Source organism: Diceros bicornis, chromosome 12, assembly GCF_020826845.1.
Source record: "Diceros bicornis minor isolate mBicDic1 chromosome 12, mDicBic1.mat.cur, whole genome shotgun sequence".
Taxonomy (NCBI): Eukaryota; Metazoa; Chordata; class Mammalia; order Perissodactyla; family Rhinocerotidae; genus Diceros; species Diceros bicornis.
This window is the reverse complement of record NC_080751.1, coordinates 5,010,604-5,587,319: the sequence shown is the minus strand read 5'-3', so window position 1 is coordinate 5,587,319 and position 576,716 is coordinate 5,010,604. Positions and strand designations below refer to the sequence as shown.

The window sequence follows — 576,716 nt, the reverse complement described above, 5'->3', positions numbered from 1 at the left end:
CAGCAGTCTTTGCCCTTCAGCACCCCCAAATGTGGTCAGGGTACACTTGTCACACCCCCCAAAGCCCATCAAATTGTAATTGCTTATCTGGGGTTCATTTGCCCTCTATGCTCTAAGGATGCTTCTAGTCTCCATTCCTAAAGGTGTGGATTGCTGAATATCCATACCTGGCCTGGTCCTTCCTCGGACATTAGTGTCTACACTGAATGTAAGAGAGATTCCCAAAGAAACCTAGATATAATGGATGCTTTCCCTTCTAGCCCCAGAAACTCTGAATCCCTGGTTATGTGGCCAAATGAACACATTCATCACAGTCTTCTACTGGAGGTTGACACTGGATCTTTTAGATATCACATCACATACTATATGAATAACCAAAGTCCATTGCCAGAGAAGTACGGAGAAGGGATTTCATTGGTGACCTCTAACAAGCTTCTGGCAGTTGAGGGAAGAACTACTCAAGGCTGGCTGTGCCCCTGGATTACCTAAGCTGTCCCTTTTTCCCCTGAGGTCTCCAGGTAACTCCTGAACTTCTGATGTTTTGCCATCCCAGCATGCATTTCCCTTCTGGTAATAGCACCTGGATTCTACTGAGAAAGCCCTTCCGCATTCACAGTTCATCCTGTTTGGATAGAACTTCTTCCCCCCACCCCCCACCAGAGCTCCAGGGATAGGTGCGTGACCAATCAGAATTTTCCATCCTCTGGGCCAGTGACTGCATCAGGGATGGGCATGTGATCCAAGTTGGTCAAGTCAGGCTTAATCTCTGGACACTTGCTGGAATTATTGAGAAAGAGTAAGTCACTTTCCTTTTGGTAGAGAATAAACCTAGAACTCCTAGTGGTCATATCACCTTTGGGATGGAAAAGCCTGATTGAAAATTAAATCAAAGTAGAATAAAGCAGAGCCACAGATGAAGAAACAGCGTCCTAATGGTAGGGCTTCTTTAACCTGGCTTTATAATGACGGGAGATGACTCAAGAACGGCTGACGGGATAGGAGCTACACATATTTCACCACACAGTTAACTTAAAACAATATACTCAACAAACTGTACATTCCATAGTTGTGCTGTCCAATGCAGTAGTTATTAGCCGTATGTGGCTACTGAGCACTTGAAATGTGGCTAGTCCAAACTGAGATGTGCTGCAAGTGGAAAAGACAAACTGAATTTCAAAGTCTTAGTGTGAAAAAATGAGTGTAAAATGACTCATTAATAATTTTATGTTGACTATATGTTAGAATGATAGTATTTTGGATATATTGAGTTAAATACATTATATTATTAAAATTAATGTCACCTGTTTCTTTTTTCTTTATTTTAATGTGGCTACTAGAACAATTACAATTATTTACATGACTTGAGTTGTATTTCTATTGAATGGTGTTATTCTAAGGAGTGGGGATTTTGATATTTATTTACAGTTAGTTCCCTAAGAACTCTATGATAGTTCTTAGGCATTTGCTAACAGTAGAGTGACTATATAATTTATCATTGAAACCAGGACACTTTGAGAGTGAAAGAGGACCCTGTAAAGGATTGTGCCAGAACACCAGGTATATACCAGGATAGCCCTGGGCAAACCAAGATGTATAGTTACCAAGTCAAGATTCCTCCTTTCCTAAAATCCAGGTTCTCCTGATCCTCCCTTGCAAGCTTCACACAATTGCTATCTCATGTTAGCCTAAGGTGGCATATTGCTTTTGGAAATTCTTTCTTCTCATGCAATTGCTTAACTTTTCTTTCCAGATCTTTTATCGGATACATTGTTAAGGATAGTTTGTTTTTGGTATCTTCATTAATTATTATTCATTAATTTGACAAATATGGATTAAGTTCCTGTGATGTTCCTGACATTTTATATTCTAAAGATGTCCATCCTTTCTGGGGGCATGGTGCTGGTTTTGTCTGTCTTTCTGCATATTAATTTTATGTGTCCTACCTCCTTCTGTGCACTGTAGGCACTGTGTCAATCTTAGGTGATGGAAACTTCCCCAAAGATTTCTAAACTGAAAGCAGATTGTCCCTTTGAATAGAAATATGGACGCCATGATATTTCCTGGGTAACACCATCAAACATCTCTCTAAAAGCAATGTGTTAGTAGTGTCGTCATTCTTTATTATGTCGTGGAAGTTCTGCATGCATCCTTGTGCACGTTGTTCTTGCTACACCTGAAACATACACAGGGAAAGAAATATAAAGATCAATTTTCCAGCCCCTGATGCTGGATTAGAAAACACTACAACACTCCAGTAATATTGGAGTCCCTGGTGAGTCCCCACTTACTTGGAGAAATAATAGAAGTCCAGAAAAGCATAACTACACCTCACAGAGGAGCACAGGAAGCCTAACTGTGATAAAAAAAAAAGTGTTCAATACAATTACCAATATTGCTCACCCAACGATCAACAACTTTTCACAGACTTTATCCTAATACAGTGTGAGGAACTGTTCAGGCCAAGAATTTAACTAACTGCCTATTTTATTTAAAAAAAGCAAACAGCAAATTGGGAATAAACAAATTCCACCACTGTTACACTGAAGTATTCACACCCTCTCTAGTGAAATAACATGAGATAGTGGTAATCTCTACTACCTGCTCTAGTCCTAGTCTAGTCCACCATTACGTAAGCGTAGTTTCAGCATCCCAAAGTTCAAATATACATAGTTTCAGGACTCCAAAGTTTCTGTATTTGCAAAGAGTAGCCCTAATCAAATTGGCTTTAAGTGTTCACCAAATATGATTGCCAAAAGTAAGATTATATTTATTGTGTTGGTAGACACTTCTGGTAGAATTTAGATATGCTCAAGTGTAAAAAATACATAAATAAATAACACACAAATTTTCCCACATCTGCCCATTATGTTAACACTGAATTCTCTTATCAGTTATATAGGCAGCACTGCACTATATAGGTATCAACTGAAAGACATTTCCATAAAATAAGACTTTAATTTCTTACATTATTTACTAAACTAACTGTATTCATTGTCTAATAATGCTGCATAACAAATTACTCCAAAACTTAGCAGCTTCAAACAACACATATTTCTTATGTCACAGTTTCTGTGGGTCAGGAATCTGAGCACAGCTCAGTCGGATCCTCTGCTACAGCGACTCTCTCAGGCAGCAGTCAAGGTGTCAGCTAACATTGCCTGAGGTCTTATCAAGGCTCAACTGGGGAAGGATCCACTTCCAAGAACACAGAGTTGTTGGCAAGATTCAGTTATTCATGGGCTGTGGGACTGAGGACCTCAGTTCCTAACTGGCAGCTGGCTGGAGGCCATCCCTTATTTTCTTGTCTTGTGGACCTCTCAAATATGGCAGCTTGCTTCATCAAAGTGAGCAAACCAGAAAGGGAATAGAGAGAGTTTGCCAGCAACATGAAGTCACAAACAGGAGTGACAGCCCATGATCTTGGCTGTATTCTATCGATTAGAAGCAGGTCACCAGCTCTAACGCATAATCAAGGGGAGGTGATAACATAAAGATGTGAGCACCAGGGGGAGAGGGATCTTGAGGGCCATCTTAGAAGTCTGCCTATCACATTGATACTTTTGTATGAACACTATGAAAATAAAAATGTGCCTGAATGTAATTTTTAATTGCTGTGGCTAATGAAAACTGAATAGAACAGTTTGGATGTACAAAAGAGTCACCAGGCCAAATGGAAGCCCGATATACTTTATAAACCGAGGTTTTACAGTAGCTCATACACAGATAATGGGAGAATTAAATTTTCACACAGCACAGTAGAAAACTCATCCCAAGGGCAAAATACCAAACAACTCAAACTACAACCACCAATGCTATATTCACCTTATAAGCGGTATATTAGTTTCAGGAAACATTATCAGCTATATTAAATTAATAGTATTCTTCTGAATGTTATTAAAATAACAACTGAATTGTTCATATGAAATTGATGCATTCTTTCCATTTAATAGTTCTTTTAGTCTCAAGAGCTATTAAGTACAAGAAGTTTAGTACTAAGTACAAGCACTTAGATTATATGTGTATATATGTTTAAATAATTATAATGGAAACATATTGCACATACTCTAGCTTGAGAAACACTGCATTCAGTTTTCTTGGAGGGCAAGATGCCTCCATGTTCAGAAGAGCCTACAGCTTCTCTCAGAAATCTGAGAGGTAACCAGTTAGCATGTGAGTATTTCACAAACTCCATTCTAGTAATAATACATTGAGATATTAAACTGAAATGTCCTCCATTCCCTATGAATGTCATTGGCTTGTTATTCCCCACCACACTGAATCAGTAGAGGGAGGATCCAGCCTAAAATAAAGGGGTCATTGATCAGTGCTGAGTTTCAAACTGGGTTTTTCAAATCGGGGTGGAACAATAATGCTAAAAGCCTGGCTGTGTTGAGGGAGAAAATGGCTTTCCAAATTCCAAAAGCTGCTCTTTACACTTTGAGAGCAAAACTTGAGTTAGAGATAGATTCGTGGGTGGAGAGGGTTGAGGACAGGAAGCCCAGCTACTCAGCAAGGGGGAGAGCCATTTCACTCCTGGGAGAAGGTGCTGGAGAGATCCAGAAGAACCAGCAAAAGCTAAAGGTCAGCAGTGTCCTCACTTTCTCTTTGCAATCAAAACCCCAGGGAGTGAAAACCTGCAGATCAGGAGGGAATCTTTGAACACTGAGGACGGTTCCCTCACCCCCTTGGACTTGACAAGGGGGAATCCCTACTTCTCAGAGAAGCGCTGCCTTTGGCAGCTGTTGTGTCCAACATGGGGTGGGAGGGCAGAGCAGCAATGGCAGAGGGAGGCATTCAGTGGGCTGAGAGAGGGTCTCAGTTGTTCAAGGATAATGCCCCAAAAGAGGCCCGAGATTGTGACAAGAAACCAGCAGACTGCAGGGTCCTAGAAATTCTAGGTGTTTGTGCAACCTGTGTTTTGGGCCACTGTTGGTAAATTCAGTAATTAGAACCATTATTGGAACTTAAAAGGAGAGTTTTGAATGTCTCTCATGAGGGAGCCCCATCTAGTGTTTTGGAGGTTCTTAGCATCTTGTAATATCTACCTTCTATGGAGAAAGAAACAGGAAAGGCCCACTGACTCTAGTCACATGAAACAGAAACATTTTAGCCCCACCTCAAGTGACTGCCAGGGGCTGCCCCAAGCCCCACCCACCTCCACTGTGTCCTGTCAGCCAGCTGTCTCTAATGAAAAACTCTCCAGACCCCAAGCTGATGCAATATGACAAGGCTGCCACCAGATGTGCCAGCCAGTCACAGGGCTTTGCTTGAGAACCTAGAGACTCCTGCTCCTCTAGTGCTTGGGGACCCTTCAGAATTACTAATAGGAACTTCACTAAGTGCCTCACACACTTCCTCTCCCTCTCTTTCTCTGTTCCTCTCTTTCTCCTTTTCCTCTAAGATTGGCTAAACTCCAGAATGAGCCTCATCTTCTTTCTTTGATCTTGGCAAATGAGACTGTGACCTATGCATCTCAGCTCTTCTAGAAGCCCCTCTTCTCCCTTGGGAGCCCACAGCACTTAAAGCCCAGTAAGATGAGGCAGGGAGAAACCAGGCAAGAACGCTCACACTCCTGCATTTCCACAATTCGTGGTCTATGGTATGGGAGACATGACAGTGCCATGAATCTTTTCATCCATGGCCCCCAAAAGATCTAATCCCAGGTTTACTATTTCCAGATTTTTTCACTCATCTAGAAACTACTCAAGTTCCTAAAGCACATATGCGTTGATGCTTGGACATGTAATAAAGACCTCCAGATCTCTTCTTCCTGGTATTCCTGGTACAAAATAGGCACTCACAAATGTTTGCTGAATGAATAGATGACTCGTGTGCAGGGAGACCCCTTCACACTGGGGATCTGATGGCCTTGGGGTTCACCCGAGGCCCCTTTCTGTACAGTAATACTTGGTGTTACTGCCCCAGGACCCCTCTCCTGATAAAGAACTATGGCCCTCAGGAGCAGTCTGGCCTAGAAATCTTAGGATATTTAATTGACCTCATGATGCTCTTGCCACACCCTGGCAGCAGGGAATTTGATGACATTGATGTTGCTCAAATATTTCCTGGGCTACACTTCCTTCAATATGACTACCTTTTCTCAGTCCCCTCACAGTTCGGCTACCTGTTGTAAATAAACAGTACAACAGAAGAAATCGTTAGCACTTTTATCAAAAGGGGCAAAAGAATGGGGAAAGGGCTTTTGATGTCTCTTTTTGAGGAGACTCCATTTGTATCTTGTAAATTCTTATCAGTTTACAATAAATAGCACTTGCCAGTGTTTAAAGTCCCTAGATGTGTTCTGTCACCCCCAACATCTTGGCATCTGACGTATCACCTATATCTGTGTGTGTACTCCCATGGCCCAGTGGCCCCACATCCAATTTAGATAAGCCATAAGAAAACAAATTCCTTACCAAATGGGGGGAGATGAAGAATACTATCTCCAAACAACTAACCCAAAATGAAGCTGTAAAAATATGGTGAGATAAAAGAGAGGTTACCCTTACCAGGTAGACAGCATGGACAATGTTTTATGGGCCTGATTCCCAGAAGTTCTAGTCCGTGAAAAATCTCATACAAAAGGCTTCCTCCACTCCCTGGCCGGGAGGCAGGGCTCTGTGATAAAAGGAATCTTGGTGCTATGGTTAGAAAGAGGAAAACTACACTCTCCGTTTTAGTCCCATTATCTTGTTGTAATTTCCTAAACATCTCAGACTCCCAAACAAAACCTGTTGGAAGTCCCAAGCTTCCACAAACATCTCATAGGAGTGTTCCTGGTCTAAGATGGACAAAGAAATGGGGACAGTGCACATATGATACCAGCACCTTCCTTCTGTGAATGGGTTCAGGGTGCCCCTTTCTAGGGTGGGCTATCTCTATATAAACATGCAACTATAAATTTTAGTCACTTGTCCATTTTCTTCTTGGCCATTTTATAAAAATTATACTAAAACAACAATAATAAACACAGCAAAATCTTCTACCTATACATGCAAAGAGACTTTTTTTGTTTATGACCCTGAAGTTGAAGCTTTTGTGATATAGGCCCCAGGTTGATGCTGTAGGAACAGCAGGAAAGACTTAGAAAGCAGGAGCGACAGAAAGAAAATGGTAATAACTGCCAAGACCATGAAGCTGAATCCAGCTTCTCTTCTTGAGGCTTAATACCTGCTTCCTCCGTCCCTCCGGGGATTTGTTCTCAGGAATGAAGGGCCAGGGAGAGCCTCAAGCGCTCTGGTTGGAAACGAATGAGCCAAGGCAGACCCACAGTTAAAATGTGAGTCAAGTATTGCACGGGGAAAGAGACCAACAACATGTACACTGATGATTCATAGAGATGTCCTCATATCTGGGAGGATGAAAACATGAGGCACTAATACTGCAATGGGACAAAGTGACTCGGCTGGGAAAGCCAAATGAACTTTCAAACAGAGACCCCTCCTCCCCAAATAGACCTTAATACTGAGTGGGTCTCAGTCTCTGCCTCACGTCAGCTTGCTGGCAGCAGACACAGTGACATGCCTTGTCTCTCGTTCTGAAGCTTCTCCCAACTCAACATGGTGTGAAGGGTGGAAGAAATTGTTTTTTTCCATAAAAGGCCTGGACTCCATGAAAGCTTTGTAACTGCCAAATCCTGTGACCTAGGATGTGGGACTTAACCTCTGAGCCTCAGTTTTCTTAACTACAACATGCGGATGATAACAGCTGCTTTCCCTTGTGACTGAAACAATAAAACGGAAGTATCCACAGCCTAGTGAGTTGCCTATTATGAGCAATCAATAAATGTTAGTTCTTTTGCTCCTTCTCCCACTCATCAAGACCAAGCCCTACTCTGAGTCACTGGATGCTAAGTAGCTCAGTCTTTTAAGTTAAAAAGAATTTCTTTCGCAAGGGACAGTCGACGGAGAAAGCACTGAGCCGGGAGCCTCACACCCATGAGGCGAAGCCTCCGGTCTGCACACATTTTTTTTGAAGCAGAGTTCAAAGAACTTGGACTTGATGGTCTCCACTTGCCTTCTTTAGTGTATGAATACCATTGACTCATTTTGTGTGTGTTTGAAGTTTTTAAAAAATATAAATCTTTCTCTAATGACTACAATAATTTTAATAAACCCTTATCTTTTTGACAAAACTCAGAAACACATGCTACGATGTCTGAAATTCTACCACTAGAAATTTAATCCTTTGAATATTGAATGCTCTTTAGTTTTTTAAGAGCCATCTATAAATTGTAAACTCCCTAGAAGGATTGCTACCATTTCTGTTTTAATCACAGGATTTTTGACCAGTCTGTGGAGAGAAGGCCCGGCCTGCCCAAATGATAGATGCTCGAGATAGAAGAAAGAAGAGCCAAGAGTAGCAGAAAGATAGAGATGGAAGAAAGACTGCCCTGCCCTGACCTCTAACTCAGGCTTTTCTATTATTCTCCCAAGGGATCCAGTTTTATTTGATGTATAAAATAAAGCCTATTCTAAAACTTGCATTGTCTTATTCTTTAAGCGAAAAGATGAGTTTTAGGTATTATTTCAAACCTAAAGAAGGTGTTTATTATTTATTGTCTTCATATTGTTAGAGTACATTTGTCAACATCATTTATTGTTCTGGAATTTTGTTATATATGAAATATATGTAAAGAAACAACTCAAATTCATGTCTTAAAGACATAAACTAATCAAGTGACCAAGAACGCACCATGGGAATGACCCACAGAGGAACTTGTGGGAGGCCTGTAGAATTGAGGAGGGTCCTCTTTCTTTTCCCTGCCACATTGAATGAAGGCAAAAGGTCCAGGAAGACAAGAGTGGACATGTTAGACAGAGTAATTTCTTAGTCACTTAATGTACGAATGCATAGTTTTATTTTCCCCAAGGAGGCTTCCCTTTTCTGCCTCCTCTTGATAAAGGTCTTTACTAGTTATTATGCAATGTGGGTTCTAGGGATAATGAGTGGGGTAAAAGTTGTGCCCCACCTTCTCCTCCCTGCAAGCAATCTGGACCAAGTATCCCAAAACTTGGATGGCAAAAGTACAGTCTGTTCTGCTATAGTGTGACATGTGTGTTCCTAAAAACCACCATGCTGTGCAATATTGCACAATAAAAATTACAGGGCTTTTGGGGAAAATGAGGTTGGAGGCACAACATTCAAAAACTTTGTCAGCGACACATAAACCAAAGCTGGGAACCAAATAAAAATGGTAGCACAGTTTTACACAGGTGAAACGATTAAGAAACATATAAATCCTACAATAAACATGGCTCTTTACCTTGAGAAGGACCTGAAGTTTGCCTGTGTGCGTGTGTTGGAAGGGTTGCAGGGGTGAGTTATTGTGAAATGGTAGAAGGAAGGTTATCCAAAATCAGACGGAACGTTGAAAGGCCAGCTGTGGATGGGTGGTTCATAACACAGGTGGTGAACTGGGGGAGCTGATAGCTGTGTGTACGTGTGTGCATTCTGGGTATTCTTCCACAGCTTGGTTCAGCAGAGCGCAGTTTCTGGATTCACCCAGTGTTTGTTGTGGACGAAATCATTCATAAACAAATGAAAAATTCACATTGTGCTCAAATCATTGCCTAATATTTCAATCAAGTTGAAACAGATTTGCATTTTCAAAACAAGTGTTACAGCAGACCCGACTATATCTAGGATTTTTAGGTTCTTATCTCTTATCATGCTCCATTCCACTGGCAGAATAAATGGTCCTAAACACAAATCTCTTCTTTCATTTAGGATCTCTCAGAAAAAAATAGGCGGTCTACAGGAATGTTTCCAGTGATAAATAAGGTGGGATTTTAAAGGACAGGGAGATTGTGGTTTGTTCAGGGCCCCAACATGTACCCCTGCTAAAGCATAATTGAGCCTGACATTGAAGACTAGAATTTGAAAAGATGGCTCAGGGTAGACAAGCAGGGGGAGTACAGGAGCCAAAGAATAACCCAGACTGAGAACCAGGCTCTGTACCTTCAGAAAAGAGTCTCGTTTCTGACAGGGGTCAAGGCATCTAGGGGCATGCAGCAGGAGGCTCCATTAGCTGCCCTGGGGTGTTTAGGGACATGTCCCAAATGTCACTATCTGCTCTTTTTAACTCTTTGGAGTGCCATCCATGAATTTGCCTAAACCTATCTTGTAAGCCTCTAGCTATCTTAAGGAATGCTGTCATGCAAGGGCTAGGCAAGAGCCAGGAACATAGTAATTGAGGCATTCACTCCCCATGTATTTAATTGAAAAATCACTGTGCAACGCCACCTAAGTAGAAAAAGAAAACTAAAACCCCATTCTCGAGAATCGCAAGCTCACTGCAAGCCTCTCTGGAGCTCCCAGCCATCCTAAATCACAGAGCTTCTATGCTCTGTGTTGACAGTTGCTGCTTCTCCTACCAGTGTTTCTCAACTCTTGGTATTTGGAGTGGTGCAATTCTTTATCGTGCAGGATTTGTCCTGGGCATTGCAAGACAATTAACACTCCTGGCTAACACTTGCCAAATGCCACTAGTGCAAGTGCACCCCAGTCACTGCGAACATCCAAAATGCCCCCTCACATGTTTATACACATTTGGCAGGAGGCAGGAGGATCCCTAGATGAGAGCCACTGCCAACTGGCTCTCATTTGGCTTCATACTTCCTTCTGCTTGAAGACTCAGGCCTGCCCACTTCCTGAGACAAACGCTCAAGGTGTTTTCTTTCATGAACCGTGGAAAGAACTCAACTACTTGGGTAGGGCAGAGGAAGACACTACAGCAGGGAAGAGGAGAAAAAGAGGAAAACTCTAAGGCCTCCTCACATATTTCCTCACTTTTATTACCCATAAAACTTTAATACTGTTTAATCCCTAGAGCAATCCTATAAAATTGGTTTTGATAAGGAAACTGACTTAGAGACATGTCCTTGGTCAGGTTTGGAGTTAGAGTCCAGTTGTCCTGATTTTTATTCCTCTGTTTGCTTCACTACTGCTCGCTGCTGTTCCCTGGTGTTGGGAAAAGAGCCTGAAATCTCTTTCACTAGTGCTGACTTTCTGTTCCAGGTTCTGTGGTAGCTTGGGTTTGTCATTGATGCTGTTCACCAAATATTTCTAGCTCTCAACCTTCAGGATCACAGGGCAGTATTATACTTCCAGCCCACCTCTGGTCCTTCAGGCGGCGTGACTAGTTCTGGTCAAGTAGTTGTGAGCATTTAATGGCTAGTTCAAGAAACTCACTCTCTTTTCCCTCTGATATAACAACTCCCAGCACTCAAGATGGTGGCTTCTCTGTAAGTGTGGGTGCAAAAGTCAGGAAATGTTGGAGCAGAAGCTTCAGCTGACCTGAAGAGGACAAATAGTGTGAGCAAGAAAAGTTGCTTGTTGTAATAAACAACTAAGATTTGGGAGCTGTTTGTCACTGCAGCACGGTGTATCCTATCCTGGTTGATACCAAGTTACCTCCTTCCCCACCCGCGGCCCATGAGTCTGTTCTCAGACATTTTGACAGAAGAGAAGAATTCCTTGTCATATCCATCCCTGCATCCTGCACACTCACACACATACATGCGCACACACACACACACACCCCACAGGGCCCTAGTCCCTTGTCAACAAGTGCCTCCTCTGCACACCCTCCTTATGATTTTTAAATTTGGAGCATTTCACCCCTCACACTCTTTTCCCCCCTTTTGAAGTATCAGTCATTTTGCAGAGTAGAATTGACTCCAAGGTATTCAGTCATTTCTTTCTTTTTGTTTCTCTCTTCCTATTTGACTGCAAGCTCCAGGATGATAGGTAATGTGCCCAGTTCAACTCTGCCTACACAGAACCTGGCCTAGAGAAAACAATACATAAATGTTTGTTAAATAACTGACCTTCAAAATCTAGGGCCAAAAATAAAACTGGGAGAGAAATTATCCAGGAAAACTATTTTTTCCTCCAGAAATGCTGGAAAGAATAATAAGGGAGAATGCACAAGGGTAGAGGGGAATATTTATGGAAATATAATGCATGCAAAAAAGTTTGGAATGTTAGAGGGGATTATAAACATATGATCAATTACTACCGCAATATAGAAGGGTTTTTTTCTTTATCACCAGAAAAACGTCTCATTAATTGCATCAAGCCCCATAAGTTTTACTTTATCAGCTATCAAATAAAAGACTTTTTATCTCTTTCTGGGTCTATGGTCAACAAAAATTCGGCTCCTAGTTAATATCTGATGAATACTGGGATGACTCCAGAGGGGCCCGCTCAATAATCCAATAGTTCATTTCACTCTCATCCCACTCAGCTCTCCCAGACATCCAGTGCCGACCAAGTGAAATATGATATTGATCTAGCTCTGCATTGCTCAGTCTCCATGAATCTTTGGGGGTCATTTGCTGGCTGATAGATTAGCACAAGTGCAATAATCACTCTGGAAGTAAACTGTCAAGTGCGTGTACTACACTAGATGCTGTCCTGAGAACACAAGGAAATTGGTTTCTCCCTAGGGGGTGTGTCATATAATCATGTTTAGTAAAACTCAAACAAATGCTGGAGAAGCGGAGGCTGTTGCCAGATCATGCTACTGTTTGTGTCCTTTGGGATGGGGGTCATCCTATCCCAGCCTCTCGGCTTCAGAGATCTTATTTCTCTCAACTTTCGGGGGATACTCTGAACCATAACAAGAGTTTAACCTGAGACTAAAATAATAGTAATAGTGGTGCAAAGAGAAAATTGTGCCATGTACAGTGTTACACAATTTTATATGCATTACCTTGGGAAGGTGATACAGTGGTTGAGAGTACAGACTCCAGAGCTACTTTGCCTGGTTTCAAATCCCAGCTTTCTGCTTATTCACTGAGCAAGTTACTTAAGCTCTCTGTGCCTCTTTCTTCATGTGTGAAGTTACCTTACACATAGATTTGTTGTGAAGATTAAATGAGTTAATTTATGGAAAATATTTTGAACAGTGTCTGCCATAAAGTACTCCTCAGTCTGATTTTATCTTTCTTTAGAGAGATAGAGAAGGAGACAGACAGATAGAAATACTTATGAGTGTGTGTGTGTGTGTGTATTTATGTATATTTACATATGCCCAATGAGATAAGCATGATCAGTATATCCATTTCACAGAAAAGAATCTGAGAGTTAGTGAGGTAACAGGAACAAGTTTGTAGCGAAACCAGCAATCAAATCCAGGACTTTTTTATGCTAAGGAACATATTCTTAAATAGTAGGCATGCAGTCAACAGATATTTATTAGTAATCAAATATTTATTGAGTACTTGCTATGTGCAGGCACTCTGCTAGGCACTGAGCCATGGAGCTCTGTCACTCACAGCCGAAGCTGGGCAAAATGATAAAAGAAGTACACAAAATGTGTTTTTTGTGCTCTTTCAATGATGCTCCAACCACTAACGCTACTTCCTTGTACGCTCTGCCTTCACTCTTATGCCTTGCTCAAGTAGATGCTCCCTGGGCAGCATTCTAGAAACCTTTCCATATTCTCATACCTGTTGCTTTGATTCCTTTTCTCTGAGAGCCTTCCCTTTTGTTAAGAGACAGGAAGCTGCTCTGGTTAACTCAGATGACAATTAGTTCTCCTCATGAAGAAAAATAGATTGGGAATCAGTAAGTGTCCCATAGGCAAGTTCAAACTAAGACTTAATGGTGATGGTGGAATAGAATTCTAAACTGGATCACAGATTAGACTAAAGGGACTCTTCCAAATCTAAGATAATGCAATTCAATATGCTAAGATCACATTCTTGGAACTGTCTTTAATGGTGGGATTTCTTATACTGTGGTCACATTGGAAGGAGCATCCGTTGGATAGAGCTGAACATTAGAGGTTATATATTTTCAGTGTTCCTTCATCAACCATGACAGATGGCCAGTCAACTCAGTACCTCGCACAGTGGTCCATTTGAACTTGACAATGTCAGGTGCTTAGTGCAGCTTTTTGTTATTCTAGTAACAGAAGAAAGGAATCTCTCTGTGGTGTATGTGATCCCACTTTCAACTCCCAGATAGTAAAATCAGAAAATCAGTCTGATGAATTGAAGACAGGAATGGCGTTCACAGAGTCAAGTGTAGCCAACTTTAATTGAGTAACCTCATCCTTTTCCTCCAAATTGTCCAATTGTCCAATCCTTGTTCGGGTTAGGTAATACCCTGTAGCGTTCAAATTGATCTGGTCCCTCCAAGCATGTCTCTATCTCTTTCTTCATGGGCAAGCTATTAGAAAAAGTATGGGCTTACTGTTTCCCTTCTTTGCCTTCTGTTCACTCTTTGCTGTTTAACTGATGGCAAGAGCTGTCTCCCACTCTCACCTCAAGGCCACTGAGTGTGTCCAATTTGTATTTTTAGACTGCTGCTCTGCTATCCTATGTAAATCATATTCACATCCTCTCTTTGAGCCCTATCCAAAGTCTGGCCTTTTTGTTTATGGCCCTGGTGCTAAACCTACCCTTGTCAGTCCAAAGATATTGTTCTTTGAGTTTCTATCATAGGGTTTGGCTATAAATGAAAGCAGAAAAATAGAATATTAGCTGGAGGATAAGGTGGAAAATATAACTTTTTAAAAAAGAGATGTAAGGTATTTTAGCATCTTTGCTGTTAGAAATCATCCAACAGAAAATGAGAAAATTAATACTGTAGGGGAAGGGAGTGCTTGCAGGAGCAAATTCCTCATATAGGCAAGCATTCACTAAAACCCATCAGTTAAGAGGGGAAATTTATCTGTGCCCAGAAAAATAAAAGATATTAATCTGAAAGCTTCTGATATCCTGAGTAATCTTTTAAGAATTTTAAATTTTCAGGGGCCAGCCCCGTGGCATAGCGGTTAAGTGCACACGCTCTGCTGCTGGAGGCCCGGGTTCGGATCCCGGGCATGCACAGATGCACTGCTTGTCAGGCCATGCTGTGGCGGTGTCCCATGTAAAGTGGAGGAAGATAGGCACAGTCTTCCTCAGCAAAAAAGAGAAGGATTGGCATAGATGTTAGCTCAGGGCTGATCTTCCCCACAAAAAAAAAAAAAAGAATTTTAAATTTTCACAAAAAAATTATTTAATTTTTACCATAGTTTCTTTCAATGTGTTTGTATACAAGGCCATCCAACCAACTCACCTTTCAAGTCTTCATAAATTATTGCCTCCAAATTGAGAGGAGTAAATGTCTCTCTAGATCCCCAAACTCTGACTCATAACAAAAGAGTGAGGCAAAGCCTCTGAAGCCTCAAGTTTACTGTCTGTGAATTCAGAGACAAAATTTACCAGCATCCCTCCTGCTCCCAGGAGAAATCCGATCGATGGTTCTTATCCTTTACCTCTGTCATAACCACTAGTGTATATTTTCAAACATATACATTCCTGAGGTTTACTCCAGTCTTGATGAATCAGAATCTCCCCGGGGAGAGTGAACACAGAAGGGCAGGATGCAAGAGTATGCTTTTTTTTTTGTAAGCTCCCTCAGCTATTCCGGTGTGCACTGAAACGCAAATCCTAAATAGAGAAGCACATATAATGGTTTTTATTTTCATTTGTTTTCCTTCTTGCTTTCAGCAAGCACTTGTTATGTGCCTACTACGTGCCAGGCTCTGTGTTTAGCATCAAGTACACAAGGTTGAAGCAAGATGGTCCATGCCTTCAAGGAGTTCATAATACAAAGGGAGAGAAATGGCAGCTAATCAAGGGCAACTCAACCGTGTGAAGCCTTGTCACCAAGATGGTCCAAATATGATGAAGAGTGACATCCAATCCTGACTCAGGTGGGGCTAGGGCGTAGGATACCCACAAAGGCCAGGCTTATTCTTGAGATGAGTTCTAAAGGGTGAGCAAGAGCCAACTAAGAAATGTCATACAGAAATATAAATAGAAATATTTCCAGTTTTTAAATTAAAAGATTTTATTTGTAATTCTTCATTTAATTGAGCAAGACATATGTGAGCTCACATCTTCAAATTGTTTTTAGCCAAGAAATCACTTTATTATCCTTTCACCAGTCCAGAAGTAATAACTGAGGGCCTATTCCATTCTAAGTGATGCGAGACATCAAAAGGACTGTAAGATAATTCCTTCTCCTCAGAAATAGGAAGGAAGGCTTTGGAGAAGAGGGGAAATTTCAGCTCGACCTTAAAGAGAGGAAAGGAGCTTTTAGTTGGAACATAAAGAGCAAGACTGAGTAGGAGAGGAGAGTCAGGAAAGGCAAAATTTACATTTCAAGTGGAAACATTCTACTCACCCTATGGAAATAGGATGTAAATTAAACAATACAGACGAGAAAAAAGTTTCTATGGATTTGGAAACTCAGAGGTCACAATGAGGATAAACTCCTTTACAAACCCCCTATGAACATATCCCGAGGGACCCTGGCTGTCCTGGCAGTGGAGCCTGAGTTCCCCAGGGGCAATGACCCTGCACTGTACACATGTTACACATCTCCAAGTCCAACTTGAGTTTTCGAGGGCAGACTTGACTTTGTATAAGTCAGTGAAAACTGATTATAATAACTGTGTTACAAAGGAGATTTTTGCCAACAAAGGGATTTTCACAGGTCAGTGTTGGCTAACAGTAGAAACAAAATTTTCTTAATTTAGTTGCAAAAAATTCCTCTCTAACAAAAATTAGGTGTGCATTAATAGAAACCTGGCTTAAAGGCCAATGAGAGGGAGGCCCCACTCTCCTCTGCTTTGGTTCGACCACTTCTGAAGTTCTAAGTGCAATTCTGGTTTCTCATTTTGAGGAAAGCTGGAAAACTGGCACAGCTTGGTCACTATTAAAATGAAAAAACATGACAAACAGGTACCCCCAGGAAACAGATGGCACACTCAGAAGAGGTGACCGAGGAGAATTTAAGGAAGGACAGGGTTAAGGGAACCAACAAGGGAGGTGAACCACCCCCAAGGCTCTACCCCTAGCCCTGAAGAGACAGGGAGGGAGAGGTTCCTAGAACCCTATGAGTCCTATAACTGAAGGAACCTGACCACTGCCCCTCTGTGCCATGCCATAGCATGCAGGGAGCCAGGGGAATAAATGCCATGACCACTAGCTCTCTGACCCAGAGCTCCAGCCAGCACCTTCCACTGGCCAAGCTGGAAACTGAAGAGCAAGCAAAGCCACTAACACCAGGCCATATATGTCAGTTCCTGGGGCACAAAGCAGGCTGAAAATGGTGGAAGGTGAATTTGAGGAGCCAACAGAAAATATCCACATAAGATCAAAAGCTGACTATTGGCCAGACGTGAAAGTTGGTCTTTCATATTTGAAATCCATATAGTCATATCACAAATTTATTCACACATAAACCTCTAACTGGCCCTCTTTGACCAGCTTGTATGATCTCATCCAGACTTACAACAGTTGGCAGTGCGTTGGTTAAAAATCTTCCAATAGAGGATTCCACAGCCTACACAAAGAGATTCAAACTCCTCGTTGATCATAACCCCATGCTCACAATGACCCCATCTACATTTCCAATTTTATTTCCCAGTACTTCTCTGCACGTACTGAGATTAGGTAAACTGGATTTTTCACTCATTCCTTAAGTAATGGCTTTACTCACGGTGTTCTCCTATCATTCAAAATCTACTTCCACATTTAAGAGTCAGTCCAAATTCTACCTTGTCCATGAAGCAGGTCTTAATTGTCTAGGCTGGTTGTAACCTCTCCCTTCTCTTCACATAGCCCTGTGGTTTGATATCTCTGGCAGAATTTGCTTAAAAACGTATTTTTCTTAACTCTATATTCAATTCTAAGCTACTTGAAGGTATAATGTGTGTCCCTCGCCCTTGTACCTCTGTCCCTAACCTGATGTCTTCTACATCATAGGCAGTCATGAAAGCCTCCCTACGCTGCATTTGTGTTCACTGATTACAGATTTGAAAGAGCTTCTTTAGCTTTCTGCAAGAAGAAAAAAATAATGAAAAGATTTAAAACTACAGGGAGTAATATTTTGGCTGAACACAAGATTTTATAATAACTAACCATTGGATGGTTTTGCCCTCAGCTCCTGCTGAATGGGAATATGATTTCAGATCATGTATTTATAGAACAAAATTAGGCCATATCACAATTGAAACTTAGCTAACTGGTAGCATTAGATACCATGGGAATCGTATAACCCAGAAGGTCCCATTAACTTTACTTTAGGAATTTATATATACATACATGGTGGCGATGACTTCAAGGGGACAGGTTTACTCAGCCATTATTCCTCTGCCGGGAAATTTCTCATTCAGAAAAGGGAGCAGAGACCTTCACAGAAGAAAGACCAATCCCCAAGTGCCGGAATTTATTATTAGACTCTGTCGCACTAGATCATCTGTGATTCTTGGCAGGCAAGTGTTATATTGAAGTCTTCTCAATTACAATGACTAAAGGAAAATTTTTTTGTAAGAATTAATAAGCACACCAGCTTTTTTAATGGTTTTTTGTACGTGCTCAGGCAGCTCAGACACTGCCATCACAGCATAAAATCCAGACTCTTTTAAACATATTTCATGCTTCTTTTTAATGACCTCATTAGACAAATCAGACTTTTGGCAAAGCAAGGCTAAAAAAATTAGTCTTATAGTGATTTGCGATGTCCAGTGATCAGAAAATACAGAATACATGCTTTTGCATACTTGTAGAATTACCAGCCGATTACGATAATGAGAGAAGAGGTTCAGAAAGAGTAAAAGCAAGATATTTACCTTACCCTTGGGGAGTTTATAATCTAGATGTACAGACAATGTGAACCCAGAATGTAGCAACGAATGCCACACAACAGCTCATAACCAAGAAGCACTATGATTTGGGGGGTATGGTGATAGTTTAGAGTTTGAAGAATAAGGTTTGGGTCCCAGTTCTGCCTCTTACTTGCTGTGCATCTTCAGAACAGTTACCTAATCTCTCTGAGCTTCAGTCCTCTTCTGGAAAAATACTTGCCTTACAAAGACATTTTGAGGATTTAATAGGGAAATAATGTGTGTGAAAGAAAACATGATAAACTGTAAATCTCTGTACACACATGTCCATTCGCTTTACAGATATTTATTGGAAGCCTGCTTTACGCCGAGTACCATCCCCAGCACTACCAGAGATAAAAAGATTAAAAAGCTACAGTTCTTTCCCTCAAAGAAGTCATCTAGGCATGGCCCTACAGGCTCCCTGTGGAGGAAGGACTGGGAACCAAGAGAACTGGGGTAGCGAGAGGAACAGAGAAAGGAAGATGAGGCCTGAACCTTCTAGGTCTTGTAGGATATGTAGAGTATAGATAGTTGGGGAGAAAAAAGGAGTTTTTCAGCAAAGAGGCAGTATCTCCTAGAGTTGGGCAAGTCTGGCATTTTTGAGTGCAGGTCCAGCCTGAAAGAAAGAAAATAAACTGTGTGTCCACTTCGAGACCAGGATTATTGAACTTACCCGATGCAAGTAAAATAATTGAACAATTCTTCAGGTAAATCAATAGGAGCGCTTTAAGGTAAATGCATATGAAGCAAAAGAATCTGCTGACTGTGCGCAGATTTGCAGAGGTTCTTGCTTGCTTAGGCAAAAGGGGTTAATCTTAGAAATGTGAGTGGATATTAAGAAGTTAGTCAGAAAGGGAGACTTTGAGAACATCTGTAGCTCAGTCCATCCGAGCTGGCAAACAGACTTCATCTCAGCTGCCATTCCCCATCAGCGTGTAGTGTCTGCCTGGAGCACCCCTCAGGAGGAATGCTAAGGCTTTGTCTGAGCTCAGTGGCAGAGCCGTGTCCTGATGAGATATTGATGGTTGCCTTGGGCCTGGATGGCAGAGTAGGCACTCAAGCCTCCTCTTTGCCAGCCCTGCTTATATCTGCCCCAACTCCCTCCTGAGATCTGAAGGCAGAGGGGTGAGGTTCAGAATAATGGCTCTGAGTGCTTTTACAATCAATTTCACTAGATTAGATTCAATAAAGCAGGAAAACCCTCAGATCACCTAAAATATTCACTAAAACCAAAGGTTTTCAACTTAGCTTATAGCAAAGCAAACCACTGCTTTCATTAGAACCTCCTAGTAGTCCAGCCAAAAATAGAGGTTTTGCTTTTAGGAGGATAACTATCTGAAGACACAGATGAAGGGAAGCTCCTGGCCTTCAATGGCTCACAATCTACTGGGAGAAAACAAATAATAACAGAACAAACGACGTATTATACAACATTTTTCAAAGGGTTCCGTTCCCTTACTTTTGTTAGGTTAATCTGAAGGACAGTGTCACAGAAACAAAACACCCAACGCATTTCCTTATCTCCAGACTGAATCTACATACAAACATGCTTTCTAATGGGTCCTGGAGCAGTTGAGGGTTAATCAACAGGAGTCCCTCCATTTTCTGTTGGTCCAATTCATAATCTCTCATCAGCGAGAGGCCCTTTCTTACTCTTGCTAGCCCAACCGCAAATTCCTGGATAACCTCAGCTCCAGAGAGAGCGAGATCAGATAACTCACTGCCCATGTGTGACTCCTCAGGCATAAAATCTTTATGGAAATTAACCAATTGAGAAGCAGCAGGGTATGGATAAATAGAGAAGAGGAGAATTAAAAGAGTGATGTTTCCAAATAGGCACATTTTCCCTCTTCAAAATCATGGAGGAAAATTTCCCAGGGACCCTAAAAACCTACACTGTGGGCAGGTATGTTTTCTGATTCAGGATGATCAATGCTGCTACTGGAGCTGGGGCCATGGAAGACGACATGAGACAGGCAGGCGATGAAGGACAGGTGAAGAAACAGACAAGGAGCTCACCTGGTTGCACTAGCGACTGCTGGCCTCGCCACTCTCCCCAGTGGCCCAAGGCTGGCTGTGACTGGAGAGGGAGCAGCTGGAGACCAGCCACAGCTGCCGCCTGGTGTTCTCAGGCCAAACAGCGACTGCAGCTTCTTGGCATCTGGCTGAGACTGGCAAGGAGAGCCCCACTGCAGAAACTGCCTGTCTCTTGCAGAGGACAAAGTAGGACCCTGGTGGCACTTGCCTGGAGCATAGTCCTCAAAGGATTCCCTCACGCTCAGTTAGAAATTAATTAAACATCACATGCCCAAGGGCTGGAAAAGTTTTCTGCCCTTCAGGAAGAAGAGAAAAGGCAAAATCTCTGAGAAAAATACCCTCCTCAACTGATACCATGAGGAGTGAAAAAACAAATGCAGGATATTGCCACTTGTTATTGGACATCTACTATGAGCCAAGCATTTTGCTAGGAGCTTCACATGTGTTAGGTTCCATGTTTGCTTGTGTGATTAACCCCACTTTGTCCATGAAGAGATAGAAGGTGAGAGGGGTTAAGTCACTAGGAACGACACTAAATACTCTTTATTTCTTCATGTTGATTCAAGTTACCATCTAGTGTTTCTTCATTTTAGCCTGCAGGATCTCCCTTAGTATTTTTTGTGAGGCTGGTCTACTATGGATAAATTCTCTAATTTTTTTTTAATATTGAAATGTCTTAGTTTCTTGTTCATTTTTGAATGATAGTTTTACTAGATATAAAACTCTTGTTTGACCATCTTATTGTTTCTCCAGGATAATCATATTGTAGACCCCTTGGTCATGGTGCACGATCTTGGTTGCTAGTATTTTATTGAGGACTTTTGTGTCTATATTCATAAGGTATATTGGTTTGTAGTTTTCTTCTCGTGTTTTTCTCCGGTTTTGATATCAGGGTAATATTAGCCTCATAGAATGAGTTAGGAAATGTTCCCTCCTCTTCTATTTTTTGGAAGAGTTTGTGAAGAATTAGTATTAATTCTTCCTTAAATGTTTAGTGGCATTCTCCAGTGAAGTCATTGGGTCCCAGGTTTTTCTTTGTGGGAAGTTTCTTTTTATCACTACTGCAATTTCTTTCTACATTCAGACTTTCTGTTTTTTCCTGGCTAGTTTAGGTAGTGCCTTTCTTTCTAGGAATTTGTCTATTTTACCTAAGTTATCTAATCATTGACATTCAATTGTTCATAGTACTCCCCTTTAATGCTTTATATTTCTGTAAGCTTTGTAGTAATATTCCGTCTTTCATTTTTTATTTTAGTAATTTGATTGTTCTCACTTTTTTCTTGGTCAATCTAGCTAAAGACTTGTGCATTTTATTGTTCTTTTTGAAAAGCTAACTTTTGGTTTAGTTAATATTCTCTATCATTTTTCTAGTCTCTATTTCATTTATTTCTGTTGTAATCTTTATTATTTTCTTTCTCCTGCTTACATGGGTTTTATTTCCTCTTCTTTTTCTAATTTCTTAAGATTGAAGTTTAGGTTATTGATTTGAAATCTTTCTTCTTTTTTGATATAGGTATGTGCCACTATAAATTTCCCTCTAAGCACTGCTTTAGCTGTATCCCATAAGTTTTGGTGCATTGTGTCTTCATTTTTATTCCTCTCAAAGTGTTTTCTAATTCACCTTGCTATTTCTTCTTTGACATTGATTCTTTAGTAACTTGTTGTTTAATTTTCACATATTGTGAATTTCCCCATTTTTTTTTCTGTTATTTGTTTCCAATTTCAATCCATTGTGATCAGAGAACATATTTTGGTTGCAATCATCCTTTTAAATTTATTGAGACTTGTTTTATGGTGCAGCATACGGTTTATCCTAGAGGATGTTCCACATGTGCTTGAAAAAAAGGTGTACCCTAATGGTGGGTGGAGTGCTCTAGAGATTTCTGTTAGATCTACTTTGTGTATAGTGTCACCACGCGTTCTATTTCATTGTTGATCTTCTGCCTGGTTGTTCTATTTGTTATTGAAGTAAGGTATTGATGTCTCTGATTATTATTGTTAAATTCTCTATTTCTTCAATCAATTCAATCAGCTTTTGCTCCACATATTTTGGGGTTCTGTTGTTAGGTGCACGTATGCTTATAATCATTATAACTTCCTAACATATTGACCCTTTTATCGTTATAAAATTCCCCTCTTTATCTTTAATGACATTCTTTTTATTTTAAAGTCTGTTTTGTCTGATATTAGTATAGCCACTCCAGCTTTCTTATGGTTGCTGCTTGTGTGATAAATCTTTTTCTATCCTTTTGCTTTCAATCTATTTACATCTTTGAATCTAAAGTGTTTCTGCTGTAGACAGCATATAGTTTGATCATGTTTATTTATCAAGGCTGACAATCTCTGCATTATGGTATTTAATTCATTCACATTTAAAATTGTTATTGATATAATTGGATTTATATCTGCCATTTTAGTTTTTGTTTTCTATATGTCTCGATTCTTTTTTGTTGTTGTTGTTCCTGTGTTTCTTCTTTACTGTGTTCTTTCTCATTAAGTGAATATTTTCTAATGGAACATTTTAATTCCTTGAATGATTTTTTCAAGTCATTTTCTTAGCAGTTGCTCCAGGGCATATCACATACATTTTCACTTACTAAATCTACTTCAGATTTATTCTAATTTAACTCCAGTGAGATATTAGAAATGTTACTCTGATATAGCTCTATTCCCTCTTATCCCTTTTTGTGCTATTATTGTTATACATATTACATCTATATACATTACAAACTCATCAACATATTTTTATAATTCTTACTTTATAAAATTTTATGTCTATTAAGTTGAGAAAAGAAAGGAAAGTAATTATGTACTTATAAAGTTTGTTATATTTACCTTTTAATTAACCATTTCTCACTCTTTTTATTTGTTCCTATGGGTTTGAGTTACCATCTGGTCATTTCTTTACTCCTGAAGTAGGGCCTCTATCCTATGGTTAGGAGCTAGACAGAAGAAAGTAGCCTTTGACCTCTAGGTAACAATCACCAGGAATTTAAACTCTTCAACTTGGAGTTGGAGAGGATGAGAAATGGTGGTTGCTTGCCCTTTTCAGTGAGACAGGTAAGCTTTTATTGAAAGCTGAGGGGAAAGGATGCCCCATCTTCTTGGCTACTCCAACCCAGAACACAGCTTTAGTCAAGCTGATCTGGGGTAGAGGTAAGGAGGGAGAGGGCCATGGTTCAAATGCCACAGACACTCTCTATTCTTATAAAGTTTCAGTAGATTTTCTTGAATAAGAATAAACCGTTCATTTGTTGTATGCCTGTGGGATTATTTACAGACTTAAAATTTGTTTTTGTAAATAGTTTTCACCAGCTTTGCTTATTTGCTGAGGACTGGGTCTGTAGAGTTCCTCTGGCCATCATCCCCAAAGTGAAACCTCTCCTACATTTTTAGTCTTTTTTGTCTTCAGATAAATGCCCCTTTTTGTTCTTATCTTACTTGTTATTCATTTATTGCTCTTTGGTTTGATCATTTTGACGAAGTTTTGACAATTTTATTCATTATTTCTTAGAAAAAGCTTTTATTTTGACTAGGCGTCTTCTACTATTTATTTTCTATTTTATTAATTTCTGCATGCATCTATACTAATTTCTTTCAGCTTATGTCTATATCAATATTTTCCTTCTACATTCTTTTGATTTACTTTGTTATCTTGTTTTAGTTTCTTGAATTGAAATCTTAGCTCATTGATTTTCAATCTTTCTTGTTTTCTAATAAATGAATGAAAAATTACACATTTTTTTCTCTGAATAATACTTTGGATTGATTCCAGAGGTTTTTATATATAGGGTTCTTATCCCTCTTTCATATTAAGCAATTCATAAATTCCATCTTAATTTATCTTTAAATCATATGATGTTCGGAATGTTTTGGTTTGTTTTGTCTTAGGTGAATTGGCAGGGCTCGCTTTCATTTCAAATGTCAATGCATTTTAAGTAATGATTCTAACCTTATAATTTCTGCTTTGGGGAATTTTTTGTAATTTTATTTGTGAACATCTGCATGGCTATGTTTTATAAAGTTAAGGTACAGACTGTAGAGAAGTTAATTTCAGTAAAACTGACTTCTCCTGGGGAGGAGTCACTTTATGAGTTTCTTATAATGTACTGTAAATATAAATATTTTCAGTTCTCAGAGCATTTGTCTGTCATTATTAGGTGTATATCAAAACTGACTCTGTTTGTAGCCTCTGTGTTGCTCCTCCCCATCTCTTATACCTTTTTTATAGTATAGCATAGAATTTATTTTTTTTTTTTAATCACTGTTCTCTTTCCTTCCCTGGGATACATCCATTGTTCCTGTTTAAACTGAGGCTTATAAAAGAAAGATCAAATCCTTGATTGCCTTTCACACAGATTATAAGGATGAAATTACAAAACATTAAGCAAAATGGCTAGTTATAACCCAACCCAAGGACTTTGGATGTAGAATCTGGAGCTAAGAGTAAGTGAAAAACTCACCATACATTGTCCCACATGCCTAAGAGCAAGGCTCACATCCCTCTCTGCAAACAAGAGACTAGAGAGTGGAGAAGTACGTTAGTGCTAAAGTAATACCTCCTGGCCATGTTTAAGTGGTTGAGCAAATAAATTTTTCTTCAGAAACCAGTAAGCTGCCAGTCCTGGAAGTCAATCTCTTTGGCTAAATTACCCCTTTACTTAAAAATAATTATTATTTAAGGAACAGCACTAGAGATATCTATGCTCAATGTAAAAAAAAAAATAAAAAGTATAGATATAAATACTTTTAAATTTAAATGAAATTCATAAGGGTTGTCAAGTGGCAATTCACTGTGACATCAAACGCGTATTTAAAAATCCCTGAAAAAAGCTGCATTAGAGGAAACATGAATCCAAGCAGCAAGGGAGGAAGGGCCTGCCCAAGGGACTTTCTCCTAGAGTGCTTGAGAGGAGAGCCAGAGTTCTCAAGCGCTGAGAGAACTGCTTGTAAATGGGGATCGTCCAGCTCAGACCCTAGACCTTTCAGAACTCCATTTTAAATATCTATCCATTAGGTTGGATACAAGGCAACTACGCTCACACCGCCTACTTACTCCCTGCGTACTGCCAAATGTGCCAAAGGACCAATGGGAGTTTTCTAGAAGAGTGAGCGTCCAGCATCCTACACTTACCACTCTCAAACCTCCTAATTCTTTGTCCCAGCCCTCAGGATGATCTTAGTATCTGGTGACTATCATTCAATTGTTTGGGCTAATAATAATATCTTGACATTCTAAATAAAACACTTTACATTTTAATACAGGATTCCTGGAAGTATAGTATATTGTATCAAAGAAGTAAATTTCTAAGTTTAGGGTTTGGGGACGCCAAAGCACTTCTCTATTGGCCCTATAAATCAGACTGCAGAAGTAACTGGGCTCCTGCTCTGCTTGCTTCCCGCAGCTGAATTCCTCACTCGCTGTCCCACAGCAACCACTAATTCAACAGGCCCGTGTCCTGCAGGCGTGTCACTCGTGAGATGCAGTGTCACTGGCTCCAAGGCAGAGCAGCTCCATTTTAGAGCACTGAATCGCATCGATCGTGCAGCAGGAACAGAGAGAACCACTTAGCATGCAGATTAGGTCTATCTGCTTTTTCATCTGCAGCAAGGCAAAGCACCCAGAACTCCTCTCTTTTACTTTCTCTCAATGCCTAGCAGACATTTACCTAACCCTCAATCTATAAACTAAATATTCACAAGACTAATACTAACTGGCATATCATTGTTAATTTTAGCTCATAACTGCCAGGGAAAGCTAAACTATATACCTCTATAACTTCAAGGTCAACATCAGGAAGTTCAGTGACCAACTCTCACATCACTCATCTCTTGGTGCCCCTGTCAATGCCGTAATCCTAGATTGGCAGGACCATGGGGCTAACTAGAATGGTCACTTTGAAGGTGCATTCCTCCCATGGGGTGGAACAAAATTGCTAAAAAGTGTCAACATAGTGAAGGGCAGACTACTCAGGAAAGGTGAAGGAAGTAAATTGATCAAATGGATAACTTTGGTTGCATCCAATTCTCATTATATATTTATATTTATATATGTATATAAATCTCAAAAGTGGAGAATAATTTGTTAGGCAGACAAAAAACAAGTTATAAAAGGGCAGAGCTTCTAAAAGGCAGGAGAATTTGTTGCAAGAATTTTGGATGAATTCATGTACCATAAGGCAGTATTGCATTTTTAGTACCTTTCTCAAGAGAAAAAAGAAAAGTAACATTCTGTAGCTCTATATCAAGGGAATTTAGGAAGGATTGAATTATAATAAATGAATTTACATGAGGAATCGTTCTTATCAAACATGAATGCTTAAAATGAAAGAATAAGACATTATGCACCCAAAGAGAGCTAAGCCTCTTTAAAATAATCCTGTTAGAATGTGAATTTTAGGATCTGATAATTTATGAATGTCACCAGTCCCTGGCCTGTCACCTGTATTTTCCACTCCATGCCAATCTATTCAAAAGAACCAACTGCTCATTCCCAAATGTGTTTGAATTTACATTTTATCTACTCTGTCTTTCCAAGTCCAGAAGCATGGACAGAAAAGACTGTCACCCTGAAATACACCCTAAGGGCCTACACAAGTTCTGCAGGAGGCCATGGCCTGCAAGGTGTGATTTGAGCCATGCTTAGAGGGCTCCCTATCACTACTACCACTCCACTCGTATACCGCCCCACACGCTAACACAGAGTCTGAAATGGCATCCTTCTTTTAATTCTAGCATTGTCTCCAGAAGGGCTTTGTTAATACATACAAATACCCTCTTTTGGAGCAGTCATATATTAAGCCAATAGTCCCCACAAAAGTGAATCATCAAGTAGTTCCTAAATAGCAACTTGAAAGAATGTGACAAGGTAAAGTTAAGTTTTAATAGTGGAGGAGGTATTGAAAAAAGTCTCAAAAGATGCTTCTCAAACTTGGCTGATCATCATAGTCACCTGCAGGACTTGTTGAACATACAGAATTCTGTTCCCTACTCCATGAAGTGCCGAGACATTAGCTCTGGAGTCGGTATGAGGAACACGTACTTTTAACAGGTGTCCCAGATGATTCTGATGAGCAGCATGGTTTAGGAGCAACTGCAGATCAGACCTGGAAGGGCCTCACCAGTGGTGAGCCCTAGGCAGCCGTGGGGCAGCTCCTCGGCAGTGGGCACATAAAGAACACCAATTACTCCCCTCCTCTCCTTTAGAGTAGGGTAAGGGCATAAACACAAAGAACTATTGACAAGATGGGGATCAAAGCATCAACCTCATAAATGAAATTCTGAAGTGCAGGGTAAAGCCCATTCATAAGCCTAATCAGCAAAATGGAGACTTCAAGAGCATGAGTGATGGGCAAGCACTGTATTTTCCATGCATCAGCCTCCTCACCTAGGTAATGAGGGCCAATAGAAGTTAGCCTCTCACCAATGTCACCAGTCAAATAAGTCATTCTTCCTGGGCAAAAGACTGAGTGAAGAGGGTACAGGAAGAGGCAGAAATGTCACTCCAATACCACCCCCATTCTGCAGGGAGGGGAGTGGATGTCTCCTTCTAGGGAAGCATGAAGATAAAAAAATACGATTTCTCTCTAACAAAGACCATCAGCGATTACCTCTAGGCTAAGCCCAGGGTCATATCAGCTCAGCAATCTGATTCCAATGGGCATAACCAGAGAAAAAAGTGGTGGGCAAATTCTGCTTCATCCTTGATCATATTCACAGTACGATAGGGAGATAGACACCAAACACAAAACAAAAGTGAAAACAACAAAAACAAAACTAAATTGGAAGATTTATTAGGCATCTTTCATGCAGAAGTTTTAGAAAATGTCCATAGCCATTTTCCCAGGTGTACTTCAAGTTCCTTCCCCCACCCCTTAGGGTGAAGCCCGATCTTGCCCACATGGGCATACCCAGCTCCAACACAGGACAAACCCAATTGCTGCCTTGCTGTGTCAGCCTGCTCCTTCTTTTTTCATGTGTGCGTGTGTCTTAGCAGTATTTTATGATTCAGTTCAAGGCGTTTGAGGGGAAGATAAAACAAAAATAATGTAACACCAAATACCAAACCCTGAAGCGCACCTATGCAAGCAATGCGCAGCCTGTAAATAAATGTGATGTTGGCCTGGGGAGAATGAAGGTGCTGAGAAACGTTCACCCAGTGTAAAACCGGGGCAGGCTCGGACAAGTATGAATGCTTGGAAAGTGGTTTTGAAGACATGCAAGTGTCTCTCCTGTTATCTTTCTCCCAGTCCCAACAATTTCTCAGTCCCTGGTTTTTTAATGCAAGTCACCTCGGTGATTGATCAGAGACAGTAGATGGCTCTTCCCTCTAAATCAAATTGAACATCAGTCATGTTTTAGAAAACAAAACAAATCTAAACTTGCCAACTGCTTCGACACATGTGAACATTTATAAGGAGAGGCACGTTATCAGCTTCCAGATTTCTCTCTCCTCTGTAACTATCTTCCTCTATCCTCACTCTGCAAGAGCACCTGTCTAAATCCTCAGCATGTCAATCAACAGACACAGCATCCCAGGGCACAAGCGAACTGTGCCCTTCATGAATGGATGAATCTAGACTTAAGAGTCCAGCATATTTACTCGATGAAGCTTTCTTTCTTTCTTTTTTTTTTTTTTTTGGTAAGGAAGATTAGCCCTGAGCTAACATCCATGCCAATCCTCCTCTTTTTGCTGAGGAAGACTGGCCCTGAGCTAACATCCGTGCCCATCTTCCTCCACTTTATATGTGATGCCGCCACATCACGGCCTGACAAGAGATGCGTCGGTGGGCGCTGGTGATCCAAACCCGGGCTGCCAGCAATGGAGCACGTGCACTTAACTGCTACGCCACGGGGCCGGCCCTTGATGAAGCTTTCAATTAAAAACCAACAAAAAAGCCCAAGATGAAACCAAATATTAGAAAAATGAGAAATCTGTCATGTATTAAGCAAATATTTACAATGCAAAATGTGCCATGTGACAATTGAGTGAAAATCTAAATGCTGTAAGGAGCACCAGAGGTAAATGAATTCAAAAGAAAAGGCATCCTTTCTCTGGGGAAAAAAAAAGTTTAAAAGTAAAAAAAAAAAAAATTTGAAAGGAAGGTGAGGGAGGAAGCAATTTGCTTCTGTCCTCCTGTCTATTACTGGTATTTATTCATGAGAATACGCTGATGGTTTGACCCTCTGAAGAGGTGACCAACTGGAATTTTTATTTGATTCAGGATATATTTTTGGTGTTTTAGATCTTTGGATTTTGAATATATTTAAATCCAGGTCCTCTTCAAACTGGTTCCCTGGTTGGTTAAAAAAGAAAAACATACATAGAAATACAACAGGTTTTATTTCTATTAGGGGAAAAGTATATATTTTGAGTATATATTTTGAGTTCATTTATAAATTTAACAAATTAATCTAGTTAGTTTCAGGGTTCAGGATTTAATCCACAGTTTCATTTAAGGTCAACTTCCACATAAGATGTAAAACTTAGAAAATTGTGGCCATATTTTACGCATGTTTTATTTCTCAGCCTAACATTTGCCTCACATGATGGCATCACCCCACTTTATAATAGACAATAGGTCATTTTTATTTCTTCACATAAAAGTCGCACGACATTTTGTTACCGCAATGTTTTATTTACACCTCACAATTATGACACACAACACTGGAATTGATGTATCTTATCCAAGAACTGTTTGTGACACACATAGGTAGGAGCTGACACTTTAACTTATTTCTTTTCCAAAATCCTCACTGCACAGCTTTCTCAGTTGCAGCCCCATAAGTGGAGAGTCATGTCTCAGTAATTTAAAAAAATACACCATATTTCTCCTTACAATGGCTACCTTACTTTACTCCTTAAATCCCTATTTAGGGACAGCAAAGCTGACACAAGGAGTATCGCCATTGCATTATAACAAAGATAAGATATACAGCCACGTTTATCTGATTTTTTTTTTTTTTTGCTTTTTCTCTTAAATTTTTAGACATTACCAGACAGAAGGATTTTAAACAACAAAACATAATATGACACAAAATTCTGAGATCCAGACAAATACTCTTTTGAGCAGAATTTCTCTACATGCCTATTATGACACATGTCCGGTGCTTTCCTTTCAGAATCCTGGATAGCTTCCCCCTTCCAGGGCATTTATCTTGTCCACACGCTCCTAGTTTATCAAGGAAAGGATTTATGCGCCTCTGAAAGGTGTCATTAGAGCGCTATCGCTTCACTGGCATGCAGCACAGAGAGGGTAGCTGTAACCCAGGGAGAAGGGAGCAATCCTTCACAACAGTCCTCACGGGGGTAAAAACCACCGACGGCCACCTCCACCCGAGATCACAGCACAGGCTGTCACACAAATTCAAAAGCACAGGAACACTAGCAGTGAACGTGGTGGCCCATATCCCGGGCGTGCAGCATGCTGATTGCTCTGAGTTCCTCTGAAGGATCTCAGGTCCTTGTGCTTCCCTGATTTCCTGAAGTTCTGAAAGACTGCACATCTCCTAAATGACTGTCTTTTTCCAAGGCAGGGTGTACACTATGCTTATTCAGCACTAAGACTGCATTTTAAGCAGGACATTTTGACATGACTCATTTGATGAGGTTGTTTTGACGCTTCAAAACACCCAAGATAAAAAATAAAGACAGTACTTTTCTTTATTATAAAAAAAAAAGTGTGCAATGGTTTTCCCTGATGCTCACTCCATCCTGAGTCTGTCTCTCTCACTCTTGACACCCATGCCATGGTTCAAACACATCCTGAAGTTGGTGTTTTCAGAGGGATGGATGGTTTTGCCCAGTGACTGACAATTTTTAAAAGGTGAAAGTTTACTGGTTTGTGTGTCAGATTATATCAAAATGCTCCCATACTAAAATGACTGGATTAAACTATCACAGCAACATGTCAAAATAAATACACTCCTGGATGCAGTTGGGAGTTTTAATCCTGCCTAATGCTGCTCAGGACCTTGTATCATAGCAATTTACTGAGCTCATTTAGAAAGCTCTCCCTTTTCCCCAGAATAATTCTGACCATCCTCTATCAAAACTTGCCCATCACTGGTTATATCTGCTTGGGGCCCAGAGTTCCGGTAATATAAAAGTCTGATTGGAGCTGTTATGTGCATGGCTAGTAGAGAAGGGCAAAGAAGGTATTTTTAATCACCAACTTTGCACTTTGCAAACATTATATAATTTACTACACACATACATAAACCATGTAAGGTGTTACTGTGCTTATTTTACAGATCAGAAAACTGAGGCCAGGATATTCATATTCATTCCCATATCCACTCATTTAAGAAGTGACAGAGCCAGAATTAAATGTGGTTCTGTCTGATTCTAACATCTGTGTTCTTTGTACTACATCATGCTAATTAATCCATTAATATTCTCAGAGAACAACTGCATTTTATCCAAAGCTTTAACATCTAAAGAACATGAATGAGCATCATAATAAATGCAGGCAGAGAGAAAGAAATGTCATTCCCCAGAGGGCCCAGATGAACTGCCCAGCAGGCCAGCAGTGGGGCAGAATATGAATGACCTGCTATCGACCTCATTTTGATTGCTCTTCAAGGAAGTTCCAACCCGTGTCCCTCTGGTCCATTCAAGGATTGGAGGACAATGAGGCTGAGACTGCTGGCTGACTACCGATAAACATTCTCCCCTCTTCCATAATGATAGAATCCTGGATTTTTTTAGCTCAGTCCATGGCTACCCAAAAAAAAAAATCCTGTTTCTCAGGCTCATTGCAGTTATACGGGGCAAGATGTCTAAGCCCTAGCCGATGAGATCTAAACAAAAATGATGTGTCACACTTCCAGGGACCATCCTTAAAGGCCAGTTGGCACGTACCCCTTGCCCCAGCCCTTCCTCCTTTCTGTAGCCTGGAATGTAAACCTGATTGCAGAAGCTGGTGCAGCCATCTTGGGCCATTGGTTGACATTAGGAATAGAAGGTACAAAAAGTGGATCAATAAGCTGGAAGAAGCCTGGGTTACTCACAACTTGTAGAACAGAGCACCGTCGCAGCCTGAGACTGTCTGCATGCCTCCACGCTTCCGTGTCCGAGAGGAATAAACTCTTAACTTATTTAGCTTGGGTCTCTTTTACCAAGAGATAAAACTAATCTTAACTCATAAACACAGGGCGGGTTGATACTGTGTCCCAGTCCTCTGGGCTTTGTGAACGATGATCTAGCCTAAAAAGAGCAATTTTGTTCAATAAACACTAGCTTTGAATATGAAGATTTCAAGGAGCATTAATGAGGAGGAAATAATTACAAAAATAATGAAATGAAATTACCTCCATGCGGCCTTTTTTCCATTCTTAATGCAACCAGCGTAATCTGAATACTGTTGTGTCATTCTCTATAACCAAAGCATTAGCATAAATAGAACATTCAACTGTATATAATAATTATTCAATTATAATGATCAAAAGGAAGAGGCTGCTGAAAACCATCCCTGGTGCCGAATCCCTGCCTAAGAAAATATCATTACATTTTGAGAAAAGAGATTGGTCTTGATGCCATTAGCAGAAATGTGCTATTTTCAGAACTGTGTATCTACCTTTTTTAATGGGAGAGACTAAATCATCATTTTATCTCCTTAAGAGACAGAGAGAAATGCAACATTCCATTATCCCTGACAGTTTTGTAACTGTGACTGCAAAGCATTAACTTTAAGGGGATTTGGAAAGAGATCTGGAGGCCTGACCCTAAGGTCAGAAGGTGAGATTGCCTGGTTGGACCAGATTTAGAGCTTCCAAGGGTGATGAAGTTCGCTATGATGATGGTCTGCTGTATGTCCCTGCAATTATATTTGGAACCAAGCCAGAAGCAATGTTTCTGCATCCTCTGGTGATATTCCCTTGCCTCAGAAAGATGCTGATTACAAGAAACTAAAAACAATGTATATTTTTGAAACATCATGAAAGCCTCTCTCTCTCAGATCATGGTCCAGACAGTACAAAATCACCTAGGAAGCAATATTTGATCGCTATTCCGTGCACCTTCTGCTGCAGACATGTGTGGAAGCAAAGTTGTGAGCTGCTCCAGGATTTCCCGGAAGCCAAAAATCTGCTCCGTTTTTCTCCGGGCAGATTTTCAGCTGCTGTAGCCCAATTTACAGGAAGCGACTGTCAGGCACATTTGGCCATATACCTAAATGGGAGCCTCTGGCATTCTGAACTGAAAGCTGACATTGCTGAGACAGCGGGAGAGAGCCCACAACAATGGGGGCCTTGGTAAGGTCTTGGAAAAGCAAGCAGTTTTCCTAGATTTTTTTAAAAACTGTTGGCTGGAGCCTAAAATCAGAGACAATCTTATAGACAGAAAGTGCTTCAAAGCTTACTTCTTGGAAGGCTAAGCTTCTAAAAACATGATAAGAGGCAGAAAGAGATAATCCCCTTAGATAATCCTTAAAAAGACCTAGAAAAGATTTAAATCCATGATATCTGGGAAACTGACCACCACTGATGCAAATCCAGTGACTCATCAATAGTCCCTGTATTCCTGGTCCTCACGCACTAATGGCACTGAGTCCCGTCAACTCCTAGCTATCTCCCAGCTTGCCTACCACAGTTAGAATCGGCTATATCAAGGTGCCAGATGGCTGCTATTTTAGTCAGTGTAGGTTAGTCTATGCTATGGTAAGAAATAAACCCCATATCTCAGTGGCTTTACGTAACAGAAGTTCATTTCTCATTCATGACACAGTCTGATGTGGGCTGGGTTGCTCTCCTCTAACCATAACTTAGAGACCAAGGCAGCTTCCATCTTATGATTCTACCATAAGTGATTTCTTGGAAGATCAACTCACAGATAGTGGGGAAGAGAACATAGGGAAGGCACAGTGGATACTGAACTATTCTCAGCCTAGAATTGACACCTGCGTGGCCAGAACGTCACATGGCCATTGCAAGGGAATGTGGAAAATATAGAGGACCACACGTATTCAGTGAGCACCAGAAGTCTCCGCTAGAGCTGCTAAGTTACTGTGTGAGTGTGGGCTCACCCAACAGCTACTCTGCAAAATACTTCTTTAAAGGATCCTCTGAGAACATAAACACACAAACATCACCACAAAGAGGAGAGAGAGAGAGAGGAAGAAAGAAGAAAGAAGAGGAGGAGGAGAAGGGAAGGAAGGCAAGAAGGAAGCAAGGAAGGAATCAAGGAAGGAAGGAAGGAAAGTCCGTGAAGAGTACTCTTAGTAATTTCTATGGTAAGACATAGGAAGACTGAAGCAAGGAACAAGGACTAACAGAGGAGGTGAAAATGGCTGAAACCCAGATAATCTGTAGGAAAAGGTAGGTCCATTCTGGTAGGAAGCTTTAGAGGACTGTGTACTGAAAAGAAGTGCAAGTAAGATGACATTAAAAGAAATTAATAGCAAATTGGAAATCACTTACAGCCAGACAGAAACACCAGAAAACAAGTTTTTAGAAGCAGAGGCACAGAAAAGACAGATTAAAGAGGAAATTACTGAGTCAAGGAAATTACTTGACTCAGGCAATAAAGGTGGTTAAAAACTTTAGAGGGAACCCTGAAAATTGGTCAGGGAGAAATAATCACAAATTCATAAGCATTCCAGAAGACAGTGAAAGAAAAGATATGGAGGAAATAATAGAAAATGTCACCACAACTATTCTCTAAAATTAAATAAAAAAGAAAGCAATCATTTTTTGAAGACTCTCAGAACACATATGAAATACAGATAATGTCGGGCAAGTAGTGTTTAGATTCTTGAATTAAAAATATAAATAATACATATTTAGAAGCATAAAAAAGAGGGACATGTGGTATTAGGGACAATTATTTTTACTTTGAAAATTGTCCTACGTCTGAAAATAGCCTCTCTTGGGTAGGCAGGGGGAGGAAGCAAGGTAAACCGATCCTCACATAGAACAAATTTTAGAAATAAGTACAAAACCCTAAAAAACACTTCACCTAAAACTGTTATTAAGTAAAGAAAAAAAAAATTTTCAAATCTCAAGAATTATGAAGAAAAATAAAAGTAGGCAGGCTGGGTATTTCATGTAATAAATAAGAAAACATTTCTAAAAGAAATTAACGATATGAAATTCAGGGTCTATGAATGCAGAATCTTGTCCTTGGATCCAAAATTCAGTGGCACAGGTGCAAGGGAGATGTGATTCAGCATTTGAAAAGAGGGGTGGGGGATAAAAGGAAACTTAGAGATTTAATGAATAAGGGATGTGAATCTCCTTTGATCTGCTCTGAGCTTGATCAAACCTTACCCAGAATATTGGGTTCAAATCTGAGAATGACACTTACAGTGAATATGATGAGCAGAACGACCAAGTTGATGGGGGGCCTTGAACTTTCACTGAGTGAGGAGGTGATGAAGGGGGAAAGAATTACTGAAATGAAGAAGAAATCTAAGGGAGAGAAAATGGCTATATTCAACATCTGAAGATGGAAAGGACAGGTAATAGATTTAGGTTCCTCATAAGGATGCCTTTTCAATATCCATGAATGTACTGCCTCCTGGGCTTGTAGGTTTTCCCTCCCTGGGGCTGTTCAGACAGATGCTAAGAGGCGATTTCAGGATACTGGAGGAGGAATTAAACACAGGCAGATCACTGCACTACATGGCTTTCAAGGTTTCCTCCAACTCTGAGATTCTCTAATTCTATGATTGGAATGAAATTAATTTACTGAGTGGATGTTTCAGCAGGATCTTCGTAACAGAACTGTATTAATAAAAGAAAAGTTGGTTACACAAATAAAAAGAAAAAGAAAAAGAAGTAGCTACCATTCACCCTTCCCTGTGGATGGCTGCTCTGCTTCCATTTCATTTCCTAGGATTCTATTTTCAACAAGCATTCCTCAGTGAAATCTTTCTAATGGCCTGGGTCTAATCATCCAAAAATAACATAGCAGTTGGTACAGAGCTGCAGAGCCAGAGGGAAGCAACGGATGGATCTTACTGAGGGGATTCAGTGTCCAGCTTCTGCTGTGAAAATACATCCTGAGTTGTTTAGCATTAAATGCTGGCATAAAGCTTGCATCCAAGGAAAAGATAGCTCTAAGATTGTATAGACCCAACGAAAATATTTTCAAGGACAGAATCAAAGACTGTAACAGGTGGGTCTTGCATTTACAAGACCCAAAATTGCATAGACAAACTGATAACAATAAATTTGAAAAGAATAAGGAGTTGTAATTATTCACTTAATAAAATGGTTGACCGCAAGTTTCTATTTCATCAAGGTTACAGTTGCTTTTCATCAAATACAGGGAACCTTCAACTTGCAGGCTGGATTCCATCTTGGATTTCATGTCATCTCATATGTAGAATTCTCCATCGTGCCCATCTTTGGAAATTTTTGACATCCATTGATTGCCACATGATTCCAAAAATTCACAAGAATCTTACACCACCCACAAAAATTAACTTGAAATGGATTAAAGACTTACATATAAGACCTGAAGCCGTAAAACTCCTAGAAGAAAACATAGGGAAAAAGCTCCTTGACGTTCGTATTGGCAATGATTTCATGGATGTGACACCAAAAGCAAAAATAAACAAGTGAGACTACATCAAACTAAAAAGTTTATGCACAGCAAAAGAAATAACCAAGAAAATGAAAAAGCAACCAATGAAATGGGAAAATACATTTTCAAATCATATATCCAATAAGGAGTTAATACCCAAAATATATAAGGAACTCACACAACTCAATAGCAAAAACAAACAAATAATCCAACTAAAAAATGGGCAAAAGACCTGAATAGACATTTTTCCAAAGAAGATATTCAAATAGCCTACAGGTACATGAAAAAGTGTTCAACATCACTAATTATCAGGGAAATGCAAATCAAAACCACAGTGAGATATCACCTCACACCTGTTAGAATGGCTATTATCAAAAAGGCAAGATAACAAGTGCTGGCAAGGATGTGGAGAAAAGGGAACCCTTGGGCACTGTTGGTGGGAACGTAAATTGGTGCATCCACTATAGAAAACAGCATGGAGGTTCCTCAAAAAATTAAAAATAAAACTACCATACGATCCAGCAATTCCACTTCTGGGTATATATTCAAAGGAAATAAAATCACTATCTCAAAAAGATATCCGCACTCTCATGTTCATTGCCGCATTATTTACAATAGCCAAGATATGAAAACAATCTAGTATCCATTGATGGATGAATGGATAAAGAATATGTGGTATATATACAGTGGAATGTTATTCAGCCATGAAAGAAAATGAAACCTTGCTATTTGTGACAACATGAATGAGCCTTGAGGGCATTATGCTAAGTGAAATAAGTCAGAGAGAGAAAGACAAATACTGTAAGATCTCACTTCTATGTGGAATCTAAAAAAACCAAACTCGTAGATACAACAGATTGGTGGTTGCCAGGGGTGGGGGGTGGGGGTGGTAGAATGGGTGACGGTGGTCAAAGGGTACAAACTTTCAGTTATAAGAGGAATAAGTTCTGGGGATGAAATGTACAACATGATATGCATAGTTAATGATATTGTATTATATATCTGAAAGTTGATAAAAGTGTAGATCTTAAAAGTTCTCACACACACAAAAAAAATTGTAACTGTGTGAGGGATGGATGTGTTAACTAACCTTATTGTGATAATCATTTCACAATATGTATGTATATCAAATCGTTACATTGTACGCCTTAAACTTACACAATGTTATATGTCAATTATATATTAATAAAGCTGGAAAAAAATTTTTTTAATTTACAAAAGAAGCTATAGCATCATGAAAGTGATCTTCTCTATAAAATGAGAGGGAACATTTATCACTTTCCAAAAAAGAAATTTGAAATGAATTGCGCTCAAGAAAGGACTTCAAGATTTTCTATGCTAGGCTTTAGATAAAAATGGAAGATGATTGATTGATAGATAGATAGATAGATAGATAGATAGATAGATAGAGAGAGAGAGACAGATGATAGATCCTGCTAGATTTTAATATGTACATTAATATGTATATATTATACATTTAATATCCATAAGCATATTAAACTCCAGAGAGATTAGGTTCCCCTCCTCGATTTTCCTAGTTTTGACAACTAAGGACACAGCTAAGAAAAAAAAATAACATTCCACACTTTAGATTCAGAATACATACACTTTTAGGGCAGCGATCACCTCAAAGGTCTTGCTGATTTCAGCCATAAGGCAAACAGGTGGTCTGAGCAGAAAACTCTATTGGGAAGCCTCCAACTGAGGATCAACCAGAGGATGTGCCCCAGGAGGGACCACCAGCGCCCAAGGAGCAATTTGGGTGTGGGTCTTTCATCAGCAACCAATCACACTGACCCACCCGCAAATAACTAGATTAATGGGAAGGATCAGCCCAGAAGAGGGCAGTAACATCACTGTGAAGTGCGGACTTCAGCCTCCAATCTCCTCATGCTCCTGATCAGCTCCAAGCTCTGGGGAGAAAAGGAAGGTGGCAGGAACAGAGAATGGCTTTGATTTATGCATGAGAAGGAAGCTTTAAAATAATCAGGCCTGAGTGTCACAGAACTTACTTGAGACTGCTTTGTTAACAAAAAGTGTCTGAGAAATTAGGAAATCAGACTGAAGCCATGAGGAATCACGCTAGCAGGCGGAAAGGTGGTAGCAGTTGTTTTGAAAAACAAGACTACTCCTGTTAAATCGCCAATGAGTTGAGACTCTTCACTAAGCTTGTCACATATAGTATACATTCAGAAATTTTCCTAAATGAGATAAGCTTTGCCTCTCCTGCTGTTTCTCAACTCAACTCTATACGTATCTAACTACATCTCTGTAAAATAACTAAAAATGACTCATATTTGTATGGTGCATTTGATTCACATGGTTCTTCTACTTTCTTTTTTTTTTTTTTTTTAATCTTACAATGGTTATTTTGGCAGTTAAAAGCACACAGCTAGAAAACGGTAGATCCAGTGCTCAAAACCAGTTCTCAAATCCCACAAAACTCAAGGCGGGGTTTCCGTTCCCATCTCTAGCTGGTTTCCCCTCCCAGCTGTCTCGTTTTGTGTCTTTTTAGGAGCCAATGTGATTGAGTTTGGTCACTTGCCATGCGCCTTCCACCTCTCTGTGCCCTTTCCTCTTTCACTGCTCCTCTCTTTCCACCTCATATGTTCCTTCCTCACCATTGCTCCTTCTCCTCCCATGCCCACCCCTGCTCACATCATGTCTTGTTCACTCTCATCAGAAAGAAAACAGTCACTGAATCCAAATGCCATAATCAGTGGTGGCTCCTGCGGGAAACAAATCAAGCACAGAAGGGGTACTTAGCGCTCAACGGCGGAAAGACTTCGTGCTGAAGGGAATACTTCGCAGCTGTTGAGAGAATCACAGTTTTTGGTGGGTTGTTTCTGGCCCCTTTGGTGAGAAGGATAGGCTTGTCAAATCAAAGCCCGTATTTCTTCTTTAGTGTCTGATTTAGGAGATTATACATCAGAGGGAAGCACTTGTAAAAGGATTATAGCATTATAGAAAAATAATTGGAATGTTTCATCTCTCTGCGTATCATAGCTTGTTAAAGTTGCTGTAGGGACTAGCTTACTAGATTAATCAGAAAGAGGGAATATGCTTATTTCTCTAGCTCAGCGCTCTGATGGTGAGAGATATTCCTGTTTATCCTGGTAAATGTTAAGTCCAGAGATAAGCCAAAGGCGGGAATTGAAGGAATTAGACTTAAAATTTTGACAGCTTCCCACCACTATCCTCCAAAAAATGATCTATTCAGTCTACATAGGGAGGAAGCTGGGTTGTAATGTCACCCTCATTGTTCACAATGCCGTATCTAAAATAGTCAGACACGGGAAGTGAAGGGAAATAACATTTGTTGAGTGCTTGCTCTGAGCCAGGCACTGAACTAGGAGCTTCATAAATGTTACACCATTTAATTCTCCTCGCAAGCATGTGAGTTCATCTTCATTTTCAGGGATTGAAATGACGCTTGGAACCCAAATCAGTCTGATCTCACAGGATTGCACTTTTTTTCAGTTCTACCAGGTACCAAATCTGGGCTCAAGGTCTTTGTCAGTGATAATGGCAGGGGTTATGCCACATATTCACCACACCATTTTCTCTCCCTGGGCACTACCCCACTTCCTTTGTGGTTAAGTTAGGGCCACTTGACTAAGTTCTGGCAAAGGGGAATGTAAGGGGAAGGGATGCATTGCTTCCCATTGGAGAGAGAGTAGTTGCATCTCCTCCATCTTACACTTCGCTTTGAAAGACACATGGCAGCAACAAAAGGGAGGCAGAGCTGGGCTGACTGACTCAGCAGGTGGAGGAGAAACCCAGCTGACCCATATTGGATGTCCATGAAAAAGGAATCAAGTTTCTGTCCTAGCCACTGAAATTTTAGCATATGTTTGTGACTACAGCATAGCTTAGCCTATCACAGCTAATACACTGATAAGTATGTCATTTTTAGTTGACCAAAAAGAGGACACTGCAGGAGGAAGAACCACGACAGAGGCATAGGGACCTCCGTAACGAAACTAGTAGCAGGTTTATCCATCCTGACTGGGGAGATAGGCAGTTGAATGACTCATTGACAAAAATCAGCCTTTTAATTAAGGCTATTAAAAAGTAAAAGGATGTCATACCACTTCTTTTGAACAAGGTCTCATACCTTCTCACTATCTCCATGCAGCCAAAGAGAAGATCATGGACGTCTCCTTAATGCTCCAATTGACAAAATGTGTAAGTCGCCCCCTCCCTCTTGCACAGAAAGTGTGTGACAGGCTAAAAGCTAGGCCACAGTATAAAAGGCCATTTTCTTTTTCCTTAGGTATTATGGAGCGATTTTAAGGATGTATATCAATTATCTCATCCATCTGGGTCATATAGACAGTTAATCCATAGAGTTCACTACTCTGAATGGATGTCTGCTATAAGCCTGAGATAACCAGTTGGGTAATCTAATGGAAACTAATATGCAGTTAATAAAAGTCTCTCCTTTGTGATGAGCTATTGATCCACTTCACAAATATTTAAATACAAATAAAAATAGCAACAGAAAAAATAAAGGTTGGGAAAATTCTGAAGTTAGAAAGATTATCTTCAATGACTCATGTTCTATCTAGACATCTTCTTCCCTTATGACTTTCCTCTTTCGCCCTTCCCCAAATACCCAAAACCTCACATCCCTTCCTCATTCCCAGAATCTCCACCCATGCCCCCTCTGGCAACACACTAGCCTCCCAAAACTGACTAGACCTCTGTTCCATTCCCTGGGATCAGCCACAGGTAACATCACTTTATCAAGTAACCGAGGCCCATGTTTCCAGGTGTTCATGAGTTTACATACTACCATTCCTAGTTAGGGTGTTTACTTCCACAGTACATTACCTCCTTTTTAACCTGATTATTATTTGGCAAGGGCTTTGCAAAATATACCTAAATCCACAGGCGTGAGCATTTCCAGTACCATGGTAGGCCAACAAAGGAATGATTTTTCAACAAGACCTTTACTACACTTCAGATCATACCACATGGGTGGCTGCCCTTATGTCCACACCTGTGACCTCATAGCCCTTCACAGGGAAGGCCAACATTCTCCTCTACATGAGCCTGCCTCCATGTTAGGCACATAGCCACTTTACTGGCCCTATACAAAACCCTGGAAGCCTCTCATCACAATAAAGAGAAAGGAAACATATCTCAAGTCCCCTTTAACTGTAGGATTGTTCCCTCTCCCCTCCTCTACTCCCCACAGACCAATAACCCCAATGGGAGCCTCCTGCTCTCCTTCCCCACAATGCTCTGAAATACGTTTCCTGTGGACCTCAGGTCCATGCCTCCAAATACACTAGTGTTCAAACACAGAACTTACGTCACCTTAACAGTAGGCAAGGAATGTGTCTAGGTGATAAATACTGAACTGAAAACTAATCGAATAAAAATAACACAAGAATCTGGGCAGCCTGAAGGCAGGATTAGAAAACTAGATGACTGAGCAGGAAAGAAGGCCCCTGACAACCTGGCTAACTACCTGACAACTTCGCCTCGGGCAGCCCTCCCCAGACACGGGCAATGCGTCTTCTTCCATTACTGTCAAACCTTCAGATCACTTGTTAAGATGTCTGTCTAAAGATCGCCTTCTTTTGCTTCCTCATTTCTTCGTTCTTTGCTCACTCATTCACTTATGCACAATGTGAAAGTCCTATGGGAGATGCATTGTGTTAAGATTTCTTGGTGGAGTCTGGCCTGCAGTAGATGGTATTAAGCTAAAGACCCGGTGTAGGATTCTCTGGTAACAGCTGACTGAGAGGACACAGATTGGGCTTCAGTCTTAAGTCTCCACCCCTGTACACACACACACACACACACACACACACACACTCACACACACACACAACTGACATAAATAACTCCACCTACTCCAGCACCAAACACAGATGCTCAGGCCTCCATAGAGAGAGACCCAGAGAACACTAGCATGTGAAGTAGGAGAAAATAGCCTGCCAGGTTATGCTGACCACATAGGAACAGGAAGTACCGAAGTAAGTACCACAGCCTGTGTTGACTTTCAAAGCACAGTGACCATGCTCACTAATAATTGACTCCCAGCTGGTGAACACTCAGAGTAGCAGCTCTACCACTCTTGAGAACAGGATGTGGCATGGAGGCAATGGGAAGCAAGCTATGCAGAGGGGCAGAAGTAGGGGAGAAAGAATGGAAAACTTGTCTCCACACTACAAGGAAGAACAATATAGAACAAGCTCTCAAAATACTCAAAATCAAATTGCAGAGATCCGAAACAGGAAAGAATGAGAAATAGTCAATGGAAAATGAATAGTGTGGACAATAAGTTCCAAGAGTTCAGAAGAAGAAGAAGAAATAGACAAAATTGAGTGGAATGATGTAGGAAGATTGCTGAAGGGAATGAGACCTTTTGCAGAAGTGACTCAGAAGTAACACTTGCAAATGGTAGGCCAGACCAGGAAAAACACAAAGTGGTCTTGCCATCTCAGGCAAGGATGGCCTTTCATGATTTCCTCCACAGATCTTTCTGCTATAACATGTGCTACCAAGAACAGAAGCAGGGTGAGTCTGTTTACCCTTCACAGGGGTCCACTGCCCTTCCAGTCACACTGCATGAGCCTCACTATGACTCCAAAATGAAATGCTTTTTATGACTGCTTCTCAGACCTTGGTTAAATAATTTTCAACTCTCGGATGCAGAGTGTAAGATCTTCAGTTTTCTCCAATCCTAGAGAAGCACGTGCCTTTTGTTTATTACCTCAATAAAACACATAAAGATAACTTAATAAAAGCTCATATCTTATAATTTGTTGATAAAAGGTCCAGAGGCGAGACTCCAGACTTTCCTCACGGCAAAACCTTAGATGCGTCTGTCAAGCTAGCAGAGCTCTTCAGAGCCCACTAACCGTGTGTTTCTAAAGCTAGTGCTTTAGGATAGAGGTGTCTGGCTTTTAATCTGTTCTCTTTGTAAATTAAAACACGGGGCCACTGTGTATCACATTTTATCAGCATTCTCAGTCATCACGCTGAGCAGCAGTACCAGGAAATATAACTTGGATCAGAGAATATCTGGGGTCAGAGGTAGAAGGTCAAGGTCAGGTTTGAAGACGTAACAAACCAAGTTCCTGAACTCAGCCTGTACTGAGATCTGAGAGGCAGATGAGCTGATTCAGCCAGAATAAGAATCCACAGGCAGCACCGAAATAGAAGGGTGAACAGAACATGGCAAGTGACAGAGGTAACATCGAGACGATCCTCCAGGGCTGTCTTCTCTCTCTAACAGGGAAAGGAGATGGGTAGCTTAGATAGGTTGCCACAGCCTGCTTGAAAGGCATGTGACAGAGGGTTATTCTACACTGATTGGCCCAAATTTCCCCCTTGGAAACTAAGCCTGTTACCATGCTATCGCTGCCCTCATTACTGACCTAGGCGATCCCTTCGGAACTCTATTGAGAAAATAGCAAATCTCCCTAGGACTTTCCTTGAATCCTAGAAGATGCTGAACAAGTCCCTTGAAAAAGGCTGCTGCTTGATCCAGTTGTACAGTAGCATAGAGGGCTCAAGAGCAGGTGCTCGGTAGGGGCTGAGTCAAGAAGTGGGGCTGAACTGACCTCCTGCCTGGTTGGAGACCTAATAGTTATTCACAGAAGCTTCTGGGTGCCACGGCCTGAATCTGTCACCTATGAGAACTGAAACTGAGAGAAGCAGAGAGTCTGTCAACATGACGAGGACTCAAAGCCTAGGGCAACATTTCTCAAAGTGTGGACGACCACCTGCTTCAGAACCACCCTGGGGCATTGTTAAGAATGCAGACAGTCTGGGCCCCACCCTAGAGCTGCTCAATCAGAATATCTGGATATGGGCACAGGAATCTGCATTTTAAGAAGATTACGCTATTCCAACCCCTTAACCCCACTCCATTGATTTAGGAATTAGTCCTTTTCTGTCTTCCCAGAATTAGTCACCTTCAAGAGAATAGCGGGTTAAATCTTACTGTCTAGCTAATATAATGGGAGAGAGTGCAGATTATCACTCACTTCATCCCTCAGGGAAGAACTGGTTGGGGGGGCGGGGAAATAACAGGAGACTAGGAAATCCTGGAAGAGGACATGAGCCAATTACAGAGTCCCTAAAGTGCACACTAGCCCCGAGGGGTAGCTCCGTTAGACTCTGAGCCATTTGAGGTTTGGAACCAGGGCTCCCAGAGTATGGTGATATTCAGTAGGTGCTTAATAAATGTGGAGAAGAAGAAGAGAGAGAGAGAGAATGAGTGAGTAGAACACAGCCAGTCTTAACCCAGTGTTAATTTTAGTCCTCCTGTGTCTGTCCAGGTCTTACTCTCAAATGCAGTTAACCACTTTCATTTTCATGTGGGGTATTGGGAATTCTCATTCATCATGCTGACTCCTTTTGCTGGACTCCTGGCCTACCAAGTTAAGAGATTGTGGGGGAAGAGGGAGAATCTCCCTCTGCCCTTTTCCTTAAGGTTCTTATGGCTGGCCAAATAATTAACAAGACAGGTTAGCAGGAGAAAATAATACCAAGTTTAATAGCATGTATACATGGGAGAAAGCAGGGACACTGCGTTTCTCAACACAATAGCAGAAATTCTCGTCTTAAATACCATGTTCAGCCAATGATCAAGGAGGATGTTGGGGGTGGGAGAAGTCAGTTACAGGAGATTACCACTAAAGCACAGTAAACAAGAGTAAGGTTATTATGCAAATTTAAGGCCTCACCTTCCACACTGATAAGCCTCTAGAAATGAGGCCATCCCCCCCCTCTTCCCAAAACAGAGAGGGAGATACCTTTACAAATGGAGATTTCCCTTATAAATGTAAATGTTTGTCTGGCAACTCCTTGCAGGGTCATCCAGAGAATGTGGCCAGAGAGACAGACAGAACTTCTGATAAGATGGGCTTGTTGGTGCCTTTCCTATTGTAACATTTATCCTACATTATCTTTACAGCCATCATGATAGATCTGTTCCAGGAAGGAGCCACCATGTCAAATTCTTTAGGCAGTTAGTGGAGGAGGTCAAATGTCCTCAGAGAAAACAACCAAGGTAAAGAGATAGATTTCAGGGTGCCCAAATCTTGATCTCCCACAAGATCCTCAGTCCGTGTTAACTGCCATGCTCTCTGATTCCCCAATCTGTCAGTTGCCTAAAGAAGAAAGCATTTTTCTTCTGTTTTACACAGAAGCACTTCTGGATGTCACAGCAGCTGAGGAGCACACACAGAGAACAAGATGTGGATCAATCCATAGCACGGGAGCTCAGCCCATTCACTCTTTCACTAGCCCTTTATTTCCCCTGGGACCCAAACTCCTTCCTCTGACTCTCGGTGTGTGTACAGCAGGGTGGGGAAAGCAGAGAACAGAGAGGAGAAGGGTGTGATTTCTGAAATGTTCTACAAATTGTTCACACTCCCTGTCCAATGGTGCCTCTGGGTCTCCCAGCCTGCCATGAATCCAGGAGACCCCGGTCCCAGCACCACCCTCACTGCCATTGGCGTTCTTGTTTCCAGAATTTCCACATCAGTTACTAAATGTTTTAATGCCACTATTTCTGAAAGATTGTTCTGTGCCAGGCACTGAGATTAGGCTTTTTAAAATGGGTGTGCGTGTTTTATTTTTCAATTTCAAATTCTTTGTAACAGATTTGAAATACATAACAAAATAAAATAATCTCTAATCCTACCACCCATTAATAGTTAATGTTAATAAGTAGATCTATGTGCCCCCATTATTAAATTTGTAAATATGTACACAGCTGTAAACTTTTTTCAAAATTAGGACCATATTTGGATATGATATTATGATATGATCAATTATGAATTGATCACTTATGATCACATAATAATATCATATCCAAATATGGTCCTAATTTATTTTCTTTTTCTTCTTCAACATAGAGTAAATGGGAAATATTTTCCTATGGTCATTAAAATCTTATGCAGCATGATTTTTATAGGCTACATAATATTCTATCATATAAATTTATTTAGCCAGTTCCCTTTTTAGAGATTTGAGTCATTTCTAATTATTCACTATTATTTTTAAAATCACTAGGATAAACATATTCATGGATAAGTCTTTGCACATAATTTTGATCATTTAATCAAGATAAATTCCTACAAGAAAAATTGCTGAGTGGGCACACCATGTTAAAGCTTGTGTTGACTATTATTAAATCACTATCCATAGGTTATAAGCATTTAAATTCCCATTAACACGAAGTGAGCATTTCCATTTTCCTCACCAAATCAATACCAAATGTTATATTTTTAAAATTCTTTACAAATTTGATAAACAAAACAAAAAAGATCTCTTGGCATTCTTCTCATTTATCATCTTCTGCCAATTGTCCATCCGCATCCTTTGTTCATTTTCCTGCTGTAGTGTTTACCTTTTGTCATTAATCTGTTAACATTTTTTTATATATGTTAAGGATCTAATTCTCTGAATTATATGTGGCAAATATTTTTTCCATGTTAACTTATTTTATTCACACCATTTTTGCATAAGAAAATAAGCATGGTAGTCAAATCTTATGTGTGAAGGTTTTTGCCTTTCTTATTTGTTGAAAAAAGGGTTTTTCCCTCACACATAAATAGTTACCTACATTTTCTTAAAATATTCATGTGACTTATTACTTTACATTTAACTCTTTTGTTCAACATTAATGTATTTTAACATATGTGTGCTATAAGAATTGGACAATTTTTCTCTATAGTTAATTAATCATCCCAGCACTATAAATTAATAAATCCTTCCTTTAATCACTAATTAGAAATCTCTCCTTAATCATGTACTAAATTCTTATATATGTAAGTGTCTGTTTCAGGGTTTTGGGAGGTTTTTCTATTAATTGATTTATATGTATTTTTGCTTCAATATTACAAAAATTTTTGTATTTTAGGTTTAAAATACAGTTTACTATCTAGTAAAATGACACTTCTTTTTTTCAAACTTCCCTAATTTATTTGGTCATTTAGTCTAACAGATAAACTCTTAGAATCCCATATTTCAAAAAAAAATCTGTTGGAATTGAATTGGAATCACATTAAACCTATAAAAATTTGGGAACTGACATTATCTTTACAAATTGAAGGTTCCCAGTTATGAACATTTTATTTTTATTCATTTAGTCAAATCAGTTTAATAACCTGTTTTAATAGCTTGTATAGCATTTTGTAGTTTTTCTAGGCTTTGCACCAAATTTCTGATTAAGATAAACCACACGTGTTTTACATGTGTACTGCTCTTGTGGATGATATCTTCCCATTATATCTTTGAAGTAGTAATAGCTGTATAGACAAAAGTTATTGATTTTCCTATATTCATTTTAGATCCATTTATCTTTTTACACTCTTATTACTCTAAATTTGTTTTCATAGCTTCTCTTGGTCTCCATCTCCTTTCAACAATTCTTTCTGTTCTCCCCACACTCCACATGATAAGAAAAGGTTCCTGCACACCTTTGTAGTTTGGAGTGTCTATGGTCTGTGGTTTGGTCAAGGTAGTCTAAAGGACCTTTTGCATTTTTTAGTATTCATCAGACCAAGACACAGAATGAACATCCCTATTTTATTTCCTCCCACACTCAATCAGTCTGATATCCTTCAGATTTTTCTCTGACAATTCCCTCTGCCCGGAACTCTCTTCGTCCAATCCATTTCTGCTCTATTTATCCCTTTAGCTTCTGCTCACTTTCTCCTAAAACGCTTCCCCCATTCCACAATCAGAATCACTCCTTGTCCAGTAGTCTGAAGGAATATCTTTCTTCCTTTTTTATGAATCTATATGCATGTCTGTCTCCACACCAAAATCTAAACCAGGGAATGAAGATTCCCAAAACCTGTGTCTTGCACACAGTAAATGCTTAATAAATGTTTGTTAAATTGAATTGAATTGAGTGAAATGCTCTTTTATATATGTCTAAGCAAGTTAAGAAGAAGAGAATCCAGAGGAACAAGAAATGAACTCTCACATTCTTAGCCATATTGATAACTGCAAAAAAAAAGTTCTCCATTTCTTTATTCCATTTTTTTAAAGCTAGTGTTTGCTGAAGTCACAGCCACCTGCTGCTCTGCAGCTGTATCAGGGAATAAGTCTGTGCTCTAAATTACCAACTCAGAGCTTCCTGGTGGTTTTTCTACTAACAAGCTGCCAAGTCCAGAATGATGGAGTTTCTGTTTCAGCTAACAACCAAAACAAAATCTGGCTGCTCTAAACAGGCTGTTTTCACTCCACCTGCTGCTTCTACAGCTAAAGCGGAGAATGACATATGAACCGCCCAAGCCCGAGGCCAGGATTCCAATGGAAGTCTGTGGATCTCAACACAATGCGTTGAGAAATTGTGCGCACTTTATTCCTTTATTTCTTTAGAAATCACCCAGGTAAAATATGGGAAAATTTAAAACATTAAACGCTGTCCTTGGCCCTTCCTGTCCGGGAACGTGTCTCTGATGATAGTACCAAGAGCTAGGATGTAGAAGAGCTCATAGTCTGATTGTTTTCTCACTTCTCAAGGAAAGTGGGAAAGGGAAAAATGAACTAGTCAAACTCACCTTTGCTTCTGCAAAACCTCCCTTGCCATTAGGCAAAAGAGTGACCCATAGTAGGAATTTCAGACAAAGAGACAAAGTGGTGAAGAGGTTTTTGAGGACTAAGAGGCCTTTCAGTTCTGTTCACATCAATCATGGTGTCAACTAAGACTCAGTCAGAGGGTACTGAGAAAAGTATAGATGAAACCATCAGCATCTTCACATTGGGTCAAATTGATAAGTCTCTCACCTGCTTTGGGTGAACCCATTTGGTGCAGGAGCAGGGGAAAGGAGGCCTCAGAAGGCCACAGCATCCCCATCAAATCATCTGACCCCCACGTTTTATAGCACTGGGCAGAGAGAAGACATTTTCAACTGTCAGATAGTTTTAGTAAATCATAAATAAACAAGAACAGTATTTTAATAATAGTAATTTAAAAATTATAAAACATTAGACAATTTATTGAGTATTTACTATGAGTCAAGCACTATGCTAGCACTTTAAATGCATTAGCTCATTAAAATCTCACCCCAGGCCACACAGCTGGTAAAGGTTTGAGCAGGATTTGGACTCAGGAAACACTACGGTATCTGCTCTTATTTCATCCCAATCCAGCAAACGTAGAAGCTGTCTTCCCAGACTATCCTAAATTACAGGTGAAAATTCTCCTAATCCACAGGAAGGAATGGAAAAGAGAGGCTGTCCAGATAGACCAGATGGATTTCCAGGATGCCCGTCTTCCAGGAAGGCTTCTCACTATAACAGGGACACTCGAAATGCAACCAACACAAAAGGGCACGGGCCCTGGGCTCCATCTGCCTTTCGGGACATCTGATCCAGAAATGAATTTCTGAGAACATTTCTCTGGATACAACTCTCTGTCTTCCCAACAAAATGCCAAAACTGCCTGTCTCATTCATGGTGGCCTCCATCACAGGTGTTTTCAATGAGGCTTAGTTTTAAACAAAGGAAGTTTTATAGTATTAAAAAGGACCCTTACAATGCTAATTTTAAAACACTATTCAGTAGAAGCATATCTCAGGTATGTGATTTTTAGGCCAAGTTGTTTCAGCTAAGTAATTTATTTAGTTAAGATGACAAAGATGGATGCACATATTTTGAACAACTGTTTTCCAAAATACAGTGTTAATGTATTCTCCCTCAATTCTCTGTTTACTGCTGAGTTGTTCTTTGGTTCTTGACAAAGAAATCTAATGGTAGAATTGATTTCCTCCCTAAAAATTTTCATTTCCAGCTGATATTGTTTGCTCTTTAGGTGATACCAGTATGTATTCTATCACACAAGTTTAATAAAGGTCAGTTATTAAAAACCTCAGCTACTCAGAACAAAGTAATATTTATTTAATGTTTGTTTTTTCTTTTCTTTTCTTTTTTTTTTTTATGGTGAGGAAGATTGGCCCTGACCTAACATCCATTGCCAATCTTCCTCTCTCTTTGCTTGAGGAAGATTGTCCCTGAGATAACATCCGTGCCAATCCTTCCCTATTTTTGCATGTGGGACGCCACCACGGTATGGCCCAATGAGCGGCATGTAGGTCTACCCCCAGGATCAGAACCTGGGAACCCCAGACCACCAAAGCGGAGCACGAACCCAACCACTATGCCACCGGGCTGGCCCCTGTTTGTATATTTTTAATGAGAGAGAGAAAGGGTAGAGGTCATAAATTTTCAAAGTAGATGTTATAAAGTCCATTAACTAGTACTATTCATGAGTTACTCAGAGAAGTGTGCCGGAGGCCCTCATGCAGAGTCTTTTCCTATTTTAGAAACTATTCTAATAAGTTTAGCCATTAGGTATCTTAGCCTATATATGATTTTCTGGAAAATCAGGATAGTCGAAGGATTTTTTGATAAACAAATTCTGACAATAGTGAGCTACTGCCCCTAATAATAGACAAAGCAACTATGAAAAGCAGGCACAAGAAACCCAGGAGAGATCTGTCTGTGCCTGACGGGGGCCAGGCTGTGCATACATTGGGGGTCAGCAGGAGTTATCCCACATGGTTCCAAAAACGAAACAACGCAAAACAGATGGTGTTCACTTCCCCTTGTTCAAGATCATGTAGGGATTTATACCAACTTTTAAAAAAAATATTTTAAATACTGCTTAAAGGAGTAGGATTAATTTATAACCTCCCTGCTCCTCATAGCTCTCCATCAAGTGCACTCTGAGACTTGGACATTCAGTCTTCTAACCCCTGGTTGGCCCTACTGGGCCTCAGATGCCAATTCAACATCATCTCTGCTGCTGTCCAAGATGTGGGTGGGAGTAGCGAATTCAAGGAAGGACCTTCTGGAATTTGAACTCTGGTGATTTTTAGCTAGACAAACCTCCAAATTCCTCCTTAAAATAGCAATAATAACTACTGATATTCAGTCCCATACATTCTTTTTTTTTTTTTTTTTTTTTTTTTTGCACTCACCCAGATCATAAAGAGGGAAAATGATGCATCTCTTAGAGGGGACACTTGCCAGCTCCCCCTCGCCTGTCTTTCTATTTCTTTGGAAGAGTCCCCCACTCCTCCCCAAAGCCAGAAAGTTGGAAAGGAGAGCGCGAGTCGGGGTTCCCTCCCTCATACACCTGCCTCCCAGAGGAGGGGCTCCTGTAATTGGTAAGAGCGGTCACTGATTGGGTCGCAGTTCTAGGGGGCGGGGCCAGGGCAAGGTCCTCTGCACATGCGCAGTGTGAATCCAGAGCACCGGTTCTTGGCTGGCATCTCTCGGTACGTTATGTACTGCTGCTCTTCTAACAGGCTTCTTGGTCCTGAGTTTCAGTTAAGTGTGTAAGTGGAGCCTCTACCCGGAGGGTGGAGGAGGCGCACTGCTTTCCATATGCCCTGAAAAGGGCGTATGAGAAGTATCTACTGCTTGCTGGAGAAGTGTGCTTCAAAGTCTCCTAGCAGATCTCCCCAAGCACTGGGTCCTAAGGCTTAATAGGGGTGGGAGTAAATCCCCATCTAAGCCACATTCCCCCACACACATGACTAGACGTTAAGGTGTGATTTTGCAATTGCCTGGATATTAACCGAGGACTTTGATCACCGTGTGGCTAGCGATCTTTGGGTCTGTGCTATCAATCAGAATCCAAAGAGCTGAGAATAGGGCTCCCCTAACTCAGATATCATCCAAGTCCCTCACCGGGTAGGAGGCAGCGAAAGGGTTTGAACTCATTCCAAATCTAACCCTCTCACAAGTTGCACATGGTGCAGTCAGGGCTGAGTTTGTAAGAAAAAGGAGGGAATGGGGAGATGGAAATGAGGGGTTACAATGTCTCGTTTCTGCTGATTGTTTTTTCTATGATTAGAGTCCCTGATTAAAGCAGAGTTACCAATCTGTAAAAAGATTATTTGAGAGCAGTGGTTCTCAAGCATGGGTGATTTTGCACCACCACCACCCCAGGGATCATTTGGCAATGTCCTCAGACATTTGTGACATTTTTCGTTGTTGCTACTGATGGATAAAGGACAGAAAGGCTGCTAAACATCCCTGAAATGCAACGCGCAGAACAGCCCCCACAACGAAGAATTGTGGCCCAAAGTGTCAATAGTACCCAGGCTGAGAAACCCTGTTTAAGAGGCTCTGTGAAACATGAGTACTGAGTATAAATGCAGCATAACACACAAATGTATCGGAACTTCAGACAGTGAGAAGGGGAGCCGCCCAGGTAGTGTGGTTACTGCAGCTTTCTCATCAGTTGCTTGTGCATCTGTCAGCCTAGGCAAGGCTGTCACCAAAACTGCCAGGTAGGGGAAGCTTGTATCTGCCCCTCTCTATTCTCTTTATTTATCTTCTCCCCTTCCAATGTCCTCAACCCAATCTGCACCCCTACCCCTCCAGACTCTGGTTGGAGACACTCCAGTTCCTCCATGCCTGGGTTCAGTCCTGTCCAGTTCCTGAACCAACACTGAGCAGAACCAAAAAACAAAACCAACAAATTAATAGCTTTTCCTCCAAGAGAAACTTTCCATAACTAGGAGGGAGTGCCTTTATTATGCTAGCTAGCTGCTTTACATATGGTAGCTCATTAAACTTAACAACAATCCTATGAGATACACATGATTTCCATTTTAAAGTTAAGGAAATGAAGGCTCAGAGGGGTTAAATAATATGCTAACTTCTTAAAGATAGCAAGAGGTTGATATCTGTTCTGTATTAATTCCAAAGCATACTCTTTTGCCATATTTAGCCTGTACCTGACTTTCCTGTTCTAAAGTCATATCAAATTGGATACAAGCCATTTTTCAGATTTATATTTTAGATTATTGGAAATAAATCCACAAGCCAAATAAATCATCAGTGTCTTCTTTAGTCTGTGTTTTACTTAGGATTTTTTGATTGCAAGTTACAGAAACCAATTCAATCTAGATAAAATAAATTGGGGCAATCTATTACAGGGATGTAGGGATTCTCACAAAAGCCAAAGAGAAAAAAAAAACTGGAAAGGTGCCAGTGCTTTTTCTCACTTTTACTCCAGATCAACTTTCTCAGCCTTCTCTCCTTTGATCGTAGGGGAATATATTTGCCCGGCAGCCGCTAACATCATGTCTTTTCAGTCCATTCACATTCTCTCGCTGCCCCTCTCTTTCTCCGTCTCTCTTCCAATCCTGGAAAAGAGAATGTTCCGCGTTTGAGACAAATTTCAATTCCTGATAGAGTTAGTCCTTTCCAAAGGAGAAGCGTCACACTGCACAAACATGGACCTGGAGGCCCCCTCCATAGATGAGGAGAGAATAGTTCCCAGGAAGTAGGAGAAGTCACCGGGTCGTGGGCTCGGCCAGCCCACCGCAGTGAGACAGTCTCATGTTCCAGAGCCCTTTTGTGAGAGGACACCAGCCCGAACTGACTGGCTTGGTTTCCCCTTTACAGACAATCATGTGAGGCCGATCAAAAGACCTTACACAGGGAAAGCAGATGATAGTTACTCGGGTTATCTCTGAATTTTGATGAGTACAATAAACATAATAGTGAACTGATTAGAAGACCCTCTACTTTCTGAACTGTTAAGATTGTGAGCCTTACTGCTTCCCACTTCTTCAGAGGTTTATTTGTCATCTGAACTCACGTCAGAGCTACTGGTCCTATGAGTCCTATTAGCGCCTACGTGAGTCTCTGAATCAGAGCAGGGATGGACTCAAAGTGGACAGCTTTCTCTCTACAGGATATGTAGATGTACCTTCCATAGAAAAGAACTTTAATTAACTATTTAAATGCAACCTGAGAGTAATCCTTCTAGTGGACACAGAGTCTTATGCCTATTTCATAATACTACCTTATGTATTCTTAAAAAGGGTGCTTGGCAGAGTAGAGATTAAACAATGAGGACAGATGATTAAAAGTTTCACTTCGAGAGTTTTAGATTCACACAAATAGCCATTTTGGTCAAAAGTGTAATAACATGTCCTGCCTTCTCCCCCACCCTCACACTCAGATTGGCCTTCTAAGCCAACCTGCTTCTTGGTTATTGTAAAAATAAAAGGAAATACCTTGGACAGCAGCAAATGGAGTTGAGAGATAGAATAAGTGCAGTGGATGGAGGATAAGTCAGGGCAAATGAAGACACTTTCTCTTCCACCCTATAAAGTGCAGACAGCTGAAGAGCTGCTGCAGACGTCGTAAAGGGGCTATATTTTTAGCCCCTACTCATTATGGCTTTTAGTGAATAGTCTCTCTGTTGTCTTAAGCCATTCATCTTTGGAGAAATATGGCCCCATTTCTCTATTTATTTATCTCTTTAGAAATGGGAAAACATAAACTATTGCACTGTAATAAATTTTCTCACTTTTAATAGTTCAAATGGCTCAACAGTAAAATGAAAGTCAAGCATTATTTTTATTCCCTGGATTTTTGTCATTTTGAGTATCCTTGGCGCCACTTAATGTCATGATCCCTAAGAATGGCCTTAATTTGATTATCTATCTTCTGAAGATGGCTTTCTCAAACTTTAGATAGTTAAAAGTGAACTAGAAAAGAGCTTAATCGTCTCTTCTCTCTAAATGGTTAGAGAAAACAGGTGTTTTTAGATATCTCATTTCTAACTCACTCATGCAAATTTCAAAATGTAGAAAAGCAAAAACAGAAAGGACTAAATTTATCCCCAAATAATATTTTTTTCTAAGACATGAAAAGCTAAACAACCTCAAGTTATTCTTAACATGAAATTTAATTGGAAAATATAAAATTAACAGAATTTTGGATGTACCAAGAATATGATTTAGTGACACCTTTGCTATTCAGGCAGAGAATTAATTTTCATATGTTTCCATATGAAGAGACTGGTGTTGGGCTCATATACTCTGTCTGTCTCGCCCTGGTTCCTGAGAATTATAGCACAAGAGATGTTTCTGATAAATGATGTTCGCTATTCCTGTAGAGCTTCTACCTTGAATCCCAGGCTCCTTTATGATCCCAAATGAGCTGAGATGGACAAACTAGAAGGAGATCTGAGGGTTCCCTTCTCACTCTTGAATTCAGCACCACAGCTACATAGTCTCCTTGCTTATCTTCTCTGAGCTTTCCAGATTCAAAGGGGACTCCCAGGAGGAAGGCATTTAAAGAGGGAAAATAGTGAGAGTGAAAAAGACAACCCCACAAAAGCCCTAGGGCCAAAATACTTCTAAAACACAGGCCAATAGCCACCACCCTCCTCCCCACCAAAAGCCAAAATTTCCCACCAATCGGAATCTCTGAGACTAAATATCCTCACTCTTATCTAAGATCCCATATGAAATCTTGCAATATCCAGGATGATGAAGTGAGGAAAGGAAATGTCCATCTCACTCTCCAAATGAAAGACTTTCCTGTCTCCTAGTTTTTCCCTGTATAAACCATAAACCTTTAATGAATTGACCCACGTTCTGGGCTAACCTTTTCTCATGAGTCACATCCAATGTGCCACCATAATGTCATCTCACTTTCATTCTGCATGTCTGCCTTAGATTGTAAGCTTTCACTTCTTAACTAGGTTACAAACTACTTGAAGACAGAACCTTTGTCTTCCGCAGCTCGATGGTTAATAGCATGGACTTCGAAGTCAGAATGTCTGATTGCCAATCATGGGTCGGTCCCTGACTAGCTGTCTGCTTTTGTTACTTTACTCCCCAGTAACTTAGTTTCCTCATCTGTAAGATGAGTGGGGATATTGCTGGTAACTATCCCATGGCAAGGCAGAGAGGATCAAATGAGATAATATGTGTAAAGAACTTGGAGCACTATGACACGTGATTAGTGGTAGTTAATGTTATGCTAGGATTATTTCCTTAGTGTGTCCTATATAATGTGCACCATTAGTGTGTTGAATGAATGAACGAATCCTGAGAAGGATTTGATTTCTCTCTCAGACGAAAATCTGGCATTATTGAAGAAGACATTAGTTATTCTACAGAACCCTTTTGTGGCTTGAGAAAGGCATATCCAGAGAGAATGGCAAAATATACAAATCTTTCCAAACAGAGGTTTTTGACCCAACCTAAAGGACTCCACATTTTTCCTGTTGCTTTGTTTATCACTGTTTAGGACCCAAGAAAAATCTCCTTTGAAAAAAAAAGAAGGAATTCAGAGTTAAGGTAAAGATAATGTGAAAGGGAAAAGTCTGAGTTTTTCATAAGTCCTTTTCTTCTCCTGTCCAGCCTGAAAACTTGTCTCTCTCTAGGAAAGAAATGAGGTGCAGAGAAAATTAAGAATGCAAGTGGAAAGCTGATTTTGGTTTTTACGGATACTTGAGTAGTATCTCAAAAAATTTAGAGGCCATATAAAAGTACCTCATTTTATTTATGGTCTCACTTCCAGAATGAAATATTGTCTGCATTAATCCCGTCTGGAATTACAGGGCCTTTCTATGTTTGATGCCTCCAAAAACTTAGAACACAAACACAGACCAAAGAAAAATATATAGACAAACATAAATTAGACTTTTCCCCCCATTGGGATGCATCCATTCATCATAACTTATAAATTTAGATTATATCTCTACTGCCATCCTGTGATAGAATGGTTTTTAGTGAATATATCCTAAAAAAAGAGTCAAAAACTCGGAATACAAGGAGCTTTCAAGGAAAAAAGCTGAATCCTTCTTTTCCCTGACTATCAAGCAATGTCACACTTTCTAATGCTCATAATCAAAGCAAAGGTTTGGGAAGCACTGTCTGTTTCTTCAGACAGAAAGAGAGCAGGGAGGCAGAATGCAGAACACTGAAAAGAACATGAAGACAGTATCCAGCTATTTCAGTCATTTGTAATAAAAGAATGATTCTATTTTGTCTCATTTTAGATGTAAAAGCCCTATAAAAGTTTTATAGGGCTGGCCACGCCCCAGCCTGTCCATCCCCCAGCCTAGAACCCTCTGCCCCATAATGGGTTCAGGTCATGTGAATGTCATTCTCCCCTCCCAATTCCCAAACAGTTTATCTCCCCACTGGACTCAAGCATCACCTTTCAGGTTCATTTTTCTTTTGCAGCTTTGACCTCTGTCTTATTGGAGATTACTTTCACCACTTTGAGTCACCTGGAAATTTGAGAAGTATGTCTCCTACGTGCTTTCACAAATCATTGAGTCAATTCTTGACCTGGCTCTGAACACAGACCTCTCTCTTCCTCTGCCTGAATGTGCTGATCTCATGTTTCCCCAACTCTGACATAGTTAGGAAATGTGTGAAGCTTCTCTTTGGTGCTTCCTTTTTCCCTCTCTCCAAGTCCTAATCCTCCATCCCACCCTTCCACTACCCATAAAAGTCCCCCTGGCTGCCCCTTCCTCCCAGCCATCCTGGCCTCTCCACTGCCCTTATCCTAAGCCTGCTTCTTCACTCTCCCCTGTCAAGCCTGCTCTCAGAACTCAGCCTGTGTAAAGAAGAGAAGCTAATTCACATTAAGTTGCTAATAATGACTAAGGGTCAATCCTCTGATTTGTTTCTGCCGTGGGATATTTGTGTCCAGCAGAGGAAAGTGGACTTAAATTAAATAAATTAATATATATACCATTGTATTATGGGATTGTTGTTCTATTCCTGCATCCTCGCACCTCCACACTTTCTTATCAGATTTTCATCTACATCCCCTGAGTCAGTGGCAAGTGTTACCTCTTGGAAGAAATTACCCAGAATACAAAGAAACAGAGGCTCAATGCTTTTGAGCTTCTAAATAAATTTTGAAAAATTGTACCAAGACTTAAAAGTCATGGCTTTTTATTTGCAAACCCATTGGGTTTTTTAGTTGCAAGCCTAAGCCCTAAGAATACAGAGCATGAAATGTCAGTGTCTTCAAATAGAAAAGAGAATATATGAAGTGCCAGGGTCCCCACTAATCCAGACTAGATTGGCTGGGGGAGAATTAAAGTCAGAGAGTAAAAAAAATCAGTGTAGGGGCTGGCCCCATGGCATTGTAGTTAAGTTTGGCATGCTCTGCTTTGGCATCCCAAGATTCATATGTTCGGATCCCAGGTGCAGACCTACACCACTCGTCAGCCATGCTGTGACAGCAACCCACATACAAAATAGAGGAAGGCTGGCATGGATGTTAGCTTAGGGCTAATCTTCCTCAAGCAAAAAAAGAGGAAGATTCACAAAAGCCGTTAGTTCAGGGCGACTATTCCTCAACAACAACAAAAAACATTAGGTGTAAACCTTCCTGTGGAGCTCTAAGTCCTGTGCTGAACTGAGAGAGGGAAAATGAAAGGGAAGGAGAGGACAGAAGTACCAGACACATTTGAGGAATTTAAGAACAAAGGACCCAAGTGCATTATGTCCTATGAAAGTAAGAATAGCTCCCTGCACGAGCATGGTGGAACAGCAGCTGAGTAGAGCTTAGAGTATGATGTGTTGTGGCAGAAATGGGACTTTCTAAAGAGGCCCCAGTTCAAGATGTGAACAGCTTCTCAGAGAGTCTTGGAAATAGGCTGCAAAGACCTATGATCCTGAGAGACAAAAAAGAACGTAAATATGTGTAAACATAGCAAGATGGCAGACATTCCAGTGGATATTGGTAGGAATAAAGACCAGTGATGAAGAGCCATTAAAGACGAGGTACAGGGGCCAGCCTCGTGGCTTAGCAGTTAAGTGCGCACGCTTCCGCTACTGGTGGCCCGGGTTTGGATCCCGGGCGTGCACCAATTCACTGCTTGTCCGGCCATGCTGAGGCAGCGTCCCACATACAGCAACTAGAAGGATGTGCAACTATGACATACAACTATCTACTGGGGCTTTGGGGAAAAAAAAGGAGGAGGATTCGCACTAGATGTTAGCTCAGAGTCAGTCTTCCTCAGCAAAAAAGGAGGAGCATTGGCATGGATGTTAGCTCAGGACTGATCTTCCTCACACACACAAAAAAAAGACGAGGTACAACTCATCCAAGACCATTATAACCAAGATCCAGATGACCCTTCCAACATCTTGACACCTCATAAGCCCCTTCTCTTCCACCTACATCAATTCCAGAATCTAGAGTAAAAGGGAAGGGGAATCCTGAATTGACTGAGTTCTTACTGAGAATGACCTAGGAAACCCAGAAATGACAGAATTTACCCGGAAATAACTAGATTGATTAGGCAGAATGGGGGTTTTGGAAAGAAGATAGGTTGTTATATTAAAAAATAAAGGAAGTGGCATTTATACTATACATCTGAGCTGGTGGTCAGAACCATCTTGGGCATTATGACATCTGGGGATGCATGGAGGATGGAGACACTGGTAAAGGACCTTTCTGGTGTCCTTCAAAGCTTATTTAGGCAGCCTACAGTCCCTGCATGCTTGGTTGATCCAGTCTCCAAATCTATTCTAGATCACCTGGTTTACCACACAGAATCAGAGTTAAGGCATCTGACACACACTTTAGTTGATGTAACCAGGTCAGTATAATAAAACTTCAACTAACTGGAGCACTAGGGGAGTAAAAATTTCTTGTAAACTTAGCTTTCTGGTTAACTAAGGGTTATCCTGAATCCCAATATCGATTGTGAAAATTATCCTGACTCTTTGGATCTACTTCCCTGGTCCTCATTGTAAGCATTGCCCATGCCTTTCTTCTTTCTTCACCATATCCTTTCTCCTCCATGAAGAGCTTTCTGAGCTCCTCAGCTTGTCTACATATGACAAGATTCCAAGGCTATTCTCCTCTGAAAGTGTCTGATGTGTCTACATCTCTTGAAAGAGTCACCTGAAAACAGAGCACAAATTCCCAGTGTCGGCTGATGTGAAAAGAGTAGATCTGGACTGTCACTAAGCACTCTACTTCTATTAATTCCATCCATGCTCCCATGAGATTTTTGGTGACTGCATCATGCTGTTGACTGAATCCCCTAAGTCAGGGATTCTTTACATTGAGTTAATGAATGGGCTTCAAGGATGTATGAACTTCTTGAATATGATATGCAAAAATATTTTTATGTATACTTATCTCTGTGTGTGTGTATGTATACTTATGTGTATGTGTATGTCATGAGCTTCTCATGGGGATCCATGACCCAAAAAAGTAAAAATTTTGGCTGTGTCTTTTTCACATGCTGACGCAAAGTTCAGATCTCTACTCATATATACTTATGAATTTAGTATTTTTCAGAAGCTGAAAGAGTTGTGCTTTGGGAGTTGGGAGACACTGGGGGAAAAAATTAAGATCAAGACATTTTTCATCCTTGTTCTGTCTTGCCATCTCTCTCAGTCATCAACCATCCACACAGAGAATGTATTTTTTCTGTATCTTCATCCATGTTATAAATAAATTTTAGCATAGGATACAGCACTCTAGCATATCATGGGGCACCTGGTTCATGGTAGATATTAAATATGCAATAAATTGCCTATTTTTATGGCATCTTACCTATTACTAAGCCACTGAATTGTGGTCATCACAATCTATATTTGGGCATCTTGTTCAAAGATGCCATGCACCTTGTTTAGATTATGTCTATGACATTTCTGCAAGTCCCCTCAGCTGAAAGGGAATTTAGACATTATCGATATCACTCCCTTCAAACAGGTAGCTACTATAGATTAAATGTCAGTGTGCCCCTAGAATTCGTATATTGGAATCCTAACCCCTAAGGTAATGATACTAGGAGGTAGGGCCTTAGGGAGGTGATTAGGTCGTGAGGGCAGAGCCCTCATGAACAAGATTAATGTTCTTATAAAAGAGACTCCAGAGAGCTCCCTAGTCCCTCCCACCATATGAGGATACAACGAGAAGTCTTCTGTCTGCAACCTGGAAGACAACTTTCACCATACTGGTATCCTGATCTAGAATTCCAGCCCCCCGAACTGTGAGAAATAAATTTCTGCTGTTTATAAGCCACACAGTCTATGGTATTTTGTTATAGCAGCCTGAATGGAGTAAGACAGTAGCTAAAGCTACACAAGTAATGTCAGGGGTGGCCTTAGAGCCTTCACCTCCTGACAGGCAGCCTGGGGCTCTTTGCCTTGCTCCAAGTAGCCCATTGGGCATGATTCCCTGCCTCCTACTAGTGCATTGATCCCTGCATTATCCTTATGTCACTTCCTGCATATAGCTCAGGCTCCCAAACCAGATCCTTAGCCTTCAAGGGGGCTAGAGGAGGATCTCAGCTGGTTCATTTTCCTCTCCCAACAGGGACTGCAATGATTAGGAGAATGTGGAAATACATACTTCCTACCACAAAAGCAGGGTCCACCTTGCTACCAAGAAGAACCTGGATCTTGTGATTTCCAAAGAGGAGGAAAAAATTCCTTTCCGCTTTCCTTCCTGGAATGCCATCATAGCCTGAAGTGCGCTGCCCATAACTGACAGTAACTGACAGGCTTGCACACTATGCAGTGATCCTTGATCCAGCTCCTGTCAAACTGAGCTGGCATTACAGTGACCAGAGGTGCACCATTAGGACCAAGTGTTGAGAACTGTTCACCTCACTCCCATTGAGAGGAGCATTAACATGTAGAAATGGTATTCAAAGGCAGAAGGAAGGACAGTTAGTGCTCAGGTCACTTCATCAGGATCACAAGCCAAAACTGGGGCTGGAGAGAGGGAGGCAGGGGTAGCAGTCAGACATTATAGTAAAACAGAGGAAGGAAGCACAAACCCGGGTGGGGCCCCCTATTCTCTTGACGTTAATAGCCACAGCAGAGCCTCAGACTTGGTGGCCGCTGCATGCTGTCTTGCATTTCCATCTGTGCACCATCCAAGGTGTCAGGGTGGAGACCCATCTGCATATCTCCACTGAGCTTCCAGGAAAGGACCCTAGGAAACTATGTGCAAGAATGCTGTCAGACCAACAAAGATTGAAGGTCTAGCCCTCAGACATTGGGATTATGACTTTTGGACAAAGAAGCTGCCCAGACCACAGGGAGGATTCCACTAAAGAGGATGCCTTAGAAAGGCAGCAAGCACACTGGAAATAGGAGAGAGCTGAAATATGCAGGACCCAATACAGCCCATTGGTGTGAGGGGAGCTCTGGGTGATGTCAAGTTGTCAATCTCTCTTGAAAATTTGTTTGAAGTTTCATAAGAGAGGGGGTAATAAAATTAAAAGTGTAAGATTCGAGATCTATCATTACTTGGATATCTGATCATGTCATGTTGGTAAAAGACCTGCAGTCCCTGGGGGCCCCCTTTCCAGCTTGAGAAGTGGGGTCCTGCAGGTGTTAACAGAATCATCTGCTGAATGAAGGTGTCCACAATGATAGAAAAAAATTGGGAAAGATCACCAGCCTTTAACAGCTCCTTCCCCCCCGAAGTCACCAGCCTGCTATGAAAGGCTCCCACCTTCCACAGATCATTGCCTCCAAGATCTCTCCTGGATCTTTCCCTTGCTTGATCTCCTTAGTCAATATGCTCTAGATTTTGCTTCCTACCCAGTCCATAAAACCTGCTCCTGGGCCTGACACTATGTCTGAAGTGCTGCCTTCAGTTCCCCTTTGCTCTACGGCCCACAGCTGTCCCGCAGTTCTGCCCCATCACAAGTTCAGACTGGAACCCCAGGCCGTCGGTTAACTCAGGAGGACCATTTAGACAAGGTAAGAGGAACAGGAGCAGGACAACTACAGTAGCTACCAAGGGCCAGTAAACCACCACTGAGGAGTGAGTGAGCCACCAGACACCCAAGACAAAGAGTCCTGAGAATCAAATTGTGCAGATTATCAGTCAAAACCATTGTCATTATCAACCAAGGCCTGGGCTCTCCCAAAAGTGGGGAAGACCTGGGAAAAGAAGCATAACATATAAAAGCATAAAGCTCTCATTAGGTGGGGTGATCTGTCTGCCCGATTAGGGTTTCAGTTCCCTGAACACACAGTCCCAACCTCCAGGATGGGGGTTCTACATACTCGATAAGTCTGTTCTGATATTGTGTACTTGCTTAGTTAAACCAATTACATAATTTAAATAAATTAATGCTTGGACTTATGTATTCCAAATAGTTAGAAGCTTGACTGATTTTATTTTCAATTGTTTATTTGATGCCAGACATGAGTGTGGACAAAGGTAACACCAAAAATATTTAGCAGGGCACCTGTCAATCAAACCAGTTACAGTGGCCAATCAAAATGAAAAGATTCTTTTATCGAATGATTAGTATGCAGTTACAAGTTATTAAAAATATTTCTAACAGATACATTATATGCTAAGAATTCATAATAACAATAATTTCCCTTACCATTAATTATTGTATTTATTGTAATAGGTTTGAATTAGTTGATCAGTTCTAACTGAAATGGCCATGGATTAGTGACTTTAAAGTGTCTTCTTGGGCCGGCCCCATGGCTTAGCGGTTAAGTGCACACGCTCCGCTGCTGGCGGCCCGGGTTCGGATCCCCGGGGGGCGCACCAACGCACCACTTCTCCGGCCATGCTGAGGCCGCGTCCCACATACAGCAACTAGAAGGATATGCAGCTATGACCTACAACTATCTGCTGGGGCTTTGGGGGAAAAAATAAATAAATAAAAAATTTAAAGTGTCTTCTTTTTAGTGAACCAATAAGAAAGACTATTTGGAATATAAAACTGAGGGTGAATATCTGAAAGGGTATGATCTGTGTGCCATAAGGAGAAAAAACGTTACTAATTTTAAATATAGAAACTAAATATAATCAGTTTCATATTCTGAGAAGAGCAGCAAAACTCAAGGCCAGGAGGGGGAAGGTTATTCTTTTGTTTGGTAAGACACCCCAGTGGGCATTTCACACCTAGTGGGTGTGACAATGAGGGCCCAAGATTGAGCTGGAGACAATGATTGAGACAGAAAAGATAAACTACTCTGAGTAATAAAGGAGCAGGATTTGAACTTTCCTCTGAACGACCTGGTAGGCAGGGGTGGGGGCTCAGAGTTCAATAATGAAGAAGGTGGAGAAACTGTCTTGGAGAAGAAAACTCAACTCACCAACTCAGCAGCAGGCTGGGGCCTCATGTGAGACATGATCAGGGAGAGATTCCTTCTAATGACGGCTAGTCAATTTGGGGAAGTTTCAAGATGTCTCTGTTCTGGACTTTAACTCTTCTTGGTAGCCCCAATATTTCATTCCGAGACTGTTAACATCACCCTGGTGGTGCTAAGGGGAGTTAAACGATGTGCAGTGCGCAATGCATGGGGTGGGGGTGTGACCTTCCACACACGTCACCTCCAAAACATGATCTGTCCCTGGAAACACTATGGGGATGGCAGCGTCTTACTGAGAGTGGACTGTAGCCCCCAAAGGCCACATCACTGGTGACCAAGAGCTGAGAAGTAAGGAGAGGCTGGGCCTGACGGTGGAGAAGCAGGCTCAGTATGGGTCAGTTTCAGGAGCAGACATGGAGGAAGTCCACTTCTCCCCAAATATGCTCAAAGATGGAGAAGGGATTGAGACCCTGCTGTTATGTGGGCTGGGGACCAGGCAGTGAGGGGACATGTGTAATATACATGCATGCGAGAGAGACTGAGAGCCTGGGGTGCCTATGTGGTATAAAGCAGCCCAAACACCAACTAAAAGTGAAATGTGACAAATGGAGGATTTCAAGTACTTATCAAAAAACATTCTTTCACTGAGAGGCTTTTGCGGAATTCAATCACACCCAAAAATGGAAGCAAAGTGAGCATTGAAAAAAACTCCCTGCGTCCACATGATAAGATATCAGGGCTTTCCAGGAAGACTAGAAATCCTAGGCTTATAGAATACCAATGTGGACAGCAGGCCATCAAAACAGCTGACAAAACCGGAGTGAGTAGCCCTCACCAGCCGTGCACATAAAGGAAAGGTGTGTAACAACCTTAGACTAAAGAAAAACAGACACGGAAATGAAACGCCACTGGGGCATAACGTTAAAACTGCAGCTAAAGCGGCTTCAACTTCTCTGTCACCTGCAAGACCTCGTCCTGGGGGTTTGTTGTGTAACCAACAAACAAAATTGGGAACTGGAACTGTATGAACAAGAGAGGAAGAGGAGAGAGAGAGAGTGTGTGTGGGTGTGTGTGTGCGTGCAAGAATAAAATGTAGAATAAAATGTAGAAGCACATTAATACATTTACAAATTAGAATGTTGTTCCTATTGGTATTTATGTAAGCTTTCCTCCTTCAGATTCTATATTAGACAAGATGTCAGTTACTCTAACATGAGTGGTATTAATATATTCCTTCATTTATTCATTCACTAGATTAACATATATTGAACATCCGGTGGTGCCCAGCACTCTTCCAGGCAGCTTCTCATAGTAGTGATTAGTTCCCAGAACTCTGCAAGATGTATAAACCCTCTTTTTTTCCAACAAGAAAATCAAAGCTCAGTGAGATTAAGTGACTGCCCACTGTCACAGCTACAAAGTGGTTGAAGATTTAAAGCCAGGTCTCCTGATACGGGAGACACCAGCTTGCATGTAAAGGACTTTGGGCTGTAGCCTGTAAGGCAATAGCTCCCAGCCTTTCTCACCTGATTCCAAATTCAAGTGAACGCCAGAGCTGCCTATGCACAAAAATTATGTATTATATGTAAGAGCTTATTTAAAAAACATTTGTTGAATGCCACCTATGTGGCATGCATAAATTTTAACATCAAGCACTTATTTTCACGTTGCTCATAGTATTGATGGGAATGAAAAATACAACCAAAAAATACATAAAATTGTAGCGCAATGTGATGAGTTGAATAACCGAAGTAAGTGCCAGAGACAGCATTGACCAAAGTTGTGTGATGACCTCAATCCAGGGGTTAGGAGGGGAAATAAATCATGTAAAACATTCACAGAAAAGGTAACAATTAAGCTTAGTCTTGATGGAAAAATATGAAGTTCCAAAGAAAACAAAAGAAAAAGAATATTCCAGAAAGAGGGAACCCCGTTGCAAAGGCACAGAAGTGTGACATTCTGGGCTGTAGGAATTGCAGAGAGTATTGTTAGAGCTGGAACATGGCTTGAGGGGTGGGATGGGGAATACGGCTGGCAAAGAAGCCTGCAGTTACACAATGAGGGGTCTTGAGAGATATCAAGAGCCGTGCTGGGTCAGCTGGAGCTTGTTCTCAGCCAGATCTGAAGGCTGGAAATAGGTGACTTCTCACCCCGACAGAGGGGCTCACAAACCTCCTAGGAAAATACTTGAACTCTGTCCACTAGTTGGGTTTGAACATGTGCAAACATGTATGATCTGACCTCAAAAGACAGTAGATGGGCTGTATGGTGTATTTGAAAGTTGCTAAGAGAGTAGATCCTAAAGTTCTCATCATGAGGAAAACAAAATTTTTTTGCAACTATATAAGAAGATAGATGTTAACTAAACTTATTATGGTAATCATTTCACAATATATATGTCAAGTCCTTATGTAGCACACCTTAATACAGATACAGAGCTCTATGTCAATTATTTCTCAACAAAACCGGAGAGAGAGAAAAAAGACAGTAGATGGAATGAAGACACTAATAAGGAAGTTTCCATCAGCAAAGGAGGAGGCTGGCCAAATAAAGCAGAGCCTAGGGGCTGCCCCGTGGCCTAGTGGTTAAGTTTGGTGCACTCTGCTTTGGCGGCCCAGGTTTGGTTCCCGGGCTCAGACCTACACCACTCATCAGTGGCCATGCTGTGGCAGCGACCCACATACAAAATAGAGGAAGATTGGCATGATGTTAGTTCAGGGTGAATCTTCCTCAAGCAAAAAGAGGATGATTGGCAACAGACGTTAGCTCAGCGTGAATCTTCCTCAGCAAAAAAATAAAAAAAATTAAAGCAGAGCCTAAGGATCAGAATGGAGTGGGGGTCTGGGTGTGGTGAGTCACCTGTTCCGGAACCTCTCCTAACCTAAGCCTCCAGTTCAGCCAGAGCTGTGTTTGTGAATTAAAAGGACTGGATCATATATTCAAGAGGATGCATAAACTACTCTGGAAGTTTGTTCAAATGAAGGAGACTGAGGGATGGTGTTCAGGATTAGAGAAATTTGCTTTTCATTGTTGCCTTTTTGTACTGCTTGGATTTTTTGCTTTTAATCACATACATGATGCAGCTATTCAAAAGCCTTAAGAAATATCTGCTCTTAAAGGAAAAAATTGAATCACCAAATGAAACGTTTAGGGTCCAAGCAATAACACTATTAAACAACCTCTAAAGGAAACAAAGAATATCCTTCTCGATGAACAAGGGCCTTCTTAGGAGTTGAGTGGCCTCCAGCACTGGGGGAGGGTCCAAGCCCATCAGTCGTGGGGCGGATATTTCAGCCCCACTGCAGAAGACAGTGTCAAGAACAAAGAGAGACAATAGCCAAGACTTGGAAGCAACCTAAGTGCCCATCAAGGGACGAATGGATAAAGAAGATGTGGTGTATATACACAATGGAATACTACTCAGCCATAAGAAACGATGAAATCCAGCCATTTGTGACAACATGGATGGACATTGAGGGTATAATGCAAAGTGAAATAAGTCAGAGGGAGAAGGTCAAATACCGTATGATTTCCTTCATTAAGTAGTAGAGAATAACAACAATAAACAAACACACAGAGACAGAGATTGGGTTGGTGGTTACCAGAGGGGAAGGGGGAAGGGAGGAGGGCGAAAGGGATAATTCAGTACATGTGTGTGGTGATGGGTTGTAATTAGTATTTGGGTGGTGAACATGATGTAATCTATGCAGAAATAGAAGTATAATGATGTACACCTGAAATTTATACAATGTTATAAACCAATGTTACTGCAATAAATAAAAAATTAAAAAAAAAAAAGAACAAAGAGAGAGAGGGGATGGGGGGCGGGGCAGTCCCATCACAGTTGGCTCCAGCAGAGAGCACGAGAGTTTTCCACTGTACCACTTTTGCATTCAGGCCACCTTGCTGGGCATTCTAGTAAAGTATAACCAGAAAGGAGCATCTTCCTTCTTAGTTTGGAAGATTAAAAGGGTATTAACTTGTGCCAGTGTGGTAAGGAGGAGTAATAAATCCTGCCTGGTGGTGGGAGGAGTCAGAAGAACATCAGAGGATCTCCAGGTCTGTGGGTTCCCAGATAACATCCAGGGGAAATAGTTCCAGCTCTGAGCAGTGTCTCACAGGGTCTGTCAGGACTGTGGGACTCTAGGTCCTGCCTCAGGAAGCCACAGTAACAAAGAATGATTGGGAGAGATTTGTGTATATATGGAAGCACTCCTGGGGGCTCTCAGAAATAAATAGGGAAGAGCATGATTTGGGATTGGGAGTTAGAGTCCCACATTAAAGCCAATGGGACCTAAGGATAGAGTCCTCTGTGAATATTAAGATTAGCCACAAGCAAAAGACATGGTGTTGCTTCTATAGGACAGTGTATCCCTGGCTTTTATCCCCAAGACAGAAATGATGGACAATTTAAAAGTGAGGCCTTGAATCTATCCTAATTAATTTTTTTAAGCTCTTTGAATCTTTCACAAATTTTGGCACTTTATTACTGGTGATAAATTACCTGTGAGCTTTCAACAAATGATTGAAACCTCCAAGGTACAATAAAATCATAATTAGGAATGACTTAAACCAGTTAGAAATATGTTCAGTTCCATGTGATAAAAATAGCTGCTCCAGGGGCTAAACACATAAGATGTATATTACTTACATAACAAGAAGTCTAGAGACAGACAGTATAGTGCTGAAGTCATGGCGCACAGTAACCACAGAGATCCAGACTCCTTTCATCCTCTGGTTTTGTCATCTACGGCAGATTGCTTGCAAAGATGACCACGACAATTGCTGCCATCCCTGGACACATGCTCTTTAATCTGACCATGTGACTTGCTTTGACAAATAGAATATGGCAGAAGTTTCTCTGTATAACTTTTGAGCCTTATCCTCAAGAAGCCTTGCAGCATCTGCTCTTACTGTCTTACCCTGAAAACACCATGTTAGAATACCTTAGCTCCCTGGAGAATGAGAAACCAGATGGATAAAGAGACCAAATGAAGAAAGAAACCAGATGGAGAAAGAGGCCAGACGGAGAAAGGCCCAGCCAACCCAGCCTTTCCAGACATCGCCACTGAGGCTCCAGACATGTGATTGGAGACATCCAGGACCAGCCAAGCCCCAGCCAATTCCCTAACATAGATGACCCCAGGGAAAGACCCGCAGAAGAACCAGCCAGCTTAGCCCAGTCCTGACAGCAGAATTGTGAGCAAATAAATGGTGTTGTTTTCGCCACTAAGTTTTGGATGTTTTGTTATGCAGCAATAGACAACTGAAACACCATCCTTTGTGTTTCATTTCTGTTTCATGGTTAGCAAGATGGCTGCTGCATCAAAATCATGCCCTGGGGGGAAGAAAGAAGATGAAAAGGCAAAATTTTGATGCCAGTCAAGTCTGTCCCCTCTAAAGGATTTCCCATCAGCTCCACCCCGTGACTTGTGCATACAACCTACTGAGCAGTATTGGGCCACAGGCTGTGAGGGGGTCTGAGGAGGTGAGCTGGGCACATTGCCACCTGAGAAAGTTGGGAGGTGGCTATTCAGTAGATATTTAGCAGTGAACACCAAGTCACTGCTGTTGGCGAAAGGGAGCCGCTGAAGGCTGTGTGCAGAGAAGTAATGTGATCAGAGCTCCATTTCAGAAAACCCTCTCTGGAAGATGCATGGGGGAGAGATTGAAGGGGCCAGACCAGAGGCAGGGAGATCAGATTGCTGCATCATTCTAGGCAAAAGATGATGAGAATCTAAGGCTGTGACAGTCAAAACGGAGAGAAGAGGATGTTTAAGGAGGAGCTTCGAACTGATTTGACGTGAGGAATGAAGACGTGGGAATTCTATCTGGCTGGGGTGATTCGGTGAATGATGGAGCTAAAAATAAGCTTAGTGTGTTACATACAGTTGATTCACATTATTCATGGTAGTTATGTTCTATGGTCACTGCAAACACTGAATTAACCAATACTGAACCATTGCTCTTAGGGGAAATACAAGGCTTGGTTCCACGAGCCTCTGATCACAACATTTTCATCAACAGACCAATACATAACCTTGTTTTATATATGTTTCTGTTTAAAGATTCCTTATTTAATATATATTTTTGATTCACTGACATTGAACTCAAGGCCAACAGCACTATGACTCATGCCTGAATGAAGCTTATGTAACATATGTATTTTCTCCATAAAGCACATCACAGCCTTCTTGCACTTAGGAACACTAGACAGCACATCAGGGGTCATTTTAAACAGTGAAATCACCAAGAAAAGGCACATGCAAAAAAAATGGCACTAAATAGACCTCAAAAAGAATTCTTGTTTACAGTACGAAAGCTGAAATAAGAAGGCAGAGGGTTATCCTGTTCAACCTCAGCTGGGAATATCCTATCGAAATTTCTCAGTGCTCTGCACATGGCCACGAATGACCACGAAAGCATCACAGTATTCATTTGGGGATTGCAACTAAATTTTAGCCAGTAGGTGATTTCACAAATATGAAATATCAAATAAGGAGAACCGACTGCGTCTAACTTGAGATGCCCATGGACCATCCAAAAAGCAATTGAATGAACCAGTCTGGAGACAGGCGAGGGAGAGCTGGGTTATAAGTCAGATAGGTCACTCCTCTGCTCAAAGCCCTGCAAGGCCACCTGGTCACTCAGAGCAAAAGCCAAACTCCTTACCATGGTCCATGGGGCTCCACATGATCTGCCCACCCTCCTTTTCCATTGATCTCATCTCCTAATTCTCTTCCCTGAGATCACTCCACTCTAGCCACACAGGCCTCCTCACTGTTCTTGAACACGACAAGAATGCACCTCAGGGCATTTGCACTGGTGGTTCCCTCTGCCTGGATGGTCTCCCCACAGATACCTGCTCAGCTTTCTCCTTAGCTCCTCCCGAGCTTCGCTCAAATGTCATCTTCTCAATGAGGACTACCCTGATCACCCTATCTAAAATTGTAACCTCCTCCTGCCCACAGTGTCCTCAGCACTTCCAATACTGCTCACCCCACTTTGCTTTTCCTTTTTTCTTTTAATGTATTATATAATTTTCTTATTGCATTATGTTTATCGCACACTGTCTGTCCTCATTCCCACCCTGCTACCAGAATGAAAGCTCTCCAAAGGCAGAGAGCTTAGTATGATTTGTTCAATGTTGTATCCCAGGAACCTAGACTAGCGGTTGGCACGTACTCTCAGAAGCAACATACTCTCAGAAATATTTGTTAAATGAATGAATAAGTGAATGAAAGAAATATGAATCGGGGTGTCATTAGCATATAGATTATACTTAAAGCTATAAGTTGAGGTAAGAGCCCTCACAGAGAGTAAACCGAGAGGAGGGCTGAGGACGTCCTCCCTGGGAATACCAGTACTTAAGGCAAGCAGGGGATGACGAGCTGAGAAAGGAGACAGGGCAGAAGGAGGAGAAGCAGTATCAAGAGTGGAACCTCAAAGCCAGTGGAAGAGATATTTTCAAGGAGGAAGACCTGGATAGTGTAAAATGTCACAAACAGTCAGAGAGATGAGGAATGAAAAATGCTCATTCATTCCTTTAAAAACCAAATCACTGCACACCTTCTACATACCAGGCATTGTAGGCACTGGGACATTGCGGGCATTGGGACAATATGGGCATTGAGACAATGCCACACGAGGAATATGACATAGCAGCAATGTCATTGTTCCACCCAGACCCCCTGCAATCATGTTTTGCCATTTTTGTGTACCGCCCCCCTTCCATATGCCTTTGCTTTTAATACCCAACGGCAAGAACAGCCCTTAAGCCACCAAGAGGCTTGTCCATATCATTGAAATAATTTTCTAGGCCCAAGATGGAGCCACTCCTGCCTGAAGTGCCACATCAGCAAACCAAAACTTATATAACTTTCATGTCCCTGTAAACACTCTGCTTGACCAGAAACACAGTATATCCAGTCAGCCCAGCCCCAAACGCCAAGTCAGCTCTGGGTTCCATGCTTATTCCCTTGCTCCTTATTCATATTCTATTTTTCTCTTCCTTGTTCCTTATTCTTTATCCTATAAAACTTCCTGCCTTCTGCCCCATTTTGCGGTTCTCTGGACCCTTCGGAACGGAGACTGCCCACTTCATGAAGTGTTAAATAAAGAGTTAGTATCACCTAAATTGCCTTCTTTAATCATTTTTAACAACACACACTCACACACAGAAGGAGAGCTGGAGTCCTGGGAACTTACTTCCCCCATGGCAGTCTTGACCAGTGACCGATAGGCATGGGGATACCACAGCCCTGCTCCCTGGCCTCACATGGGAGGATGCTAGGCATCCCCACACTCCAGAGCTCCCAGCAGAACTGGGCTGGACTCACCCTCCAGGACGTTCCCTGAGGACAGGCCTTTGCTTCATTCCCTTCCCTTCGCTGGCCTGCTCCCCGCCCCTCACCAGGCTCCCAGGGGAGCACTTCCTTTAAAACATCACTTCCCCACAGATCCTCATGCTAGAGTCTACCTGTGAGTGCCCACTCTGTAGAAAGGAGGAGGAGAAAAGAAACAGGCAAATGCAGTGTGAAAGAATGGGGAAATAGTGTAGAGGAAGGAGCGTATGGAAGGGCACTGGATTAGACTCCTGAGGATAGACGGCTTCCAGGAGACAAGGAAGTCTATGCTGACATGGAGAGACAAGCAAGAATCAGCCTAGCAAAGGGGGAGAGCATTCAGACAGAGGAAGCAGCCCATGAAAAGGTCCTCAGAACAGAAACAGCAGAGCTAGTTAGAGAAATTACAAATAAATCAATACAGCTGGAGGGCTGAATGTGCGACAGGACTGGCAAGCAATGAGGCCACAGGGTGGGCAATAGCTACATCCAAGTGGCTTCATAAACCAAGTTAGGAGATTCAGAAAGTCCCAAGAGCCATGAAGTGCCTTTGGTGACAGAGAAGAGAATGGATTAGAAAGGGGCATGACAGGAGACAGAAGACTAATTAGGAAGCTGTTGAAATAATCCAGCCAAGAGATGATGCTGGCCTGAAATGGCGTAGAAGAAGTGGGGCTGAAGGGAGTAAATGGACTACAATTGAGAGGCCACTTGTGATATTTACAAGGGCAAAGCCAATGAACCAGTCAAGGCAGAAGGTAGCCTGAGTGAGTGGCAAGTTATGGGACATAAAAATAAAGACAGTGAGAAGAGATTATATTCTTTAGAAGCTTGGCCATAGGGAGAGGGAAAGAAAATTCAGGGTTAAAGGAGGGTTTGGCAGGTGAGGAGGGGGCGGTGTTTAAGATGGAAGAGAGTCAGGGCACCTTTATAAAGTTACAAGGAAAGTGACACACGCCCTTCTGAGTGTCAGCCGAGTCTCTCTCTACCTTTCTGGCTCGTATTTTTCTTTTTTACCTGCATGAAGACCTGTGGTGATGGATAGTGTCTTTATCCTGGAGCAAGAAACACTGGCAGCAAGACAATACAGGGACATAAAAAAACAAACACTTCTAAAGTTCAGACTTATTCCTGTCCAAACATTTCTTAGGAGATAACTTGCTTTTTCCAGTCTGGGCCTTGTAAAAAGGCCATAACGCCACAAGCAGTCCTGTTACGGCTGTGGAAGGCAGAAGGCTGGAGGAAAAGTTCAATTAAAACCCTGCCTTCCTCAGCCTGATAATGGGTTTGACATTTGCAGGGGGTTTGCAGGCAACAATGCCTGCCGCCATGCACCCCACAAATTTGGAAAGGGTTTTTGTGGCAGGCTGAGAACGCACCCAACAAAAGGTCTCAGGCAGCACAGCCTTTTCATGTTTGAAGGGTCGTCGACAGCCCCATCTGCCTCCTCGTGCACATCACCCTCACCTCGGAACCTCCTCAGAGATGACACTTCGAACAGCTCCTTCCAGGTGAGTCCAAGAGAAAAAAGAACTGCTGCCTGCAGGCTGGTGAAATAATTCCTCACTCGGATTTGCAAAACGCAAAGAGCCTTCTGGCTACCTCAAGAAGATGTTGTGAAATCTTTGGCTAATTTTCAAAAGGTGAGAGTGACTGACGGTGTGAAGGGAGGTGTTTTCCAAGATAATTCAACTGGACATTTGCTTAGGAGTTTTACAGTTTACAAAATACTTTAGACACATGATCTTATTGGATCCTCACGGTAATTCTGTATTCTCCCATTCTAGAGATGAGAAAGTGGAGCCTCAAGTATTGTCTTTTGATTTCTGCTCTTTTCTGGTTTTTGCTCTTTCCACCATTCCACACTGCTCTGAAAAGGAATACAATAAAAAAATTGAGGTGGCACAACTCGCAAATGGATAGAAAAAACTGCTATGAAGTTTGGAGGAGGCAGATCAAGGTGAGGGCTGATCTGAGGCAAAACTGTGAAGAATCACTTTACTGCCTTTTGTCCCCTACGCCCCAATTCCCCGGGGCCCTCATTCTTCCCCTTTGCTAAACAAGGCAACTCTTCTGTGTCGCCCTCATGAACAGCACCCTACACTCTGACATCACTGACTCCTTCCCTCCCTTCAAAACTTATCCATCCTTACCGGTGTACTACTCCCTCAGCCCCTCTCTAAGCAACTGATCTATTCTAATCTGGTCATTAGGCTTCCTAGGAAGCATCTTCCACTCTCAGAGTCGTGATTCTCTGCACGAGTGCTAAGAGATTTAAGATTGAAAGTCACTCCAGTGCTACCCCTCCTCCCTGATAGCACTGCAACCTTGACAAGGGTTCTGTTGACTCAACACGAAGCCCGCAGTGATGTGAGAGTTTTAGGCAGTGCTGCAGCTAATAGGTGTAGATATTACTGGATGGAGGCTGAGACTATTTCCAACCGGCCTCAATCAAAGCATCCATGTCTATCCATCTGACCACAATCATGGCTGATGGCCAAAAATAATCTCTTAAAATAAAAATAGCCCATGAAATTAAAAAAAGCTGGCCCAGATAGTACCTAAGCATTTGAGTTTGCAAAGGCTTAGCACAGTCTTTTGCTGCTTCTGTCCAGAGATAGAAAGGCCACCTAACTGATCAATGGTACCTTTCCAAATACTGATTGTGAGTGGTCATGACCAGTCCCAGTCAGGTGCTGGCCAAGAAATCAACACCTGACGAGGGCCTGGCAGCTAGAGCTGGCTCTGGGGAAGCAGTTACCTGAAATAGCCAGAAACAGATGGAGGTGCGGGTGACTGTAAGCCTGTCATAAAGAACGCCAAGTTAAAGTAGGATTGGCTAGATTTTGTCACCTTCCAAAAACTAAGCTGAGAGAGTTGAGATTGAGAATGAGGAATGGAGGTGATAGAGAAAGTTACTAGGGTGCAGGAGTGTGCCAAGAATAAACGAGGGAGAGAAGTCAACCAGTCCAAGAGAGTCACGGGCAAAGTTCAGAGGCCCACACTTGTTTTCCTGCCTGAAGGCTGGGTGGGATGTGGGGCCAGGTTAGAGGTGTAGGGCAAGGGTAGACATCATCCAAAGACATCCTCCCTAGGATGGGCTAATAACAAGGCTATTGTCTTATAGGGGAAAATGCCCTCCAATGGGCATCTTCACTCTTTCCTCCAGGACTTATGACCCTCCTCCCAGGATGTCATATGACAAAGGCCTTGCTGAGGGTCAGTACCAAGAACCAGTTAATTTGCTAGGAGGATTCAGCCAAGTAGAGATGTGGAGCCAGTATAGACAACCCATCCTGCAGCCTGTGGCCAAGGCAGCCATGACTGTGCTTCTGGGTTCAACCGTGACACTGGGGCTGATGGCTCAGAGCCAATTTGAGAGGACTGCCAGAAGGTGGGGTCATGAGATGTGAATGTATCCCTTAGGGCACTGTAGCCCTGGGAGCTCAGCACCCTCAGGAGACCTCTGGAGGAGATTTTGAGCCCTTCCAGGGTACCAGAGACCCTCAGGGACAACTCCTCCAGCTAAGGCTGACCGCAGCCCCAAAGAACAAAGCTCAGATGATGGAGTCTGTCTCTGACACTGAACTGTTCTTTCTTGGACTCTGAGAACTGTAAGAACAACCTTTGGAAAGTGAAGACAAAGAAACACTGGAAAGGAAATTGAATGGTCTCAGAGTTCAAAGGTCCGTGCTCTGGTCTCAGCTCAGCCACTTATCAGTGGAGGGGCCTTGGGCAACTCATGAAACCTCTCAGGGCCTCTCATTCCTCACCTACAAAGTGAGATAACAAGACCTTTCCTGCTTACACATCTGTCCTGAGCTCCAAATAAGATGGTGCATGAAAAAAATGCCTGGAAAACTCTAACACCACAACATACTTGCAAACTTTGCTATTAGCTAACAGGTGAGAAACCTGTGGTCTGAGGAAATGGAATGACCCAGTTGCCTATTGTCTTAGTTTTGGTTCCTCCAGAGATAAAGCCCGAAACAAGGGTTCAAATGCAAGCAGTCTATGTAAGAGACGCAAGAAAAACAGAGGAGTGGAAAAGTGAGTCGAGGAAGAGAAGGCAGCCAGTAAAGGATGTGTTATCAGTCCAGCTACCACTGTGAGCAACTGGAGGTTAATTCCCTGAGGAAATTCTAGAAATGGAGTAGAACACAGGCCTTGGAGTTATTCCACTCATGCAGTGAGAGAGCTGAAGTGTTATAGGCCTACTCCGCAGAGTCATTGGTTGAGGGCTGCTTGGACAGGGTGTGGGCAAAATGGCCTTCCACGGCTCTTTAGAGAAAGGCTGAAGACAAAGGGAAGCAAAGGCTGGCAGGTGGAGCTTGGCCAGAGTGCACTGAAGTGGTAAGGCGCCCTGGGTATGTGTGTGGCATCACAGTGGCTTTGACAGCTAGTAATTGGCAGAGCTAAGGTCATAACTCTGGTTGCCTGACATCCCCACTAGAGGATGAGGGATCCCATAGAGTCTATCCCACTACACCATATCACGCTCTCCTCTGACACTATGGATGAACGCTCCTGACCTCGTGAGGTTTCTGCCCAGACGGCTTCCTACCAGGGTCACTCTTCCTACACATGACAGTGCCATGTCAGAGCTGGGAGATGGCATCTCTCAGCCAAACTGTCATCTCCAGGCTTCTGACACTCAGCCCAGAATACCCAGCCTTGAAAGCCCAGTTCACAGTACCTGACGTGAGAATTCAGATTTGGGGGCCTGTTTCGAGGCCTAGGGGATCTGTTACCAGGATATCAATCCAGGGACACACTTTGGCAGGAGGGATAATAGTGGCCCAGGATAAAAGTCAAATAAGAAGAAAGACAAGTGCTTGAGTTCAAGTGACAGGACCAGCAGGGCAAGAGAGGGTACAGGGGATTCAGTACCTGGATTAGGTACTAAGTCTGCAAACAATGAGCATCCTTTTGGTTCACAGAAGCACACATCTCTGGACAGGGCTCAAAAGCCCAGAGGAGGCCAGACCTGAGCTGCGCACACACCATCAGGCACGTGGGAGTGACCTCATATCTGCGGAAGAGAGGAAGCAGGCTCTGGCCTCTCTCCAGCCAGACTCCACAAAAGTGATCAACAGATTGCTAAAGGCCCTCCTGGCCCTGACAGGCCAAAGACTGGGTGAGGAGAAGGAGGTTCTTCAGGAAACACGCAAAGATTCTTCTCTGTTTGTGCTTTGGTGACGGGAAGAGGCTGAAAGGGGGAAAAAAAACCAGAAAAACTCACACAGCACTGAGTAAGGAAAATCCTGACCCCTTAGGTACTGACTCATAGGTAAAATGCAGCCTTGCCTCACTGCTGCTGCATGTCATCAATTCTAAGACGCACCTTTCTTCACCTTTTAACATCTCTGAAATTGGGTTGTGCCTTGCCGTCACGATGGCCTCCACCTCCCCCAGCCAGCAGGCAGTTCAGATGGAATTGCTGTTGCCCACGGCCCAGTGGGGTCAGAGCTATTCCCATTGTCTTCGCTGATGTACTGAGCTTAATTACAATTTAAAACGTCTTCAGACTTGAATAGGAAAATGTTGGTTATTGTTGAAGGTAGATAATGGATTCCTGGGAGTTCATTATTCTATTCTTTCCACTTTTTTATATGTTTAAACATTTCCATAATAAAAAGGGAAAAAAATCCTCCAAAATATACAATGACTCAACATTGAAGTGAAATGCTTATTGTGTTTTCAGAAAAGGAGAAAACAGAGCAGTGAGGTGTCACTGTGATATTAGTAAAACAAATATTTGACATTGAATAACGGCAATTGTACATTTTCTTAGAAAATAACAAGTCAGCTCTTTCTGGGACTTAATAAAGATATCCATAAGTGGATGCAGACATGTAATATTTTGTTACTGAGATTGAAGGCATGAAAAAAGGCCTAGGCCTTTGGAATTTATGAAAGAAATTTTGAAGCACATGACCAAGTCTTGAGTCATGACTGCCCTACCATTGAGACCTTGAGTCACGTTTTAAATGGTGCGTAAGATAATGGTGCCTCTTCCCGTCAATGGTGTCTTAGACTCAGCAAAATACAGCATTTCCAATCTCAAGTATTCCCAATGTTGACCATGCAATGCAAAATTTAGAAATATGCGTATTTATGGAAAGAAATGAAGAGACTTTTGTTCACCAAAGTCCTTCTTCTGGAGGGTCCTGTACTCGTCTAGGAGAAATGCTTTAATGGGAGACAGTAAAGTGTGAGGGCCAAGACCATGGTCTCTAGAATCCGACTGCCTGGATTTGAATCCCAACTCTGTCGCTACCAGCTATGTAACCTCAGAAAAGTGCCCTAGATGTTCTGTGCCTTAGTTTTCTCATCTGCAAAATGAGGATAAGGAAGTGGATCCTTCAGCAGGCTGTGTGGAGACCAAATGAAATAATATATGCAAAGGATGATGACTAGTACCTGGCACAGGGGAAGTTTTCAATAAGTTGTTATGCTGTGGATGAGAGGAGAAGGGGAATTTGTTTACTCCTGGAGAGAAGGGAGATGGGAGATGGACAGAAATTCAGAAAGACAGCAGAAGGTTCTCCTGAAATGGGATGCTGCCCCCAGGATTCCCCAAGTGAACTCATGCAGGTATATTTATTAGGGAAAACATTAGAGGTGGATACCAGGTGAAATAGGGAAAACACATGAAGATGGAAGTAGAAGGCATAAGAGTCTCAGGGAAGGTAAGTCTCCAGCAATTCACAAAATCAAGTGGAAGGCTGTGGGTCATCACAGGCCACACAATTTGGGGCTATATTCCATCATACCTGGATGCTCTACCTGAGTTAAATGTATATATGTTTTTCTTTTCCAACATTGGCAAATTGGTCCCATCGTGGCTGCATTGTGCTGAGAAGCATTAGGAAGCTGCATGTGGGCTGTTCAGAAAGCAGCACTGTAAGGGATCAGCAACGTCTGTTCCAGGCCCTGGAGGATTACGTCACGGCACATGAACAATGTTTCGGCCACCTTGGCCTTAGGCCAGGCCCGTGTCCCCATGATATTAGAAATGAAGTCAAAACGAGCAAAGCCCCAGCACACAGTGCCTCTCTGTCTGTCCCACCTGGCTGTCCCAGGACCCCGGCCTCTTGCACAGCCCTCCTCAGACTGCACCCAAGGTCACAAACTAGATTGAGTCCAGGCGACTGATTCACAGTAAGGTGATTCATTCCACAAGCACTGCCACATAGGAACTCTCCATCCTGGATGAGGACCCAGTGAGGGTCCAGGGAATTCTTAGTCAATAAAAGATACAGATATTCCACCCATAGGCAATGAATTGGTAGCAGCTAAATGAATTGAAAGTTGTAAAATCCATATTGCCAGCTTGAAAAGTGTTCACTGAAATGTGTAAAAAGAAAGCAGAGAGAGTAGTTTCAGTGCTCAGATCGACCTTAACAATCATTCTATTTAAATCTCTCATTGTACAGAGGAAGAAATTGAGGCCTAAAGTTAACAGGGCGTCAGAGGCAGCTCTAGAATCCTGAGCTCCTGGGACCTGCCTAGCGCAGGGCTTCTTCTCTCGTAATGTTGGAAATGCAGGGCATGCTGAGGAATACTGTGCAATCTCGGCTCCCACATCATCCTTGCTGCCTGCTCCTGCAATGCCAGGGGAGACTGGACCAATTGGGAAATTATCTGCTCAGAGAACATTGACTCCATTAAAAACTCAGCCACCCTCTGCCATGGCAGACCCATCCATGTGTGTTTCTTCTGAATCTCAGGCCCAGAGGAATTGTCTCAAATGGCATCTATTGGAACCTTATCTCAGATTTTAGCAACAGACTATGGAAGAGGTTTTAGATCATGCAGCCTCATGACGAGCAAGCCATTATTTCTGCTTCAAATGGTAGCTAGTTCCCAAGTCTGTCCCCAAGTGGCCTACTGTGGTATCTTACACAATTTCTCCAGAAGATTCCTTTTAAATGTAAACATGCTGCTTTTGAGGGCACTTTCATTACCCATTAACACTCAAGCACGCTTTGGTTTGTGCAATTTCCAGAGAACAGCACAGCTCCATGACCTTGGATGAAAGGTCCAGGGAAATTTCTTGAGCTTCACACACTTTATGGTTGGGGAGGATGGGAGGCTGTTCTTGCCCCTCCCCAGCATTAAGAAAGTGGGGTAGGGCTTGTGGTACTGGCAATGGCAGAAGGGAAACCCGTCTTCCTGTGCTCATCGCTCATCGCTATGTTCATAATATTCACGCATGTCGTTGTGTGTAGCTGTCATTCATTCCTTTTCACTGCTGGATAATATTTCGTTGTGTGCATGTGCCACAATTTATTTATCCATTCCTCTGTTAATAGACACTTAGGTTGCTTCCTGTTTGGGAAAATTAGGAACAAATCTGTTATAAACATTGCTTATTGTTTGCACATGTTTCCTGGCGCCGTTGTGCACACATTTCTCTAGGTATATTCCCAGAAAAGGATGCCCTGGGTCATAAGGTATGAAGATCTTCAACTGTTTTCCATTTTATGTTCCCACCAGGATGAGTGAGAATTTCCTCTGCTCCACATCTCGGCAGCACTTGGTATTTCAGAGTGTTTAATTTTAGTCATTCTGGCGCGTCTGTAATGATATCCCTTGGTGGTTTTACTTTACATTTCCTTGATGACTAATGAAGTTAGGCACATTCTCACACATTTATTGGCCATTTATATTTCTTTTTCATGAAAAGTAGGTTGAAATCCTTTGCTGCTTTTTCTTTTAAATTGTCTTTTTTAATTGATTTGAAGGAGTTGTTTATGTATTCTGTATCATTTTGTAATGATAATTGTTGAAAATTATTCTTTCCCACCCCATAGCTTGTTTTTTCTCTTTCTTTTTGATGTGTTTTGTTGAACAGAAGTTCTCAGTTTTAATATAGTTGAATTTATCAGTCTTTCCTGTACAGTTGGTGGTTTTGGGGTCTTATTCAAGAAATCCTTCCCTACTCCAAGAACATAAAGATATTGTTCTGTATTCACCGTGAAAAGGTTTATTGGGGCCGGTCCCATGGCATAGTGGTTACGTTCGGCACACTCCACTTCAGTGGCCGAGGTTCATGGGTTCAGATCCTGGGTGTGGACCTACACCACTCATCAGCCATGCTGTGGCGGCACCCCATATACAAAATAGAGGAAGATTGGCACAGATGTTAGCTCAGGGCAAATCTTCCTCAGCAAAAAAAAAAAAAAAGAGAGATTTATAGTTCTGCCTTTCACATTTAGGTCTTTTGTCCCTCTGGCACTAAATTTGAAAATGTCTCAAACTTCTTTGTCAAATTACAATGGGGGCCATAGCATCGTGGTTTTGAGCACTAACTAGGAGGCAGGCTGCCTGTGTTTGAGTCTGCGCTTGCCTCAGTTACTCACTAGCACTGTGACTGAGAGAACTTGCTTAATTCTCTGTGCCTTCGTTTCCCCAGCTGTAATAATACCTACCTTACAGAGTTTTTATGAGAGTTGAATGAATTAATATATGTAAAAGTGCTTAGAAGGGAGAATGCCTGGCACCCACTAATGCTTTATAGGACTTAGCTATATCTTTGTTCTACCCTTGAAGTTCCTCCCCCAGCTCACTCAGACCCTATGATCAGTCCTTGCCCCTCCCATCAACAGCCACGAAACAAGACCCTGTGCAGCCCCATGCTGTTGTCATAAATATTCTGCCTGAAGAGTTTCTTCTTATTGTGTGAGTTTCCTGCATGTGTCAATATTTATGTGCTTCACTTGCCATCTGCAGGTGCCTCAGCCTCTACCAAGAGTATGGCCTAGTTCTGTAGTCTAAGATCAGAGAGATGTGGAATTCAGTTCTCCCCAGACATTTCTTATGCTCCCTGGGAAGTTAAATAGCTCTGAAAGTGGTGGAAAAGAGAAATATTTCTCAACTTTTATCAATCTGGGATGCACATTTAAATTTTGGGGGACACGCTGCGTGATCTGTTCATGTCTGTTTCCCGTTACTGGGTTGCACCTTTAAGACAACAAAAGTGGCTTCAAGCTAGAGAAGGAAAGGAGCTAACATTTGTTGAAAGACTTCTAAGTTATAAGTGCTTTCAATATGTTATTCATTTAATCCTCCCAATAAGTGTGAGAGGGAGGTAACAGATGTGCAGATATGCTAGAAGAGGTGGTATTGAGAACAAGGTCTTTCTGGCTTCAGTGTGAGGATTCTTTATATCCTGCAGCCTCCCACAGAGGCACTGTCTGGGAGAATTGCTAAGAAGAATCAGTCAGTCTCACCCTATTGAATGCGCGACACATTTTTTTTCATTCTGTCACCTCATCTGCATCTCTGGTCCCTTATCCTGAAGCCAGGCCTTGGCTGTACTTTTAGCACCACAAGCTGCTCTCCCAGAGAATGTCAGTGTCTAAATCTCACCACCCCCCACAAATCTCAGACTGGGTTTAGTATCTAAGGCCCCCTCTCTAAAATCTCATGCTAGTGGTCGCTGCCTCTGTGGTCACATTCCAAAGACTGACCACATATGCAGTTTCACAAAGCTCTTCTCTTGCACAGATACGTTTATGTACACGGGTCAATCCACATGTGTTTGTGTGCATGTACACATGTAAGCAAGGACAGGCATGTAACAGTAATGACTTGATTAATAAGAATACTTAACCATTGTATACAGTCGTGTGTGTGTGTGACACACACAATTAAATGTGTACAATTAAGGTGTATGCGTAACAAAATTTCACATACTCTAACTGGTATTAACTAACTAGAATATTTTCACTGAACTCTGCTTTTATAATGATGCAGGTAACTGGGACACTTGCTGTTATTTTCAAGAATTCACTCAAATGAACAACTTCTAGGTGGAGTCTTTAAACAACCCACTGGGCTCTAAGCTCTCTGACACAGTGGTCCTGGCTTAGTGGTCTGCAGATCTCAGGGTACGTAGCACAGTCTGGCACCCATAATAAGATCTTCAACAAATGCTTGTTTTATAAACAGATGAAAGAACGAATTGGATCCATTTGCATGCAGCCCAGTCGTCTTTCCCTGGCTAGCTCCAGCCCTGTGCCTATGATCACTAGAGGTAAGAATTAGCACCCTGAGGCTGTGGAGGAGCCAAGTCATCAGATTCAGTCTTCCCATCTAACTTAGAATCAATTAGGCAAAAAAGTCGACTCAGGCATTTCAGAAATTATTTAAACAGCAGGAGTTAAGATTGGATTTTTTTCTTCACAACCTATAACACAGGGCTTCACATGTAGCCAACATTCAGTACTTACTAACTGATTACCCCTCAGACATCTAGGTAACTCTATTAACCAAATTCCTCCTTTGCTGTGTGTATATTGACTAAACAAAGAAAACTTTCACAGACACAGGCGCACTGTCCATTCTGACACCACCTCTGCCCTCTGGCCTCCCTGCCTCCATTTGGGGGCTGGCTGCTAAGGAACCAGGTCTAATTCTTAGAATTTGAGCAAACTCCTTCTCTCCAAACCATATGAGTGCTTTTCTTCTTGAGAGTTTGGCAAAAGTTACATTCCCACCCTGCCCCGTACGTAAGAGGCTATCTCCTACCACAGAAACACCACAGCACCAGCAGAGACGGCCCCAGCTTGCGGTGGCATCCACAGATTGCTGGCCTCCTACCTCAGACTGCCCCCTCTTGCCTTTTGCAGTTTGCCTTCACAGGATACTCAGGCAGCCCCAGAATGCAGCCACAAAAGACATGGTACTTGGACAGGCTGATGACATATGCACCTGTACTCCCTGGATTGTTCTACGAGTTTTGTATATTTGGAAGGGTATTTCTAAACATGGTACCTGGCCACTTAATGGTCGATCAGTCCAAGCATGACACAATCACTTCTCTAACTGCTAGTAGGCAAGAAATAAAATATGGTAAAATAAGCTATGGCTTAGACTTTAGGCAATCTTATGGGCTGAATTGTGTCCCCTCAAAATTCATATGTTGAAATTCTTACCCCCAGTACCTCCGAGTGAACCTGTATTTGGAGATGGGGCCTTTAAAGAGGTAACTAAGGTAAATGAGGTCGTATGGATGAGACCTAATCCAATATGAAGGTTGTCCTTAGAAGAAGAGGATATTAAGACACAGACACACACAGAGAAAGGACAATGTGATGACACAGGGAGAAGATGGCCATCTACAAGCCAAGGAGAGAGGCATTAGAAGAAAGCAACCCTACTGACACCTTGATCTTGGACTTCCAGCCTCTAGAACTCGGAGAAAACAAATATATGCTGTTTCAGGCACTCAATCTGTGGTACTTTGTTATGGCAGCATAATCTGGGATTAACTGTGACCTTCTGCAACATTGGTCAGCAACATAAATGGACACCAGAGGCAAACAGTCACAATTGTTACAGAATAGGAAGAATTAGGAGGACAATGCACTGCTGTTCTTTATGTTTACTGAGAAATTTCCCAATATCTCTATATCAGTTCTCTACTGCTGCATAACAAGCCACCTAACGGAGCTTCATACAGCAATGATTCATTTGCTCACAACTGTGCAGGTCAGGAATTTGGGCTGGGATCAGTCGGGCAGCACTTCTGCTGGTCTCTCCTAAGGTCACTCACATGGCTGCGATCATCTGGCAGCTTGACCAGGAGGGATGCTAGAAGATGGCCTCTTTCACATGTGTGGCAATTGGTGCTGGCTGTTGGCTGCAGTGCCTGGTCTCATGCTCCAGTAGGCTGGACAGGGTGCTCGCCATGGTGGCCTTGGGTCAGCAATCCAGAAGGGCAAAAGCAGAAACTGCAAGGCTCTTTGAGGCTTAGATTCAGAAGTCTCACAATATCAGTTCAAACATATCCATTTGGTCAAAGTCAGTCACAGGGGCTGACTCAATGGGAGGAGAATTAAACTCATTCCTTGATGAGGGGAGCAGTAAAGTCAGAGTCCAAAGGTGTATGTGCACAGGACAGGAGGCATAGCTGCTGCCATCTGTACAAACATGTTCCTCCACTCCCTTTGGACTGACTATCAGGATCATTTCCCTGATTACAAGGCAGGTGCATGCTCTATGCCAGACCTGTAGAAGAACAGGCGCCGGACTCATGTATGGGAGTGTGCCTTAAGCACTGCGAGACTCGTTCATCCATCCATCCATTCTACAAATACAAAACGAAAATCAACTCTGTGCCCAGGTACCAGGAATAAAATGGTGAATATGATATAATGCCCACCTTCAAGGAAATTTCATTTACCAGGGTCACAGAGATACAAATAAGTGGACCAAAACAGAATTGCGTACGGACTAGTCAATGCTAGGGGGGAGAAGATCAAGAAAGATTGCACAGAGGAAGTGACTCTTGCCTTAAGTTCATAAAGATGAGATGCTTACCAGGTAAATTGAGGTAAGAGGGTAAAGGCCTGGGAGAGAGATGATTCCTAAATAGGAGGTTGTACTCACATCTTGGCAAGGTAAGGAGGAGGCTACTCTGCCATGATAAGGAGCATGAGCTTTCTCTGCAGGCAAGAGAGAAACATTGAAGACTTTCAGGTTTGAGCTTGTTAGGTCATACTTGCAATTTGGAAAAATGTGCAGGATTTCTGGAGGCAAAGGGCCTAGTGAAGGGGCTTTTCCAGTTAAGGTATTATGTTAACAAACAATAGAATACAGCTCTGACCAGCTGAAGCAAAAGGAGAATTTATCAAAGGCTATGGAGGTGCTCACAGGATCGAGGGGACTGAGAACCAGGCTTGTAACTCCCAGAAATGGGACAGTTCCAAAAAGGGTGAAGACAAGACTCACTCAACTCTCAGCCTCACACTGGACACTGCTACTGGATGCACGGATTCTAACAATTCCTCTCATTTTTATCATTCTGTTTCAGGTTCAGGGTTTGGGGAGAGAAAATCCAATCAACTGAGCTATGTCATATGCTGTTCTCTGGCTGTGCCAGGGCCAAGAGAGAGTCCCCAGGGATCACTCAATGGGGTCGGTGGTGGGAGGTTTAGCACCTACCGTTATTGCCCCACAAGACAGAGGGTAATTCCCTGGAAGGAAACCATGGTGCTGTTAGGAGGAGGAATGGCAGCTAGGCACCAAAAATGACAATATTTACTACAGGGCTACTCTAAGAGCCCAGGTGACACACTATGAGCCCCATCTGCCTCCCTGGGATGTGTAAGTTTAGAGTGAGGGACTGAATACAAAAGCTGCAGGGGACCAGGCCATAATTACCCTACCAAATACTTGTGGCCCCAACTCTAGCACCTTCCTGGTGGCCTTCCATCTTCTGTAACACAGAATTCAACCAGTTTGTTCAGACATTTTTTTCCTGATCAAAAATACCAAATGATTAGCTAACTCAATTGTGCCTTTGTGAATACGTCTTTTGATAAAGTTTGAAGAGGTCACCTACCTTCCTCACTAACTTTTCCAAACCTCAGAGACTAACCTTGAACATGATCTAGTAAGTACACACACACTCACACCCCAAGAACTCTACCAGAAAAGGTTTTGTGCACAATATTTAATTTTTAAGAATTCTTCTGGCCCAAAGAAAACTTCTATTTCCCTTATAATATCTTCCTTTAGTAGCCGGAAAGACAAGAGCTCAAGACCTTCCCATGAAAGTAAGGACCAGATCAGTTAATAGCCCAAAGTTATACCATGGGTCATCAGCTCTAAGCCCACCAGTAATTCCCAGACAACACTCCTAACATAATGCTTTGCAATCTCACTCTCAGGGAGAGACTCTCCAAACTATATCTGAAGAAATGGTTTATCCCCCACATGGCTGAATGCTGCTTCTGAGGATGCAGACAATTGCTCTTACTCCAACACTCTCCAGACATGACCAGCCTGCTGAAAGAGGTGAGTGTGAAGCTGGTTTCTGGGGTAGATGTTATGGGACCACGAACTTTGGATGCCAGACCAACCCATTACTAGTCACAGAGTCTATGAAAGAATAGTCATGATGGATTTATCAATCTTGTTCAAATATCTAAGCTTCAGCACACAGTCCCAGAAATGCCATTAGAAGATTTAAATTTTATTTCCAGTGACCTCTACTTAATAAAATCTTGGGATAATTGTTTTGATTTTCATGCAGTTTGATTTACTAATTTATAAAATGGAGATAATATCCATTCTGCCTACCTCAAGAAGTTTCTTAAAAGGGTCAAATAAAAACAGAGTATACAGACTTTATAAACTGAGTCTCCCACATGAGTGAATGGGAGGAAGCATCTGTGACTACGTTGACATTTTCATAGCTCTGCCAAGACACTTTTTCTAAATATGGTCTTGTTCTCACTGAGAAGAAACTACCTGTGTTGCTTTCTCAATCCATCTTGCATTGGTTACCTTGCTAAGGAGCAAACTCACTGGCCCCAAGGATCTTGAAAGACAATGTGGTATAAGGTGAATTAAGCCATTTATACATTGAAGAGCATCCTACAAGAACTGGCGGTAACAACCACCCTCCAAATGTGTCTGAATTTCATCTCCCCTTCCTGCTCTCTTTTTGTTCTTACTCCCATTTTTCCCTCATTCTTTCCTGGATTTCTGTTGTTCACTCACCAATTTATTTACCCACTCATCATCTCTTGCACCAGCTGTCGAGTCTCTACCATGCCCCAGGCACTACGCCTGGACAACTTTTCATAGAATGGGTCAACTGTTTACCAACTGAGGGACCATGGATGAGTTTTTATTGGGCAAATGCTCCAGAAATATAATGTTTTATTATTCCCCTCACCCTTCCCCTGGTTCTTGCACTTAAGGATGGCAACATGAGACCTGTTGTTAAGTCCTCCATGTATAGAAATCCTAGGCCTTATATTTTGGTTTGACAGAAGCTCAGTGAAATCCTTACTTAGAAGCACATACAAAATGTAGCAAAATGGCACGGAGCATCTGCTATAGGGGTTTCTGAGAGGTAGTTTCAATAAGTAGTACTCACCTTCCCCACCTGGGTTTTGAACAAGTTGAGAAATAAGACAAAAAGTAAAGATCGCGGCCAAAATATCAATTTAATACTGACTGAGGCTAAGTTGAGGGGCACAGCTTAGTGTGAGAGCCAACAGGGCCTCTAAGCACACGCCAGGTAATAAAAGACTTCCCCATGCTGTCACAGCTGACACTAGGCCAAGGCAGGCCCCCAGGAACAGGAGAGGTCTCTGCACATCTGACAGAATGGAGGAGCAGTGGAGAACATTCTTTAGGGGAAGACTTGCACTCAGGAGGTACAAGGAGGATGGAAAGAGCTGAGCTACTCATACCTGGTTATTTTTCTCCGATTACAAATAAACACTCTACCTCCCCAGGGTTAAAGCAACTACAGGAGTGGAGAGAGACCAGAGTTATAGCAGTCAAGCCTTCTCTATAGGAAGGAAGGATAGCAGTGGGGAGAAGAGTCCATTTAACATCCACTGCAAGAGAGATATGTGTGATTATCACCTTTCTATTTAAATGGAATAAGCCTTTTCTGTATAATATCCTTTCACTTCACTTTAAACTAACGGCAGTACTATTGCATTCACTACATAACTGGCAATTTCTGGAGACGTTTTACTCTTGTAACCAAACCCAACACACACAGATTAACCCAATATATATTGTAAATGAGAGGGAAACAATGACGAGGTCTTACACAGCCAAATAAGTGGTTAGATCCCCAGTCTCTATAATAAGCACTCTTGTAGACCATTTTCAATGATTTAGTTTAACTTAGAAAACTAATTAAGCACTAGATGCTAGGTACTATGTTAGGGACTAAGGATATAAAGATAGATGAATCAGAATCTCTCCTCCCAGCGAGCTATGGAATAGTATGGGGGACAGACAGGAGAATCAGTAACATGATGTGAAAAGAGCTTCAGCAGAGATATGCATAGAACACCGTAGAATACCTCATCAGGTGAGGGAGCAGATTATTCTGCCAGGAAGGAGTCATGCCAAGCTAGAAAGAGGCGATCAAATTGGTTAAAAAAAAATAAGCAATGAATGAAGGGGCTCCCCTTTCTGTGGTCCAGACCTGAGATCGCCAGGTTCCTTCTCCGTGTCTGCTCTTCTCCTTCTGTGAGTAGGTTTGGAGGAGTATGCCCAGATTACATGCCCCCTCCCTTCCTTGCCCTGGCCCCTCATCCAAAGTCTAGACTCCAGGGAGCCCATGAACCCCAAGGTGAAGGGAAAGGGTACAATGAGAGTGGAACGAGAGCCTATGCATTTGAGACTTAGGCAGGGGAGGGCCAGATGATAACAGCACTTAACATTTTCTGTTCACTTGCTATGTGCACAGCGCTGGGGAATCTCAAAAACCTAGACTCAGTCCATCCTTGTGGCAATTCTGAGAGGTAGATTTTATTCATTAATTCAACTAATGTTTATTGAGTATCCACTGTGTGCCAGTACTAGATACAGTGATACACAAGATAGGTGCAATCCGGCTCTGAAAGACTATCCTCTCATGGACGTTATCCACAGAGGGCTAAAGTAATTTGTCCCAAAGCACAAAAGTGGAAAGTGGTAGAGCCAGAATTTGAACGTTGCTCTTTCTGACTCCAAGTCCTACAGTCTCAACACTGTACTAAAATGAGGGCAAAACCGAACAGAAAATCCTGTGTGTGCTCTCAGGAGCAGCTGTCTGCAAGAGGTAGGTCAACAACCAATGAGTCTAGAGCATAACTTGCCCCCTTTGTCCCAGGCATTGACAGCTCCTGGAGTGTGATTTGGGTGTCTGGAGTTTTTAAAGCTGCCCAGGTGATTCTACTGTGCAGCCAAGGTAGAGAACCACTGTCCTGGATGTTGCAGGGAGCTGCTTTGGGATTCCTTGAAGGAAGGAAAGAGGGGGTGATCTGAGCAGGCCAAGCTCAGAGACCCCTTACTCTAGCTTGAACCTGAGCATCCCCATTTTTATCTTCTTTATATATTGGGCCTCTGCCTCAGATTTTCCACCAAAGAAAGACCTCCACTGCTAAGGAAATAAACAAGTTTAAACGTCTCTCTTAAGGTTCTTCAGTGTAAAGAGTCCATGAGGTTTTGTATCAAGAAAACTTTTTCTCAGCATCATGTTGGATGTTCCCTATTGGTATCTTGATTACTGGAGTTCTTATGTGCTACGACTGAAAGGAAAAAAGTTGCTTGAATTATTAGAAAAATGCCATAACTTAACAAAACTGTCAAGGAATGCCATAAACCTAGAGTTTATGATGACCTTCACATATTCATTCGGTGCGTATTTATGGAGTATCTATTATGTTCTAGATGTTGAGGATACCACCCTGAAGTTGAGAGACAGGGTCTGGCTTTCAGGAAGCTCATATTCTAATGGAGGAGAAAGCAAGAGACAAATGTATAAATGAGATAGTGCTGATCACACACATCTCTCAGTCTTGGCTCCTGTCTGCCCAGAGACCTGTAGAGGAGATTGCAGTATTCCTGCTCAGTCCTCCCAGACTCTAAGGAGCCACTTGTCCTCATAGTAGGGACTGATGTGTCCTCAGTGGCTCAGTTCATGGGGATCAGCTGGCATGTGATGCAACTGCTGCTGCCATGGCCCTCAGTCCTCAATGGCTTCCCTAAGATCTGGTAGAGTCTGGGAACCAGCTTGCCTTTGAGGAGGAGCAGGCATTGGTTTCTCGACATCCAAGGGAGGGTCCTTGGATAATGAGGAGTCTGCCCTTACGATATCTTTACCTCCCCAAGGCTGCCTGGCTTCTGAATGGTTTTGAAGTACCCAGAAGCCCATTTTCTGAGAAGTAGACACTTCAATAAATCTTGTTGCTTTGGTTCTGCAACATCAGACACCCAACCCATTGGATGTCTGGAATTCAGCCTAGAGAGAGGATTTGCATGTTTGTCTGGATAAACATTCACAAACAATTAGAGCTTAATTGGTGTACTGATATATCTTACAATCTGATTTTAAGGATAGAGATAGGTGCTAATGCAGAGAGTTACCACCTACCATCCAACTAGTGAATACATAAGAAAAATGTACAATAAGCGTATCAAATGCTGGCATGCAAATGAGAATGTTGAAGGTAGTTCAAACTCCATGGAAACAATCTGTTCTCCTAAACATTGTCATGTCCTTATAGTATCCTTTTGTAGCCTCAGCAAAAAGGGCTCCTATCTCCTATGGATATGATCATAAATTTCAAACGAATAAAGTGAAAAGTAATGAGATTTTTTTTCTTTAAATGGTTATATGAAAACTTCAAACAGCTCTTCCCTAGTCAAATCATCCCCAATAGGAATTTCAGGCTCAAAATTTTCATTCCACTAGGTTCATCTCCCAGATTAAAAGACTCATTTATAAAACAGCATTTATTATTTTCTTCTTTTACTGAAAAAGTTATACACACTTCAAAGTTAAAAAAAAAATTAAAGGCACAAAGAAATGAGTTAAAATCACCCAGAAATTTCTAGCTAGAAATACAAATATTAACAATTTGGAGTCTTTTCCTCCAGTCTTACATATTATGTAATATTTTTAGATGAATAATGATTCAGCTAAGAACTTGAGCTAGCGCGCATCAGGGCAGAGTTCCATAATTAGTGGCAGGGGCGAAGATAGAAGACACTCTCCGGCTACTGAATTGGCAAGATCAGAAATGAATGGCGCCATAAAGATCTCATGTCTTTCATTAATGCTTAAAGCTGAGACTTTATTTATAAGGAGATTCTACATTCCAGGCTGGTCTCACCTGGCTGCCCTTGATAGACGTAGCCTGTTTGTCATGTTAATGAAGAGGAAAGTTCCAAGTTCCACACAGACCTTTTTCCCCCACAGCAGAAGAGGAGAAAGAAATTTGGTAGGTCAGGGATGGAATTGGAGCAAACCCTAAAATAACTTCTTTGCCTTTGGGGCCAGCTGGCCTAAAGTCAGGAGTGAGGCTATTCCAGCTCAGGTCAGAGCAGTGGCTGCCCGGTGAGAGGTGATGCCCAGATGCAAAGCCGCAGCCCAGCATTGAATCAGGCTGGACTGTCGTCTATACCAGTGGTTCCCAAACTTGAGCCGGCATCAGAATCTCTCAGAGGGCTTTCAGAAACACAGATTATTGAGCTCTCTCCCAGAGTTTCTGATTCAATAGAACTTGGGTGGGACCTGAGAGTTTGCATTTCTAACAAGTCACCAGGTGAGGCCAGTACTGGGGGTTCCAGAACCACACTTTGAGAACCACTGGTCTATCCTAACACTTGTACTGTTTAACATAGGTTCAGAGCTCAGGCTTTCAAGTCAGACAGACCTGATTTCTACTCCTGGCTCCATCACCCAATAGCTGTGTGAACTTGGGCAAGTAATTTAATTATTTCTTCTGTTTCCTCACAAGTAGAATAGGGATAATTATGAGGTTGTTGCAAGAAATGGATCATATAATGTATGTTAAGTACTAAGCACATTGCCGGGCTTACAGTAAACATTCAATGCATGATAATTATTCTTTCTATTCAAGTCCCACCTCAACACCCTCCTGGAATCTTTCTGCATCTGTTAGGACTGATCTCCTAGCCCTCTAAAATGCTGGCTCACTCTATTTCCTTTCCAACTTGCCCTCCTGGGTAAGGCAACCCCATCTCCCTATCCCTGAGCCAACTCCGCCAGCAAGCAGACTCTGACCAGCCTAGTCCTCTGCTGCCACCTTGTGGCCTGCACTCACCTGACACCTTGCTGGCTAACCCAAGTTGGTGCTCCTGGGGCCGCAACCCAAAAGACAGAGGATAAGCAAAGCAGCTGGGGTGGTGCCCATTCAGGCTGCTCAGTGGATAGGTGGGCCATCGGGACGGGCTCCCGATCAGATCACCATGAAGGTCGATCCAAATCCCGAGGGCTACAAAACGACACAGGTGCTTGGATCAGGACTAGGACAGCAGGAGAGCTACCTGCAGCTGATCCCCAGGCCCGAGTCTGGCGGCTTCTGCTGACCCCACACCCGGCCTGGCCAGCGGCCTTCTGAGCAGGACCTCAGGACATCTGCCTGTAGACATTTCTGAGGATTTCTGGGACCTCAGGCCTCATCCCTTCAGATTCCTTTTGCTGCTGCTACCAAAGAGAGGTCACAGACGAGGCTGTCACAGGGCTCCCGACAGTCCTATGCTGGAACCCAGTGCTTTAGCAGGAAAAGAAGCAAGACACAGAGGCACGTGGGCAACAAAATGAAAACCAAGATGCTCTTTCCATCTTGTCTTTCATTCCCACTGCCCTTTTTCCCCCGTGTAAGTGGTTTAGTGAGGTGTCACAGCTCAACAGGAGGTACAAGTGCAAATTTTTAAATTTTTTTTAACTACTTTATCCCTCCCCACTGGAAAGCAGACCACTTAATGACAACAGAACCCATAACTTTGAAGACCCTTCTGTTTATTAAAATTTATTCGATCCAGTTTTAAACTTTTCTCACACTCCATCCTTCCACTACTTACAGGGACCCTCACTCCTGGAGCAGGGAAAGAAGTGGACCTGGTCCAGCTCTGGGTGCCTCCATCCCCCTCACTCTGCAGGACGAGAAGGAGGGTGAGGTCAGGGTCGCATGTCTCTCTACTCAACTGCCATTCTCAGAGCCCTCTTGCTGTTGGTTGTAGCTGCTTTCCTGGCAAACACAAACTGGCCCCCACGTGGCAGGAAACCAAGTGCTGGCTCTCCCGTAAGGACCCCACAAAGTGTTTCTCTGAAGTGGAGCTGTAAAGACTCTCTGAGCACAGTTCTCTGTGGGAGAGGGAGTTCCAGCTCCGGAGCATCCACCCCTCAGAACCACTGCCAGGAGTGGACCAACAGCGTCTTCTGCTGGGGTCCTCAGGCAGCCCTGTGGGCTGGCACAGTGGCTACCCTCTGTATGGTTTCCTTTACCCACAGGAAACCCTCACATCTTTCCCACCAAACCACATGATTGCAGACTGTTTCCATGACACCTGCTCTTGTCCACTGCATACATGGCCCAGGACAGATCAGCACTGAGCATCCCTCTAGGAAATAAAACACCATCTGTCCCTTCTTGCAGGCACCCAAAATCTTCACAGGTGATGTTCTTGGAGCCCTCCCCTGCCCCCTTGGCCTGAGCGAGGGGAAGTACACTTTCTCCTCTCCCCAACAGGAGGGCAGGGAGCACCTCTCCTAGGGGCCCTCCCGCCCTGAGGGTCCTGACCCTGATAACTCTCTCCCTCCTTCTGCTGTCTCCTCTTAGAGCCATGAACTCCCAATGCAGCCGGGAGTGAGGAATGTTGCCAGAGGAAGCTGCCACCTCTCAGGAAGGCTAGGCTGGGAGAGGGGAGCATTTCTGTCTTCTCTCTTTAGAATGTGGGTTATTTAGTGCCCCTTCATCCTCATTTTGGGGCCTCTGCATACCAATTCTAGGCAATTCAAGAGTCCCACTCAGCATCTGCTCCCTAGACAGTCCAGTCCAGTCCTAATGTAGGCCTCTGAAAGGAGTAAAAGGTAAAGTGTTCTGATTCTTCTCCAGTGGCTGCCACTAGTTCCACTCTGGATAGACTCATGTAAGACTTGCTTCAGCTCATCGTTCCTCCATCTCTATGTGAGAGTGCATGAAACGGTTAGGACACCATGAGCAACCCCTCCCTCTCCTCTAGCAGAAGAAGGTAAGACAAGGGAGGGATTAAACAAAGGAGTAAGGCAAGACTTAGGCACAGGCAGAGAAATGCAGTGTCTACATGGGCAAATCTGCGTGTTGGGGGCTCTCTACCAACAATTATCTTCTCCTTGACCTGACAAGCCCTGAAATTCTTACTTCTTTAAACTAAGGCATTTAATAATACTATCTTATATTTTATAAAGCAAGCTACTGTTTGACAAAGACCTTTTCATTCATTCATTCATTCATTCATTCACATGGGTTTTGAATCTTGCAACAATCCTCGGGTTGGTAGAACGAGCACCACTTATTCATGGTAAGAAAATGGAGGCTCTGAGAGAGTAAATGACTTGTTCAAAACCACAGAGCATTAGCCTCTCTCATGAGTAAAGCATTTATATCCAACACTACAAACTTGAGCAAGATCTAGTTACCTAATTAGCTTCAAGCGCTTGTGACCAAGGCCTTGAAGGAATGGGGTGAGGGTGGGTGGAGGTGGCATATATAAACTTGGATAAAAGGAGGAAAGTTCCAGAACAAGAGCCCATGCTCAGGAAGAGTGGGCTCAATTTGGCAGCAATAGGCAAGAGCATGAGTCCTGGGTGCCCAGACGGTGGGTGAGAGGATTAATGATCAACCAACAGAAGGCAAACTCATTTACTTCATATATTTTTCCTCCTCCTATAGATAGAAATATGCCCAGATGCACTATGGGAAAATCCCTTCTCAATGCCAAAACTTTCTGAGGGGGAAAATGAAAACCTCCTGAACTAGTTTTAACCATTTTTGTGTTGCTCTATGTCTTAGCAGCAAAGAGACTTTCCTTTGTGAACTCCGGGGCTTCAAAGCCGGCTTTGTTTTCATGTGCGGTATTGATTTGGATTCTCCGGTGGGTCTCTTGACATCTCTCCACACCTTACCTGATTAATCCAGCAAGTCCAACAGGCCCTCACTCACTGACAGGGAAAGGGAGGTACAAAGAAATTTAGATCTCCATCCGAAGTAACAGAACCTCCCCAGAGTGGAGTGTGAGCTGCATGCCAAGTCTCCACGCTGGCATGTGTGCGCGAGCTCCTGCACACATCATAGCATTCTTAGCCCGGAGAAAGGACTGAGGTCTCTCTGATGAAAGCGACCACGGTCTTTTCGTGTTCTTGGCTTCCTAACTGATGCAACCTCTCTGAAGGCAGCCCCTTGCCACTCTCTCTCTGATAGATGGCTGGACTAGCCATTAGGAATCCTAGTTTCCAGTCTGGCCTCGCCCACCACATGGTATCTTACTCTGCCACTTCCTCTCTCTTGGCCTCAGTTTCCACATCTGTGAAACAAGGGGCTGGACGGAAGATTTCTTTTTTTTTTTTTTTGAAATCTATATGAAATCTTTTATTATAATTATCATTCTATTTTTATTTTCCTATTACTAATTCTTTTTTTTTTTAGGCCAACAACAATTTTTTATTTATTTATTTTTTTAATTTTTGGTTTATTGCAGTAACATTGGTTTATAACATTGTATAAATTTCAGGTGTACATCATTATACTTCTATTTCTGCATAGATTACACCATGTTCACCACCCAAATACTAATTACAACCCATCACCACACACCTGTGCCGAATTATCCCTTTCGCCCTCCTCCCCCCTTCCCCTCTAGTAACCACCAATCCAATCTCTGTCTCTATGTGTTTGTTTATTGTTGTTGTTATCTACTACTTAATGAAGGAAATCATACGGTATTTGACCTTCTCTCTCTGACCTATTTCACTCCACATAACACCCTCAATGTCCATCCATGTTGTCACAAATGGCTGGATTTCATCTTTTCTTATGGCTGAGTAGTATTCCATTGTGTATATACACCACATCTTCTTTCTCCATTCGTCCCTTGATGGGCACTTAGGTTGCTTCCAAGTCTTGGCTATTGTGAATAACGCTGCAATGAACACAGGGGTGCATGTATCTTTACGCATTGGTGTTTTCAAGTTCTTTGGATAAATACCCAGCAGTGGAATAGCTGGATCATATGGTAGTTCTATGCTTGATTTTTTGAGGAATCTCCATACTGTTTTCCATAGTGGCTGCACCAGTTTGCACTCCCACCAGCAGTGTATGAGACTTCCCTTCTCTCCACATCCTCTCCAACACATGTTGTTTCCTGTCTTGTTAATTATAGCCATTCTGACGGGCGTGAGGTGATATCTCATTGTAGTTTTGATTTGCATTTCCCTGATAGTTAATGATTTTGAACATCTTTTCATGTGCCTGTTGGCCATCTTTATATCTTCTTTGGAGAAATGTCTGTTCAGGTCTTTTGCCCATTTTTTAAGTGGGTTGTTAGTTTTTTTGTTGTTGAGATGCATCAGTTCTTTGTATATTTTGGAGATTAAGCCCTTATCAGATGTATGGTTTGCAAATATCTTCTCCCAATTGTTAGGTTGTCTTTTCATTTTGTTGATGGTTTCCTTTGCTGTGCAGCTTTTTAGTTTGATGTAGTCCCATTTGTTTATTTTTTCTATTGTTTCTCTTGCCCGGTCAGACACGGTGCTTGAAAATATGTTGCTAAGACCGATGTCGAAGAGCGTACTGCCTATGTTTTCTTCTAGAAGTTTCACAGTTTCAGGTCTTACATTCAAGTCTTTAATCCATTTGGAGTTAATTTTTGTGTATGGTGTAAGGTAAGGGTCTACTTTCATTTTTTTGCAGGTGGCTATCCAGTTTTCCCAACACCATTTGTCGAAGAGACTTTCTTTTCTCCATTGTATGTTCTTGGCTCCTTTGTCAAAGATTAGCTGTCCATAGATGTGTGGGTTTATTTCTGGGCTTTCGATTCTATTCCATTGATCTGTGTGTCTGTTTTTGTGCCAGTACCATGCTGTTTTCGTTACTATAGCTTTGTAGTATATTTTGAAATCAGGGAGTGTGATACCTCCAGCTTTGTTCTTTATTCTCAGGATTCCTTTACTTATTCGAGGTCTTTTGTTTTTCCAAATAAATTTTAGGATTCTGTGTTCTATTTCTGTGAAAAATGTTGTTGGAACTTTGATAGGGGTTACATTGAATCTATAGATGGCTTTAGGAAGTATGGACATCTTAACTATGTTAATTCTTCCAATCCAAGAGCACGGAATATCTTTCCATAGAGCACAGAATATCTTTCCATTTCTTTGTGTGTTCTTCAATTTCTTTCAGCAATGTTTTATAGTTTTCTGTGTACAGCTCTTTCACTTCTTTGATTAAGTTTATTCCTAGGTATTTTATTCTTTTTGTTGCAATTGTAAATGGGATGGTATTCTTAATTTCTCTTTCTGCTACTTTGTTGTTAGTGTATAGAAATGCAACTGATTTTTGTATGTTGATTTTGTATCCTGCAACTTTACCATATTCCTTTATTACTTCTAAAAGTTTTTTGGTGGATTCTTTAGGGTTTTCTATATATAAAATCATGTCATCTGCAAACAGTGACAGTTTCACTTCTTCCTTTCCAATTTGGATCCCTTTTATTTCTTTTTCTTGCCTGATTGCTCTGGCTAGGACTTCCCGTACTATGTTAAATAGGAGTGGTGAGAGCGGGCATCCTTGTCTGGTTCCTGTTCTTAGAGGGATAGCTTTCAGTTTTTCACCATTGAGGATGATATTAGCTGTGGGTTTGTCATATATGGTCTTTATTATGTTGAGGTACTTTCCTTCTATACCCATTTTATTCAGAGTTTTTAGCATAAATGGATGTTGTATCTTGTCAAATGTTTTCTCTGCATCTATTGAGATGATCATGTGATTTTTATTCTTCATTTTATTAATGTGGTGTATCACGTTTATTGATTTGCGAATGTTAAACCATCCCTGCATACCTGGAATAAATCCCACTTGATCATGGTGTATAATCTTTTTAATGTATTGTTGTATGCGATTTGCTAGTATTTCATTGAGGATTTTTGCATCGATGTTCATCAGTGATATTGGCCTGTAGTTTTCTTTTTTTGTGTTGTCCTTGTCTGGTTTTGGTATCAAGGTAATGTCAGCTTCATAGAATGAGTTAGGGAGCTTCCCCCCCCTCCTCAATTTTTTGGAAGAGTTTGAGAAGGATAGGTATTAAGTCTTCTTTGAACGTTTGGTAGAACTCATCAGGGAAGCCGTCTGGTCCCGGACTTTTATTTTTGGGGAGGTTTTTGATTACTGTTTCAATCTCCTTATTGGTGATTGGTCTATTCAAATTCTCTACTTCTTCTTGATCCAGTTTTAGAAGGTTGTATGATTCTAAGAATTTATCCATTTCTTCTAGATTGTCGAATTGGTTGGCATATAGCTTTTCATAGTATTCTCTTATAATCTTTTGTATTTCTGAGGTGTCTGTTGTAATTTCTCCTCTTTCTTTTCTGGTTTTACTTATTTGTGCCTTCTCTCTTTTTTTCTTGGTGAATCTAGCTAAAGGTTTGTCAATTTTGTTTATCTTTTCAAAGCACCAGCTCTTGGTTTTATTAATTCTTTCTATTGCTTTTTTGGTCTCCATTTCATTTATTTCTGCTCTGATTTTTATGATTTCCCTTCTTGTACTGATTTTGGGCTTGGTTTGTTCTTCTTTTTCCAGTTCCTTTAGGTGCATTGTTAGATTTTTTATCTGAGATTTTTCTTGTTTGTTGAGATAGGCCTGTATTGCTATAAACTTCCCTCTTAGAACCGCTTTTGCTGTATCCCATAAATTCTGGCATGTCATATTTTCATTTTCATTTGTCTCCAGGTATTTTTTGATTTCTTCTTTGATTTCTTCGTTGACCCAGTCGTTGTTCAGTAGCATTTTGTTTAATCTCCACATATTTGTGGCTTTTCTGATTTTCTTCCTATAGTTGATTTCCAGTTTCATACCGTTGTGGTCAGAAAAGATGCTTGGTATTATTTCAATCTTCTTAAATTTATGGAGACTTGTTTTGTGGCCTAATATGTGATCAATCCTGGAGAATGTTCCGTGTACATTTGAAAAGAACGTGTATTCTTCGGTTTTTGGATGGAATGCTCTGTATATATCTACTAGGTCCATCTGTTCTAGTGTATCATTTAAGGCCAATGTTTCCTTATTGATCTTCTGTTTTGATGATCTATCCATTGGTGTAAGTGGAGTGTTTTAAAGTCCCCTACTAGTATTGTGTTACTGTCTATTTCTGTTTTTATGTCTGTTAATAATTGCTTTATATATTTAGGTGCACCTACATTGGGTGCATAGATATTTACAAGTGTTATATCCTCTTGTTGGATTGTTCCCTTGATCATTATGTAATGCCCTTCTTTGTCTCCTTTTATAGTTTTCGTTTTAAGGTCTATTTTGTCTGATAATGAGTACTGCTACCCCAGCTTTCTTTTCATTGCCATTTGCATGGAGAATCTTTTTCCATCCCTTCACTTTCAGTTTGTGAGTGACTTTAGGTCTGAAGTGTGTCTCTTGTATGCAGCGTATATATGGGTCTTGTTTTTTTATCCAATCAGCCACCCTATGCCTTTTAATTGGAGCATTTAGTCCATTGACATTTAAAGTGGCTATTGATAAGTATGTACTTACTGCCATTTTTTAACTTTTTTTTTTTCTCAGGGTTTTAGTAGTCCTTCTCTGTTCCTTTCTTCTTCTATACAGAATTGATGGTCTCTTTAGTTTGACCCCTGTCTGAAAGCTCTACTCTTTAACTCCCCTCCTCCTTCCTTTTGTTTTTGATATCATATCTAACCTCTTTTTTGTGCATTTGTATCCATTACCCTCTTATCATGGAAATAGATAATTTTTCCTATTTGTGGTCTTCTCTTTTCCCCTTAAATCAGTCCCTTTAACATTTCTTGTAGCACTGGTTTCTTGGTGACAAACTCCTTTAATTTTTGCTTGTCTGGGATATTTTTTATCTCTCCTTCCATTTTGAATGATAACTTTGCTGGGTAGAGTATTCTTGGCTGTAAGTTTTTTCCTTTTAACACTTTAAATATATCATGCCATTCTCTTCTAGCCTGTAAGTTTTCTGCTGAGAAGTCAGCTGATAGCCTTATGGGGTTTCCTTTGTATGTAACTTGACTTTCTCTTGTGGCTTTTGGGATTCTCTCTTTATCTTTAATTCTGGATATTTTGATTATGATGTGTCTTGGTTTGGGCCTCTTTGGGTTTATCTTGTTTGGGGCTCTCTGTGCTTCCTGTACCTGGATGTCTGTTTCCTTCCTTAGGTTAGGGAAGTTTTCATCTATTATTTCTTGAAATAGATTCTCTGCCCCTTTGTCTCGCTCTTCTCCTTCCGGGACACCTATAACACGGATGTTAGTGTGCTTGATGTTGTCCCAGATGTCCCTTAGACTGTCCTCACTCTTTTTAATTCTTTTCTCTTTTACCTGTTCACCTTGGGTAATTTCTTCTAGTCTTTCGTCCAGCTCACAGATCCCTTCTTCTGTATCCCCTACTGGGCTTTCAAGTCCCTCTAGTGAATTTTTCATTTCCAGTACTGTATTCTTCATTTCTGATTGGTTCTTTTTTATGTCTTCCATTTCTTTGTTGACATTCTCACTGAGTTCATCTATTCTTCTCCCCACATCAGTGAGCATCCTTAACACTTTTAGTTTGAACTCTCTGTCAGGTAGGTTGCTCATTTCTGTTTCACTTAGTTCCTTTTCTGGGGTTTTGTCCTGTTCCCTTACTTGGAATATATTCCTTTGCCTCCTCATTTTGCCTCTTTCCCTGTGCTTGTGTCTGTGTATTAGGTAGGTCAGCTACGTCTCCTGCTCTTGGATAGGTGACCTTATGTAAGTGATGGCTTCGGAGGCCTGCCGTGTGCTTCCCTCAGTTCTCAATGTTCCAGGGGTGACCCCTATGTGGGCTATGTGTGTCCTTCTGTTGTGGCCTGTTTGCTCTCCCTGTAGGCACCCAGGGAGGTCGAGTTACGCTCCTGACCAGCTGTTGTAATGCTCAGCTGCTTGTAGTTGTTGTGGGCCCTTCAGTCTCTTTATCAGGTGTGGGGAGCCCCAGCACAGTTGGCTGCAAGTTCTAATACCACATTTGTGTTGCAGTATTTCTTTTAAGTGAGTAGGCCCCCACAGTGGCAGGTTGTTAGGCTCAGGGCCTTACAATTGCTGTAAGCCTCCAGCCTTTAGGTCTCTTGTCAGTTCTCTGAGGACTGTAGCTGTGTGGGGCTGGCCTCAGGCACGGGAGCACCCGATTGTTTCAGATTTTGGAAGGTGGGGCAAACCCCCTATGTGGGTCTTTGTGAAGCAAAAGTCTTCTGCAGCTGACAAGCCCTGCCGCCCACAAGTCCACACACACAGTCAACACAGTCCTGCCCCGTGTGTGCGCCCCGACCTCCCAAAGCGGACCCAGTCTCTCCACGGCGGGAGCCCCACACACTCTGCCACCGACCCACACTCTCCACCCGCTCCTTGTGCACACCCTGCTCCACTGAAGTTGGCTCAGTTGCCAGGCTGCAGAGAATCCAGTCACCAATCTATGCAGGCCCACAAGTTGCCTGAGGGCTTGTTGTTGGGTGGGCCAGTCTCTAGGGTGGGCTGCCTGCCCTGGCTGAGCTGGATTAAATCGGTGCTCTAGCGGGTGGGGCAGACCCTGGGCTAGCAGGCCTCAGGGAGAACTCCAATGGCGTCTGTGTCAGCACGCCCACACCAGGCCACAACAATGGCCGCCACCAATGTTCCAGTCCCTGGAGAGGTCTCACCCCTCACCGAGATGCATTCAGGGCCTATTAGGTGAGTCTCTTTTCACCAAAGCACTGTGCACCTTTCTTTCTGGTGATTTTAGGTTGGTTTCTGAAGCGGGTGAGTTTGCGTGTGGGCCCTTTAAGAGCCGGTTTTAATGTCTTTGTGAACCAAGTTTTCTGGGGGTGCTCCCCAATGTTTTAGTAGCAGGCAAAGTCAGATGTTATGCCACTCGTCTCAATTGTGCTGGGTCCACACAATGCCCACAGCGGGGGCGCTCCCCGGCTCAGGGCCCCGCGCCTCCAGGGAGGGCTGCGTACCTGTGCGCTGCTCCCGGGCGGCCGTGAAGCTGGCGGCTTGTGAAGGTGGCGTTTTTCCTCTCCAGAAGGGAGTCTCTGCCTCTTCCACCTCAATTAGGATTGTCCGTTGTTGCAGGAGTTCGTCTTATCCAGTTTTCAGTTCTGTCTCAGGGGTAATTTTTCCACGAGTAGTTGTAAATTGGCTGTGTCTGCGGGAGGAGGTGAGTTCAGAGTCTGCCTAGGCCGCCATCTTGACTTCTCTCCTCTGGATGGAAGATTTCTAAAGTCCTCCTCAGCTGTCTTTTCTCTTTGATGTGATGACTGGCTGAATCCTTCCTTTCTTTCATGCCTGCCTTTGACACAGCATTAAAGTCTTACCTTAGTCAGCTCAGGCTGCTAGAACAAAATACCACAGACTGGGTGGCTTAAACAACAGACACGGATTTCTCACGGTTCTGGAGGCTGAGGAAGTCTGAGTTTAGGGTGCCAGTATGGTTGGGTTCTGGTGAGAGCCCTCTTCCAGGCTTGCAAATAGCTGCCATCTTGCCATGTCCCGACGCGGAGGAGAAAGAAGCTCTAGTGTTCCTCCAACTTCCTATAAGGACACTGATCCCATCATGAGGCTCCACCCTCATGACCTCGTGTAAATCTAATTGTCTCCCAAAGGCCCCACGTCCTAATACCACCACATGAGGGGTTAGGGCTTCTACGTATGAATTTTGGGAGGATGCAAACATTCAGTCCAGAACAGGTCTTCAGCCATTAAACCCTGGCATGTCTGAAGGAGTAGAGAGGAGAGATAGGCTTGCCAGATGGTCTCAACAAAAATGCCTCACACACTTGATAAATATTTATCAGCCAAAAAGGTATAAACTTACACTACTTATAAGTCTGATATGTTCACAGTTTTGTTCCTGAAAATTCAAAACTGACTTTTCAGGTTGGATCCAGACACCTGGCAACCAGAGCTCAGAAGAACTGTGTGTTCTCCAAGGGCTCCGGTTGGCCTGGGGGACGGGGATTATGGTGTGCTATATGATAAATTAGAGGAAGTTTTATTTTAAATCATAAAAATATTTGTAGCCAGTCTCAGAGACACCAAGTCACAGAAGAAGGGAGAATAAAAATAAAGAAAATTGTGTTGTCGGCTCTTTTCCCCTCGCTTCACCTAAAAAGCAGCTGTGTGTGCTGCGTGAGGAAGGTATCTGGCAGGATTTGCTACGCACGCTTCCTCAAGACCTCACCCCATCCCTCACCCCTCACCCCTCACAACACATACTGCGAGGGAAGGGGGTGTTCAGTGCCTGTCTCCTCTCGGGTCCCTGGCCTCTCGGGACTGCAGTGCCTCTACCCGGGGGCCTCAACAGAGTGGAGATGGAGAGAGCAAGCCAAAGGCTCAGGGAGGGTCTACGGCTTCGGAGAGGATACAGCTGTGAACCCTTGGTTTTAAGACCATCTGGAGTGAGGCACTTAACCTCAGTTTTCTCATTCATAAAATAGGGACAAAAATACCTATGTCACTGGATTATGGAGTTTTCCTTCCTTTCCTCCCACTGCAAGCTGTGCCTGGCATAGAGAAATAATGTGATAAATGTTTACTGAATAAACTTCACATTTTGTCGAGAGCCAGCTCTGAGTCTACAGGTCAAATCTCAAGTTATTCTCCCTTGAAGGATCTTCCTCTGAAGCTAAAAGACGAATCTAGAGTATACCAGTTAGCATGTTACCTAGCTCTCATCCTTTCCTCTTTCCTAGTTCTGGGACCTCTCAGTGGAACGCTGTGTTTGCCCAAGACAGGAGAAAGATGGATAGACCCACAGGCAACAGAGAGGGCAGCTGCTGTTCGACTGAGAGACGGGCCTCCTCTCCGGTCTGGGATCCCGCAGTCCTCATTGCTGTGGATTTGGGGTAGAAGCTTCCCAAGTACTGTAAATGCGTCACACCTCAGAACTCAACTACATGATAAATCTGGCATCTCAAGGGCCAGCTTTTATCTAAGGGGAAAAAATGAGAGATAGAAATCCTGGCATCCCCTCTCCCTCCTTGAAGTCTCAGGAATCAACAAATTTTGCCTCTTTCCATTTGGTTATAATTGATTTTAAGTCACCATTTACCAGAGACAACAGAACATCACGCACTAAGCTTGAGTATCCTCAGCCCTTCATCTGGAGCCAGAAATGAATTTCATTTCACTCTCTCACACTGCAGCCTGCAGGTAGAAGCAAGGGCTCCACTTCAAGGGGAGTGCAGGAAAGTCGGGGTGATTCCTCAGAAAGCCCTGCAGGGGGACAACCAGGTGGATGCAGGGCTCCATTCAATAACATAACTGCAGGAGGAGATAACTCTGGGTCTCTGGCTGCACACACCAGGAAGCTTCCTATCTTCCTTTGTGGTGATATGGTTGCTAGTAACGGAAAAGCAATAGTTCCCCTAATTTCCTTTAATTTCCACTCGCCTGCTTTCCTAGCCACTAAAGCCATAGAGAATTCTCTCCTTTACCTGGAAAACTCCTATTGTCTCTTCACCCTTGGAAGCCTTCCCTGCCTCTGTGGTTACGTACGCTACGCTCCCAAAGCGGTAATGGAGCACGGCCCAATAGAAATACAATGTTAGCCACACGTGTAATTTTAAATTGTCTAGTTGCTGCATTAAAAAAGTAAAAAGAATCGAGTGAACCTAATTTTAATAATACATTTTATTTAACCCAGTATATCTAAAAAAGTATCAATTCAACATGTAATCAATATTTTTTTAAATATTAATGAGATATATTCTTTTTTTTCATTCTAAGTCCTGGGAATACAGTGTGTCTTTTACACTTAGAGCACATCTCAGTTCAGACAAGCCACATTCCAAGTGCTCAGTAGCCACATGTGGCTATGGATGCTGAATTGGACAGTGCAGCCTAATATAACACTTAGCACACTGCAGTGTGATTGTGTGTTTCTGTGTTTATCTGCCCTGTCAGAGTGTCAGCACTTGAAGCTGGACCACTAACAGCGACCAACTCATAGCAGCTGCACAATAACTCCTTGTAGAATGATTGACTGGATTAATAAATAATGTCACTATTCAACCCTGGTTAAAAAAAAAGAACAAACAGCTATGTTGGAGGAGAGGAGGGAAAGGGAAAGTGTTTGGAGTTAGCTGTTTGGAGTTAGAGGCTGCTATGAGACTTTCAGATTATGATGCTCAGAAATAAATCAAAGATTGGAGCTCAGGGAAAGGACAGGATAAAAAAAATAAAGGTTAAAGAGGCATGGTTTGGGAAGATCTTACCACAGAAGATGGAAACACATCCACCTGTTTCACATGAAAATGCTGTGGGCCATTTCTAAGGAAAATCACAACAGGTCTTGTGTGAAAATCATCCCAGCATGCGCATGCACTGGCCACGCCCCTCCTGTGTTAGTTACTTGGAGCAGGTCCTGGACACGATGGGGCCGTGGCTGGGATCCATACAAAATCCTTCTATGCAGCAGGATTCTCCCCGCCTGCTGAGTCCTCTCTCTTTCTCTCAGCCTACTCCTCCAAATGATTAATGCTCTCAAATAGAAAAAGAAGTCTCTGGCAGACTCCTTCATAGAAAAGCAGTGCTTCTCAAACTTCAATGTGCATATACATCACCTGGGAATCTTGTTAAAATGTGGATTCTGACTCAGTATCAGAATCCACTTCTGGGGTGGGTCCTGACATTCTACTTTTCCAACACGTTCCCAGCACTGCTAATGCTGCTGGCCCATGGACCACACTGTGAGTAGCAAGGCATTAGAGATTCGAGACTTGTGTAAAGCTTTATCCACATGCGGGTTTAAATTTCTGCAAGAGAATCCCAGAAAGAAAGCACTTTAGCCCCCAGGAATACAAGAAATGGAATTTCAGGGGTTGGATGGGACAAAAAACCTCCCCTGAATCCTGCAAACAACCTCACAGAAGTGGCTCTCCTTTCAGGTGAGGCCATCTGATTGGTAGGTGGTAGCTGTGATATAGTATAAATCATGCTGGAAATGAGGTTGAATTTGAATCCCATTGTTACACTTATCAGCCATGTGATTTTGTGATTTTTCACTTCACTTCTATGGTCCTAAGTTTTCTTGTCTGTAAACCAGGTATAATATCACATAGCTCACAGAAGTTCTTTGAGTTCAAATAAAATAGCACATGTAACATTAGCTGGTGCAGTGGCTGACCTACAGTAGAGGCTCAACAATGCTTATTAAATTCAACCAAAATATTTCCCAGTTACCTCTGTGAGGCTAGCACTGGAATAAACCAGATGGGATGAGAAATGAATTTTTAAAATGAGATATGTCTGCTTTTAGGTTGATTAAGCCTCAGCGGTTAGGATATTTATCGTGAACTAAATGCATCCCCCTGTATAAAAGCAATGCAGATACATTCCCAGCAAATATCTTCAGGGAAAGGGCATAACTTTATTTTTACCTATTTTTATATTTCTTTACAGTTGCCATGAGAGCATTTTAATAACCTCCATGGAGTTGAAAGTGATGCAGGTAATTGCCATAAGTAATTTAAGGGCTATTAAAACTAACAAACCTCTCCTGTGAAATACCTCGTTAAACAGTGATGAGCAGAAAACACGTAAAAATCGTGTGCAGTGTAAATTCAAGCACTTTTTCCAGTTAAGCTGAAGTGAAAATGTAATTACATTACACATAAGAGGAGTGCAGGTATTAAAGCTCCCTCTGCTCCAGCTGTGGCTTGGTTCAAGCTGAAGATGCCTGGTATTCTAATGAGATCCGCTTCCTTCCTTCCGAAGAGGCAGCCCCGTCTCTGGTGTCATCTCCCATTATCTGACCGGCAGCTAATTTTCCATGCATGCTTCTTAAGATTATAAATCTGAGCATTTCTTAGTGCAAAGCCCCCAGGGATCTGGGTTCCAGCCTTGGATCAGCCAATTGCTAACTGTGTGACCTTCAGCAACTCTTCTCACCTCCCTAGGCATGGACTACTGCGACTATGAAATGAAAGATTTTATTGTGTGCCCTCAAAGATATCTTCCAGCTCTAAAATTCTTTGATCCTAAACAATTTATGTACTCAGAAGCCCCTTCTTCTGACTATTTTAACTATCAAAAATATAACCATGAATCAAAAGTAGGGCAAAAAAAAAAAAAGAGAGAAAGAAAGAAAGAAAAGACCCATGAAAAGCATAAGTTGCTGTTACAAAGTCTATTCGTTTTGTACCTCCCAGAACCTGGTAGGCCCATGCTCAGGATCAGTTTATTCTTCCTTCATACACTGGCCTAGTAACTTGATTGCCCTGTCTGCTGGGCTCACAACACATCAGAAGGGGCAAGTTAGAAGAAACAGGCAAGAACACTGATAATAATAAAAAGTGAAAGCCCAAAGGAGAAAACAGATAGAAAACTTCAAGACTGCAGAACTTTATCCGTTTCACTGCTATATTCCAGTGTCAGGCACATGGTATATGCATAATAAACGTTGAATGAATGAATGAAAGCAATACTTACAGAAAGCAGGTACAATTTTTTTCAGTACGGTGGTCGGGGAACACTTAGTACAGCTACATATGACCGTACACATCCGAAGAGCCTCTTAAAGGCTGTTTCACACACTGCAATTAATATCCATGTGGGTGGCCAAGCCAGCAAGGAAAATTTAAACTATGCTCAGTAAGCTCTCATTAAGATGGCAAGTGATTACCTCTGGTTAAACACAGGAGATAACACACGTGTTTATCTCTGCTCCCTCCTAATACTCTACTTAAAATGAAAGGAAAGTGATTTGTCTGTGTGTGTGTGTGTGTGTGTGTGTGTGTGTGTGTGTGTGTGTGTGTGTGAGCTCCACAAGGAAAAAGAGAGGACAGGATCCACAGAGGACAAGATATGTCAGCCAACATTTGCAGGCTAGAAAGCATCAAATGAAATGATCAGAGCTGATAAAGCGGAACAGCAAGGGCCTGCAGAAGGGAGCCAATGAGAAGGCAGCCAGGTCAGGCCTCAGATCCCTGGAAAGACGCAGAAATCAGAGGCACTCAGACAAGGGGTGTAAGGAGCTGGGCTGCAAACAGCAAGATTCATTTAAAGTCTGTTAAGAGAGTGGTTAAATTCTCAGCTTCCATCTCCCACTTTGGCAGACAACTGGAGGTTTATCCCACAGAGGAAAGGGTCCAGAGAAGGTCCAGCCCCAGGATCACAGCAGATGGTAGGGAGAGGCAGACATCTAACAACAAGGCATGAATGGAAGTGAGGATGTCATACAGGATAGTGAGGCCCTGGTGCCCTTGTCTCCCTGGACTCTAAGAACACTGGCAGCTTAGGGAGACATCCCTCCCACCATCACCCTCCCAGGCAGGACACGGGGGATTCTTATCTGGGGAAACAGAATACATCCCGAAAAAAGATCTCTAGGGCCAGCCCGGGTGGTGACTCCCAGAGGTTAAGTTTGGTTCGCTCTGCTTCAGCGACCCTGGTGTGGACCCACAGCACTCGTCTGTTGGTGGCCATGCTGTGGCAGCAGCTCACATACAAAAAGAGGGAGGTTGGCAGCAGATGTTAGCTCAGGGTGAATCTTCTTCAGCAAAAAAAAAAAACAAACTCTAAATACTGACACTCAGGATTTACAGATGCTCAGTATTTACAGACATGTTTTGGTTTTTGGTTTTTGGTTTTTTTCTTTTAACAGCCTTCTAATTCTGTTTGATTTGGGTAAAAATTTTAAGTGACTTTAAAAATGAAATCAGGTTGTCATAAAGAGCCTGACCCAAGCTAGTAGTTATGATGGAATTCTTCACATAAAAAGTGGAGCATGCTGCAATCAAGTTAGAATGACCGTAGTATGAAAACTAAGAAAAGTTGACCAGACCAGCAAACCCAAGATGACCTGAGCCACCACCGAAGTCCAAGGGGTCATGTCCAATGGGGTGAGGCAAGATGCAGTGAAAATACTCTGGGGTCTGTGCTTCTTGACCTCAGGTGAGGGCACATGTCTTTAATTAAGGGGCTCAAAAATATCAAGAATGTTGAAGCAGGGCTCTATCTTAGGAAAAATGGCCATGAAGGGCATGGGTTAAGCCTCCGGTTCTGCTCGACAATAACCAGCCCTGCACTTCAGTCTCCCCGTCTCTAATGGGTAACTGAGCAGCAGATGCTCGTGAAAAAACTCCATAACACCCGCTGTCCAGGCATGCAATGGTGTAAGACTGAGTAGCTGCAGCTTAGTGTACCACAGCAAAGGCACTCGGGGGCTTAAATCTATCCACATTCCAATAAGCAGCTGGAGCCCCAAACTCAGGTTCCAATTTCCACAGGGGCAGAGACTACCCATGCACACCAGGCCCATGGTTTCATTGGCCCCAAACCTGGGCAGGGTCAGCTCTGCAGATGGCAGACAACATGAGGGACAGAGAAAACGAGGCTGGCACAGAAAGTGACCTACAGAACAAAAATATCTAACACAAGCCAGAAAGAGTCCCTTCAAAATGGTTAACTTTTATGTCAAGCTTTAGTGCTTAAAGCTTCCATTACATGAAATATTCACTTTTGTAGAACAGTTCATTCCCCAGTAATATGAGATTAATGAGGCATCACTGTACATAAAAACTATCAAACTGGCTCAGATCAATGGTGTGTCCTGTCCACTGTTCAGCCTTTTAAAGGGCATAAAAGAATATGAAATTTGGATATGGAAGCATCTGGATTTGGGGCCTAGTTTTACCACTTTAAATTGCATGACTTTGGGCAAATTATTTATCTGCTCCCAGCATCAATTTACTCATCTGTAAAATAGTTCTAACAATACCTTCTTCTTGGTGGTGGTGTGAAAATTCAATGAGATGATATTCTTAGAGTACCTTTCAGATTGTAATTCAGTCTGAATATGTTCGTTAATTTAGCTGAATGATATGTGAAATCTTAATAGCTGTTATCTATCATGATTTTCATCTGTATCCTGAAGATTGTTGACTTCTTTTAAGAAATCTAATTATTGACTTTTCTATGAATACATTCCTAAAACTCCTTGGGTCTCTGATTTTCTGATGAAATATTAGTATATTCAACTTCAAAAAGTTGATTGGGAAGTTCACAGAATCTTTCTTTAAAACCTAAGAAATCACATAACCTAACATCTTCCTACACCTTCTCACCTCTTCACCCAGTACCTGAGTCCCTCCAGACCCACCTGTCTGCTCAGTTGTGCTTGTAGCGAAGATCTCCTGGACTGGGGTATTTTGGGTGAGTCAGAAGCTGAATAGAGACTGGAAGGAAAAACTGGACAAGTTAAATGGTTAAACTTTGACAGACACGCAATGAAACCCTTCCTGAAACACCAGATGAAGCCCAGGCCTCCTCGCATGTCGTCAGGAGGTGACCTGCCCCAGGGGACTAAGCCAGTGAGTTCGAGAGCTGGCTGAGCAGCATCTGCCTTTTGGGGCAGACACAGGAGCGGGCGTCTGGAGGTACGCCATGAAAAGGAGGGGACACAGTAAACTTTGAGTGAATGGTCCAATTTAAATTTTCATGTTTTTCTATTTCTGTTAGGAGACTATGGTAGAGTGGAAAAGGCAGTAGAAGGAAAGTTGGATGAAGAGCCAGTTCTAAATCTGGCGCTGCCACCAGCCATGAGACTTTGGACAAGCTACTCTTCCTCCACGGGTCTCAGTTTGTACAAATAAGGGGTGCAGAGTAGATTATAGGTTTTCAAATATGTTGGTAGATTCTGGATTCTCCAGTTACATGCTAAGTTACATCCGACGAGGTAGAGAGAAGGGTAAGGGCGTGGAGGCAAAGGTGAGTCTCTCTCTCCCCAAGATCCCATGTAACAAGAACAGCTTTACACCATCTCTTTTATCTATCTTATATTAAGGTTTTTGAAGGCAGTGTTCCCTGACTAAGAAAACATTTGAGAACCACTGGATCTTATGTCCCTAATGTCCCTCGCAATCCTGTAATTCTCTGATAAACTAACACACTAAGGTACTGGAGACATGAAATAGATCACAAGATGCTCTGGTCTTGGAGATATAAACTTGAGCGATGTGTCCAAATCAGCACACCCAGGCTGGCAGTGCTGGCTGGAACCATCCTGTACATCTCCAAGGAAATAAATTCAGACTCAATAAGCATTTATTGTTGCATAAACCATCATAATGTGCTCACAAAAATAGGAAAAGACAGTCTGTCCTTGTAGGACTTAACGCTATTGAGGAGGTGAGACTGGAACAAAAGAACAATTATAGCTCAACGTGCCCCCAACCCCAAAAAGTACATAATTAAGTGAATGTGTCTGCATGTAGCAGTAGGGGAAACCATAGGAGGAAATGGGTCCAGGCAGTGAGAAAAGGCGTCATAGAGGAGGAGAGAGTTTTGAGCTAGGCCTTGAAGACAGCTAAAGTCTCAGAACTAAACACTTAAAAACCTTCAAAGGTTTCAAACTACATAAACTTAAATTTACAAATAAAATCAGTGTTAACTAATCATGCTCACCTGAAAAACACTTAACTTATTTTGCGGCAAAGCAGAGTTTCCTTCCCCCCTTCACATCCTACTTTCTTTAAACTTTATTCCAGAAAGATTTGAGAAGGGATCTATGGTAAACAGACACAGGCTTTGTTAGCCCAATAACTCAATAATTCATGAAAGTTATGCTATAAAAGGTGTAAATATTAGCAAGAGGAAGGTGTGTCTCACATATTTTCATACCACAGAATCTAAAGGACCTGATTTTTGGACAAGATGGCACTATGATCTCACGCAGAACCTTCACCAACCCCCAAAACAATGTACGTGTCTTAACCTCACTCATTAACAATATAAATAGAGCAGTGTTTATGCTACTGAGGAGGTGAGATTGAAACAGAACAATTACGGGACAACACAAAAACAGCTGAAGAGCTGAAGCTCTAGATCTATTGGGCCTGGAAGAGATAATGGTCGCCAAGGATGTTGGAGACCAAAGCCGGGCTCCTGGAGTAAAATCGGGGTTGGCATCCTCACCTGTTACCTGGGGAGAAGAACAAAAGGCTGTGACCAGTGCTGGGGCCATGGCTGCAACACAACGCTGCCTGGGAAGGAAAGAGAAAGCAGAGGCAGCCACCTGCAGACTCGGAAATCAGATCTACAATGTCCCTAGAGAAGGAGAGCTCTAAGTCATCACTATAACTCTGGTTCTGACCTGTGGGATCTTTGAGACGAGCGGGATGAGCACAAGAAGAAGAAAATCGCACCCATAGACAACAACCTCCCCCTCAGCTCACAATCTAAAATTCCCAAGCAGGTGAGTAAAACGAATGTCAGAAAAGATAGCCAACAAACTGAACAAATGAGAGAATTCCCTTTTACAGGATTCTAAATAATAATACATTCTTCTGTAAAAGATGACTTTGAAACAGCATAATTTAAATCCTCAATGAGATAAAGCCCTCATATACCAAGAAAAATAAGTTGAGCAAGAAAAACAAGCAATTATGAATCAAGAGCAGATAAAGATTTTTAAAAGAATAGATTAGGAATACTGAATACTAAATTGTAATCATGGAAGTAAAACTATCTCAGTAGAAAAGGATAGTTCAGTAAATGAGAAGAAAATATTAAGAAACTGATTCAGAGCATATCAATGTGGAAAATAGATTTTTAAAATATGGATTAGAAGTTGAGGTACATAGGAGAATAGACTATGCCCCACCCACATACGCCCGGAAGGTGTGCAGAAGCAGAGAATGGAAGGAATAGGTGCAGAGGCAGGGTGTGAAGAGTTAGTGATGGCTTCTGATTAAAGAAGCCCCTTTGCCCCTCTCAAAACTCTACTACAATGACCATGAGTGGGTTTTTAAAGGCATAATCCCACAAACTAATGGGAACAGCAACGACATACGTATAATGCATATATGTGTACATGCATACATATAAAAGCTGAGAAGCAGTGAGGCATGCTGAAACTGACTTGGCTGAAACTGGTGGAAAGTAAGGCGCAAGCTCTTTTATACTGAAGAACTCCAAAAGGCTCAGGACCTGGCGGCACCAGTAGCTCTGAAAGAGGAGATAAAGGTGGTGCTGAGAGCAGAAGACTGGTTGAATGTCCATTCGATATGTAGTCAGCGGTCCCAGCAGAAGGAAGCCTGGAGGTCGGTGCTCTGAGAGGGCTGACCATCAGGACCAGGTGTCCCTCCATTTCCTTAGAGCCACCAGAGTGGGGGAGAAGGGTCAGTAAAGAGGAGGCCTTTTATATACTGGAGTACCATGTAAGATATTATTTGAAGAAAAGTATTGTCATTGGGGAAAAAATTTTCCTAAACCATCACCTTACACCGTTGCAGACTGAGGGTATTGACTAACATTTGGCTAAAATATCTTACTGAGTAATTAGGCAAATATGTGAGGGTTCTGGTCTTCATTATAAACATCAGAAAGGAGTTAGAGTCAGAGCATGAGTCTAGGAATGCCAGCCAAAAGCCTGCAGATGAAAACTCCTCATTTTGTTTCAGAGTCGAAAATGAGTTAATTTTGGAGACAAATCTATTTAGAGTTATTTTTACAGCACCCCCTGCTCTGGCTCATTCTGTCACCTAATGATCCTGTTCTGGGTGCTTTTGACACAAAAGGGGAAGTTGGAAAATGTCTAGAAGGAAGGAGAGAATTTCAAGTTTAATTGTAAGCCTAACCCAGGTTTGTTATATATTATTCACAGTGATTAAACCACTGTCTGGCCCAATTCTTCTGCAAAGATAGCTCCCTTCACATGAGCAGACAGCTGCAGGTAGGAGGTTGATGTTCTGGAGAAGGTGGAATCCTGTCTTTTTCTGCTGGGATCCGCTCTTGGCAGGGTCAGTGTGGCTCCCTCACTAATCAATAAAAGCAGTGCTGAACTGCTCCCTGGACTCAGAGTCCAGCTCAATTGAGGATTTTTTCTGCCTCGACCCTGGTATTGTCACAAAGCCCCGAGGGAATCTAAATGTCACCACTCCTGCAGCTGTAGCTTTTCTTCTCAAGTGGCCTCAATAGTTTATCCTGCCCTGGTATTAAATAAACATAATCATACATTATACAAATCTGCCCTTGAAGATTGAAGCCAAACTTACTATTAACTAGTGGGTATATAAAGTCTAGCATAAAAAAAGATGAGGGTGCTCCATTTCCTTAAGAACCAAAACTGGTAAAATAATGGTTCTCAAAGTGTGGTCCCTGGAACAGCAGCATCAGTATCATCTGGGAATTTGTTAGAAATGCAAGTTCCTGGGCCCCACCCAAGACCTGCTGAGTCAGAATCTCTAGGGATGGAGCCCAGAAACCTGTGTTTTACCAAACTCTCCAGGTGCTTTGGATGCATGCTTATGCTTGAGAGCGACTTAAGTAAAACAAAGGTTTTAATGGGAACTGGAAGGACTTGGGTGAGACAAAAGGGAAGCTTTTTGTCAGAGAACTAATAGCATTTGACAGTACTAAAGGCTGAATTGTGAGGACAAGCTTCCCCAGTCAGAAAAGTCTCATGTAATTACTTTGTAGTGTTTATCTTCTTCACTTAGCTATAAGCTCCAAGAAGTCAAGAACTACTGCCTTGCTCTTAGTGCAGGGAGGTAACAGTCAGTATAGGCTCTGTTATGCTACAGTAACAAAACAACCCTAAATCTCAGTGGCTCTAAACAACAAAGGCTTATTTCTCACTAACATTACACATCCATCAAGGATTGGTGAGATTCTGCTCCATGTCTTACTCCCAAGTGACAGAGAAGTCACCACTGGGAGCACTGCTGGTTGTTGTGGCAGAGGGAAAGGGACCACAGTTTTCGAAGATTCCTTCTAACAATGCACTTGTCACTTCAGCACACAATTCCTTGGCCAAAGAAAGTCATACAGCCACCCTGAGTTCAATGTGGCAGAGTAGTACATCCCTTCCATTTACCTAGGAGAAGAGAACTGAATATTTGTACACAGCTAACAACTACACAAGGAGTGCCAGTCCCTCTGAGGTAGGCATCTTCATTTTGCAGGTAAGAAAACAGAGCTGTAGTGAGGTTACATAATTGCCCAAAGTCCCACAGCAGTTAAGTATCAGAGCTGGATTTCTGTTTGTCTGATTCCAGAGTTCATGCTGAAAAACACTGTGCCACACTGTTAGAAATGGAGACAATGAGACGGTGAAATGGTTTTGCAAGAGATGAATTCAGTTTTGAATGGTTGTGGGACTTTGAAGTGGAAATCTCTCACAGCAACTCAGAATGTGGAACTAAAGTAGAGGAGAAACAAGAGAACCAGAGGTGTGTATTGATCAGGAACTTTCAGCAGAGAATACTCAGTGAAATATTTATGTGATTTTTCTCTAAAGACAGAAGAGGAGGTGGAAAAAATAGCCCCCAGGAGATCTGCAGGTTGGGGAAGAGAGAAGAGCTAATAAGAAAGTTATTATGAAAGAAAGAAGAAAACCCAAGAGGAAAGGCGTTCAGGAAGAGCACAAAGTCAAGACTACCTGTTACAACAGGAAGTGAAGGTGATAATAAAAGTTTTTTAAAAATCCATTAAATTTGGATAGGAAGAAATGTGGGATGTCCTCCAAGGAGCAGATTTAATAAAGTAGTGAAATGGGAGACTCCAAATTTCTAGGGCCAGAAAGAGAAAGGAAACTGCGGGTGTGAGCCACAAAATTGAAGTATTTAGTAATAGAAAGAATAATAGAAAAAACGTGTGGGTGGGTTGAATGTCAGGCCTTGGGTTTCATATTTTACAGAGGGACATGTACAGATGTCTGAATGCAAGAAGAAAGGAGAGATGGAGAATCAGAGTGACTAAGGCAGAGGCACGCAGAGAGACAAGGATGCAGTAGAAATAGAATGGATGGGGTCCAGGAAGCAAGCTACAAGAATGACTTCAATAGACAGCAAGTCTTTTCTTCCTCTGAGATAGGGAAAGTGTGAGAGGATAAAGGGAGAGAAATTGCTGATAGTAGATAAAGTCCAGGGCTCTGAGAGTGCATTGATGACTATATCTGCCACAGGCCAACGCCAAATTACAAAAGACTCGTCTTCCTGCACCCAAATGCTCTATCTGCCCGGTCCACACCTGGGAAAGTACCTGCAGGGGTTTTTCCCTCCATGTACCATTTTTCTTTTCTTTTCCTCAATTGGAAGATTACACCTCTTTTAGAAAATTGATTACTCCTATAGCAGACTCTACTATTGGTCACCCAATATCCATCTTTCTTGTCTTCCTTATTAGATGGCCCAAGTTTTTTCAGAGCAGCAAAAACCCACATAAATTCTTACTTTCCCAACCTCCCTTACATTTCTAGCCAAAGAGACATAAGTGGCCGTAGATTTGTCCCTTTGCTGGCACACTCCATTTTACTGAATAATACTATTGTGTTAGGAATTTTTGAGGTTTCCTTTTCATCATAATCTATTGATTTCCTATATTAGCTCTCTTTCACATCATTGCCTCTCTTCCTAACCACACACGCACATTTCCCCACCTGCCCAATACTGATCTTTATAATTTACATTATATTGATATTCAGTGTTAACATTATTATGACTTTGTAAACATGCTTGATGGTTATAGGCTCAGAAGGAATCACATGGACACCCCCACCTTGAAGCCATCTCTACCTCCCCTCACTGTATACTCTCCATTCCACTTGATCATCTATTCCTCAAATATTTCCCCAATCACGTCACACCCTTCCTCAAAACCATTCAATTGTGCTCAGTAATCCCTGGGATAAATATAGAAGTCTTTGAAATCTGAGCCCACCTCACATACCACACTGCTGCCGAACACTAAAAGAAAAGTTTACTGCATCCACACAAGTCTGCTCTATGATCCAGTCTCCAGAAATTTTAAGAGGATTTGTCACTAAGCTTTTTGTCTGAAATTCTCTCTACCACCTATTCCTTCCACAGCTATTTGCATCTTACCCATTTTCCAAAGCTCAAACCCACTTCTTTCAAAATGTTTTTCCTAGCACATACTTATTTTTTACTGAGATGTTACCTCCTTTAGTAGTTATACTACTTATATTGACTCTTAATTACATCCTTCTTGTTGCTTCTGTAAATTCTCAGTTAGGAAGTGCATTGTTCATCTGTTTCTGCAACTGGAGTTAATACTTGGATATGTCCAACACATGGGCTTCACTGTGCGGGGATCAAGCCAGGCCATATAAATTAAATCCACTAATTTTTTAAAATGCTGGTAAAGCTTCTATGAGAAAAATCTACGTTATTCCTGTCCATGATTGTGGTCCAGAAACAGACAACTCAGGGCAGGCTTGGCTTAACTGTAATTGTTCATCAGAGGCTTTTGCAGCCCTTTGTGCTAGAGAAGCAAGCAAGATGAAGACTTCTTATTTGCAGGCTTCTAGGCAGGGAAAAGCCAACATGAGATTGGTACGATGTTGAAAAAAAGAACCAAGTTACCAGGAAACCTAATGTAATCTAAATCACTTTCAAGATTTTGGATTTTAGTCTTGGGAAATTCTGGTCTCAGTTAAATGGAAACTTTGATGGGAAGAAGGTAAACAGAAATTGTCAAGATCTATTATTACAAAAAGAAAAATAGGACCAAGATGCATCACTAAAATATTTGGGCTGGGAGTTAAGTTACGACAGGAAAAGAAGGCAAGCCTGCATTCCTATCATTTGAAGATCCCATAGGAAATTGTGTCTTTGATAGATTTTAATTTTTTGACTGGCAGAATAGGTAGGAAAAATATGATAGACTCCAGCTGCAGGCAGTTTGAAGCGGGGCTTGGTAGGATTTCCATTGTTTCACTGGTGGGCAGAATGAATGAGTCTGACCTCATTTATGCTTTGAGACAAAAGAGTGGATGGAAAGATGCAGATGCAAATCTTCCTGAATGAGCAGAGGTTATTAGAAAGCAGGTTCTGAATAGGGAAATTAAGTAAGAACATACAAAGAATTCCTGCTCAGAAAGGAGGGGCATCTCATTTTACAGAAGACCTGACAGATTGGTGGGAGATAATGGCCTTAAAAAGGAAAATATGTTGGTCAGAAATAGGCCTGAGAGAGATGACTACAGTATGGGATGATGTGATGGGATATTTCTACTGCATTAAATACTTCAGAGTCTAATGGAATATGGGGGAAATCTTGAGCCTTTAGATCTAAGGAGATCTAAGGCTGGCCCCTAAGTCAACAAGGCACTTAATTACACTGTCATTGAGGGAAGAGAAACAGAGATGATGTCACTATTTCCTGGGCTGTTCTATTCTGAAAGAGGAAACCCAAGGAACGAAGGTTTGTGGGACAAAAGTCAGTACAGGCAGGTGATTTTCTCCAACTGACCACTGTTTTTTCAATTAACTTTCCCCCTGTTTGCCGGGTATTTGCTGGGGCCCCTCTGCCTCTAACTCATCACTATTTCCATCCTTCCTCTAAAGTGTTCCTACTCCCTTCCTGGGGCTTTAAGATTTTTGATTGGTAACATCATCAGTTTAACAATGGGGGTTTCTGTCTTCATAAAGTCAACAAGCCAAGTAATATTCAGCTAGGTGGCAAGTTCATTTGCTGATTTTTGATTGTCAAAGGATACAGATGGGTCTATGTTGTTGCTGGACCTTGGGAGCTAAGCTAATCACAGAGGCAGCTGTGGGAGCAGTACTGGGGACAGCATGAAAGTCTATCAAATGTTTGTTCCATGTTTCATGGTCAGCTGCCATTCACCTTCACTTTGCTCACAGTGGGTGGTAAGGCTTGTCAGAAAGCGGTCCAGGACAAAGATCCTGGGCAGCCCAGTCAGCCTCCAGGTTCAATATTTTCTGATGCAGCCTTGCATACATGAGTTGGTAGATCAGAACATGTTTAAGTCTCTAATTCTTGAAATTTCTGAGATTCTTTTTGGTTGTAGGTGTACAATTGACTAAATTTCTGAGTAAATCCCCTGGGGTCCAGATGTGGACAGATCCTGTTGTGACTTAGACAAGGACCCAAAGTGGAGGGAAATAGCTTGGCATAAGTTGTAGGTACAGCCTGAGATATGGATTTTTTTGAATGAGTGGTTGTCTGGTTCAAAAAAGCGAGTGACGAAGTTCGGCAGAGAAATGTAAGATATCTCTTGGGGTGGGGGTGGGAGTGTCAGTGCTTGAAGCAGAAGATAGTAACACACCAGCCCCAGAGCTAGTGTGTTTTGGCCAAGCTGGGAGCTACAGGAGGGCAGTTTTGACCATATCCACGCTCATCCTTGAGAATCTTACTATTACTTTTAGTTTTGGGGAGAACCTGGAATTTATATACTACTTTTGTTTGTTTGCTTGTTTTTTCATACCATTCCAAGTACGAGTTCCACTAAGTCTCGGGGACTAGAGAAACTGGCTTCTACGTCATTCAAAAGGTCCTCCTGGAGGTACCATTCATTGGCTCATCCCTGGAATACCATTTCCATTCTTAAGGAACCCGCAGTGCCGTAGCCATGATATGAGGACCTAAAATATGCTGATGTTCCCTTTGGCAAAGCAAGCACTTCATTCAACCCTTTCTCTACATACTTCAATATACATAAAGAATTCAAATCCCACAGAAATAGCTAGCAAACTCCTTGAACACAGGTTTCCCCAACAACCTTCAGTCCTTGGTCAAGCTCAGAGGTTATACGACCTCAGCGAGTCTAGTTTTTGGTCGGTATTTTTTTGTGTGTGTGAGGAAGATTAGCCCCAAGCTAAGATTCATTGCCAATCCTTCCCCTTTTGCTGAGGAACATTGGCCCTAGGCTAACATCCGTGCCCAACTTCCTCTACTTTATATGGGACGCCTCCATAGCATGGCCTGATGAGTGGTGAGTAGCTCCGCACCCAAGATCCGCACCTGCCAACCCCAGGCGGCTGAAGCCAAGCACGCAAACTTAACCACTATGCCACCAGGTTGGCCCCTCAGCGAGTCTAGTTTTGAAAAACTTTTGGCTGGCTATAGAGTATGTGATGTAGTGAGCTCCAGAGACAAGAGGTAACCCTGAACATGGGAAGTGGGTAAGGCTTACCGCCTGAATTCATGGTGATCCCAAGAAGTTAAGCCCCTGTATGGTGTGGAGGCACCTAAGATGCCTTCGACAGAAGTCCGATCAGATCGGTGGCAATGTCTGCCAAGTGCTCAAGACAAGACAGCAGTCAGCATCCAGAACACCTTGCTGTCTCGAGATCTAGCTAAGGAAGCAGACATTTGATGGGGTCTATAAAAAGGGGAAGAATGTATTCAAACTAGACAGCTGTAAGGTGCGCTGACACTCACAGACATAACCTCCTCCAAGTCCGTAAACCCTAGGGCAGCTGTTCCCAACACCGGCCATACAATGCAATGAGGCAATCAACTGGGAACTTTTTAAACTACTGAAGACACCCCTTCCAAAATAAATAAACAAGTAAAGCATCACACAGGTGCTAAAAAAGCCCACACCCAACATCAATTAAATGAGAATTCCTGAAGGTGAGGTAATGTTTAAAGCATCCCCTGTAATTCTAATGTGCAGTCAGTGTTCATAGTACATCTCTCTGGGCTACTTTCCAACCCTGGCATTACATTAGAACTACTTGGGCACTTGATAAAAATATGGATATAGAGCCCCATCCCAGACTAATTGAATCTGAATATTTAAGGCTGGGCCCGGCATTTTCTTACTCCTCAGATGATTATTGTATGCAGCCAGGATTGACAATCACTGACTCTAGGGAAAATCACAGTCAAGGTAAGTGGCCAGCGTTGGTGATCGGTGTGCCCAAGGAGACCTTTATGACATTGCCTAAATCTACAGTCATGGACTCTAAAACCTCAACTCAGAAAGAACATGGGCAAACCAAGTTCACCTCTCTGTGCACAAACCAACCCACACCTGAGTTTTATCATGCAGAATTGGGTGCACGTTAGGCAGAAAACTGTCTGAGGCAGAGGCAAACAGCCATTCTGCTTGGCCTAGATGTAATTAGAATTTCAGTCTTGGCCTGAAGGCTTATTTAGAATTAAAATAATAATAAGAGACTCATATACTGATGTCGCATTTAACTACTCTTCTTATCTAAAGTGTGAGTCAAGCTGCTAGACTCTAGCACAGACAGTCTGGCTACAAACTGTTTCATGCTGGGATCACAGATGAAAATTATACAGACACAGGTGGGTTCTCATCGAAAACCACCAATAGAGATTTCAGAATGTCTCTTACTTCGTTATTTGGTGCCAGGCATTCAGTGATGAGTCATCTGTCTTTCTGCCCCTGGCTGGTGCAGCCACACAGGCCTCAACCACAACTGTAAAGGAAAATGGAGCTTGGCATTACATTTGGTTTAGCTTTGCCAGAGACACATCATAGTGTTAAGTATAAGCATCTGCAACGAGAGATTCCTGCTGATATGAAAACCCCGTCGAGTTCAGAGAATTCCATGTAACAAACAAAACCTACTGGCTATAGAGTACAAGTAACAAAGGCAGAAAATGCCATTCTAGTAAGTTCAAGGGGTTCTACTTGCATCTGTGGAGCAACCTGAGGGGTTTACTGGAGGAAGAGCACCGGTTGAGGGCAGCTGAATGTATATGAGACACCCTCAAGGGAGGGATTCATTTTAGGCTTATGAGGTCCTTTATCATGCAGGTGAGGAGACAGTGAAATTTTACCATTGATATGATCTAATCTTATACTTAAAGTTAGTAAAGTCTGGGGAAGTTTGGGATTCACATACTGAGGTAGTAACAGAATTGGATCCAACGAGGGTTCCTGACTCCAACTGAGTTATTCTTATTCCAGAGCTAAGATCTCCCTGCACCTGCACAAGGCGTAGCTTAGCCCTCACCCTCAGACAAGGTTAGTGATTCACCCTCTGGGTTCTTTTTTTTTTTTTTTTTTGTGAGGGAGATCAGCCCTGAGCTAACATCCATGCCAATCCTCCTCTTTTTGCTGAGGAAGACTGGCCCTGGGCTAACATCCGTGCCCATCTTCCTCCACTTTATATGGGACGCCGCCACAGCATGGCCTGACAAGGGGTGCATTGGTGTGCACCCGAGATCTGAACCCAGGCCACCAACCGCGGAGTGCACGTGCTTAACCGCTACGCCATGGGGCCGGCCCCCACCCTCTGGGTTCTGAAGAAGCAGTAGTACATTCTAACCAAACAAGACGGCCCCGGTTATAGCCGCTTGGAGGCCAGAGAAACAGTTTATTCTACATCAGAAAATTCCCCAAGAATAAATTTCTTATTCATCACCAGAGATTTATCCCATAGTGGGGGGGGGGAACATATGAACATAAAGAATGTAGAAGCACATATATCTTGCTACACATTCAAGTAGGAATGGTAAATATGTGCATATCTATGTCTGTATTTATAGATTATAGACATAGATACACACATACACATTAGGGTTCATTTGCCAATATTATCACAGGAGAGACTTTTAAATTAATGTTTTACTTTAATAATCTCATTTGACATTCCAACTAAATTTTTAGAAGATGAATTAAAAAAGGACAGGGTTTTTATTAATTTGAATTTCCGCTTGAATTTTATTATAATGAACTTAGAGATGTCTTAGTTTTTCTACGAAGACTATGATAAGATGGTATAAGGAATCAGATGACAATGTCTATGACTATAACAACATATGACGCATGTTGTACAACACACGTGTGCGTGCTGTATGCCTTGCCTAGGGATAATCCTAGTGACTCAATATACAGCTGAATGGTAAATTTGTTTGGAAATCTTATTCTGTGATAAATCTTAATCTATCAAGTGCTCTATTCTACCATTTCATTACAAATGACTTTAAAAACCCAACTCAAAAACTCCATTTGTTTTGGGTACTGTAATTTGATTTTGAGCTTGAGAGTTGTGAATATTTTATCTAATATTGGCTTCTTAAATTACTTTATTGTCATCCTAAAATTCTATTAACAGAAACTAAAATGTACTTCATTTGATTTTTTTTTAATTACACAGACTGTCCAGTTGAATTTTAAAATTTAGTAGTTAAAAAGAGGAAAGGGATGATATACATGAACAAACTAATTGTGGAGTACAGACTAACATTTTGTAAAACAGAGATAAATACTCATGTGTTACATGCTTTATATCAATTCATTGTATACTATTTTCTGCAAAAAGACATTTTAAATCACAGGTTGATCACCTAGAAAAATATAAGTGAACATATTATTTCCCAATATTTAAAACATATGAAACAAATAAATTATTAAAATTTGTAAGCAGTTCGAATTATGTCATAGGGGTTTGCTTCGTATCTTTTTATTTGAACCCAAAACAATCATGTACTCTCCACAAAGTCTGGACCTTGTTGGTTCCCATCATCTGTGTGTACTCAATGTTTACCCCCGAGTCTGACACAGGAGGTGTTTAATAAATGTTTGTCAATTTCATGGATTAACCATTTTTAAATGTGAATTTATTTTTAAATCTTCAAGTTGCTCTATTTCTTCAAGTTTTGAAAAGTAAAGACCTAAATAACTTTTATTTGCCTTCATGAATTTCAGCCGAGTTGAAATGCAGTTAAAGACCAAATTTTGAACTAACCCAGGATTTCATCTCAGTTGCAGAGTGACATCAATACTGGTACTTGCTGGATTATCTTCAGGTTGTGCTATCTGCACTTTCCAACATTATAACCTATTACTTTTGATGACTTGTAAAGAATATAATTTTTTATTTGATCATTTTTTTCAATAACTAGTTTTTCTTGATGTCTTTTCTCTACTACAAATTGTGTCCAGACAGAAATAGCTTTGCTCTCAGAAAGAAAAGAATAGGTTTACTCAGTAAAAATAATTTAAAATGATGTCATCAATATTGATCAGACCTTTGTATTATTTTTAATAAGTGATGGAAATGTACTTGTATTAAATATTTTATAGTAAATCATATTGATTTATTTTATTCGTGGCACATGAAATTTTAATAAGGACTATTTTTTTAGGTTGGCAGGCAACGTGAAATCATTTGCCATCTTTGATTAGGAAATTAGAACAGCAAAAATTCTATGCATGTGATGGATGTGAGAAGACTTGCCAACCAACCCATTCCACCACTCATTTCACTCGGTTTACAGAGCTTTTTATACATCAGAAAATTCACACCAAGAGAAAGCATTTAAATCTAGAGAATGTGGGAACCCCTCCAGCCAAAAAAGACAGTTTCTTGTACCTCTCCTAGCCTGTGCAAAGACATTTCAAACATCACATCTAAAACCAAGCTTTGATTTATCTCCAAATCTTCTCCTGCCTATTAGTAAATAACACCAACATTTGCCAAGTTGCTCAGGCCTCAAACTGAGGATAATCCTTGACTCCTCTCTTTCCCTTAACCCCCACCTCCAATCCAACCATAAATCTCATTTGCTCTATCCTCTAAATACATCCAGAATCAACCACTTCTTATCTCCTGTAGCCAAAGTCCAGTCCTCCCTCTGATTTCTCACCTGCCATCGCTCACCTGCCCTATCGCAATAGCCTCTTGACTCCAATTCACACTGATATCAAAGATTCAATCTTTTATCCAATTTAAAACTTCTTCCTCCACCAGCTTTGGCCTGACTCAGTCTCAGTAAGAAAGGAGGCTTCACTACTGACGCCTTCATTAATTCCCATCTTATCTGTCTATTTCTCCTGCCACACTTTTTGTGTTCTCTGTGTCACCCAGAGAGCCACTCGTAGTGTAGGGAGAACATGCAAAGAAGGCCTCAAGTGACTGTTCAAAGACCAAAAAGATTTGGTCCAAGTGATGTTCAGTTTCCAGATAGCAACATAGAAGCAGCTGGCTTATTTTTCCTTCTGTCCCACCAGTGTGCCTCTTACAGAAATAATGGCCATAGAGATAGACAAGCCGAAGAAGGAGGACAACCGATATTGGACAGAAAAGAAAAATGAATATATAATATGGTTTCAAGTGGTGATAATTTCTCAAAATAAAATGAAACAGAATGAGATAAAGAGTTATTCAAGGGAGAAGGAAGGCAATTAGATCAAACCAAAAAAGGGAAGTTAGAGAGAGAGCAAGAGCCCAGGACTGCGTGATTGCAGTGAGGACCGATGGGCACCATCGGAAGTCTGATACAGGTAGGGAAGGGTAAGAGATGGAGATAAAACAGGTTGCTAATCTTGCAGAGAAGGAAATTCAGGGAGATTGGCAAGGAGGTTTGCTTCCATACTGTGTTTGGGCAGGAGAGATTTGAAGCCAGATTGCAGAAGTTGAAAAGAAATGCTAATTGAGTCTAGTTACAGACTGTTTTTAGTATGATTTGACAGGAAAAGGAATGAACATAAATAAGAGGTAGATAAAAGAGACAGCAGAATCAAGCAATTTTCCTGTTTCTGATGGACTCTTGTAAATTTCTGAATGGGTAAGAAACTAACCCTATAAATATGGGAAGGTGGGGATAATATAGAGTGAGAGGGAATTCAGGATAGTGAGGCTTTTAAAGAGATACAGAGGGAAGGAATCCATAGCCCTGGTGAAAAGAAGACTGTAAATGAAGAAGAGAGAAATTACTTTCTCTGATATCAGAGGAAGTGTGAAAAAATAGATTCGGAGAGAATGTTCTGTGTAGGGAGGAAATGACAAATGGTTTGGGTCTTGTGCAGAGCAAGGACTTTTTTAAGAAGATTAACCTCCCTCACCATCCCCATGCCTCAGTTTCCTCCTCTCTACAGTAGACCCTAAATAGTAACCACCTCATAGAGTAGTTATGATGATTACATGAGACGATGTGTAAAGAGGCCAAGAACTGTAACTGAGCAAAGTAACCTCTCAGGACGTATTACCTGTTATTATTCAATTTTGTAGTTTTCCGTAATTGCAAAATACTTCTTTTTGTCATAACAATTAATGGTGAAATAAAGCCTTACCATACCCAAATTATTTTGATGAAGATTATCCCACTTGTTTTTCTCCACAGTTCATTTAGAATTCCAGCAACACTATTTTCATATTGTGCAGATGAGGAAACCAAGCCTCCAGACATGGCTAGTAAATAATAGAGCCATGGTTCAAACCCAAGTGTTCCGAATCCAAATTCTATTGCCTTGACACTAAACTTCCTTTCTAAATAAAGGAGAACTTCTGAACAGATCTCCACACTTCCCAAAAGACCTTGATTAATCGTGGTCATCACTAGACCGAAGATTTAAAAACAACAGCTCAACTTCAACGAATTGGTCGTTCTGTCTTCCCTTGCCCCTTGTTGAAAGATGAATGCAAAAAGACTGTTCATCTGATCACAAAATGATAGTCCAAACTCTGAGTATCATGCCCCCATTCAAGGCAAGAACAAAGGGGAAAATGATACCAGCTCCATCTGCTCTTTTCAACAATTAAACAAAAGTCTTCCAAAAGCTCCCACAGCATCTTCCTTTACATCAGAACTAGGCCATATGACCTAGTCTAGACCTGAGGTCAGCTGGAACATGGAACAACAGGCTTACCTGGGGCTGGGTACATGGTCATCCCAAACAAAATCAGGCCACTCTCACAAGTAAGAAGGGGGAAGTGATATTGGGCAAGCAACTAATGGGGCAGCAAATACTGTGGGACTCCCCAAGCTGGCAGAAGGAAGAGAGCCATGTTCAATAGCAGAAGCATGTAAGAGGACAAAACACGAGGGCAACAATGGATTGAAAACCAGGTCCCATTCCCATTTTCCAGACACCAAGGAATGAAATTATTCTAATCATTCCAAGACATTAGAGAGGTCACATTGTTGCCCTTATTAATATTAGATTTCTTGCTAACACAGGCACTGTGTGTTATTGGTAAAATAGAGTAACATGGCTTTTTTTCCCTGTATTCCAAGCGTAATCCACCAACTACATTTGTCTTCTGAGTTCTCTCCTGCTCTGCATCCTTTCAGAAACATTGGCATTTTAAGTAGCCTTCAGTAAAACCCAGAGCAGTGAATCAAGCGGAATTTTCAAACCATGTGGCAGCACTAGCAGGGGAGAAACTTTTTAGTACAGATGGTTGCTGAGGACAAGGATAACCGAGAGAACTGAGCATCAACCTAAGAATGTGACCCTTGGGCTGTGTACCCAAGTCTAATTATGTGGACATCTATATGATTCTGGGACACCCCCTCAAATAAACATTGGGATGAGATCAAAAAGTTACTCCCATCCATCTGGTCTGCTCTTCACCTCCCAGACCCTAGGCTGGGATGCTGTTACCCAGTGTTCCCATCTGGGACTTAGAGACTGGCTGCTTCATACATAAGTCTCCCCAGCAAGCCCTCCCTTTGTCCCTGCCCCCATCACCACCACCTATCCCCAAACTAGATTGCAAGTAGGTAAGATGATATGGACAACCTTTTATTTAAAGATTGAACAGTTCTCGTTATCTCATAAATGGAAGCATACCAATTATTTAAGATAGATCGTTCCACATCTCCCAGAAACTAGGTAATTAAAAACATATATACAAATGTGAAGACATGTAAAATTTAGCTAAGCCTTTAGAGAAGAATTACTATTTGTCAAATAAAAAATAGACTCTTACTTACCAAACAACTTCAAAGAGTCCCCTCTGCTTGGACCAAGTCCACAAGTGCCAGGCCTGCCCCTTCCTACTCTATCCACCAGCATCTCCTTCTTCAGGTCCCAGGCCTGTGCCTCCCTCCTTTGCCCACCATCTTCTTCACCTCCCATCTCACAGTTACGAAAATATAGAATAAGTGCTCTGTCATGGTTCTGGGATGTTGGCCTCTGTGAACAGCCATTATTCTTTATTCCAAGTACACATTACCTATTTTCGCTGTACTTTGAAATTTTCATCCAGGTTGCCACTCTCACTGAGGAGAATTAAAGGAAGAGTACGTGCTGACTTTGGTAAAGCAATTGAGACAAAGTTAAGAACACTGGAAGGGAGCTAGTCCAGAGACAGGAAGCTGTGGGCAGTGAGTGAGCAGGGCCTATGGAGGAGCAGAGCAGGTTAGCTCCCCAAAGCAGCAAGACATCACCAGCCTGTAAAGCAGACTGAGCCTTCTGTAGAGAGTCTCCAAATTGCCCAGAGGAGAAAATCTTGTGAAAAACCTGCACTTCCTTGGAGCCGGCCCTGTGGCCTAGTGGTTAAGTTTGGCATGCTCCACTTTGGCGGCCCGGTTCAGTTCCGGGGCACAGACCTATACCACTTGTCAGCAGCCATGCTGTGGCGGCAACCCACGAACAAAATAGAGGAAAATTGACACAGATGTGAGCTCAGAGCAAATCTTCCTCAGCAAAAAAAAAAATAACCTGGACTTCCTGTCGTTAAGAAAGAACAAGGGCATCTATCCATTGGATTTTGGTTATGAGAAGTAAAAATGGATATTCTCAGTTTCTAAATGGCAGAGTAGACATTCTGCATTCTCAGAAATGACCCTTCAACACCATGTAGAAAAGAAATAGAAATAAAAACTCTTGGATGGCCTAGGTGATAACTCTAATCATGGACCACTATGTATGAGGACAGACAGCAGACAGATGGATGAATGTCAGATGACATAGCAGAGCCAGAGGAGGAAGAGTATGTGCTGACTTTTTTATAAGCTGAAATCAATTCTAAGTCCCTGTGGGAGTTAGGGAAACTAATGAGACACAGCCAATCTGACCCCAACATACCCTGGAAAAGGTTAGGAATTGGAGGAACCAATCCAAAGCAGAAGGTGTGAGGAAGTCAGGAGCTAAAAAGAGGTAGATTGAAAGTTTTTGTTAGGTTGAACTAAATGCAATTGCCTATTGTGGGTTGAACAATATCACTCTCAAATTCATATGTTGAAGTCCTAACTCCCAGGATGTCAAAATGTGACCTTATTTAGAAATAGGGTCATTGCAGATGTAATTAGTTAAGATGAGGTCATTAGGATGGGCTCTAAGTCAATATGACTGGTTTCCTTATAAAAAGGGGAAATTTGGACACACACACACACAGGGAGAACACCATGTGAAGATAAAGGCAGAGGTTGTAGTGATGCATCTAAAAGCCAAGGAATGCCAAAGATTGCCAAGAAACCACCAGAAGCTAGGTGAAAGGCCTGGAACAGATTCTGTCTCTCATAGCTCTCAGAAGGAACCAACCCTGCTGACACCTTGATCTTGGACTTCTAGCCTCCAGAATGTGAGACAATACATTTCTGTTGTTTAAGCCACCCAATTTGTGGTAATTCGTTATGACAGCGCCAGGAAACAAATACACCTATATTTGACACTTTTCAACAAACAAAAAAGCAGTAATTTCATTTGATTCAACCTAAAGACAAGAGATAGTTAGATTGTTGGGTTCACCTTCTCCCCAACCCCAGCAGAGCCAGATTTTAGTCTCTGGACAAAGTGGCAACGTACTTCTAATCTCTTGTATGTCAAGGAGATCAAAGACTAATGACTGCTAATTTAGCAGATGGAGAACCATTCAATGACTAGGTGAATCTCGAAAAAGGCTGTGTGGCAGGTAGAGGCTGGGGGAGGATGGGGGTAAAGTGAGGCTTCTGAAAGGAAGACCAGTTTGGGGCCAGTTATACTAGCCCAGGACATTCAGTGAATATGGCTATAGGGTGAGGTGATGCCTGAGAATGTGGCAGAGTCTCAGAGTCATAATTGTGAACATCACTTTTCACAGTCTCACATGCCTGGACTGCACTAGAGAGGCTTAAATGGTAAACTTAAAATCAGATTCTAAGAAAACATAATCCACAGACTGTGAGAAAATATTTTCTGATCACATATCTAATACAGCACTTGTATCCAAGAATATATAAAGAACACTCAAAACACAATAATAAGAAAACAAACAACTCAGTTTTTTAAAAGGTAAGCAAAAGATTTGTGCAGCCGTCTCACCACAGGTATATAAATTGCAAACAAACACAAGAAAAGATGTTCAACATCATTAGTCATTAGGGAAATGCAAACCAAAACTATAATAAGATACTGCTACACACCTATCGGAATGGCTAAAATTTAAAAGACTGATCATACCAAGTGTTGGGGAGGATGTGGAGCACCTAGAGTTCTCACACACTGCTGATAGGAATGTAAAATGGTGCAACCACTTCGCAAAATGCTTCAGCAGTTTCTTAAAAAGCTAAATGTGCACTTACCACACAACCCAGCTACTCCACTCCTAGGTATTTGTGCAAGATGAATGAATAGGCATATGTCCACACAAAGACTGGCTCATGAATATTCGTTGCAGCTCATTTATAATAGCAAAAACTTGGAATCAACCCAAACATCCATCAACAGCTGTATAAACAATTTGATATGTATATTCAATGGAATACTACTCAGCAATAAAAGTAAACTATGAATGTGTGTAACTGGATGGCTGAATCACAAAATAATCAGGATGAGTGAAAAAAAGTCAGACAAAAAAGAGAATGTACTGTATAATTCAATTTGTATAAGACTCAAGAAAATGCAAACTCATCTATAGTGACAGAAAGCAGATCAGCAGTTGCCTAGAGACAGGGAGGATTTGGAAAGGGGTGAGAGGAAGAGATTATAACAGGACATGAGGAAACTTTTGGGGGCTGATGGATCTTTCACTATCTAAATCTTGGTGATGGTTTCATGGTTTCCAGAGTATATATTATATCAAAACTTATCAAATGTTACACTTAAACAGGTGCAGTTGATTGTATGTATTATACCACAATAAAGCTGTAAAGAAAAACTAAGAAAAATCTGATTTTATTTAACTGAAATTTTTATGTTTTCCCTTTGCTTCTTTTAAAAAAATATTTTAGAGTGGTTTAAAACAAAAGACACTCATAGAAAAATTTATTAAACCACAGCAAAGCCATAATAAGAAGAAGGACTCCATGTTGTTAACACCAAAGGTTGTGGCAAGTAAGCGTTGTATTTGGTTTAGAGATTCTTGACGGCTGAGCAGGAGAGGAGGGCAGGAAATGTAATGGGTTGCATAGTTCTTATTATCTCACAAATGGAAGCACACCAATTATTCAAGATAGATTCACTCTTGAATTCTGAAAGGAAATTATCACATGGGGCCTTATGGGGGCCTTTGAATGATTCAATGAACAATTCCTTTAACAGCGATTCCATAGTAACAACCAAAACCTTCTTATGTAGCTATTTTCTCAATTCAGACAAAGGGCATACCATTAAAGGCCAATCACTCTTCAGAGGAGCTAAACCAATAACGTCAAAACAGTAGTGTTCTGATTCTATATATATAAGGGTGTAGTTACATGCTTGCATTCTTACTTGTACAGATAAACTATGCCCTGAGTCCCCAGGCCTCACCTGCTTGTAGATACACAGCTGGAGTCCAAGCAAATTTTATCCTGCTACCTGCCAATGCACATGACCTCAAATCTCTGACAAATCTGCCGGCCTCCCAGCATTTCTGCCAGATGCAGCCCTTGCTCCTGCAGACCCCACAGTGCAGACCTCACCTGACACCACTCGGCCGTTGCTGGGCACGATTGTCCAGGGCTCTGCAGTCTGCTCCGGAGGTCACTATGATTCATTGAGCCACTTACACTGCTGCCCTCCAGCCTTTGGGAGGCCTGATTTGCTGCACAGTATGTGACAAAGCAGAGGAACCTACTCCCCATTATGTCATTATGTCACACTCTCTTACCAGTTCTGCTGGGACCCAACGCTTTACAGAGCTTTTACTGGAAAAGTGCTTTCCATTTCTCCTCACAGTCCTCTTTCTCTAGGTCTGAGATTTGCAACCATGACACTAGGCAGAGAACAGAGGGAAGTGAATGGACCCAGAAGCAGAACTCCCAGGCTTCATACCTGGCTGTGCCTGGCTCCTTCCTCCCTCAGGATGGGCTCTCCCCTAAGAGGCCACTCACCTCCCTCCAAGTAGACTTTGGCTGGGTCATCTGACTCATTCTCCATGAATGGCTGACCATCTTCAAATCCATGTAGTTGACACAACAAGCATCTGTGGTTCTCAAACTTTCCTGCATGTTAGAACCACCTGGGCATCTTTGAAAAATCACAATGTCCAGGGCCTACCCAGATCAGAAGAGCTTGGACAGATCCCAGGCATCAGGATTTTAACAATCTCCAAGTGATTACAATGTATGGCCAACTTTGGGGACCTGTGGTCTAGACGGAAGCTGGAGTCCAGCTACAAATGCATCAACAATTCTCTTTTGTTTCCCAACACAAATGGAATTGTGAGTTAACTTACTTTGGATGGCCATCTCCTCATCCTCAGTTTTGTGCCTTTTACCATAAATTCATAATCTAGAAGTAAGAAAGCTGAGGAATGTTTGATAGGGAAATGCAAATTAAAAAGTTAAAACCAGGTACTGTGAAAAGTCTCAGTACAATCAGAAAAACAAATTTTATGCTCAAGTAAAACACATACCAGGAATCACCTACTCCCACCTTTGCTTTCTGCTGTTTGTTTGTTTTGTGCTGAAATGATAAGTTTTGTAAAGAAAGCATATTTCAGACTCAGCCTTCACAGGAAGCCTTCTACATTTTCTGTTTAAATGACGGCACTTAGGATGATGTATGAATTTCAAAGAGGCAACGTCCAAGCTCATCTCGGGTTTACTTAGGCATTATTATTCATGAAGCCCTTTCTGAGCTCTATTCAAGAATATCTGTAAGCTGTTCCAAAGACCAGGGACCCCTACTGTAATAAACAAGTTATTTACATTGGGGAAATGAAAAACCTGCCATGTCTGCCAAATGAAGGCAGACGTGTCTGAGCAGAGAAGGATTGATGAAGCAAGATTAGAGAACGCTGAAAGCTGGGTTAATATTTGCCAAGTGATGGAGAATATACCAACAACCAACAGGAATGGATGTTAGTGCCTAGATCATGTTGAATTGATTTTTTTTTTTTTTTTTTTTTAGAAAACAGTACATGTGAAAGCTCTAAAACCTAAAATTTGGCCAAATTATGGCCCAGGCATCTTGGACACCTACTACATCCTGGTAAAGCATAACTGCATTTCTTATTGCCTTCTTCTCCAGCAATAGAGCAGCACAAGTGTCAGTCCTGCTTAAATGCATACAGATTTCATATACTCTGGGGTCATTAGCAGCCCAGTTCTCCCCTCAGCATCTGAGAGAACAGCTCTGACCTGATACTTAGGCAGTGGCCACCAGCAGACAGTGGCAAAGGCCATTCGGCCAGGGGTGTGATTTTTTCCCTGCACCTGTTCTGTGTCTCTCTCATAGTGGCCTTTCTTGAATCATAAAACCTTCAGCTTCAAATTCATTTATTTTATTTAACAACCACTTACAGAGCACTCATTCTGTGCCAAACACTATTCCAAGCTCTTATCAATATGAGCTCATTCATTCTTTACAACAACCTGCCCTATAAGGCAAGTACCACTGTGATCTCCCTGTTACAGAGGCCACGGAGAGGCTGAGTAACATGTTCAAGGTCACATAAGGAGTAAATTGTAGAAGCAGGAGGTGAACGCAGGCCAACCTCTGGTTTCAGAGCTCTTTTCCTAATGACTGCTCTACTCTGCCTTTCTGGCTACTAGGTGACCTGATCAGTCTTGCTCTAACACAGTTGTATGACTGCTTAAAAATAGATCTGTGCTGGGGCCAATGTGCTGGTGTAGTGGTTAAGTTCACGTGCTCTGCTTCGGTGGCCCGGGGATTCACATGTTCGGATCCCAGGCGTGGACCCACGTACTGCTTGTTCAAGACACTCTGTGGCAGCCTCCCATGTAAAGTAGAGGAAGATGGGCATGGCTGTTAGCCTAGGGCCAGTCTTCCTCAGTAAAAAGAGGAGGATTGGCATTGGATGTTAGCTCAGGGCTGATCTTCCTCACAGAAGAAAAAAAAAGGTCTGTGCAGTTTAAATGTCTTTAAAATAATCCTGAGGAAAAAACTGGGGAAGAGAGGTATTTATTCCTTTTAGACTTTTAGCCAAAGGTTTAAAGCAGTGGTTCTCAAGTTTTGGTATATTTTAGAATCCCTTGGAGAGCTTGTTAAAACTCAGATTTCAGTACCCCTAGGGTTTCTGAGTCAGCAGGTCTGAGTGGGCCCCGAGAATGTACATCTGTAACAAGTTCCTGGGTGAGGCTGATGCTGATGCTCTGGGGACCACACTTTGAGAACCACTGGTCTAAAGCACAATTTTTAACTGTTGAGAGATATTGGGCTCATAAACTTTTGGCTATTAAAGGATTTCATCCTAAGTCATTTTCATCTCATTGGGAAGACGAAGAGCAATCTCTCCTGAAGGGAAAAAGAAAAACCAAAGAGTGCTCATAAGATTGTGTGCAGATTGAGAGTGAAGATACATGGCCTTTGTAGCTTTTCTGTTTCTGAAAAGGAAAAAAAGGCCAAAATTAGTGAGTAAACCAGAAGGAAGTTTCAGGGTCCCCCGAGATTGGCAGGATGGGCCTCTCCAAGAGCCTGGGTTGCTGGAGAAGGCCCATGACTGACTACAGCACCTGGTGGCCATGTGGCGTCGGTTCCACTGAAGGGGGAGTGAGCTTGCCCCTAGGCATCTGAACCTGCTTACATATGTCCCCATGTGTCATCTTGTTCAAGTAACTAATACATTTTTATGACTAATTGTCACACCTTTATTTTAATAAAAAGATATATTGTATAGGTAAAATATAAGTGATCAGAATGTATGCTACATTTAGTTTCTCGTCAATCAAATAATTATTTTCTGGGATTTTTTTATATACTTAACATGGGGCTAAGGACAAAAGCTTCACCAACCACATATATACCACTGCCTCTGCCCACATAAAGCTCACAATGTAGCTGAGATGGCAAGTCATTGAAACAGAAAAAAGCATACCAATATCAGAAGTGAGAGTGGTGTTATTTATGATTTATAAAACAAATCTTTTTTCTTTATAGTAACATTATATTATTATTATATTTATTTATTCAACAAATACAGATTGGGCCAAGTACTGTGCTAGACCCTGGAAATAGAAATAAAGACATGCTCCTTGCCATTAAGAAGTTCACAGTCTAGAAAAGAAAGACACTTAAACATGCATTTACCAATCAAACATGATCAGAGCCATAACTAGTAACAGAGACATGCACTAAATGCTATTAAAACAGAGAAGAAGATGCTGCTAATCTTTCTGGGCTCAGAGGGTCCTTAAAAGTTTCATAGAAAGGGTGATCCTGAACTGAGGTGTGAAAGGTGAGTGGAAATTGTGAAGTGTACTCTAGAGAGGACTCAGCATCCCACAGAGGAGCGGCGTGTGCAGACGCATGGAGACCTCACGAGAGGGGCAGACTCCAGGACTGCCAGTGAAGTTGTGCAGCCAGCGCAGGTGGCCATATGAGGGCGTTGCAGGAGAGGCAGTCGCTAGTGAGCATGATGGCCCTTGCATGCCATGGGAAGATCAGGCTTTTAGCCAAAACTAAATGGAAGCCATTGAAGAGTTGTAAGCAAATGTCGTATTTTAGAGAGTACTCTGGGAAAGAGTAGAGGGTGGAGATGAAGAGACAGAAAGAATACTGCAATAATCGATGCATAAGATGTGAGGGCCTGAACTCAGAGACAAGGAGAGGAGTAGGGGGAAGAAGGCAGATTATAGAGGTAATTAAGAATATAGACTTGTTGCCATCCCAAGACCTTGTTAAAGGTAGCTCATGAAGGAGAAAGAAAAGTACAGGATAACAACATTGAGAGAAAAATTTGGACTCAACTAAAGGAAAAAATAATTGGATAGGCAAAAAACTCAATCCGAAAGAAAATAGAAAAAGAGAAAAAAAGGTGTGACAAATAAAACGTAAAAACTAAGATTAGCAAAATGAATCGAAATATATCGATATTTATGATAAATATAACTGGACTAAATTCTGAAATTGAAAGACAAAAATTTTCAGAGTGGATAAAAAAATCTGGCTAAATGTTATTCACAAAAAAAACCATCAATACTCAAAATTGAAAGCGCAGAAATAGAAAAATTATAGTAGGGAAATCAAAATGGGAGAAAACAGATATAGCAATATTAATATCAAACAAAACACACAGTAAGGCAAATAGCATTGTGAGGGATAAAAAGGTCGTTAAAGATTTCAGTCACCAGAAAAATACAACAATTCTAAATTTATATGTCTCTGATAACAGCCTCAAAATTTGTAAAGCGATATTTAAATACAAGGAAAACCCAACAAATCCACTATTGAGATACGGAATTTTAACATACCTCTCTCAGTAGCTGAAAAATAAACCAAACAAAAAAATCAGTAAGACTATAAAAATTTTTGAGGCTGCAAAATTAAAAATGTGAACTAATAGTATTAATAGAACACTGTATCCAACAATTGTGGAAAAAGTCAATCCAATATAAAAATGGGCAAAAATATATGTACAAGCCATTTACAGAAAAATAGAAATCAATAAATGGCTAATAAGCATAAGAAAAGATATTCAACTTCACTAAAAATCAAGCACAAATTAAAATCAGAATGAGATACCAAGCTACCCCTACTCTGGCATTGGTGAGGATGTGAAGCCAGAAGAGGTCCAGTGGTGGGAGGTTAACTTCCTTCAACCGTTTTGGAGAGTGATGTGGTGTTATCATGTGAAGTTGAAGCTGCAAACATCTCTCGACCAGGCAGTTCACTCCTGAGAGAATGCGTTAGTCTGCTCCGGCTGCCACAACAAAATACCGCAGACTGGGTGGCTTCAACCACAGAAATTAATTTTCTCCCCGTTCTGAAAGGTGATAGTCCAAGATTAAGGTGCAGGCAGGGTCCTTCTGGAGACTTCTTTTCTTAACTTACAGATGGCCACCCTCTTGTTGCCTCTTCTCATGGTCATGCCTCAGTGCCCACACACCCCTGGTGTCTCTCTGTGTCCTAAATCACCTCTTCTTGTAAGGACACCAGTCAGATTGGATTAGTCCCCATACTAACAGCCTCATTCTAACATAAATACTTCTTTAAAGGCCCTGTCTCCAAATGCAATCACATTCTGAAGTACTAGGGGTTAGGAATTCAACACGTGAATTTGGGGCAGATACAATTCAGTCCAAAGAGTTTCCTTAGAGAAACTCTCCCTCATGGCACAAAGAAACGTGTGTAAGCAACTTTATTGCATTTGCTGTAATAACGTATAAAAAGACAAAAGTATTGGAAATAATCTAAATGCCTATCATCAGAAGAATGATAATAAGTTGAAGTATTTTGGAATAACATACTACTGTCAAAATGAACTGCAATTATACATATATATCAACATGCTTAAAAGTCATAAATACATATTTTTGAATGAAGAAACCAAGTTTCTAAACAATTCATGCAGAATGATACAATTTATATAAAATTTTAAAATATATAGAACAATATATATTATTCAAGGCAACTAAATATGTAAATTAAAGCAAAAAGAGATGCATGGGAATAATAAACAACAAATTCAGGATGATGCTTATGAGAAAATGGGAGCATAGGGAATGCATTTGAGAAAAGATACACAGGGGCTTCAATTGTGTTACGTTTTACCTCTTAAGGTGGCAATCAGGTATCCTGGTCTTCATTATATTATTATGTATAACTTTGGATGTCTGAAATATAAATTAAAGCTAAAACTAAAATATTTTTAAGAATTATGGTTTTCGGTGTCTTCATTTCCTTGAACAAAGTTATTCGTACCCTTTTGAGCTTTCTTTTACCTAATAAATTTTTAAGAAATTTATAAAAATTTCTCAGCTCAGCTGTGTATAAGAATTCTAAGAACCCACAGAAGAAATATTAATATAATGATGCAGCAAAAATAAGACAGACTACTCCACCAAAATAAATGAAATGCTACATTACCAAAACAGAGAAGGATGAAGGAAAAGAACAATTGAAAATGAGAAGAATAAAATGTTTTAAGACTAATAAAATTGTGGAATGCCAATAATCAACATATATAAATTAACCCGGAAGAGCAAAACTTAGAAAATATGTTACAACAGTGAGCACTGCAATGAACTTGGATGTTGTTCTCATCCTGCTCATATCTCTAACTTTCCCCTGATAGAAAGCAAATGTGCCTTTTATAGTCAAAAGAAAATAATTTCCTTTTCATTTAGCTTTTTCCATGACCCTCAACAAGTCATTGGCACAGACTTTTGAAAGTCTGCTTATTGAATTGAATTTAGACACAGACTTCTGTGAATAGCTCTCTTAAGAGTTTGAATATTGGACTCATTAACTATATAAGAGAAAAATGAGATTACGTACAATCAAACATGAATAAATAAAATACATTAGCACTTTATTAATGTGTTATTAAAGTTTTAGGAAAATGTTAATATTTTGTTAATGACAATTAAGATCCACTATAATGGTGTATAAGTTATAATGAGTACAGCTGGCAAAGATGTCATCTTTGTTCTTCAGGTTTCTCTGTTGGTGTGAAAGTAGGGTTACATAGCACTGGCTAAGAATGTGTAACTGGCTCTGCCCCTCAGTTTTCTATGATGGAAACTCCAAGGTCCCATCCTACTACAATAATCCCCAACTACCTCAGGCAGTCCATCAAGGCGTCTCTCCTTGTGTAGTTAATAGAGGCCCCTCTGATACCATGTGGTATCATTTTCACCTCCTCTGTTCTCACCCTCAATCTGATTCTTTAAGGTCAAAGGCAAAGCAGTGTGTCATGGCACATCCTCATCTCCAGCTGACACCCACCAATGCTGTACCCAATGCCACCCAAATCACCTCCTGTGTCAAGGTCCCACAAGAGTGACCTCTCTGTGCCACATCACAGTAACCCGAGGGTGGTTGATTGGACCACCAGGTTCTCAAGCCTAACACATTCAATCAGAGTTCTTCTCCTGTATTTTTTAAGACTGGAGTTAGAAGAGCTGTGAGCTGAGTGGAAACTGGGAATTTGTGTCTGTCATTGATTTAGACCTTGGCACGTGGTAGGTACTCTTACTGAATGAAAGAAAGAATGAACAAACTGAGGCATTGTCATTGGCAGACCTTGTCAGCCTAACTCCTTCTTCCATTGGCACGAGCTTTCTCTACAGGATCCTCATGTTCTCATTTCATAGGTGACGCCCATCCTATTAATCATCCAGACTTTCTCACACATAGTCAAATCTAGGTAAGCATGGTTAGGTTTAAATTGGGACCCCATCACCTGATAATGCAACAAGATGCTGTGTGAGGTAGTGAGTCCCTCCATGCTCAAAATATTTGAGCAGAGACTGGAAAACCATCTTTTAGAAAGAGGGGCACAGCTTTTCCTGCCCTAGGAGGCAGGCTGGATTAAATGACTTCTAAGGACATTTCCAACTCTAATGTTTTATCTTCCTAGTGATGGCAGAGTAGTCAGTGTCATATTCACAGATCTTCTATACCCCAGCTCTGCTGGGGATCAGGGGTTTCTGAAGGTAATACCAATTCCAGGTACATTTGCTCTTGGGAAGCCAACCATATTCATCAATTCTAAGACACGTATGTTTTGCACACATTGATATCTCTGAAATAGTGATGTGTCTTACAATCAATGTCTTCCTTGTTTAATTGCCAGTATTTTGCTTTTTCTTCTTTAGCGGCACATAAAATAATGGTGTGCCTTACAATTGATGGCATCATTGATTCAATTGAATATGTTAGGTCCTCTGTTGCAAGCATAGTCTATGTGTTCTTTTGTTTTTCTTGTGATCTTCAGATATTTATAACCTACCGCCTTAGCTATATACTTACAGGCTTTGCAGGCAAGCCCTTCTCCCATCTGACCAGGCTAAGGACTAACATTTTGGTTACTCAACTACGTGGAAGAGAGACAAGCGGTGAGAAGGTATTTCACAGTATTTAGAGATGTCTTTTTGCAGAGCTGCATTAAGTAACTTGCCTGACCAGTCCAGACTCATTGGTTACTAAATGAAGCCACTCTGAGGGGAAGGTCAAGTCCCACCATCATACACCTCCCGTGAAATCACTGGTAGACATTTGTCCATGCTTGGTGCTCTAAATTCTCAGCTTGGAATTTTCCGCATCTTGTTAACAGACGCCTCTACTTCTTAGGTAGCCAGGGACCCAGATCCAGTCTAAATCTCTCTATCTTGGAATTTTCCCTTCACCAGAGAGAAATTAAAATCCAGAGAAGCCCTCCAAATAGTGTGAATTATTAACCAAGACAAAAATTCCAGACCCTGAAATTTTCTAAAATGTATAAGCCTGGGGGTTTCCTAGGCTGAATCTGTGAGCTGCATGATATTCTGATGAGGGTGAATTTCATAAAAAGTATTTGAAAAACGAAAACCACATCTCTCCATCCTTGACCATTTCTATTTCTCCCTGGACTCCTGTGACTGACACCCTAAGGTGATCCCCAAGGAGTCAGACCTTTGTATAATTCCCTCCCCTTGAATGTGGGCAGAGCCTGTGATTACTTCTAACCAACAGAATATGACAAAGGTGAAGTCATTCCCGTGACTGGATTACATTATGTAAGACTCTGTCTTAGCAGACTGGAGAGAGACTTTCCCTGCTGGCCTTGAAGAAGCAAAGAGCTGTGTTGTGAATTGCCTATGGGAGAACGTGGTAGCAGATTGTAGGGCAGCCTCTAAAACCTGAGGACAGCCTTCAGCCAATAACCAGTAAGAAACTGGGGTCCTCCATTATACTGCAAAGAAATGAATTCTGCCAACAACCTGAGTGAACTTGGAAGTGGATATTTTCTCAGATGAGCCTCCAGATGAGAATGCAGCCCAACTGACATCTTGATTGCAGTCTGGTGAGACCATGAGCAGAGGACCTGGTCAAGCAGTGCCCCCCAGATTCCTAACCCATGGAAACCATGAGATAATAAGTGTGTGTTGTTTTAGGTGACTAAGTTTGTGATCATTTATTATGCAGCAATAGGAAACTATCACAGCCTGCCTCCTGCTCCTCTACCTTCCCTTTTTCTATCATTGTGTCTACAAACTTTCATTCGTTCAATCATTCATTCAATTAGTATATATATGTTTTGAGAATCTACTCTGTTTAATGCCCTGGATCGAGCTTCAAGGATACAGAAAGGATCAAAACAAACTCCTTGCCCTTTCAGAGTTCACATTCTGGTGAAGAAAGACAGACAATAAGCATATAAACAACTATTTTTTGATAGTGATAAGTACTTTGAGAATAAAAGTAACAGAGGAATGTTATCTAATTCTCTCATTTTAGATTTGTTGTTAATTTCTATTCCCCTTTCAATAGGTACCACCCCTTGGGTAAAATAATAAAATTCATACTATCGAGTGGGTGGCCCAAGGATCATTAACTTACCAACAGAAAGGTGGACTAACAGATGCAGGATAAATTACTGTGAAAATAAAATATTCCATTGAGGCTGACAAAACAAACAGGAGCTGGCACCAGAACTCATTGAGTAGGAAGGTTTTTCATCACATGTACTTCATCCAACCCCCTTTGTGCTTTTCTTTTCTACATCAAGATTTACGCCAGCACATTCTGCCACATTCAGACACCTTCTACAGTCCACACAAGACTAACTAACCCCCCTCCTCTCCTCTCCTCTCCTCTCCTTTCCTGCTATATGCTCTCCACTCTCTCTTTTTCTCAACTAGTTGTAGACAGTGTTACGGAATCTGGGAACCATGTTACAGAGGGAGCAGGTAGAAGAATTTGAGAGTTTAGCTTGGATGGGACTTTTCATGTCCAAGTAACTAACAGGAAACCAAACCAATGTGCTAACAGGAAACTAAATCAATGGGCTCAAGTTACAAATAGACAGATTCCAGACGACTATAAAAAAATTTTTGATAACTGGAATTTGTTCAAAATGGAATGAGTTGCCTAAGAAACATGTCACTGGAGGGATTCGAGCAGAACCTATATGCCTTCCTCTTGTGGTTGTTATGGGCCATCTCTACAGTGGTTAGAAAAGCTGGTGATGAATTAATTTATTACCCCTCTGTATCTAGATTCAGTTGCAGAGGACAGAATTCACCCTAGCTACTCTGAGCAGAAAGGAATTTATCATGTGTTATTAGATGGCTGGCAGAAATACCTGGAGAGCAGGCCCAAGGCTGAGATTTTAGGAGCAACTTTTAGAACACACAGCAGAACTCGCCCTTCGAGGGAGCCTCTGCCATCTCAGAAAGAAAGCTGAGGAATCAGGAAGCTGCACTCTCATCTGCTGGCTCCAGGATCACACTGCCTCTGCCGCATTAGCACTACCAGAATGGAGGTGTCTGCCTCCCTATGTCCACTCTGCCTTCCCAGTCTCATGGGGGTGTGTCTGCTTGGTGGAAGCTAGGACATCTGCAGAGCCCAAGATATAAGGAAGGCTGGGAAATGTAGGCTTTGGGTGCAAGACAAGTTCAGTAATATGTGGGGGTTCTGCATTCTCTGAATCATCGAAATCCTCCCAAATATGGTCATTCCCAATTTTAAGTTCCTACTCCTTCCTACAAATGCTCCAACATTTGCATGTGATCTGGTGTGGCTATGAGCTCAGCCTGTGTTGTAATTAAGCAAGCCCTCCATCAGACTCTGCAGCTGACTTTGATTATATCAACTCTGAAACAGCAAGAGATAACAGATTCTTTTAGGGCAGAAGAAACTCACTAGTTCTCTGACTGAGTCTTGAAATGAAATGTTAAAAATCCAAGCTTTTTTTTAAGTTTTCATATGCTATTATAAGAAGCCAGCACATCCCCCACGGTATTGCCACCCCAATATACAGCCATTCCGTCTGAGAGAGCCGTGATTCCAAGAGGCACTTGATTCCAGATGACCCTGGAATTTAAATAACTTAAGGACCTTTTGTCTCTCCCGGCCATGGTCTACCAGTAGCCCACCCTTTAATGGTTGCCAGATCCTCAGGGCCTTCAAACCCTGCCAAGTCATGAAACCCACCCCGGATTCCCATCCTTGAATGTCTGTCGACTTACAATCACTTCTAGTACTGATTTCTATATTCTTCCAGGTTTAGTGCCAACAACAGAATTCATTCTAGCTGGTTTTGGTATAAAGGAATTTAATATTCATCATTAGGTGACTTATTAAAAAAAAACTGGAATAATTGAGCTGAGCTTTCAGGAACGACCCTCAGAACAATGCAGAATTTATCCATCAAGGAGCTGCTGCCTCTGCTATGATCAGGAAGCCCCCGGTTGGCACCAAGATCACCTCACCTCTGATGTGATCCTCACTAGTACATTAAATACCATGCTTTTCTGTACCCACAAAGTTGAAACCAAACACTAGGATCTCTGCTACAGCTGCTGCAGAAAATACTAAACACCTCCATAACTATATTTTGCCTCACGCTGTTCATGTCTTCCTTTTCATCTTGCATGGGTGTGTCTGCTTGGAGGAAGCTGGCTCAGCTCTAGCTCAAATGTAAGGGAGTATAGTAAATGTAGTATTTAGCTTTCCAGCCCCCGGCGTGTAGTAAGATATGATGTCTGGTTCTCATTCTCAAAGAATCTTCAGCCTGGACATCAGGATTGTCAAAAGTTGCCCAGGTGATTAAAATGTTCAGCCAGAGTGAGAACTCTTGCCTCAGCAGATCTCTACTCTGCCCCATTTAGGCTTTCCCTGTCCAAGGACTTAGGACTAAAGTTATCACAAAGAATCCTATCGTCTGTGGAATCAAGAAAATCATGAGAAATATTTTTAGTGAAGAATACCAAAATGCATCATATTTGACTTCTATGGGGAAAATTAAGGCATGCATTCTGATTAGAAGACTTGACCAACTTTATGAAACAGACTGTTTGGATTCACATTATGCCAATCTCTAGGAAGTCCCAAATGCTTCATCCAACCATTCACATCCATTACAAAACAATTATTAGGAAACAATGTGTATCCCTTGCCTTATCAGTGCTCTGAGGAATACAAAAATAGACAATGGCATCTCTGTCTCAAGGGGTCTGCTAGCCCTTGCAAGTGACACAATTAACAGAGAAAAATTATGATTCAGTTATTTGTAATGAAGGAGTTAAAAGGTTTTAGGATGCTCAGATACAAGGGTCAGCACACTATGGCTCAGGGGTGAAATACAGTCCACTCTTTTTTACATAAATACGTATTTACATAAATACAATATCATTGGAACATAAGCACACCCATTTATTTCTGTATTGTCTGTGGCTACTTAGGCGCTATAACATATAACAGCAAAGTTGGATAGTTGCAACACAGACCATGTGACCTGCAAAGCCTAAATTGTTTACTATCTAGCCCTCTATAAAAAAGGTTTGTTGACCCCTGCTCTTGTATAATAACACTGTTGAGGGGATCTTAAGCCACACACTCCCCACCTCAATTTCCCATCTGATGGTATGGGGAAGGAGTGAGGTGGCACCTGACCCAAGGATATCTAATCCACAGGTTTAGGTGAGCTAATAAGATATTCCCTCTCTCGAGAATTAGATCTAAGGGATAGAGTCTCTAGTCAAATAATGGTAAGTTCTTGAACTGAAGAGCAGTTGTTGAATGAGGGCCAGGGTCGGCACCATAGCAAACCAAAAACAAAATCAAGCTGAAGTTCTGGGGGAGCAGAAAGGCCATGAGTAAACAGAGGAAGCAGAAGAATGGAGCACAGAGGTACAATGACAGGGCCCAAGAGGTCCATGAGAGATGGAAGAAATAGTCTTGGCTCTGGACTTTCTGGTTTCAGTCCCCATGTTTCCAAACTGGACATCCTTTAAAATTGCAGATCAAAAGAAGATGACCTTTCTAATATTTAATGACTTTCCATAACCTTTAACTAAGGTTAAGGAATTTCTATTCCTTGCAACCACTGATCTCTGACTAAAACATTCAAGGTCCTAAAATTGCAAATAACTATTGAATATAAAAACCAAAGGATAGCTATTGAGTTAAGGGTGAGTTTAGAAAAGAGTGATTTCGTGGAATCAGGAGACATGAGTTCTAATCCTAGCTCTGGCTCTATCTCCTTGTGCAATTAAGCAACTCACTTGACCTCTTGATGACCACATTTTCTTATCTCTAGAATGAGAATAATATTATCAGCTCCACTTGGTTTCCTAGAGAGTTATATGAGATGTTGGATGGGGAAAGATTTTTTAAATCTACTAAAATAACATTATGAGCCAAAGCACACATCAAGCACTCAATAGTTGCTCCTGGGCTTGAATTAAATAACCAGGGAAGACTCGTCCAAGGAAGCAACTCTTGAGTTGGTGGAGGCAACTGGTGGAGAGGATGCAGAAAGGCAGAGGGAGCCGGGTAGATTGCTGTTCATCCGCCCTATCATCTGAGAAATACATTTCAATGATGCTTCAGTTACCCTAAAGTGATCAGTCATTGGGAAGCCAAAGACAGAATGACCCTAGGATAATAAACCCGTGGTTCTCCGAATGTGATTCCCAGACCAGTAGCATCAATGTCATCTGGGAACTTGTTAAAAATGCAATTCTTGGACTTCAGTCCAGATCTACTGTATTAGTTATCTACTGCTGTGTAACAAATTACCCTAAAATTTGGCAGCTTAAAACAACAAACATTTATTATCTCACAGTTTCTGTGGGTCAGGAATCTGGGCATGGCTTAGCTGGGTGTCTCTGCCTCAGGGTCTCTCACAAGGCTGCAGTCAAGGTGTTGGCCAGGGCTGTGTCATCTCAAGGCTCAATTTGGGGAGAATCTGTTTCCAAGCTCTTTCACATGGCTGGTGGCAGGCCTCCTGTCCTCACTGGCTGTTAGTCAGTGATATCAGTTTCTTGTCACAGGAACCCGTGCACCGGCAGTTCACAGCAGGGAGCTGGCTTCCCTCAGAGCGAGTATCATGGAAACCACGGTTTCTTTGTAACTTAATCTCAGCAGTGATATCAGAACACTTTTGCTGTATTCTATTCATTAGAAGTGAGTCCCTAGGCCCAGTCCACACTCAAGGGGAGGGGATCACAAAAGGGCATGAACACCAGGAGGTAGGATCTCTGGGGGCCATCTGAAAAGCTACCTACCAGACCTACTGAATCAGAAACTCTGGGATGGGGCCCAGAAACGTGTTATAACAAGCCCTCCTGGTGATTCAGACACACACTAACGTTTAAAATCCACTGGTCTCGGGTAGATGCAGACTCTCTGCTCAGCGGAGTCCTTCCTCAAGTGCTTTGCTTCACTTCCTCCCCCAGTCTCACCACAAGCAGAGGACTGCAGCCCACTCTCTTCATTTCCACATACATTAGTAGGACCGCTGTCAATGGCCCTACAGCCTAATCACATAGAGAGTTCAAAGAGCTTGGATTTGCTCTTATTATTACCAACAGGTACCATTCAGTGGGTATTTGCTATGCACCTCGTGCTATACTAAGCATTTTGCAAACACTTAGTATAGTATTTGTAAAATACAAGAACTCAGTGAGACATGTACCATTATCTGCATTTGGCAAATGAGGAATTTGAGGTTCAGGCAGTTGAGCGGCTTGTCCAGAATCATACATATGGTAAGCGGCCAAGTCGAGAATCAAACCCAAGCCTTCTGATTGCAAATTGAATTATCACCTAGATGCCTAGGTCCAAAGGCCTAAGATGAATAGCACCTCTGTCTGTTTTTCCCAATGACATTTCTCTCTGATTACCCTGAGACCCCAAATAATCAAGTTCAAAGCACCTTGGCCCCACTGGCTGCAGACCTCATAAATCCTGCCTGCTCCACTGACAAGAGGAAGAGTGTAGGGAATCAAATGAGAAACTCTAGCCCCCAAAGCCCTATTTCTCTTCTGAAGTTTTCCAGGCCACAGGGACTCTTATTCCTTCCATACTTGTATGAGGAAAAAATGGATCATAGCCTGGGAGCACAGCTTCTTTGCTTGTTTGTCACGGAAAACCTAGCCTGGTTTCAAGTGGGTGTCATTGCTACAGTCAAGACTCTGCGAACCCATCTTCAGAAAATGCCACAACTGTTTATTCCTCTACGACAGTGGTTCTCAACCCTGGCTGCACATTAGAATCAGCGTTATTGAGGTATAATTCACAAAATTGTATATATTTAAAGCATACAATGTAATGGTTTGATATACATATACACTGTGAAATATTTACCACAATCAAGTTAATTCACACATCCATCACCTCACATAGTTACCTTTGTGTATGTGTGTGATGAGAAGGCTTAAGATCTACTCTCTCAGCAAATTTCAAGTATACGATACAGTATTATTAACTACAATCGCCATGCTGTAAATTAGAACCCCAGAACTTATTCATCTTACAACTGAAGGTTAGTACCCTTTGACCAACATGTCCCCATTCCCCCCTGCCACTCCCAGCCCCTGGCAATCACCATTCTACTCTCTGTTTCTACAAGTTCAACTTTGTTTTTAGATTCCACATATAAGTGGTACCATGCAGTATTTGTCTTTCTCCCCTGTGAGCTTTTAAAACATCTTGGTGTGTGGGGCCAGCCCAGTGGCGCAGTGGTTAATTTCCGTGCGCTCCGCTTCAGCGGCACAGGTTCAGATCCCGGGTTCGTACATACACCACTCATCAAGCCATGCTGTGGTGGCCTTCCACATATTAAAAAAAAAATAGAGGAGGATGGGCACAGATGTTAGCTCAGGGCCACTCTTCCTCAAGCAAAAAGAGGAAGATTGGCAACAGGGTTTAGCTTAGGGCCAATCATCCTCACCAAAAAAACAAACATCTCGGTGTGGCCCCCACCACAGAGATCCTGCTGTAATTGTTCTGCTGTCAGATGCAGGCAGTGGCGCTCTCTCAAAGCTTCCCAGCAATCCTCCTGTGCCCAGTTTGAGGATCACTGCTCCAGTGTCCCAGACGCTCTGTAGAGCTGCCAACAACGGGACCATGATTTCTTGCCTCCTACTTGTAGATCCCGTCACCAACAAGGACAGGGAGAAGAAAGCAGGAGCAGCGTGGGCTCTGAGATTCTTTCCCCAGCTCAGCTACTCCAGCAGAAAGCAAACCAAGCACAGCAAGGTAGGCTGCAGACAGCTCAAAGCAGATGGTCAGCAACACCACTGAGCATGGGTCCCACGGACAGCACCAGCACGGGGAGAGCACTGAGGAGGTTTTCAATTGTTATTACGTTTTTAAGCTCTTATCTATGAGCCTGACACAAATGATGAAAACACAGAGTCTCTGTCCTCTAAGACCAGGAATGTGCAGTGAAAGAAACAATAATGTGAAAACAAACAAAATAAACAAATACAAACTAAGCCATAACACAATGTGATTTTCACTCAATCCCGCGGGAGCCCCTGTTTGTTTCTTCATTAAATATTCAATGTGGACACACTATGTGCCAGGCACTGAGTCTAAAATGGTAAATATGGGTCAACAAAACAAGTTGTCTCTACTTTTACCCACCTTACCGCCTCAAGGGAGATGGATATAAAACAGATAAGCATGCAAATAACTCTAAACCAAATATGTGTGATTTCGAGGGTGGAAACCAGCCGGTGCTACTCTGAAAGAGAATGACCGAGGGCAGAGAGGGGGTTAAAATATAGATTGAGAGATCTGAGAAGGACCTAAAGAATGGCTGGAAAGACCTCGTCAGGCTAACAGTGTGCATGTGGACTAGGGGGGCAGAGAGAACAGGGTATGATGTGTCCTGGAGGTGGGAAAGAGGTTGGCATGTTATAAAAACCAAAGGAAAGTGAGTGTGGCAGCTATGAGTGAGGTGGGGTGGAGGTGGGAGAGGGGGGAAGCTATAGGAGTCTGGGAAATATTCACACAAGTGGAGTCTTTTGAACTGAGGCTTGAAATACATGTTGGTCGAAACAGGTCTCATGGAAATCAAAGAGGGATTCTAATGAGAACCTCCCAGGACAGGTCCACATTTTGTGGGGCCCAGAGCTTATGAAGCTATAAGGAAAAAAATGCAAGATGAGGAATGCAAATTTGCCAGGGCCCCTCGTAGAGCCTTGGAGGAGCAGGGGCAAAGAAGAGGCTTGAGGCTTAAGCTTGACTGGCTTCAGGGTAAATCTGCCAGCAACCTCCATTCCAATCCTGCTCCTTCTGTTGCCTGGAGTCGGGTGGGAGCCTCCCACAAAGCTCCCTAATTAAGACTTACACCCCCTCTAACCACACGCATTCCCGTTCAGGCCAGCGTCCCGAAGGAAACAATAATGTGGGCAGTCAGGGTTCGTTTGATCATTTAACAAATATATATGTATTTGTAAGGCTAAGTTGAAAACGTATCATTTTTTCACTGAAATTATAGAGCACTTAATAGGCTCTGAGCATGACCCAAGGAGACACATGTATTCTACATCTACTGTGTACCAAGCCCAAACTAAACTCCAGGGATAGAGCTGTGAATTAGATACACTTGTTGGTCTCATGGATTAAGCATCTTGCATTTGCCTTAGCAATCTTCAAGCAAGAGAAGGTGTTAGGTCTCCTCTGTACGTGTAGGTCAGTGACCTGGTCACGGCATGTAGTGACCTTCCAGACACTACGAAGTCCTGTAAAAGCAGGACAATCTCAAAGACTCTCAGAGAAAGACCACCTTGTGAGAGAAATCGGTGAAAGTGGTCTCCAGCATTCTGCTGTTTGCTGCATCTTTGCAGATTTTGCATATATATACACATATATATAAAACTGCTCCTCTGTGTAAGACATTTTAGTACTTAGCAACTAAGTACTTAGTACTTAGTAAAGTACTAGTACTTTAGATTTTGTAGGTAGAGATAGAGCCTGGTGAGGAAAGAAAGGGCAGAATTTCTGCACATGGTGTTCTGGGAATGTGGTGTTTGTCTTTTCCATCAGGAAAGACAGAGCCAGATTCAGCTGTGGCATTGAAGGCTGGACTCCCGTGGGCTGATTCTGAGTAACCGACTGCCCTGAAGTAACTCAGGTAATAATGACTCTGAGAGAAGAGGGGAAATGTTAGGTCAGCCCTCATTTGTTAAAAAATGCTTTTAAAGCGAGAAACATCCTCAACAATCATCATTATCTACTGTGAGAAAGTAGTGTAGAGGCTAATTTGAGCTCAGGTTTAAGATTCAACAGATTGACTTTGAATATCCCTGCAATGGAGGTGGGGTGGAGAGTTTACAGGTTTAAATACTTTAAGCACAGTATTTGGAACATTGAAAATCTGCTGTTTTCTCCTTTTCCTCCGTTCCCAGAGCATAGCATTATCTCAAATAACATCTGTTCAATGACCTCCAAATAGTGCCTGTATCAGAACCATATATTGCAGTTTCACCCAGAGTAGGCCTAATTACCATTGTCCCGACCGGCTGAATTATATTCAACACACCCAAAATTCCTGTTGCGTCCTTCCACTGTGAATTAACTTTATGGTGCATAATTATCTAGTACAACGTAAAAGCCTTTAATAAAATGTCTGGAGTGGTCTGTTTTTGAGATTACTCTGACAGATTTTGGTATATGACTCTAGGTGACCGGGGGCCCTGTACCCTTCCATGTCACCTGCTATCTATTAGATACAACAGAAATAGAAGGTAATTTGGAGTATAGTAGGGGCGTAAAGAATCCAGAAAACCACACCTTAGAGACATCATAAAAATGAAGAATGCAAAAGGAAGCAATTTTGCTGGGGTTTGGCTTTTTATTTCTGAACTTTGTGCGTAAAACAATCCTTTTGAGCCCTGCAGATTAGGGTCTAAAAAGTACCATTTTTTCTTGAATATTTATTGAACACCAAGTAGGTGTAGGGCATGACTCCAGGAGACATACAGAGACATAAAACACAAGCTCTGCCCTTCAGAAATGTACAGTGTGCTTGAGGCACCCAAGATAGACATAGAAAAGATAAATAGGAGGCATGCTGATCAACAGGAGGAGCACAGGCAATCTGGCCTATGGGAAGTCAAATGCCAATCACAGGCCCTAAGAGCTTCGGGGCAGGTGGAGGATTGAAGAATATTGATGGAAAAGGAGAGAGAAGCATTTAGGTTAGAGTATAGGACAGATTTAGACTTGTAAGAAGACGGATTTTAGGCAAGCAGGGTAGTCAGAGTGAAAGAAGGAACATACATGGTTTATCTCAGGGTTCGGAAAACCATGGTTCGTAGGCCAGATCCAGCCTGCTGTGTTTTTGTAATGCCTGCAAGCTAAGAACGGATTTTACCTTTGTTAATGGTTGAAAAACAAAGAAATATTTTGTGACATGTGAAAATTATATGAAATTCAAATTTCAGAGCTGACAGATAAAGTTTGATTGGAACACAGCCATGCTCATTCATCCAGTATTATCTCTGGCTGCTTTCTCACTACACAGCAGAGTCAAGTAGTCACAACAGAGACCCATCATGGGCAAAGCCTAACATATTTACTATCTGGTTCTTTACAGAAAAAAAAATGCCACCCTTTGGTTTATCTGAGGAGCAATCTCCTGAGTAGATCAAGGAGCAGGGGACTGTTGGGGTCCAGGTCACGGTGGGTCTTACAGGCTGTGGAGTTTCAACTTCACCCTCTTGACAACAAGGATGCATTGAAGGTTTTTGAGCAAGAACAGAGAATAAGGAGAGGTGTGAAGATAAAGAGAGGAGAGATTTGAGGCAGGGAAACAATTATGAGTATTAGCTAAAGTGTGAGGTGATGAAGACCTGAGCTGGTTCCCTTATCTGTTCTCCTGAGGACTGTTTCCTAGGTTCTCCTTTTCCTTCAACCCTCCAACAAACTCTCCCTCCTTTCACTTTCAGCTGATGAACTTGTCTGCATTTCACTAATAAATTTTAAAAAAGAAGAGGAAGAAACAAACAGCAACTCCTTCATCCTCTCGCATGGAATCCACAAACCCAGAGTTTGTCTCCCTGCTGCTACACTGAAGAGAATATATCTGATCCTATCCCTGCAGTGCCTCCCTGGGGCTTCCAGAAGGAAGTGCAAATTCAGACCCTAGCATCAGGTCCCACCTTCTCTATCTGTTCCCAAGTCCCACTGTATTGAACAAGCATGAATCACGGGATGCAATCACAAAATAACTTTAGGTGGTGTTATGGATTGAATGATGCCCTCCCCCACAATGCGTCCTAATTCCAGGAATCTGTGAACGCTACATTATTGAGAAAAAGGGTCTTTGCAGACATAATTAAGTCTCTTGAGATGAAGAGATCATTCTGGATTATCCAGAGGATCCCTAAGTCCAATGATTATCATTACAAGGAAGACACAGGGGAGAGGAGAGACAGAAGCGGAGAAGGCAACATGAAGACAGAGGCAGAGATGAGAGTGAAGCAGCTATAAACCAAGGAAAGCTGAGGAACAACAACAGCCACCAGAAGCTGGTGGAGATTTTCCGCCAGAGCCTCTGGAGGGAGTGCAGACTTGCCGACATCTTCATTTCAGACTCTGGCCTCCAGAACTATGAAAGAACACATTCCTGTTGTTTTATTACCCAGTTTGTGGTAATTTGTTACGGCAGTCCTAGGAAACTAACAGGAGGCTATTTTTTTTTTTCCTGCCCCTGATGACTTTTTTGTTCCCACTTAAAATATTCAAAATCTTAATATTAATGTAAATCACAAAATTGCTTCAGAATTTAGTACAGCAGTCCCCCTTAACAGCAGGGGATATGTTCCAAGATCCCCGGTGGACAGCCCCCAGCCTGAAACCACGGATAGTACCGAACCCTATATGCACTATGTTTTTTCCTATACATACATGTTTGAGGTGCAACAGTAAAGCTAGCATAAATTTCTTTTGCCTTCTTCATAATTTCACAGGTAGAAGATTCGTTCTTACCGTAGGTCTTAGCAACCTCAGCATATAATTCTTTTTCTTTCCTTATTAAGTTGAGAACTTTCACCTTTTCACTTAAAGGAAGCACTTTACAGCTTCTCTTGGGCATGTCCAAATTGCCAGCATCACTGCTCTTGCACACTGGAGCCATTATTAAGTAATATAAGGGTTACTTGAACACAAGCACTGCAATACCTCGACAGTCGATCTGATAACCGAGAGGGCTACTAAGTGACTGACAGGAGGGTACCATGTACAGTGTGGATACGCTGACAAAGGGATGATTCACCTATCTCGAGGGATGAAGCAGGACAGCTCAAGATTTCATCTTGCTGCTCAGAATGGTGCACAATTTAAAACTTATGAATTGTTTATTTCTAGAATTTTCCGTTTAATATTTTCAGACCGCAGTTGACCATAGTTAACTGAATCCTCGGAAAGTGAAATCAGGGATAAAGGAAGACTACTGTATTTCCAATTCCACGTAATAATCAAGGATTTCCATTCAGAGGTAAAGTTTCCACCACTTCCACTTCCACCATCCCGCCACCATCGCCCCATCAGCCCCTTCCCCACCAGGGCCCGGGGCCTTCTACAGGCTGGAAGTCAACTGCCAGGGACCGGGCAGAGTTGGCATCTTTCCTCCCCCTCACCATTTTCTTCACTTGCCAGCTGCTGTTTCTCACCCTTCTGAGGTTGGAGCGGGAGAGCAGGAAAGTTCTAACTTGACCAACACTACTGTGAACTGACTTTGCACCGTCCAGTCTTGGATGGCATTTGAGGCTGACTCTTTCTCCCATGGGGTACTTTCCTGGGTTCAGCATTTGCTCATCCTCACCCATCACTGGAAACCTGTCACCTGCAGGGGTCTTGTTGAAGGTGACATAGTTTTCTCTGGATCACTGCTTATTCCTTCTCCAGCTGCTAGGAATCACCAAAGACCAACCAGATCACACTGCAGAGGCCTGCCTATCCCCGGTGTCAAAATCAAAGTTCTTGCATATTGAAATATCATTAATTCAGCAGCTGAGAAAATGCTTTCCTTTCCATATCGGAATACTAATGACCTAAAAAGTTATTAAAAGATAGAACTTCTTTAGTTAAATAAAAGCATGAGTGCCGACCCTCACATCGTCAGCTCAATTTTCCCTTGGATTACAGCCTACCTAACCAGGCTTTTGATCTTGAGCAATTTTGAATCTTGAGTCCAGATCTGACAGAACTGATTCCAGACACCCAGCCCCACAGAGCTTTGATGGAATTCTTGATAAACTGAAATTGATAAGGAATCACAGCTCCTTTTCCGGTGACGTTTCCTAAAGCTGCTAAGACCACCTTGAATCATCCATCTTAAGCTTCTGTGGTCCGCGCATTAGTGAGAAGAGCTGAGTTCTGTAACACTGAAGCCAAAAACAAGGTCCTGCCTCCTGCCTGGTCCTCCAGCTCTACTCCGTCTTGCGGCCTAGATGGTACTCTGACCATGCCCCCTCCAGGGTGAACCTATCCCACTTGTAGAATATGTAAAATTCAGGGAGGGGGGATCACAGTTGTAATTTACACTGTTTGAATAACTGTTTTCTGTGACTTCAATATCCCTGAAAATGCTGTCTATTCTAAGCACCTCCATATCACCTCTAAACTGCTTCATGATGACCGGCCTATGTGTCCTCCTCATGCCGCTCAAGTGAGGCACAGATTCAGTGCCAGGGACCCAGGAGAGGCCACCCAGGTTCAAATTTCAGTTTTGCCACCAACTTGGTTATGATTTTAGGTTTAACCTCCACGAATCAGCTCTCCTACCTGAAAAATGAGGCTAGGTCAATCTTTTTCAGATCTTCTTTGTTACAGCACCTCTGTCATCCAGGAAACAAGGAGCAAAGACAAACTGTCTGGAAACCACAGGAAGAGAATTGTTTCCTTAGCCGGGGCTACCTGCCTGTGAACCTCAGGTCCAAGTCCCATTTTGCCTCCTGTGCTCTGGGCAAAATGCTTTGAGCCAGGTGACTTCCAGAGAACCACTTTGAAAAGCCAGCCCAGAGAGCAGCCTGGGACCAAGGAGCTCACAACATCGCAGTCGCCACCAGGACTCTGAGAAACTACAGAGCATGAGTCCTAGACTCTCTGAAGAAATTGTGTTGGCCCGGCCTCCTGACCTCTCCCCTTCCGGGTTCCAGGCCCTTCACCTCCTGGACCCCAGGATGCTCATCTGAGGCTGCAACCCTCACTCCCTTGAACATCCTAAAGCTACCTTCACTCGCCTCACAGGCCACTCAAGAAACCTAATGCCATGGTATACTCACCTACAAATGCCCTTTTATCTTCCAACACCTCAGAGAGCACAACAATAGTTAAGTGTTTTATATCCTAACCTAGTATAGGGTATAATGCGAAATTCCACTAAGGATTTCCCTGGTGGCACCATGTATTGCCCCAAATGTGCCCGTGACCTACTGTGGTAGTTAATACCTAGTTTCTCCTCAACATTCCCCCTAAAGGGACCTGCTGCCACGCCGGCCAGAACATCATCCAAGTGTGAAAAGTCAAGGTGGGTAAAATTGTGATTCTCCATGTGCCCCTCTGGATCCATTCTCCACCCTTCTCTGTCCTGTTCTGCCCTGCTCTGTGCCCCCAGGAGGATGCTCTATGCATGGCATCATCTGGGCTCACCCATCCTCTGCCTTCCATGTGGGTTCAGCAGGTCCTCCTACTGGCAGGAGATCAGAGGACAGGAGGGGTGTGAGGTCAGGGCATTTATTCCCCTCATTCCCTCCATGTCAAGTCTTGACTTGGGCAGTGGTGCATTCCTCTACGCAGGGCCACCGCTCCTTCCAGGGCCCTCACACAGCTACTGGTCTCAGCTTCTGCATCAGTTCCCTCACCTTGCCAATTCGGGTCCAAAAGTGGTAATGGCTTCTCACTGTTCTGATCCCAGGGCGCTTCACCTTTGAATGTGCCACCTGGCAGATACCTGCCAGAGACAACCCAGGGTGCAGGGTGCTGAAAGCAAAAGGGACATCCAAGCCAAAGTCCATGAGGAGAACCAAAGCTCAGATACATGAAAGAACAAGTCCCAGTGCCCAGTCCATGAGTCAAACCAGGAATCAAGGCAGGAGATGCAGAGTCAGAAGGTCAGAACCTGGAGAAGACAGGACCAAATGAACCAACCTGGTCAGAAACAAGCAAACAGGCTTCCAAAAGAATTGCCAGTGGGGACTCATGCTCCTCTCTCTAGCCAGCAAATATGAGTTGTTAAATAGGGTAGACTGGCTTCAAGGATGAGGCACACAATGAATCCCGTAATTCTCATGTAAGGGTTTGATTTTTCCTTCTCCAACAGCTCAATACTAAAATACAAACGCCTCAGGGAAGAGTTTAAATCGAGGGCTCTAACTTTTGTGTCCAGGGTATGCAAGGATATATATTTCTGGGAAGAGTCTATAGTGCTCATCAGATTCAAAAAGGGATCTGGGATCATAAAGGGTTATCATTTCCAGTTAACCTTACAATCCATTTACCTCTCAGCCTTCTCATTTCTTAGAAGAAAAATCCCAACTCCATTCCATTATATCCATACTGATTTCCCATCTCTTTCTGAATTCCCCACAAGGCCCTCCTCCCCAACCTCCCCTTCCGCCAGCCGAGGCCTTACAATTCAAATATATGATGTTTAACACCAATGCCACTTTGATTCCTGGTAAATCCTCATAGCTGCACTTTGTGATACAGAAAAAGTTTTTATTCTTCCCAAGTGCAGTTCAGGACGATAAAGCCCTCCTTGGTGCCTTCTCATACGTCATATTGGGGATTTGCCATCCATGGGTTGCAAAGGAAATTTGGCACCAAGTTCTCATAAAGAACATTAAATGAAGGGATGCACTCACTGGATGATCACTGAGATCCTCCCAGTGCTGGCATTCCAGGAATCAACGTCCAAGTCTAAAGGGATAAGCTTTTGGGGCCAGCCCGGTGGCGCAAGAGGTTAAGTGCGCTCACTCTGCTGCGGCGGCCGGGGGTTCGCCGGTTCGGACCCTGGGCGCGCACCGAAGCACTGCTTGGCAAGCCATTCTGTGGCGGCGTCCCATATAAAGTGGAGGAAGATGGGCATGGATGTTAGCCCAGGGCCGATCTTCCTCAGCAAAAAAAGAGGAGGATTGGCAGATGTTATCACAGGGCTGATCTTACTCACAAAAAGAATAAAATAAAATAAAGTGATAATCTTTTAAAAAATTCTGACATCCCTCTCCCCCACCAGTCTTGGGAATCTGAACTCTGCACATGAAGATTTAGAATCAAAAAGAAACTCGAGTTCACTGCCAGGTTCTCTAGAGGGCACGCCATACCATTCCTTCAGCAGTTCAGTAGATTCTAGTTCCTTCTCAGTCTCCTGACCTCTGGATGGTGGCAATGCTCAGAGATGCAGCAGACCCAGACTCTCATTTCTTCTCTCTCCCTACAACACCTGATCATTCATGCGGCTTCTATTACTTCTTGCACAAAGACAAACCAGAGTGCTCTAGACTTGGATTTGCCATGGCTTCCTTGACATTGTCACCTTGAGGAAATCTCAAATGCAACACACCATCTTCAGTTCTCTCCTCTTCTATCAAACCAGGGCCTCGGCCATCCAGCTGCTCAAGCTAGAAACTGACTATCTGTCTCACTTGTCTCATCCTTACCTCCTAAATCCAATAATTTACCAAATTCTGTCCAGTTTATTCCTTATAGATCCCTCAAATCTGACTATCTACTGTCTTCTCTCTCTCTTGCCACCATTTTGGTCCAAGAAACCATCATCTCTCAGCTGCATTAATGCAATAAACTCCAGTCTCCTACATCCACACAGGAGCTGGAAAGCCCTCTCAAAAATGCAGATGCTGCTCCTTAGAACTCTTCAATATCTTTCACTGCTCTTGGAATAAAGTGCAAAATTCTTAAGTTGGCCTTCAAGATCTCTTCTCATTATAATTATCCAGCTTCATCTAGTGACACACTTCTTCTTCACCCTGATCCAGCCATCCTCGACTTCTTTCTCCTCCTAAAATGTTCAGAGTTTCTAGGCTTTCATAAACTCTGGGCCCTTCGTATGGAGTACCAGACCTTGCACTTAGTAGATATCTCACCTCCGTATTTAGCAAATGCAACTCTAAGATTAAACATTATGTCACATCCTCATGATGTCCTGATTCTTCAAACTAATTACAGCCTCCTGGTAGTCACTTCCACAAGACTCTTACTTTCATAACACTACTTGTTTTGCCTTGGACAAGGGGCTTATAACCTCTCTATTCCTTAGTTTCCTCATTTGTAAATTGGAGATAATTTTACCCTCCTCTTGAAGTCATCATGAAGATTAATGGGTTAATATACGTAAAGCACTTCAAACAGTGTTGGTATCTGGGGGGTACCACTTAAGTAACAGCTATCATGATCACCATCATCTTCACCATCATCATCTCCATTGTTATCATCTTTATCCTCATCATCCCCATCATCATCATGACCACCATATTCTTCACCATCATCACACTCATGATCACTTAGTCAGTGTCCATCTTCCTCATCTATTGATAAGCACCCTGAGTTTGTCTTATTCTCCCGTTGAACCCAGACATCTACCAAAGTGCTTGATACATAGCAGATGTTCAATAAATATTTGTTGCATAAAAAATCATGCAGGTTGTATTTCCTCAGGCAGATTATAGTCTCCCCAAGTCAGGGATTGTACTTAATTGATATCCCTACAGCTCAGAGCCCTATGCCAATAAAGACTGAAAACATAAAGTTTAGGTCACTACCTTATTCCTGTACCTTTGCCATGGGTTTCTTATTTCAATTCAAACAATATTTGTTGAGCACTTACTATGTGCCATTCATTGTTCTAGGGGCCAGGGATATACAGTGAACAAAAGAAATTCCTACCCTCAGGGAGTTAATTATAGAGGATCTACCAAGTAGAGGCAGAGTGCAGGTCCATCCATATATTTCCTACCTTAGGGAGACCCTGTAAATAAGATGAAGACTGGAAGGTCATCAGCAGGTATGTTCTTTCAAGCATTGAGATGCTGAAGAGGCAACTTGGCATAGTGGAAGAGGCATGAACTTTGGATTGCAATAAGAATTAGAAATATACAAATACAGTCGTCCCCCCTTATCCGAGGGGGATACGTTCCAAGACCCCCAGGGGGTGCCTGAAGCCACGGATAGTGCTGAACCCTATCTAGACTATGTTTTCTCCTGTACATACATATTTGAGGTGCAACAGCAAGGCTAGCATGAATTTCTTTTTCCTTCTTCACAATTTCAAGGATACAAGCTTCCTTCTTACCGTAGATCTTAGCAACCTCAGCATACAATTTTTTTCTTCCCTTATTAAGTTGAGAACTTTCACCTTTTCATTAAAGGAAGCACCTTATGGCTTCTCTTTGGCATATCTGAACTGCTAGCATCACTACTCTTGTGCTTTGGGGCCATTATTAAATAAAATAAGGGTTACTTGAACACAAGCACTGCAATACCATGACAGTCAATTCGATAACCAAAATGGCTACTAAGTGACTAACGGGCGGGTATCATATATAGCACGGATTATGCTGGACAAAGGGATGATTCACATCCTGGGTGGGACAGCATAGGACAACGCGAGATTTCATCACACTTCTAAGAAGGAAAGCATGCCATTTAAAATTTATGAATTTTTTATTTCTGGAATTTTCCATTTAATATTTTTGGACTGCAGTTGACTGTGGGTAACTGAAACCATGGAAAACAAAACCATGGATAAGGTGGGACTGCTGGAAAGCCCTCAGTAGTGCCTGTCACATGGTCGGTACTCCCTAAATGATCACAGGAACTGAAGGGACATGTCTCTAATGTCACAGAACACTGAGAACAAGCATTACAGGCCTTTATCAAGAGAAGCTTTGGTCTTTTCTAAAATATTTTCAAATTTCCAGGAAGAATGTATTCAAATATTACTGTAATTAAAAGCTTATTAAACCCAGAAGGATGCACGGGAGGGCATTCTACCAAAAGGGCATAGAATATATTGAGGCCACGGGACCAGAAAGATCAGGCCTCTCTGGAGAATGCTGTGGAGTTTCACATGGCTGACTGGAAGGTATTGGGGGACTGAAATCCAGGACAAGGCGGAGAGACGGCTGAGGCTGAAGATAGAGGGCCGTGTGTGTCAGGCCGTGGGCTCAAACCTTTTCTGAGAGCAGTGGGGTCCCTAGGAGGATTGAAAGCAGGGGTGTGAAAGTGGGGAGATCTGTAGGGGAAAAGGTCCCTCAGTTCCAGAGTACACAGGTGTGATATAATAGAGAATACCTCTGGTCTTTGTCCCCTGTTCCCAGCACAAAGCTTCAAAAGCATTTGGAATTGCCTGATAGGAGTGTCTTTTGTTATTTATAATGAACCCCTTCAGACCATTCCTGAGTTTATGCTAACAAAGTAACAAATGGTGAGCTCTCAGATAGTTTCAAGGGAGGGGCTGGCCAGGCCAGAAAGACCAATCCTGTGATTAGAGGGTTGGAACTTTCAGCCTCACCTCTTGGCCTCCAGGGAGGGGAGGGGGGCTACAGATTGAGTTCAATCTTATGACCATTGGTTCAATCAATCAACCTATGTAATGAAATCTCAATAAAACTCTGGACAATGGAGTTCAGGGAGCTTCCCAGTCGGGGAACCTATTGATGTACCAAGAGGGTGGTATACCCCAATTCCATGGGGACAGAAGTCCTGTGCCCCACTCCTAGACCTTGCCCTATTCTTCTCTTCCATTTGGCTGTTCTTGTGCTGTATCCTTTATAATGAAAATGTAATTGTTAAGTCTAACGCTTTTAGAGAATTCTGTGTGTCATTCTAGAAATTACTGAACCTGAGGGGGTTGTGGGAAGCCCCAGATTTGTAGCCAAGTAGGACGGAAGTATGAGTTGCCTGGGGACACAAAGGACTTGCAGCTGGTGTCTGAAATGGGAACAATATTGTGGGATTGAGCCCCTACACCCATGAGGTCTGTGTTAACTCATGGTAGTTAGTGTCAGAATTGAACCGAATTATAGAATACCCACTTGATATCAGAGAATTGGTGCTGGAATGTAACAGGGAAATGGAATCAGACACATTAGAGGTTGGGAGTCTGGGGAAGCATGGCAAAAAGAATCCCATTTTGTACTGACCCCAGAATTCCTCCCAGGGGACAGTTGTGATTGTGATTGTTTAGAGCATTGTTTCAAGATTGTTAATGTGAGTGATTATGAAGACCAGGACTTCCCTGAAGAGCTGGGGTGTGCTGGGACTAAGGTACAGTCAGCGTTAAAAGCTCTGCAGTTTTCAGAGCTGGAGCAGCAGGGAGATGCAGAAGTACAGCAGCAGTGTTGGGGTGAGAGGCGGAGGCTGCATCTCAGCCTGAGATGGGAGAATAGTTGGGGCAGGATCTGAAGGAGAAGAGTTCCCTGGTGAGGATTTCTCTGTGGCTTTGGTAGGACTCCAGAAAAGGTGGGACCAACCCTTAACCCTGGGTTGAGAGCAGGCTGCTGCTTTTCTCAGCAAGAGTCTACCACACACCACAACCTCCTGAAGAGGTTGTGCAGAATTCAAGGAGAAGGGGCTGTGTTCTGTGATTGAGGTATATGAACCCAGGGAGATGGGAAATGTGTGAGGTGTTCAAAGCAGTAAAACAGCAGCAATAAAACGCCAGGTCAGAAGTGACCAGGATCATTCAAGACACAGAAATCTGCTCAAATCTTGGCCTTGGGCTTCATCCATGTTGTAGACGTGTCTCTAAGCCATCGCACGTGACTCTGACAGGACAGGGTGAAACCCAGAGACCCTCATTGAAATAATGTGACAAATCTGATGAAGTCTGAGAATGACGTGCCTTGTCCTGTTCACGGCTACTCGTTCTAGGGCAGGAGAGGTGGTGCTGGAGATGAAGAGACCCCTTTATTAAATGATGCAGTAGAGGAGCTCCAGCTTCGGGTAATGTTGGAATAGCTTGATCAGACTAACCTTCCTGCAGATAACAATCATTGAGTCTGGATAAATAATTTATAAGAAAACAATTACCTGAAAGCACTGGAGAGTGACCAAAATCATATAGATGATAGAAGGGATTACCTGTGAAAGAGGAGCTACAAGGTGTAAAATTTCAGAGTGTAGCTTTTTGCCTGAGCACCTTCCCAATATGTGATAAGTATTAAAACCTAACCAAAAAATGGCACTAGGTCAAATAGGAAATCTGAAGCCTTTATCTATCAAAGAAATTGAGTTTATAACCAAAACCTGTCACAAAGTAAATTTCAAGCTCTGATGGTTTTACTGGTGAATTCTGTTTAGTTTAAGGAAGAAACAATACCTATCTTATACCACTTTCAGAAAATAAAGGAAAAAGGAATACTTCCCAAATTATTGTATTTGCCAATATTATTCTTTTTTTTTAACTTTATTTATTTATTTATCCCCCCAAAACTCCAGTAGATAGTTGTATGTCGTAGTTGCACATCCTTCTAATTGCTGTATGTGGGACTCGGCCTCAGCATGGCTGGAGAATTGGTGCGTCGGTGCGCGCCCGGGATCCGAACCCCGGCCGCCAGCATCAGAGCGCGCGCGCTTAACTGCTAAGCCACAGGGCCGGCCCCTGCCGATATTACTTTGACACCAAACCTGGCAAAGACATTACAAGAAAATAAAATTTTGACAAACATCCCTCGTGATCATGTTCACAAAAATTCTTAACAAAATATTAGCAAATTGATCCAGCAACATATGACAAGGATAAGATTATGACCACGTGGCATTTGTAAACAGGAATACAAGTTAACATTTAAAAATCAAACATTTAAATTGACCAAATAAAGGGAAACATACATAGTCGTTTCAATAGATTCAGAAACATCAATGGACAAAATTCATCACCCTTTCAGGATTAAAAAACAAGCAAACAAAGAAGAACAAAAACAAAACATTTAGCTAACTTGGAATAGAGGAGAATTTTCCCCATGTGATAAAGGACATCTATGAACATCCTTGAGCTAGCAACATTTCCAATGGTGAAACATGGAAAAATTTTCCCGAGATCAAAAACTAGGCAAGGATATCTGCTCTCACACCTATTCAACCTTTCAGTAGAGTAAGTGCAATATAGCAAGGAAAAGAGAAAACGGGCATGAAGGTTGGAAAGGAAGAAGTAAAATTCTATTCGTAGTTAACATGAATTTTTATGTGAAAAAAATCCTAAGAAATCTATTTTTAAAAACTACCAGATCTAATAAATTCATTTAGCAAGGTTTTATGGAACAAGGTCAATGTACAAAAATCAATTTATGTTTGTATATTTTTGCAATAAAAAATTGGAATATGGAAGATCTAATATTGTTAACCAGCAACTCTTTCCAAAATAGTCTATAGAACTTAAATCAATCCCAATCATAATCCTATAGAAATGAACCAGCTTATTCTAATATTTATATGAAGTTACAAAAGGCTTAGTAGGAAACAATCCAGAAATAGACCCATATGGATATGGCCAATTGATCTCTTACATAGGCATGAAAGTAATTTAATGGGCAAAGAAAGGATTTTTCAACAAATATTGCTAGACCCACTTAAATATGCATAAGGAAATAAATTCAATCTTGACTTCTACCTCCCTCACACCATAAACAAAAATTAATTCAAGGTTGATATGAGAACTCAATGTATAAGCTATTAATAAATCTTTTACAAGAAAACAGAAGAATATCATCACGAACTTGGAGTAGACAAACATGTCTTAGATAGGATCAAAAAGTAGTAAACAGAAAAGAAAAAAATAGATGTTACTCTTTATCAAAATTAAAAACTTTAGTTCACCAAAATACACCAGGAAGAAATGAGTGGGCAAGCCATAGAGTGTGAGAAAATATTCATAAAATGTATATCTGAGAAAGGTCTTATATCTAGAATATATAAAAAATTGTTAGAACTCAGTAATAAAAAGCCAAAGAAATAAAAAAATAGGCAAAAGACTTGAAAAGATACTTCACAAAGGAAGAAATGCCAAAAACTAATAAACATCTTAAAAAGTGCTCAGCATCATTATTCTTAAGGGAAATGCTAATTAAAACACAATGAGATACCATTCACACCCGTGTTGGTTCCAAATTTTGGGAGTGCCCTGGCTGAGATTCAAAATTGGTCCCCTACACAGAGGGCAGAGAGACTGGAGAAAGAGGCAGACCACTCCAGATTGGTAGGTGGCAGGTTTAATAATCAAGAAAATTGACATAGGAGGCTTGTCCTGGGCATCCACAAGTTGAGTAGATCTCCACATCCACCTGACAGACTATTAGGAGTTTATATAGAGGACTTAATGGGGTTCAGTCGTGGGAGCCGGCCCCACGGCATAGCAGTTAAGTGTGTGCGCTCTGCCGCTGGAAGCCTGGGTTTGGATCCAGGGCGCGCACCGATGCACCACTTGTCAGGCCATGCTGTGGTGGAAGAAGATAGGCACAGATGTTAGCCTAGGGCCAGTCTTTCTCAGCAAAAAGAGGAGGATTGGCATGGATGTTAGCTCAGGGCTGATCTTTCTCACCAAAAAAAAAGGAAAAAATGGGGTTCGGTCACATATACAGACCATATGGTCTCAACAACACAGTACTCTCTCAAGGCTCCATCCTTGAAGTGGATTCTAGTACAAGAACAGCGCACAGACGGTACATTCCAAGGACAGGGGAGGGAGTAAGGAGCCTCCAGTTTCTGGGATCCATTTCCAGAGTCAACCTGTGGTCACGTCCTCTCAATGACCTCCTGCAACAACCTCTCACTAGAATGGCTAAAATTAAAAAGACCAAAAACACCAAATGTTTTTCGTGGATATGTGGAAATATGTGGAAAACCAGACTCTCATATTTTGCTAGGGAGAATGTAAAAAGGTACAACCACTTTGGAAAAAAGGTAGTTAAATATTCACAGGCCATTTCATCCAGCAATTCCACTCCTAGGTATCTCTCCAAGAAAAAAGAAAACTTATGTTCTCAAAAAGAGTTGCACATAAAGGATCACAGCAGCTTTATTTACCACAGCCAAAAGCTGGAAACAAGTCAAAGCACCAACAACTAGAGAATGGATAAACATGTTGTGGTATATCCATACAATGGGGTAGAACTCAGCAATAAAAAGGAATGAACTACTGACACCAGCAATGGCATGGATGAACGTCACAGAAATTATGCTGAGAGAAGCCAAACATAAAAGACTTCGTATTATATGATTCCCTTCCTGTAAATTTCTAGAACAGAAAAAACTAATTTAAAATGAATAAAAATACAGGTTACCTATTGGGTGGGATAGGATGGAACTTTCTGCGACGATGGAAACGTTCTGTATCATAAGAAGGATGTGCTACACACAGGTTAACACAAATGGTTTCATCCACTTGTCAAATGTGTACAATTAAGATTTATGCATTTTATTTTTTTATTTTTTTTTTTAAAGATTTTATTTATTTATTTTTTCCCCCCAAAGCCCCAGCAGATAGTTGTGTGTCATAGCTGCACATCCTTCTAGTTGCTGTATGTGGGACGCGGCCTCAGCATGGCCGGAGAAGCAGCGCGTCGGTGCGAACCCGGGATCCGAACCCGGGTCGCCAGCAGTGGAGCGCGCTCACTTAACCACTAAGCCACGGGGCCGGCCCGATTTATGCATTTTAACATACGTAAATTTTACCTCAACAAAACAACTATAACAACAACAGTGGCAGAGGTGAATTGGAGGTACAGATCATACAATAATAGCAGAATGTTGATCATTTTCAAAGCTGGGTGATGGGTACTCGAGAGTTCATTATACATTGTAATTATTTCTTAAAGGTTAAACGTTGAAAGATTCTGTAATACAAGTTTTTAAATCGCACTGGGCTCATGAGTTGAACTTTCACTTTTTGGTTTGTAAAAATGAAATGAGGAACACCAGAAGCAAATATCTCACCTGCTGCTGTCTGAGCTGCTGAGACTGAGCTGCTCAGACCAGAGGTGGTTGCAGGAGGGGAAAGAGATGGTCAGGAGGGGGTGGCTTCACAAGATCCTGGGAGGGGTGGAGAGAAAAGTGAGAGAGAGAAGATAAAAGGGAATGGGAAAGGGAAGTCGAGGGGTGGGAGAGAGGAGGAAAGGGTCAGGAGGGCACTGAACTTCTTGGTTTAGGCAACAGGAGCGGAGGTGTGAGGGGAGAGGGGTTGTCTTGGGATGGTTGTTCAGGGGACAGACAGGGTGCTGAGCCAGGTCCAGAGCAGCCTGAAATCACGAGTGGACTCTGAAAAGGGTCTCTTCTGTGAGGGTCACCTGCCCCTCATCTGAATTGTGTCCCTGTCACAAAGCCTCACACAAAAGGACATGTTTGCCCTGTAGGGACCTTGGGTTGGAGGTGCCAGCCAGAAAGACAGGAAACGCCTTCCCCCCTGGACATTGGTGTCAGCCTTGGGCTGTCCTGGGTACAGCAGGAGGGCAAGTGTAGTTTATGGAGAAATGCCAAGCCCCAGCCCAGTTCCCCCTGCGATGAGCACCCTCACATATTCCACAATGTATATATTCCACCTAGGCACCCTGTGGGATGGGGGTCACTATCCCCACTTTCAAGATGAGGAAAGAGCTATGGGCAGGAACTACAGTCCCTTCAACCCAATGCTGACCACTAAGTCCCCCTCGGCCCAGGCAGAATCCCTTGGGCTGGGAATCCATCTCTTGATATCCGCTATCTGTGCCCTGGCCTGGGCATGGCCACGGAGCTCCTGCGACACCTGGTTCCCCAGACCCTCAAAATCTCCTCCAGCCCCTCCCAGGGCTCACTGGCCCCGGCACCCGCTGTTCCCTCCCCTCCTCAAGGTGAGCTCTCCCCTCCACACCGTTGCTTGGCTGCTTCTCCTTTCAGCTGGTACCTTCTCAGCTTTCAGGTCCCAACTCACGCCCCCCCCAGGAAGGCCTCCCGGGACAGCCTTTCTTCAGGGGCTTCTCCCTATTTTTTGAAGCTCTTGTTTGTTTCCTTCAGGGCAGTTACACAATTTAAGAATACTTTGTGTCTCTCCCTCTCTAGAATGTCAGCTCTAGAGAGCTGATGGAGGGTGCCCTGCCTCTTTTAGTGACAATTATCCACTGGAATTCCTTCTTGTTAACAAATTCCCTTTTAAACCAAACCGCTTTCCTGCTTTCTTGCAGTGAATGTCTTAAACTTCAGGCAAAGAAATGTGGGCTCAGGGTGGGGAAGGGGAGAGCCCTTTGCAGAGCCACAGGAAAACACAGCATTATTGAAGACTCTCCATTCCCCAATTAGACATAAACTGAACCATAAACGAGCTTCTGCCCTCAATCCTGATGACGATGATAGTGGTGGGGGGGCACTAACAACAATTAAGTTGCCTTATTATGTGCCAAGGACTTCATATATTTATCTCTAAATCTCAAAACTACCCTGCAAGATGGGGACTATTATATAAACACGTGAGAAAACTAAGATCCAAAAGAGACCCAAAGACACTGCGCCTAGGATCATTAGACAAACGCTGTACTGAAATTCTTAGAGCCTCATTCTCTCTCAAGTTTTATTTAGGAGGTGTTCTACAAGCCCATTAAAACACACACATGCACAGCTCGCCTCCAGTTCTCCCCCCATCCCCACAATGGAACAATAAGAAGTCTTCAAAACCATGTTCAAATCAAATGGTCGATTTTATTGGCTGCCCCTGCTACACGATGAGGTGAAAGCATCAACACAGGACACCTAACTCCGTTTTGGCTGCCCGCTGTGCTGAAGGACCAGCGGGCTGACAATCAGTGGAGGCAGACGCGGACTGCTGCTGCTTCACATTTCCATGATGATTCATTCCACAGGCTTAGCAAAGTGTTGGTTGTTTTCTCTTTCATAGCATCTTCCTCTTTTCAAACTCCTTCAGAAACAGAAGAGAGACGGGATAAAAAGATAAAAGATTCAAATTACATTCATGGTCAAAGGGATTCTGAAACTTCTTATCTTTAGGATTCTTTGAACAACCAAAAATTACAGAAGTAAGATATACTAGGATGAGGGGGCTTGTACACAAAATATCAGCTTTCAAGTTAGTCTGTGCTGGCTTGAATTTCACTGAGCTTCACGCGGCTTCAACTTGATGTCTCCTAAACACAGCAGCTAAGAGGCTCTGCATTATACTCATTTTTCTACTGCAGTATTACGATTAGGAGTTGACAAACCTGACTATGCTTATCCCAATTTTTAATGCTGTACATGAACCATATCAGCCCTTTTAATAAGGCAATAGAAACAGTTTTGCTTAGTTTCTCAGAGAATAACACTAAACACAGATTCAGTTATGATTTGAACAAAATGTCACAAACCTCAGAAATATCTGAAAAGGAAACAATACTAAAACCCACATTTCTCTAGTTGTAAGAATTAGAATACAACAAAATGTATAGATGCCTGCTGCCACTTACTGGAGTGAAATGGTAACACATGTCTCCAATGTGAATTTAAAACTGCTTTTTCCCTTCTTCCCCTCTTTTAAATACAATTCATCCTCACACACTCACTAACCACCCAGATTTCTTTCAAACACTATGGCATACAGTGTCTTATTCCAAAAGAGAGGATAATGCAAAGATCCAATAAAACAAGGAGTCCATTTTAGTAGCCCTTAGACAAGAGCAAAGAAGATTGTGCCAAAACACCACTCCCTCCCGGGAACACAATCTGTGCCTGCTTTCAGCATGCTTAAAATGTTTTTCTGGGCCAGCCCGTGGCTTAGTGGTTAAGTGCGCGCACTCCGCTGCTGGTGCCCCGGGTTCGGATCCCGGGCGCGCACTGACGCACTGCTTCTCCGGCCATGCTGAGGCCGCGTCCCACATACAGCAACTAGAAGGATGTGCAGCCATGACATACAACTACCTACTGGGGCTTTGGGGGGAAAAAAATAAATAAACAAAATTAAAAAAAAAAAAAAAATGTTTTTCTGCTTTTTGTTTGCTTTTTCGTCAAAGCTATAAACACCATAAAAATAGAGAGAGCCTTAAATGATCACTCAGAGAAACATGCTGAAAATCATTGCAAAGAGAGTATGGAAGACACCAAATCATTTAGAGTATTTTAAACCACGATGTCCTATTGAAAAGGGAAAAGCAAAACAAATGGTTAAGAAGTCGATCCTCCAACCTGTAAACAATGATGGCATCCCAACCCAGACAGGGCAGAAACTTAGGGCTCAAATCCCCCACTCTTCTTTAGATCTCCCTCTTCATCCAGTTTTCATTTCTTGTTACTCAGCTTTCAACCCTTCTCCCTGGAAACAGAAACCTATGGGATCAGGGTAAGCTATATCCCAAAAGTCCTCCATGGAAAAAACAAAACACGAGGCAATTTTCTGCACCACCTCCAAATGGAATTCATGGCACTTATGGACTCCAAAATGCTTTCTTGTATATTGTATCTTGCCACTCACAAAAGAGCTAATCCCGATATTTAAAGAAAGATTTTTTTTGTGTGTGTGTGAGGAAGATCAGCCCTGAGCTAACACCTGCCCATCCTCCTCCTTTTTGCTGAGGAAGACTGGCCCTGGGCTAACATCAGCCTTGAGCTAACATTTGCCAATCCTCCTCTTTCTTGCTAAGAAAGACTGGCCCTGGGCTAACATCCGTGCCCATCTTCCTCCACTTTATATTGGATGCCGCCACAGCATGGCTTGCCAAGCAGTGCGCTGGTGAGCGCCCGGGGTTCCGAACCGGCGAACCCCAGGCCACCGCAGCAGAGGGCAGGCACTTAACCGCTTGCGCCACCAGGCTGGCCCCAAGAAGAAAGATTTTAATCAGAATGTTATTTCTGGTTATGCCCAGTTAGGACATTAGGACGTTGATGGAGTTGCTGGAGCCTGTAAGCTCCACACCAGAATGAAGTCAACAGATAAGATGCAGAAGAAAGGTCCATGGTTTTTGACCCCACACTATAAGGCCACTGTTACAGCTCACCTTGTAGATGGTGGTTCCCAGCTGCGCAGGAGACATGCTCACCACAACTCCTGCACTCTGAAGGGCAGAGATCTTCTCTTTAGCTCCACCTTTTCCTCCAGCAATAATCGCCCCTGCATGACCCATTCTCCTGCCAGGAGGAGCCGTTAAACCAGCAATGAAGGACACCACAGGCTTGGCCTTGGGACCCTGGAAAGTGATATTTTAAACAAGTTGACCAAAACTGGACCTCAAATTCATGACTCTGCCAGTAAACGGCAAAGGGCTTGGGCAGGGCCCCTCACTCACCCTCACTAAGAAAACCAACACAAATATTAAACTATGACTGAAGCCACTGCAGTCTCCTTTGAGATGACTCAACTTTTCATACAAACTCAGGAAAACAATCCTGAGCAAATTCTTTATCTGTTTAGATATTAAACTTCCAGCTGCACTGGCACAAGCTGTTTTACACACACTTATGTGACTCTTCCATTAGAGAAACTAGAAGCACACTTGAAAATATATGTTACGTGATTTGTGATAATAATGAATTAAGACACAAGATCAGGTTTTATTTCAACTTGATCTCATGTCTTAATTCATTATTAATTGACCCATAATAAATTTACTAAAAGAAAAAGATGAAGTGGGCAGGTATATTGGAAAGGACTTAGGACTAGGAGTCACCAGACTCAATTTTCTCTTGACTAAAGCTGCGTGACCTTGGACAAGGCACATCACCTCTCTGGACCCCTGCTTCCTCATCTGTGAAATCTAGATTGATGGCCAAAGGCCCGTTCCCCTCTGAAATTCTATGATCAATACCGGTTTTATTCAATAAAAATCCATTCTAATGTGCAATCTCTACGTGCATAAACAGCACTGCACTAGATTCCGAAAAAATAAAAACCCAAACATAGGACTATAGGAATTCCTGTGCTCTAGACTTACAGTGTAGTTGAAGAAATAATATAAAATACATACACACGTAAATCAGTTAAGAGACGTCATAAAACCAACTATGACTATATGGTTAAGTTTCACAGTGAATGAAAAGATTCCCATTATTGGGAATCCAGGTAAAACAGAGGCCTGTAGAAGGCAGAACCTGAACACAAGTGGAATCTGAGGGTCTTCATTCAGGCACCATCCCCCTCCCTTAGACCAGCAGTTCTCAGACCATCTGGTCTCAGGACCCCTTCTACTTAGAAAAATTATTGAGAATCCCAAAGAACTTTTGTTTACCTAGACTGCAACTGATATTTACTGTACTAGAAATTAAAACTGAGAAATTTTATAAATATTAATTCATTTAAAAATAATAACTTTTTTTTTTTGGTGAGGAAGATTAGCCCTGAGCTAACATATGCTGCCAATCCTCTTCTTTTTGCTGAGGAAGATTGGCCCTGAGCTAACACCCGTGCCCACCTTCCTCTACTTTATACGTGCGATGCCTGCCACAGCATGGCTTGATAAGCGCTGCGTAGGTCCACACCCAGGGTCCAAACCTGTGAACCCCAGGCAACCAAAGCGGAGCAGGCGAACTTAACCACTACACCACCAGGCTGGCCCCTAAAAATAACAACTTTTTTTTTTTTTTTTTTTTGGTGAGGAAGATCAGCCCTGAGCTAACATCCATGCCAATCTTCCTCTTTTTGCTGAGAAAGACCGGCCCTGGGCTAACATCCATGCCTATCTTCCTCTTTTTGCCAAGGAAGACCGGCCCTGGGCTAATATTCATGCCATCTTCCTCTAATTTTATATGGGACACCGCCACAGCATGGTGTGATAAGCAGTGCATCAGTGCGCGCCCGGGATACGAACCTGCGAACCCTCAGGCCGCCCAAGCAGAGCGCGTGCACTTAACTGGTGCGCCACCAGGCTGGCCTCTAAAAATAATAACTTTTTTTTTTTTTTTTTTTTAAGATTTTATTTATTTATTTTCTTCCCCCCAAAGCCCCAGTAGATAGTTGTATGTCATAGCTGCACATCCTTCCAGTTGCTGTATGCGGGACGCGGCCTCAGCATGGCCGGAGAAGCGGTGCGTCAGTGTGCGCCCGGGATCCGAACCCGGGTTGCCAGCAGTGGAGCGCCCTCACTTAACCGCTAAGCCACGGGGCCGGCCCAAAAATAATAACTTTTTAAAACTATACTTTTAAAACAAATTCTAGTAAGAAGAGTGGCATTTACATTTTTGCAACTTTGAATGTCTAATTTAATAAAGGCAAATGGATTCTGATATCTGCTTTTGCATTCAATCTATTGCAATATGTTATTTTGGCTGAGGTACACGAATAAAATCCAGCCTCACACACATATGTAGTTGGAAAAGGGGGAAGTATTTTAATAGCCTGTCAGATAATTGTGGATATTGTTTTTTGATACTACATGAACCTCTTCAAGTGGTAATTTCTTAAAGGTTAGATGCAGTGTTGGAATCTGAAACCAAAGCAATGAACTTACTTTGTTACTTTAAAATTCATTGCTCTGTCTTGCACTTTAAATGGATCTTTCGCCTACAATGATTTTGTAACATGCATTGGTCAGATGGAAAATATAGATTCAGTGAGTTACGTAGATCTTCCAAATGCTGACACATTCATCATTCAATATCAACAAATCACATTTGTCAGTATCACCAACAATTTCATTAGAAAAATCTTTAGTGGGGGAAGTTGTCAAGTTCATGGTGGCAGAAACAAGTTTTCCAAAATATTAATATTCACTTGAAAGCTCAAATTTTATCACTGGCAACAAACAGTATGAGTTGTCTTCCGTGATATGGAAACAGGTTTGCTTTGTTCATTTTTGAGAAAAGGTCTGCCAAATACTCAAATCTGAATAACAGTTTGTCTGCTAGTCATTCTTTCAAGTAAAACTGGTGTTCCATGAAAAAAAGGAGCTAGCTAGTTCAGCTACAACTCAATTGGGAAAGTGCTTTCCTTTCCATTTCACCACAAAATACTGACTCAAGGGTTGAGATTTAATAAAATTCATAATTTTACTGCTTCATCAAGGACATTCTTAAATGAAACTGGCCTTTTTTTTTTTTCACCTGTGAGTACATGGTGGTGAATGACCACTAGCACAGTTTGCTTCTACAGCCCTGATTCAGGCTCAGGTGCCAGCACGCCAGGGTCTGCATGGTCTGACACTGCTCACTCAAGCCCCGTCTCCCCATTCTTCCCTCATCTTTTCTTCCAGTAACTCCAGACCGGAATGCTCTGCCTCTGTTGCTCTGCTGAGAATGCTCTCCACCTTCCTTGGATACCTGGCAAAGTTCTACTCGACTTCTAAGACCTGGCTCAAGCCTCCTCCTCCCCCACAGGCCTTTCTGACTCTTCCTCCCACGCTCTCCACAAAGCCCCCTACAGTTGCCCACCTTCTGTTGAAGGACCCCACCGTGCCTTTGCCACATTCCTTCTGTTACCTCAGTACAGAGGCTGTACTTACTTCCCACGTGTCCCCCTCCTAAACTATGGATCCCTGAACACAGGGACTGTGTCCTCACTTATTTCTGTGAGCCCAGCACCCACTGCAGTGGAGAATTAAAAACAAAAGACTCCACAAGTCTTTTATCCATTCACTGTGGGCTCTGCGGAGGATAAGAGCATCTCATATTTGAGCGGCACTAATTTCCACTTGATCCCTGTCCCCGTACTCAAATAGAGGGAATACTGCACCAGAATAGGAACAAGATTATGGCGAACCTAGAATATCAAACAAATTTAAACTCTGTCCTATTAACAAAGAAGAGTCACTTGAGATTTTCAAACAGAGGAAAATATAGTAAAAGACTCTGGGGAAGGGTAGCCTGAAAACAGGAAACAGAAATGATGAGAAGAAGTGTGAAAGCCTAAAAGCAGAAAGACCAGTTAGGGAGGTATCAGTAAAGTGCAAGCAGACGCCCAGGAGTGCTGACTCTGCCCTTAACCCCTGCAGTGTGACTTCCGATCCCTCCATGGTGTAACGGAGAAGCCAGGCAGCCCTGGGTACGAATCCCACCACTGGGTAGTTACTAACCTCCCTGTGCCAGTCTCGCACTCAGAAAAGGACAAAAACATCTGACTCAAAGGGGCAGGATAAAGGTTAAACAACACCACTTTTGCAGATAATTACTGTCACGGTAACGATGATAATAAGAGTAGTTGCAGCAGCAGATAACATTACTGCGTATTCACTCTGTGCCAGGTATCGTGCTAACTGTTTTGTATAATATGTCATCTGAACTGTTCAACCTAGAATCTTGTACACAGTAGGTCCTCAATAAAATTAGTTCCATAAGAACTAACCAGGAATACGAAAACTTGTGCCAAATGAAACAAAATGCATATTTAGTTTTTCCCATTAAATCCTAAGCTATTCAAGGATTCCGAGTTTGGCTTAAATACATTTTAAAATTCACTTTCACAAAGTGTAATGTCATATTAACCTAAATCTTTTTTTTTCTAAAAAGAAGTCAGTTTTTACTTAAATTTCAAACTTTACAAATTTTCTGAATTCAAGAGAATCTAATAACATTTTACTCCAATCTCCTAATAATCTACTTTATTCTTTCACTTATTGGACATTTATCGGCGCCTACTGTGCCTGGGGACTGGGCTGGGCATCGAGGATACCGGTTCCCTGCTGGATAATACAGTCTAGCATGAGAGGCAGATATTAAGCATGCCCTGCAGAGGAATAAGCAAAGGCAAGCAAGAATGAAAACCACTGGCGTGTTAGACGGAACATGGATCTGAACAGGAAGGCTAGGGTGCTGTGCGAGGGACTGGAATACCGTGCTAAGTCTGGCCTTTATTCTACGTGTAACGAGAAACTGTAATGGTTTAAAATCAGGGAGCACGAGGCACTGACGTCTGTGTTTCAGAAGGGCAGATAATTTGGGTGGCCTGGGAGAGAAGGTGGGGGTGGCTGAAGGAAAGAAGAGATATCAGGAAGAAACGATCGACATGGTCCCGGTGAGATAAGATGAGGGCCTGACTCAGAGCAGAGGGACTCATTTATAGACGATGCTCTCAATCTCAACACACTACTGAGATCTCAGAGACCGACCTTGGTAACTGAGTGGAAGCAAGGGATGAGAGAGAAATAAAAGATGGAGCTGAGGTCTCTGCCCTGAAAACTGCATGAAGCACCATGTTGTTTACACATATAACCATTCACACTTAAGGAATAGGCACAGAAAGTAAATCCAGGGAAGGATAAAAAGAAGAACCAGGAGAAAAACCGCGAGGACGGAGAGGACGAAGAATGAATCAAGGCCACTGTTGACCTCTGCAAAAGCAATGTCAGGAGAGTAGATTCAAGAGCAGAGCAGCAATGAGCAAACAGCTCAGTAAGTGTGCTTACTATGTGCCTGACTCGGCTCTACATTACTAAGTCATTTAAACACCACAGCCCTTACAACAACGTGAGGAAGTAGGCACTAATGTATCCCTACTTTGCCAAAGAGGAAACTGAGGCACAGTGAAGTTAAGTAACATGCCCAAGGTCACACAGCTTCTAAGTGGCAGACAGAAGTCAGACTGCTGAGGATTAGGGAGTGAATAAAAAATAAGGAAAGAGATCCAGAAAGTGAGGAGAAAGTTGAGTCACATCTTATATGGAGATCAGAGTTTAAAATCCTCAGAAGAAAATTGAGTATACTCAAAATAGCCCTTGAAAATTCCTTAAATCACACATAAATATGCATTGTTTTGTGTATACTACCCTGTACGTGATACTGGTTCCTTTAACTCTCCTGTTGTCATTATTTCTCTGTGGGATTTACTTCATTCACTCTTCAATTTCTTTCACAAATATAGAGACAAAGTTATCTCTTCCCTCTTGCCTGGCCTCCTGAAGATGCTTCTTCACTCATTCATCAGTGTCAGGAAAATCTTGAAAATCATTCCCATGATTTTCCCCAACATCTTGGCCACAAGGTCAGAGCGCACATTCACTGCTGGGGCTGGTGGGCACCAAGCTGCTTCAGCTGTTACTGTGCCCTCTTCTCTCCTTCACCCCAGGAATAGAGCTTAATTCCCTCAGGCTAAATGAAATTATGATACAACCTCACACTATTCTTGATGTTTAATTCTAAGGTAGAGACAGCAAGGAAAGCCTTCACAGGATGTGGATAACAAAGCTTTTCTACTTGACCTGAGGGGAAGTGCTGCTCTACAAGGAAAGACTGAAGCTAGAGCGAGATGAGATTCTGGAAAAGGGTAGAAAGGATAGGATCTTTAGAAGGTCAGCCTTGAAAAACAGAAAGAACAGCAATGATAGGTGAAAATGTAAATCTGCACATCAAGTGAGGGCTTTCAGGCTGAAGGCCTGAATGTTCTCCACTCAGCAGGAGGCCAACTCACCTACCACAAGAGCGTGAGGTGACTCCTGGGAGGAGCATTCAGAGTAGAGACCAGGCATTGCAGGGAAGCGGGAGGAGAAGCGACCCAGAAAGAGTCCGGAGTTTATTGAGTGGCTGTACTGAAGGTCCAGCTCAGAAAGGTTTGATTTTATCTTTTATGTTTTCTTGAAAAATTAATCTTTGAAAAAATTAAAAAACTCCTAAAACAAGCCTCTGCTATTATTCAAGAGCAAAGAGCTATATTTTTCCAAACCCAAACTTACTGAGTTATGTTGCTTCAAAAATTCTGCAGCATTTTCTTCTGCATTACCACCAATTTCACCAATCAATATGATGCCTTCTGTGGCTGGATCATTCAGAAAGATTTCAAGGCAGTCAATAAAATCTGTTCCATTAAAAGGATCACCTCCAATGCCTGAAAAAGTCAAAGAATATCAACACCAGCTGAAAATATAAGGAAGAACCATGAAATTTAGGTCAAGAAATGTTGTTTCAACTGCTTTCTTATTTTGTCTACCCCCTTCTCACCAACAGTTTTAAATATATCAAAATTCTTCCATTTAACATTTAAAAATCACAAAAGGCTACATTTATTTTTGCTTATAATATCACATGAACGCTAAATGGTGGTTGGTTCCTGATATTACCAAAGATGACCCTCTTTTTGTTTTAGCTCATTTATCAAGCCTCTTCCCTCCCACAAAATTATTCCTAGATAACTCTTTAAAAATAAGCATTGTGGGTGGGCCAGCTGGCACAGTGGTTAAGTTCGCGTGCTCTGCTTTGGTGGCCCGGGGTTCGTGGGTTTGGATCCCAGGTGAGGACCTACATACTGCTCACGCTGTGGCAGCATCCCACATACAAAATAGAGGAAGATCGGTATAGATGTTAGCTCAGAGCCAATCTTCCTCAAGCAAAAAGAGGAAGATTGGCAACAGATGTTAGCTCAGGGCCAATCTTCCTCACCAAAAAAATAAACAAAATAAAATAAGCATTGTAAGAAAATCTGGGTTTGTGTCGCAAGTAAGTAAGAATATCTTCTTTGATTAAACATTTAATGAATTTCTTTGCTCAAAGTAACTATTGGATGAGGCACATTACAGAGGAAAGACTCACAAGTTTTAACACACAAGGCCCAGTGAGGGACAGATACCTCTGTCATCTTTTCTCTGAAGAACCAAGTTGAGGAAGGGAAGTAGCATTTATCGAGTGCCAATCTTGTGTCAAGCACTGTGCCTTAGCACGTTAGATCTGTCATTTCCTAAATCTTCCAACCTCTCTGTAAGATGGGCATTATTACTCCCAATTAACAAATTAAAAACAGGCTAGAAAAGACGGAGTTGGCAACTCTGTCTTAAAAGCTTTTCTTATTCTCCATCACACTAAGTTACCTGGTATCTAAGATTTTGCTTTACACATAGAAAAGCCCAATGAATGTTTCCAACACTGATTTATGGATCTGAGTTTTAATAAAAATCCTGCAGGGTTATATTTTATAATTTTCTATTATAAAAAGCTATTTTTGAAAGGTTTTTAAAAGGTATTCTAAGAATTGAAGGACTATTTATAAAAATGAGAAATTTGCCTAGCTTTGGGCAACAAACACCAAGATTATTTTAAAATGTAGACATTTTTTTACTTTTAAAAGTGGGAAGCAGTATGATGTGGCAAAAGAGAGGTTCTGGGGAGCTCAATCTTCCTCAACCTAGGTTTCCTCACCAATAAAGCTGTAACAGGACACTTTTCAGCTCAGAGGTGCCTCAGAGGGTTGCCTTAAGAATGAGATAATGAATGGCAAAGAATTCAGTAAGTGAATGATAGCTTATAATGATAGCAAAATGATAATTATAGTAACAGCTGTCCTAATATGAAGCGCCATTTCTTCACAAGCAAAATAAGTGCCGTTTTTAGCCACCAAGGCTCTCCAGGAGCCACACATCCTGGGATGCTTGTTCCGCAACACGGAAGTCAAATCTTGGACCACGATTCTCGAGAATACACAGCAGAGCTTCACAGTTAAGCAAAGGAAATTCGAGATCATAACATCTTTTAATAAAATGATATCAAAATCTCTTGCAAATAATCAAATCAGTAATTATCATTGTACTTATTCAATGAAGATACTGCACTCCCACAAAATGATTTTAGCAAAAATCCCTCACCAACACACAACGACTGCCCCAATCCAACTTGTGTAGTTTGGTGAACCGCTTCATAAGTCAGGGTGCCAGATCTGGACACAATACCTTAAAGGAAGAGAATTAAAAAATATTAGATTATGTTCAGATGATAGACTATCATATGGTAAACTAAATTACAAACACAACTGTATATAAAATCCATTCCATGATTTGTAATCCAAATAAACAATATCTTCAAATGATGAAGTAAGAAGAAAAGCTTAAATAAATCAGGGAGGTTTTAAAAGTTAGACATAGGAGAAAGCATATTATTAGTTAGGGTTATTTTATGACTAGAAAAGCAGTGTAAGAAAGACCTAAAGGCTTCCACATACAATGGCCTGCTCCCGCTGACCTACAGTAAGATGGAACAATAAATCTATAAAAAGTTCCATAAGGAAAAAAAGAAGGCATAAATTTCAAGTATTAATCTTTAGCTAATAACCCTGATTTAGGAAAATAAATTCATAGTTAGGCTTGCTATATCCCGCCCACACACTGATTCCTTAAGGAAGAACACTGTTCTCCTACCGTCTGGTTCAGTAAGAGACTTACCAACGGTGCTCGAGATTCTGTGGTGACCGTGTTCTTTTAGACTATAACCTCTAGGTGGTCAGTAAACAAGACTGTTTTTCCGACCTCTGTGTTCCCTGTATAGAGTACAGTTCGGGCACAGAAGGAGCTCAAAAGATACTTACTGAATGGGTCAAAACTGAAAATCCTTCAATGGAGTACAACCACCCTCTCAAACAAAATCTAATTCCAAAAGTTTTAAGCCATTCACTAACCGGACCCTAATTCATGACAAATGACAACCACTATCACCATCCCCCGTCTGTCTCACTCACTAGCTTTTCCCTATTCTCAGAGCCTTCTTCCAGTCTACATCCTCTCTCCTTAACACAGTCCCTACTCTGTGGGACCTTTCCTAACTGAGAAGGCTAGGTAGTTAAATGCCTACACACCTATGTTATTTGGTGTATTTAGCCTTCAAACAAAGTAGAATCAGTAACTCAGTTGTACATCTTCGTGTGCAATTATCTAGTCTCCTTTCCAATCTACTCCCATTTGATTCTTATGATATAATTATGTTCTAATTGTCCATCCAACATCCTAGATTACTGGGAAGAACAACTATTTTATTTATTCTAGTCTTTTTTTTTTTTTCAGTGCAGCAGATCAGCCCTGAGCTAACACCCATTGCCAATCTTCCTCTTTTTACTGAGGAAGATTAGCCCTGAGCTAACATCTGTGCCCATCTTCTTCTATTTTGTATATGGGATGCCACCACAGCATGGCTTGATGAGCAGTGCATAGGTCCTCACCCACGATCTGAACCCACGAACCCCGGGCTGCCAAAGCAGAGCGCACAAACTTAATCACTACGCTACCGGGCCAGCCCCTGTTCTAGTCTTTTAATGGATTAGTACAATAATCAGTAAAGAGTAACACTAGGATGTTATTCTTTTAAGGGATTTTCATTTAAAATTATATAAAGGATGTATAAATTATATAAATGCAAACTGCACACACTGAAGGTAATGAAAGTAATGTTTTTAGGGGAGATTACTCCTGCCATCCTTAAAGTATATATAGTAAAAGAGCCTATCACTTGAAGGCTACTTCTGCTTCCAAAAAGCACAGGTACTTTCCTCTATTCTTCCTGCTAAGTAAACTAAAAACCCTGGGCATTATATATAAAACAAACATAAGAAATCTCTTAAAGATGGAGACAAGGCAGAGTGGCTAGGGACCTTTAGACTCAAGAAATGATAGAGTGGTGAGTTCCCTGGGTTTTCTTTTGCCTCATGTATCTCAGATATGGAGCTAAAGAAGCCAGCATTCCAGAAACACATAAGGGCACAGAATCCACCCCCCATCCCCAAAAAAGCCTGCTCTCTCTAGTGAAAGAACCAAGAGAAGGACAATCTAGCAAAACAGAAAATTTTTAGGTAATAACCACTCCATACCAACCAAACACTACAGAAAAAACTATGGCTACACCTCCACTTACATGAGCAAAGGTCAAGAGGGAATCCTAGACTTCCACATTTATGAGGCTGTAATGAGGCACCCCAACATGCCTGCCAGGATGGTGAAAGAGAAGGCAAAGCAGGTACCCAGGACTTTCATTTATACAAGCTGGTAACAAGCCCCTGCCCACCCCACCCACACAGTGTCAGCAGAAACCATGTGGGGAGCCTGGATAACCATCCTCATCTGGCAGTAATGAGGCATTTCTCCACCTCCTTGGTGGCATAGTATCAGAGAAGGCCTAGTGGAGAGTGAGGACTTCCACCAGCATCCAGCAGGAACCCCACCCTAATGAAGTGTCAGTGGAGAGCACGTGCAGAACGGGAACTATCATCTGCAATAAGGAGGAGCCCACCCACTCTGGTGTCAACTGAGGAAAGCAGGGAACTTGGACACCTCCCTCCACCTGGCAGTAACAAGGTGCTTCCCCCAATAACCCCTGTAGAAGCAGTGTCAATAAAGGCAGCAAAAACAGAAGGTCCAAATAAGACTCAGAGTCTCATAACATAATGTCCAAAATATCCAGTTTTCAATCAAAAATCACTTGGCATACCAAAAACCAGGAAGATCCCAAACTGAATGAAAAAAGGCAATCAACAGATGCTAAGACCAAGATGAAGGGGATGTTAGAATATCTAACAAGGATTTTAAAGAAGCCATGATAAAAATGATTTAACAATTATGAACATGCTGGAAACAAATGAGAAAATAGAAAGCCTTATCAATGAAATATGAAGTCTCAGCAAAAAAAATAGAAGATATAAAGAGCAACCAAAGGGAAAGTTTAGAACTGAAAAATACAACAACCAAAGCTAAAAGCACAGTGGATGTACTCAACAGCACAATGGAGAGGAGAGACGAAAGAATCAGTGAGATGAAAGAACAATGAAAATTACCCCATCCGAATGGCAAGAGCAAAGAGACTGGGGGAAAAATGAACAGCCTCAGGGACCTATGGAACTATAACAGAAGGTCGAATATTTGTGTTATCAGAGTCCTGGAAGCAGAGAGAAAAGAACACAGAGGCTGAAAAATTACTTGAGGAAATAATGTCTTATAAAATCCAAAATTTGGCAAGTAATATGTAGTAAATCTACATATTCAAGAAGGTGAACAAACCCCAAACAGGAGAAACCTGAAGAAATTCAGACCAAAACTGATCATAAATACACTTTAGAAAACTAAAGACAAAAAAAATCTTGAAAGCAGCAAGAGAGAAATAACACAGGAAAAACAATTTAAACAACATTGGCTTTCTCATCAGACAAACCACGGCAAGAAGAAGTTGAACAACATTTTTTAAGCTGTTCTTAAGTTAAGAACTGTCAACCTCGAATCCTATACCCAGTAAAATTACCCTTCAGAAATACAGGGGAAATAAAGACATTCTCAGATGAAGGAAAACTAAGGAATTTTTCACCAACAGATCTATCATAAAAGAATGGCTAAGGGAAGTTCTCTAAGCAGAACGGAATGATAAAAGAAGGAAACTCAGAATACCAGGAAGGAAGGACACAGTAAGCAAAACTATGGATAGATACAATAGACTTTACTTTTTCTCTTGAATTTTCTTTAGAAGAAATAAAACTGCCCCTATTTGTAGATGACTTAATTGTCTACATATAAAATGCTAAGGAATCTACCAAGAACTTCCAGTGAGTTCAGCAACATTACAGGATACAAGATAAACATACAAAATCAATTGTATTTCTATATCTCAGCCATGAACACACGGACACAAAAATTAAAATACAATAAAACTTACGATTGCTTTAAAAAAAAAAAGAAATATTTAAGTGTAAATCTAACAAAGCATGTACAGGGCTTGTATGCTAAAAACTACACAATGCTGATGAAAGAAATCAAAGGCAATCTAAATAAATGGAGAGATATATTGTGTTCACAGATTGGAAGATTCAACAGAATAAAGATGTCCATTCACTCCAGATGGACATACCGATTTAACACAACTCCTATCAAAATTCCAGCAAGAGTTTTTATAGATATACACAAGATCATTCTAAAAATTACACGGAAAAGTAAAGGAATTAGAATAGCTAAAATAACTAGAAAAAGAATGAAGTGCAAGGAATCAATCTACCCAATTTCAAGACGACTTATATAGCTACAGTAATTAAGACTATGTGGTACCGGTAGAAGAAAACGCACACAAGTCGAAGGAACAGAAGAGAGCACCCAGAAATAGACCAACACAAATATGTCAATGGATTGTTGACAAAAATGCAAAAGCAATATAATGGAAGAAAGATACAACTTTGCAACAAACGGTGCTGGAGCAATTGGACATCCATAGGCAAAAAAAAAGAAAAGAATTTTGATCTAAGTCTCACATCTTATAGAAAAATTAACTGAAATTAGATCATGGATTTAAATTGTAAAATGTAATACTTTAAAACTTTCAGGAAAAAATAGGGACCTAAGGCTAGGCAAAGAGTTCTCAGACTTGACATCAAAAGCACACTTCATAAAAGAAAAAAATTAATAAATTAGACCATCAAAATTAAAAACTTTTGCTCTCTGAAAGATCCCATTAAGAGCACAAAAACACAAGCTACAGAGTGGGAGAAAATATTTGCAAACCACAAATCCAACAAAGTACTAGTATGTAGAATATATAAAGAACTCTCAAAACTCAGGAGTAAAAAAGTAAATAATCCGGGCCGGCCCCACAGTGTAGTGGTTAAGTTCGGCATGTTCCGCTACTGCAGCCGACATTCGAGGGTTCGGATCCCTGGAGCAAAAGTACATCACTCGTCAGCCATGCTGTGGCAGTGAGCCACATATAAAAAATGGAGGAAGATTGGCACAGATGTTACCTCAGGGCTAATCTTCCTCAGCAGAAAAAAAAAAAGCAAATAATCCAATTAGAACATAGGCAAAAAAACACGAAGAGACATCTCACTGAAGAAGATATACAGATGACAAATAATGTGAAAAGACGTTCAATATCATTAGCCATTAGGGAAATGTAAATTAAAACCACAATGAGACATCACCAAACACTTATCAGAATGGCCACACAAAAAAAATAGTGACATCACAAATGCTGACAAGGACACGGAGAAACTGAATCACACATACATTGATGATGAAAACATAAAATGGTATAGCCACAGTGGATAACAATTTGGCAGTTTCATAAAAAACTAACAGGCAACTATCATACAACCCATCAACTGCACTCCTGGGCATTCATCCCCCAAAAATGAAGACTTATGTTCATACAAAATCCAGTACACAAATGTTTACAGCAGCCTTACTTGTAATAGCCCCAAACTGGAAACAACCCAGATATCTTTCAATAGGTGAGTGGTTAAACTGGTAAATTCATACCATGGAATACTACTCAGCAATAAAAGGAACAAACTATTGATACAACAACCTGGATGAATCTCCAGAGAATTACACTGAGTATAAAAAGCCAATCCCAAAAGGCAACATACTGTAATTCCATTTATATAGCATTCCTGAAATGACAAAATTTTAGAAACGGAGAACAGATTATTAGTTGCCAAGGATTAATAAGGGAGTGGGAGCAGGATGGAAGTGAGTGTAGCTATAAAAGGGCAACACAAGGGATCCCTGTGGTGACGGAAAAATTATTATCTTGATTGTATCAATGTCTATATCCTTGTTGTGACATCATATTATAGTTTTACAAGATGTTACCATTGGGGGAAACCAAGTAAAGGGTACGTGGAGATCTGTATTATTATTTACAAGTACATGTGAATTTAAAATTATCTGAGTATAAAAGTTTAGTTGGAGTGACATCAGCATCATGGCGGAGTGAGTTGTTCCCTTTCTCTCTCCCCTCTAAGTTACAACCAGAAGGATATTCAGTGACCAACAAAGAACTCCTTACACAGCACACCAGAATGCCTGAGAGATCCATGCATCTATACATCACTGGACTGGACCTCTGGGAGGCAGTGGAACTGGGGGAGTAGCCCCCCCAACCAGCAGCAGTAACCCAAAACGTAGATACCCTTGGCAGGAGCAGTGGTGTCCTGACCTCAGGTTTCAAAAAGCACACCAGCGCCAGTGAGCAGAGGCTGCAGGGGCAGGAAAGGCACTCGCGGCTTAGCCCCTGCTCCTCCCTTAGTGGTGGCGAGTGGTGCCCTCAACCTGACAATTCAGAAAACACAGCAGAACCCGTGACCCAGCCCCCAGTGGTGGCACCCCCAACACCGGCTCTACCAGCAGTGGGGGCTACATACAAGACCCCGGGCCCCTGGCAACAGCAGCAACATCCACGAACCCAGCAGCCCTGGCACCCATACTGCCAGCACCTAGAGACAACCTGGGAGGAGCAGCACAGGTGGTGCACCGGGCAGCAGCACCCGAGCCCGTGAAGAGCCAGTGGGGGAACACCAGACCGGGGTGACTCCAGAAGCAGCAGAAGTGCTCGCAGCCTGGTGACCCTGGTGGTGACACCTGAGACTGCAGTGACATTGTAAGCAGCAAGGCACCAGCAACCTTGGAGGCACAAGCAGACAAGGAGGGCACTGATGACGCCTGTAGCAGAGGCAGAGGAAGTGGAAAGTGCAGGCTCTCAACCTGCACTTTCAGAACCAGAAAGTGGTTCTGAAACCACTTTCAGAAGCAGCTCAGAACCAAAGTAACCAAAGCCTTACCCAAATAAGAAAGGTGTTTACCTCCACAAACGCACCGCTGAGGATCAACTCATCAAGTACCACAAAGAACTACAGTAACATGGTAGAAGAGACAGCAAATGACAACTCTCCAGAAACCAAACTTGAAGTCAAAGAAGATTGCAACCTAACTGACAGAGTATTCAAAATAGCTGTCATGAAGAAACTCAACAAGTTACGAGAAAACTCAGAAAGACAGTTCAGTGAGCTCAGGAATAAAACTAATGAACAGAAGAAGTACTTCACCAAAGAGATTGAAACTCTACAAAGTTTAATTAAAATAAATTTTTAAAAAAGGATGGAGGGCTCAAGTATGTCATGTGTGGTTGAGAGTAAAAAAAAAAGTCTATCATAAGAGAAACCAAAAATATGGTACAGTTAAATATCAATTTATAATCCAATAACATTTAATTAGCTGATATATAAATATTATTAGCTGTCATTAACACAAACTAGAAAGCCACTATACTATTTTACTGCTATCATATTATATTATGTCCCATTCAGAAATACCCAAGTGACTGAAAATTCCTGCCTTTCCCTAAACTCTTAGCTTAAGGACTCGAAGTCATTGAGGCTTCTGAGACTATTAGTACCGGCATCAAAATAAGAGTAGTTAGTAGAAATAATCATCCTTTCTCCCTCACCTCCTCAAAAATCTTGTAGTGTCACATATTTTCTTTTATGTGAAATATTTTTCTTAAGTCCCTTCTCAAAGGAATTAAAAGTAGTCTCCCAGAGGATTGCCTCATCAATGTGTTATGGCCATTTAGAGAACCAAGGCCAAGGACTTCCCTGAATTTCTCTTAGTTTTTTGTTTTTGAGGGTTTTAGGCACCTTAGAAAGCAGGGTGGTGACCAGAAGACAACTCAGCACAGGGCACTCCTTCTTCCAGGCCCACCCCGGGTCTACAGCAACAGCCACTCAAAGAAGACCAAAGATGATAGAGAGGACTCAGATATGTACAAGAGCATCAGTGACTACATGGATCAGGCCCCCACTAGAACTCACATGGTCCATGGAATTCCCTGTAACTTCCCTCTTAAGAGAACTTGGTGAGTACGCTACTGGCAGCAGGGCTGACAGCTCTAAGAGACGTTAGTAATAAAGACAAATCATGACCTTCAACCCAGTCCTGTTGGTTCTGACATTCACCCACTATGGTGGTTAGTCTTACTTAGTATTAACAGTCATGGTTTATAGATAGAGAAAATACCGTAACCATCTATTACTGTGGAGAAACAGTGTAGCTTAGTGCGAGTTAGGTGTAAAGAATCTAAAAACAGGCATAATGGGCTAACTTTGAAATGTTAAGTTGGTTATTTCCTCCAGGAACTAAACAAGTAGCACTGCAATTTTCCCAAAACATTTTGAAAAACTTTGTGATATCCAAGAGGGCAAAGTAATTTTAGGATAGGACACAAAAGGCTAACAACAAAAATATTCACAGCACGTATACCTGACAAAGGACTTATATCTAGAATATTTATAGAGCCCTCTATAATCAATAATTATATAAAAAATTATATAAAAAAGATAACCCAAGAAAAAATAATGTGCAAAAAACTTGAACAGACAATTCACAAAAGAAGATACATAAATGGCCAATAAGCACATAACATCATTAGTCATCAGGGAAACCCAAATTAAAACCATAATGAGACATCATTTCACTCCCAGAAGATTGGCTAAAATTAAAGACTAACAATAATAAATGTTTGCAAAGATGTGGAACAACTGGAATGCTCATATACTGATGGTGGGAAAGTAGAATGCATAGCCACTTTGCAGAACTATTTGGCAATTTCTTAAAAAGTTGAACATACTTTGATCCTATGACTTAGCAATTCCATTCCTAGGTATTTTACCCAAGAGAAATGAAAATGTGTCCACAAAAGGACCTGTACATAAAAGTTCACCTTAGCCTTATTCATAACGGCTCAAGCCTAGAAACAACCCAGACGTTCATCAATGAGAGAATAGACAAATTGTGGTATAATCACACAATAGACTATTACTTAGCAAAAAAATAAAATTAACTATTAAATACATACAAATATAAGGAATAATCCATAGTGTGCTGAGCAGGGAAAGAATCTTTTAAAAAACCCCAAAATATTTTCACTGATTCTATAGAATTATTACTGTTTCTCCAACTCATTCAACTGATATAGAATTGATTCACAACAAAACTTCCTGGTACATTCTACTAAAGTTAAATTAATTAAAATGAATTTTGATTTGCTCAGTCACAAATTCTCTTTCTGAGTTTAAGCCTAGGGCAAAGAATTTTTTTTTTAATCAATAAGAAACATACTCACCAACTCTTCCTTTCTTGTGAATATGGCCAGGCATGATGCCAATTTTGCATTCTCCAGGCTGAAGGAAAGTAAATCACAGTTTCAGAAAAGTGAAAAAAAATTGTTAACTCCTAAGTCATATACACAAATACACCTGGACTGAGCCAAAGCTAGCTAGCCTTGTGAGCAGCTGAAGCCAGGCTCCCTTTCTTTTTACACTCACGTTGATGACTCCAGGGCAGTTTGGCCCGATCAGCCTTGTCTTCCCCTGGCGCAGCAGTCTGTGCTTGACTCGCACCATGTCCTGCTGTGGGATACCTTCAGTAATGCACACAACCAAGCCCACTTCCGCATCGATAGCTTCATTAATGGCAGCAGCAGCAAAAGGAGGAGGGACATAAATGACAGAAGCTGTCGCTCCTGTCTGTTCTTTGGCCTGAAACATTAACCATGAAGCACTCTGTTACTGAAACATTGTAAAATAAATTCAATACCATGATTTTCATAATGTCCTGGGGTCAGGAAAGGACACCACCAGGTGACATCGCATGTCCACTCTTCCCATTAACAAATTCACTGTGCTGTCAGAGACGAGCAGAATGAAGCACAGCCTCTCTGCCCCTTGAACTGAGAGCTTGTGTGACATCCCATTCCCTCAGGTGATGGCATCTCAGTAAACCTGAAAGCACTGCTGAATTTGCCTCTGTGTCCCCTCATTCCTGTGGCTATACTTATTTTTGATGTTCCACAAGACACTGTACCACTTATTCAGTACCCAAGACCTTGCAGCACCTCCCCAAGAGAAAAAGAACTAGTGAGCCCCCGAGCCTCAGAACTCGGCTCTCAAGCATCTGTTTAAAAATATATCACACTTGATAAAAATTAGAAAGGGACAGCAAAAATGAATTTTTACTCTAAATGTATGTTTATTAGAAATAATCTAAAACGCACGTGCATAAATGGTCATAGAATAAGAATGTGGGTCAAATAGCATTAGGATCTACTCCACATCACCCCTCACAATGCAAAGCACTTAAAGGTCATCAATTTGCCCATCATTCTTTCTGTGGTCTTTAAATACTCTCTACATATATCAACACAGATGTATCCTTCTACCCACCTCTACGTATGGCCATGTCTCTTCTACTGCAATGGAAGCTCCTTGAAGACAGAGATTGTCAGTGATCTCTGACTCTCCAAGAGTGGCAGCATCTACTTTGTGAAAGAGCTCTATACAGGTCTCAGTTAAGGCTTCCCCACAACCCTGCATGCTTAGTATCCCCATCCACAAATCAAGATGCTGAGGCCAAGAGATATTAAATAAATTGCAAGAGGCTACATGGCTAGGAAGTGGCAGAGCCAAGAGTCAAAGTTAGGTGTATCTGATTCAAAAGTGTCCGTTTTCAGTTACAGCGGGCTGCCTCCCTATAAATGTAAAAATGTAACTTAAGATACAAATCAAAACCTTTTAAAAGGCTGTCCCATGGAATTTTACAATAGATACGAATACTAAGCTACAGAACATACAGGTACAACTAGAAAGGACAGAAGTGAAAAACAGTGTCTTCGAGAATCATCCCTGAATGATCCCCCACATCCCCCGAGTGAGCTCTCTCTACCGCATCCCTAATAAAAAAAGGAATTTTCACAGTGACGGAAGAACAAAGTCAAAGGATGCTGACAGAGCATCCACAAACAATGCCAAGGGTTGAAAATAATTTTTTAAAAACTCTGTTCAAGGTAGTAACAGAGAAGGGGGTACAAAAGAAGCAAAACTAGGTTGGTACCAAAAGATGTCAGATCATAGGCATGTAGGTATTTTATGGAAAATATATCCCACAGTTTTCTGCCTCTTAAGGCTACAAATACATCAGAAGCTAGACTGTGACAACAGGTTCGGTGCTGGCAAATAATACTGGATGAAAGGTATCCATCCTATTCATTCAGAAAGCTTTTTGTAAGAGCTGAACAGGTGAGAAAGGAACAGTATCTGTCAAAGAACTTACAGAATATTCCAAATATCATATCTATTTGTATCACAATGAATAATAAATGAATTGCTTAGCAACAAAAACTTCCTTCAAAAGAAAGCTAAAAAAGGCTCACGACAAAAGTCAAATCTCCCCAGCGGAATTAAGAAAACAGTTCCTGGGGCCGGCCCGGTGGCGCAAGCGGTTGAGTGCGCGCGCTCCGCTGTGGCGGCCCGGGGTTCGCTGGTTCGGATCCCGGGCGCGCACCAACGCACTGCTTGGTAAGCCATGCTGTGGCGGCGTCCCATATAAAGTGGAGGAAGATGGGCACAGATGTTAGCCCAGGGCCGTCTTCCTCAGCAAAAAAAAGAGGAGGATTGGCGGATGTTAGCTCAGGGCTGATCTCCTCACAAAAAAAAAAAAAAAAAAAAAAAAAGAAAACAGTTCCTCTCTATACTTTGAGGTCATGAAGTCAGCCACAAGAGAATTTAGGGAGGGAAAAAAAAACAAACAAAAATTTAAAGCAAAAAGACTTTAAATGATTCTTCTACAGAACATACGATTTTCAACGTTTTTTTTTACTCTTTAAAATACAGTACACTTAGGGGCCGGCCCGGTGGCGCAAACGGTTAAGTGCGTGTGCTCCGCTGCGGCGGCCCAGGGTTTGCCGGTTCGGATCCCGGGCGCGCACCGACACACTGCTTGGCAAGCCATGCTGTGGCGGTGTCCCATATAAAGTAGAGGAAGATGGGCACGGATGTTAGCCCCGGGCCAGTCTTCCTCAGCAAAAAAAGAGGAGGATTGGCAGATGTTAGCACAGGGCTGATCTCCTCACCAAAAAAATAAATAAAATACAGTACTCTTAAAACACACATACACACATACAGTATACACTATTCTCAAGTTTACAGTAAAATGAAAATTCCAAATTTGAATGAGATTTGTTTTTTCCTGCATTTTAGGTTTAAGAACACAAATTAACTTCAATTTGAAGTTAGTATTCTGAAAAGAGATTAAGTCTATATATTTGTACTTGTAAACAATGCAATACTTTAAAACATGCCTTAAAAGTATGTTTATGAAGAGAGGGAGGGGTACTTTTTTTATTATCATCAATCCCAAGTACTAAGTTTATTTCCTAGATTTTTTTTATTAAATAGCCAAGAATTTGTACTATAGTTTCTTTTATAATACTGTTATTTTTCTATATAGTCATATAGGTGTAGAAAGAGAATACGCACTGAGCTTAAATTAGCTCTCTATAAAGGCAAAATCTGAGACGTGGAAAACACTATAAAATTTAACTTTACATACTTTTATCTTATCTGAATTTTTACAATAAGCACATATTAGTTTTGTAACAAAGAATTAAAAGTTTAGCTTAAAATCATTTTAAAAGTATTAAGAAACCAGCAATTTGGGGAAGAGACTAGGACTCTGTGATTTGTCAATCCGACTCGACAGCTCAGTTTTTTCACACAGGAACACCATACTACTTACTCTGAGCCCTGCTAAGTCTGCCACTTCTCAGCTACGAGACTACATGCAGAACCCTTCACCTCTCTGCACCTAGAGTATCCTTGTCTTTAGAGTGGAGATGAGAGCAGCACCTCCTTCAGAGGGCTGTGGAGAGGCCTGAATGAGGCAGGTATAAGAAGCACCTAGCACAGCACCTGGCAAAGAGCCCATTCTCAGTAAGTGCTGGGGGGATGCTGACACGTGCACTACTAACATCCTAGAATAAGAAAGGGTAAGGAAAGGATAATAAGCCAAATAGAAGCCAAGCCACAACACCTCTTCCCTTATGAGCTGATAATGCCTATAAACCAAAGTGACCGGAGAAAACGTCCTGGGCCTACGTGACTAAAGTGAACCCACTGGTTTTTACTGAGATTCCAATTTCTCTAGATTATTGGATATTAAAATAGCAAGTGACTCTCCCAAAAGGGACACAATTAAGAGCGCTATCCAAAGTGTGCTTGCTCTTCCTCTGCTTTTCTTTTCTTGGCAAACTCAGCACCATCCATTACCTCCTTCACAGTGTTAAAGACTGGTAAGCCCAGGTGCGTCTTGCCTCCTTTCCCTGGAGTGGTTCCTCCAACTAGTTGGGTGCCATATTCCAATGCCTGCTGGCTATGAAAGGTGCCCTGGGGGGACAAGCAGAAGACTCATGAGAAAAGGCAGGCTGGGAAACCTGAAGGCAATCTTCAGCAACTTGGAAAAGAAACACAAATAAGTTAACTATTTCTCAGAGTATAACAGTAACATATATCCAAGCATTTTCATCAACTTAGTAAACACAGCTTTGAACCTTGAAGCAAAACAGGCCTCTGCAAACCCAAAATAATTGTTCTTTAAAAAAGGGGATCTCTTTTTATTCCGTTTTCAAATTTGGCTGACAATCAGAAAAATCGTGATATTTACTTAAAAGAACACTTCCTTTTCACTGTTCCTCCACTCCTGATGTCATCACATCCCTCTTTACTCAGTTTAAAATCCTCAGTCCATCATTATACTTACACGACAACTTTGGCTCTCTCTCACTTCAACTTACACATCTGGCAAAATCACAACCTTGGTTAAATCCAATTCTCCACCACCTCTAAGACTGCACTACGCAGCCAACAGTAGCTGAAGAAAAAAGAAAACGATGCTAACTTGTCCCACTTTAAATTAATGATCACTGCCCTTAAGTGAGCCTTTAGTGCTGCCCAGTCAGCATCCTGCATTTCCCTATCCACTCACTCTCCCTCCTCAACCTCCGCACGCTCTGGGCACGTTGATTCATTGTTATGGGAGGTTGTCCTGGGCTTTGTACAATGTGTGGCAGCAATGTTTACCTGCACTCAGTAGATCCCAGTACCACGCCCTCCTCCCCAACCCAGTGTGGTGTTGTGACCACCAAAAATGTCTCCAGGGACTGAGAGATTCTTTTTCACTAGGCTCCTCGGGCTCCACCTTCCTTGGTTTCCCTCTTCTCTTTCTCTCTCTCCCTAGACTTCTCTTTTTCATTTAAATTCCTGCCTTTGGTAATCTGATCCCTTATCATGGCAGTGTCTTCCATAAGGTAACCCCTCCCACACACACACAGGCACACAACCCCCCCCCCATACCTAGCCCAGATCTTTGCCTTGAACTGTATCCCAAATTCATGCCCAAAACCGAGTTCCTGATGACTCCTCACCACAGTCTACCCCATCTCAGTTACTGACAATTCCACTCCTCACAGACATTCAGACCAAAAATACTGGTCATCCTTGATTCTTCTCTTTCTCTTATATCTCACATCAGATACATCAGTAAATCTTATTGCCATACCTTCAAAATACAACTGACAACGTCTCACTCCTTCTATTGCTACCACCTTCATCTAAGTCACCATCAACTCTTGACAGAACATTGCCCTTGCTCCCTTTCAATCTATTCTCAACACGGCAGCCAGAGTGATCCTGTCAGAACACAGGGAAGATCGTGTCACTCCTCGAATCAAACTCTCCAATGGCTTTCCATCTCATTCACAGTAAAAGCCAAACTCCTCACACTGGCCTCCAAGTCAACATTCAGTCTGCCTCCTCACATCAGGACCCCTCACCTGTCTGACCTCACGTGCTCTTCTCCAGTCACACTGGCCTTGCAGCTTCCACACACGACGCCTGCCTCACAGCCTCACTGTCCCCTTGGCCTGGAATACATTTCCCCTCGATAGCCACTTGGTTCACTCCCACATCTCCTTTAGATCTGGACTCAGAGATCAGGCTTCCCCTGACCACCTGATACAAAATCCCCCCTTCCCCATCCCAAACTCCACAACTCCACACACATACACACACTTCTCCTTTCTCTGGTTTATTTTTTCCATATCATTTATACTTTCTAATATACCACATAATTTCCTCTTTGATTTTGTTGATATGTTGCTCTCTCCCACCACTAAAATGTAAATTCCATGAAGGCAATGATTTTTGTCTGCTTTATTCACTGAGAGATGGCACCTAAATCAACACATTATATATGGTAGACACTCAAAATTGAATGGCTGTATGTGGTCATTCTACAGGGACCTAAAAATGCTGACCCAACAACTCAAGTTCTATTAAAGGCATAAAAATTAGGGCCTTAAGGGGGATTTCAGAAATTTCCTGATTCAACTTCTTCACTTTTCAAAATAGGAAACTAGCCCCAAGCACGTTAACTGACTTGTCTCAAGTCGTGATGGAGTTTTGGAAAGAACCACAGGCCAGTGCTCTCTCTCTGTAAAGCTATTTATATCTCTTTAGTGCTATTCAAAATGTAGTCTACAGACTTCTGCTGGTCTGTAGTGAGATAAATGCAAAAAGAAATAGGAAAAAAAGAAAACAAGAAAAATCTAATAAAAAAATAAAAGTAAGAATGTTTGCCAACTTTTATAGCAATATTATATTGTTGCAACTTTTCTTGTATTTTGCAAAAAGTATTGATCTGCATTAGATTGTAAATTAAAAACAAACACACACCAATCGGTCTTTCAATCCAGATAGTTTGAGAAGCACTGCCCTAGACTACTACACGGTTAGATAAACTCAAATGGACCAATTTTTTAGTCCTAATGTAGTGCTAAACAGGGATAACATTTCCTATTAATAATCTTATCTTCTTTAGTTTTCCCATTACCACCATCCAGACCACAGTTAAGAATACTGATGGTCTTAGCAGCTCTTAAAAGCCAGTACAAGAAATTCCACCCATTGGAAATCTGCATTGTTGGAATCCACTCTGAAATACAAATACTCCTCATTGTATGTGGAACAATGTGCGCACTCAAAAAAAAGAAACTAATGAGACAAAAATGCAGATTTTCTACCGCGATAAACTCTAAATTTCAGGCCTCATTGTTACCTCTATAATAATAGAATCTTAACCAACAAATCTGAGGCAATTAAGCCTCCCAATTACCTAAAAAAAAAAAAAAGAAAAGAAAAGTGAATGAGAAACAATGTAATTGTAGATAACTGAAAGACACTGAAACCAACCTTGGATTTCAGTATTTAGGCAAACCATCACCTAATTTAGGAAGCAGAGACAATTTCAAACAGTGCTTACACCATGGACAATGGTTCTTAAAAAGGAAAGGTCAGGGGTTAAAATGTCAGAGGATCATATAAAGTTTAGCAAGGAGAAAAACAAAATCATACATAATAAACCTATGTGGGGAATCTGAGCTAATCAAACACTTGATTATATGCTAACAAAATGAATACATATTTTAACTGGCAGAGGGGTGATAAAATGTACTTCAAATCTTAGATGAGCGTCAACTTTATTTAGAATGTATACATGTGGAAGTGATACTCATAAAATGTATGGCTATCAGAATAAGTAAACCAGGCGCCGGCCCCGTGGCTTAGCAGTTGGGTGCGCGCGCTCCGCTACTGGTGCCCAGGTTGGGTCCCCGGCGCGGAATGACGCACCGCTTGTCCGGCCATGCTGAGGCCACATCCCACATACAGCAACTAGAAGGATGTGCAACTATGACATACAACTATCTACTGGGGCTTTGGGGAGAAAAAGGGAAAAAAAGGAGGAGGATTGGCAATAGATGTTAGCTCAGGGCCGATCTTCCTCAGCAAAAAGAGGAGGATTGGCATGGATGTTAGCTCAGAGCTGATCTTCCTCACAAAAAAAAAAAAAAAAAGAATAAGTAAACCAATTTTACCTATGAACAAAATTTCAAGATTTGGGGTGTTTCTTTTTTTGTTAGTGGTGGATTGTTTTTTTAAGATAGTAGAGAAACAGAAGGAAAAGAAGAAAAGTCCACTGCAATTCACATTCATGTGCCCAGTTATTTCAGAAAAAAGTCAAAAGACGAAAGGACATTTTACATGAAATAACCTTCTAACCAAACCCATTTTTTTTGAAAAAAGAACTATATAATTTTAAAGCAATTTCTAAGTACTTTAAAAACAAAAGTTATAGAAATTTGGATATTTAGGTATCATTCTCTAGATCAGGGGTTGGTAAACTATGGCCTGAGGGATTTGGCTTGCCACTGGTTTTGTAATTAAGTTTTATTGGCATATAACCAAGCCCCTTCACTGACATACTATCTATGGCTGCTTTTGCTATTACAATGCTATTGAGTAATTGTAACTGGAGACTGCATGGCCCACTAAGCCTAAAATGTTTGCAATCTGGTCCTTTACAGAATAAGCGTGCCACTTCCTGCTCTAAATTACCAAAATACCACAGAATGGACATGACCATTCTTTTAATTACAGAAAAATCATTGACTTTTTTTTTTTGCTGAGGAAGATTCCCCCTAAGCTAACATCCATGCCAATCTTCCTCTGTTTTTTAGTACGTGGGCCGACAGCACAGCATGCCCGCTAACACAGCTGTGTAGGTCCGTGCTCAGAAACCAAGCCCGGACCGCTGAAGTGGAGCACGCTGAACTTAACAACTAGGCCACCAGGGCTGGCCAAAAAAAAAAAAAAAATCAGTAACTTTTAAATTACCAAAAAAAAAATCATTAACCGCTTTTGTCTTGCCATATCTCCTTTAATAAAGAAAGGGATACTTTAGGCTAAGACTCGTGGTTATCTTCTAATTGATTTGGTAGTATTCCTTCCTTTAAAAAAAAAAATCTGTGCATCTACTACAGTGGAACTATAAATGTGTACAAATGTTTTAAAGGGCAACTTAGCAGTAGCTGTTAAAATATTTAAGTACACAGAACATTTGACACCCAATTTTACTTTTATGAATCTATTTTATAGACATATAAATGGATGACAGATATACTGTATAATATTTTATATATATATATATCTCTCTCTCTGTAGAATAAACTCTGTAGAATGCACATTATATAAGTATACATATGTTTGTATGAGCAAGCAAAATATCTGGAAGGATACATATCAACTTGTTAACAGAAGGAATTCCAGGGGAGTAGAATGGTAGGAAGGAAAGAAAGGAAATTCTTATGTTGCCTTTTATTGTGGAATCACATCACAGATACATTTAAACTTCTGCAAATCCTATGATGTAGGCACGGGATAGGGAGAGAGAATGAATGTAGATGGATGAGAACAAATTAAAATACTTCAGGCAATTTTGCCAGCCAGTCCCCTCGAAGACCATTCCCCCAGAGAGTATGAGATGGGAAAAGTCAGTGTGCTGCTTCCTCTGCCTATCTCAGTTCCCAAGAGCCTCTCTGGCTTGAACAATTCCCCACACTCATCTGTGTTTAACTGTATTTTTTCCTACATCGCCTAAACATAAGCCTTCTACTTTATCCAGTGCTTAATTAAAGAAACAGTGATCTGTTCCAATGCTGAAGGAAAACCAGTGGTGTTATACTTGCTGAAAGAGAATACGTGGGTTTTCAACATAATATACTGGTAGGGAGGGATTTTCAAGGTAAATTTAAACGCAATTTTCATCTTACAGGCTGACTATAGCGCCTAACTTCCTCCTAAGATACAATTCCATTGCTCTACTGTATACTTTTACGCAACAATCATGCATTGTACCTTTTGTGATATCAAAAAAACAGAAAACAGTTAAATTTTTTTGTAGCTCTAGTATACATCTTAAAAAAAATCTTGATACACATACCTGCTTACCAGTGAAACCCTGGCAAATAACCTTCGTATTCTTATCAATATAGAGATGTTTCCGGGAAGTTGTATAGGAAGAATGCCGAATTCCATTCTGTTGCACTGAGAAGTAAATAAAATAGGACACATGGTAAGTTTTCCAAACTTTTGGACCATGAATTGAACTTGGTGACAAAAAAGAAAAAAACCCTCTAATGCAGGAGCTATCTTGCAATCACAGCAACTTTAAATGTTACTTTTTAAATGATACACATTGACACACTGACACTTCATCTGTGCTCTACTTTCTACTGATTTTGAAACATGGGGAGCTGGCTTTAGTAACTACCTCGATTTCTCAGTTTTCATTGCGATAGGTTGCTGAAAGTAACTTAGGTATTTTTTTACTTGTTTCTCCCTCATCTACTTTTTCAATTTATTTTATTTTCCCTGTTTCTTTTATATGTGAGGTCTTGAATCTTCCATCAGAAATAGATTAGGGGCTGGCCCGGTGGTGTAGCGGTGAAGTGCGCGCACTCCGCTGCGGCAGCCCAGGGTTCAGATCCCAGGCGCGCACCGAGGCACTGCCTGTCAAGCCATGCTGTGGCGGCGTCCCATATAAAGTGGAGGAAGATGGGCATGGATGTTAGGCCAGGGCCAGTCTTCCTCAGCAAAAAGAGAAGGATTGGAGACAGATGTTATTTCAGGGCTAATCTTCCTCACAAACAGAAAAAAATAGATTAGAGAAGCAAACAAAAAAAAAGACACTGTCCTATTCTCCAGGATTCCCTCTTTACCAAGAACCACAATCTTGTAGCTTTTTCTGGACTGAGAAAGAAAAGCTTAAGTTCATCATTTTCATTCCTCAGAAAGAAAACGAGGGCTCAAAGACAAATGGCTCAAATTAAATCCAGGGACTGACTACTAGGTATCAACCCCACTAATAATGTTACTAAACAGCCACGTTTTCCCCATGTGACCCAACCCCTTTAAACCCAACATCTATAAACAACAGGAGAGCTAAGAGGCAAACTTTGTCATGAGAACTAGTAAGAACAACTCTGCAACTCATTCCCCAACAATAATATTAATATTAAATGTTAAGTCATAGAATAAAACTTGTCTAAAATATAACCCAAAATTACTTAATTTGATCTCTTTTGATGCAAGACTCAAGACCTCACGTATAAAAGAAATAGAGAAAATAAAATAAATGGAAAAAGCAGATGAGGGAGAAACAAGTAAAAAAATATCTAAGTTACTTTCAGCAACTGTCCATATTTGTCCAGAGTCCACTCCATGTCTTCTGTCTTGAACCACTGCCTTATGCCCTCCTAAATCCTTAGATCTCAAGTCCAATAATTAATCTGTTTCTAGCCCTTTGAGCATCTGTTAAGTCATCTTCAACTCAGGTACTGACCTCAGCATCTAACAACTCTGAATTTTGGAGACCCCTGTACCTCTAGAGAAGAGAAAGGCCCAGGTTTTGCCCTTACCAACCAGGAGAGGAGTGTTGTGTGCACACCGATCTGTTGGGTCACAGACAACTAACTACACATTCTTGGACTAGACTAGAAACTGAACAAGGGGCCATGAGGGAGCAATGAAGGTCAAGTCCTTCACAATCCTAGCACAGTAGGCACAGCTAATCACCTGACCCTGGGCCAGAGGACGCTACAACAGGGACTGTGGCCTGAGAGCCCACTCTAGCCAGTGTTGTCACTCAAGGCCCCTTCTTGCCCTTGACTCCCAGTTCTCCCAGCTGGAGACCCACAACCACAACACTTGTGGAAGAGCTATACCCTTTCCTCTCCTGCCACTATTCCTGGCAGAATCTGTTCCACCAGTCCCTCCCACTCCTGGAATCTTCAATAAATGCTCCATCTAGCAGGAGGTTTCAGACAAGAAGTAGAAAATTTATTTACAAGATCAAATGATAAAATCAGGATATCTGGAGCCCACACTTGCTAAAGGAAATATTTGCTTTTTGAAGGTCAAGTTTAGTCCTCCACAAGTACCCTCATGCTCATTAATTTAAGAAAGGAGACATCAGACAGTTCACTTCTCCTTCCACAAGGGCAAGAGTGGCCCTGTACCCTGAGAAAGGCAGGTTTGCCTACATCCATAAAGCATGGCCTCAAACCCAGAACAACTAAGATCACTACCCTCTCCTACTCTAGACCTCCTAGATCAACTCTGTGGAGCTCAAGACTTCATAACACCAGATCTCTGGTGCTCATAAAAACTGCATCAGAAAGTGTGACGAATAGTAGCTCACCTACCAGACAGTCTCCTAGCCTTTGGTATTGCTGAGCCTGTGCAATGACCCTGACATTCTATAGCATCCAATGAAGTGGATCTTCGGACATCTATCATGCATATGTGTGGGCACGTATGGGCACGTGTGTATGCGATCTCTCCCTCTACTGTATGAGCCCAAGTTCACACAGATCTAGTTTCAGGTAAGCCAGAACTAACAGGGTGCCATCGCCTTTGAGCCAACCCCAAAATATATGTTCAAAAATAAGGAAATGAAATTCCTGACCACGTTCTGTCCTGACAAGAATCCTGTATGATGCCAGACGAGGTTTCATTGCTAGTGAAATGAGAGGATGCTAGAATAATCAAGCACATATCCCAGTTCCTGGGGTTGTTGCGATCATTCATTTATCCAAGCAACATTTGGAGAGCACCTATGCCAAGCCACAATGCCAAATGTCAAGGATAAAATGTTGAATAAGACAATCTCAGCCCTCAAAGAACACACAATCTATCTAGACTGACATAAAGCAAGCCATAACCGCACAGTGTGCAAAGTACTATGGTAGGAATAGGCCTTGGACATTCGAGGTAGATAAACTCTCCTATCCCAAAGTAGAGAAGTCTGCGTATGTGGGGGGAAGGGGGAGTGTAGAGGGTTGGGAGCTGGGGGAGAAGAGAGGGTAGGGTTAAGGGATAGATTCCTCATTGGGGCTATCTCTAAATTGAGCCCTGGGCTACCAGCAGTTTACTCCTAAAATTCCCAATACTTGACCTCCAACCTCCTAAAGAAAGCAAAGAGGTCTGTCTAGTTCCTGGCCATGGCTGTAACTTCTCTGCAACTAAAAACTCCCTTATTCTCTGCCCTAGTCCTGGCCCACACACAATAGGGATCAACCAGGCACAGGATGTCCCAGATAAGGAACCACTAACCATTATATCCTTCTATTCTGGAATACTGCTGTTGCACATGTAGGTCAAGCAAATGAGAAATGCTGGCAATCAAATGGCCTCTGAAAGCCAGAGGAAAACCTTGAGGCACCCAGCAAGCCACGATGGTGTTCCATAATCACCACAAATGCCTTATTAATCTCAGAAACTCACCCCACACCAAAAGACAAACCTGCCCCATCCCTGCTCTCCCAGTTGCCATGCCCCAACTGCTCTCTCAGTTGCCAAGGCTGTGAGGAGGACCTAAGGGCTGGCTGTACAATTATAGTACATTATAATTCTCCTCACCTTAATTTCTGCCTCGTCTACAGCTCCAAGTGACACACACTCCTGCCAGGACCAATCCTCAGTCTCCCACCACACCATGCCACCATGACATGTAAGGCATGTAACAAATGGTGGATATATTTAAGGTAATACCCTTATTAAATCAATGATAAATCTCACCATTGTTGACATCATAGAATTAAGGAAATTCTTTCTCTTTTGATATTTGTTTGCACTCAGATGGAAATAATGCACAATATGCTTCTATTCCAACAAAAACACCAAATTTTAAGCGACTATATCATTTTCCTTGTTTTTCTCCACCTCACATAATCCAAGGCCCGGAATCACAGGATGGAGGCTGCCCATGAAAACAGTCTCTCCTCATCCCCACTTCCGCATCTCTTCACCCTCCCTCCCACAACCCCACCACTCTCTTTAATTTGGGCTGGTAAAGAGTACAAACTACTAGTAAACATGAAATCTGTCTAACTGGCTCTTGCACTTTCTTTCCCTATTTCATTTATTCTCCACCGAAATTATCTATCAAATGCCTTAAGAAATGAAAAATAGCCTACTGTACTTCTCCTGAAGAATACAAAGTGGTGTGGTTTATTGAATACATCTTCAATCGTCTGTCCACTGCTTAAAGAGGCTCAATCATATTTTGTTTTAAATACAAAGTTAATCTCTGTGACAAAACCATCAAATAACTAGAGCAAACTATTTCCTAAAGTTAAATCTAGAACATAGGGCATGCCATGTTCTAGGATTGGCCATAGGGTGGCCAAACCATTTTGCAAATATTTCTCACCTTTCAATTAGAAAGTCAATCTACTCAACTTCCTGAGAATTTCACTTGCATTAATTCATATAAGTTCACATTTAAATAAAACATTGTACAGTGAGGAATCCTTAAATCTTCACATGACATTCACGACTTTTGAATATAATTGGGGGTGTTGTAGGGGATCCCAGATTAAGAGGAACGGAACTTGTAAACACTTTCATGTGGTAGATAATAAACACTACACAATGTGTGCAGATAGGTGCACACATTTTGTTACTTTCTATACTACATTATTTGTAAGTAAAATTATTTAAGGTTAAATTTATTTCAAGATTATTTCAGGGGCCAGCCCCGTGGCTTAGCGATTAAGTGCGCGCGCTCCGCTGCTGGCGGCCCGGGTTCGGATCCTGGGCGCGCACCGACACACCGCTTGTCCGGCCATGCTGAGGCCACATCCCACATACAGCAACTAGAAGGATGTGCAACTATGACATACAACTATCTACTAGGGCTTTGGGGGAAAAAAAAGGAGGAGGATTGGCAATAGATGTTAGCTCAGAGCTGGTCTTCCTCAGCAAAAAGAGGAGGATTGGCATGGATGTTAGCTCAGGGCTGATCTTTCTCACAAAAAGAAAGAAAGAAAGAAAGAAATTAAAAAAAAAAAAGGTTATTTCAAGTATCATCTAAACACTTTTAGAACTTCTAACTGTAAATCCCATGAGTGTAAGGACCATGTGTTGTTCACCCTCGTGTCTCCCAAGGTACATGGAACAGTGGCTTAGAGTAGACGCACAGGAAATGTCTGACTGAATTTCAGGACTAGAGACAGGGCCTATAAAAGAAACACATATCAGGGCCGGCCCCGTGGCTTAGCGGTTAAGTGCACGCGCTCCGCTACTGACGGCCCAGGTTCGGATCCTGGGCGTGCACCAATGCACCGCTTCTCTGGCCATGCTGAGGCCGCATCCCACATACAGCAACTAGAAGGATGTGCAACTATGACATATAACTATCTACTGGGCTTTTGGGGAAAGAAAAGGAGGAGGATTGGCAATAGATGTTAGCTCAGAGCTGGTCTTCCTCAGCAAAAAGAGGAGGATTAGCATGCATGTTAGCTCAGGGCTGATCTTCCTCACAAAAAAAAAAGAAACACATATCAAGCTAAATGTCATAAGTTTCATCCCTTTTTGTGTGAATTTGGAAAATGTCAATCCTGAACTCCAGCTTATCAGGAAAGAGGGGGAAAAAACATACATCTATTTTTGTGCATGCAAAGATCATAGGTTTCCCTAAAATTTGTATAAAGATTGCACAGAAATCTAGCCCTAAATGCTGCTAGTGGTCCTCAAAGCTTTATCAATATAGTACAAATTCCATGCTAACCTTTTTTTTTAAACAAATAAAGTCCAGAAGCGGTGATGTAATACAAATGGACTATTTCACTATATGAGAAAAGAAAGAACTTAAAGCAAAACATACCATAGACAGAATTAAAGGCAGTGACAGACCAGGAGAGTGTTTTCATAACACGTAACAGACAAGGAATTAACCTTAGTTAGCCACACGAAGTGCCAACAGGAAGGAAGAAACAAAAGTCTAACAGAAAAATGGATGAAGGCCATAAACAAGAAACACAACTGACAACAGTCTGATGACAGACAAATGGTAAATCAGCATACAAGGAGATATCTGACTTTACTAATATTAGGAAATGAGGATTTTAAATTAAATATTAGGGCAGCAGGAAGACCTGAGGCTGGCCACCAGGATGGATTTCCCAGTGCCAAAGACTGTAGCCGCCACACCTCGGGTCATCTCCAGGGAAAGTGGTGGAGTCACCTTCGCTTCAAGTTCCTAGAAATCAGCCAGCGTAACCTTGGGACTGTGTCCCAAGAGCAGGTCAGAACACAGTCCCAGGATCAGACAGCCTGGGCTCGAGCTTACGCTCTGTCGCTCACCAGCCAGGTGACCTGGGGCAGGTCTTTTGCTCTCCCTTAGCCTCAGTCTTCCCATCTGAAAATGGAATTAACAGCTGCCCATGAGGAGGCTGCGATGTTGCTATAAGATGACGCCTGCAAATTGAGCAGCAAAGTGCCCAGTACATTCCCACAACTGGGTTCACATCCTATGTGAGCACAAAGGTAAATGATTTCCTAAAAAGAAAGAACATATAATTCGTATTTTAAAATCAAATAAGTCCAACCAGAAATGCTTTACATATGTTCTCATGCATATCTTACATATGTTTATGTATAAATATACTAATCCATGTCTACATATATTGTATAGTATACACACATATACTGGTAAATTTTTAATTATGAAACATTTTTAAAGGTGCAGCCTCACTGTAAAAACATTGTAAAAATACTACGTACCTCATAGGCAATATGAGAATTAAATGAGTTAATCATATACAGACCACGTAGAATAATGCCTAGGGTAGAGCAAGTGCTATTTCACTATTAGCTATTTATTATCATTATTATTACTGATGCAGAATGAGAAGACCAAATTGCTTTGAGACGTTCACTATGCCAGGTTATTTGCCAGGTACTAGGGATTCAGGGGTGAACAAGACAGACTCAAGCCTTACCCACAGGAAGTGTCCTGCCCTGTAAGGTAAACATTAAACAAAGAAACATAAAACTACAAAAGTGCAAACTGTAATAAAGGTGATGAAGAAAAGGGACTGAGTAATCTGAGAGAGATGTGCTTTCAACAGGGGTGATAAACTTGTACCAGTCAGCCACATGCTGAGTCCTCTTCCCCACAGAGAGCAACAACATCGTTTATAAGATGGCTGCGGGATTCATGATGCGACTATGGCCAAAGAGCACCTGCCCAGATGGGACGCAAACCAGGGCCTTATATGACCAGTTTCATGCTCCTGACCAATAACCTGTGACCCTGTTCCTGAAAATACTCCTCCTCCAACGCACCTCGCAAACCATGTCCTCATCACTCATTTGTTCCTGCATTTACGATTTTAACATGTTATTAATCATATATATTATGCATATGTTAATATACAGGCTATCATGGTTCCTACCAATGAAGGAACTTACAATACAGCAGAGCAGCTCAGCAGCTACTTACCCCTACCCGAATAACCCACTGTTCAAACGCAAAATTATATATTCACGTAATATTTACCAACAAATGAAGCTTAGTTGGCTAAAAGTATCATATGTCACCAAATCTAAAACACCACTGATTTTAAGAAATACTAGTAAGTACTAGTAAGAAAGAAAAAATGCTGCTAATTTATTATAAGGTGTCAATTATGACACATCCCAATTTTACAAATATAATGTAAAAAATATGGGCCTATAGCAACAAAATCCTATCCTTCAGGGAAATGAAATTGTTCCCCCATACTTAGAGAAATTACTTTGAACACTCCCAATTATGTTTCCATGGAAAAAGAAGCTTGAGGTCAGAAAAATCAAACCACTTTCCCATGGCTACACTGATTCATTTAGATAAGGCCATTTTGCATCTCTGAAATAAAGATCTGGTTCTTAGACACAATGGCAACACATACTAGCATCGGAAACATCACTGTTGAGGGTCCCCTTTTCCAAACTATACTTCTAAATGTTTTCCTGATTCCAAAACAGGCCTCCACAACATGGCAAACAGGCAGGTGGCACCTCTGAGCAGGGTAGTCACCTTCTCCACAAACCACTGAGACTGCCCAAAAAAAAAAAAAAAAATCAGAACTTCAAAAAGGAGCCTCAAAGTATCACACAGCATGTATTAGTGGAAAGGCCACCGCAGAGTCAGGAGACCTGAGGTCTAGTACCCATTCTGATACTGACTAGGAAAATGTTCTGGGTTTATTTCCTCATTTGCCAAACAAAGAAATAGGACCAGTTGGATTGTTAAGGTTCACTTTCTGGCATTAAAACACCATAATTCTGAGGTTCAAAAATACTGACTCTTGTTCCCTATTTATTGTAAAAGATCCAACTTATAGGAACTCCTGGCTTATGTTTAAAACAACCTTGCATTGCTTTATACTTCTTGACAAACTAATATTTCAACTTCAAAGGTGCTTATAAAATCCTGAAATTTTGTCATGGAAGAAATCTTTCCCATTTTTCATTTTATTTTCTCTCCCCACTTTAACTGGACTCTTGCTCTTTTTTCACAAGCTATAAAACTGGGTGGGTTTTTTTGGCTTAGGAAGTTCTAAACACTCTAGGCTGCCCCCAACAGGGCTCTTGAAAGCATCTACAAGTGTTTGGGGGTTTTTTTTCTAACTCAAATCAATATTGCAACACTTATGACCTTCAGCATGAAATGAACCATCAACTGAAACTTAAGAGAATAGAGGGAACAACATTGCCTGGCATCTCTAGCATTACTAACCTCAGAGCCTAAATAATTTGTGACTGCCTTAAAAAAAAAGTTTGCAAGGTAATATCATTGTGGCTGCTGTTTTTCCAGTGGGAGTAGAAATGGGCTTAGAAATGCGGCATAGAAAGAGAAGACTTCGGGGATTCAGAGGTTTTTATACATTGTAGTCTGTAACCCCTTTAATATAGAAGATAACTTGGTTTAGATCTCAGATCCCTCAGACCCTTAATAACGGGTTAATCACATGACTAGGATAATCGCAGACCACTCCAGCAACAGAATGCTAAACTAGATGATTTCTTAAGGATTCTGATCTTTTAGACACTCTTTCTTTCTTGACTCTCCTCCTACTGAGAGGGCAGACTTATCTGAGGCTAGCACTTTTCAGAAACTCAGACGAGCAAGACCTCAGAAGAGAAAGACGTGGGTATAACTAACCACGTTTTTCCTTCTGCCTACAACACCCTCAACTGTCCTTTAAATTATACAGTAAGAATCTCCAGAAACCTTTCCCAATAAACCCAACTTTTTCCTACCTGCCAAAGTTATCTAGCCAAGTGTTTGTCCTCAAGTGATCTAGTAACTAAGTGTAGCTATTGTTGCACACTCATTGCACACTTTTAGAATGTAATCTTCTCAAGAAATGGATTAAGTCTCATCCAACATTCAGTACAAGCAGAATTCAAGACAAAGTGGAAGAAAGGAAGAGAAAAGAAAACTAACTTTAGTGAAGTGTCTATTACATCCCAGTGGCTTTATATAAATTGTTTCACTTATTCTGCACAATGAAACCAGATCATTCTGTACTTCATCATTTCTAGGATGCACATTTTTTCACTTTTTAAAATTTCTTAAATCAGGATGCATCTGACAAGCAATGGTGTGTCACAACTTTAATTAGCAATCATCTTCCACTGCCAGTGGTAGACAAAATAATAGTGCACCTTACAAGTGATGGTGTCTCAGAATCACTAAAATATGGTATATTTTCATGGGATGTGAAATAGAAATTGAGGCGTACCTTTAGAAACATCCCCAAGGTTATTACAGACTGTACAGGACTAGCCAGACTTCAAACCCCGATCTGCCTAATTCCAAAGTCTCTTCCTACACAACCTACCTAACAAAGATAGAGACTTGGAACATAGCAAGAATTTTCAATAATCAGCGTTACTCAAAGATTAGCAATCTTGGGTATTAAGTTTTCAGGAGCTGGGGGGTTCACACCGCCTGGTGGAAACATTGTAAATAAGTTGGTTAAGGTCCCAGCCAACCCTAAGCATCTAGGAGTTTTTTGGGCTATGCTGACTCTGGGTGCAGAACCCACCTTTCCGCTGACCCTACAATCTACAGAAAGGATGATTAGAAGTGTAGGAACTTCTGTACACGGATCAGCCTTACCCGCCAATTTCCTACTGATATCCTTCCCCTGCCTCTCAACCCACTCACCCTCCCAGCTGAGTTCATCCTGGATCACCTCCCTCTCCTTCCCAAATAGCGCCAGTCCAGATGCCGCCCCCATCCCACCACTCATCACCGCGGTCACAAGACCATGCCCCCAGGTCCGCAGGGTTCGCAGACCCGAATCCTGGCTCAGCCACCCTACGTCCCCATCCGCCAGCAGCCTAGGTCACTCCCCGGGCCACATCTCCAGCAACCTCTCCCCTCCCCTCAGAGGGTCCCCGATTTGGGGCCAGACTCTCGCGGCTCCCGGCCCCCGCCGAGGTCCCGCCCCGGAAAGCCCAGCCGCGGTCTGGACCAGGACACTGCGCCCGGCAGGGACAGACACTCGCGGGGCCTGGAGGAGAGAGTCCCTGCCGGACTCACGGAGGAAGGAGCGCAAGAGGAGGCGGGCGGTGGTGAGGCCGGGGCTGCCGGAGGCCATGGTTGCAGTGGCAGGGCGGCAGCAAGGGCTGCGGTCATTCACCAATGACACTCGCAGGCCCCCGGGCAGGGCCGAGGCACGAAGAGGAAGCGGATGGCCAGGGCAGTCGCCTGAATGAATTTCCCTCCGCCGAGGCCTCCTCACCCGACACTGGGGCTCTCAGGTGGAGAAGAAAAAAGGAATCTTCACGGAGAAGTAGACTGTAACTCGGATCTTCCCCAAGTTGTGGGTTTCATTCAACATTAATTACCAAGGCATTTTAGGGAAAACCCCACGCAAGGCTGGTCGGCGCGCGCCATTGTGGGAAATGTAGTTCGGTGGCGCCCCTTGTTTAGTTTAAGTGGGGCCTCCGGGAAGCGAAGCGAAGGAGAAGGGGGAAGGCAAACCAGGAGAGCAGGTGGCAGAAGCAGTGAGGAAACTGTGAGGTGCGGTGCAGAACTTTCCGTGTCCCTAGGCCGGTGTGCACCTTCATTTTCCTCTTCTGCCATATGCAGAGGGTAAGACTCCTCTCCGCCTACCCCGGCGAGGACCCGGAAGGATTACCATCAGTGAATCTGAACCCCTGCTAGTGTACGGTGAGGTGTGGACGTGACGAGACACACCAAAAGCTACCTTACTGACGCTTAATTTTTTGGACTGTAGATCTCTGGGTAAAACAAGCTGTCATAGAGTCTTCGACGAGTACTAAGTGAATGAGTGGCTTTTCCCTAGGGAATCTGGAGGACTATAGTTGTAGGTTAAATGTGACTGCTCCCTGTTTGAACAAACCGTCCACTCCTTCTGTAAGAGCCTAAGAAGGAACCTCAGACAGTCCCCGAGTCAAAGGGTAAACAAGAGATAAAGTAATCCACCTCCCTGCCTCCAACTGTGCTCCTGAGATTCCTCATCATTTTATTAAATGAAATTCTAATCCTAATTTACTTAAGTAGTCATTGTAATTGATACTGAGCTGGGTGATGTATGAGTGGGATTCCCTAAGGAGATTGCCCAGTATTTCCTCTATGACCCAGATATTGTCAGTCCCAGGTTGGACTTGCCTGCACACAAAAGCCCTCCCTCATCTAATGGATCATGTCCTGTGATCATTTAAATATTATCAGTGGTTTCCAAATAGGTCCAGTATGAAGACTCATTTTAAATAGCAAAGTTCTTCCTGAGCCTTCACATGATAATGGTTATATTTTTAGTTTCATTTAATTGGTAAAATGTGTGATTGTCACCCACTAGGGGCCTGGAGAAACTCAAAGGTGGGTTTGGAAGCAATTAACTGTTTTTCCAAGTTGTTTCTTTCCCTTTTGTATGTTAAGGAGATGTAACCACCAACCATCCTGAAACTGACCAAACCTCACCACAAGAGCTATGCCTATGACCTTTGTCTTATTTTTAATGCAAAGATCTCTCCAGGAGGAGCTTAGGCCTCATTATGTGGAAGCATGTTCTCCAACTGAACCTGTGCAAGTGAATACCCGCCTCTCTCTTTTGAATATTCGTTCTCCAAACAAATAAATGTTCCTGCTTTCCTTTGTTCGGGACGCCATGACTTTGGAAATGATTCGTCATGGCCTCCTATTTACTGCAAATACACTTTACTTCATGAGACAACTTCCACTGTTGTAGAGTCTTATTTAACTCACCAGGAGGCAAGCCAACTTGGTTCACTATCATGACAAAAAATTTAATTTTGGTATAGTTTTAATGAATTTTTATTTCCACAAGGACAGGGATTTTAGGTTGTTTTGTATACTGAAGTGTCCCCAGCACCTAGAACAATACCTGACACAAAGAGAGAACTCATTATTTGTTGAATTGAATTGATATATAAGAAATACCAAATTCATTTATTTATTGAACCCACACACAATGTTTGGTGGACCTAAGGATATTTCAGTCCCTCATAATAACTACACTTCTACCCCAATTCCATAGTTCACTGATGGGAGACAATTGCAGTAGACACTAACTACACCATTCATCTTTATATGCAGATTGATTTTGGAGTCAGACAGATCTGGATTCAAATTCCAATTCTGCCAGTGGCTGTGTGACCTCTGCGTCTCAGATTTTCTCACTGAGAAGGGATTAAACTGCCTATCTCATGATAGTGTTGTGAGCAGTTAATGCATTAATACGTAAAGTTCTTAGTACCTTGTAAGCCTTCGGTAAATGGTCATTATTATCATTAAAGATAAGAACTTTCTTCTTCACATGGCAGGTTGACATTTTGAAGCTTTTGCTGATGTGAGTAACCAGACATGGAATAGGATATCTCCATTTGTGTCAGAATTTTGGCTAAAGCCCCAAAGCTGAGGGCAACAGCCCATATGTACCTACACCTCCTAAGAAGGGCAGCCTAGGCGCTACCTCTCTCCAGATTTTGGTAAGAGGAGGTCAAAATTGTCTTTGGATTCTCCCCCTCACACCCCAGCCGGCTCAAATAAGCAAAATACTGGAATTCACTGAATGAGGAAATTCTGGGTCGTGAGTTGTCAGTTGAATGGTCCCCTTTCCTCTCACCCCCAGACAGCTTGGTGGGAGAGGGCTGTTTAGAAAAAGAAGACTGACGCTAAATCCCTGCAGGACTGCAGAAATTCATGAGTCCACCTCAGTGCTCTACAGTAGATCTGGTCAAAGAATGCTCAGGGAAACTTGAGTTTGGATGGCGGACCTAAACTTAGAGACTAATGTGTGCTTCCTGCCTGGAGAACTCAAGACAGGAGGCTGGCTGGCACAGCCGTCCTTGGAGGCAGGGCAGTATTTGGTGTGGCAAGCTGTGTCATATTCCCATGGGTGAAATGGACGCCGTGAAAAACAGCTGAGCTTCCTCCTAAGGCTCATCTGCTGGGGCAAGGAACCGCAGCATAAAAGATCATGGACCTGCCTCCAGGGGCAGGAGGCAGGTGGAGGGAGTTACAAGAGGTCAGCCAAAGAGCACAAACCTGCCTCAGGATACTCTGCAGATGTAGTTCCCTAGGCGGGGGAGGAGGAATGGATCTACCGAAAAACCAACAAAGTGCCAGAGTTCCAGAGCATATGGACCTTCAGGAGAGAGCCACAAATAGCACCATCTAAGAGATTTTATCCCAGCCTCACCCCACCGCTGCAGGAGCCCAGAGTAGGGCAGTGAAGCTGAGCAGGAGGGAAAGAAGGAGAAAAAAACAGACTGACTCCTTCCCAGCTGCAGGTTGCGGAGGCACAGGTCGTGCCAGGCCTGGGAGTGAGGAAGGAGCTTTGAATTAGGTATAAGATTTACGTTTCAGGGGCCGGCCACGTGGGTTAGCGGTTAAGTGCGCCCACTCCGCTCTGTTAGCTCAGAGCCCGTCTTCCTCAGCAAAAAGAGGAGGACTGGCATGGATGTTAGCTCAGGGCTGATCTGCCTCACACACACAAAAAAAAGATTTAAGTTTTAAATTATGTTGAGTGGGAATTATTATTATTATTTTTGTGTGTGAAGAAGATCAGCCCTGAGCTAACATCTGCCAATCCTTCTCTTTTTTTTTTTTGCTGAGGAAGACTGGCCCTGGGCTAACATCTGTGCCCATCTTCCTCCACTTTATAAGGGCCGCCACATCGTGACCTGACAAGCGGTGCATTGGTGCGCGCCCCGGATCCCAACCAGCGAGCCCTGGGCCTCCGCAGCAGAGCGTGCGCACTTAACCGCTTGTGCCACTGGGCCGGCCCTGAGTGGGAATTATTAGTTTTAAAAATAGGTAATTTATTCCCATGGATCAAAATTCAAAAGATACAAAAAATTTATACAGTGAGTAATCTTCCTTTTACCTGTTTCCCCACCACTGGGCTCTCCCCAGGGGAAACCAATATTATCCAATTTCTTGTATTTCCTTCCAGATCTATTTTGTGCATATACAAGCATAACATATATCCACTTCCACCCCTACCCCTGCCCTTCACCCCTCTGTGTTTCCACCAATGTAGGAAGAATCGGGGATGATCAGGGCTTATGAACAGGGCTTTCGGGGAGTAAAGAGACTAGCAGTCAGGGTAGCTAGTGTCCATGGTGGCAGCCCCAGGGCAGTGTCCTTTTCTGCTTAAGTTAACTTGCTTTGGTCTCTGCTCTTTGCAACCAAGAATCTTGGCAGGTCTGAGCTGAGTAGTAAGGCTCAATTTGTTCAAGCAAAGTCTCTCATTTGTGTTGTTTTTAAGGAAATAAATCAGTTATAGTCACTGATGTGTATAATCCAATCAGACCAGAAAGGAGAAGAGTCTGACCAAGACTCTGGTAGATTCTCTGCCTGATAAAGGAAATTTGGTTCATTATATATAAAAGCAGTTATAGTTCTGTCTTACCTTGATTTTAATATAAGACCCCATTTTGCCAGGATTTTGGATCCATCTCCTTAAACCAGAGTTTTATCTAAATTTCTGGAGTAATGCTGGGGTGAGGTGGATGAGGTGGAAGGAGCATTTGGTCCTCTGTTTGTGCTGACATCCCCTGATCTGTACATCCTTCCATCTAGTCCTCAGCGGCTAGTCCAGCTACTGCTGCATCATCCCTTACTCCTACTTGCAAGGGCCCTTTTGGTCTGGCTCTGTCAGCTATCTCTGGGCTCTTCTCAAGTGCATGAGAACCATTCAGCCCCTCTGGTGCTATTTTGGGCCACAGGAAACACCCCTGCTTGCCTAGACATACCATTTAGCTGGATCTTGCCACCATCTGCTCTCACTCGCTCTCTGTCTGTCTGTCTCTCTCAGGCGCCACAAGTCCTTGTGCTATAGACTGGGTTCTTTCCCCCCTCCAAATTCATATGTTGAAATCCTAACCCGGAACATGACCATATTTGGAGTAAAGAAGTAATTAAGGTTAAACGGTCATAAGGATGGGGCCCTAATCCAATCTGGTTAGTGTCCTTATAAAAACAGACACCAGAGAGCACTCTCTCCCCCACCCCCACCCCCATCCATGTGAGTACACAGCGAGAAGCCTGCAAGAAGCCAGGAACTGAATTGATCAGCACCTTGATCTTGGACTTCCCAAACTCCAGATTTGTGAGAAAATAAATTTCTGTTGTTCAAGCTACTCAAAATACTGTGGTATTTTGGTATGCAGCCTGAGCAGACTAATATACCCTACTTCATGTGTCCCCCAAATCGTTCTGGTGATTCTTTTGACTGCTCTCCTCCTTACACCTCTAAGCTGGAGGAGTAGGGGGATTAGCACCTAAGATCTCCTGACTTCCCCTCTTCCTCCCTAGCCTGGGGATCCTTTTCTGGTCTTAGAGACCTTAATTCACATTTTTGTCCTAAATCTAAGTTATTTCTGTTATTCTCAGGGGCTTTGAGGTACACATTCCTTTTGTGGGAGATCAAGATTTGGCCACCCTGAAATCTATCTCTTTACCTTGATTGTTTTCTCTGAGGGACATTTGACCTCCCCCACTAACTGCCTAAAGAATTTGACATGGTGGCTCCTTCCTGGAACAGATCTATCATGATGGCTGTAAAGATAACATAGGATAAATGTTACAATAGGAAAGGCACCAACAAGCCCATCTTATCGGAAGTTCTGTCTCTCTGGCCACATTCTCTGGATGGCCCTGTGAGGAGTTGGGCCATCCAGAGAATGTAGCCAGAGACACAAGAGACACAAACATTTACATTTATAAGGGAAATCTCCATTTGTAAAGGTATCTCCCTCTCTGTTTTGGGAAGAGAGGGGGATGGCCTCATTTCTAGAGGCTTATCAGTGTGGAAGGTGAGGCCTTAAATCTGCATAATAACCTTACTCTTGTTTACTGTGCTTTAGTGGTAATCTCCTGTAACTGACTCCCCCCACCCCAAAAATCCTCCTTTGTCATTGGCTGAACATGGTATTTAAGACGAGAATTTCTGCTATTGTGTTGAGAAACGCAGTGTCCCTGCTTTCTCCCATGTATACGTGTTATTAAACTTGGTATTATTTTCTCCTGCTAACCTGTCTTGTGAATTATTTGGCCAGCTATAAGAACCTTAAGGAAAAGGGCAGAGGGAGATTCTCTCTCTTCCCCCGACACTTTCCTGGGGCAGTAGACTGAGAATGCCAAACAGAAATTGGTGAGAGGAAGGGGTATAAGTATTTGTGAGGAGAACGTCAAAGAAAAGAAGGAAATATTGGAAGGAAAAGCATCAGTTAATGTTACAGAGTACCTTCCTGCTCTGAATGTCCCCAAGCTTTGTGTGTGTTCACCTAGACAGTCTGACCCTGCCACGTAGAAATGGAACAAAAAGAACCTTCTGTACTGTCTTAGCTCAGGCTGCTATAACAAAGTGTCATAGACTGCCAGGTAGCTTATAAACAGTAGAAATTTATTTCTCACAGTTCTGAAGGCCAGAAGTCCAAGATCAGGGTGCCAGCACGGGTAGGTTCTGGTGAGACCCCTCTTCCTGGTTGCAGACTGCTGTCTTCTCCTTATATCCTCACATGGCAGAAAGAGGATGAGAGAGCTCTCTGGGGTCCCTTTTATGAGGGCACTAATCCCATTCATTCATGAGGATATCACCCTCATGACCTAATTACATTCCAGAGGCCCCACCTCCTGATACCATCACACTGGGGGTTAGGATTGCAGCATATGAATTTGGAGGGACACAAACATTTAGTCCATTGCATCTAGGCCCAGTTCTGCCAACTTCTTTCTGAAAAAAAAACCCCTGCCTTCTAATGGGAAAAACGGCTGCTTCATCCCCGTCAATACAAGCACACTTGAGGAGAAATGCGTTGTAGCCGAGAGAGACTGGGGCTTCTGGGGCTGGTAAGCCAGCCTAAGCCCTCAGGCCCCACTGTAGGGATCACTAATCCCTTAATAAAACAAATGTTGAGAAGAGGGAACTTGTATCCTTGGCCTTATTTAGAAAGATGGTACAACACAAATCAGAAACACTTAACCTCAGACAAAGCTTCAGCTTTTGTAAAACTAGGAGAAGAGATGAGTCAGAAAAGCTGGGGATTATTTTCATTTGAAGTGCAGCTCCAAAGAGAGACAGCATCACACAGCACAATAATGAGAAAGAAGCAGCTAACACCATTGGCTGCTGTGAGGAGAAGCAGGCTCTTTCCCTCTCCCGTTACAGGGAAAGGCACTGCCAGCTCGGCTGCCTTTCCTAAAGAATGAGGACAAAGAATGTTCTGAAATGCACGTACAGGGCCCTCCTCAAAGCCTATTACAGTTCTTTGAATGACTGATCCACTCAGCACCTCTGAAGGAGAGTTTCGTCTGCATTGGACCCTTATAAGAATGTCAAGAGCTTTGACCTCTCCTTTAGAAGAAGTGGTTTCCAAATATAATTTCTTCTCCCCCTACTTGAGCCCAGTTGCAGATTTGGTCCCCTAGGAAGGAGACTCTGAATACCCTGTAGAAGAGGACCCCAGGGACCAACTCCTATTGAAGGGAAGGGAAGAGAGTAAGATTGGGCAGAGAGGGAGAAGTCCAGCTGCAATGCCGGCCCAGTGACAGTCTTGGCCAGTGCCCTTCAGAATTGAACACTGCTCTGAATCGGCCAAGATGGTCAGGCCTCCATACCCCCTTATGGATCATCCCCGGGTATGAACAGCCCTGGGAGGGGCATGATCGTGAATCCAGGAATTCGTAGAAGGGCGGGGGGGACAGCTGAAGACTGTCTACCGACAGCATTCCCAGCACCACGTCCTTCATTGAAGGGGCGTCTGGGTGGCGCCTCACAATATCCACCAGATGCCCCTTCCAGAAGAAAGTCTGATGAGAAAGCAAGAGTCAGTCCTCAGGAAAACCTTAAAGAAGACAGCTTGGTTTGGATCTGTGAGCCTCTCCTTCTTCTGAAAGTTGACTCTTTTCTTTTTCCCTGGATAGCCAGTGTTCTCATGCTGTCCAGCGCTGGGTCCAGCCGTTCTCTCACCACCTCTAAGAGCTTCTGCAGACCTTTGCCCTATTTCTCAGGGCAATGCTGTCTCCAGGGTATTAGATACACTAGGACTTTGGCCTACTTTAATTGATAGCCCCTCCCAAATTACATGTTTGCATTTTAACAGAGATTGCCAATGTCTTGGCAAAAATTAGTGATTCACACTGAGAATTTCTGGAATTACAGCCAGGAAAGCTGTTTTTCTACCCATCTCTTATACTTATAACTTTCCTTCTTCATCAAGTATATCTTCTAGAAGTTCTCTCTCTATATATATGTATATATATGTGTGTGTATCTGTCTATCTGTGTTTATTTTTTTATTTTTGTAGCGGATGACAATCCAAGACGCCAGGAGAGAGCAAGATTCCCTGAGACTCTGGAATGTAGCTAAAGACATTGTGACATTGTCTCCCACTCTGCAGCCTAGTGGAGGGGGCAGAGGAGAGTCCCAAGAATTAGTACTAACAGGAGAGAAAAGCAGGATTCTGAGGCCTATGGAGAGGAAAGAAGAGAATTCTTGGGAAGCTGGTTCTGGCCTGAGAAAGGACTCCAAGGTGGAGGAGAATGACCCATGTTCCTGGAAGACAAAGGACTCCACAAAAACCACTGCCAAGGCTACCAGGTTATGGAGGCTCTGGCTCAGGCCCATCACTCATCTATGTTCAGCATCTTCATGGCTTGGGGCTATGAAAGTTGCCTTGCCATTGGGGCTTTATATATTTGTGAAATAAGTGAGAGTGTTGGGCTTTGAAGAGTGAGACCACTTGATGGAAGTTGAAAGGATCTGCATGGACCCAAAAGGATGCGTGGCCTTTCAGTTCCATTCTGAAACATTGTCTAACGTGCCCACCAAATTAGTATTTCATTCTCTAGAAGGATGAGCCTTTATTTAACTTTGTTTCATGGTTAATACAAAAGTAATATTCTTGTTCATTATAAATTTTACAGATAATTTCTACTTTTGGATTTATTTTTTTCAGTATCTTCCAAGTGTTCTCTAAGGTTAACACATTACTTTTATAACCAGAAAGAATAATCAATAATTTTGGTTTTTTTATGGATGAAATGATGTGATTAGGACCCAGACTTTGTGAAGCTCTGTGTTGACTTGTAGATTTTTGTCTGCTACAGATGCAAATTGTTTCTATCCAGCAGAAAGATTAACCCCAAAGTTTATGGTTTTATTGCCTGTTGGATATTTCCCAGTTTTATGTGTCACTTGGAAATTTCTGTGCCTCAGTTTCCTCACTTGTAAATAGGGATAGTAATAGTACCTACCTCATAGGGTTGTTGTGTGTGTTAAATGAGATACTCCACATAAAACACTTAGAAAAGAGACTGGTAGACAGTAAACACTCAATAAATGTTGCCCATTATTATCACAGACTCATTGAACTGAAAAACCTAGAGCATATCCTGCAGGCATAGCTCTAGTAAGTCATGAGGGCTTGTCTCACTCCAGGCTTACATCCTCACAACTTCAACCAAATCCTTCCCTAAGAGAATGCTTCTGTCCTGGTTCCTCTAGCAGGCCCATTGGGACTAACTGAGTGGAACGACCTGCGTGAACTTGTAGGCACAGGTGTCAGTGGGGTGAGCAGCAGCAGGCATTCTAGGCAGAGGCCAAGGCACAGAAGTGACTCCATACCTGGAATCTGGTGTCCTGCTGTCACAGCTTAAGGCCCCAAAGCCATACGCCAACCTCAATATCCTTGCTTATTCCTACTTCATGATTTTAGACTACAACTTTCAAATGCTTAATAACAACTAACATGGTATTTTTCCTTAAAAATGATTTTCTGTGAACTTAGCCCAAACAGAGGCAAGATGAAATGGTAACAGGAAAGAAATAAGATAAATTGAAAAACAAATGAATATATCCTCTGCATGTCCACCCAGTTTTGATGAAGGGGACACAGCTCACAAACATACAGAGAGAATACACAAGGACTTCACCATTGGACAGTCTGGAGCTCAGGTCTCTGCCCCAGCACTCACAGCGTGTCACCTTGGGAAAATCACCTAATTTCTCTGAGTCTCAGATTCCTCCCTTGTATTTAACGAGGCTCAAGGAACAATTCCTATGCTCTGCTTTGTTCCCCATGTGCAGGGAACAGCAAGGAGATCAGACAGTCAGGTCTACCTCCCATTTTATGCCTCTTGATACTTATGACAGTCTTGAGGCACGAAATGACCCATTTGGGTCTGTTACTCTGACAGAGTTGGTGGAGGTTCAGGCTGTGGAAGCCCATGTTCTCAGGCAGCACTGCAAAGCCCCCTTCCTCACACACACAAAAAATAAATAAATAAATAAATAAAATAAAAATACAAACTCCTGAGATGCCTCACCTAGGAGATTTTGATTGTTTAGATCCTGAAGGAGCATCACTGAGCCAACGCTGCAGTGGTTCCTATTGGCTCCAACCGTTGCTCTGACTCAAGAGCTGGGACTAGGCGTTGAGATGTGGGTGATAATCTTTGATCTGTTCCATTCTAAATATATGACCTCGGGCGTGTCCTTTCTCTTTACTCTGGTTAGTGTACTGTTTTTGATGACAGAGGTTTTGCTTCCCCAGTTTTGACTAATTTTCAGAACAAAATGGAATGTAAGAAAAATACAGAGTTACATAAAATGTGTTGCCCTCATTGCTTTGTGTTGACCACCTCCCACCACTTGTCCTACACCTGCATTTTTAACTGCCTCTCCCTGAGGGCCTGAATCCTGCTGGATTCAAGAAAGCAAGCCAGGGAGGCAGGGAGGGTCTCCCAGGCCCCCGAACTGAGGTGGTGCGCTCATGATTGCCTCTGACAATGAGAACAAATGGACAATAAAACCTAGAGTATCATTCAGAGCCACATCTGCCAGGCTCCGATAAGTGACATTCAAGTCTGCTCTGGAGCTGCCTCCTTAATAGCTGTTGGAGAAAACAGAGCTGTGAATCTGGGGTTGCTGCCTGTTCTGAGTGAGACAATGATCGGGCTGGAGAGATCCCCCAGGCTGTTTAAGGCTCCAGGAAGACAACCTGCTCTCAGCTTCAGGAGGGAGCAGCTTGCACTTGCTCTCTTAGTCTATCTTTTAAAAAGTGAGGTGATGGTGTTCAATAGCTTGATACATTAGGTGCCTGTCTAGTTTTATTTCATTTTCAGGAAAACCCAAAACTTTTGGTCATCTATTTTACCCAGAGCCATTACTAAATGTCAGCTCAAATACCACTATAAAATAAACTAATTGGATCAGAGGGAAGGTGAAATAACGTTTACCAAAGAACTTCCATGTGCCAGGAAGTGTGCAATGCACTTTTTGTGTATGTTGTTCCTTCTGTTCCTTATAATAACCCTGTGAGGTAGGTGTTATGATCCATATTTTATATATAAATATAAATGTATGCCTTGTGGAAGCCATACAAAAGCGGTAATCTCTGGAGATTAAATTTGTGACGGTCTATGTGCGTGTATGGGGGGAGAGGGGATCCCTCTTCTTTTTTTTTGTGAGGAAGATCAGCTCTGAGCTAACATCTCTGCCAAGCCTCCTCTTTTTTTTGCTGAGGAAGACTGGCCCTGGGCTAACATCCGTGCCCATCTTCCTCTACTTTATATGGGACGCCACCACAGCATGGCTTGACAAGCGGTGTGTGGGTGCACGCCCGAGATCTGAACCGGCGAACCCTGGGCAGCCTCAGTGGAGCGCGTGCACCTAACCGCTTGTACCACTGGGCCCGCCCAGGAGTTTGTATTTTTTTTTTAATTTTTATAATTTTATTTATTTATTTTCCCCCCAAAGCCCCAGTAGATAGTTGTATGTCATAGCTACACATCCTTCTAGTTGCTGTATGTGGGACGCGGCCTCAGCATGGCCGGACAAGCGGTGCGTCGGTGCGCGCCCGGGATCCGAACCTGGGCCGCTGGTAGCGGAGCGCGCGCACTTAACTGCTAAGCCACGGGGCCGGCCCAGGAGTTTGTATTTTTAAAAAGCTCCCCAGCTGATCCTCACGCAACCCCTGGCATTTGGCAACTCCCTGCTTTTGACCAGGAGTTCTTAGAAGTTCATACTTAAAGCTTTGATCATCCTCCTATGCCTGTTATATACACGCCAGCCCTGCCGGCAGGTATTGAGGATAACAGAATATTGCAAAGAGACAGTGTTTCAAATTATTCACCAATTGGGAAACAATCAGAAGTTAGCTCAGGGGCCAGCCTAGTAGCATGGTGGTTAAGTTCGAGGGCTCTGCTATGGCGGCCAGGGTTCCCTGGTTCGGATCCTGGGCATGGACCTACGCACCATTCGTCAAGCCATGCTGAAGCGGTGTCCCACGTAGAGCAACTAGAAGGATGTACAACTATGACATACGGCTATCTACTGGGGCTTTGGGGAGAAAAAAGGAAAAAAGGCGAAAGATTGGCAACAGATGGTAGCTCAGGGCCAATCTTCCCCATCCCCCCAAAAAAGAAAGAAATTAGCTCAGTCATGTTGGGTTCCTCTCTCTGTTCTGACCTCCCCCCCAATATGCAGTTACCTAGTGTAACTATGAGAGGATGAGAAAGAAGACAGCAAAGTTTATAGTTTTTTTAAACAAACTTTTATTTTGAAAGAATTATAGATTTTCAGGAAGTGTATGATATTTTGGAGGTGGAGGATGTCTTGTTACCACTGAATGGTGGTGAAAGTTCCAGCTTCCCACAAGGCCTCCTCTGACACCACCCAGGAGGGGAGGGGGAAGGGAGCCTCGTTACTGTTGAGTTGGGGTGCAAGTCTGGCATCCTGCATGGCCTCCACTAACACACTTGGGGTAGGGCTTTATTGTTACTGAGTAGGGATGAAAGTGCCAGCTCCCCACTAGGTCTTCTTTGGGGAGAACAGGGGCACCTGTTACAGTTAAGCAAGACAGAAGTTCAGGCCACCCACTTAGCCTTTGTTGAAGGGTGGGGATGGGGCCTTTTTTTTCCATGGTGTTTGGCTGGGACAGAGGGGCTTCTTAGTCCATTCCGGCTGCTAGAAAAGAATACCATAAACTGAGTGGCTTATAAACAAGAGAAATTTATTTCTCACAGTTCTGGAGGCTGGGAAGTCTAAGATCAGGGTGCTAGCAGATTCAGTGTTTGATGAGACCCTGCTTCCTGGTTCATAGATGGATGTGTTGCCATGTTCAAAAATCTTCAATCACCTTACGATAAATGCTTGTGAGATACTAAGGTGTTTTTTTTGGTTAAAACTGTGATTTTACCCACTGATACCAACTTTGTGAGATAAGGTGGAAAACATTTTATCTTAACTGCTAGCACTTATCCCTCAAGTCTTCTGTGACTTCACCCCAAACTCTTTTCTGCCTCATTTCCCATTAGAGTCATTAGTTTATCTTACACACATCTTTACACTACTCAACCTTTCTAAAATGTATCTCAACATATTCACAATTCTGTACCTTTTCTTTAAATATAAAATATAAGGACCCCAATGCCTTGAGAGGCCATGGGTGGAGAATAAGCCTTAAATGGTGCCAAAATAAATTTGAAGTTCCAGGAAAGTGTAAGAAGCCAATGAAGCCTCCTCCTACTCCCGTCATCAATTCCTGGGACTGCCCCCTTCCAGCTTCACTCACCCCTCAGACTGCAGACTACCTGCCTGTGACTTCCTCCACCTCAAACTGCCTGCTGTTTGTTACAACCTGCTGCCACTGGATACAGTTGGGGGAAGGGAGGGAGGGCTAGTCTACACTGTGATTGCCCAAGGCCTTAATCTGCTTTACCACGTTGGCTGGAAAAAGTCAGGAAAGGGCCTCCGAAGGGAGGTGCCAAGAACTTGATAAGTAGCTAAATTATCTTGTCTGCTGGTTAATAGCTAACTGGTTTGCCTCCTTTATTGCCCATACAGACTTGGCTATCTTCCAGGTTTGCATGGCTGTTTGCCTTTCCCATGGCAAGAAAGGAGGAGATTTCTTTCACTGCAAATGCAATAGAAGAACAAGAGACAAAGATGCAAAGGAAATCTCTTCCACAAAATTATCTGCAGTGTTCCCTGGGCTTGGTGGTTGAGAAGGAATTTAACAATTAGAACCAATCAATCACTTGTTCATTCAACAAATATTTATTCAGTATCGCCTATGTGTGTGGACCACTGCTCAGTGGTGAGTTACAATGGTGAGCAAAAAAGAGGCCTTCTGAAACCTGGAGCGAGGAGATTCCAGCTGGGGGCGCCAAAGGAGCCAAGAAAAGCCAGGCCACACGTCTGACCTTTAGTTTAGCTTCACATGGGTTTTTATTTCTCTTTATTATTCACTCACCACGGACAGAAGTGGTGGATATGGTCTGGGAATCAGGAGACCTGGGATTGGTCCCGGTACTGATTAAGACTTTTAAAGTCACAATTTCTTTCTGCATTAAATTTCCCCATTCATCAAATGGCAACATGCATTTCTGTCCCTCCTATTGTCAGGACTATTTTGAGGATCAGATGTGGACAATAATAGAAGGTGTGTAAATGTAGGATATTATCATCTTATCTGATTCAGGCACATGGGTTGTAAGTGGCACAGCCTGGGCTGGAAAATGGACTAAGGAGAAAATCCAACTTATTCCTGACAGCTTGAGAAACTGCCGTGTTATTTAGACCTCATAGCCACGTGGAGTCTGGCTCGTAATGTATCCCTGGATGACAAAAAAGTAATTCCTGCAAAGCCAATGAGCTGTCGCCTCTGACCCTCGGATGGAGGAGACAGAGCCCCAATTTGTTTCCTGCATTAAAGCCATAGACAACATAGGAAAGATTTGTTGCTAAATGCCAAGCACTTGCAGACACTCCACAAATGATGCTAATGATGCTGGCTATGAACGAGGGGCCTGAAGCCTGCCCTTGATGAAATCCTGCAAGACGTGCACAAATAGGATTTGAGACTCGTGAACGAAGCAGCCAGAGAGCAAGGAGAGGCCCCTTCCCCAGGTCGGCAGGAGAGCTGAGGTCAGCCCTGACAACCTGTTGCTGAGTTGCTGACGACACTCTTTGGACCTGATACCAAGTCCCTGTCTATGAAGAAAGCTGCAAAGAGAGGAAGGTAAATCTCTGGGGACAAACACCATAGTGTAGGACATCACGACCCTGTGGGATATTTGTATGGCTCAAAGCTGTCTTTTTAAAGGGGTCCTGTCTCTTGTCTTCTTTGTTAACTGACACACTCTAAAGACTCCAGGCCACTTTTGTACTCAGTTTTGGGAATATAAATTGGGTACTCTGTTCTTAGACGTGAAAAGAAAATTGTCCTAAGAAAATAATTCAGATGATTGTCATTCGTTATTTAAATATTTTTTAAATATTTAAATAGTTAGTCTGACTTCCCCCAACTAGTCAGAGGACAGGAGCTACATTTTATATTTATAGTTCTTGGGGGTTGGCCCAGTGGTGTAGTGGTTAAGTTTGTGCACTCTGCTTGGGCGGCCCGGGTTCACTGGTTCAGATCCTGGACGTGGACCTACACATCGCTTATCAAGCCATGCTGTGGTGGTGTCCCATATACAAAACAGAGGAAGATGGGCGCAGCTGTTTACTCAGGGCTAATCTTCCTCAGCAAAAAGAGGACGATTGGTAACAGATGTTAGCTCAGGGGCCAATCTTCCTCACCAAAAAATATATATATATGTATATATATATTTATAGTTCTTTTGGGTGTTTACCTTCCTACATCTCCTCCCAACCCCCACTCCTACCTCTATGCTATGTACACAATAGGCAGCTAATTAATGCTGGTTAATGACTAACTGAAAAGTCCTACTCTTCCATACAAAACTTGTACATGAATGTTTATAAGCAGCATTATTCATAATAGCCAAGAAGTGGAAACAACCCAAATGCCCATCAACTGATGAATGGATAAATAAAATGTGGTATATACGTACAATGGAATATTATTCATCAATAAAAAAATGAAGTGATGATGCATGCTACCCCGTGGATGAGCCTTGAAAACATCATGTGAAGTAAAATAAGCCAGTCATGAAAGATCACATATTGTATGATTCCTTTTATATGAAATGTCCAGAATAGGCCTATCTATGGAGACAAAAAGTAGATTGGTAGTTGCCTAGGGCTGGAGGGAATGGGAAGAACAGGGCAGGACAGCTAAGGGGTATGAAAATGTTATTGAATTGATTGTGGTGATGGTTGTGCAACTCTGTAAACATAGTAAAAACCATTGAATTATGCACTTTAAATGAGGGAATTGTATGGTATGTGAATTGTACCTCAATCAAAAGAAGAAGGAGGAGGAGGAGGGGGAGAAAATTCAGACATACTTACAAAGATGTGCAAAGAAAACTAAGAACTGGTCTAGATGCCCAAAGATAGGAATATTAGGCAGGTATATTAGTTTCCTATGGTGACAGTAACCAATTACCACAAACTTAGTGGCTTAAAACAACACAAATTTATTCTCTTACTGTTCTAGAGGTCAGAAGTCTAAAATCAAAGCGTTGGCAGTGCTGCGTCCTCCCTGGGGGCTCTAGAAGAGAGTCCTTTTCTCTTCCAACTTCTAGAGGCCACCCACATCCCTTGGTTCATGGCCCCTTCCCTCATCTTCAAAATGTATCACTCCAACCTTTGCTTCCTTCATCACTTCTTTTTCTAACTCTGATCCTCCTGCCCCGCTCTTATAAGGACCCCTATGATTACATTGGGATCACCCGGATAATCCAGGATAATTTTCCTCAAGATCCTTAATCATTGCCAATAATGCAAGATCAGCAAAATCCATTTAGGGATGTAAAAAAATGGCCAAATTGTTTTTCAAAGTGACTATCTTTTTGGAGTTCTACCAGCAATGTGTGCGAGTTCCAGTTTCAGCTGTTTTAACCTGCTTACTTTGGTTCCTGTGGCAGACATACTTTCCCACACAGCATCATTTTGCGTATTCTTTTTTTAAATTATTTTATTGAGGTCATATTGGCTTATAACATTGTGTAATTTCAGGTATACATTATTCTTAGTTTCTGTGTAGACTGCATCATATTCACCACCAATAGTTCAGTGTTTGTCCATCACCATACATATGTGCCCCTGCCTATTCTTCCTTGTCAGTAGAATCTTAGTTTTTTTTTGGAGGGGGGTGTAGGTGACAAGGGGTCTAGTCCTAGGTTATGGATCATAATGTTTCCAAGTCATTTGACAATCCTGTTCCCTACCTTCTCAGCCTCCCTTTCAGCTAGACGAAATCTTTACCCAGTTCTGGCCAATGAGACATAAGAAGAAATCTAATCTAATGTAGAGGCTTCTGGGAGAGCTTTTGATTTTCTGCCATAAGGAAGCAAATATATCCTTTGTTCTTATTGCCTTACTTCTGTATTGAATGTGGACATGATGGCTGGGACTGCAGCAACCCTATTGCCATCATAATAAAAAGGCTGAGAGAATCATAGAAACGCTTGACATCAATGACCCCCATAACCCTGTTTAATTAAGCAACTGTTAATTGGGTGTTCTGTTACTTGCTATTGAACACAATCTAACTCTAACTGATACAGCCTCTTTCTTTCACTATTGTGTGGAAGGCTAACGCTGTTAGTTAATGCACAGAATTTTCCTTTCTTTTCCTTCATTTTTGCTTTGTGGCCCAGATATTTGTGTTTCAGACATATTCCTCTAGATTTTATTTTGGGGAGTAACCCACTGTGAGAGAATGAAAAGTTAGTGTGTTCTGGGTCTGCTGAAAGCATCCATTGTTCAGTGAAATCTTGTCCATTTTTACCATCATGAGTTGTGCAATCCTTATTTTAAACAGGGAAAAACAAGCTGACTTGGAAGCTTTCTAGATATAGTGTATGGATAAAAAAGCAAGCAGAAGAAGAGGCAATGACATTCATGAGCCATACCAGGACAAGTTGGTTGCAAATGACAGAAAATCTATTCAAACTTATGCCTTTCTAAAAAAGTGTTGGAATTTATTGACTCATACAACCAAACTTTAGAAAAAGCAAAGATAGCCTTAGAGAGAATGGATCTTGGTGTGAAAAGCCATCAGAACTCAAGACTGAGACTATTTTTCATTAATGCATCTCTATGTGGCCAACTGTGGCCTTCTCTTTACAGAGGGTAATATGGCCCAAGAGCTCCAGGCCCATGTTCTAACAGCACCATGGCTAGAAAGGAAGAGAGGATTCTCTCTCCCAGATCCACTTTTAGAAATCCAAGAGAAAGACTCTTATCATCCCAACTTGAATCATACTCTTACCTCTCAAGTTGTTTTTTCTGTTTGAATGTCTTTGTTTCTACCTTTTGTGTGAGAGGCCTTCCTTGAATTGTCTAATAATTCTTGGTTGTCTGCTTATTTTTGAGAGGGAGGGGCTAAAAACACGATTGGAACCTCTACACACCCAGGTGGAGGTTGTTCACCATGATCTTCACCACAATGTGGACCTGGCTGGGATCACTTAGTTGTAGAACCTCTGCCACCCATACATTCAGATCTTTTCCTTTGGGCTGGTCAGATTCCCCAGAGAAGATTCTCCTGGTCTTCTGCTCCGAAGGGTCTAACTGCCAATGTTTTGAGACTAGGGCAACAAACTCATCCTGGTTTGCTCAGGATTGTGCCCGTTTTAAAACTGAAAGTCCTCATCCTGGGAACACGTACAGTCCCGGGAAAATTGAGGTGATTGGACACCCTGCGCCGCTATCCTGGGAACTCAATAGGGAAAGAGGGTTGAGTGAGCTCATCATCTTGTATGCACGCATTCCGGTAATCTCACTGTTTTCAGTATGGTACCCCACCCTCAAATGTGCCTCAGTTGAGAGACTCTGTGTTTTACCTGCTCCAGAGGATAAATTTCCAGTCTTCTGTTGGGATTGGGGAGGATGAAACAGATTTAAAGACCTGACTGCTTCCTGAATAGACTGTCAACCAACCTGCTTATTTAAACTCTTATTCCCAGAGATGCCTGGTACCACCAATTCCAGAGTCTGTGGGGATTCTATAGTGTGTATCAGATTAGTTATTATCTTTCCCACCATTGCTTAGAATCTACCTCTTTTTGTGTCTATTTAGTCACTTACCACTTATATTTCTGCTTTCCAGAGTCTAAATTTTTATGGCTATTGCCCCTTCTCCGATTCTCCAAATTTCTTTGAGTTTATAACTTTAAAAATCCTTTTAGTAGGGTTTTAGGGGGGAATAAAAGTAGTTGGGTATCTTCAAAATGCCACATTTGCCCTAGAGTCTGCAAGAATAATCTTTTCAAACATTTATTACCCAAATATCTCAGTGCCTTGGGCACTGTAAGTCTCAGAGCTTCCTGCTATTGTCCACTGTGTGTCACTATCTTCTTACCATTTGAAAGCACAATTTCTAAACTCTTTCTGGTATTAGCTTACTGGTTTCCAACATGTCTTAAGAAAATAAAAAATGACATAGATTACAAAATCATGACAGAGGCAAATGTTGACAGCAGTGAGAAATTTTCTAGAAGACTTAATCTACTGAAATTAGAATGGTAATTTATCTTGACTTGGTGACTACTTTCTATATTTACTACATATTTATATTTACATTTATACTACATTTATGTATTTACTATAGCAGGAGTCGGCAAACTTTTCTTTAAAGGACCAGATAGTAAATATTTTCGACTTTGTGAGTCGCATAGTCTGTGTCGCAAGTACTCATCTCTGTTGTTATAGTGCAAAAACAGCCATAGAAAATATGTAAATAAATGGGTGTGGCTCTATTCCAATAAAACTTTGTTTACAAAAACAAGCAGCAGTCTGGATTGGACCCAGGACAGTGTTTGCTAACCCTTCCTCTATACTATTAAGATTCTGATCCCAATCAGATGTGTGTGTATGGGGAGGGGTTCCAGAACCAACACGCAATTCTCGGACACAAGCTGGGTGTCCCACAATTCAACTCAATTCTGACACTATTTACCTGGAGATAGCATCAGATCCCACAGGTTCAGGGCTCAGTCCTACAAGACTGCCCCACCCCCACCCCAAGTCAGATGCTAGTCACAAGCCCAGGTTATCACCTGTACTTCTGACTGACAGGCTATAGATTAGACGTTCCAACAACCCCCTCCTGTGGTTTGATTAATTTGCTAGAGCAGCTCACAGAACTCAGAGAAACATTAACTAGGTCACTAGTTTATTATAAAAGGATATAACTCAGTAACAGCCAGGTGGAAGAGAGGCACAGGGCAAGGTATGGGCAAAGAGCACGGATCTTCCATGTTCTCTCTCCCAGCGAGCCACTCTCCCCAAATCTCCACAGGTTCACCAATCAGAAAACTCTCCAAACCCTGTCTTTTTGGGTTTTTGTGGAAGCTTCGTTACATAGGCATAGTCGATTAAATCATTGGCCATTAGCAATTGATTCAACCTCCAGCCTTTCTCCCCTCCCTGGAGGTCTGGGAAGGTGGGACTGAAAGTTTCAACCCTCTAATCACACGGTTGGTTCTCCTGGCAACCAGCCTGCAACCTTAGGTGCATTCCAAAAGTCATCTCATTAACCTAACAAAAGACACCTTTATGGCTCTCATTACTTGGGAAATTCCAAGGGTTTTATGAACTCTGTGCCCAAAAGAGTGGTTGAAGACCAAATAAATATTTCTTACTGCAAATCACAATATCACAACTATATATAGACAACATATTGTAAGTATATAGAGTCTATACTATATGTATGGACTGTATACCATATGTAGATTTTTTTAACAAAATGGGATAACACTATGCATTATATTCTGAAACTCACATTTGTACTTTATATGTTGTGTACATTTCCTCATGTTATGCCAATACATACAGCTCTACTTCATTGTTTTAATTGGCTATGCCAATTAAATGTGTATCATAATTTGGATATTATATTTAAATGTAGCTTCAATAAAAATCTTTATATAAATATCTGTGTGCCCTTGATCAAATATTTTTAAAGTAGATTTCTAAAAGAGAAGCCATCTCCAAAGGGTATGCATAGCTTTTAAAAATCAACAAAGTCTGCAAAATTTCTCTCCAAAATGTTGTACCAATTTAAACTCTATGGTCAAGAACTTTGGCCAAGCCTGGAGTTAAAGAGTTATGTGAAACAGCCATTACTGAATGTCTTTGAAACACTCTAGACGGAATAGATGCCAGAAGACCCAGTGGCGATGCAAGTGAGACAGATGGTCCAAGCGGAAGCCAGGATGGGATGGCCTTGGTAGACACAACAGCTTCAGACCCAAAGATGGGCGAAGGGGCGTCTTAGTCAGCTCAGGCTTCTAAAACAAAATACCGTAGGCCTAAACAATAGACATTTTTTTCTCACAGTTCTAGAGGCTGGGAAGTCCAAGATCAAGGTGCTGGCCTATTCAGTTTCTGGTGAGAGCCCTCTTCCTGGCTTGCAGATGGCCACCCTTACGCTGTGTCCTCACGTGGCAGAGAGAGGAACCAAGCTCTCTGCTGTCTCTTCTTATAAGGCTACTTACCCCATCATGAGAGCCCCACCTTCATGACCTCATATAAACCTAATCACCTCCTGAAGGCCCCCCATCCAAATACCATCACATTGGGGGTCAGAGCTTCAAGATATGAATTTTACCGGGACACAAACATTCAGTCCATAACAAGCGGTGAGATGCTCAGATTAAATATTCAGAATAAATAAATAAATAAATATTCAGAGAATGAGAACTGATGTGGGACTGAGCCAGGACAGGCTGCTTGTTCAGTTTTGAGAGACCAGGACAACAGGCAAGAGCTCGCTGCCATGGCACGTAGGCATGTGTCATGTGGCTAGGCATGAGGAACGAAGGCCACACTGAGACGGCCAGGAATGATTGTAATTAGGCTGAGCTTGGACCCAAAGGCAGGAAGGCAAAATAGACAGGCTGAGATTAGCAGCGGCAGGAGGGGTTTGGTAGTTTCCCCTGATAGCCACACTGAGGAAAGAGCTGTCTCTGCTAAATGATGTGGTCCTAGGAGAAGGGGTTGGAAAGGACAGGATCTGACTCTGCTGGGAGCACAGGCCCCAACCCCCTCAGCCTGGGACTCTCATGTTGGTCTCTCTGAGCTCAGGATGCCATCGGTGGTCACAGGCGAACGACCTGAGGCCCTGGAACTATCAGCATTGATTTGTTTGCTGGATATAGGTTCTCTCTAATGCAGCGTTTGACAAAGATCCTGACTAATCTCTGATTTTCAGGAAGAAGGAGTGATTAGTAGAATTTCTAGACAAAGGAATGTCACTTTCCTACTATACTCATATGTCACACCACATCTAGAATCTCACCTTCAGTTCTGAGAGCCATTTTTAGTGTAGAATTACTAGGAGTTCTGCAAAAATATCATGCATAGACTAAAGAAACTGAAAGGTTGGGAGGGAGGGATTCAAAGAAGGAAAATTAAGGGAAGAAAATTTCTGCCTTCAAATATTTTGAGAGCTCAGGGGGGCAGTTTGCTAAACTGGCAAGAAAGTAGATTTTGACATCTACCAAAAAAGATCTTTCTGACAACTAGAACTGTCCAACCGTGGCATAGAAGTAAGTCATGTATTTCCTGTAACTGAAAGTGATCAGAGATGAGAAGCCTACTTTTTGGGTATCATTCCTGCCTTATGTATCCAGCAGACCTACTGGACATCCATTCTCTTCTCTATAACAGCACTTCTCAAATTTAGTATGCAATGAACCACCTGGGAACTATTAAAATGCAGACAGATTCAGGTGGTCTGGGGCAGGACCTGAGATTCTGCACGTCTAACAAGCTCCCAGTTGATGACGATGCTGCTGGCCCATGGAGCACACCTTGAATAGTAAGGGCCTGTGGCTGAGGCTCTCAGATGGCTGTACTCTGGAATAACCTGGGGAAGAGGACACTAGAAAAAATCCTGATGCCAGGGTCTCTCACTCTTTGAGAGTTTAGTTAACATGGAGTGTGGCCTGGGCATCAGGATTTTTCAAAGCTCTCCAAGTGGTCCTAATACATAGCTAAGTTTAAAGACCACTGCTCTATGGCCTTTCAAAATCATTCAACACTGGCTCACAGATCACTTCTGTAAAGACCTTTAATTGGAATTTAATTAATCGGGCTTGGCCAGGTCTTCTCACTCATGCATAGTTAACACTGGTTCAACATTTGGGAGGAAAACTTGGTAGTAATTATTAATTCTCATAATGTGTGGGACATTAGACCATAAAATGCCTCAAGTCCCTTCCAAATCTAGGAAACTATTCCCTGATTCAAAATCTGTGATTCAAAACCTCCTTTGGTAATACATTCATTTGACCACAAGGTGGTGATGAAACAACAAAATATGATACCACACACCCCTCAGAGAGTTGGGTGACTGACACATATACTTAAGGGCAGCACACTTGTGGAGTATGTATAGTTCTCAACTCTGAGGGGCGATTGGTCACAGACTCCTTTGAAAATCTAACAGCTATAGACCAATGTACATCCACAAACGTGAATACAATTTTAAGCAGTTCACAGACCCTGAAATTAAACTGTGGACAGCTAAGGCTAAAGATGAATTACTCCCTCCCACACCCCTGCACTCCATAAATTATATGGAGCCTCTCCCACTCCCACCTCCACCCTTCTCAGCAGCTGAGCTTACCTCCTGCTTCATAGGGAAGGTAGAAGAAATCAGGCCTCAAATCTATCAAGTTACCTAATCCCCTCCCACCTTCCTTCCATCTACATGGAATGGGGTGCCTTTTCTTTTTATTGAAGACTAAATCCTCCATCAGTTTTCCTGATCCATTCACCCTGGCCTCTACCAAGTTTGTGGTCTCTCCACTTTATGCTCTCTTATATTTTCTTGTGCTCATTTTAAAATAACTAATTTTTCTCAATATGAAAGCAGTACATGGTTTTTATTTTTAAGTATACAGAAAAGCAAAGGGCATAACATAAGATACTCACAAATCTCATAACCACTTACGTTTTTCTTCCATCTAGTTGCTGAGTTTATATACATTCTGTGCTTATAAAAATATAATCACATTATACAAACTGTTTTATGACCTATTTAATTTAATTTAACATCTTTAATCTTAATACATTTTCACCTGTAGATGTGGTTCTTAACCAGAGATGTTCATTTGATTCATCTATAGGGATTTTTAAGCATATATTTGCCTGGATGCCAATTCTAAAGATTCTTATTTACCAGGTCTGGTGTGAGGCCTGGACACCTGTATATTTAGAAAGCCTCACTTGTGATTTTGAAGTGTAATACTAAGAATATAATTTTCAATTCAATTTTATTGAGTTATAATTTACATACAATAAAATGCACACATTCTAAGATATAGAGTTAAACAAGTTTTGACAAATTTATACACCTCCATAACTATCAAAATAACCAAGATATAAACCATTTCCATCATGCCAAAAAATTTCCTTGTTCCCCTTGCCAATCTCCTACCCTAGTCCCAGCTCCAAGCAACAGCTGATCTACTTCCTGTCACTGTATATTAGATTTGTCTTTCCTAGAGATTCATGTAATTGTAATTAGACAATATGTAGTCTTTTTTGTCTGGCTTCTTTTGCTCAGCATATGTTTTTCAGATTCAACCATTATTGCACGCATCAACAGCTTGGTTCTTTTTATTGGTGAGTAGTATTCTAAGGTATGGATGTGCCAAAATTTGCCTATCCATTCACCTATTGATGGACATTTGGGTTGTTTCCAGACTTTGGCTATTACCAATAAAGCTGCTATGAACATTCACGTACAAGTCTTTCATTTCTCTTGGTAAATGCCTTGGAATAGAATGCTTGGGTCATGCGGTGACTTTATTCCCCTTTACTTGGCAATTTACTGGCTGTATGCCCTCAGGAAAGTAACTTTACCTCTCTGAACCTTAGTTGTAAAATGGGATTACCAACCCAGAATTTTAAGCCGTTGAATTGCCTCAGGATTCTCTATCACAGGCTATTGTGGGAGAGTATTTAAAACAGTAAAAACAAGTTGGCAAGTTGGCTTTTTATAAGCTCAGAAAATTAGGGTGGTGATATGTTTTTAATGAGTAGACATAACTAATTTAGCAGTGAAAGCATTATTGAATAACCAAAGGTCTAATGATAGAATAAAAATAAAAAGGGAGGGACCTGTTATGGGTAATAAAGCAATCTGGGCAAACTAGCAGAATGTGGCATTAGAATTGTCGTCACAGACCCAATGATGATCCCTGGAAAGCCATGTGGCTTCTGGCTCTCAACTTCTCGCCACTCCTTGCATATTGCCCACATCCTTATAATAAGGGGCTCTGTCCCTTTCCAGCCCTGCAGTTCCCTACTATGAACTCCAGGCTGTGTTTGCTGTGTGCAGCAATGTTCTTCCAGACACGGTAGATGTTTGCACCTAAACTTCCACAGGACCACCAGTCATGTCCTGAAGTGAACAGAACAACTTGTCCAGAACCTCTCTGCTGCATTCTGCCCTTCCCAAAGGTACTATAGCTGAGATATTTTCCCCATCCCTCTCCCATGAATCTGTAGGCTGAGTTACCGACTAGTCTCATGCCTGGCTCACATCAGTTATGACACTAACAGGGTTCTCAACCCTGCTCTTTTGGCACCATCACTGGTCATCACCTGGCCTTTCCAGAGCTACCTGGCCCCTGACTTACTGCTTATTCAGAATATGCTCAAAAAAAACTTGTTACTGTGTATAAAGCACTACCATTTGTCTGAATTGTTTTACATGTGTTTGATCTAAAAATTCTAAATCTAAAAGATTTATTTATTTATTGAAGTCTGCTCAAGTTCAAAACTTTAGAGAAATTGCTTTTATACTGGATGATTTTATGAGATTGTGGAAAACATCCAGATGTTCAAGCCAAAGGCATCTTGCTCCTTGAGAGACTTGGTGAGCAGTGGTTCAAAAGCAGGGGGGATAAGCAAGAGCACTCTGCATTTTGCACTGCTCAGACCCTGGGTCACATCTCAGCACCTGCCTACTACCCAGGTTCTACTTGTTTTTCTCCCTAAACCACCACAGTCCTCAGAGATGCAGTTCACTTTCTTCTTTGGAAGCTATCATCCTTCACTCTGTCCGTTGGGTTCTTCCTCACCGACTAGATTAGCCATAGAATGAGACAGTCTTCCATCTTCTATCTTCCCTATTGTCACCAAAGAGGCACACAGACCCTTTTAGGGAAAAGGTTGTACTGCATATCACAACAGGGAAATACAAACAGCTGACATGAGTTGTGTAAAAGTCTCATGAAATGCTTAAAGTCAGGATACCTGGTCTATAATTCTTGAATCTTTTTGAAATGACCAGCTGCCCAGTAATCATGAGATCCATCCTGCTATGACTTTTCTATATCTTAGTCATTAGGACACCATGATTCAAGCATAACCTAATTTTGCCAGAATGTCATCATCTCAGGTAGGTTTTATCCACCTCAAGCTCAAGTCTACCTAACTTTAGTTCTGGAAAATTCTCAGACAATGGGTTATCTGAAAATATTACTCCTGTCCTATTCTCTCTTTAGTTCCCTTCTTAGACTGAAATTTAACTGAATTCAGATCTTCTCCCAACATCCTCTACAAATCTTACTTTCTCTTCTGTGTTTTCCATCATTCAGTCTCTCTGTACCTCATTTTTGATAGTTTCTTCTTATCTGTCTTCCAGTTCACTTATTTTTCTTTCAGCTGTGTTTTATATGCTATTCAATCCATCCACTGAGTTTGTGTGTGTGTGTTGAAATAAGCATAACATTAAATTTACCAGTAGTGACATTTACTACATTACACTGTAACATAATTATTACATAGTGATTTGATATTTGTATAAATTGGGAAATGATCAACACAATAAGTCTAGTTAACAGCCATCACCATACATAGTTACAGATTTGTTTTTTCTTGTGATGAGAACTTTTAAAATCTACTCTCTCAGCAACTTTCATATATATGATAAAGTATTATTAACTATAGTTACCATGTTTTATCTGACATACCCAAGATCTATTTATTTTATATCTGGAAGTTTGTACATTTTGATCACCTTCACCCATTTCACCCAGCCCCCACCCTCTGCCTCTGGCAACCATCAATCTGTTCTCTGTACTTATGTGCTTGGTCTGGGGGCTTTGTTTTTGTTTTTTGTTTCAAATCCCCCATGTAAGTGAGATCATATGATATTTATCTTTCTCTGTCTGACTTATTTCACTTGGCATAGTGCCCTCACAGTCCATCCATGTTGTCACAAATGGCAAGATTTCCTTCTTTTTTATGACTGAATAATATTCCTTTATATATATACACCACGTTTTCTTTATCCATTCATCCACTGATGGACACTTAGATTATTTCCATGTCTTGGCTATTGGAAATAATGCTGCTATGAACATGAGAGTCCATAAAGCTTTTCAAGCTAGTGTTTTCATTTCCTTTGGATATATACGCAGAAGTGGAATTGCTGGATCATAAGGCAGTTCTATTTTCAATTTTTTGAGGACTCTCCATAATGTTTTCCATAGTGGCTGCACCAATTTACATTCCCATCAACAGTACACAAGGATTCTCTTTTCTCCACATCCTCACCAACACTTGTTATTTCTTGTCTTTTTGATGGTAGCCATTCTAACAAGTGTGCGGTGATATCTCATTGTGGTTTTGATTTGCCTTTCTCTGATGATTAGTCATGCTGATCACCTTTTCATGTACCTGTTGGTCACCTGTATGTCTTCTTTGGAAAAATATCTGTTCAGATCCTCTGCCCATTTTTTTTTAATAATTTTATTTATTTATTTTTTCCCCCCAAAGCCCCAGTAGATAGTTGTACGTCATAGGTGTACATCCTTCCAGTTGCTGTATGTGGGACACGGCCTCAGCATGGCTGGAGAAGCGGTGCGTCGGTGCGCACCCGGGATCCGAACCCGGGCCGCCAGCAGCGGAGCACACACACCCAACTGCCAAGCCACGGGGCCGGCCCCTCCGCCCATTTTTTAATTGGATTGTTTGTGGGTTTTTTTGCTAGAGTCATATGAATTATTTATATATTTTGGAATATTAACCCATTATTAGGTATATGATTTGCAAATATTTTCTCCCATTGGTGTCATATCCAAAAAATCATCAGCAAGACTGATGTCATGTTGCTTACTGTCTATTTTTTTTTTAGGAGTTTTATGGTTTCAGGTCTTATGTTGTAAGTTTTTTATTACTGATGCAATCTCTTTATTTCTTATAGTCTATACAGATATTTTATTTCTTCTTGAGTCAGTTTTGACAGATTGCTTGTTCTAGGAATTTGTCCATTTCATCTAGTTATATCATTTGTTGGTGTCTAATTGTTCATAGGTTCAAAGGTTCTCTTATGAACCTTTTTATTTCTGTAAGATCAGTAGTAATGACCTCATTTTCATTACTGATTTTAGTGATTTGAGTTTCTTCTCCTTTTTCATTGGCCAGTCTAGCTCAAGGTGTGTGAATTTTGTTGATCCTTTCAAGAGACCAACTTTTGGTTTCATTGATTCTCTCTACTGTTTTTCTATTTTCGATTCCATTTATCTCCAGTCTAATCTTTTTATTTCCTTTCTTCTCTTTGCTTTCAGTTTAGTTTGCTCTTCTTTTTTCTAGTTCCTTAAGGTGAAAGATTAGGTTATTGATTTGAGATCTTCTTTTTTAATGTTAGCATTTATAGCTATAAATATCCCTGTGAGCACTGTTTTTGCCTCACCCCATAAATTTTGGTATGATATGTTTTCATTTTCATTATCCTCAAGGCATTTTCTAATTTTCTTTATGCTTTCTTCTTTGATCCATTCGTTGTTTAAATACGTTGCTTAAAGAACATGAAATCACAAATGCATAAAGATACACGCACCCCTGTGTTCATTGCAGCATTATTCACAATAGACAAGACTTGGAAGCAACCTAAGTGCCCATCAAGGGAAGAATGGATAAAGAAGATGTGGTATATACACACAATGGAATACTACTCAGCCATAAGAAATGATGAAATCCAGCCATTTGTGACAACATGGATGGACATTGAGGGTACTATGTTAAGTGAAATAAGTCAGAGGGAGAAAGTCAAATACTGTATGATCTCACTCATAAGTAGAAGATAAAAACAACAAAAAACAAACACATAGAGACAGAGATTGGATTGGTGGCTATGAGAGGGGAAGGGGGACGGAAGGAGGGCAAAAGGGATGATTAAGCGCATGTGTGTGGTGATGGATTGTAATTAGCCTTTGGGTGGTGACCATGATGTAACCTATGCAGAACTAGAAGTATAATGATGTACACCTGAAATTTATATAATGGTATAAAGCAACGTTACTGCAATAAAAAATAAATAAATAAATATGTTGCTTAATTTTTGCATATTTGTGGATTTTCCAGATTTCTTTCTGTTACTGATTTCTAGTTTCATTCCATGTGGTTGAAGAAGATACTTTGTATTATTCCAGTCTTTTAAGATGTATTGAGACCTGTTTTATGGCCTAACATTTGGTCTGTCCCAGAGAACGTGCCCTGTACACTTGAGAAGAATGTGTTTTCTGTTATTTTTTGAGTAGTGCATTCTATAGATGTTTGTTAGGTATATTTGGCTTATATTGCTGTTCAAATATTATTCTATCTCCTTGTTAATCTTATCTGTAGTTGTTTTATCCATTATTGAAAGTGGAGTATTGAATCTTCAACTACTATTGTTGAATTGCCTATTTTTCTCTTTGATTCTGTGAGTTTTTGCTTCATGTATTTTGAGGCTCTATTGTTAGGTGAATATATGTTTATAATTGTTACATCTTCTTGATCGATTCTTTTATCATTATATAATGTCCCTTTTTGGTCATTCACTGCAATTTTTGTCTTAAAGTTTATTTTATGTGATATGAGTATAGCCACTCCACCTCTCTTTTGGTTAGGGCATGCATACAATATCTTTTCCATCTTTTCATTTTCAACTTATTTGTATCTTTGTATCTAAAGTAAGTCTCTTGTACATAACATATATTTGGATTATGTATTTTATCCATTCTGCCAATTTCTTCCTTTTAACTGGAGAGTTTAATCCATTTCCATGTAATGTAATTACTGATAAGGAAGGATTTACTTCTGCCATTTTATATTTATTTTCAATATGTCATATATTTTTTGTTCATCCATTATTGCCTTCTTCTTTTTTTTTTTGTGAGGAAGATCAGCCCTGAGCTAACATCTACCAATCCTCCTCCTTTTTTTGCTGAGGAAGACTGGCCCTGGGCTAACATCCATGCCCATCTTCCTCCACTTTATATGGGACGCCGCCACAGCATGGCTTGCCAAGCAGCTCGTGGGTGTGCGTCTGGGATCCGAACCGGTGAACCCTGGGCCGCCGTAGTGGAGTGCGTGCATCCAACCACTTGTGCCACTGGGCCGGCCCCTTTTATTGCCTTCTTTTGCATTAAGAAGATCTTTTTCTAGTATACCATTTTGATTCACTTCTCTTTTTTTTACTATTTTTTTAATTTTCTTAATGATTGCACTGTGGGTTATAATTAACACCTTAATTTATAACTGTTAATTTATTTTTTTCCTATAAATGGGACATATTTTGTTTCTTTGCGTGTCTTATATTTTTTGTTGAAAACTGGACATTTTGTGTTTTATAATGTGGTAACTCTGAAAATCAGATTCTCCTCTCTCCTCAGGATTTGTTGTTGCTTCTTGTTGTGAGTTGTAGTTGTTTATTGACTTTGCTAAACTATATTTTAAAAGACTATATTCTTTGTCATATGTGGCCACTGAAGTCTTTGAAGTCACTAAAGTCTTATTCACTGCTTTTGTAAAAGGATGGACTTTTGTCGTTCCCTGTTCCACCATTTTTGCCGATGTCCTCCCATAATTATTTTTTATCTTTTATTCTCTTTAAACATTTCATAAATATATATGGTCTATTCTATATCTAATAGTTCTAATATTTAACTTTTTTGCCTTCTAAATCTGTTGTTGTTTTTTCTGCTGACTCTTGTTAGGGGTGGCTTGTTTTCTTCCATATTTGGTAATTTTTATTGTGAATTTATATTTGGCTAAACCTAACTTGTGAGAATGTCAAGGGGTCAGAGTTGATGACGCCTTTCTCTTGATGAATATTCTTAGTAGCTTGTGTGTTTTTTCCATACCAGATAGGTAGTATAAATTCAAAATCCAGAGCTGGTGAGAGCCAGCTTACGGTTTCAAATTCTTAGGGGAGACTATTATATCTTTAACATTTTTCTCCATCTGGAGGTGCAGGTACAGACATACTTGTTTTCTTGTAGGTTTTCTTCATTGCCAATTTTTTTCCAGCCCAACCTATTACTGAAGGAATGGTCCTTCCAAGGTCCTAGATGTGTATGGAAACTTAAATTTATCTCCTCCATTTTATGTAGATTCAAGCCAGGCCCAATCTTCAATCTCTGCTCAGTATTAATCCTCAAAGCTATATGTTCCTTGTATGGGCATTTGCCACCAAAGTGGTCACAGCGTCCATGTTACTTATCACTCTGGTTTCATTTCATTGTTGTTTTGATTCTTGAGGATTCCCATATTCCTGTGAGGTCATCAATGAAGTTAGAATAATGTGCCTTGGAGTTTATCCAAATATATAGGCGCTTTGCTTTAGGAATTTTTCAGACCATAGTCCACCATATATCCAACAGCAGAATTCCATGATTTGGTATTCTTGCTCTCAAAATGTTATAGAAATTTAACTGTTTAAGTTGATGGATCTCGATTTGTATCTCAGCTCTGTCACTTAACACCTCTGGAGTGATCTTGGGTAAGTCTCATGACCTCTTTAAGCCTCAGTTTCTCTATTAGTGGAGTAAGTACAACAATACATTTGAAATAATATAAAGTTGTTGCAACAATTATTGTAATGGTGAAAAGCACTTCACAAAAGGCCTGACATATAAATCTTACTTTAATGCTCAATAAATTTTAACCACTTTTACTTTTACTGTTAAAGATATGACCTTTCATAACCTAGTTCTTGTAAGCCTTTCATAGCCTAGTTCTTTAGCTATGAAATGGGATTTCAGGTTTGTTGGAAGTATTTGAGAGAAAGAAGGCAAAGTATAGAGCACAATACCTAATACATAGGGAGCACCCAATAAATAGTAACAAATATTGTTATTTATAGGAACTATGAAAAAAATCAACAGGCTATACACAAAGCTCTCATCTGTCTCTATTGATTTAGTATTCAGTTGATAATGAAGATGACACCTTGCCACATTAAAAAAATAAGCCTAGAGAGATTTGATGAGTAGTGTTCAATACAGCAAAATCTTCATAAAACTCTATGTGTTTGTGTCTTCCACCTCTCATTCTCCTTGGCACTTGAATGCTCTCAGGTGCAGTGCATAAGGTAACATTAGAATACAGTCACCTTCACCTACTAAAAGAGGAATTCTGGGACTGAGGAGCAATAGCCTTGGTCTCCACCACATAAACTTTGAAGGGAACAGATTAAAATATTCACTGCACATCTGAAATGAAAGGTATTTTTTGCATGTGTCTAACATGGCATAGTATTATAATTTTACACTTTGATGTATTGAGTTGGCTTTGAATTTCTTGTGCATTACTAGTTTATATAAATTATTATATTTTATTGGCTCACATTGATTGGCTTTGTGTATACCTTTCATCTCTGGAGAATTATTATTTATTATGTCTACATTTGAGGTTTTTCTGAATTGTTTCTAAACTGAAGTTACTTTCTTGCTGTTTCCAGTTCCTGATTAGGGATTAGGAGACCTGTACTCTAGTTTTCTCTCTGCCACGACTGGGCTGCCTGACCTGGAGTAAATCACTTGCTCTCTCTCTGGGTCTCAGTTCTCTTATTAATCAAATGGGGAAGTTGGATTAAGTGATCTGTAATCTCCATTCCAGTTCTATTGTTATATGGTTCTCTACCTTGTAGGTGGTCTCATACTCAGCATATGAAATACATACCTGAATATGTTAAGATTGAGAAAATGCAGGTTGTGAGTATGATATGTAAAACACTTCATATAGGCCTTAGCATTCAAGGCAAGAAACAAATATCAAAGTAAAAAAAGAGAGACCAAAAGAAGATAATGAGTTCCAATGGTGATTATATGATTTTGGAGAGAAGGTTGAAAACCAAGACCTTGCCATCTGATGTAACATTTCCACAAGGCAGGTGAAAGGGCTGGTTCCCCTGATGACTAACTGGGATAAGGCATCTTCTGTAAGCAACCTGCACCGGGCGTCGGTGGGGTCGCCTCCATGCAGCATTAGCAGCAGTCCTTTGCGGACTTAATCAGGTGGGTCTAAACGCCAGGAGAAGATCCAGAGTCTGCTTTGGTAAATAGAGTGCGGGAATATGGCTCACGCTATGACTGACACTAGGTTACCTGCCAGGTGGAAAACACATTAGTCGAAAGAGTACGGTGGAGTTGGAGCAGAAGAGCCTACATTCCTTGTGCCTTAGGAGTCACTGCTGGGAGTGACTGCTGGGAAAGAGACGCAGGACCGATCTCTCCCTTCGAGACTGGGACCCGAACTGTCTACACAACGCACCTCCCTCTCCAGAGACTGCTGATTCATCCAAGCAGAGAAAGGTTAAAGCGAACGTCAGTCAAGTCCGTCTTAAGCCTCCTGAGAGGAAACAGAAGAGATTCCCGCAGGAGGAAGGAGGGACAAGGAGCCTGAGCGGGTGATAAGCGAAGGAACAAACAGAACTACCTCCCTCCTTTGGCTGCCTCGCCTCCCCGCCTAGGCAGCGCTCGGTTCCCAGCGCGAAGGGGGAACTACGCGGGTCGAGGGCGCGCTCTCCACCAATCAGCGACGTAGGAAACGTTCCGGGATATCGATTGGCTCCACTGCCCGGCGCGCTCCTGAACCTAGAGCTGCGGTTGGTGAGGCGTTGCCAGTGGCAACAAGTCGTGCACAGGCGCAGTGCGCATCGGTGGAGGTCTGGTGGCTGCTAGGCAACGGGAAACATTCCCAACTAGAGCGAGCTTCCTACTCCCAGACGCGGCTTTGGTCTGTCTCTGGAGACCCTAGGCGGCGGCGGCTGCTCTACTCTGACTTGGTGAGTCCTGCGGAAGTGAGCTGTGGGGCTGGGCTCCCACTTCTAGGCCGGAGACTTAGCATGGCTTTCGGAGCGGAAAGGTTCAGAGAGGCAGAGCAAGTCAATGGAGGGCATTTCAGTGATTACCTACTACCTACCTATCATTTTAGAGGGGTAGAAAGTGAAGAATAGAGATATCAAGAGACTCAAGAGATATCAAGAGATATCTTAAATCAAGATATCAAGAGATCTCACACTGACCGTTCAGATCTAGACCTGCGCTATTCAATATGGTAGCCACTAGCCATGGGGCTAGTCTGAGCTGAGATGTGCTCTAAATGTGAAATACATACTGGAGTTCGAAGACGTAGTAACAAAAAATAAAATACACGAATAAGTTTTATATTGATTACATGTTGAAATGATAATATTTTGGATATGTTAATTAAAGCACATTATTAAAATTAATTTCATTTGTTCTCTTTTTGTGTTTTTGAATGTGGTTACTTGAAAAATTAAAATTGCATAGGATATTTGCGTTATATTTTGATTGGCCAGCACAGATCTAGACTAAAACCTAGGTTTGCTGACACCTGGTTCAAGACCTCATGTGCTGTAGTACTATTGTAAAAAGAAGTCTCTCTCCACCCATCTAGTGGGGTGGGAGTGGTTGTCGTGGTGAGGATGCAAGACCATTGCAAAAGGCTCATAATTCTAGTGTTCTAGGACCTCGTTACTCAAAGTGTACGAATCAGAATCTGCATTTTAACAAGCTCCTCAAGTGCCTCTCATGCCCATAAAAGCTCCAGAAGCACTGCTTTAGGAGTTAGCCCTCAACTCTTGTTTGCCTTTGTTTGTTTTCTTCATGAGTACATAGGTTGTATTTCTCAGATGGCCTGTGTTAGAATTACTTGCATTTTGAACAAGCTTCCCAGGAGATATTTGAGTACTCAAGTGTGAGAAACATTGATCTTAATACTAATTGCATTTCTTTTCGTGCTTCCAAATCTAGACCAGTGTGGTCCCCAAATCAGTGGCCGCAGCAGCAGCATTACCACCCAAGAACTTGTTAGAAATGCAAATTCCTGGGTTCCACCCCAGCTACAGGGCTTCTTGAAGGCCAAAGTCCCTAATTTTCATTCCTGGTTCAAGTCCTCAGTTTGGGAAGAATGGGGTAACTTCGATGAGTTTTCTTTGGGGACAAGCAAAGTCAGCTCTCCCAGCTCTTCCCTAGTCCTTTGCTCTACTTTTCATTTCTCTTTTCCTGATTCTACACTTTCCAGAAGTGAGGATGACTTTTCATCCCTCCAAGAGTAACTTCGACCTGAAAAATATCGAAGAGCAGGTGGATAATCCAATGCTTACAAGACTGAATAGTATAAAAGCAAAGGGAAGACTGAATTTTGTAGTACCCACAGAAAGTGAATCTGAGACACAATTCCTGATATTTAGGCACTCTACAAAAGCTCAGGAACGGACAAGAAAACAGCAGCAGCCTGTAAAACTTGAGCCTCTGGTAAGTGTGAAAACTAGCATTTTAGCCACTTTTGGTTACAGAGGAAGTTGCAGAAAATTGCGTTGGGGATTGGAAGTAATTTTTAGACTCTTAATTAACAAAGAAGGAATGAAAACCTAAAAGTTAAGACTTGTTTATGAAGTTGTAAACACAATTATGTACTCAAAAAATGTTGAGTTCTAAGCACTGTACGAGGTAGGGGGATACAGTGGTGAACAAAGTTTTCTAGCAGATAAATCTGCCCTGGATTGTGTACAATACAGATACTTAACTCTATAAGGCTCTTTTAGATATATTAGGGTACTACTTAAAACTGAGAACTTCAGTAAGAGTAATATATATAGTTTTATATATAGTTATATAGTTTCATTATTTTCAAAGTAAATGCCTAATGTCCTGAACAATTTTGTGCAGGTCTGAAAATACTTAATTTTAAGAATCCATTTATGCCCTTGAATAATTATAAATCCATGTAAAGAAGCAGTGAAAGTGCGTAAAGTAAAAAGTGCAAGTTCTCACTCCCACCCGCAGATATTAACTACTGTTAGTGGTTGCCCTTCGGGCTGCTTTACATATTTATTCAAATATATATGTATATATGTGTATGTGCATGTATAAACATATATAGCTTTAAAGTAAGATTATACAGGTACATACTGGTCTTCAAAGTGCTTATTTCACTTAAATATCTAGAAATCTCTCCAATCCGTGCATACAGAGGTATCTTTTCTACAGCTGCGCTGTGTTTTATGGCATGAATGTGTCATAATATAGTATCCATTAACTGGTCTCCTATTGATGGGAGTTCAGGTTATTTCCCTTTTGTTTTCTGGTTGTTCTTATTTTGCTGTTACAGGTACTGCTTCACTGAATGGCCTTGCTTTTGTACATAAAAGTTTGATTCCTAGAAGTGGCATTTTAGAGGTCATAGAATATGTACATTTTTAATTTTGAAAAATATTGCCCAATTGTACTCAGGGGTTTAACCAGTTTGCCTCTCCACCTACAGTATATGAGAGGGCCTGTTTACTTACATCTTTGCCAACCTGATGCTATCAGCTCTTTTATTTTTGCTGGACTGATAGGTTAAAATGGCATCATGTTGTTGTTGTAAGTTGAGTCTTATTAATGAAGGTAAGTATATTTTCATTCATTCATTGGTACATATGTTACTTATTTGTGGATTCTGTTCATAACCTTTGTCCACTTTAAAATTAGATTTTTTGGGGCCGGCCTGGTGACGTAGTGGTTAAGTTCACACGCTCCGCTTCGGCGGCCCAGGGGTTGCAGGTTCGAATCCTGGGTGTGGACCTATGCACCACTGATCAAGCCATGCTGTGGCAGGTGTCCCACATGTAAAATGGAGGAAGATGGGCACAAATGTTAGCTCAGGGCCAATATTCCTCAGCAAAAAGAGGAGGATTGGCAGCAGATGTTAGCTCAGGCTAATCATCCTCACAAAAAAACAAACAAAACAAAAAATAAAATTAGATTGTTTACCTTTTTCCTATCAGTTTTTGAGGTTTTTAAAAATATATATTATGGATATTAACCTTCTTAAATAAGTAATTCATTTAAAAAAGTAACTTTATACAGTTAAAGTCTACTTCTACCACTGTCTCTCATCCATCCAGTTTCCTTTTCTGGAGGCAACCAATGATATCAGTTTCTTATGTATCCTTTCAGAGATGTATTGTGCTGTATAAGCCTAATGGTAGCACACTAAACAAACTTTTCTACCTCTTGCTTTCTTCACTTAACACATAGCTTGGAGATCATTTCGTATCAGTTTAAAAAGGTCTTTTTTTATCAATTCATTTTATGGCTCATATTATTCTATCATAGATGAATGCACCATAATTATTTAGTAAACCTCATATTTTTTGACATTAGATTTTGAAATTAATATTTTTGTGACAACAGTGTTACAATGAATAATCTTGTATATATGTCGTTTCACACATGTGAGATTATATCTGTAGGCAGAATTCCTAGAAATGGAATTGCCAAGTCAAAATATATGTGCATTTGTAATTTGAGGTAGTAAATGTTTCTACACTAAAAGAAGAAAAACGATATCTCAGAGTAATTTTAATTAGCGTTTCTTTTTTGAATAAGGTTGAACATCTTTTCATGTGTTTAAGAGTCATTGTATTTCTTTCTGTGAATATACGAATCTTCATGTCTTCTTTTCTAATTGGGTAGTTAGCCTTTTTCTTACTGATTTGTATGAGTTTTTCATATATTAGGAAAATCAGCCCCTTATCTATGATAAGCATTATAAAAGTTTTTAAGTTTTGTTTTAATTTCTAATTTTTATGTAGTTGAATGTATGTCTTCTGAGTTTTATGTAATACTTAGGCCCTCCACTTAGCAAGATTGTAAAACTAAAATTATCTAGTGGCTTCTTAAATACTTTTCTTTAAAAATTACTTTAAAAGTTATTTTTGAGTGATGTCATCATCATGGCAGTATGAGATACTCCCTTTGTCTCTCCTCTTCAGACTACAATGAGTAAAACATCCATAACTCAGCTCAACATCCACAACTCAACTACATTGCCCAACATACAAGGATGTTGGAGAGATCCAAACACTGGTACATACCAAGGGGGGTGGATTGGAGCACATAGAGGAAGTGAACCGGGGAACAGCGGAGGCAGTGCCCACAATCCTGGTTCCATGTCCTCGGTGGCTCAGCCACCACCCTCAACCCCAGAGAACCCAGTAGCAACAGCACAGGCACACACACAACTATGGTGTCCCTGTTGTAGTGGTGCCTGCACCAACAAGGAATGAAGAAACAGAGGAGGTGGAGCCCTGCAACCCCGAGCCCCCAGCTGTGGCTCAGAGCCCCGTAGAAGCAGTGGAGGCATGCACATGACTTTGGCCTCCCACCCACAGTGGCCCCTGTGGCCGCAGGGAACTGGACAGCAGCAGAGGTGGAGCCCCGCAATCTCGACCCCCCTGGTTGTGGCTCAGAACCTGGTATCAGCAGCAGAGGCATGCACACGACTCTGTCTTCCTGACTACAGCAGTGCCTGCAGCCACAAGGAATCAGGCAATAGTGGAAGTGGCACCTGGTGAAAGTGGCTCCCTTCTTGCCCGCCCCCTCTTCCCACCATGGGTGCAGTGCTTGCAACCCAGGTGATCCCAGATGTGGCAGAGGTGCCTGCCATCCCTGTGCCCCCAGCAGCAAAGCCAGAGACCACAGTGACACTGGTGACAGTGACCCCCAGAGGTGCAGGCATTGACAATGAGGGTACTGACGACAACCCTAATAGAGGCGGTGGAGGGTAGAAAGTGCCAATCCTCAAATATAGGCAGAGGCAGCTCAGGTAAGAGAAACCAAAAACTAGTGCTGTAGAGCCACTCACTGAAAAACAAAAAAAGGTCTCTAATCACCAGTTGCTTGAATAGTTGCAATCAAAACAAAGCTATACCTAAATAATAAAAGTGTTTGCTATGACAAATGCACTGGCAGAGGAATAACTCATCAAGTACCATGAAAAGCCATAGTAACATGGCATCACAAAAAGGAAATAACGATTCTTTACAAACCAAATGAAGTCATGGAAGATTGTGATCTTCAAAATAGCTGTCATGAAGAAACTCAATGAGCTACAATAAAACTCAGAAAGGCAATTCAATGAGCTCAGGAATAAAATTAATGAACAGAAGGAATACTTTACCAAAGACATTGAAACTCTAAAAAAAGAACCAGACAGGAATTCTGGAGCTGAAGAACTCACTAAATGAGATGAAGACTGCATTAGAAGGCATTGGAGGGCCGGCCCCGTGGCTTAGCGGTTAAGTGCGCGTGCTCCGCTGCTGGCGGCCCGGGTTCGGATCCCGGGCGCGCACCTACGCACCGCTTGTCCGGCCATGCTGAGGCCGCGTCCCACATACAGCAACTAGAAGGATGTGCAGCTATGACATACAACTATCTACTGGGGCTTTGGGGGAAAAAAAATTATAAAAAGAAAGCATTGGAAATAGAGCAGACCATAGGAAGAGAATTAGTGAGCTTGGAGATAAAAACCTAGAAATGATGCAAGTAGAGAGGAGAGAGAACTAAAATTCTAAAAAAATGTAGAAATTCTGTGAGAACTATCTGACTCCATTAGAAAGGCCAACATAAGGGCAATCGGTTTCCCAGTAGGACAAGAGAGAGAGAAGGGAGCAGAGAGCTTATTTAAAGAAATAATAGCTGAGAACTTCCCAAACCTGGGGAAGGAACTAGATATACAAATCCATGAAGGTAATAGAACACACAATTATCTTAATGCAAAAAGACTTTCTCCAAGATACGTGATAGCAAAATTGTCAAAAGTCAGTGGCAAAGAAAGAATATTAAAGGCAGCCAGGGGAAAAAAACCAATAACCTACAAGGTAACCCCTATTAGGCTACCAACAAATTTCTATAGGAATGATATATTCAAAATATTGAAAGATAAAAACTCCAGCAAAGTTATCCTTCAGATATGAAGGAAAAATAAAGGCTTTCCCAGACAAACAAAAGCTGAGAGAGTTCATCACCACCAGATCTACCTTACAAGAAATGTTGAAAGGAGCTCTCCTACCTGAAATAAAAAGGCAAAGGTACACAAAAATTTGAACAAAGTGATAGACAAACAGAATCAGAAAATTGCAACTCTATATCAGAAAAAATTGGTAAACAATTATAACATATAAGTTAAAGGGTAAGGAAGCATTAAAAATTACTATAACTACTTACATTTGGTAACAAACTCACAACATAAAAAGGGTTAATTTGCAACAACAAAAACATAGAAGAGGAAAAGGAGAAGTACAAAACCTGTATAGGCAAATGAAGATGAGATACTATCAGCAGAAAAAGGACTATCTTATCTTTGAGCTATTTTATACAAACCTCATAGTAACCGTGAAACAAAAATTAGGCGCAGAGACATGAAACATAAAAAAAGAGGGAACTGAGAAACATCACAGAAAACCGCCAAACTGAAATAGCAGATGGAAACACAAGGAAAAAAGAAATAATAGAGATACAGAGCAACCAGAAAACAAAAGATAAAATGGCAGTGTTTAGTCCCTGTATATCAATAATCACCCTAAATGTAAATGGATTGAATTCACCAATCAAAAGACACAGAGTGTCTGGATGGATTAAAAAACAAAACTCATCATATGCTGCCTCCAGGAGTCCCATCTCAGCTCTAGAGACAAACATAGGCACAAAGTGAGGGGATGGAAGATGATACTCCAAGCAAATGGCAACCAAAAGAAAGCAGGTGTAGCTATACTTATATCAGACAAAATATACTTCAAGCCAAAAAAGATAAAAAGAGACAAAGATAGACATTATATAATGATAAAGGGGACAATCCATCAGGAAGACATAATATTTATTAATATATGTACATTTAACATAGGAGCACCAAAATATATAAAGTAATTATTAACAGACCTAAAGGGAGAAATTAATAGCAACACAATCATAGTAGGGGACTTTAATACCCACTTACATCAATGGATAGATCATCTGGAAGGAAAGTGAACAAATAAATATCAGCCTTAAATGAAACATTGGAACAGATGGACTTAATGCATATATATAGAACATTCCATCCAAAAGCAACAGAATACATATTCTCAAATGCACATGGAACTTTCTCAAGAATAGACCATATGTTGGGATACAAAACAAATCTCAATAAATTTAAAATATTAAAATCATATCAAGCATCTTTTCAGACCACAACAGTATGAAACTAGAAATCAACTACAAGAAGAAAGCTGGAAAAGTCAATTATGTAGAGACTAAACAACATGCTACCAAACAACTATCAGATCAAGGAAGAAATCAAAGGAGAAATCAAAAAATACCTGGGGACAAATGAAAATGAAAATATGACATAAAGTCTATGAGATGCAACAAAAGCAGTACTAAGAGGGAAGTTTTTAGCAATACAGGCCTACCTCAAACAACAAGAAAAATCTTAAATAAACAATCTAACAATACACCTAAAGTAACTAGGAAAAGAAGAAAAAGTGAAGCTCAAAGTTAGTAGAAGGAAGGACATAATAAAAATCAGAGCAGAAATAAATGAAATAGAGACTAAAAAGACAATAGAAAAGATCAATGAAACTAAGAGCTAGTTCTTTGAAAAGATAAACAACATTGACAAACTTTTAACTAGACTCACTAAGGGAAAAAAAGAGGACTCCAATAATAAAATCAGAAATGAAAGAGGAGAAATTACAATGGATAATGCAGAAATACAAAGGATTATAAGAGATTACTATGAAAAGCTATATACCAACAAATTGGAAAACCTAGAAGAAATGGATAAATTTTTAGAATCATACAACCTTCAAAAACTGAATGAAGAAGAAATGGAGAATCTGAATAGACTGATCACTAGTAAAGAAATTGAAACAGTAATCAAAAACCTTCCTAAAAACAGAAGTCCAGGACCAGATGGCTTCCCTGGTGAATTCTACCAAACATTCAATGAAGATTTAATACCCGTCCTTCTCAAACTCTTCCAAAAAATTGAAGAGGAGGGGACACTACCTAACTTGTTTTACGAGGCCAACATTACCCTGACACCAGAAGCAGACAAGGACAATACAAAAAAAGAAAATTACAGGACAATATCTCAGGTGAACATAGATGCAGAAATCCTCAACAAAATATTAGCAAACTGAATACAACAATACATTAAAAGGATCATACACCATGATCAAGTGGGATTTATTCCAGGGCTGCAATGATGGTTCAATATCCACAAATCATTCAATGTGATAAACCATGTTAACAAAATGAAGAATAAAAATCATATCATTATCTCAGATACAGAGAAAGCATTTGATGTGTTTTATGATAAAAACTCTCAATAAATGGGTATACAAGGAAAGTACGTCAACATAATAAAGGCGATGTATGGCAAACCCACAGCTAACATCATACTCAAAGGTAAAATATTGAAAAATATTCCTCTAAGAACAGGGACAAGACAAGCATGCCCAGTCTTACCACTCTTATTCGACTACTGGAAGTCCTACCCAGACTAATTAGGCAAGAAAATGAAATAAGTCATCCAAATTGAAAAGGAAGAAGTAAAACTGCCACTATTTGAGATTGACATGATTCCATATATAAAAAGCCCTAAAGAATCCATCAGAAAACTATTAGAAATAATCAGTGAATACAGTCAAGTTGCAGGGTACAAAATTAATATACAAAGATCAGTTGCATTTCTATACACTAACAGCAAACTAGCAGAAAGAGAAATCAAGAAAACAGTACCATTTGCAATCACACACATAAAAAATACCTAGGAATAAATTTAACCAAGGAAGTGAAAGATCTGTACACTGAAAACTATGACATTGTTGAAAGAAATTGAAGAAGATACAAAGAAATGGAAAGATATTCCATGCTTATAGATTGGAAGATTTAGCATAGTTAAAATGTCCATACTACCTAAAGCAATCGACAGATCCAATGCAATCCCCATCAAAATCCCAATGACATTTTTCATGGAAATAGAACAAAGAATCCTAAAATTTATATGGAACAACAAAAGACCCTGAATAGCCAAAGTAATCCTTAGAAAGAAGAACAAAGCTGGAAGTATCACATTCCTTGATTTCAAAATATACTACAAAGCTATAGTAATCAAAACAGCATGGTATTGTCAGAAAAACAGACACACAGATCAATGGAACAGAATTAAGAGTCCAAAGCTAAACTCCCACATCTATGGACAGCTAATTTTCAAGAAAGGAGCCAAGAACATACATGGAGAAAGGAAAGTCTCTTCAATAAATGGTATTGAGAATACTGGACAGCCACATGCAAAAAAAATGAAAGTAGATCACTATCTTACACCATACACAAAAATTAACTCAAAATGGATTAAAGACTTGAATGTAATACCTGAAACCATAAAACTCCTAGAAGAAAACATAGGCAGTACACTCTTTGACATTGGTCTTAGCAGTGTATTTTTGAATATGTCTCCTCCGTCAAGGGAAACAAAACAAAAAATAAACAAATGAGACTACATAAAACTAAAAAGCTTCTGTACAGCAAAGGAAACCATAACAAAAAGGAAAGGACAACCTACCAAATGGGAGAAGATATTTGCAAATCATACATCCAATAAAGGGTTAATATCCAAAATATATAAAGAATGTCATACAACTCAACAACAAAAAACCAAACAACCCAATTAAAAAATGAGCAGAGGATCTGAACAGACATTTTTGCAAAGAAGATATGCAGGTGAACAACAGGCACATGAAAAGATATTCAACATCACTAATTATTTGGGAAATGCAAATCAAACCTACAATGAGATATCACCTCATGCCTGTCCAAATGGTTATTATTAAAAAGACAGGAAATAACAAGGGTTGGAGAGGATGTGGAGAAAAGAGAACCCTTGTACACTGCTGGTGAGAATGTAAATTGATGCAGCCACTATGGAAAACAGCATGGAGATTCCTCAAAAAATTGAGAATAGAATCATCATATGATCCAGCTACTGCATAATGTGTGTGTTGCATAATGACGTTTTGGTCAATGACAGACTGCATATACAACAGTGGTCCCATAAGATTAGTACCATATAGCCTAGGGGTGTAGTAGTCTATAGCATCCAGATTTGTGTAAGTACACTCTATGATGGTCGCACAATGATGAAATTGCCTAACGATGCATTTCTCAGAATGTATCCCCATTGTTAAGTGATGCATGACTATATTCCACTTCTGGGTATTTATCCAAAGAACACAAAAACATTAATTGGAGAAGATATATGTACCCTTCTGTTCATTACAACATTATTTACAATAGCCAAGACATGGAAACAACCTAAGTGCCCACTGACAGATGAATGGATAAAGAAAGTATGGTATACATATATATACACAATGGAATACTACTCAGCCATAAAAAAGAGAAAGTCTTGCCATTTGCAACAACATAGGTGGACCTTGAGGATATTATGCTAACTGAAATAAGTCAGATGGAGAAAGATAAATAACATATGATTTCACTCATATGTGGAATATTAAAAAAAAAAACAAAATAAACAACCAATTGAAACAAAACAAAAACAAACACACAGATACAAGGAACAGATTAGTGGTTACTAGAAGAGAAGAAGGGTGTGGGGAGGGGGAAATAAGTAAAAGGGTCAATTGTATGGTGACAGATGGAAACTAGATTTTGGTGGTGAGCACACTGTAGTGTATACAGAAGTTGAAGTGTATTATTAACTAGTCACCATACTGTACATTACATCCCCAGGACTTATTTATCTTATAACTGAAGTTTGTACCTTTTGACAACCTTCACACAATTCCCCTACCCACCTGACACCCCTACCTCTGGCAACCACAAATCTGTTCTCCATATCTATGAGTTTGGTTTGGTTTTTTTTTTTTGGTTTCACATGTAAGTGAGATCATACGGGATTTGTCTTTCTCTGTCTGACTTGTTTCACTTGGCATAATGCCCTCAAGGCCCATCTATTTTGTCACAAATGGCAAGATTTCATTCTTTTTTATGGCTGAATAATATTCCATTGTATGTGTGTGTATACCCATATGATATATATTTATATATATATGTATATGTGCATATGCAGGTATGCACATATACATATATCATATGGGAGATTTCTTTATCCATTCACCCATCAATGGACACAGAGGTTGCTTCTATGTCTTGGCTATGGGAAATTATGCTACAATGAACATAGTAGTGCATATATCTTTTCAAGTTAGTGTGTTCGTTTCTTTTGGGTGAATATCCAGCAGTGGAATAGCTGGATCATATGGTAGTTCTATTTTTAATTTTTTGAGAAACCTCCATACTATTTTCCATAGTGGCTGTACCAACTTACATTCCCACCAGCAGTGCACAAGTGTTTCCTTTTCTCCACATCCTCGCCAACACTTGTTATTTCTTGTCTGTTTGATAATAGCCATTCTAATAGGTGTAAGGTGATATCTCATTGTGGTGTGATTTGCGTTTCCCTGAAGGTTAATGATGTTGAACACCTTTCCATGTACCTGTTGGCCATCTGTATGTTTTCTTTGGAAAAATGTCTATTCAGATCCTCTTTCCACTTTTTTAATTGGATTGTTTTTCTGCTGTGGAGTTGTATGAGTTCTTTATATGTTTTAGATATTAACCCCTTATCAGATATATGATTTACAAATATTTTCTTCCATTCACTAGGTTGCCTTTTCATTTTGTTGATGATTTCTTTTGCTGTACAGAAGCTTTTTAGTTTGATGTAGTCCCACTTATTTATTTTTGCTTTTGTTGCCTTTGCTTTTGGTGTTAAATCCAAAAAATCATTCCCAAGACCAATGTCAACGAGTTTAGCACCTATGTTTTATTCTAGAAGTTTAGTGAGACCTGAAGACCAATGTCAAGGAGTTTAGCGCCTATGTTTTATTCTAGAAGTTTAGTGATTTCAGGTCTCAGTTCAAGTCTTTAATCCATTTTGAGTTGATTTTTGTGTGTGGTGTAAGATAGTGGTCCAGTTTTCTGAACAGCATTTATTGAAGAGACTGTCCTTTCCCCATTGTATATTCTTGGTTCCTTTGTCATAAACTAATTAACCATATATGTGTGGGTTTGTTCATGGGCTCTCTTGATCTATGTGTTTGTTTTTATGCCAATACTGTACTGTTTTGATTCCTCTAGCTTTGTAGTATAGTTTGAAATCAGGGAGTAGATGCCTCTAGCTTGTTCTTCTTTCTCAAGATTGCTTTGGGTATTTGGAGTCTTTTGTTGTTCCATATAAATTTTAGAATTCTTTGTTCTTTTTCCATGAAAAATGCCATTGGAATTTTGAGAGGGATTGCATGGAATCTGTAGATTGCTTTGGGTACTATGGGCCTTTTAACAATATTAATTCTTCCAATCCATGAGCATGGAATATTTTCCATTTATTTCTATCTTCTTCAATTTCTTTTACCAATGTCTTACAGTTTTCAGTGTACAGGTCTTTTGCCTCCTTGGTTAAATTTATTCCTATGTGTTCTTTCGTTAATTGGCACATAGTGTCTGGGTGTCTCTCACTTTTTTTGTGTGTGTATGTGAGGAAGATCGGCCCTGAGCTAATATCTGCCAATCCTCCTCTTTTTGCTGAGGAAGACTGGCCCTGGGCTAACATCCATGCCCAACTTCCTCCACTTTATATGGGACACCACCACAGCATGGCTTGCCAAGCAGTGTGTTGGTGCGCGCCCGGGATCCGAACCGGCGAACCCTGGGCCGCCGCAGCGGAGCGCGCGCACTTAACCACTTGTGCCACTGGGCCGGCTCCTCTCTCACTTTTTATGTGAGCATTTATTAAAGATCATTACCTAGACCCATTAATTCATTAGAGGTTATAAAATGTTAAAATTCTATCATTTCCTTTCTATTTACTATGTGGAATACTTCTTTTTTTTTTTTTTTTAAAGATTTTATTTATTTATTTTTCCCCCAAAGCCCCAGTAGATAGTTGCACGTCATAGCTGCACATCCTTCTAGTTGCTGTATGTGGGACGCGGCCCCGGCATGGTGGGAGAAGCGGTGCGTCGGTGCGCGCCCGGGATCTGAACCCGGGCCGCCAGCAGCAGAGCGCCAGCACTTAACCGCTAAGCCACCAGGCCGGCCCATGTGGAATACTTCTTTAGAAAAGTTTCCCTTATTAACTAATTATCTTAGCTACAGTTTATGTTGGTTAGGCAGAACAAATTCTTGATTTTTTTTGCCTTTGTTTTTCTGTTTTCAAAATAATCAGTTGATTTTCTAATATCCTCCAAAGATGAGCAAAGAATTTTCTGAACTCATATATTTAGATATATTTGATGTATTACAATCACTTGCAATCATTATTATTATAATTGATGTCAAAATATCTCATCTTTGGCCAGTGGAAATATATTCCATCTTTTTAAATAGACCCTAGTAGTCTTTGATAGCACCCTTCTTTGATGATATGACAGGATAGTAGAGATTCATTTTGTATATTTCCTGTCTCAGATATGGAATCAGTCATTACTCCAAGGAGCACTGATTTTTAGTGGAAAATTGTAGTTAAAGACTACAATATTGACGCTAGATTGGCCCTTGTTATTAGACATGTTCATCAGACAGGAACAGTCAGTTTTAAATTTTTATAAGGCAAAATATATCATAGTGATACTTTCAATTCAGACTCATGACTACTATTTTTTAATTTAACCTCTTCTCTCTTATATTTGCATGTTTTTACTTCAACTTTGAAATTCTGGTTCTGGTTGATGCCAGCATGATTGTTTATTTACCTTAGCCCACAATACATAGGCAGTAGTCTCATAATAATAATAACACTACCACCACATTATGATTACTGAAACAGTTTAAAATTTATTTTTGCTAATCTTTGTACCCTAAGACTATATCCCATTAGGGATGTATAGTAGAATTACTGTATTCCAAGTTACTCAATAGAGTTCCCCTAAGTATGGTTATGCTACAAGCTGTATACACATTTAATTTGCTTCATATTTTTAAAATTCTTTTAGTAATGCCTTTTTTTTAAAGATTTATTTATTTATTTTCCCCCCAAAGCCCCAGTAGATAGTTGTATGTCATAGCTGCACATCCTTCTAGTTGCTGCACGTGGGACGCAGCCTCAGCATGGCCAGAGAAGCGGTGCCTCGGTGCACGCCTGGGATCCGAACCCGGGCCACCAGCAGCGGAGCGCGCGCACTTAACCGCTAAGCCACAGGGCCGGCCCTAGTAATGCCTTTTAAAACATTTAACTTTGTTCCATAATTAGTAAAATATTAAAGTGGTTACAAAATAAAATCTACAAAACTATATACCAAAATGGCTTACCTCACTCTATTTTCTTCTTCCTACTATAGTAATATATTTTTAATTTTATGATTTCTCTCAATTTTTAGAAATATAAACAAATTATATACATATACATGTATGTATGTATGCAAATTTGTATCCCCCAATTTCTTAGATAAAAGATGTCATACTACACGTTTTTCTGACTTGTTCTTTTTAATTAACAATTTATGTTGGTATTAACTCCATAAGTCTATATACCTTTATTGATATGGTTGATATATGTGACCTAAGTTCTTATTTTATAAATGCTTGTGTGTGTGTGTGTAAGAGAGAGAGAATGGTGTGTATCTTTTATAAACATCTTTTGCTGTGTGACATATTTTATCCCCCAGATTTTTTTTTTTTTTTTTGGTGAGGAAGACTGGCCCTGAGCTAACATCTCTTGCCAATACTCCTCTTTTTGCTGAGGAAGATTGGCCCTGAGCTAACATCTGTGCCCGTCTTCCTCCATTTTGTATATGGGATGCCTGCCACAGCATGGCCCATGCCCAGGTTTGGAACCTGCGAGACCTGGGCCACCGAAGCAGAGTGGGCGAACTTAACCACTACGCCACTGGGCTGGATCCCTATAGCCCCCTGATTTTTGAGTGTACTTTTGGCATTTAGGAAAATTTTTTATTTTTATTCTCACGAGTATTTTTGTACTGAAATCCTTTTATAGTGCTTTTAGCCTTCTACTTTTTAGCTATCATCTATTGGTTCTCTATTGTGAGCAATATTAGAATTAGGTAGCAATTTCTTCCCTTCCCATTTATGTCCCCCAGTATCTAATTTTAACTGCTTTCCCTTTATGTACAATTAATATCTGTAGAGTTTCTCAATATTGGCTCTATTGACATTTTAACCCAGATGCTTCCTTATTGTGGGGGGCTGCCCTGTACATTGTAGGATGTTTAGCAACATCCCTAATCTTTACCCATCACCTGCCAATAGCATCCCCCTGCTTGTGACAACCAAAAATGTCTTCGGCTATTGCCAATCAGTCACTGTCTTACTTTTGTCCTGGGGGGCAAAATTGTCCTAAGTCAAGAACCATTGCTATAACGTAATCAGTGAGTTTTTATCCTTTTCAAGTGCTCTTCACAAACTGTCCTGTTTTTGTTGTTGTTGTTGTTTTGTTTTTTTTTGTTTTGTGAGGAAGATCAGCCCTGAGCTAACATCCATGCTCATCTTCCTCTTTCTTTTGCTGAGGAAGACCGGCTCTGAGCTAACATCTATTGCCAATCATCCTCCTTTTTTTTTTCCCCAAAGCCCCAGCAGATAGTTGTATGTCATAGTTGCACATGCTTCTAGTTGCTGTATGTGGGACGCAACCTCAGCATGGCCAGACAAGTGGTGCATCGGGGCGCGCGGAAGCGCGCGCACTTAACCGCTAAGCCACGGGGCTGGCGGCAAACTGTCCCGTTTTTGATAGCTGTACTGTATCAACTTTGTCATTACGTGACATACACAGCTAAGTGCATATTGCATGCCCACCGCCAGTTTTTTTATCATGATAAAATAATACCTAACATAAACTTTACCATTTTAACCATTTTTAAGTGTAAAATTTAGTGGCATTAAGTACATTCAAAATGTTGTACAACCATCACCGCTATTCATTTCCAGAACCTTTTCATCACCTACCACTCATTTTAATGTTGGTGCCTCTCTAGTCATTTTGGTTATCCGAAGCTCATTTTCTAGTAGATTCCCTCAGGAGGGGAGCAGTGTTCCCTGAGTTCTTGCATATTCATAGCACTTTGTTCCCTTTTCTCCACATCCTTGCCTGTACTTGTTATTTCTTTTCTTTTTGAAAATAGCCATTCTAACAGGTGTAAGGTGATATCTTGTTATGGTTTTGATTTGCATTTCCCTGATGATTAGGGATGTTGAACACCCTTTCATGTACATGTTGGCTGTCTGTATGTCTTCTTTGGGAAAATGTCAATGCAGATCCTCTGCCCATTTTTTAATCACATTGTTTGTGTTTTTTGCTATTGAGTTGTATGAGTTCTTTATATATTTTAGATATTAACCTCTTATCAGATACGTGATTTGCAAATATTTTCTAATATTACCTTTTCATTTCCTTGATGGTTTTCTTTGCTGCCTGTCTTAACGTTATTCTGGTCTGCATTCCTTTTCCACACTGTTACATAACTGAGATCCCCCAGCCCCATCACTGTAGCACCAGCTAGTCTTTTCCTTTGATCAGTGAGTGACTCAAGGATTTTTATCTAAAACCAAATATAATTTACATGGATCTGAAAACTTAACAGCTGTTTCCTGTACTTACTCTCAAGCTTTTTTTCCTCACTCCAGTATGTAAGAGGTTAGCTATCACGCTAAACTCATAGTACTCAGAAACTTTAAGCCATTATGATGAATTCATTAGTTTATTATGTTGAAAGCTGGATTTTTACTGCCTTAATTTGAAATTAGATTAGCCTAAAATAATGTCACCATTTTTTTAGATCTTCAATCAGTTATGACTATGGGAAGTGATTAATGACTATTGGGTAGGATGGGAGGATTGTACTCTCCTTCCCACAGTAGCTGCTTTAGAGAATGGTAGGGGTTTGCAATGGACAGTTAGTGGGTATATGACTTCATGCCCCTGAGCCCTTTTGTCATAACCTTACTCCTAGAAATATTTGTTGGTATTTAAAGTACAGAAATAATGTAGAAAAGTCGTAGTCAAGCGATAGGCCATGGACAGACAATGGTAGTAGCTGCTACAGTGATTGTGGCGTAGATAGGAAATTCGTCCAGGGAGGAGATCAATTTCCAACAGGGATAGAGTCCAAAGGGAGTGAAGAATAAGACAGATAACGTGTCAATATTAGAAAGATTAACGTGTCTCTTTGTTCCCCAAAGCCAGTGCTAAAAGTCTACCAAGATCATAAGAGGCCGGAATACATATATGACCAGAACCGATTTCAGTTCATCACTTCTGGAATCATAAAACCTCCAGGAAGCACTAAAGGAAGAAGTTCTTCCAAATCATTTGTTCACTTGCCTGAGCACCAAGATGCTGTGAAAAAACAACAGGTATAGTGTTAAAGTACTCAATTGATCCTTTTAATTCAGTTTTAGTTTTCTATAGCATTGCTAACATGCTTTTAACTCATACGAATAGTGGCAAAACCTTTTTTTACCAGGTTGCATAATGGATTTGAGGAATACAATATTTCTCAGTTCTTCCTATTTAAGGAAAATTTGGACATTAAAGGAAATCATGAAGGAAAGTTTCAGCATTTGTGCAATGTCTTCTGATCTTCTCTTATATATTAAAGGAAGACATAATAGTGTTTTGAGTGTTGTTATAACTTTCATGAAATTCTCATCATTATTCCCTGAAGTGGCAGTCTTGGAAGAAGTTGGTGAAGCGCAATAAAATAGAAACTGAACCAGCTAGGGAGACAATTTCTGTAATGGGCGAGAGTTGTAGAGTGGGGAAGTTACCTTGCAAGGAATAAGTGAATAGTAGCTCTGGGGAGAAATCACCAGAGCATGGCTCTATATGAATACCTGTAGATAATTAAACAAAGAAACAGAAGTGGGAGAAAATGTGGAGGACACATCCACAATAAAAATACCAATAGAGCCGAGAATTCTCTGAGCTTTTTATTGAGAGGATATTTCGAGGCTTGTTAAACATTTCAGTGCTAGTTGTCTTTCAGGCTTTGGACTAGAGTGCTAGAAATGAGGAGTTGAGGACAGGCTCTGTCCTTGAGGCTTGCAGAATCTGGAGATGGACAAGTGACCCCTCAAGCGCAGTGAGGAGTGATAAGAGCTCTCATTGGTCATATAAGGTACCAAATGATGGAGAACTGAATAGAAGGTATGCTTACACCTGGTGGCCAGGGGGTGTTCAGTGGAGGAAAAGCTGCCCTAGGGAATTGCACTGGGCTCGGAGGAGTGAGTGGAAAGTTAATAAGGCAGCTAAAGAGGGAGAGTTGTGGGCTTGAGAAGCCAGCTGGAAGGAGGCTTATCATGGGTTTGGGTGATATCATCCTGAGGGAATATCATATGATAAATTGTATGAAATTGTATAGCCTCAGGTAATTTGCTTTCTGTGCAGTAGAAAGAGAGAACGAGCTATCCTAAGTAGGGCCAGGAAAGATCTGATTGCCCATAAATTAATTCATTTTGTATAAAGTAGGTTTCAAGATCTTGAATTTAAAGAAGAGGAGAGAAATTTTACTTGCATCTGAATGAAGGGAGGGCACTGAAAAGGAATGTTAAGTGTTTGGTTGTAGCTGTAATTAAGTGAAGAATTCAGTAAAGGGTTCCGGGTTGAAGGGAAATGTGAAAGAAAGGGGACATTCCATATAAGAGGAGAAGGGTGTTTACTCTCAGAAGAGGGTCATTTATTTGAGTATTGATTTCTCAAGATGAGTTTAGAATGCAAATGCAACAATGAGGATTTCCTGGGAGATAAAGGAAAGAAGGAAAGGCGCGGGGGGGGGGGGGGGGGGGGGGGATTTGGAGGCTTTGCTTCCAGTAATTAAGGAAAATTGACTTATCAAATTGGACTGGGCATCCATCATAGAGGAGTACTACATGTATGCTACACTTTATGAATAAATGCTTCCTTTATCCTCCCCCAACCCCGCATCTCTGAACTTACATGACTACCTAAATTGATTGAATCACATCTTCCCACTGAGTTACATAGTTAGAAATAAGTACTCAGATGAAAATGTGTAGGCCTAATGTTGAAGAAATCTTTCACTTAGAATGCAGTAAAACTTTTTAAAGGATATAATAAAGAAAACAAATACATTTTCTGATAAAATATTAATACTCTAGTCTCATAAAAATATTAAGCTGACTACAGCCCTTGTTGAAACATTGGGACAAGGCAATGTGTATTTTCTCTGGTTCTGAGTGTCTGGTTTGGCCTATTCTTTTACATAAGAAAACAGTGCCGTTGCTGCTATCCCTGGCTAATAGGTGAAAGAAACACATTTTATCTTTTGAGTTCAAAGATGTATTTCCTGGGCCGGCCCCGTGGCTTAGCGGTTAAGTGCGCGCGCTCTGCTGCTGGCGGCCCGGGTTCGGATCCCGGGCGAGCACCGACACACCGCTTCTTCAGCCATGCTGAGGCCGCGTCCCACATACAGCAACCAGAATGGATGTGCAACTACGACATACAACTGTCTACCGGGGCTTTGGGGGAAAAATAAATAAATAAAATCTTTAAAAAAAAAAAAAAGATGTATTTCCTTAGGCTCTGAACTCTCCAGGAGTCTCCTCTCAAACTCCTATTCAATAGGGTATATTTAATCAGAGATGGAGAATAATGATCCCTGTGAATGCAAACTTTCCGGGGAAGTTGTTCCACAGAGCTTGTGGTAGTAAATCTCTTGTAGAAATGGCAACCTCTATTAGCTATGCAAACAGGCAGTAAAGATGTCATTTATATATTTACATCAATTATTCAACAAAGCAGGTCTGCGATGGTGATTCTTTTATCTTAAAGACAGTTAACCCCTGTACTGTCAGAGAGACTAGGTGATGAACGTTTTATACCGGCTCAAGACAAGGTTGACATAAGGGAAGCCATATTGTAGAAAAGAAGCCCTATTGTAACTTTGAATGACCTCTGACAAACTAACCCAGCTGGATATGTGCCCTCCAGGAGATCTAACTGCTCTGTAGATTTTACGACCCCTGCAATGTGCATGTACCTCCCAGCTGTGATAAGATGACAACTTTGTTCTTTTGAGTTCCTTAGGAATGTGATGACCCCTGAACAGAGAATCTATGCTGATAGCCATCATCAATGAAAACTGAAAGATCTGGTGTGGCACTCCCAGTCTGTAACACCAGAAGGTCAACATTCCTAACCCCCTCCCCTATAACCCAACAGCCTATATAACTGCTGTAAGACTTTGTGCCCCTTAAGATGGTTCTTTTGGACATGAGTCAGCCATCTTCCCTCTTGCTAGCAAGCTGTAATAAAAAGTCCTTTTTCTCCTACCACCTTGCCTCTTGACTATTGGCATGTCTTGCGGCTGGCAGATGAACTCCCTTTTTGGGCGGTAACATGTTGGAGTTAGTGTCTAATTTCCTCAAACACGGTTATCAGCTTCCTCCACAGGAGGAGAGGATGTGTGTGATGTTGCCCCAGAGTTTGTCAGGGAGGAACAAAGGAGTATAAGTGGCACTGAGAGTGCAGACTTCGGGATCTGGGGAATCGAGCAAAGCTCAAGTATGTGAACATGGTGGGGACTTAGCCTTGATGCTGCAAGTGTGGTCCATGGGCCAGCAGCATCTGCATCTCCTGGGAGCAGGTTAGAAATGCAGAATCTCAGACTCCACCCCAGACTGACTGACAGAATCTGCATTTTAACAGGTAATTTTAACCCAGGTAATCATATGCATATTTAAATGTGAGAAGCATTGTTCTACAGAACAGGCAATTATGAGTTAATAACATGTATGCTTCTCCAAAGCTATTGCTTGATCATCTCCAATACTCAATGTAACCACCCCTCACAATTGCACAGAAGTAAAGCTTATTATGAGTTATGATAACAGCTGTCTAAGATTTCACTCATGTAAAAGCATCAAGGTTATCAGAACAAGGTGAAGAGGTTGAGGGGAGAGACCAGTCAGGAGAGATGCAGAGCAACCAAGCAAAGAGTGTTGAGCTCCCATGAACACCAGAGAGCGGGTAGTATTTTGATGTAATAAACATGGAGTTAAAGAAGAGGAGAAGGCAATGGGAGCCAATGCTGGGCTGTTTTGTGGGAAGGGGATGGACAACTGGACTGGGAGTACCAAGAAGGAACATCACTGCCAACAATAGTTGGAAAATTTTCAGTTTCAGAATGCTTGCCTTTGAGCCCTAGACATCCCAGGCAGTATATTAGTCCTTGAGGTTAATATTTTGTCACTTTCTTATAGCATTTTTCCTGCAAAAACTCATTTTTTTAAAAAATTGCCTTTGTTTAGATCCAACGGCCGTCTGCTGAGGTGTTCTCTCCCTCTCCTCCTAAACTGCCACGTACCACTATTGGAAGAAGAGGTCTCTACAGAACTAGTTCCGCAACTTACCCTAAGTACATTTTCCACGACCAGGAAGAAGTCGTTAAAGCCGACATTCGTAATCCCTTGCAAATCATTAAAATAATACGTGAAAATGAAAATCTTGGATTTCTTTACATGATCCCTGCAGTGTCAAGGTCTTCCATTGAATATGACATGTATAATCTGAAGTAAGTTCTCTTTTATGAAGGAATTCATTTAACAGTAAAAATTACACATAAGATTGCAAATGTTATCTATAATTATTAACGATAAATATAATCCAATATAATTTTGATTATCATCCAGTGATAAATGAATCAATCACGATAATTTTATTTATTTTTTCCATTTATCTTTCCTTTATTTGTAGACATTAACTGTTTTATGAAGTAGTACACTGTTGTATTTCTCATATGTTTATATTATGTAATGCCATCTATTTTTAATCAATATTACAACATATGTTTGATATCTTGTGATTATTGAGAAAAGAAGATGGCAACGTATAAAAAGTAAGTGATGCATGATTTGTTTTAGTCATTTCAGTTTTTCTTAATAGAGTACAAATAAGGATTTTTTTTAAATAAAATGAGCTTGATAACTTAGGGTATTTATGTAGATTAATAACACACACACACACATATTCTCTCTATTGTTGCTTAACACCCATTTGTTGTTGATATAATTTGAAGAGTGGCGTAAATGTGAGTCTGTAAATTGCTTAAAGTTCAGCACAACAGGTAGTAGGACTTAAAGATAATACTGGCTTTCTTCTATTGTTTAGTTGGGCTGACAGCAGTTGTTAAAACCTTCTTTCCTTGAAGATGATAATAGTTTAGCTTTGCCACCAAATTCTTTGAGCTACCTTCTCCTTTCTCTGCTCCTTAGGATAAAGGGACCTTCTAGGGATTCTCTTATTCTCCCTTACTCAGCATGGTAGTTTTGATTGAGTAAGATACAAGACAGCTCTCCTGCTGGGGAGATGGGGGAGAGAAGGAAAACATTTTAATAATTTTAAAATGATAGATTTATTGTAAATTTGAAAGAGCTTAACAGGAGTGAGAAATAATTTGTAGAAAGAACAGAAATGCTTATGAAAATCCAATCATTGGCCATAATGAATTGAGCCCCTGCTTTGTGGCAGGACCTGTTCTGTGTGCTGGAGATATATTAGTGAACCATCTAGATCAAAATTGCTGTCCTCATGGAGCTTACCTTTTAGCAGAGGGAGACAATAACATGATACATGAGTAAATTATATACAATGCCAGAAGTGATAAGTATTATAGAAAAAATAGAGTAGAGCAAAGGGGATTGGCAGTTCTCGGGAAGAGGTTGTGAATTAGCTGGGGAGATCAGGGTGGGCCTCACTGAGAAGCTGGCATTTGAACAAGGGCCTGAAGAAGAAGGAGTGAATTATGTACTGGTGGGGAGAGGGAGGAAGAGCATTCCAGACAGCAGGAAAGTGAATACAGGGATCCCAGGCACACCTGGCACGTTCAAGAAGCGAAGAGGAGGCTGGTGTGGCTACAGTAGAGTGAGTGACAGCAAGGGAACAAACCGCGGAGGGCCTTGCTGGCCATCGTGAGGACGTTAACTTTTACTCTGAGAAAAATAGAGAACCGCAGAAGGATTTCAAGCAGAGAAGTGTCATGATCTGAATTACACTTTGAAAAGGACCACTCTGGCTGTTGTGTAGCGAATAGACTTTTGAGGAGCAAGCGTTGAAACAAGAAGACCAATTAGAAGGCTGTAATGATTCAGGTGAGAGGTGGAGCGGGTAGTAGTGGTGGAGGTGGAGAGAAGCAGGTCAACTGCTGGAAATAATCTGAAAGTCAAGCCAACGGGATGTTTTGATGGACTGTATGCAAGGTGGACCACCAGAGAGGAGTCCAGATGACTTTTTGATTCATTTGATTGAGCGGGAGGAAGGGTAGAGTTGCTATTAACTGAGACATAGAAGATTGGATGGAACAGATTTGTCAGGGAAAAACAGGAGTTTGGGTTTGGGGGATGCTAAAGATTGAAGAGGAATATTTTGTTGAGGATTTTTGCATCGATGTTCATCAGTGATATTGGCCTGTAATTTTCTTTTTTTGTTGTCCTTGTCTGGTTTTGGTATCAGGGTAAAGTCAGCCTCATAGAATGAGTTAGGGAGCTTCCCCCCCTCCTCAATTTTTTGGAAGAGTTTGAGAAGGAAGCAACCTAAGTGCCCATCAAGGGACGAATGGATAAAGAAGATGTGGTATATATACACAATGGAATACTACTCAGCCATAAGAAACGATGAAATCCAGCTATTTGTGACAACATGGATGGACATTGAGGGTATAATGCAAAGTGAAATAAGTCAGAGGGAGAAGGTCAAATACCGTATGATTTCCTTCATTAAGTAGTAGAGAATAACAACAATAAACAAACACATAGAGACAGAGATTGGATTGGTGGTTACCAGAGGGGAAGGGAGGAGGGAGGAGGGTGAAAGGGATAATTCGGTACATGTGTGTGGTGATGGGTTGTAATTAGTATTTTGGTGGTGAACATGATGTAATCTATGCAGAAATAGAAGTATAATGATGTACACCTGAAATTTTTACAATGTTATAAACCAATGTTACTGCAATAAACAAAAAATTAAAAAAAAAAAAGATTGAAGAGGAATGGAGTGGTAGATAAAAGGAGAATTGGGATCAAGGGTGAGGTTGGTTTTTTTAAGATGAGAGAAATAGTTTGTCTTAAGGTGGGAGAATTAACGTATAACGGAATTGAAAGCCCTTTGATGTAAAAAAAAAAAAATCCGTTTAATAGTTACTGTCATTCCACCACTACCTTACTACTTCTTTTTCTAGTTATTTATAAGCTTTTGGAGAGGGGGTTACGGATCTTAAATGGAGACTGATGGGAAAAAATGGTTTATTTGCTGATTTTTTAAAACACACTTCTTGATTAATATGTGAAATGTTTTCCTAGCTTTCCCTTCTTAAAAAAATCACCCAATAACCCAGATATCAAGGAATGCCATTTGTGATGTTCATTCCTCGTTATGAGAGGAGTCAAATTTTGCCAAATGTAAAATTGATTCTCATCTATTTACCAGCACAAAATGAAGTGTTGAAGATGAGTATGGAAACTGTGCTTTTGTCCAATTCAGGAAATTAACTGTATTTCTAGACTAATGAGCATTTCTACTAGGGGAATTGAGTTGATGTTTCATTTTTTGTTGTTGCTTTTTTGGACTGACAGTAGTGATGCTTGATAGTAATATGCAAGGTTTCCTTTAAGAAGATATTGTTGGAATCATGGTTTATTATTTTATCATATTTCAGGGTTGATGTTAAATTTTCCTCCCTAGCCTGAACTCCAAATATAAACCTAATGAGTAAAGACAATTATTTGGATACCACATAGTTGGAAGCACCTAAATTGCAAGTTAAAAGTAGTAAATACTGAATCAACAAGATGAGGACATACTATACCAAACTTTTAAAAGTAATATGATAAAATTTAATGTCTTCACATAAAGTTTAAGTGTGGTAAAATACATTGAATGTATTCTACAATGTTTGTCTCTACCATGGTCCTTCTAAATGAGAAAATAGTTCCATTTTGCAAATGATTCAACTTCACAGATTTAGTGAAGGATGGTTCTTGCTTTCACAACTGGGTTGCTTAACTGACATTTGAGCACCTGAATGAACTTAATAAAAAATTATAAGAGGGGCGGGCCTGGTGGCATAGTGGTTGAGTTCATGCACTCTGCTTCAGTGGACCGTCCAGGGTTCGCGGGTTCGGATCCCGGGCGTGGACCTGTGTACTGCTCATCAGGCCATGCTGTGGTGGCGTCCCGTATATAAAATAGAGGAAGATGGGCACAGATAGTAGCTCAAGGCTAATCTTCCTCGGCAAAAAGAGGAGGATTGGCAACGGATGTTAGCTCAGGGTCAACCTTCCTCATCAGAAAAAAAAGAAAGAAAAAAAAAATTACAAGAGCTGCCTGAAAGTATATTAACACATGCTGACAAAGATTAGGAATTCAAAGCAAAAATTCAGCTCTGGATAAGTGATATGTAAAATGATTCTCTAATGATTTTGAGTCATTGTTATGGATTAAAGCCTCAAGAAAAATTATTAAGTCAAACAGAATAACATCTATCTGTGTTCGAGAGCAGGCTTCACCATTGTTTCTGATATACTTCGTATGGAAATGTTTGATTGGATTTTAAATCAGTTTGCATTATCATAAGAAATTTCAACACTGCATTTATCAAAGGAAAAGCTGTTAGAATTAAAGAATGGTGGTACCTTTTGTGCATAATTTCAAGAAAACAAGTTATCCAAATTCTGGTTAATGGAAAAGTGATTTTCCATCCGTGAGAGACAAAGCAATACATCATCATCTGCCATTTGCTGTCTCCTACTTCTATAAACAATGTTCCTCAACACTAGTGACTATCAAGAATTTGAATAGACCATTCATCATGTTGGTTAGAAATGCAGGTAGCTACTTCAAAAAAGTTATGGTTGTGGTTGCTTATGAGCTAGACATTATTTGGAAGTTTTATCAAATTCAATATTGAATATTTCCCTGAATACCTTGTGTTTTATTTTTCTTATTATAATATAAAGAAATTGTAATTAATGTCTTCACCAGTGTACTGTATAAAATCGTTGTATGGGTGTGTTAGAACATGCAAAGTCTGGGAAGCATTACCCTAGAGGATTGTAGAACAATTTTCTCTTGCATGAGAATCTGACCTTTGGTTAACTCTGAAGCTCTGTTCCCCTGGTAACCTAATAAGAGTAGAATGTCGATTGTTTCTAGGCAACATTGCTTATGATAAAAATGATCCCTGATGGGTAAATTGTATCTGCATTGGAACTAAGAATGAATTATAAATACCTGATGGGAGCCACAGCTTTGGGCTTAGCATAGTGCAGCAATTCTTCTTCTGGGCATGTCTCTTGCAGGAACCCTGAAATCTATGTTTATAGAGTTGTGCAAGACATATTGGCTCCTGTGGGTAATAAGGCTTTTAAGCCAGAGTAGTTTCCATTTCCACCCAATGTGGATCTCATCTCCTTGCATCCGAGTTGTCACCTAGGGAGAGGATAGCTTTTATTTTATTTTTTTTATTTTTAAAGATTTTATTTATTTATTTATTTTTTTCCCCCAGAGCCCCAGTAGATAGTTGTATGTCATAGCTGCACATCCTTCTAGTTGCTGTATGTGGGACGTGGCCTCAGCATGGCCGGAGAAGCGGTGTGTCAGTGCGCACCCGGGATCCAAACCCCGGGCCGCCAGCAGCGGAGTGTGCGCACTTAACCGCTAAGCCACAGGGCCAGCCCAAGGATAGCTTTTAGATTGCCAAGGACTCCCAGGGAAAAGGGAAGCTTGATGCTGTCCTGATGGCAGGAAGTAGTTCCTGTCCTGTGTTCTTCTAAGCAGAGGGGTGCCAAATATAGTCCATGAAAGTCTATGAGTCTGAACATTTAATTGAATCTAAGATGATCCCCTAGTGGGGCAATATTTAAGTGTTTATTTTTCATGCTGGTGTAAAAGGAGCCACTGTTTGGTGTCAGACAGTTCCTTCCTTAGTAGGTGAGGGATATTTTTCCATATCTATGGAAACTCTCATCTTTCTATTATTTTAATTATATCTGTCCATATTTTGCCATTTTTTGTTTTGGTCATTGAAATATTTAATAAAATATTAATAATATTAATATAATAATATTATTCAATTAATAAATATTGAAATAGTTATAAATAAATATTTATTTTTTATTTTTGTGTGTGTGTGTGTGTGTGTGTGTGTGAGGAATATCAGCCCTGAGCTAACAACCATGCCAATCCTCCTCTTTTTGCTGAGGAAGACCTGCCCTGAGCTAACATCCATTCCCAATCCTCCTCCTTTTTCTCCCCAAAGCTCCAGTAGATAGTTGTATGTCATAGTTGCACATCCTTCTAGTTGCTGTGTGTGGGACGCCGCCTCAGCATGGCCGGACAAGCGGTGTGTTGGTGCGCGCTCGGGAACCGAACCCAGGCCACCAGTAGCGGAGCGCGTGCACTTAACCGCTAAGCCATGGGGCCGGCCCCTTGCTCATTGAAATATAAACTTGATCATACTAATAAGGAACTGTGGGTGCTTCTGTAAGGCCATAGTGGGGTACCAAGTCTTTACATGTAATGGGTGAGTACTGCAAGATGGTACTACAAACAGCAACTCTTAGCGTATACCAACATGGTTCCAAATTCTTTAACTCATTTAATCCTCATAGCAACTCTACAGTGTAGGTTGTGTTGATAGATACATTTTACAAATGATGAAACTGAGGCAGAGTTAAGTAACTTGACCAAGTTCACACAGCTAGTGAATTGTGGGGCTGGGATTCAAAACCAAGTAGCTGGACTTCGGAACACAGGCTCTCATGCACTATGCCTAATGTGCTCCTCCTCATAATGACAACTACTGCCATTTGTGTCATACATCTGTGCTAGGCATTGTGCTGAGTGCTTTCTGTATGTTAATCTATTTCATCCTCAAAAGATCCTCATTAGAAAGGCATTCTCTATAATTGAAATATGGGGAAATTGAGTACAGATCTATTAAGCACTTTGCTATTTGATATTGTTTTGTGATTTGCAGATAGGAAATTCAGAATAATATCTGATATTCCCATCTTTCAATTCTATAACTTAATCCTCTGCGCATCGTCAATTTTAAAGCTATTAGAATTTAATGCATAAGTCAGGATGTATGGCAGAGTCCTCCCCAGATCCTGAGCATCTTTAGGTTCAAGGAAAGCCAAGAAAGGGGACACAATGTCTCCTCTGCCTCAGTGTTTACTAAAGTTTATTTCCGGGAACATTAAACCTAAGTCTAATGATTTAATAGGTGGATGGTAAAAAAAAAATTGTTCTGTGATCATGTAAATTTGAGAAACATTAGTTAAATCACTGGTTCTCATCCTGGGAGACTTTGCCCTCCAGGAGACATTTGGTGATGTCTGCAGACATTTTTGATTGTCGTAACTGGAGAGGATGGTGCTACTGGTATCAAGTGGGAAGAGGCCAGGGATGCTGCTGGACAGCTGGACAGTGCACAGGACAGCCTCACACAGCAAGGAATTACCTGGCTCGAAATGTCAGTATCGCCGAGATTGAGAAACCTTAAGTTAAATACGGAATGCTATTTACGCATTTTTGTCCTGCATGACCAGAGAACCCTTTCTTGTGGGATGTCTGCTGGGATCAGGATTCTGCGAAACATAGTTGCGTGACTTGGGCTGTTGGGACCATATAAACATCTACATTAGGCTCAGGCCATGTTGCTTTCTAAGTGATCAAGTTGGTTCTCAGGTAGTTTCTAGGCCTATTATATTAAAAGTATTTATTTTAGGCAGCTTTTAAAATTTCAAACTAAAGCTAGTCTATCCTTCCAGTTAGATTATGCGTTTGGTGGTCTAGAACAGAAAACATAGATAAATGCCAGCTTCAACTTTCTCAAATGGCAGCATTCTGGTTTCCATGTGAAGTCATGATTCTAGAAAACAGTATAATGAGGTATATATGTTATGTAATAAGGAACAGATCATTTTGAAGCCATGTTATCAGAAACCTCACCAGGTTGCCTAACACAATGAGAGTTTTCTTGGGCTAGTCCATGAAGAAATATGAGTCCAATTTGAGTCAGCAAGTGGAAACACTACAGGCCCTTAGTATTTTCACTTGGAATCGTCAAAAATCCTCCGCTTCAGATCGTCTCCCTCCGGTTCCTTCAAACACACACACACGCCACACACACACACACACACACACACACACGTACGCGCGCGCGCACACACACACACACCCCTGGCACTGTTCTGGAGCTATGACAATTTGGTGGGTGATGATTTCATTTCATACAAAAATTTGAAGAACCTAGACAGTGGTTGTCAGCCTTAGCTGCTAATTAGAGTCACCCAGGCCCCACTCCCAGAGATTTATTTAATTGGCTTGTGGTGGAGCCTGAGCAACAGCATTTCTTTGAAACTCGTCAGATCATTCTGATATTCAGCCAGAGTTGCACACTGTGGACCTAGAGCAATGGTTCTCAAGCAAGCCCCAAAGGACTTGTTAAACCCCTGGAGTTTCTGATTCAGTGGGTCTGGAGTGGGGTCTGGGAATTTGCAATTCCCACGTGATGCTGCTGCTGTTGCTGCTCCGAGAACCATACATTGAGAACTGTTGACTCCAGAGCACTCTCTTATGGAAGAAACTTGGAAGTGTCCTCTTAGCTATGTTTTTGTTTAACTTTCTAGGTGAAAAGGAGTTTCTTATCAGATATCTTATGATTTCTGATTAATCAAACTAGAAGCAAAGCAAGCCGTTTCTCTTCTCCAGTTTAGGTTAGGTCTAGACTCATATTAAATCGTGATATTGACCATCATCATATAGATTGAGGTTTATAAATGCAGACTCAGGAAATGGCTAATTTCTTTCCAGGCACTTGCTTGCTCACCTTTGTCCAATAAGTGTGTTCAAATCATAACAATTAAAACTGTATAGTAATGAAAATGAGAGAACTTAGATTTACATAGGGCCATGTGAGCTCATCTAATCCACCTCACTACTTTAAAGCAAGTAAGGAATTACTCTCTTGCTTGTAGAAGTCAGAAACTTGAAAGAGATGAGAGGAGGGAACAGGGTGGACAAAGACATATATATGCATTCAAGCACGGCCTAAAACGGACATGATCAGGACACCAGCCTGGCTAAAAGGGGCGATTTGTGTGGACAGAGAAGCAACCAATATGAGACAGGAGGAGATTGCCACACACACCTGGCAGAATAATTTAGATTTAATGATGTAAGCAATAGGAGGCCATTCAAATTTCTTGAGAAGAGTCTCATGAGACAGTAGAGCCATGCATCGCTTAAAGGTGGGGATATGTTCTGAGAAATGCGTCGTTAGGCAATTTCATCATTGTGCGAACATCATAGAGTGTACCTATACAAACCTAGGTGGTATAGCCTACCTAGGCTATACCTATAATGAATGGGACCACCATTCATTATGGGGTTCGTCATTGACCGAACGTCGTTAGGTGGCTCATCCGTGCGTTAGTCTGGTGGACTGATTTAAAGATGAACAGAGCATTTTCTTTTTTTTTTTTTTTCCAGAGCTTTGTTTTTTTTATTGATAAAATACATTTTATTTCTGAAACAATAGGGTGTATGTAAAGTCAAGGCAACTTGAAATACATTCTTTTTTTTTCTGTTTTCTTTTTAGTGAGATGTAGTTGACATATAACATCTTGTAAGTTTAAGGTGTACAACATGTTGATTTAATACATTTGTATATTGTAATATGATTATCACCATGGAGTTAGCTAACACCTCTTTCACGTCACATAATTATATTTTTGTGGTAAGAAAATTTAAGATCTAGTCACTTAGCAACTTGGAAATACATAATACAGTTTTGTTGACTATAATCACTATACTGTGCATTATCTCCTCATAATTTATTCGTCATCTAACTGGAAGTCCGTGCCCTTTGACCAATATCTCCCTGATTTCCCCACCCTCAGCCACTGGTTAACTACCATTCAACCCTCTGTTTCTACGAGTTTGGCTTTTTTAGATTCTAAATATAAGTGATAAATCATTGAAAATACAGAAATCATAACTGAACCAGGTGAACACAGTTCCATTATTTGTATTTTTCTCATTGTTAGTATTTCTTATCAAATTTCCACAACCCAGGGCCAGTAAAAGGAACATGGCTATTCCATAAAAATCTCTACCTTATTTTTAAACAATAATTCCAGAACTGTAAAATTATTGAAATTTGCTGCGTATATCTCCTCTTTTTTTCCTTTAAGGAATTTGACTTAACTTGAATTTGTCTTCATTACTTTCCCAGGTTCTTTTTTTTTTTTTTTCAATTTTAATTTTTTGTTTATTGCAGTAACATTGGTTTATAACATTGTAAAAATTTCAAGTGTACGTCATTATACTTCTATTTTTGCATAGATTACATCATGTTCACCACCAAAATACTAATTACAACCCATCACCACACACATGTGCCGAATTATCCCTTTCACCCTCCTCCCTCCCCCCTTCCCCTCTGGTAACCACGAATCCAATCGAACAGAGCATTTTCAATCACTGCAAGGTGTAACAACAGATAGAGCTCCTGTTTTAAGTAGCAAATTACATTTAAATCATATGGCTTTGGAAAATCAAGGAATTCTACGAGGAGAAATAATTTTTTTTTAGAACCCCAGTAGATTTACTTTGAATTATATCTGAAATGAACACTAACAGGACAATTTATGACCTACCACAAGGGCCATGCGATTCTCTCACTCCACATGACACATCCTTTTAGAAATTAATAGAAGACTTGGATTCTAAATTTCATTTCAGGTGGAGAGAGACAGGTTCTACAGTAAAATAATTTGATGAGGGACTCTCTGATTCTACTTTAAACAGCAAGAAAACACTGCAGGGTTTTTTGTTTTTGTTTTTGTTTTTTCCTGTAAAGCCTGATTAGTTAGGATCTCTGTTTAGATGATTGGATCATAAAGTCATCTTCTTTATTAGCAAAGCAGGAATTTTATAGCACCACACTTGAACAAATGAAGTTCTCTTTTTAGGTCTTAAAGGAGGCCTAATTTTTCTATTTCCTCAAAGAAAGGGCTTGATGGAACAAACATCCAAAGCAACTATCTAGGAGACAGCTGCAATTTGAGGCTGAATCCTGAATGCCAAGAAATGCCAAAAAATGCTGGGTAGGCAGTCATCAGCACAGGAGTGGTGGATCAACTCCTGAAATGGATGAGCACTCTGAGGCCGAGTGTACGGAGTGAAGCACAGATGTCCCAGGGGTTTATCTGTGGAGTAACCCCTCAGTAATGAACTGGAAAGTCTAAGGAGAATAGGTTTGCAGAGAACTGTGCATAGGCCTTCTTAATTTTGCAAAGCTCTTCTTGATCCTGCTACCCCTTCCACCTACCAACTGGATTGGGCTTGAAGGAAATCCCTGCTGGTCTTTGAGAGAATAATTTCATTAGAGTAGTGAGGAACAAGACAGTTTTTGGAAACTTTAAGAAGGAATGGATGGGGAAGGTATGGCCACCCAATACACACTGTTATAAAGGAAGTGTAAGAGAAGGAAGGGGACGTGGGATTTTAAGTTAAATGGGCAGCAGGGTCAACAAAAAACTTTCTACAAGTTAAAGAGAAGTTCTGCACATTTTTAGATGCGGAGGAAAAGTAGCCAAAAGCTAGGAGGGTTGATAAAAGTGAGGAGAACCCTCTCTATCTCTGTTGGAGGACAGCATGAGAGATACACTCAGGTGTGGTAAACACAGTGTGATGATTTTCAAGTGAAGGTAGGAGAAAGAGCTCACCTGTCAGCACCCTGTTTTTGTTGTTGTTGTTTGTTTGTTTTCAAACAAAGTTCAGTGGTTCACAAACATTATTGTGTATCAGAATCACCCAGGGAGCTTGTTAAACTAGAGTCTTGAGTCCCATATGTAAAGATTCTGAATCTGTGTTTGACCAGGAAATCTAGATTCTTTTATTTTTATTTTTTTAATTTTAATTTTTTGCAGGAAAAGATTCTCCCTAAGCTAACACCTGTTGCCAGTCTTCCTCTCTCTATTTTTTTCCTCCCCAATGCCCCAGTACGTGGTTGTATATGCTAGTTGTTATAGTTTTTCTGTGTGTGCCACTGCCACAGCATGGCAACTGACAGACCGCTGGTGTGGTTCTGTGACTGGGAAGTGAACCCTGGGCCACCTAAGCAGTGAGCACCAAATTTTAACCACAAGGCCGTCAGGGCTGGCTCAGGAAATCTAGATTCTTAATAAGCACCCCAGATGATTTTGATGCTGGTGATCCATTCTTTGAAAAAGACTCTCATGTGTTCATTTACTCTACGTAGAGTAGAGATGTGTAGACGAGGAAAAGGCTTAGGGGCTTGAGAAGGAGGATCGTGAATAGGTAGGAAAATATAAATAAAAAGCATCTAAGTGGCACTGAGCACCAATAAGTTAAAATTCAACATTGTGGACCACACCTGCCACCTTCTAGAAGGACCTTTAGTAGCAGAAAGACCCACACAGAGCAAGTTTTCCAGACATGCACCATGGCTGTGGTGAGCTGTTTGATCTTGTTTTGGGTTGGTTTGATGACTGAGGTTAATGAAACATCTGAAGTTGATTGCAGTTTCAGAGACAAGTTGAAATTTCACATTTTGGAGAGAATCACCTCAAGAATGTCCTAATTATATCTTCAGCTGTTGGCAAAGAAAAAAGGAAAAAAATGTTTTCCATACACCTCACCAGCAACATGCAATACTGGCGTTTTTTGGTGTGAGTTAATTAGAACACACAGAAAGAGTCAGGTAGTGGAATCAGGTAAAAGCTGAGCAGGTCGAAGTTTTTCCATAACAGCACCAACGAGGAGAGCGGTCTTAGGGCTAGCTCTCAGACTCTCTCCCCTCTCCACAGCACCATCAGCCCCCAGCTTTTCTTGTGTGCTCACAGGAACAGCTCTCGGTTTGCGTTTGCTTTTCTTCTGGTCCTGTATGCCCTAACTTAAAAAATATTTTTCTTACTTAGTCTTATTAAAACAAAAATAAATTTATGATTTATGCTGATGGTTCTTAGTTTTTTAATTAACAGACCCAAAGCATATGAGAATTTTGTTCCAATCCCTTAAAAACTTATCATACAAATGTACATAAATTGTTTACATACAACAATTTCAGGAGTGTCACAAATGTCCTAAAGGCTGTGCTAGAGGGCCATGAACTCCAGGTTCCGAATGCAGAGTTAATAAGGACTAGAAAAGAATGCAGACACGGGAAACAGTTGATTTTCACTGGAGTGCTCTGTTTAGTCTTTATGAGTACATATAATTTTTGTGTAGTTTTAACATGGAAACAATTTGGGGTTTTGTTTTTGCACTTAACCTTTATCTTATTATTCTAAACTAACATCAACTCTTCATAAGTTTTATTTTCCTAAATTCCTAAATGTATTTTAATAACTTGCTATATCATAATATATTTCACACTTGTTCTGTTACTGAATATTTAAGTTGCATCCAATATTTCAACGTTATTGCTAAAATTACAGAAAATACCTTTGTGCTTGTAGGCAAGTTCTTATTTTAAGAAATTTTAGAGAATCAGCCTTTTCTATTCTCATTACTTTGTTTCCTTCTCCTGTCCCTACTCCTATTTTTATCCCATTCTTGCTTTTCTTCTTTACTTGATCTATTTCCTGTTACACATAAGGTCGAAGAATGCCCTTGTGACAGTTGAAAGACGGATATCTAGAAATAAACAATTTTTCAATAATAATTATTTTGTTATGTGATAAAGTGGACATATTTTTTAGCTTAATCTGGATCTTGATTCTGATCTTCTCTAATTCATATTTTCTTGTTTTGATCTTTCTCATAATTCTGTCAATACTGTGGTATAAATATCTTCACATATCTTTCATATGGGACTATTATGTTTTAAAAATCTGTAATTGATTTGTTTTTGTAAACATGTAATTGAAATTATCAAGCATATTGCCAAGTTGTGAAATCTTTAAGAGCTATAAAATATTAAGTCCACTTGTTAAAAAGCAGCTCCCCCTCCTTTTCTTGTGTAGTTTATGCAATCTAAAAGTAGTTTGTTCAAATTTTTAAAAATTTTAAATAATATTTGTTTTCCATAAAATGTTTTATCTCTTTAAAACAAAAAAGTAACACAATTGCTTAACTTTGTACTGAATACTTTATTCACTTGCCTCAATTTTTATTTGATCATAGAGTTGTAAGTTATGAGAACATCAACAAAAATGACTACTATACTATCAGCAAAAAGGCAGTGACACACGTTTATAATGACGACATTGAATTCATCGAAATTGATCGCTGGGAACAGGAATATCTGTATCACAGAGAACTCACTAAGATTCCCATATTTTCACTTTTCCGGAAATGGAAGGCTTTTAATGTGTGGAAGAAGAATGTCCGCTCCAAGAAAATCAGTGGATGTCGAAAATCTCTACAAAAAAATTTGTTCATTGTTAATCAAGTAGGTATTTATTAATCCTATTTTAAAAGAATTACTCACAGAAAAACAAAGTGTGAATCTATTACAGGTGTTGGTATAGATTGTCCCTGAAATAGAATATTTCATCTTTTTACGAGAATTCACAATTTTCATCCTGTCTTGTCATTTAAGAATCTGGCAGTCTACTGGTGTTTCTGCATTTTAACTGGGCTTGCAAAACGCAAAAGTATAAGAAGAGAGTTGCGCAGGTCCCCTTTGATTAGAAGCAGCCTCAGAGGTTTGGATTCATGTCCCCCTTTGTTGTTGATCAGGAAAGTTGTATATCCTTTTGAGCAGAGCAGGCTGGCAACCACTTTTACCCCCTCTCATCTTTGAGACACTCTGGACTTTATGGTCCAAAATAATTTGGGGGTTTGTTTTTGTGAGCTGATACCTCCCAATGTATCATATGCTTTTCTCTACCAGGGATTCAGACAGTAGGGAAAATTTTAAAATTTACTTTGGAGGATGAGGTACTCATGGAAAAAGAACTGTTAAAGGGTGTGACCATATTTAAAATCTCTACCCACTCACCACTCACTGAATTTCAACTTGCATTAGAAGTTTTTTAGATGGCTCCTGGGAATAAACTGGAATCACCATTACTGCCATGCTCAGAGTACTGGTCCTCAGTTCTCTATTTCTATGACTCTGAATCACCACCCTCTCAAATCAGAAGCCTCGAGTTTGGTTTTTACTGGTCATTTCCTTCACTTTGCGTATGGTAATCTGAAAGATCATCGTTAGATGTCTGTCATACAACGAAGGAACGTTAAAGGAATATGGCTAAGATAGATATTAGTGCAAAAATATATATAAGATGTACTATCTCAAGTCATCCATCCCATCAAGCATTCTGAGTTGTAGAAAATATCTAGTCCTTTTTGATATCACACTCATCCCCTAGACCTTAATTTCATTAAGGATCCATCACTCATTTGAACCTATTTTACTACCTTTTTACCACCTTTCACCTTTCACCATGTCTTGGACGCTATACATTTAATAAATCTGTTCCTAGGTATGTACAATAGTTCTTCCTGCGTTTGTCTCTAAAATTACCTCCATCAGTCCTAAGGCTTATTCTCTTATTTTATGTGCTGAGAGTTGTCATTCTCTCTGTCCACCATTCATACCAATGGCACTTTGGCCTTAATATCTTTTTTTAAATATAGCCCTAGCAGACTAGAAAGTTCTCGTTCTTTTTAATCTAAGATTGACCTGAATAACAGACCCATTGAGTTGGTTTCAACGTCAATTAGATTTTATAATTGCCCACACACTTACCACTAGTCTTGTATTTACAATTAGTTAATTAGGGGGGCTAATCCCCCAAGACTAGGTTGAAGGGATAAAAGTGGACCTGTTCTTGACATTTTTTTAATGATTTTTTTTAGTAACCAACCTTACTGGCACCCATGCCTACATTTCCTTATAACAACTTTATTGAAATATAATTAATATACCATATAATTCACCCATTTAAAGTATACAATTCAATGGTTTTAGTATGTTCACAGAATTTATCAAGCATCACCACAGTCAATTTTAGAACATTTCCATCACTCCAAAAAGCAGCCCTATTACCCGTTAGCAGTCACTCTCCATTTCCCCCTAACTCTCCCCTACCCCTACCTCAACTCTGGGCAAACACTGATCTACTTTTTGTCTCTATTGATTTGCCAACTCTGTACGTTTCATGTAAATGGAACCATACAATATATGGTCCTTTGTGACTGGCTTTTTTCACTTAGCATAATGTTTTTAAGGTTCATCTATGTTGTAGCATAGCATTTCTTTTTATTGGCAAATAGTATTCCATTGTATGGATATATGTATTTTATTTATCCATCTGTATATTGATGAATACTTGGGTTGTTTCCACTTTTTGGTTATTATGAATAAAGCTGCTATGAATATTTGTGTACAAGTTTTTGTCTGGACATATATTTTCATTTATTTTTGGATATATACCTAGGAGTAGAATTGCTGGGTTATCAGTAATTCTATGTTTAATCTTTTGAGGAACTGGAAAACGATTTTCCAAACCCACTGCACAATTTTACTTTCCCACCAACAGCATATGAGGGCTTCAGTTTCTCCATCTTCTCAGCATTATATCTGTCTTTTTCATTCGAGTCATTACTACTGGTTGTGAAGTGGTATCTAAAACCACTGTGGTTTTGATTTATATTTTCCTGATGGCTAATATGGTGAGCATCTTTTCATGTGCCTATTGGCTATTCGTATATCTTATTTGGAGAAATATCTATTCAGATACTTTGCCTATTTTTTAATTGGGTTACTTGTATTTTACTATTGAGTTGTAAGAATTCTTTGTATATTCTGGATAGAAATCCCTTATCAGATATATGATTTATAAAAATTTTCTCCCATTTTGTGGCTTGTCTCTTCACTTTCTTAATGGAGTCTTTTGAAGCACAAAAGTTCTTAATTTTGGTGATGTCCATTTTATCCATTTTTTCTTTAGCTGGTTGTGCTTTTGGTGTTATATCTAAAAAACTGTTGCCTAGTCCAACGTTACAAAGATTTACCCCTGTGTTTTCTTCCAATAGTTTTAAGTTTTAGCTCTTACCTTTGTTCTTTAATCTATCTCAAGTTAATTTTTGCTTCTGGTGTGAGGTAGGGGTCCGACTTCATTCTTTTGCATGTAGTTATCCAGTTGTCCCAGCACCATTTGTGGCAAGGACTGTTCTTTCCCCCTTGACTTGTCTTGGCACCCTTGTCAAAAATCAATTGACCATAAATGTGAAAGTTCTGAACTCTTAATTCTATTCCATTGATCTATATCTGTCCTTATGCCAGTACCACACTGTCTTGAATACTGTAGCTTTGTGCTAAGTTTTGAAATTAGAAAGTGAGTCCCCTGGGTCCCTTGGATTTCCGCATGAATTTTAAAATCAGCTTCTCAATTTCTGCAAAGAAGCCAGTTGGGATTTTGATAGAGATTGCTTTAAATCTGTAGATCAATTTAGAAAGTATTGCCGTTTTAACAGTATTAGCTTTTCTGGTCCGTGAACATACAATGCCTTTCCATTTATTTAGGTCTTCAATTTCTTTCAACAATGTTTTGTAATTTTCAGAGTATATGTTTTGCATGTCTTTTGTTAAATTTATTCCTAAATATTTTATTCTTTTTGATACTATTATAAGTGGAATTGTTTTCTTAAATTTCATTTTGGATTTTTCATTATATATAGTACATATAGAGAATACATGTAAATAGTATATATATAAATGTGTGTGTCCATATATATATATATTCTATATAGCAATATTTGTATATTGAGCCTGTTTCTTGAAAACTTGCAGAATTTATTATTGACTCTAATAGTTTGGTTAGCATGTGTGTGTCTGTGTGTATTCCTTAGGATATTCTATGAAGAAGAATATGTCATCTGCAAATAGATAGTTTTATTGCTTCTTTCCAATCGAAATGACTTTTATTTAATTGTCTTTTTTTTTAAAGATTTTATTTGTTTATTTATTTTCCCCCCAAAGCCCCAGTAGATAGTTGTATGTCATAGCTGCACATCCTTCTAGTTGCTGTATGCGGGACGCGGCCTCAGCATGGCCTGAGAAGCGGTGCGTCGGTGCGCACCCGGGATCCGAACCCCAGCCGCCAGCAGCGGAGCACGCACACTTAACCGCTAAGCCACCGGGCCGGCCCTAATTTTCTTACCTAAGTTCCCTGGCTAGAACTTTCTGTTGAATAGAAGAGGCAAGAGCAGAAATTCTTTTCTTGTTCCTGATCCTAGAGGGAAAGCGTTCAGTCTTTCACCATTAAGTATGATGTTCTTTCTATCCCTAGTTTGTTGTATGTTTTTATCATAAAGCCATGATGATTCTGTCAAGTACTTTTTCTGCATCTATTGAGATTATCATGCAGTTTTTGCCCTTTATTCTATTGAAATGATTTATTACAGTAATTGATTTTCAGATATTAAACCAACTTTGTATCCCTGGGATAAATCATATTTGGTCATAGCGTATAATCCTTTTTGTATATTGCAAGATTTGGTTTGCTAGTATTTTGTTGAGGATATTTGCATATATATTCATAAGGAAGATTGATCTACAGTTTTTTTCCTTGTGATGTGTTTGTCTGGTTTTGGTATCAGGGTAATACTGGCTTTATAGAACAAGTTGGGAAATATTCCCTCTTCTATTTTTTGAAAGAGTTTAGGAAGAATTGGTATTAATTTTTCTTTAAATGTTTGGTAGAATTCACCAATGAAGCCATCTGAGACTATACCTACTTTTTGTAAGTGTCTTCTAGTCTCCTATATTTCCAGGTTTCACTTTTCTCTAGACTTAGGTGTGTGTTTAGTATTAATTTTCAATATTATTTAATGCTGCACATGGTTTTAACCTGCCAGGTACTTCATGATTTTTCTGGTTTTCTAATAATGTGTAATTTTGTTATACGTGATGCTTTCAGGCAATTTTTCACATTCACTCATACACTGCCATTCATTTATCTTAATTTGAATGTTCCTTTGTAATTAAAATCCTTCCATTTTTAAAATTTTTAATCGGTCATTGCTTTGCAAACAGACCACTCTTCAGTTCATAGGTTTATATAACTGTTCCTCCACTTATGAAGGGATGTGCCTTTTGCTGTAGCCCTTTCTACATTGAGTCAGAAAAGTACATGAGAACGGTTGAGCCCAGGGCTTCTAGCTGGGCGTGACCTACAACTCCAGTGGGTTCTCTAAGTGCCAAATTGCACAGACTACCCAGATGTTCTGGTGACTCAGGTTAGGGCAGTTTAAAGCTGTGGTGCCATGGTGAAGGCGAGACTAGCAAATCCAGAGTTCCTGCATTCCAACCAAAGACACTGTGCTTCAGCATGACCCTGATTTTCTTAGATTTTTGCAGCAAATGTAGCTCTTCTGCACTTATCCTCCAGGGTCTCTAATGGTTCCCCATAAGCTTTCTGACCCACTGACCAACCCCCAGATTATTAATAATGATTTTCCACCTCTGAAAGTATTACGCTCATTTCAATGCAAATGGAAAAAATTCAATTTAAATGAGCTTCAACAACAACAACAACAACAACAAGCAAAACTCATATAATAAGGAAGCTCAAGGGGTGAAAATATCTTTATGCATGGCTGAATTCAGAAGTTCCAATGATGTCTCATCATCTTTGATTTTTCCTCTTTCTCTCCATCTTTCAGTTCTATTTTTCTCTGTGTCTGTTTCATTCTCACTTGGGCTCTTGTCATGAGCACCACCTGCAGCACTAGTTACAGCTGCCTCTTTTAATGAAAAGAGAGTCCTTCTTGCTGGAGATGCTGGAAAGATCACTGATTGGCTCAGCTTGGCCACATGTCCAATCCTGAACCAATCCCTGCACAGCCAGGAGTGCTCTGATAAGCAGGCCTGGATATGTGCCTATTCCTCATTCCTCTGATTGGGAAAGTGAGGGGTCAGCCTTATCAAAACCACATGGTAATGAGTTTCCCAAAATAAAGAGAGATTTTTATCATCAGAAGAATTGGTGGTAGGTCAGGGAAAGTCTCCTGGGCAGACAAAAATTATTGATACCTCAATTTTTTACATATGGAAACTCATCATGAAGGGGACAAGTTCTTCCTTCTCTTACAGTCCTGCTAATAACTTAAAATAATGCTTAATCCGTATCACCTTCAATGGACACTATTGATATACCAACCCAAGAATGAATCACCTAACCCAGCTTCCATCTGAGATTTGCTAAAGGTAGAAACAACAATGTGGGCAGGGGAGTGAACTGCTTCCAGTCTCTCTTATATTCACAACAGCTTTCACATCTGTCATTTATGCTGACAGCCAGATGTTTAGGTTAAGCCAAAGGAATTTCTTGGATTGTATTTTTATTCTTCCAAAAAATTCCCACTGTGAAACTCTCACTTTGGCAGACCATCGATATCAGTTTTGCTCTCCACCTGGATCCTTGCCATTTGTCCCCTTACTGAGTAGAACTTGTATTTTTGTTGTTGTTGTTTTGTTTTGTGAGGAAGATCAGCCCTGAGCTAACATCCATGCCAATCCTCCTCTTTTTGCCAAGGAAGACCGGCCCTGGGCTAACATCCGTGCCCATCTTCCTCTCCTTTATATGGGACACCACCACAGCATGGCCTGACAAGGGGTGTGTCGGTGCGCACCCGGGCTCTGAACCTGTGAACCCTCGGGCCGCCTCAGCGAAGCGCGTGCACTTAACTGCTATGCCACCGGGCTGGCCCCTAGAACTTGTATTTTTGGTTCAAGGACTTTCTCCAGAGTACTCCAGACTTCCTTACGTTCACTGTGCCATTTTGATTGCATTCTCATCCCTACTCTTGTACTCATATAACTTTATTTAGTATCTTATTTCAATTCATAGACTTAGCCTCTAAACTTTTGCTTCTTTTTTATCTTACAAATTCCCCCATGAGATGACTCCTAAGAACTATAGACTTCCTAGATGTTTTCTCACAAAATGCTCTTCATTTAGGACTCTACTAATTATAACTTCCCTTTATTTGTACTTAGAATAAATAATTAAAGCACTGTTTCATATTGGTATGGATAACTGTTGTTTGTCTTGTTTTGGAAATTCCTAGAAAGGAGTCTAATAGTGTGTTATATATAACATAGAAACCAGTGTCACATACAAATAAATTAATGTTAACTTTTTTTGTGTAATGTAACTGCTCCTCCTTTGATTTGATTAGGAGAGGTGAGGGTGAATGGCCTTGGAACATTCTTAGAACATGTGCCTTCAAAGCCAACAGCCTAGAACTCTGACTTAGAATGGTCACATAGAGAAAGATTAAGTTAATATTATGTAGCATAATTTCACAAATACTTCCACTCATTCTCCCAACCCACATTGCACATTCTTTATAGTGACTGAATTTTCTCTTCAGCAATTTGTTACCCACGGAAAATTTAAAGTTAAATTTGTCTTTGTTCTGTGTCATAGCCTCTTAGATGAATAGATGGGCCCCTCCAATATCATGATGACTGGACACTGTAAAGTCCTTAAGGTAACACACAAAATTTTTTAGTAGCCGGTAGCCAAACCTAGTGAAATTTAAGATATTGCCCAGTCCTCTGTTACTTGCTCTCAATCTCATAGCTAAAAGACATGTTTTCAAAGTGAAAAGAAAGGAATTCAGACAAATTAAATCTGATAATTCAAAGAATATTTTTAGAACAAAATTTCGGAAGTGTCCCTGTTTAATGTATGTGCTTTGTAGTTGTAGATAAAGTTAGCATATAGAGCTATTTATTTTTCTTAATAACCATTCTTGCTTTCCAAATATTTTTATACTTTTAAAAGACAGAGTTTTTTTTAACTAAATAATGATAAATTCCTATTTTCATTCAGTATCTGCGACCAGCTCTTCTTAAAGTCAATGAATTGTGCTATCAATTGAGTTTCGTGGGACTTTGTTATATTGAAAAATGTCACACGTACACCCTGCAAGAATTTAAGGCTGCACAAGTCGTACGACTAGAAGAGGTAAAGAATTTTGTCTATAAATTTCAAGATTTGTTCCTATTATTGCTACTTGGGTACCACTAATTATACATATTCATCAATGTCTAGGTGACAGAGCGCCTAGAAGAGTTTCGAAATGAGGCAAAAGTTGTGGTCAGGAAGGCTTGTCGAGTTGCTCTGCGTGCTGCAGGATTTATTCCAGATGACTGTATATTTGAGCCTACTGAGAGTAAGAAGGGGAAAGAACTCCAACAGATCAGAAATGGTGGCTTTCTAAAATGTTAACTCTTTTTATTCTACTTTTTAATTATCCTACTTTTTGATTCTTCTAAACTTTTGCTCGGTAGGTTATAAATTCAATGTGTATTGCAGAGAGGGAAAAACAGTAAATACTGCATTTTCCTTGCATTGCCCATGCTTGTGTATAGTATTTCTAAACTGGTGACAGAACCTTTATTTCACAAGCATTTTACAGTGGACTCAGGGCCTCTCTGCTCAAAGGTACATCCAATCTGCTAGTATGGACAATAGGTTTGTTAAAATTAAGGGACTGGATGGATCTCAGAATTGGCCCCAGCTGGCATGGACTCTAAAAGATAACTAAAATGCAGGTGGAAAAGGTGGGTAAAGGCGTTCCTGGGAAAGAGGTAACGTGGTACAGAGATCCAATCCTGTTAAAGGGAATGTTAATAAACTGTCTACAGTTTTTTGCTGAGTTGAAATTCTTTGATGTGGAATTCTTTTGGATAACTGGACTATTTTCTGGAGTTTGAAATATCTCTTGAACCAAAGCATTTTGTTGTTTTTGCATCTTACTTGTCTTTTAATCCATATTGAAAGCAATGGAATTTTTACACAAAAATTGTTATTGTTGTGTCTTCTGTTGTTCTTAGCTTCTTGTAAAATGCCAGATAGTGGAAGTTTCGTTGAGTTGCCTGCTTACACAAACCCTGAGAAAATGACGTACACAGAACAGGCCAGCAAAAGGCATCATTGCATGAGGCTGACATGGTAAATGATTATTCTTTCTTTCAAGAAAAATTACAGTATCCATCTTTCTCAAGTTTCGTTAAAAATTAAAGGCCCCATCACATGATTCACTAATAGTGATGAGGGATTTGAAGGATATGGTAACTTGAATGCATGCCCCAGAAACCACTCCTTCAACTGCCACCCAGCAAAGCAGCCACTGGGAATGGCAAGCTGGTAGAGAGTGGAGGGCATATCCAAGGCTGAGCCCCTCTTTGGTCACTAAGGCTTTGTGTCCTGCTAGCCCGGCCTGGAGCATGGAGCAGGCTGGGGTAGGAAGTCAGGCACACAGAGATTTGTGGGCCTCCTCAAGTGGACCTGGAGGGCCTGCTCCATCTGTTTGGTGGCTAGAGAACTGCAGGTGGCTGCATTGCCACACACAGTTCCGCCCTCTCCCTAAGGCAGATTTTGCACCTGGGGGACTGGGGAGGAATGTCTTTCATCCAGGGTCTCTCCGGGGGACTCTCCCTCAGTAGGATTAGCTCTGCCACCTACTTACCCAACTGGATCCTGACATTGTTCCAGAGTTCAGCTTTCACATCATTCTAAAACCTCATCACTGCTAATAATTCTTGCAAACAAAATCACCAAACATTATCTGAAAAGTTGTATGAGGTGCTATAAAACACTGATTATTGTTACTCAGCGCTCATTGACTTAGTCCAACTTTTATAGCTGTCTATTTAATAAATCTTAACTGTGTACCAGTTTATATATGAGATAGTATGATAATAATGTCTGGGTCACAACAGAAGTCAATGAAGCCGTCCCTGAGGCCACTGTCATAGGCCTACAGGTACTAGAGGCCCCTTGGTCTCAGCTTAAGCAGAATAAAAAATTATTCTAAATACCTCGCTGACTCAGTCTGCACTCTAAGCACTCAAGTAAAGAAACATAAAATTTGCATCTTTGCAAATTTAGCAAATTGCTGTTTAGCAATTTGGTTTAGCTGGTTTAGCAATTGCTGTCAAATAACATTTATTCAATAGCAAAGACTTCACACTTTTACCATTAGAATGTAGGTTACAGATGTTGTCTATTTACTGATTTCTTCTTTAAAGCATCTTAAAAAAATCTTACAGCCCTTTTGGCTAGATGAGCTAGACACTTTTTCCATAACAACTGTATTGCACATTAAATATCGTATTGAATAGTTAGAACACCTAGCTAAATTGAGGCTATGTATTTGAATATACTTTTGTTTTAAAATGAAAAATGTCTAAGAACAACTCTTCTGGATGGTAAATCTCTGTTATTGTAATATGAATGGAAATTCAAAGAGAAATTATGATATTTTAAAATTTAAATACTAGCTTTAGAGTCACTTTCAAAAATATGTAGTGAATATAGAAAACTGAAGCTGTATTTTTTTTCTTTTCAAGCTTTATCCGTCTAAATGACTATCTAATCGAGAACACAATGCACGTCCTCACAGTAAATTCTGTTAACTCTCTTTTGAATTATCTCACTGACAAGCTAAAACGAACACCTTCAGCAGATGTCATTCAGAAATGGATTACTGAAGAGAAGCCTGAAGTCACTGATAAAAAGGTATATATAGACAAAATTAAGAAAATTCATTGGTTAGCATTTACTGAGGAGTGCTTACTAAGCACTATGAATTATGCTGTTTTCTGTGTATTAGAAAAACAGGAGAAACGCTTAGAGGATTTCACAGTATAATCAGAGCCTACCATACACATATAAAATGGCAGAATGAAAATCAGCATGTCAACAAGTATCTAGCTGTAGAGAAAATATCCACTGTGCTGAATATTGCTGTCTCTCTCGTAGGAATTTGCTAAAGGTTACTTATGTGTTCATTTGACAAATATTTCTTAAGTATCTACTATGTACCAATCCCTCTGCTGGGTGTTGGGTATATAGTGATGAAAAGCATAGTCAGGATCTTTGCCCCCAAGAAACTTACCGGTTGGGAGTCATCATGGACGTGAACTGGCAGAGAGAAGCAGGGAAGGTAGTATAAATGAAAGAGATAAACAATGGTTTAGAGGTGAGAAGAAGCAAATCATGGAAGCAAAGCTTTGTGCTTTGAATGGGTAACCTCTTGGGAGGATGTTGATCTTAGAGAGACAGAGTAATTTGAGATGTTTGAGATGAAGTTCAAATTTGACTGTGCATTCTAATTCTGGCATAGCTAAGAGAGAAATCATATGAACTCATATCCACGTTTCCCAGTAAGCTTTCCCCAGCTCCATCCTGGATAACAGCTTCATGCCAGATACCTAAAAACATAGCAGAACATGCTTACCTGGTTTCATCAAGCTTCCTACTTCCACTTCTCCACTTCCTCCCTGGAAAACCCAACTATACAGTTTCAAGGCCTGAGGCTCTTTGCCATAGTTTCCCTTTTCTCAAAAAGTTGAATTTTAGTCGTATACTCCTTTTCATTACTTTCTCTCTCCTCCCCTGTTCTCAATTCCTCCTTTTTCCAAATTCTATCACATTTTAAAAGTAACATCTAATTATTAAAAGTTATATATGATAAGCACAGAAAACTTGAAGAACACAGAAATATACAAAGAAAAGCATCATCTGCTATCCAAAGATAACTATTTCCAAAGGGAAAAAGGTATCATACTTTCCTGACTGCTTTATCACCTGCTCCTTCCACTTAGCAATGTACTGTGAAAAATTTCCCAAGTCATTATGTATTTTTCCATATAATATTCTCACATACAAATGCACTATACATCTTATAAATAATTTTCTATTATTGATCATTTTCCTACTATTCCAAATAATGCTGCAAAGAATATCCTTGTCTATACGTTTTTCACGCATCTCTGATTTTTCCCCTTAGGAGAAATTTCTAGATGTGGAATTGTTGGGTCAGAAATATGCTCGCCTGTTAAAGCTTTTGATATTGAGGCATAACTTTCCAGAAAGTTTTATGTCAATTTACAACCTTCCAAGCAATGTTTGAGAATGAGCATTTACTCACATGCACACTAGATATTATCAATTATTTTAATCTTTGTCAATCTGATGGATGTAAAGTGGTATATCACTGCTTTGAAATGTTATGTTACTTTGATTGCCACCCCAGTGCAGACATAAGAGTATAGACCGCCTCTGGTGATCTGAAAGACCTAAGTGTGAGTTCTGGTCTGCTGCTTACTAATCAGTGTGTCCTGGATGAAATGTCTTACCTTCTCCAAATCCTATTTTCTCCTGGGAGTAATAATGATACCTGCTTAATATGGTTGGTGTGGGAATTACATGAATACTTAGCACTGCCTGGCATGCAGTAAATACTCAATAAATGTTGTTACTGAATAAACTATGGTGAGGAGGAGGAGGAGGAAGTTAATTGATCATGTGTATAGTCCTTTTAAGAAATGTCAGATTATGCCCTTTACCCATTTTTCTATTTAAGTACATTTCTATTATAGTATATTTCTATTTAAGTATCAATTATTATATTATTCAATTGTTATATTATTAGTATATATCTCTATTGAGTATATCCAGTATATTTTTATTTATGTATTATCAGCCTTCTATCTGCCATATACATTACTGATATATTTTCCAGTTTGTTGTTTGCCTTTCCACTTGGTTGATAGTGTTTTTACGAGGAGAGAAATTTTACATTGTTGTGTAGTCTTTCAATTTTTGCCTTTATTTTTTAATTTCTGTGGTAATATTCTTGGAAAGACATGCCAAGATTATGAAATTGTATTGCCTCTTGCAATACAGAGGTTTTTTATTTGCACCTTGGTACTTACATCTTTATAATCCTGCAAATGTGCTCATTTCAGGGGGCCCCCGTGGTGGAAAAGCAGGAAGAAGATGACTCTCTCATCCCCTTGTTTCTCACGGAGCTGATTTTGACAGTCCAGTCACTACTCTTTGAGCCTTCTTTGGAAGACTTTCTGGTATGTGTTTCTTCATATAGCATCCATGTATAAATACCTGTTTGGAAAATGAAGCAACTGTTCTACTGTCAAATGATTGGCAGGATTGCTGTTGTCACTTCTCCAAAATGGTTATAAAAAAAAGAGAAAGTATTGTTCTGTGCACAGCATTACATATACATAAAAAGTATCTGAAAGTTTAACACATTTTCTTTGAGACACATTAGGGGCTTGGTAAGGTACACCATAAAGTGAACATATTCTATACAAAATTGAGAATTGACTATAGGAGTCTCTCTAATAAGAGTCCAAGAAATTCCTGTGTAAATACCTGTTTTGAGGTCTTTTTCAGTATGCTACATCAGAGAGAATTTTGTTGTTTTGGTTATCTGTTGCTATGTAACAAATTAACACAAATTTTGTAGCTTAAAACCACCATTTTATTTTTTTAATTCAATTATTTTATTGAGGTCATATTGGCTTATAACATTGTGTAATTTCAGGTGTACATTATTATTTATCAGTTTCTGTATAGACTGCATTGTGCTCACCCCCAATCATCTAGATTTTATCCATCGCTATGCATATGTGTCCTTTTACCCCTTTTGCCCTCCCCCACACCCCCTTCCCCTCTGGTAACCCCTATTCTGTTCTCCTTATCCATGTGCAAACAACAACCATTTATTATCTCGCGGTTTCTGTGGGTCAGGAGTCTGGGTGCTGCTTAGCTCATCCTTTGCCTTGGGGTCTCTCCAGGCTGCCTTTTAGGTATCAACTGAGCTGAGCTCTCCTCAGAGGCTTGACTGGAGAAGGATCTACTTCCAAGTTCCCCCACGTTGTTGGAAAAATTCATCTCTAAGCAGCTATAGGACTGAAGTCCCTATTTTCTTGAGGGATGTCAGCTAGGGACCACCCTTAGATCCTAGAAACCACCTATATTTCCTTGCCATGTGGCCAGCTGTATAAGCAGTTTACAATATGTGTATTTGCTTCTTTAAGATCAGTGGGAGAATCTCCTATGGGAAGGGCTCAGTCCCTCTTTTAAGGGCTTTCACTTCATTCAGTCAGATCTACCCAGGATAACCACCTTTTTGATTAACTCAAAGCCAACTGATTTAGGACCTTAATTATATATGCAACATTTCTTCAACTTTCCGTATAATGTAACCTAATCATGGGAGTGGAATCCCATCTTATTCACAGGTTCCCCCCCATACTCAAGAGGAGGGCATTATACAGGGCATGTACACCAGGGGAATCTTGGGGGCCATCTTAGAATTCTGACTTCCGCAGTTGTGTACATGCATATATTAGTAAACCAATCAGAGCCTAGATTTTCTGTTGTTAGCTGGTATACTGTGGCGTAAAAATACTAGCAATCGTGACCTCTAGACTCTAGTCTTGGCTTTATAATTAATGAGCTATCTGACCTTGGGAAAGCCACTTACCTCTCTGGGGTTCAGTTTATGCATGTGTAAGATGACAAGGCAGATGAGATCTAAGGTTGCTTCCAGTTCCAGCAGTCTATGATTCTGTAACTTATCAGATATGCTATTTTAGGATATTTACAAGGACAAGCAGACTGCTGAGGTCCCAGTGGTTGGAGCCTCACTCAGGAGCCCCCACATAGAGAGGCACTGGGCTCTTGTGTCCCTTCCTGGCCAGAAGACTCATGTCCTTCACATGGAAGGCAGATGCCCAGTACAGCAGATGACACGAGGAGGCTCCCTCCAGCAAACAGCTGGCTGTTCTCCTTTACCCCAAATGACATGCCTTGAAAACTTCGACACCCTCCCTATTTCCTATTGTAGGACCTTTCTCTGGACACGGGTATTTTTAATTCCTACACGTGAAGTTATAGGCTGAGCACTGGGTGTAATCAGCATGTTCATGTATGTGTTCACACCATGCATAAGATTTTACTTTGTGTAACCCCAAATTAGCCAACAGCAGTATAAACAGGACTATCACTCATGAATTTTCTAATTTTTCTCACAATTATTTTGGTCATCAGTCTTCACACACATCCTTTTTAGTTGTTTCAAACATACATACACGTATAGAACTTAGTCTAAAGGAAAATTATATACCCAAGTCAGTGTAAGACATCTTACATTGTTCTTGCTTGCGTTACCTATGGTTTCCTAATACTTGATCCATAGACAGTTTTCAATTCCTTTCTTTCCTGTTGTGTTTGACAGACCTCCTGTTACTTTTGACTCTATTTAGTGCTTCCACCTTTGGTTTAATTTCTTTTGGTTTTACTCTTGTATCAATGTTTTTTCCTTTTCAGTCCTCTTTCTCAGAGCCTCTTTTTTGTCTGATCTTTGATTGTTGTGATCCTGAAGGGCTCCCTCCTCTTCACATGCTGTATTTTCTTTCTGGGTACTTGTGTCTGTGCCCAGTTTCTTAACTACTACTTCTAGAATGGTGATTTGTAGATATATATTTCCATTCAGTACTTTTCTTCTAAGCTCCAGGCTCAGAGCCATCTGGAAATCTCCATGATTAACTCCAATTCAGCAAAAAAATTGAACTCATCAACTTCTTCCAAAACTTGCTTCTCCTCCATATCTCCATCTCAGTGCAAGGCACTCTCCAGATGCCCAACCCAGCAATCTGGGAGTTCTCATCCTAGATTCTCCCTTACCTCTTTGAGATCAAGTGACTGAGTCCTGTGTGTTGACACTTAATTGCACCTCCTCTCGATGGGAATCTCATCATCTCTCACCTGGCCTGCTGTAATGGCTTGTTCAGATCTGCCTGCCTGTTTTCCTTCTAATCCCTTTTCTACATTGCTGACAGCGAGATTGTTTCATAGGCAAATCTGATCATGTCACTTAAAATTAAAATTTCTCCACTGCCTATAGCAGCATTTTTTCAAAGGATGCTCTGTGAGATGTTCTAGGAGAAAAGGCATTGTGATATACATTTGCATACTTACAAATATGAAAAAGGCTGTTTAGCAGATCCAGAGAAGAATCCCGTTTAACTTTGTTTAACCCAAGGTTTCTTCCCCAATTTATCTGACATTGGGACTGTTTTAGCCTCCGAGTTGTCCATGGTCACAATTTGGGGAGCGCTGGGCTTGAGGACCCCAGTATCACGCACAAGGCCTGTCGTGAGGGGGCCGACTGCATCATGTCCTGTTTCTCCACTGGCATTCATGCTGCAGCACCTGAATGAATGACAGCGCCCAACCTGGTGGCCCCCTCGGACCTCTCACACAATGACTTACAGGGCTGCACTCCTATCGCGTACACTTGACAAGCTCCTGCTCATCTTTTAGGACTTATTTCAAGAAGTACCTTTTCTTTATCTCATTTTCTCCAATTAGATGTTGTATTTATTATAAATTAAAAATTAATTCATGCTCATTGAAGAGAGTTTGAAAAACACAGAAAAAGATTATTAAAATCATCTGTAATCCCATGTGCCAGATAGAAATAACCCTTTAACATTTTTTAACCTTTTAACATTTTTATATGTGTTTTCCAATCATGTTTTAGTACATACTGATATACCAACATACCTAACTTACCATGAGATTTTATATATACATTTTAAAAATGGAATATTATACACTAGTTTTATCCTGCTCTCTTTTTTTTTAACTTAACATCATATCATAAGCTGACATTTTTCCATGTCACCAATCAATCTTTGGAGATACCGTTTTGAAGGGGTGCCTAATTTTCCATTGTTTAAATATACCATAACTTAACCATACTCCTGTTTTTTAACACTTAGGTATTTCTCTAATTAGTTTTTATTATAAGTAGTGCTGCAGTCAGTGTTCTTGCACACGAATCTGTGTTTACATATCTATTTTTTTCTGTTAGGATCTAGGATAGATCCTAGAATGAAAATTACTGCTCAAAGAATGTAAACTTTTAACCCTCGTTTTAACCTTCCCTGATTAGCTCAGGCATACTGTGCCCTCGCTTCCTTATGACCTTTGTGTGTTTTGTTCATACTTCAAATATAGAACTCATCATATATGTTGCAATTTTTTATCTGCCTCTCTCTCAACTAGAAAATATATTTCCTGAAGACAGGGGCTGTATCTTCTGATTTGTCATATACTCAGAATCAACACAGTATCTGGCATGGTTGAATGAGTTCTTCTTATTTATTTAGCATTTCAGAAAATTCAAAAATATTCATAAATATAACCATATATGTCTTTGTATTTACATTTATGCTTTTCTCTCTAACAGGATGGTATTTCGGGTGCAATTAATCATTTTCAAAACACTGTATTATCAGTTCCTAACCTCGTGCCTGACACATATTTTGATGCTTTCACCAGCCCTTACATTAACAACAAACTTGAAGAAAAAACTTGTGGATTTGGTCCAAGCTTATCAGCAGTATTTGATGATGATAAGAATTTTCACACAATTATCCTTCAGATAAAGGTATTTTTTACTTTTATTAAAACTATTTTATAATATTCTCAACTTCTAAGAAGAGGGGTAATATATTTTCTTTCTTTCTTGTCTTTAAATGGAATGCTACTTAATCTCTAAATGGTAAAATTATTTTTTAAAAAGTCCTGGTAGATCAGAGCACCAACTACAGGAAAGGGACTTAAAAGTGCAAGCTATTCAGGATGGCATCACTTCTGGGGGAGAAAATAACATTAAAAAGAGAGAAGAGGCATTATTTGAACATTGGTGCAGGGGAAATGAAGCAACTGGTGAAAATTTAAGGTCCTCCAAGACAAAATAGAACCAAAACATCAGAATACACCCAACTCTTCTGCCGAAAATTAAAATAATCTTCACATTGCTACACTGACAGAACAGAATGCCCTTAAATTATAAATCTTGTAAATCACTCCAAATCCATGAGCTAAAGAAACTAAAATATATTAAATACATGCAAAGCTACTAAAGGATAAAGAAAACAGCAACTGAAGATTAAAACAGCTGATGAGTATTCCTTCCCTTCCCTCCCCCAAAAAACATGAAGCAAAAATTACATTACAAACTGAAGTAAATATCCTCAAACAAGCTTTTTTTTTTTTTTATGATTTTATTTTATTTATTTTCCCCCCAAAGCCCCAGTAGATAGCTGTATGTCACAGCTGCACATCCTTCTAGTTGCTATATGTGGGACGCGGCCTCAGCATGGCCGGAGAAAGTGGTACGTCAATGCTCGCCTGGGATCCGAACCCAGGCTGCCAGCAGCGGAGTGCGCACACCTAACCGCCAAGCCACGGGGCCGGCCCCAACAAGCTTTTGAATATGTGTAAAATCACATTGAATCAAAAATTCAAAAGTAAAAATAGAAATGGGGAAAAAAAAAGACAAATTCATCTCAGAAATGAAGACTGAATTACGTGGTGCCCAAGGGAGAATAAACTCAAATGAAATTTTAATAATTAGTATAGAAGAATGATAGGAAAAAGTAAGGAGTATAGAAGAAAGACAAGAAAACAACCAAGAGAATGAAAATAAGCTAGAGATATAAGTAAAAAGGGTGAGAGAGAAAATAATTAAAATAGTAGACAGGCAAAGAAGTAACATACATATAATTGGAGTCTCTGAAAGAGAAAAACAAAACAAAGGGTAGAACAAACATTTATAGCTATAGTCCAATAAAAGAAAACCTGAATCTGTATATTGAAAGGGCCTACAGAGTACCTTGGGAAATTGACCCCGAACAATCAACTCTGAGATATATCCTCTTAAAACGATTAGCTTTTAAAGCTAAAGAAAAATTCCTCCAGGTTTCAAAGCAAAATGATCAACTTCTTACAGAAGTAAGAGAATTAGACTGGCATCAGACTTCTCAAAAACAACATTTAAAGCAAGGCAATAATGGAACAGCATTATTTTTTTTTTTAAATCACTTTTTTTGTTTTTTTAATTTTATTTATTTATTTTTTCCCCCAAAGCTCCAGTAGATAGTTGTATGTCACAGCTGCATATGCTTCTAGTTGCTGTATGTGGGACGCAGCCTCAGCATGGCTGGAGAAGCAGTGTGTCGGTGCACGTCCGGGATCCGGACCCGGGCCACCAGCAGTGGAGCGCACGCACTTAACCACTAAGCTATGGGGCCGGCCCTGGAACAGCATTTTTTTTTTTTTTTATTGATATTTTAATGGTTTCTAACATTGTGAAATTTTGGGTTGTACATTTTTGTTTGTCCATCACCCCATATATGACTCCCTTCACCCCTTGTGCCCACCCCCCACCCCCACTTCCCGGGTAACCACAGTCCAGTTTTCTCTGTCCATGTGTTGGTTTATATTCCACATATGAGTGAGATCATACAGTGTTTGTCTTTCTCTTTCTGGCTTATTTCACTTAACATAATATGCTCCAGGCCCATCCATGTTGTTGCAAATGGGACGATTTTGTCTTTTTTTATGGCTGAGTAGTATTCCATTGTATATATATACCACATTTTCTTAATCCAATCGTCAGTCGAGGGACACTTAGGTTGCTTCCACTTCTTGGCTATGGTGAATAATGCTGCAATGAACATAGGGGTGCATAAGCCTCTTTGGATTGTTGATTTCAGGTGCGTTGGATAGATTCCCAGTAGTGGGATGGCTGGATCATAGGGCATCTCTATTTTTAATTCTTTGAGGAATCTCCATACCGTTTTCCATAGAGGCTGCACCAATTTGCATTCCCACCAGCTGTGTATGAGGGTTCCTGTTTCTCCACATCCTCTCCAACATTTGTTGTTTTTTGTCTTGGTGATTATAGCCATTCTAACGGGCGTGAGGTGGTATCTTAGTGTTGTTTTGATTTGCATTTCCCTGATGATTAGTGATGTTGAGCATCTTTTCATGTGCCTATTGGCCATCTGTATATCTTCCTTGGAGAAGTGTCTGTTCATTTCCTCTGCCCATTTTTTGATCGGGTTGTTTGTTTTTTTGTTGTTCAATTGTGTGAGTTCTTTATATATTATGGAGATCAACCCCTTGTCAGATGTATGTTTTGCAAATATTCTCTCCCAGCTGGTTGGTTGTTTGTTCATCTTGATTCTGGTTTCATTTGTCTTATAAAAGCTCTTTAGTCTGATAAAGTCCCACTTGTTTATTTTTTCTTTAGTTTCCCTAGTCTGGGTAGGCATGTCATCCGAAAAGATTCCTTTAAACCCAATGTCAAATAGTGTGTTGCCTATATTTTCTTCTATGAGTTTTATAGTTTCAGGTCTCACCTTCAGGTCTTTGATCCATTTTGAGTTAATTTTTGTGAATGGCGATAGCACATGGTCCACTTTCATTCTTTTGCATGTGGCTGTCCAGTTTTCCCAACACCATTTATTGAAGAGACTTCTGGAACAGCATTTTTTAATGAAACTCAAGGGAAGAAAGGTGAATCAAGAATTTTTATGTAGCCAAGCTAGTTCTTCAACTATCACAGCTATAAAAAATAGTTTTAAAGATGAAAAAACCTAGGGAATTGGGTACTGATCAGGAGTTTTTGTGGAATGAGAATGAGTTTCATCCAACTGAGAGAGAACTTTGGCAAAAACTGATCTCCCTGTTTTCGGTTCCACATGTAAGGAGCTTGAAAGCTGCCACTCCATCCTAAAAAACAAGTAAAAAAGATAAACAGACTGAAAAATCAACAACTCTTCTTGGATCTGTAAGAGAGGTGAGGACACAGGGCAGACTGCAGACCCCAAGATTGGAGAGACAGGTGAATACAGGGAGTCATGGCTTCTGAGAGCAGAGACACATGAGCAGAAACCACCATAGGAACCAGTGCTGGGGCAGGAAAACCTAAACTATAATTGATGAATTGCTGGAGGCTCAGTGTGGACAATTCTGAAAATTAAAAACTCCAGGGGGACCCAATCAATATTGTGAGATTTACCTCCAGGAGCTCGATCAGGTTCCCAGAGTTAATATTGGAGAAAAATCCCTTCATGCTTCCAGCAGGGGGAGGGGAAAAGGAACCATTTTAAAGTATGCCAGAGCACTCTGTTCTTAACAAGACCCATCCTCAGGGGAAACTAGTTAGCCAGAGCCTAACCTGCTGGGGTGTTATCAGAGCCTCACTGACCTGGGGGAAGGGAAATACACAACTGCAGCCCACTCTAGCCATCTTGTCCCCCTAAAGGGGAGAGAAAAAAATGAGAAACATTTATGAGGTTCACAGTCCAGAAGCATAGGCTCACTAAAAGACTGAGACCTGATCACAGGACTATAGAACGTTTACCCTCCCCACACACCTCACCATCCCGTTACTAAGCACCTATTTAGAGCAGTTCCTTTTACCCAGTACATCATGTCCAGCTATCACAAAAAAGTTACAAGATATACCAAAGAGGAAAAAACACAATCTGAAGACAGAGCATGCATCAGAACCAGACATGGCAGGGATATTGGAAATATCAGACCCAGAATTTAACACAACTATAATTAATATGCTAAGGGCACTAGTGGATAACGTAAACAGCATGCAAGAACAGATGCGCAATGTAAGCAGAGATGGAAATCCTAAGAAAAAAACAAAAAGAAATGCTAGAGATAAAAAAAAAAAACACTATAGAAGAAATGAAGAATGTCTTTGATGACCTTATTAGTAGACTGGATAAAGCTGAGGAAAGAATCTCTGAGCTAGAGGATATATCAATAGAATCCTTGAAAACCAAAAAGCAAAGAGAACAAAGACTGAAGAAAACAGAACAGAATATCCAAGGGCTGTGGGACAACTTCAAAAGGTGTAACATAAGTATAATGGGAATACTGTATAATCCCAACTATATGACACTGTGGAAAAGACAAAACCATGGAGACAGTGAAAAGATTAGTGTCTGCCAGCTGGGGGTTGGGGAGTAGGGGTGAATAGGTGGAACACAGAGGATTTTTAGGATAGTGAAAATACTCTGTATAATTCCATAATGATGGATACATGTCATTATACATTTATCCAAACCCACAGAATGTGCAACACTAAGAGTGAACCATACTGTAAACTATGGACTTTGGGTGATTATGATGTGTCAATGTAGGTTCATCAGTTGTAACAAATATACCACTCTGGGGGGGATATTGATAATGAGGGACACTATGCATATGTGGGAGCAGGGGGTATATGGGAAATCTCTGTACTTTCCTCTCAATTTTGCTGTGAACCTAAAACTTCTCTAAAAAAATCATCTTAATAAAAAAACTGATGGTGAGTTTTTAATATATTTAATTGTAGATCTATCTAAGACTAAAGCATAGGTAGAGACAAGGATGGGAGACTAATATATAAATGTTGTATGCTCTAATGAAGTACAAATAATACAACTTTAAAAACAGAAAGAGAAAGGAGAGAATAAGAGGAAAGTAGGATACATTTATTGGTTGATTTAGAGGTATAAGTGGGGATTAAAGAATATTAGTAAAAACCAGCAAATCAAATGATGAAAGGCTAATAAGGGAATAGGTGACTAATGGCATTTTTTTAAAAAAGATATTATCACATAGAGAAATAAAGAAACACAGAAAATAACCATAAAACACATAAAAATAATACAACCAAGTTGAGACCAATTATATCAATAACATAATGAAATGTGATTGCATTCATCTATTAAAAGAAAAAGATATTAAGTTTGTCTCACAAGGCAAGATAAATATGTTGTATTCAAGAGGGAAACACGAAGCAAATTGATTCAGAAAGGCTAAAAATGAAGGGATATTCAATAGTGTAGAGGCAAATGTAAACAATAAGAAAACAGGATTTGTGATCCTTTGAGTCAGGGGTTATAAATTCTATGCACTAACTAGCACAGGAAACACTTTTATAATGCAAGAGATGCAATGGAACATAAATAGAAACACAGAGTAGAAGACATTAACATTCCATTCTTATTGTAAGACAGATCAAGTAGGAAAAAATAAATAAGGATATAGAAGCCCTAACCAACATAATCAATGAGAAATAACAAGGAAATAACCACTGAAACAGAAAAAAAAGTCAAGATTACCTTGCAGACATTTATCCAAATAAATTCGAAAACCTAGATTAAATGGATAGTTTTTCAGGGAAACATGCTGATCTAAAGCAACCACATTAAAAATAGAAAGCCTACTAATTTCCACAGAAGAAACAGAGGACGTTATCAAAGAAATATGCTACAAAGAGCACCAGGCCCAAATGGTTTCACAGGGGAATTTTATCAAATGTCCAAAGACCAGCTATTCACAATGTTACATAAATTGTTCTAGAATACTGAAAATGCCTGGTAGAAAAAAACCCATTCATAACAGCAACAAAGAAGGTAATATATTTAGGAATAAACCTAATATGAATGTTAAAAACCTATATCAAGAAAATTTTTTGTTTTCTTAAAAGCTTCTAGAAAAATAGACTTCGACAAATGTTCTTAGATAGAATGACTCAATATAATAAAGATGTCTGTTCTTCCTAGGTTAATTTATAAATTTAACACAATGCCAATAAAAATACTAACAAGCTTTATCATAGAATTAGACAAGTTTGTAGTAAGGCATATATGTAAAACTAGTCATGCAAGAAAGCTAGGAAAACACTGAAAAAAGAAAAACTGTGAGTGATACTATCCTTACCAAATATTAAATATAAACACTCTATAATTAAAAGAGTGTGGTATTGGCACATGAATAGCTACCAGACCAGTGGAAGAGAATAGAAAGTCCAGAAATACATCCAAATGCATGGGTATGAAAAACATGGGCTCTCAAATCCTTGAGACATATATGGACTTTTTCAGAATAGTTCTGGGACAACTGATTAGCTATTTGGACAAAGATAAAATTAGATCCATATCACATATTGTACATAAGAAAAACTGAATCAAGGATCTAAAAGCAAAAAAAAAAATAAAATAAAATCATACAAGTACTAGAAGAAAACATGGCAGAATTCTTCTATAATCTTGTTCAAAAGGAACAATCTAATTACAACTCAAAATCCAGATGCAGTAATAGAACAAATTGATAAATTTGACTATATAAAAATTTAAAAAACTTTGCAAGGCAAAAAAAATCATACAGTCAAAATACAATTACAAACTGAGAGAATATATTTGCAGCATATATATCACAGCTAAGGGGTAATATTCCTAATACATGCAGAACTCTTACAAATGGGAGAGAAAGAGGAGACCAAAACTAGGAAGAAAAATGGTCAAAACATATGACAGAAAATTCACCAAAAAATAGCACCCAAACATAAGAAAATATATTGTACCTCACTTCATAAGATAAATACAAGTTAAAACAGAGTTAAGGTAGCATTTCTCAACTATCAGATTAGCAAAATTAAAAAGTATTTCAACACCTATGGATAAACATCACTCTCACACTTTACATGTGAGAATGCAAATGATGGAGAATTTTGTGATATATAACAAAACTATATATGCATTTCCTTTTTGATCCAGCAATACCACCTTTAAAGATGTACTCTGAAGGTACATTTCCAGCAATACAAAAGTACATATGCACTAGATTATTTATTGCAGCATTGTTCTTATTGCCAAATATTGGAAACTTTCAACATACCCATACATAGGAGAATGATTGAATAAGCTTTGATACATTTACATGGAGGAATATTATGCAGCTGAACAAAATAATGAGGAAAATAGCTATTAACTAGTATGGAGTGATTTCTAGGATATATTGTTAGCTGAAAAAGGCAAAGTACAGAAGAATATCTATGGTATGCTACTTTTTATGTCAGAAAATAGGGCATAGGGGAGAGATAAACCAGAAACTAAGGAAATTGGTTACACAGGGGGGATACTGGGAATGGGGTAGGAAGAATGAGGATTGTGGGTATGGAATGGAAAAAATGAAGATAGTGATACTTTTCAAACTCTACCTTTTAATATAGCTCTAAAAAAAAATCAACAAGAATGGGAAGCAAAACCCTAAAATAGAATTCAAATGAAAACAAACAAACCTGAATGTATTTCCAATGAATAACATAGCCACACTGCAAGGAAGACAGAAAAAACTAAACCAAGTAACTTTTTTGTGTGTGTGAGGAAGATCAGCCCTGAGCTAACATCCATACCAATCCTCCTCTTTTTGCTGAGGAAGACTGGCTCTGGGCTAACATCCTGCTCATCTTCCTCCACTTTATATGGGATGCTGCCACAGCATGGCTTGACAAGCAGTGCATTGGTGCACGCCCGGGGTGCAAACCCTGGGCCGCTGCAGTGGAGCGCGTGCACTTAACCGCTACGCCACGGGGCTGGCCCCCAAGTAACTTTTAAACACAGTATTTTGTGTCCGTATAGGCTAAAAACAATTACAACTGTAACAAATATTAAATTCCACTTAGTCTGATTTTCACAGTGGTATTAGTGTGTTAGCGACTCTGAAACTATTTTCTGTGTGGTCTATAAAATAAGTAAGTATATCGTGGATAATGAAATGAGGTTACTCATCCTCCGAGAGGGAGTTACAAATATGGAAAAGGGAAGGCCAGACTATAGGAATGCTATATTCCTATAACGTTGTACTGGAATTGGAGTTATGAACTTATGGTTTTTAATTGATAAATAGGAAGAGAACTATATAGGGTTTTGTGTATGTATGTGGTGTGTGTGTGTGTGTGTGTGTGTTTCCTAGATCTATCTGCTGAGATAGCCGAGAAGCAATGACAACCTAATAGCAGTGAGCACATCTGATGTCCACACATTGGTTTCTATATACCATTCCAAATTAACAGGAACCAGATCTCTTTGGAGAAATGGCTTATTCAAGAGCTGGGGCAGGGAAAGTACAGGACAAGTCCAGAGCATATTGTTGAACCAAAAAATAAGAAGATGCCTAAAGAATAATGGAGACATGTAGAAAAGATTAAAAAAAGCCAACTTGAAGGGTCTCCCTGGGACAATTTGACCATTAAAATAAATAATGATTATAACAGTATCATAATCTCTTGAACAAAATGAAAATATATTAGTTCATATTGTGAATGAATGAATTGAGGGAGAAAAGAAAGCTTTTCTTTACAGCAGAATGCCAACTGCTAAATGTAGAAGGAAAACGTAAAGTATAATCATCTGATGGTCATCATAGAAACAGACGGGAATCTCTGATGCATAGTAAAATGAGTATGCAAAAGTATGATGAGAAACACAGTATTGTCTCAAAGCAGCTCTGCGAAAGATATTTATTGATTTCAAGGGGAAAAATAGTAAGTTTGCAGTGATGAAGCCTGACAGACACCACCTTAATCAACGTGTTAACATCACCAGTAAAGGGACAAATCTATGTGATGTGCCTTCTGACATGATGCACTGAGAACACACATCCCTTCTGTGGTTTTATTGCCAAAAATGTATAACTGAATCTAAGCATTAGGAAATATAAAACACACACACAAATGAGATACTCTTCAAAAATGTAAAGGTCATGAAAGACAAAGAAAGATTGAGAAATTGTTTCAGATTAAAGGAAACCAAAGAGATATGACAAAATGCAACATATGATCTTGAATAGAAGAGTGCACCAGAAAAAAGTTTTTCTTTTGCTATGAAAGACATTATTGAGACAAATGGCAAAATTTATATAAGGTCTGTAATTACATAATATTAATATTGATGTTAATTTCCTGATTTAGATAATCGTAATGTCCTCGTGTTTAGTAAATAAACTCTGAAATATTTAGGGGTAAAAGTCTCTTGTGCCTGCAACTTTCTCTGAAATGTTTCAGAGTAAAATAATACATAGAGAAAGAATGATAAAGCAAATGTGATAAGTTGTTAAAATTTAGGGAATTTTGGTTACAGGTATATGGAATTCTTTGTACTATTCCAGCAATTCCTGTGAATCAGAAATTATTTCAAAATAAAAGTTTCAAGTCGTATTTTGAACATGTTGGTGGAGCTTTCCATTTATGGGCCTCCTATTGTGTTTCTGTCACCTGCATGATCACATATCAGAGACACTATTAAGTCAGCTCAAAGGAGATACAAGTTTGATATAGTTTTTTCATTTCAATTTTTAATGTAAAGAAATAAACAGCAGAAACATTCAAGAAGCATACATAAGAACCTATTAAAAGGAAATAAGTGAACAAATAACTAAATGTAGCCACATATGGTGTGTGCTATTCTATGTAATTAAACTTTCTACTGCTAGCCACTATCCATAAAGCATGACTTTGAGCCACTTACCGTAGCATTGATGTGTTGGGAATGAGCAATTTCATTGATCATCTCGAGTTTTCTCCAGGACAAATTGCAGTCATTTGCGAAAAGTCTTGGTAGAAAATAGAAGGGAAGGCTAGGGAGTCATGGGCCAAGACCAACAACAAAAAAATCCTACCTTTCATAGGCATTGAGCTATGATAATATGCATTGGCATAGGTATTAAAGGGACTGAGATGATTGGAAATTATTGTTTTGGTTTGAAAAAACTTTGTGGGGAAGGGGAGACTGAAGCCAAGTTTAAGAGAGGTGAAGGAAAGATTTTTATTAGGGCAAATTATGAAGACATTTTGGAATAAGAGACCTGCCAATACAGAGGATTTGGTAGTAAGATTAAGCAAGTCATTTTGTAGATACGCGAAATCCTTTTGCTTTTGCTTAGAAACACTTCAACTAAGACATAAAATTTGCAGTTTGGAAATGAATAGACATCGTCTCTTGCCATATATTTACTAGTGATGTATATAGTTCACCATGAAGCTAAAAAAATTACAAGTGTGCTTCCTTTGAATCATAAGGAACAATTCTTCAGAAGTCAGATTTGAAGATGTATTATTTTAAATTTCATAAGTGAATCCATTAAGGCTCCTTGACATCAAGGATGGTTTCCCTCACTTATGTATCTCTAGGTCAAAGCATATTGTTGGACACAGAGGAGGCATTTGTGTTTGTTTGTATAGTTACATTGAATTAAATTCTGCTCAGGAAAAATACAATTTTATTTATCTGTTTGTTTATAACATTCAGGAAGCCATACAGGCTGCATTTGAATCTGCTCAGTTATATGCAGCTACATTTGAAAAGTTCCAGATATTCTTTAAGGAAAATGAAAGTCTTGATTTACAAACTCTTAAACTTCAAGAACCTGGTAAGTTTTCCATTTGTCCTCACTAATGATTTTTGATAGGGATATCAAGGTTTATAGTATTCTGGGTTTCTCTTTGGTGGTGTATGGTGATAGAAATGGTGGCCAGAAAGAGTTGGCCTGACAAAAGGCAAGAGTTTATTCATTTCTAGGTTATTTTCTGTAGAATTACTTTTTCTTTGACTTTACTCAGTGTTACTGTTTTATTTTAGAATTTTATGGGAAGCAATTCCTCCCTAATGGCTTATCTTTTAGCGTGAAGTTGTATCAGTACTAAGGCTAGATAGCCTATATATGGGAAGGAGTTGAAAGGAATGCATCCCTCTACAAATCCCCTGAAATAGTGTTTACATAAGTGTTTTTCTATCCCAGAAATTCAGGTTACTCTTTATTTCTGCAGCCATATTTCAACCTGGTGGGTGTAAATCAACAACTCTTAGTCATGAAATTAGACCCAAGGGGAAATGATTTTATTAAAATCATTATGTTCAAAAAAATAAAATGATTTACAAGACCCAAGAGAAATTTCAGGCAAGGAAGTTCTCAGATGATTATGAAAATTAAGTATATATTATTCATTATTACTATTTAAAAATGTGAAGCATATCATTTATATTCTTTTTTTATTTCATGCACTGGCTTTATTGCTTTATTTTTTTGTACACAAAAATGATTCCTTTGATACTTTGCCTCATGAACCAGCACTACTTTTTTCTATAAATTTTTATGTATTTCTTTCAACTTTTAATTTTTATTATGCTGAAGTATTTAAAGTAAATTAGACATTCCATCTCTAAATTAAATATTTCAATATGCATCTCTAAAAAACATGTTCTTACAGAACCAAAGTAATATTATCATGCCTAAAAAAAACAACCATCTTTTAGTGTACATTTAGTCCATATTGAAAATTCCCCAAATAAAGCAGTTTGCAGCTGGTTTGGCCCAGGACCTAGTCCAAGAGCAGGCATTGTATCTGACTGTTATGTCCCTTAAGTTTTTAAAATCTGAGACAGAACCTTTTTTTCAAAACACTGACTTGTGAGAGAGGCCAAAGGGGAGCCCCGCTTGAGAAAACAAAAAAATTAGACAAGTCGATTTCCATTGTTCTTCAACAACACTGTCACACTGAAACTTTGTGTGTGTTGAACTGAACTGAACTGACAGGGACACAGTGCCTCGCATGCTGTGGCAAAGCACCATAGCGGCAGTAAGGTATGGAGCCTGGCATTTCAGCACACAACTTAGGCCTAACCCAAATAGCTGTTTTAGTCATGTAGATCTTCTACTCATAGCCTTAAGCCCAAGGCCTCCTAGTCTCCTGCTACCACATTCCTCACAGTGGATTACTTTGATCTCTCACCAAGTTCCTGTCTGGATGAGGTCACCAGACTCCTAAATTGATGGTAATCTAGTCCTGCCTTGGCTTGTCACTTCTGTCCCAATCCTGGAACGAGGGTCTCGCAGGTATTAACTATTTGTTGCCTGGTACTTTGGAGTACACTGTCCTGACTCCTAGACTCTATGTTCCTCCTTTTCTGGAACTCCCTGGTACTTCCTGCACCTCTAAACCCAATTGTTTGCCAGGGGTTAATAGGCAGTAGCTTTGCCCCTTGGATACCCTGTATTGCCTATTACCATATTCCCTCTAACTACTATAACATTGCCTAGCACATATTATAGATACTTCATAAATGTCTGTTTCAACTTTTGGCTAGACTGTCCCCTCTCTAGCCCCAGAAGATGATCAGGGGACAGGTTCTGGCTTCCTGACATAATTAGGCATTTCTCACCACTAAATTCCTATAAATGTCAGTGTTTACTAATAATGTCTACACTTGCTGAGCACTTATGACATGATAGATACTGTGCTAAGTGATTTTCAGGCATCTCCTCTAATCCTCACAATTCTACGAGGCAAGTGCTAGTATTCTCATTTTAAAAATAAGGAAATGGAAATACATAGAGATAAGGCAACTTCATGATTACACAGCTAGTAAGTGGTTTAGAAACTGTTTTCTCTGACTTGAAAGCTTGTATACTTAATTGTTATACATACTCTCTCTCCTCTAACGCAAAAAGAGATAGAAAATAAATCTTATTTCTCTCCTACCAGCTTTACTCTTCTGTTTCTCTTTGGCTGTGTGACTATGGCCAAGTCATTTAACTTTATCGATCTAAATTTCTTTATGTATAAAATGAGAGTATTTAGGACAATTGGATTCCTAAACTGATATTCCTTGGACCACTATTCTGAAGGACAATTATGTGATACCATGAAAGAAGGCTGTTCAAATAAGTTTGGAAAATACTATGCCAAATAGCGTTCTACAGGTTTCCTTACCAGAGAGCCTCTCAGATCGTTTGATATCCTTATTTTGTTAATTCTCAAAAATACACACATCAGGGGCCGGCCCAATGGCATAGTGGTTAAGTTTGTGCGCCCTGCTTCGGCAGCCCTGGGTTCACGGGTTCAGATCCCAGGCTCAAACCTACACCACTCGTCAGCCATACTGTGGCGGCATCCTACATACAAAAAATAGAGGAGGATTGGCACAGATGTTAGCTCAGTGACAGTCTTCCTCAAGCAAAAGGAGAAGGATTGGCAACAGATGTTAGCTCAGGGCCAATCTTCCTCACCAAAAAAAAAAAAAAATCAAAACCTTCTGAAGTGAGTGGGGTAGGTAACTGTTGTCCCTTTTCAGTGTTATGAGGAAGCTGAAGCTCAGAGAGATTCAGTGACTTACCCAAAGCCATGTCTGGGTTAGAGAGTGGAGCCTAGGGCTTGTGAGGCTCTCTGTGGTGTGTTCTTTGTGCTATGTCACACTCCCCCTATCTTCAGGAGAGGAGATGACATGAAGGCAGGAATCAACACCCTTTTCCCTTTGGGAGATAGAGGAGGGTTACAGAAGGAGAACAGGGAGCAGTAAGGAAATCAGTCTGACCCAAGTGGAGGAAGTAATTGGAGATAAAGTGAGCTAAATTTCAAAGGCCCAGCGGGGTACAGGATTTTGAAAGACAGGCAGAGTAGTTTAGTATTGTATGTGTGTTAGAAAGAGCTGTCTTTAACCAACAGTGTGATAAAAGAGTATCCAAGGATAATCCTGCTTCCACTGGTTCCAGGTCGCTTGGAGGAGGGAGAAAATGGAGGCGGGAAGATTATCACAATGCAAGTGCAGCATATGGCAGATGCACACTGACAAAGGCTGCGACCATGATGCAGGGAGCAGGGCTGGCAGAGAGGCGCTGGGAAGAGGAATGGAGATAGCCTTAGCTTTGCGTGATCTCTTGTGATTCAAACTTTTGTTGTGTTAATATCCTCTGCTTTACTTTGAGGTACCATGTGGGAGAGCCTTAGATTAACCTGAACCAACCTGACTCTACAATCTAGTCTATTCCAGACTAGGGCCTCTAATGCAATTACAAGTTATTTTCATCTGCCTTCTCTTAATAGGAGCCGGAAAACATATTTACATATTTAATTATTATTTAAAAACACATTTAATTATCAAATATCAGTTTCTTTATTACAAGAATAAAATATAAAGCATTATGAATTAACATTTTAAAGTTATCCAAGGTATTCTACATATGGATAATAACACAAATACATATATAAATTTATTAATGCAATGATTTTTAATATATTTTATAATGATCCTTTAAAATTTAATATGATGTATTTTATGCTTTATATGAATTATTTTATGTAGATGTTACGTTCTTTAGTGAACAACTGGAAAAATATCACAGACAGCACAAGGACGCAGTAGCTCTAAGACCCACCAGAAATGTAGGATTGCTGCTCATTGACACTAAGCTGCTAAAAGAAAAACTAATTCCATCACCATTGCGATGCTTGGAGGTAACTATGAACTCGGAAAAATTTTAATTATGGTGTCTACAATGATTTTTTTATTTTTCTACTGCAAATAAACTATCTTTGTTTTCTAGTACTGCAAATATTTAAAATTAACATAAGTCTAAAATTAATTGCTAGGAAAAGTCCCATATGCTTCTTCCTGTCCCAAGCACAGTCAGCTTTCAGACGAGGGAAGGGAGGGGACTGCAGGTCTCACTCAGACTAGCCTCTTACTGCCACTTCTTTTTCCTTTGTTGGAGCATTTCAAAGCTTCTTGCAAAAGAGATACCGCTGTAACAGCTCAGTGTTGTAATGGGAATGCTGGTTGATTGTAGGATACTGAGATCAAGGTAGGAGATCATTTCGTGATCTGAAGCTGCCTCTAAATCTGATTATATTTTGGTGAGTTGGAGAGCTGAGGAAATTTTTATTGCTTCTGTAGTAACTTTCAGATCTTCCTTTGGAGCCAAGAGTATACCTATAAATAATCAAACACCTCCAGAGGGGCAATGCTATAGAATAGGGAGTGGGAAACTAGCCTAAAGGGCCAGTCTAATTTGCCACCAGTTTTGTACATACAGTTTTATTAGAATACAACCATGACTATTGGCTTGTGTATTGCCTGTGGGTGCTTTCTCACTACAAGGGCAGAGTTGAGTAGTTGTGACAGAGACTGTATGTCTTGCAAATCTAAAATATTTACTGTCTGGCCCTTACAGAAAACCTCTGCCGAACCCTGATGTAGACAGCAGAAGACAGAGCCCTGTATAAAAGACTGCAGACCTGAGTGCTAGGATCTGTTCTGTCATTAATTAGCTGTATGGCATTGGGCTTTCTTCTAGAGCTTTGCTTCTTTCATCTGTTAAAAATGGAAAAAATACATAATTGGAGCAAATTAAATTCAATTTCAACAAATTTTTGATCACTGCTATATACCAACCCAAAGACAACTGAACTCAAACTGGCTTAAGCAATCAGATAATTTATGGGCTATGTATCCAAAAAGACCAAAGGGTGGATGGCATCAGGGAGATTTGATCTAGTGACTCAATGGTATTACCAAGGACCCAATTTTTTTTCATTTTTTATACTGAGCCTCCTGATGTGCCAGCTTCATCCTAAAGCTAGCATTCCCTCACGTTTGTGAAATGGTTGTCAAAAGCTCCATAGGCTAATTATTTCCTTGTTTATTTACAGAGACAGAAAGAGAGATTGAGATTCTACGCACACATTTCTCAGCCTTAAACAAAAGTCCTGGCCTTCTATTAGATTAGATCAACTAAGGTCAGAGTTCCGCCCTAATCCAATCACATTGGCCAAAGGAAGCCATGCTCATAATTTGCCTAATGATCTGTCAGACTCCATCTTTGTTTCTGAAGGAGAGGTCAATTTCCCCCAAACCAAATGCTACCACTCAACATGAAAGGAGTGGAATTGATGCTGGGAGGGTACTACAATCTCCACTGCATAAGGCAAAGTAGCAGAAAGGATGCTTACAAGAGATCGGAGCATTTAGGCAACCTTTTTAATAAGCTGTGCGATCTAGTTTGTCCTAGAAATGGTCTTCAAAACCTGCCCTATCTGTTGGTTCATGTGACCAGTAATGATTTAAAGTTAAAAAAGAAATCCCTTCATATACACTGCTGTTTCCCATACCTGCTGACTTAACAGATGTTCAATTAGGATTTATCTAAAATATATAATAAAATGGAAATATTCAAGTAGTTATGAATCACACTTTTTTCTTTCCTAGGTGCTAAATTATATGCTTCCTCGTCAAAGCAAGAAAAAAGTGGATGCCATTATCTCTGAGGCACAAGATGCAGAGTATAAACTTGAATTTATTCCAACTACCACCATAGAATACGTTAACAGCTTGGTATTTCTTGATGAAATTCAGGAAAGGGTGAGTAGATCCTTATATTACTCAGTATTCCAGATCCTGTGGTAGGTATGAAAGACAAATAGAAGATATCGAGGTACTGAAGCTCAAGAACCATCTGTCAAAATATCATAAACACTTTCAGACAAGCTAATTAGATGCCCTGCATCACAGCAACAATGACAGCTAACGTTTATCAAACCCTTACAACTAGTCAGGGTTTTCACTAATTTTTTATACTTTAAATCCTCACGAAAACTTAAGTATAGATAATTTTAATTTTCATTCTGCAGATGAGTAAACAGGGACTAAAATAGATTATACTGTCCAAGATCACAGAGCTTGTATGGGGTAGAGCCAGAATTTAAATTTGGATCTCTGACCACAAAGCCAATGCTCTCAACCACAGTTTATTTCAATGCTTATTTATAAATAAATATTGATAAATGGCAATAGAATTGTAATCCAGATATTAGTCGTAATGGAATTCTTGACCCTCAACCTATATCTGCATAATAGTCAGGAAATGTACCTTTATGAATGAAGAAACCCAACTCGAACCAGCTTAAATAATGAGGTGGGGGCAGGTAGAACAGTAGATATGGGGACTCAAGTGGCGCATATGATGGGGTCAGCTATCTCTCCCTCTGTCTCTCTCTCTCTCACACACACATAGTTTTTTGTCTCTCTTATTTCTTTCTCTCTGGAGACTTGGTTTCCTCATCTCAGGCTCTTCTTGTGGCAGGCAGTCCAACATTTACATAGTTTCAATAGTCAGTTTTTCATAAGCTTTCATTAATATCAATTTGGCATTTGAAATAGAGATAAAATATTTTCTTAAATATCTGAAAATTAAAGATATGTTACAAATAAAAAAATACAAACTGAGTGAAATAAGTGATTAACAACTGGATAGTCTGTTATATAGTAATGGAATTAATAGCACAGTAGTCTCCCCTTATCTGCGGTTTTGCTTTCTGCGCTTCAGTTACCTGTGTCAACCACAATCTGAAAATATTAAATGGAATATTCCAGTAGTCAATAATTCATAAGTTGTAAATTATGCACATTCTGAGTAGCATGATGTAATCTCATACCATCCTGCTCTGTCCCACTCGGGACATGAATCGTCCATTTGTCCAGCGGATCCACACTGTATACACTACCTGTCCATTATTCATTCAGTAACCGTCTCAGTTATCAGATCGACTATCATCGTATGGCAGTTCTTGTGTTCAAGTAACCCTTATTTTACTTAAAATGGTCACAAAGGGCAAGAGTAGTGATGCTGACAATTCAGATATGCCAGAGAGAAGCCATAAAATGCTTCCATTAAGTGAAAAGTTGAAAGTTCTCGACTTAATAAGGAAAGGAAAAAAATCGTGTGCTGAGGTTGCTAAGATCTATGGTAACTTTTATTACAGTATATTGTTATAATTGTTCTATTTTATTATTAATTATTGTTGTTAATCTCTTACTGTGCCTAATTATAAATTAAACTTTATCATAGGTATATGGTAGTATATGTCATATAGTATATACAGGGTTTGGTACTATCCATGGTTTCAGACATCCACTGGGGATCTTGGAACGTATCCCCTGAGGATAAGGAGGGACTCCTGTAAAGGCTATTTCATGTGCCTGTAGAAGTAACAGTTTTGTTTCTCATTTCAAGAAGCAGCACCTTCGTAAAAGGGCAGATGATTGTTGTTTTCCCTCAGGTTTACTCGTACATCATCCCAGGAGTCTAAAGACGCCAGTTATTATGATTTATACTAGTCGTTAAGGCTCCTTGGACGAATAACCAAAATCCACATGACCTAGCTTAGGCCAAAAGTGGGGACCCTATTTAAGGATTCAAGAGTGTTTCATAGAACCTTACCCCCTTGATCAAGAATGTAGGTAGGCTTAGGAACTCACCAGAACCAGGAATGAGAAGGCTGTGGGAAACCCAGGTGGTCCTCTCTCCATCTCCCCTCTCTGCATCTCTCTGAGGGTCTGCCTTGCTTCTCTCCCTCTGCAGACAGGCTGCTTCTGCTTCTGTGTCCCACAGCAGCAGACATGGCTACCAGCAGCTTCCAAGTTACAGCGCACGTCTAGCCAGCCACCGAGAGAATCTCTCTCTTCCAATATTAACTCTAGATAGCTAATAAATGGATTCAGCACCCCCCCATCCGCAATCCTGTTATATAAACTATGACAGGAAGGTAGGATCATGTTGCAGAGGTTAGACTGCTCTCACTGTGTGGTTCTAGAACAGCAGAGTTGATGTGCCATGCAGACAACTCAGACTGTGTCCCATCTCCATGAGGTTGTCTGTACATTGCTGGGTGATGTGTTGGGGAAGCAGCTTCCCAGGAGAGATGCTCTCCACATGTGAACAGCTTTTTTTGGAACCTCATCCATTCATTCAGAAAATTTAGTGAATACCTACTTAGCAGGGTGCAGGGTTTCTAACAATGAGTACACCTGCTTTCAGGGAGCTCAGAATCTAGAGTGAAAGCGGATACTTATTGTACAATGGGTATAGGTGTAAGACACTGTTGTGGGACTGGAGCCTTGTGGTCATTCTGGCCTGTGGGTCACAGAAGGCTTTGTGGAGGATGTGGTATTTAAGCTATGTCCTAAAGTGCATCTATTCAGGTGGCATTCCATGGAGAGGGAAAACCATGTGCAAAGACCTGAGGCAGCAGGACAAGAGCATGATTGGCAATTGATATGCTATGGAGAAAGGGTGCTTGGTGGAGAAAGTGGTGAACTGTAGCTAAAGCACTATTTTCAAGGACAGGAGAGGAGGAATGGATGCTAGAGATGTTAAGTAGGTAGAATCGAAAGGGCAACTGAATGAGGGGACAACAAGAGAAGTCCGAGATCACTCTGGGGTATCTTTCTACAGTGAAAGGGTAGAGAGTAGTATCATGAACCAGTGGAGGTAGGGCAGGCCACATAATCATTATCTGACCAGGCCATTTTTGAGAGTGAATGAGACACTATTAATCACTATGCCAGGACAATAACTGTAAACCAGGACACTCCCAGAGGAACCTGGACATGTGCTTACTGCAAGGATAGGATGTACAGGAAGATGAACAGATCTTGGGGCACAGAGACTTAGTTCTGTTTATAACTTGTTTAAGGTGTTAGACTTTCAGCTGAAAGTAACAAAAACTCATGCAGTTAGCTTAGAAAAATGAGAAGATTTATTCGAAGTTTGCAGGGATATCTTCTAGAATCCAAAGGCATGGAAAGAGCCTAGCCTTTAAAAGGATGGGAAGTAGGGACTAGAGGAGCGTAGGGAAACCACGAAGGGCTCTCTCTTTCTACCTCTCATCTCTGCTCCTCTCTAGAACAGTGGTTCTGAAAGGGTGGGCCCAAACCAGCAGCATCAGTATCACCAGGGAACTTGTTAGAAATATGACGCCATATTTCCAGGCGTCACTCTAGACCCTCTGAGTTAGGAACTCAGGAGAGAGGCTCAACAATCTGTGTTTTAACAAGTTTTCCAAGTGATTGTGATGCAAGCTAAAGGTTGAGAACCAGTTCTCTAAAAGCCTCTCTGCAGTTATCTTCTCGTGTTAAGGACCTGCTTTGTTTCCGCGTGAAAGCTGATGGCCTCTGCCAGCACCTGCAGTCTGACTCTCCCCACATTCAAGAGAGAGGTCAGACTGAGCTGAGTTCACCAGGTCCCAATCTGATGCTGCTTGGTTCAGCTTGCGGCCAGGAGGTTGGGTCGAGTTGTATAAACATGGCTGCTCCCACTAAAACCACGTGGCAGAGTGGGAGAGAGGAGGGTTCCTCCCAAATTAGACAGTCTTTTGCCAGAAAATTAGATTAGGAAAAACACTGTCCACTGAAGATAAGACATCAAAGTGAAAATGTTTCATAGTCAGTTGGAAGTAGTAAAAGTATTTATTAAAGGATAGTGGGGAACACGCAGCCAGGATCATGGCCTGGCCACACCTCAGGGGCTGCTCTGGAACAATCACTGCTCAGCACACATACCTGGAAGCTCAGATATTACTGCTGAGCATCCTCACAGCACATGTTGTCTCTGAAAACTTGAAATATTGGCACTGTTTAATGCCACTAGGGAACAAAAGAGAGAAGAGAGAAATAAACATTTATAAGAATAATACTAACTGCTCAATTCTGAACAACTTACTCCTGTGTCTGATTGCCTGTATTTTAACAACGACTGTATTGATCACCCAGCAGGCTTCAGCCAGTTTGATCGCAATGTTAAATGCACTCCTCACATGCTGGCTATTCCCAGTGTGATGGTCATAGTGCACAGCAGCTGTCTCCTATTAGACAAAACTTAAAGGTGTTATAGGACTCTGACATATTTAACGAGCAACCAATGTTTCTATTTAGATTGAAAGCCTTGAAGATGAAGGGAATGTAGTGATTCAAATGTACAAGCTCATTGAACAGTATCAGGTTCCCACACCTCCTGAAGACTTTGCTGTTTTTGCTACTATGAAGCCGTCCATTGTTGCTGTTCGGAATGCCATTGATAAATCTGTGGGTGACAGAGAAACAAGAATTAAGCAATTTTGTCTGCATTTGGGTAGAGATCTTGAAGACCTAAGCAATGAAGTGAATGAAGTGAAGCTGCGAGCACAGGTAAACCAATGTAGGATTTTTAAAAAATAATGTATATGAAATTTGACTATTATATTTTACTTAAACCATTTGGGGAGCATATTTCATTTTAATCTGATTTAACTTTTGTTTTTTATGGTTTCATTTTAATCAATTAATGTCTTTAAGCTACTATTTAAAATTGAAAATATTTCTAAACCTCTAAGTACTGAATAAATTCCAGACCACTGCAAGTAAAGCGTATATGTAATAGTGAATTTTCTTTCTCCTGGCTTGTATTTATTATTTTGAAATGAGTGTTTTTACAACTTTTTAGCATATTTTTTAGCTATTGTCACAATTTTAAAGTTTGCTGAGCCACATATTAGAAAATTCCCATTTAGGAAGAGGCAGAGTATAAACTGATAAATGACAATAAAGAATGTATGGTTAACTTGCACCAATTTTACTATACAAAAGATACAAGGTGAATTTTTTAAGAATTTAGAATAGATATCTGGGTGATTCTTAACTGAACCATACATGAAAGTATGATTTTGTAATGATCCATTATTTCATCATTAACATCAACTAAATCTTATCACAGAAGTATAAAACCACATGAAGTTATAATTAAATCAGAAAAATTGGAAAAATTCAATGTCTTTCAACAGTGTATTAATAAAATGTGTTATGGTACATCCACTCAAAGAAATACAATGCAGACATTAAAGATTAGAATATACATTTCTATGTATTGCCATGGAAACCTAAAAGTAGCTAACATTTATTGTGTACTTACTATGTGTCAAGTGCTTTTCTAAGGACTTGGCATTGTTTTTACTTTCATATTGAAGTATTTTTGTATTTTCACATGGAGAAAACTGTACATAACTGTAATAACTGTACAACTCAATGAATTATCAGAAAGTGAACACGTCCATGTATATCCTACTCATGTCAAGAACTATGAAGTTACTGGTACTCTGATTGTCTCTTCTAATCACTAACCCCTCCTTCCTCTGCAAAGGCAGCCACTACCCTGGATTCTAATGCCATAAATTGGTTTTGCCTGTTTGTGAACTTCAGTTAAATAGAATCACACAGTATGCCCTTTATTTGATTTCGTTACATGCCTGAGGTTCATCCATGTTGCTGTGTGTAGATATAGTTTATCCACATTTGTTGCTGTATAGTATTTCAAAGTATGCCACAATTTAATTATCCATTCCACGGGTGATGGACATTGGGATTATTTATAGTTTTTGACAATAATGCATAATGCTTCTAGGAACATTCTTATATACCTTTGCATGTTTTAAGTCATTTAATTCTCAGAACACCTATTGGGTCTTATTATTCACATTTTATAGAAGAGGAAGCCAAGGGTACAGGGAAGTTAAGTAACTTACCCAGGGTCACACAAATAGTAAATGGAGGAACCAGGATTCGATCTTAGGCAGTCTGCTTCCAGTGGTTAATAGTCTGCTATTAACTGCTGTATTATATACCATATGCCATACACAGCAGACTATTAAAAATATGAATACTTATTCTTTGTTCAGGAACAATACAAGTGTGTATAGATAGATTGCTAGAGAAAGCAAAAGTGCCAGCAAGTGCTTTATGTGTAATCATGCACATACACAAAAATGATAGCAAAAGTTCTCTCCAGCGAGTACTTCTTCTATAGAGGATTTGGAATTAATTCATTATTACTCTTGAGCAAAGAAGTGCAACTTCATTATTTCCGTAAGTGATATCATCTTGCTGTCAAGACTGCCACTCCTGCTGATGGAAGGAGTTGGAGAAAAAACCTAAATGTGACACTTGATAACTACAATTTAGTTCAGTTTGAAATGTCTATTTCATTCCAAATAGATTTTGGGATAGATTTTAATTCAGTTCAAAATCTGAACTCCCTATCAGGCATTTCTTCACCTTGCCACCATCCCCTCCCACCTCTTGCTTCATAAGGGCAAGTCTGCATTTCTTCCTGGTGGACGGAGGGGAGGAGCATCCAGTCCTAATGCTGCCCTCTGGACTATAGAGCTTCCAGTGCACTTTGGCTGGGCTGGGCCTGGTCGTCCCAAGCAGCTGTTAGCTTAGGGTTCCTCTTGGTTCTTTAGGTACCATGCTAGCCCCTGCTGCTGCAAGCTGTCATTTCTGCCATAGTCTACAGCCTCAAGCAATCTGTGGCTTTCTCATCCTGACCTCAGACTTCCGGTCCACCAGTTCTTTCAGCAGTTCCCACTGCCAGAATCAGGGCACATGAGAACGTCACGATCCCCACACACCACACCAAACCACGAGGCACTAGAGTGTCAACACAAGCCCCTTCTGCCTGGACACTTCCCTTAGCTTTTTCCAATCTAGAGCATGTTTCATTTTCAATGCAGAGTCATGCTGAGTCAGAGATTGGCCTCCCCAAAGCTATGGCTATAATAGTTCTCAGAGTCTTCCAATTTCTCAGATTCTCGCAAACCTAGTTAAGTGTTTCTACTTTGCTCTGGAACTTTTCCATTCCCATTCACTGGATGGGGTTTCAGTTCTAACAGGTCAGCCAGAAAACTTATGTCTGACCGTTTATTCTTTATTTTCTCTCTTCCTCCCTTTTAGAAATCAAAGGACTTTCTATTTCCTTTATTGTAAAATGGGAATTTTCCTTATATCCCCTTCCTTCTCTTTCCTGTTGCATTCACCTCCCCTTCTGTGAAGTCATGCTTGTTGAAGAAGTGTAGGAAATGAAAGTGCGTGAGGGAAAATATATTAGATCCTATTTAAAAACAATATTATCCTCATGACACTTCTTTATACATTTCTGTACTTTTTTACAATGTATATGCATTACTTTAAAATTTAGGGAAAGCAACCATTTTAACATATTTTCTAAAAACCAGACTGAAAAGAGAATTAGAAAAAATATTTTTTGAGATGTTTATTAATTCATTTAATTAAGAATGACTAATCAAAAACTATCTTAATTTTCCAGGATCCACAGATTTTGGATATTAATGCTGACCAAGACAAAATAAAGGTCACATTGCATGATCTGCAATTGGTTCTAGATGATCTTCAAAAACGTGCATTTCAATTTAAATCCTATCAGAAGAATTTTAAGGTAACAATAGCTCTACACATCTGTTTTAAAACGTGTATAGAAATGGCATTGATGTACAAGCACTTTCAGCAATGTGACTATACACATTCAGTGATCCAGTCACACCTATATGCTAGTCATTGTGCTGGAACAGTCTGAAATGCAAAAGGTGATGTGTTCCCTGCCTGTGAAGTGCTTGAAGATCAGTACACATGAGAGACAAAATATCTTTCTTATTAAGAAGTAATTGTGAATTATAGATAAATCTTCAGACCAGGGACTATAGTTTGTATGTTAAAATGTATGTAGCTTTTTACATGTGGTCAATTAAAGCCTGTCTATTCTTTCTTAGGTAATATTTAAACTTCTGTTACATTCAAATGTGTGTTATGATTCCATGAATATTTCCTGATTTTTCCTGGTTTGATGTGCCAATTTGATGAAAGAGAATTTAGGGATGAAAGCCAGGGGATAGATGGATCCAAAAGGGTAGGTTTGAAAGGCTAAATAGTGAGAGATATAAGTACTCTGAACAGCTATTAGAGAGACAAAAAAGAGAAGAGAATAGAAAAGAAAAGTTTCCTGGGGTCAGAATCAGGGGCCACTAGCAATGAGGAAGCTGTTGTTAGTCTCCCTAAAAGTCTTGGAGGAGTGCCTGGACCTCATATGGGAATGCACCTATCTCTTCCAGAGCCCCAGTGGATAGCCAGCAAGTGATCTGAGGAGCTGTCCACTCCAGAGCCCAGGTGGTGGTGGAGCAATCTGCAAAATAATGAGCTTGACACTAGACAGTGTGACTAGTGCAATACTTGAGGCAGGAGGTTTGTGCGTGAGAGAACTAGGGTTCAAAGCTGTGCCCGAGTTAAGTTAATTGACCTACAAGATAGGAAAGTATGCAGTAGGAAGGGAGTTATGGCGGAAACATTACGTGATAAAAAGCTACAACTAACAGGTGGGCGTTCCTTGGGTCAGAAAGAATAGCATTGCTTGAGCCAGAGCGTGAAATAGAAGTGTGTCCCCACCCCCCCTTCCACATTCCGTATCTGTACTTGACTAATTCTTCCTTTATGATCACCTCAGATCCAGCCTTCCCTCTGCAGCTCTAACTCATTTGGGATATAGGAGTGAAGGCCTAACTGGCCTCGGAAATGATTTCTAATTCTTAGTGAAGACAAGACTAGATCACTAATGTCAGGATAATGCTGGCCTCATAAAGTGAGTTTGGAGGTGTTCCCACCTCTTCAATTTTTTGGACAAGTTTGGGAAAGATTGGCATGAATTCTTTTTTAAATGTTTGGTAGAATTCACCAGTGAAACCATCGGGCCCTGGGCTTTTCTGTGTTGGGAGGTTTTTGATTACTCATGCAATCTTCTTACTCATTATTGGTCTGTTCAGATTTTCTGCTTCTTTCTGATTCAGTCTTGGTAGGTTGTATTTTTCTAGGAATTTACCTATTTTTTCTAGGTTATCCAATTTGTTGGCATATAATTGTTCAAAATAGTCTCTCATGATCCTATGTATTTCTGTGGTATCAGTTGTGATGTCTCCTCTTTCATTTCTGATTTTATTTTTTTGGGTCTTTGTCAATTTTGTTTATCTTTTCAAAAAACTAGCTGTTAGTTTCATTGATCTTTTCTATTGTTTTTCTGGTCTCTATTTCATTTATTTCCACTCTAATCTTTGTTATTTCCTTCCTTCTGCTAATGTTGGGCTTAGTTTATTCTTCTTTTTCTAGTTCCCTGATTTGTAAAGTTAAGTTGTTTATTTGAGATCCTTCCATTTTCTTAATATATGCACTTATCACATAAACTTCCCTCTCAGAACTGCTTTTGCAGCATCCCATAGGTTTTGGTGTGCTGTATTTCCATTTTCATTTGTTTCAAGATGTTTTTTGATTTCCCTTTGATTTCCTCTTTGACCCATTGGTTGTTCAGGAGTGTGTTGTTTAGTTTCCACGTGCTTGTAAATTTTCCGGCTTTCCTCTTGTTGATTTCTAGTTTCATACAATTGTGGTTGGAGAAGATACTTGGTATGACTTCAGTCTTCTTAAATTTGCTAAGATTTGTTTTGTGACCTACTATATAATCTACCCCAGGGAAGTTTCGTGTACACTTGAAAAAAATGTGTTTTCTGCTGCTGTTGGATGGAATGTTCAAAGTCCTAGCAGATCACAGGGCTCACAATTTCTGTGTGACCAACCCCCTGGAGGATTCCCTACCTCCAAGCCTAGGCAGTCTTAAAATGTTTCTCATGAAAACAGCTTCTTCAGATTTTCTTGCAACCTTTCTCTCAATAGGGTTTATATACAGCCCACGGGATTAGTAAGAGGTAGGAAACCAGGCTGTCGTCTCCATCTTAAATCTCTTCATCCCCTCCACCAGCTACCACACAAACATCTTCTCCCTCTTCTCTCATCTAAGTACATAAGCCCTAAAGGAAATCAGTGCCTCTGGAGACTCATCTGTTTTCCAAAAAATGCCAGGCGTGTATATGCATATATGATCCAACTGGAGGAAGGATGCCCATAGTACTCTTTTAATATTTGTCTTTGGAGAATATTTAAATTCTAAGAAGTATAAAGAGTTACATTTTGTCACTCAAATGAAAATTTGAATGTACATGGGGTTTTGTGATTTGTTTTGTTTTCTTTCATTTGTTTCTATCTCTCCTTTCCTTTCCCCATTTAGGACCTATCCATATTCTGCTAATTAGTCACTGTATCAAGAATTACTAGTAGGAGGATAACATAAGATCTTTATACCTGAAAACTAAATAGTGCATTTTTCTTATTATATTTTTAAAGGTGGAAGTGTCCAAGTTTGAAGCTTTGGAAGAAGTTAGTGCTGAATTGAAGCTCAAACAGTTGCTCTGGGATTCTTTGTCTGAATGGGATCAACTCCAACAAGAGTGGCTAAAGGTAAAAAAAAAGAAAAAATCTTTCAATTCTTAAATCATTTTTGTGTTAATTAGATTTAAAATCCTAATAATGTCAATTGTAATTTTTAACAATCTTGTATATTCTTAATTTCAGTAAAATATGCAATATTATAATCTTAAGGGAATTATTATCAGCTTTCCAGTGAAATGCACAAAGGTCATTCTGTCACTGTATACCACAGAGCAGAATGCATTATTGTAAGGCAGGCTTCTTGCGTCCTCCATTGAAGAAGGCTATATGAAGGGAGCGTCAAAGGACCTCACTGTGTGACGTTTAACTGCTTTGTGGTTTCTGAGCACAGTGTTGTGATGATACACTATACCCAAGTGTTCTTGAGGATTGTAGGATTCCATTTGTGGTCTACACACTTTAGATTTCTGTTAGCTTAGGTTTCTGTTCTTGTTTTCCTTTAAATAAAAATGAAGCCATTTTGTTCACCGTGATAGAATGGAATCAAAGTAATGAGATGTAGGATCTTCCCTTGAGGCTCAGTAGTAAATTCTCTTAACTAGGGGTCCAAGTACCATAGAGTTTGGTTTCTGGGGTCTACCCTTATATTCAAACCTTAACAAGGGTCAACCCTCCAAGAGACAGAAGAGATGACCATCTGTTCTTTCAAGTGTGATATGGTCATGTTAGAAATACCATCAACTTCACAAATATTGTTTTACATTTGCTCATTCAGCCTACCTGTGCTGATACCTATAATTAGACGTCACGTATCTGGGTTAAACAACAGTGACGCAGGAAATGTTTCCTCGAGAATGTTCTAGGTGCTGAGGATACCAGTTGAGGTAAAAGGACAAAGTCCTAACGCTCACAGAACTTACCTTTTCATGCAGAAAATAGAAAACAAGCAAATATATGCGATAGTATCAGAGAATTTTAAGTGCTCTTGCATAACTCGTTTATCACTTATCTCAGAAGTATAAAATGCTCCTGAGGAGTAGAGAGGAAGCTTAGAGAGTTTTCTCATTACCACCATAGATTAGAACAGTGGCTTCCAAAGTGGGATGAATTCACCAGAGGAAATGCACAAAAAAGACCCAATAGGGGGCAGAAAGAAAATGTTGAATCTAGGGGAAAAAAAGAAAAATGAAGTAGACAATTTTTTTTTTATTGAGACATATTTGACGTATAACATTATATTAGTTTCTGGTGTACAACTTAATGATTCAATGTTTGTATATATTGCGAAACGATCACTACAGTAAGTCCAGTTAACATCCATTGCCATACATAGTTCCAAAAAATATTTTTTTCTTATGTTGAAAACTTTTAGGATCTACTCTCTTAGCAACTTTCAGATCTGCGATAAGGTATTATTAACTATAGTCACCATGATGTACATTACATCCCCAGGCCTTATTTATTTTACGACTGGAAGTTTGTACCTTTTGACCCCCTTCACCCATTTCACCCCCACCACCCTGCAACAACTAACCAATCTGGTCTCTGTATCTGTGAGCTCGCTTTTTTGTTTTGTTTTGTTTTAGATTTCACATATAAGTGAGATCATACAGTATTTTTCTGACTTATTTCATTTAAAATAGTGCCCACAAGGTCTATCCATGTTGTTGCCTATGGCATATGATTTCATTCTCTTTTATGGCTAAATAATATTCCACTGTGTATATATATGTATATGTGTATATACATATATATACACACCACATTTTCTTCATCTGTTCATCCATCAGTGGACATTTAGGTTGTTTCCATGTCTTGGCTATTGTAAATAATGCTTAATGAACCTGAGGTGCATATATCTCTTCAAATTAGTGTTTTCATTTTCTTCGGATAAATAACCGGAATTGGAATTGCTGGATCACATGGTAGTTCTATTTTTAATTTTTTTGAGGAATCTCTATACTATTTTCCATAGTGGTTGCAAAAATTTACATGCCCACCAACAGTGCACAAGTGTTCACTTTGCTCTACATTTTTACCAACACTGATTATTTCTCATCTTTTTGATGCTAGCCATTCTAACAGGTATAAGGTGATATCCCATTGTGGTTTTGATTTGAATTTCCCTGATAATTAGTGATGAGCATCTTTTCATGTACTTGTTATATCTTCTTTGGAAAAATGTCTATTCAGATTCTCTGCCCATTTTTTAGTTGGATTGTTTGGTTTTTTGCTGTTGAATTGTATGAGTTCTTTATATATTTTGGATATTAGCCCCTTATCAGATATATGATTTGCAAATATTTTCTCCCATTCAGTAGATTGCCTTTTCATTTTGTTGTTGGTTTCCTTTGCTTGCAAAGTTTTTAGTTTGACGTAGTCCCACTTGTTTATTTTTGCTTTTGTTGCCTTTGCTTTTGGTGTCAAATCCAAAAAATCATCACCAAGACTGATGCCAGGAAGCTTACTGCCTGTGTTTTCTTATAGGAATTTTTATGGCTTTCAGGTCTTACATTCAAGTCTTTAATCCATTTTGATTTAGTTTTTGTGTAGGGTGTAAGATAGTTGTCCAGTTTCATTTTTTTGCATGTGGCTGTCCAGTTTTCCCAACAGCATTTATTAAGGAAACTGTCCTTTCCCCATTGTTTATTCTTGGCTCCTATGTCGTAAATTAATTGGCCATGTATACATGGGTTTATTTCTGGGCTCTCTATTCTGTACCATTGGTCTACATGCCTATTTTTATGCCAATACCATACTGTTTTGATGACTGTAACTTTGTAATACAGTTTGAAATCAGGGAATTGATGCCTCCAGCTTTGTTCTTCTCTCTCAAGATTGCTTTGGCTATTCAGGGTCTTTTGTGGTTCCATACAAATTTTAGGAATGTTTGTTCTAGTCTGTGAAAAATGCCATTGGAATTTTGTTAGCAATTGCGCTGAATCCATAGATTGCTTTAGGTAGTATGGACATTTTAACAATATTAATTATTCCAATCCTTGAGCATGCAATATCTTTCCATTTTTACAAATTTTCTATTGCTTTCAGTCCATGTGACCTTCTAACATGTCAATACGTGTGTACACTTATATGTTTACATAACTGAGAAATATATTTATAGATACAAGCATATATTGGGGTATATCTTGAAATAACTTCTATTAAAGGGCTACATAAGCAAATGATAGGAGACTACTAGGTGAGAAATTTCTGGTTAGGGAGAGTAAAAATTAGCTACTTGTGTCCTTACAAGGGTTGGCCCCCGGGTATAAATTATAGGGATTGCAATACTGCATTTGATGATATGGGAGACAAGGACGTGCAAGGAATAAATAAGTGGTGCCTGATACACTATTAGCAATCTTAGTAAGTAAAGCCATTTCCAAAAGTATAGAGTTGACTTGGATTAACAATATAACCCCTGGAAAATCTGAGTAAAGTAAAAAATTTTACAATTTAAGCTTGCCTTTTATCATTTAACTTCTTTTTTTTTTTTTCCCTAATTTTCATAGTCCAAATTTGACTGCCTGGATCCAGAAGTTCTAAACAGTCAAGTTTCTAAATACACCAAATTCGTGACTCAATTGGAAAAAGGCTTGCCACCCAACAGTGTAGTGCCCCAGCTGAAAAGTAAGGTGGAAAAAATGAAAGAAAAGGTAAGTTTAGTGGAAATTATTTCAAAAACTCCAGGTCAGTCAGTTACTACTTGACGCTAATGAGACCAAAGTCAGGAATTCTCTGTTTAAACTGGTCAGCTTTGCAGAGAGAGAAGAAAGAACAGACAAATTCAATTTTTGCAGAGACACAGACTGCATCCCTGTCTTCAACTGGCCAAATCATGCAGTTGAATACCTTGGTTAGACGGGGCATTCAGAGTAGGAGTTTCCTGGTGATAGGGGAAGTAGGGCAGGAATGGGTTGTAGGTATGCCAAGATACTGATCCACGCAGCCTTTAGACAGCCAGATGAGGCTAGGGCAGCCTTGGCCATTTACACCACTGCACCAAACAAATATGCCATTTTTCAGACGTGCCCTGGTGTGAAGAAGGTTGTGGTAGGTAGTAGATGTGCTGGGCTGGCTTTTTGAAACCTATCACTATTTAACCAGTACTTGAAATGAGAAGGAAAATGGAAATGATTTTATCCTTTTAAGCAGTTTTAGGTTTTTTTAAAAGGTGAGATAAAGGACTAAAAGAAGACATGAGTAGGAAAAGTAAGCAAAGCTTCAGGCACAATGAGAAGCAAATTTTTCCCCTTGAAAAGGATATTTTTGCAGTTTTTTTCCCTTTACCCTTATAATATCTAGTCAGGACACTTTTCCAAAGTTACTTATGTTAGCCTCTTTCTTCTTTACTGCCTTTAGTGTGGTCATATCATATGATTGTAAATAGATTCATTTACTACAGTCTGCATTCCATCTTGCATTCCTTCGAAATCCTAGTTGATTTTTTTAAAACTTGCATACAATAAAAGTCACTTTTTGTAGTATACAGTTCTATGTGTTTTTACAAATAGGTCAAGTCATATATTCAACACAACAGTACCAAATGAAATAGTTCCATCACCCCCAGAATTCCCTTGTGCTTCCCTTTGTAGTCAGCTCCTCCTTCCGTCCCAAGCTAAGAAAATCACTAATCTGTTTTCTATCCCTGTAGTTCTTCCTTTTACAGAATATGATATAAATGGAATAATAGAATATGTAGTTTTTTGGGTCTGGCATCTTTCACTTAGAAAAATGCATTTAAGATACATCCATGTACTTGTACCCAGAATGTATAACATACTCTTATAACTCAAATGTAAAAAGACAAATAAATAACCTTTTATTTATTTATTTATTTTTTTGTGAGGAAGATCAGCCCTGAGCTAACATCTGATACCAATCCTCCTCTTTTTGCTGAGGAAGATTGGCCGTGAGCTAACATCTGTGCCCATCTTCCTCTACTTTATATGGGACGCTGCCACAGCATGGCTTGACAAACAGTGCATTGGCGCGTGCCCGGGATCCGAAGCGGCAAACCCTGGGACGCGGAAGCAGAGCGCGCACACTTAACCACTTGTGCCACCAGGCGGGCCCCCATAAATAACCCTTTAAAATGGGCAAAGAATTTGAATAGACATTTCTCCATAGAAGATACATGAGAAGATGCTGAACATTATTAATCATCAGGGAAATGCAAATCAAAGCCACAATGAGATACCACTTCACACCACTTCACACCCCCTAGGATGTCAGTGAGAATTTGGAGAAATTGGAATCCTTATATGTTGCTGATGGGATTATAAGGTGGTATAGCCTCTTTGGAAAACAGTTTGGCAGTTTCTCAAAATGTTAACATAGAGTTACCATATTGCCAAGTAATTCCACTCCTAAATATATACCTAAGAGAATTGAAAACATATGTTCACACAAAAACTTGCATATGCGTGTTCAAAGAAGCATTATTTATAATAGCCAAAAGTGGAAAAAACCCAAATGTCCATCAACTAATGAATGAATAAACAAAATATGATATATCTATACAATGGAATATTATTTAGCAATAAAAAGCAATGAAATACTGATGTATTCTACAGCATAAGATGAACCTTGAAAACATTACACTAAGAAGCCAGTCACAAAAAGACGACATAACATCTGATGTCATTTATATAAAATGCCTAGAATAGAGAAGGGAGTAGATGAGTGGACTTGTAGAGAAGGAGAAACGGGTAGTGATAGCTCATGGGTATGGGGTTTCATTTTGCAGTAATGTCAATGTTCTAAAATTGGGTAGTGGTGATAGTTGCACTACTCTGTGAATTAGAACATTAAGAAAAAAAGATTCCTCTTTGTCCTTACGTGAATCAATAGTTTGTTAATTTTTATTGCTGAGTAGTATTCCATTATATAGATTACCATAGTTTGTTTATCCATGCATGTGGATATCCATGTGGTATGGTAGGTGTATGTTTATAAGAAACTGCTAAACAGTTTTTCAAAGGGCTGTAACATTTTGCCTTCCAACAGGCAATGTATGAGAATTCTAGTTGTTCCTCATCCTCACCAGCACTCGTTATCGTTGGGGAGTTTTTTCATTTAGTTTGGTTTGGTTTTAACTTTAGCCATTCTTATTAATGTGTGGTAGTATCCCACAATGGTCATAATTTGCATTTTTCTAATGACTAATGATGTTGAGCATCTTTTCGTATGTCTATTTGCAGTCCATCTATCTTCTTTGCTGAAATGTCTGTTTGGATCTTTGCCTAATTTTTAATTGGGTTGTTTGTTTTGTTATTATTGCATTTTAAGAGTTCTTTGTATAATCTGGATACAAGTCCTTTTTCAAACATATAACTTGAAAATATTTTTTCCTAATCACTGGCTTGTCTTTTCAGTCCCTTAACAGTGACTTTCACAGAGCAAAAGATTTTAATTTGAATAAAATCCCATTTATATGTTTTTTCTTTTATGAATTATCTTTTTAGTATAGTATCTAAAAACTTTTTGCCAAACCTAAGGGTCACACAGGTTTTCTCCTGTATTTTCTTCTAGAAGTTTTATAGTTTTGCTTTTTTTATATTAAGGATATGATTTATTTTGAGTTCTTTTTGCATAAAATATGAGATACGTGTGAAGATTTACATTTTTCCATATGGATATCCAATTGATCTGGCGCCATTATTTGAAAAGATTATCCTTTCTCCATTGAATCGCCTTTGCATCTTTGTCAAAAGTCAGCTGAGTATATTTTTTAGTCTATTTCTGGACTCTCTAATCTGTTTTGTTGTTCTATAAGTCTATTCTTTTACCAATATCACACTGTCTTGAAAACTATGGCTGGTAAGTCTTGAAATTAGGTAGTGTAAGTCCTCCAATTTTGTGCTTCTTTTTCACAGTTGTTTTGTCTATTCTGATTCCTTTATCTTTGCATATAAATTTTAGAATTATATTGCCACAATTTTGAGGAGTATTGTGTTGAATCTATAGATCAATTTGAAGAGAATTAACATCTTAACAAGATTGAGTTTTCCAATCTATTACCAGCGTATCTCTCCATTTAGTTAGATCTTCTTTTATTTTTTTCATTAAAGTCTCATAGTTTTCAGTACAGATTCTGCACATATTTTGTCAGATTTATAACTATTTTTTATGTTATCCTAAGTGATATTGTTTTTAATTTCAAATTCCAATTGTTCATTGCTGGTATAGAGGAATACTATTGACTTTTGTATATTGATCTTACATCCCATGATATTACTAAATGCACTTTTTAATTTTAGGAGATTTTTTGTACATTATTTGGAATTTTCTATGTAGAAAATAATTTCATTTGTGAATAGAGATAATTTTATTTCTTCCTTTACAATGTACATGCCTTTTATTTCTTTTTCTTGCCATATTGCACTGGCCAGGATTTCCTGTACAATATTGAGTAGAAGTGGTGAGAGAGAACATCCTTGTTCTGTTCCTGATCTTAAGAGGAAATCATTGAGTCTCTTTTGAAGTTTGATGTTACCTTAGATTTTTTCTTATAGGCGCCCTATATTATGATGAAGTTTCAGTTTCCTGGGAGGTTTTTTTTAGTCATAAGATGGGTGTTCAAAATTATCAAATGATTTTTCTTCATTTATGATCATATGAGGTTTTTCCTATTAATATGGTGAATTACATCAATCAGCTTTCAAATGTTGAACGAGGCTTGAATTTCCTTGATGAACTTCACATGGGTCATGATGTATTATCCTTTTTTTTTATTGCTATCTTCAATTTACCAATATTATATGACGATTTTTTGTGCCTATATTCATGAGGGACATTGGTCTTTAGTTTTCTTTTCTTGTAACATCATCGTATGGTTTTAGTATTAGAGTAATGCAGCCTCGTAAAATGAGTTGGGAAGTATTCCTTCCTCTTCTATTTTCTGGAGGACATTGTATAGAATTAGCATTATTTCTTCCTTAAATGTTTGGTAGAATTCACCAGTGAAACCATCAGAGCTTGAAATTTTCTTTTTTGGAGGGATTTTAACTGCAAATTGAATTTCTTTAATACGTATTGAATTATCCAGATTATCTATTTCTTCTTGAGGGGGTTTTATAGTGTATCTTTCAAGAAAATGGTCCATTTCACCCAAATTGTTGAATTTATAGACATAGAGTTGATCATAACATTTTCTTATTATCTTTTTAAAGTATGTAGGATCAGTAGTGATGCCCCCTTTTCATTACTGATATTGGTAATTTGTATCTTCTCCCATTTTTTCTTGGTTTGTCCTGCTAGAGGTTTATCAATTTGACCTTGTCAAAGAGCTGAGTTTGGAGTTGATTGATTTTCTTTGTTGTTTTTTTTAAATTTTCTGTTTCATTGATTTCTCCTCTAATCTATACTATGCCTTTCCTTCTGCTTGCTTTACATTTAATTTTTAATTTCTTCAAAGTTTCTTAAGGTGGAAGCTTAGGTTGCTGATTTGAAACTTTTCTTCTTTTAACATAGTATTTAATGCTATAAATTTCTGTCTAGTCACTGCTTTAGCTGAATCTCACAAATTTTGATATATTGTATTTTTATTTTAATTTAGTTCAAAATATATTTTAATACCCCTTGAGACTTCCTCTTTGACAAATGGCTTATTTAAAAGTGTATTATTTATTATTAAAATATTGGGAGATTTTGGGGCTGGCCCGGTGGTGTAGCAGTTAAGTGCGCGCACTCCGCTGCAGCAGCCTGGGGTTCGGGTCCCAGGCTTGCACTGACTCACTGCTTGTCAAGCCATGCTGTAGTGGCATCCCATATAAAGTAGAGGAAGCTGGGCATGGATGTTAGCCCAGGGCCGGTCTTCCTCAGCAAAAAAAGAAAGAAAAAAAAAAAGAGGAGCATTGGCAGATGTTAGCTCAGGGCTGATCTTCCTCAAAAAAATATATATATATATTGGGGGATTTTTCCAGATATCTTTCTGTTATTTGTTTCTACTTTAATTCTATTATGGTCAAAAAATATACTTTTATGATTTTTGTCCTTTTAAATTTGTTAAGATTTGCTTTATGACCAGAATGTGGTCTATTTTGGTAAATCTTCTATATACAACTTGAGAAGAATGTGTATTCTGCTGTTGCTCAGTGATTTTTCTATAAATGTCGTTTAAGTCAAGTTAGTTGATGATATTGTTCAGATCATCTATATCCTTACTGATTTTCTGCCTACTTGTTCTGTTAGTTACTTGGAGAGGAGTGCTGAAATCTCCAACTGTAATTGTAGATTTTTGTGATTCTCCTTTAAGTTCTATCAGTTTTTGCTTCATTTATTTTTTTAACAACTTTTTTGTTTTAGAATAGTTTTAGACTTACAGAAAAGTTGCAACAATAATATAGAGGATTTTCATAAGCCCCACACCCAATTTCCCGTACTGTCAATATATTACATTAGTATGATACATTTGTCACAACTAAACAATATTGATGTATGATTATTAAATAAAGTCAGTACTGTATCTGAATTTTCTTATTTTTACCTAATGTCTTTTTTCTGTCCCAGGATCCCTTCCAGGATAAACATTACATTTACATGTCTTGTGTTCCTAGCCTCCTCTAGATTGTGACATTTTCTCAGACTTTCCTTGTTTTTTGTGACCTTGATAGTTCTGGGAAGTACTAGTGAGGTATTTTGTAGAATGTCCCTCAATTTGGGGTTGTGTGATGTTTTTTCTCATGATTAGACTGGGTTTATGGATTCTTACAAGGAAGACCACAAATATAAAGTATCATTCTTATCACATCTTATTAAAGGTACATGCTGTCAGCATGACTTATCACTAATTATATTAAGCTTGATCACGTGGCTGAAGTAGTTTTTGTCTCCCATATAAAGTTACTACCCCACTTTCCATACTGTACTCTTTGAAAGGAAATCTCTATGCTCAGACTACACTTAAGGAGTGAAGTTATGGTCTACCTTCTAGAAGCAACAACAACGCCATAGCAGTGAGCATATCCTGTATCCAGGTCTTGGTTTTTAATGCCATTTTCCATTAAAAGGAATCAGGGATCATTATAGAAATGACTGACTCTAGAGATGGTTCAGGGAGTAAACAGAGTGAGCCTGGAGCATCTTGTGCCAGAAAGTTAGGAAGTGCTCAAAAAACAAAATGATAGGGTGTATCAAAGGGACACAGAAGTCAGCTGAAGGAGCTCTCAATGGCCAAAGTTGTAATAATTTGAACAAACAGTAAATAATGTAGTATTGCATTATAACTCAAATTATAAATATCTGTGAGTTCGTATTGACATAAATGAACAACTGGTTGGATGGATGGATGGATGGATGGATGGGTGGGTGGGTGGGTGGACGGACGATGGACAGATAGACAAAGGAGAACAGACAAATCTTCTGTACAGAAAAACTCCAAATAATTGATGAAATACTGCATCTCAAGATAGTGGAGCTTCATGTATTTTGATGCTCTGTTGTTAGAAGTATTCACATGTAGTATTGTTATTTCTTCTTGGAGAATTGACTCCTTTATGATTTATGAATTGTTTCTCTTTATCTTTGATAAGATTTGTTGTTCTGAAGTCTATTGTCTGAAATTAATATAGTTAGTCCAGCTTTCTTTCACTGTTTGCATGATATGACTTTATCTTTTTACTTTTAATTTATCTATATCTTTATATTTAAAGTGGATTTCTTAGACAGCATATAATTGGTTCCTGCTTTTTTATCCAATGTTATCAAAAAATCTTTTAACTGGCATGTTTAGACCATTTACATTTAAAGTGTTATTGATATGGTTGGTTGGATTAAATCTGCCATCTTAGTGTTATTTTCTCTTTTAATTTATTTTATTTGTTCTTTGTTTCCTTTTTCTTCCCTCTCTTGATTTAATTGTATATGTTTTATGATTCCATTATATCTTTTCTATGGAATTATTATTTATACCTCTTTTTAATGAGGTGGTTTTTGTTTTTCTTTTTGTTTTTGTGAGGAAGATTGGCCCTGAGCTAACATCTGTTGCCAATCTTCCTCTTTTTCTTTTTTCTTCCCAAAGCCCCAGTACATAGTTGCTTATCCTAGTGTAGGTCCTTCTAGTTCTGTGTGGGACGCCACCTCAGCATGGCTTGATGAGCGGTGAGTAGGTCCACACCCACTATCCGAACCAGTGAACCCTGGGCTGCCAAAACGGAACACGTGAACTTAACCGCTACACCACCAGGCCAGCCCCTCGTACCTTTTTTTAGGCAATTTTTAGTAGTTACTCTAGATTTAAAATATAGATTTTCAATTAATTCAAGTCAGCTGTCAAATTGTATTATACTGCTTCATATGCAGTGTAAAGACTTTATAGTAGTATGCTCCCAATCTTCCCTCTCCTCCTTTGTGCTAATATTGTCATGTATTTTACCTTTACATATCCTATAAACACAACATATTGCAACTATTTTTGTTTTACATAGTTATCTTTTAGAACAATAAAAATGGAAAGAAAATAAAATTTTACCTTTATTCCATTTCTAGTATCCTTTGTTTCTTTGTGTGGATCTAAGATTCTGACTCACAGCATGTTCATTCTGCCTAAAGAACTTCCTTTAATATTTCTGATTGAGTAGGTATGCTAACAATGAACTCCCTAAAATTTTTTTAAGTCTTTATCCTTTATTTTATTTTTTTATTTTTTTTTAAATTTTTTGTTTATTGCAGTAACATTGGTTTATAACATTGTAAAAATTTCAGGTGTACATCATTATACTTCTATTTCTGCATAGATTACATCATGTTCACCACCAAAATACTAATTACAACCCATCACCACACACATGTGCCGAATTATCCCTTTCACCCTCCTCCCTCCCACCTTCCCCTCTGGTAACCACCAATCCAATCTCTGTCTCTGTGTGTTTGTTTATTGTTGTTATTCTCTACTACTTAATGAAGGAAATCATACGGTATTTGACCTTCTCCCTCTGACTTATTTCACTTTGCATTATACCCTCAATGTCCATCCATGTTGTCACAAATGGCTGGATTTCATCGTTTCTTATGGCTGAATAGTATTCCATTGTGTATATACACCACATCTTCTTTCTCCATTCGTCCCTTGATGGGCACTTAGGTTGTTTCCAAGTCTTGGCTATTGTGAATAACGCTGCAATGAACACAGGGATGCATGTACCTTTACAAATTGGTGTTTTCAAGTTCTTTGGATAAATACCCAGCAGTGGAATAGCTGGATCATATGGTAGTTCTATCCTTGATTTTTTGAGGAATCTCCATACTGTTTTCCATAGTGGCTGCACCAGTTTGCACTCCCACCAGCAGTGTATGAGAGTTCCCTTCTCTCCACATCCTCTCCAACACATGTTGTTTCCTGTCTTGTTAATTATAGCCATTCTGACAGCCGTGATTTATCCTTTATTTTGAATGACATTTTTTTCTGGGTGTATAATTCTGAATTGACAAGTTTTGTTTTTTGTTTCAGCAATTTAAAAGTATCCTTTCATTATCTTTTTGCTTGCGTGGTTTCTGACAGGAAGTCTGCTGTAGTTCTTATCCTTGTTCTTCTGTAGATAATATGTTTTCTTTTTGTCTGTCTGCCTTCAAGATTTTCTTTTTTTCTTGGTTTTTGAGAATTTGTAGTGTGATATGCCTTAGGTGTGTGTTGTTGCTTACAGTTTGTATTTATCCTCCTTGGTGGTGTAAGTTTCTTGGATCTGTGGTTTGGTGTCTGTCTTTAATTTTGAAAAAATTGCAGCTTCAACTATCTCTTCTGCTCTGTTTTCTATCTCTCTTCTCCTTCTGGAATTTCTATTGCATATATGTTAGACCATTTGATTTTGTCCCACAGCTCTTGGATGTTCTCATCTGGGGTTTTTTTTGGGGGGGTGAGTGTTACTATTTTTTCTCTTTGTGTGTCAGTTTGGGGAATTTCTACTCACTTCACTTCAAGTTCACTGATTCCTTGGCTATATCAAGCTCATCAAAGTCATTCTTTATGTCTTACTGTCTTTTTTATTTCTAACATTTCTGTTTGATTTTTAGTTTCTAGCTTTCTATTGACATTTCCCAGCTGATCTTGCATGTTGTCTACCTTTTCCATTAGAGCCATTAACATATTAATCACAATTATTTTAAATTCTCTGTCAATTCCAACGTGTGTGTCATATCTGAGTCTGGTTCTGATTATTTTTTGTCTCTTTGATGTATATTGGTCTTGCCTTTTAATATACTTCTTAAATTTTTGTTGAAAGCCAGATAACTTATGTAATATAGTAGATACTGAGATAAATAATTTTTATGCCTGGAGGTAAGCATAACTCTCCTTTTACTTGGCTTTTTGTGTGGCTCGTTATGTTAAACCTAGTTATGAATTGAGGTAGATTTGAGGTTGGTGTTGCTGTGGTTATCCTCAGTATACCACAGCCTTCAAATTGTTCTAGTGATACTTTGTGTTTAGGGTTTGGGCTGGTTTGCCAAAGATCTTTTTTTTTTTTTTTTTGTGAGGAAGATCAGCCCTGAGCTAACATCCATGCTAATCCTCCTCTTTTTGCTGAGGAAGACCGGCTCTCAGCTAACATCTATTGCCAATCCTCCTCCTTTTTTTTTTTCCCCAAAGCCCCAGTAGATAGTTGTGTGTCATAGTTGCACCAAAGATCATTTTTTTAAATTTCTTTTTCCCCCTGATCTTGGGTCCTCCCTTTGTGTTGTGCCCAGAGAGAATCTGTCTCTTCTAGCTCTCCACTCTGTATTCCACTATTATTTTTACTCAGTACTTGTTAGCCTGGTGAGAGAGGTGAGGAGGGCCATTCCCTCATGTTCTGATTAAGCCACTATCTTAGCAAGGCAGTGGCTCCCTTGTTCTCAGAATTCTGACCTTCACAGGTGGTCCTGCCCCTCCTCCAGTTATACTAATGAGCCTAGAATGTATTTCTGTCCCTCCCCAATGAGTAGAGCTCCCCCCCTTCTGTTTCTTCAGTTACATACAGTTTCTTCATTACATACCTCTTCAGTTACATAGAGATACATACAATTAGTTATCACCAATGCCTTAAGGTAATGGTTTTTGTTGCTCCCTTCCTTGACTTAAGACTTTTGTTCCAGAGGGAAGCTAGGAGAGATGGGTTGGTTAGAGTTGCAGTAGTGACTGCTGTTTCCCTCCCCCAGCCAGCGCCATAAGGTAGGCTTTCTTAGGATTCTCCCAATCATCCCTATGAACATCTCTATATTTGTAGCCCACAGAGACTTCACATTATCATGCTACCCTACACTCAGTCTTTAGCAATTTATTTTTAAAATTTAGCTGAATCTTCTTACTTGCTTAAATGGTAGCCCAAGGCATCTGTCCTAAGTAAGCAAATTCTCAGGTCCTGTTTCTTGCTGTGGAGAAACCTGTGAGTACCAGACTCTCCCCAAATTTTAAGTTAGTTGGTTCCCCTGCAACCTCAGTTTTCTGATGGGTTCAATACAAGTCATTAATTTGCAGTTTGTCTAGATTTTCTTTGTTGTAAGGGTATAAGTGATGTTCTTTCCAGCTCCTCATTTCCAAATTTTGAAACCAGAAGCCTTGCGCTATGTTTTTAAGATAAAAAGCGTGGTGCCTCTGAGAATGTTTGTTTTCCAGCTTCCAGTTATCATTGACTTGAGGAACCCAACTTTGAAGCCTAGACATTGGGTCACAATTGAGCAAACAGTTGATGCCACACTAGTGGACCTTGACGTTCCATTAACCTTGAAGAAACTCTCTGAGTTGCATGTTTTTGACTTTGGCCAAGAAATCCAGGACATTTCAGGACAGGCTTCAGGAGAAGCTGCCTTAGAAACAATTCTTAAAAAGGTAAATCTGAAAAATGTATATTCTGATGGTCAGGCAATGTAAAGGTTTTCATATTCAGCATGAATATCACCAACTTTTGGTTTAGCTGGATGGATTTTCCAACATTGCTGCTTTCACCCTCTCATTATGAGTCATTCTTCTGTTGCTGCCTTACATTTATTCTCATTATTATTGTTATCACCTCTATAAATATCCTCTTTCTACTTAGCTTATACCCCAAAAGCAAATTGATGGCCACAAAGTTTGAAATCTGCATGCTTACATAAACAACTACTTATTAAGGAAGATATATTATACCCAAATACATTATCTTTCAAGCTACAAGAGAAGACTAACTATGTGAAATGCTTCAAAAGACATTGAGAAGACTTCCCTACTTAGGGTGCTACCTCCTTCCCCTAAAAATACACACATAGCTACCAATCATCTGTGTAAAAAAACTTTTTTTCTTTTAATTAAAGCATAAAGTGGTAGAAAATACACATTAAAGTATCACCAGTTATTCATATGTGTTAACATTAGTCAATAAAATTAAGCAAATCAGTATCATCTAGCCAAAAAGAGAATTTTAAGAATTTTAAAGGCAGTAAGGAGGAGAATGGGATAATTATGGAGTTTTCACTTATTTCATTCCACATGCATTTATTAAGTGCCTAAACACAAATGAATTTAGATGTCTTAAGTCCTGAATTATTTCTAAGGTGGAGGATTCGTGGAAAACAACCGAATTTGTTGTTCTACCTCACCGTGACTCCAAAGATGTATTTATCCTGGGCGGCACAGACGACATACAGGTGGGTAACTAGCTTATTGAAAACTTATGGTAAGATTCTGGCCAGAGCTAGTCCTATATCTTCTATGGGAGATTATGATGAAGGAATGAAATGCAAGAGTTACTTAGTAAGAAAAAATCTAATTGGGAAGGCAACATAGGAATATGAATAATTGACATAAATGCTTGTACATGAAATATTTAGCAAAGCAATAGAATAGCATATACGTCTAAGAGTTATAACCCTACAGTTGATAACTGTTGAAGAATTTAGAAAAGCAAAGAGATCATTTGTGGGTGAGATGATCAGAGAGTCCTTCCCAGACCAGCCAAGACATGCTGGACCTGAAAGAGTGGATGGAATTCGATAGACACAGGTGAGAATAAAGGGCATCTCCAACCATTTAAATGAGGTAAAGAAACGTGTATGAGCATTTCAGGTTGATGGCACACTAAGAAGCTAAGTTCGCTTGAATTTTTTGAGGTTAAGAGTAGATGGTCATGCTCTATGAACAATAAAAGAAGATAAATCTAACCCATGTGTTTGGAACATTCTTAGTGACTTAAAATCCAAAGGCACGTTTGTTTAGCAAAGGGATCTGGGTCTCACAGCCCAATTTAAAAAGCAAATTCCTGGCCTATTAGGGTGTACCAAGGCCAGAATTGGAGATGAAATGGCTTTCTCAGATGTTGGTTGAAAGAGCAGGACCAGACATCACTCTGGGCAGTGGATGGGAAAGTAGACCCAAGATGAAAGTCAGTCAGTATGAGGCCAAGTGATGCTAGGTGATGAGGCTTCTGCCCTCGGGAAGTTTAAGATTTAAATAGAGCAGTTAAAATCCTTTAGAATAATGGATACATTTTTAAAAATGCACATGTTCTGTGAGGGCTACTGTAGTGTAAGGGGGAGGAGTAGGGGAGAGAGGTAAAGGGAAAACTGTCTATAATCATTCAGAGCTTGATATGAATGAGTTCAATTTCCCTCTTCCTCAAGATAATTGAGGGAAGGTGATATTTCATTGGATAGAGAAGACAGCTAATTTTGCAAGTTTTGAGTACTTTGAGAAATAAAAGCCTAGATGACCAAAAGGTGTAAAGAAGATACCAGATACCTAAAAGCAGGGGGAGAGAGGAAAAGAGTGTTGAACCAAACAAAAACTTGTGCCATTCATAATTACAGAAACAGCCAAGATTTGGCCATTGGAAGTCCCTTGGTGACATTTGAGAGAACATCACAGTGTGTTGTAAACCACAGTGAAAGGGATAAGGAGGGAAAGTGGATGGGTAGGAAACACTAGATGAGACTAAGCCATTCATTCAAAAAGTTGGCTTTTGAATAGACTCTTGCGATTAGATATCTGTAATTATCGTTGAAAGCACAAACACTTGATGTTGCACCCATTTTCTTCTTCCTTGAAAGGTCCTTCTTGATGACAGCACCATCAACATCGCAACCATTGCCTCATCACGTTATGTCGGTCCACTGAAAACTCGAGTGGATGAGTGGCAGAAACAACTTGCTTTATTTAATCAAACATTGGTGAGTAAGGATCATTTCAATTCTTGGACTCAGAGAAATGGAGAGCCACAGGACCTTAGAAATCATGTATTTTTTTAAAATAATTTTATTTATTTATTTTCCCCCAGAGCCCCAGTAGATAGTTGTATGTCATAGCTGCACATCCTTCTAGTTGCTGCATGTGGGACACGGCCTCAGCATGGCCGGAGGAGCGATGCGTCGGTGCGCGCCCGGGATCCGAACCCGGGCCGCCAGCAGCGGAGCGCACGCACTTAACCGCTAAGCCACAGGGCCGGCCCAGAAATCATTTATTGAATCATTTAAATATATTGTCTGGTTTAGATGTAAGATTTAATTGTTGACATTTTATTATATTCAGGATGTAAGGAAAATGCAAACATATTGAGCTCTTCTTTGTGTGATTATACAGCTTAATGTTATTTCCATCACCCTTGTATTAGTTATTATTGCTATGAAACAAAATACCACAAATTTAGTCGTGTAAAACAATGTAAATTTATTATCCCACAGTTTCTGTGGGTCAGGAGTTCAGCCATGGCTTAATTGGGTCTCCTGCTTAGGATCTCACAGGCTGCAATCAAGATGTGGGCTAGGACTGGGCTCTTGTAAAAGGTTCAACAAAGGAAGGATCCACTCCTGAGCTCACTCAGGTTGTTGGCAAAAATAATTTCCTTGTAACTCTGGGACTAAGGGCTTTAATTTCTTGCCAGTGTCAGCCAGAGACTGTCCTCGGCTCCTACATGTTGCCCACAGTTTTTTTCCAAGTGGGCTTCCCCAACGTGATGATGTGCTTCCTCAATCTAGCAAGGAAGAGAAAGTCCCCTGGCAAGATGGATGTTACAGTCTTATGTAATGTACCTGTAACCATGTACATGCTGTTACCTTTGCCATGTTCTGTATGGCCAGAAGCAAGTCACAGGTGGTGCCCACACTCAAGAGGAGATGACCACACAAGGGTGTGATCTTGGGGGCCACCTTAAGAGTCTTGCTACAACCACCTCATATTTACTGGAAAAACACTCACTGTTACTTGAAGTCTCCTTGATACCCTTCCTTGTGGCACGTACCTCCTTTTTATTTTATTCTACCTCAGATTATCCCATAGTAAAACAAGAACCCGCTTATATTGATCTCACTTTGTTCCCATCTAATATCTTCCTTAAACTTCAGATTTTAAGCTCGATTTAATTACGTGTAGATGCCTATATATTCTAATATGAAAAGTTATCTTTGAAATAATAAAGGCACTAAGTAGGAAAATACAGTTTGTTTCAACTTTGTTTCGTAGAGAACTTTTTCAGGAATCCTTCCTCTTCAATGCACATCTTATAATTTGACCCCCGTCCAGCCTTCTGTACTGATGGCTGAGCCCTATGAAGGAAGGGACTACACATCAAAGCAGAGGACATGTTTTCATAGAGGGTCCTTAAAAGAAGCCGGTGCTGAGTAGTGGGGACCTCCAGAGAATTAACTGTGTGGAAAGTGTGAGACCTGAGATAAACCAGGGAGTGGCGTGACATTAAAGCTTAGACATAACTCCCAAATCTAAAGTGAGAGGTGAGAAACTCTCACGGATCTTGGGTCTGCACATGCAGTGGCCAGAGGCACAGAGGAAGGGTGAAGTCCACAGACTTTAGTTCTGACCCTGCACTTCTGGTTTCTTTGATTAACATGATTACCTCTAAGAGGAGAGGCAAAGAGTGATTTTCTTCTTCCTCCCAGTCTTCTGTATTTACCACATGTTCCATCACAAGCAGGTTTTACTTTTTTGATTGAAGAAAATGAGTCATATTTCTTTAAAAAAAAAGGGGGGGAGAGGGAAGAATATAGACATAATTGAGGCCAGAAAACCACTTTTATTGATAACCCTTTCTATATTTGGAAATAGTCACTAAACTTAGCACTTCCAACCCTTCAGATTTCTTTAAGTAAGTATCTTGTCTCCCCCTAGAATGTCTCCTCTGGGCATTTTAATTCTCTTTCTCTGGGTCCATTGTGGTTACCAACACAGTAGACTCATTATAATTCTACTCAGAGGAGAATGGGTTGAGATCAGGCTGAGGTGAGTCTTGGACCCTTTAGGAGGTTTCATTTCAAAGGACCTGTGAGAAGCCCCCAAAAGGAAAAAGATATAGTGAGTTCCCATGTAATTATTTTTAATGTAACTGTTTTCAATTTTTGGTTTAAAATTTGATAATGTCCATATTTTTCTCCTAGGAAGAGTGGCTGAACTGCCAGAGAAACTGGCTCTACCTAGAAAGTATTTTTAATGCTCCAGATATTCAGAGGCAATTGCCTGCAGAGGCCAAGATGTTCCTTCAAGTGGATAAGTCATGGAAAGAAATCATGAGAAAGGTGAACCGGCTGCCTAACGCTCTTCGAGCAGCCACTCAACCAGGTATAAAACAAAATTTTAAAAACAAACAAACAAAAAGACTTTATAATCATCTAAAATTTTTATCATCTATAAGATTCTAATAATATGTTGTACATTCAACCCTTGATTCTAGTTGATTCTAGTCAGCATTGATGACTAGGAATATTTGTAGTACATTTGACACTCTTGCTAAGCAATATGAATTGAATGCTGTACTTTTTATTATTGTTATTAATATTATTGTCATCTCTTGGCTTAGTTCATAGTTTTGGCACACAAGAATCTGCTTCTCTTTGCTGTATTTTTTTTTTGCTGAGGAAGATTCACCCTGAGCTAACATCTATTGCCAATCTTCCTCTTTTTTTGCTTGAGAAAGATTAGCCCTGTGCTAACATCTGTGCCAGTCTGCCTGTATTTTGTATGTGTGTTGACACCACAGCATGGTGATGAGTAGTGTAGGTCTGCACCCGGGATCCAAACCCATGAACCTGGGCTGCCAAAACGGAGTGCACCAAACTTAACCACCACGCCACAGGGCCAGCCCCTCTTTGCTGTATTTTTATAGTTTGGGAATGCTGCCACAAGTATCAGTGATGCTTCTATCTCACAATTTTGACTATAAGACATATGTTTACATTTATTTGACACATTCTGCTAAAGCTCTCACAGACTCATAACCATAAAAATTTCCACATCTTATTTTTAATTAATTCGTTACAACCAGCTAAAAATATTACCACTAATTATAATTCTAATCTCAGGGTTGAAATGTGTTTTAATAAGTTCTGTTCCACGTCCCATAAGACGTGGAATCAAAGTCTTTCCAGGTACGCACACATGGTTATTGATCTTTATGCTTTGTATCAAAGCCTCAGCAAGCTGGCTTGTTCTGCAAATGGCAGCACATGGCCTATCCTGGTGAATACCCCAACAGCTTCCCTGACAAGCAGAGGCAGCCCACTGGGCTATGCTTTTTGCCCAAAGACTCTTAGATAAAACAGAAACAGAAAAGAAAACTATATGGTACGATGGAATTGAAAACTTTGGGCTTCTGGATGCTGCCCATATTCCTTGGCTCCTGGTCCCCTTCCAGTTAGTGATTGCATCACTCCACCCTCTGCTTTCATCATCACATCTCCTTCTTTGCCCCTGACTCTCTTGCCTCCCACTGTAAGGACTCCTGTGATTACATTGGTATCACTGGATGATCCAAGATCATCTTTGATCCCATGAGGATCTCCTTATGATCTCCTAAGGATCCCATGATCCTTAACTTAATCACATCTGCCAAGTTCCTTTTTCCATATAGATTAACATATTATCAAGTTCTGGGGATTAGGACGTGGTCATCTCTGAGAGACTTTCATTCTGCCTACCATTCTACTTAATGTGCATATTCAAACATTTTGCTGCAAAAGTATTAATGTGTTTGATTACAGAGTGCTGCACAAGTCCCTACTGGACTTGTTATACGATATAACTCTTGAAATTTAAAAAAAGTATGATTCCAAAATGCATTTGGTCCTAGGGGTTTCAGATAAAGAAGTGTGGGCATGTATATATCATTTCAGGTGATGATAAAGCTATGAAGAAAAATTAAGCAGAGTAAAAGGGCTAGAGAGTATCTGGGGGCTGCCGTGTGTGTGTGTGTGTGTGTGTGTGTGTGTGTGTGTGTGTGTGTGATGGCTTTTTTGATAAAAGGGCTTTTGAGAAAAAACCTGCAGGAATGAGAGGATGATACATGTATGTGGATCTAAGGGAGGATTGTTAAAGGCAGAGAGAACAAAGGCAAAGACCCTGAGACGAGAGCCCGCTCAGCATGCACAACTGTTAGCAAGGAAGCCAGAGTGGGTTGGAGTGGAGTGCACGAGGAGAAGGCCTTAGGAGGTGAGGCCAGAGGTAAGTGTGTTTGGGTGGGGGTTGGGATTAGATTGAGTCCTTGATCATGTGGAGCCTTGGAGACCATGGTAAAGACTGGATTTGGTTCTTGGGTGGATGGAGAAGCCAGGTACTAGGATAGGCACCAAAACTTCACAGTTAAGTGAGACATAAATGTTGCTCCTTAAGGTGCTACAGTTTAGCGATAAAGAAATAGAATCCCATTGCCACAATTTCAGGATCTAAAGATGGCAGAGGAAATAGAAGACATGAGTAAGAAAGTGACAGAGAGTGTGTAGTGTTAGAGGCTGGCTTTGTTTGGAGGTCAAGGAGAAGACAACTGTTTGGCTTTGATTTGTGTGTTCCCAGCCCCCAAAAGTGGGGGATGCCAGCTAAAAATTTTCAAAGTAAATCCTTGTTCATCTATGATAAATATTAAAATTAATATTTAAATTAATGTTATTATTAAAAGTAATAGTTAACATTCTTAGCCAACCCCCCAAATTTTAATTTATTATGCTATTCTTTTATCAAATAAAACCAAAGCTTTTAAAAGGTTAATGTCGGGGCCGGCCCGGTGGCGCAAGCGGTTAAGTGCGCGCGCTCCGCTGCGGCGGCCCGGGGTTTGCTGGTTCGGATCCCGGGCGCGCACCGACGCACTGCTTGGTAAGCCATGCTGTGGCGGCGTCCCATATAAAGTGGAGGAAGATGGGCACCGATGTTAGCCCAGGGCCGTCTTCCTCAGCAAAAAAAGAGGAGGATTGGCGGATGTTAGCTCAGGGCTGATCTCCTCACAAAAAAAAAAAAAAAAAAAAAAAGGTTAATGTCATATTTTACTTCCACTTAAAATTATATTCTCTATTTATTTTAACACAATTTTACCAATACTTTTTTTTGCTTTTCAATAAACAGGACTTCTGGAGACTTTTCAAAACAATAATGCATTACTTGACCAAATTCAGAAGTGTCTAGAGGCATATTTAGAATCAAAAAGAGTTGTCTTTCCAAGGTAAGTTTATAAAACTACCTATGTATTTTTTAGTAGTTAAGACTATCCATTAATTTAAAAGGATATACTTAAAAACAAACCATAACCTCAAAACATCAGGGAACCAGAGAGGGAACTCAGAAAGATACACGATAATGGCAATCCAGCTAGTGTCTTGATTGGGAAGTCTAAGTCTTAAGAATAAAGATACAATATTTGGTCAAGGTTTAAGTGGGTAAGTATCCAAGGTGCTGGAAGGATTCTTGACTGCAACATTGTTTCACTGTTGGGTGTGTGTGGGTGTGCCTGCATGTGTGCGTGTGTCCACAGATGTGTATGTGAAAAGTTAGAGAGACCTGTGTTGCCTAAGCAAGTTTCTTTAGGTTAATTGGTAGCCTACGAGTGTCACTGTAGAAGTTGTCTAAGACATCATTTCACAAATTCCAAATGAAATGTTTTATTCATCTATTCATTCTAAAAGCATACCAAATGTTATGCTTAGTGCTAAGATACAAAGAAGGAAAGGCTGGATCCCAGCCCTAGTGGAACTCATGGTTAACAGGTGGACAGCCATGTAGATAAACCATTACCACAGAGTTATATGAGACCAGAATATGACCACTCGATGGTAGCAAAAGCTCCTAACTTCAGTCACTGGGGCACATTGTGCCGTAACACAGGGAACATTAGCAAAATGGTTCATCTTTCATGGATTTTTCTGGTTAGCTGTTAAGGAAATGGCCATAAGGTCTGTCCTAGGACAAGCACTGGGGCAGCAGGGTCAGGTGCTTATCTGGGTTGCTTCGTTGAGAGGGGTTTTGTTGCGTACCAGGACAGGTATGTGCATGCACAGGAAATTCAAGATCCAGACGATGTGGTTGAGTTTTAACAGAGGTAGTAGGGCTTTAAGACTGTACATAAATCTTACTAAAACCTCATTCAGGTAACATGGAAAAAGATGGAAGGGTTTGAGGTTTGGAATGTGCCTTTTGTCTATTTCACTCTTAAATCAGTGGTTCCAGCCTGGCTCTCCCAAGGCCAGAGAAAAACTGTACACTGCTTTTGATATTTGAAGAAACCTGGCACAAATTTACCTGTGATAATATTGAACACCAAAAAGCGTCAGCTTTCATTTTTCCGTTTGTTTAGAATTACATCAACCAGGTCTGCAACAGTTATTAGGTCAGGAGGCTCTATGCAGCATTGATTTCACTCTACAAGTCTTAGTGAAGACTTACTATGATTCACAGACCAAGTTAGGTCCTAGGGACACAAGATGAGTACAATACTGTTCCTGCTTTCTCGGGGCTCATGGTGTAATCTTTATAGTTGTCTGTTTCATTAGTTGAAAAAGAGGCATGGGGACAAATTAATTATTACTTTATGTGATATGTTAAAGAAACGACTGATAGAGTGCAACCAAAAGCATCTTTATTTCTAGCAATGACCACCTCTGCATTCCCTACTCAGGGCTAGTTTATTCCTGCCTCTGGACAAAATCTTGAGCAGGCTTCATGAATTTTCTGGTCAGTCTCAGATAATAATACAAAAAAAAAAAAAACACCTCGTCACCTTAACCCAATAAATGATCTGTAATAATCAAAACTCTGAACTTCTTTCAGAATTAAAGCTTCCCCCTCTCGGCCCAAGGCTGTGGCAGGGCTGAAGGCTTTAATGATGATGAGGATGTGTGGTAATCAACCCTCCCCACTTCCTACTAGATTTCTGAGGTCCCCAGGTTTGGGGCATGGAAGGAATGAGAGGAAAGGTGGCAGGACATGCCTGACTTGGCTAGTACCCATCTTGCTCGTTTCTCTCACATGGGGCCTGCCATGGGCTCTTTACGTCTCCCTCCAGTCTTGAGGGATCTCTCACAGGCAGCTCCCTCCACAAAAGTGAAGTGTCTTCTCTGGCCAGGCCCTCATCCCTGGACATCCAGATATGCTCCTTCTTCGGTTCTTTTCCTAGGGTCTGTTCATGCCTCCAAATGGCCCTGTTGGGCAGGATCTAAGAAAATCCCATGCAGGATCACACCAGCATGGCCCACATGTGTATATTCATAGAACCAAATAAAGTTCCCACATATCTTCACTCTAGGGGCTAAAGCCAAGTAACACAGACATGTGAACAAATCAATATCAGTAAGAGCTAGTATTTTTTATAATTTCTATGAAAAATATCTATCTTTTATGTACTAGGCATTAATTCTAGATGTTTGAGATGCATCGCACTAATCTTCACAACAATCGTATTTAGAGACACACGGCCTGCCCAGAAACCCAGGACCAGTAGGTCAGAGGTCCAGGACATTAGTAGATGGAGAAGAGATGTGGCTAAGGGATTTATCTTTCATGTCTATATAAGGTTTGCTTCAATTTCTAGTTATAGTTTAATTATTTTCTTTAATCCAGATTTTACTTCTTGTCAAATGACGAACTTCTGGAGATTTTGGCCCAGACACGAAATCCCCAAGCTGTGCAGCCACACTTGAGGAAATGCTTCGATTCCATTTCAAAGCTTGAATTTGCTCTCATGCCTCCTGCTGAAGGAAAAATTCCTGGTATGGATGGAGAGCCAGAAAAGGTTTATACCAATGATATTTTAGCGATGCTATCACCAGAGGGAGAAAGGGTAAGGTGCTTTTTGTTTATAATTCTTTACAGGTAAACTTTGTTACTCTTCTAGGATTGAAGGTAGAGGTTTATTCATTGTCCCTCTGAGCATTCAAGTGCTACTGCATACTGGTACTTTGCTGGCTCAGCAGGCTCAAAGATAGCCAAGACAAAATTCTGGCCCTCAAAGAGCTCGAAGTCTAGTGGAGACATAGTCAACTAAACAATTGAAGAGCACCACAGTAAATGCAATAACAGAGGCGTATGCCCTGTTCTTGGGAACAGAGTGGAGAAAACTGGAGCCATATCTTACTCAACTCTCCACAAGAGGCATAGGAGTGGACTGGTTAGGAGCGCCAGTTCTACTGCCAGGCCACTTGGCTCAAGTCCCACCCCTTCAACCTCATCTATGAAACAGAGATTAGCAATAGTGCCTGGTTAATCAGATGCTGAGGATTTTCAAGTGTTACTATGTGTAAATCGCTTAGAACAGTACCCAGTGGGTGCTATGAAAGTGTTAGTTGTCATTGTTGGCAACGGTGTCTCCAGGACGCTGTACAGTGCCTGACAAACAGCAAACACCAAGCAAGTAAATGCATTAGCAGACTGTGGGGAACCAAGTGACTTCACAGAGGAAAGTGACACAGACACAGACGTGCGCGCGCGCACACACACACACATACACAAAGGGAGCCAAGGAAGATGGAGAGGAGGCGGGGGAGGGAGAGCATTCCACACAGAGGAACTGTGCAGGAAAATGCCAAGATTTCAGTCCAGTTAGAGCACAGTAGTGGGAGTGGCAGGAGCCCATAAATATTTTATTTGTCCTGAATTTGGTACAGAACCAAGTGGGCTCACCTCCTGGTGAGTTAAATAAGACTCTACACCAGTGGAAGTTGTCTCACAAAGTAAAGTGTATTTACAGCAAATAGGAGGCCATGAGGAACCATTTCCAAAGTCATGGCGTTCCCAAACAAAGGAAAGCAGGAACTTTTATTTGGTTGGGGAATGAATATTCAAAAGGGAGAGGCGGGTATTCCCTTGCACAGGCTCAGTTGGAGAACATGCTTCCACATAATGAGGCCTAAGCTCCTCCTGGAGAGATCTTTGCATTAAAAATAATGCAAAGGTCATGGGCATAGCTCTTGTGGTGAGGCTTGGTCAGTTTCAGGATGGCTGGTGGTTACATCTCCTTAACATACAAAAGGGAAAGAAACAACTTGGAAAAACAGTTAATTGCTTCCAAACCCACCTTTGAGTTTCTTGAGGCCCCTAGTTGGTGACAAATTGATCCTCTTGAAAAAGAATTTGCTCATCACTAGTGCAGAAGAAAAGAGAGGGACCAAGGCTAGGTTCCAGGGAAAACATGAAATTTAAAGGAGGATAGAAGAAGAACAGATGCAGGAAACCAAGACGAGCAGGGCAGTCAGGTCATTGGAAGTCCAAGAAATAAATATGAGAAGGACTGAAAAGTGTCCATTGGACTTGACAGTTGGGAGAACACTGATAACCGTAATGAGAACAGATTTAGAGGAATGGCTGGGACCAAAATTCAGATGCAGCAAGTAGGAAAAGAAAGTGAAGAAATTCGTGTAGTGCACATAGACTCCTTTTTCAGGGAGTTGGCTCCAATGGGAAGCAGTAAAATAAGGCAATAAGTAGAGGGGGGTAAAGAGAGGTGTAGAGTGGGATGTCAGTAGCAAGTTCTAGTATTTGGGGTCGGGCTGCAGTGTTTACGTAGCGCAGGGTTCTTTCTGGAAGTACAAAGGATGTACAGCCTACCAGTCCCACATAAGCCACGTTATCATTGCTCTGATTCTCTTCTAGGTTAGCTTGGGAAAAGGCCTCAAAGCCCGAGGCAATGTGGAGGAGTGGCTCGGTAAGGTGGAGGAAGCCATGTTCACATCTCTGCGCCGCCTGTGCAAAGCTGCCATCGCTGACTATCAGGGGAAACCGAGGACAACCTGGGTGATTGCTGGCCACCCTTCTCAAGTAACTACCACTCCTTAAAGTTCCCTCTCTGAATCCTTTTTTGGTGAGATGCATCACCGACTTAAGGAAGATGTTCCCACGCAGGTGATCCTGACCGTTTCTCAGATCATGTGGTGCCGTGATTTGACGGACTGTTTGGAAAGAGAAGATGGGAATCACGTGGAGGCCCTGGAAGCTTTTGAAAAAGTGAACTTCGAGGTGAGATTTTCAACAGGGTGACATTGAACATACTGCTGTGCAGGGTGGTCTCAGTTGTTCTTATTGGCATGGTTAATGCAAATTCACTTTATTTCAGAAATTTTAATGCTCTGACATGACTTACAGAGCTTTGGGATTGTCACTAAAACCACTTACGTTCAAGTTTTCTTAGGGATACTACCTTGGTATTTGTGCAGTATTTATATGAATACTTATAAAAACAGGAAAAAACAATTCAAGAGGAAAATGTCAGGATTATAATGGTTTGCAACATTTAAAGAGATATTGTATTTACTAGGTCCTGGATATCTCGCACAGAAATTTATTCCATCCAGGAAAACCCCGGGATTAGTGACATTTCTATTCTTAGGCTCAAGATGTGCTTTTCTACTATTTTGTAAAACCCTCGGGCAACTATCAATAAAACAGTAAATGAATAAATCTAAATACCATTCTACAAGAATTTTTAAGCTACAATTGGGAAATGTCATTTTACAACTCTGCATAATCTTTAACTCCAAATTCAATTCTACTTCCAAGCAATGTTGCGTTTTTAAAGAATTACCCTTAAAACAGAAAAAGGAGGAAACAACTTTCTTGAAATAAGAGAAAACTCTCTCATGAAGGTCTTCAATAGAATTTCATGTCAAAGAGTACCAGAGAAGAGAAAAGACTTTCTGAGGAAAGTTCCTTTGACCACTCAGCAGAGGTGGCCCCAATTAGGGTCGGCAAGTGAAAATGCAGCACAGCAGTTCAAGGCCTTCAGAGGCACTGCTCTTTGAAAAAGATTTAGCCATTTAGCCATTTAGCCAAAAGTGCTTTCAGCATTTTTGATAGCCTGAGCTCCTGATTCTCACCTGCATGGCTAAAAGAAATAAAAGTGATCCAAATTAGAAAGGAAGAAGTGAAACTGTCATTATTAGCAGATGACATGATTTTATATATAGAAAACCCTAAAGAATCCACCAAAAAACTTTTAGAAATAATAAATGAATACGGTAAAGTTGCAGGATACAAAATCAACTTACAAAAATCAGTTGCATTTCTATACACCAACAACGAAGTAGCAGAAAGAGAAATTAAGAATACAATCCCATTTACAATTGCAACAAAAAGAATAAAATACCTAAGAATAAACTTAACCAAAGAGGTAAAAGATCGTACACTGAAAACTATAAAACATTGTTGAAAGAAATTGAAGAAGGTGCTCGCTTCGGCAGCACATATACTAAAATTGGAACGATACAGAGAAGATTAGCATGGCCCCTGCGCAAGGATGACACGCAAATTCATGAAGCGTTCCATATTTTTCAAGAAGAAATAAATCTGTAGGCTTGGTCTGTTAATAAATAGTTTATACACCAAAAAAAAAAAAAAAAGAAATTGAAGAAGACACAAAGAAATGGAAAGATATTCCTTGCTCTTGGATTGGAAAAATTAACATAGTTAAGATGTCCATACTTCCTAAAGCAATCTATACATTCAATGCAATCTCTGTCAAAGTTCCAACATGTGAAATAGAACAAAGAACCCTAAAATTTATATGGAACAACAAAAGACCCCGAATAGCTAAAGGAATCCTGAGAAAAAAGATCAAAGCTGGAGGTATCATCCTCCCTGATTTCAAAATATACTACAAAGCTATAGTAAGCAAAATAGCATGGTACTGGCACAAAAACAGACACAGATCAATGGAAAAGAATTGAGAGCCCAGAAGTAAACCCACACGTCTATGGACAGCTAATTTTCAACAAGGGAGCCAAGAACATACAATGGAGAAAAGAAAGTCTCTTCAATAAATGGTGCTGGGAAAACCGGACAGCCACATGCAAAAAGATGAAAGTAGACCCTTACCTTACACCATACACAAAAATTAACTCAAAATGGATTAAAGACTCGAATGTAAGACCTGAAACCGTGAAACTTCTAGAAGAAAATATAGGCAGTACATTCTTCGACATCAGAAACATATTTTAGAAGTACCAGAGATATCTTAGAAACATATTTTCAAGTACCATATCTGACCAGGCAAGGGAAACAATAGAAAAAACAAACAAATGAAACTACACCAAACTAAAAAGCTTCTGCACAGCAAAGGAAACCATCAACAAAACGAAAAGACAACCTAGCAATTGGGAGAAGGTATTTGCAAACCAGGCATCTGATAAGGGGTTAATATCCAAAAATATATAAAGAACTCATACAACTCAACAACAAAAAAACTAACACCTCCATTAAAAAATGGGCAAAAGACCTGAACAGACATTTCTCCAAAGAAGATATACAGATGGCCAACAGGCACATGAAAAGATGTTCAACATCATTAACTATCAGGGAAATGCAAATCAAAACTGCAATGAAATATCACCTCACTCCTATCAGAATGGCTTTAGTAACAAGACAGGAAACAAAAAGTGTTGGAGAGGATGTGGAGAGAAGGGAACTCTCAAACACTGCTGGTGGGAGTGCAAACTGGTGCAGCGACTATGGAAAACAATATGGAGATTCCTCAAAAAATTAAGAATAGAACTACCATATGATCCAGCTATTCCATTGCTGGGTATTTATCCAAAGAACGTGAAAACACGAATGCATAAAGATACATGCACCCCTGTGTTCATTGTAGCGTTATTCACAATAGCCAAGACTTGGAAACATCCTAAGTGCCCATCAAGAGACTAATGGATGAAGAAGATGTGGTATATATACACAATGGAATACTACTTAGTCACAAGAAATGACGAAATCCAGCCATTTGTGACAACATGGCTGGACCTTGAGGGTATTATGCTAAGCGAAATAAGTCAGAGGGAGAAAGTCAAATACTGCATGATCTCAGGGATAAGCAGAAGATAAAAACAACAACAATCACATAGAGACAGAAACTGGATTTGTGGTTACCAGAGGGGAAGAGGGGAGGGAGGAGGGCGAAAGGGATGATTAGGCACATGTGTGTGGTGATGGATTGTAATTAGTCTTTGGGTGGTGAACATGACGTAATCTACACAGAAATCAAAATATAATGATGTATACCTGAAATTTATATAATGTTATAAACCAATGTTACCACAATAAAAAAAAAAAGAAAAAAATTTTTAAAAATAATAATTAAAAAAAATAAAAATGTAGGGATCAAAAGAAAAAAAATGCTTTGATTCAATCACTGGCTTGGTTAAAATGCTCAGATTTTCTGATTATCAAAGGAAAAACCACCCCTGAAAATGAGGAGTGATACCTTAATAACATTTAATTTTTGAGGAGAACAGTCTTCTCTAGAGACACCATCGTGTGGTGGTTAAGAGCATGGGCTTTCCTTGAGACAAATGTCTACTCAAATCTCGTTTTTGCCCCGTCATGACTGTGACTGCCATCAAGTTACTTTCCCTCTCTACCCTCAGTATACTCTAATGTAAAGTGGGGGTAAAGACAGTATGTACTTTACAGAAGTATTATAGGAATTAAAAAGTTAAACTGTTGTCTTGTTTGGTCACAGAATTATAGATTCTTCAAATTATATAGTTTGGACAAATTTCTGCTCCAAATTTAATAGTAAAATGTTTATATGTAAGCTGATATTTGACAGTTCATTAAGACAATTTTTCTTTTAATTTGTAGAGATTAAATGCCCTGGCTGCAATAGTTCGAGGCAATCTTCCTAAATTACACAGAAACATCCTAACTGCCTTAATTACTATTGATGTACATGCAAGAGACATAGTCACCGAACTTGTTCAAGCCAAGGTAACTGTTTCGTTTAAGTAAAATCGTATGTTTCTTTCTGAAATTAGTGCGTCTAATATGTATATCATTGTTGTCACTTATGTAGGTAGAGGAAGTCGAATCCTTTGACTGGCAGAGACAACTGCGCTATTATTGGGATATAGACCTGGATAATTGTGTGGCTAGAATGGCACTCTCTCAGTACACTTATGGCTATGAATATTTGGGTGCATGCCCAAGATTAGTTATTACTCCTCTCACGGTAAGTGACTGATCGCTAAGGTTAATGTTGACACAAGAATGCTTTTTTATCAAAATAGTCTTGGAAAGTTTCATCTAACATTAACTCTTGAAAGGATTTCCCATGTACATCTTTGTGAAGTAGAGATTTGCATTATTTAATTATGTGCCTGGATCTTTGAGTATATCTCAATTGCTATAAAACTTTTCATAGAAAGTAATGACCCTCCTCCTGTAGAAAGGACTTATAAATTTGTGGCTGGAGTCAATTCCCTTCAATAATGACAATTTATTGATTTCCTCAGGATCGCTGCTACCTTTGCCTCATGGGCGCTTTGCAGCTCGACCTGGGAGGTGCTCCAGCTGGTCCTGCTGGCACTGGGAAAACCGAGACAACCAAAGACCTAGCAAAGGCCCTTGCCATCCAGTGTGTGGTCTTTAACTGTTCCGATGGTTTGGACTACAAGGTACAGTCCTAGCATCTGAACACTAACGTTGAGCGTTTTATGTGGTTCTCTCTACTTGCAGCATGACATAACAAAAGGAGAAACTGGAGTGATAGCAAGCAAGGGAAAACCAGTGGGGTACAGGATGGTTAAAGTGGAATAAATAGAGCAAGGGAGAAGAGTCAACACAGGGGGTCTGAGTGGTCCAGGTAGGAATCACGGCTGGGGGAGGATTTGTCAAATGGTGGTAAAATGAAAAACCTGTTCATGTCAGTAAGTGGAAAGAAGTGAGATGAGATACAAGATAGAATAGCAGGGAAATCTAGGAACAAGGAATGAGCTTACATGAAGAGATGAGCAATTCAGAGTTGTGTATTGAAAATGAAATATGTAGGAGGTGAGAATTCATGGTGAGATTTTTCAATATAGTGGGTCTCAAATTTTTTGGTCACAGGACCCCTTTACACTCTTAAAAATTATTGAGACCTCCAAAGAGCTTTTGTTTATATATATGGGTTATATCTATTGATATTTACCATGTTAGAAATTAAAAGTGATACATTTTAAATATTTATTTGGTTTAAAATAACAGTAATAAATCCATTACATGTTAGCATAAACATATTTTTTGTGAAAAATAACTATTTTCCCAAACAAAAAATTTAGTGAGAAGAGTGACATTGTTTTATATTTTTGAAAATCTCTAATGTTTGGCATAAAGAAGTCAGCCAGATTCTCATATCTGCTTCTGCATTCAATCTGTTGAGATATGTTATTTTGGTTGAAGTATTTGAAGAAAATCTAGCCTCACACAGATATGTACTCTAAAGAGAAAGGAATATTTTAATAACTTTTTCAGGTAATTGTCAATATTCTTTGAAACTACACCAAAAGTTGCCAGTGTCAGCTTCTTAAAGATTATTTGCAACATGGAAACTAAAAACATATCAACACTTTTTTCATATTCTGTACTCTCATGAGAGAATGAGAGTGAAAAAGACAGATAACATTTTAGTACTATTATGAAAATACTTCTACCTCTCAGACCCCCCAAAAGAAACTCTGAGACTTGCAGGGACCCCCAGATGACACTTTGGGAACTGCTATTTAATTTAATTTTATTATTATTATTATTATTATTATTATTATTATTGCTGAGGAAGATTCGCCCTGAGCTAGCATCTGTTGCCAATCTTCCTCCTTTTCTGTTTATGTGAGCCACCGCCACAGCATGGCCACTGACAGACAAGTGGTGTGGTTCCGCGCCTGGGAACCGAATGCGGGCTGCTGAGGCAGAGCATGCTGCACTTGACCACTAGGCCACCAGGGCTGGCCCAGGAGTTGCTGTTTTAGCATGTTAATTCTAATGGGAAAGTTGAGTGTCTCTTGAAAGGTCTAGAGGATCTTCAGAAAAAGACGAAAGCTGTCCTTGTCGACATCCCAGTTAAACGTGGGGGAGGAGGAAGACTTCTCAGTGGAGGGAAGACACTGCCACCCCCAGCTCGTCAGTAGGTGGCAGGAGCCTCCTCCAGGAGCAGAAACAAGAGGAGGACAAATGAGCCACCAGTCTCCACAGAGGTCACTGGCAGGTAGACTTGGCTCCGTTGGTGGACTTCCAGGAAGCACACATGAGGGGAAAGAAAGGAGCTTCCAATATGCCTCAAATTTATTAACACTGTCTTTTTTCTAATATAATTTTTTATGTTTTTTATTTTATTTTTTTATTGAGGTATAATTGACATACAACATTATATTGGTTTCAGGTATACAACATAATGATTTGCTATTTATATATATTGTGAAATGGTCACCACAATAAGTCTAGTTAACGTTTATCACCATACATAGTTAACAGATTTTTTTCTTGTGATGAGAACTTTTAAGATCTACTCTCTTAGCAACATTGAGCCTTAAAACTAGGGGAACCTATATGCCGTGCTTAACCAGCATGGGGAACAAAATAAAGTCCCTTTTTTTTTTTTTTTTTGGTGAGGAAGACTAGCCCTTAGCTAACACCTATTGCCAATCTTCCTCTTTTTTCTGGGGAAGATTGGACCTGAGCTAACATCTGTGCCCATCTTCCTCTATTTTGTATGTGGGATGCCACCACAGCATGGCTTGATGAGTGGTGCGTTAGTCTGCGCCTGGGATTCGAACCTGTGAACCCCAAAGCAGAGCACACGAACTTAACCACTACAGCACTGGGCCGGCCCCCAAAGTCCCATTTTTAAATATTCAAATTAAGTGATTCTAAGCCCTTAGAGCCCACTTTGATCAGAAAATATCTTTATCTCCTTCCTGGTGTCCTATCTCATATGCTCGCTTCAGCAAGTAATAACTTGTGATCAACAAGAGTGATGCAGACTACATAAAATCACTCTGATGGAGAAAAGTTTCCTTCTTTTTGTCTTCCGTTGGTGCCATTGACACTTGGTGTCACCATTGTAAAACAATGATCCTGGCTGGGCAGTCCTCATACAGCCCTGGAAACTCTTTCATGAGCTGGTTGTGGCCACTTCTCAACCCTGATGACCAGCATCATTGTGAGCTGTGACTTAAAAAAACAAAAACAAACAAACCAAAAAACCTTCATGATAAAAACACTCAACATACTACGAATATAAAAGAACTTCTTCAACCTGATAAAGAGCATCTAAGAAAAACTCACAGCTAACCTCTAATTATTGGTGAAAGACCGAATGATTTACTTCTAAGATCAGGAACAAGACAAGGATGGCTGCTCTCCACTTCTATTCAACAACGCATAAGTGGTCCTAGCCATGGCAATTAGGCAAGAAAATGAAATAAAAGGTGCCTAGATTGGAAAGGAAGAAATAAAACTAGCTCTATTTACAGATAGCATGATCTTGTATATAGAAAATCCTAAGGAATACACACACACACAAACACACCCTATTAAAACTAATAAATTTCAGCAAGAGTGCAGGCTACAAGATCAACATACAAAAATCAATTGTGTTTCTATATAGTAGCAATGAATAATCCAAAAAGAAAATTAAGACAATTCCATTTATAATAGCATCAAAAAGAATGAAATACTTAGAATGAGATTTAACAAAGAAGTTCAAACTTACACTCTGAAAACTACAAAACATTGTTGAAAGAAATTAAAAAGAACCTAAATAAGTGGAAAGAAATCCCATTTTTATGGATCAGAAAACTTAATATTGTTAATATGATCATATTCTCCAAATTGATCTATGGATTCAGTGTAAGCTCTATCAAAATCCTAGCTGATTTCGTTACAGAAATTGACAAGCTGACGCTAAAATGCTTGTGGAAATTTAAGGGACCCAAAATACCCAAGCAATCTTGGAGTAAAATAAAAAGGGAAATTGGTAGGCTCACACTTCCCAAATTGAAAACTTACTACAAAGCTACAGTAATCAAGACAGTGTGGTACTGGCATAAGGATAGACAAATAGATCAATGGAATAGAATTAAGAGTTCAGAAATAAACCTTTTACAGTAAATTGATTTTTGACAAGACTGTAAAGACAATTCATTGGTCAATAGTCTTTTCAAAAATAGTTCTGGGACAACTGGATATTCACAAGCAAAAGAATGAAGCTGGACCCCTTCCTCACCCCATATACAAAAATTAACCCAAAATAGATCAAAGACCAAATGTGTAATAGCTAAAACTATAAAACTCTTAGAAGACAACGTAGGTGTAAATCATCATGAGTTTGGATTGTGCAATGGCTTCTTAGTTATAATACCAAAAGCACAAGCAAAAGAAAACATAGACAAACCCAAATATCATCAAAATTGAAAACTTTTGTGCTTCAAAAGAAGAATCAAGAAAGTGAAAATACAACCCACAAAATGGGAGAAAAATATTTGCAAATCATATATGTGATAAGGGACTTGAAACTAGTATATATAAAGAGCTATTGCAACTCCGTTATAAAAAGACAGATAATCTAATTTCAAAATGGGCTAAGGAGCTGAATAGAGAGTTCTCCAAAGAAGATATACAAATGGCCAATAAACATATGAAAAGATGATCAACATTATTAGTCATCGGGGAAATACAAATCAATACTACAATGAGATGCCACTTCATTCCCACTTGGATGGCTATAATCAAAAAGACAAATAATTTATTTAACAAGTGTTAACTAGGATGTGGAGAGGTTGGAATCCTCATACACTGCTGTGGGGAAGACGAAAGGGTGCAGCTGCTTTGGAAAACAGTTGAGCGGTTACTCAAAGGTGAAACATGGAGTTACCAGGTTACCCAGCAATTCTACTCCTTGGTATATTCATTCCCAAGAGAAATTACAATATATGTCCATACAAAAACACAAATGTTCATGGAAGCATTATTCCACACAAAAAGTGGAAACAACCCAAACGTCCATCAACCAATGAATAGATAAACAAAATATCCGTTGTGGTATTAGGCCTAAAATTAAGGGTCAATATGATGTGCTGCTTTGACATCTGGTAAAATCGAGAGGGCCTCAAATGCCTAACTGCAAGCTCCCTCCCAGCTCTGTGCCCGTGGTCCCCTAGTCAAACCACTCTTCTTATCAAAGGGACCAGGCACAGTTCTTGCTTATCCCCGGCAGGTTCCAGTTCCTTGCTACCTGTGGAATTACTTAAACAAGCCTATAACATCCTCCCATGGGAACCAGGGGGCACCCCACCCTCTGAATACTACAAAGCCTGCCTCCCATAGCCCCTGGCTGTTCATTCTGTTCCCGAGTGCAACCTCTATGTGGCACCGTGTGGCATGTGGTGTCCTCTGCCCCCAGGCTGTGAGTATATGTGACTGTCCCTGCTGTCAACCTCATCTGTCCAGGGTCGGGTGTTTGACCAGCCCTATACCCTAAGGAGAGAATCCCTCCCTCACCAATGGGTGAATGTGAGGTGATTAAAACACTGTGCAGGGGGAGTATTATTCAGCTATATAAAGAAATGAAGTGGTGACACATGCTACAACACGGATGAAACAAAAAAACACATATTGTGTGATTCTATTTATATGAAGTGTCCAGAATAGGCAAATCTGTAGAGACAAAATGTGGGTTAGTGGTTGCCTGGGGCTGGGGGAGGAGTGGGTGTGGGAGATAGGAGGGTGTAGCTAAGGGCTATGGGATTTCTTTTTGAAGTAATGAAAATGTTATAAAATTTATTGTAGGATAGATGCACAACTCTGTGAGTATACTCAAAACCATTGAATTGTACACTTTAAATCGGTGAATTATATGGTATGTGAATTATATGTCAATAAAGCCATTAAGAATTGTTTTTAATTAAAAAAACAAAATTTTAATGACACTCAGGTCTGCTCCTACCATTGCTATGGCAGTTATTTCTCCAGGTTCAAGAGCAGAGAGAAAGGCCTTTTTTCCCCAAGGATACACTCAGCTCCATTGGCTTCATGTCGCCATGGGTCTGGGTTCTCAGTGTCACAGCTCTTGAGACAACAGATCTCTTAGTTGATACAGGGGCTCACAGCCATTCTCCTCAGTGCCAGGGTGGCTCAGGCATAGCTCCTGTCCTCCCCCACAACCGCTTGACAGTCAAGGAAGTCCTCTCTTCCTCTTCAAGTACCAGGACCTACTCCATTTCCTACCTCAGGACTTGCAGAGGAAAATCATTCCTGGTGACTCTAGGTACCACTTGTTTTAGTAACTCTGTTGGTGACACCTTTATATGTCTTCTTTAGGATCATGAGAAAAGATGTAGGGCCCCTCAGTTACAGTAAAAACATCAGTAAAATATTAGGTATGTAAAACAGTGTCTCTCCAAAGTATGTTTCTTGGAATGCTACTACGACATACTCAGAAAAAAAAAAATCCGTGCTCACCTCATTCCCTTTCTATGTTTTCACAACACTGAATAGTATATTAAATACTTTATGAAGTCCCACAGTTAGGAAATCTGTTTAGCTTTATTTAATTCAGCAAATCCTAGAAGTATTTGACTATGGATGCCTTTTGGCCACTAACACACAGAGCTAATATTCTATTTTTCTAAAAGTTACCCAAATGCCTAGGTAATGTGTAAATTTAGAATATAATCATTTAAATTGTCCAAGTAAATTGCAATTCATTCTTTTTGTTTTTGTTTTTGTTTTTGGTGAGGAAGATTGTCCCTGAGCTAACATCTGTGCCAGTCTTCCTCTATTTTGTACGTGGGACACTGCCACAGCATGGCTTGATGCACGGTGCGTAGGTCTGCGCCTGGGATCTGAACCCGCGAACCCCAGGCCGCCAAAGCGGAGTGTGCAAACTCACCCACTATGCCACTGAGCTAGCCCCACAATTAATTCATTTTTACAGAGTAAATCATACTTATTTTTCAGAAGCATCTCCAGAAATTAGTGTTTCTTGGGACATGTTCTTTAAATACCCTGCTCCTTTTTAAAAATTTAGAGAAAAAAAGACATTGCTGGGAATGTCTTTTTGATTAATAAACAAAAAACAATGGAAGTGCAGCACAGACAGTAAGCTGTTTCACAGCAGCAGGACGAAGAGAGGAATTTGAGATTGAAAGATCTGCTTAGGAAGGGAGTCATCAGGAAAGGAGACCACCCTGGCAGGGAGTTCTTTGGGTGATTGCTATTATCTGTAGAAACATACATTTATTGCTATATTTGTATATATATCAACTTTGGACATTATCTGCCAACTCATTAAATCGAGATTTTATTAGACATGACCTTCCAACTTTCTGTTCCAACTTCAGTTCCTGATTTTCATTAGTTCATATAGTTTTATTTTACCATGACAACGTTTATGAAATTTCATTATTCTATAACCATAATTATGGCTTCTTTGCCTTGTATAGGGGTTGAGTATAAAAATGTAAACCCATTATACAGCACTGACAATATCCAGGATTATTCACGGTGGAAATTTTTTGTGTGTGTGTGATGAAGATCAGCCCTGTGCTAACATTTGCCAATCCTCCTCTTTTTTTTTTTTTTTCTGAGGAAGACTGGCCCTGGGCTAACATCCGTGCCCATCTTCCTCCACTTTATATGGGACGCCGCCACAGCATGGCTTGCCAAGTGGTGCGTCAGTGCGCGCCCGGGATCCGAACCGGCAAACCCCGGGCCGCCGCAGCAGAGTGCGTGCACTTAACCACTTGCGCCACCGGGCCGGCCCCTCACAGTGGAATTTAGTGGAATAATTGGACCCATAGCGAATGATCAATACATACATCATGAACCCTCTGCATTCAAATGAAAATATTCCAAGCAACAGGGTTAACAGGTTTTTCAAATTTTTTTTTCAACTTTCTTTAGCATTAGCATCACCTGGCAACTTGTTAGACATACAAATTATCAGGCCCTGCCCTAGATCTACTGAATCAGAAACTCTGGCACTGAAGCCTAGCAATCTGAGGTTTTTTTCCACAAACCCTCCAAATGATTCTGATGCATACTCAAGTTTGAGAAACTGTTCTAGAACCTACTCAACTAACACTGTTCTTTGTGTCTCATTTTTGTTTCTTTCTTATGTTTCTTTTTTATTTTGCTGGAATACTTCCTTGAGCGTTTTTTTTCCCCATTTAAGTTTATAGATATTCAAGACTGTCTTTATCTGGTCATCTACTTGACTGATAATTTGGTAGAAAGTGGAATTATAGGTTTAAAATCATTTTCCCTCATGACTGTGAAAGCCTTACTTCATTGTCTTCTAACAACGGTTTTGCTAATGATAAGACTAATAATAGCTGAACACATTTTGGGGGGTGAGTACTATTTTGCTTCCTCCCTGTCTCTGGAAGCTTGTAGGGTTTTCTCTTGAGCCTTAGTGTTCTGAAATTTTACCAGGCTGGATCTAGATGAGACAATTTTCTTCATTCATTTTGTTTGGCATTTGCTGACTTTTTAATCAGAAAAATGTCTTTTCAGCTTAGTAAAACTCTTTTACTCCTTCTTTATTTATCATCCTATCTCTGGTCTCTGCTCTGGACCTCCTACATCTGTTTTCCACTACTCTTAAATATTGTCATATTTTATTTTGCTTGTTTAAAGTAGTTTTATTTGTTTAAATTGGTAAACACATAAATACTCTTATCTTTTAAGCAACAACAACAAAAAAAGTGAACTTTTTGAAATGTTTTGGGATGGTGGGATATCTCCCAGAATCCAGAGAAGGGTTGCGCACCATTCAGAGCCCTGAGCAGGGCGGGACTCAGGCGGCAGCAGGTGCCTCCTTGGCAGCAGCAGCTTCAGGGCCTTCTCTCTATAACCTCGCCAAGAAAATAGAGGCTCACATTTCACATTTCAGAGCTGGGATTCTAACTGGCAAGCTGGGCTCAGGTGACCACCCCTAGACCTGTGGGCTGTATTAAAAGGTAAACTGAGGCACATTAAAAATTTTAAGATTTTATTTGAGCAAAAATCGATTCCAGGGCTGGCCCCGTGGCTTAGCGGTTAAGTGCGTGCGCTCCACTACTGGGGGCCCGGGTTCGGATCCCGGGCACGCACCGACGCACCGCTTCTCTGGCCATGCTGAGGCCGCATCCCACATACAGCAACTAGAAGGATGTGCAGCTATGACATACAACTATCTACTGGGGCTTTGGGGGAGAAAAAAAAGGAGGAGGATTGGCAATAGATGTTAGCTCAGAGCCAGTCTTCCTCAGCAAAAAGAGGAGGATTAGCACGGATGTTAGCTCAGGGCTGATCTTCCTCACAAAAACAAACAAACAAACAAACAAAAATCGATTCGAATTGGGCAGCACCAAACCAGAGTGGTTAGGAGCTCTCCACCGACAGGAGCCAGGGGAAAGAATTTTATAGAGAAAAGGTGGAAGCAAAGCAAGGAATTTGTTTGATTGGCTATCTTTGTACAAATGCTTAACCAGAAACTCAAGTCTCTAAAGAAATTTTGCGGGACCAGCCCCATGGCATAGCGGTTAAGTGCGCACGCTCCGCTGCTGGCGGCCCGGGTTCGGATCCCGGCCGCGCACCGACACACCGCTTGTCAGGCCATGCTGTGGCAGCGTCCCACATAAAGTGGAGGAAGATGGGCACAGATGTTAGCCCAGGGCCAGTCTTCCTCAGCAAAAAGAGGAGGATTGGCATGGATGTTAACTCAGGGCCGATCTTCCTCACAAAAAAAAAAAAAAGAAAGAAATTTTGCACTGTAGATGACCACAAGTACATATTCATTCTCCTCCACCACAGGATTTGGCTGTAGGAAAAATTAAGAACTAACACCTTGACCTGTGCTGCTCTGCTTGTGCTGAGTAGCTCCTATGTGTTGTCTCCCATTTGCAGGACCTTGTAAAGACAAGGAAAGCTTCCATTAGTAAAATTTTTCAAGGTATTTTTTTTAAGTCCTGAAGTGTGTCTATTTCATGTGTTAGTTTCTTTGAGAACCTGTCGAGTATTTACATAGGTGAATGGAGGTTATGAAAAAGCAGGAAAATTGGTCATATTGTCATTTTATTTAAAAATAAAATTTAGCTTTAATCATTTAGAGAGAGACAAAAAGATATTTCCTTTTCTAGAAAGGTGCTAACTTCTGACAGAGCCCAGTATTCACATAAAACTATTGCTTATTTGCAGATACCACCTCTTTTTAATATTTCAGGTCAAAATGTAACTTTTGAAGGAGTTCAACTATGCATACGAAGTTGAATGATGTTATTTTGATTTCAGATGATGGGGCGCTTCTTCAGTGGTCTGGCACAGTCGGGGGCCTGGTGCTGCTTCGATGAATTTAATCGAATTGACATAGAAGTTTTGTCAGTCATCGCCCAGCAGCTCATTACCATTAGGAATGCCAAAGCTGCAAAGGTGAGGCATTGGGCAGTTATCCATGGAGGTAGCATTTCTTAAGCTTGTAATCAACGTATAGCATGTTACATTTTAGGAAGGACAATGCTGACTTTAGCTTGTCTATTCCATGATTCCAGTGTATTTGGTGAGTACTATAGCAACAGGACTGAGTTGGGTGAATTAATTCCTCACCCAGGCAACTCAGAGAAACAACTGTATGTCAGACACTGAGCTGGGACCTGGGGATACAGAGATGGTGAGACTCAGTCCCTGCCCTCAAGGAACTCTCTTCTTCCCATCCCCAACACACACACACACACACACACACACACACAAGCACACATATATACGGATGCACCCACACCCTGTCCTCTCTCCTCCGCCTCCTATTTTCCTCCTCAGTTTCTTGTTCTTGCCTTTGACATTTACTTCTGTGCAAGGTTTCTGTAATGCTGCCTCTTCTGGGCTCCACTGCCATCATATGGCCCCCAGGCTCAGTCTAGTGCTGCTAGAAAAATGGGACAGGAGTTATGGAAAATCTAAGGGGACCTTGGCTCTCCAGAACTCACTAGACTGGAAAAGCCAAGGAATATGGGGTCAGATGAAGAGACTAAAGTGGTCCCACTATTTAAAATTTGTTTTAGCCCATGTGAACATGTTCCTGGAGAAAGGGTTTTTACTGAGAAGCTGATGGCAGTGAAGGGTGGGATCAAGTCCCTGCTACTGTGTGTTGACCTTCCACGATATGATCATGAGATCACCAAGGGGCAGACTGATGTTCAGCCTGTACAAACCAGAATAGCCTTGCCAGTGTTTAATATTTAAATAGCCACTGTTCTGAGCCCCTGGAGGGTCCCCCACCACTACCTTGGCCCCTTCCTGAAGAGCCCTAGACCTCCTCTGATCCAGCCATAAGGGTTCATCCTGGCATAGCAAGGGGGCCTCTCGACCCAGCTCTAGCTCTAAGGAAGGGGGCCATTCTCATTGGAAGGTGCCCTGCTAAAGAGTTGTTAAATATTTTGATGATCACGTCTGCAAAAGCAAATTATAGAACAAATAAAAAGAAAGCAGAAATTGGACTTTAATGAGCTGCTAAATTATACAAGTCATTGCACTTCACATTTATTTCATCTTCACACCAAACCTCTGTGAGGTAGATGGCATTTTCCCAAGGTTACAGGTGAAAAAGATTCAAAGAAGTTAAAAAATATTTCTGAGGATACCATACGAACCAAGATATACACCTAAATCTATGTGACCCTAAAGTCTGAGCTCCTTCAACTACACACCGTCCTGCCTCCCACATCCTCTGAGGAGCCTATATTAAATGCAGGGACCCCCAGATATAGCATAACTCGTAAGTCCTTATCACCTTGCTGAGCAGTTACCTGAGAGAAAAGCATGGGGAGTAAGGGAAGAAGGGACCAAAGAGGATGGAGGAAGGACTGAAGCATTGCCAACTGGAGGCAACCACGTGAGGTAAAAGGAAGATAGGATGACATCTGAGACTAACCAAACCTCTGAGACTACCAGTGGCCAGAGGAGATAGTTGGAATGGAAGATATCCCTGGGAATAGATGAAGAAACTAAAGCTCAGAAATTTACAGGTTTGAATAGCAGAAAAAGCCATTTAGTAGCAGCAGGTCTCTAGTTGGATCGTCCAGCATTTTCTCCTCAGGGCTATGACACATCTCCCCAGCTCCATCCTGGTCTTCCCCTGTACTCTTTATGTCTGATAATAGTGCCTTCACCCAGTAGCCCAGCTAGAAACCTGGAATTCATCTTGAATTTTCCCCATTACTATCAACCTCAGAATCTAAGCCATCACCAAGTCCATTTAATTGTATCTGCTAGATGCCTCTCATCCCCAATGATAACTCCCTAATTCTGGCTCTTGTCATCCCCCCGGTAACAATTTCTTACTGATCCCCCTGTCTGTAGTCTGCCCAACTTCTCCACTGCCATCTTTGATCCTATCACTCTGCTCAAAATTCTGCTCTGCTTCCCCCAACCTGTAGAATAAAAGTCTAAAATTCCTTAGCCTAGCCTGCAACATTCCTGATGCTCAGGCCCCAGCCTACTTACGTTTTCCTCCTAGAACTTTACCCTTTAGCAAAGTGAATGGCTGGTCATTCCCTGAACATGCAGTGCTGTTTCTTGTCCCTGCTCCTTTTGACTGGAATGGCTGCCCCTGCTTATCTACGTGAAATGCCCCTCTGCATTCTTCAGGTCTGAAGCAGGCTTCCCTGATCCTCCTATGAGCTTTGCTCCTGTGGGCTTTGCACATACCTCCACTGTAGCATCTATTGTACTGCATGGTCACAGTTTCCAGGTCTGACTCCACACAGCAAGCCTGAGAGCTTCTCAAGGGCTCAGGAGTGAGTCTTCTTCAGTTCTCTACCTCCATGCCTAACCTACTGCCTCACCTGCAATGGACGCTCAACAAGCGTTTGCTGTTGAATAAAAGTGAAGGGGTAGTGCCAATAACAGCAACAGTGGGGCCTCAACCACCCAAGGTCTAAGATCAGATTAGAATTTCTTGGGGAATACCAGAAAGTGGGTGTGGAGAAGGTTTAGTGGCCATTAAATCTAAGTTGAATTGAGGCGTCTCAGCAAAAGATGTTAAGGCCTAGAAGAGTGCAGGTCTGGGCCAGGCAGGAAGAGACAAATTGAGCAAGGGAGGGGCAGGGAGGCAGACAGCAGGAAACACTGAGCCCAGAAGAGACTGGGAGTGGGTAGGACAGAATCAGGAGAAAAACGTTCCCTGTTGTCCAACAGCACGTTCCAGAAGTCTTTGCTTGAATGTTCCCTTACACAAGTTTTATACTTGAGTAGTAATTATGTGAAAGAATTTACAAATGGCTGGAGAAGTGTTGACTTATACTTTCTCTTTCTTTTCCATAGCTCTCTAGATTTATGTTTGAGGGGCGGGAAATAAAGCTGGTTATGACTTGTGCAGCCTTCATCACAATGAATCCTGGATATGCAGGCAGAACTGAATTGCCAGATAATTTGAAAGCCCTGTTTAGACCCTTTGCGATGATGGTTCCAAATTATGCCTTGATTGCAGAGGTGAGCTCCACATCATAAAGCAGCAAAAGTTTAAGCTTGTTTCTTTTATTCACCATTTGATTCTACTGAGGTAGAAAGTTTCCTTTATGGACGCACTCTGGCAAAGGTTATTCATTATTGTTTGCTCTTAAGTGTAGAAATGATTGTTATCACGTAGAATGTTTTGTTCTCTGTGTGTGTGTGTGTGTGTGTGTGTGTGTGTGTGTGACTGTTATATCCCTAATGCCCAGAATGGTGTCGGGAATACAGTAGGACCCTAAATCTGGAATGAATCAATGAGTTTAATTAACCAGTTCGTTGGGATTTATCAGTTCATCTCTAGGAATTAAAATGTCTGAATTCATTCTAAAAATGCTGTATTATTCTCACTTCTCTTTGAGCATTTTTTTAATTAGAGTCAACGGATGTTGAGTAGAAGCAATACTAATCACTATGATGGAGGGCAGAGATTGGCTTGTAGTCTATATCAAAAAATAGCAATCATTAATAGATTATTTATGTTATATTTGTTCTTTCTCCATCTATCTAGGAATTCTTCTATTTAAAATGGTTTTTGTTTCTTCATACTAGCTAAGAACCAATGTATTTCAATTTTATGTGTATTGTTCTTGGCACTTTTTACTGAGGTATAATTTCTGCATAGTAAAGTGCACAGATCATAAGGGTACAACTCAGTGAATTCTTATGAATGTATTCACCCGTGTGACCACCCAGACCAAAATATAAGATATTTTCAGGACTCCAGAAGGCCCATCTGTGCTCAGCGCTGCATTTCATAACAAGGGACACTACCCCTTTTAGAATGGAATTTCTCAGAAAGAACAGATTACTCTTGTGGCTAATAAACTCCTTTAATAACAGCTAATTTAAAATATTCTTCTATATGAACTAAAAGTAACTACCTAAGAATAGAATAGACCATACCAAATCCTATCATTAGGAAAATTACGCCTTTTATTAATATAATGCTTCCAGCATCTTATGGGCCCCCCAGCACCTTATGGGCCCCCCAGCACCCCCTGTGGGCATGGTGGGGTGGCGGGCAGTTAAGGCAGGTGATGTCTTCACCCTGGACCCTCTGTGGACAGGGACAATAAATGACCTGCTCATTGTCCAAAACTGGTAGAAAGAAAACCAGGTTTAGAACTCACTCCAACATTTTAACATCTCATGCTTTGTCCTATTGTCATATTACTCAGTAATTAATTGGAGAAATTTAAAAATCGAGTCTTCTAAGTGCTATTCCTATTGTTGTTACACATTGAATGAATCAGGGTCTGTCATCAGTAAATATTTTTAATTACCTGCAGTGTGCAGAGCATTGTGCTAATAGCTAGTGATAGAGCAATAAACAAAGCAGACACCAGTAAGAAATCTCTGCATCATTTCAAACCCTGATTCTGAGGCCAACTACAGTGATTATAAGTAGATTGTGAATTGGAGGAAGGGTCCATACCCACTTCCACTGTCATCATTGGTTTATTTAACCAAAGATGCAGAAACTTATCAGAAGCAAGGTAGCCAGCTAGGGGAGGGGAGAGGCTGCAAATCTTTGCGTAGCTTCCCTTGATCCCAGGGAGCCTAGGGGGAGCACATGGATATCACTGATTCTGTCCACAAGAGTGGCATTCCTGTCACATTGGAGAAGCTCAATTCTTGCTTTTGTACTCAGGCCTTATAACACATCCAACCTCCGTGATGTGAACATTTGCAAACAGTGGGCTCTGCTGCTCCTTGAACCAAATGTCACCAAGGCCACATCTTCATCTATAGAAAGAAAGAAGAATCAGTGCCCATATCCCCGTATGGTATCCTCATACAATATCCCACCTTCCACCTTCTTATGGCACAGAAAACCCTCTTCTCTTCAGTCTTTACATTTCTTTGTTAAATGATACAACAACTTGGAGAGGTGTAATGCCTAAAGTAGATTTTGAGTACATTGATATTATGCTAATATATTGTTATCAATTAATATAATAAGCATTGCATTATACTTTTCTATTCTAGGTAATTCTATATTCTGAAGGATTTGAATCAAGTAAAATATTAGCAAGAAAAATGACGCAGATGTATAAGCTTTGCAGTGAACAGCTCTCTCAACAGGATCACTACGACTTTGGCATGAGAGCTGTCAAGTCTGTACTGGTCATGGCTGGGTAAGAAATCAAAGAGTGAATCTCTCTTCTCTCTAGTCCTTCCTCTCAGGCCATGACTCACTGGCTCTGGCTTTGCACATCCAGGGCCTCTTCTGCCTGGCTCCTGTATCCCTGGGTTCTGCACAAATCTCCCTGCCCTTCCCTACCCTCTGTTCTTTCTTGTAACCTCCCAGGTATAGCATTTCTCCTCTTTACAGGATTGCCATTTAAAGACCAGGGATACTGAGGAGTTCACATACACTTGTACTCAAAGAACTACAGCCCAGTGGGCGAGACAGCCAAATAAGCCATCGTCTAGGATATGGCGTGGTGAGGGCAACCATAGGGCTGTGCTGAGGTTCGCCAAGGCGGGGATAGAGGAACTTTCTAGAGTAACTGGGCTGGATTTTGAATGGGGAAATAAGAGCCGGCAAAAGAGCAAAGCAGGGCCTTCTAGGCTGAGAGAAAAGGAAGTCCCAGTGATGTGAACCATTGTGATGCATTCAGGGAACTGTAAATTCAGGTTGGATAAAGTCTGGATGGATGGGGGAGGTTGAAAATGTCCTTACTCTCCTCAAGGCTGTGTAGCCAGTGCCTGACTTGTCCGTGTGCTCTGATGGAGATGGACACTGGGCATGTGAGGGAAAATGATCCTCTCCTTCCAGCAAGAATCCACAGGGGAGGGCCCTCCACAGCTTTTTGCAAGCTGAATCCCTGACTCACAGGTTTGGAAAATCATGTTCGATATTATGTTCTCGCAATGTCATCTGAATTATTCCTTTAAATTTAGATCTTTAAAAAGAGAGAACCCAGACCTAAGTGAAGATGTGGTGTTGATAAGAGCTTTACGAGACTCCAACTTACCAAAATTCCTAACAGATGATGCTCTTCTGTTCAGGTAATTTTCTAGGTGTTACAGAATAAAGCTTAGCTACCACGTAGAGGTAAAGGATAGTCTTATCTCCAGTTATGTCTGTCTCTAAGTAATAACTTGCTCATCTTTTCTAGAGAGTCTTACTGCAGTTTAAAACATACTAGTTTAAAATAAAGATACTAAAGTTTTACCATCTATCCACTTTATTTTTTTCAAAATATTGATTACCAGATTGTGTGCTATACAAATGAGCATTTGGTTACAAGTTTCTGACCTAAGAGGAATTTCTGACTCAAAAAAATCAGACTTGGGGCTTCACATAAATGTGATTGCTTAAATCTATTTCTACATTTATTATTTAGTTTTATGTTTACCCAAGTCATACATGTATGCAGTTTTAAAAATAAAATAGTGTCATACATTAGGCCCATGAAAAGCAACAGTTCCCTGCTCTTCACCAACTCCCCCTTGCCAAAGGCAATCATTTTTCAATTCTTTTATTTATTTGCTTGTTTGTTTTGCTGTCTCCTTCCATATTTTTTAGTATCACATTTCTGCCATTTCTTAATTTTTCAGAATTTTAGATATTTATTAAGTTACTAAAAGGGAAATGAGAATATGCACAGATACCTCTGCCCTTCCATCCATCCTCTCTGTATAGTCATATTGCAATATAACTTGAGTGAAATGTCCAGGGTTTCTAGAATTTGTTATAACTGTATAAACATTATCCACAGCTGGGCTGTTTCCCTTGTTATTAAATTATCTAGGTTTTTATTTTCCCTACATTTTTTAATTGTCTTAGTTTTTATTTTTTAATCCTTTACGTACTTTCCTATAACTCTATCACTAATTCATTTCCAAATTCCGCCAGAGTGTAAATCTCCTTAAAAAAAAAACCTTCAATCATACAGAAATATTCTATTGAATTTGCCTCCTTGGAGCCCTCTGTCCTGCTGCTCTAATCTGGACTGGTTGCCCATTTTCCCTAGTGCACAGCTGTCATCCTGGGATGTCCACTGACTAGACATGGGACATGTCCCATGGGACATGTCATCCTGGGATGCCCCATGACTATGCTGGGGACTCCCTTTGCCTTTGTCCTCTGTCAGAGACCCTGTTTTCCAGAACATGTCTACTCCCTTTTGGCAGAAGACAATGATGAAAATTCCTATACATCTATTTTTGCACACTTATGATATTTCTATAAGTAAGATGCTAGGAAGTAAGTTCCCTAGGTCATAGGGTATGGACATTTTTTTTTTTTTTTTGTGAGGAAGATCAGCCCTGAGCAAACATCTCATGCCAATCCTCCTCTTTTTGCTGAGCAAGATTGGCCCTGGGCTAACATCCATGCCCATCTTCCTCTACTTTATGGGACGCCGCCACAGCATGGTTTGACAAGTGGTGCATCAGTCCACACCCAGGATCCAAGCCCGCAAACCCCAGGCTGCTGAAGTGGAGTGTGCGAACTTAACTGCTATGCCACTAGGCTGGCCCCCAGGACATTTTTAATTTAGATAGATTCTATCAAGATCTCCTCCAAAGACATATTACATTTATATAATGGTTTTATGAAAATGTCAATTTCCCTTTACATGTTTAAAAGAGAGACCAAAAGTAGTAGCCTATTTTAATATACGTTTCTTAAATTATTAGTGTCATTGAGCATAATTTCTTATGTATTAGTCATTTCTATTTCTTATTCTTAGAGCATATTTGTATTGTGCTCTTTTTCTTTTCAATTTGTAGGAACTCATAAACTTTATCTGGTATAAAAATTGGAAATATTTCTCTAAGTCTATCATTCACTCTTTATGTATAAAGCCTTTTTTTTGTGTGAGGATGATTAGCCCTGAGGTAACATTCGTTGCCAGTCTTCCTCTTTTGGCTGAGGAAGATTGGCCCTGAGCTAACATCTGTGCCCATCTTCCTCTGTTTTATATATGGGACACTGCCACAGCATGGCTTGATGAGCAGTGCGTAGGTCATTGTAGGTTCTGATCCGCGCCTAGGTTCTGAACCCAGGAACCCTGGGCCGCCGAAGCGGAGCGCGTGAACTTAACCACTACACCACCAGGCCGGCCCCTGTATAAAGCCTTTTATCTCACAGAAGTTTGTTTTTTGCTTGTTTGTTTTTATTTTTTCACTTTATCAATTTGTTTTTATAGTTGTAGATTTCTTATCTTTCTTAGATAAATCTTCTTACCACAGTGTTGCAAAATTCACCTCATTTTCATCTAGTACTTTCGTTGCCATGTTATATTAAGGTCTTGACTGCATCTCAAATGCATTTGTGTATATAGTGTGAGGTGGGATTTAGCTTCTTTTTTACGAATAAAAACATCTCGTATTAACTGTTTCCCACAGAAACAGTCAATTTTTCCTTTACTCCCTTTCTTACCTAGTACTAGTTTTCAATTTCTATCTTATTTTCCTGAATATCCACATACAGTTATAAGCACACACAAATGCTTTTGGAAAAAGTTGAGATATAAATATAATTTTAAAAATAAACTGATAAATTCAGCACCTTCTGTATGTTTGATAGTATGCCATGTACTAAGAACAATAGAAAAACATAGACATTCCTTACCTCAAAATGCTCCCAATATACTTAAGAACATTGGTCTCCTGTACAAGAAACAAACAAAATCATACACAATATCAGAGAGAGAGAGATTCTGGTGTAATACATAGGACAGACTAGCACTGTGCACGTTCAGAAGAAAAGCTCAGTGAGAAAAATAAGACTCATGCTAATGTTGAATCAATTAATTGTAACAAATATGAGGAAATATCAATGACCAGTGGTTCTTAATTGATTTTATTTTTGTTTTTTCAGTGGAATCATATCTGACCTTTTTCCTGGAGTCCAAATTCCAGAACACGATTATGGTATATTGCAGTCAACAATTCTAGATGTCATGAATGGACAAAATCTTCAGCCTGAGACATGTATGGTTAAAAAAGTGATCCAGTTCTATGAAACTATGCTAGTAAGGCATGGTGTTATGTTAGTTGGGCCAACAGGAGGTGGTAAGACCACAGTTTACCAAATACTAGCAGAAACTTTAGGGAATTTGCAAAAACTTGGTGTAGAAAATCCCTTTTACCAACCAGTTAAAACATACGTTCTTAATCCTAAATCAATTACAATGGGTGAATTATATGGCGAAGTTAATAGCATAACCTTGGAGTGGAAAGATGGTTTGATGGCGCTAAGTGTCCGAGCAGCTGTGAATGACACTTCAGAAGACCATAAATGGATCATCAGTGATGGGCCAGTAGATGCTCTTTGGATTGAAAATATGAATACGGTGTTGGATGATAACAAGATGCTCTGCCTGGCTAACAGTGAGAGGATTAAACTCACACCTCAAATCCACATGCTTTTTGAGGTAAATGTATATTCCTTACTGTGGAGTGAAATCATTTGTTAGATTGGCATAACATCATTAATTTTTTTTCTCCTATTGATTTACCATTTCCTATCTGTAAGGCCTACCATGGTGTTTTGTTTACATACTAAATACTTATCCAATTGTCCTTTTGTAATAGATTATCTGTCCTGACAACCAAAGTCTCTCAAATGTTCCTCTCTGTCTATAAACAAGAAATACAATAAATTCTGGATTCCCTACCACTTGTTTCTTTTCCTTTGAATGTAGTTAATCTATATAATGGTGACTTTACACAATTTTAAATGCTTTCTAAGTTAAAAAAATGGTTATATTTAATATGAATAAATTATCCTCTGTGGTATGAATATTTGGTGAAGGGATTAGAAGAGGAATGTAGACCAAATATAACTACAAAATATTATGGAAGATACTACCCCTGCTGTATTCATTCATCAAATATTGATTGAATGTCTACCATATGCTAGGTGTTGGATACAAGAATGAAAAAGGAGAAAAACAAAGAGAAGGAAAAAGAAATACCTATACCTTCCCATAAGGATTTGATGTATCCTCCTGTACTCATGGGGTTTTTTCACCTTCTGACTCACTTAACTTTCCTCTCCATTTCTGATTCCTTATAGCTCTCCCATTCTCTTCCACGTAAAGCCTTTCAGTGTTCACTTAAAACTCTAAACGTGTGACTCATTAACATTGACGTTGGAGGGATAAGGAAGTATCATTAGCTATTTCCTGTTCAACTTTCTTCAATTTTAGGTGCAAGATCTAAAGGTTGCCTCTCCTGCAACAGTCAGTAGGTGTGGAATGGTGTTTGTGGATCCTGAACAACTGAAATGGATGCCTTATGTTAAAACCTGGATGAAGGGTATTTCTAAAAACGTAAGTGCAATCAGATACTCCCCCAATATCTCCATCTGTCAGGGCTCACATTGCCCTTGAGTGCCAAATAGCAATAGGTTAAGGCCTCATTGTGCTTGATGGACGGCATTCCAGTATTGTACCTAGACCTTCTCCCTAAGAATTCTTGGGATCCTCCGGGAATGTTTCTATGATTCCCAAATCTGTCCTCATTATTTGTTACCTCAGCCTGCCTGCCTGTGTGCCTAGTTCCACTGGTTCCTGTCTATCCTGCCTGGCTTCTCCCCAGCCTGGTTCCTCTTAAGTACAAACACAAACAACTTCCTTGAGTCCCCCAAAACACAGGTAGAACGGGCTGTGGTGCTGGAAAAAAAAAAGACGTTTCAAAAGGCTTGGAATAATGAGAGGGAATCACAATGAAGGAAAAAAACATATAAATCCAGGTACTAATTGTCATTGTTTTGAGATTTTAGGAGCTCCTGACGCCTCTGAGAGCCAGAGAGAAGAGAAAACCAGTAAATCCCACCCAATCTTAGGTCTATGACCCAAGACACTTTCTAACTAACCTCAGAGGTACCATTCCACCCAAAGAAGGAAAGCTTTTACATTATTATTCGGAACCATTCAGTCCCATGTTATCTTCTGTACTCTCTCCATTCTAAAATAGGATTTCTCTTTACTTTAGCTTCACAAGCAATCTTTTGAAGTGTTTCACCCCATCCCAGTCCCCACTCCAAAAAAGCCATCTTCTTTCTTCCTCCCCCCCCAAAGATGAATCAGAAAACCATTGTCTTCCTTATTCTTAGGCATCCACACTTTAAGAATATTGTAGTCTAATCTTAGATTACCTTATTAAAGAAAGTAATTCTCAGAATTGAGAATTTGTCATGGGCTACTGTAAGATTTTAAACTTTCCTGAATTCACTTTTTTTTTTAATTCACAGACTTTATTATTTGGAGCAGTTTTAGTTTTATAGAAAAATTTAACAGAAAGTAAAGAGAGTTATCATATACTCCCTTTCCTCCAAACATAGTTTCCCCAATTATTAACATCTTGCATAGTAGTGGTGGCATTTGTTAAATTGATGAAGCAATATCGATACATTCTTATTAACTGAAATCCATAGTTTACATTAGTATTCACTCTTTGTGTTGTACAATTCTGTGGGTTTTGACAAAAGCATAATGTCATGTATTCACCCTTATAGTATCATATAGAATGGTTTCACTGCCTTAAAAATCTGTGCTCCTGGGACCGGCCCTGTGGCGTAGCAGTTAAGTTCGCGCGCTCTGCTGCTGGTGGCCCGGGTTCGGATCCTGGGCGTGCACCAACGCACCGCTTGTCAGGCCATGCTGTGACGGCCTCCCATATAAAGTGGAGGAAAATGGGCACAGATGTTAGCCCAGGGCCAATCTTCTTCAGCAAAAAAAAAAGAGGAGGATTGGCATGGATGTTAGCTCAGGGCTGATCTTCCTCACACACACAAAAAAAACCTGTGCTCCGCCTATTCATTCATCCACACTCCTTCCCAACTCCTGGCAACCACTGAAATTTTACTGTCTTCATTCATAGTTTTGCTTTTCCAGGATGTCATATGTTGGAATCATAAAGTATGTAGCTTTCTCAGATTGGCTTCTTTCACTTAGTAATATGCATTTAAGATTCCTGCATGTCTTTCTGTGGCTTGATGGCTCATTTCTTTTTGGCACTGGATAATATTCCATTGTATGGATTTACCAGTAATATTTATTATATGGATTCACCTACTGAAAGACATTGCAAAGCTTCCAAGTTTTGGCAATTGTGAATAAAGCTCCTATAAATATCCATGTGCACGTTTTTGAGTGGACATAAGTTTTCTTGGGTACTCACTCGGGTTCATACCTAGGAGTGCGATTGCTGGATCATATGTTAAAACTATGTTTAACTTTGTAAGAAACTGCCAGTCTGTCTTCCAGAGTAGCTGTAGCATTTTGTATTCCCACCAGCAGTGAATGCGAGTTCTTGTTGCTCCAACATCTTCCCCAGTATTTGCTGTGGTTGGTATTTCAGATTTTAGCCATTCTAATAGTGGTGTAGTGGTATCTCATTGTTGTTTAATGTGCGGTTCTCTAATATATGATGCTGAGTGTCCTTTCATATGCTTATTTGCCATCCATTTGTCTTCTTGGACGAGATTCTGTTCATATCTTTTGCCCACTTTTTATTGGGTTGTTAGTTTTCTTACTGTTGAGTTTTAAGAGTTCTTTGTGTATTTTGGATACAAGTTTTTTTAATCAGATATGTGTTTTGCAAAGATTTTCTCCCAGTCTGGCTTGTCTTTTCATTCTCTTCATATCTTTCACAGAGAACAAGTTTTCTATTTTAATGAAGTCTAACTTATCAATTTTTCTTTCACTGATTGTGCTTTTGGTGTTGCATCTAAAAACTTATTTTCAAACCTAAGGTCACCTAGATTTTCTCCTCTGTTATCTTCTATAAGTTTTATGGTTTTGCATTTTATATTTAGGTCTATGATCTATTTTGAGGTAGTTTTTGTGAAAGGTATAAGATCAATGTCTAGATTCTTTTTTTCTTTTTTTTCCTTTTTTTTTGCACATGGATATCCAGTTCCAGCACCATTTGTTGAAAACACTGTTTCTTCTCCATTGGATTGCCTTTGTTCCTTTGTCAAAGATCAGATGACTATATTTGTATAGGTCTATTTCTGAGCTCTATCCTGTTCCATTGATTTCAAGCTTACCACAGTAGCTTGATGGTAAGTCTCGAAGTGAGATAGTGTCGGTCCTCCAACTTTTTTCTTCTTCAATATTGTGTTCACTATTCTGGATCTTTTCCTTCTCCATATAAACTTTAGAATCAGTTTGTTGATATCCACAAAGTAACTTGCTGGTATTTTGACTCAGATTGCATTGAATCTATAGATCAAATTAGGAAGAATTGACATCTTAACAATATTGGGTCTTCCTGTCCATGCACATGGAATATCTCTCCATTTATTTAGATCTTCTTTGGTTTCTTTATCAGAATCTTGTAGTTTTTCTCATAGAGATCTTGTACATGTTTTGTTAGAATTATACCTAAGTATTTCTCTTTTTTTGGTGCTAATGTAAATGGTTTTGTAGTTTTAATTTCAAATTCTAATTACTCATTGCTGGTATATAGGAAAACAGTTGACTTCTGCATGTTAACCTTGAATCCTGCAAACTTGCTATAACTATTTATTAGTTCTAGGGATTTTTTGGTCAATTCTTTGGGATTTTCTACATAGACAATCATGTTATCTGTAAACAAAGACAATTTTTTTCTTCCTTCCCAGTCTGTATACTTTTAATTTCCTTTTATTGTCCTATTGCGTTAGCTAAGACTTCTAGTACAATGTTGAATAGGAGTGGTGGGAGGGGCCACATTCTTTTTAAAATCTTTGGGAATTATTCCTTTACCTTACATAGATTTTTTAAATGTTTCTTTCTTGTTGTTCTTAATTGTGAGAGATATCATCAATATAGAAGACTGCATGAAATATATATTGACAGTTTAACAAATGATTATAAAATAAACATTTATGTATCCATTACCAGATCAAGATGTAGGACACTATCAGCTATCCAGAATCTCCCCCCTGTGTCCCTTCCAAGTCATAGAAGGTTTTTTTTTATTTAATTTGTTTCATATCTTGTGATGCTTACATACATTAGTCTAAAAGTCACAGAATATATTGCAATATATAATTTGAACCAACTTGTTTCTAAACTTAGTTATATTAATTATATAATAAAATATTATTTGTTTTTTTCATTTTCAGCTGAATGAGGAAACCCAAGAATATATATTGAACCTTTTCCAGCGTTATGTTGATGATGGTTTAAATTTTATCAATAAGAAATGCAACCAAGCAATCCCACAAGTGGACATCAGCAAAGTTACTACACTCTGTTGCTTATTGGAGTCTTTGATACTTGGGAAAGATGGAGTTAATTTGACAATGGTATGAAGGGTTTTCTTACTGCTATAAAGCTAGAAAAATGAGATTATTGTAGATGCATTGCAAATAAATAACTCTAAATTTTCTATATTATGATCATTTGATTTTCAAGTTAATTTTTCAGGGGACTAATGACTGTGAATAGATACATAGAATCTCAAAGTTGGAAGGAATTTTAGAGAGCCTGTAGTTTACTCCTCTACTCAATGTTTAAATTCCCTTACAGTCTACAACATCCCATTATGTGTCTATCTAGCAACTGCTTAAATACGTTTGTGAAGACATAAAGTTATAATGGCCAGTTGAAAGACAACCTTGAGCTTTTTTTCTAAATACTTCTTGCCATTCATTTTCTCATCAGAGTATTTAAATATGTACTGTTATAAAACATCACTCTGTGAACCACTGAATGAAATGTAAGAAACATACACTGTGCCCTCCTTTAAAAATGCAGGAGTCTGAACAAAAGATAACAGTCTTTAGAGTTTGCAATTTAGGATTCTCTTTATGTTAACATATAAAATATTAAAATTCTTTCTCTTTGTTCTTCAGGAGCAAACAAAACTGAACACTGTACTATGTCAGACTTTTGTGTTCTGTTATTTATGGTCTTTGGGTGGAAATCTAACTGAAAACTACTGGGATCCTTTTGATACATTTATTAGAACACAATTTGATGATAATCCTGATGCCAGGGTAAGAGCCAAATAAATTTAATTTTTACATAACAACTCTGAATCATTAAAATTAAATTTCAAGACTAAAACTTTAAAAGCCTTCGTTCTACTGTAAATATAAATTCTTCATTAAAAGAGTTTCTAAAATTATTTACTTTTTTTAACCTAGATAACATTTATTGTATTAAAATTTTTAGGAGTCCTTTTCTGGCCATATGAAGAAAGGAAGGTGTAAGAGTATATAAAAACTCCCCACTATAAATGAATATTGAATTCTAGTTGTTAAATTTATTTTTTCACAGTGTTATGGTTTAGCAGTTCTGAAACTACTTTCTATACTTTCTAAGACAGAGCAAATGAATAAATATATTGAGGATAATAGCAACCAGTTTTCTCACTGTTAGAGAAGGGATTTACAACTATGGAAGGAGAAAGATTAGAACGCATCCTGTGTTTTTAGAGGAACTGTTATGGTGATAGGAACTAGAAGCAATGACACCTCAATAGCAATAAGCATACCAAGTATGCTAATTTTTAAATACTATTCTCCACGAAAGGGAAACAAAGCTTCTTAGTGAAATAGCTGATTCTAGGACTGGGGCAGGGAAAGCGCAAAATGCGTGTAGAGCATCTTATGTGAAATAGTAAAGAAGTGCCCAAAGAATGATGGCTCAAGTCAAAAGAACACAGGGGCCAGTTTGAAGGGATTCCTACTGGCCAAATCTGGGCAGATTTGAGCATCAAAATAAATAACGTTAGTATGGGATTATAAGCCTTTAAATGAAATAAAAATCTGTGAGTCTATACTGATGATAAAAATATCTGTGAATATATAAATAAATGGGAGAGGAAGAAGAGCTATTCCTTATAGTAGAATACAACTAATCTGTATAGCAGAAATGATGGAGTTAGAAAGTTATTACTTTGCAACCATTGTAGTAATAACAGATTTAGGCAAGAATCATCAATGGATGCTAAAACTAGTGGATGAAAGTTTGATGAAAAACAATAATTACATAGTTTCAAAGCATCTCCTACAAATTATTGATTAATTGCAAAGAGAAAAATGGTATCATTACAGTAAAGAAACCTTGCAGACACCACCTTAACTGAGTGATCAATTTAACATCATCAATATTAGGACAAACATATGCCTCCTGATATGGGGCACTGAGAAGGATACAGCCTTGCTTCTGAGGTGTTCCTTTCAAAAAATGCATAACCTAATTATAAGGATACACCTGGAATATTCAACCTTATGAGCATTCTACAAAACAAACTGGCCTGTATTCTTCAACAATGTCTGTCATGGGAGAAAGCTGAGGAAATTTTCCAGAGGAAGAGACTAAAGAGATATAACTAAATGCAATGCAATATCCTGGATTGGATCCTAGACTAGGAAAAATATAGCTATAAATGACATTATTAAAACTATTGACAGTATTTGAATATGGAATGTAAATTGGATAATAACGTTAATCAGCATTCAGCTTCCTGATTTTGATCATTTTACTGTGGTTATATACGAAAATATCCTTGTTCTTTAGGAAATACATACTCAAGTATTTAGGGTAAGGTGGAATAGTATATGTAACTGACTCTCATAGAGTGAGAGAAAGATAATAATAAAGCAAGTGGGGTAAAATGTGAACAATCAGTTTATCAAGATAAAGAATATATGGGAGTTCTTTGTACTATTCTTTTAACTTTTCTATAAGCTTTAAATTATATCAAAATAAAAAATTACCAAAAGAAAAAACATTCCCTGAGTCAAGAATCTAAGCCCTGTGGATTAGGACCTTCTAGTAGATATGAAACCCTGCTGGATATTCAAGATGATTGTATCATAACTGGACAGAATCGACCAGATTGAGGACAACCAGGAATTTGAGACAGAGAGACAGACCCCTCTGGGTCAAGGGAAATGATCTGGGATCATCAAAGGACTGTAGGAGATGGCCCAGAGCAAATATTCAGTATTCATTCAACAAATGTTTTTTGAAAACCTGTTACATGGTAGGTACCATTTTGGAAAATGGAGGTAAAGCAAGTAACCAAAGTCCCTAGCCTCACAGATCTGACCTTACAGTGAGGGAAGTCAGCAATAGATAAATATACAATCATCAGGTGGCAGCAAGTGCTATGGAGACAAATAAAGCAGAGTAAGGACGACAGAGAGTGCCAGGGGGCAGTGGGGAACTATTTTATATATGGTAGTCAGGAAAGCTTTGCTAATAAGGTCATATTTGTACAGCACCCTGAAAAAAGTCAAAGAGCTAGTGATTATTTAGGGGTAAAGCATTCCAGTCAGAAAGAAAAGCAAGTACAAAGGCCTTTACTCAATAAGTAATTGCCTTGCAATTTTGAGAAACAGCAAGGAAGCTGGTGAGGTCAGAGTTGAATGACCAAGTAGGGGTAGTAAGAGATGAGGTCAGAGAGGTAGGAGGGAGGCAAAACATGTAGACCCTTATGGGCTACTGTATGGACTTTGGCTTTTCCTCTTGGGTACAATGAGAAGCTATTGATGAATTATGACCAGAGGATATTTCATAGGACAGTGCCAGCCCCTGTCCTGGCAGTGGCAATGCTACTTGGATAGCAGGAAGGAGTCCAGATGAGAAGGTGGATTCCTACTTCTGTCTGTAAGTCCCAAATTAATGGGCTGTTGGATTTGTATTCCTTGTCTCAGTTAATGGCCTTACAGCCACTCAGTACTAGCTATAACTCAATGACTGTTATAGATTCTTCCTTCCTTACTCACCTTCCCATAGCCAATGAAACACTAAGTTGAGTGAATTTTTTTTGTAACTATTTTTTAAAATATGTGCTCTTCTTTTCATCTTCATCATCTCTGGATAACTGAGGTTCTTTTTATTTCTTTTCTGGGTTGTTAAAATAACCTATTTATTATTCCCTTGCCTTTGGTCCAGTGCTATCCAATGTTTTTTTTTTTTAATTACAGGTTACAATCTATTAATTGGTCATGAAATCAATTGAAAGAGTCACAATCCAGTTTTTAAAAATAAAATAGCCACTATCACAACTTTTAGTTGACACTCTATTGGAGATCTTAGCCAGTGCAATAAAGCAAGAAGAAGAAATAAAACATAAACTTTGGAAAGGAAGAAATAAAACTGTCATTATTTGCAGGAAACATAACTGAATTTCTAGAAAATCCTGAATAATCTACAAACAAATGATTAGAATTAATAAGTAAATTAGCAAGGCCATTGGATAAAAGGTCCACAAAAAGTTAAAAAATGAAATTTTTAAACAATGCCATTAGGATAGTAAGAAAATATCAAATACTTAGGAATAAATCTAATGAAAAATATGAAAGACTTCTGCACTGCAACATACAAAGCATTGCTGAGAGAGATTTTAAAGATCTAAATAAATGGAGAGATATACTGTGTTCATAGATTAGAATACTTGATATTATTAAGATGTCAGTTCTTCCCCAGTATATTCTGAAAATTCAAGACAATTCCAATTGTACAACTTTGAGAGATTTTTATGGAAGTTGACAATCCCATTATAAAATGTATATGAAAATGTAAAAGACCTATAATAGCCAAGAGAGTTTTAAAGAAGGAGAGCAAATTTGGAGAACTTAAACTATCTGACTTCAAGAATTCAAGATTATAAAGTAACAATAATTAAGGAAGTGTGGTATTAGCACAAGGGCAGACAAAGAGATCAGACAGGTAGACTAGTGACTTACCTCAGAGGAGGATGCAAGTGTGGCTGGTATTGACAGGGAAGGGGAAGAAAGGAGCTTCCTGGGGTATTGGAATGTTCTATATCCTGATCCAGGGGTGGTTACATTGAAATTTACATATGTAAAAGCTCTTTGGATTCTTAAAATCTGACAAAATATTATGTTAAACCTCAAAAGTTTTTAAAAAATAGAATAGAATAGAAAATAGAATGAATTGCAGATAGTAGGGATAAATACTATACATATTTGTACACACACATATATATGTACGTACTAGGTCACCATGTCAAATGGATTTCTTATTAAGAGTCACTGTCAAATGAGCTTGAAACACCACTGCTCTGTACAGCTGCCAGAACGAACCTTTCTGAAACGCAGTCTAATCACGTCACCCACCTACTTAGAATCCTTCACTGAACTCTTGCTCCAAACTGTTTACTTTAATAAGTGAGGCTCTTCATAACCTGGCCCCAATCTATGTTCCCAGGTTCACCTCTCACTGTATGCAGTGCCCTCATAGTTTCTAGCACGCCTGGCACTTTCCATGGCTTCAGCCTTCCGAACCTGTTTTCTTAGCCTGAGCCCTGACCCCTCTTTCTCCATCCCCATCCCATCCTTCCTTTGCCCATCTAACTCTTGCTTGTCCTTCCAGTCTAAGCTGTAGCATCACCACCCCTTAGAAGCCTTCCTAAATCTCAAGCTATCACAACTCCCCTCCAGGTAGAAATGAGCCATCTTTCCTTTGTGAATGTACTAAAATCCATTAGAACCCTTATTTCTCCATGGATATTAAGTGATGTCCTTGTGTCCCCCATGTGAATTTCCAGGTCATTGAAGGCAGAGGTTGAGTCTCATTCAGCACTTCCCCCAGCACCAAGCACAGTGTTTGGCATGGAGTAAGCCCTTGAATGTTGAATTGAATTGAAAATGCTTTACAATTCTACTATGGAGTTTTAATATAACCAATATATCACGTTTTTTCATGTATTGTGTTGCATGATTATGTTTAAAGAATTAGACTCTCATACCTAAAGAACTACTTCTTTACAAAGAAAAAAGAAATCCAAATCCTTTCATGTTCCATGACTGCCTTGTTTCTATGTGAATATTTCTATTGCGTGTGTCGATCCTATTGAAAGTGGTGTTGAATTGTTTACTTTAGCTTCCCAGTTCTGGCGATCTGTGGAGCATTCACATGGACTTCGACACCAAACGGCTGGATCCCTGGGAACGAATCATACCCACCTTCAAGTACAGCCGAGATGTGCCATTTTTTGAAATGCTTGTCCCCACGACTGACACAGTGCGCTTTGGGTATCTAATGGAAAAACTACTGGCAGTCAGGCATTCGGTGTTGTTTACTGGAGTAACTGGAGTTGGCAAGGTAGGAAACCTACATCAAACAGGAAGGTCTGTCCAAAACTGAGAGCATGATGGACTTAGAATTGTAAGCCCCAGAAATAATACATCATTTCTCAGGGGAAATTCTTTGGAATTTTGATCTTGTTTTTTTCAGAAAGAATGTAACTATGCTGAATCTATATCAATCTTGAGAATTACTCCAAAGTTTACCAGTTTTTGAATAAATCCTTGGTGTCAATACTATATAAACCAGAGAACCCTGTGGACCAATGTTTTGTGTTTGGGGGCTTTTATGTTGTATCCCTTAGAATTTCTGGGGCTGCCACTGCACAGGTTAGGGTGGGAATTGGCCAAGGCAGTTTGTGTCCCTGATTGACTGTTGATGAAGGTCAGTCTGTCCCCTCCAGCCCATTTACTTCTACCTGAAACAGCAGTGGTGTTTGGAAAAAGTATAGGGGAAATGCTGATTGTTTGGTCTTCTTGGTTTTGGGGGAGCCCACACAAACAGAGATTCACTGTTTCCCCTCTAAATTACTTTTAAAAGAAGTTTGGGTCCTTTTGTGACTCTTGCTATCAAATTGACTTGAATAGTACCCAAGATGGATTTTGGTTTGAAACTAAAATAAAAACTTTTTGCTGAGATAGAGCTGATTAGAATATTTCTTTGGCTCTGATAAATATAATTAAATGGAATCTCCAGGAAGAGAAAGGCAGACATTTCAATCTGGCTTTAACCTCTCTCATTTTATCCTATTTCTTACTCATTGTACTGGATTATTACTGATATAGACAATTGAAAGATATTATATTGAATGTGAAATCAATTAACATTTTTTTAAATTTAAAGTCTGTTATTGCAAAAGGATTGCTAAGTAGAATTCAAGACTCCGCTGGCTATGTTCCAGTTTATCTAAATTTTTCTGCTCAAACTTCATCTGCAAGAACACAAGAGATAATTGAGTCAAAACTGGAAAGGAAAAGAAAAAATATTCTAGGTAAGAATTATCATTTTCATTTGTCTCACACAAATTTTTTATTAATAAGGTAATAAATCACAAAAATAGTGCATGTAATAAAATTACAACTGGATTCTTCTTTTGCTTAATTTATTTGTAAAGGTGATTCTGTTAATGGTATTCTTTTCTGTGCTATATATCTAGATATCTTATTGTTAGCAAGCAACTAGTTTATTTCTTTTTTTGTGTGTGAGGAAGATTAGCCCTGAGCTAACATCTGATGCCAATCCTCCTCTTTTTTGCTGAGGAAGACTGGCCTTGGGCTAACATCTGTGCCCATCTTCCGCTACTTTATATGGGATGCTGCCACAGCATGGCTTGACAAGCAGTGCGTTGGTGCGCACCCGGGATCCGAACCTGCGAACCCCAGGCTGCTGCAATGGAGCGCGCACTTAAACACTGCACCACCGGGCTGGCCCGGCAACTAGTTTATTTCTATCATCACCTTCCACTCAGAACATCTTCAGTCTCTATCTCTCCATGGCTCTCCCTCTCTCCACTCATTCTCTACCTTTAAATCGGCATTGATTTCCCTTTATTTAAAAATAAACAAACAAACAAACCTTTCTGTATCTGGTGCATTGAGTTGTCAGAACTCAGTAGGGAATAAGCATGAAACTGTTTTGGTTTTTTCTTCAGTTGGCGCTTTAAGCGTCTCCCTAACTCTCCCTTATTAACTGCTTGGATAAATAGCATGACTTTCTGGTTACTTGCAGTTATTTTGAGTCTGGTCCAATGTAAAGCCTCAATCCCAAACCCAATGTAAAGCTCTTCCTCTCCTCTGTTGTAAGCCAGGTTTGTGGTTCAGGTGCTGGAGGTGGAGGGCGGCATGGGTGCTCTTTTACTCTTCCCCACCATCCCTCTAGGAGGCCCTGATGTGTTGGGATGGGAAGAGGAGAAGGAAAGGACGTGTTCTCCCTAACTGGCGTTTAGATGGGTCTCTGTGAACCATCCCTGCTTCTCTGGCTGGCACTGAAAGACTGTCCATGCTCTGTGTGGCAGGCTTCTAGGAGCAGGCTCTCTGAGGGACTCCCACAAGAGTTGTGCCCAGGACAAGCATTGGCCTCCCCATTGGAAGGTCCCCTAATGTTGGGAATCAGGGTCTCAGCCCCCACTCAGTCCCACCCTCCAGGGCTACATCCCCCAGTCCTTGCTGCTGCAGTCCACTTGCCCAGCTCACAGTCCTCCTGGAGAACTAGCCAGAGCTCAAGCTCAGCTGCCTTCCACATTGTCCATCATCTAATAGGGCCTGCTGCACCAAGCTGTGGGGATATCAGCTGCTTCACTGTCCCCTCTCTGCTCTTTTTCCTGCTCAGGTAGGCACAGGGCAATGGAAGCCAGTCTTTCTGGTGGGGGCCCCAAATCTTTATAAATGATTATCTTAGAGTCCCTCCTCACCCCCTGTCCTGCTACTTAGCTTCCGGGGGCTGGAGGATGGAATGGGGCCCTGAATTTGCCTCAGTTACCTTGGAATTGTCAAGTGCTAGATGCCAGAGTGGGTGGAGTCACCCCCTCTACTTGCATTATTCTCTTTTCTCTGTTATCACTCATTCTTTTTTTCTGAGGAGTGTGTATATTGATTTTCTTTAAGTTAAATATGGCATTATGCAGTTCCACTGCCTACTGGATTTCCCTCTGATGTGATAAGGATGCTTTTGAATATCCAGCCCTGTTTTCCCTGTAGAGGATGGTGAGATGGCATTTATGTAAGGAAACTTTTGGTATTCTTCTGCTTCCTACTGTGAAAAGAAAAAGACCTTCCTTACCCCATGCCCAGGCTACAGAGTTGGTGGAGGCCGTGGGTGTGGTGGGGATTGAAAAAAGTCGAGACTTAACTGGAGAGCTGACATCATCCTGCACCTCTGAGAGTGAGGGTGAGGGACCACCTGACAGTGTGGACATCTGGGCCGGGTCCACATCTCCCTGCAGGGGCTGGATGGGGCCAGACGGAGGGCTCTCCTCCTCGAAGCAGGACTCCTCTGCGCCCTCCTCACTCACGAAAGAAGAACTCAGCTCATTATGACCTACAGGATGTTCATTGAGTCCAAACTCTTACCTAAGTTTTGTCTTACATTTTCCAAGGGTAAATCATAATTCTTAGGTTAAATTCCTTTTATTTCCCCAGGAGCACCAGGAAACAAACGAGTTGTGATTTTTGTTGACGACTTAAACATGCCCAGACTGGATCGCTATGGCTCCCAGCCTCCAATTGAATTGCTTCGGCAGTATCAAGATTTTGGAGGATTTTATGACAGAAACAAACTCTTTTGGAAAGACATACAGGTCACTTTAGATTTTAAATTAATTTGCATGTTTAAATTTTAAACAGCAAGGAAATATGGTGTATTCGTTTGTTAGGGCTGCCATAACAACGTACCACAGACTGAGTGATTCAAACAACAGAAATTTATTTTCTCACAATTCTAGAGGCTGGAAGTCTGAGATCAAGATGTCAGCAGGGTTGGTTTCTTCTGAGGCCTCTCTTCTTGGCTTGCAGATGGCGGTCTTCTCCCTGTGTCTTCTCTCTGTACCCATCTGTGTCCAAATCTCCTCTTCTGATAAGGACACCAGTCATATTGGATTAGGGCCCACCCTAATGACCTCATTTTAACTTAATTACCTCTTTAAAAACCCTATCTCCAAATACAGTCACATTCTGAGATACTGGGGGTTAGGGCTTCAACATGATTAGGAAGAAGGATACAATTCAGCCCATAACATGGCTTCAGTGTTTCTATGTGTAATGCAGTTCATTCAGTCTATGAGTTCTTGCTGTGCTTGATTCAGGAGATTCATGGACATGTGAGACAGCCCCAAGCTGCCAGAAGGCTCAGCTTCAAAGGATGGATGTACATGTATTTATAATGCAGAGTGATGAGCGGAGAGAGACAAGAGGGAGGCAGAGGTGGAGGCTGGGTTGAAGATGAGAGAAGCCTTTCCAGAGGAGGTGATGTCGGAACAGGATTTCGCAGGCAGAGCGTGGCAAAGCAAGGAAAGGCAGCATTTTGTGCCTCAGAAGCAGGGAATGTAGAACACCACAGTGGTGTGGAATGTGAGCACCAAAGTGGCAGGAGATGCCAAGGTCAGCCCAAGGGCACCATGGTCCATGACAAGGAATGTAGATTTATCCTCTAACTGATGGGAGGCTCTGAAGGAAATGCTATGGAAAGATCCCCTTGGCTGCAGGGGAGGGGTGGGCTAGAGAAGAGGCAAGACCAGAGCAACTGCAATGTCATGTGTTGATCTGTTGATGAAAATTTTGTGCCCAGAGCCTCACAGGAACCTAACCCTCTATCTCCCCTAGGAGCAGTGGTTCAGTGTGCATTAATTCAGTGTTCCTGCGACTTTATAGAACATAACCACCACAAATAACGAGAATCAACTATACTTAGTATTTATTGAGTGAATATATTTTAACTTAGGATACAAATTCTTAAAGATTTTTAAAATTAAATTTTCAAATAGGAGTATTTATACAAGGTAGATGAGTTAGGTGAGTGATTTTGAGCAACTTACTTAACCATCCAGGGCCTTGAATTTTTCATCTACAAAACGGGGATAACAATAGCGATCTCCTGAGGTTGTTGTGAAGATTAAGTCAGATAATGCTTAGGAAAACGTAATGCAATGCTGGCATATGGTAGGTCCTCAAAAACTGTTGGTTCTCAGTCCTGCTGTTGGGATGGGCAGATCTCATCTCTTTCTTTGCTGGGTGACCCAAGTGGATTTCTGCCCACACAGGATGTAACAATTGTGTCAGCATGTGCACCTCCAGGTGGTGGCCGCAACCCTGTGACCCCCCGCTTCATCCGACACTTCAGCATGCTGTGCCTCCCGATGCCCTCGGAGCACAGTCTAAAACAGATTTTTCAGGTGAGTGTGGATTTAAACTTAGGCAGGAGGGGAAAATAAAATATATTTGTTCCAAGACTCCCACAATCAAAACAGTCTGTTGTGTTTCTAGGGAGCCCATCCATCCCTTTCCTGAGCAGAAAGCGGGTAAGCACGGGCATCCGGGCAGTGGCTGATAGGCATCTGCATCTTAGTCTAAGTGGTCTTAGAGGTAGTTTTAGGTGTGCAGAAAGATTGTCAAAACACAGCCCCTACCTTTAAGGAAGGCTGTATCCTGGGGCCTTGCCTATTAGCACTCTGCACACAGCTCTCAGCAGATCTCATCCACCCCCGAGCCCCCGCCTCCATGCTCATCTTACCTGAGCTCCAGGTCTGTGTGTCCACTTGCCAACCAAATGCAACCCTCAATATCCCAGCGAGCTCCAGCTCAACACACCTAACTCAGAATTCATCGCCTCCACTGCCCCACCGCCTCCAATGAAAACCACCACCTATATTTCTCCCACCTGTATGAACTTCCTAAGGGGCCACTTCCTCATCCTTAAAATGGGGAGAATAACTGTGCCTGCCCTGTAAGTGCTCCGCAGAAGTGTTCAATAAATGAGTCATTGTTTTAAATGAATGATGAGAGAACATGAAGCAGCATGACTAGAGCCAGCATGCCATAACCAATCAGCAAAGACTGCTTAGAGGAGACAGATTATGAGCTGAGCCCTGGAGGATGGGAATTGACAGGGAGGAATAGATTCTAGGAACAGAAGGTATGTGGATGAACGCAGTCGCAGAGGCAGACAATGGTAAAGTGGGCATACAGGTAGAATGAGACAGTTAGGTGGCTTGTCTGGAGAAGCCGACTTTGGTGGTAATTACCCAGGAGCCAACGAGGGCCAGTGACGCAGGATTAAGTGAGCCTCTGCATTTACCAGCATCGGCCTCTCCTTCCAGTGGGGCCCTCTTAGAGGAGAGAAAGGAACAGAGCCAGCACGTACACAGCCATTAATATGTGGAAAGTGGTTTTTACATTGAAATAGCTTACATCCATGGGGAATTATTTTTGATAAATTTGAAGTAGTTCCAATAAGTTGTTTAGGAGCTAATGCCAAGATGAAATATAAGAATTGCCACATTTTGAAAATCTTTTGGAGAGGACTTTAGAATATGAAAGGATGGGAGCTTATCTCCTATAATTAGGCACCAAGTATAGAACAAGACATGAAGCAGGTAACAGGACCAACACAGATATTAGAAGACTTTTGAGTCCCCCCCCTTTTTGTGGAGAACCTTTATGTGTATATTTTGGAGTTTGAAATGAGTGATTCCCAACCATGCTATCCTGACACACTTTGTGATGTGGTCAGTGGTGAGGGGTGTCCCAAGTAACTTATACCTGATGACCAAGTACTGAATTTGCAAATTATTTTATATTTTAATAAGTTAAAGCAAATGCAAGGTTATCCCAACAAAAATGTCATTCTTCATTATTCCAAAATGCTTTCTTGGGTGGGAAGGAAAAGGTGGAATCTGGTTCCTGGAAATGAGATTGTCCCCGACCCTCAGCCTCCTCCCTCTGCCTGCGGGATTGTCATGTCCACGGGACTGTGCCACTCACAGGAACATCATCCAGCAAGCACGTCACAGCTGAAAACAGGCAGGAGCTGAGAAAAGGCAGGAACTGCTTCTTCCACCGCAATTTAGAGGCTATTATTTAAAACTCACACGAGCTGTTGGTGGGAATGGAAATGAAATGCGGCAAAACGGAGAGATTCTGGGGACCACTGGGTTGGACTGGATTCACGCGGGGAAGTGTATTTTCCTCGTTACCAGAATAGACAGGATATTTTACCTGTAGAAGGAAAAGGACTTGCTCTAGATCCGTGGATCCCAAACTTCATTTTTAATCACAACCCATCCAAGCAGGACCCAAGTGTTCACAGCCCACCTTCTGTGTCTTTTGTCATTGTGTGGAGGAGAAGGAACTTGGGGATAACCAAGAATTGAAGGAAAGCAAAACCAATAAGTTAAAGCAAATTTGTTGTTAGCAACATATATAAATAGATTTCTACTCTATAAAAGAAGCCTATGAGGTTAAATAGTATATATATATATAAAGTATGCCTATAGTATATATGTATATAATGCTTTTAATCATCTGTTGGTTCTAAAGCAATCAGTAGTATCACTGTACTTTCTTTGCCAGTCTGTTGCAAGTTAGTTAAACAGCACATACATGCAGGGAGCACACCACTCATGACAGGTCATGGTTTGCACAGATTTGGATTATGTGTGGTTATAGGTGACTCTTCCTTGAACCACAATTCATACACATCTTAGTGTTTACTTACTGGAAATTTGTATGCCAAAAATATGCATCATTATACACTCTAAGGGTAAACTAAAGAGCACATAAATTAAATTGATCGTATTGTGACTAAATTAGGTGTAATTTCTAATTAGAAAGATATAACAGTAGTAGTTGAAAACCATGATCAATTCCATAAAATACTAACAATGTCCTCATGCCAAAGCATCCGTCCCCCAAAACTGTGGAAATTCTGGCTCTATTTTCTGTGCATATTCTTAGAAGGAGCTTTGCAAAGTTGCCAAACATGTCATGTCAGCCAGACCTTTAAATAGAATACCAAGCTGTGGTCCTCAGTGAACTCTATAATGACATGCTAATTTTAATTTATGAATATTAATTTAGTACCCCTTAATTCATTCATTAAAGAAATATTTGTTGAGCACTTAGCATGTGCCAGACATTGGTATATCATTTTACTTTTTTTTTTTTATAATTTTATTTATTTATTTATTTTTCCCCCAAAGCCCCAGCAGATAGTTGTATATCACAGTTACACATCCTTCCAGTTGCTGTATGTGGGACGCGGCCTCAGCATGGCTGGACAAGCGGTGCGTCAGCGCGCGCCCGGGATCCGAACCTGGGCCGCCAGCAGCAGAGCGTGCGCACTTAACCGCCAAGCCATGGGGCCGGCCCTGGTATATCATTTTAAATAAAACAGATGCCATCCTTGTCCTCATAGAGCTTCCACCATGGAGAAAGATAATAAACAGATGAATGACTGTATATATATAGCTGTATTTATATTTGTGTGGTGGAGAATAAACAGACTAGAATTTTTTATTTTTTTCATAAATATAGTGTATATATATTATATATAGTAAAATTTTTATTTTATATATATTGGAGTGGTTCTACTCAAAATGCAGCCCATATGGAGAATGTTAAACTCATGTTGGGGTCTGGGGGGGTACCTCAAAAATATAGGTAATCCTCATATGCTGCTAAAACTAACACAGGAGGCTCATTGAAAACAAATACTTCAGTTCATTTCAAAATATCTCATATATGAGCGCCAAATCTAAAGTCACAAGGATTGACTTGCAAGCATTGATATACATTCTGGTGGCTTCTCCCATGAGTAACTCCAAGGTCAATGGTGATGAGAATTTATCTATTTAAAAATCAATAATGATTCTCCCAAGCAACTGGGGGTCGGGGGCTAGCTAATAAGTATGTACCTTCAGATTGTGGCAAGTTATATATGAAAAGATCAGAGAGACTGAGGGGAGGACTTAGTTTAGATTGGGTCGTCAGGGAAGGCCTCTTGGAAGAAATGACATGTATCCTGAAACATAAGGGCTGAGAAAGTCCCTGCCAAGCAGAGAGCTATGTGGGAGTGGGTACTGGGAGCGGGGAACAGTCTGCGGAGACCCTGAGGGAGGAGAGAGCATAGGGTGTTAAGGGCAGTGTGGCTGGGACACAGGAGCAATGGGGAGAGAGGGTAAGGTGAGGAGGCTGGCTGGGGGCAGAGCATGGACTGACAGGTGAGTGTAGTGCCTGACTTGCATGATTAAAGGTGACAGAAGGGAGACGAGAGTGGAAATAGAGAGGCCAGGAAGTGAAGAAGCCCAGATAAAAGAGTGGGTGCTGGAATGGGGTGATGTCACGGGAAACAAAGGGAAGCAGACAGATTCCAGGAATGTGTGCAAGATTGATTGTGGGGGACAGTGAATGAGAGGTATCAAAAGAGACTTCCAAGTTCCTGACCTGAGCAGAGGGTGGGGCCCTATCCTGAGATAGGGAAGCTGAAGGGTGGGGGAGTTAAGTGAGTCGCACTTTAAATATACGTGAAGAGGGAAGTCTATGGAATTGCTGGTCATTCACCCATAAAAATCAGAGAGAGGACTTCAGTTCATTTCCAGACGAGTTGGAGCACTGGTCCAACTGGACCCTCTGGACCCACAGGGAGCAGAAGTCTAAGTTGCTTGAGAGTAAGTTAATGTAAGTTCACTGGTCAGCTACAAATGCTGCTCAGGCATCGCCAGACAATCACAGAAGACAGGAGTAAGCCACTTCTTGGGAACATATTCTGAAATGAATGGAAGAGTTTTAACACCCAGATGTCCTTGCGTTGGAATTTGGCTTTCTAGTTATTATTAGAAAAAGTATCATCAGATATGGAATATTTGAAAGATACATTTTTGGTGGAAAAAAAATATAACCCTCTCCTATTATGTTTCTGGTTCTAGGCCATCTTAAATGGCTTCCTGAATGACTTCCCACCAGCTGTAAAGCAAACTGCATCAAATATTGTAGAAGCCTCAGTTGAGATTTATAACAGAATGAGTGTTGATCTTTTGCCAACACCGGCCAAGTCCCATTACGTCTTTAACTTGAGGGATTTATCCAAATGCGTGCAAGGTAGCGTATGGAACCCTCATTCTCTGACCTGCACCCTCCCCTCATTTCCATTCACTCTCAAATCTCTCAGCAGAATTATATGTACATGGGCAACTGTGACTCGCCTGGAAATCCTGTTGCATGTCCCTGTTCACGTCACCCTCCACCCCCACCCCAGGCTGACTGCTTCACAGCTTCCCTCAAACCACCAGCATCCCCTCTCATTTCTCACTCCCAGATGATGACCTGTCTTCTTATTTCATGAAAAAAATAGAAGCAATCAAACTAGAACTGCCTCATCTTCCAAATCTCCCAGACAACCTGCATCGGCCTTCCCTCCCACTGCAGTGGCTGAGCTGTCCTGCTCCTGTCACGGGCCAATACTGCCTCTGGCACTGAATCCCATCCCCTCCTGCCTACTCAAGGATTTTGCTTTTATAATTCGCGTTTCTCTTCTGCATCGTCAATGCTTCCTCTTCTATTGGATCATTGCTAACAGCATAAAAACCTACCGTAATACTTCCCATCTTAAAAAATAATTCTCCTTAGGACCCATATCCCCCTGCGGCTACCTCCCCACCATTTTCTCTGCTTTTTCTAGAAAGACCCCTTAAAGAATGGTCTCTCCTCGCTGTTTCTATACTTCCTCCAGTTCTCTCTTTAATATACTCCAATCAAGCTTTTATATTTGACCCTGCACTAACTGCTCTTCCCGAGTTCACCTCTCTATCTTACCAAATCCATTGGTCAGTCCTCCTTCTGGACCTTAGCCCCTCAGCAGTGTTTGGCACAACTCACCCTCCCTCTCTCTTGAAACTCTTCCCTCTGTGGTGTCAGGACACCTGGGTTCCCTCCTCCCTCACTGGCAGCTGCTGCTCAGTCTCTCTTGATGGCTGTCCCTCCTCTTCCCTACCTCAAAACAATGGGGGGCCCCAGGGCTCCATCTTCAGTCCTCTTTTTTATCTACACACGCTCCCTAGGTAATCTGAGTCAGTTCTATGGGGTTAAATCCCATCTGTTCAGAGAAGACACTCGAATGTCTACCTCCAGCTTCACCGTCTCCTTTAGTGTCTGATTTGTATATCCACCTCCCTTCTCGACGACCTCACTGAGATATCCAGTTGGACTTAAACTTGCCATCTCTGAAACTGAATTCTTGCTTTATCCCTCCTCCCTGGCCATGAGTACCCGTGCCCCAGTTGGAGGGACTACCATTCATTGCTCTGGCCACGAGCCTTGGAGCCTCCCTGATTGTCCTCATTCCTTGAGGATTCCCATCCAGTCCATCAACAGCCTTGATGGCTTTCCCTTCAGAATGAATCCCAAATGTAACCATTCCTCACCACTCCATCCACTACCGCTCTAGCCCAAACTACCATCATGTCTCACCAGGATTTCTAACAGTGAGAGCCTCCTCTCTCTCTCTGGTCTCCTGCCTCCAGGCTGCCCCCTAGCTTACCTTAAACCCAGCTCCGCAGTCCACCTGGCAGCCAGAAGTGGGTACCCCTTGTTCAGATCCTCCCAAGGCTGCGTTCCGCATCGCCTGCCGTGGGACTGAGGCTCTGCATGGTCTGGACCTGGCAGCCTCCTGCCTTCATTGCCTACCACTTTCTTCCTCGCTGCTGCCACCTCCCTGCTGCTCCTGAAGTAGGGCCTGCTCAGGGGCCTCTACACTTCCCTTGGAATGTTCTTACCTCGGATGTCCACATGACTCACTTTCCCTGCTCAAATGTCACCTCCTCTTCCTCCTCTTCCCCTTTATGTCCCTTCATAGCTCTTACGACCTGAAGTCTTCTCCAAGATACTTATTTGCATACATATTTATGTCTCTGTCTCTCCCAATAGAATGTCAGCTCCATGAGGGCTGTTTGTTTAGTTCACCTCTGCATCCCCGGTGCCTAGAATCACGCCTGGCCCTGAATGAATGAATGTCATAGAATGTCAGAACTGAAAGGAAGCTTTTACAATACCTAGACCAAGTCCTCACATTATTTTGTGCACAAGGACGCCAACTCTTAGTTGTGCAGTGATCTGCTCTTCACCATCCAGTGCTGACTCCCCATCCAGTTCTCTTGGTTCTACACCACTTGTAATATTTTTTTCTCAGTAAAGATTCAAACAAACTAATGTATGTAAATATATTTTAAATATCTACGAAATATTGTAAGTGAAAGGTGTCAAGCACTTCCATGTAAAGCCATGCTGGGCTCTCTGAAATCCAGCTCCCTTTTCTGTCCTTATCAAAATCTAATTCATTACCAAACACAGACGAGATCTGTAACATATTAACAAGGCAGAGAATGAACTAGGAGGTAATGGCGGATGGTAGGAGCTGAAGCTGGGCTTTAAGAACCGTGACCACCCCACCTGCCCCTCCCTAATGCTCAGTTATCACCACAGGTTCCTGATCTTTCCAACTCCCATTCTGATGGCGCTGCTATTCTCTTTTCTTTTTCCTGCCGCATAGCCTTCCTCCTTCTTCAAGAGCCTGGAGACTCTTGAAGCTGGCACACCATCTTTGCCATAGGATGACACAGTAACTTGTATTCCTCCTCCTCTAAAATTTTACGCTCCTGTGTTAGCAGTTTAGTCCTGGGATTCATGAACTCATTTTTCCTAGAAAATGTTGAAACATGGCTTTGTTTCTTTAGTGAACTGCTTTGGACTCACTTCCTGGTCCTCAGACATTGTCTAATCTAGTCATTTATTTATCATGCTTCCCAATTGTCTTTCTATTCCTACTGTTTAGATAATTTCTGAGCCTCAAAATTCAGGATCCATTTTATCTCTGACAATGATACATCATAATGTACCCAGGAAATTCCAATTTTGAATATCTTTCCCCTTGTCCCCACATTTCATCAAAATGTCCTGGAAATGACCTTATTTCTACAAATATTAGCTGAAAATAATTCAATCTTTAAGCATTTCAAGAAACTTATAATGTCACACACACACAATCTGAGCTACAAAAAAATGTAACATCATTATCTATAGAAATTCTCTACTATTCCAAAGCAGCATGGATGGAACCTACTATGTGGTACGGAGCACTCTGTTGTGTGTACCTGTGCCTAGTAGGTATTCTCCCTGTCACCCTCTGCACGTGTGAGGAGCCCCATGTGAAGGGTCCCCATGGAGAATGAACACTTCCAGGACTGCTATACATCGTTGCTTTCATTGTAACTTGAAATTATTAGCACTGTTTTCAGTTACCACTTATATTAATACAAAAAGTACTCAGAATAATTTTGAGTAGAAGCCAGAAGGACCAGGGACATTTGGTGAGGACTGAACATTGGGGAAGAACAAGAGAGGAAATTGGTGTTTTGAAAACAGTGTAAAGGTCAGGAGGGAAAAAGTTGCTAAATGAATGTATCTATATATATATTAAAGAAAGGCGACATTCCTCACTTAACATATTGCAACCCAATGTAATAATGAGATGAACATTGCTTACACTGTGAAGTCTGACCACTTCATATGTTCAGTTAAAGAAACACTGCAAAACAAGAAAACAGTTTTGTCAGATAATATGTCCCAGTTTTCCTTTCAGAAAATGAGGTCATGATTTTTATGTGTGTATATCCTCTCTCTGGGGAAGCACCCCTTTCTGGTAGTGTGGGGATAAAGTTGGACTTAAGGCTTTTTCTAGTTAATTAAATATTACTAGATATTCCACAAATGTAGAATTTTTCTTTTTTCCTTTTCTTAAAAAACAGGTATCCTCCAGTGCGATCCAGGAACAATAAGAGAAGAAATACAGATATTTAGACTCTTTTGCCATGAATGTCAAAGAGTCTTCCATGACCGTTTGATTAATAATGAAGATAAGCACTATTTCCATGTTATTTTGACAGAAATGGCCAGTAAATATCAATCTTTATTTAGTTGTTCTTTTTTTTTGAATAGAAAAGCAGTTTGGTTGCTATAAAGAAAAATTAAAATGAGCTCATGTAGGGTAAAGCAAAATGAATTTTAGTCATTCATGAGTAAAAGTTTTTCTCTTCAATGATTCAAATATATAAAAATATATGAAATATTATGAAAATCATCTTATTGAAATTTAGGAAAGGTTAATATTTTTAGTTCAGTAAAGAATTTTAAGTGGAAGAGGAAAGTGGAAGAAATAACATTTTGATAAAAAGCCAGGATATTTCTAAAGTACTTTTTATTTATTAAATACATTTTCAATATCTATTATTTAATAAAAAGTTTATTAATATTATTCTTAATCTTAAATCCAGGAGATTATCAACCAAACTAAAGTGGTATGGTTAACATGGCTTTCTCTCAGTTTCATTTATACTAATTAATACTTCAAAGTAAAGTAACAGCTGATGTTATTCTGTGTATCTTATCATTAAAATACTGCATTCAAGCTTATCATTATATTAAAAATTGACTTTGGTTTTTGAACAGACAAACATTTTGGGATTGCAATTGGCCTGGAATATTTTTTGACCAGGCCCATCATATTCGGAGATTTCATTAAGGCAAGTATGTTGTATTGACTTGTTGTATTGGCTTGACTACATTTGAAGATTATAAAGCATTTACTGTTTTCCAGTTCAGGTTAATATTCTACAAGAACGTTGTACCTGTGAAGATTAAATATCTAAACCAGGGGTCGGCAAACTATGGCCCATATGCCAAATCCACCCACTACCCATTTTTGTAAATAAAGTTATGTAGGAAGACAGCCACACACATTTGACTGATACTATTTACATGGTTGCTTTTGCATTACAAGGCAGAGTGGAGTAGTAGCAACAGAGATTATATGACCTGCAAAGCCTAAAATATTTACTATCTGGCCCTTTAGAGAAAAAGATTGCTGACACCTGATCTAGTTACATTCATTTTGATAACAGTTTGAATCAGAGACCTGTCAGGTATTCGATTTAGAGGAAAGCAGAGAGATTCAGTCTCTTAATTCAGGACTGGAATCCCCTTACTGTATTCTATGTAGCTGTTCAGTCTCTGCTCAGAAGCTTCCAGTAATGGGAAGCTGATTAGTTAGCCATGCTGCCCTCTTCATTTCAGGGGAGCTCTAATCAGTAGCAAAATTTTCCTTGTATTAAGCTCTTCAAGTCTGTCCCTCCAATAAGATCTACATACAAGCTCTAATTTTACCCTCTAGATCTGCCTAGAATAGGTCTTCCATCTAACCACCCTACCCATGTTGACAGATAGCCATCTTGTTTTATCAAGTTGATTCTTGTTTGGATGTAACATTCCTAGTGTCTCCAAGATGGCAGGGGCCCTGGCTTCTGTTCATCCTAAATCCCTACCTTCCTACACAGAGCTAGGTATGCAGCAAGCTCTTCATCAATGCTGGTTAAAGATATGAAGAACGAACTTATCTTTATATGATGTGTGTGCAACACCTCACCACCCTGGTAACCCCTGACAAATAAAAAAGACAAACAATTTATTTGTATGAAATGTATCTATTTAAATGTATTATTAACAACAAAGTCCAAAGTTTGTTTTCAGGTGGTGATTATATTTCCTGTGTGTTTCTAGTGATATTATTATCAAATGGGGGAATAAAGCAAAGAAAAAAGAAGAGCTGGATTCATCTTGGATTGCTTATATGTATTTCAGTCGATGGTTCCAAATGAAAATGCCCCCAGGGCAGTTGCTACAGCAAAGAAAAGACATCATCAATAGGTCCAAACAGGACCTCAAACAGGAACTCAATTCCCTGTAGTTTACACCAAATTTTATTCTCAATGATGTATTTAATTAGATGACTACTGTATATGTGAAAACTACATACAGTGCCGGCATGATTTTTTATAACTATAACAGTCTATCATGCATAATTTTCAACCCATTTAGCTTTTCTGATGTCAACAGCCTAAGAGCAAAACTATGAAACTAGAGTAAGGTATAATGAGAAAAACTGAAAATCTATTTCTGAGCTCCAGTGTGAATTTTATTGCAAAGATCATTGAAATTCCAATGTACCACTTGAAGGAGTTAAATGAAATGGACTTTCAGTTATCCATGAAAATTTGAGTTTCTTAGTCCCATTTCCTTGGTTTTAAAGCCTTGCTAGCTTATGTATAAGCAATGATGAAACAGCAACACAGAGAGAATAATGTTCCCTCCTAAGGTTATACATTTCTATATATCAGAACTAATCCAACTTGGTTTCTCTCCCATAAATCATCGTATAGTTTGGAGCAGATAAGATGGATCGGATTTATGATGACATGCCTGATATGGAGAAAATCGCAAATGTTCTACAGGACTATCTTGATGATTATAACCTCATAAATCCCAAAGAAGTAAAGTTGGTGTTCTTCCAGGATGCTATAGAACATGTTTCAAGGTATAATGCTATAAGGTGCCCAAAAATGCATTGATCTAATTTCTTTTGTATTAAAAGGTAAGGATTAAGTTGTACAAAACTCTTTAAATAGATTGCGAGATGGATTCGCATCCATCCGTGGATTAGGGAGATAGATTAATTGTGAGTCATTTAGCAAATCTTGCTATAATTTAAAAGTTATTTTTTGATATATTTTAAACATATATGGTATGAACTTTCTATGGAATCCCAGGAATTATTGTTTTTGCTGAATATTAATAGATTGTTTTTGTTTGTTTTAAATGTCTTGTCTTATTACAAAAAAGGATCTAAGGTGGTTTTCAGAGATACACATACACTATAACAAGGCTGATTACATACATGCATGCCCAGAGAAAGAGGGGGTTCAAGATTATAGCAAAACAAGTTGAATCCAAGGGTTGTAGATTTCATGAGTCTGACTCTTACCCATTGCAAGTATCCTTTGAGGGACATTCCTGACACCTAGGTATCCATCCTAAATATCTGCATCCTTGGGGCACTCACCAGTTTCTGAAGTGGCTTGTGTCCTGTTGGACTATTCCAAGTGTTAAAATGACCCTTCCAGGGTAGGTCAAAATCTGCTTCCTGTGACTTCTGGTACCAGTTCATCCTGTGGAGCAGTCATAATAATGGCACTCAGTGCAAATCTAAAACCATGATATGGAGTATCTCATTTAACTGTCATAACCTCTATATGGCTCAATATCATAATCTCTCTACAAATAAGGCCCAAAGAATATTCCAGTCGTCTGTTGCTACATAATAAGCCATGGTAAGACTTAGGAGCTTCAGTTTTTTATTATCTTTCATGGTTCCCAGTGGTTCTCTCTTGAGGTCTCTCATAAAGTTGCAGTCAGACAGCATGTGGAGTACCTGGTGCATCTCTACCTCCGTTAGACTGCCTCTGTCTCTCTAGCATGGCAGCATCAGAGTTGCTTACATGACGGCTTATTACATGGTGGCTCAGGGCTCCAAAGGCTCGTGCCCCAAGAGGGAGAGCCAGGCAGAAGCCAAATGGCCTTTCATTACTTCGCCTTGGAAGGCACGTAGCATCACTTCTACTATATTCTATCAGTCAAAGGAGTCATACAGGCCCACCCAGGTTCACAAGAAGGGGTCAGAGACTCTTTCAGTCAAAGAACATGTAGGACCAGAAACATTATTGCAGCCATTTTGGGACAGTGCTGTGTGCCACAGGGAGACAGGTGAATTGTCCAAAGTCCTCTAGCTAGAGAGTGGCGGGCTGGGGATTGTGTCCAATGCTTTGACTCTAACTCTGCTGCAGGTGCCTCCACCCAAAATGGACCCACTCTTTTTCATGACAGCCCTCCAAATATTTGAAAATCATTACCAGGCTCCTCTTAGCTTTATCTGCTCTAGGCATAATTATCCAGATCTTTCACTGTTGCCTGTTAGAGATTATTTCCAGCCTTCGACATACGAACACTTTATAATTTTTCAATGTTCCACTTAAAACATGATACACAGATTTGATATAGTATTCTGTGGAATAAGCAGTGAAAATTCTGTGTGAGGACGGGAGTTCCCGTGCTCTACTACCATAGCAAGATTTTAATGGCTTTGTTTTTTTCCCTTGTCAACTACATTTTGTGTTGGACCTTAAGACTGACAATTAAATCCCCAGACTTTTTATCTATAAACCATAAGCAAACCAAGTCTTTCATCTTTTCTGTACTTCTTCTGTTTAATTAACTCTAATTCAAGAATTTATGTTTGTCACAGCTCAAGTGTTATAACATACAATAGTTTGTCATTGGGTTGTCCAGATGCCACTTGTTTCCCTTCTGTCCCCCTGCCAACATACCCACACGCTGTCTCCTGACAACTTTTATTCCCATAGCTCAGGCAGTCCCTAAGCCTGCAAAGAAAATAATATTGGCCATACTCTGGTCTGAGAAACTTCCTGGAGAATAGACCAGATGATACGCAAAGTCAGCTTAATTGTATTTATAATCTTTCTTACTTTTGTGAAAGAGAATCACCAGGCTACTCAAAGTTTGCTTAAAATATTACAGGGGAAATGAAAAACCATTTGTAGAATGGAGGAGATTTGGTTTTCAGATACACAAGGGACTGCCGTGTGAATAACGATGTAGATGTGTTCTCTTTTTTTCTAGAGAGGATCAGTAGTTAGGAATTAGAGGAAACAAATTTCTACTAATTTCAGTAAGAGCTCTCAAATATCTGCTTCTGATCTGCAATGGAAATGGCTTCATTATGAACATGGGTTATGGGACAATTACTAAATATTTACTAATTTAGCAGATATACATTTCCATTTGTTGGTGACAGTATAGGGTTTTTTTTTTTTTTTTTTTTTTTTTGCATAGGATAAGTGGATAAAAGCCTTCTCAACTCAGGAAAAAAATTTACCTCAGAGCCTATGCTTTCAAAGGGCAATTTGCAGGCAGTTTCTACCCATTACATGCCCCCAAAGTTGTCACCACAGTGTAAGGATGGTAGAATGGATCTCTTATCATATAAGCCACTAATTAGGAAAGCCATCTCTTGCCAACTATAGTAGAGAAAATGTAATTTTGGAGAATTCTTAATGGAGGGAGTTTTCTATCCATTGTTATGTAAGCTGACAGAAAAATAACACTAGGAAGTAGAATGGACAAGACATTTGTTTCCAATAATCTCAGTTGGAAATAATCAAATTACTATAATGTACATGAAACAAGGGAAGAGTAATATATAAAGTGCAAGATTTTTATAATATTCAATATTTGATCCACTGTAGAACTCTTAGGCATTATGGGAAAAAACAACAATATCATTACATATCAATTCAGCCTTCAATTTTATACTCACATAGGTAGCTGAAGAGAATAGGCAAACAGATGTCTGATGTGCCTTGTGATAGAGACAAAGCAATGGAAATGGTGCCCACAGGTCTTAGTTGCTCTAGGGGAGGAGTTGGCAAAGGATCCTAGAAAAGGAGCAGACAGACTTCTTTTGTAAAGGGCCAGATAGTAAATAGTTTAGGCTCTGCAAGTTGTACAGTCCCTGTCACAACTACTCAACTCTGCCATTGTAACACAAAAGCAGCCACCTTCAATAGTGAATGAAGGAGCAAGGCTGTGTTCCAATAAAAATTTATTTATAGAACTAATATTGGAATATCATATGATTTTCACATATCATAAAATCTTGCTCTTCTTTTGATGTTTTTGTCAACCACTTAAAAATCTAAAAACCATTCTTAGCTCATAGGCCATAAAAAGTTAAAAAAAAAAAAAAAAAAACAGTGGGCAGTTTGCTGACTTCAGTTCTAGACAAAGCAGGGTCATCAAGGCAGTCAGGGCAGGGAAAGAGCAGACTTGCCTGGGGGGCAGGAGAGGGTGCGAAGATGGAGGAGACAAATTTACAAGTTTAATACCTGTTTCAGAAGATCCTGAATAATGACCTAGGAATCTGTGCTTTGTCCTAGAGGAGCACTTTTCAAATAAGTCCTTGTAGATTCCCTGTTCTATGTTCCCACTACACAGGTCCTATCCCCCACCACCAAAGATGATGGCACACAAAACTATTTAATCACTGTTCTCTAGTTCACAGTTTTTAAGGTATCTAGAAGTTGATTACTTCAATATAGATGATTTGATAAAAGTGTACTAAATTTGAGAGATAGAGTAAGAAATGACTTTTGTCTCCTTTTTTATATAAACATAATTTTATTTATAAAAATTTATATTACTAAGATCTTTTTAATGATAGAAATATTGCATAGGAAGGCATCTTTATATTTTCTACAAGGCAGAAATACATCTACTTTGTTTTCTTTAAAAAAAATAGTGATTCATTTATATGGTGATGGATGGAAACTAGACTTTTGGTGGTGTATAGACACGATGCAGTCTATACAGAAGCTGAAATATAATAATGTACACCTGAAATTTATAAAATGTCACCTCAATAAAATAATTTTATAAAAAACAGTGTTTGTTTTTCTGATTGTATACTAAACACACTCATTACAGAAAATTTAGAAAAACATTATTCATAATTCCACCTCTTCATCTAGAGACAACCACTGTTAAAACTGTTTGGTGCTTTCAAATATATTTATAAGCATATATATTTTTTTACAATATTATATTATGGCACATTAAACATACTTAAACGTTATGCCTTTAACACTTACATTACATTTGCCTCCACAATCCTATATATAATTAAATATTATTTTAAAACATGGCTTTAACAGCCACATTTATGCAATCCTAACTTATTTTTTGTTTGTTTTTAATGCAACCTCTTTTTTGTTTCATGAACCCTCTTTCTTATGATCTGAAAGGATTCTATTTGCAGCTAACTTTAAGGTTTGTTTTTGTTTTGTTTTGTTTTGTTTTGTTTTTTGGTGAGATCAGCCCTGTGCTAACATCTGCAAATCCTCCTCTTTTTTTGCTGAGGAAGACTGGCCTTGGGCTAACATCCATGCCCATCTTCCTCCACTATATATGGGACGCCGCCACAGCGTGGCTTGCGAGGCAGTGCGTCGGTGCGCGCCCGGGATCCGAACTGGTAAACCCCAGGCCGCCGCAGCGGAGCGCACGCACTTAACCACTTGCGCCACTGGGCCAGCCCCTGTTTGTTTTTTAATATTGTTAATATGATAATAAAAACATAAAAAGAACTAAATGTCTATCACTAGGGAACTGGTTAAATAAATTATGGTATATCTATTGGTGTGTTTACTAGCATGAGATTGCCCCTAATACATTATTTAGCAAAACAATCACAAAAGAAAATGTAGTGTAGAGTTTAATCTCATTTTTAGAGATAGATACATGCAAGTTAACACATACATTCACTTAATAAATATTTATGAAGCCCCTACTATGTGCTATGCACTGTTCTCATAGAGAACAGGACAGCCTCCAGGCCCTCATGATGGAGCTGACAAGTGAAGAGTTAGCAATGGTTTTCTCTCATTAGTTACAAGGGCCATGTTTTACTTTCACAATTAAAAAAATAATAAAGCCATTATCATTTTAAAATATTTGAACTCTGTTTTCTCCAGTTATCAGCATCATGAATAAAACTAGATAGATAGATAGATAGATAGATAGATAGATAGATAGATAGATAGATAAAATTACTGTAAAAAAGAGAGAGAGAAATTAAACCCTCTATTACATTTCTCCCATGATTTCCTAGTTTCTGATGACCCAATCTGAGATTTTAGGTAATGGTGATAATAATTTAAAAAAAGAAATTATTTTTACATTTGTATCTCCTTTTTAAGAAGAATTTACTGATGTTATCATTATCTTTTTATCATCTTAACAACAGTGTATGGATTTGACTCTCATACATACTGCTCATTTTTATACTGACATCCTTCCCCCTTCTTGAGTTTTTAAATTTTATTCATACTTCTCTATATATCTTCATGGACTCTTTTAGGAAGGCTTTGCAGATGGCTTACTCTCTGAGCTATAACGTGATAGTTGTCCCTCTCTAACCATTGTCTGATGGAATATCATCTGGTAAAATAGATGTCTGAGGCCAGCCTAAAATCATTTGTCCTTTTGGGAGTAATCGATTGTTTCTGCCTTTTGGAAGCTCACAGACTTCAGTTATATCTAAAACACAGCTTTCTATTTTTTATATGTATACACATATGCATATACACATACATACACATACACACATATTTTATTTTATATTTATATATCTTCTAGAAATATTCAGTTTTGCCCCTCCTCTTTGGTTTTCTTTCCTGATCCTGAGTGACTGCAGATCTGTGGGCTGTCCTCTGGGGGTTTCTTCTCTTTTTTCAGTCCCTGCTGCATCAGTCTGTCCCCTCTTCCCTCTCCTTCTGCTGGAAGTCTCGTGAGAGACTGCCCTATGATGTGGCCTCTGGAATCCCATTTGCTTCTTCTAGATTTGTCCTCCTTACCTTCCATTTTCTCTCTTGTCATTTTTTGTGTGTGTGTGTGTGAGGAGGACTAGCCCTGAGCTAACATCTGATGCCAATCCTCCCCTTTTATCTTGAGGAAGACTGGCCCTGAGCTAACGTCCGTGCCCATCTTCCTCTACTTTATGTGGGCCACCCCCACAGCATGGCTTAGCAAGCGGTGCGTCAGTGCGCGCCCAGGATCCGAACCTGCAAACCCCGGGCCTCCGTATTGGAGCGCGCGCACTTAACTGCTGCGCCACCAGGCTGGCCCTTCTCTCTTGTCATTTTAATAACGTTACCTTTCTTCTCTGAGTTCTGGGTAAATTCCTTGAGTTTGTCTTCTTCACCTGTTCAATTTTCCACAGAATCCTATTTGCGAGGCCCATCTTCCACTGAGGTTTTCAATTTGGTAGTCAGATTTTCCATCTCCATTCAATTTTTCCTAAACTCAGATTTTTTCCCCTTGTGAGTGCTCACTCTAGTATCATGATTGCAATGCTTTTTAAATTCTTGTTGTTAATATGAATCAGAGATTTTCTAAAATGTTGATATTTTATAGTAAATCCATCTCAGATTATTCCCGTTGATCTCTCCTTCTGAACTGCATGGCCTTTTCCTAGGTGATTTTTCTGCTTGCTCATCCCTATAAACGGAGACCTGGGCTTGCCATATAATGGTTAATATAACTAATGGCCTAGATCAGCCAGAGTTCCTGACAAAATCCTTCACACTTTGAAGAAGGAAGAAGAAATTTTACTTTACTCTAAATTTGCATGACCAAGGCCAACAGCCTATAGGAAATGGGGGGAGCGGTGGATATAAGGAAAAGCCCAGTACTTCCCTCCCAACCGTGAACCTCAGAGCTGCCCTGCTCTTCCCTGGGGCCTTTTGCTCAGGGCCGACGCTCCACTGGCCACCAGCCTTCCACACCGGGGCAGGCCCCCTGAGCAGAAGCCACGTCTGTACACTCGAGATAATCTCTCTCTGCTTTGCCCCCTGCAGGATCGCCCGCATGATTCGTCAGGAAAGAGGCAACGCCCTGCTCATCGGAGTAGGAGGCACGGGCAAGCAGTCTCTCACGAGACTTGCAGCTCACATGTGCGGTTACAGGTGTTTGCAGATTGAACTGAGCCGGGGGTACAATTATGACAGTTTTCACGAAGACTTGAGGAAGTTGTACAAACTGGCTGGTGTAGACGACAAGAATATGGTTTTCCTCTTCACCGACACCCAGGTACGTATTTAAATCACCAAAGAGCAAGGACGGGAAAAGCACAAGGGTTACCTCACCTGTGTGCTTTGAACAGTTTGTGTGGGGGAGTTCAGGGAATCGCTGCCTCTGGTAACAGACTTCTTGGAACTTGTAAAAGACTTTTATAATACATTTTTATTTATTTTACCAAGTATTGTTTCCCCCTTTAAATTCTAAGTAAGTAAATATGATCAAAGGTTTAGGGGATGAGAAAGGTTTTAACTTCTCTTTGGGGAGAAGGACACAGACAGCAGAAGGTAATAAACTCTTTCTGTAGAAGGAAATATAAGAAAGTAATTCCCTAAGTGACATCAATTAGGGAAATATGCTTTACTCAAGAAAAGGAAAAAATAATGGCTATGTTTTAGGGTTAAATTAACTTTAAAATTAAAATAGGATTACATCTACGTCTACACCAACCAATTTAACTTTCTTTAATTTTTTCTGTAGTAGAGGATTTTCTACAGCGACTATACTTGGGTATTTTAACATTAGGGAAAATAAACTTTTATAGAAATTAGCCAAGGGATAAAAAAGTGATAGATCTGCTGCATAAATATTTTAAACTTCATTTTAATTTTTAAAACACTATAAACAGGATTAAGTACAATCATAAAATGGGAAAAATATTTTCAACATCCGTGACATGTGGTGAGTTTATATCTGCGTGTGTAAATATTTTTTACAAATGAGAAAGGACCCATAGCCGAATGTGTACACACCACCGGCTCTGGCCACCACTAATGCCGGTCCTGGTCCCCAGCCACTGGACCTGGAGGTGTCGCTGAGGACCTTTGCAATAGCCCTTGTAGCCACTGTGGACCCCCTGTGGTGCTTGCCAAGGTACACACAGTTGTCAGTACTGTGGACCCCAGTGGCCTCAGCCAAAGAGACGTAACAGCCCCACCAGACCAGGTGCCACCACACACCCCCACTCTTAGCATCCTGCACCACTAGACCTGGGGTCACAGCTTGCTCCAGCATGCCCCCACCTACAGGTGAAAGTCCTCTTTTACCAAAGTCAGTCCTTAAAGTCTGGAATAGGTGACTGCTTCTTCAAATGTGCAGACACCTACATAAGGCTATAAGAATTGTGAAGAATCAGGGAAACATAACCCCACCAAAGAAATACAGTAAACCTCCAGTAACTGGCCCCAAAGAAATGAAGATTCAGAAATTGCCCCACAAGAGTTTAAAATAATTGTTCTCAAGATGTTCAGAGAGCTACAAGAGAACATAGGTGAACAATTTAATGATATCAGGAAAATAATGCAAGAACAAAATGACAGGAGTGACATTACTAAGATGGCAACATAGATTGGTCCCAACTTTGCTCCCCCTCACAAGAACAACTAACAACTACTTGTGGATGAGACACCACTGATAAAAGCCTAGAACATGGGGGTGAGGCTGAAGCATTCTTCTGCACCACAGAGACCAGGACAGACTGCATTAGTAGGGTAAGAGGAGCAGCTACACGCTGACAACATTGCCCCTCCCCCAGCCGGTGCAGCACCACACTAAGAGGTCTCCCCTGAGCCTGTGGTTTCTCCAGTGGGAAAAGGGAGCCCAGGTGGATATCCAGTTCCTCCAGTATTGTGGGTTGCATCTTGGGAATCCTACTCCAATCTTGCATTACAGGGATCATGGAGCAATCTGCAGAGCTTGGCCACTGAAAATCTGATTGTGACAGAGAAGAGGGGGACTTGCAACAACCAGCACTTGGATCATTGCAAACCAAGTTTCTACCTGCAGCACTCAAGTAGTAGTCCCGACCAGTAGCTTTGCTCATCTGCAGAGCCAAAACGGTGGCACACTCTGACCAGGGAACTCAGCAGGGTGCAAGTCTGCCTGATTTGAGGTTCTCAAATGAAGAGCCTTGCTGGCCCTAGAGCCTGGTCTGCCACCTTCCCCACCCCCACCCGGGCTGAGTCATAGTCCCACTCACTGCTGAGTGTGGCTCCTGGCCCTGCCTGACCAGAAAGCCTGGCCAGAATACCTGGAAAGCTGTGTAGCCCAGCAACGCTCAAGTGGAGAGTACAGCAGGCAGAGCTGATCATTCTCAGAACAAAGTCAGTGGCATTGTTTGGCCAGGGAACTTGGGGTGCAGATCAGCTTGAGTCAAGACCACAAACAAAGAGCCTTTCCTGCCTTGGAGCTGGTTTCCAGGCAGAGGAGCTAATTCACAGCCACACCCACTACTGAGTGCAGCTCCCAGCCTCTCCCAACCAGAAAGCCTGACTGGAACACCTGGAAAGCTGTGCAGCCCAGCAATGCTGAAGCAGAGAGTCTGGCAGTCAGAGCTGATTGCCCCCAGAGCAAAGCCAGTGGCCTTGTTTGGCCAGGGAACTTGATGGCATGGGTTGGCTTGAGTCAAGACCACAAACAGCATTAGTGGCCTTGTAGCTGTTTCTTCCACTGTGCTCAGGCAGAGAAACTAATTCATAGCCCTGCCCATTGCTGAATACAGCCTTCAGCCCACCCAACCAGAGAACTTAACCAGAGCAAACAGGAAGCTGCATAGCCGAGCCAGCAGCCCTGCTTATAGTGGCACTTGAACAGAGAGCACAGCCCATGGCTTTTTGCATCTGCAGAGCAAAACCTGTGGCTTCATCTGGCCAGGGAATTTAGTGCACAGCCTTGCCTGATTTGGACCCACAAACAACAAGCCCTGTGGGCCTTGGGGCCTATACTGCTGCCCCATCAGGGCAAGGAAGCTCATTCATGGCCCCACCTACTGCTGAGTATAGTACCCTGTCCCAACCATCTAGGAAGCCTGACCAGAGAACCCAGGTAACCACAGAGCCTATCCTATAGCCTTGCCTGGGCAGAGAACCAAGTCAGAAGTCCTATCCAATTGTTCTCAGCCAGCAGCACCACCGGTGACATCAGAGTCGGGCAGTGGCCTTACCCCAAAATAGACGCTGATAGCAAGCCCTGCCTGCTCAAGGATGTTACCAACTGACAGTTCCAGAAACCCAAACTGAGCTGACCAGTGAAGAACTGTCTCTGCCAAAGTGAACCTGTAAAGTCTGGAAGAGGAGACAACTTACTGAAATGTGCAGATACCAACGTAAGGAATCCAGGATCATTAAAAATCAACTAACCATTACACCACCAAAGAAAATTAATAAAGCCCCAATACCTGACCTTAAAGAAAGGAGATCTATGAACTGTCAGGCAAAGAATTCAGAATAATCCTCTTAAAGAAGTTTAGTGAAATACAAGAACACACAGACAACTAAATGAAATTAGGAAAATAATGCATGAACAAAGTGAGAAGTTCAACAAAGAAATAGAAACCATCAAAAAAAAAAAAACCAAATTGAAATCCTACAGCTGAAAAATACAATGACTGAACTGAAGAATTCAATAGAGAGCTTCAAAAGAGAGATTCAACCATGCAGAAGAAAGAATCAATGACTTAGAAGACAGGACATTTAAAATTATCCAGTCAGAGGGGCAAAATGAAAAAGAATGAAGAAAGCCTATGGGACTTATGGGACACAATCCAAAGAAACAATATCTGCATTATGGGAATTCCAGCAGAAGAAGAGAAAGAGAAAGGAACAGAAAGTATACTTAAAGCAATAATGACTGAAAAGTTCACAAACCTGGCAAAAGAAATGGACATCCAGATCCCAAAGGCCTAAAGGACCTCAAATAGGTTGAACCTGAATAGGAGTACACTGAGACACATTATAATTAGACTTTCAAAAGTCAAAGACAAAGAATTTTGAAAGCAGCAAGAGAAAAGAGACAAGTTAGATACAAGGGAACCTCCATAAGATGATTGGTGAGTTTCTTAACAGAAATTTTTTAGGCCAGGAGAGAATGGAAGGATATATTCAAAATATTGAAAGAAAAAACACAGTCAACTAAGAATTCTATACCCAGCGAAGCTGCCCTTCAGAAATGAAGGAGAGATAAAGACTTTCCCAAACAAACAAAAGTTGAGGGAGTTCAAAACCAGTAGATCTGCCTTACAAGAAATGCTAAAGGGGGGCCGTCCCCGTGGCGTAGCGGTTAAGTGCTTGTGCTTCACTGCTGGCAGCCCGGGTTCAGATCCCGGGCGTGCACCGATGCACCACTTGTCAGGCCATGCTGTGGCAGCGTCCCACATAAAGTAGAGGAAGATGGGCACGAATGTTAGCCCAGGGCCAGTCTTCCTCAGCAAAAAGAGGAGGATTGGCATGAATGTTAGCTCAGAGCTGATCTTTCTCACAAAAAAAAAAAAGAAAGAAAGAAATGCTAAAGGGAGTTCTTTGAGTGGAAGTAAAAGGTTGCTAATTACCATCATAAAAACATGAAAAGGTAGCATAAAACTCAAGGTAATATTAAGTATATAATCAAAGTTACAATCTGTAATATGATAATGGTGGTGCATAATTCACTTACAGTACTAGTTTAAAAGTTAAAAAACAAACATAGTAAGACATAACCACAGCTATAATAATCTGTTATTGGATACACATTAGAAAAAATATGTAAACTGTGACATCAATGACCTAAAATGTGAGGGAGAGAAGTAAAAGTCTAAAGTTTAGGAATGCTATCTAAGTTAAGTTGTTATCAGTTTAAAATAGGGTGTTATAATTTTAAGATATTTTATGTAAGCCTCATGGTAACCACAAGGGAAAAACATGTACTAATTACACAAAAGAACATGATAAAGTCAAAGCATACTGACACCAAAAGACATGGAATACAAAAAGAGACAAGGAACAATGGATTTACATAACAGCCAGAAAACAATTAATAAAATGGCAATAGTAAGTCTTTATCAATCAATAATTACTTTAAACATAAATGGATTAAATTCTTCAATCAAAAGACACAGAATGGCCAAATGGATAAACAGACAAGATTCAATGATATGCTGCCTACAAGAGACCCTCTTTAGCCTTAATGACGCACATAGACTAAGAGTGAAGGAAGGGAAAAAGATACTACAAGCAAATGGTATCCCAAAGAAAGCAAGGATAGCTATACTTATATCAGACAAAATAGACTTAAAACTAAAAATGGTAAAAAGAGACAAAGAAGGTCATTATATAATGATAAAGGGGTCAATCCACCAAGAAAATATAACAATTATGAACATTTATGCACCCAACTTTGGAGGACCCAAATATATAAAGCAAAAACTAACAGAGCTAAAAAGAGAAATAAACAGCAATATGATAATAGTTAGGGACTTTAATACTCCACTCTTGACAATGGATAGATCATCCAGATAGAGAATCAATAAGGAAACAGTGGATTTGAACACTATTGACCAAGTGGACCTAACAGACATATACAGAATGTTCAATTCAACAACAGCAGAATACACATTCTTCTCAAGCATGCATGCAACATTTTCTAAGATAGACTATGTGTTAGGCCACAAAACAAGTCTTAGCAAATTCAAGAAGATTGAAATCATACCAACTGTCTTCTCTGACCACAATGGTGTGAAACTGGGTATCAATAACAGGAGGAAAACTGGAAAATTCTTGAATACATGAAAATTAAACAACACTCTCCTAAACAACCAATGGATCAAAGAAGAAATTAAAGGAGAAATAAAAAAGTATCTTTAGACAAACGAAAATGGAAACAAAACTTACCAAAACATATGGGATGCAGCAAAAGCAGTTCTAAGATAGAAGTTCATAACAATAAAACCTGCATTAAGAAACAAGAAAGATCTCAAATAAACAATCAACTCTACACTTCAAGGAACTAGAAAAAAAGAGAACAAATTGAGTCCAAAGTTAGCAGAAGGAAGGAAATAATAAGGATTAGAGAAGAAATAAATGAAAAAGAGAACAGGAAAATAATAGAAAAGATTAACAAAACTACGAGTTGTTTCTTTGAAAAGATAAACAAAATTAACACACCTTTAGCTAGACTAACCAAGGAAAAAAAAGAGAGTACCCAAATCAACAAAATTATTGATGCAAGAGGAGTCATTACAACTGATACCACACAAATGAAGGATCATAAGAAGGGGCTATGAACAACTACGTGCCAACAAGCTGGACAACCTGGAAGATATGGGAAAATTCTTAGAAACATAAGACTGAATCAGGAAGAAATAGAAAATCTGAACAGACAAATTACTAGTAAGGACATTGAACTAGTAGTCAAAAATCTCCCAATGAAGAAAAGTCCAGGACCAGATGATGTCACTGGTGAATTTTCCTGAACACTTAAAGAAGAATTAACACCAATCCTTCTCAAACTCTTCCAAAAAATTGAAGAGGAAGGAACACCTAAACTCATTTTACAAGGCCAGCATTACCTTGATACCAAAGCCAGAAAAGGATACAAAAAAAGAAAATTACAAGCCAATATCCCTGATGAATATAGATGCAAAAATCTCAAGAAAATTCTAGGAAACCAAATTCAGTAGCACATTAAAAGGATCATTCACCATGATCAAGTGGAATTTATCCTTGGGATGCAAGGATGGTTCAACATATCCAACCAATAAATGTGATACATCACATTAACAGAATGAAAGAGAAAAATGATATGATGATCTCAATAGATGCAAAAAAAAGCATTTGAAAATATTCAACATCCATTCAGGAATAAAAAAAAAACTCTTAACAAATTAGGTATAGAAAGAACTTACTTCAAAATAATAAAAGCCATATATGACAAGCTCACACCTAATATCATCCTCAATGGTGAAAGACTGAAAGCTTTTCCTCTAAGATCAGAAACAAGACAAGGGTGCCCACTCTCTCAACTCCTATTCAACATAGTACTGGAATTCCTAGCCAGAGCAATCAGGCAAGAAAAAGAAATAAAAGCCATCAAAGAAAGAAGGAAGAAGTAAAATTGTCTCTATTTGCAAGTGACATGATTTTATATATAGAAAATCCTGAAGAATCTACCAAAAAACTGTTAGATCTAATCAATGAATTCTGTAAAGTTGGAGAATACAAAATTAACATACAAAATCAGTTATCATTTCTATACACTCACAAAGAATTGTCTGAAAAAGAAATAAAGAAAACAATCCTATTTTCTATAGCATCAAAAACAATAAAATACTTAGGAATAAATTTAACCTAGGAGGTAAAAGATCTCTATGTTGAGAACTACAAGACATTGATGAAAGAAATTGAAGAAGACACAAATAAATGGAAAGATAGCCCATGTCCATTGATTGTAAGAATTAATATTGTTAAAATGTCCATACTACCCAAAGCCATCTATAGATTCAATGCAATCCCTATCAAGATTCCAATGGCATTTTTTACAGAAGTAGAAAAAACAATTCTAGAATTTATATGGATCCACAAAAGACCCCAAATAGCCAAAGTAATCCTGAAAAAGAACAATGTGGGAGACATCACACTTCCTAATTTCAAGCTGTATTATAAAGCTATAGTAATCAAAACAGTTTGGTACAGGCATAAAAACAGACACATAGACCAATGGAACAGAATTGAGAGCCCAGAAATAAAATCATGCATATATGGTCAACAAATATTTGACAAGGGAGCCAAGAATACTCTTTGAAAAGACAGTCTCTTCGATAAACGGTGCTGGGAAAATTGGATAGTCACAGATAAAGAAAGAAACTAGACCTCTATCTTACACCACTCACAAAAATTAACTCAAAATAGATGAAAGACTTATATGTAAGACCAACAACCATAAAACTGCTAGAAGAAAACATAGGAAAAAAACTCCTTGACATGGGTCTTGGCAATGACTTTTTGTATATGACACCTAAAACACAAGCAACAAAATAAAAAATAAACAAGCGAGACTACATCAAACTAAAAATCTTCTGCACAGCAAAGGAAATAATCAACAAATGAAAAGGCAACCTATGGAATGGGAAAAACTATTTGCAATATATCTGATGAGGGGTTAATATCTAAAATATATAAAGAACTCATACAACTCTATAGCAAAAAATAAAAACAAATAATCCAATTAAAAATGGGCATAGTACCCAAATGGACATTTTTTGAAAGAAGACATATACATGGCCAACAGGTACATGAAAAGGTGCTCAACATCACTAATCATCAGGGAAATGCAAATCAAAACCACAATGAGATATCACCTCACACAATTATATGCCAACAAATTAGATAACATGGAAGAAATGGATAAAATCCTAGAAACACAACCTACCATGGCTATTATCAAAAAGACAAGAGACAATAATTGTTGGTGAGGATATGGAGAAAAGGGAACCCTTGGGCACTGTTAGTGGGAATATAACTTGGTGCAACCACTACGGAAAACAGTTTGGAGGTTCCTCAAAAAATTAAAATAGAACTACTGTATGATCCAGCAGTCCCATTTCTGGATATATATCCAAAGGAAATAAAAACAGGATCTTGAAGAGATATCTGAACTCTCATGTTCATTGCAGCATTATTCACAACAGCCAAGATATGGAAACAACCTAAGCATCCGTCAACAGACGAATGGATAAAGAAGACAGTATGTATATATACATATATATATGGTGGAATATTATTCAGCCATGAGCAAGAAGGAAATCTTGCCATTTGCAACAATATAGATGAAACTTGAGGGCATTACGCTAAGTGAAATAATCAGCAGAGAAAGACAAATACTGTATGATATCACTTATATGTGGAATCTAAAAAAGCTGAACTCATTGAAACAGAAAGTAGAGGAGTGGTTACCAGGGGCTCAGGGGTGGGGGAAATGGGGAGATGTTGGTCAAAGAGTACAAACTTCCAGTTATAAGACAAATTAAGTTCTAAGGATCTAATGTACAGCATGGTGACTATAGTTAACAATACTGTATTGTATACTCAGAAGTTGCTAAGAGAGTATATCATAAATGTTCTCACCATAAAAAAAGAAATGGTAATAACGTGACATGATGGAGGTGTTAGCTAACATTATAGTGGTAATCATTTTGCAGTCTATAAGTGTATCAAATCACCACATTGTACATCTTAAATTTACGCAATGTTATATGTCAATTATATTTCAATAAAGCTGGAAACAAATAAATAAAAATAAAATTTTTTAAAAATTAAAAAAGAAAAGACAAGCACACCAGTATAAGAAATATATAAACATAAGAGAATGTGAATAAGAATTTCCTAAAAAAAATATAAGGGTTTTAAACACCTGAAGAAATTTTCAGCCTCAGCAGTAATAAAAAAAATTTAAATAAAGATAAATGCCAGGGGTTGGCTTTGCATGTTGACAAAGGTTAAAAATCATGATGTGCAGTGTTGTCAGAGGTGTGGGAAACACGCCTTGCTCAGACCTCACTGGTAGATTATGAATTAGCAAAATCTTTCTGGAAGGTAATTGGCAATATGTAGATAAAGCCTTTAAATTTCTCTTACTTATAATCAGAGCTGTATACAAAGTTGTATGTACAAGAATATCTACTGCAGTATTTTTAAATAATAGTTAATTTGAAATAGTCTGAACATCTAATGAGAGAGAGTCACATAAGTAAATTATGATATAATCACATAATAGGGCACTCTGTGAAAAATTAAAAATTATATTATAAAAATATACACATTAATTAATGTGGAAAATGCTTATGATGTGTCATTACATCATAACAGATATACGAATCATGTACCATATAGGCTATTAGGTTTAATGCATATCTAAACAGATAGGCCATTTAGACAGTTATAAAATGTCTGGGTCATGGGATGTGAGTGATTTTTTATTTTCTTACTTTTGTTTCTAATTATTCTAAATTTCTAATTATTCTAAAATTATAGTTTCTAATTATTCAAAATTAAAATATTTCTTATAGAATTTTAATGTGGCTTTAAAAAATTAAACAAGTTATATAAAAGGACTCTAAGTGTTAAAGCTCCAAATATCAAGTCAGATTGTCTTGCCCTACTTTAAACAACAAAAAGCGATTATACTCTGTTGAAAGCCCCAATCAATCTCAAATGTTTATAGTAATGAAAGTAAACGTAACCGTAATAACTAAAATTTATGGGTGTGGATATGTGTGTGTGTGTGTGTGTGTATATATATGTGTAAAACTATTATAAATATGAGAAGAAATTAAGAGAAACATGGTGTTAAAAATAGAGTCTAATTTTCTATTTCTAGCAAACACAAAGTAGAAATAAATATGTTTAGAAAATATAAAGAATATGATTTCTAAACTGGAATTAATGACTATATACTACATTTTATAGAGAAAACAAATATTTTCTACTACTGAAAGTTTATGAAAATTCATCAAAGTTTACAAAAATTGATCAAAGAAATTTTCCATAAATTCAGAAACAATTTAATTGTATTGATAACCTCCTTTATCCATGCTTTAATCAAAGGAGAAATTAATGATGTGGCTCAGGACTTTAAAACACTCATATAAAGAATTCCTGAGTCAAGAACATCAAAATCAAAATCTCTATTTAGAGGGGCCGGCCCGGTGGCGCAAGTGGTTAAGTGCGCGCGCTCCGCTGCGGCGGCCCGGGGTTCGCTGGTTCGGATCCCGGGCGCGCACCGACGCACTGCTTGGTAAGCCATGCTGTGGCGGCGTCCCATATAAAGTGGAGGAGGATAGGCACCGATGTTAGCCCAGGGCCGTCTTCCTCAGCAAAAAAAATAGGAGGATTGGCGGATGTTAGCTCAGGGCTGATCTCCTCACAAAAAAAAAAAAAAAAAAAAAAAAAATCTCTATTTAGAGAATAGAGAAACTGAACTCAACATAAATACAAATCTATGGATTGCAACCAAACTGTTCTCAGGGTTAAATCTATAGATTTGAATCAAAAATTAGAAGCTATATATATTAGCTGACTTAAAACTTTAGGAAAATAAAGGTCACAAGGAAGCACCAAGACAAATCAGAAAATGAAATAATAAGATAAAAGCAGAAATAAATAAATTAGGACAAAGAGAACTAGTGTTTTCTTCAGGAAAATTAACAGACACAATTATGCCAGGTTAATTCAAGAAAAAACAAAAAGTTACAAATGAAGGAAATAAAATAACAGGTACCTTGTCATAGCTAACTATATGGGACTCAAACTTTTATAAAATTAAAAGTTAACTGAAACAAAAGGATAAATGATAGATTTTTTAAAAATATTTGTATCAATTATTAGAGATAAAAGGTTTATTCCATAATATGAAAATTACTCATTCAAATTTAAAAGTAAACCCCAATATACAAATAGTTACGGAGTTTGAACAGATTTTTTAATGGAAATGAATGAGTGTGGAATAATATTTGACCTTGCTAATAAGCACAGAAATGCAAATTAAATTCTCCTAAAGGAAACATTTACACTCCCAAATTAAAAAAAAAAAAAAAAAAAAAGATTGTTAAAAGCTAATCAAGTCATACTTGAATTGAATGGGAAATTTGTAAATCTTCAAAATCCAGAAAATGTTGATGCACTTTAATTGCTAATCTTCACCCCTGGGAATTTATCCCCAGGAAATAATCCAACTGGGGAGAAAAGCTATAGGCCTAAATATGTTCTTATAATGTAAACAGGACCGTAAACCATCTAAGTCTACATAAATTGGGCACATCAGCTCAATGGTGTGTTATGCTCCCATTAATGGTTATAAATATGATGAGTACTTTACAGAATTATGGATTAATATTTATGATAAAATGTTTAGCTGAAAGACGCAGAATATAAAATGCTTGCACATATGAATTAAACCATGTAAAAGATGAATGCCTTTTAAGAAACAAAACAGGGGCCAGCCAGTGGCATAGTGGTTAAATTCACATGCTCTGCTTCGGCAGCGCAGGGTTTGCGGGTTTGGATCCTGGGCACAGACCTACACACTGCTTATCAAGCCATGCCGTGGCAGGCGTCCCACATGTAAAAGTAGAAGAATATGGGCATGGATGTTAGCCCAGGGCCAGTCTTCCTCAGCAAAAAGAGGAGGATTGGCAACAGTTAGCTCAGGGCTAATCTTCCTCACCAAAAAAAAAAAAAAAACCAAGAAACAGAACAGGAAGGAAAAATGAAAAATAAATGTACTTGCTATGTTAGAATAAAGATTCTATCTAATTGTTAAGATTATCTTCTCTTAAAGATAAAATTAACTCAATGTAAACGCTGATTAAATATTTGTTTTATAATTTACATGTAATAACTGTAAAATAGTTGAGTTACAATGATCACTCTGCTTTCTTCTACAGATTGTAGTGGAAGAGTTTCTAGAAGATATAAATAACATCCTGAACTCAGGTGAGGTGCCTAATTTATTTGAAAAGGATGAACTGGAGCAGGTTTTAGCAGCCACGAGACCAAGAGCAAAAGAAGTAGGAATTTCTGAAGGGAACAGAGATGAGGTAGGACATGTCAGAATGGTTATATGGCTTTGTAAAACAAAGTTGTGTTAGCCTTTTTTTTTAACAGTCTACAAATTCCCTTAAAAAGTCCATGGATAGAGTTTTTTCCCAATATAATTGGTTTTCTCTGTAATTCTGTATACATATTTTATTTCCTGCATTCAAAGCATTGATTTACCAGACTTCCAGAGAGGTCCATGGAAAGCAGACAACAGAAACCCTACTGCCCCACGGAGGTCATAGTCTTGTTCAAACTGGACAGCTTCTCTTATTCTTCTTTAAACACAAATTTATTTCACACACCCCAGGGCCCTGCCTGAGGAGGAGTCTGCTACGTTTGACTCCCTTGCCTATCAGCAAGTATATGGCACAATACAGAAATGCATTCTCTCTCTCTCCCCCTATCTCTCAGGAACAGCATAGCCGCTGTCCACTTACATTTCTCCAACACTGTGCTAGAGTCCATTTGCTGCTATTTGTCTACCCCATCCTCTCCCTTCTTTCTGCACCTTCTTTAACTTTTTTGGCCATTCTTTCTCATGTCTTCCCTTCTGTGTCCTTTTGTGAAAGTTTCCTCTGCTGCTACGTCAGGGCTTATAGACAGCAGGGTCTACTTCAGCTAAAGTGAGCAGAAATGGGTTTATTGGAGGAACACAGAATCATTGGGAGGGCTAAAGAAAGGGATTCAGGCTGAATTCCTCTGAATGAATGTGAAATGCACGCTGTGGAAGTCGGTGGTCAAGGAAGCTGCTGCCTTTGCCACAACCATTCCTGCCGAGCAAGGAAACCGCTGAGCCAATCAGTGTGCTGTTGCTTCAGCTACCAGCTCCAAAGCTGTGCACCCTCACCATGTCAGGAAGCAGCTGAAATAAGCAGCCACATCAGAGATAAGTGGCTCCAGGTCCATGCCACTTCTGTCAGGCTCTACGTCTGCAAAAATGGTTGCCCTGCACCCTGTCTCTCTCTCCCAATGGTCTTCTACTCCAAAGCAAAACCTTGTATGAATACCTCTCTCCACTGTATTCAAGGATTCTCCTTAAGTATGCTAATGAGGAGGACCTACATCACATCCAGAACCCTAGTTGCAATGGAGTCTGCAAAATGTCATTTTTGATCTTTCCAGATTGCACGAGAGAAAGGAGTTGGAATTGACGTTGAACAAAACAATTCACACATCTACACCACTAACATTTTTTTATTTGATATTGGTAGACTCAGATGCATTAACCAACACTTATTTTCATTTTTGCGTCACCCTTATGTTTTTCCTCCCTTCACCCATTTCTCCCATACCCTACTCCCTGGCTCTGGCAACCACCAATCTGTTCTCTGTATCTGTGAGCTTAGTTTGTTTGTTAATTTGTTTGTTTGTTTTTTTAGATTTCACATATAAGAGGGATCATATGATATTTGTCTTTCCCTGTCTGACTTATTTCACTTAGCATAATGCCCTCAAGGTTCATCCATGCTGTTGCAAATGGCAAGATTTCATTCTTTTTTATGGCTGAATAATATTCCTGTGTGTGTGTGTGTGTGTGTGTGTGTGTACACACACACACCACAATTTCTTTATCTTTTCATCGATCAATGGACACTTAGACACTTAGATTGTTTCCCTATCTTGGCTATTGTAAATAACACTGCAATTGAACATGCACAGTAATTAAATATATATCTTAAACATATATCTTTTCGAGTTAGTGCTTTTGTTTTCTTTGGATAAATACACAGAAGTAGAATTGCTGGATCATATGGTAGTTCTATTTTCAATTTTTTGAGGAATCTCTCTACTGTTTTCCATAGTGGCTGTACTAACTTACATTCCCACCAACAGTGTACAAGTGTTCCCTTTTTTCCACATCCTTGCCAACAACACTTGTTATTTCTTGTCTTTTTGATAATAGCCATTCTAACAGGTGTGGGGTGATATCTCATTGTGATTTTGATTTGCATTTCCCTGATGATTAATGATGTTGAGTATCTTTTCATGACCTGTTGACTATCTGTATATCTTCTTTGGAAAAATGTCTATTCAGATTTTTTGCTCATTTTTTAATCAGATTGTTTGTTTTTCTGCTATTGAGTTGTATGAGATCTTTATATATTTTGGATATTAACCTCTTATCAGATATATTATTTGCAAATATTTTCTTCCATTCACTAGGTTGCCTTTTCATTTTGTTGATCATTTGTTTTGCTGTGCAGAAGCTTTTTAGTATGATGTGGTCCCATTTATGTATTTTTGCTTTTGTTGCTTTTGTTTTTTGTGTCAGATTCAAAAAATAATAGCCAAGACCTATGTCAAGGAGCTTACCACCTATGTTTTCTTCTAGGAGTTTTATGGTGTCCGGTCTTGTGTTCAAGTCTTTAATCCATTTTAAGTTAATTTTTGTGTATGGTATAAGATAGTAGTCAAGTTTCATTCTTTTGCATGTGGCTGTCCAGTTTTCCCAACACCATTTGTTGAAGAGACTTTCCTTTCCCCACTGTATATTCTTGGCTACTTTGTCATAAATTAATTGACCATATATATGTGGCTTTATTTCTGGGCTCTCGGTTCCATTGATCTATGTGTCTATTTTTATGCCAACCATACTATTTTAATTACTATAGCTTTGTAATATAGTTTGAAATCAGGGAGCGTGATGCCTCCAGCTTTGTTCTTTCTCAAGATTACTTTGGCTATTTGGGCTTTTTTTGTGGTTCCATACAAATTTTAGGATTATTTATTCTATTTCTTGGAAAAATTCCATTGGAATTTTGATAGGGATTGCATTGAATCTGTAAATTGCTTTGGATAGTATGGACATTTTAACAATATTGATTATTCCAATCCATGAGCACAGAATATCCTTCCATTTATTTGTGTATTCTTCAATTTCTTTAATTAATGTCTTATAGTTTTTAATATACAGGTCTTTCACCTCCTCGGTTAAATTTATTCCTAGACATTTTATTCTTTTTGATGCAATTGTAAATGAGATTGTTTTCTTTATTTCTCTTTCTGATAGTTCATTTTTGGTGTATAGAAATGCAACAGATTTTTGCAAATTGATTTTGTATCCTGTAACTTTATTAAATTTGTTTATTAGTTCTAACAGTTTTTTGGTGGAGTCTTCAAGGTTTTCTATGTATGATATGATGTCATCTGCAAAAGGGTGACAGTTTTACTTCTTCCTTTATAATTTGGATGCCTTTTATTTCTTTTTCTTGCCTAATTGCTCTGGCTAGGACTTCCAATACTATATTGAATAAAAGTGGTAAGAGTGGGCATCCTTTCTCATTCCTGATCTTAGAGAAAATGCTTTCAGCTTTTCACCATTGAATATGATGTTAGCTGAGGGGTTGTAATATATGGCCTTTATTATGTTGAATTACATTCCCTCTATACCCACTTTGTTGAGAGTTTTTGTCATAAATTAATATTGATTTTTGTCAAATGATTTTTCTGCACCTATCGAGATGATCATATGATTTTTATCCTCCATTTTGTTAGTATGGTTTATCATATTGACTGATTTTCGGATATTGGACCGTGCTTTACCTTTACTTTAAATTGAAATATGTCTTTCTTTTTGTCAGGTATTTCAATACTTTATCAGCAAAGTCCGTCAGAAGCTGCACATTGTTCTCTGCATGAGCCCTGTTGGGGAGGCCTTTCGATCCCGATGCCGGATGTTTCCATCCCTTGTGAACTGCTGCACCATTGATTGGTTTGTCCAGGTTGGTGAAATTCCAGGATATCTCTTTGAGAGGTTGGACTTGCTTGATTTTTTAAAGGGGTAACATATTGTCCGAGAATAACTCAAGGGTACTTGCATTAGCTTTAACGCCTGCTAGGAATTTACTCATATACAAGGGATGAAATGATAATCATCAAACAAAGGCAAAGCAGGATTTATAAAGAAAGAAGAGACTATTGAATTTAGCAATGTAGAAGTTATCAGTGACCTTGACAAGAGCTGTTTCAGCGAAGTTATGGGGGAGAAGGTTCAAGAGAGAAAAGGGGAGAGGAATCAGAGACAGTGGGTACAGGCAACTCTTTCAAGGAGTTTTGCTCCAAAGGAACACTGAGAGATAGGTAACAGCTAGAGAGGTATGTGAGGTCAAGGGGAAAGTATTTTTAAGTGGGAAACACAAACAGCGTGTGTGTGTGCTGATGGAAATGGTCCAGAAAAGAGAACTATATTGATAGTGCAGCAGACAGAGTTAAGCGTTGTTGGGCCAATGTCATTGAATAGGCAAGAAGAGGCAGAATCAAATCATCAGGGAAGGGGCTGACCTGGGCAGGGAGCATGCGGAGCAAACTCCAGAGTGACAGGAGGGAAGGCCGAGTATGTGAGTATAGATGCAGGTAGATAGGAATATGTGGGGATGAGAGCTCATTGAAGTTCTGTTTTCGTTGCTTCTGGTTTTTTTTAGTTATGTGGGGAGCAAAGTCATCAGCTGAGAATGAAGAGGAAAAGGAAATGTAAGCAGTCTGAGGAAGTAGCAGAGGGTGTGAAATACTCACTTAGGAGAGTACAAAAGTGATGTATTAGAAAATGTAGAAGCATTTCTGTGCTGCCCTAAGAACCCACTCAAGCTAGTTGTCATGAATTTAAAGTGAGCCAGTCAGCATGGTTGCGTGTTTTTCTCCAGCCGTTCTCAGCTGCAAAGTTGCAGGCATGGGGTAACAGAGATTTGCATTTGACTAAGGTTCAGGTGAGCTCAAAGAAACAAGAGAGGAGCAAAGGAGTTGACATGAACAAGACAGTGATTATAATAATGGACCTGAAGTCGGAACTGCCTGGTAAACAGAGTGAGGACGTGAGGTTCTCATAATGTATGTGATTTTATCCATGGAATTATTCTAAAGACAATCATTTAATCATTCAATCAACACATGTTTATTGAACATCTTCTATGTGCCAGACACTGTACTGGGGACGACAAATGCAGACCCAGACCCCCTCAAATGAACACAGCCCTTCAGTCCATTAAACGTCGTAGACATGAGTAGGAGTTTATGTGGAAGAGGACACAAGGCAAGGAAGAGTTCCAGAGAAATACATTTTCCTTAATTGTTAAATTATATATTATAGAAATGAGCAACAGATTTTTCCAAATTATATCTTTATTTACAGTGGCCCAGAGAAGCACTTCTTTCTGTATCAAAGACATTTTTCTCAAATGTCGACGCCGGAAGTGAAGAACTGAAAGACAAGCTTTCCCTCATGTGTGTGAACGTTCACCTGAGTGTCTCCAATATGGCAGAACGCTACTACATGGAGCTCCGGAGACGGTACTACACAACGCCCACCTCCTACCTGGAACTCATCAATCTCTACGTGTCTATGCTGCATGAAAAAAGGAAGCAGTTGGTTTCAGTAAGTTTAATATTATCAATAAAAAAATCGTTTTTTCTTGAACTCAAAGCTTGTGCCAGAATGAGTGGAAGATCTATGTGCCATCTTACCTGCCAGAGCCCTCTCCATCCTGGCATGTGCCCTTGACAACCCAGAGCGTGACAGAAAAGTGTCTCATGCTGTCAGTCCAGAGGCCTTCCTCCTCCTTGATATTTATATTTTGTCTTCTTTCATTCACGTAAATGTCCTTGACTTAGTAGAATGATATGGACATTGCAACAGCATCAAAGTTAGGCAGAGGACTAGTTATCTCTTCAGTATTGAATAAGAAAGGAAACTTTTTCTTAAGCAATAGAGATGGGGTTTTGGTGGTCTAATGTGTCAGTGGTTCCCACTGAGAGCAAGGACTCCGGTGTCAGCCAGACTATGTACAACCTATGCTCTGCCTCTTCTTGCTACACAACCTTGAGCACCTTTTGTAACTTCTCTAAGTCTTATAGAAAATAAGGTTTAAAAATGTTTATATCTAGGGGCTGGCCCAGTGGCGTAGCGGTTAAGTGCACGCGCTCCGCTGCAGCGTCCCGGGGTTCAGATCCTGGGCGCACACCAACGCACCGCTTGTCAAGCTATGCTGCGGCGGCGTCCCACATAAAGTGGAGAAAGATGGGCACGGATGTTAGCCCAGGGCCAGTCTTCCTCAGCGAAAAAGAGGAGGATTGGCAACACATGTTAGCTCCAGGCCAATCTTCCTCACACAAAAAAAATTTATATCTACCTCTTGTATTGTCATGAGATTTAAATACGATACTATTTGTAAAGTGCTTGCAATATGATCTGACGCATATGAGTTGCTCAGAAAATAGTGGCTGCCATCACCATCATCAAGCTATTAACATGATAATCCAAAGTTTTCAACATTTTAAACACAGTAAAAATGGAAGTATTTACCACTTAGATATTTTTAATGTTTTTCAGAGGATTTTTACCTGGTAAATAAATGCATGCTATGTAAAATAACTTGACAAATATTTTTAAACCTACCAATTTGAACCAAGTTTTCTGATTCACCTTCAAAAAACAGTTATTCCCAGATGCTTCCTCTACCCAGGACACAGTCTCCCTGGGGGTTCTCAGCCCTGCTGACCCATCTTGAGGAAACAAGCTCTCAGAGCTATGGCCTCCAGAAATTCCTATCTGAATTTGTCTCTCATTCATTCAGCATGCTACCAAGCTACCATGGGGCATAAAAATAATATGATGTTGGCCCTCAGTGAGCCCACAGTCCAGTGATGTCCCACTGCTGTGGCCAGGAGTCCAAGCCCACCGTGGTGAATGTCATGACCATTTCCTAGAGTTCTGTTACCTGAAGATTTCTGTACATTCACAATTTTAAGTATTACAAACTGATTTACCAATTCGGTAGATGTAAATAAGAGATGTCAGTAAACTTATAGTTTATAGACATTTTCATTGTCATCTAGGCACGTGACCGGGTGAAGAATGGTCTCACCAAGCTATTAGAAACAAATGTACTAGTAGATAAAATGAAATTAGATCTTTCAGCTTTAGAACCTGTCCTTCTAACAAAATCACAAGATGTTGAAGCCCTAATGGACAAATTGGCAGTGGATCAAGAAAGTGCCGATCAGGTAAGCTTCATTGCCTGACATTGTGGGTGAGAAGGCTTTGATCACCAACTGATCACTTATATATAATGACATATAATTGGATTTTTAAAATTTTATATGTCATTAAAATAATTAAGTAATAGATTTATAAGTGCTTTTAAGTTGAAAAAAAAAAAATCTCCCTTTAATAAATCAGCCAGCTTCTCTCCCTGAGAATGAGTGAACCCAATGAGTGGGACAGAGAGAGTTGTGAGAAAGATACCACCCACAAATATAAGGCAGCTGTTCTTCTCTTAAGAAGGAACTGCTTGTTCTAATAAGTTTGTCTCTATTATTCTATCAACATAGCATGAGATGGACAAGGGAGAGCATAAAATACAATATAGCTAATCCTCTTTCATCATTGGTCTAATCCAAAGGGCCAAATATGACTCATTATTATTGGCTTTGTTTTAAACATTGAAATTCAAATATTGAGACAACTTAAGCAGTCGTGTTTCAATGGTTAGGTCCGGCACATTGTGCAAGAAGAGGAAGCGATAGCAAAAGTAAAAGCTGAAGAAACCCAAGCAATAGCTGATGATGCTCAAAGAGACCTTGAAGAGGCTCTACCTGCACTCGATGCTGCTAATAAAGCACTGGACTCCTTAGATAAAGCAGATATATCTGAAATCAGAGTTTTTACAAAACCTCCAGATTTGGTCATGACTGTTATGGAAGCAATTTCTATTCTCTTGAATGCCAAGTGAGTAATTCAGAATCATATATTACCAAAATACCTGGTGGAATTCCTTTGTTGCTTTTCTCTATTTCATTTGTTTTCATTCTCTTCGCCACCCTCTCATTGATGCGGTCAGTCATTCAACAAATTGATTCAAAAGCATTTTTTTGATCATCCATTTTATGCTAGATGATGGAAGATATAAAGTTCTTCCCTACAAGACACTTACAGTATAGTGGGGAGGCAGACGTGAAAAATAATAATTTCAAGACATGCAAGAGTTGCATAGTATTAGGAGTGCCAAGAAAAGAGTGCCCCTAGGAGGTGTGAGCAGATTTTTCTGGAGATAATGCTCAGGTGGAACGTGGGACCACGGGGTGAGCTCAGGGAGCTTTGGTGCTCATGGAATGGAATGGGCTGGGCAGGAGGGCAGTGATTACATTATGAAAGTTCATATATATATATATATATATATATATATATATATATATATAATGCTGTGCTAAGCAGTTCATATTTCATCTTGGAGATATGTAGTTTTCAAACTTTCTTTAGTAATACAATCTTTTTTGCAATAAAAATTATCTCATAAGAAACCTTTCTATGTAAAACCAATCAGAGCAAGGGTAGAGGGCCCAGAGCACCCCCTGCCAGGCTTCCCTACTGACCCTCTGGCCAGCACCTTGGTGGGGCTTGGGAGCTCTGCAAAGCACAGAGGGAGAGCCCTGGCCAGAGGGGACCTAGAACCATTGAACATTTTCGATGTAATTGGATTTTCATGTGAGAAAGACCAATTTGGTAAAAGTTCACAAGGGGCAAGGTTGACTGAGAGACATAAAACCAGTTAGAAGGTAATTGTAGTGTCCTGGCAAGAGATTTTAAGGATCTAAACTAAGGCAAAGGAGGTAGAAATGTGAGTGCCTGGAACATTTTAAAAATAAAACTATTATTTCTATAATACCTTACATTTCTAAAGCTCCATGATTTTATAATTCTTTCTCTACCAAAACTGGGTTCTATGGAACATTAGTCATCCAATTACCTGCCTCCCATGAACTGTGGTGCATATAACTACCAATTACTGGGATTATGATATTGAGATTAAAACTACCCATTATTGAGATAATATCTCAGTGTTCTCAAAGGAATACATTTCTTTTGTTCTTATATTAATTTATTACAATGCTATTAACTTATCATATTTGTCTTTCAGGCCTGATTGGCCAACTGCAAAGCAACTTCTTGGTGACTCTAACTTTCTAAGAAGACTTTTAGAATATGATAAGGAAAATATAAAGCCTCAGATATTGGCAAAGCTTCAAAAGTATATTAATAATCCTGATTTTGTGCCTGAAAAAGTAGAGAAAGTGTCCAAAGCATGTAAATCCATGTGCATGTGGGTGAGAGCAATGGATTTGTACTCTCGGGTAGTCAAAGAGGTTGAACCAAAGAGACAGAAACTCCGTGCTGCACAGGTACATCATCTGTGTTGTGATGTTTTATAGTAAAGGCCATGATCATTAATCACGCAACCTCCCTTCATCACGCTGCTGTGACCCTATGCAAGACAGTAATAATGCTCTTGAAAATTAGTTTTCGTTTTACAAAATAGCTGGCAAAGATTATTTTTTCAAAAATGACCTCTAAAATCAGCCCTCTTCCAGCATAAAAGGAAAATGATCCTTAGTATATTCATATCATCAGGCCGATGGTATTTTTGAGATGCCTTTTAGCTCTAACATCTGATACTCCTATGTTTGCCTTTGCTAAATACTCCCACGCTTGATGGTGTCCTCTGAGGTTCTAAAAACCAGCTTAACCCACAGTCAGATGTGAGGTCCCAAGCAGAACAAAGAATGATCATTTAGTGGAGCAGGTTACCAAAAGAACTGTGGGTATAGAACAGGGATCAGCAAACTTTTTCTGTAAAGATCCAGATAGTAAATATTTTAAGCTTTGCTGGCTATATGGCTTCTGTTGCAATGACTCATCTCTGCCTTTGCAGCACAAAAACAGCCATTACCAATATATCCATGAATAAGCATGGCTGTGTTCCCATATAACTTTATTGATGGACACTGGAATTCCAGTTTCATACAATTATCACATGTCATGAAATCTTATTCTTCTGATTTTTTCCCCAACCATTTAAAAATATAAAATCATTCTTAACTCACAAACTGTACAAAAGTAGGCAGCAGGCTGGATTTGGACTCTAGAGAACTAGTTAGGAAAGATTAGTTTTCACTATTGTGTGACTATTTCATTTGTTTCATCATCTAAAGTTAATAATCCATTGTAGTAGCTAATTCATCCCAAATGCTTGGTACATATGTTTTTCTTTTCCTTCTGTGATTTATTTTGTTGGGCTTTGTTTTTGTTTTGTTCTTTTTGCTTCTGCTCTTATATTTTATTCTATTTTATATTTGCTTTAAGTTTGTATATTATATCAAAATCTTTTAGGACGTGAAAAAGAGAACATAAATCCTATTTTTTTAAAAAATCTATTATAAATGGACAAATTCAACCTTCTTTTTGAGCCTATTTTAAATATTTACTTAATTTTATTAGGCTGAACTTGATATTACTATGGCTACTCTGAAAGAAAAGCAAGCACTACTAAAACAAGTGGAAGGTCAAATACAGGCCTTGCAAGATGAATATGACAAAGGTGTGAATGAGAAAGAAAGTCTGGGTAAGTAATTCATTAAATTTATGTTGGTCTGGAAATGGCTGATTTTCAACAGTAGAAAGAGTTTTCAGGCAGTCAGATCTCGGCTTCATCCAGCATGTAGGGCATATTTCCATTAGGTGATAGCATTAGCCTTCTAGTGTGAAATTAGAAGAACTGCATGTATTGTATACATTCAACTTCTATGTCTGAATAAGGCTTGTTGGGGCATGTTACATTATAACACAAAGCAGCATATGAATTTGATCCAGAAAATAAGTACTACAGGGGCCTGGAAAGAGTGCTATCTTCAGCCAGAGTAATGGAGTATCAAAAAGGAGCTCCTTGTGTGGAAGAGGCAAACTTGGACTTGGTTCTGAAATGGGAAATAATGCTGAACTGCTGTGAGGTTTCATAGCGATGTATTGACATCATTAGCTAAATAATGCTAATTCTGCTATAAACTGAAGCAGGTGAATAAACTTCTTATATTTTAGGAAAATATTGAGTAACATAACCCGATTTTCTTAAAATTTTCTAGCAAAGACTATGGCGCTAACAAAAGCACGTCTGGTGCGTGCTGGAAAGCTGACGGCTGCATTAGGAGATGAGCAAGTTCGATGGGAAGAAAGCATCCAGAAATCCGATGAGGAGATATCGAACATCATTGGGAATGTGTTCATAGCAGCAGCTTGTGTAGCCTATTATGGGGCCTTCACAGCCCAGTATAGGCAATCGGTGAGTAAACTTGCTTTCTATAAGGACTGGTGAGAAGCAGCTGAAACTGGTGGGAGGATAGGGGCGAGTCATTTTTCTGAGTGTAGAGGGAGGATCCCCACTGTGGAAAGATTCTCCATGATCAAAACTTATCTAAACATTTCCCAGCCCGCCACCTCCACCGTCAGCCAGCGATGGTCTACCCTAGACTTTCCTTAACACATTCCTCCCTTTTCTTTCCTGCCTTAGAAAGTTACTCATCTCTTACTTACACAGCACAAGAACCTGGGGGAAGAAAAAGGAACAGGGAGTCCCCTACCCTTATGATCAGAAGTGGCATCTAAAGTCAGCCAGGACAAAATGTTCTGAATTGGTGAGACTGCTACAAAGGGCTAGGCAATGGGAAGGAGCAGGAAACTAAATTATTTGGAGAGCTTTTCAAGCCATTTTTATGAATGCCTTCCTAAAAATGTTTCACCCTTGTCCTTGAATTATAAAACCTAGTTAGGGGGGCCAGCCTGGTGGCATAGCAATTGAGTTCATGCTTTCCACTTCAGCGGCCCGGGGTTCGCAGATTCAGATCCTGGGCACAGACCCACACACTGCTTATCAAGCCATGCTGTGGCGAAGTCCCACATATAAAGTAGAGGCAGATGGGCATGGATGTTACCCCAGGGCCAGTCTTCCTCATCAAAAAGAGGAGGATTGGCAACAGATGTTACCTCAGAACTAATCTTCCTCACCCACACACACACAAAAAGCATAGCTAGTGTAGGGACTCATATAGACTCTATAGGAGCTCAGAGGTCATAGTGGTGCCAGTGGTGCTCTTGGGGGACAGAGAGTTCTCTGTTGTGCATGACTGTACCACTCACTGAAGGAGGTAACATGCTAACATCCCTCTGCCCTGTCTAGTAACTGCTAGTAGCACCCACAGTCATTGTGATAACCTGAAACTTCTCCATGTGCTTCCAGACTCTCCCAAGAGGGGCACTTACACCCCATTGAAGACTACTGTGACAACCCTTGTCATTTATACATGAGAAAACTGAGGTCCAGACCGGGGGACTAACATGTCCAAAGCCACAGCTAATTAAGAGGATAGTTTTAGGCCCCAGATCTCTTGATTTTCAGTCTGCCTTCTTGTGTCTTATGCTCTGATGCCAGGATGCCTGTGAAGACTGATAGGACTTATTCCTAACCCAAAATTTTGTGTGTATCCTCATTTACTGAGTGTTCCTGACTCTATACAAGTAAGCTTTCCTCCTTCTACAGCTCATAGAGGGTTGGATCCAGGACTGTCAGTCTCTGGAGATCCCAATCGATCCTGCCTTCAGTCCCATTAACATTCTTGGCGATCCCTACGAAATACGGCAGTGGAACACTGATGGGCTGCCCCGTGACATGATATCAACAGAAAATGGCATTTTGGTTACTCAAGGGAGACGGTGGCCTTTGATGATTGATCCTCAAGATCAGGTGTGTAACTAATGCTTCAGTTAAAGAGAAGCCTATTAACTCTGCTTAATATTGTGCTATTATAAATTCTGAAAGTGGACTTTCACATACTTGTAAGATCTTGGGGATTTCCACCTAGAAGGGAGTTTAGAAGTCTTCTGGTCCAAGTCCCTCATTTTGTGGAGGTAGAAAGTAAAAAGGGAGGAGTCCAGGTGCTCTGCATACTTGATTTTGATTGGTTTTGTTTAGGGGACCATTATTTTTCTGTTTTCTGTGGGAGCAGAAATTCATTCCTGTAGAGTCCTTCTTCCTAAAAGGTCTGAGTCAGAATGAAGTCAGAGTATGATGAATTTTAGGGCAAGCCAGCCTGGAATTTACAGAATCCCATCATCTGACTCCTAAGTCCATGGATCAGACTGTTCTAAATGGGGTTTAGAAAAGGGAGCTGGGGGCTGGCCCAGTGGCATAGTGGTTAAGTTCGTGCATTCCGCTTTGGCAGCCCGGGGTTCTCTGGTTCAGATCCTGGGTACGGACCTACTCACCGCTCACCATGCCGTGCTGAAGCAGTGTCCCATATAGAAGAGCTACAACTCTACAACTATGATACACAGCTAGGTACTAGGTCTTTGGGGAGAAAAAAAAAAAAAGATGAAGATTGGCAACAGATGTTAGCACAGGGCCAATCTTCCTTAAAAATAAATAAATAAATAAATAATAAAAGAGTTTGTCTTGTTTTTTAAAAGAAAAGAGAAAGAAAGAAAAGGGAACTGTTGTGAAAGCAAAGGAGACAAGCTTGGAATACCTGAAATATGGGCTTTTTCCCTAGATGGGTCTTTTTGTCATTTGTTCCAAATTTGAATAAAGAGAAGAATCCCAAACATTGGGTTCAAAAAGCGGTTTTATTTGCAGGGCGAGTGGTATTTTTATCTTTTTTTATCTTTCAAACCTGTTGCTAAATTGAACAAAATTTCTAAACTTTACTCTAAAAACTTTCACTTTCTAGCCATTTATAAAACTCTAAAGCAAATGTCCTGCTCTGTGCTTTCTCATACAGGCAAACCGCTGGATAAGGAACAAAGAAAGCAAAAGTGGGTTAAAGATCATTAAGCTTACAGATAGTAATTTCTTACGCACACTTGAAAATGCGATCCGACTTGGTTTACCTGTCTTACTGGAAGAGGTTTGCTTTTCACTTTTCTTTTCTCATGTTAGTTCCCAACTTTCAGATCATATCTGGAATCCTATACAGGCCATATCTGCATCATGCTAAAGACACCAGTCAGCTCCATTTTCAAATTGGTCAAACCAATTGCTTTGTTCCTTAAACAACACACTCTCATATGGGGAGCAATCTGCTGATTGAACGAACTTTTCTGTTTCTGGACATTATTTTGGTGTTAAATGAGATGGGCTCTGTTTTCTGACCCTGCTGATTCTCAGGCCTCATTATGGCTCTTGATGGTTAGCTGCCCCGAAAATTCAAAGCAGTAGTGCCATCAGGGACTGTCTACGCACACTAATGATATGAATCCAGTAAAACACTCCAGTGCGTATAATATTATTTTCTATTTAGACATAAGGTCAGAATTAGATTAAATGATGTGATAAAAATGAACTTTTTTTTTTTTTCAAAAAAAAGGATGTTTGTTGAGCCTAAGTGCTCCATTTCTTCAGAATCCCTCCAAGAATGTATGTTTTTGAAGTTATTCATTCATTCAATACACATTAATTGAGAATCAACGGCCAACAATACAGATGTGGTTCTGCCCTCGATAACTTACAGTCTAGTTGGGGACAGAGACAGTAAAGAGAGAAAAGAGAGAGGAAATGAGAGGAAGGGAGGAAGAGAACTTGTGATAAAGGCTTAGAAGGAGCCAGCCCAGTGCTGACACAGCCAATAGTGGGGGTGGGGGACTAATGTAGATGCATGGCTACAGGTGGGAACATGTGAGCTGTGACCTCTATGATGAGCTGAGCCATGCAAAGAGCTCAGAGAGAAGGGCTTCCCGGGCAAAGGGAACAGCATGTGCAAACGCCTTGGGCACAAAAGGGATTGGTTAATAATTGTGGTTTCTTTCCCTAATTTACCATTCTATTTGTGTCAGAGAAGAATGAGTGAGTGAACGCCTGGGCTGTAAGCTGAGTCTCAGTTTAACCATGCCTAGAAGGATCTCTGCTTCATCAGAATGATGAGAAGCTCAGAAAAGACCATTGTCCCTGGGGCAGCTGAGCTGCAGTACTGGCGTGGTGCCTGAAATAGTAATTAATATTAGCATTAGCTACCATTTATTGAGTGCTCACTACATGCCAGACTCTGTTCTTGGATTTAATCCTCACTGCAAGCCTACAAGGTAGTTACTACTATTATCCCATTTTATCAATGAGGACACTGAGGCACAGAAAGGTTAAATAAACTGTCTGAGCAGCCTTGACTGTCTAGAAAACACACAGCAAGTTACCACACTCCCAAGTCGAGTTACAAAGAGTACAGGAAGCCTCCATGTGTGGTTTCTGGCCTTGACCAACACAAGTAAGATTATGTAACGGGCCCCGGGCCCTCATTCAAACCCTGAAGTTACAGGAGTGGGTGAGTTCTCGCAAAATCTTTGGCACAGTTATAAGAGTCCCAAACCGGATTCTTAAACCCCAGTTTAACTCATGACACAAGAGATCCTGAGGGAATTTCTTCTGTCATGGCAGGGGACAAAAGACCTTCTGTGATAGTCTGCCCCTGAACAGCAGAGCCGTTTTAACTATAGCTGCATGCTCTTCAGATCGGGGGTGGACCCCTGGTTAGGGCCCCAGCCAGGAACAAGACACTCTGACTGGCCTTCCTGCTTTCTGTGACTTGGAGTCATTAGCATTACAGACCTAGCTGCTTTCTACATTTGTAGGGTAGTATTTTCAAACTTTGTCTCCAGCCATTCATGGGTGTGAAATCAAGTTAGTCAATCTCAATCAGCATTTTTTAATGAAATAGAATAGAATTTTAAAAGCACAAAACTATATCATGGGGAGTAAGGGAAATTTTATCTCATAAACTTTTGTTTTATTTACATGCTTGGTTACCATGTCACAATGTGAAATAGATTTGTTAACTATGGATTACAATCAAATTTTGACAGGTCCTGGGCCATGAGTCCCCATCACATACATGCTGACATGAAGATGTTTGTCCTGGGGTCCGTTGGCAATGTCTGCATGCCCAAGTTCTTACCAACAATCAGATTTGCTTTGAGCGAAAAAAAATAACTGTCATATAGAATAGAGGTCCAGAAACTTCTTCTGCAAAGATCCAGATATTTTAGTTTTTTTAGGCCACGTACAGGCTCTGTACAATATTCTCTGAATAAATATTCTTTGTTTTGTTTTGTTTTTGGAGTTTTGTGTGTTTGTTTTTACAACCCTTTAAAAAGGTAAAAACCATTCGTAGCTCAACGGCCATACAAAAACAGGCCACAGAGGGCCACACTTGGCCTGTAGGCTGTAGATTGCTAACTCCTGACTTAGAACAATGAAAGTGAGCAGATCTTCATTTGTTTGGGCCTGCTGAAGGCCCACCCTCCAGTGACTCTCCTTTCTTAGCTTCTTTCTCATGGGGATGAATAGTGCGTAAGATTAGTCTAAATAGATATATTGCCTTCACATGCTCTTATTTCCTTAGACTATTGATAAAGTAATCACTGGAAAATGTACACTATTAGAGGTAGTGAGAAGACATTAAGAAATATCTGTAAGATCACTGAAAAATTGCTCAAGCCAAATAAATACTGAGGCCTAAGGAATTTGGAGAATTTGATGCCATCTATCTTAACAGCTTGTTTTTTGTATTGTTTTGTTTTATTTTCATTTTTAAGCTTAGAGAAACCCTGGACCCAGCTCTAGAACCCATTCTTTTGAAACAGACTTTCATGAGTGGTGGACGACTGCTCATTCGCCTTGGAGACTCAGACATTGACTATGATAAAAACTTCAGGTTCTATATGACAACCAAATTGCCAAATCCCCACTACCTGCCTGAGGTATGAGCTGCTGGTCTGGAATTCCCAGCCTCAGTGGATTATTATGGTGTGATGGGTCTCTGAAGTTCGTGAGTTCCCACTCGAAGGGAACAACTCTCCCCCAGCTCCCTCTTGCCCCTCCACAACCCCCTTCCTCCACCACCCTCTGCTCTCGCTTCTCTTCTGAGTCCTGACTGTGATTCCAGTCGCCCTTCTGCTCGCCATTTAATTGGAACTCAAATTCCTCCCCACTTGGTCCCCAGGCCACTGCCCTGTTTCACTACCCTATGCACCCCTTCAGAGCTCTTGCCATCTCCCTCCTGGTCCACAGCAACTCCTCAAAACACGGGCACCACTGCCTTCTAATCATTCTTCTTCCTCCTTCAGCACAAGGCCATTTGTGCCCCTCTTATTGTGGCTGATAAATGAATCAGAGCTCAGTTGAGAGTCTACGGGGGGAAAAGGGGACCTGTCGGTGTTAAGTGTGCAAGTGCCCATGGCATACAGCCCCAAAAACAGAGGTTGCCTGCTTGGAACCTCTGGTGACTGGCAACATTAGAGACTCATGATTCAAACATCCAGTGTCTGTACTTAGAGCTCGGGGGGAGGGGCATCTTGTCCCCTTCCTCATGCTCTCAGACTATTTGAGGGGAACAGCGTGAATCCCACTTTCATACACACGTCCTTGAGCCACAATAGGATCCAGAAGAACCCCTACTCTTGTGCTGCAGAGCCCCAGGCAGTTGCAACAGAAATGGAAACAGCTGGGACTCCTTTCTCCCTTCCCGCGTGGGCTCCGAGGGGCATCTCCACCCCACAGCCCATCGGGGCTGCCACAGCTCCAGGCACAGCTGCTCGCTCTGCAGGGTCTTCCAGGCCCAGCAGGCTTCCCCTTCTCTACTAGGGCCCTCACAAATAGGGAAGGGACTTCACTATCAGAACTTTACTCCTCCACCCCTCCTCCCCAAAAAAGAATCCTTGAATATACCATTCCAATAGTGTCATGTTCATTTTAGTTAATGAATTTCTCATAGCTGCCTATCTTCTCTAGATGTGTTCGGGTTGGATGAAATTGACACACTTCTTGAACAAGATGAGGGAAATGTCATTAAAAGCCTAGGTCAGAGTTTTCCTTGTCAGCCTTGAGGGGTTTAATTACACAGCCACTGCCAGAGCTCATGTCCCAAGTTCCGTCATATAGTTTAGAAAAATGACCAATGTGCCAACTTACAATCTTCCATTTCTCACTTATTCAACTTTTGAGAGGGTGCACTGCACACCTTACCCAGCCCTAGCTCTCTGTCACAGTGGGTAAATTATTACATTTCCTGGATCCTCAAGTCAATCAACCATAAGGTGAAGATAAAACCCAATTCAAAGATTTGTTCCGAAGATTAAATAAGATTAACATATGTAAAATATATGACATTTAAACACTTACTCTTATTATATTTATTTTTTTGCTGTTGACTTATTCATATCAATAACATCATAATATTACATTATAGCAAAAATTTTTCATAAAAGTGTTATGAGAAAAATGTTTCTCTTATTTTTTACTATTTATTTATTATCAATAATAGCTTCTTTTTTACAAGGACAAACTATGTACAAGTCACTATAAATTAGAGATTTTATTACCTCATTTAGTCCTCACAAATACCCCATGAGTTGTTACTATTATTATCTCAACTTTTAAATACCAGGAACTGAAGCTCAGAGTGGGTGAACGGCTTATCCAACATCCTACCTGCTCTAAAGGGTGCAACTGGAATTTGAACCCAAGCTGTTGACTCTATAAGGGTTAACTCTAGAAGGGTTGCTTCTAACCCTTCACTGGCTCACCTTTCCTTAGAACACCATGTAGGATGCTAAAACTGTGGCATTTGAGGAATAAGATTGTCACTCATACTGGCAGGAGAAATCATGCTAGGATTTTGTAAGATAGAGTGTGCTTGCTGTGTGTGTGGATGGGGGGGTGTGTTCACAGTTAGTCCTGGGATACATCCAGCAGGGTAATAATGAGCCGTGTTCTAATAAAGAAAGCACTTCTTATTGTATTAATCTGAACTTGAGCATCTTTATGTACTCGATGCTTCTCCTCTAGGTGTGCATTAAAGTTACCATCATCAATTTCACTGTAACCAAATCAGGTCTGGAGGATCAGTTGTTAAGGTAAAAAAAGGAGGGGAGGGGGCAAAAGTTTCCTATGATTTTGTTTAGAAATTCTGATGAAGAAAAAGATTAGCTCCTACAAACAGAGAGCTGGGAGCAAATTATGAAAAGACAAGTGAATGGGGGACATAAGTCCACGTGTTTAGACAGGGATGGAGCTGGAGGTAAGGCCCCTGTCTTAGATGTAAGAATCATTTCCTGGAGGTGGTAGGATTTCAGAATCTCCCATGTTAGTGTGAAAAGAATGTTCCAGGCACCATTTTCAGCTTGTCACAAGCAACCATTAGAGACAGAAATTGAATTAGAGAGAACAAGCATTGAGCAGGTTTTCCCAAGAGAAGATGAGCAGAAGCTATGGGAACCGTAGTAGGCTGCAGGTCTCTGAAATACAAGATGAAGAATCAGAACTAATATGTTGTTCGGTGAGCAGCCACTGTGTAAACCCAGCAGAAGAGGGGCCTTGTGCATGAGGATTTGGCTAGTAGCATTAGTACTCAGCTAAGTAGTATTCAGAATAAGGACAATTAGAAATGGGGAAAGAAAAATAGAAGTAACTTTAGGGCACTGACAGAGACAATTTCGGTATTCCAACTTTGGTTCTAGTGATGTGGTGCGACTTGAGAAACCTGAGTTGGAAGAGCAAAGAATCAAGCTCATTGTGAGGATCAACACTGATAAAAACCAGCTGAAAGCTATTGAAGAGAAAATCCTGAGAATGCTCTTTACATCAGAAGGAAATATTCTGGACAATGAAGAACTTATTGACACACTCCAGGATTCAAAGGCAAGTAAAATATTTTTAGTATTTATAAAAAGTGTGTTACTTCCAAAGGTACAACTACAGGGGGGAGGCCTGGTGGCGTAGTGGTTGAGTTCGCGCATTCCGCTTTGGCGGCCTGGGGTTCACCGGTTCGGATCCTGCATGCGGACCTACTCACTGCTCATCGAGCCATGCTGAGGCAGTGTCCCACATAGAGCAACTAGAAGGATGTACAACTATGACATACAACTATCTACTGGGGCTTTGGGGAGAAAAAAGGAGGAAGATTGGCAACAGATGTTAGCTCAGGGCCAATCTTCCTCAAAAAAAAAATTAATTAATTAAAAAAAACAAAAGGTACAACTACAGGCTTTGAGGGTCCTGCAAAGTCTTTTAAAGCAAGAGTGGTGGCCACAGCTGGGCTGCCAGGGGCATACACAAGAGTGTGCCTTGCTAGCAGGGCCCCTCGCCAACCAAAGGAAGTGTAGATAAATTGACACAACTGCTTCTCTTGTCTTGCCTGCATTTTTTTCAGTAAAACATGTAATGTAAAGAACTAGGACAAGATATAAGTTGAAAGGAACAACACAATTATATATTCAGATCAATGTCACCCCCTCCAGGAAGCTTCCCTGGTACTCCCAGCTGAAACTAATCTCTTGGAACTAATCTTCTTGGAACACCTGTAGCACCTTATCTACCCTCTAATACAGCGCTTATCACTGTTTACCCTATGTCATAGTTATCCAATTACATGTCTTACGACTTCAGTTAGGTTGTTAAGTTCTAGGCAGCGGCATTCTGTTTTATAAATTGGGTGAGTTCTTGGCTTTCCCCTTTGCTGGCTTAGGAATCCATTTTCCTAGGTCTGCTAAGTCATTACCACTCTTTTGTCTGCTTTCCAGCTCTCAAAATTTTATCGATATTTCCTCTTCCATTCCTCCCATCTTTGTGGGGAAATTTTTAAAATCCCTTTTTAAAATCCTTTACCATAATTTTATCATGGTTTCAGCAGGGAGTAAATGTAGATACATGTGTTCTGGCTGCCATCTTTATCTGTAAACTGGTTTCTGTTTGCGAGGAGTTGCCTTGGAGACATCTTTTCTATAAGGACTGATTGCTCCTGGGCTGCATTTCCTGCCTTTATACTCCCCTACATGCCCAGAGCCCTCATTTAAAAATATATACCGCATTCCCTAACCACTGCTGAAGCCTCAAGTCTCTAGGTCGTAATGTCTATAAGTAGTCATCAGACTCAACTGAGGTGTGTAGTCCTCTAATATTATCTGGCAAAAAGAAGGAAATGGTCCGCTTTGCTTTCTCTTTAGCCCTGGGTTCTGCATTATCAGGGCCTTGTGTTCTCCAAGGAATAAAGAATGTTTGCATGTGGGTCTCTATGATCCAACTGCTCCCTATCAACTTCCTTTTGTCTTTTTTTTGTTCTCCCCAGTAACTTTATTGAGATGATAATGGTTTATAACATTGTGAAAATTCGGGTGTACGTTATTGTTTATCACTTTCTAAGTAGGCTTCATTGTGGTCATCCCAAGTAGTCTAATTATTGTCCATCACCACACATATGTGCCCCTTTACCCCTTTCACCCACCTCTCCTCCACCCCCTTCTGCTCTAGCAACCACGAATCTGTTCTCTTTATCCATGTATTTGTTATATTCCACATATGAATGGAGTACTACTCAACTTCCTTTCTTCTACTCATATGTAAAAGCTTTAGTTGAGTTCATTATTGAGATTGAGCTTTCCCACTCAACTCTACCCTTTCTTGCCCCCTCAGGTTGCTAAGGGGTCAATACAGGGAGAGTTTGAGCCTTTGATTCCTGGACACAGCTTCTGTACTGAGTCCCTCCCTTCCCTTTCCTGGTAGGCTGGGGTGGACAGTCCAGACTTAGCCACTAGCCACTCTGACTGTTGAGCACTTGAAATGTGGCTAGTCTGAATGAAGGTGTGTTGTTAGTGTAAAGTACATACCAGATTTCAGACTCAATCCAAAAAAAATGTAAAAATATCTCAATAATTTTTATATTGATTATTTATTGATATAGATCAACATATATTGGGTTAAATAAAATATATTATTAAAATTAATTTCACTCGTTTCTTTTTATTTTTAAGAAACTTAGAAAAGTTAGAATTTTATATATATATCTCACGTTATATTTCTACTGGGCAGCGCAGGTCTAGACAGAATCCTGATGGTCTCTTCAGCTCTCCCTTCAACAGAGCAAATACTGAGCAGCAGTTCCCGTAGTGATTTTTCATGGTCTTTGCCCTAGACCCTTTGACTTTCTAGAGAAAAAGGATCTCCCAACCTAGGGATATCCACAGCTGAAAAAAAAGTAGGGGCAGGTGGAAGGACAGGGACAGACAGCAACCTAGAGAGACTGAGGGAGACAGAGAAGGGAATCTTGGAAAGCCCATTGGGCAAAAGACTCCCCAGAGCCACAAACCCAAAATACAGAAAACCGAAAGAACAGCAAGAGACCTTAAAAATGTCTCCAACTTACTTAGGTTTTGACCCTTCACAAACAACAGCTTCTATCCCCAGCTTTACTTATGTCTACACCTGGGAAAGATAGGGCAAGAAAGAGGAGAATATTAGTATTCCTTGTTATTCCAGAGTGGGGTGTGGTACCACTTCCTTCCAGCCCCGCTCTAGCCCCCTCTTTTGGGCAGTTTCATGGGTGTCCCTCTCCTTTCATACCTTCATTCATTATGCGTACTCTGGATCATTTTAGGACTGCTCACGAGGCAGTCAGGGAGCAAACGGGAGAACTGTGTCAGCGTTTCCATTTGAGAAGTAACTCCGAGTCCAGTCTCAGAGAAGTGCTGCTCCCATCTTTTCAGGGCTGCTTGTATTGCCTAGTGCCATTTGCCCATTCCTAACTCTGGAAGGAAAGGAGGTCAGCTCAGTCAGAAGGTTACTGAGTCTTGAGGCTCAGTCATTCTATCTGGGGACCCCCTTATTAGAATCACTAATTCATCATATCCTTGTTTCTTTCCTAGACCTAATTGGATATATTCCAAAAATCCCACCACTTGTTTGAAACAGATCCTTAAGAACTTGTTTTCATATATTTATTCAGATCACTTCTGGTGCCATTAAAACCAGGCTGAAGGAAGCAGAGTCCACTGAACTGATGATAAACGTTGCTCGTGAGAAGTATCGTCCAGTAGCCACTCAAGGCTCTGTTATATATTTTGTTATTGCAAGCCTCTCAGAAATAGATCCTATGTATCAATATTCACTAAAATATTTTAAACAGGTAAGTATGGTGATGGTGGTGGTGGTGTTAGTGAAATTTATTTCTTTGGCTTCCCTTTAAACCCTGCTGAGTTACTTCTTGCTCTAGGCAAGTCATAAGTCTAGCTATCAGGTAAAATCCTCCAGGAGTTTGGGTTCAGACTATGTTTCAAGAGTGGCTCCACCTGCCATGTCTCCTAAAGACTCGAGTGCCCGGTATGCACAGAACACACTCTGTAGGGGAAGGATAGAAAGCCTCTTTGCAAGTTTCATTTTCTCTTGGCTTCCTTGACCAACCAGCTTGCTTGTTTTCCTTCTTGCCTGCCCTTCTTTTTTTCTTTTAAGAGTCACAGCTCTGTGCTATTTCTTTATACTTTCTCTATAACAATGCTGCTTCCTTTCCACTCCTAGAGTTTTCTGTGTTGTATCTCAGGTCTCTGACAGCACTCACCTTAAGCGAATTGGTTTCTGTAACTTTTTTTCTCAGAAATTTTTATACAGCAGGTTATCCCCCACCCCTTGGCTTTTACTTAGAGGAATTGTACATGCTCTAGTCTCCTTTCCTTTGTCCCTTCCCACTTTCACCATATTACTGTGAGACTTTCTTGTTTTATTTATGGTCTCTCTACTTGATCTCATATTCACAGTGGAATTTCCTCTAAACTCTCATGAGTAGGATATTTTCACCCCTCATCCTCTTTGTGGCAGCATTCTGTATCTCCCAAAAGCAAATTCAATGTCACAAAACTTTGGCAAGCTATGTCAATTTGCCTGAAGATGTCCAAGGGAGGCAGAGTTTGTACCACTCATTACACAGCAAAACTGACCAAGCATCCCCAGTGGTCCCCTCTGTTCGCCTCCAGAGCTTCTCTCAGCTACCAGTGGCCTCCTCCTCTCAGCCCCCCACACACACAGCCATGCTGGCTCAGTTTTCCCATCTATCAGCTCCTAGGCCCCTCTTGTCTATACTGTTCCCTTTTCTGTGCAGAGCAGTTTAGCTCACTCTCGCTTCTCTAATCATCTGTGTTCACACCCATAACACAACTCAACAGACAAAGGCCTCTCCATATGCACCACTCACAGTAGAAAACAGTAGAGAATTGTAAATATATCCTCTTTCCCTGCAACACACCATTATTTCCTGGTATAGGCCCCTATACCATTAGTCAGTGCTGGCTTTCACACTGGAAGCCAGGCCAGCCTAGGCCTAGCGTTTTCAAAACACTGCTCCACATACATGGGGTCCTAAATGGATTTTCACAGATATTGCGCATAAAACACAGTTCACACTCCAAAGCAACATCCACCCTGTCCCTGTTCCATCTCTCGAGCCACATTTCCCACTGTTCCTCGGCATCAGCCAAATTGATCCATTCACATTCCCGAGATTCACTGGATACTTTTATGTTTATGACACTCCCTCTGTTTTTAGAATGCCCTCTCTCCCAGCTTAAATGCCACCTTCTCCAGTGAAGCCTGTTCTTGGGGCTAAAGTCATCTGGAGGCTCGGCTGGGCTGGATGTCCGAAATGGCTCACCTGCATGGCTGGGCTGTCAGCAGTGGCCTAAAGTGGCCTCTCCATGCAGCTTGGGCTTCTCACAACATGGCAGCTGGGTTCCAAGAGAGCACCGCCCAAAAGCAGATGTTCTAAAAAACTAAGATGGAAGCTGCAAGGCTTCTTCTGATCTAGCCTTGGATGTTATGCATCATCACTTCTGCTGTGGCCTCTTAGTCACTCGAGTCACTAAAGCTAGCCGAGATTCGAGAGGAGGGGATTTAGACTCCACTTCCCAATGAGAGGAGTAGCAAACAATTTGCAGCAGTCTTTTATCCAACCCATTCTGTATGCCTCATATGGCACTTACACCACATTGCCATGGGTGCTGGCTTTCCTCTCCTGCTGGAGTCTGACCTCCTAGAAGGCAGGAATAAAGCCTCACCCATCCCTGTTTCCTCCCAGGGTGCTTAGCACCACATAACTCTTCATGAGTGTTTCATGAATGAAGAAACCGTTTCCATCCCTTCATAAAAAAGCTGTTGAAATATTTAGACAATTTTTATGACACTAGACCAAGCATGGTTTTTCTTCTCGAGGTCTTATTTAGTACTTTGATGTAGTTAGGGGCCCAGTAGCAACAGGTGCTGCAGGAGAGAGTGGAAATGAAGAACTGGGAGAAACGAGAAGCATGTTGTTCAGATGCACCTGGGCTCTCTTCCAACAAGGTGTGCATTTGCTTTAGCGGCCTTTAAAAGCCATTTGTCCTGGGGTCAAATCTCAGTTCCTAAAGGCAGGGTTTGCCATTCTCATGTCTCTGCTCCCTTCCTTTAGTTGGCAGTTATTAAACCAAGCAAGGTAGGGATTAGCAAATCCTTTAATTCCACCTAAATGACTTTGATGACACTTTTCTCATCCTGGGTGTTTTGGAATTTGTGCTTTTCAAGGTTTTAAAATCTCCTTCAAGAAATAAAAATAAAGATGCTCTGAAAATATCTTGGGCTGACAGAAAAAGGGATATAGGATGAATCATCAAAACACTGGAGTTTTACTGTTTGGAAGGGAAACTAGAAACCCAAAACATATTTGAGGTGACAGCCCTGGCCAGGACATCCTCTGCCAAACCCATCCATAATTCTATTCACACTGACACTATTTAAGGTGTATCAAGATTCTCCATGTTTTATGTTGGCACCAAACTTATCACATTTCACTGGACTTTAACCTCTCTGCTTCTTGTCAGGATGGTAAAGAAAGCTCAATCCTCTTTGCTTCTGAGTGTGTTAAGTAACAACTCCATGACCCTTTGTCAACGAAACTTCGGGGAGAATTAACAAGGGTTTTCTCAATTGTCTAAAATAAGTGTATGCTTCCTCCAAGCCCTTTGACTGTTGGGGAATGGAGGCCTATCTTTCGGTGAGGAGACTGACACAATCACGCTCTTTTCCCTTGGTGCTCCATCCTGTTAGCAGGAGGGGTGGGGACAGGGAGGCCTCATAACAGCAGTGCAGTGTTTTTTGGGAGGAATGGAGTACACTTCTTGGCCCTGATCTGCCTTGGTCCTCAGCTGCCTTCCAGCTGCCAGTCTGTTTTGATCAGTCTGATCTCCCCATGAACAATAAACCTTGATTCCTCTCAAGGTGGCCCAGGGATTGGGCAGGCCTGGCCTTACCTCGCACCTTTGCCCCTTGTGCTATAGATCCTCTGAGACTGAAGCCACATGCCCCTCCACACATGATCCCTCGTGAGACCCCCAGTCTCTGCTGCAAGATCCCCTTGCCCCATGACTTGCAGGCAGGCCCACGAGTTCAGGCTCTGCTCAGCTTCCTCACACAGCTTGGGGCTCTTGGGAATTTTTCAATTTTCCTCTCATGCTACTTGGAAGTTGCAGGAAATGGGTAGGGCTGCCTCTGGCCCTCTCCTGCCTAAGCCCTCGATGCCACCATCTCTGCTGCCTTGCCATTGTCCTTGTAATGTGGGGCACCTCCAGGGCACGGGGCCTGCTCTTAAAATTTCCAGGTAGGAGTCTGGGCAGAAATCTCCTTTAAAATTAGTTCCTCTTAAATTTCAAAGGAAATTCTAACACATTCTTCCCACACCCTAAGAATTATCTTGAGGAAGGGCCAAGAAGAACCCATGACCTTACCTTGCCGTTACATCTCTCACCCCAAAGTGATTATCAAATCTGAGTTGAGGATATGAAAAAACTGGTTCTGCTAGCTCACCTCCATTTTCCAACATTTTCTGTCTCACATCAAGATGATGCCTTTTGAATGTTGTCAAGAGTTTGGCATTGGTCCATTTCTAGAAAAAGAGGAGTGCAGAAAATAAATATCACATATGAATTTGGGATGAATTCTGGACATTTTCATAATACAGTATTCACCTCCTGTGCTGCTATTTACTCACTGAATATGGGGAGGAGTGGGGAGCAGAGATTGTTCTTTTTTCCCACAGAAATTGAATTAAATCAGAGACACTGACAGAGCTCTCTTTCATACAGTTGTTCAATACAACAATTGAAACTTCTGTAAGGACAGATGATCTACAGCAGCGCATGGAAACACTACTGGAACAAACTCTCCTGACTGCTTATGTCAACATTTCGAGAGGACTGTTTGAGCAACATAAACTCATCTACAGCTTTATGCTCTGTGTTGAGATCATGCGTCAGCAAGGAAACTTAACTGATGCCGAATGGAATTTCTTTCTCCGAGGTTCTGCAGGGTTAGAAAAGGTACCCATTTCAAGTTTAGATTGTAAATGTTATTCTAGATAGAGCCCACAAGTACCTACCAATGCTCCACAGTGGCTGAAGGTTATACCTCTGGCTGTGCCTCCCAGTGGGGAGGGCCCTGGGGGTCAAGAGGCCCAGGCTACAGCTTCACTCTGTCTCCAGGAGCTGTGTAATGTTGCTAACATTTGACCTCTTTATGCAGCGGTGACCTCACCTATACAAAAGTGATGTTGGGAGTAACCAGTGAGCTAATAGATGTGAATATATTTTGACAAGTTGACCATCTTACAAATATGAAGAATTAAAATCCAGTAAAAGTGGTAATTCACAGACTTGGCAATGCTGTTTGTGAAATCCTGACCCTCTCTTGCCTGGACACATCTTTCATTATATAGCACGAGAAGTAATATAACTTGATTGTTGCCTTCTGTAATACTGTAATACAAGTTCTGCTACAGTTTCCTTCTTCAAGTTCATCATTAGTCTTACTCCAGCCCCTTAAACTGGCCTAACTTACTCACATACCACAAACCTGGTGGCACACAGAAGTGAGCCAGAGTCCCCCCAACTCTTGCCTGCAATTACATCTCAGCCCCACTCTAAACTCTTGGCTCTGTCCTGCCAATCTTGAGCCTCACCCTTGGCCCTGCAGACATGACACCTGCACCTGTTTGCCGGTATTTGAGCCTCAGTGTATCACTGGGAGGTTGGACAACATGCTTTTATTTGACTCTCAGACATCATTATTCTTCAGGGAAATGCAAATTAAAACCATAGGGAGGTACCATTCACATCCACTAGAATGGCTAGAATCAGAAAGACAGATAATAACAAGTGTTGGTGAGGATGTGGAGAAATCAGAACCCTCATTCACTGCTGGCTAGAATGAAAAATGGTGCAGCTGCTTTGGAAAACAGTCTGGCAGCTCCTCAAACAATTAAACATAGAATTACCATATGATCCAGCAATTCCACTCCTAGCTATATTTCAAAGAGAAATGAAAACATATGTCCACACAAAAACTTGGACATGAATATTCACAGCAGCATTATTCATAATAGGCAAAAAGGTTGAAACAATCCAAATGTCCATCAACTAGTGTGTAGACAAATGAAATGTAGTATATCCATACAATGGAATAGTACTCAACCATAAAGAGGAATGAAGTACTGAAACATACCACAACATGAATAAACCTTGAAAACATTAAGCTAAGTCAAAGAAGTAAGTCACAAAAAACTACATACTATAAAATTTAATTTATATGAAGTGTCCAGAATAGGAAAATCTAGAAAGCACTTCATTAGTTGCTTAGTGTTGGGGAGCATGGGTGGATAGGAGGGTAATAGCTAAAGGGTACATGGGGCTTTTTTGTTTCTTTGTTTTTCTTTTGCTGAGGAAGATTCGCCCTGAGCTAACATGTGTTGCCAATCTTCCTCTTTTTTTTTTTTTTTTTTTTTGCTTGAGGAAGATTAACTCTGAGCTAACATCTGTGCCAATCTTCCTCTATTTTGTATGTGGGTCACTGCCACAGCATGGCTGACGAATGGTGTAGGTCTGCACCCAGGATCTGTACCCACGAACCAGGGCCGCCAAAGAGGAGCATGCCAAACTTAACCACCACGCCACAGGACCAGCCCCCATGCGGTTTTTTTGAGGAGATAAAATGTTCTAAAATTGACTGTGGTGATGGTTGCACATATCTGTGAATTTACCAAAATACATTGGATTGTATGCTTTGAATGGATTGCATGTTTTCATTCCTCTTTGATATTCAAATTTCATGTCAATAAAGCTGTTGAAAAATGTAGTCTAGAACCTCAGGCATTCATGAAAATATTCATGAAATTTTCAAAGAAGTAGTTTCAGTCTACAATCACAGCTGTTTCTCTGTCTCTTTTAAAACTGTTTACCCACATGTAAGTGCTTTGTGGAATATTGCCAGATGGCAAAATACTTTCTCAGAAATTTCTAGGAATATATAAACTGATTAGACATACACTCAGCCCAGCTGGAATGAGATGCCGTGTGTCTTGCTACTGATATCGTTCTGCTACTCAGCTTTCCCATCTCCTAGAGGTGAGAACATCTAGGAATCTGATTTGGAGACTAGTTCTCTAGAAAAAAATCATTAACCGTAAGAATATTTGGGGAGTAGAGTAGACTGATGTGGTGTGGAGAACAGGCTGGAAGTAGACTTAGATCTAATTTTAACCCTTCACCGGATCAACTGCTTCCTGTAAATGTCAAGTTGAAATGCTTTCATTAGCTGCACTTCTATGCAGAGGTCTACAGGTAGAAGCAATTCAACACCATTTCTATTTCACCATGTCTTATTACTTGTCCTAGGTAAGCGGTTACTTTTAACATGGTATAAGAGTTTGATTTTTCACTTAGACAAGGTGAAAGCGTATTTTGTGGTTATCCTTGTGAATTATTATTCATTTTCTTCCCGTCTTCTAACAGGAACGCCCGCCTAAGCCTGAAGTTCCCTGGCTGCTTACTGCCACATGGTTCGCATGCTGTGACTTAGAAGAAGCATTTCTAGTTTTTAAAGGACTTACAAAATATATACTGTTACATCCTATTTCCATACGCTTAGGTAATATGTCAAAAAGGATCAGCTATAGGGGGTGTAAGCATCTCATGAATCTTAACTTGGATGTCTCCTTTAACCTCTTCTGCAATATCAGTATTTTTCACTAGGAAATGTCTTCATTATTAAGAAATTGTGAATTATTTGTTTTCCCAATTTCTTGAGTTGAATACTTGGCCCGTGAATTTTCAATATTTCATGTTTATTATTATACCCATTTCAAGGGGATACATTTGCCTCTAAGTGCATCCCATAGGATTTTTTTAACTTTTTAATTGAAGCATAACTTACATTCAGAAAAGTGCACAAATAAAAATTGTACAACTTAATTAATTATCAAAAACTGACTATACTTGTGAGCCACCACCCCAATCAAGAACTAGAACAATACTAGCCTCCCAGAATCCCCTCATACTCCTTCACAGGATACTTGCCCTCTTCCCCAGAGGTAATGACTGCTCTGAATTATAACTTTCTATGTTGATTTTTCCCCACAGGTTTTAATATGTAACCTTTTCCATTCTAAAAGTACACTTTTTAGTTTGAAAGCATTTAGGATTTTTGGAGACTTTTTATTGTTTATAATGTAATTATATTATGAAAATTATATTCATGGTTTGCATGAAATTGATTCTTTGTAATTTATTTAGACTTCAGTTTATGTAAAATGTCCCATGTGTGTCATTTTTTGGATGCAAGACTCCATATGTGACCTTTAGCTCAAACTTATGTATATATTTTTTGGTCTGTTGTTTAACTTTTTTTTTGAGGTATAATTGACATACAACATTATATTAGTTTCAGGTGTACAACATAATGATTCAATATTTGTGTATATTGTGAATGATCACCACAATAAGTATAGTTAACATCCGTCACCATAGATAGAGAATTCTTTTTTCTTGTGATGAGAACTTTTAAGATATACTCTCTTAGCAACTTTCAAATATGCAATACTGTATATTAACGATATTTGTATCGTTAATGATAATTAAGTATTATTAACGATAGTTGCCAGGCTGTACATTACATCCCATGACTTATTTATTTTATAACTGGAAGTTTGTACCTTTTGACTCCCTTCACCCATTTTGCCCGCACCCCACCCTCCACCTCTGGTAACCACCAATCTGTTCCCTGTGTCTATGAGCTTAGTTTTTGGTTTCATTTTTTTTTTAGATTCCACATATAAGCGAGATCATACAGTATTTATTTTTCTCTATGTGACTTATTTCACTTGGCATAATGCCCTCAAGTTCCATGAAACTTATTGTGTTTATATTACTAATGGTTTTTATATTTATTCTGTCAGTTTCTAAGAAAGGCATATTAAGGTATACCACTATGGCAGTTTCTCTTTGTAATTCTGGAATTTTTCCTGTTATATCATGTGAAACTATGCTGTTAAATACAAATAGGTTTAGGATTATTGTCTTCCTAGTAAATTTTTCCCTTTTTTATTAAATAATATTCCTCTTTACTCTGAATAGTGCTTTTTTTCATTAAAATATATTTCTAATGTTAATATTTTTACAAGAGATTTATCTTGGTTAGTATTCCCCCTCTATATATTCTACACTCTTCATTTTCAGCTCTTTTGTGTCATCATCATGTTTTCGTGGTATCTTTAGTGGGATTTTGTTGTGGTTTTAAGCAGTGTGAGAGTCTCTCTTTTTTAACAGGCAAGTTTTAATCCAATTATATTTATTATGGTTATTGATCTATTTCAGTGGCTCTCAACTAAGGAAGATTTTGTCCCTCAGGGGACATTTGGCAATGTCTGAAGACATTTTTGGTTGCCACGGTTGGGGCATCTAGTAGCTAGAGACCAGGGATGTGGCTAAACATCCTACAATGCTCAGAACAACCCTCCACAACAAATAACCACTTGGTCCAAAATGTCAGTAGAGATGAGGCTAGGAAACCCTGATCTATTTAGACTTACTTCTATCATCTTATTTTCTGGGGATTTTTTTCTTTGCAGGTTTTTTCTCTGCTCCATTTTTTTTCTTCTTTCTTTCCTTCAGATATATTGTCCACATTCTTTTCATTTCCCTCTCTACTGATTTGAAGTTCTGTATTCTATTTCTATTTTTCAGTAATTCTATTATGAATGGTTATTTAACTGAGTAAACCTACTAAGTGTGGTAGTTTAAAGTCTATATGGATCAGAATTTCTGGGATCCTAATATGCTTGTTTGATTTCTAAATAAAGACTAGAAAAAATAAAATGCTGTTCAGTAAATGCATCAAATAGAAATTATGTTTGTATATCGTGGACCAGTTAAACAGGACAGCTAGAGGTAGAGGTAGAACTCAGAAGGAAAAACACTACAGGAGAAGCCTAGAGATGGACAGTTAGGGGCACACCCAAAGCAGAGAGGGCTAGATGGAGCCTCGTAGACACAGAGGCAAAGAAAAAGGGAAGATGGAGGCTGAAAGGAAAAGCAATTCTGGGAACAACTCATCATGTTTGGACAAAAGGCACCGTGTATTATCCCTGTCAATTGGGACTAAAATTTCAGCAATTTAAAACAACTTTCCTGCTTTCATTTGTTAAATTTCAAGGTTTATTCTGGAAGTCCTGCAGAATTGTGAAGGTTTGTACACGTGTGAGAGAATGGCTTGTGTTCTAAAAGTGAGCTTTAGATCTTTGCAGCTGAGGTTTAATAATTAATTCCAATCTCATTCTTACTTTCAGAAGCTTCCTAATTACCTTAATCTTTTGTCTTTGATGGTTTCTAAGTGCTTCATGCCCTTTAGTTGAGAGTTATCACTTAAAATATGCTGTCTTATCCAGTCTTATTAGCCAGAGCCCTAGTGATTATACAATAAACAATGAGATCCTCGAGAGAAAAGAACTCCTTTTGGAATAAATGGTTTTACTACCTGGTCCTCAGAATAATGCAACCACCTTTAACTAAAGAGCACTATGGAGTACTGTGCCCTGTGGTCTCATACCATATAATTGTCTATATCCCATAGAAATTAGAAGTCTTGCCGAGGTTCACACTACTCCAGGGCCGTGGTCTTAAATGTCACTATATTTCTAACTGTCACCAGCTCTTTGATTGCTATTATTAAGCCCTCAGAGGAGAGCCCTAGCAGACCAGCTGGAGAAAGTAGTTTTATAGCCTGAAATGCAAGCTAAGTATGTTCAACCCAATGAACCTGTTTCATCACTGTGTTGGCTCTCAGGCTTACAGCACACTGTGCACGCTGTGCCCACAGGAATCTCCATGCTAATTCTTACTCCATGTTATAACCGTTGTAGGGGCTAACTAGGATCCTAGCCCTCACGTGAGATGCAAGCCCATTTCTTATATTCCATGGGGGAGGTGGAGCAATGTATTTTGTTTGTTAGGGCATAAAGTTGTAAGTATGTCAATTTATTCCTATATTATTTATATTGTTCAAATTATATATGCCAGAATTTTCAATTTGCTTCATCTGTCTCAGGCTGATAATTGTGTGTTATATCTTACCACTATTATGTTTTTTTCTGCTTTTTCTTCTACCTCCAGCGTAATTGTCTGATGTATTTTTATGCTATTATCTGGCAAATATAGGTTCATTTTATTGTGTTTTCATTATGGGGTTTGAATTTTTATTAACATAAGTTCACCTACTTTGTCCCACTTAATTATGTTTGCCTTGAATTCTAATTTATCCAATGTTACTACTATCACTTCAACTTTCTTTTTGCGCACATTTGATTAATGTATCTCTATGCATCCGTTTATTTTTAACCTGTTATTATTTTTAGCTTTGCTTTTTGTAAGTGGTTTGCTGTTGAATTTGTTTTCTGATCCAATTTTAAATTCTTTACCTTTTAATTGGTTTGGGTAGGGGGAGATTAATATATTTACATTTGTGGTAAAATATGATAGTATATGTAGAGATTTCTTAATTACCAAATATATTATTTGATTTCAAAGTCAAAACAACTCTAACTAAAGCATCTTTTACAATTATGTTTCCAGGATCTTTTGAGACTTACATTAACCCACATGAGTGGAGCGTCTATTCTGAAATGAGGGAGGAAGAGCACTTCATGACACAGGAAAAGGAGGCCATAAGCCATGATTCTTGGCATCCAGAATTAAGTTCTTTCCATAAGCTACTTCTTATTAAATGTTGTAAAGAAGAAAAGGTAGGATATTTTTAAATTAAAAAACTTTAATTATAATTATTTATAATTTTATAAATGTTATAACTATTTCTATTGTTATAATGATATTATTATTTAATAATTATTTATACTAAAACTCACCAGCCAGTTATGAGTCATGAACTGATTAGATATATTTGTTTAGAGAGTAATAATGGCCAAGTTTGGAAGGTGGTTCTAAGAAACAGAGACTCTGTATTATTAATAGAACATAATGTTTTATACAGAAAGTGATGAAAGAAAAGGCTGGAGAGCCAACCAAGAACCTGATCATCCTAGTGGACCCCATTAGGGAACTTGTGTTCTCTGCTAGAGAGGACAGGGGTCTGCTGGAGGGTGTTAGCAGAGAATTGATGGGCCTTTCAGATCTTAGCAGCAGTAGGAAGAAGACATTTGAAGACAACAAAACCATCATCACCAAGACCGGTTTGAAGACTGCTGAAGTAATCTGTGTAAGAAATTATGGCCGCCTGAATTAGACAGAGGGAGTAGACTGAAGAGGTGGAGGAGGATGTGGAGATGAGGCAACTGGTGAGGCTCCCAGTTTCTGCTTGGGTGCCAAAGGGGATAGCTGTATTAACAACTAAGCACATGTGAAAGGAGAAACGTGTCAGAGAAAGATGTCACTGAGTCTGCAGTGCCTGCCAGCTATCACAGTGGGTAGCAGTCTGGAGACCAATTAATATGTGGGCGGGAAACTCTAAAGAGAAATATAGGTTAGCAACAGAGATTTGGGAATTATCAGCATTGAGTTGGAAAGTAAAACCATGGGAGTTGGTGGAATCATAGAAAAATAACATAATAGAATAAGAGGACAGGTGGGCAAAGGATGAAACTCTGAGAAGCACCAACTTTTAAAGGGAAGAAAGAAAGGATGAGGAGCTAATGAGAAGAAATATTCAGAGGGGCAAGAAGAACACCAGGAGAAAAAAGTGACATGGAAACGAAGGAGGTATAGAGTTTCAATACAGCAGAAGCTATTAACAGAATGAATGAAGCATTCATTCATTATATATATATATATATATATACAGATTTATATATATATATATATATATATATATATATATATATATATATATATACAGATTTAATCCCCAATTTCATCAATAATAAAGGAGTTGTATTATCTGCTGAGAATTTGAATGATGAGTTTCAGGAGGCACTAGAGAAAAATGGAAGTTGTTCCTATGAGAAATGAGAGAGAACTGGAAAAAGCCAAAGCATAGTTGGGAGATAATGATGCTGTGTTGTAGGATCTTCTGCCATCTCTGTGGGAACACAGAAGATAGGTTGTGGGGCTGACCTGAGTTGTGGGTGATTGCAGTAGAAGAATAGAGGGTGCAAGGCCATTAAGACTATGGGTAAAAGTAGTTCTGGAAAGAGGAAGAGATCTAACAAAGGGCTTATAGACTGGGAGGAAAGGAAAAACCTTGTTGAAAGTTTCTTTGGGAGCAGATGGAGTTGGACTAGAGGTAGCACAGCTAGAAGGATGGGAAAGGTTGTGATCAAAGTTGAGTTAAAATTTTTAATGAATAGTTCCAAGTGATGACAATGTCCTGGGGGTGGCCATGGGTGTGGGTGACTGAGGAAGAGATGAGATGATGTGCACTGGAGTTAGAGATCAAGGAACTGTGAGGTTAGGATGTTGATGGCCACATGGACCCTGCACCTGGGTTGTATCACCTCAGATGGTGGCAAGACAAGGCCTGAGACACAGTTTATAAATCACTGGAACAGACGTGTAATGAAGAGGCCAGGTGGAAAGTCTTCACTGAATATGGGACAGTGGCTATCTGGTTGGATGCTGACAAAAATGAAAGGATGACTAAATGACAAGAGCCCCAAAGAAGAAGGAATTTTAAATATTAAGACATGGAGTCTAGAAAATTCTAGACTATGAGAAATTTTACAAGACATACAATCTGGTTTCTTCAAAAGAACACATTTTGGTTTTTTTGTTTTGCAAGAGGGAAGAGGAGATGAAGGATGAAACTTAGAGATTAGAAGAGACTTAGATGAATCAATCAATCTCTATATATAAGCTTTCTTTAGATCCTGATTTAAACATACTGTATTGAAACACACACATAGAGGCATTTATAATTTAATTAGGGAAAGGTGAACACTGACTAGATATTTGATGATATTAAGGAATTATTGTTCATTTTTTAGATATGATTATGGTACTGTGGTTATATGTTTTCTAAAGAGCCTTTATCTTGTAGAGACGTGCTGAAATACTTAAGGATGCGAAAATATGACACATGAGATTTGCTTCAAAATAATCCTAAGGAGTGGGGAGTGGGTAGGTGTATCAATGAAACAAGATTGGCCTTGTCTTGATAAATGTTGAAGCTGGTGAAACATTGGATTCATTATTCTCCAATTTTACATGTGCTTGAAATTTCCATAATAAAAAATGTTTTTACTCCCATCACATCCTTGAACACCAGGACTCTCTTGCAACATGTCTCCAAATGTGATCAAAGCTACAAATGATGGACAGAGTCATACCAAATTCACAGAGGACTAATTGAAAATTCTTATCAATGCATTCGACCAAAAACCTTACCTGTGTTAAACTACCAAACAAAACTTCCTTTACAAATCAACACCGAGAGGTCTAGAATCTAGATTAGGTTTCAGAAATGAAGAGTTAGATATGCATTCCTGAGAAGATAGGGACCTGAATCAGTCAAGACCACCAACAAAATCACCCTGAAGAGAAGACTGAAGTATGACAATGTTAAGTCGTGCCAGCTACACCTCCTCCCAATTACATACATTCATCACGGTGTTTAGGAACAACTCTTACCCTGGTATTGATTCCAGAGAATGACTTGCTAAGGAAATTGGGGTTCCAGAGTAAAGAATCCAAGTTCCAAAGATCTAGATTCCCTGCCCAGAGAAAAAGAGAACCTGAGGAAGCTTTAGAACAAAGACAAGACCAGATACAAGACCTCTGTGATGAGAGAGTTCATGGTAACCAGCCTGTTGTTCCCAGGTCTGTTAACAAGAAGAGCCTGTTGGGTGTCCAGTGCTTCTACATGGTAGTCAACTGCTCCTATGGGAGAAAGAGGATGTTCCAACACAGCGGCTTGTGTGAGATACTGCAATCCTGCACGAAAATTCAGCCTCCTTCAGACAGAGCATGTTTGGACTGAAAGATGAAACCTCATTTCAAAAAACTCTTAAGTAAATCAGGTGGCAGACTCATTAGAACTGCACGAGGAAGTAGAATGCCTGTCATTCTGACAATTCTTTCTTTGGCATCAATATTATCAACACTTCTCAGGACAAGGTTGTTAGAAATTTGAACTAGAAAGAGAAAGAAGAAATTATCATGTAGTTCAGAATCATCTGGAGGGCTTGGTAAAGCGCAGATTCCTGGGGCCCCTCTCCCAGAGTTTCTGATTCAGTAGGTCTGGGCTAGGGGCTAAAAATCTGAATTTCTAACAACTTCTCAGATGACGATGCTGCTGCTGATCCTGAGCTCACACTTTGTGAACCACTGATTTAATGTGATTAAACATATATAAGGAGAACTGTTCAGTTAGCAGTTCTCAGCAGTTCAGCAGAGAACTGCTTTATTCTCAAAGCAGTCAGAGAGACAAGGACATCAGACCATGTTCATGACCTGCAGCATCATTGGTTCCCAAGGCTAAATCCACTGGGAACCCTAACCTTGACAGTTCTGGAGTTTCAATCTAGGCTTCCTCCACCTCAGGAAGCTGGCAGTTTCTTTGAGAGCCAGGTTTTCTCTCTGTTGAAAAACCAGTGTTACCAGAGTTACCCAGGATGAAATCTTCTACTCAGAGCAACAATTGCAAGGCTTTTTCAATTTGGGAAACACCAGTTATATGAATGCAATTTTAAGCCTCTGCTGTCAATTCCCATGTGCCGATTATTTATTTCAGCAAGATATCCCATGGAAGAAAATTCCCCATAATATTCTCATTGAATGCTTAGCACAAATGCTTGCTAAGAAAGATCCCTGTGACACAGAGACTAAGCAAGAGTTACTCGGAAATGTTAAAAATGCCACTTTAGCTGTCATGGACATATTCTCTGATCATGTATGGAAAAGACCCTCAACAGGTTTTCTTAACAGTTTTATTGAGGTATAATTCACTTATCATACAATTCACCCATTTAAGGTGTTCATTTCAATGGCTTTTAGTATTTTCACAGAGTTGTGCAATTTTATAAAATTTGCATTATCCAAAAAAGAAACTCCACACCCAGAGCCATCACCCTCCAAAGCTCCTATCAGCGCCAGCTCCAGGCAACCACTAATGTACTTTCTGTCTCTATGGATTTGCCTATTCTGGTCATTTCATATAAATGGAATCATACAATATGTGGTCTTGTGTGTATGTTCTTTCATTTAGCCTAATGATTTCAAGGCTCATCCATGTTGTATCAAGTATTGGTACTGCATTCCTTTCTATTACTGAATAATATTCTGTTGTTATGGGTATACCATATTTTGTTTATTCATGAGTTGATGGACATTTGGGTTGTGTCCACTTTTTGGCTATAATGAATGACGCTGCCATAAACATTTGTGTACAAGTATTTGTGTGGACATATGTTTTCATTTCTTTTCAGTATATACCTAGGAGTGAAATAGCTGGGTCATATAGTAACTCTATATTTAACCATTTAAGAAACTGCACCATTTTACATTCCCACCAGCAGTGTATGAGGGTTCCAGTTTCTCCACATCCCTGCCAACAATTTTCATTACCTGTCTTTTTCATAATAGCCATCCTAGTGGGTGTGAGGTGGTATCTCACTGTGGTTTTGATTTGCATTTCCCTAATGGCTAATGATGGTGAGCATCTTTTCTTGTGCTTATTGGCTATTTGTAGAACTGTCTATTCAGATCCTTTACCATTTTTTAATTGGGTTGTCTTTTTATTATGGAGTTGAAAGAGTTCTTTATATATTCTAGATACAAGTCTTTTGGAAAAAAATGTTCTCCCATTCTATGGTTGTCTTTTCACTTTCTTGATGGTGTCCTTTGAAGCACAAAAGTTTTTTTAAGTTTGATGATGTCTAGTTTATTTTTTCTTCTGTTGCTCATGCTTTTGGTGTCACATCTAAGAAGCCATTGCCAATCCAAGGTCATGAAGATTTACTCCTATTTTTTTTCTAAGAGTTATAAAGTTTTATCTTACATTTAGATCTTTGATCCATTTTGAGTTAATTTTTTATGTAGCATTAGGTAAGGGGCCAACTTGATTCTTTTGCATGTGGATATTCTGTTGTCCCAGCACCATTTGTTGAAAAGAATATTCTTTCCCCATTGACTGGTCTTGGTACTCTTGCCAAAAATCAACTGACCATAACTGTGAGAGTTTATTTCTGAAGTATCAATTCTAGTCCATTGATCTATATGTCTATCCTTATGTCAGTACTTCACTATCTTGATTACTGTAGCTTTGCAGCAAGTTTTGAAATTGGGAAGTGTGAGTCCTCCAACTTTGTTTCTCTTTTTCAAAATTCTTTCGGCTATTCTGTGTCCCTTGAGTTTCCATATGAATTTTAGGATCAGCTTGGCAATTTCTGAAAAGAAACCAGCCAGAATTTTGATAGGAATCCGTAGATCAATTTGGGGAGTATTGCCATCTTAACAACATTAAGTCTTCCAATCCATGGACGTGGGATGTTTTTCCACCTATTTGGATCTTCTTTAATTTATTCCAACATTTTATAGTTCTCAGAGGTTAAGTTTTGCATTTCTCTTATTAAATTTATTTCTAAGTATTTTGTTCTTTCTGATGCTATTGTAAATGGAATTGCTTTCTTAATTTCATTTTTGGTTTTCTCATTGCTACTGTAGAGAAATACAATTGACTTTTGCATATTTTTGTATTCTGCAAACCTGCTGAACTCGTTTATTAGTTCTAATAAATTTTTACTGGCTTCCTTAGCATTTTCTATATACAAAATCATGTCATCTGCAAATAGAGATAGTTTTGCTTCTTCCTTCCCAATCTAGATGTCTTTTATTTCATTTTCTTGACAAACTGCCCTGGCTAGAACATCTAGTACAATGTTGAATAGAAGTGATGAGAGTGGATATACTTGCCTTGTTCCTATCTTAAGAAGAAAAGCACTCAGTCTTTCACCATTAAGTATGATGTTAGCTGTGGGGTTTTTATAGGTATCTCTTAACAGGTTGATAAAGTCTCCTTCTAGTCCTAGTATGTGGGGTGTTTCTCAAGAGCTTTTTTTTTTACATTATTTTATTAAATTTGTTTTTGGAGGGGGGAAATGTTACTTTATAATTTCCTTTTTAGACAACAACATTCTCAAATGATAGAATTGTTACCTAAAGAGAGATTTTTTTAAATTTACATTGACTGAGCTATATTATTTTTTTCCAGATTTATTGAGATATAATTGACATGTAACATTGTGTAACTAAGAGGTATACAATGTATGATTTGATACACATATATAGTGTGAAATGATTACCACAATATGGTTAGTTAACACATCCATCACCTCACATAATTATCATTTTTTTCTGTGTGTGGTGAGAACATTTCAAATCTACTCTTTTAACAACTTTCAAGTATATGATATTGTTAACTGTAGTCACCTTGCTGTACATTAGGTCCCCACTACTTATTCATCTTAAAACTGGAGGTTTGTGCCTTTGACCAAAATATCCCCAATTCTCCCACCTCCTATCCCCTGGCAACCAGCATTCTATTCTCTGTTTTCATGAGTTCAGCTTTTTTAGATTTCATATATAAGTGACATCATACAGTATTTGTCTTTCTCTGTCTGACTTATCTCACTTAGCATAATGTCCTTGAGGTTTATCCATGTTGTCACAAATGGCAGAATTTCCGTATATTTTATGACTACATAATATTCCATCATGTATATTTATCACATTTTCTTTATCTATTAATCTGTGGATGGATATTTAGGTTGTTTCCGTGTCTCGGCTACTGTGAGTAATGTTGCAATGAATAAGGGAATTCAGATATCTCTTTGAGGTAGTGATTTCATTTCATTCAGATAAATACCCAGAAATGGGATTGCTGGATCATCTAGTAATTATATTTTTAATTTTTTAGGAACTTCCATACTGCTCCATAGTGGCTGTACCAATTTACATTCCTGCCAACAGTGCAAAAGAGTTCCTTTTTCTCCACATTCTCACCAACACTAGTTCTCTCGTCCTTTTGTTAACAGTCATTCTAACAGATGTGAGGGGATATTTCATATGGTTTTGATTTGCATTTCTCTGATGATTAGTAATGTTGAGCACTTTTTCATGTACCTGTTGGCCATTTATATATCTTCTTTGGAATAATGCCTATTTAGGTCCTTTGCCCATTTTTTTTTGTTTTTGTGAGGAAGATCAGCCCTGAGCTAACATCCATGCCAATCCTCCTCTTTTTGCTGAGGAAGAGCAGCCCTGAGCCAACATCTGTTGCCAATCCTCCTCCTTTTTTTTTTTTTTTCCCTTTTTCTGCCCAAAGCCCCAGTAGATAGTTGTATGTCATAGTTGCGCATCCTTCTAGTTGCTGTATGTGGGACGCCGCCTCAGCATGGCCGGAGAAGCCGTGTGTTGGTGCGCGCCCGGGATCCGAACCCGGGCTACCAGCAGCGGAGCGCGCGCACTTAACTGCTCAGCCACAGGGCCGGCCCCTGCCCATTTTTAAATCAGATTGTTTTTTGCTACTGAGTTGTATGAGTTCCTTACATATTTTGGATTTTAACCCCTTATCAGATATGCAGTTTGCAGATATTTTCTCCCATTCCATAGGTTGCCTTTCATTTTGTTGATGGTTTCCTTTGCTGTGCAGAAGTTTTTTAGTTTGATGTAGTCCCACTTGTTTGTTTTTGCTTTTGTTGCTTGTGCTTTTCGTGTCATATCCAAAATCTCATTGCCAAAACCAATGTCAAGGAGCATTTTCTCTGTGTTTTCTTCTAAGAGTTTTACAGTTTGGGGTCTTATATTTAAGTCTTTAATCCATTTTGAGTTAAATTTTGTGAGTGGTGTAAGATAAGGGTCCAGTTCATTCTTGGCTCACTTGTCAAATATTAGTAGACCATATATGCGTAGGTTTATTTCTAGACTCTCAATTATGTTCCATTCATCTATATGTCTGTTTTTATGTCAGTACCATACTGTTTTTGATTACTTTTGATTACCTTTCTAATATAGCTTGAATTCAGGAAGCGTGATGCCTTTAGCTTTGATCTACTTTCTCAGGATTGCTTTGGCTATTTCGGGTCACTTGTGGTTCCATACAAATTGTAGGATTGTTTTTTCTATTTCTGTGAAAAATGTCAATGGAATTTTGATAGGGATTGCATTGGGTAGTATGGACGTTTTAACAATATTAATTCTTACAATCCATGAACATGAGATATCGTTCCATTTGTTTGTGTCTTCTTTACTTTCTTTTATCAATGTCTTGTAATTGTCAATGTACAGATCTTTCACTTCTATGGCCAAATTTATTCCTAACTATTTTATTGTTTTTCATGCTATTGTAAATGGGATAGTTTTCTTTATTTCTCTTTCAGATATTTCATTGTTAGCATATAAAAACACAACTGATTTTCGTACATTGATTTTGTCTCCTGCAACATTACTGAATTCGTTTATTAGATCTAGCAGTTTTTTGGTGAAGTTTTTATGATTTTCTATATATAAGACCTTGTCATCTGCAAATAGTGACAGTTTTATTTCTTCCTTTCTGATTTAGATGATTTATTTCTTTTTCCTGTCTAAGAATCGGCATGGTGAGAGAAGGCATGCTTGTCTTGTTCCTGATCTTAGAGGAAGAGCTTTCAGTATTCCACCATTGAGTATGATGTTAGCTGTGGGCTTGTCATAGAAGTCCTTTATCATGTTGAGGTACATTCCTCTATACCCAATTTTTTGAGAGTTTTTATCATGAAAGGATGTTGTATTTTGTCAATGCTTTTCCTACATTTATTGAGATAATCATATGATTTTTCTCTTTCATTCTATTATGTAGTGTCTCCCATTATTGACTTGCATATGTTGAACCACCCTTGCATCCCTGTAATAAATCCCACTTGATCAAGGTGTATGATCCTTTTAATGTGCTGTTGAATTCTGTTTGCTAGTATTTTGTTGAGAATTTTTGCATGTATATTCATCAAAGATGTTGGCCTATAGTTTTCTTTTTTGTAGTGTTCTTATCTGGCTTTGGTATTAGGGTAATGATGGCCTTGTACAATGAGTTTAAGAATGTTCCCTCCACTTTGATTTTTTGGAAGAGATTGAAAAGCACTGGCATTAATTCTTCTTTAAATGTTTTAGTAGAATTCACCACTGAAATCATCAGGTCCTGGGACTTTCTTTGTTGTGAGCCATTTGATTACTGATTCAATCCCTTTCTTGCTATTGATCTGTTCAGATTTTCTACTTCTTCATGATTCAGTCTAGGTAGGTTCTATGTTTCTAGGAATTAATCCATTTCTTCTAGGTTATCCAATTTGTTGGCATATAATCATTCATAGTAGTCTCTTATGATCCTTTGTATTTCTGTGGTATCAGTTGTAATGTTTCCTCTTTCATTTCTGATTTTATTTATTTGAGTCCTCTCTCTTTTTTGCCTAATTAGTCTAGCTAAAGGTTTGTCAATTTCATTTATCTTTTTAAAAAAAATAGCTCTTGGTTTCAGTGATCTTTTCTATTGTTTTTCAGTCTCTATTTCATTTATTTCTCTTCTAATCTTCATTTTTCCTGCCTTCTGCTAATTTGGGGCTCAGTTTGTTCTTCTTTTTCTAGTTCCTTGAGATATAAAGTTATGGGGGTTTTATTGAGATCTTTCTTTTTTCTTAATGTAGATGTTTATTGCTATAAACTTTCCTCTTAGAACTGTTTTGCTGCATCCCTTAGGTTGTGATATGTTATGCTTCCATTTTCATTTGTTTCAAGATTTTTTTGTGTGTGTGTGTGAGGAAGATCAGCCCTGAGCTAACATCCGATGCCAATCCTCATCTTTTCTGCTGAGGAAGATTGGCCCTGGGCTAACATCCATGCCCATCTCCCTCTACTTTATATGGGACACCGCCACAGCATGGCTTGACAAGTGGTGCATTGGTGCGCACCCGGGATCCGAACCTGTGAACCCTCCGGCCACCAAAGCAAAGTGCATGCACCTAACCGCTAGGCCAGACCCTCAAGATATTTTTTGATTTTCCTTTTGATTTCTTTTTTGACCAATTGGTTGTTCAAGAGCAAATATATCTCCACATATTTGTAAATTTTCCAGTTTTCCTCCTGTTATTGATTTCTAGTTTCATACCACTGTGGTTGGAAAAGATACTTGGTACGATTTCAGTCTTCTTAAACTTGCTAAGACTTGTTTTGTGACCTAATGTATGATCTGTCCTGGAGAATGTTCCATGTGCACTGGAGAAGAATGTGTATTTGCTGCTGTTGGATGGAATGTTCTGTATATGTTTATTAGGGCCATTTGGTCTAAAGTATAGTTCAAGTCCAATGTTTTCTTATTGATTTTCTGTCTAGATGATCTATGCATTGTTGAAAATGTGGTATTGAAGTCTCCTATTATTGTATTGCTGTCTATTTCTCTCTTCAGATCTGTTAGTATTTGCTTAATATATTTAGGTGTTCCAATGTTGGGTCATTTATATTTATAACTGTTATATCCTCTTGATGATTGACTCCTTTATCATTATATAATGACCTTCTTTGTCTCTTGTTACAGAGTTTTACTTAAAGTCTATTTTGTCTGATATAAGTATAGCTACCTCTGCTCTCTCTTGGTTTCCCACTTGCATGGAATATCTTTTTCCACCCCATCACTTTGAGCCTATGTGTGTCCTTAAAACTGAACTGAGTTTCTTGTAGGCAGCATATAGTTGGGTCTTGTCAGCCAGTCCTATGCCTTTTGATTGGAAAATTTAATCCATTTACATTTAAAGTAATTATTGTTAGGTAAAGACTTACCAATGTCATCTTAAAAATTGTTTTCTGGAGCCAGCCTGGTGGCATAGCAGTTAAGTGTGCGTGCTCTGCTGCGGCAGCCTGGGGTCCGGATCCTGGGCGCGCACCGACGCACTGCTTGTCAAGCCGTGCTGTGGAGGCGTCCCATATAAACTAGAAGAAGATGGGCATGGATGTTAGCCCAGGGCCAGTCTTCCTCAGCAAAAAAAAAAAAAAAAAGAGGAGGATTGGTGACAGATGTTAGTTCAGGGCTAATCTTCCTCACACAAAAATATTGTTTTCTGGTTGTTTTGTAGTTCTCTTGCTCCTTTCTTCCTTTGCTGTCTTCCTTTGTGAACTGAAGATTTTCCATAGTGGTATGCTTTGATTTTCTTACCTGTATCTTTTGTTTATCTACTGTAGGTTTTTGCTTTGTGGTTAACATGAGGCTTACATAAAACATCTTGTAGATACAATATCCTATTGAAACTGATATCAACTTAACTTTGACTGCATTCAAAAACTTTATCCTTTCTCTCCCAAACACATTTTATTTTTTTGATGTCACAGTTTATTTATTTTTATATTGTGTATCCATTAACAAATTATTTTAGCTATAGTTATTTCTAATACTTTTATCCTTAAACCTTTTACTAGAGTTAAGTGATTAACACAACATAATTAAGTATTAGAGTACTTTGAATTTGACTACATACTTACCTTTACCAATGTATTTTATATTTTATATGTTTTCATGTTACTAATTAGCATCCTTTCCTTTCAGCTTGAAGAACTCCTTGCAGCATTTCATGTAAGGCAGATCTAGTGGTGCTGTACTCCCTCAGCTTTTGTTTGTTTGGGAACGTATCTCTCCTACTTTTCTGAAGGATAACTTTGCTGGAGAATTATTCTTGGTTGGCATTTTTTTTCTTTTGGCAGTTTGAATATATCATCCCACTCTCTCGGCCTGCAAGATTTTTGCTGAGAAATCCACCGATAGCCTTATGGGGGTTCTCTTGTATATGAGGTTTTTTCTCCTCTTGCTACTTTTAAAATCTTCTCTTTGTCTTTGATTTTGAATAGTTTTATTATAACGTGTCTTAGAAAAGATCATTTTGGATTTAAATTTTGAGGGAACCTATAAGCTTCATGAACTTAGATGTCCAAACCTCACCCTAGATTTGGGAAGTGCTCAGCCATTATTTCTTTAAGCAAGCTTTCTGTCCCCTCTCCCTTTCTTCCCCTTCTGGGACTCCACTAATGTATAAATTGTTTCTGTTAATTGTATCCCGTAGTTCACGTAGGCTTCATTCACTCTTTTTCATTCTGTTTTCTTTGTTCTCTTCTGACTAATTTTAAAGGACCTGTCTTCTACTTCACAGATACTTTCTTCTCCTTTATTCAGTCTGCTGTTTATACTCCCTATTGCATTTTTCATTTCATTCATTGTATTCTTCAGTTCCAGAATTTCTGTTTGGTTCTTTTTTATGATTTTTCTCTCTCTATTAAACTTCTCATTTCGTTTGTGTATTTTTTACTGATTTCATTGAATTGCCTGTCTGTGTTTTCTTATAGCTCACTGAGCTTCCTTAAAACAACTATTTTGAATTCTTTATCTAGAAAACTGCAGATCTCAATTTCTTTGGGGTCAGTTACTGGAAAATTATTGTGTTCTTTTGTCATTTTTCCTTTATCTTTCATGTTCCTTGGGGCTTTGCCTTGCTGTCTTTACATTTAAAGAATCAGTCACCTTCGCCGGTCTTCATGGACTGGCTTTGAGAGAGAAATACCTTCTGTTAATCCTATTAGAAATTCTGAGGCTTTCTTCAGACCTTCTCTAAGGATATTTGCTCCACACTTCTTATTCTCTCTTGGGAGAGAATTCTTAAGATTGTATGCCTTCTCTTGATCCTGCAAAGCCAGGCCAGGTGCTGATAGCCTCTTATTTGCTTTCCTTAGGGCAATGCTAAATGCTCACGTTTCTGGGCTTTCTGCCAATCCCACAGAGTTGGGCCAATTTTTTGCATGTGCTCACTAGCCATCTGCAAAGGTTCACCTCACTGCCCTCACCATCAGGGACACACATAGGGAGCCAGCCATGGGGTGGGGGGAGGAGTGTGGCTCAAGCATGCAGAGCAATGGGAGTGCCCATGGGTCAGTTAGGAGGATCCGCAGGTGAGTCATCCCCAGCAGCTTGTGGGCAGGCTTCCTGATGGAGTGTGAGAAGCAGTTAGTAGGAACACATTCCTTTGATATGTTCCATTCTGAGCCCTGTTCCACTCACCATCCCCCAGTCGTGCAGTTCACCAATCAATATTCTGGATGGGGTGAGGATAAAATGGGCCTCTTGAGCAATATCCCACCAGGTGCTCACTCACACGCTCTCACCTTCCCCCCATGGGAGAAATCATGGGCTGAGAAGGTCAGTATTGGCATTGAGCTGTGCTGCCTTGGGAGAGGGGTGACACAAGTAAAGTGAGACTATTCCTCTTAACCTCTTCCATGTGTTCAATCTTGGATATTTTTTTTTCCCCCTAAGGGTGTGCTGAACCTTCTCTGCTGGACTCCCAGACTTTCACAAAGGCACTCTCATCCATGAGTAATTGTCAAAATCAGTGTTATTTGGTGGGAAGATTGTAGAAAACTCCCCTACCACCATTTTGATCTCAAGAGTTTTTAAGTCTCTATTTGGATTAGCAGAAAGAAGACATAGGAGAATTAAATAAATCAAGGGAAACTAACACTGAACTTGAGGAAGAAAATTTACCTTGATGGATTTTTGCTGATAACACTGCTACCAAAATGTACAACTGTTATTACTAACTTTAAGTTTGAGATACTGTAGTTCCCAAAACCAGTTTAATAACCTATCCCTATCCATTAACCTTCTGCAAGGAAAAAAAAAACACTTCTTTAGTCCCATTCAACATTGTCTTGATTTCTTCTTTAGGGCTCAAGAACTTGAATATGCATGGAGATGGATAGTGGTGATAGTTGCACAACATTGTGAATGCATTTAATACCACTGAACTATACACTTAAAAATGGTTAAGATGGTAAATTTTATATTATGTGTATTTTACCACAATAGAGAGAAAAAAAGAAGTTGAATGTGATGGAGAGAAGTATAAGCACAAATGTTTTATTATAACACAAAATTTGTCACCCACTCAGGGTCTTTATTCTTCATCTAATACACTATAGCTTAAATGAGGTTTGGTCACTAATGAAGGATGAGCAGAGGTCATTATTCCTAAATATTTAAGCTTATCTTCTCATCATAATGAAAGCACAAAACCACCCCTTCCTCGTCGTACTCCTACCAGCTCAGCACTGTTTTGATCCATAAAGTACCACTCTCTATTCAGGCTGTTACATCAGTGATGGGTTCAACATCAAGAAGCAAGACTGGTGCACTTATACTGACTAGAATGACTCGAATCCAAGAAGCCTCTGTACTGAGTGAATGAGATAGGAGTTGTTACATTATCTTTTATATGGACAAGATCTTTAAAGCACTATTGGGGGCTGGCCCAGTGGCATAGCAGTTAAGTTCCCACGTTCCGCTTCAGCATCCCAGAGTTCGCCAGTTCAGATCCTAGGCTCGGACCTATGCACCGCTCATCAAGCCATGCTGAGGCAGTGTCCCACATAGAGCAACTAGAACTAGAAGGATGTACAACTATGACATACTACTATCTACTGGGGCTTTGGGGAGAAAAAAGGAGGAAGATTGGCAACAGATGTTAGCTCAGGACAAATCTTCCTCAAAAAAAAAGCACTATTGGAAACAGCAGGGAACTCCTAGCCACTTAGTATGAAAGTGAGGAGGACCATTTAGCAATGGTGGTGAGGCACACATGCCTGGGCTGGCACGCGTACATACTCCTATTGTACAGCCTTTTCTTCCGCCTGAGAATTTTGAACCTTACACATTACTAGAGAGACAAGTGGCACTAGACCAAATCAAAAGACAGGAAACTGCATGCTAATTCTACAGGACACCTTGGCTCTATAGCTTTAACTGATACATCTCCTTTCTGTATTCTATGTACCTAACCATGTTCTTGGACATATGTATTTCTGGGTGTATATTAGATAGACTAGAGCCCAACCCAGAGTATGTTTTATGCAAATTCATTTTCTGCATCTTTGAAATGTTTCATAAGAAAAGCAGTTCATATACATGAGAAATTGCACATGTAACCAATAGCTTGTGATCTTTCATTAATAAAGCCATTGGAAACATGGATGTCTATATAATATTAATGGCAGTTTGTCCTGTTTACAAGAGAAATATTTCTCCAACTTTTTAATTCAAAAACATTTCATGAGTGTGTTACCACTTTTGTATTTATGTAACAGCCCCAAGAAATAAATTATTGGTGCTTTGTATGTCGTCATTCATTGTAAATTCTATAAGCACTTTTTGTCAAAGTAAAAAGCAAATAATTAGCTCATGTCATCAAATATATTTTAAATAAAAATAATAAAGAAGTTGATGCTGGAATTATACTTAGTCACACAGTGACGCAGATAGAACTAAGCTCCAATCCCCTTGGCCCTGTTGCAGGGCTGTCTCTTCCAGACCATGCCACCTTACAGTTGGTACCACAATATATCCTCACTTTAAGTGGGCAAGCATGTGAACATCTGTTCCTAGGTTGGTCACAGAAGGGTGCAATCAAGGCCATGGCCCTGAACCAGGTTAGGATGCCCCCTCCCCAAACAATAACAACAAAACATGGTAAGACGTGTTTGAACAGGGTGATGTCAACATCCAATCGAGGGCTAACATTAAAGCAGGGACACTGCTTACAATTGTGCAGGATGTGCACACAACCCTTAAGAGAACCATTCACATTGTAGATATTATAGATTAGGTTTGTATATTTATCATGACAGCTTTTTGGCACAAGTATCTTGAAGAAGGGAAACCTTTTTCTATCTCATGCAAAGGCTCCATATGGGCTAGAGAGGAAGAGTTCTGTAAAAGCACAATTAGGGTAAGTAGGCTAGGGTGGGATCAGCGAACGAAATACAGTGGTGTAGGAAATGGCCAAGCAGGGGTATAATCACCAGGGCTGAGGCTGGTTCCCAAGAAAGGTCAGAAGAGGTTGATGGGTAAATGAAGGGTGAAGATCGGAGACAGTATATAGAGTCAATTCTTCTGAGAGGTTGGCTTGTGAAGGAGAGCAAACAAATGAAATAGTAGCTGGGAGGGGAGCTGCAGTTAAGGGAAGGCTTTCATTTTGGTTTTAAGAATAGGAGACAGTAGAGCCTAGTTGTACGACGATAAGAAGATCAAGGAGAGAGGGAGAGATCAATAATGCAGAAAGAGACAATGGAAGGACTGAAAGTAAAGTCCACGAGAATGCCAGAGGGATGGGACAGAAGGAGGCAAGGACGGGGAAACAGTATGAGGGACTTTCCTCTCGTCCCATAGTTCATCTTGCCCAGTAAAGTCATGAGAACCACAGCTGTCAGCGGTCATGTGATGTATAAATCCACCAAATTGTTCTATAGGAAGAAATATATCTAATCAAGAGAGAGTGGGTGCAGAAGGACAGGGCACCACCCTCTGAGACATTGAAGGGGAAAAATAGGATAAAATTATGAAGGGTCCTCATCCAATATATTATTTATTTTAATGTTTTTCTTTTCAACTTCAGGTAGTTTTTGCTCTTACAGACTTTGTAATAGAAAATCTTGGAAAATGCTTTATAGAGACACCCTCTGTGGACCTGCCTACTTTATATCAAGACATGTCATACAACACTCCCCTGGTATTTATCTTAAGCACAGGCTCAGATCCCATGGGCGCATTTCAGAGGTTTGCCCGGGACAGCGGGTATTCAGAACGGTAAGGTCACGTGGTGCAGTTTTAATAATTCATATGAACATCTCCTTGTTAAAATTTGCCTTTTTTCTTCCCTCTGTGAAGCATGAATTCCTACATTCAGGTACCCCTTACTAAATAAATTAAGATACATTAATATTTAGCCATGTATGTTGTTAAAATGGGATCAAAAATCATAAAAGCAGATGTAAACTTCAGTTGAGCAAAGGGAAGATTGTTTAAAATGTTCAAGTATAATAATCTAGTGGAATAGTGATTAAAACTTGTTATTTAAGACATTTTAATTTAACTGTAAAAGTTTTTAAAAAACTGTAAAGTAACTGTAGTTTACTCCCTTTGCTCAAATGTGCAAAAAATTCCCTAGCTCTCTATGTTGTATTATTAATCTCATCTTTCTCATGAGCCTCTACTCTGCTGGGTATCAAGGGCAAGGGGGAAATTTAAACTTGCACGTTTACATTATTATTTTTTCTTCTGATTTAAATGTCTCCAGGGTAAGCTGATTTGTTTTCTTTCTCAGAAAAGCTCAGTCTTCCTGATTTCGCCTTCTTCCCCCAATCCTCCCCAACCTGGTGTCCAGAGGGATAGAACAGTGCACAAGACCACAGGGTGGCAGGGGAGAGCAGGGGGTCTCACATCTACAAGGTAACCTCCAGCTCTGACAGGACCCTGCATGGGTGGCTGGTCTGGCCTCATTCCTGGACTGGGGATTACAAGGTGATGGATCCCATCTGTTCATTTGGAGTTTGTAGTCTGTATTAGTCAGGCTTCTCCAGAGAAACAGAAGCGATAGGAGATATATATACATACATATACATATTAGTCTGTGTGTTATAATAAAAGTGGTTTTAAAAATAAGAAAAAAAGATATGCACCTCTATCAGAATGAGGATTTGAAATGCGTGCCGAATCTAGGCAAGAGTCTACTATCTTTAAATTTCTTAATAACTGCATTGCTTAAAAATGACATAAACCAGCATTGATATTGTTGTTGTTCAATGCAGGGTGCAATCAATTTCACTGGGGCAAGGACAAGGACCCATTGCTGAAAGAATGATCAAAGATGCAATGAAATCAGGAAACTGGGTATTTTTGCAAAACTGCCATCTTGCTGTTTCTTGGATGTTGGCAATGGAAGAGCTAATTAAAACCTTCACAGATCCAAGTATGTTGAACACAAAGCATTTGCATAATAATAACATTTTTACGTAGCTTTTCTTGTTGAATCCAATCCTTACAGTAATTCTTTATTGTAGCATTGTGTTTCCCCATATTAAAGAGGAGAAATTTGAGACCTAGAGGTTTAGTTAAGTTATACAACCCAGATTCCAGAAAAGGTCTTCAGACTCCAAGCTGAGGGTATGATCCACTGGATCATTTCTGTTTCATGTTGCCTTCTATGGGAGGCCATTGAATTCAAAATAGGTTACATATAGGCATGATAAAAAGAAATAGAAAAATGGACTTAGGACAAAAAAAGGAAATTAAATTTTAATGAGAGAAGTTAAGGATTAGAGTTCAATTTACCACCGATCCCCTTAGAGTAGTAGTTTACACTTTTTATCCTCATAACCCACATGACAACTACCCACATGTGCCGCACAGCCACACACACCCCATAGGTGTGCCCAGCATTATTCATAGTTGCTACCACTAACTATAATATCACTTTCTTTCCCACTCAAGAAAGTATAATGGGCTGCAAAGAAAGAAGTGGAGTTAGAATCTACTCATTTTTAAATGTTAACATAAAAATAATTGAAACCTTAGGAACGGTATTACTGGTAATAAACAGTGTGGGCCCCACTTCATCACTCTGCCAGGAGGCCATTGGGGAGAACAACCAACCTAGGATATCCAGAGCCCTTTCTCTGGGGTCTTCCTTTGTGCTCTGACCGCAGAAAGCTTTCTGGGCAGGTGAGACCTATGCAGCTGGTCTTGCAAGTGACTTTATTTACTGCTACCTATTAAGGTGAAGAGCCGCTCCTTCACAGGGTGGCCAACCTGCACTGGTTACCGAGCCACAGCCAGGACTTGCAGCCTTCCCCTAAAGGCCCCTCACTTCCTGGCTGCCCCCACTCCACACACACACTCCCACCCCCACACACACCCCTGCCTTCTGCAGGCTGCTTCCAACAAGGATAAAGAGTCGTTACATCTACCATCCAGAATCTCCACTCTTTTGCAGTGCAAATAGGAGACAGCCTGCTTCTGGCTGGGCTTGTGACTTATTTCCACTTAAATAATTAAAGAAAAATGGCACAAAGGTCTTCACTAGTGTTTAGGGGTCCCTGATGATTAGGATTATAATTTTTAAAAAAATGCTAAGGGGGGCTGGCTCTGGTGGCCCAGTTGTTAAGTTCAGGGCACTCCACTTCAGTGGCCCAGGTTCAGTTCCCAGGCGCGGACCTACACTGCTCTGTTAGCAGCCATGCTGTGCTGGTGGCCCACATACTGAAAAACAGACGAAGACTGGCACAGATGTTAGCTCAGGGTGAATCTTCCTCAGTAAAAAGCAAAAGAAAAAAGAAAGTGCTAAGAAAGGCATCTGAAAAGCAATTTGCTGCAGTGGTACTACGTGAGCCTGCAGAATATGGAGATGTCATTCAACTTGACGGCGACCAGGAAAAGGGCTGGACGGGCTGTGGAAGCCAGCTGGAGCCACTGGCGGCTTTTGAGTGCTGTGGCTCACTAAAGCTTCAGTGGGCAGAAAAATCCTCTTCTGGCCCTTCCTCCAATCATTTATTAACCCAGCCATTGGAGTTCTGATGCTTAACTTGAACCAGTATAAAGTACATGCAGGTAATAAGCTGAAAAGAGAAAGTGAAAGAAAAAAAGAAAAGAAAGAAGAAACAAAAACTCTGGACTTGAAATTCTAAGACCCAAGTAGAATTCTGCCCCCACCACTTCCTGACTGTGCATATTTCATCTCCTCTCTGGGCCTCAGTTTCCTCAGCTATAAAAATGACTTCATGGCATCATTGCTAGAAGTCCCATACTAAGATAATTTCTAAGACACCATTCCAGCTCTAAACTTCTATGATATTTATGAAAGTTAAGATTCTTGATGCTTTTGCAATTATAGGATAAAAAGTATGAAAAAAATGCTTCTCTAAACCTGGCCTTTTTCATTCTTTGGTTTTTTTTGGTTAGTGAAATCATTAGCCCTAAGACTTTGGTTGACGTTTGACTTCTATACCTAATAGTTTTCATCATGCAGCAATTTTAGCATTGTTCTAGAATTGTACTAGAACTAACTTTTAGTTTTGGCTTTTTAACGTAGCTTGTGACTTTAGATTACCAAACCAAGAGGCGTGAATTCAGCTTTCATCTGCATTCATTCATTCAATACATATTTGACAAACTACTGTGTACTATGCACTGTTTTAGATGCTTAGGGTATGCTGGTGAACAAAACAACCATAGACATCTACCTGCATAGAGCTTACATTCTAGTGAAGGAGACAGACAATAATAAACCACATGATAAGTAATTTATATGGTATGATAGAATGTGGTCAGTGTTTTAGAAAAAATTAAAAGGAGAGTAAGGAGGATCAAAAAGGTCAGGATGGAATGGCGGTAAGGAGGAAGGGTGGATAGCAATTTTAAATGGCGTGGTCTGTAAGAAGGTGACATGTGACCAAGACTTGAAAAAAGTGAGGGAATTTAAAGGAAGAGCATTCCAAGCAGAAGGAACAGCTAGTACAAAGGCCCTAGGGAGGGAGCAAGCCTGGCATGCTGGAGAAGCACCATAATATGTACTTATAAACCAATGCCAGGGGCCGGCCCGGTGCCGCAAGCAGTTAAGTGCGCACCCTCCGCTGCGGCGGCCCAGGGTTTGCGGGTTCGGATCCTGGGCGCACACCGACACACTGCTTGGCAAGCCATGCTGTGGCAGCATCCCATATAAAGTGGAGGAAGATGGGCATGGATGTTAGCCCACGGCCAGTCTTCCTCAGCAAAAAGAGGAGGGTTGGCAGATGTTAGCTCAGGGCCGATCTTCCTCACCAAAAAAAAAAAAAAAAAAAAACCAGTGCCAAAGGGCCAGCCCGGTGGTGCACTGGTTAAGTGTGCGCTCCACTTCGGCGACCCAGGGTTCACAGGGTCGGATCCCAGGCACGCACTGATGCACCGCTTGTCAAGTCATGCTGTGGCAGCATTTCATATAAAGTAGAGGAAGATGGGCACGGATGAAGAGGAGGATTGGCATCGGATGTTAGCTCAGGGCTAATCTTTCTCACACACACACAAAAAAACCAATGCCAAAAAAGTCATCCTTGGATGATGTCTGTGTCTTCCTGTGTTGGCAACAATGATTTTCCCAACTTTGCTTTGACCTTTTGAACCTAGAATGAGCTCTTTCTTTCTTAGGTTCTCTGTCCACAGCTCAGAAAGTAAGTGTATTGACTTAACTTCTTGATGCTACACATGAGATCTCTCCATATCTCTGCTCCCTTGGTCCCCTTTACAACTTCTCTGCAGAGGGGAGAAACCCCTTTCTTCTCCATAGGGCTTCTGGACCATTTTCATGCAATTTGCTTTAAATGGAATGGTTAAAAAAAAAAAAAAAAACACTTCATGCGCATAAATGCACTGGCAGTAACTGTCCTCTTTTTCAATTGAAAATTTTCTCCCTTTCAGAGGGAAGGCCCTTGACATCTCCGTCAAGTATTGAAAATTAACGTGTCCCTAATTTCTTTACTCAAATGTGCCAGCTTCTAGACTGCCAAACTCCTGTGTGAAGAGTTTCTGTAAAGATTCCCCCACTTCCATTTTAGAACATTTACAACCTACTTAAAATAGATATACTAGTCTTTAAATGGAGTTTACAGCACTTTTTTGCTACCCTATAATAATTATTTCCTATAAAAAAGTGAGAGTAACACTTTTCCTTTTTTGTTGTTTTGTCTTTGTTTTAAACAGATGTCGTTATCAAGGACACTTTCCGACTTTTTTTAAGTTCCATGCCTAGTAATACATTTCCTGTTACAGTTCTTCAAAATTCGGTCAAGGTAATGTGTGCACATGGTCGGAACGACATGAAATGACTGGCCTAGAGTGTCCACCAAGTTGGTCCAGGGAGCCTGTGCAGGACCGTGTCAGTCTGTGCAGCCAAGGTGGGGAGGTGGAAGTCAGTATCCCTTCACTGATAGCAAGCAGGGAAACGATTTTGCAAGCCAGTGCCCATCCTCGCATGCCCTAGTCCTGTTGGTCATTCAACTCTTTCCCTCTTACTCTCTACAAAAAAAAAGTCAAGGATGCAGAGTGATGAGAAGAGAACCCCTCCCGGAGTTAAAGGAATGGTTCAGCATTTGAGAGACAGGAAGGCCTACAGGCTGCTGGATTTCAGTGCTGGAAGTTTCCAATATGAGGGAAGCCTCTGCATACGATTACTCAGGAATAAGGGATGCCTCTTCCCTCCCTGCCCCATGTCATCAAGGCAAAGTGTGGGATGATACCATATGTTGGGATGACTGGAAAATCCAATGCAGAGGGCCTGAGCATACTTTTGGTCCATATTTAGAAAAATGGACACCAAATGAAAGTGTCTGGGGTCCTTGTGCAGATGGTTCACCCATTGTAGGTCTGAGGACCCCACCAGGCCCTATTCTCCAGAGACTGAGGTTGAGCAAGATACCCAGCAGGTGCAAACATGCCAGGAATGCCCCTTGGGCATCAGTTATCTCCATCCTCTCAGCGGCTTCAGTCTATATGTGTTATTCAGAAATAATGAAAATCTATAAAATCAACGTCTCTGCCACATATGTTCCATCTAAATCCAGGTAACCAATGAGCCTCCAAAAGGCTTGCGTGCAAATATCAGACGAGCATTTACTGAAATGACACCTTCGTTTTTTGAAGAAAATATACTTGGAAGAAAATGGAGACAAATAATATTTGGCATTTGTTTCTTCCATGCAATTATTCAGGTACACTCAATTCTGCTTTTTAATAGAAACAAGAAAGTATATTTTGTTAAAAATAAATAAATAAAAAGAATTAAATGAAAGCTTACAAGTGGCATTGTGAAACCCTGAGGGCCCCGTTCTGTGTCTGAACCCAAGTTGTTTCAATTCAGTCACTGATCTCTGTACTTCCCCTGCCTCAGCATCTCACAGCTTCGCCTCCCAGCTCTACTCTGATCTGACTACAGAACACCATCACCTGGACGAATGCAGCTGGTTAAACTCCAAAGTGTAAAATTGATCTCCTCAGCTCTGCCTCATTCCCAAAATCTGCTTCCCCTCCAGACTCTACTTCTGAAAGCAGCAGTCCCATTCTCTCAATCACCTACAATCAAAATTTCAGGATTATTTTTGTTCTTCCTTCTTTATACATATATATTATATCAGTCATCAAGTCCTCATTTTTCTTGCAATACTTTCACTCTCATCTGTTCCTATTTGAGTGGGCTTACCACCCTTAACAGCTCCCTCCCTGTGACTGGGGCCCCAAGTTCCCTGAAAGATGACCTTCAACTCTCTCCTTCCCTCTGTTCAAACCTCACTGCTGTGGTCTGGTGTCCCACCTGCAGCCTCGAACTTAAATTCTGACTCTTCAACTACATATCTCTAGATGGTGTCGTGATCAGACTGGCTGCCTGGTTTTCAAATGTGTATGGCCTACAGAGAAAGAATCAGTAAAGAATAAACAAAGATTAAAGATGCAAGATATGGGGTAAATAAGTAAACACGGTCCTAGAGGAGATCCGAGAGGCTGCGATTCAGGGCTCAGGTGTGAGGCCCTTGTTCTGCTAACAAAAGCAGCTGAGATGAGGAGGTGGTTTAAGATTTAGAGAAATTTTGAGATCAAAAGGAGGGAACATGGGACGAATCCTCTAGTATATTCATTAGTTTAAAATTAGGAAATTAAGGTGGGATAGGGAAAAAACAAAGAGAGGGGAAAATTTCACTGTGGGAAGTCAAGAAACAAGGATTATGATGCTGTGTACTAGTTTAAAAAAAAATGTCACTATAGAGAAGTGAGTATGTAATCAGCACAGCAGGCATGAATGAAAAGCCTGGGTGGTCGACATACTCCTTAGAACAGTAGGGGGTAGCTCTCTCCACCAGATGGATGATTAGTGTCAGCATTTTTATACCAAAAAGACTCTAGGTGGAATTTTTTTTCCTACTTTGATGGGGAAATATTTTATTTTACCATGAAGAGTGAATGTTCTTTGGACAGGTCTATCACATTTCCAGTACTATCAAATTTTCTTTTGGAAATATGGGAGCAAGGCCAGTACTGGAGAAGGAGATGCCTGCCCTGTTTGGTGAAAGCCTAGCTGAAGCTGAACTGCATGGTTTTAACTGATTCTGCAGAATAAAGATGCCCAACTTCAATGGAAACCTTTTAGTTTTCAATATTTTACACAAAATTAATTTTATCAAATTTTATTTAAGACCGTTTTTCATTTTCCATTCTAGGAGAGAAAAAAATTTGGCCCTCTTGGTTGGAATATCTGCTATGAATTTAACGACAGTGACAGGGAATGCGCCTTACTGAACCTCAACCTTTACTGTCAAGAAGGAAAGATTCCCTGGGATGCGCTGATTTACATTACTGGTCAGTATGCCCACGTGGCCAGGGCATCCAGCTGTGCACGACACAGTTGTTGGTTCACGCCTACCTGGCCTGTAGGAAGATGGCGTCCTCCTCCAGTGTTTGATGGTGGTGGTGATGACTTCTGCTATTCCATTTGTAAAGATAAAACCGTGATAAGAATATCATGACAATATTCATGCATAGAAAATGGGGCAGATGTTTTCTCAAACAATAGTGGCAAAAACTTATACAGGTCTTACTACATGCCAAGCTCTGTTTTAAGCACTTCTCATGAATTAGCAGATTTAATCCTCACAACAACCCTATAAGGTAAGGACTATTATATTTCTATTTTACACATGAAGAAACTGACACACACAGTTTACAAGTGGTGGAACCAAGATTTAAACCCAGGCAGCCTGGCCTCCAGAGTCTGGGCTCTTAAATTCAGAAGAATCTGAACACTGATTGACTAGTAGATAGACACCTGTTGAGTTAGGTGTACTTGTGAAAAAGGAAAAAATATTTCAGGAATTATAATTTTTAGCAGATATTAACTGTGACCACATGAGATCTTACTGCCAAAATTAGATCCAATTTGGACCCCGTAGGCCCAAGTAATAAGAGATTTGCACTGGGAAATGGAGGAAGGAAAGAGCTCTGAAAAAGGGAAGAATGGGAATGGATGGTTTTCATTGGTGAGTAAGGGAAATGGGGAACAGCAGAGAGGTATCAGGTGATCTAGAACCTTGAAAGGTAAATGAAACCTTGAGACATGTTTGAGCAGAGGGCAGCGAAACAACAGGGAAAATGCATGAGGACCAATCCCCAGGGTGGACCCAGAGGGGTGGGCTTGGAATCTGGAAGGCTATTTTATACTCCTGCCTCCAGCCACTCAAGTAGGGCCAAGATTCCTTAACAAAATCATGCTGTTGACAGAATTATTCTCTGGCACCCTCTACTTACCCTGAGTTTTCTGCTTTCTAGTTTTTCTTCCCGTTCTCTCACTCCTAGAACCCTGGACCTTTCAGGTTACCTCAATCTCTACTGCTGTAGAAGTAATTGTGTTTTAAAAGGATAGAGAGGAACATGACAAAAATGTATCTGCTTTCACTACTTCTATTCAACATTGTATTGCAGGTTCTAGCCAGGGAAATTAGACAGGGAAAAGAAGTAAAAGTTGTCCAGATTGGAATGGAAGAAGTAAACCTGTCTTTATTTGCAGATGACATGATCTTATATATAGAAAATCCTGACTAATTCACACAAAAAAATAATAATAACTAGAAATAACAAATGAGTTATTTTGGGATACAAGATCAATATACAAAAATTAACTTCATTTCTCTACACTGGCAATGAACAATTAGAAAATATTTTTTAAATTCCATTCACGATAACATCAAAAAGAATAAAGTACTTAGGAATAAATTTAACAAAAGAAGTGCAGACTTGTGCACTGAAAACTGCAAAGCATTGCTGAAAAAAATTAAAAATGACTTAATGGAGAGACATGACATGCTCATGGATTGAGAGACACAATATTGTTAAAATGGCAGTACTCCTCAGATTATCTATAGATTTAACACAATCCCTATCAAAATTTCAGCTGGCATTGTTGCGGAAATTAGCAAGCTCACCATAAAATTTGTATGGAAATACAAAGGGCCCCAAATAGCAAAAACAATCTTGGGTGAAAAAAGAACAAAGTTAGAAGAGTTAAATTTCCCAATTTCAAAACTTATACAAAGCTATCATAATTAAGACAATGTGGTACTTGCATAAAAATGGACATACAAATCAATGGAACAGAACTGAAAATCCAGAAATAAGCCCTATATTATGATCAATTGATTTTTCAACAAAGATGGATATGGAAGGCAGTTTTATCTTCAACAAAACTTAACAAGGTAAGCTGGAAGCACATCCTGAAATCCTCTGTGTGTTGCTAATAAATTTTGGCCCTACCTTGTAAACAGTGGTTGACAATTACAATCTTTTAGGCTGGGAAGAAATGCAGTAATTTATAAAGCTATAGTAAAAGCCAGATGAAGGACTGAACAAGAGGATATAGCAACATCAAGGGGAGACTAGACACGGGAGAATAAACAGAGAAATATTGAGGAGCCTTTAAATATGGGAGGGTATTTGGGGTTGGAGAGTGGGTCTCATAATTTTATAATGTAAGCTACAGCAATGCATAAGTCCAGGAGACAGATCTGAGCTCAAAGTGGGCAAGGACAAAGTCATACCTAAAGCCTGTCCAGTTTATATTGGGCCATGCCTGAGCCAGCCCGTGGGGATAGGAAAGAAAGAGAAGGGGAAGCCACTGCAATTAGATCTGCAATGAAACCCTCAGGAACTGTGATGTGGTGGCCAGGACAGGTGGTGGGCATGTATGCTGGACACCCTTCTCCCAAAGTCCCTCTTCTGGGAGGACCAAACCCAGAAGACTCCTTCCTAAAAGTGAGTCCTCTACCCTGAGTCAAATGGTAGAGCTCCTTGTTTACGCAGTCTGATCAAAAAAAAAGGATAAAACTAAATCTGGATGGAGAAGCACAAAGTCTGATGATTTGTAAGGAAAATATTTTTGTGCTCCTTCTCAAAATTCAGATATTTTGGTTTGAAACTTTTTTTTAGAATAATATACTTTGGGGCAACGGTTTCCTCTCACCACTGACTAACTATTGGAGTCTGAGTTTTCCTGGCCATCCTCATTCCCAGACACCATCATGCAACTGGATAAACTTGAGCTTTACATTCCCATCCAGCCCCAAAGATCCAAGAGGAGCTTCAAGTTAGATCTAGGCTCAATGGACCTACCACAATGATTTAACCCAGCTTTGCATTCGAAGACCTCCTAGAGGGTGACTGAATAATATTCCCAAGGAAGTAGAACAGCATCTCTTCCTTCCCTCTTAGAATTGCTAATATAGAGATTCAGCTACTTGACCATCAGCCTGGTACCTACTTCCTCTCCCCTCTCCCTGAGTGGCTGATCCAACAAGACTGACCAGAGGGAAGACAGGTGTCCCTATAGGAGGTGCAGGGAAGGACATTGCTATCTTAGAAGAAATAAATTATTGAGACTCCAAAGACTGAAATAACCTTCTCTCAACCAACCATCTCAGCTTGAAATAAAATGAAAAAAATTTTTTCTGGACATAATGGAAGAAATGGAGATGAAAATGGATGAACAGTTAAAGGATTCAGAAGTTGACAGTGTCAGTATCATAGGTAAAATCCTTCCAGGAACACTACAGTAGTGAATAATGAATTGTGGCAATGGATCTGGGATATTTCCAAGGAATTATATCAGCAATAGATATCATTCCAATGAAGAATACATATCATTCCTACTTGTAATTTGGGGATGACAGTGGAGCATGCTGAAAGTAGCTTCTCTGTGGAAAGAGAGATGGGATACCAATATTTTTTAATTCCCCATAACATAATTTCTGTGAGGCAAGTTGTCTCTTTCACCTTGGATCTCTTTCCTTAGCTTAATAGCAACAATTTATCGGGTAGTATAGAGTTTGGAAGCCTAATTGTAAATGTTTTGGTTCCGTTTTACTCACTGGCCTCAAAAAGAAGCTGTGTTTCATGGAAAGTGGGTATGTTTTGGAATATTGTGGTCAATGATGGGAGAAGACCCAAAATCATTATTTTGAAGCAAAAACACAGACAGAAGAAAGAAATGTAAATAAAGCTCAGTGGCTTTAGTTTCAGTTGTTTGAGAAAAGCAAAGTAATTAGGGTAGGTATACTAGTTTTTTTCCTACTTTTTAAATATTGACTTGTATTCTCATTTTGGGGGGTAGTGGAAGGAAACTCTGATGTGCTATTTCTTTCCACTTTCAGTACCAAATAAATGTGTATATAAATAAACCTACTAGAATTTGGGTATGCATATCAATAAAAAAACAAACAATAATATGTTTTAAAATGCAAACTCCTTTTCAGGTGAAATTACATATGGTGGTAGAGTTACAGACACTTGGGATCAAAGATGCCTTCGTACTGTCTTGAAAAGATTTTTTTCTCCGGAAACATTAGCAGAGGATTATAAATATTCTGAATCAGGTGAATGACTTTTCAATATTACAGAAAAGACCTTTTCGAAGAAGTCGTTGACAGCATCTCTCGGTTTCCCATCCAGGAGCTCCCTGTGTCCGTTCCTCACAACCCAGTCCCCACGCCCACCCTGTCCCCATGCTCGACCTGCAAAGCTGGTTTGGTAGTAAGAGGACAAAGAGATATATTGCAGAGTAACAACTTTGAATTATTTCTGTTTTAAAGTTGGTTGCATTCTGTCTAAATGTGTTTTCAAAGTTGTGTAAATTTGGCACACCTTTCAGCAGCACATCCCTGGATTCTCAGAATCATGAGATGTTCTGGAGGAGACACCCTGAAAAGTTAGGACACTAATCAGATACTCAAGGCCTCAAGGTAAAGAAGCTAGACACAGCAATGAAAGCAAGGAGGCTTGGGAAGAACAGTCTCTTTTCTAGGGGAGGCACTCATTGTAGCCACCATCTGAACCAGGCAGAGAAGTACCAAAATTGGCGGCACAAAACTAGTCTGACATATACATGCTTTCTGTGTTTTCAATAATAGGCATCTATTTTGCACCCTTGGCTGACAGCCTACAAGAGTTTAAGGACTACATTGAAAATCTGCCTTTGATAGATGACCCAGAAATATTTGGAATGCATGAAAATGCCAATCTAGTTTTCCAGGTATGTGGCCTTTCTACTTTAAATACATATTCATGTTGTGTATATAAATTTTAAGCATCAATAATCACCTCACTAGCTCTGTAAGTTATAATATTTTTAAATAAATAAAATGGATGTTTCACCTCAACTTCAGCATTTGGTTCCAATTTAGCCTGTTCCGTCTGGATCCTTCACAGAATCTTAGGATTACTGGGCATTTTCCTGTCACTGGCCACCCCCCTCCACCTCCCGGCCTTCTGCCTAGTCCATAATCTCCATGCTAGTCCACCATAACATGGGGATTTGGATGATAATACAGACAGTTCTTTCTCTTTTGCCCTTCTCCCTCCACGCTGGCATATATGTATCATATTACACAAAGGTTTATGGATTCACAGATGATTAGGTTATAAAAGTACAGTGACAAATATCCAAGGCAGGTGAATTAAAACACTGTTCTTTAAATGCATAGTTCATCAAGGTCGCGGTACCAGACCACAGCAGTAGGTCCAAAGAGCAAACTGGACCGTTTTACTCCTCTAAGACCTTCTGATGCCGCACCATTACCCCAGGGTAGTCCAAGCTCCTCAGCATGGCACCGAGGCTCCCCATGACCTGGCAATTCATATCCTTCCAGTTTCATCATTTGCCATGGTCAAGCATCTGTGAGTGAACCAAACCATGAAATTAGATATGTCCCTGGAGGCCCTGGAATACTCTAAAGATTGGGGACTAGGTTGGCCTCATGAGGCTGAAGGGAATCATCTTCCTTTTCAACTTAAATTTTGCTCCTACAAGTGTTAGAGGGTAAGGTCTGCCTAGATATCAAGGAATCCATGCCAAACAACAGTGGAACTTTCAGAAAAAGAGCCAAGAGGTCAATGCTCTGACACCTCATGTAGTGTTCTCTGCCATTAAAATTGCCTTCCTATTCAGCAAGGAGTTAGAATAATGTATCTTGTTTTTCATTATTCTACTCTCAGGAGGAAAAAGAGGTAATCAAACCTAGTATTAATATTCACTCATATCTGACTGTTTGCTTTGAGGTGGGTGGGGTGTGCGGGCGAGAGGAGGGTGAGAGAAGGGAAAGGGGAGTGTGGACCTGCTAAGACCTGCTGCATCCTGTGAGAAAGGTAACACTCTCAGCAGTGTGTACCTGGGAGTGTCATTTTTGTGTTTTCCGTTGGTTCAGAATGACTGAGAATGAGACAGCAGGCATGTAGTGAGCCCTGTGGTATATTTTTCTGTCCAGCCTTCCTTCCTCCATGTTTCTGGTATAATATATGCCCTACTCCCACCTCTTCCCTTTGGAACAACTGCCCCTTCCTCATTCCATGAAATTCTGGTAAGACTTGCAACCACCCCCTTACCTTCACAGAGGTGGGCATGTGACTCAAGCCTAGCGAAACGCAGCACTCCATTACCTAGCCACTTAAATTAGTCCAAGGAGTAGGCACATGGCCCATACTAGGTAAATGAGAGTCCTTTCCTGAGATAGTATACGTAGATGCTGGAATTGGGGAAGGGTTTTCTCTTTCCTCTGGAATTACTGGCTAGGATACTGCAGCTGTCTGTGGCCTTATCCCTGATACCCCCACCCCTTCCCCGCACCACATGGAAGAAGCTCATCTGCCATAGGAAAGAATGAGAGAAATAACCAAGCGTGTACAGGAGACAGAGCATTAGATCCATTCATGCCTGAGAACCACGTGAGTTGTGTTCTCTTCTTTCCAGCTATATGAGGCAACATATAGCCAACATTTTCTTTGCTTTAACTGGCTTAGGTTAAATAATTCTGCTTCTTACCATCAACAGAGTCTTTACACAAAAGATATAAATGATTCCTTCCTCAGCCCAGCAAACTATACTTCCAGAGATGCTTACTAGAAACTAGTAAAGAAAATTGGACCTTGACCTGTGCACATCAGTTGCAGATACAAGGAAGAAATTTGCCTCCTAAGAAAACAATGAGCATAAGTGAAGGGCCATTTGCATAGACTGTCTATGGTCAAACAGAGATCTATTATCTGTTTTCTCAGTAGAGGCTGAATAAATGGAAAGAAAAAACTAACAGAGGCTGAGTAAATAAGAAAAAAACCCAACATACTGAAGGATAAAGGATAGAAAACACCATCCAGAAGATGCAGACTCACCCTCTGCAAATAAACTGCTGCAGAAACACACCTGTCATCAGACCCAGCCTGTATAGAAGAAAAAGCCAGAATTTGAGAACAGGCTGACACATATATACAAAGGATGCTGTGAGATGTGTGAGAATGAAATATTTCAAAGAAACTAAAAATACCATAGCAGAATTAAAAACTACTTTGGAGGCTTAAAGACCAGAACTGGTATATAGATTATCACACATGTGGTGTAGGGAATAAACTTAATGTGCTTTCCAGAACGGAGATTAAAATGTCCAAAAATAGAAAATGATGAGAGATGATAATAGATCTGGAAGATAGTGCAAAGAGAGTCAACAAAACAATAAGAAACAGAAGCAATAATTTTTTGCTGTGTTGAAAAGAAAAAAAAAAAAAAGTGAAGCTATGCCTGGACGTATTCTGGCACAAGGTTGGAGCTACAATAATAAGAAAAAGGTCACAGTAGCATCTAGCCCACCCCACGCTCAGCCTCCCGCAAAAAAGGTGTGGATGGGCTACTATATTAGTCAGAATGAGCTCAGTTATGTTGCAGTAAGAAAATTACTCAAATCCCAATGGCTCAATTCAACAATTATGTTGGCAGGTTGACAGAGGGGCCTGCTCCAGACAATTACTCAGGAGCTTACTCTAGCAGAATCACTATTACATTGTAGCTATGCTAACTAGAAATAACGGCCCCTTCATTCATTGCCCCTTCATTCACTGCCACATGGGAAAAGAGAGACTAGAGAATTATGAATAGGCTTTTCCACTGCCTCCGTCTACACAGTCCACCATCACTTCAGCTCACATTTCATTGGCCAGAATAGTCATGTGACCCACCTACCTGCAAGGGTGCAGGAAACTGTAATCTTTGCTGTGCCCTAAAGGAGAGGAGAACTGGGAATGGGTGCTCACTAGAAGTCTCTAACTCAGTTATTATCATAGGAAGTAATAGCAGGTGGCTGCACTAAATGTTTCAAGACTCTTCCATCCAACCAAGAAGTCAAGAACTAAAATGGAAAAGTCATAATATTAAGTGACTGGCACTGAGCAAGGAAACCAAACTATTTAACTATAGCATTAAGTAAATAATTTCATATATGTGTTTAGGACATAATGAATATGTCCATTGTAATGCTGGAAAGAATGTCTATCATGCAATATATAATTTTAACAATCAAGATCTAAAATCCCAGGTTCTGAGCTCCTCTCACAGGTAAGTGGATGATGAGTGTTGTGACTGGGAGAGATTGGAGAGAGATGGATTTGGAAGGCCTTAAACAATACTGTGAAACATCCTATCACCCATTCTGGATACATAGTTGCACATGGGCATATAAACATGAAACACCAAAAGAATTACCCTCACAAGACCTGTGTGAGAGCTATATAAAGGAAACCTCTAAGAGGTTACAACAAATATACATGAGAAAGATACCATGTTTCTGAATAGAAGAAAAATCTAGAAAAATTGAGAATATTTAACTGACCTTGGAAAAGGGATTTCTAAGCATAAAAGGCAATCAAAAAATAAATCACATTAGAAAGAGCCAATAGATGTGACTGTATCAAAAACATCATAGAAAATTAAATGACAAAGCAAAACATCTGAAACCAAAATAAAAAAAAAAAACAGAAAAAGTTAACTATCCACATATGGGACATTTTCTAGGATAGATCACATGTTAGACCACAAATTAAGTATCAATAGGTTTAAAAAGATATCATACAAAGTATCTTCTCCAACCATAATGGGATAAAGTTAGACATCAGTGAAACTATAGTAATCAAAACCATGTGGTACTGGCATAAAGACAGACATATAGAACAATGGAATAGAATAAAGAGTCCAGAAATAAACTCTCACACATATGGTCAAATAATTTTTGACAAGGGTGCCAAGACCATTCAATGGGGAAAGGACAGTCTTTTCAACAAATGATGCTGGGAAAACTGTATATCCATATGCAAAAGAATGAGGTTAAACCCTTACCTGACACCATATACAAAAATTAACTCAAAATGAATCAAAGACGTAAATGTAGGAGCAAAACAATAAAACTCAGAAGAAAACAGGACAAAAGCTTTACAATATTGGATTTGGCAATGATTTCTTGGAAATGACATGAAAGGCAGAGGCGACAAAAGAAAAAATAGACAAATTGGACTTCATGAAAATTTAAAAAATTTGTGCATCAAAAGACACTATCAACAGAGAAAAAAGGCAACCTACAGAATGGGAGAAAATATTTGCAAATCATATACCTGATAAGGGATTAATACCCAGAATATATAGAGAACTCCTAAAATTCAACAACAAAAACACAACCCGGTTCAAAAATGGGCAAAGGACTTAAATAGACGTTTCTGCAAAGAAGATATACAAATGGCCAATAAGCACATGAAAAGATGCTCAACATCACTAATCATTAGGGAAATACAAATCAAAACTACAGTGAGATACCACATCAGACCCATTAAGATGGCTACTATCAAAATAATAGAAAACAACAAATGTTGGCAAGGATATGGAGAAATTGGCACCCTTGTGCACTGTTGGTGGGAATGTAAAATGAATGGTACAGCCCCTGTGCAAAACAGTATGTCGATTCCTCAAAAAATTAAAAATAGAATTACCATATGATCCAGCAATCCCACTTCTGGGTATAGACCCAAAAGAACTGAAAGCAGGGACAAGAACAGGTATTTGTGCACCCATGTTCATAGCAGCATCATTCACAATAGCTAAAACATAGAAGCAACCCAAGTGTCCATCAGTGGATAAATGGATAAGGAAAAAATGTGTATACATACAATGGAATATTATCCAGCCCTAAAAAGGAAGGAAATTCTGCAATATGCTACAACATAGGTAAACCTTGAGGATATGCTGCTAAGTGAAATAAGCCAGCCATGTAAAGAAAAATACTGTATAATTCCTCTTGTATGAGGTAGAGTAGTCAAAATCATAAAGACAGAAAGTAGAATGGTGGTTGCCAGGGGCTGGGGAGAGGGTAAATGAGATATTGTTTAACGGGTATAGAGTTTCAGTTTTACAAGATGGAAAGAGTTATGGATTATGGAGATGGATGGTGGTGATGGTTGCACAACATTATTGGTGTATTTAATACCACTGAACTATATACTTAAAAATAGTTAAGATGGCAAATTTTACATTATGTGTATTTTACCACAAAAAATGGAAAAAAAAATTAATTATCCTTATTATAGGATCGTCTCCCATACATCAGTAATAAAAAATACAAAAATCAAAATGTGTAAAATACATGAATAACTTATAAAGATGTAATACAGATGGCCAAAGAACACAGTTTTAGCGTTTAACTCTGCTAATCCTGAAAGCGGAAAACAATGAGAAACTATTTTTCACCTATTAAATTTGAAAAGATTTTTTAAGCAATGATATTAATTCTTACAAAGACACAGAAAGATAGGTCCTCTGATATACTATTGTTGGGAATGTAAATTGATACAATGTTTTTAGAAATCAGTGTAGTAATACTCAGTTTTAAAATATTCCTTTGATAATATATCATTTAAAGAATTTCAAAGATAGTGACTGAAATTCATATACAGATATTCTATTCACAGACTTCTATAAAATCTAAAAACTAGAAATGTTCAAAACAGTAGATAAACAACTATATTAATTATGGTGCATTCATATCACCAAGTATCATACAATCACTTAAAACATGATTCATGAAGATTTTTCAGTGATATGAGAAAATGTTCATGAAATTGAAAAAGAATGAATATTACATAAATTGTATGGACTCAATTTTTTTTTTTTTGTGAGGAAGATCGGCCCTGAGCTAACATCTGCCAATCCTCCTCTTTTTTGCTGAGGAAGACTGGCCCTGGGCTAACATCCATGCCCATCTTCCTCCACTTTATATGGGACGCCGCCACAGCATGGCTTGCCAAGCAGTGCGTCAGTGCACGCCCAGGATCCAAACCAACAAACCCCAGGCCGCCGCGGAGGAGCGCACGCACTTAACCGCTTACGCCACCTGGCCGGCCCCAAAATTTTTTAAATTATATGCACATATATACAGAAAACGTCCAAGTGGAGGTAAACTAAAGTTATAATTATATCTCTGATCATGAATATTTTTTCTTTATACTTTTCTGTGTTTTCTAAATTTTCTATAATAAGCCATAATATTTTTCTAATTAAGAAAAATGTTATTTAAATAAAAGTATGTTTTAAAACTGCATTCTCATTATTTTTTCTGCATTTTTATAACTGCCTTTTAAATGATTAGCTAAAAAAATTTTGACCATATTTTATTGTGGTAAAATATATATAACAAAATTTACCATTTTAATCATTTTTAAGTGTACAGTTGATTGGCATTAAGTACATTCATATTCTTGTTCAACCAAAAATTTTTAAGTATAACACTGACAACTGTGTACTGTGCATTTCCAATGAGCGCATTTTACCAACTCTGTCTTTAACATAAAAAATAAAATTTCCTTGTTTTTGACAACTGGCATTATTTCTGTAAGTAAACTATATGTGCTGCAAATTATTTTCTGAGACTTTGAGTCTTCACTGTTGTGTCTCTTCCCACCATTATAGTACAAAGAGACCAACACTTTAATCAACACCATACTGGAGATTCAGCCAAGGTCATCTGCTGGGGGAGAGGGAAAAAGCAATGATGAAATTGTACAAGAACTTGTTGCTTCTGTCCGGACCAGAGTTCCAGGTAATAAATAATTCCTGGCATCTGTATATAATGAGACTTTTAGGAATAAACTCAGAGAGTTGAGTGATAAGCAAGTGTCCAAATTTGCTTATTACGTAGACTTTTCTTTACGTAGAGAGCTCTTCTGATGTGGAGCTCTCCATTTACAGCCTAGAAGCTACAGCACCTCGACATCTCAACTGCCAGGAGCATTAGGGCAAGCTGGTTTCCAGCCCAGTGTAACGTGAACCAGACTTTTTCCTGAGCTTCCTATTGTGTCTAGACCTGAGGTGTACAAGACAGTAGCCACTAGCCACATGTGACTACTTAAATTTAAATTAAATAAAATTTAAAATTCATTTCTCAATTGCACTAGCCACATTTCAAGTACTGCCATATTGAACAACACAGAGAACATTTTAATTGTTATTAAATGTGCTATTAGTCTGCTTAGAATCCACTTCATTTCTTTTTCTGTCCGTTTAAGAGAAATGGCTAAATTTCACTTTGTTTTCTGGAGCGTTAGGGAATCTTCCTGAATGATCACAGAGATCTACTTTCACACTTTTCTTAGAGTGACTTAGATTTAGATTTCTTAGTCTATTGTAAAAGTAAACCGTTTCTCTCCCTACTCACAACACTTCTGACACCAAATATGTGGAGTGTTCCCTCATATTAAGCAATTCTCCAACACTCTTGACACCAACTGGGTGTTCTACAATTCAATTCTGACACTATCTATCTGGAGTTAGCACAGACCCCACAGATTAAGGGCTCAGTCCCACAAGACTGCCCCCCACCTCAGATGCCAATCACAAGTCTCAGGTTGTGACCTGCACGTCTGAAGACCGGCTCTAAATCAAGGGTTCCCACAACCCCCTTCTCGCGTTCAGTAATTTGCTAGAACAGCTCACAGAACTCAGAGAAACAGTTATGTATATTTACCAGTTTATTTTAAAGGATAAAGATCAACAGCCAGATGAAGAGGAACATAGGGCAAGGTCCAGAAGGGTCCCGAGTGCAGGGGCTTCTGGTCCATGGAGTCAGGGTGCACCACCCTCCCGGCACGTGGATGTGTTTACCAACCCAGACTCTCTCCCAACCCCTTCCTTTAGGGGTTTTATGGAGACTTCATTACATAAGCCTATGATTGATTAAATCATTGGCCACTAATGATTAACTCAACCCCCAGCCCCTCTCCCAGCCCAGGAGGTCGGAGGGTCTAGCTAAAAGTTCCAACTCTCTAATCACATGGTTGGTTCCCCTGACAACTAGCCCCCATCCTTAGGAGCTTTCCAAAAGTCACCTCATTAACATAAACTCAAGTGTGATCAGAAGGGGCTTATTTTGAATAATAAAAGACGAGCCTTTCACCTTTATTGCTCAGGAGCTATTTCAGGAGCCTGGGTGAAAAACCAAATATTATAAAAAATGATGCTCCTTTCACTCTTATCACTTAGGAAGTTACAGTGGTTTTAGGAGCTCTGCCAGGAGCCAGGGACAAAGACCAAAATATATATTTCTTATTTTTATCACAGTATCACAGACTGAGTCTTGCCAAGACTCTTAAGGCCCCCAGAAGAAAGGGGCCTGTGGGATCTCAGAAGCCAGTTACCTCCCTCTTAAAACAGGCCCTCAAAAGAATGTCTACTTGAGTAGAATGTTCCGTTGATGTTGAAGCAAATGAGTTCTTTTAGGAAGCAATTTTTAATAAAAAATAAGATGGAGGGGTAGGTGGGAAAGGGATGAGATGGCTGGGTGGCTGGAGAGACAGTGTACTTGTTACTTAGAGTCCCGTTGACATCTGGGAGGTGTTTCTCTCCAAGCTTCATTCAGCTTGTACTTGTACTGTGAAATGATAAGCGATGCCATCTGCTGAGACTGAGGGGGCAGAGACGCAATTAGCTCAACAAGAGAACTGAGGGTCTGGAATGGCCCTGAGGGGAATGAGAGAAGGGGAAGAGCAGGGACAGGGAACCGTAGCACTGCGGACGGGCAAGAGGTTGGACTAACCCGCACTGCTGTGTGATTCTTCTACAGCAGCCGAAATGTGAGTGGTTAAGAAGGAGTTTGGTATCTGTATTTCAAAGCCATTTGTTTGCTATGCTTTACTCAGATATGCAAGGAAAATGCAGTTCCTTCACTTTTTGTAGATTATATGAGCCTCCATTTGCTGGATTGTAGGAAAAAAGAAGAGCAAAATTTCTGATCCAGATTGAACCATGGGCCTGTTTAATAATTCAGGCAGGCCCTTTGAATAATGCTCAGTAACTTGGAATAAATGCTAAGTCTCTGTCCTCTCTCAGTCACCCACCCCCAACCCCTCCTCCTCTAGATGCAAAGCAGGTGTGCAGGGAAAAGTGAGGCTTACATACCTGCATGGCAGAAGAGAAGACTCAGGGCCCCTGGCACCTCTGGTTTCAGGGATGTCCCCAATCTACTGGGTAGCTGCTTGTCCTGCTAGCATTTGCCACTGAAGTCTGCATGGCCTGACTCCCATTCAGCCTAGGCCCAGGCACAAGAGAAGTTGGCTTTAAGAGAGGTTAGGATAAGTGCATTACAATAGCAATGTATGAAGACAGAAATCAATGATAATTGATCTGAGGAATCAGCTGTGTGTGTTTCAGAAAAACTAGAAATGGAGGGTGCTTCTGAGAGCCTTTTCGTCAAGGATCCTCAAGGACGCCTTAACTCCTTGACCACCGTTCTCGGACAAGAGGTGGACCGGTTTAACAGCCTGCTGAAGTTAATACATGTATGAGCACTCACTGCGGTCATTGCTATGGGATATCAAAGCTTTGTGGAGAACTGTCTGATAATACGAATTTTCCATTCCCATCACTTCAACATTTCCATTTAGATATGCTGACAACTCTTCAACCCCAACTTGTCTGAAACTGAGTTTACCCTCCTCTAACAAGGCTGTGTTCCCTTTCTCTACTAATGGCTTAGTCAATACGTGACATCTTCAGTCTCCTCATTATCCTAACTTACACTCTTATAATTACCATCGACTCTCTAGAAATTTGATCAGGCACCTAAGCACTCAATTAAGAGAGATTCAGTGCTTGTTCCCAATGTCTAGTTTGCATCCAATAACGTAGTCTTTATGAAGACTATGAAAACCAGAGTTTCTCGGAACGTGGGCCACAGAACACCTGCATGAGAATTCGCTATGCTGCATGTTCAAAATGTAGATTCCCTGATCCCACTCCAGATCTAATGAGTTAGAATTCCTTGAGGTAGAGCCTGGAAATATGAATTTTAAATAAACTCCACCAGATGATTTCAATGCAACTAAAATTTGAGAACAACTATTTGGTCCTTTGCCTCATGCTCAGGAATGCTTTCTCTCTGGATGGCCTTGAGTTATAATGATGGCTAAAGGCCTTCCTTGTTTCTCCATGCCTAACTTTGATAAGGGAAACACAAAACCTATTAGAGACCAAATATTGAGCATTAACAGGAAGACTTTTACTGTTACTGCCAAGCAAGAACCAAATACCTGGCACAGAGTCCAGGCTCAGTAGTAAGACTGGAGAGGACAGCTGGGGTCAATCTTTCAAAGCCAAAGACTGTCTGTCCCCTGTTAGGAAAACAAAGTCTCTGAATGTTGCTGGTTAGCTGGCAATACCTATGTTTGTGTGTTAGGGGGACACTGGGTCAGCTGACTATATGAAGTCCTCACCGCGGGACTAAGGCATCTGGTCAGATATACATCAGTGTCAGCAGGCCAGGTAGCCAGGTCAGGGCTTATCGCCTTCTATAGAGAATGAATCAGGGTACAGATTAAGCTTCTGTGATAAAGACCCCCAAAGACAGCGGCCAAAACAAGATAGAAATTCACTTCTCTCTCAGCTAACAGCCAGAGGAGGCCCTGCCTAGGGCAGGTAGTTAATCTTGCTTTGTGAGCTCATCCAGGGGTCCCAGCTGCAGGGGTGGCTCTTCTAGCCTTAACAGGTAGCTTCCAGCTCTGGGTCTAAGGTGGCTGCTCCAGTTGGCCCTTTTTGCCAGTCAGTGGGATGAGGAAAGCAGACGGCCGAGGGAAAGCAGCTGCCTCATAAAAATGTGATCCAGAAGTTGCATACATCATTTCTTCTTGTATCCCATTAGCCAAAACTTAGTCACATGGCCACACTCGAGCTGCAAGAGTGGCTGGGAAATATAGTCTCAGGGTGGATTGCCCTGTGCCCGGCTAAAACTAAGGGGGTACTATTATTCAAAGGAAGAAGAGGAGATGGATGCTGCTCATCTCTTGCCTCGTCCACATCTTGACCTTTCACCTACTTGAAGATAGACAAGTCCCAATGTCAATTCCTCCATAAAATCTTCCTGGAACACCAGCCCTTCCCTCCACCACCAGATGACTTAGGAGCCCCTCCTCAGGCTCCATCATTTCAGATGTCTGTCTCTCTCACTGTACCTACCACTTTGTTTTGTAATTACCCCTCCATGAGTATGGCTCCGACAATAGAAAATGAACTTCTTGAAGAAAAGGGGGCTGGTATATTACTCGTCTGTTTCTCTAGTGCCTGACACATACTAAATATCCTAGGAATATTTGAATGTGCAAGTGAACAAATGTGGCTCTCAGGTCTCTCTGTGGTCATTTCTTGTGGTCAAACAATAATGTCCCCTGATAATGGCAGCATTCACCTAATGGAAGTAGAAGGGGGCGGCGTCCAGGGAGAGGCAGCCAGTGAGGCAATCAGGAATCACGGCAGAGCATTCCCACTGAGGGAGGGGTGGTGGCCACCACTGCGTGCTGGGCCTGCACCAGAGCTCTTCCTCATCCTGACCTCTGCCTAGTCCTGCCCTGGCTCTGTCCCAGCCTTGCCTTCACCTCCCCCAGGGAACAGCAGGGCAGCACCATGGTGGCAATAAGAAAGGCAGCCGCTTGCAGGGCCTGGGGGCAGCCCTCTTGGTGAGCTCACTGGCCTCCAGATCATTACAGAACTGTGAGTCAGGGCAGTTCCTGGGAGAGATGAAGCCACCCTGTTATTCAGGCCTCTAGCCATAGGAGAGAACATTTTGAGGTGCGCTTTCTCCCACTGAACACATCTGTCTGTTAGCTGCCTCCTCCGCAGAGTCGGCTGCAATGCGACCTCTGTCTACTTTAGGCAGACCTAGAAGGCACTAGCAGCCTGATCCTCCATCTCTCCCACTTAAGTCTTCTCCCTGCATGTTAGACAAATCTTCTGCTACCTTTTTCCATTCCTGGTGTCTATAGTAGAGCACTGTTTCAGCTCTGGCCGAGGGCCTCCTTGCTGTACTCTGCCGTAAATGGTTCCTCAGATCCTAAGGGTAAATCTAATTAAAACTCTTCTTTTTTATATCACTGCCTCTTATGAAAAGAGACAGGGGGAGAGAAATAACTCTATGAAGGAGCAGAAGGATAACTAGCCTTGTTTCATCCACATACTGCCTATCTCTAGCACTGTGTGTGTGGTCCTGGGATTTATTTTGTTTTTTAATCAACATAAATTTGGTCTCTAACATCTTCCTATAATATTTTCCCAATACATGGCAGTACTTTTCACAAAAGTGGAACCCATGAGGGCCATGCCAATCTACATGCCCCACCTTCACCTTTGGCCAGGTGGCAAATTTGGCCCTGTACTTCCCAAGGCTGCTGCTGGCCCAGCATCTCCCAGGACTACTGCCTGCCTGTATCTTTTGTGGAGGTGAGGGGTATGTCTTAAGAAGTGTCTCCAATGCAAGGAGACTCTCTGGTATCAGCTGAAAGATTGGTCGAATCTAAGAATCTCCCCTTTCTGCTATAACTCCTGGGACTGCAGGCACCCCCTGGGCAGAGTTGGCCAGTGGCATGAGGTAGTTCCCATGTCCTCAGCCCTCCTCCATGGTTCCCAAATCACTAACCATCAGGCCCATTCTTCCTTTGGCCTGGAAGAGAGCTGGACAGTGGCATTTCTCAAAACTATTTCTCTAGGCTTCTGGGGACATTTCCACTCCTTCCCTTCTTTCCACTTGACTGGATTCTTCCATTAACTGCCTGAACTACCCCCCACCCTCAGGTCTTACACTCCATGGTCACGTATTATAAAAATGCATGAAAGATTGGGGGGTCTGGCCTAACAGACAGTGTGCAGAGAGGATGGAACCCAGCAAGCAGGCCTTTCAGCCCAAGGCAGTACCTACCACCACAATTTAGTGTCATTACCACTTGATAATTAAATCTGTGAAGGGCACCAACCGTTGTTTGTTCTTTCAGACTTCTCTAGGAACACTCAACAAAGCCATTGCTGGACTTGTGGTGATGTCTGAAGAAATGGAAAAGGTGTATAACAGTTTCCTCAACAACCAGGTTCCCTCTCTGTGGTCCAACACAGCCTACCCTTCCCTGAAGCCACTAGGATCGTGGGTCAAAGACCTTATTCTGAGGACGTCATTCGTGGACGTAAGAAAATGCACTTCTTTGGGGTTTGAGGTCCTTGAGGTCCTTAGGAAGCCCTAGCTAACTGAAATATCAACAACCTTTGAGGGATCATGTGTGCCCAAAGAAAAGGAAACTTCCAGAATGGCATCACTTTAAGTCTTATGCAGATTATAATGGAATTTGCCCTAGGTCCTTATCCCCACACGCCACTTTAATTCCAGGCCATCCTTGGAGTTTCAGATCTAGTTCATGGGACCCCACTGTGCAGTACAGAACCAGTGTGAAATGAGTCCAGACTGCCAGGTGTGACCTTGCTGCCATCTCCCTCTTCTATACTCTCTGTAATAACCAGGTTCTGGGTGTGTGGTCAGGCTAGTGGGTGAGGAAGCGGGACAGGGCTGGCAGTAAGAATGGGGCTAGTGACTATCTCAGGACTGGATCAGATTCTGCCTCCTGAGAGACTCTCCAAAATACAACTTTGATTTAAATGACAAACTCTACCTCAGAAAAACAGTACATTACGGTGTTATGTTTCTCCTTTAGTTGTGGCTCAAAAGAGGACAGCCTAAGTCCTTCTGGATCTCTGGTTTCTTCTTTCCTCAAGGATTTTTAACAGGTACCAGTGCTTTCCCTAGAAAAATCCCAGGAAAGATCATGATTTGTTATATGCTGGGTTTCTAGGAACTGGGAAAATGGCATGGCTGCTAATAGCCTAACCATGGGGCTATTGACTATAGGGCAGTCCAATAAAGCCCTGCTCTTCCTCGCTTGCTGGGGAAAAGGATGGCGGAAATAGCAGATGTTCCCCCACAACCTAATCCCTGCCCCTCTGAGGTGGCACAAGGGCAAACACTGCTGCCCCTGTGAACACACAGTGTGTCCCAATTCCCCATGTGACCCCTGCTCAAGGACACCACCTGCTCTCCACCTGCTCCGGCCCCAACTCTGAGCAGCTTCCTTCCCTCTAAAAAATACTCTCGATGGCCCTCCAGCAGCCCTCGGGCCTCGGCCCTTGGGGATTCTGGCTAGGGAGCCCCAGAGGGGGCCAGGGCCTCTGGGCTACTAGATGCTAATTACCCGAGCCCTTAATCTGTCTCATTCTGAATCCCTAATAAACAGCCCATACAAGACAAGCTGAGCAAGATTCTAAAGTTGGGGAGATTGGGCTCTGACACCCTCACTGGCAGAGCAGTGCACTTCAGATTTGACCTTCCCTCTCTTTCCAGCCAAGACCAAAATTTGTATCTGCCTTGACTCCAACCCTCCCAACATCCCCCACAGGCTTCCTGTCTCTGTGAACTAATTCAGATAAGGTGTTAATGGTTGGGTCTTCTCCATGGAAAAGCAGCTCTCTAATGCTAGAGCGGCCTGGTTGGGATGAGTGGGGGCTGTGTCTAAGCAGTAGCAGTCTTGTTTGGAGGACCCAGCTTTCTGGCTTTATATTTACAGGAACTCTTCAAAATCATGCTCGGAAATACAATTTGCCTATAGACGAGCTGAGTTTCAAGTACAACGTGATTCCTACCTATCGGGATCAAGCTGCAGTTATAGAGGCAGCCAAGACAGTACAGTTTGGACAAGAACTGCCCATGGACGTGGAGGTATTGTCCCCCTGACTATTGTTACAGCAAAACAGCTTCTGTCCCACTGTCATTCAATATCTCAGCCAACCTCCCCTGCCCTCCTCCCCTACTGCCTCCCAGAGGGGCAGGATGGGACTCACACCGCCAAGACAAGCTCCCCAGTTAGCAATAACTAGATAAGAACTGCCTAAATTAGTCTGATTTGTAGAAGTATTTTTTAAAGCAATACTTTTTTATTTCTTTAGATACTTATTTGGTTCTAAACCCAGTTTCAACGTGGGGTGGGGGTTTCCACAGCAACACACAATTCTTGGACACCAGCTGCATGTCCTACAATTCAACTCAATTCTGACACTATCTACCCAGAGATAGCATCAGATCCCATAGGTTAAGGGTTCAGTCCTACAAGACTGCCACCCTCTCACCCCCCACACCAAAACTATAAGTCAGAGGTTATAGTTCCCCACAACTCCCTCCTAGGGTTCAATTAATTTGATAGAGTGGCTCACAAAACTCAGAGAAACTTTTTACTTACTAGAGTGCCAGTTTATTATAAAAGGATATAACTTAGGAATAGGAAGATGGAAGAGATCCATAGGGCAAGGTATGGGAAAAGGGGCATAGAGCTTCCATGCTCTCCAGGCATGCCACTCTCCCCAAATCTCCACGTGTTCACCAACCCACAGCTCTCCAAACCCCATCCTTTTGGGTTTTTCTGGAGGCTTCATTACATAGGCATGATTTATTAAATCATTGACCATTGGTGATTGAACTCAATCTCCAGCTCCTCTCCTCTCCCCAGAGGTCAGAGGGTGGGACTGAAAGTTCCAACCCTCCAGTCACATGGATGGTTCCACTGGCAACCAGCCCCCATCTTTAGGTGCCTTCCAAACATAACAAAACACACCTTGCTCACGCTCAACACTTAGGAAATTCCAAGGGTTTTGTGAGTCAGGAACCACAGAGGAAGACTCAATATATATGACAAATATATTTTACTCATTTGAATGACCAAATATATATTTTTCTTATTAATCACCATATCGCAGATACCTACAGTAACTTTCTCCTTGTGGAGGCACTATAGCAAGAGGTTAAAAGCAAGAGTTTCAGAATCAGGCAGGCCTGCATTTAAATTCTGACTCTCCCCCTCGCCAGCTGTGTGTGCTAGAGCAATTACTAACATGTCTGCACCACAGTGTTCTCATCTGTAAATGGGGCTGATGCCACTCACCTCAGAGTTGTGGTGCAGTGTAAATGAAACTGCAGATGTCACATGACCAGCTCATGGTGTGCCCATAATAAAAAACTGTTATTATCGGCTGAATTTATCTGTGTCATTCATTCAGCTGTCTCCTAGCAGAATTCATATGCTAACTTCATATATTACATAACTAATAGGAATGCACTAAGGAAGCAGTTTAAACTCTTTGCTTGCATAGTTTACTCCCCCTAGAGCAGAGGTTCTCAACATGTGGTCCCCAGACCAGCAGCATCAGCATCACCGGAGAACTTATTAGAAATGCAAATTCCAAGGACTCATTCCAGACCTACTGAATCAGAAACTCTGGCCTGGGACCCAGAAATCTGTACTTTACCAAGTCCTACAGGAGGTTCTTAGCCCACTAAAGTTTGAGAATCACTGCTCTAGAATATCAGCAATTCTCAACCTGATTGCAGGTTAGAATCACCTGTAGTACTTTTAAAAAATCCCAATGCCCAGGCCACACCCCAATTACATCAGAATCACCCCAATTACATCAGGTATCATTACTTTTTAAAGTTCCCCTAGTGATTCCAGTATACGGCCAGGGATGAGAAACACCACTGCCCGTCTGAGCTGCCCAGCTTAGATGCGCTGAGATATTGATGGGGGAGGGGAGCCTCTACCTCAAAGCACCTGTCCACCCCATGGGCCTTATAAATATAGTTTTCTATATGTGCTATGAAATCAAAGGTCTGCTCCAGATTGCTCCTGCCAATAAAAGATTCACACTAGCCAATCAGTGTAGTTAGGGTTGAGTGGCTTTTACTAAACTTTCCTTAAAATATCATGGTATTAGTAGGAATTGCTCCTGGGTCATTCTGTCAGTATCCACCCCACTCAGATCTGCCTGATCTACTCTTTGTTCTGATTAGCAGAAACACACACAGATGATATTGATCCCATAATCATTGCTTACTCTATGAAATACCGTAACCCCATGTCTCTTAATTGCCTGTATGATAAAATGACACTAAAAAAGCTTACGTCTTTAAGGAAATTTGTTTTAGCATCAAAATATTTTTAAAGGTAAGAGGAAAATAAATTTAGAGATGCACTCCTCATTATTTTGAGAGCCCTGTTAGTCAGGAGGGTGTCCCAGGCCCATGTCAGGAATAACTGAGGCTACAGGAGGGCAGAACTCCACCCAGGAATGGCAGGCCTCACTGACGCCTTCCAGGATGTTGGCCCTGCTCTGTGCCTGGCATGCTGTATCTGCCACACAGGCTGACTCTGAAGGACAGAAGTTTACAGTGACTCCCGGGGCCTCTGTCCCTCCACCCCACCCCCATTCACACCACATCCACGTGGGTCATGTGCACTGAGCCATGACAATGCCTTAGAATCTCTGCCCTCTGTGGAGACCTCAGATTGTATAGCTGGCCCGTCTCCTGGTCCTCCCAGCAAATGTCTGTTAAGAGACTGTGTTCAGACAGCTCTAGGTCTGTTACACACAAGCAAGGCCACTGTTAGCCCATTTGCTGCCTTTCTGCAGTTCAGGACAAGTCACTCCCTCTGGGTGGATGCCCAGGTGGCTCCTATATATGGCTTGGCAAGTGGATAGCAGGGAGGTTTCAGCCTCTACTCAGGCAAATGCACACAAGCGTACATAGCAGCCCCCAAAACAGGAAGGCCCACAGCACCCAAGAGACAAAGTTCAGGACACCAGAAAGTCAAGACCAGCCAAAAAGAGCTTACCGTCCTTTTATTCCCTATAAAATACTTAGGTCCACACTGGTTGGTCCTCTGCCCGCAGATGTGAAGCTCCAATTATCCAATTATCCAGTATTTGGCCCCAGACCTGACCAAATTCACTCAGTGTTTAAGGAAGGGTGACAAGCCCACAACGGGCAGCAATTGTACACCAGTGGTGACATCCAATCACAGGACATAGAAGGTAGAGTCTCTCTCTCACTCTCCCTCTCCCTCTTTCTCCTCTCTCTCTCCTTTAACAGAAACATTAAAAATCAAGCATAATTTCTTTAAAAAAAAAAAAGGAACTTCCCATAGTCACTCTGCAAACATTATTGCAGATATATAATCTGTCTGCTAGGAGGCCATCCAGATCCTTGAAAGACCTTGCCAAAATATAAAAGATAATCACAGCCCTCTTATCCCATCTGCTTCCCATGAGAAGGAAAAGGTCATAACATCATGATATTAGATAGTCTGAAGCCCATAAATGGGTTTCCCAGGGATAGCCCCTATTAGACGTCTTGGTGGAGTGTGAGATTTGGTGTCAAACTAAGAAGCAAGTTATTTTACCTTTTATTTTTTTATTATTATTTTTTTTTGTGAGGAAGACCAGCCCTAAGCTAACATCCAATACCAATCCTCCTCTTTTTTGCTGAGGAAGACTGGCCCTGGGCTAACATCCCCCATGCCCATCTTCCTCCACTTTATGTGGGACGCTGCCACAGCATGGCTTAACAAGCGGTGTGTCGGTGCACCCCCGGGATCCGAACTGGCTACCCTGGGCCGCTGCAGCAGAGCGCGCGCACTTAACCGCTTATGCCACCGGGCCGGCCCCTATTTTACCTTTTAGAGCCTCAGTCTTCTCCTCTCTAGAATGTGAGAAATAACAGCAATCTATAGAGTGGTTCTTAGAATTAACTGATGAGGATGTGAGACATAAGAGATCGCCCACAGCTGCTGATCCCCTTCTCCTCTTCTCACCTTTAAACTTCCGGGTATCTTTCAGTTGCCTTCTCCTGAGGATGGCGTTCTTGTTCATGGAATGTTCATGGATGCTTCTCGATGGGACAATAATGAGATGGTGATAGAAGATGCACTGCCCAGACAAATGAATCCAATGCTGCCTGTGGTGCATTTTGAACCTCAACAAAATTATGAGCCAAGCCCAACACTTTACCACTCCCCACTTTATAAAACAGGGGCCCGGGCGGGAACACTCTCAACCACAGGTGAGGATGTTCTACAACTGGTACAAATAATGACCCAACACAAACTACAGTCAAAGTCCAAACATGAAGCTGTAATGTGCAAAGGCAGATCTCGGGCCAATTAGCTAGGCTTAAGATGAGGCCACTTATAACATACAAATTTATAAATGCTGTAAATTCTGTTTCTTTGAATACTGAGTGTGGACTGATATTGTAAAACTAATGCTTGCTTCTGTTAGTCTAATGAGTAGAAAACAGTGTTTATTGAGCAGTGACTTCTAATTTTAAAGTGATGGACTAAGTAGACACAAAAATCTCTCTGTCTCTCACCAAATCCATTAAGACGCACCACAGAAAAGAGATTTAAGAATAAACTAATAAATGGAATGCCATGCTGCAAAAACGAAATCTGAATGGACCTGAAACTGAGATATAGCCCTGAAAAGAGAAATCAGATAGAAAGCAAGCCATTATCAACGATAAGTTGAATGCAGCCGGCTAAAGAGTGAACAAAAAGAATGAGCTGAGGAAGTCCTTCAAAATACTTCACAATGCAATTAAAAAAACTGACACTGTGGAAAACCAGAATTTCCAACATTTACTTAGTAGGCAATCTAGAAAGAGAAAGTAGAGAGAATGGAAGAGTGATAATATTTGAAAAAATAATGGCTGGTAATTTCCCAGAACTGAAGAAACACTTGAGTCCTCAGATTAAGAGATCTCACAAAGTTGTAGGGATGACTTCTAAAAACATAAACAAATAAACAATCAAATTTTAAAAAGAAACCTAGATATATCAAAGTGATACTTAATATTACCAGAGATAAAATACTCCAAGAGATAAAATGTATTAATATGCTGAAACTAAAATTCTAGAGAAGACAATCAGATTGACATCAAACAGTTCTCACTGTCCACAGTGCATATAAAAAGATAATAGAGAAACATCTTCAAAGGACTGAGGAAAAACAACTTTGAACCAGAACTGCAAATGCAACCAAATTACCATCCAAGAGAGAAGGTGTAATAAAGACAGTCTTGGACATACAAAGGCTCTGAATTAATCACCACTGACTCTCTAATTACAACACACACACTGAATTAAATCTTTAAAAGTTTGACCATAAAAACGATTTTAATAATAATTTGGAACTAAATTTACAAGTGATAGAAATATGGGATGGGGGCAGGGCAGAAAGAACTAAAAAAATTTTCTCATTTGAATGGAGAATATAGATACTGATAATAAATATTTATATTTCTAATAAAATCTGTAGTTAAAGTATGTTCTCTAAGGGTAACATACAGAATAAAACTAAAATAGACACTCGTATCACATGCCTTGATCTCCCACTCCCATGACAGATCTAAAAAAGTATTCACAGGTATTTTTTTAAATTAATAATGGTATGTACAAGTTTTTGTGTGGACATATGCTTTTATTTATCGTGGATAAATATCTAGGAGTGGAATGACTGGATCATAGTGGTAGGTATATGTTTAACTTTTTAAGAAACAGTTTTCCAAAGTGGCCATTTAACATTCCCACCAGCAGTGCATGAGGGTTCTAGTTCCTCTACATCCTCACCACCACTTAGTATGATTAATCTTTTTAATTTTAGATGATAGATGGATAATAGTGGTATCTCATTGTGGTTTTCATTTGCATTTCCCTAATAACTAATGCCATTGACCATCTTTTTCTTGTGATTATTTATATCTTCTCTGATGAAGTGTCTGTTCAAATCTTTTGCCCATTTTTTAATTGAGTCATTGTCTTATGATTGACTAAAATTCCAACAGGAACTCTGTCTTTCTGGCAAGAGGAACCAAGAAAAGGTAGTAATTAAAACAATGCTGCCCTGGCACAAGACTCAACAAATGGATCAAATGCACTAGAGAGCCCAGCAACACACTGTGCATATGTAGGAACTTGACATATAATAGCAGCATCATTTAAAATTGGTCAGGAACAGAGAACTTATTCCACAAATGGTGCTGGGACAACTGGTTATACCAAACTTAGATCCTTATCTCATATCACATACAAAAATTAAGATGGATGGATTCTATAGACTTAATCATCACTAAATTTTAAAATTATTAACCCTAATGAAATAATGGCTCTTAGTAATAATCAATGGCTGCTAATATCCCAAAAAAGAAAAGCAATCAGACATATGGTGCTTCCTAATGGAAGTACACAGCACCTATGAAGTATTCTTACCAAAAATCTCAAACTGAATGTGATCACACCTCTAACTCTAACTAGCACTTTACAAGGATAGAGGAACATGTTTAAAATTACCACAAAGATGCTGTCAGCAAAATACAGACTCTGAGAAACTTTACAGGACACACAGCCTGGTTTTTTCAACCAATATATTACAAGCGGGTGGCAAAAGGAACAGAGGCGGAAGCTACCAATTGAAAGAGATTTAAGAGAGACATCACTGTTGCAAGGTCTGAACCTTATTTGAATCCTGAATCAAACTAATGGTTAAATATATATATACACTGCATATGTACTATAAAATGTCACTCAAGCACCTGCCAAGGCACCATGTAGGAAATGGCATACAAAGGTAAGGAGGGAGGAGATACAGGCGTTCTCTGCTGGAAACACCACCACCTTCTCAACTTCCACACAGTTGGGGTTTGCTATGAATGAAGTGCCATAAATGCAACTCCCATCTTGAGGACAGGACCCTTCTTCTCACCCTGGTCCTGGCCCCCTCGCGCAGGCCCACAATGAAGAAACTACAAAAGTAACCTCTTAATCCTGATGTCCCAGAACGGAGAACAAAATACCTGTGATTGTGCTTAGTCATCTCAGGAGCCCCAGTGCCTAACTGCAGGGTGCAACAAAGGATGGATGGATGGATGGATGGATGGATGGATGGATGGATGGAGGATGGATGGATGGAAGATGGATGGATGGAGGATGGATGGATGGATGGATGGATGGATGGATGGATGGATGGACAAACGGACAAACAGATGGACGAATGAATGGATGCCCAACCTACCAACTGCATCCTGAGTCCCATTAAAAGCTCAGACCTGAATCCTACTAGTCCAATGTCCCCAGAGTCAAAGAGCAGAGAACTTGAAACATACTTCATAAGGTTACACAAAGTCTAAGCTGGACAGGTCCTAAAGGATCATTTGTTGTAACATCTTCATTTTATAGAGCATAAAACTGAAATCTGTACTATTTGCCCACCATCTTTAGAGGCAGAGTCTGGTCTGGAACCAAGGTGTCTTGACTCCTAGTACAGTGCTCTTGTATCAAGGGCTTCTTCTTTAACTAATGACCCTTTTTTTTCCTGTATCCTTAACTAGGTCATTCAACCAACTTCGTGGTGACCGTCCTTTTACCCTCCAAGCGGTCCAAAGACTACTGGATTGCCAAGGGATCAGCTTTGCTCTGCCAGCTGAATGAGTGAAAAGGTACCATCTGCTGAAAAAGAAGTGGGCCAGAGATCTTTCCTGATGGGGGAAAAAGATGCATAACTTATATGTGAGCAAAACAGTGTTACTTCTAATCTGGCTTAAGGGTAGTAAGTGTGGCTTTTATTTCTCCTATAACCTAAAATAAAGTGTCTAAGTTTTTCTTTCTGTTGGTAATTCAAGCCCTGATGTGAAAGCAGTGGGTTCAGTGCCCACCTCTCAAACCTGCTCCTCCTCCCCCATGTGAGAGCCAGGCAACTTCCACTCAGTAACCTGGGGGCTCCTAGGCAGAGTCAGAACCCAGCACTTTCTCATATGAAAGGCCTGGTATACACTTCAGTCACATGGCGCTGGTGCTTCCATTTCTAGACCAGATCAAGGCTCGGAGCCCAACTCATGGGAACCTGATGCAGTGTCGGCACCAACTGGGAGCCAACGAGCAGGATAACAAGACCTTGGCCCACGGTGCCAGTGCCTCCGCTCTGTGGGGCTGTGCTTCCACCAAAGTGCAGGCCGGGTACTGCCCCAGTGAGAGGAATTTTCTCCTTCCACTTGAGGATGATGCTGTGTGAAAACCGGCCAGGTCCTACCCAGGTGCATTTGAGCTCCTGCCCCCCAGTAGAGGTTGTTGGGTCAGTGCCAAGATGGAGCAACCACTGTGGCAAACTATTTTATGTCAGCCCTGCCAACGAGAGTCTGTCTGCTTCCTTGGCCATAACATGAGCCAAGAAACTGGGAACTGCCCAGCTAGGATATGGGCCTCTGGAGAAAGCCACACCACCCCTACAGAAAGTTGGAAGAACTAGGACAGCCACAGTAGTCTTACTCGCCCATTTTACCTCCACTTCCCCACCTTCATCCCCATACCCATCAAAGTTAAGAACAGACTGAAGTCACAGAGAAGCAGGGAGCACTTCTATTAGACTGAGTTCGGTGAAGGAATCAGAAACTACTGTTGGTGCTTCACACAGGAACAGGTGTTTACCAAGCCGTGGGAATGGCTACAGCTGCAGAAGGCAGAGGGCTGACATTAGGCACCACAGAAAGCTGCAGAAAACTGTACAACTCGCAACTACACCAGGCTCGTAAAGCAGATGACTAAACAGTGGGATGCAGGGCGAGCCTGGCCACTGCACAAACTTGTGTCTGCTGAAGCCTGCACATACCTGCCATCACTACTGAATAAAAAGGTCTTCTGCCCCCTCTGCCTTCTAAATCTCACATAACTGTATCTCATTAGGAGAATCTCAATCATAGCAGCAAGGGAATCCGGGAAAGTCTATCCTCCTACCCCTGCAATTCAGGGGGAGCAGAATGGAGCAGAGGGGGTGGACATGGATCCTGAGTGCCATCACCCCACCTTTCAGTGAGACGCCAAAGATCTTCTGGGCCCTGGAAATACTGAGAATAACCCCACAAGAAAGTCTCTGGAAAGGAAGGGAAGGCCACAGAGCTGCAAACCCAGGCAATCAAGCTTACCCTAAACTAGATTAGGAACAAACACATCTACTTCTTATCAGCCCCACCCAAGTCCTGGGCAGACCCTCTGGGTTGTGAGCTGCTCAGAGGCCCAGGAAGACCATAAGGAAATCTTGCCACAGGTGGGAGACCCTGGTCTAGTACCACAATGGGAGCAGGAGGCGGGGGGGGGGGGGGGGGGGGGGGGAGCGGTTGAAGATTAGCTGGGCAGGGCTAAAAGTTCCCATTTCAGACTGAACTGAGGTAGTTCTACTCTTAATCATTTTATATAGAGACTCCCCATAAGATTTCATTTGGAAAAGACATAGACATATAAATAATAAATAAATAACAAGACAGGACGGGGGAGCGTCTGAAAACCACTTCCTTGCACAGCACCTCTGACAAAGCCTGCCCATCTGCCCAGTCTTCAGCACGTCGGTGAGACGCCCTCACACATTCTACGTAATGAAAGCACTTGTCAGTGCAGGAAGCACCCTATTCACCAGCCCTTGAAGAGAGAGGAGCAGAACAAAGCTCCCACAGCCTACTGACGCCCCTGCATCCAGAACCAGGAGTGAACAGGAAGAAGAGCCGCGTGAGGGAAAAAACGGTCAGGATCCAAAGTTGCAGGGAGGCCCAGGAGTGAAGCAGTGACAGTATTCAGAGGGTGTGAGCAAGAGTTGTTTGCCTGATATATATACATTGTGGGGAAAAGTCTACATGAAAAAAGGTATTATTTTCATATATTTCATTTACAATTAATTATTTTCATACAACTCATTATGTTACAAAACTGTACACCTACCCCAAGCATTGTCGGATAACCCAAAGTCATTCCTTGGAAAGAGAAGAATGAACTTTTATTCTGAGTCTCTTCTCCTGGGTTGGGCCTATCAAGGCCAAACCAGAGTGTGGAGTACAGGAATGGCCGTCCTTCAAGTCCAAGGGGTCGGGGTCTTGGACTGGCTTCTCTAGTTGTCACAGGAGGAGTGTCTCTGTTTGGAAAGCCAGCACCAGCACCCAGAACACAGGAGTCCAGAGAGACAGGCAGGCACTGCTGGCCACCATCTGGCTGTGGTGGGAATGCCCTTGGCGAGGGAGCCGCAGCTCGGCAGCAATGTGCCTGTCCATAACAGGGACCTGGAGTTGTGGGACCACAGCACTAGAAGGCAAAGAAAAAGACCGAGTCTCAGGGCACAGCAGGAGCCACGGGATACTCCAAGGCCCCCAAACGCCCACACAGCTTCTTTTCATCTCCCTACTTCAAAGACAGGAATGGATCTTAGTATGTTAATAGGTTTCCTGTGTCTTTGGCCCACGTTACCACTGCTAGAACAAAACCAAATAATACGGCATTAAGACTAGCACACCGGGCAACCCTCCCCTGGCTATTTGGTTCTTGGTCCAAGGATTATTAAAACTCTAGGTGTAAGAAGGCCCAACTCAGATTTGCTTATCATTAGCCTCTGAGCAATCTCAGGCAGGGACTCTCCTCACTGACCACAGACCGCACAGCCCAGCCATAAGGAGTCCTTCCTGGGTCTCTGGCTGCCTCCCCTACTCCAGCTCAGGTCTGGTGTGACTATCATGCAGGCATCGCAGGTCAAGACAGAACAAGCTGAGGGGCCCATGACCTCAGGCTCACCTGGCCCTTTCAGCTCAGCTCAGGTGTAAAGTGCCCAACTCCATGGCCCCCTTGAAAGGAAATGGCTCAGACTGAAAAAGTACTAACAGGTCAATTTAATCCTCCATCAATGAAGGATGGTTGAGAAGCCATCCTGAGTCAGGCACCATGGCGAGCACGGACACCAACAGGATCTGTCCCTGTTCTCCAGGTCCCATTTGGCTGCCAGCTTCTGTCCAGTTAAAAATGCAAAGCCCACAGCACATCAGACGCCTGCTTCAAACCTTTCAGTGGCTCCCTACTTCCCTCAGCATGAGACTCTCAGTCACTCCACCCCGTTTACCTTTCTGGACCCCCATCTCACCCCACTCCCCCTTGACCTCCCAGGCTCCAGCCAGAATTACTTTATCTAGGTTTAACATGCTCACTCTCCACGCCAGGCTTTTATACTGTTCCCTTTGCTTGGAACTCCTTCCCCTCCTTGTTCAGTAGTTCACTCATTCATTCAACATTTATTATGAGGCACCTACACAGGCACTGGATCCCTGAATCTCCTGATCCAGACTCAGAACCTCTACTCATTGAGCTCTACTTTGTCAGGCTTCTGTTCAGCATTAGCCAAAAGGTCCCCTCTCTGGCTTCCTCCCTAGATTGTAAGCGCCGTGAAGGCAGAGGGCCAGTGTCCGTCTGGTTCATGCCAAAGTCACAGCACCCAACACAACAGCAGGCACACAGGAGAAACTCAGTAAGTTTGGGTTGAATTGAATTGGATCCTAGATCCCAGGCCTCTCCAGTGTAGTTCTTCTGGCAGCCTTATGCCCTGCAGACCAGGCTGGGTCATCACCTTTGGCTCCTCTATCCACCTCTTAGGCATCTCGAAGAGTGTACATTCTGCGGTCATCACCTCCCTGTAATATATAGGGGCTGAACAAGCCCGTTCCTATAGAGCTGCTGCCAGCTCTGCAAAACTGTGAAATTCTCCCTGATCTGCGGTGGAGAGAGGGCTGGCAAATTAAGTTCTTTACAACCGTTATTCCAGCCTCATTCGACCTTTAACAGACCCATCCGTGTCCCCCTCCCCACAACCATTTGTTCTTTAACAGAGATAAACATGTTGGCCTTACCCTGGCTTGACGCAACTACCTTTGCTCTGGATTCATCTCTATCACAGCGGCCAGAAGACCGGCGCCCAGGGCCGTGAGTAAAGGAAAGGCTACTCCATGAGGAGGGTGCTCATCCCTACCAGAGCCCTGAACCTCCACCGCATAAGCAGTGTGACGGGCATTCGTAGGCTGCTCCCCACACCTGCTCCCGGGGTGAGGACGGATGCCACTATCCATCAGCCCAACCCACCCACCTCACCTCTCTTCCAGTCGGACCCACAGGTCGCTGAACTGCCTGAGCTTCTGCCTCCGCTGCGGCCTCCTCCGCTTTTTCCGGAACTTCCTCTCTGCCTCCCCGGCCTGGTCGGCACTTCCGGGCAGGGACACGTGGGTTGGCAACAGTGAGCGCACCGCAGACCCAGCTTCCAGTACCAGCACTTCCGGGGCGGGCACTTCCGGAGCAAAGATGGCAGAGGAGGCAGGCTGCGATGAGGGAGACGAGGGACTTGTACTCTTCTTTCTGTAAATAGGGGTGAAAGGAAGATGAAGTTGGAGGACGGTCACACATTATGGCGCCTCCCCCACCCCTAAGGCTCAAGACCTCACAACAGGCGGGTAATGTTCAAGTTCAAGCCGGCTAGGGACGGCAGGGTTCTGGAAGCCACCTCCAGAATTGATCACTTTGACACCTTTGTTTCTCCCTCACATACCTCACTGTAGTCCCTCCAAATCCCCTAGCCCTGAGGAGGAAATACAAGATTTCTAACTGTCCTTCCCTAACAATGGGTCACCTCTGTCTAGAAAGTCACTGAAAATTACAGCATATAAAAAGAGGTGAAAAATGTTTAAATGCCGTTTACTTAGAACGACTGAAGTAGCCCTTAACCCTGTTAATCCCTCCTGTACCCTTATAAGGGCTCTACTCAGAAAGAGGCTCTTTGGCCACTGGTAGCCGCCTCATCCCCAGTGACGGACTGCCGGTGTTCACAGGGCTGGCTTCTAACCACCTTATGCCGGGTCAGACCATAAACCATCTTCCCCAAAGGGAACATATGTTTTTCACCACTAATAAGAAACTCAAACTTGCTTCTAGTTTTCCCTAAAGGTGACTATAGTTCCCCAAAAGCCTCTTTGGGCCTGGAAGTGAGGAAATAAGCCATTAGGAAGACCAAATTTCTTTCTACAACAGGACTTTTGTCAAGGGTTTGGTTGGGGGGGCGGGTCAGTAAGAGAAGAATCCTAGCCGCTAGAGGTCAATCCCATTGTCTCCTAATGTAGGCAGTGACGGGCCTGAAGCTCCATCTGCCTGAGGAAGGGGAGCAGTGATGTGCCATGTGCATCCTCCAACAATGTGGGTGCAGCAGACCAGCTTATGTAAGAACTCAATGGCTCTGCTCTGATTCAGCCTTAATGAAACACCCACCTGCCAAAAGTTGGCCTTGGTTCTAACCCACAACCTGACAGTACCCAAAATGTCAGTTAGTATCCATGGGCCTGTATGAGGAAGGGAGGAGGTGTAAGAGATAGAGAATGAAGAAGGGGAAGACCCAGGTTTGGCAGAAAAAAGGTAAAAGAAGGGAATTTCTCAAATGGCAAAGAAAGAAAAAAGGCCCCTACTCTGAACCTGAGGCTGGAACTCCTGAAACAGATAGTCATAGTTAGAAGGCCCTGGAGGACAGGACCTGCCAGATTCATCACTGTTTCCAGAGCCCAGCACAATGCCTGGCACATAAGTGTGACACCGCTTAGATGCACCTTTTCATTCTACCAACAAAGAAACTGGGGTCTACAGAGGAAAAGGGTCCCACGTAAGGCGCTCCAAGCTTTTGGTGGCTTTCTAGAGGATTCAGGAGCAGATGGTCTGGCACCCCCCAATACTAGGCCCTCTGCCATGGCAGAGATTACATCTGTGTCATCCTTGACTGCCATATAACCCAAATAGGTCCTGGTACACAGTAGGCACTCAGAAAATTCTGTTGCTTTTACTTAGCAAGGAACATGGACTCAAACTCACTAGGGCTGGGCTCTGTGGCTTCTAGCACAGCTTCTGTGCCCCACAGTGGGGCAAATCACAGCTTTGGTTCTGTTCAACTCACAACAGACACAAGAAGACCTCAGCCCAGTTACTCCAGGCCGTGAAAGCCAAGGCTTGAGAACCAAGTTAATAACCCTTGGGAGTTGGGGGGGAGGGTTATCCAGAAGAAATTAACTTTACTCCTCCTGCGTTTTATCTTCCTCATATTGCAGAGCTGAGATGTCCTGGGGAAACATAACACCCACTTTTCAGTTGAGGAAACAGGACTGACTTGCCCAAAGTCCCAGGAAAACAAACTGACTTGCGCAAAGTCCCAACAAGGATTCAGTGCCATTTTCAAATAACAATCATCGTTGAGATTTTTTTCAGGTTATAACGCTAATCCATTCTCACTGTAGAAAATATGGAGAATATAGATTAGTGTCACTGTCATCTCCAGGGAGAGATCCTACAGACAGATGCTCACACAGGCTCAGACACAGGCTTAAGGGTCCCAAGGGCTGTAGTGGTAGCTGCTTCTCTGCCAGGAACAGAAAATTCCAGCTGCTGAGCACACCCCAATCCATCCCAGAGCTTTTGGGCTGACCTAAGCATCTATCACAGGTTCAGGTTCTAGGTTACCATGTTTTGGTCCTTCTGAATTCCCAAAGTTTAGCTAAACCTCTAGAGACTCATGAAGCCTAGGCCTATGGTCATTTTGGTCACAATATAGGACTATCTTGTTGTGCTGACAGACTGCTTGTCCCCTGCCTACATTTCACACAGTCTGCATACTCCATGGAAGTTTCCAAGACAGAAACACCATGGCTGACATGGCCTCTCTCCTGGGCACACATCCACTGAAGGACATGTGGTATCCAAGACAGAGCCCAGGTTTGGAAACTTGGGCAAGATAATTAGCCTTTCTGAGCCTCTGCTGCTTCTGTAAAGTTGACGTATCTCACCTGGTTGCTGTGAGGATTAAAACAGCCCGTGCACGACAATTCACACAAGGTTGAGCACACAGTATGCACTCCACATGCATTCCCCTTTCTCCAGTCCCTCTATCTGGAGCTAAGTGACTTTGTATGTACCCCAGCAGGGCTGACCAGAACCTTGGAGCACCCCACTGTGTAGTAAAGGGACATTTGCCAGATTCTCATTGGTATCTGTGGTAGGCAGAATAATGACCCCCAAGGATGTCCACGTCATAATCCCCAGAACCTGTGAATATGTTGCCTTACTTGGTAAAAGGGATTTTGCAGATGTGATTAAGGACCTTGAGATGGGAGATTATCCCAGACTATCTGGGTGGGCCCAATGTAATCACATGGGCCCTTAAAACTAGAGAACCTTTCTGTAGTCAGTGGGAGATGTAACTATAGAATAATGGTCAGAGATGCAATGTCACGGGCTTTGAAGATGGAGGAAGGGGCCACAAGCCAAGGAATGTGAGCAGCCTCTATAAACTGGAAAAGGTGAGTGAACAGATTCTCCCCTAGAGCCTCCAGATGGGACTGCAGCCCTACCAACATCTGATTTCAGCCCAATGCGACCTGTGACAGACTTCTGATCTACCTAACTCTAAGATAATAAATCTGTGTTGTTTGAAGTCACTGAGTTTATGGTAATTTGTTATGGCAACGAAAAAAAACTAATACAGCATCCATTATCCTGGGAAGGGAGGGGGTGGCCTAAATCCTCAGGATCAGCCCAACATGACCCCCATCCCTTCCTCCTCTCTGCCAAGGAAAGGGCAGCTTCACAGCCAGGAGCATTTCCATTGTATTCCAGCCTGCTGACAGGTGGAGGGTAGTGGCTGCCAGTTGCCCTCCCCTCACCCCAACATATACCCTCCTTTCTGTCTTCCTAATACTGGCCTACCCAAGACCCAGGGGGCTGGTGGGCCTGGAGTAAGCTAAGTCACCAGTTAGCAGCCGTCCTGTCCCCACACACACCAGCCTGCCCCAGATCCAAGTTCCACATGATTAAAACCATCCCTCAAGGATTATCACATAGCTGCTGAGGAGGGGAAGAAGGAATCAGGTCTCTCCACAACCACGGCCCTGGTCCTCGCCAACCCCTTCACTGTGGGCATTTCCTCTGCTCTGGGCCCTTAGCCCTAGCTCCTCCTTCCCCTCAAACAGGAGCTCCTTTGCAGACATCATGCTCCTTCACCTCCCCTAGGAGCACTGCAGGCAAGCTCACCACTAAAAACTCTCAGATGCAACGTTATGGAGCACATACTGTGTGCCAGGTGTCGGGACGGCTACTGCAGAAGCACAGCCAGACTGCTTGGGATCATGCAAGAGGCTGAACCCAGGCTGGGGCAGTGAGGGAGGAGCAGTGAGGAAGGGGTAGCATTTGCACCAGATCTTACAGATTCTGATAGAATTAGGGGTAGGGGCAGTGAATGAGTCCCTGGCAGAGGACACTGCATGGACAGAGATGAAGGGGCTGAGAAATAAAAAGCAGAGGAGAAAAGGCAGAAAGAGAAGTGTCGTGCAGGCAGAGGGGTCTGAACTGTATCCTGACTGATTAGCTAGGTGACCGTTCACAGTTTCTTCATCAGTAAAGAAGAAGACACACCTACCTCACAGGCTGGTGTTGAGGGTTAACCGAGAGTCAATGTGAACCGGCTACCACCTGACAATCGATCAATAAATGATCTTTCCCTCCCCTGGGAAGTGTGGGCAGCCCAGTGTGAATGACAGCACTGGTTCTCAGCCCTCACTGTGCATCAGAAGCTCATGGATTCCTAACCTCTCTTCCCTCAGGGGCAGGCGTCAGCGTTAGAGCAGAATTATGAAGCCTGGGAACAACCATCAACACACACACATATACACATATATGCAAATACACACACATATACACATACACACACACACACACACACTCTCCCAGGCAGGGCCCTCTCCAGCACCCCAAGGATAGTGTACCAAACCCCAGCCCAGTGAGTCAGCCTGGGGCTGGGGGCTGAGAAGGGATCAGCGGGCCCAGCCCATCCTGCTTTCCAGGAACACACAGTCCAATGGGTGAGGGAAGACCCACAGTCCCCCCAAAACAAGCAGAGAACCACTAAGGGCTGGGTTCTCCCTTCAGAGCCAAAGAAGAACAGGAGAGAGAGATGGATGGAGTCCTGAACAGTCAGCAGAGCTGAAGGAAGGAGAGGCAGGATTTTCCCAGTCAGGGGGAGGAGGGGAGGGCACTTCAGACAGAGTGAAGAGCATTAGTAAAGGAGGAGAGGCAGCGAGGAGGACAGAGGCTTTCTGATACAAGAAGCCTATCCATGCTGGAACAAGGTAGAGTCTGGGTGCCAGGACATCAGCATGAAGACAGTGGACTTTGGAAGAAAACAATAAGAAATCACTGAAGGTTTCTGAGTAAGGGACACTTGCAAGATTAGTCCCACAGAAAGGTAGAGACGGGACCAGAGGGCGACAGCCATGGGAATGGAGAAGAGAGCAAATCCGAGAGATACTTTAATGGAGGAAACGGGAGGCCTGGTGAAGGTGAAAAAGGAGAAGTCTCGGGCGAGGGCTTTTGTAAGCTAGAAAGTGCTATGTGAAGAACTGTTATTATTGACACACTGAATGTAGGGTGTGGAGAGAGGTGGGGGACAAGACAAGCCCAGGGTGTAGCCAAGATTTCACGATGAGAGGGAGACTGGGAGATTCATGGCTTCTGGGATGGAAACTGGACTCCCAGGGAGGACCCTCTGGTGTAAGGGCATAGGGAGAGGAGTCGGCTTGAGACAGCATGAAGTGAAGGGTCTTCCGAAGAAAGAGAGGGCACTCAGAGAAGGGCAGCCATCAGGCAGACACGACAGCTGAACCCCCTCTCTATCTCCTCAGCAGAGGGGACAGGCATTTCCCTCCTGGAGTACTCCCTCTCACTACAGCTGAGATCTCTGCCAAGAGGGGGCACTGCTGACCACGATCTGGAGAGAGTGGGGGCAAGAGGAATGGAGGGTGTGCTATGGACTGAATTGTGTCCCCCTAAAATTCATATGTTGAAGCCCTAACACCCAGTTCCTCAGAATGTGACTGCATTTGTAGATAGGGCCTTTAAAGAGGTGATTAAGTCAAAATGAGGCCGTGAGGGTGGGGTCCTAATCCAATCTGACTGATGTCCTTATAAGAAGAGAAACTTGGGACTCAGAGACACTAGGATTGTGTGCAGGTGGAGGAAAGACCTCAGGAGAAACCAACCCTGCCCGCACCTTGATTTTGGACTTCTGGCCTCCAGAACTGTGAAAAAATAAATTTCTGTTGTTTCAGCTGCCCAGTCTGTGGTATTTTGCTATGGCACCCCGAGCAAACAAGTATAGAGGGGGAGGGAAGGGCCACCTTGTGCCCACTAGGACTGGAAAGGGGGCAGAAGATTAGCAGGGAGGCCAGAGTGGGGTCAGCAGCATTGCTGAGGAGTGGGGTCTGGGCCTCCTGACTTCTTTACAGAAGGGTCCACAGGGCCAGAGGGCGGCTCTGAATAAAAAATGAGAAATAAACAGACCTGGGGGAAAAAACACTCAGAGAAAGCAAGGGGGCCTTGCTCCTGCCCCCGAGATGGGTCTGACAGGCACTCCCTGCTCCTCCAGCCCCTCTGACCCTATGTTATGACTGATCCCACCATCTGCCTCCCTAAACTTCGCAAATGCCCAGGTCAAAGGGCACTAAGCATGACGCCTAATCACCCCTCCTGGGGCCCCAGGACCATGGAGCAACCTTCCCTCACTTTCTTTTCTGCCCCCAGCACTGCCGAGGAAAAGGCCAGTGTGGCCTCTGCTGCCCAAAGTGCCCAGGCAGACAACCCATGTCTGACACAGGCCTGGCCACAATGGGATGCCAGCTGAGCTGGATGCCGAGTGTCCATTTAGTGGCCATTTCTCCCAGGCCAGGGGGTAATGGCCGTGCTGGGGCCCTCTGGAGCCCCTCAGGATACAGCCCATCCTGGCGCCCAGGCAGCCCTGTGAGGGTCTCGGCTCCCCTAGCAGCCCCCCAACCGGGATAGAAGCATAGGAAGGTTACTTGTTGATGGGCCGTCCAGCAGGGGCGTGTTCTACCTCATAGCCCTCGCGCCGCAGAACATCAAGCACTGTGTTGTTGCCCATGAAATGACCTGCAGAAAGAAAAACGATCAGAACTGCGCCAGCCCTCGTGACCACTAAACATACCCCCCAAACACACACTCCAGAGCAAAGAAATAACCCTGCCAACCCCTTCCCTTCTGTCCAGCCAAGTGTAGTTCCCAAGAGCTCCGCAATTGGGCCCCCAACAGCCATGCAAGGCAGGCAGGGCGGGAGAAGCAGTGTTTCAGAGATGAGGACACTGAGGATCAGAATGGTGCAGTGAGCTGGCCGGAGTCACACAGCTAAGGGGAGAACCTGGACACCAAATCCCAACCTTCCACCTCTGAATCCAGTGCTAACAGTCCTGACCATTCTCATTCAGATAACCCAACCACCTCTCAGACCCACACCCCCTTCTGTCCTACACACAGTTATAAATGCCCAACAAAAATCTCCCTTCAGCAGAAGCCGCCCTAGCTGGAAACCTCAATTTGAGTTTTATTTCACTTTTTTTCTTTTTAATAAAAAGCAGCAAAGATCAACCAGATAAGCTTACACTGGCATCTTAAAATAAATATTTTAAAGGCCAAGGGTGGATCCTGGGATTCATCTTCTTTCGTCTCAGGCTTTAATGCTCAGAATGGACATGATCCTCTGGGGTCACAGTGTCCCTTTCTGTTACAATTTATGGCACTTTAATGTCCTAAATGGCTAATTAAATTGCAGCACTCTGTCCTCTGATCCAGCGGAAGGTTAGAGGTATTGTTATTATCTCCACTTTAAAATGGAAAACCGAGGTAAAATAGGTTCAGGCCTTCACACACTAAGAAGCCAGAGCAGAATCTAAATTCAGGCCGTTTAGCTCCAGAGCATGTGCAGTTCTGACAACTGAACACTCACCAGCCGGAGGGAGCCTGGGAGAGCAAATTACGGTGCATTCAACTGCAGGCGAGGCCAACAGCTGGTCTGTGAGCCCCTCCCTTGTCCTGACTCCACGGCTCTGAGAAGCAGAGTGAACTTGGATCAGCCTTTGGGAGCCTGGGGAGCCTGAAGGTGGTGCTTGTGGCAGAAGGTACTGGGCTCTACTACATTCTCGGGTCAACGGGAGATAGAGTCTATGACCCCAAGATTGATGAGGGGCAAGACTGATGACTCAGATGAAAGGGACGTTGGTGAGGCCCAGATAAGCCTCGGTGCAGAAGTGCAGCAAACCCACGTGTAGATTATGCCTGGACTAGGAGAGAGCGAGGCGGGAGAGCATGCAGAGTGCTGCTGCCACCCTCATTCCCCCAGCCATTACCAAGTCCACGTGGCAGGGAGTAACCACCATCACAAAAGTAGCTAATGTTTACTGAGCATAGGAGGTGCGGGCACTGTTCTCTGGTGCCTTACACATCGTTTAATAACCCCCCAACGACCCTATAAGGTAGGTGTACTATTGTCCCCATTTTACAGATGAGGAAAATGAGGCACAGAGAGATGAAACAAATTACAACTCAAACCCAGGTGTTTGGCTCCAGAGTCCATATTCTCAACCAATTAGGAATGAAAAAGATATTTATCAACAGCCCCTGTCAGCCATGCTTTATCATTACGGCATCAAGCTATTCTGTATGACTTCAATTTTCCTCCAACTCCAAAGGTGAGCTGCATTTCTCATCTTTAAATTTTATCTCCAGATCCTCATGACAAAAGTTGCTGTTCGATTTTAAAGCTCTGGAGCTTCAGGTTTGGGTTATCCTCACTTTACAATTAAAAGTTTGCTAACCACACGGCTTTTTAAATTTTACCCTGCCAAGGCTAACAGTCTGGGAGCAATTTCTGAATTTCTGTAGTTCCCTCTGATCAACTCAGCCTTCAGAAGGCATGAGAAGAAGTGGACTCATGGTGGAGAAAGCAGCCCCGGGAAGATCACTTGGCCCTGGGGCTCCAGGGCGCTCCTGACACACACAATGCCCAGGGGCTGTGAGGCCTCCACCCAGTGCTGAGCAATGTGGTGAACTGTGCCCTGAGAATCAGGCCAGCCCAGGCATTGCAGACTCTCCTGTGCCATCTGTCCACACAATCCCCATCCCGAGGCCCTGCCCTCCGAACTGCTCAGGTCCAACCCGCTCACCGGCCACCAGTCAAACTCACGCTCAGCCTCGCACTGGCCCAGAACACGCACCACAGGGCTGCTGTCTTTTCAAAGCATCTGCCTTTCCCCTGTACCCAGGGCCGTATTATCGCAACAGTGGATGTCAGGGAAGCTTTTAAGAGATCAGTTGAGTCTAGCATGAGTGGAAGGTGAAAGCCCACACTCAGGGGTGGCGGGCTTGTGCACCCAGCTCTTGCAGGCTCCTGCGCCCAGCGCTTTCCATCCTGGCTAACCTGGCACGGCTTCTGGGACAAAGCCATGGGCTGTGTCCTAACGAAGGGCCGCCATCACCGCCACCAGGGGATGAGCCACAGGGGCATCTGGGGCCTGACCTCTGTCTTGGAGGCTGCAGGGCGAAGGCTAACAGCTTTGTTAGAGAAAGTCATTTGTTGAGACAGGCCAGACACAGGCTCAGCACAACACGGCACAAGTGCACAATCCAACTATGGAATATGGGACTCACAAAGAGGAAAACCACTCACACTGACTCACAGGTGACTACAAAAGCCAGAAATTGCGATTTGTTTCATGTAGAACTTTTCGACAAACAAGATCTAGGAGCCCAACCCCTCATTTTTTCTATAACAGCCTTATTTAAATATAACTCACGAGGCCAGCCCAGTGGTGTAGCGGTTAAGAGCGCGCTCCGCTGTGGCAGCCTGGGGTTCGGATCCCAGGTGCACCCTGACACACTGCTTGTCAGGCCATGCTGTGGTGGCGTCCCATGTAAAGTGGAGGAAGATGGGCACGGATGTTAGCCCAGGGCCAGTCTTCCTCAGCAAAAAGAGGAGGATTGGCGACAGATGATAGCTCAGGGCTGATCACCTCACAAAAGAAAAATAATTAAACATAATTCACATAAGATAAAATTCATCCTTTTAAAGCGTGCAATTCAGTGATCTCTATAACAGTCACAAAGTTGTGCAAGCATCACCACTATCTACTTTTAAAACATTTTCATCAGCTGAGATTTTGATAGGGATTGCATCGAATCTGTAGTTCAATTTGGGGAATACTGTCATCTTAACAATATTTAAGTCTTCCAATCCATGAACACGAGATGTCTTTAATTTCTTTCAATGATGTTTTCAGTTTTCATTGTACATCTTGTACTTCATTTGTCAAATTTAGCCCTAAGTATTTTTTTATGCTGTTGTAAATGGAAGTGGTTTCTTAATTGCATTTTCAGATTATTGATTCCTAGGGTACAGAAATAAACTGATTTTGTATATTGATTTTGTATGCTGCATCCTAGTATCCTGAACTCAGTTATTAGTTCTAATAATTTTTTTGTGGATGACTTAAGATTTTCTATACACAAGATCATGTCATCTGAGAAAAGAGATGTTTACTTCCTGCTTTCCAATCTGGATGCCTTTTCTTTCTTTTCCTTGTCTGACTTCCCTGGCAAGAACCTTCAGCACAATGTGGAAGAGACGTGGTGAGAGCAGACATCGTGTCTTGTTCCTCATCTTAGGAGGGAAGCATTCAGTCTTTCATCATTAAATATGATGTTAATGTTAGTGTTTCATAGTGATCCTTTAACAGGTTGATGAAGTTCCCTTCTATTCCTAGTTTGATGAGTGTTTTTATCATGAAAGAGCTGCATTTTATCAAATGCTGTTTCTGCACCTATTGAAATGATCATTGTGGTTCTTGTTCTTTATTCTATTAATATGGGGTATTACAATAATTGATTTTCAGATATCGTGGCAGGCTGATTAACGGTCCCCCCCAGATGTATCTGCATCCTAATCCCTGGAACCTGGGAACATCTTACATGTTAAAAAAAAAAAAAAAAAAAAAAAGGATTTTGCAGATGTAATTAAGCTAAGGATCTTGAGATCAGGATCACTCACTCTGCCATTCCAGAAGTGCTTCTCTCCAACCCCCCATTTTACTGATTAAAAAAACTGAGTGAGGTGACTTGTCCAAGTTTATGAAGCTAGTGGAAGAATTGAAAAGAGAAAGCCTAAGGCCAGTGAATGCTCCTTCTGACCACTCCCCAGCCTGTTGCTTTTCTGTCCTTCATTCCAGAGGCTGCAAAGCTGTTAGAATTACTCAAGAAAACAAAAGAATTTATTTCAAAAAGCCCACAAAAGGGGGCTGGCCCCGTGGCTTAGCGGTTAAGTGTGCGGGCTCCGCTACTGGCGGCCCAGGTTCAGATCCCGGGCACGCACTGACGCACGGCTTCTCCAGCCATCCTGAGGCCGCGTCCCACATGCAGCAACTAGAAGGATGTGCAACCATGACATACAACTATCTACTGGGGCTTTGGGGTAAAAAAAAAGGAGGAGGATTGGCAATAGATGTTAGCGCAGAGCCAGTCTTCCTCAGCAAAAAGAGGAGGATTAGCATGGATGTCAGCTCAGGGCTGATCTTCCTCACACACACACACACACAAAAAAAAAGCCCACAAAAGGAAATAATTTTCCCAGTCTGTCTCCATGTACACTGTTAATAGTAATAGCTGATGTATCAGCCCCAGGCCATACACTTGAGGCTTATAGTCAGATAGGAGAGAGGAGACAGACAAATTTTAGTGGAAGTTAAAAAAGTGAAAGATCCCAGAAAGAAGTTGGGATTAAGTGCTGAGCTCAGAAGAGAGAGAAATGCCTTCCCAGTGGGGAGTGTATCAGGAGTCCATGTGGAGAGAGAGCTAATGTCACATATACCAGTCCATCCAGTAATGTTTCAACCTCACTGGCTACTCAGCCATGAGCTGGAGCCACTTTGTAACTGAAATAAGTCAAAGAAGGTGTCACTCATCTCACCTCCTAACAGAGGCGCACCTCAGCATCCTCTCCATGGGAGAAGCGTCAGAGGCCAGGGTCTAATCAGAGGTGACCTACAACTCACCAGCTCCAAAGGCAAAGAAAAAGCCCTTGTCAGGGAACTCCTCCAGAAGGGCTTTCACTCGCTTCCCCATCCTCTCATTCCGCTTGTAGATAAGCTCCTGGCGGAAGTAGCTGTCGATCTCCTGAGCAGTGATGCGCTCCTGAGGCGGGAGCATGGTATTAATAAAATTGGGAACCTCCGCCAAAATAAAGAAAAAAAATTAAGGGCAAGAGAGTTAATAATGAAGTTGCTTAATTCGAGCATCATCTCACCCAGCCTAGAGGGTCAAGACACTGTCAAAAGAAAGGTAAAGAGTGACATACTATTCTTGGAGTCTCCTGCCTGCTATTTTTTCAAACTCTAACATCATTCTCTGTAACCCAAATGAAAAAATATTAAATGAAGTGCATTGAAAGAACCCTTAGGCTACTTAAAACAGTCCTTCTGTTCCATTTAATTGATGCTGTTTGAGGCCATGTGTTTATACAAGGAGACCATATGATTTCATAGCACATCCATAGTTTTAACTTGTTTGAGTCACACATGCTTTCTTTATAAAAATAATTTTACATAGTCACATAGTTTAGAATCAATAATTATGATTCTACTACCAAATACATGGAATTTTTATAAACATTCAACTGTTTTATAAATTCCATACATTTAAATTTTCATTATTTCTCCAATTCCTATTTCTCCCTCTTGCTTTCTCCAATGTTCTTTGCCCTCCTAGCAAATATTTCATCTGATTCAGCTACACGTGTTAGCCAATTTCAGTATTTTGGCTCACAGGGTGCTGTTATACCAAAATTGTGACCTCAAGGCAATCAATTCTTGCAACGCAGTGGCTGTAGGTGAGGCTGACACACAGTGTTTTATCCGCACCCCTTGGCTCTCTGGCTTCCCAAACCTGGGCCTCTCACCCCTTCTCCTGGGCTCATGTTCTGTCCTCTACCCCAGGATTTAACAAGGTTAACCATTACCTCAGTCAAACATAGAATAGGATATCTACCCTGCCTGCTCCTCCTACTTCCAGTAGCCTCTCAAAGATCTTTTGAAAATCCTCACACTCTGTAACGTAGCCATCCATTGCCATTTTATGGATAGGAGATCTCCTTCTGTTATTTCCTTGAAATGATATTCTTTCATTTTCAAATCAAAAGCCTTCCTCTTCTCCTTTATCATCTTTTTAAAATCATGTTATTTACATAAGATCCTCCCGTCCATTTCCCAAAATCTCTTCTCTTCAGCAGAGCACTCCGCTTGTACCAGCCTCTCCACACAGGCAGCCGGAACGTGCAGTGATCTCCCGCTGCTGTCCTGCTCCACCTTCTACACGCCACACAGGACCCGTGCCTGCACCACCGGGCCCAGGCCAGCCTGGCCCTCCTTCACAACGGCAGGCACATTCCCAGTACCGCACACCGCCTGTGAGTGGGACAGGTGTGCAGGAGCCACAGGAAAGAAATGCATAAGACATCTGCCTCTAACTGCTCCATCAGCCTTACCATTTGCCCACAGAACTCCCAAATCCCCCACTTGTGTTAACTTTTTTTGCGGCTTCAAATTTTAATTTCCCATTTGATCTTGACCTCTCTCCCCACTTCCCCCACGCCCACCAAGGATGCACATAAGAATTATCTCCACCATAAACTCTACTATTCCTTCTTTTGTGTAGTTCTTGTTTTCCCATTCCTCTTGCTTTCTTGCCTTGGTTTTACTTCCTCCCACACTAGGCTCTCTGGAAAGCTCATCATGTCTTTGACACTTGTGGGGCAATGAAGGATTCGGCCTCCAGCGTCCCTCTCCCCAGTGCTGCCACTCCTTCCTCACTTCTTATGTTCACTCACATTCCTTTAGGACAGGTTCCCAGATCCAGCAGGCCAGGACAGCATCGCCCACACCCACCTGCTCCCTTCTCTCTTTCCCCGGTATCCTCCTGCATGAGGTGGTGGAGACAACACGCTCCCTATCTCAGAAGCTTGGCTGGCACTTGCCACTTCCACTTGATCTTAGTGGGGGAAGAGGGGAGCCATGGTTTGTCCCATGGGAAGTGTGTTGATAAAAGCATGACAAATATCCATTCCAGCTCCCTCCTGTAGGGAGGCTGCAATCCTCTGAGCCCTGAACAGCCGCTTCCTTCCCCTTGATGGCCCACAGGTGAGGTCTGTCCTGGGCGTACACTCACTGCACCAGCTCAGCCATGCTCATCCTGGAATATTGCAGGATGGAACCCATGTCTGCAAAGGCTGGCAACCCTCTCAGCTTCTTACATGCCCCCTGTAAGAATACCATGAACACTTCCGTTGCATCATGCTCCCAAACTCCTATAACCCATTGAAAGCTGCAGCCAAAGTTTTGCTCCATCGTTTCTCAAAGGTGTTACCTAAGTCAGCCAGGAGGCTCTCAGACTCAGATCCCTTCCCCTCTCTGAAGGCTGGTTCATACTGCCTGCTGCCGAATCCCTTGAAGCTTCACCCTTTGACTGGAATCCTGGAATTACTCTCATCAATGCCCCTCTCAGTTCTTAAGTTTCACAAAGAATGCCTTTGTTAGCCTCAGCATCTCATTCAACATCTAAATCTGCCCAATGTTATTTTTAGAGTCCTTCATGACCTCAATCCTTTGTACACAGGATGCCCAGGTGTCAGGAGGTAACGTCTCTATTCTTGTATTTAGATGCGTGCTGAGCTGGGCGGAGGACAAGGGCCTCACCTGGGAGCTGTCATGGCTGAAGATGACTGAGCTGAGGTCCCCGCAGTTATAGTGTTTGATGAGATCCTCCGTCGTGTAGGGAATCTGAAGGCTGCCTGCTCGCAGGCTCTCCTGCTGCAGAAGGGTCTGGTTCAAAGCAAAGATGACCTGAGGGGAGAAAACACGGGTCTCTTTTAAGTTCACTGACACAGCAATCGTTAGCGGCTGTCTTATTTCTTTTGTCCATGGTCAGCAACAGCCTCACCTCTGTGTTCATTATGTAAGGACATGGACACGGCTGCTCAAAAAGAGAACACAAGAGCCAGCCCAGATGGCCTAGCGGTTAAAGTTCAGCATTCACTGCTTCAGTGGCCCAGGTTCGCTTCCCACTTGTGGAAATGGTGGGGACTCATCTGTCAGTTGCCATGCTGTGGCAGCAGCTTACATAGAAGAACTAGAACAACTTACAACTAGGACATACAACCATTCACTGGGGTGTTGGGGAGGAAAAATAAAGGAAGACTGGCAACAGATGTTAGCTCAGTGCAAATCTTTCCTGGCAAAGAGGAGGGGACACATTGAGTGTCCAAAGAAAAGGAGGACAGTCCCTGGCCAAGTCAGCACCCTTGGCTCACACCTGGATAAGTGCCTTAAAAGGGACAGAGACACCCTGGAATTCTCCCACGAGAGTGACCAAGAGGTGAGGAGACCTTTAGAGCTGGCTTGTGAGGAATGGCTGAAGACGCTGGGGAGTGGGGCAGAGAGGGCTGGGGCCACACAGGCAGACATACCAACGGGTTTCAATTACATGAAGGACTGGACAGGAATACGTACACAAGATACACAAGTCTTTTCTAACCATCAGGAGGCATTTGCCAGCTAATGGATTCATTAGATCCATGGGATGTTAACGGAACTTACTGCGGGATAAAAGGGGGAAATGGGGCTAACCAAAATCAAACAGGTTTTATCTTTACAGAACTTCTCAGAGTCTTTGACACACCAATCACCTTGAAGACATTTCACCTGTGCCTAAGAAGCTTACAAAGCCTTGCTAGGATGTTTGTCTTTGCTTTGTTTGTTTACTTTAGATGAGTAAGCTTTAAAGAAGTTTACAAAGCAAAACTAAGCCAATAACATTAATGATTTCCTGAGTGCTTACTATGTACCAGGCACCCTGCTACGTGCTTTGCTTATGTTATCATTTAATCCTCCCAACAACCTAAGGTAGTAACTATTGTTAAATGCACTTTAAAGATGAAGAAAATGAGGTGAAAATAGTTAAATAGCTTCCTGAAGGTCACATAGGTTAGTAAAACAAAGTAGGGATTTGAACCCAAACAGTCTAATACCAGAGCCCAATATCTTCAGCACTATGCTGTACATGAGGTATGCTGCTACTGAGTAGCAGTAACTGGCTTTTGTCATGTGGTCTAATTTAAATTATTAGCTTAAGTTAAAGACCTAGGAATCTGAAATTTGGAAGAAAGAAGGGAGGGACAGTGGAAAAGAAGGAGACAGAGAGAGAGAGGAGGGAGAAAAGAGAGAGAGAGGAAGGCAGAAAGGGAGTCAGAAGCAAAGGCATGATAAAGCTTTTTTTCACCCAGACTAAGAGTAACAAACACATTGTAGAAAATCTAGAAAGCAGAAAAATATAAAAAAGAAATTTTAAATTGCCCCTAATTGCAACACTCAGGTTATAACTGCTTTTAACAACTTGTGAGTATATTTCCTTTCAGTTTATTCTATATTTTATACAGTTGGTTGCATTATATATAAAATTTAGCATCTCGCACTTTTTGTTTGACAGCATAGGCATTTCTTCACGTGACTAAAGCCTTACCTTCACATTTTATGTGATATGCCATAATTTAGCTAAATTTTCTATTGTCAAATATTTAGGTCTTCACTGAAAAGAGAAACTATCATGACTAACACCATCAAGAGCAGTAGTTTTTTTCTATTTTCAAGTTATTTCCTTAGTATAGCTTCCTAAGACCAGGACCACTGAGTCAATGGGCATGCATCATTTAAAAACTTTTAGGAAAACTTTTTTACTCTTGCTTTTTTATAAGAAAAATTTAATTCTCCATTAAAACACAAATTCAATAAGCATTAAGTAGTAACCCAGACAATCTCCCACGGCCAATGTTATAAAGAAGCCCCATCTCCAATACAATTTGTACCCCAGCATTGACGCAGCCCTGGCAGCATGCCAGGGAAATCGCACTGTTGTGACTGGGCGCCCACCATTCCCTCCACCTGGAAGGCTCTTCCTGCCCTGCTCCACATGGCAAACACATACGCGTCCTTTGAAATCGCAGCAGGAGAATCTCCTCCTCCGGGAAGCTTCCATATTCACTCCCGGGCACAGCAAATCCCATCTCCTTTTGGCCCAGAGCATCTTGTAACAACTCTATCACATTGCTAATGCCATTGCCCTGTTTTGTCACCTCAAGAGCAGCAATCATGTCCTACTCACCCCCTGTATCTTTACCATCTGGCACACAGGACCTGGCATACTGTAAACATTCAATAAATTTTGACTGAATTAATAAATTTTAGAAATGACTCTGTCAAGGCCTAAAGTCTGAGGCAGGATGGATACTCACAAAAGAAGCCTGGCCAAAAATCTCACCTGCCAAACCAAACAGGAAGCATCTCCAGGCAAGTCAGACTCACCAAACTTCTCAGGAAAGTAAAAAGGGGAGGGGGGGCCTAGCCCGGGAAATGAACAGAACTGCCTAATGGGGGGTTGAATTTTACCCCCAGAGACTCACTTTTATTTGCACTTATCCCTCACCCAGCTTTGGGAGGTCTGCATTTGAGCTTATTCCTTAAGTGTTTACCCTGACAAAGCCTCCATTCTCTTAAACGCCCACGTTCTCCCCTTGTATTAGTCAGGATAGGATAAGCTATGTCACGATAACAAATTAAACCTGAAATCTCAATGGTTTAGCAAATGTGTACAGCTTGCTCCCACAAAGTCTGAGTGGGTCAGTGGCTCTTTTATCCATCTAGTCCCTTAGGAATCCAGTTCCGTTTATCGTGTGACACTGCTATCCCAATATAGAGTTTCCAGGGATGCCATAGCAAGGGAAGGAAGTGAACATGGAGGTGAGGTACCAGTTTTTAAGTGCCTTGGCCTGGAGTTCCCACATTTCATTGGCTAGAAGTAGTCACATGGCCTCGCCTAATCCTCAAGGGGGCTGGGAAATGTAGTCTTCCCATTTACCTAAGAAGGAGTAGGAAACTTAAAAGAGGTGAGCACTAATAGTCTTGACTACAACCCTCTAACCTTGAGGAAACTCCCATCCCTTAAAATAAACCCAAGAAAAATAAAAGACTCCTCCATTCTTCCTCATCATCATACCCATGAAAGGTTAACTGGTATACATATGTCATTTCTCATATTTGTCCTATGAAATTATAAACCTAAAAGCTTTGGTTAATATCTCACAACCATCCAAAATTTGTTACCTAATTGTGGGCATTTCCAGTCTGCTGTCTACGTCAGGGGCTGTGCATTAGCTGTTCCCTCCCCTTGGCATAGTTGGTCCACCCAGGGTCTTCCCACAGACCTCTGTTCTTCATTAGCACTAAGAGCACCTTTCCTTGACCTCTATCAAAGGCCACCACTGCCCCACTCTGGTTACTTTCTATCCTATTACCCTGCTTTACTTTCTCCATAGTGCTTATCACTAGCTGAAATTATCTTCTTCGAGATACCATCCAAGCCTGGATTTGTCATGCCAGGGATACCACCTGCCAATCTCCCTTCCCTCATCCTATACTATTCTATTCCTTGGGAGATTAAAATGGTTGATGGGGAATTTAACGCATTACAGTGATTCAAGATATCAGACACTTCTCTATTCAAAATTATACATGGTCTCTGGTGGAAGATGGATATCAGGGTGGTGATCTGGCTAATGGTGCTCATCAAATACAATTCCCTGTCAGCCTGTGGTCCTCAAGCACCAGAAATCCTGGGGACAGAGGTGAGAGAGGATGAAGAGGGAGGGAGGCAGGATAGGGAGCAAAATGCCAGTCATGATCCTGGGTTGGCCTACAATTCTGGAAACTCAGTGGCTGGCTGATAGAGCACTATCAAGAACAAGAGATTGTAACAGATGATGAAAGGTGTCATGAGAGTTCATTCTTGCATCAACTAATAAATGATAGAATCATAGCAAGTACAGTGCTAAATGTTCCTGAAGTGCATTCACTCATTCCTTCTTCCATTCATTAATTCAGCCAATAAATAGTTATTGTACGCCTAATGATCCAAGCACTGAAGATACAGTAGTGAACAAAAACGACAAGATCCTTGCTCTTGTGGGGTTTTCATTTTACCTGGAAGGGGGTGGGGGATGTCAAGAGGAACCTGGGAAGAGGAGTGGAGAGGGGGCTGGTGTATCAGAAAGATGTCCTCCTCTGGGAAGAGGACAGGAAGTAGAGGCCCTAAGTGAAACTTTTGCTCTATGATTTCAGGCTTCCCGGGACACTCACACAAGCAACTCAAAACCCTTCCCAGATCGTGCCTTTGCTGCTTTGCCTTGGGGAGAAGGAGGTCACCTTGTGTTCACCCAGGACCTCTGAGGAGGCCATACTATAAACGCGTGTCTTTTAGGGAAGTTTGAACAGTGAACTGTGCATCTGATTTGGTGCTAAATCTTTCTTTTGTTGCTCAAAAACACAGAAATACACTTTTTAAATCTCTAACACAATCTCCTATAATCACTCATCTTTCCTTCCAGAATTACTGTAACCTTCTAACTAACAACCCTGGGGGCTTTAATATCATGCTTATTTACAACTGAATCACTTCTGAAAGGCCTTAAGCATCTTGCAGTTTAAAAGCCAGCACAAGAGAAGCCCCTGAGCAATGTGCCTCAAGCGTCCACCTAAGAAATTTGGTGGAAGGGGCTGGGTTTTCTCAGCTGGGAAGACCAAGGATCCTGGCCCACTGTGCTCACTGGCAGATCCCAAGCACTGAACACTGTGCTCACTATCCGTCCAATGAAACGCTTTCAATGAGAGCCAGAGGAAGGCTCAGAGAAGCACTTCCAGGGACAGCTTGGCTGGGTTATCCAAGGAGGCAGCTGCCCTTACCTCCTCCCTCAGTGGCTTAGCAGGAATGTGGGCAAGCCTCTGGAACGCTGTTTATGTTTAAGGGGGAAAAGCCCATACTGAAACAAATCAGACTCCTTGGAGAAAAACCAAAGATGGTTCCTGAGGAAGAAGTCTCCGAGTGAGGCCAGAGGGCCCTCCAAGGGTCTCCTGGGAGCCGAAACACTCCCAAGGACTCTGAGCCCCTGTTAGCACACCACCTCCCACACAACCAAGGAGGGAGTCACTGCCATCCAGCTCTCCCTCCTGCGGACAGCAGCACTTTATCGCCCACGCTGCCCAGACCTTGGTGCTCTGCAGGAAGTCTCTACAGCCTGGAGCAGGCAGCGGGGAGCACATGAGTACTCCTCAAAAAGAATACAGCACCCCAAACTCACCCCAACTAAAACCACTGAGGTCCAGACCCAGCTTCTTCGGAGACCTGCTGCGGCACATCTAAATGCCCCACGCTGACAGGATTAATAAGTGTCAGTCATTCTTATGTAATTTACTCTTCTTCTTGTGCTTGGCAAAGTCTGAGCCAGTCTGACAAATATGGGGTTTCAGGATGTGACTCACAGAGTAGCACATTCCTCAGAAACAACTCTATTCAGTTAAGTTGACCCCAGAGGCCTCTTCCAGGCATTTCATCCTGACTGGGCCTTGTCACTGACCTAGCCTCCTAGCGTTGCAGGATCAGCGACAGGTGATCACATCTGGGGCACAAGGACTGTTCCTAGACAGCCAAAAGCCCAGGTGCAGCGGCAGCATGTCCAACTGGGAGCCGGGGACAGGAAGCCAGGAAGGGACCCAGGGCAAAGGAGCAGCACAGGGTCCTGGCTGAGTGCCCCCCGCCACGCGTGCTGCCCCTCACCTCCTCCTAACCAACTCCCCGCCGCCTGCTGCCTCCTTGTCTCCACCCAATCCCTCTCTCTGGAGTGTCTGCTAACATTTTCTTACATGATATATTAGTTTGTGAGGGCTGCTATAACAAAGTACCACAAACTGGGTGGCTTAAACAAGAGGAATGTATTGTCTCACAGTTCTGGAGACTGGAAGTCCAAAATCTGAAGGTGTTAGGGAAAGATCTGTTCCATGCCTCTCTCCTACCTTCTGGTAGTTTCTTGGCTTGTGGTTGCTTAACTTCTGTCTTCACATGGCATTCTCCCTCTGTGTGTCTCTGTGTCCCAATTTCTCATTTTTATAAGAACACAGTCCTACTGGATTAGTGCCCACTGTAATGACCTCATCTTAACTTGGTCATCTGCAAAGACCCTATTTCCAAATAAGGTTATATTCACAGGTCTTCAGGGTTAGGACTTCAGAGTAAGAATTTGGAGGGGGAGGACACAAGTTAGCCCATAAAGCGTGTCTATCTCAGCTCTACTTTTTTTTTCTTTTTTAGTGAGGAAGATTCGCCCTCAGCTAACACCTGTGCCAGTCTTCCTCTATTTTGTATGTGGGTCGCTGCCTCAGCGTGGCTGACAAGCGGTTTAGGTCCATGCCCGGGATCTGCACCCACAAACCCAGGCCACCGAAGCAAAGCATGCAGAACTTAACCACTATGCCACGGGGCCGGCCCCAGCTCTACTCTTTTTTAATAGTTAATATGCATATGGTACAAAGTACATATGCAAACAGTACAAAGAAACAGATCTCCATCTCATTTCTGTTCCCCAATCACTCTCCCTAAAAACAATCACTGCTGCCAACGTCTTGTAACTCTTTCCATGGATGGTCTCTGCATGTAAAAGCAGATAGATAGATAGACAGATACAGATGATTGAATCATAGGTAGATAGATATCTCCTCCACTTTCTTCTTTGCACTCCTTTGGCCTTGAAGCAGTCAAATAAAAGCCTTTCCATGAACAAATACTGAAACTATACATTATAATGTAAGGTAAGACAATCAGGAAATAAAAAGCCAAGGTTTGGCAACCCCGGAAGGCCTCCATTGTTTCTGAAGTAAATGCAGCCTGAAACCTCCTTATCCACAAGATAACATCAGGGACTATGACAAATCACAGAAAAGGAAAAGGGAATTTCTGAGGGCAAGAAGGGACAAAATTAAGGCTTCCTACAGCCTTTCCAGTGAGGAAGCAGGTTGGGTGCAGGAGCCCCTTGGAGGTACCTCAAAGGTGTCCCCACTGCCTCCAACCCAAAGCTGTCCTGGGAGCTCTGCTCTGGGCTCAGGCTGACTCAGGCAGACCCCAAGGAGAAACCCAGGTAGAATTCCACAGTTGAAGATTTCAGACAATCCTACAACGATTCATTTCTCCAAGATGTCTGATCAGCCTCCTCTTCCAAACACCCAGACGGCCTGGTTTTCCCAGAAAACTTCTAAGCCACCGTCTCCCAAACCATCTCCCAAATGAGATTGCAACTCATTATCCGCCACCTCATTGTTGACATGAATCTTGGCATGTCCTACCCACTGCTCTGTGGCTAGCTTAATTCCTTTAATCTTGGATATCAGTCCCCATAGTGCATCCAGGGTGGCTCCATGCCTTATATGGCTGCGCACAAACCGTGATGAGCATGTGCACCAGCCCCCTTGGTGGGCATCTTCTGTAACTACAGCTATGCTAGGATGAATTGCCATCTGCATTCACCCCCAGGGGACTCCAAAGTACAGGCAGGGCTGGGATCACTGATTGAATTAAGTCAGGTTAGAGCTCCGAGAACCTGAAGAAATGAATGCATCCAACTCTTTCAAATATGAAATGTCTCCAGAGAGCCACTGGCGTGTGCTGTACTGCAGTCAACTCCGGGCTCAACTCCGACCCTGAATGACAATTCTCCACACCACAGTTTTTGGAGTGTGACTCATATCCTCACCAGGAAGGATGTGGCTGTGAGGGGCCTGGCAGATGGTGCCAGCATGCTTCCAAAACAGCATTGCTTCTACCATTTTTCCATACAAACATAAGCCTTTCTGTAGAGTAACCTAGAAACCACCATCTAAAACATGATTTCAAAAGAAATCCACATTCTAAGTTCTCAAGTCCAGCTTTTAGAATGCACTGGGAAGCTCCGAGAATTCCTCTCTAATGCCTCCCATACGGTTACTATCTTGCCAAGCTACTCGTGCTGATGTAGCAACAAAAAATTTTCCTAAAAAAATATTGTCAGGTAGCAGATGCCTTCACATAGGACCCTGTCACTCACTGTCAATCTTTTAACAGCACTTGAGGGCAAAGCAAGACACATTAGGGAAGAGAAGACGAAAGGCAGAGATGGCAGAATATCAGAACTCTGAGCAACCTGGAGAGAAACAGCAAAGTGCCCAAGATCAAAGTTGCCAGTGTGATGTATTTACAACTACAATAATCACAATAATAATAGTTGCAGCCCCCACCCCCACCCCCACACAGTCTGTTCTCTGGGAGGTAGAGCTGCATTTGGGGAGGAAGATGGGGTCCCTGCCCCGAGGGGGTGGCTGTTGGCAGGAGGAGAGGACAAAAACGTGTGCAGCAGCAACAGGTCACGGAGGGCAGCAGAGATAAACACAAACACTGGGTAGGAGTTTAGGCCAAGGTGGAGGCCCCAGAGAGAGATGGGCTATCACAGTCACTCCCTCATCCCAGAACAACAGTTTGGCCCCCTCCTCAAAAAATAGGCGGCACCAAGAGCAGTCAACGTGGGTTACCTGGCCCACAGCAGTAGGCATGCTCAGCACCTCTTGGGGACCTGCAGCAACAAGAGTACAAGGGAGGAGAGTCTATTTTCAAGGACGCACCAATGTTTGAGAGCAACATTATCCTGGTCAGCAAAAGAGAAGTGGCTGATGTGCACAACCACGTCCATATGGGGACCATGGACATCGCACCCAGCAGCGCCCCCCTCCACCACCTAATGCCATGACCAGCCACAGACTGTGAAGAGCATGCTACACATGGCCAGGCCACCAGGAGAAGAGGCCACAGGCCTCCAAGACCTTAGAGGTCACCAGGTTAATTCCCTTGAAACCTGTAAAGATTTCTGTCCTCGACCACACGAAACAGCAGCTGTGCCTGAAACTTGTCACTGGCTACTCCTGCTGTCTTCAGAGTGTCCTGTTTAGAAGCATAGGAAGACTTCTTACCTACTGGGAAAACCTTATTTATCTCTTAAGGCCACCAGTGGAGGGTTCCAGCAGAACCCAGGCCATCCCAGCTGGAATACAGTGGACATGCCTGTGTCCGTGGCAGAGGACAAGCAGAGCCCAGTAGAAGTCTTGGGCAAACTTCAACTTTGCCCAAGGAAACACGCAACAAACACACAAGGAGATGAGCTCAGAGTGCTTCAGGACGGGTCCTGCAAAACCCTTGCTGTTCTCAGGCTCACCTGGAAGATGCACTGCATTTGGAATAAGCCACTACTGGGGGACTTGCCACCTTGGAGAGGTTCCCAGTGCTTCTCCACAGCGTACCAAGTTCTTCTTTTTGAATACCTGCTATCCCAAGTCACGCACTCTGCTCTATTGTGGAACATTTTTAACTATTAGGAAGTCCTTCCTTCTTTTTGAGCTCCCTGTCGCCCCATGATAGCCATGTACTCATTTTCATATACATCAATACAATGTGCGTTTCCACACATGCACGATTTGTTAGCAGCCATCAAAACAGAAAATGTGCATGTCCCACTTCCAGGAATCTCTCCTATAGAAACACCAGCACAAGTGTGTAATAGGTAAGCGTACAAGGATGATCCCTGGGGAACTGTAATAGTGCTTTCCCTGGGACTGGGACTGTTCAGTCTCGATTGGAATGACCACATAGAGGGGATTCCTGCATCAAATAGGAGATTGGACCTGATGACCTCAAATCTTCTTCCACTTAGAAGCCCTTGATTTGCTTCATCTCAGGAAGTGAGGGGAGCAGACCCTTCCGGTCTCACTTTCTGTCCTCTCTGCATCAATTATTTCTCCTCCCCTCAGCACAGGCCATGGGGCTCCATGGAGAAGGTGATCAGGACCAGGTGCCCATCAGGAACCTTCACGTGGTCCCTGAGGTGTCTGAACCACTTCCACTGCTCATGCCGGGGGGGAGGGAATCCAATGTACACCCCCCCCCAAACTCCATTCATGGAAGGGCCAGTGTGTCCATCCAAAGCACATACTCTTCTATAGTCATGACACCTATAGGGCCTGACAAAGGGGCAACAACTGGGGTAGTCACAGCAAGTGGGCTTGCAAGGGACTGCAGCAAGTCCTATGAGAGTGGCAGCAACCAAGTCTGCAGGCCCAGGACAGACAAACGCAGCAATGACAGGAGCAGCAAGCAAGGGTCCAGGAAGAAGCACAACCAGCACAACCATGGCGGGGGCGGGGGCGGGGGTGGTAGTGCTGCCAACATGTCCTCAGAGAGTGTGAACAGGATGCAGGAGGGTGCTGCAAGCTTGGCCTAGGAGGGTGCTTCCAGCATGTCGGCAGGAGCCAGTCTCTCCCCAGAGGGCAGCAGGAGCGTGGCCAGTTAGCCCAATGTAGGAACAGCTAGAGATCCAGTGACGGGACTCCTCATCTCAACCACGCAGAGTGAAGGCTCCATAAGTGAATGAGGAGGAAGCCAGAGTGCCCGGCCAATGCTGAAGCCCAGAAGAGAAGAAGGAAAAAGGAAGATAGAGCTTCTGGTAGGAGGGGTTCCCATGATCACAGGACAGATGCAATCGTAGCAGGATAGGGAAGACAAGCCAATCCCAAAATCATCTCCTTAACCAGCTGTAGAACCACCAGAGACAGTAAAAAGACGGTGTTACGGTTGAATTTTGTCCCCCAAAACGATATGGTCATCCTAACTCCTAGTACCTGTGAATGTGACCTTATTTGGACATAGGGTCTTTGCAGATGTAATGGAGTTAAGATGACGTCATTAGGGTGGACCCTAATCCATTATGAATGGTGTCCTTATAAGAAGAGGAAATTTGGACACAGACAGACACTCACAGAAGGAAGATAACGTAGAGTCACACAGGGAAAAACCAGCCATGTGACACCAGAGGCAGAGCTTGAAGTGATGCATCTACAAGCCAAGGAATGCCAAGGATTGCCAGCAACTACCAGAAGCAGGAAGAGACAAGGAAGGATTCTCCTCTAGATCCTTCAGAAGGAGCATGGCCCTGCTGACACTTTGATTTTAGACTTCTAGCTTCCAGAACTGTGAGAGAATAAATCTGTGGTTTTAAGCCTCCCAGTGTGTGGTATTTTGTTGCTACAGCCCTAGGAAACTAACATAGGGGGACAACAGACCCAGCCCCTGCCCTCCACACAGCCCCACCAGGAAGGATTTAGGGCATCTCACAAACAGAAGGAACTCATCTACAGCTAGTTCAGGTTCTGCGGGTGAGAGACCCAGCTGGGTTGGCTCTTTCTTGAAGAATTTGAAGAAGCCAGTTCTACTAAAAACAGTGGTCTCATTTCTTGATAGAGGCAAATAGCATGTCTAAGACTGCTGAGGAGCAGTGGAACCAACAGAGAGTGGCGAGACACTGGAGATCACAGGCACCTAATTCCTGAGACCAAGGAGACAGTAACCTTTGCAGCAGGTTAAAGAAGAGCCAGAGCAGTACCCTGCTCAGAGAAGTGTCCCCAGAGAGTCATTCCAGCTTCCCTTACTACAGTTTAATTAAATAGAAAGGAAAATCATAGCATCTGAGAAGGAAATTCTCACACGTGCTTTAAAACACAACTATGAGAAGGGCCAGCCTGGTGGCATAGCCATTAAGTTTGTGCATTCTGCTTCAGCAGCCCCGGGTTCGCCGGTTTGGATCCTGGGCACGGACCTATTCACTGCTCAACAAGCCATGCCGAGGTGGCATCCCACAGAGAAGAGCTACAACTCTACAACTATGATACACAACTATGTACTGGGGCTTTGGGGAAAAAAAAGAAAAAGGAAAATTGGCAACAGATGTTAGTGCAGGACCAATCTTCCTCAAAAAAAAAAAAAGATAACTGGGAGAATGTTCACAGCAAAATAATTCGAAACAGCAAAATACTGGAAATAGCCCAAACATCCATCAAAAAAAGAACCAGTTGGGTCCGGCCCCATGGCTTAGCGGTTAAGTGCGTGCCTTCCGCTACTGGCAGCCCAGGTTCGGATCCCCGGCGCACACTGACGCACCGCTTGTCCGGCCATGCTGAGGCAGCGTCCCACATACAGCAACTAGGAGGATGTGCAACTATGACATACAACTATCTATCTGGGGCTTTGGGGAGAAAAAAGGGAAAAAAAGGAGGAGGATTGGCAATAGACATTAGCTCAGGGCCGGTCTTCCTCAGCAAACAGAGGAGGATTGGCATGGATGTTAGCTCAGGGCTGATGAAAGGAAGGAAGGAAGGAAGGAAGGAAGGAAGGAAGGAAGGAAGGAAGGAAGGAAGGAAGGAAGGAAGGAAGGAAGGAAGGAAGAAAGAACGAACCAATAAATTGTGGTATATGCAGCAGAAAGATGCCATACAGCAGTGACAATGAATACTTGCCGCACATATTAGCATGGATGAATATCGCACAATGCTGAGTAAACCAGCAAGACACAGAAGAGTGTATATAATATAGTTCCATTTGTAGAACAATTCAAAAACAAGACCAAACAACATACTGTTCAGGATTCGTTTTTGGTAAAACTGTAAAGAAAAGCAAGGACTTGAGGTAAGAAACGCAGAGTTTATATGGAGCAGTTACGGAGACAGTGGTAATTATGATGAACAGAGCCTGAAGTTTGTTTAAACCATAAGCAAACATATTCTCACATAGCAGAAAACCAAAAGCAGAGGAGCATAGTAAGATCAGGGCTCCCCTAATCTATATAACTATTTAATTCTTGGACTGCTCTTATAACTAGAAAATTCAAGCCCAACCAGGGCAAAAGAAAACCTCTCTTCTAACCTCTTTTCTCCATCTAATTGAGCCAACTTAGGACTCATGCTCACACCACATCAATAAGAGTAGCCAGCTCGCTGTGTGCTGATTGGCTTAAGCCCACGTTCATGAACCAATAACAGACAAGATTGTTTCCCCAATCAATCCCTCCAAGACGGACACTCAGAGTAAAGGCAAGTAGGGTGACGAATTACTGGATTCAGAAATAGAATTCAACCCAACCCTGTCTTGGTTTCTCCTGCTAGTTTGAAAAGAATGCCTAGGAATAAAGAACTGGAACGGGGCAAGGGGAACTGAGGGTGTCAGCAGGCTGTGGTATACTGCATAGAGGGAGGTACAGGTGAGCCCGACGGCTAGCGGGGGGAGCAGCACAGGTAACCGCCAACTTGTACTAAATGTCTGTTAGGCACTGGGCACACTACAAAGGTTCTCTCGTTTATTCTTCACTACAATCTTAGGATGTTTGTTTCATCATTCGAATTTTACAGAGGAGGAACCGGACTCAGAAATGTTCAATATCGTGCCCAAGGTCACACTGCTAGGAAAAGGGGGAGCCAGGATTCAAACCCAGATACCCCGCCTCCAAAGTTCATGCCCTTTCCACTGACAGGCTGGATAGAAGAACAGCGGAATGGGCAGCAAGACTGGCCTTGAGCTCTCCCAGGTGTCTAAAGCCAACTTCTCCTAAGGCAAGGCCTGCCTGCTCAGGACCCACGCCCTGTATGGGAGGAGAGGCAGTATACGTACCTCTCCTGAATGCCCTAGCCTGGTGTTAACAGTACCACTCAGGTAAGAAGATTCAGAAAGAGCCTCAAATTCACCCTCCGTGTCTGTTAACTAATGCCCCTCACCGAGATCACTGTGTCGGGTCAATTTCCACTTCTGGGGGAAAAAATCCACAAAACGATCCTCTTATTTCAGACCTGTCTCTCCTGCTAGGTGTACTGGGGTGCCAAATCACTGTGCTCCCCCCTCACCCAAACCACAGCCCCTGAAGGGACAGCCCTGCATAGGATATGATTCTGCTTGTCCCCTCCCTCCCCCTGCCAATTACACCTGAGTGGACATCTGACTCTGATATTGCACTGGCTGAGCCCTCAGAGCCAAAGGGTACATCTACCCCACAGAAGAGACTCACAAATCATCCACAGGCAGAAAATACTCACCTCCAGGCCAAACTGCTAGACCAATTCCTTTGTTTCAAGTCTCTTAATTTGCAATGGTTGAGATTTCAAGAAAGGTAAGAGGCAGCAAGAAACGAAGAACTACCAGAAATTATTACAATTATGATAAAACTCCAATTAGCATGGAGTTTCTAACAGTGCAAAGACTTAAAGGGACTTACTTTTCCCCTTCAAACACACAGCAAGATAATGCCCTTCAATGGCTCAGCTGGTAGAATGGAGGACTGTAGAGATACCCAAAAACATAGCAAGATAGACAGATTTCTGCTTTCACATTAGTGCTTGCCTTGTATTATACTGTCTTTAAAAAAAAAAATTATCAGTCCACCCAAAATTATGTCTTATTAGCTGAATGTTCTTCTCCCTCCCTCCAGTGACACACACTTACCCCATCTGCACTGTCTTCTGAAAAGTTGTGTTCCCTGATAAAAGTAATAAGCTCATTACCAGTTTACTTCAGTGTTCAAATTCCACCCTTCCTCCCCCCACTCGCCCCCATGTCTCCATTTCCACTCTCCCCTTGCCTCCCCACGGCCCCTCGTCTCTCTCCCTTTCTTTCTGGGCTGTGGAAAGAATCGATTAAGCTCCCTGTCCAACGTTTGCACCAGGCTTCTTTCACTTTCCTGAGACTTCTGCAGCTGCGGGGAGCCCCAGGTCCCAGTTGGGGCATTGTTGCGGGAGCCCACAGGCTGAAGGGGCAGGCCAGGGGTTCGAGTCCGAGTCCGGCAGATGCCTTTTTTGTCAAAGACAAAGGCCCCCCATCGAGCCTCTTCACTTCGCAGCACTTTCATCCCCCTCAGATCAAAGGGCTGCTCTGCGTATGAAAGCCACCGCCCGTTATGCAGCTCACATTGGCCCCACACCACCGCACCAGCCTCCCAGCTCTCCGAACAAAGGCCTTCACATCTGTTCAGGCGCAGGCCTCACCTTCTGGGGCGTTGGGTTGTTGGGTCTTCTTTTTTCTTAGTTCACTTCTGAGAGCCATTCAGTCCCTTGAAGTATAGTTGGGGAGCCATAGGGGAAGGTCTCCCTTGTCCTCAGGCCATTCCACCCACATAATTTTTAAGACACCTTGAGGTCCTTGCCTCTCCCACCTCGCCTAAGTATCCAGGCAGTGGGGACATCCTCCTCAAGCTCATTTATTTTCTCCCTTCCCAGCCACTCTTTAAAATCCCTCCTTCTTCTTTACCTGAAAGGGGACTATCCCTTGGAATATTCTAGACTGGCCCCTCAAAGCAAGATGTGATGCAAGTCCTGCTCCTCTTTTTGCCATGTTAATAGGTACTGCCAGATTTGGGAGCTTCCACACACTTCCTGGACATTAAGATTTGTTTTTCAAGGGGGAAAAAGTGCTTCTCAAAACTTGGACCTGAGCTCTTCTCAGCAAAAGGACTCAAGCATGAGGACCAGAAAAACTGATCTTCAGTGACATTCTAACCTGGAAAAGTATCATTTTTTAAATGACGACAATTCCTGAATACCAGAAGAACACATGGAGAGAACCTGAAAGAAGACACCAGGCAGACAGGGCCTTCTCTTCTCTTCCTGCCACCTCCTCAGCGTCCCCAAGCCTTCTCTCCTCTTTCTCCTCTCCTTGGTCAGGTCTCTTGCCATTCTCTCTCCTTTCTACCTAGTCCACATCCTGCCCTGACTTCAGATGGCTGACTGAGCACATCTGTCTCCAATTGTGCACTAAACTGTGCACCACAACCCCCCATCTCCACCCCCCCACCCACTACCAAAATCCATATGTTGAAGCCCTAACCCCCAATGTGACTGTATTTGGAGACAGGATCTCTAAGGAGATACTTAAGGTTAAATGAGGTCATAAGGGTGGAGTCCTGATGAGAAGAGGAAGAGACACCAGAGCTCACTCTCTCCACAAGCGCCTCTGTGCCTTTTCTCTAAAGGGCCATGTGAGGACACAGCAAGAAGGCAGCCGTCTGTAAGCTAAGGAGAGATGCCTCATCAGAAACCAACCCTGCCAGCACCTTGATTTTGTACTTTAAGCCTCCAGAACCATGAGAAAATCCATTTCTCTTGTTTAAGCCAGTCTGTAGTATTCTGTGATGGCAGCCTGAGCTGACCAATACACCTCTTTCCCCCAAATCCCACAGGATATTGGGGTAAAACAATAAGAATAAATACCAATCTCTCCATGTCCAAGACCTTGAAAGTTACAACCTCCACGAAGCATTTCTGGACTATCTCAGCCTCGCCCTAGAAATCTCCATTCTTCTAACTTCTGCCATGGAAGGTAATTTTCCTTTAAATTGTTTAAAGTTCTGACAAGACAAACAAGCTTCTGGGGCAAAAAACTATGAAGAATCATATTAAGAACCAAATGAAAACACAATAAAGCTAACAGCACACCATAAAGCTAACTGCTAAACTAACACATTCGGACCTGTTACTGGGGCTTATTAGGCATAAGTGGTGAGCAGTTCATCTAAATGGCTAGACACTGCTTTACTTCTGGAGTCCAACCTGCTTCTGGACTTTCTCTTATTTTGTATTTTCTCCAAAATCCATGATCAGCATCCACGTTAGGTTTTCCCTGTACAGCAGACTCTACGATGATCACAATCAAGTTCACACAGACAGCAACCCCAGGGGTCAAACGTCTCCCTCCCCCGCTGTCTCACTTCTCAGACTCCTGGTCTTCTTCCTGATGGCACAGGGACCTGGGCTAACGCGGCTGAAGCTCTTAGCCAAGAGTCTAACTCCAACCCCCCGGCAGAAGTAACCAGTGTCTCCGCCCGATCCAACCCACATTCAGCTGCCAGGAAGTTTTGCTTCCCCCTGAAAACAGTTCTTGTTGCCCCTCTGCCAAGAGAGCACATGGAGATTTCCCAGCCTCACACTCGAGCCCTCTCTAGCCACATCTCCCATCGCACCTCAACACAGATGCTCACAGATGCTCACAGCCAGCCAAGGCTGCCACCGTAGGGCCAGCACAGCATGCTTTTTCCCAAGTTTGCCTGCACTTTTGACCCATTTTGAATATCTCCCTCTGTTTCCTCTGCCTGTCTAAATCCTAGCCTTCCCTTGAAAATCCAGCTCAAACTCTGTTTGTTAAAGTAACCTAGATAACATTTAAAAAAATAATATTTTTATACCTTTCCCCCATCTATCACAATTCTCCACACTCACTCCACCACAATGGCCCCAGAGAAGGGAGAAGGAGAAAAGTCGGCCTCCTCTGGCAGAGGCCACGTCCAGAATCCACCCCACCTGCACTAGGTCACTTCTGCTGCCAGCAACCAAGGGTCTGGGAGGCACCTTCATTTTCAGGCTCTTTAGTCTACATGGTGCTCCTTGAAGTTCAGGAGTGGTTTGGAGAGAAGCTATAAAACTGCCCCACAGAATTGGAAACTACTCCTACCGAGGAAGGGAAGGCTTCCTCGGTACTCCTCAGGCACCTCACCTATTTCGCACACATTCACACAGCCCTCATAGGGTGTGTTTAACTTGCACTTCTTCTCATTCCGCAGTCACCCACAAGGAAACTGGGAGAAGCACACTGCCATCATTGTGTGACCAGCATCCCCACCCTGGTGACAGGAAGTAAGTTGCTCCAGGGGGGTTAAAAAAGGGAAAAAAGTTGGGGTAAAGATGGAAACGATCAGCAGAGTTAATGCTGTGGTTTTGGTTGTTTAAGACAGTATGGCCTGATGGAGTGATTAGAAAACACTGCCTTCAGGGCCGGCCCCGTGGCTAGTGGTTAAGCACGCGCGTTCCGCTACTGGCGGCCTGGGTTCGGATCCCGGGCGCGCACAGACGCACCGCTTCTCCGGCTGTGCTGAGGCCGCGTCCCACATACAGCAACTAGAAGGATGTGCAACTATGACATCCAACTATCTACTGGGGCTTTGGGGAAATAAAAGGAGGAGGATTGGCAATAGATGTTAGCTCAGAGCCGGTCTTCCTCAGCAAAAAGAGGAGGATTAGCACGGATGTTAGCTCAGGGCTGATCTTCCTCACAAAAAATAAATAAAAAGAAAAGAAAACACTACCTTCAGATAGCACCCAGCAATTAGTAAATATCCCATGTGCGAGGCACTGTGCGAGACTCATAAATAAAAGGTGAATCAAAATCCTCGCTCTCTAGGAGTTTACGTGCTGGTTCAGGAGACGAAATAAACACATAGAAAGTTAAACGCCAACATAAGAACTAAATAACCATAAACCTGATCATTCAACAGGCACCACAAGGTAGCAAATGAACAACTGCCCAATGGCGGCGTGGACAGCAGATGCTGTTAATTCAGGAGAAAAAGGAGTCTTCTGCAACCTGAGGTAACTTCCAGAAGCAATACAAAAACAGGGACCAGAGTAGGGACCAAGAATAGAGACCAGTGGTTCTCAAACTTGCATGTGCATCAGCATCACCTGGAGGGCTGGTTAGACCAGAGATTGCTGAGCCCCACCCCCAGAGTTTCCAATTCAGGAAGTCTGGGATGCAGCCCAAAATTTTGCATCGTTCACAAGTTCCCAGGTGATGCTGATGCTGCTGGTCCAAGGACTCACTTTGAGAACCACTGGTTTAGCCTGAACATTCTACATCAGAGGTAGGAAACGGGTGGCCCAAATGACCTATCACTCACAGCTGAGTCTTATTTGTACTACACAATGTGTTAATTGTTTTAGGTAGTTACCAACATTTAAAAACCAGGACATTTCCCAGAAAAATCCAGATTTCTGACTTCTCCTAGGAAAGTAGGATGGTCTGAAAATGGGAGGAAGGTGTCAAAAAGTACAAACTTCCAGTTATGAGATAAATAAGTCCTGGGGACGTAATGTACAGCCTGATGACTGTAGTTAACACTGCTGTATGGTTTATATGAAAGTTAAGAGAGTAAATTCTCAGAGTTCTCATCACAAGGAAAAAAACATTTTTTCTTTTTTTTTTTGTATCTATATGAGATGATAGATGTCAACTAAATTTATTGTGGTAATCGTTTCACAATATATGTAAGTCAAATCATTATGCTCTACACATTAAACTTATCCAATGCTGATATTGGATATATCCAACTATATATCAATAAAACTGGGGAAAAAAAGAATAAATCATACAATGTACTTCCAAATTATTAACAACACAAAATATCGGAAGGTCTGGCCACACGACGGGGACACATTTCCACACAGCCAATGACAGGCTAGAACCCAGTAGCCACTGCCCTCTTTATACTTGGCATTTCCCCCCCCGCCAAATGCCATAGTTCCTGTCACTCCCCACTTCCAACACAGGCCAGCTTCATTCGTTCATGTTCCCTACCCAGCCCCTATGGATATTTGAGTTTAAGATCTATGATCTACATAAGCACCTGTAATAACGATATAGGATTCAACAGCCTGGATAGACCATAACTTAACCAGTCCCCAGTGGCTAGGCACATGGGTTGTTTCTACTTATTTTGTATCATCAATCACACTGCAATTAATAACAACCAACATATATCCTTGTCACTAGTTCAATCATTTTGTGGGATAAATTCATAGAAGTTGGATTGCTGGGTCAATTCCATATACAGTACACCCTGCATAAAGATTATAGCTACCATTTTAAATTAATAATAACACAAAATGGGAAAAATCAGCTAGCTAGATGACACTCTTCTATTTGGACATTTTTAATTAACCAACAGCAGTTCTCACATCTCTTTCTAGTTTGGCTCCACCCTATGCCCTCTAATATCTTAAATAGGTGCCCAGCTAAACTTGTCATTTTATTCCATGACTTCTGGCACCAAAAGCTCTGTGATGATATCCTTTAGTGACATCCTCAAAAGCCATTTTGCTATAAGAGAATTAGCCACAATGCAAGTGCCTACCATATACTCAGCACTGCTGAACACCCTCCCCTCTCACTCACACACGCACACTTTGCACACAAGGGTCTTCATCTTGAATTGGCTACCTACAAAGAGACACCTTTGAAATGATGCTAAAATCTACCCCCTTTCCCAAAATCTGCAACTTTACCCTGGGTGCCTGTTATGGACTCAACTGTGTCCCCTAAAAATTCATATGTTGAAGCCCTAACCCCCAGTACCTCAGAATGTGACTGTATTTGGAAAAGCGCTTTTAAAGAAGTAATTAAGTTAAAATGAGGTCACTAGGATGGGCCCTAATCCAATATGAGTGGTGTCCTTGTAAGAAGAGGAAATGAGGACATAGACATGCATAGAGGGAAGATCATGTGAAGACACAGGAAGAAAACAACCATCTACAAGCCAACGAGAGAGGCCTCGGAAGAAACCAACTCTGCAGACACCTTGATCTCAGGCTTCCAGCCTCTAGAATTGTGAGAAAATAAATTTCTGTTGTTTAAGTCACCCAGTCTGTGGTGCTTTGTTATGGCAGCCCTAGCAAACTAACACAGCCCCTTATGTCCACTGAAGGTATTCAACGTGATTTCTGTCTCATCCCCTAGGGAAGAGACTGGAAAAGCAAGAACACTCCAGTCTTGTGCTATCAGAATCCCTGTACTCATCCTCTCTTCTTCTGCTTCTTTCTTTCTCTTTCTCATTGTCCGCTTTGTTTCTCTTTTCTGTCTTGTAGGCAATGGCACTTATTTTCTGAACTGTGACACTCCACAGCACAGGAGGCAGAGGGGGAGGGGGAGAGTTGGGAGAGATGGAGAAGATGTGCAGTGTGAAGGGGAGGGCCAGAACAGGAGTCCAAAAGGAAGGCTGACAAGAACCCTGGAAGTTCCAAATCCAGGGAGGGCGGTGGGAGCAGCAGGAGGAGTGGGGACAGGGTGGGAGGGGCACAGGCAGGTGTCAGGACCCTGAGCTTGGGTTCACTCACAAATTGTCTCAGATGTCTACAAACACTTTCTCTCCGCCTAGTGCTAGATTTACAGGACCATCCAGTAGGAGTTTTCACCCTACAGCCTCTCAAAATCACTTCTGGCCTGGGTTGGGTCAATCAGCAGTCCCGTCAGACAGCGTCTAGTCTATGACCATGGCAAACGCAAACATGGCTGCCTGGTCGCGGGCAAGTTGGGGACACAACTGAAGCCCAGACAGCACAGAGCATCCCCAGGGCTGTCCTCTCCCTGAGAAGCCAGTCAGCAGCACCCCACCGGCTGATATTCTGCTCCGTGATAAGCAACCTTGCCGACACCACACACCCGCCAAGAGCAAAGGCTCAGTATGAGCCTGGTCCTCACCGGAGGTGGAGTCAGCGGAGGCAGGAATAGGGTCTTTCAGGTTATGATTCCATATTTTATGATTCCACAGCCCTTGCTGAAGCTGGCACTAGGGCTCTGCAAGCTCCCTTTTAAGCTCTGAATGACCGTGAATGGAAAGGGAAGGGCCTCCATAGAAGAGTCAGGAAGGATAGAGGAAAAGACAACAGAGAAGAATGCCTGTGGCATGACATGATACAATGCCACCAACATCCACCTCCAGAGTCCAGGGCAGCCCCCTTGCTCCATCCCTGGGCCATAGAGCACCTCGACCCACTGAGACCTTCCTTGGAGGGTCCCAGGTAACAGCTGGCCCCAGTCCCACCAGTCTCCTTCCCCTTCCTTTTCCCTCCTCTCCTCCAAGCAAGGTAGACTCTGCCTTACCCACCCCTGCTAGGGAGGTGGGCTCTGGAGGAGGACAGAGAGCTCTCCCTCCCCTCCTACAGAGACATGCTGGGAGATATTCCTGGAGCCTAGGGGTGTCCTGGAGCTGATCCACCAAGGAAGAGCTGGGTGCTGGGGCTCAAAAGAGCTCTCTACTCCCAGCTAGTTCACTAGGGTAGGAGGCAGGGACATGGGGCAGAAACAAGGCTGCAGCCTCCCTTGAAGGGCTTTCCTTATGACCCCAAAGGCAGTCGAGCAGGGTCAGATCCAACTGAGATCAGAACACCAGCAGCACGTGTGGTATCCATGCACATGTACAAAATTCTTAATTTTTTTTAAAGCTCACTTTGACACTAGAGGGGCAGCCAGGGGGAGGCAGGATCAACACCTGCTTTGTCTTTGAATCCCTAAAATAAGAAACAGAGTGCTGGGCCCATGTCGAGTGCTTAAGAAATGTGTCCCAAATAAAAACCAGGCATAAAAGGAAAGACGACTCAAGTCCCGAGCAGGCCTGTTCCCAGGTGGAAACAGAGCTAAAGCCTGTGTCTGGAAGCTCATGAACTTCACAGCCAGCCATAAGCAACGCAGTTGATTCAATTTTCCATTTCTGGTCAAAAAGTAAGAAATGAAAGGGATGGCCACGGTGAACCACTGTGGAAGACCCCTGGGAGAGCTAATGGCCCAGCCCAGACTTTCAGTTTATGAAGACAGTATCCACCCAGGACATCTGTGCAGATGCTCTATGCGAAAGCAGGGATGAGGTTAACTCAAGGAATAGAGGTCACGGGCTCCCAGGGCATTTAGAGCAACTGCAGTACTTCACCCAGCTATGCATAAGAACACGAAAATATTCTATAACAACGTTGGGAAAGAATGTAAAAAAGCAAAAGAATGAGATAAAAATGAAAAGATGGAACTTATGAATTTTAAGATGCCAATCTTTTTTTTTTTTTTTTTTCCAGGAAGATCAGCCCTGAGCTAACATCCATGCCAATCCTCCTCTTTTTGCTGAGGAAGACCGGCCTTGAGCTAACATTTATTACCAATCCTCCTCCTTTTTTTTCCCTTTTTCTCCCCAAAGCCCCAGTAGATAGTTGCACGTCATAGCTGCACATCCTTCTAGTTGCTATATGTGGGACGCCGCCTCAGCATGGCCGGAGAAGCAGTGCGTCGGTGTGCGCCTGGGATCCGAACCCGGGCAGCCAGTAGCTGAGCACGCGCACTTAACTGATAAGCCACGGGGCCGGCCCCTAAGATGCCAATCTTAACACAGCTGTTAGAAAGGCTGTATTCAACTTTTTAAAGTAATTAGCACACATTCATGCTGTGTCCCATTTTAGCCAAAGTACCTACAAGTTCACTGATCTCCCATTGGTCTTTCCAAGCTCTGCCCATTGAAATCTGACTTTCACACATCCTACCTGGCTGACACATTCAGCAGTGGCCCACTCATTATCCAACCACCATTCGTGTGCCCCTCCCACACGCCAGACACCATGTTAGGAGCTAAGGTACTAGGACCAAGAGAGCATGGCCCAGCCTTCGAGGAGCCTGCACCTTTGGGGGAAGCAGTCAACAGGGCTCCAGTGAGGCTTCCACAGGGGTGTTTAGCACAGTGGAGGGTCAACTCTGGGCTCAGTAAGTCTTCACAGAGGAAATAATATGTAAGCTGAATCAGCCGCCAGCCAGAGGGATAGCATGGAGAAGGGTTCCCAGCAGAGGGGACAGTGTGTGCCTACACACAGCCCACGTGCCTCGAAGAGATCACTATTAAGGATGTGTGTGTTCACAAACAAATTTGCCCATATTTTAGGAACCAGTTTCCTTTCAGAGAGTTCACATATTTTTTTCTAGGTCTTTATATTAAACCAAACCAACCAAGGAAAAATGTCAAGATTTCATCTTCGAGCACATTCCATTTCGATTATGGAAAAATGTAGAAAAGTCATCCATCAGCTTCATGGTCAGTTTCAAAGATGACACCACCTGCTTTTATTGGAATTTACAATGATGGAGCAGGAACTCCCTCAGCAAATTAGACTTGTGAATCGGGCAGGTGGCAGCACTCAGAAGCAAAACTAGATTAGAAAACAGGAGACCAGGGAGCCCAGGCCAGCCCTACACAGTCTCTGCGCACTCTTGCAGGGCCTCTGGGAACAGAGACCCACCAGCCTCATGAGAATATGCAGAGAGAGCCGCAAAGCACAAAACAAGGCACTGCGTGGTATTCCTGACACAAGTGTCCCCTGAGCCTGGCAGGTCCACCCCTCCTCAAGGAATCTGACCCTCCCTCCTCAGGAGGTTTTCTCAGGCCAGCCAGCACCTCCCCAGCTCCCACTCCACCAACATTCACCAATCTCTTAATAGCAAGAGACGAGAGGTGTGGCATCTTTCTAGAAATTTGCCTGTCCTTGCCTCGCCAGGCAGATCATGAGCTTCTGGGGGCAGGGGCTGCCCCCACCACCTGGCCTGCCCTGGAGCTTTCCAAAGCCCCATCCGAGAGCCAGCTGTTTCTTCTGCTAGGTGACTGACCCATCCAGATAGAACTTGCTCCAAAGAAGAAAAATGCCCATCTTCCCCAACACCCCAAAACTGTGACTCAGGAAATACACTTTCTCATAAGACCCAGATGTATGTCCACTGGGCCCAAATCATTGTTTAAGGTTTCACTTTGTGAAAAAAAAAAAAAGAAAATGGCTTTTCAGACAAGAGTGTGAGTTATTAGGGTCCTGGGGGTAAAGAGGGCAAGAACTGGCAGTGACACCTACTGCTGGAAAGTATGGTAGAAGAGTGACAGCTAAAAGGCAAATATGAAATATGTTAGTGCCATCTATTGGCAAAAGAAACAATGACAAAGAAACGATTCTTTGCCAACAGCAATTCAGATAATAAGAAAGAGCACCTTTGGGTTCTTAAAGGACTTTTACATCCAACTAACTGCCTCTTAGGATATTGAAAGCCCAGAGATGCAGGCCTTGCATGTGGAAAGCAGAGGGCAACCCAGACCTGTTGGCTGCATTCACATTAGCTTTCAGATCCCGTGACTCAGACCCCAAACCTAGATGTGACTGGATCCCAAAGGACAGACTCCAATGCTGAGGAGACTGGGGCTGTCTCAAATTCCTGCCCCACTCCACCCTGACATTCAGTCCATCGCTGGGAAAGCAGGCAGGAGAATCCTGTGGTTAGACAGAGTCATTCTGGTCAGCCCCTCAGGGGAAGCAAACAGACAGTGCCCCATGCCTGGAGCCTGTGCATAGATGCCTGGTGGTTATGAATGTGGAGAGGGGATTTAGGAAGATCATTTCCCTAGGGAACCCTACATTTTTAATGGGAACCCACCTGGGTTGATTGAGAGGGAGGAGACATGAGCCCTACATCACTGAGCCTCCACCTCCAAGCTCATGTGCTTTCTTCACATAGGAATGGCAGTGCAGCCAGTAGTACCAAGCAGGCACGAACTCGGAATGAAAGAGAACAGGAGTCATAACCTGACTCCATCCTAGAGGGGTAGGGATGGTATCTGCCCTGAGATGGCAAGATCAAATCCATGGACAGGACAGTTTCCCTGATGCCAAATCACGATAGCCGAAGGGGACAACTAGCTGTCAGATAGCAGAGGGGAGGTGAAGGGGGAGAAAGAAGGGGGTAAGAAAATGGAATCATGAAGGATCTAGAAGAGAGAGGCCTTCTCTTCCCTCTAGGAAGAGTTACAGAATCCTTCAATCATTTATCCCACAGAAGCTTCTGAGCATCCACCTCGCACTGGCATGGTGCTAAGTCCTAGGAAAACAGTGATGAGTCCTGCCCTTAAGAAGCTGAGCACCTGGATCACAAAGACCTCAGGTTCTGGAGAGCAGCAACCTGATTACACCTCATCATTTTTACGTAGCACCGTGCTCAGCAGGAATTCAATAGATGAGTTGACTAAATGAATGTGGGAATGGGTGGCTAAGAGGATAACTCGGTGAGTTCACACACTGGTCCTTGAAGTTTAGGGCCAGCTGGGCAGGGATGGCTTAAAACTGAGAAATCTACAGCTAGAGATCAAACAAAGATAGTCATAAGATCAAGACATCACTGAAAGTTGCTAAAAGACTAAAATCTTAAAAGTTCTCATCACAAGAAAAAAAAATTTTGTAACTACGTACAGTGACAGATGTTGACTAGACTTATTGTGGTGATCATTTCACAGTCTATACAAATACGGAATTATTATGTTGTACATCTGAAACTAATATAATGTTCTATGTCAGTTATAGCTCAATAAAAAAAAAGACATCACAACAGAGGCAAAAAAAAAAATCTCAGGGGGCCAGCCCGGTGGCATAGTGGTTAAGTTTGCGCGCTCTGCTTCGGCAGCCTGGGGTTTGCAGGTTCGGATCCCGGGTGTGGACATACACACTGCTCATCAAGCCATGCTGCGGCAGGCATCCCGCATATAAAATAGAGGAAGATGGGCACAGATGTTAGCCCAGGGCCAATCTTCTTCAGCAAAAAGAGGAGGATTGGCAGCAGATGTTAGCTCGGGGCTAATCTTCCCCACCAAAAAAAAAAAAAAATCTTGGTAAAATTCAACAACCACTGCCACTAACAGCAACAACAACTGCTTCTGATAAAATTCATAGTAAAAAAGAAACTCAATGACGTTTCACTCACATCATAAAGACTAATCAACTACCAGCATCATAGTTAATGGTGCAATATCAAAGGCATTCTCATTCAAGTTGGGGAAAGGAAGATGCCCTTCCTTACCACTGCTACTTCATGCTGTTCTAGGGATCCTAGCCAACACATTAGGGCAAGAAAAAGAAACAACACAAATTGTGGAAAGGTGAAGACAAAATAATTATTTATCAATGATATGTCTGGTCACTAAGAAAGCAAGAGAATCAACTAACATTGTTATAATACATGATTTTAATTAAGTGATTAAATTAATATATAAAAATTAGTAGCCAGATGGAAAATATAATGAGAAAAGAGTCTTTAAACCAGCAAAATTTACATTAAAAACAATGAATAAACTGATGAATTGAGCAAAATCTAGATCAAGAACTCTACAAAATATAAAAGAGAACTGAAATAAATGGAAAGGATAACATGTTCCTGGATGAAAGGGCTTAACATGAGGAAAAATGTCAATTCTTCCCCAGCTGATCTAGAAATCAACAAAATCATAACCAAAATGATTTTAAGAATCCTTAAAGTAAGTGACAGCATTAACAAATTTTTTAAATGTAGTATTAAGTTACCGTCATTAAGAATGTGGCATTGACACAGAAATAGGCAAATAGATCAATGGAACAAAAGAGAAAGTCCAGAAACAGAATGAGTGTGTGCGTGTGTGTGTGTGTGTGTGTGTGTGTGTAATGATGATATGCTAAAAACAAAGAGCATCGCAAGTCAATGGAGAAAAGCTGACCCCAGGCCAGTTACACTGTAAGGCATTATTTAGAGGTTCCCCAGAGCTGGGCCCTGACCAGGCACATGGACGAAAGGGCAGTGACGGGACCCATCCCAGGCAGCACGGCCTCCAAGTGGACCCGCTTTGGACACACTCATTCAGAAACAATCTGGATCAGCGCTGTTCCACAGAAATATAGTGAGCCACATACCTAATTTTAAATTTTCTAGTAGCCACATTAAAAAAGAAAAAAAAAAAAGAAACAGGTGAAATGAGATTTAATGATACATTTTATTTAACTCAGTACATCCAAAGTATTATCATTTCAACATGCAATCAATATAAAAAACTATTCCTGATATATTCTACATTCTTTCTTCATACTTAGTCTTCGAAATCTGTTGTGTATTTTCCACTCGCAAAACATCGCAATTTGGCCACTAAATTTTCATCAGAAATACCTGATCTGTAGTTCAATTTCATAAAATTTATAGTTGAAAAAGGAGATTCACATGCCCAAGTTGTTCCAAACATACTTAAAAGTTTTCCAATAAATGAATCAAGTATCAGTATATCAAAATTTTAAAATTTTAATTAAAATTAAATAAAGTTTAGAATCACTTCCTCAGTCACACTAGCCACAGCTCAAGTCCTCAGCAGCCAGCTATAAGTGGCCAGTGACTAACGAATTGGACAAAATAAGCCCAGAATCCTCTGCTGCAACTCAAAACGCCAGGGTCTCACACTGACCACCAGATCCTGTCAGAGACTCAAAGTCACCATGACCTTTAACACATTCGGAATCAAACCCAAATTCCTCCATTTGTTAGCTCTGTGATCATGGGCAAGTTTCTTAAGTTCACTGAGCCTCAGTTTCTCCATCTATAAAATAGGGATGCTACTGCCTATCTTGCAAAATTCTGAGGATCAAATGTAAGATGACCAATGAGGCCTGGCGCATAGTAGGCGCTGCGTGTCAGTCCTCTTCCCCTTAGATCTGTATGGTATTCATAAGTGTTTTCCAATTGACCGTTTCACTTGCTCTTGGCAATAGGAGGGTAGGGCAAGTATTATTATCCCCATTTGAAAAATGAGAAAACTAAAGTTCAGAGAAGTCAAGTGAACGGCTCAAAGTCACATGCTGTAAGGGACAGTGCGGGAATTCTAACCCGGTTCGTCTGACTCTGGACCCAGTGCTTCGTCCACCACCAGCACAGTGCTCCAGCCTCAGCTGTGCCTCAATCTCAGCTGCCCCCACCCTACAATCCAGGAGGTGGGTGGGGGGCCCTGGAGCAGAGGCCCTCAGGGCTCCTCCCAGGCAGGCTGACAGGCCTCCAAGACAAGACTCAGGCTCTCCTTGCTCCTCCGCTCTCTGCCTCTTCCCGGCAGCTGGCTGGGGAAGTAGGCTCAGGATCCTGTGGAGCCTAGCCATCTCCGTGTCTCTTGTAGTCACGAGCCCACTGATGTGCTTCTTCAGAGCTACAGCGAAGAAGGAGGAAGGAACCAGCCACTCTTCCAATGGGGAGGAGAAAAAAGGGACCCTAGGGATGAGTGAGGGCTTGTCTTCTATCAAAACAAGTACAAATGATCTTACTGTACTCTGGACTTTCTGAGAAGGGAGACTCCATGGACCTCCGCCCCAAACACTGATAGAATTCTACACAGCAGTGAGAATGAATGATGGACACCTACACAGGAACATGGGTGAATCACAAAGGTAATGCTGAGCAAAAGAAGCCAAGCGCTAGAAGAGGCATAAGGGGTAATTCCATTTATGTGAAGTTCTAAAACAATCAAACTAATTTATGCTCCAAGATTTTCAGGACAGTGGTTATCCTTGGGGCAGGGGACCAAGGGGCTTCTGCAGAGCTGGTGCTATTCTGTGTCCCACCCTGGGTGCTGGGCACATGGCTGTGTTGTGAAAATTCACCAAGTGCACTTTTCTGTATAGTTACGCTGCAATAAAACTTTACGCTAACTTTTTGGAGTGATGGAAATGTTCAATAAATCAATCTGGGAGGTGGTTATATGGGTATATGCGTATAGTAAATGTCATCGAGCTGTACACTAACGTTGTGAGCATTTTACTGTCTAGAAATGAAACAGGGGAGTTAAACTAAGAGTCTTAGGAATAAGTCAAATAACTTTTTCCTCCTAAATTTAAACAACTCCAACCTCGCTGGCTTAATTCAAGGTCCTATAAGAAATTTAGTATATAAATATTAAATACCTACACGAACCCTAAGAATGGGTCCTGAAATCAACATGACAGTCTAGTGTATAACTAGAGTGCTCTAAAATGTCTCTTAAACATATTATCTTAAGAGACAGTGCTATACACCTTCCTTCAAAGATATCTTGCCTTAGCTAGTATTTTACTTTCAGTCCTTTTTCCCCCCAGAAGCATGGAAAGAAGGCTTTGGCTCAGGTAAAAATGTTCACAAATTTCAAACCTGTAAGGTCAAAATCAATGAGCCTTTAAATCAAAGCACCTTTCTCTTACAAAACATTGCATTAAATGCAAACATTGAAAAAGTTAGAATATTGGCTCTTTGAGTTTCCAAAATAATGCAAGAAAACTCCTCCAGAAGATCAATGCAGACAATTAGCGGTCCCTTATATTTTCTATAAATCTCAATGTGCCAAACAAATACTATATTTTAGCATCTGATTATTTATTAATATTATTATAGAATTTTAGCAAGGTAAATTCCCTACAAATTTCATTATCAACTCAGGAACATTATTTTTAGGCTGTCGAATGTCCATAAATCATTTAAATAACAACCTGAGTTCAGCATTTGAAGATCTGCTAAGGTCTAGAGAGTCAGGTTTTATTCTGAGGACCAATATCTCAAGGCCAACCACTAAGAATATTTGCAAAACAAGAATAGTTATTTCATATTACAAAATTCCCATTGACCCCAAGAGGTACCTGATGTACCTTAAAACATCAACAACAAAATGAATTTCGTCAGAACGATTAAACAAGGGCACTTTAATGAAGTTTGCTTGTCTTATGAGAAGTGAAGACTTCTTGAACATCAACCTAAATTCCAATGCCCTGAAGTAGGATCTATACACTACGGCTAGGAGGAGCATAAATCTGCCCTGGAAAGGAATGTCCTGGGGGCAGTGTCCTCAAGAGGGACAGCAATGATCTCAAAATCATTGAGAGGACTGATGTCACCTAAAACAGCATGGCCAGGACCATTTGCAAACTAGGCCATAGCCCACAACAGCCAGTCTGGCACCCACATTGTCCACATCCTCTCAGAGCAGCTTCTTAAGGAACGACCTGAAGTAAAGTGAGTAACAAAAGCATGCAGTACTTGTTGGATGACAAGGAAAAACAAGTTTTCTTTTGTGGTAATACACAAGTAAGTGATACAAATGACTATTAGGCTTAACTTTTAATCCCCAGAATAACATCCCTAAGCAAAGACAGTCTTTAGAGAAACGCTGCTTGTGGTCCATCTCCTGCACTGTCATGCAGTAGATTCACCCGCACAGTCAAACGCCTGGTCCTTCACGCAGAGGGTCTTACCTGTGAAGCGTTCAGCCCGTTCAAAGGATGGCACTGTTCTTCCGCCCCTTCCACCGCCCCAGTCCGCTTCCTCAGCCTCTCAGCCTCCTGGGCAAGGTACAGGTCTAGGACGGGCACCCCACGGGACTTAACGTCCACTTCGGTCAGGGAGTTGACCATGAGCATCACCCAGACAGGCCTCTTCCGCTCCCAGTTCCCCGCGATGGCATTGAAGAGGTAGTCGGCATAGAGACCCTTCCCGCGCTGGTCTGGGGTCATCCACGAGGGCATCATGAGCTTGACATACTCTAGGTGGCGCTTGAGGCGGCAGTAGATGTCCCTGGGGAGCACGTCCTGGAGGTTCTCGCCCTGCGGCAGCATCTGACAGCTGGTGAGGGCTGAGATAGTGTAGGGGTCCGTGAGGTCCAGCTCGAAGTACACAATGCTGCTCTGCTGAAAAGCCTCCTTGGAGTTGTCCGGGATGAAGTCCCAAACCCGGGTGTACGGGACGTGGATTGTGCCAAAGAAGTAAGACGGTGGGTCTCGCTTTATGGTCCACAAGAAGGAATTCAACTCACTTTGCTAAAAGGAAAAGAGACAACATTAAGGCATGATATGGAGGGTCAGGAATCTGAGAGGTGAATTCGAGAGACAAGTCACACCGCAGGAGAAAAATTATCAAAATAGGATTTAGACTTTTGAATCCAGGTAGATTCACCTGCCAGGAACAGAAGTTCTCAATGCAGCCTGTATTTCACCATCCTTTCCCTCTTTTCCATCAAAATGTTGATTAAAGATGAGAAAGCAGTAGCAATCACCAGCTTTGAGTTTGCCGCTAGCAATGAACCAAGCAGGAGTTAAAGAGGGGATTCTCAGGGGACTCCAAGTTCACACCTGGTAGAGGAGAGAGACACTGAGGAGCCCACTGTTACCTCCCAGGCAGACCTAATGGTCTCTGCTTCTTCAGATCTCAAATCTAACATTCCCAAAGGCAGAGGCTCTCGACTCCAGCTGCACACTGGAATCCCTGCAAAGTTTTTAAAAGTTTGATGTCTGGGTCCCACCCTTGACCAATCACATCAGGATCTCAGGTGATCAGAGGTGATATTTTTAAAGTTCCCCTGGTGATACCAGTGTGCAGCCGAGGTTGAAACCACAGTCCTAATGAATCCCTGATTTCACAATTCGCTCCTGTCCCTTTAGAACGTGGATTGTCCAACTGCATTTCTTTCTTACAAAAGTCTCTGGTTCAGTAGCAGAGAACTGGACGGTGTTCCACTGATTCTCTCCCAGAAGTCTTACAGGCTGAGCAGGGGTACACATCCACCTGAGGCCAGGCCATCGTGCCCTTTTCCCCTGAGTGTCTCTCAGTCTCAACAGCAGGCATTTACGAAGTGTCCATTTAGTAGGAAACACTGTACAAAGAAGTGCACAGGGCAGCCCTCAAAGAGTTCAAGTACAGAGGTGAGATATATGCATGGTGTGAGCCATGCACCGAGCAACCAAGAAATGTAAAAATCTTGGTTTATAGGAAAGAAGATCTGGAATGCATTCTCTTTACAAAAGGCTTAATTTCAGCAGCCTGTTAAGTAACATGCTTTCCTGGATTGTGGGGTTTCAACCTGCAATCAATTCTCATTATTTGTCACAGCTGTGGTCTACAAAGTCACCAAGAACACTGAACTAACAAATACTGAACCACTGCTCTTAGGGAAAATAGAGTTAGGTTCCTGCCAGCCGTCAGTCACATTTTCATCAACAGATCAGTACATAACCTTGTTTTATGTGCTTCTATTGAAAGGCACCTTATTTAAGATACATATATTGTTGATTCATTGACAGTGAACTCACAGCCAACAGCACTAGAACTCATGCCTGAATAAAGCTCATCTAACACACGTATTTTCTCCGTTAGGCACATCACAGCCTCGTGCTTAGGGACACCAGACAGCACTGCAGCACTGCGCTTGTGATCATCGTAAACAGTGAAATCACCTACAAAAGCACAAAAATGCAAAAAGCCTGGCACTAAGTAGACCACAAAAAGGACACTTGTTTATAGTATGAGAGCAGAAACAAGAAGGCAGGGATCGCTTTGTTTGATCTCAGCTGGGAATGTGCACATTGGGCAACTCGAATTTTTCACATTCTGGGCATGTCTGCAAGTGACCATGAAAGCGCCACGAGCGTTGGGGTTACAAATACATTTTAGCAAGTAGGCAAACTCACAAATACGGAACCTACAAATAATGAGGATCAACTGTGTTTGCATTTGTGTGTTATTGTTTAAGCAGCAGCAACCTAGTTTCAAACGAAATATTACACAGAATCTCAAAATATAGGATGGATGAGAGTGGAGCTGGTTGAAGCAGAGGCCCTACTCTCAGAGCCTTTGACCTTCTCTTCTCCACCTACCCCTAGCCACCTTCCACAAAAACACCATCTGACCCTTCAGATGAGAGTGGAAGGCAGGCAGGTGAACACGTGGGCTGGGGGTGAGATAACGGGTGGCGGGAGGTCAGCAGCAAAGGAGCCCACAACTCTCCGTAAAGGATATTGGCCCGAGACAGTGCTAGCCGCACAGGAACAGGCCTGGTGCTCCAGAATGGACTTTTCAAAGAAACTAGAAATCCTGATTTTAAATAAAATCTTCTAACTGAAAAATGTTGCCTCAGTTTTCTTAAATGCCATGCAAGCCGAACAGAACATATCTCATTAGCTGCCAGCCTGCAACATTGTGCAGTTTTTTGTGTTCTTTTTTGAATTATTTTATTGAGGTCATATTGGCTTATAACATTGTGTAAACTCGCTTTTTAGGTCAACGTTGTTTTTTAAAGTATTTAAATTACAGTTCTGCTCACACACCCACCTTTACAAGAATGCACTAATTGAGCAAAAGAAGCCTAAATTCTGCTTCTTTCTCAGCTCCCCCAATGAGATTTTTAAAAGCCACGTCATTTCTCTGTACCTCAGTTTCCTCATCTGTAAAAGTTAGATAATAACCCCTGCCATAGGTTATGGTGATAAACAAAGTAGATAGGTAATTGTTAAATGAATGAACAAATGAACGAAAGAATGTATTTAAAAAACAATTTCACAAACCTATCAATGGTTAAATTAATATTAAGAGATGAATCAGGTATGGGCTCTCTCCAGGCAGCCCTCTGGTATCCTCTTATGGGGTAATGAGGGTCCCCAGGGTTATTTAAATACTTCAAAAAGCCAAACAGAAACTGTACGTCCACCAAAAAATGGCTGCCAAGGCTAATTAAGCAATCAGATGTCTCACTGTTGGTTAGAATTAGATCAAGCTTGTAGGAAAACACTGGTTAGATGCTAATCAAAAGCTGAGGTTGACAGTTATGGCTTTGGTCAATTTAAAATGGGTAACAAAATAATGACCTATAAATGCAACTGGTTTGCTAGAAGTGGCCTTCCAAGCACAGGTATAGTTTGGTTTATTTGTCCATTTTAGGGAGAAGAATCAATAATCAAAGGGGTCCTGGATGGTGACATGACCGGTGACCACTGATCTATACAAGAGAGATAGTCACACAAGGTCCACACAGTCTACCAAAGCACTTCTACACAGTTTCCAACTGGGAGACACAGGAAAAGGGCCGAAATGTTATTAAACCCATGGGCACCTAATTCATTGTCATCTGTCAGGAGACCGTGATATCGAATAAATATATTCCCAGGAAAACCAAACCCACATTGCAGGATCACGGTGTGTGTGGAGGTGAGGTGAGGGGGATCATTTGGGTATGGTTTTGGTGTGTTTTTACTCAACACACTAATCCCCCTAATGTCCCATCCTACCTCAAAATACCTGCACTTCTCTCCAGAAACAAAGTCTGTTCATCTCTATGTATCCATTTTTATTTCATTACTTATTTATTTTATTGTTGCCTTTTCAATTAGCATTAGTCTAGAAATACGGTCAATGTATGACCTTTTCACTGAAAACTGCTCAGATTTTTAAAAAAACAATACTCATGTTCTGGCATCTAGCCATGTAGTAACAATAATGATGCTCAGAGCAGCGGCTGATATTGAATGTTCACTGGGTGTCAGGCACCATCCCAGCACTGCACATGGATTGTCCTACTACATTCATTCAACACTCATTTGTTCCACGATTATTTATGCTGTGCCTACCATGTGCCAGGCACTGTTCCAGGCACTAGTGTATTCTAGGCACCGGGAACACAGCAGTGAATGAAACACAGCTCCCCGCCTTGGGTGTGTTAGTGATAACTGCTGTGGAGAACACGAAAGCAGGAAAGGCAGCAGGAGTACTGGTGGAGGAGGGATGTGGTCTTAAATAGGGTGATCAGGAAAGTCACTGAGTGTCTGGTAGGACATTTCAGCCTTGCCGCGAAGGAGGTGAGAGGGGAAACCATGGGGCTATCTGAGAGAAGAGCAGTTCCTCCAGGAGGAAGGAGCAGCAGTGAAAAGGCCCTGAGGCAGAAAGGTGGTTGTGTTGAAGGAGCAGCAAGGAGGCCAGCATGACTGCAGCAGGATGACTGAAGACGAAAGCAGAAAGGAAAGGTCACAGAGGTGAGCAAGGCCAGGCCACACAAGGCCCCTGGGCTACCGGAGGGGCTCAGGCTTTTCTGCTGAGTAGCATGGCCGCCAGCACAGGTTTTTGTGAGAGGCATGGCACGAACTGACTTAATGTGTTAGCAGGATCACTCTGGCGGCTACGATGAATAGACTACTGATGGATGAGGGCAGACACAGGGTCAGTTAGAAAGTTACTGAAATAATCCAAGTGAGAGAACAGTGATAGTGACAGAATTTATGAGACATGATCAGATTCTGGGTATATTCTGGAAGCTACAGCCAATAGGATCTGCCAAAAAATTGGTTCCTTAAAAGGATGAAGTTGCCGTCAACCAAGATGCAGAAGACAGGCGGTGGAACAGGATTCGAGGGGAAGGTCAGCAGTGTGGTTTTGGCCCTGTTGAGTTGAGACGGCAAGCAGACAACCAAGTGGGGAGGTCGAGTTGGTAGGTGGATGCACGAGTCTGGAGTTTGGGAGAAGCCTGGCCACAGATAAAAACAAGGGTATTGTCACCGTTTAGATGTTATTTAAAGCCACGGGACTGGATGAGACCTCCAAGGGACCTCATGTAAATAGGAGAGAAAAGGTCTAGAAATGGTCTAACCTTGCGAAATCAAGGGACAGAAGAACAGCCAGCAAAGAGAATGAGAAGCAGCCAGCGAGGTTGTTGGGCAAATCAGAAGAGTAGGAAGCCAACTGAAGGAAGTGCTTCAAGGAGAAAGTAAGCAGGTGGGTTTGGTGTGGCTCATGGGCCAAATAAGTCAAGGATCTGAGGACTGACCTATGGATTGAGCAGCACTGAGGTCACCTGGGGACCTGATGGCATGGTGGGGGGCAGATCCTGCCCGGTGCCCATTCAGGAGAGAATGGGAAGATAGGAACTGGGAGGATATGCAACTAAATAAGACACTGGCCATTTCCAGATGGAGTTATGGAGGCCTTGAGAAGCCTATTATGTTACTCAAGGTCTCAGAGTTGCTAAGTGGTAGATCCAGGATCTGGAGCCAGGCAGGCTGGCTCCTGAGTCCCAGGTTTTAAACAGCACATTTTGCAGCCTTAACATGCAACAGACTTTACTTGTGATTCAGAGTCGTGTCTTTTTCAATTAAAACCCTAGTAGGTGCACTGTTGCTCAGGCGAGCTACCTGAGTCCAAATCTAGAAAGGCTCTGTCCAGCTCCCCTTCCTAGCCCTGGTGACCTGTCCAGATAAATCCCCACTGACATCTTTAAATCCTCAGGCTGTCACCTTTTCCCATTCTCTCTTTTCAGGATAACACAATTTGGCGCGCTAAGCCAGGAGTTTTAAAGGATTTTTTAAAGATGATCCTCATCTTGTAGAGCCTCTTCAATAAAGGGAGTTCTGTTCTGACCGAGCAGGGCACCCTGTCTCCCACTCCACCAGCAACCGTCCTGCTGGCGGTGACACTGCCCTGTCGGGCGTGCCTTGGGCGGGGCGCAAGCTGAATGAAGAGTCTTCGGGGCTTCTGAGCAGGGCGCTCTTACCTTGCTTTCGCCCACCAGTGAGCCTCCAGCCCACCGTGCTGATCATATGAGTACAACTGCCCCTGCCTCCCTCACACTGACACCTTCAGGGTAGGGCTGTTTGTCTCCAAAAAAACCAAATTACTCTACTACCCCCATTTCATTGTAATTGTGGCCACTACACGCCATTAGAGGAAGCCATGTATTTCAACATTATGATGACTGAAAAGAAAAAAAACCGAACCCTATTGATATGTCCCTTCTAAACCTTGCTGCAACCGTTCTTAAAAGAGAAAGACATGGCCATGGACAACAGAGACACAAAAAGCCACAAGTTCTGTCGACTGAATCACCAGAGATTTTAACACACACGTGGGTAAGCCAGGCAATGAAACAGAACAAACCCAATGACGACCTGTGTAATGCAGGGTAAGTCCCTAAGCCACTGCACCCCTCAGCTCCTCCCATCCTAGCATCCTGGGACCTGTGATAACAGTGCTTTTCCATGAGTACCCTTCAGCAGACCAGCTGGAATGAGACTAAAGTAAGTTGGCTTAGTTTATCCTTTTCATTCCACAAATATTTATTGAGCATCTGCTATGGCCAGACACTCTTCTAAGTGCTGGGGATGCAGCAGCAACTAGAATAGACACAAATTCCTGCCCTTATGAAGATTACATGGGGGAGGGGGGCAGCAATAAACAAAAGTTTTCATCAGGTGATGGTTAAGTGCCACAGAGAAAAATAAAGCAGGGGAGGCAGACAGGAGGGCAGGCAGGGCGCAGACGGGAGGATTGACACAATCTTTGAGAGGTAACCAGGAAGGGTCTCATTGAGAGAATTTGAGCAAAGACCAGATGGAAGAATGGGAGCAAGCACATGGACATCTGGAGGAAGAAACAGCAAGTGTAAAAGAAAGCAAGCAGGAATAGCGAAGAACACTGGAGAGCTCTGTTTGAGTACTGATAAGGAAGAGACTCAAGCTGTGAGGTGCTCAGGATAAAGCCTGCAGTGTCTGTGGACAGACTTCAGCTCAGAGGACCTCTCTAATGATTAACAGAAGTTGAAAACCAAACCAGCTCTCAAGCCACAGAATGCTATAATAAGGTGCCACACGGTGTTAGAGGCTAGATTCCAGAACTTCACTCTACAATCTCGAGACTCCAACCCCCTGGGGGACCCACCCACAGTGCCCTCTACATGCAGGTCAAGCATACAGCCCTGCCATGACTGACCTTCTGACCTTCTCAGGGGATAAGACAGTTTGCCCACAGAACAGAACAGCGATTCTCAAAGTGTGGTCCAGGGACCTGTGGGTGTCCCCAAGCCCTTTCAAGCAGTCTGTAAGGTCAGAACTATTTTCATAATAATACTAAGATATTTTCCTCTTTCATTCTCATTCTCTCACAAGTGTACAAACAGAATTTTCTAGAGGCTACGTGTGTGATAACATCACCGCTGATGGTTAATAGCACGTGTGCTTGTGTATTTAGTAATATTGTTTTTTAAACTTGTTTTACTAATATTTCCGTTAACCCACATAAATAAAAGCTCTTTGGAGTGCTCGATGCTTTTTTAGAATGCAGAGGGCCTGAGACCAAGAAGTTTGGTATAGAATAAAAGACCCATGAAGACAAATTCGAGAGAAGAGAGAGAGAGACTTTATCAAGACTCACGTGTTATAAAATAGTTACGAGTTGGTAATAGATTTTGCAAAAGTGAAAAATATTCTGCTTTCACAGGAAAGCGTGGACTTCTGCTTTGTATAACAAGCACGCAGCTGCCACACTGCAGCAGAGTTTGAAGCCGTCTCTGGGGCCGACTTCCCTCTCCAGCACAGCGCCTCCTGCCTTCCTAGAGGGAGACCCTCCGCGCCCCGAGTCCGCGGCCCCGAGCGCCTTAGGAACACCGTGCGGCTCCCCGGTCAGTCCCGTGTGCCAGGAACAGCTCAGTGGGGTCACCTTCCCTCTCCTTTGCTGTGGTTAGCACGGTGAATAAAATTACGAATACCCAGAAGTGGATGCGGCCCCGGATGCTGTGCAGGTGTCACCGAAGGTAGACCGACCCCTAAACTCCGGCACCCGAGGTCAGAGGGCGCACAGACCAGCCGAAGGACAAGCCTAGGCTCACCCTCCCCAGGGCCAGGGATCCACAGAGATCGGACCCACAGATACAAACTCGCAAAATTCAACCTCCATGGCGCTTAGAAGAGAGGGACTTGAGAACGACAAAATTGCGAGCGTAAGAAAACTGATCAACAAAAGGAAACATTCATCTCCAAAGAGGTCCAGCCTCGGAGACGCGAGACCTGCCCGGTTTCCGCTCGGTTTCTGCTCCTGTCGGGCTGGATGGAGCGGGGGGGCCTCCCTCGCCTTGGTTCCCCTCACTTTCCAAACGCTGATGCGAATATCTAAGGAAGCGCCCTGTGCGTGAATGCGAGGCTGTCAGAAGTGGTTACTCTGCGAACGCGCTCTGTGACCTGGACCACAAAGGTCGCTCTCTGAGCCTCAGTTTCGCAGAGCGGTGAAACAAGGAGAATGGCTTCAGTGCCCCAAAACCCCTTCTAAGTCAGGCATTGAATACACGAAGGTTAAATCAAGCAGCTGCGGGGCGCTTTACCATTTCGATAAGAGTAGGGGAAATCAAGCGCTAGGAAAGAGAGGGCAGAACAAACTTCCAAAGTGAATGTGCCCAAGTCCCGGTCCCCTCGGTCTTCGGGGACTCGTCCCCCGACTGCTTGCGAAGCAGGCTGGAGAGACCCAGGGAACCCCGCCAGGACTCCATCGGCTGCCGACAGGCGAGGGCTGGGGGACAAGGTCTCATAAGGCCGGAGGGCTGCGCCTCCGCCGGAAAGGGGGGCCCGGGGGCGCGGTGGGACGAGCAAGCAAGGAGGGGTCCCCATGCGAAGTGGGAACCCGGTCCCAGAGTCGGCTTGGGGTCCGAATGCGCTGTGCTATGCGGGGTTCAGAGGGTAACCACCCCCAGGAGGTGCCGGGAGGCCGCCTCCCCCGCGCCCGACGCGCGCCTTACTTCGGGCCTGAGGTCGCAGTTGGCGGGGGCGGGCGCGCCGCGCCGATGTGCTGCGCTCGCGGGCAGGAGACAGAGGGTCGGCAGCAGGAACCAGCTCCAGGGACTCATCCTCCTCACGGCGGCTCTGAGGCCCGGGACGCAGAGGGAAGGAGCGAGGCAGCAGGGGCCGCCCGGCCGGGCTAGCCAGCGGCCGCGGGGCTGCGGACTCGCCGGACGCCCGCCATGGCGCGCCGGGCTGGGGGGCCCGGGGCGCTCGCCTGCTGCCCCGCGCCTCTCGCCGCTCGCTCTGCAGTTCGCGCGGCCTCCTCCGGGCGGGGTCCGGGCGAGCCCGGCGGCGGCGGCGGCCACGTGGGGCCCGGCCCCGACCCCTCCCAACCCCCCGCCGCCGGTCAGCCCCGCGCGGCTGCGGCCGCTAGAGCCCGGGCCCCGGTTCTCCCGCCCAAAGCCTGCCGGGGCCGCCGGCCGCCTCGTGAGCCGGCGAGAAGGGAAAAGTGAAGTTCCAGGACTGTCTTCTAAGTTCAGCCTAAAATCGTATTGGCTCCTGCCCTTCCGTCTGTGTCTATGCTGCCAATTCTGAGGGTGGCTCTTGAGTGAAAGAAATAGACCAAAGAAATAAACGAAAGGCTATTTTAAAAGGAAAGTTCATTTAAATAAAAGAAATCGCGTGGAAGTTTTGTCTGTAAAAGAGGGGAATAGCCAGCGTGTACATTCACTTAAAGCCTGGAACCACAAAAGCCGGCACTCCATTAAGTGGCTTCTTAAGGGATTTGGGGGATAATAGCAAGGATGTTAACACTGAACTCGAAGGATTACTGCAAAGATTAAATGAGGACATTTATGAAAAGCAACTCGCTTGGTGCACATAGTAGGCCTGCAAAATATGGTCGCTCCTTTTCCGTTTCAAACTCCCCGAGGGGCTTTTCACAGCCTTGACCCTTCAGGAAGAAAAAATTACGAAAGCAACTAGCTGTGCCCGGCCTCTCCCACCTCCCACCCGAGCCCTGAGGGCACTTTACCATCTCTCTTTACAATTCGGTCTTATGCGTGATTAACTTCTGAGTGGTGTTTAATGGAGCATTCGTAACAGGGAATCTTAACTGTTTTAAGTCTCTGTCCATTTTGAGACTCCGATGGAAGCTGTGGACGATCTTCCCGTGGGGATGGGAGGGGGATGGCCCAGATTTGCGCACAATGAGAGGAGGAGTTTTCTGTGACCGTGACCATCCGCAGTACTCCAGCAAAGAACTCCTGGCTTTAAAGAGCCAAGTTTTTCAAAATTCGATTCCGCGGGCGTATTAGGCTTCAGGTGTTTCTGTGAAATCGCTTTTTCCTGTTCTAAGCGTAAGTGAGGATTTGCTTTCTGGAGTTGACTCTCCCTCCTGTCTTCAAATGACTCCCTTTCAGACCGGTGGCAATCATTGGTCCCCAAGCCTACCCAGAACGCAGCCTGTCCGGGTTTTCAAGGTGCCAGCGCTGCCACCTACTGGCAAAAACGTTGTCTTCTGGTTGTGAAATGAAAGCATCAAGAACTCAAAAGGAAGTGCGTAATTAACTATTGTTTCATACTCTTTCCCCCCAAACTCCAAATGAATTATCAACCAATCAGCTGCGGTTAGAGGGAAGAGAGGGAGGAAGAATGAGTTTGTCAATTTTCTCTTATTGTTTGTCTCTTTTCTATTTCATTGATTTATGCTCTTACCTTTATTATTTCCTTCCTTCTACTTTGGATTTACTTTGGCTCTTCTTTTTCTAGCTTCTTAAGGTGGAATCTTAGGTCATTGATTTAACCTTTAAACCTTCTTCCTTTCTAATATAAGCACTTAAAGCTATAAATTTCCCTCTAAGCACTGCTTTAGCTGCATTACACAGATTTTGCAAAGTTATATTTTCATTACCATTCAGTTAAGAATACTTTCTAATTTTCCTGGTGATTTTTTTATTTGACCATGGATAGTTTAGAAATATGTCGCTTAACTTCCAAATTATGGAGTTTTCCTAGATATCTTGTTACTGATTTCTAATCTAATTTCGTTGTCATCAGAGAACATACTCTGTATGATTTCAATCATTTTAAATTTATTGGGACTTCTTTTATGGCCCAGGATATGGTCATACACTGAGTTTTAAATGTCTAGTATGGATAACTGTGTTTGATTCTAACATTTTTTAGGTGGAGCTTCTGTTACTGAGCAAGGGCTCAACACCCAATGTGCATAACGAGCCAATTTATTACGGTATCAGCCTTTAGGAAAAGAAAAGTATCTTTATTTGCAAGACCAATCTGCAAGGAGACAGAGTGCATGTGCCCTCAGATCTGTCTCCCCGATTCAGGATTGGGGGCAAAATTTAAGAGGTTAGGCTGCACATGGAAATGCTGGTGGGACAGCTTTTGATTGGTGGGCTTTAAGCATTTATGGTAAGGTTCTAAACATTTATGGTAAGGTTTTAAACCTTTATGGTAAGGTGGAGAAGGGATTTTAACACTAGATCTTCCTGGATGATGGACCCCTCGCCTCTGATGAGAGTCCAACTTTCAAGTTCCAGTCATGTTCTGGTCCTTTGGTGCCATGGGGAGGAGAATCTTTGGTTCTGGGATCATTTCAGGTCAAGATTTCTTCTTCTGTGCATGCTCTGGCTACGTGACTTTGCAAATTTTCTGAAAAACAATTTTTTTGTTTGTGTGTGAGGAAGACTAGCCCTGAGCTAACATCAGATGCCAATCCTCCTCTTTTTGCTGAGGAAGATTGGCCCTGAGCTAACGTCCTGCCTATCTTCCTCTACTTTATATGGGATGCTGCCACAGCATGGCTTGACAAGCAGTGCGTGGGTGCACACCTGGGATCTGCAAACCCTGGGCCGCCAAAGCAGAGCATGCACACTTAACGGCTATGCCACCAGGCCGGCCCCCTGAAAAACAATTTTGTTTTGTTTTGTTTTGTTTTAAGATTTATTTATTTATTTATTTTCCCCCCAAAGCCCCAGTAGATAGCTGTATGTCATATCTGCACATCCTTCTAGTTGCTGTATGTGGGACGCAGCCTCAGCATGGCCAGAGAAGCGGTGCGTCGGTGCGCACCTGGGATCCGAACCCGGGCCACCAGCAGTGGAGTGCGCGCACTTAACTGCTAAGCCACAGGGCCGGCCCTGAAAAACAATTTTTAATCACTCTGCTGATAAGAGATGGGTCTGTTCGAACTGGCTCTAGTGTACTCACAGTTACACTTCCTGCCTTAGTCAGATTTATCATTAAGTAGGATTTATACTGTAAGATACTCAGTGTCCAAACATTCATTAGACTCTCATCACTCCGAGTCCCCTATCACTCCAGGGTGCTGTCCCAGATGTGGTGACAGGCAGGCTGGCATGGCCTGGCCCTCACCTGCCTTCTAAAGACATCTAGGCTGAAGACCTTCCCAGCTTCCCTTTTCTGGTCGGGAAGGAGATGCTAAATGTACCCGTAGCCTCATCTCTGCCTATCCGCGGAGTTTCTGTATCTAGTTCAACTCCCTCACTTGAGTATTGTTCTTGGTCCATACCTCTCACATCCCACTGCCAGACCTGGATGTTTCTAAACCTTCCCTGCTCCTTTCTGTTTCTCCTTCATGTACGGTTGATACACTGTCAACTCTCCTTATGTTCACCTACTCTTAATTTTTTCCTTTGTGCCCCTACCAATGGCTTCCTGAATTTACACAAACCTGTGAGGCTTGTCCCCTCATAGCAGTCACCTGAAGAAATTATACCCTGGCTGCCTTTTGGGTCTTTCACAAAATCAGATTTTCCTCAGAAACAAAGGTTTCAGGGTGCACAGAGAATTTGCCATGGCTTCTGCTGCACTTCTGTGCCTTCGCCCTGACTTGCCCTGCAGCCGTCCAAGTCCTGAATCATTTAACACACTGCGGGTTTCCCCAGATGGTCGGACAGCCCAGGTGTGGCAGGCAGGCCCCCCTGATCCTGCCTCCCGCTGTTCATGCTTTTGTTTCATCCCCTCCCCTGGGTGTGAGCAGGATCTGAGACTTGCTTCTAACCAATATAGAATGTGGCAAAGGTGATGGGATGTAGGTGTAGTGCCAAGCTTGCTAGAGTCTGTCTCTCCATTGCTGTCTTTGAAGAAGCAAGCTGCCTTGAGGCCCCCAGCCGTGAGGAAATGAACTCTACCAACAACCCAAGTGAGCTCAGAAGCAGAGCCTTCCCCAGTTGAGCCTCTAATGAGAACCCATCCTGGGCAACACCCTGGTTGCAGCCTTGTGTTACCCTAAGCAGAGGCCCAGTTAAGCCATGCCTGAACTCCTGACCCAGCAAAACTGTGAGATGATAAATATGTGCTATTTTAAGCCACTGAGTTTGTGGTAACTTGTTACACAGCAACAGAAAATTAGTACACCAGCTAAAGTGGGACACCAAGGAATTCTCAGGTGTTCCAACATGGCGCTCCACCATCAGGGTATGTGCTCAAAGTGAGCAGCTGAAGACCTGCTTCTTGCAATTCCAGGTCTTCAGGCTCCCTGCATTCCTGGAAGGGGACTGGAGTTTTGCCACACTCCCTTGGTCACCCAGTGTTGGCACCAGAATGTCTAAGTGGGAAAGGATGGTGATGATCCCAAAGCTGCATTTGCTTAACAAGCACAGTTTGTGCCTAGATTGTGAGAGACAGAAAACATCTCCTGATCGCTGGGAGCTGGCCTGGCTCTATCAGTGAGACCTTGGAGTTGCTACAAGCTGGCAACATCCAGAGCCATGCCGTGGTGTTCTTCTGTTGAACATTAATAATTTCACAGAACATCAACATTTGACAAGGCCATTCTGTGACTGTGGTGGATGAAGACAAAAAGAAGACCACTTCACAATCACGTCTCAACTCAAACAAAACATGAACATTGTCCAAACCACAAAAAGGACTAGACATCCTCCTATCCTGGCTAATGAGTGACTGCTGCTTCTTTATCAACCCCAGCTTTAGTCTCCATCATTTCCCCCACCTTATAGACAAGATGTATTAAGGTACTGTTATGGGCTGAATTGTGTTCCCCAAAATTCATATGTTGAAGCCCACAGCCCTGTACCTCAGAATGTGACTGTGTTCAAAGGTAGCATCTTTAGAGAGGTGATTAAGTTAAAACAAAGCTGGTAGCGTGGGCGCTAATCCAATCTGACTGCTGACCTTATAAGAAGAGGAAATTTGAACACACGAAAGAGACACCAGGGGCACTCAGGCATGGAGGGACAACAATGTGAGGCCACAGCAAGAAGGCAGCTGTCTGCAAGACAAAGAAAGACTTCTAGCCTCCAGAACTTTGAGAAAATAAATTTCTGTTGTTTAAGCCACCAGTCGGTGGTATTTTGTTATGGCAGCCCTAGCAAACTGATACAGATGCTCAGTCAGAGTTACACCCAATCCAAAGCAAAGCCCTGCCTCCTTGAACCTTCCCCAGAATCACCCAAGGCAAACCAAATCCTATAACAAGCCCTCTGAATACCCTCTTACTGAGACGCCCCACAGGTCCTTAAGGTATGAGCTCTTCCCCATTGCAAAGGGCGATAGATCCAACTCATTCAACTTCAGGTGTGTCCCTGCTGGTCATTGGCTAAAGGACACTGATAATTGTATGTCTACTTGGGGTGCCTTTGGCCAGCCACCCAAGCCACCCCCTGTGCTTATACTGGTCTTACATCTGACCTGGTGTGGCAAGAAGATCTCCCAGGGTTGGCACATTTCCGTTCTCCTCCCCCATCCCTCCTTCCCTGCCCCACCCCTCCCCACATACCACATGGCTGACACAGCACTGAGGTGAATGGTACCTTGCTCCTGGAAGCCTGGTACAACGTTGGTGCCTGTGTGAATGATTCCTGACAGAAAGCGCTTAAGAATATGTCAGGGTGGACTGAGGCCTCCCAGGAGAGCCCTGGAGAAACAGCGGATGGTCTCTGTTCAGCTAGCTTCTGGCTTTTGGCTTACTATGTGGAATATGCAAGCAGAGGGAAAGAGCTGAGCTGCTAGATGTTGGAAAGAATTTTTTTTTTTCAGAGAAGGGAGGAAGAGCAAAGAGACTAGAGACAGAGCCTGGAGCCTGGAGAAGGCTACTGGGGGAGGAGAAGAGCAGAGATGTTGGCCAGGGAGTTTTTATTACATTTTACTATTCATAAGTAATGAAAATGTTAAGAAATTTTCATTAAAACAAATAACACATCAGTCTTTCAAAGGTGGGTTTTGGGGCCTCTGACAGTGTAACATCTGATTTCAAGGGGTCCTGGGGAGGAGAGAAGGCTTCCAAAGGGGAACGAGACACACACAACAACAATGGTCTAAATGTGTAATTTTTACTATGAATCTAAAGTAAACAAAACTACACACATTTTTTTTTTAATTTATTTATTTATCCCCCCAAAGCCCCAGTAGATAGTTGTATGTCATAGTTGCACACCCTTCTAGTTGCTGTATGTGGGACTCGGCCTCAGCATGGCTGGAGAAGTGGTGCGTCGGTGCACGCCTGGGATCCGAACCCAGGCCGCCAGCATCAGAGCACGTGCACTTAACCGCTAAGCCACGGGGCCGGCCCTCACACATTTTATTCTAAGTGACCAGAATGACCTTTTTTTTTTTTTTTGTGAGGAAGATTAGCCCTGAGCTAACATCCAATGCCAGTCCTCCTCTTTTTGCTGAGGAAGACTGACCCTGGGCTAACATCCGTGCCCATCTTCCTCTACTTTACATGGGACACCACCACAGCACAGCTTGACAAGCAGTGCGTTGGTGCGCATCCGGCATCCAGGCCGGCGAACCCCTAGCCACCAAAGCAGAGTCACGCACTTAACTGCTACGCCACCGGGCTGGCCCCTAAGTGAGCGGAATGATCAGGGAGTTCTTACAGGACACGTTAGTGATTGTTCTCTAGAACCTTTAAAAAGCACCAATTTGCTATCCAAGTATGTTTGATATGCATCATTTTTGTCCTTAATGATTCCTGCATCCCTTCTAGAAACTGCTCCATTCATTTATTCAACACATTTATGAAATACCTGAGCATTTCAGTGCCGAATGAGGGGTTTAGAATGATGACTATGACAGACAGGACCCCTGGCCCCACGGAGCTTCCTCTGGAGCCCTGTTCTCGCCCCTGGTTGCACACTAGAATCATCTGAGGAGCTTTTAAAACTACAGAAGCCCAGGCCCCACTCCTGGATGGTTGACTCAGAATCTCTGGGGAGTGTGGCCCCAGAGCCAGTATTTTAAAAGCAGACCTGGTAATTCTAATGTGCAACCAGCGTCAAGAGACAGACAAACAGACAAAAAGAAAATTACATGATGGTAGGATGTGTGCAAAGAGGGTCTACGACAGCCCAAAACTGAGCCAATCATTCCAGGGAGGGTTTCCCAGTGGAATGTTGTCTAAACAGAGGCATAAAATTTGAGTAGGAGTTAGCTGGGGAACAGCATTCCAGGAAGAGGGAACAGTATAAGCAAAGGCCTTGAGGCATGAGAGAGTTAGCTATGTTCATGGAATCCAGTCTGATTGACACGTAGACCAAGGCAGGTAACAGTGGGAAAGGTAGAGATAAGCAGGGGCCAGAAGGTGAAGGGCCTGTGAGCTGGGCTGAGGAGCTTGGCCCTCATCTGAGAGGCATTGCAGAGCCATCCACATGTTTTAAGCAGAGGAGTTGCACAATCAAATGTGCACTTTAGAAAAGACGACTCGGGCTACAGCGTGGAGGGGGAATTGGAGGGAGCAAGAGTAGAAGTGGTAAGGCCAGTTAGAAGAGATGATGCGGACATGGGCCAGGCTCTGGCAGGGAACAAAGAGAAGTGAAGTGGCATTAAAGTAAAATCCACCATACTTGGTGGTTGGTTGGACATGGGAGAGAGGAAGAACAGGGAACTTCCCGGAATTAGTGCCCAAAACGGACCTCCAACCACCCCCTCTGGCCTCTTACTCTGCAGCCACAGTGGTAAGGAGCAAGTGAACACCCACAAGACCCCAATTTCATAAGTGCTTCAATGGCCCTTCATGCAGCCAGAGCAGTAGGGGAAGAGAAGAGCCTGTGTCTCATTTCCTCCATGCTTAGGAACATCAACTTCTTCTATATCCCCCCAAACTCGTTCACCCCAGCCTCCCCATGAAGTCTCTTGAACTCCCCTGGCCTTCCCAGATGCCCGGCTGGCCTTGCCCGGCCTTGGCAGAGTCTTCCTGCCCCACGCACTTTCCCTTTGGCCTGAGACCGTGAAAAAGCCAGACAGAGCTGGAGTCCCATCTCATCTCTGCCGCTAACTAGCTCTGTGACCTTCGACAAGTCACGTATCCTCTCTAAACTTTAGCTTCTTCACCTGCAAGATAAGAATAATTAGACTTGTCTTGCAGAGATGTTGTAAAGATTAGAACTAATGTAATATATAAGGAGCCGAGCAAAATATTTTAAAGTAAAAATAGATAATACTCATGATATAGAAAAGCTCCTAATTTTTAAAAAAAGAGACAAAGGAAAAGGATATCAGCCTAGTTAGAAAATCTACAAAGATCATTAAAAGGCAAAAGAAAGAAAGAGAGGAAGGGAGAGAGAAAAGAAGGGAGAGAAGAGAGAGAGGGAGAGAAGGAAAAACACAACAGCCAATAGATAAATGAAAACATCCTCGCTAGCTAATCAAATGAAAGCAAATTATTTCTGGAGAAGGACGGTGGGGATGGTTGCACAACAATATGAATGTACTTAATGCCACAGAACTGTACACTTAAAAATGACTAAAATGGTAAATATTGTTATGTATATTTACCACAATTTTTTAAATAAAATAAAATATTCTTTTAATACAGCAAAATAAAACAATTAGGTGCAGTTTTCACCTCTCAAATTGGCAAAAGTAAAAGCATGGAAATATCCAGTAGGAATGTAAAGGCTTTTCGTAAGGCAGTTCGGCACCATGTAAAATGCTCATACCTTTTGACGTAAAAATTCCACTGTAGGAATCTGTCCTAAGGAAATATTGACACATATGTGCAAACGTGCACGCGTGCACACACACACACACACACACACATATACACACACACACAGTTTGGGAATCACCAAGCTGGGTTCCCTGCAGCATTATGACAGAGAAAAATCTCCAACAATGCTTATAATGGAAAGTTATGTGGCCATTTGAACGAAGGAGGTAAATCTTTGTGTTCTGGAATGGAAGGACACACAGCAAACGGGTGATTCTCCTCTGGGGAGGAAGTGGGATTGGTGTGGGCTGGGGAGGAAGGGAAAGAAGGTCTTTTAGTTTTTACTCTTTATGCTTCTGTATTGCTGATTTTTTTTTATAACAAGCACAACTGTTATAATTTCTTTAATTTTAATAATTTTTTTTAACTGAATGCCTCTTGAGCACGTACTCTGTGGCTACTCCCGTTGGGAGTGCCTTACACTCCAAAACCTAATGATCTCCTCACTCTTCCCACCAGTTATAGAGCTCTCCACAACATGGCCCGTGAGCCATTTTTCACGATCATAAATAATGCTGCAGGGCATAGTGCAGTGAAGAAAATCAGTGCTGAAGAAACCCTCAGGATGATCATTCTTGCTATTCCAACTTGTTTGCTAGGATCAGTGGCCCGGAGCGCTGCAGCTGCTGGCCTGGCAGGACCTTTCCAAGAGATGCAACATGCTGCCAGCACCCCAGCCCCCATTTCTCTGCTGTCTGTCTGCCGTGACCCCCATCTGGCCCCTGGGACCCCACCAGCCTTTGGAATGCCACCTTGGCATCTGGCAACTAATAGTTTTGGGTTTTTTTTTTTTTTGAGGAAGATTAGCCCTGAGCTAACATTAGTGCCCATCTTCCTCTACTTTGTATGGGACGCTGCCACAGCATGGCTTGACAAGCGGTGCATATGTCCGCGGCCAGGAGCCAAAGCCTGGGCCCCGAAGTGGAGCGCACGCACTTAACCACTATGCCGCTGGGCCAGCCCCTGGACACAATACTTTTATGACGGAGTGGAGAGGCTTCCCTATTCCTGCTTCTTTCATTCGTTGCCAGGGGTCTGTTGTTTCTCAGGATGGCGGGTTCTTTTTGCCACATGAATGGCGACCAATATGGGACCCGGCCTCACAGACTAGTGTTAGCAGCCCCAGTGAGGGAGAATCTCTGCCCAGATCCCCTCCCACCTGCAGGCCATAAGCCGTCCTGGCCATGAGTCAGAGATCTGCTTCTCTTCTTCCTAAGGCTCTGTGGAACTTCCTTGCGGGCCCAGAATTCCAGCCCAAGAGGCGGCTTCTCTCCAAGCATGCATGGACACGCTTACACCAAGGACAGATCTATGTCTACGGAGAAAAATATGTTTTACAGTCTCCCGGAAATGAGGCATCCCTAAAATTATTTTTTCAGGTTGGTCGTTATATACATACACGTACAACTTTTTAAAAAATACATTTTGGGCTTCATACTTGATTTTTTTCCATTAAATAACTGCCATGGACATGCCAGTCACTCAGCATCCTTTGCTATCAGGAGCCCCCTGCCCTTGTTCAGGAAGCAGAGCTCAGCATAGGGAGGGTAAGTCACTTGCCCAAGGTCATCCGTCTAGTAGGTGTTGGAGTCAAACTCACACACTCTAACTTCAGAATTCAAACTTTCACCTACTGCCCTATACCACCTCCTCTCACTACCAGCTAACATTTCTTTAAGAAGGAGATATATTTGTTTATATTTTCCATTATGGAGATTTTTAAAACACACACAAAAGAAGAGAGAAAAGTACAATGAACTCGCATGTACGTATCACTCAGATTTGAAGGTCATATTAATGTCTCCAGAACCAGTGTTCCATGGAACACAGTTCGGGAATCACAGACCTAGGTCAAAGTTCCTCCAGAACTTGGTCAGGAGAAAATGGTACAGATGATCTGTGAGCCAGGTGGTGCCCAGGAGAGAGCAGGCCAGACCCGCAGAGGAAGTAGACAGTGTGCAAGAGGGAAGGCACAGCAGTCACGAAAGGCAAGGGGAGGGGGAGGAACTCAGAGTTCCTGGGGGGCTTACCCTAAATCTCCCAAGATGGACACTGTGAGGCACTGCTAAGATCCCCCTTCAAGGGAGGGCTTACTGCCCTGCAGGCTAGGGGTGCTGTCAGCAGCCAGCTGTCAGGCCCTTCAGTATTGTCTCAGCTGCAGAGAGCCACTTGGCCCTTCCAACGGCTGTCTCAGCCCATCCTGGGACAACTCTAGCGCCAGAGGCCCCCTGGGGTGTCAAGGGGACTGAGGCTGTCACAGCTTGACTTCTCCCTCTGCCCAGTCCCATTTCCTTCCTCCCCTTAGAGAGGAGTTGATCCAAGGGCACTCCTTAATAAACATCCTGACATTAAACCATCTCAGAGTCTGTTTCCGTAGAAACCCAACCTGCAACCCCCCTTTTCCCTCTGTTCCTTGTAATCTAAAGAGGATAATTAACACAGTTGCCCAGAGAGTCACCATATTGGGGCTGTGATGACTACTATACCCCGTTCACAGAAAACGTACGGATACTGGGATAGGAGAAAGACCAGGCAATGGGAGAAACTGCTAAATTATATGTGTCCAGGGAACATGTGATCTATATTTGGGGGGAAAATGCAGCTTGCTAGCTTTCTTTCTCTGGGAGTGCTTGGGAGCCCACTCCAGCAGATGGGGAGTGGGTGAGCCAAGTAAAGGTAACTCAGTCTCTTCCTGCTTAAAGCAGTCTCCTGGGGGACTTCATTCAGCACCCCTGGGAGAAAGAGTGTCTTTGGGGGCTTCTTCTCTTTTCCTCCTCCTTGAGGAGGGCCCAGGCCCAGGAGTTTACCTGCCTCCATCCATGCTGCATCTGCTGCTGGTGTAATTCACGGTCTGTTTTCTTGGCTGACCTCCTGACTGTGCAGATCACCTGAGATCTGATTGCTACTTTCCTTAAAACCCTGGCTTGGGCAGCCTGCCCTGGGGCCCTCTTCACAGGGCCAGTTCACCCCCGCAGTGATGACACCCTCACCCCTGCAGCTTATCAGCCAACCTCTTAGGAAACTTCCATATTTCCCCCTGGGCCACATTAAATTCAGTGAGCAGGTCATGGGGAACCAGGTGCTCTCAGAAGACCAGGCTGCCTGATCTCTGATCTCTTTGATGGCTTTTTTGATGTGTCAACTTGGCTAGGCTACCACCCCTGGCCTATATATGTCAGGTGGTATGATAAATATTATGAAAAAATAATCAAGCTGGGGAGACTCTGGATACATAAGGAGGGACATTTAGCACAGAGCCTAGCACATAGTGTTAGTTATTTCTCTTAATGTCGCTATGTCACCCAAGCCAGCTGGAGACCTCTTTCTGTCACCCACTATATCACATTCATGGCTACTTATTCTCTATCGTGATTAACCCTCAAATTCTTCAGCTTTTTATCCTCACTGCCACTCTGTGAGTCTGACCCTCATTATCTCTTACCTGGATCATAATAACAACCTCCTGACTACCCTCCCTGCATCCATCAAGTCCACCGACAATGTGATGACCGCAAACACATACACAGCCTTCCTCTGTGCCGGCTGCTGTTCTAAGCACTTTGCCATCCTAGAAAGTGCATACTATTGTTGTCTTCACCACTCTACAGATGAGGACATTGAGGCACAGAGGGGCTAAGTGCAGGACAGCCTCTACCATCCCTCTTTGCCTCCTTCCTTATTCCTCCCTGCCTCACTTCAGTTGAGATTTAGACCAACATAGCTTCAGATCCCAGCTCTGCTGCTTAGGACCACGAGACCTTGGGCAGGTTCCTCTAGTTCTGTCTTAGTTGGCTTGGGCTGCCCTAACAAAACACCATAGACTGGGTGGCTTAAACAACAGACATTTATTTCTCACAGTGCTGGAGGCTGGGAAATCCAAGATCAAGGTGCCAGCAGTGTCAGCTCTTGGGGAGGGCCCTCTTCCTGGCCTGTAGACAGCCGCTTCCTCACTGTGTGCTCACATGGCCTTTCCTCAGTGTTGCCTGGAGAGAAAGACAGAGAGCTCTCCTGTCTCTTCCTCTTCTTAGAAGAGCATTAATCCCACCATGAGCTCCACCCTCATGGCCTTATCTAAACCTAACTACCTCCCAAAGGCCCCACATCCTAATACCATCACATTGGGGGTTAGGGCTTCAACAGGTGTATTTTTCAGGGACACAAACATTCAGTCCACGACAAGCTCCCTAGGCCTTTGTTTCCTTATCAGTAAAATGAGGATAATAATGCTCCTTCCTGAGGTTGTCATGTGGGCTCACAACCCAGTAGAGTTGTGGTTGAGATTATTATTATTGAGATAACACAAGTAAAACTATAGCACCAAGCCTGCCACATAGTAAAGAGCCCACGAATGTCAGCTATTAGTATTAGTGGCATTAGACATTCCTAAAGACTCAGCTCAGATGTCCACTGCCACAGGGATCAGCCCATGCCACCACGGAATCTGTTATAACCATCACACATCATCGCATCTATTTATTTATGTGTCTGTTTCCCATTAAGAGACCATGAACATCTCAAGGTCAGAGGTCAAGATGCCTTGGAAGCCCCTGCACCGGGCACCCAGGAAATGCTTGTTGAATAAATGCATGAGCAAATGAAAGAATGAACCATGTCGAGTGAAACTCGGACTCCCAGGTGAGACCTCCCTGGT

General features: G+C 41.2%; 3 protein-coding genes and 1 non-coding gene across 5 annotated transcripts; 2 read left to right on the top strand and 2 right to left on the bottom strand.

The window, feature by feature from the left end:
- Positions 1-169,174: 169,174 nt before the first annotated feature.
- SUCLG1 (succinate-CoA ligase GDP/ADP-forming subunit alpha) lies at positions 169,175-209,223 on the bottom strand. 2 transcript variants are annotated; one of them, XM_058550816.1, is made up of 10 exons: positions 209,010-209,063; positions 204,776-204,970; positions 198,570-198,673; positions 193,004-193,120; positions 189,227-189,439; positions 189,025-189,082; positions 179,976-180,059; positions 178,077-178,228; positions 171,480-171,668; positions 169,175-169,411 (listed from the first exon to the last, which is right to left on the bottom strand). In XM_058550816.1, the coding sequence occupies exons 2-10, from the start codon at positions 204,828-204,830 to the stop codon at positions 169,385-169,387; spliced, it is 999 nt and encodes a 332-aa protein (XP_058406799.1). In that variant the 5' UTR covers positions 204,831-204,970; positions 209,010-209,063; the 3' UTR covers positions 169,175-169,384. The 2 variants fall into 2 exon arrangements, with proteins under 2 accessions (XP_058406799.1, XP_058406800.1); XM_058550817.1 differs by lacking the exon at positions 204,776-204,970 and having other exon boundaries at positions 209,010-209,223.
- A 33,645-nt stretch (positions 209,224-242,868) lies between these two features.
- Positions 242,869-504,564, top strand: DNAH6 (dynein axonemal heavy chain 6). Its single transcript, XM_058550814.1, has 77 exons — positions 242,869-242,956; positions 244,219-244,451; positions 260,217-260,390; positions 264,306-264,568; positions 278,209-278,476; positions 285,879-286,013; positions 286,101-286,221; positions 286,886-287,003; positions 288,404-288,572; positions 290,807-290,923; positions 295,123-295,323; positions 305,822-305,942; positions 309,653-309,804; positions 311,555-311,707; positions 316,058-316,309; positions 319,260-319,388; positions 322,172-322,285; positions 325,729-325,872; positions 336,807-337,019; positions 337,721-337,813; positions 339,212-339,331; positions 341,549-341,729; positions 344,499-344,595; positions 346,986-347,205; positions 349,014-349,178; positions 349,263-349,376; positions 352,992-353,117; positions 353,203-353,358; positions 353,642-353,803; positions 363,438-363,575; positions 366,462-366,629; positions 368,640-368,788; positions 369,558-369,665; positions 372,487-373,042; positions 373,820-373,942; positions 377,728-377,910; positions 378,460-378,603; positions 383,468-383,689; positions 384,515-384,662; positions 386,809-386,966; positions 388,425-388,556; positions 393,087-393,258; positions 396,960-397,106; positions 397,660-397,733; positions 399,426-399,580; positions 406,530-406,761; positions 418,940-419,092; positions 422,675-422,815; positions 424,219-424,461; positions 425,922-426,089; positions 426,578-426,813; positions 428,003-428,264; positions 429,361-429,484; positions 430,002-430,198; positions 431,453-431,656; positions 432,690-432,815; positions 435,493-435,657; positions 437,744-437,811; positions 438,415-438,595; positions 441,675-441,854; positions 445,831-446,064; positions 448,531-448,666; positions 452,644-452,813; positions 469,470-469,660; positions 470,662-470,822; positions 474,584-474,672; positions 475,444-475,590; positions 477,091-477,229; positions 481,171-481,290; positions 481,825-481,946; positions 488,685-488,814; positions 491,421-491,548; positions 495,026-495,211; positions 495,734-495,806; positions 496,640-496,791; positions 500,739-500,961; positions 504,286-504,564. Exons 2-77 carry the CDS (start codon positions 244,227-244,229, stop codon positions 504,387-504,389), a joined length of 12,465 nt encoding a protein of 4,154 aa, XP_058406797.1. The 5' UTR covers positions 242,869-242,956; positions 244,219-244,226; the 3' UTR covers positions 504,390-504,564.
- LOC131412300 (U6 spliceosomal RNA) lies at positions 350,581-350,687 on the top strand. The gene has a single exon (XR_009221743.1). It is a non-coding gene; the product is annotated as a U6 spliceosomal RNA (small nuclear RNA).
- A 2,198-nt stretch (positions 504,565-506,762) lies between the features above and the next one.
- TRABD2A (TraB domain containing 2A) lies at positions 506,763-563,438 on the bottom strand. The gene is made up of 7 exons (XM_058550815.1): positions 563,088-563,438; positions 554,026-554,586; positions 523,354-523,500; positions 520,660-520,834; positions 515,623-515,713; positions 508,841-509,101; positions 506,763-507,016 (listed from the first exon to the last, which is right to left on the bottom strand). Exons 1-7 carry the CDS (start codon positions 563,193-563,195, stop codon positions 506,833-506,835), a joined length of 1,527 nt encoding a protein of 508 aa, XP_058406798.1. The 5' UTR covers positions 563,196-563,438; the 3' UTR covers positions 506,763-506,832.
- Between the last annotated feature and the right edge of the window lie 13,278 nt (positions 563,439-576,716).

What these genes read in the sequence shown, in the direction of transcription:
- SUCLG1 (XM_058550817.1), bottom strand. Translation starts at nt 209,067, where the DNA reads ATGGCCTCCGGCAGCCCCGGCCTCACCACCGCCCGCCTCCTCTTGCGC. An exon ending in CCTCTTGCGCTCCTTCCTCC is followed by an intron (nt 198,674 to 209,009) that starts GTGAGTCCGGCA and finishes TTTACTTCTCAG; the next exon opens with TGCAACAGAATGGAATTCGG. An exon ending in ACTGCCCTGGAGTCATCAAC is followed by an intron (nt 189,083 to 189,226) that starts GTGAGTGTAAAA and finishes ACTTTCCTTCAG; the next exon opens with CCTGGAGAATGCAAAATTGG.
- DNAH6 (XM_058550814.1), top strand. Translation starts at nt 244,227, where the DNA reads ATGACTTTTCATCCCTCCAAGAGTAACTTCGACCTGAAAAATATCGAA. An exon ending in ATCCCCACTACCTGCCTGAG is followed by an intron (nt 435,658 to 437,743) that starts GTATGAGCTGCT and finishes CTTCTCCTCTAG; the next exon opens with GTGTGCATTAAAGTTACCAT. An exon ending in AACTGCCCATGGACGTGGAG is followed by an intron (nt 496,792 to 500,738) that starts GTATTGTCCCCC and finishes GGTATCTTTCAG; the next exon opens with TTGCCTTCTCCTGAGGATGG.
- TRABD2A (XM_058550815.1), bottom strand. Translation starts at nt 563,195, where the DNA reads ATGAGTCCCTGGAGCTGGTTCCTGCTGCCGACCCTCTGTCTCCTGCCC. An exon ending in TTTCTTTGCCTTTGGAGCTG is followed by an intron (nt 515,714 to 520,659) that starts GTGAGTTGTAGG and finishes TTCTTTCTGCAG; the next exon opens with GTCATTTCATGGGCAACAAC. An exon ending in GCTGGACGGCCCATCAACAA is followed by an intron (nt 509,102 to 515,622) that starts GTAACCTTCCTA and finishes CCCTATTTACAG; the next exon opens with AAAGAAGAGTACAAGTCCCT.